This window comes from Gobius niger (assembly GCF_951799975.1).
Source record: "Gobius niger genome assembly, chromosome: 11".
Taxonomy (NCBI): Eukaryota; Metazoa; Chordata; class Actinopteri; order Gobiiformes; family Gobiidae; genus Gobius; species Gobius niger.
In genome coordinates this window covers 31255461-31832176 of record NC_136862.1, presented here as the reverse complement: position 1 = coordinate 31832176, position 576716 = coordinate 31255461, and the positions used below count along the sequence as shown (strand labels likewise).

At 42.7% G+C, this 576716-nt stretch overlaps 3 protein-coding genes and 2 long non-coding RNA genes across 6 annotated transcripts; 3 read left to right on the top strand and 2 right to left on the bottom strand.

Annotated features, from left to right (window-relative positions):
* Positions 1-28445: 28445 nt before the first annotated feature.
* LOC306970818 lies at positions 28446-29473 on the top strand. The gene is made up of 3 exons (XR_013793417.1): positions 28446-28515; positions 29292-29348; positions 29433-29473. It is a non-coding gene; the product is annotated as an uncharacterized lncRNA (long non-coding RNA).
* Positions 29474-110287: 80814 nt separating this feature from the next.
* Positions 110288-565305, bottom strand: fstl4 (follistatin-like 4; the record flags this gene model as incomplete). Its single annotated transcript, XM_079566729.1, has 16 exons — positions 110288-111224; positions 113173-113282; positions 135497-135604; positions 146632-146781; positions 154064-154182; positions 160857-160883; positions 163300-163434; positions 174389-174550; positions 178393-178513; positions 191633-191799; positions 248991-249111; positions 261588-261781; positions 393895-394140; positions 522176-522221; positions 544634-544778; positions 565283-565305. The coding sequence occupies 16 exons, from the start codon at positions 565303-565305 to the stop codon at positions 110513-110515; spliced, it is 2586 nt and encodes an 861-aa protein (XP_079422855.1). The 3' UTR covers positions 110288-110512.
* On the top strand, positions 369291-369572 carry LOC306970425 (histone H4-like; the record flags this gene model as incomplete). Its single annotated transcript, XM_079566404.1, is given in 3 exon segments — positions 369291-369413; positions 369416-369549; positions 369551-369572. Coding segments are annotated over 3 exon segments (279 nt in total).
* On the bottom strand, positions 494564-498496 carry LOC306970473. The gene is made up of 4 exons (XR_013793399.1): positions 497887-498496; positions 497002-497136; positions 496542-496604; positions 494564-496447 (listed from the first exon to the last, which is right to left on the bottom strand). It is a non-coding gene; the product is annotated as an uncharacterized lncRNA (long non-coding RNA).
* On the top strand, positions 497622-501213 carry LOC306970472 (uncharacterized protein). Of its 2 annotated transcripts, XM_079566453.1 has the most exons (9): positions 497622-497996; positions 498615-498686; positions 498967-499091; positions 499176-499622; positions 499707-499977; positions 500099-500304; positions 500395-500539; positions 500618-500727; positions 500870-501213. In XM_079566453.1, the coding sequence occupies exons 2-9, from the start codon at positions 498620-498622 to the stop codon at positions 501176-501178; spliced, it is 1680 nt and encodes a 559-aa protein (XP_079422579.1). In that variant the 5' UTR covers positions 497622-497996; positions 498615-498619; the 3' UTR covers positions 501179-501213. The 2 variants fall into 2 exon arrangements, with proteins under 2 accessions (XP_079422579.1, XP_079422578.1); XM_079566452.1 differs by having other exon boundaries at positions 498613-498686; positions 500618-501012.
* Positions 565306-576716: the final 11411 nt, after the last annotated feature.

Here is a 576716-nt window from a genome sequence, read left to right as displayed (position 1 = left end):
GTATACGGAACAATAAACCCTATTTAGGATTAGAATTGTCTATAGGTATCCGGTAAATGGTCAAGATGACTGATGTTGTTGGAGTTTATATTCCATTCATTTGGCAAACTCCAGTCGAAACAGTGCTGCAAATGACTATACGAGGAAGAGGAGAATGAGAAATGTGTGCCAGAGACCTGGGGAGACTTCCTGTGCAGCCCGAGCGTCTTCAGGGCGCCATAGAGGACCTCTTCAAATTGTATAGCAGTGCACGTACATATGATGCAAAAATCAGCATTGCAATTGTGCAGAGCCCATAAAAGTCTTTGGACGACTGAGCCCTAGGTCAGTGGCCTACCATGAGGTAAGAATGCACAAGCACTTTCTGAAAGTTCTGCAAAAACAGAACATTGTTTTCGTAAAGGTATATTATTCTGTCTTCTGTCGGACTTTTCATCCAGTGAACATTGATGAAAACTCACAGACTATGGCTCAAAATTTAAAACCAATCTAACACAACATTCGGCCAGTTCAGAATTTTCCATCCATCCATTTTCTTCCACTTGTCTGTTGCCGGGTCGTGGGGGCAGCTGTTGGAGATGCACAAATGACATTGCACTTTATGGCTCCTCCTGCAGGTTGTGGGTCAGCAGGAGGACGGCCTCATGATTAACCGGGCCTGTCGGTCTCTCATAAGGGGCTTCTGAACCTGGGAGACCCTACCAGGGGCACGAAGCCCCCGACAACAGAGCTCCCGGATCATTGGGGCGCTCAAACCCTTCCACCACGTTACGGTTGCGGTTCCAGGAGGGGCAGTTCAGAATTTTGAATTTCCAAATATCACCTCAATTATTCTTTAACATTGCGAGATAGGACCCAGCCAAAAATTAAGTTTGTCGTAGAATCAAAAAAATGGAGCAAAGTTGAGCAACAAATCACGGCAACGCTGTCGGCCATTTTGTATTAAAGAAATCTGACAATTTCTTAATGGCCTTCTTGTCTTTCACAGATGCTTTTACCTTAGGAACCTTCGTGGACCCTACACCCCTCTGGTAGGGGTCTCGGAGTCATTCCCAAAGTCAGTACGCACAGTACTCACAGAGAGGCATATTTCCAGTACTACTCCTAATAATACTACCTCTAGAACACCAAACATGTTTAGCTTTTGGGCATCAAAATGACGGGCAGCAGCCCTGCTAATGACTTTGATTCGTGTCTAACCCTCCATTTACATCCGTGTTTAAGCTGTAATACATTGCTGTCACACATCCATGTAGAGAAAGAGAATGACACACGTGACCCAGAAGTACAACCTTGTTCTACCAACACATGTGAAGTCGCTTCCTGCAAAGGTTAGAGCCCGAGAAGGCTGCATCAGAGCCAATGGATTAAAAGAAAAAGAAGAAAAAAAAAACAATGTATTTATTTGAAGAGCAAAATCCCAGATGCTTTTTGCAGATTCCATTCTTTGTAAGACACGGTAAGAAAAGGCTTTTGTCACTGCTGTAAAACACACACAAACAAACAGACTTAAAACCCCCAAATTACTGACATTATCATTTCAGTTTTACCCACAACACATTTCTAATCCCGGTCTCTCCAAAGAGACGGGGCGTTTTGTTTCTTTACCAATGATCGTTTCAGTCCAGCTGTGCCCAAAGAACAGCAGCTAAATGTCACGAGTAAACATATCCTCGCGCTGTAAACAAGCGCGTCGGTTCATATTTCTCATGACACGTTAATCTGACGAGACGCCTCGACGCGGGCCCAGGCCAATTCCGTTGTCTCTTTCTCACAGCTTTTTATTGATCGCAAAATATATAAATAAGCAAACCTGTAATCTCCTCAATCCTCGTGAGAATCCCTCAACCTGAGATGGAAAAAGTACCTTCAGCGAATCGATACGTGCGTTATGAAATCTTTATCCCTCCTTCTCTCTCTCTCTCTCTCTCTCTCTCTTTGGACAGACCAGAGAGAGCTGGGATTTTTTCTTTTCTTTATATCTTACAAGAAACAAAAAATAAAACGCTTGATCTCGATTTGGCCCCCAAAAACCCCAGACATATGTTTTCTTGCTTTGACCGTGTTTGTTGAAAGTCCAGCGAAAGAAGGAGTCTCGAGGTTTTTGGAGTGAGATGTGAGGCGCTCCAACCACAAAAACAAATTCCAGATGAGTCACTGAAGCCAAAGAAACTCCAGGCAGTTTTCTCTCGCATGAATAAAGTTTTAGAAGAAAAGGCTTCTGTAGAAAGTTTGAAGTTTGCATCACTGTCCTGTCCGCCCAGAACACACATTCCTATTCTTTACAAAGACCTGTGTCTGGGATCAGGGGGGACTTCTTTGAATTCCCGATGGGCGTGACTGACAAGAGTACTAACCAATCAGAGAGAAGTCGGTCGTGACCTAAATGGCACACGGCCTATTTTGTAAACAAGGAAGTTAGTGGAGAAGAAGAGCGGAGACAAATGTGACCCATCACGAGAAAGGGGGACACAAGTCGGCAGGCCAAGTTTTTTGAAAATGGGTGATTATGAAGCCTAGGCGTTAATTCAACCTGGGAGACTAATTTCAGCATCACATACCTCCAGCCATCGATCGCTTCCGAGAGGGCCACACCTCCACCTCAGCCATCAGCGTAAGAGTCGCACCTCCGTAGCAGCCAATCATCGCCCTCGGTCCCGCTTTTAAGCCCCAGCAATCATGGTTCGTTCGCTTCCCAGTTGTGCGGTGACCCACCTCCACCCCGTCTCCGCCTCTTCCATCCACTGCTTCTCCCTGCTGCATCTTCACGGGTCTTCCATACCACCACCAGTGTCCAGGCTCCGGGGGAAGACATCCCTACTACAAGCTGTTCATCCATACTGACTTTCATACATCGATGTTACCGCCGGGGTCTGATCACCAAAACGAATATACATGTCAATAAATCTTCCTAATCGCTGCTTTTGTCTGTTTGAGTCTATCCAGGTTGAATTCGCTTTTTTGCAGAATCGTTCAGTTGAAGCCATGAAGAAGCCTCTCCATGTTTAAACTGCAGTATTGGTATATTTAATTGTGTAAACTTTTAGGTTCAAACCGGCTTGTTTAGGGAGATTTGGGAGCGTGCAGTCGTGTCTTTGTCTGTGTGTATTTACATCCTGGGTAAACACCGGGTTGTGTTGGATGGACAAAGATTGAATCAGACGAGCTGAACCGTGGACGTTACAACCAACATGTTTGGAAGTGGATTTATTAATCACGGATTATATGGCGCCGCTTCCTCATGAAGAGCCTCGATAGCAAAGCAGCCACAGCGGGACAGAGACGCTGCTTTGCTCCCCAGACAGGACCACACTTTGTTCATGCAGCTTTAGTGTTTAAAAAAGCTTTGTATCTTTTTACTCCGGTGGATTTTGCGTTTGAGTTGATCTCTGATGTCTCACTCTGTTTCCACGTTAGAATACTGTTTCCTTTTGTTGTTTGAGGAGGAGGCACCGATGCTTTGGTTTGCGTTGTTGACACATCCTTTAGTGAACAAATGCCACGCAAAAAAGTCAGTTTTACACATACGCCTGTTGTCCATCAGTTTCTGTGCCTTTGAGTGAGTGACTCTGAAACCCCACACACATGACACCACAGGGGGAGCTTTACAGCGGGATGGCTTTTCTAAATGAGATGTAACTGAGCCCTATTGTCACTCCCAGAGAGGTGAGAACAGCCCAAAAGTTTAGAGGCCGATTCCTCTCTTTGACATATTTCCAGTTCCTAAATTCAACTTGCCACATCTTCTCCAAATATGATCAGATTTCCATGTGTTACACAAACTTTGGAGACGACACTTTCACAAGCTCTGTCCCGCTCAAAAAGCTCCAAAACCGAGTTGTGTCGCCCGTTCTCCTGATGCGTCACAAATGAGAACCATGAGTTTTTTTTCCACACAAACATAAGGATACAATGTGCAATGGCTGTTTCAATCAATGTACGTTTGGAACAGGGAAAAAATACTGTCGACAGACGACAACAAGAAAATCGTCTTAAAGATGAATCACCAACATCTACACAGGTCCATTAAAGGAAGCATTTTCTGGTGGTGAATTCGATGGTCAACGAGTGAAGAGATTTCAAATGTATTTTTAAATTAAAGACAGTTTAATTCCAGTCATGAGAACATGCGCTGTGACTGGATCGATCTTAAACCTTTCCAGATTTGATTGGCTGCAAAGTTCCAGACGGTCCTGCTTTTGAACAGAAACACAAAAAGCAGGCGTGGACGGATAACCAGTATTCGAATCCGCGGAAGTTGCTTTGCGTTCTCTGATTGAAAAGTTCAGGCGAGGCATGTTTATCTGTGGAGCTCAATTCATTATTCACAGTGCTTTACAGAACAAAAAAGTATTAAAAAAAATTACATTTAAAAGGCAAATACACTGCTTGCCACAAAAAAGGTCTAATATAGAAACAATACAAATCCAAGCTTCAAGCAGTTCAATTCTTCTGCAATGTCAAAATCCAGTGTTCTGTTCATTTCTCACCCAGATCTGGTACTGATGATGGGAGAGTGCGACCAGTATGTAAAGCCTTCTCCAGCACATCCCAAAGGTTCTCTCTGGGCTTAAGATCTGGACTTTCTAGTGGCCAATCCATCTCATGCTCCCTGATCTCCTCTTTCACAACATGAGCCCCATGAATCTTTGGATTGTCATCTTGAAATATGCCCGTGCCATCAGGGAAGAGAAATCCGTCGATGGAATAATCTTGTCATTCAGGATGTTCAGGTCGATCTCATTGAATGATCTTATTCTTTGGGGGCATAGTGTTGCTGAACCTCGACCTGATCAACTGCAGCAGCCCCAGGTCAGAACAGTTAGTTACATCCAGGTAGAGGACACTATTTTTTGGGGCGTTGTATAAGAAGAGTGCAGATAAATTACTGTCATTAATAATTACAACTTTTTCAGCCTGGATTTGAACATTATCAGAGTTGAGGCCGGTCTCACATCTTGAGAACTGTTCCAGATTTCAGCTGCATAGAATTGATCAGGAAAACTCCCCCGCACACTGACAAAACTTGCAAAAGTATATGTTATTCTATAAGGAACGTTTCAGCTTTGCAGTCACGAAGGCCGTTGTATCAATGTGCAATGTTACTCCCTCGTCTCCTACGCACCTGCCCTAAATATTTGATGTGCAAAGTCCTTTTTTCAGCCACATTAAATTGAAATGCGACCTCACCGTGTTTAGTCCGGACTCCTGCAACCAGTAGGAGACCACTCACTGAGGTTCTCAGAGCCCGGGATGGTTCATTTGGTTCCAACATGTCAGAGATGTTACTTGGGGCATGGAGGAACTTTCTCTGAACATTCCCGCCATGTTCAGACGCCGGACTGTTGTGTGCGCTCGAATCATTTCGAACTGCACAGTAGTCTGGGGACCATGGGCGAAATCTTCGCATGGACTTCGGACCAATCACATAATGAGGAGGGACAGCAAGACGATGATACAGTATTTATTGTTCACCTCAACAATAACCTGGACTGGTCCCACAACACCAACAGCCTGTACAAGAAGGGCCAAAGTCGCCTCCACCTTCTGAGGAGACTGAGGGCCTTCGGCGTGAGCGCAGAGCGGAACAAGAACAGACTGAACAAGCTGGTCAGGAGGGCCAGCTCCGTCCTGGGCTGCCCCCTGGACTCTGTGGAGGAGGTGAGGGACAGGAGGGTGTTAGCCAAGCTCACCTCCATCATGGACAACACCTCCCACCCACTGCACGGGACTGTAGAGGAGCTGAGCAGCTCTCTCAGTGGCAGACTGAGGCACCCTCAGTGCAAGAAGGAGCAGGTCCTTCATCCCCACTGCTGTCAGACTGAACAACAAGACTGTAAAGTAACATGTGCAATAACCCCTTTGCAGAAATACATGCAATAATCCCTGCACCACTTGCACTATCATGTAAACCTGCACTGCTTTGTTATGATCTGTTTACTTTATTATGTTGTCCCCACAAAGTCATTGGTAGTCATTGTATATAATATACCACTCTTTACTATTTAATTGTTTCTTTTTTCACATTGAGCTGACTGTCCATCCATCCATTTTCTTCCGCTTTATCCGGAGCCAGCTGGAGGAGGTGTGTGTGGATCGGGAAGTCTGGGCAGTCTCAGCAGAGATGCCCAGACTTCCCGATCCACACACACCTCCTCCAGCTGTTCTGGGGGGACCCCGAGGCGACACCAGGCCAGCTCGGAGACATAGTCCCACCAGCGTGTCCTGGCCTTCCACGAGGCCTTGTCCCACTAGGACATGCCTGGAATTCCACGGGAGGCGACAAGGAGGCATCCGGAACAGATGGTCGAGCCACCTCAGCTGCTCCTTTTGACGTGAAGGAGCAGCGACTCTACTCCGAGCTCCTCCCGGGTAACTGAGCTCCTCACCCGATCTCGAAGGGTGCGCCCAGCCACCCTGCGAAGGAAACTTTTTTTGGCCGCTTGTATTCGTGATTTTGAGAGCTGAGTGTAAGAAGTACATTTCTCCATTGTGAGATCAATAAAGGCTATATTGACATAAGGAAGCTTGTATGTTTAGGGATAGTAAAAAAAAAAGTTTATTTATGGATCCCACATGACAGCAGCAGATGCGAAGCCATATTTCATTCAAGCTTTAGACCTTGTTCAAGTTTCGCTCAAAGGTTTACAGCGGGTACGACATACGTCATCTGACACGATGGAACGAAAGTTAAGACTACGAATTTTCTCTCAGCAATTCCCAATTGTTGGGGCTTCATTTAAAACCTCCAACAGTCGATCCATCCCCGAGCTGCTCCTCCTCCAGAGTTTAAATAAAAGAACATATAACAAAAAGCAGGATTAATAATGATAAAATAGTTGTAGGGTTTTAAAAAGTTCTTGCCTCTGAACTTTTCTTCGGAGCCTCATAAACCCTCCCTCGCTTGAAAAAGAATGTGTAAACTTCGCCCGGCTTTGTTTCCACGCACAAAATCCCCCTTTTGTTTTCGGCGCCCCCGCCACAATAAAAGCCCCAAAACATAATTCATCAGGCATTTATGAATCCAACATGACCTTTTCGAAAGCGCAGGATTTTACAAGCGCTGGATTATTTTCTCTTTTTCCTTCAGACGACTTGCGGTTCTTTTTGCTTTATTTCTCTACACCCCCCCCCCGGCCCACTCCCCACTCCCCCCCCCCCTTTTCCTTTTTGTCGCTCGCATTTGCAACAATCCCCTCTGGGCTATTGTGAACAGGCCACGGGGGGAGAACGCATTAACATTTATATGGAAACATGAAGCTCGTTTTTGACACGCGATAAATGGGGCGTTTTGTGATCCAACAATGGGGACAGGCACTTGGCGAAAGGCCGTCCGCTGGTGCCCGCGAACCGCGCCCGGCCAGGAGAATACATCAACTCCATTCCCGCTAGCAGTCTATTGTGGGGAGTTGCGCCGACCTCTAGGGGGCGCGGGGGAATGAAGACGGGGAGGGGGCAAGAGCGCGCGTCAAGCTTCTCTTTTTTAACCGCTCAAAGTCAAAGCGGGAGGCGGCGTCGCTTTTGTTTGCGATAAATAGAAAATGGGAAGCGACGAAACAAGGGAGTCCCCGAGCGGCCGACAGCGCAATAAATCTTGCGAGGATGAATCCGGCGCGGAATCAGGAGGGAGCGCTAATAATACGAGGCTGACGCGTCCTCCGCTCACCCGGCCGCTCGCTGCGTGTTTAGGAACAGATAGCAGGAAGTCGGCGGCACGCTGGGGCCGTCATTCAGCGCTTTTTCTGACAATAGAGTGGGCACACACGCACGTTCAAAAGATCTAAAAACTAAACAAATGTCATGTTTTTGCTCCAAAAGAGTTTCAGGCGTCAGATTAGCCCTTTATCAGACAAACTACTGGCACAGTGGCTCGATCTTTGTAACAATGGACGACTGAAATTGCTTTAAAGGAACAGGCCCCCGTTCTTCCTTACTGAGATATGTTCTTACCTGAGCTTAGACGAGTTGATACCTACCTGTCTGGTCTTTGTGTGTGCCCATGGAAGAAGGTGGTCGCTTCCAACTTCACCTCCCGTTTGGAGCTGTAAGAATATGCTGGTATAGGCCAAATGCTAACAACATCTTTGGTCGTTTTGCGTGACTGAGGGCAACTCGTCTAAGTCTAGACAAGAACATAATCTCAGTATGTAATAACGGTGGCCTGTTCCTTTAATAAAAACATGATTTCTGTCCTTGGCCCTAATCTTAACATACTTTCATTTCTATTGCCTAATTTTGAGGATCATGGTTTCCAGCTTCATTGTTTGAGGGGCATTTTGAGCATAAAGCTCGAGCGGTTATGTCGTGGAGCCTGCATGGCTTTGTGGTGTCGGGTTACGTGATGTCACTTCACAACACGCCTACTACTTCACAACACACCTACTACTTCATGACACGCCTACTACTTCACAACACGCCTACTACTTCATGACACGCCTACTACTTCACAACACGCCTACTACTTCATGACACGCCTACTACTTCACAACACGCCTACTACTTCACAACACGCCTTCTACTTCACAACACGCCTACTACTTCACGACACGCCTACTACTTCACAACACGCCTACTACTTCATGACACGCCTACTACTTCATGACACGCCTACTACTTCATGACACGCCTACTACTTCACGACACGCCTACTACTTCATGACACGCCTACTACTTCATGACACGCCTACTACTTCATGACACGCCTACTACTTCATGACACTCCTACTACTTCATGATACGCCTACTACTTCATGACACGCCTACTACTTCATGACACGCCTACTACTTCATGACACGCCTACTACTTCATGACACTCCTACTACTTCATGACACTCCTACTACTTCATGACACGCCTACTACTTCATCACACGCCTACTACTTCATGACACGCCTACTACTTCATGACACGCCTACTACTTCACAACACACCTACTACTTCATGACACGCCTACTACTTCACAACACGCCTACTACTTCACGGCACGCCTACTACTTCATGACACGCCTACTACTTCACAACACGCCTACTACTTCACAACACACCTACTACTTCATGACACGCCTACTACTTCACAACACGCCTACTACTTCACAACACACCTACTACTTCATGACACGCCTACTACTTCACAACACGCCTACTACTTCACGGCACGCCTACTACTTCACGACACGCCTACTACTTCATGACACGCCTACTACTTCATGACACGCCTACTACTTCATGACACGCCTACTACTTCACAACACGCCTACTACTTCATGACACGCCTACTACTTCACAACACGCCTACTACTTCACAACACGCCTACTACTTCACGACACGCCTACTACTTCACGGCACGCCTACTACTTCACGACACGCCTACTACTTCACGACACGCCTACTACTTCACGACACGCCTACTACTTCATGACACGCCTACTACTTCACAACACGCCTACTACTTCATGACACGCCTACTACTTCACAACACGCCTACTACTTCATGACACGCCTACTACTTCATGACACGCCTACTACTTCATGACACGCCTACTACTTCATGACACGCCTACTACTTCACGTCACGCCTACTACTTCACAACACTCCTACTACTTCATGACACGCCTACTACTTCACAACACACCTACTACTTCATGACACGCCTACTACTTCACAACACGCCTACTACTTCACGGCACGCCTACTACTTCATGACACGCCTACTACTTCACAACACGCCTACTACTTCACAACACACCTACTACTTCATGACACGCCTACTACTTCACAACACGCCTACTACTTCACAACACACCTACTACTTCATGACACGCCTACTACTTCACAACACGCCTACTACTTCACGGCACGCCTACTACTTCACGACACGCCTACTACTTCATGACACGCCTACTACTTCATGACACGCCTACTACTTCATGACACGCCTACTACTTCACAACACGCCTACTACTTCATGACACGCCTACTACTTCACAACACGCCTACTACTTCACAACACGCCTACTACTTCACGACACGCCTACTACTTCACGGCACGCCTACTACTTCACGACACGCCTACTACTTCACGACACGCCTACTACTTCACGACACGCCTACTACTTCATGACACGCCTACTACTTCACAACACGCCTACTACTTCATGACACGCCTACTACTTCACAACACACCTACTACTTCATGACACGCCTACTACTTCACAACACGCCTACTACTTCATGACACGCCTACTACTTCATGACACGCCTACTACTTCATGACACGCCTACTACTTCACGTCACGCCTACTACTTCACAACACGCCTACTACTTCACGACACGCCTCTGTCTCGCAGGCCGCAGACAGATACACTTGACTATTGGCCCTTTCCAGGGCGTGGCTTCCTCTTCGGGCAAAGGTTAGTTAGCTAATGCTAACTTGTTACAAAGGGAGAAATGAAGAAGCCAAAACAGTCCCTGTGAAGGAAACTGTCTTCTTCCTTTAGCTGCAGATAAAACTAGAGGTGACAGTTAGAACTAAGCTCACTTTGGTTTGTTCTTTTAGGTGGAAAAACCCGGCACCAGCACCAGCTCTGAACCAGCGCCTTGGTGAAGGTGGAATATGTAACGGCGATGTGCATAAGAGGTGTCTACATCATGCCATGAAGAAACAAGAGTTGATCCCACACAGTCGTGGGGTCATTAAATACACATCATTTCAAGGGCTTTTCCCCCATATCTAAAGTTATATAATGCATCTTAAGAAATGAAATATGCACATGATTTGTTTTAGCTTGTGGCATTTAAAATATAGTATTTAGGCATTAAATTTTGATGTGTTTCCATCCTATAATTTCTCTTCAGTTGCTTTGTCTTTGAACAAGAATCTGTGGGATCATATCTGCATAATGACTTTTAAGAATAACGTGGACATTATCTAACGTTTTCTCCTTTATTCAGACCAGTGTAACACTGCAAATGCACAAGCTCTTTCCGATTTCAACAACTCAGCCACCGTTTAATTGATCTACATAAAACATTTGTGTAACTTAATCACACAGGCCAGTAATAGCTCAACTGTGAGAGTCCGTAATAAATAAATCATCTTAGAATTTGATAAAGCCACATCTCATTATCCGTGATCCAATGAAATATTTAAAGGTCTTTCACAACACCATCGTGACTGAGATCCCTGCCTCTGGTAGATCACAGCAATGTCACCTTTATTCTGTCCCTTTTAGATTGTTATTTAACCTCTTAAACCCCACCTGAAACGAGCACATTTTCTCCAGTTTGGCATTACCCAAATCTAAAAGCTTCTTCCAAAAAGCGTTAAAATAGCGAAGAAAATAAACAGACGTAAACCAGGATGAAAACGCAACAAAAACCTCACAAAACGTAGCAGAAATTCCTGGTTCACTCAGCAATATTTTTTCCCCAGAACAAGAAAAGATCAGAGATTTCCTACCTGGTAAAATAAGAGAGCAAGTTTAAGATGTTTCTCTCTGTCATTGGTCATTATTAGCAGACAGCTCCACCTGGTGGCCATGTATCATGCCATTGGTGAAATAAATAAAGTAAAATTCTTATTAGTGTTAGGCCTATGAATGATTCTCTTCGCTCATTAGCGTTAGCAATAGCTCTCACTAACTACATCATTGGCTGCAGAGATTTCATCTCATAACAACATAAACAATAAACAGAGTAAAAACTGTTCATACAGTGGTCCCTCGCTATAACGTGGTTCACCTTTCATCACCTTAGCCTTGTTGTGTCGCGGATTATTTTGAGTACAATTTTGCATGCTTTTTTACAGTGTATGACATTGTGTTCTGCGTCCTGATTGGCTGGTGGTAGAGTGAGCCTCCTCTTGTTGCAGAGAGGATCTCTGTGGACCGTGAACACGTCAGCACACACACAGAGTCACAGCCACATTCCCTGCACTTTTCCGCGTAAATAAACACCGCTAGCATGTAGCGCTCTGCTCAGCTAAACACACAATAAAACTTTGGTCATAGCTACAATTGTCTATTAGTTTGAACAATCACACAGTGGAGACAAGAGCAGCTCACTGTTTAAATGTTTCCATCGTCTGTGATGTGACATGTAAAAAAAAAGGCTCAGTGTTCAGGCATGTAGAACCTGTGTCAACTAGTTAGAAAAGTGTATAAAGTGAGTGGTGAGGGGTTTTACTGCCTTAAAACATATATAATAATTGTAAAAAAATATTTTTCGCCTATTACACTGGAAAAAATGAAATCTTATCTGAGACAAAAATGACTTAAAAGTGCTTGAAATAAGACTTTTAATGCTGCTTTTGATACGGTTTTGACTCATCTTGAAACAAGATTGCCAATGGAACTAGACAGATTTTTCTTGTCTTTGACCATTTTGTCTCATTTCAGGTTTTTTTTTGTGCCTTATTTTAAGCGTTCAAGTTAATTTGTCTTATTTTGAGCAAATTAATGCTTGTTCCATTGGCAATCTTATTTCAAGACGAGTCTAAACCTAGTCAAAATCAGCATTAAAAGTCTTATTTCAAGTACAAATCAAGCTATTTTTCTCAGATAAGATGGCATTTTTTCCAGTGTATGGGTCATTTTTAGAACGTAACCATTTTAATTACATTATAAAACAAAAAGCGAAAAAGTTACTCAAGCAAATGTGAGCCGCGCTGCCACTGTGGGTCCACCTGACCCCATGACCTTAGAGGTCGGGGGAAACTGTAGCCCTTAGAAGAAACCTGGCTGCCCTCTGTCTCCTCTGAAACGGTGCAGTTTCAGAGCGTGGATTGCCAATGGAACAAGAATGATTATTCTAACCTTTCACATTTTTGTCTCATTTCAAGGGTTTTTGTCTTATTTTAAGTGCACAAGTACATTTCTCTTCTTTTAAGCACATTAATGCTTGTTCCATTGGCAATCTTATTTCAAAACTTTATTCAAGCACATTTCAGCCCATCCTTTCCCCCCCAGTGAACAAAATAAAGCCTTAGATTTAAGTACAGGCTCTTCCAGTAAATACAAAGTCTATCATCGTTTGCCATCGTGCTTGGAATCACAAAGTGCTTTTGTTACATTTTTGCTGCACAACACTAATGTGACAGTTAAAACACATGATCCCACACGCCGTACGACACAATGACTTTGACTCGCTCGCGTGATAAATCTAAAGCTCCAACAACAGCAGGTCCCGGAGCAGCGGACAGCGCCATAAATCACCCGCACAAATCCTGCCGCCGTCCACCAGGGAGCGCCGCTAATCCCGACCCCACGTGCCCCCTCTCCCCCGTCTCATTTCATCTTCTCTCCCGCTCTCATCTCTACATGACTTTCGATACATGTTTTTTTATCCATAGCTCGGCCTCCCTCCGAGCGGCCGTCTTGGTCCGGGCCCTCCCCCGCTGTCCGCCTCCTTGTTGTTCCCTGTGTGAGCGCGCTGGAATGAATTAATCAGGAACGCGGGCGGCAGAAAACTCCAAAAGTTTGCCTGTACTTTTGGGCGACGTGGTGACACGGAGAGAAAGGGGTCGAGAAAACGCAGGCCGTGCAAGTTCACTTTGAGTTAGTCCGTGACCGATGTCTGAAAAGGAGCCGGCGTTCTGCAGAAACGTGCACCCTGGTCCAGATGTGCATCGAGGGTCGCCAGCTTAAGGACAGGAAAATAAGGGAGACTCTTGGGGCAGACGGGGCGGGGGACGACCGTGACATCAACAACCTCTTAAAGCTGGGGTACCCGACTTTTTGTTGTTGTACGCAGCAAAAAACAGGTCTTGTGGCTTTGTCTTCACCAATTTTTTCATTCATTTGCTTTAACTATTCAAGTGAGCAGAAGGGATTGTGAGAGCTAGAAACGAGTTTGGGCCAAATTGAAAAATGTCACACTTCACTGCAAAAAGTGGATTCTAAGCAAGTAAGAAATGTCTTACTTTAAGAAACAAGTTCTTATTTTTTCCCTAAAAAGTAATAATGTTTTGCCGAGCAAAGTTTTCTTGAGAAAAAAATCTTGTTTTAGGAAATAAAATCTAGCCATTTCTTGTTCAGATATATTTGCTAAAAAAAACATGCTAATTTATCTTGTAACAACAAAGATTTTAAGAAAAAATAAGATCACAACAACTCTTAATTTAAGAACATTCCATTCTTTAAAGTGGGCGGCTCGGTGGCACAGCGGTTAGAGCCTCTGCTTCACAGCTCGAAGGTCCTGGGTTCGATTCCCACCAGGACGGGGCCTTTCTGTGTGGAGCATGTTCTCCCCGTGTCTGTGTACGTTTCCCCTACCACTAAAAACATGTACAATAGGTGAATCCTCCAGCCAGGTGATTCTGACTATCAACCTGGCTCCACATCATGGAGACAGGTCCCCGGGCGCAGGCAGTATTTTCCTTAAATATTTTATTTTTTAGTTTATTAAGAACATTTTGATGAAAAATGTGTGTAATTTAGAACATTTTGCTTAAATCAAGCAACATTTAAGTAAAATATCCCACAATTTTTCACTTAATAAGAATGTTTTCCTAAAATTATCCCATTTTCTGAGGATATTTTGCTTAATTCTAGCTATTTATTTGCTTAAATGTAGTGTTTCTTTCTTGTTTTATGATCAGAAAAATATTCCAGAAATAAGAATTCTCAGCAAGAAAAAAATGCTGAACCATTGGCAGAATTTTTTCCTTGTTTTTAGTTGGGTACTTTTTGCAGTGTTGGATCAAACAAATGAGGCGCCACAGGTTTAACTCCCCGCCCAAACCTAGCACATTTTCTCCATTTTGGCTTCACCCAAATCTAAAAGCTTCTTGGAAAAAAAAAAAGAAAAAAAAAAGTGACAAAAACCGAAATGAAAATGCAACAAAAATGTGACGAAAATTCGACAAAAAGTGACAAAAAAGCAACAAAACAAAAAAAAGTGATGAAAAAAGATAAAGAAAAATGTGACAAAAATGCGGCGACAATGTGACAAAAAAGTTCTGATCACTTTTATACTGTAGGTCGTAGCTTACAAATGAGGCGTTATACTGTTGCTCTCCAGGCAAGAAGCGTTTAGATTTGGGTAAAGCCGAATCGGAGACAATGCACTTGGTTTAGGAAGAGGGTGACAGACAACTTTAGAGCTTGTGATTTGTAATTACAGATTCTTTATAGTGTGCGGTTCATAACCTTTATGCATCTAAGCAATGCTGGATCTGTTTTCAAAAGTTTTGTTTAATTAGAAAAACTGGCGTATTATTTTACAGTGTTTTTAACCTCTTAACCCCCACATTTTCTCCAGTTTTTTTGGATTGATTGATTGTTTATTCCGAGTTCAATACATACACTGCAAAAAGTGTTTAACTAGATCAGTATAAACATCTTATTTTGAGCACAATAATCCAAATTTGAGTTTTTTTGAATGGTTAAGAAGTTCTTGGGCATTTGTCCTAGATTATTTCACTTGTTCTGAGATGTTTCTGACTCGTTTCGATACATTTCGTCCTTATTTCAGCTCATTTTCTTTGCCAATGGGGTAAGAAAATTGGTCTTATCTCATTGGCAATTTTACTTTCTCATTTCAAGCGAGATTTACCCTAGAACTGGTCTGAAATGTCCTCAAACAAGCAAAGCAAACTCGGTCCGATCAGGAAAAGTGTCTAAATGAGTGAAAACCGCTCAAAACAAGATACATTTCCTCAATTCAAGTCGTTTAAGCCAATGCTTGATATTCACTTTTTGTAGTGTAAGAACATATCTCAGTATGGAAAAGCTGTGGCCTGTTCCTTGAAGCACTTCCCTACATGGCGAAAAATCTCAACATCAACCACTGCGTGGGGAAAAAAACCTCGATGTTTTCCGCCCGCCGTGCCTCGCCTTGATGAAGTGCTTTGTAAAGCCAGGCCCACATTTGATTGAAAACGTTACTCAAGTCAGTGTTATCCGGCACCTCCCCGCCTCCGCCGGTGTGGAAAAGCCTCTCCTCGGGCGCTGCGCCGCCAGGAGCCGGGGGGGACAAATATACGGGCCGCTTTACTGCCCCGCGTTTCATTAAAGCGGGATTTTGTGATTTAGCCGTCTTCATTTTGCGGCACATTTTATAGAACTGTGAAACCCGCAGACTGTCCTCTTTTTACTGGCCTTATAAATGTTTCAGATGCAGCCGAAGCATCCGCAATGAAAGCTGTTCATCACCGACAGCAGCGGTGGCCGGGTGGACGTGTAAATATTGGGATGGGAAGTACGTCGGAGCGTGTCCTTTTGAAGGAGGTTTGTGCAGGAATAATATGAAGCGCATATTAAAAGTTGATGTAGCCTAATTAATGGTATTGCATTGGAAAACATGGATGCTGGACATGGGCAGGAACTGGAGCACGGCGATTCAGAGCAGCTCAAACATGCTCAACGGGTGACACGTCCGGTGAGTGTGGCTATGCAAGAGCTGGGATGTTTCCAGCTTCCAGGGATTGTGCACAGAACATGCGTTATCATCAACATGAGGTGGCGGTCCAGGACAAACGGCATAACAACGGGCCTCTCGTCACGGGATCAATGCATTCAAAACGCCATCAGTTACATTCTTTAAAACCTTCTCTGACAGACCAGCTGTACCGAGTAAACAAGAAAAATCACAGTTGGTTACTTCATATTCTTAAGGCGAGACACTGCAGGTGAATAGGGAAAAGAAACTTTTGCTGAACATCACAGATATAAATATGAGAAAAAAATGTATTGCATTTTTTCTGTCATTTTATGTTTTCACATAAAAATAAGGCATTTTTAGCATTAAAATGAATTGAGCCAGATTAAATGTTATGGTTTTATTTTATTGACATATTAGTAACTCAGATTTTTTCAGAGGGGATTTTGGATATTTTGTTTAGTTTTTCAATAAACTAATCATCAGTGAAAAAATCTGTAAAAACTCAAATTCCGCCTTTTTTTTTTGTTTCAAAGCTGAATAAATCAGGCTAGGAATTAGATGTTAAAAAATCCCTCTGAAAAAACCTTCAAAATATTGTTGTGTCTCAGACTGTAAAGTTTGGAGTCTGTGGGAGCTTCTATAAGGGCTCAGGCTCTGCCCGAGTGCGGCTTCTCTCATTCAGAGAAAACCAGCCCTGAAGTTTTGTAGCGAGTGCTCATGCTCGGCCCGTTCTTCCACTTTTCCGCACCAGCGTCTCGTAGGAGGAAAAATACCATATTTGGGTGAAAGCGTCATCACGGGGCCCCTTAGCAGGACACGTGGATGTAGGATCAATATTTATGAATGAAAACCCGCGGGAAAGACGGCGTTTCTACGCGGCGCAGCAGCTACTTCCAGGTTGCCCCCACCTCGCAGACAAAACATCATAAAATAAACATCATGCGGGTGAGTTTTGTCATTTTTATATCTGACATGAAAACTAAGATGTAAAGGGAGGAAAAAAGATAAAAATCTCCACTTCGACCACTGCGTGAAAAATCAATACTTTCACCTGCCGTGTCTCGCCTTAAATCATCTTTGTGTCCTGTTTAAAGACAGGGCGGGGCACCTGTACCTTCGACCTGAGAGAAGCAACTCAAACCGCTTCCGCTTTATCCGGGCCGGGTCGCGGGGGCAGCAGTCTCAGCAGAGATGCACAGACTTCCCGATCCACACACACCTCCTCCAGCTGTTCTGGGGGGACCCCGAGGCGACACCAGGCCAGCTCGGAGACATGGTCCCACCAGCGTGCCCTAGGCCTCCCACGAGGCCTCCTCCTACTGTTTTGAGTCCGATAATATTTTGTCTGCTTTATTTAGAGCTCGAGCAAAATAAATGTCCTGCAGACCCTTCATAGGAACTCCTAGGATTTTACTTGCGACTGTGCATATTTTCCTCAGTCATGGCCCTGTCCCAACAGATGATACAGAAAGTCAGAGCACTCTCCACAAAAGCACAGTAAAACATGTTTAACATGGTTTTATCCACCTGAAAAGACACCAGTTTCTCATCTAAGATCACACCCTGATACTTGTGCTCAGAAATGGAATCCGTGACTTCCCCTTTTACGATGGTTGTGCTGTGTGTGGACTCCCGCCTGAAGTCGATGGTCGATGTGTTCAATAGAAGATGGGAGTCGTCACACCAGGAGATGAACTCATTTAGGACAGGGCCGTGTTCAGTCTCAGGCTGATGAGGGCTGTATCATCAGAGAGCCTCACCAGGTGCCTGCCAGGGAGGGAGCTGGTGCAGCAGTTGGTATAAAGACTATAAAGCAATGGCGATAGTACGCACCCTTGAGGAGAGCCGATGTTAGTGACAGTCCTGTCTGAAAGCACAGACCCCATCATCACATCAACGACCTGATGTGGTGCAAATGGTGTCACTCCAGATACCGACTGGTTTTCTGACCCCTCCAGACTCCTCCAATGAAGCCACATGGTACAGTTCAGAGGGTCCTTTTATTGTAGACAGCCTAAGGCACCCATGCAATAGTCAGACACACACTACAAACCATACAAAACGTAACAAAACTTTCCTAAACCGTAGTTCTGCTCTTTCAGATGAGTGGTGGGACTAACTCAGACCCTGACAGACTCACTGACCAATAGGAGGAGTGGGCGGGGCCTGTGTCTGATACTGAGCTGTATTAAACAGAACAGACCTGAACTATAGAACAATCTCTACAAACACATTGGCACAGACTCTTAGAACAATATCATATTTCTAATACTGCTCACATAGCACATAGCAAGATGGACACAAACATGGAATGAGTTCCACTTCCAAGGCCTCGGCTCCGTCCGAAAGCGGTAAATTGGTAAAGAGCTCTTACGCCAAGCCGGATGTGCGTCAGCGTCCGCCATTATAAGTAGCGTCCGAATTGGTCTGTCAGTTAGAAAGGAGTTAGGAAAAGAAGGCTGCGTCTGAAACCATCAAATTGTAGCCTCTAAGCACTAACACTAGTAACTAACTCCTTAACCTTTCATGGAGTCGACTGTTAGATCTGTGCAGTTAGGGAACTAGAGCTTCAGCAGCATTTTGAACAATCCGTCCGTCCTTAAACAGGGGAAGGGGAAGTGACATCACCAACAGCTGTTTTTCTTCTTCTTTAAAGTTATTGGTGGAGTGAGGCCAAACAAAAGTGCATGTCGCCCCCTAGTGTCCAACAACAACATAGTGTCCAAACAAAGACATTTAAGGAGAAAAAAAAATCCAAATGAGCCATCACATTTCCTTTTAGTGTTATTTTATTTCAACAGCTGTTTCTTAAAGCTACATTATGCAAATGATCCATGTGGCTTAAGTTTCTACTAAATGAAAACAAAAGCATTTAATCCGTTTCCTGAGTTTCCTCTTTAACACTGACATGTGACTGAGCTCTTGGGACGACAACATGGATTTATCACTTTTATAAAGTTTGGCTTGTGCAGAATCTTACTTTTTAATTATTATTATTTTTATTATTAAATGTGCTCCTGTCAATCAACAGTGGTTGCGCATGAATCACTCCAGGGTGGGGGCGAGGGGGGTGGGGGGTTTGGCGCAGTGGCTTATGGGATGGCACATAGCTCTTAATCACCGGTTAGTTAGCATCAGAGGTCCCTATGCTAAAGTGGCTATGATAGTTAGCATCAAGGCTCCTTTTCCTAACTACTTCCTAACTGACTTACCAATTCGGAAGCAACTTGCCATGGCGGACGCTGACGCCCATCCGGTTTGGCGTAAGAGCTCTTAGCAATTTGATGGTTTCGGAAGGAGCCGAAGCCTCAATGCTAACTATCTTAGCCACTTTAGCATAGGGACCTCTGGTGGTCCCTGACCGGCGCTTAGGAGCTATGTGCCATCCCATAAACCACTGCGCCAATCCCCCCACCCCCTCAGCCCCACCCCCGAGTGATTCATGCGCAACCACTGTTTATTGACAGGTGCACATTTAGTAATAAAAATAATGGGAAAAAAAAAAAAAAAGATTCTGCCCAAACTTTATAAAAGAGACAAAATCCATGTTGTCGTCCCCACAGCTCAGTCACATGTCAGTGTTAAAGAGGAAACTCAGGAAACAGATTAAATAAAGGCTTTTTTTTTTTCATTTAGTAGAAACTTAAGCCACATGAATCATTTGCATAATGTAGCTTTATGAAACAGCTGTTGAGATAAAATAAGACTAAAGGGAAATGTGATGGCTCATTTTGATTTTTTTTCTCCTTAAATGTCATTGTTTGGACACTATGTTGTTGTTGTTGTTGTTGTTGTTGTTGTTGTTGTTGTTGTTGTTGGACACTGTACACTACGGGGCGACATGCACTTTTGTTTGGCCTGCACTGCACCAATAACTTAAAAAAAAAAAAAAAAATTGAAATAACTTTGAAATAACTTTCAAGCTTTGCATCATGTTATTATGTCACTCTCTCATTAAAAACATGCCTGAAGTGTTGCCTTGGCACATTCACGTATTTTTGAGTAATCTGTAGAAACTCTGATGGCGGCCATTTTAGGGATAGGTTTGCCTCCGAGCTTTCGTCACCAGCCGAGTAACCAACCACTGCTCCTCAGCAGAACCCCCTCCCCACTGATGCCACAGACAGCGTGTGGAGGGGGCGTGTCGGAAAGGGTCAGAGGTTCTTAAAGAGACAGACGCCTATTTCAAGACATTCATTACAGCCATTTTGAGAGAGACATTTTATACAAGGCAGTTATTCTAATTTACTGCATTTACAGACCAACAGAAGGTTTGGTCATCATTGTAGTGTGATATAGACTGGTGCTGTGTGACTGAAAAAAGCAGAACACCCCCTCTTTAAGGATTAGTTGCTAGTGTTAGTGCTTAGAGGCTATAATTTGATGGTTTCGGACGCAGCCCTCTTTGTATCGGCCACAACCTTCTCTTCAAATACTTGTGTCAGATGAGATGTTTATGTCTCCCCTGTGATAGATATTTCAGTGTATAACTATCAAATTAGATTGTTTACATCTGTCTGTAAAGAGGCAGCCTTCCGGTGCATTAATTCCCTTGTAATTCCCATTGATTCTTTCATTTTGCCACATTGTTGTGCCATAGCTGTGAGGGATGGATTCTCTTGACAAAGGAAAAGCTCTCACTAACTCAGGTTCAGTGTAGGAAGATGGAAAGATCTGGAAGTTCTTGTTCAGTCGTGGCACTGGCTGCTGTCCTCCGGCTGAAATGAATCCGCTCTCTCGATTGGGCGCAGATTGATTGCCGTCCGTGTGGCGTGAGCTTTAACAAATGAAACGCGCTGGTTCAGGAAATTGGATCTGGCTCATAGTTAGCCGCTGTTCCATCGCGTGGGGGTAATCCGACACATGACTGAGCCGTGGTCCACTGGGGGCCAACCTCGGGACTGAGGGGGGGCTGCTATTAACGCTCAGACACATCCCTGTCACTTTGGACGGGGAATTGAAATGGAAAAAATGACCCAGAAAACCTGACCAGCTCAAGCACAGGCCTGCACTGGGAGAAAGGGGGTTGCAGGGATTCATCCAAGTGTGGACTGTTTTACACCTCCTTACGCTGAATATGTATATTTTTTCAAGTGAAACGATAATAAACACATCACACGTGAACAAGCAGCAGCCGTCCTCTCTCTTGGCACAGCAGTGTTTGCAATTTCTATGTTGTTTTTCAAGGGATACTTTTGCACATCTTTGCCGTGTTTTTCTGAGGTTCAGCAGATTTTTTTTACTGTAAACTTAAACTGAAGACCTACAGATTTGCTCTTCTGAGACACTGAAGAGGCACCGAGAGCCCCCACAGCTGCAGCACAGTGGAGGCGTCACAAGAGGAGCTACAGGTCACAAAGAAGGGACAAGCAAGGAGGCATCCGGGCAAGACTCACAGCTAAGCCACACACATTTTTTATCCCTGCTAATGGTCAGGCTGATGTTCGTTCACTGGAGAATAAGATGGGTTATATTTGTCTCTTACAGAGGCTCATTCACAAATTCTCCAGATTTTAGACACTTTTTATTCGCCAATAATTGGGCTCATGTTTTCTGTTTTATGGTCAGATAGAATTACGCTGGGTTTGGGGGCACTGGGAAACACTAACACAGGAGTCCGACTAATACCAGTGTGTGTGTGTGTGTGTGTGTGTGTGTGTGTGTGTGTTCTCGTTTTTATATTCTAGTGGGGTCCGCAACCTGAGATTTGACTCACCTCATGGGGACCAGTTTTACCTTGTGGGGCCCGAACCCCGGACCCCACAAGTCCCACCATAGAAATCAATGGAAAATGCAATTCTAATGTTCCTGATGCCGTTTCTGTAAAAATCTGGAAAAGGCCCCTGGAGGTCAGTTTTCCTGACTAAATGTGTGTAAGTGTGTATACCCTGGTGGTCAACAGTGGGTACTGCAAGGACCCCACAAGGATCCTTGTGTGTGTAACTTAATGGCCAGTGGCGGGAAATGGACGGTCCCCATAAGGACATTTGTGATGTGTGTAACTTGGTGGCGGGAACTGGACGGTCCCCATAAGGACATGTGTGGTGTGTGTACCCATGTGATCAATATGAATATTGCAAGGTCCCCATAAGGATATTGTGTTTTGAATATATTGTGTTACATAAAAGTACTCGTACAAATCGTACAAAACAAGGAAATATTAGCTAGGACTGAGGTCAGTGTTTGCCAAAGCTTGAGCTGCTAATGGCATCTAATCATAAAAGAAAAATCATAGTAGCCACTTTAACAAAATAAACCTCAAATTGATGTAATGTACTTCACATGCATATGTAAATTGTTGGCGCAAAGCAAAATCTTTAGGCAGTATGTGTCCCATCGAGACATATAGCAGCGTTGGCATAGCTGCAGCTAACACCACCTAGCATTATGTTAGATTACCAATTCCTTTCATTCATAGCACATACAGTATCAGGTAAACACCGTGGCTCAGTGTTGGTTTTGTAGGAGCTGCTAGTTGAGGAGCACAATAATAATAATAATAATTTACACATGCACAAGAGGGCTATTTGTTATTTAGCATCCCACCTACCCACCGGTGCGCACCTTCTTGTTTAATTTCGTAACAGAGAACAAACTCTTGCATGGGTGATACAAGTATCGTTAGATTGCACATTACTAGGAAAACTGAATTTGCAAGTTGTTAAAGAGATGACTAAAGCTTATATCTAAGATGGGTTACAATATATGTTCTGGTTTGACAGCATTTCAATCAATTTAGTCCATGTTTGAGATCTATGCCGATATGAAAAAGGTGGTGTTTCAGAAACATAGGATGCCACATTGAATGAAATGAGGCTGTGCCTACAATAAAAGGCCACTCTGAAATGTATACATTTTGACAGAAAATTAGGAGCAAAGACAGAAGTGATGCATTACATTTTTTGTTGAGTTTTAGTTGTCTGCAAACCACCCCACGACACACTGATGGTCACACAGAACAACATTATCTCGGCTAAAGCAGAGATGAGATCCTGAGGTTCCCAAACCGCCTGGAAATTCTGTTCATAAAGGTAATGAACGGACAGCCCCTAGCCCCAGACACGGGGCACCCCCCCTCTTGTAGACCTGTTAATGGCAACAAAAATATGAAATAAAAATGAATAACAAAGGAAACACATTTCATGAGATTCCAAGTCCCCACACCGCATATGCACCCATCCCCCACTCCATGTGCTCACAGAGTGAAGACCACATAGTTGAAACAGTTCATGTAATGTTTTTTCTCCTTTGACATATTTTAAACATGTTACATTTCGCTGAAACGCGGAAACATCAAATAAAAATGCATAAATAAATCATTTTAAAAGGACACACATCAGAGTCCCCACAAGACCCACCTTGATGCCCTTCCCCCACTCCATCATGAGGGAAGGACAAGTGGGCGCGTTCAGTATGGCAGACAGCAAGAAGCACTGTTCCTGAGATTTGGAGGCCCCACACCGACCCCACCCATACACCCATCCCCCACTCCGTGTGCTTATAGAGTGCAGCTCGTGTAGACCTACTCGTGTTGTGTTTGTTTGTTTTTTGTTAATGTTTAATTAGTACTATTTTAAAAAAAAGTAATATTTATCTGCTAGTGGCAAAAAAATAAATCTGAAATAAAAACAAAATAAAAAAGGAAACACAGTTCCGGAGATTTGGAGGCCCCACACCGCATATGCGCCCATCTCCCACTCCGTGTGCTTATAGAGTGTAGCTTATGTAGACCTACTCGTTTTTTGTTTAATGTTTAATTATTACTATTTTAAGAAGTTATGTTTATCTGCTAATGGCAACAAAAAATCTGAAATAAAAAATAAATAAAAAAGGAAACACAGTTCCTGAGATTTGGAGTCCCCACACCGCATATGCGCCCATCCCCCACTCCATGTGCTTATAGAGTGAAGACCACACAGGTTAAAGATTTTGTTATATATTTTTTTTCATTTTAAACATTTCAAACATGTTACATTTGCCTGTAGCGAGAAAGCATCAAATACAAATGAATAAATAAATAATTTTAAAAGGACACACATCGCGGTCCCCACAAGGACCACCTCGGTTCCCCTCCCCCACTCCATGTGCTCGTTGAGGGGAGGACAGGTGTTTGCAATCAGTGTGGCCAGGCAGACTGCAGCACACGACGGACACAGAGATGAAAGGCAACAGAAATGAAACCAGGGTAAGTCAATCATAATGTTCCTGTTATATTTATTCAAATTAGCTATATTAGCTTATTTGAGTTTCGATTTCTGCAATTGCAAATTTTACACATTTTATGCGGTCCTTGTGTGCAGTACTGCTAGTTGGCTAGCTTAGCTTGTTGGTCTATTTTGAGTCAGCATTAACTGTATTTTTTTTTTTTACCTGTGTTGTCTCAGATTTCTCTCAGTCCTAAAGTATTTTGTTTAAGTGGAGCTCTAATGTATAGCTTGTAGCTCACCTCATGCCTGCATCATGTTAAGTTTAGTGCCCTCCTTCTGCATACGAGTGCAGCATTTCATTAATACTGTTTATTGTGACAATCAGCAGTTACAGCGACAAGCCATGTCATGTTTAGAAGTGGGCAGTAAAAACACTGGCTATTAATCAGGATTCTAGTGATAAGATCCAGAAATATATTTTATTTACAAGCAAGAAAAAAAAACTTGCCTCTCAAAATGCAAGACCTGATAGATTGGTTTCAGGAACATGCCTTTTCTGTGTTATGTACACAATTTTGGGACTTTTCACCATTCAACTTTGGAATATTTATTTAATATATTTAATTACTTTTAAAACAAAGTATGTCACAATGCAATGATGGACAACTAAAGAACTAGAAGCACAGTATAATGAAATGTTGTAAAAGTCTGTAACCTGGACTTTAGAATGAGCGATCACTATATAGTAAAGTGTTTTGTATTGCAAAGAGTTTACTTCAACCCTCAGGCTGAAGGCTCGTATTTTTTTGCTCAGTTTGTCCCATTATATGTTTCAGGTAAAGAAATTGAATAAAAAGGCGAAACCACGGAAAGCAGCAGCAAAGTCCAAAATGAAAGGGGTTAAACCAGCTCAGGAAACAACTGAGGTGCTAAAGGTAAAATAATAAACTGTTGCAATGCTTTTGACTTGTGTTAAATTGGGAAAGTCATCTACTGACAATACTGTTCTTCTTCCATAGAATTCACAAGATGCTCCTGGAAATCAAACCTGCATGGATGTTGACCACTCAGATATTCTACACTCCAATACAACCAACACTATTTCAGTAAGTTTACACAATAGAATTGAATGAACAAGCAGTTGTCTGATTTAAGTTCACAGATTCCTTTTTGTTTGTCTTTAATAAGAAACCACAAAACTTGGTGTAAACTTGAATCATTGCATTCTTCCATAGACTACACAACATGGTACAGAAAACCAACTCTCTATGCTTGCTGATGCTGCTGCAGATGCCCCACCCCTGAAGAGAACTGAAAGTGTATTTGTAAGTTCTCACAGCAACAACTTTACATTTTTATTTTCCTCTCACTTCTGACACCCACGTAGTCTCGGGTGAATGGACAACTTTATGATTGGCCCCAGTGCCATCACAAACACATTATAGCGACACCTATAGGGACACCTATAGGGACACCTATAACTACACCTATAGGGACATCTATAGGGACATCTACATCTATAGGGACATCTATAGGGACACCTATAACTACACCTATAGGGACATCTATAGGGACATCTACATCTATAGGGACATCTATAGCGACACCTATAACTACATCTATAGGGACATCTATAGGGACATCTACATCTATAGGGACATCTATAGCGACACCTATAACTACATCTATAGGGACATCTATAGGGACATCTACATCTATAGGGACATCTATAGCGACACCTATAACTACATCTATAGGGACATCTATAGGGACATCTACATCTATAGGGACATCTACATCTATAGGGACATCTATAGCGACACCTATAACTACATCTATAGGGACATCTATAGGGACATCTACACCTATAACTACATCTATAGGGACACCTATAACTACATCTATAGGGACATCTATAGGGACATCTATAGGGACACCTATAACTACATCTATAGGGACATCTATAGGGACATCTATAGGGACACCTATAACTACATCTATAGGGACACCTATAACTACATCTATAGGGACATCTATAGGGACATCTATAGGGACACCTATAGCGACACCTATAGGGACATCTATAGGGACACCTATAGGGACATCTATAGGGACATCTATAGGGACACCTATAGGGACATCTATAGGGACACCTATAGGGACACCTATAGGGACACCTATAGGGACATCTATAGGGACATCTATAGGGACACCTATAACTACATCTATAGGGACATCTATAGGGACATCTATAGGGACACCTATAACTACATCTATAGGGACACCTATAACTACATCTATAGGGACATCTATAGGGACATCTATAGGGACACCTATAGCGACACCTATAGGGACATCTATAGGGACACCTATAGGGACATCTATAGGGACATCTATAGGGACACCTATAGGGACATCTATAGGGACACCTATAGGGACACCTATAGGGACACCTATAGGGACATCTATAGGGACATCTATAGGGACACCTATAACTACATCTATAGGGACACCTATAGGGACACCTATAGGGACACCTATAGGGACACCTACACCTACAGGGACACCTATAGGGACACCTATAACTATAGGGACACCTATAGGGACATATATAGGGACACCTATAGGGACACCTACACCTATAGGGACACCTACACCTATAGGGACACCTATAGGGACACCTACACCTATAGGGACATCTATAGGGACACCTATAGCGACACCTATAGGGACACCTATAGGGACACCTACACCTATAGGGACATCTATAGGGACACCTATAGCGACACCTATAGGGACACCTATAGGGACACCTACACCTACAGGGACACCTATAGGGACACCTATAGGGACATATATAGGGACACCTATAGGGACACCTACACCTATAGGGACACCTATAACTATAGGGACACCTATAGGGACACCTATAACTACACCTATAGGGACACCTATAACTATAGGGACACCTATAACTATAGGGACACCTATAACTATAGGGACACCTATAACTATAGGGACACCTATAGGGACACCTATAACTATAGGGACACCTATAGGGACACCTATAACTATAGGGACACCTATAGGGACACCTATAACTACACCTATAGGGACACCTATAACTATAGGGACACCTATAGGGACACCTATAACTACACCTATAGGGACACCTATAACTATAGGGACACCTATAACTATAGGGACATCTATAGGGACACCTATAACTATAGGGACATCTATAGGGACATCTATAGGGACACCTACACCTATAGGGACACCTATAGGGACACCTATAACTACACCTATAGGGACACCTATAACTATAGGGACACCTATAGGGACACCTATAACTACACCTATAGGGACACCTATAGGGACACCTTTAGCGAAACCTATAACTACACCTATAGGGACACCAATATAGATATAGATATATCTTCAGATTTTTTTGTCCTTCTATGCAGCTTTCTCAAGAGTACCTGGATAAAGCGTTTCCTCATTCTGAAGATGTGGTTCCTGGCTCTGGTGACGACTCTCTCAGCCTAACTGTGAGCAGTGGCTCAAAGTACAGTCCGTCAAAACAGTCCACACGGGAAGAATCCACAGAAGAAGCAGGTCGAATGTCAGACGCCATTTTCAACAAAGCAGCAAAGGGAAAAAAAGTAAAAAAGTACAGAAAAAGAAAAGTTCCCAGTACTTCTAAAGACCCTGAGAGTGACGACTATGATGGCTCAAATGATGAACCAGTAAAGAAGATGAATGTGTCCACCATGAAGCTACGGAAAAAGAAAGATGGTGGACGAGTTTATAGAAACAAAATGTCCAGGCAATTGACACGTACACACGGTAATGAAAGAGACTTTCCCTCAAATCGAAAGAACGTAATAACAATTATAGTATTGTGTCTGTCCAGAGAAAGTGGTGGAGGCTGAAGATAGTGACTTGTCAGAAACAGAGAAAAGGCTGGAGACAACTTTGCAAGGTGAGCGTTTTAATGCTGTGAAACTTTACGGAAGTCACTGTAGGTTAGCAGAAAGTTGGAACATTGTTAGAATCTAGCTCATTGCATTTTGAATGTCTCACCTAGTGGTTTCACTAATAATTTCTGTCATTGTGACGAAGCCGGTCATGAGCCATTTTTTATCAAAGATTATAATGACATAATATTAGGGATGGGCACCGTTAAACGGTTCCTACTTGGAACCAACCGAAAAGCTTCGGTCGGAGGCGGTATCGAAAAACAAATCGGTGCCAACTTCCGGTTCTTTTTTTCTCCAAACATCAATATATGACCCTCAGCGAGTCTTAAAAAAGCAACATGAACGTGTGCAGGTACTGAGCGGCTTCAGCGCAAATGGAGCGAAGCAAAGATATATTTCATAGATGTAGCCTAACTTATAGCGAAGCAAAGCTATAACTTGCTAAACTTCTGTAATAGAGATGGCAGAGCCGCGTCTGCGTCAGGACTGACCAGGACTGAGCCAGGCTATTGGCTATTGCGCACAAAGCCCTCACTATTATGTTAATGTTTTGCAGTTATGAATATTCTCATACAGTCTACTGTATTTCTATTTGATTTAACATAATTTGAATGTCATGAAAAAGATTTTATTGTATTTTACATGCATTTAAATAATTATGAATAATATTTTATGATTACAACTTGAAATATGAAAAGTAAAATGGAAGACAGGAGACCTTGTATCAGGCACCAACACTTGGTTAGTGGTGTTATGTTTTAATGTTTCCTGTGTTCAGAATCAACCATTCAAGGAGAGCAGCGGAATGTGGGCCCTGAAGGTGGCCATCAAACAGGTACTTTTACATTTGCTGTCTAGTTTAGATTGGCCAGGCACTAGGGTTGAACAATTATTTGAATCTTGATAAATCCTTTTATAGGAATTCCAATGAATCATGAAGGACACGGCAACACAGCACTTAGATATTTCTGTTGACTAAATCAAAATGAAATCATCCAAACTTCCAATGACCTAATATCCATTTTACTTTACTGCCAAAGTCTGTGCTTTGTTCACGTGGAGAATAAACATGAAGATTGATTAAATATGATTATATTATTATAAATGCAAAGTTGACTAATGGTAAATGGTTTCAACCTATATAGCACTTTTCTACCTTCAAGACCCCCTTTTATCTAACTGGTGTCTGTGTGAAAACTGTCTCGCCCATTCTTTTTTGATTCTTTTTTTTTCTTTTCTAGAACCTGTGAGAAGGACCTGGTCAGCTGATGAAGTGCAAGCGGTGGAGAAGACCCTCATGTCATTCATACAGGCAGGAAAAGTTCCAGGGAAGTACGATTGCATGGCTTGCATTGAGGCCTCTCCAGAAGAACTTCAAAATCGAACCTGGTCAGGCATTAAGTTCTACATTAATAATCGAATCCATGCAGGTAATAAAAAAAGCGCAAAAAGAGCTCGATAAAGAGTTCGGTGCATCATTCAATCGATTTTTCTTTTAATGAAACAAAATCAATCTTAAATGGCTTATTTTCAAATAATTAATCTGACGGTTAAAAAGAACTGCACATTTTGAAAGCACAGGCTCAGGACGTGATTCAGGACTCAGGACGCCACCCGCCCACTACTGCTTTTTGTTTCTGTTCAAAAGACCATCTGAGATTTGATTGGCTCTTAGCAAAGTTCCAAAGTTTTGTATCAGTCCAATCGCAGAGCATGTTTTCACGCTCTCCCAATCCCAATACGAACAAAGCCCAACCAAAGACATGTCTAAGATAAAATGCTAAATAGTTATAGCACAAATTCACATACTTGACTGAGTGTCATCATTAGGTTTAGTCTTTATGAAGGTTCTTGAGTCATCTTCTGTACTCTGTAGTTGAAATCTCGAACGTTTCGCCTCTTATCCAAAAGGCTTTGTCAGCAAACTAAGGTTCAGCTCAGCGCAGTCCAGCCCAAGCTCAACCCCTCCTTGGGGTCTTTATCTAGACTGCGGGATGAGCTGAACCTTAGTTCGCTGACGAAGCCTTTTGGATGAGAGGCGAAACGTTCGAGACTTCAACTACAGAGTACAGAAGATGACTCAAGAACCTTCATTGAAAATTGATAACTCCTGTATGACTGAGAGTCAAGTTTTTTTTCGTTCCAAACGTACATTGATTGACACAGTTACGCATTTGTGTTGAATTCTGAACAGTGTCTAATTACGTTTTTGTGGCACACGACATGGGTCATTCAAATTTGTTTCCACTCTTCTGGCCAATGGCATTAACTTGTTTACGCTTTTGTCATATCAGGCCTTTGTGATTGTCTATAGTTATTTGTGTATACAAAATAAAATGTTTCATAAAATTCAGTTTTATTTTTATAATAGTAGACAAAGAGTAATCAAAAGGATTACTTGATGTTGTTGCACTGATGGTATGGCCTGTCAAGCTCATTTTCTTCATATTAAAGCAAAGAACCAGTCATGACTATAAAAATACTGTAACACAGATATAAAGTAACATAATGGGGACCGGAGTGGGGGGTGGGATGGGGGGTGAGTGGGTCCCACAAGACTGTGTCATGTTAGGGTGACCCTACTGACTAGAAAACACGAGTGTGTTGTAGGTTTCAGGTGACTACTTTGTTAAATAAAAATTATCATGATTTTAGGAGTTAAAACCGTGTCTGTAGCTCATTCAGAAAGGGCGGACCCGCGAAGCACCCAGTAAACCGGTGTGTATCTGAAGTTCAGAGTGACCCCTGTGTTAGCAAAAAAATATCATGATTTTAGGAGTTGAAATGACGTCTCTAGCTCATTCAGAAAGGGTGGATCCCACAAGGCTGTGTCTTGACATGGGACCCCACTAGGTAGTATAAACGGGTATGTGTGTGTGTGTGTGTGTGTGTGCATGTGTGTGTGTGTGTGTTTCCACCACCTCCTGAAACTAGCTTTAACGCTTGAACAACAAACAACACAAAGTTATGGCAATGAAAAAAAGAAAAGCTTCGGTTCTTTTTCGTTTCTGAGCTTAATTATAGTTGTTTTGTGCAGCGAGCAGCAGAATGGTTCATTCAGTGGACCATGAAAACAAAAAATCTCTGCAAAAACTGCGAAATGCTGCATGTGAATAAGAAAAAATAAAATCAAATTTGAGATATCAACTTGAAACTTTCCTACGTCATTTAGTACATACTTTCCTATGTCCACGCTCTCAGATGTGGAGTTTTCTATGAAGCAACAACGATGTCAACAAAAGGCTCTAAACAGCAGCATGTTCACCCAGACAAAGGGGGAAAAGGCTTGTAAAGGGGGGGTATTATGCAAAATCCACTTTTTCAAGCTTTCCATCATGTTATTATGTCATTCCCTCATTAAAAACATGCCTGAAGTGTTGCCTTGGCACATTCACGTATTTTTGAGTAATCTGTAAAAACTCTGATGGCGGCCATTTTAGGGATAGGTTTGCCTGAGTCCTCCTAGGAACGCCCCCACCTCCTGGAGACGCCTCCGAGCTTTCGTCACCAGCCGAGTAACCAACCACTGCTCCTCAGCAGAACCCCCTCCCCACTGATGCCACAGACAGCGTGTGGAGGGGGCGTGTCGGAAAGGCTCAGAGGTTCTTAAAGAGACAGAGGCCTATTTCAAGACATTCACTACAGCCATTTTGAGAGAGACATTTTATACAAGGCAGTGATTGGTTTTCATGTTCTTTATTATTATTCCTCTTCCATCTTTTTCCCGATTTTCTAGAGCTTTCAGCACCTTCATGCTTTGTGCAATTTATGCAAGTTATGCATCAAAATGTTCCGCATGTTGAGGAGAAGGGTGCTATTACTTTTGGGACATCTGTAATTTACGTTTTTTTCCGCAATCGGCCAAAATGTCGGAGATTTTTCCCATTGACTTATAATGGCGCTGCCGCAAATCCAAGCTTTTCTGCACTTTTTTCTGCATTTTATGCAATTTCTGCACTTTGTGCATGTTCAGCTTCTGCAACTTGTGGGTTTTGAGAAAAAATTGTCCTTCTGCAGTTTTCCAGTTTTTTTATACGAGAGTTTGAAATTTTTGCATTGGTGTGTATGGGGGAATCCAGCCAATGGGGAGACTCCAGGCCTTTCAGCCATTTGTGCAGCTTCTGCCAATCAAGCACTGAGGTCATTTCAACAGTTTGACCAGTTTATGGAATATAAAAAGTTTATGCAATATTAACAATTTATGCAAATGAACCACTTTATGCATTTTAACCCGTTTATGCAACTTAAGAGTTTATGCCATTTAGGATTTATGAATTTTAAAGAGTTTATGCAATTTACATAATTTATGCAAATTGACCCATTCATGCATTTTACCACTTTATGCAGTTTATACAGTTTATGCAACATGACATTTTATGCATTTTATGCAAATTAGATTATGCAAATTAAGCAATTTCTGCAATTTGAACAGTTTATGCAATTTCTGCATTCGCTTCCCGCAATTCCGCAGTCAATCGCAATGGAGCAAAAAATTGACAAAAAAAGGACAAAAAAATTTACGTGAGGAAAAAGATCCATTTAGATGAGTTTTGGAGATCTTAGCTTTCAAATGAGACGTTACACTGGCCTACAGGATTTGGGTAAAGCTGAACTGGAGAAAATGTGCTCGGTTCAGGCGGGAGTTAAGAGGTTAAGGGAGAAAAGTAGCAAAACAATCTCACCTAAATGGATAAAAAGAGATATTTGGGAGCCAAAGGAGTCGATCCAAATGACCCAAAATAAAAAGAGCTGAAAATCACATCCCATCGACTTTGCCGCCACATCTGAAAGCCCTATCCACCATTATGTGTTTTATCTGAGAAACATGTCATCTGTAAAAATGTCACTGGCAATTTGACCGACGGTTACGGTGCCGCTCCCTGAACGTTGTGCTTAGAAACTGTGATGCTACAAATGTGTAAATACAAACATAAACCAAAAACTGCGCGTAGTGTTGTGTGTGTTTACATCAGTTAGCCCACCTCTCACTGTCCCGCTCTGACCCTGTATCGTGGATCTGCTCTCTCGGCCGGCGGGGGGGGGGTCCTGGTTGTTGGCTGCTGGTATCGAGCTGAATCACAGGCGTGCGGTGTGGGATTTTAGAGATAAGCTATCAGACCTCGGCGTCACACAGAGGAGACAACAAACCATGAAACACGCCGGCCCGACAGAGCGTGTGCAGAGGCGGCCACAGTGTGCTACCACAATGGCTGCCGATTTAACAGCCCGTGCTTTGGGGTGACTTGTGTCAGGTGAAAAGCTCTAAACACATAAGCTTCCATTCCAGTGTCCTGCCAGCCCAACTCCAGCAGATCGTTTTGGTGTGACACAAGGCTGTGTGCTTCTATGCAGTACTTTTACAGCGTCTTTTACTGTAGCTGAAAATAGATTGTGATGTAACGCCGCAAAGCATCATGGGATGTAGAGCGAGCCACACAAGCGCTCGTTTAGCATGGGCGTCTATGACCTGAGTCGCTTCACTAGTCAGTCTGTGAAGGTTTTCTGAGACAACATGTTCAAACGCCAAGGAACTAAGCAGAAACATCCTGAGGCGGCACCAGCCTTAGTTTGGATCACAGTCCGCCATTACGCTGAAAGAAGAAGAAGGAACTAAGCACTGCTGTTGGGGCTTGTGTAAACCGGACTCTCGATATCCAGACCGGTCGCCGGAGGGAACATTGTTTATCCCATTTCCAAAGCCCCCAGTAAGATCCGCAACAACATGACACAATAGCGTCTTACACAGAAGCTGAAAATAGAGCATCAAAGCATCAAGGGGTGTAAAGCCATGGGTGTCTACGGAGTCGCTACAGTAGTCAGTCTTTGAAAGTTTTCTGCAACAAAACATGTTCTAATGCCAAGGAACTAAGCTCCATATATCGGCCCATTAGTCCGACGTCTCGTTATTCCGACGTTCTCATTAGTCAGAAAAAAGGGACCCATTGGTTCGAAGTCCCATTAGTCCGAAGTCCCGTTGGTCCAACAGTGGCGATGTGCATGGAATTTAACCCTACAGCATTAATTAAATGTTTAAATGCATTAATAATGATCATTTAGGGACAAACCGCCTTTGCTCTGCCTGATCCCGTCAGACCTTGGAAGCTAAGCAGGAAGCACCTGGCAGGACTTGGATGGGAGACCGTTTGGAAACACCAGGAAGCCTGGGAATGGAGTGAGTGGTTGGTGGTGGTCGGAGGGGCCGATGGCACAGACTGCATGAATAATGCAATGTAAAGCGTAAGTTAAATAAGTTCATATTATTTATTTCTAAACTTTGACATTTTATTAAATGTCATGGGACATTGCTGTTCTCTTCAGCGGACTTGGAATTTGTGCGTGGTAAACTCTAAATATTCAGGACAAGAGACATGGGACTAATGGGTTGTCCGTTGGTGGCGGAATCAGCCTTAGTTTGGCAGCAGTCGAAAGAGGAGGGAACTAAGCACTGCTGTTGGGGCTTGAGATATCCAGACCGGTTGCCGGGGGTAACAGCCCGGTAAGATCTGCAACAACACGACACCACTGGAAAGAGAATGGAGCCAAACAAAAACTGCCAGTGGACAAAGTGGAGACAATGTTTATGTGGACGAGCGACTTTCAACGTGTCGCTCGTTGAAAGTCGCTCGTCTGTTTAACCCTTTAACAGATAAAGGGTTGAAGGTACATTTGTTCTCTGCGTTTTGTCGGTGGGAGAGGTCCTACGTCCAAGAATGAGGAGCCGATACTGGCATTAAAATATGAACTAACGCTTGGGATTATGTAGGAAACAAAACAGGGTGAAATAACTGAAAATATGTTTTATATTTTAAATTCCTCGCTCTTTCTTCTTGGCCTTTTCTCCATGAGCTTCATGAGGTCGTCAAACTGTGAAGTCAGAACCATTTCTGGGGATTACATTGTGACGCCCACTGAGAACATGTCAGAAGTGTGAAAAGCAGTAATCAAAGCAAAAGGCTGCTATTTGGAAGAATCTATTCCACATGTGTTTTCACTGAGAATCTACAATGTAAATAGAAGAAGAAAAACTAGTAAATCAAAGCGTTTCCAAACATTTGACCAGTTCTGGGTCCATAAGCCATCGCTGTAAAGTCTCACATATTGGCTGGGAAACCTTTGTATTTTATCCCTCTTTCCTGCCTCCCTTATAACACCATAAATCTCCTGTATTATAACAAGAAAAATAACAACCCCAAAACATTGCCCTGTCACCGACCTCATGCAGGCGGCTGGTGCCGTGTTGCCGCTGTTGGAGCTCGGTCGGGGTGGTGGTGCAGCTCGCAGCAGGCTATGGAAAAAATCCCTTATTTTCAAATCCAAAAGGCTGGCACTCTCTCTGCTGCATAAAATAACTCACATCAAAAACATCAATATACTGTAAGGATCAAACAATGTTCCATACAAATGGAAGCCACCGCAGTCTATTCATGAGCCTCACCGCCGGAGGACGGAGAAACGAGAGGTCTGCGCTTTGAGGCTGTGAAGACGTCTGAGGGAGGAAAGAGAAGAGGAACACGGAGCGGTTTGGATCAGTTTGATCTAATTCTACCTAACAAGGCGTCGTCTCATCCACTGTATGTTTGCTTTTTATATAGACTTCATGGTTAAGGCGAGACACTGCAGGAGAAGAGGGAAAAAATAAATACATTTAGAGCAGTGTTTTTCAACCTTTGTTGAGCCAAGGCACATTTTTTTCATTGAAATAATCACGAGACACACCACCAGCAGAAAATGTTCTCATCAAAGTGTCTTGACTAGGAACACTGTGTAGTCTCACTCGCCACAATGCCTCAACACATCACTAACTCTCTTGTCTCAAAGAAATTAACTACCTGATATGGAAGAGTATAATATGGTTACTCTGCCGAACACTACACAGCACAGACACTCGAAAACGGTACATTATTTGTGGATAATAATGCATTTGTTTAAAAAAATAAAAAACTAGGTGAGATTGGATAATTTCCCAAGGCACACCAGACAATATCTCACGGCACAGTTGTTGAAAAACACTGATTTAGAGATATCAATTTGAAACTTTTGCTGAACATTACTGACACAAACATGAGTCATTTTATGTTTACGTATGAAAATGAGGCATTTTGAGCATATAAATGGCACAAATTGGACCAAATAATGGATAGACACAGGTTTAAATGTATGGTTTTATTTTACATATTAGTAACAGAGATGTTTTCAGAGGGGATTTTGGATCTTGTTTAGTTTTTGAGCTAATCATGAGTGAAAAATTCTGTTAAAAACTCATTTTGCCTTTTTTTTGTGGGTTCGAAGCTGAATAAATCAGGATGCCCTCTTCCACGGGCACGCACAAAGACCAGACAGGTACGCATCAACTCGTCTAAGCTCAGGTAAGAACATATCTCGGTATGGAAAAACGGTGGCCTGTTCCTTTAAAGCCACACTGCGTACCCAATTTTACCCAATTAATGCATTGAAATACAAGCATTTATTTTATGACAGATATTTTCATCATTGAAAAATAAGATATGACTGTAAACTTAACCAGGAGTGGGCACGTCTCCAGCACGTTTCCATGGAGATGTGACGAAAGACAGTTGAATTTGAGATTTAAACAGGTTAGTTTCTCATCCAAATCCACTCTTTTATTACACATTGCAGAAATAGCATTTTCTGTGTTGAGGTGGACATTAGGAGCATGTTTTGTTTTGCCGGCAACAGTATAGTTCAAAATGTACCTTTAAGTATTTGCATTTTTTTCCCCTGCAGCAAACTGGCTATTGTTTCGGATCGCACTCTGCTTGAAAAGCTGGCTACAGAAAGGACTTTGGACCAAGGGTGAATTCATTTGTATTTGGGACACCGGCCCAACAAACGACCCGCTCAGACGTGCGCCCCGCGGCCTCGGTCTGGGCCACTCCGGGGACTGATCATTGTAAACATGTAAAGTGCCGCCGTGTTGATTTCTCTAATGCCGGCCATTTTTCACGCCGACGAATGAGCCGTAATGACCGGGCTAACGACCCGCCGCGCGCTCCGGTCCAGCTCCCCGGTTCGGTGGCGGCAGATGGGACCGGGGCCTGCACATATGCAGCGCGGCCCGGGACGGTAAACGGGGAGGGACCATTAGGCATGTGTCACTAACCGAAAGGTGTCTGTGACGAAGCGGTGAAACAATTACCGGGGGCGGGGTGATCGCTCATTACACACTGGCCCCAATTCATGAAATGAGTTTATGATGCAGAGCTGACTTTCTATCAGGTGATGATGTTTTCTTACTCTGTGAAATAAAGACCGGAGAGTTAAATCTTGCCCTCTTTAACCAGAAAGCCCTTCGTAGTTTGAGGAGGAGAGCAGGAACAGAATTGTCAAAAGGAAATGATCAAGCCCCTCCCCTGCCTCCTGATTGGACCTGACGGGCTGGAAAAGCTTGTCTCTTTGGTCAATGCTCAACTTCAGCTTTTTTCTTTATCAACTATAAAGAAAAAATGGTATCAATTTGTATCACTGTACATCTGCAAACTAAAGCATATTTCAGTTTATTGAAATATATATATATATACATTTTAACTTAAAGAGGGGGTATTCTGCTTTTTTCAATCACATAGCTCCAGTCTATATCACACTACAATGATGACCAAACCTTCTGTTGGTCTGTAAATGCAGTAAATTAGAATAACTGCCTTGTATAAAATGTCTCTCTCAAAATGGCTGTAGTGAATGTCTTGAAATAGGCCTCTGTCTCTTTAAGAACCTCTGAGCCTTTCAGACACGCCCCCTCCACACGCTGTCTGTGGCATCAGTGGGGAGGGGGTTCTGCTGAGGAGCAGTGGTTGGTTACTCGGCTGGTGACCAAAGCTCGGAGGCGTCTCCAGGAGGTGGGGGCGTTCCTAGGAGGACTCAGGCAAACCTATCCCTAAAATGGCCGCCATCAGAGTTTTTACAGATTACTCAGAAATACGTGAATGTGCCAAGGCAACACTTCAGGCATGTTTTTAATGAGGGAGTGACATAATAACATGATGTAAAGCTTGAAAAAGTTGATTTTGCATAATACCACCCCTTTAAATCTTGCCCTCTTTAACCAGAAAGCCCTTCTTAGTTTGCAAAATGAGGAAAGCAGGAACAGAATTGTCAAAAGGAAATGATCAAGCCCCTCCCCTTCCTCCTGATTGGACCTGACAGGCTGGAAAAGCTTGTCTCTTTGGTCAATGCTCAGTTTCAGTTGATAAAGAAAAAATGGTATCAATTTGTATCACTGTACATCTGCAAACTGAGGCATATTTCAGTTTATTGAAATATATCCATCCATCCATCCATCCATCCATCCATCCATCCATCTTCTTCCACTTGTCCGTTGCCGGGTCGTGGGGGCAGCTGCTGGAGCTGCCCAAATCACATTGCACCAGCCCCTTATGGCTCCTCCTGCAGGTGGTGGGTCCCCTGTTTGTCTGACCCGTCACCTAGGACCTGTTTGCCCTGGGAGACCCTACCAGGGGCACGAAGCCCCCAACAACAGAGCTCCCAGGATCATTCGGGTGCTCAAACCCCTCCACCACGTTAAGGTGGCGGTTCCAGGAGGGGGAATATATACATTTTAACTTAAAGATTCCCTACAGCTGAGCGAGCTCAAAGCTGCACATGAACACAAGCACCAGTTATCAGCAGACAGTCAAAACATTAGACAAAAAGAACAATTCATATCAGTACTGTGAAGTCATAGCCTGGCCTCATCCATCCGTAAACTCCGGTCAATGATCATTTCCCTGCATGTACGTCTGGGCTTGATCTCAGTGGCTTGAATTTCCGCCTACCATTCAGCGAGCGGGGGAGGCGGGGCTTGCAGGTGACGTCAAGCATTTTGCTGGTTGTAGTTTGGCATTGGCGGATACGAAAGAAATGGAAGCTCTTCAATCCGTCCCGGCTCGGCTCCCAAATATCCAGAAATTGAAATTGAAGCCTTGGAATGTGCAAGGAACGCTAGCGGAAATCAGATCCAATGGTTTCAAAGGAGTTCACCCCTCCCACCTGAACCACTTCATTGGGACAATCTGCTTTCTCATATGCGCAGCACACTCCTGGAACTTACAACAGAACTGAGAACACAACAGCTGCGCCATTGCGATTGACTGCGGAAATGCGGGAAGCGAATGCAGAAATTGCATAAACTCTTCAAATTGCATAATCAAATTTGCATAAACTGGTAAAATGCATAACATGTCATGTTGCATAAACTGTATAAACTGCATAAAGTGGTAAAATGCATGAATGGGTTAATTTGCATAAATTATGTAAATTGCATAAGCTCTTTAAAATTCATAAATCCTAAATGGCATAAACTCTTAAGTTGCATAAACAGTTTAAAATGCATAAAGTGGTTAAATCCCATAAAGTGGTTAATTTGCATAAATTATTAATCTTGCATAAACTTTTATATTCCATAAACTGGTCAAACTGTTGAAATGGCCTCAGTGCTTGATTGGCAGAAGCTGCACAAATGGCTGAAAGTCCTGGAGTCTCCCCATTGGCTGGATTCCCCCATACACACCAATGCAAAAATGTCAAACTCTCGTATAAAAAAACTGGAAAACTGCAGAAGGCCAATTTTTTCTCAAAACCCACAAGTTGCAGAAGCTGAACATGCCCAAAGTGCAGAAATTGCATAAAATGCAGAAAAAAGTGCAGAAAAGCATGGATTTGCAGCAGCCCCATTATAAGTCAATGGGAAAAATCTCCAACATTTCGGCCAATTGCGGAAAAACCGTAAGTTGCAGAAGTCCCAAAAGTAATAGCACCCTTCTCCTCAACATGCGGAACATTTTGATGCATAACTTGCATAAATTGCACAAAGCATGAAGGTGCTGAAAGCTCTAGAAAATCGGGGAAAAGATGGAAGAGGAATAATAATATTCCGCAGGAAGAATTCCGCAGTCAATCAATCAATAAAAACATCAACATAAACTTAATCAATTACAGTAACAGGCAAGAGTGTAGATAAAATACTTTTAGTTATATGCATTTTTAAGTCTTGTTTTGACTCACTCTGTCTTGAGCACTATTTCACTCTGTAATAGTATTAGTTCTAGCCGCCATTTTGAACACCGCTGGCTAATGCAACAGTGTATCTATCTGCGTCTTAACTAGTTGAATTCAAAATGCTACATAAAAAAATTGCACACTTGAGCAGATGAGCTGAACAGACACACAAAGATTGAAACCTTGGGATCAAGTGTCTGGAGATTTTCATCTAACGTTTGCGGACATCTATCTATATTTATGCGGTCCACGATCCCTCTCCATTCACCGGTGAAGCCTCAAGGTTTTCAAGAGCGCGGAGGCCGATCACTGCTGTATCTCAGGATGGGTTACAGACACATCAGGTGAAGAGGCGCAACATGTTCTTGGTCACAGGAAGGGGAAGTAATAAACAAACGTATCTGGTTGCCTTTTGCGAACGTTAGCGTGTGTCGGCACTCATCAATAAACAGTAAAGCTATGAGGGTTGTTATTTTGTTTTAGCCTATGAGTTGTATTATATCAATAGTTTATGGTTTTATCAGCTATGGATCGGATAACCCTAAAGGGGGGGTATTATGCAAAATCAACTTTTTCAAGCTTTCCATCATGTTATTATGTCATTCCCTCATTAAAAACATGCCTGAAGTGTTGCCTTGGCACATTCACGTATTTTTGAGTAATCTGTAAAAACTCTGATGGCGGCCATTTTAGGGATAGGTTTGCCTGAGTCCTCCTAGGAACGCCCCCACCTCCTGGAGACGCCTCCGAGCTTTCGTCACCAGCCGAGTAACCAACCACTGCCCCTCAGCAGAGCCCCCTCCCCACTGATGCCACAGACAGCGTGTGGAGGGGGCGTGTCTAAAGGGTCAGAGGTTCTTAAAGAGACAGAGGCATATTTCAAGACATTCACTACAGCCATTTTGAGAGAGACATTTTATACAAGGCAGTTATTCTAATTTACTGCATTTACAGACCAACAGAAGGTTTGTCATCATTGTAATAATAATAATAATAATGCATCGGTTTTATATAGCGCTTTTCTGGATACTCAAATACACTTTACATTGCACTATTCATTCACTCCATACTCGGTGGTGGTAAGCTACTATTGTAGCCACAGCGGCCCTGGGGTAGACTGACGGAAGCGAGGCAACCAGTCTGCGCCATCGGCCCCTCCGACCACCACCAACCACCCTCACGTATTACATTCGCTAGGCTTCCTGGTGTTCCCAAACGGTCTCCCATCCAAGTACCGACCAGGCCCTTCCCTGCTTAGCTTCCAAGGTCTGACGGGATTGGGCATCGCATAGGCGGTATGGCCACACACATTGTAGTGTGGTATACACTGGTGCTGTGTGATTGAACAAAGCATAATACCCGCTCTTTAATAAGAGAAGTGTGTTCATGTTGCTCTCCGACGGGCAGTTCACACGGGTCAGTCGGCTACATTTTAACCTCTTACCTTAACCGAGCACATTTCCTTCAGTTTGGCATTACCCAAAGCTTTTCGACTGCAGCTTACATCCTAGGCCAGAGTATAGTCATGTAGGTAAACGGATAGTTTGTAGCCTACACTGTAATAAATAATATAGCAGTTCAACTTAAAATTCTATGTTAACTTTCTGCCATAAAGATTTGAGCTCATTGAAGGTACCGATATTGTTTCAATCAAGTAAAACCAGTAAGTTATAAATGGTCCATAAAGCATTGCTATAAATTGTTTCAACTTAACAGTTTCAGTTTTAACAAACCAACATGTTTTGTTGTGCCAACCATAAACTTGTATTGCTTCTTCATATTAACGCAAGTGTGTGTGTTTTTTAAACTCACGAGGCTAAGTTAAAAACATCTTTGACTTATAATTGAATGTCAAAAGAAAACAATGTTTTTAGCTCTATGAACATATCAGGTTAAGTTATGAACAGATTTCAACTCATTCACTGCAGTTGAATGAAACCAAATATATTTGCTACTATAACACAAAATACTACGTTTTTAAACAATGGTACCACTTACAGTCTAATGTTAAAAGAACTCAAATGTTTATGGCAGAAACTTCACAAACACTAGTAAGTTAACAGAACATCTACTTGTAATTCCTGTTAACAGACAGATACAAGTGACAAGAGACAATTATAGTCAAGGCATTTTAATTTTCCAGTAAAAAAAAATATACAAGTGCTTATAAAGTTACAAATGTTAAAATCTGATGAAACTTACAAATTTTGTTCATACATTTAAGCAAATACATGTATATTTTTTGTATGCACTTGTGTAGGCCTGTCACAAAAGTTCATATATCTACTTCATATAAATCTAAAATAATTTAGCATTTTACCTAAGTAAATGTTAATTGCAACTCGTGTTGTTGAAGATCTCTTAACATCTGTTTTAGTGGTTATTGTGTGATTGTGACAGGCCTACACTTGTGTTGTAGACAAACTTGGAGGCATGGCAGTGCCTCTGATGCCGCTCTGACAAAAACTGTAATGTTGGTGGTAACAAAAATAACTCATTTTAAAATTACTTCTAAAAGTGGCCAATTAAACAGGCCTGTTACATATCAAAAATGGTTCATAAGAGTGACCGAGGATGAGAAAAAAAATACAACAGCATTTGCCCATGATAATGGTTTGTATCTTGTACCTGCACAGTCCATGTACTCCAGCGGAGCCTGTTCTAGTTTGATTTTCATGATGACCTTTAGCAGAAACGTGACGTTGATTTTCTCACGCTGAAGCACGAGGCTTTCTGTGACCACAAGTGCTACAAAGTCCTGATGTGCAACAGCATCCTGCTCCTCTTCATAGATATTAAGCAGTCCAAGTTCCATTCGCTTCATCCAGATGGTTTGAATGGTCCTTAAGAAAGAAAAGTCATACTATAAGTGTCAAAACATCAAAGCGTCTTTACCTTTCATGATGATGTGAATTATTTATGTCTGGGATTAATATAGTGTAATTTAAAGTGTTTGCCATTAACCTTTGCAATACATTGTTCTATATTACTTTTTACTTTTTTGTGATCATTCAACATCTTTCAGAGCTAGTACGGCTGATTTACTCAATATTTAAATAAGCTGCAAAATTAGAGGAAACACCCTGTAAGTCCTACCCATAGACAATAAATCAATAACCAGAAGGATACGTGTGAGAATAAAAATAGCGACTGGAAAAACAGGACGATATAGTGCGTGTTGGGACAAACGCATGGACACATGAATGACAGCACAACACTGTACGATACCATACATTTGATAACACCGCAGCAGAATGCAATTAGGGGGAAATGTGTCCATGAAATTGTTAGTGTGTACTTTTAACGAACATGTTTCACAATGAAAGCCAGGAACTAACAAATATGCATATTATTGTTGTTAATATTTTAATTTTAGATCAAATTTATTGTACTCACCGCACACATTCAAAAACACTGGATGGAGGCAGTGGTGATCCCACCACCAGAGCAGCAGTCCTGTTCCTCTTGTGTTCTGCAAAAAGTGACAAATGTTGTTTATGAGCACTAGACACTGAGGAATAAAATGGCATCTACTGCATTTAGAAGTTCCAGAGTTTTAAGGATTGAGATTACTCTACAGAGATTAATAAAGGATAACTTAATTTCCCACTATACTTACATTTTTTACATGACACAAGGAGAAACACCTTCCAGGAATTGCTAGAACATTATTGAAGCTCTAGCAGTCGGGGAAAAACTTCCTCAAGGCCGTCCAGAAATGAAGCCAGCAGTTCAGTTACAGCCACTCATTGAAATTCAGCTTTTATCTGAGAACAAAATACAAATAATGTGTATTAGCAAGCGCACAAAAAAAACAAAACAATAAACAGTAAACAGTTACACCACCTCATCACCGACAAGCTCTCTCTTCCACTGGGCCCAGCATTGGTTTTGTCATGAATGGAGCTGTTTTTACGAATTTCTCTCCATATTCTTCCAGTTTTCCTCCATTTCTTCTTCACAGTCACCTCCTTAAGGGTCCTTTTGAAATATGTTAAGATTAGACCTACTTAATCTCAAACATACTGCATAAATAAGCACACAATCGAAACACGTTTGCTACATATCCAGGTTGACCCAAGTTGTGGAATTTTATAATCCAAGTTTATATGCTAACACATTAAAGTAATTACTTTTTGTCATGTGCCAATAAATAAAACCATGGGTTACTCCCTCAATTTAATTCCCATACTTTATTAGGCATTTTGAAGCACACCAGAGGTATTTAAAAGCAGTAAGTATGTATACAATGTATTAGTATAAAAATACATATTAAAACACATTTCATCTTTCTGCCTTTGCTGCACTAGTGCCCCCTCTCTCATCCTCCCCTGACAATGCAAGTGAATGTGAATCTATAATTATTATAGTACTCCATTTCCAGACCTTCGTGAACGCGTGTTGTCTCCACGTCATGTTCACGGAGACACGCACGTGTCATACACCCACACCGAGCATTTACTCAGAATGACAACAGAATAATCATTTCATTTTAACAGTGACGCACAGACGTTTGACGAGCATTTAATGTAAAACTGGGCCAAAACGCAGACCATACTGACAGTGAAAGAATCACTTGGTCACGTTCAAACCTCCGTACGGGGCACGGGGCTTTACCAGCCCAGTGACCGAGACGGGTCTGCGGCCGGAGACACTTGCAGTGACCGCAGAGCGTGGCCTGTTCTTGGGCTTGAACTGCGCTAGCTTAGCTTAGCACCCCTGCTAGGTTAGCTTAGCACCGCCGCTCCACTAAGCAGAGAAAAGTGGCGCGCAGCGTTGTACAAAACAAATAATAACGTAATGCGGAAATTATCGGCAGCAAAGTCATTGCTTGAGCGGTTAAAGTACTTGCTAAACAGTAAAATTACAGCCTTAGTAGTTTACCTTTGCACAGACACGAACTCAGATGAAACCTGTGGCATGGCTAGCCCAGTAGCTCCCCTCTTCCTTGTCTCTCTCCTCGTCTCTCTCCTTTCTGGGAGACTGGCCTGGACTTCGCCTGCTGCCTGCTGGGCTACACGAGAAAATATGACCACGATGAAGCTTTTAGAGCAAATTAAAAACCCCACTCTAAGACAACTTTCTTCAAATAGCCCACCCCTTTTGAAGCTAGCTTTAGCACCGCATGGCTTACTTTACAAAAAAAAAAAAAAATCCATATATCCATATATGGGCAGGACATGGCTTAGGGTGATATTGAACATATATTATATTTGACTAAAACATAAGTGAAAGATTGTTTCCTTACTTTAGCGCGATCCTCAGCGAAGAAACGTTCACTCCATTTGAAAACAAAACTGTTGAAATGTACCGCAGGACGGACTGATGTGGATGTATTCTTCCGCCAGTTTTGTCCAGATTGATTTTTACCAACATTTCTTAAGCTGTTTCAGTAAGAGTTATTATTAAAAATAAGTATTCACTCTCAAAAAAGCTGAATATTATTTTATATTATTTTCTAGCACTATATGTGTGGCGCAGTAATATGGTTGTGGGGTTACAAGATCCGGTCTATTTCTAAAACTTACCAAACTAAGTCAAGTTCACATTTAAATGTTACCCCAACACACCTCAAAGAGTTATTCACCTTTGAACTTACTGACATAAGTTAAACATTTAAAACGATCATTGTCATGTGAAAACAAATTACACTCTTACGTTACAATAACAAAATGGGCATACGACTTTTAACAGTGTAGCCTCGTTTGGGTTACGGCCTAGCCGCGTTGCTTCACTTACCTGAAAAAAAGTGCTCACTGCACAGCTTGGAGTCGGCTGTCGGAGTCCAGTGGTCTCTTATCCATTTCTGTCCACGAACTGGGTCTTTAGGAAACTTGTAGAAAGCGAGTCCCTTTTTTGAGACGGAGTATTGTTAGTCTGGTTTTACCAGATCCTGGTACTTACTTCGTTTCGTATAAGGGTCTGGATCTTCTCAGTTGAGCTCCGTTATCAGGTGGGAGGGGTGAACTCCTTTGAAACCATTGGATCTGATTTTCGCTAGCGTTTGGTCGTGACGTATGTAATGCGCCCGAGTGAGTGAATCAGCTCTGTCATAACTCTATCAAAACTCTATCAAAACTCTATCATAACTCTATCATAACTCTATCATAACTCTATCATAACTCTATCAAAACTCTATCATGACTCTATCATAACTCTATCATAACTCTATCAAAACTCTATCAAAACTCTATCATGACTCTATCAAAACTCTATCAAAACTCTATCATAACTCTATCATAACTCTATCAAAACTCTATCAAAACTCTATCATGACTCTATCAAAACTCTATCAAAACTCTATCATAACTCTATCATAACTCTATCAAAACTCTATCATAACTCTATCATAACTCTATCATAACTCTATCATAACTCTATCAAAACTCTATCAAAACTCTATCATGACTCTATCAAAACTCTATCAAAACTCTATCAAAACTCTATCATAACTCTATCATAACTCTATCAAAACTCTATCATAACTCTATCATAACTCTATCATAACTCTATCAAAACTCTATCATGACTCTATCATAACTCTATCATAACTCTATCATAACTCTATCAAAACTCTATCATGACTCTATCATAACTCTATCATAACTCTATCATAACTCTATCAAAACTCTATCAAAACTCTATCATGACTCTATCAAAACTCTATCAAAACTCTATCATGACTCTATCATAACTCTATCAAAACTCTATCATAACTCTATCATAACTCTATCAAAACTCTATCATAACTCTATCATGACTCTATCATAACACTATCAAAACTCTATCATAACTCTATCATAACTCTATCAAAACTCTATCATAACTCTATCATGACTCTATCATAACTCCATCATTACTCTGTCAAAACTCTATCAAAACTCTATCATGACTCTATCAAAACTCTATCAAAACTCTATCAAAACTCTATCAAAACTCTATCATGACTCTATCATAACTCTATCAAAACTCTATCATAACTCTATCATGACTCTATCATAACTCTATCAAAACTCTATCATGACTCTATCATAACTCTATCATAACTCTATCATGACTCTATCATAACTCTATCAAAACTCTATCATGACTCTATCAAAACTCTATCATGACTCTATCATAACTCTATCATAACTCTATCAAAACTCTATCATGACTCTATCATAACTCTATCAAAACTCTATCATAACTCTATCATGACTCTATCATAACTCTATCAAAACTCTATCATGACTCTATCAAAACTCTATCAAAACTCTATCAAAACTCTATCATGACTCTATCATAACTCTATCATAACTCTATCAAAACTCTATCATGACTCTATCATAACTCTATCATAACTCTATCATAACTCTATCATGACTCTATCATGACTCTATCATAACTCTATCATAACTCTATCATAACTCTATCATAACTCTATCAAAACTCTATCATAACTCTATCATAACTCTATCAAAACTCTATCATGACTCTATCAAAACTCTATCAAAACTCTATCAAAACTCTATCATGACTCTATCATAACTCTATCATAACTCTATCAAAACTCTATCATGACTCTATCATAACTCTATCATAACTCTATCATGACTCTATCATGACTCTATCATAACTCTATCATAACTCTATCATAACTCTATCATAACTCTATCATGACTCTATCATGACTCTATCATAACTCTATCATAACTCTATCATGACTCTATCATGACTCTATCATAACTCTATCATAACTCTATCATAACACTATCATAACACTATCATAACTCTATCATAACTCTATCATAACTCTATCATAACTCTATCATAACTCTATCATGACTCTATCATAACTCTATCATAACACTATCATAACTCTATCATAACTCTATCATGACTCTATCATAACACTATCATAACTCTATCATAACTCTATCATAACTCTATCAAAACTCTATCATGACTCTATCATAACTCTATCATAACTCTATCAAAACTCTATCAAAACTCTATCATAACTATCATAACTCTATCAAAACTCTATCAAAACTCTATCATAACTATCATAACTCTATCATAACTCTATCAAAACTCTATCATAACTCTATCATGACTCTTGAGGACATTCCTTGCACATTCCAAGGCTTCAATTTTAATATCTAGATATTTGGGAGCCAGGACGGATTGAAGAGCTTCCATTTCCGCCGCCATTGCCAAACTACAACCCGCAAATCGGCGCCAATGCTTGACGTCACCTACAAGCCCCGCCTCCCCCGCTCACTGAATGGTAGGTTGAAATTTAACTGATGTAACTCAGCCACTGAGATCAAACCCAGACGTACCTGTAGAGAAATGATCATTGACCGGAGTTTACGGATGGCTAAGGCCAGGCTAGGGTATTGTACATCCCACGGCGCAACAGGCGGATGGCATGACGACCAACGTGGTTACCGTGAGAATGACGGGAACACAACAATGTCATCACATGGTTTAAAGCTGACAAAGGTCTATTTCCCATGATATGTCTCAATTGCTATCTTGTATTCTCATTCTTTCATTTGTCACACTGTAACGCTTGGTGGTAGGGCTTCAGTAATATTAAGATTCCTCCTCCCTGGTCACCCCCTCCTCCTCCTCCTCCTCCTCGTCCTTGCCCCCCAGCTCCTCCAGCGTCGCTCTCTTCTTTCCCAGGACACGCGTGGCATGTTGAAAGTGAGCCTGCGAGGCCTTTAGCGCGGAGCAAAACAAGGAGCATAATTCAGCAGCCGGCCCACACGACCACCCGCGTCGGACCCGCTTTCTCCACGCCGGTCTGCAGAGCTCCCACCAAGCACAAGAAGGGACAGAAAATACAAACATATATGGTTCAATTCAGCGGTGCCTCAACCTACAGCACTTTACATACGGTCTGTGATATTTTTCCCCTGCAAGCTTCTTTAAAGTGAAAAAGGTGGTTTCTTATAACATTCTTCTATCCCAAGGCGAGGAATATACATGTAGGTCAATTCAAAGAGAATGCAAAGTGAGAAGGACACAAAAGGATGTCTGTTAAAGCTGTATGTTTGGGTCAAATGCCCAAACTTTGAATATTTGATCAAACGTTCTGATTTGCCAAATTCTGATTGAAAGTAATGAGGGGAAAAAAGGGACAAGTTTCTGATTAAAAAAAGGAGTCACTGGTTAGAAGAGAGAACACACATATGGCTCCTTTTGGCTCCGGAGTCTAACACAGGACTTTTGGCTGTGAGCGCCAACCTCTGTGCCATTGTGCAGTTTACTTAGCCTGGCCAGCCAGACTACTGTCCTCAGTTTATTCTAAACGGGAGAGGAGTTTGGAAACAACTTTCTCCAACTAAACTCAGACAAAACTGAGATCATTGTGTTTGGCCCAAAGACAAAGTGTTATCAGTCACCTTGAGTCTCTCTTTTTGGTTTGAAATCTAGTAGTAATCATGGACTCAGACCTGAACTTAAACAGCCACATCAAAGCAAAAACATCAGCAGCTTTTTACCATCTGAAAAACATGGCCAAGAGGAATAGTGTCAAAACCAAACCATGCATTTGTCTCCAGCAGGTTAGACGACTGTAACGGCTGCAGTACATCCAGAACCAGGAAATACCACCATATTAGTCCAGTGCTCCGGTCTCTGCACTGGCTTCCTGTCACTCAGAGAATAGACTTTAAAACAGCTCTGCTCGTGTACAAGTCTTTTCATGGTTCAGCACCGAAGTCCATCTCTGACACGTTAGAGCCGCATGAACCATCTCGGGCCCTGAGAACCTCAGGGAGGGGTCTCCTGGTGGTACCCAGAGTCAGGACTAAACATGGGGAGGATAAAGTAATCTGGAACAGTCTTCATGAGGATGTGAGACAGGCCTCAACTGTTGAAAACTGTTCTTTTTACCCGTGCATATGACAAGTGAAAGTATTTTATCTGCACTCTTGACTTTAACTGTCATTAATTAATTCATGTGTTGATGTTTTATGGATTAATTTGATCTGTTTTCTTGTCATTTTATGCAACTGTAAAAAAAAAAAACGGTGCTTTATTTGTCATTGTACATCAACTGCACAACGAAATTTGTCCTCTGCATTTGACCCATCCCTCGACGTCACTGGACGATCTGCAGGGAGCAGAGGGCAGGTCTGCACCAGGGGATGCTTCAGATGTCTGCTGGTCAGAAACTCCTGGCTGGAGGGTTCACCTATCGCACACATATGTTTTTAGTGTTAGGGGAAACACAGACACGGGGGAGAACATGCAAACTCCACACAGAAAGGCCCTGTCCAGGTGGGAATCCAACCCGGGACCTTCGAGCTGTGTGAGCTTTTAACGTTTAACCTAATGGCTCTTTTGCCAGCGGGAGACGTGTGAAAAGCCTGTGCTAAATATGATGAACATAAAGTCAATCTTCAAGATGTTTGCAATGCTGTGATACATTTCAGAATAGTTTGAGCTCAAATGCAGTGTTCATTTTATTAACACTGCATTTGTAAATTAAAATATGTTAACATTTTAGTATTAACATATTTTAATTTAGTTTTAGTCTTAGTCTTTTGACAAAAATGTAATTCAATCTTAGTCTAGTTTTAGTCAAAAAAATATCTTCAATTTTAGTCTAGTTTTAGTCGACTGAAATTGCAAGTAAATTTAGTCGACTAAATTTAAGACGAATTTAGTCGACTTTCCATTGATAATATTGATTATAATCATATTTAATCTTGTATTTAATCTGCTCCACATGAACAAAGCTCAGAGCTGATCCTTTGGCAGAGAATTTACATGATCTGAGGCTCTTTCAGACGCTCAATAGAAGTTTGGATGATTTTAGTCTCTCCCTTTCATTTTTATTTAGTCTCATTTTAGTCGACTAAAATATCTGGACATTTTAGTCACAGTTTTAGTCTCATGAGAAACTTTTAATTCAGTTTTAGTCCAATTTTAGTCGTCAAAAATTACACTTCGACTAAAATTAAGACTAAATATTTTAGTCGACGAAATTAACGCTGCTCAAATGGCTGGTTTCCTTCCTGGGACAGGGGGCGTGGCAGTTCGTCTGCAACACGTCTTACGGAGGACGAAATGTCAGAGCCCAAACAAACTGTGTTCTTGTTCTTTTTGCCTCAAGAACAGCGCCTTGTGGAGCATGAATCGGCCTTAACCGTCCACATACGTTAGGACAAAACGCAGCGTCTCCATTTTATTTCTACGGCTAAGATCCCGCCCACCCGATCACTTCACTTGGGAGCTGCCGGATCAGAAATAAGAGTGTTGACCCGTCTTTCCAAACATCATTCAACACATAGACTTTCTCCCTGGTCACACGCACTGTTTCTTGCCCTTATTTGAGTCTCTGAAAGTAAAAATCGATGTGGGGTCTATGATGACGGACACTTCATTTCTGTGGAAGAGACAGAGGCTTTATAAGTTGCATTTCCTCAATCCCGTTTGTTGATGTGACATTTTCCCGCAAAAGGCCATAGAGAGAGATCATGTCGTTGTTTTTTTCTTTATTTCTTGAAGTGTGTCACAAAGATAAACGCTGCAGCCGGAGAGTGGGAGTGCAGCTCTCAACGTCGGCGTCGTTTTTTCTGCTCTGAAACTATCCGATGGCGTGCGGCGCTCTCTAAATTTACCGTGATGAATCGTTGTGAAAACCAAATGAACGCTGAGGGACTGTGAGAAAGTGGGTCTGACACGCCGAGGCTCGGAGCGATCAGATCAGAAATCCACAAAAAAAAAAAAAAAAAGCACCCGGAGACACCCGCGGATCTGCCAAGGCGATGACCCTGACTCGCAGAGACAACATGACCAGGGCCCAGATGTGCAATTAGACGGGGTTTCTTTGTCGCTGAGCATGCTGTACAGGAATAAATAAAGATGGTTTTCCAGGGACAATGCGTGGTAACGGACCAGAACCCTCCAGCTGAAGCATCCAAAGTGGTGGAAAGGAAGGTGGACACAAACGGAGACAAATGGACAGGTTGATGTTACAAAACTGCATATTTTCAATGGTTATTTTTACCTGACTTCATGGAAGGTTTTCTCAAATATAGGGCTCATGTTTCTAAACGCAGACTATAGCATAATGTTTTGCGTTTTTACATACTGAGATATGTTCTTACCTTAGCTTTGACGAGTTCTTCAGGACCTGTCTGATCTTCCCCCGTGCCTTCAGTCACGTAAACACAGCGCAGACGGCGTTAGCATTTAGCCTCTCCCTCTCTCCTCTATAGCTCCAAAACAGGTCAAGATAGAAGCTACCAAGCTCTTCCACGTTTTCCCTATTTAAATATGGTTACGTGAAGTGTTCCACTACAAAGTATAATTAGACTAAATTAAAGAATGTGGATTTTCTAAGCGGATAAAAGGGGGAACTATATTGTAAGGCGTAACGATACCAGGAGTAGTTCGAAATCCGCGCAGTAATCTTCCCTTTACTGCGCAGTAATCTTCACTTTACTCTCAGTATGTAAAAACGGTGGCCTATTCCTTTAAGAGCACAATTTCAGATCTTACCACTCCAGATTAGCGCTTTTAAGTGGGAAGCACGTGGGGTGGAGAAAGCATAGACCAGGGATAGGCAAGTTTGCTTGGTTGAGGGACGATTTTCTTTATTGTAAAAGGACCAGGGGCCAAAAGTAAAGCACCATTTTTTCTACAATTGCCAGTGCTGTGTATAATTTATGGCCCAATTTGGTGTTTCCTGTTTGGAAAGTTTGAAGTAATTGACAGAGTTTCTCACATTTTTACAGTACTTAACCCCCTGCCTTAACCAAATACATTTTCTCCAGTTTGACCTTACCCGAATCTAAATAGCCTCTTAAATAAAGCATCAAGAGGGACAAAAAGGCAAAAAAAGTTGACAAAAAAGTGGTGAAAAAGGTACAAAAAAGTGACAAAAACACAAGAAAAAACTGAATCAAAAATCGTAGATCAGTTTTTTCAGTTTAGCTTTTAAATGAGGCGTTACACCTATAGGCTGTAAGCTCCAGTTGAGAAGCTTTTAGATTTGGGTAAAGCTGAACTGGAGAAAATGTGCTTGGTTAAGATTAAACTCTAAAACGATTTAAGTGCTTCTGATTTGTATAATAATAATAATTCTCAAAATCATCTTGAGGGCCAAAGGTTCTATGCTGGAGGGCCGGATTTGACGACGAAGCATGTTCCTAAAAAGGGCATAAGGGCGGGATCTCCACTGTAGACTCGGCCCTTGCGTGACGTGTAGCTCGCGCTGCTCCAATGCTAACAGTCCGACCCTCATTAAAGGTACACTGCGTAACATTTTGGACAATACTGTTGCTGCAAAACAAAACATGCTTCTAATGACTCTAATAATGCTGTTGCTGCAGTGTGTGATAAAAGAATGGACTTGGATGAGAAACTAACCAGTTAAAATCTCAAATTCCGCTGCCTTTCGTCACATCTCCATGGAGACGAGCTGGAGACGTACCCACTCCCAGGGAAGTTTACAGTCATATCTTAGGAGGGGTGAGCCTCATAAATGTTTGTTTGTGCATTTATGAGGTATTTTTCAATGTTAAAAATATCTGTCATAAAATCAGTGCTTGTATTCAAATTTTATTTATTGGGTAAAATTCTACGCGGTGTGGCTTTAAGTGCGAGATTTCTTAAATTCTTCTTACGAAAACCAGCCTGGTTTCTTTAATTGTGACTACCCCAGCGTTATCTCAGGAGGAATATCTAGCCTAGTCTAGTGTTTAAAAAATAGAAACAAGGCATTAAAGTTGTTTTTAACGTGTCTAAAGTCCATCAATGATAAAGTTTTTAGTTTGACCTGTGAGAGCCTATAATGTTTAACCTCTTAACACCCGCCTAAACCGAATGCCTTCTGTCCTCTTTGGCTATAGGCCTGTGTAACACCTCATTTGAAAGCTAAGACCCACAAAACTGATCTTTTTCCTCGCGTTGTTGCTGTGTTGTGTCACCTTTTTTATGTTTTATTTTGTGTGTGTTTTTTTTGGGAGTTATTGTCATTTTATTGAGTTTTTGTCACTTTTTTTTTTTTTAAGTCAGTTGTTGGTTGACTTTTTTGACACATCTTTGTTGCATTTTTGTCACATTTTTGTTGAAATTTTGTCACTTTTTAGTTGAATTTTTGTCACTTTTTAGTTGAATTTTTGTCACTTTTTAGTTGAATTTTTGTCACTTTTTAGTTGAATTTTTGTCACTTTTTGGTTGAGTTTTTATCACATTTTTGTCACATTTTTGTTGCATTTTTGTCACTTTTTAGTTGAATTTTTGTCACTTTTTAGTTGAATTTTTGTCACTTTTTAGTTGAATTTTTGTCACTTTTTTGTTGAGTTTTTATCACATTTTTGTTGAAATTTTGTCACTTTTTTGTTGAACTTTTGTCACTTTTTGGTTGAGTTTTTATCACATTTTTGTCACATTTTTGTTGAAATTTTGTCACTTTTTAGTTTAATTTTTGTCACTTTTTTGTTGAGTTTTTATCACATTTTTGTTGCATTTTTGTCACTTTTTAGTTGAATTTTTGTCGAATTTTTGTCACTTTTTTGTTGAATTTTTATCACATTTTTGTCACATTTTTGTTGCATTTTTGTCACATTTTTGTTGAAATTTTGTCACTTTTTGGTTGAAATTTTGTCACTTTTTGGTTGAAATTTTGTCACATTTTTGTTGAATTTTTGTCACATTTTGTCACTTTCTTGTTGCGTTTACATCCTTCGTTTCTTCTAATTTTTTGTGGCTGTTTTGGTGCTTTTTTCCCCAAGAAGCTTTTTAATTAGGGTAAAGCCAAACTGGAGAAAATGGGATCCGTTCAGATGGGAGTTAAGAGGTTAATGAAGAACACAAAACAGCACCATGTAGACTCCATGTAAACGTGGACATGAATGTGAGGCCATCAGAGCACCGCTCCCATGCTGCCTGTGACGCCTCCGCCGACTTCTTCTCTTTCTCTTGCTTGTGGCGAAGGCGCACAGCTGCACTTGTGCCGTCGCTTGAAGCTTGTGCTGTCCTTGCATCAGGCACAAGATCTGGCCCTTAATATTTTCCTGTAAGATTAAAAATTACCTTCATTTTCTGTGACACGCTCTGAATAATGAAAAGAACCAGCCTTGAATTCAAAGGTTTACCTTGTTGACATATTATTTACAAAGGCTTTTCAGAGGACTTATCTGATATCTTAGTAAGGCGAGATGCTACGGGTGTGCAGGGAAAAAACATACACATTCACAGATATCCATTTGAAACTTTTGCTGTAAATATGTAGGTGATATGAATTTCAGAGAACAACTCATACAACATCACATTCAATAATAAATGTATGTATCATTCACACACATTATAAAAAAATACAGCAGTGGATATCATTAAGAATTGCTATATAAATAAAGATCTTCTTCCAGGGCATGAATAGGGTGGTAGGAATAAGGCTTTTTGTGTAAAAAAAAAAATGCCCAAAATTGACGATATACAGTAGGAGGAAAGAGTACACTGTGTGGAATTTCTCACATTTCTGCCTAAATTTGTCTTAAAATGTGGTCTGATCTTTATTAAAATCACAAGAATGATTAAACAGTGTCTGCTTAAACTAATCCCACCCAAACATTTACATTTGGTCATATTTTTATTTGCCATACCATGTAAACATTCACAGGACAGCGTGGTATAAGTAAGTACACCCCCTGAATCTCACTGAACTGCAGCAGTTTTGTAAAGAGGAATGATCCAAGATTCATCCTGATCGTTGTGAGCGTCTGATCTGCAACTACAGAAAAGCAGTTATTGCTACATAAGAAGGATCAGCAGATATTTAACACAGGGGTGCACTTACTTATTCCATGCATGTTGTGAATGTCTATGTAAATGTAAGTGTTTGGGTGGTGTTAGTTTAAGCAGACACTGTTTACTCATTCTTGTGATTTTAATAAAGATCAGAACACATTTTATGACCAATTTAGGTGAAATTCCAAACGGTGAACTCACTTTTTTCCCTCCACTGTATACACTGAGAAAAGTAAAACATTGGCTTAATCTGAAAAAATGTATAGAAATCATTTACATCTGCATTTTACTAGTTGTTCATAATGATATATATTCATTAGTCCAACTATAAATGTTTCGTCTGTAACTGTGAACATTTTAAATTGGTTCAACAAAAAAATGTTCCTGACTTGAATGTTCAAAGGTTCATTGAGTCAATTTAAAACTCTTCATTGAACCAATGGACTTTTAGAAGGACATTGGTTCAATCAAAATTTGTAAATTGGCTCATATCTGCTAATGAAGAGTTTTAAATTGACTCAATGAACCTTTGAACATTCAAGTCACGAACATTTTTTTGTTGAACCAATTTAAAATGTTCACAGTTACAGATGAAACATTTATAGTTGGACTAATGAATATATATCATTATGAACAACTAGTAAAATGCAGATGTAAATGATTTCTATACATTTTTCAGATTAAGCCAATGTTTTATTTTTCTCAGTGTACTCAGCAGAAAAATGTAAAGAATGGATAGAGCCTGGTTTAATTTTTTGTTTTTATTTTATTGACATTAGTTACTTCCTAAAAATCTCAACATTGACCTCTGTGTGAATAATCTGTTTTCACGTGCCATGTCTCTCCAGTTTTTTGAGTAAGCTACTAGTGACTACATTTTAAATATTTCATAACACTCTGAAGAAACCTTGAAAACATGGTTAAGCACATGTCCATTTGGTGTCTATAGGTGATATGGAAATGTTGTCTACACACTGTGGGAAAAATGTCTGTGGAGAGAGTTGCCCTTTCATGTACAGTGGGACCCCTCCTGGAGCCGCCACCTTAGTGTGGTGGAGGGGTTTGAGCACCCGAATGATCCTGGGGGCTCTGTTGTCGGGGGCTTCGTGCCCCTGGTAGGGTCTCCCAGGACAAACTGGTCCTAGGTGACGGGTCAGACAAATAGCGGTTCAGAAGCCCCTTATGAGAGACCAACAGGCCCGGTTAGAACCATGAGGCCGTCCTTCTGTGGACCCACCACCTGTAGCAGGAGCCATAGGGGCTGGTGCCATGTGATTTGGGCAACTCGATCAGTTGCCCCCATGATCCGGCAACGGAGAAGTGGAAGAAAATGGATGGATGGATGGATGGATGGATGGACAGTGGGAACCATTATGTTTACATACACTTGTTCTAATCTAGACACTAGACATTTTTTCTTACTGTCTGACATAAAACCAGAATAAACTTTTATTTTTTTAGGTCAATTACAATTTAAAATGCCAGAAGCATGAGAGATGGAATTTTCTTCACAATTTGTTATTATTTTTTACAAAACCAAAATTTTGCTTACGCACTAATAATTAGGGCTGGGTACCGTTAAATTTTGTTCGATACCGGTACTTTAACGATACTTGGTTTCCGGTACCGATACTTCATTCATTTTCATTTAGAACCATAAAACTGATGAATAATGTTAATTTATTATTTTCCTTCCATTTAATTTCTTTTACATTTGTATTAGTTGTTTGAGATCAAACTTCCTTTAACGACCATTTTTAACAATTTAAAAGAAAAATGTCCCCGTCTTCAATTTTTCTTCAAAATTTTCCCCAATTTTTTTGTGGGGTTTTTTATTGTCTCCCAATTTTCCCCTTTTTTCCCAGTTTTCCCCAAATTTACCCCGCCATTTTTTTTCTTCCATTTTTTTCCACGTTATTTCCCTTTTTGATATTTTTGATTCCGCAAATTTAACCCAAATTTAACCCAATTTTTCCCACTATATGCATTTTTTTTTTTTTTTTTACTAGTCTCTCACTTTTTTTTTCTTTTTACATTTGTATAACCAACAGCATAAAAACTTGAATATAAAGATTTTATATTTCGTTTCGGTACCTGCTTTCGATATTTTTATTTTTCCGATACCGGTAGTACCTAAATCTTCATTTTCGATACCGTACGGGTATCGTTTAACGGTAACCAGCCCTACTAATAATTAATATTTGGTAGCTTTGCCTTTAAACTGTATAATCGGGTCAAACGTTTTGAATATCAAACTTCTCACAATAGTTGGGAGGAAATCTGCTCCATTCCTCCAAACAGAACTGCTGTATCTGAGCCACATTTGGAGGCCACCTTGCGTGCCTATGCCTTTTCAGCTCTGCCCAAACCTTTTCAACTGGATTGAGATCAGGACTTTGTGACGACCACTTAAAAACATCCCCATTCACCTGTCATTCATTTGTTTCCCAGTCAAAGTTTATACTGTATCAAAAGAGCAAACTGACCCAAACCAAAAAGTTCAGATTTAAACAAACACCTAATGATCTAAAGTGAATATGAGCATTATCCCGTCTTTATTCCACAGACCAAATTACACATGAAGCGTGTATAATGTGCAGCTAATGGTCCGTGGAGGATTTAGATGGATATTGTATAGATTTAATGGACTGTGTCGAACCATTAAGCTCCACTCACCTTTTGTTCCTCCGAATGTCCAAGCACCATCGATTCGGCCACTGACACTCGGGGCCCAGATTCACCGTCCGCCGCCATTAAGGCAATGACCATAGATTTCAATTAACGCTCCCCCCATTAGGCCATCAGCCGACCTCTGACCGCGGCTGCTGAGCGGAGACGTTCAGATAGATTTGAAGGGGGAAAACGATAAGAGCGTTTTCATCATCTGAGCTGCAAGTGTGGATCATTTGAACGATATTTATGCTGCGATTTCCACAAAGACAATAAACAACAAGGGAAACAAACGCGGTGTAGAGTCAGAATGATGCTCCTGTGAGACAAAACACGATCCTAGAATCTGCTCGGTGGCAGCGCTATGTGCTCAAATAATGACATGTACGTCCTGAGTGACCAGGTAATTCTTCATGGCATGTTCCAAGATGACAACGCCAGGATTCATCAGGCTCACGTTGTGACATTCACATTCCCTCATCATCCAAACAAGATCTTTGTGAAAAATTAATGCCTGATGGAGCACGCTGGGGTCTGATGGAGGTGTGATGTTCCTCTTGGTGAAGCAGGAGGAGAATGGGAGAAACTTGAAGGGATATTTCAGGATTTTTGACACAGGGCCTCATTTCCTAGTTATCCAGAGTGTTGCTGGTACCTGGAGATATTTTTGTAATTCATGCAGTTTTTATGTTTGAAGAGTTTTGTGACGCTAGGCTAATGCAAGGCTAGCGCATTTCTACGATGTCAGCTAGCCTGCATTAAAAACAGTCTGACCCGCTCCACAGAGCACCTGAGACAAATCACTTATAACACCAGACCAACCATATAAATGTTTGCGTCGATATAATCATTTTAACCATTTTGCATTTAAAAGACCTTATATTTGAGCAGCATCAGCTTCGTGGTTGTATAAGCTACGCAGCGGCGGAGTGATCTGCTAGAAAATAGTCCCTCAAAATGCGGTAATTCATGTGATGCAAGGTCAGTTATATTCTAAAAAATATTATATATATCCATATATATATTAATATATATCGATAAATTTAAAAATAAATAAATAAATAAATAAATATATATATATATACATATACACTGCTCACAAAAACTTAGGGCACACTCAAGATGTCAATAGATGTCAATCAATTAGATTTTTCGGATGAAAATCTTTATTCATAGTGTAGGGCAATGTGTTGAGAACAAAATAACATAAGAATGATAAATGGAAATCAAATTCTCAGCCCCTGGAGGTCTGGATCCAAAATTATAGTCAAAATCAAAGTGACAAATCAGGTCACTGGTTGATCCAAATTCTGTAGAAATTCCTCCAAACGAGTCTGTATCATCCTCAGTCGTGTGTGTGGCCTCCACGTGCCTGAATGCACTCCCTACAACGCCTGGGCAGCTCCTGATGAGACCACGGATGTCCTCCTGAGGGATCTCCTCCCAGACCTGGATTAGAGCATCAGTCAGCTCCTGGACAGTCTGTGGTGCCACGTGGCGTTGATGGATGGACCGAGACATGATGTCCCAGATGTGCTCTATTGGATTTAAGTCTGGGGAACGGGCAGGCCAGTCCAGAACATCAATACCTTCATCATGCAGGACCTGCTGACACACTCTTGCCACATGTGGCCTGGCATTATCAGGCATCAGAAGGAACCCAGGGCCCACAGCACCAGCATATGGTCTTACAATAGGTCTGAGGATCTCATCCCGGTCCCCAATGCCAGTCAGGGAACCTCTGGCTCGCACATGGAGGGCTGTGCGGCCCTCCAATGAAATGCCTCCCCAGACCATCACTCACCCACCACCAAACCGGTCATGCTGGATGATGTTGCAGCAGCAGAACGTTCTCCAGGGCGTCTCCAGACTCTGTCACGTCTGTCACATGTGCTCAGGGTGAACCTGCTCTCATCCGTGAAGAGCACAGGGCCCCATTGACCAATCTGCCAATCGCTGTGTTCTCGGAAGGAAGCACCGGCCCAACGCCCTCATACCACCCTCATACCCCCCTCATACCACCCTCATACCCCCCTCATGGAGTCGGTTTCTGACCGTTTGACGACCAACATGCACATTTGTGGCCCTCTGGAGGTCATTTTGTAGGGCTCGGGCAGTGCTTCTCCTGTTTCTCCGTGCACAAATGAGCAGATAGCGGTCCTGCTGCTGGGTTGTTGACCTCGGTCGCCCCCCCCCAGGTCTCCTGGTGTACTGGCCTGTCTCCTGGTATCTCCTCCATGCTCTGGACACTGCGCTGGGAGACACAGCAAACCTTCTTGCCACAGCACGAATGGACGTGCCATTTTGGATGAGCATCACTCCCTGAGCAGCTTCTGTGGGTTGTAGATGCTCCTCATGATGCCTCTAGTGGTGAGAACACTGGACAAATGCAAAAGTGTTCCAAAAATACGGTACAAAGGATGAAGACAGGGAAATGGTCTGTGGTCACCACCTGCAAAACCATTCCTCTTTTGGAGTGATCTTGCTAATTGCCTCTCATTTCCACCTGTGTCTGTTTAATTTCCACAACACCAAGTGAAACTGATTCACAATAAGCGTGGCTTCCTAACTGGACAGTCTGATATCCCAGAAATTTGACTGACTTGGAGTTACATGGTGTTTTATGAGTGTGCCCTAAGTTTTTGTGAGCAGTGTACATTAAATCGACACAGCCATTTATATGGTTAGTCTGATGTTATAAGTGATTTGCCTCAGGTGCTCTGTGGAGCGGGTCGGACTGTTTTTAATGCAGGCTAGCTGATACCATAGAAATGTGATAGCCTTGCATTAGCCTAGCGCCACGAAATTCTGCAAACAGAAAAACTGCATGAATTACAAAAAAAATATCTCCAGGTACCAGCAACACTCTGGATAAGTAGGAAATGAGGCCCTATGTCAAAAATCCTGAAATATCCCTTTAAGGATTTGGTTGCCATGCTTTCCTCTTTCTTCTTCTCCAAGTCTCTTTCTGGAATCTTTCTGAACAGCCCAAACTGAGTGTCGTCCAGTCTTAATATTGGGGCTAGTCCGCAAGTTTGAACATGAAATGTAACGAGGAGATGGAGAGCGATAGTGGGAGGAGGAAGTCTCCAGCATTCGTGAGTCAAACGGCTAATACTAGAGTCTGATGAGATCTTCTCTGTTTATCCCCCACCTAAAGCGAGCATATTTTCTCCAGTTCGGCTTTACCCGACTCTAAAAGCTTCTCAACTGGTGACCCCAAACCTTTGAACGTTGCATTGTTTCCATACTTTTCGTCTAGGTTCCACCCAAACTTTCAGAGTAAAAATATCCCTGCAGAACTGCTCGTTTCCAGATGGAGGGAGCTGTTTACGCAGACAGATCAATTTGCCGCGACTCGGCGCTCTTTCTTTATTCATTCATTCTCTTGTGTTCTCCTCTTGACTCCACGGGGAACAATGTCGGGCCCTCTCACAGATGTGCAGCTCTGGAGAGATCTACACTAAGTCAGGAATCCACAAACTCAGGGATTTAGGGAGAGAAAACCAACACCAGCTACAGCCCCGTGTTTTCATCTGAGCCGCTCGTGTCTTCCATGGGCTTCCACGATGCTGTGCTTTCTCGGGATATGGTGAGTGTGCCTTTGTAAAAGAATAACATTTCGGCTGGGGGTATTGGTGGTCAAATGACATTTCATTTAGTTACTTAGATAGAGATAAAGTGCAGATGCGATTCAAATAAAGTATGTGCGCCTATCTGGTCATTAGAAGCATGTAATCCAAAAACATATCAGTGAGCCTTTCACTAAATATTTTATCCACCTCTGTCCATCTGACTTTTCCCGAAATGACTCACATTATTCTCTTGTCATGCCCATTAAAGAGAATTTCCATTGGCAATACGTTGTAAATGCCATAGTATTGACAAGAGTGTGTTCGTGAATTTGGGGCAAGAAAGTCTGACGCCGTCTTTGTCCTGATGCCGCTGATAGCTGTAAGCTCATTAAGCGATCCGAGAGGAGCGGCATGTCTGGGACCGCCCTCTTTGACACTGATTGGCTGAAGAACAGACGCTTAAACCAATCACATGATTAAGAAGGAGCTTCTCGACTGCAATTAGTGCAAACTCTGCAGCGAGATTTCCGACCCGTACAAATAGAAAGACTCACGTATCCCCCGTAATTCTGAAACAACTTCATTGGCTGCCAGTGTCCTGTAGGATCAAGTTTAAAGTTCTGGTTCTAGCTTTCAGAGCCGTGCATGGTCAGGCTCCTGATCCAGCCTTACACCCCTGTGCGGGCTCTGAGGTCTGTGGGTCAGACTGGTTTTCGGACCAGAGGTGACCGATCCTTCCAGGCTGTTGCTCACAGGCTTTGGAGCGATCTCTCGCCCTCTTTGCGCTCACTTCACTCTGTTGACGCCTTCAAAAGCAAACTTACGACTCATTTATTTGTTCGGGTGTAAAAATAGCTACTTTTGAGCTGCTGTGATTTTTGTGTCGTCTTTATATTGTGTGTAATTTCTGATTCTTGAACTGTGTTGTGAAGCACTTAATGGTTTTTTGTCTGTGAAAGGTGCTTTATAAATAAATGGTACTTACTTACTTACTTACTTACGAAGATGTGGAGTGACGGGGGAAAGAGGGAACTCGAAATATGGAACAAAAGCCGTCCCTTATTGATTCATTGAGCTATGTACTATCTACCGATGATTGCACCCAAGGGCGAAGGTTTGGTTTCAACATTGGTCAAAATCATAAGTCAATTTTCAACATTGTTGACACGTTTTGAAACGCCGCGTGTGCATTTAAACAGCCTGGTTCCCGGATTGAAGACTTTAACAGGATGTTTCTCAGCCGTCCTTGGACCGATTGTAGCGATTTTGTCAAACGCGCTCCAGGGAGCGAGAGAGAAGTGTCAGCTTTACAGCTGTTTGCTGCTCAACACCACGCCCCCTCAGGGTAAAAAGAAAAAGGGAATAATATCAATGACATTCCCAGATTGTTTTTGATGGTCATTTATTTCAGTTCTGTTCATCACAGAGCTATCAAAACTACACATAAGGTGTATTAGAGGGTCTAGTTTCGTAATAAAAAAAACATTTTTTACCTTTTTGGCACTCAATGTGTTAAAGCCCAGTTGATACTGAGGCACATTGGCTTGGCGGACTAAAAGCACATTTAACACAACCAAATAAAGTCAAGTTAAAATCTGGTCCAAGTAGCAGGAAGTTAACATTAGCATTATGGTAATATTACGGAAATAAAAAGGAGAAGCGGCATTCAATTCTAGCATATGCAGACCGTTGGCAAGCCGGCCAGTCTGAGAACATTTTCAGTGTTTGTTAGCCTGCTCAATGTATTTTTCCTTTAGCTGTTAGCATGTAGCCAGCAAACAGATTCTCAAAGATCCAGACATTTTCAGCTGCTGTTAACCCATCAACCACATTTAGCTGATGTCAAAGCCTAGTTAGAAACCATTCATGAATGTACAGACCTCTGGAGACTTACCTAAGATACAAATCAAAATCTGAACGTGGCCCCTGAGCTAAATGCTGAATTATAGTTTAAGTTCCTGCTTTTTTGGGAGTTGAAAACACATCCAGGGGCCACGAAACATCATCTTCTAACGAGCTAACGCTGGAGCAACCACAGAAATGAACAGACATGTCATCCCCCGTCATACTTCAACATAGGGACTGGCTTCTGGATAGATTCAGGCCGTTGAACAGCTTTGTCTTTCTCCAGGTCTCGATATCTTCATCTGGTAGAAAATGCATCCATGATTGAGCATTTGTGAAAGTAGCGAAGCCGTCTGTATCTATGGGTTATTCTCTTGTGTTATTAAAACGTCTCTGTGTTTTTCCTCGTATTGCTCCTCTAACCAGACTCCCCGTGTATTTTCAGGGCGGGCACTACTACCCCCCCCTGTTCCCCGTGGCGGCGGTGTGAGAGCGGAGGGGAAGGAAGTTTGCCGACACACATTTGGCGTTGTTTGGATTCGGGTTTTCTCATCTACCGCGTTCATGTGGCGGCTGATTGTTTTGGCTCCTCCGCTCCGAGCCGCAAACATTGACACAGGAATCCTCATCTCACTTTGGGCGCTATTTTCTGTTTCCCCCCGCGGTCGACTCTAATGGCGTTGTCGGAGCGCGCGGATATCGCAGGAAGTGCGGCGGCGTTCCTCATCGCGAGCGCTACCTGTCTGAGCTGATGGGATATTGATTGCTGTGTAAAAATGCATTGGAAAATCCGGGATCAAAAACAGTTGGTAATTACAAAGGGCTGTCGCAAATTGGAAGAAAGAAAGAAAACACACATTCGATTAGCAATGAAACTGTATCTCCTGTCAGGCCGTTTCCTGCTCTGCAAACGAGAACTCACTTTGTCCCGTGTTCAGCATGAAAACAATAGTTGCAAGTAGGGCATTAATGACTTTTTCCAGATCGCCTTGATGACAGCGGAGAGAAAACACAGACGCACGGCCGTTTGAAGATGAAAAACTTGTAATAAAGTTTGGCGAAACATTAATAATATACAGTAGAGTGCAGAAGAAACAACTCACAAGCCACAGGCATCAACACACAACTGCTTAGAGAGAGAGATGAACACAGGACTGGTCGACTCGTCTGAAGTGATGGTGACGACACAGACCATACTCTATCGGTCAGAGAATTGTGATGTTGCATTTGGCCCAGGAGTGCGCCATTGTGGAGGGTGAGTGACTATTTACTAAACACCTCCTTTACTAAGGCCCTGTCCATGCGAAGTCGAGCTGAGGACTAAACACAAAGATATTTCATCAGTCCAGTGTATCGTCCAGCGGCGTTTTGGGGGTCTGTAAACAAATATTTCCCAAACTAGCTCCCAGAGAGGAAAGATCTCAAAACGCCGTTTACGTGGTGCCATTGTTACGACGTCTCGCAACTTTTACTAAAATTATGACATCACAGCGCCAGAGTGGTGCTTGTTGTCCATAATCTACTGACAATAACATGACTTTTAAATGTTTCTAAAGCCAGATCGATGATCATTGGTTGTAAATCCTCAATTGAGGCTTACAAAAGAACTCCAATCTAGACCAAGTTACCCAAATGAAATTGCTCAGTTATAGTGGATTCACCATCACGGTCTCCCCATATATACTATATATGTAATTAGGAATATGGGTAGAGGCATAGGATTCGAAGGTGCTCCTCTTTTCTTACTCTTGCAGGAAAGAGGTGGTGTTATCTCACCAAGAACACTGCTCTATATTATTTGGTCTGCTACTGGTAAAACTGATTTCACTCGGCTTCAGGTAGTTCAAAATAAGGCTGCTCACCTCGCGCTGAGGTGTCCTTACTCCAGCAGGATAACTCTTATGCACCAAACCTTATGTTGGCCACTGCTTCAAAATAAATACAGTATAATTTGTTTTTAAAGAAAGTCATGATTACAGGCTAACCATTTTTTTCTGTCTTTGACAAGATGAAAAACACACATTCATATGGAACTCACCGTCCTTGCTCGCCCAAGGACTAATTTTATGATGAAGTCCTGTTTAGATTCGCCCTTTTGGAATGATCTACCTAAAGGATTTGTCCAGTTTGAATTCATTTAAGAAATCACTGAAATCATGGTAGTAGAGGTTGTGTTGTATTTATAAATGAACTGCTGCATAATTGTCTAATTTTAAGATGTATTGTAGTTTTTGTTTTGTTTTTTTTGCACTTCAGGAAGATTAGCGAACACAATGGTGGAAGCTAATGAGGTTTCTAATTAATAATAAACAAACAGACCTATTCCTTTTGACACCAGTAGGTGTCAGTAGCACATGTTGCCTATCATCTCTTCACCCTCCACCATGACTCTGAAAACAATGAGCACATGTCAATGCTTCAAATGAGCAAATCCTTGGTTAGATTTTTCCTCGGCCTGAGCAAACTATTTCTCGAGTGCAGTTTCACTAAGCACATTTAGGCTCTTCTGCAGACGCCAATGTCTCACTCTGACCAGTGGCATACGTCCTAGAGCCACATAAAGCAGTCAAATGAAAGATTTTACCACAGGTTAAGTCACTAATCCAATTAAAATACATGGACTCCTCGTTGTGCATTCGATTATGCAGGAGGAGAAGCAAACGCAGCGACATCCGAGCAGCTATAATTAAGCGTGTCGAGCCTAATACAGGCCTTGTAAACAGGAGGATACATCAGCACATGGTTATTGAACACTTCAAGAGATCTGTGAAATATTCATCATTATACAAAAGTAACTAGAAATCAACTCAACGTATGTTGACAAAACACAAGACAAAAGATGCACACCAAAAGCGCAGATATTTGTGAATATTCTTCAGCCACCCCTTTCTCTGAACCCAACGTTTGATGTGCTTTAGAGTCCCACTCAGTCCATGTCCTGATGCCACAAATGGACATTGCAAACACGGTGGACGACACTCATCCTGAGTGCCTAGAAATGACTGGACTCACTTCACTATGACGAACAATACACAATATTCTAAATAACAGAATGTTAACAAACTCATGTCATAATGGTCGACTCAGATAAAACCGCTCAAGAGCAGCCACCAGACATGGTTCATGATGTTCCTCATGCAGTAATATTGAAAGATCTTTATGTTTAGCGGCCCATAGAGTTTGGAAGAACATCTTTCGGACCAAAATGTCCTATCCACAATAATGCATACTTTCCAGGCTGTGATGAACACCAAGGTCTTTGTATTTACCCCGGTCTATATCTGAATATGTGTTAGTTTAAATTGTACCACACGGACACCAACACATTGTGTAGGTCTAACCCATCACTGCACAAATCTGAACATGTAAATCTGTGCAGATCTCAATGACATTTACTTCATCCAGGAGCTGAATAAATCATCCTTTCTCCATAGCAACTGCCTGCCTGTTTGCTTTTTGGCCACATTTTTATGTTGTATGTGGAATATTGTGCACTGTGGCTTGGCGAATCATTTCTACCATCATCTGTAAGAAGATTTTATGTTACACAAAGTGTAATTTAACATGGAGGACTAACCAAGTACAACTACCTCGTTTCCAATCTGGATATGATGGACACACAGCAGTGTCTTTGAATTCTGAAGAAGCCGGACGGGACAACCATTCCCATGTTCATGAAGTGCATTAAGAGTGCAATTTTATGACCGTTATTTACAGGTAGTAAAATGTTGGTGGGGAGAAAGAAGTTGCTGCCAGCATCCCGGATTTTAGCTGTGTCACCTCGGCTGTGGCCTTGCACGTACAAGAGAGAAAGAGATTTTTTCCTGGTTAAATAAAGGTTTGAATGAATGAATTTCAAAAAGGAGGAATTGACAATCTAACGACAGTTGTCTTCAGATTGTCAGTTGATCCGCTCTGTCAGTTGTCGGTGCCTTGTCAAGTTGCAGCTGTTGATTTGAAACAGCAGAATGTAAAAGAGGGGAAAGAGTTTTCATATGAAATGGTTTGAGTTTCTGAGAGGCAGGTTCCAGACAGTGGCAGAAGGTAGACAGAGGCGTCTAATGCTTCCACATCTTAAAAAGTATTTCTAATAATTCTAAACAAATCAAGTCCTAGTTTACTTGGACACATCCATCAAACACGCCTCCACTAATCCAATTAATTAGCGTCTTGAGCGGCTCTGGAGACTGCGACAGTTCTGTAATTTCACTCCGCTCACTCGTCCCGTCTCCTGTCAGCGCGCTGGACCTATCTTTCCCGTGTCGTATGTGGATACCGTTCTGTCAATATCAAAGTTGTCACTCTCAATTGGCTCCTTTCCCTGTTTATCGCTGAGCGTCAACTGTCAACAAGGTCCTTAGCGGCCTATTATTAGACTCGCTAATGCAACTGGCGCTAACGCAAACAAAGTGAAGCGAGTTGTTTTTGGTGTAGGCGGGAGAAGAGGGCTGGGGGGAAAAAAACTGTGGCGAATGTAATTAAAAAACCCGAACGAACTTAAATAGTTGATAAGTGGCAGAAGTCATTTGTCACGCCAGGGCATTGTGCAGTAATTATCCGTTGTGGGATGTCGTCTGGCGCCTCTGATAACCCTGGTGTTTTTAATAAAGGAGTCTCTTATGTTGGAAAAAAAAAAGGAGAAAAAAAGGTGGAAAGTGCAAAACAACCACATTTGCTTAAGTAAACATTAGTTTGCACATTGCCATTTTTGAGCTTTAATGGTATGGTATGTAAAGACTGTAAAGCAGCATCACGCAGCCGATAAATCCAGCTGAACCTTCTTCAGATCAGTTTTTTCTTTTCTCTTAGGCCCACTGGCCCAGCAATGTCCAAAGGGCTGTTGTCCAACAGCGAGTGAATGAGGAAGAGACGGAGTTGAGTGAGTGGATGGGTCGTGAACTCACAAGGAAGACAAACAAACAGAAAGAGGGGCGGCTGCATACCGGCCTGACCAACAGAGGAGGTTCTGACAAGGAGAAACTGCGGACAGTTAAGGCCAACCTGTCCTGCGGCATCAAAAAAGACCAGAAGCAGTACTCCAAAAAGATAACGGATCACTTCAGAGACAGCGGAAACTCGGAGTCTGTGGGAGGGAACAAAGACCATCACAGACTATAAACCTTCTCGACAAACCTGTAACAGTGACCTCTCCGCTGAACACTCTAAATTATTTTTTAGCTCTCTACGAGGTACTCAACAGAACCCAGGCACTAAAGTCAACACCCCCTCCAGAAGACCAGGTGCTCAATCTATCTCCAGAGAGTGTGAGAAGATCTCTGAGCAGGATCAACGTTCACAAAGCACCGGGTCCAGACAACATACCTGGTCGTGTGCTGAAAGGTTGTGCTGATGAATTCACTGAAGTCTTCACAGACATTTTTAACACATCTCTGCAGCAGGCTGTGGTCCCAACGTGCCTCAAAGCAACGACCATCATTCCGGTGCCAAAGAAGTCACCGCCCTAACCAACTCCAGGAGCACTCACTCCAATTCTTATGAAGTGCTTCGATCGGCTCGTCATGGACCACATCAAGTCTGTTCAATCTTCCACCCTGAACCATACCAGTTTGCTCAACTGAAGATGCCATCTCCACTGTGCTTCATACAGTCCTCACTCACCTTCAAACAAAGGACTCCTATGTTAGAATGAATAATCTCTCTCTAAATGTGGAGAAGACAAAAGAGATTGCTGTTGACTTTCGAAGAGCGCGGGTCCAGGATGCTCCTCTAACAATCAACGGTGCTGCAGTGGAGAGGGTGAGCAGCACTAAGTTCCTGGGTGTGCACATCACAGAGAAGCTCTCCTGGACCATGCACACTACATCACTGGTCAAGAAAAGTAATCAGCGTCTCCACTTTCTCCGCACGTTGAGAAGAGCCAGAGTCCCAGCCTCCGTTATGTCCAACTTCTACAGAGGGACTATAGAGAGCATCCTGACCAGCTCCATCACTGCGTGGTTCTTCTACAGAGGGACTATAGAGAGCATCCTGACCAGCCCCATCACTGTGTGGTTCTTCTACAGAGGGACTATAGAGGAGCATCCTGACCAACTCCATCACTGTGTGGTTCTTCTACAGAGGGACTAGAGAGAGCATCCTGACCAGCTCCATCACTGTGTGTTCTTCTACAGAGGGACTATAGAGAGCATCCTGACCAGCTCCATCACTGCGTGGTTCTTCTACAGAGGGACTATAGAGCGCATCCTGACCAGCTCCATCACTGCGTGGTTCTTCTACAGAGGGGCTATAGAGAGCATCCTGACCAGCTCCATCACTGTGTGGTTCTTCTACAGAGGGACTATAGAGAGCATCCTGACCAGCTCCATCACTGTGTGGTTCTTCTACAGAGGGACTATAGAGAGCATCCTGACCAGCTCCATCACTGTGTGGCTCTTCTACAGAGGGACTATAGAGAGCATCCTGACCAGCCTCATCACTGTGTGGTTCTTCTACAGAGGGACTATAGAGAGCATCCTGACCTGCTCCATCACTGTGTGGTTCTTCTACAGAGGGACTATAGAGAGCATCCTGACCAGCTCCATCACTGTGTGGTTCTTCTACAGAGGGACTATAGAGAGCGTCCTGACCAGCTCCATCACTGTGAGGTTCTTCTACAGAGGGACTATAGAGAGCATCCTGACCAGCTCCATCACTGTGTGGTTCTTCTACAGAGGGACTATAGAGAGCGTCCTGACCAGCTCCATCACTGTGAGGTTCTTCTACAGAGGGACTATAGAGAGCATCCTGACCAGCTCCATCACTGTGTGGTTCTTCTACAGAGGGACTATAGAGAGCATCCTGACCAGCTCCATCACTGTGTGGTTCTTCTACAGAGGGACTATAGAGAGCATCCTGACCAGCTCCATCACTGTGTGACACGGCGCCAGCACTGCCTCCTGCCGAAGGAGCCTCCAGCGCATCGTGAGAGCAGAGGAGAAGATCTTTGGAGCCCCTCTCCCCTCCATTAAGGACATGAGCTCCACCCGTCTCTCCCGCAAATCCGTCAGAATCACCAGGGACCCTACGCACCCATCACACAGTCTCTTCAAGGTTATGCCTTCAGGGAGGAGACCGCGGAATCTACGGGCCAGTTCCAGTCGACTGAAGAACAGTTTCATACACCAGACCATCAAGAAGCTGAACTCCCTCCCTTCCTGCGGCCCTCCCTGTGCTTCCACTCGTTACTCATCACGACAAGAAAACGGGCAGAAAAAACATGCTAGCCGTCCATATAAAAACCAATGGAACGGCTAGGCTAAGCCATTAGAATGAATGAATGAATGAATGAAAGCTACATGCTAGACCGCCTTTGCTCTGCCCAATCCCGTCAGACCTTGGAAGCTAAGCAGGGAAGGGCCTGGCAGGACTTGGATGGGAGACCGTTTGGGAAACACCAGGAAGGATAGGTCTAAACGGCCCCTATGATATCCATCCTATACCGCGATCCCACTGCTAACTGCTAACCACTAAATACTACACATTCCCTCTGCAATCTGCCTGTTCATTTGCCCCTTGTTATCGCCCCATACAGGTGTGACGTTGCCAATTTCCCCCCTGCTGCGGCGATCAAAGCGCACGTAATCTTGTGGGCTCGCGGACTTATGCGTGTCTAAAACTATTACCTCCACCGCGCAGATTCAGCGAGCTAATGCGACGTCCTCTTTGGTCAACTTCACGACCCTGCTCTCGAACCGATGAGACTGATAAGCTTTCAAACGAGAGCGAAAAAAACCTGCAAAAAAAACAAAACAGTCTAATTCCAAGCCATTCTTTTGAGTGGCAGTTTTCCTGGCACCGGCACACACACCCTACCGAGGGAAAGGTCCGCCAAGGCAACTTTTTTTTTTTTTGGCAGCCGCCTGAGCCGCCATTGCAAATCGTCTGACAAGTTCAAGGATACTTAACCACCACTTTACTTCTTAAACTTTTTCTTTTCTCTTTCAAGAAGCTGTTGCCAAAGTCGCCCCAAGAGCCAGACAAGCACAATTATCTCCAGGTTCTTCTTACGTGGACTCTCTCTCTCTCTCTCTCTCTCTCTCCGTCGAACTATTTGAAGATAAAAACGGCGCGTGGGAAATCGCTGAGGTGTTTGCCACTTCATTTTAAGAAGATGAGCGTCAACGAACGCTTTATCAGAAAAGATTAGCTCCTCACTCCCACTCACTAAACTGAACTCTGCCTAAGTGGGTTTTAATTTTTGATTTGGGTGTGTTGGTGCGCGGACGATTGGGAGCAGACTTACTCCCTGAGTGCAAACCCGCAGTCTAAATAGAATACGTTGGATCCACTTTAAGAGAAGGGTGTAAGATGCACAGGTTTAAAAATAAAACTACAAACAGCACTACTGCACTGAACCCACACTGCAAACCTCCCTTTCCCCCTGTCTGCCGGGATTTTGGCTCATTTTCAACAATCTTCCCCGTCCCACAGGCTGTGTGCTACTCTGATAACCACATGCTAAGCCCCAAAACAAAGATCTAAGTCTCTGCTTTAGTTAATCATAGGTTTTTTGGTTACTTTTTAATTGGCAAGTGAACAACGGTGCTTCAAAACGGTCCTTTTTAGTCACACTTTAGTGAAACAGTGCTTTATTAAGAAACATTTCATCAAGTATTTAAAGGGACAGGCCATCGTTTTTCCATACTGAGATATGTTCTTACCTGAGCTTAGACGAGTTGATACGTACCTGTCTGGTCCCGTTTGGAGCTATAGGAATATACTGGGAGAGGCCAAATGCTTACAACATCTTTGGTCTTTTTGCGTGACTGAGGGAACACAGTTCTTCCATACTGAGATATGTTCTGACCTGAGCTTAGACGAGTTAATGCGAACCTGTCTGGTCTTAGTGCCCATGGAAGAGCGTGGTCGCTTCCATCTTCACCCCCGTTTGGAGCTATAGGAATACATCGGGAGAGGACAAACGCTAACAACATCTTTGGTCATTTTGAGGGCACATACACAGACCAGACAGGTTTGTATCAACTCATCTAAGCACAGGTAAGAACATATTTTAGTATGTAAGAACGGTGGCCTGTTCCTTTAAAACAGCCCCAAAATGATCTGCGACTTTCCACTTCATAAATGTAACTGGAATACATTTACCAAATATCTCAGGCATCCATTTCTCATTTTGGTTTTTACTTTGCCCCTCCTGGAACCGCCACCTTAACGTGGTGGAGGGGTTTGAGCGCCCGACTGATCCTGGGAGCTCTGTTGTCGGGGGATTCGTGCCCCTGGTAGGGTCTCCCATGGCAAACAGGTCCTAGGTGACGGGTCAGACGAAAAGCGGTTCAGAAGCCCCTTATGAGAGACCAACAGGCCCGGTTAGAATCGTGAGGCCGTCCTTCAGCTCCAACAGCTGCCCCCACGACCCGGCAACGGACAAGTGGAAGAAAATGGATGGATGGATGAATGGATGGTTGTTACTTTGCATTTTGTTTTCAGGCATTTCTCCACTTTCGCAGAGTTTTCGTTGGTTCCATGTGTAATGGGACACACATCGCTGACGCTGGTAGTTCTTATCGCTCGTCTTTCTCACACTGACTCTGAGCCTGTCTCATTGAGTTTTCTCTGGGACTCGCCTGGTGTGTGTTTTGATGAGAGGAATTATTCCAGGATTTACTGCAGGAGAGAGTGAGGACATAGCGCGGGATCTCGCTAAAATGTGTTTTTTCTAAGCGACGCCTTCTGGCCATTGCCCACAGGTGTGTGCATGCAAGATGACAGTCTCGTCTGGACCGAGTAAGATCAAAGTTCCGTTCCTCTCACTCGAGCACATATTCTGGCTCCTCGACAAAACCTCATGCAAGTCTACCGGAGTGTTCCCCACATTAGCCATGCAACAGTTTGCGGTGGAGATTTCCATTTGGAGCGCTGAGCCCCTGTAAGCTCCTCTGCCCCTCAGCCCCTCTCAAAACTCCTCTGCGAGTGCAATTCTTCCAGCGGAATCCATTACGGCACACACACTTGGCCCGGCCGGCCTTCATTCCCGCCGCTGTCCGCTCCTTTGCCACGGCTCATTCTTCTGTCGGAGTGAGCACAAGTACCGTTTTTATTGAATCTCTCGCGGTTCAAAACGCGTGCGATCCAAGCCCCTCTCGATTCGACTGGAGAAGATGGTCCATATTCGGTGAGAAAGTCAAGAGGCTTGTTCATGATTACGATTACTGCTTCACGGGGCTTCACAAAGAGTTCAGGTTGGATCAAACAGAAGAAACAGTTTGAAGCAGACAGTGTGTAGTACATGCACCTCCTGCTTTGTATCCATATTCCGGTTATGGCAGTTTTGAGGATATGGTGTTTTTATGTAACTGAGAAATGGAGAAACTCAAATCCTCCGTTTACATGATGAATACCGTAAATGCTCTAATATAGGCCGGGGCCTTTATTTACTCAAGGACATCAGGACCAGGCCTTTATTGGAACCAGGCCACAATTAGAGACAGGCCTTTATTTCTATTTGAGCAAAACGGACGACCAGGAAAACAAATAAAAATGAGATTTGTGTCCATTTGCACCTAAAATATTAAATTTCAAACCATCTCCCAGCGGCTGGAACTTTGACGCCTTTTATTTTGTCGGGACAACAGGAAGTGTTTCGTTGCTGTTAGCGGAGCTTTGACATCAGTGTCACTGCAGGTTTCTGTTTCGTTTTTACCGTGGACCGGATTATTTGTTGTTATCTTGTGTAAAAGGCGAGTTTAGACGGAGCGCTTGTGTTTGTTATTTATGGTTTATTTTGGTAGGGACAGTGCAAGTTAATGAACAACCCACACCGGATTGTAGCCTTAGGCTAATTTTCATCCGTCGTCCCCCATGCGCACTCTCAAACACACTCTCATACATCCTGGCCTATTGTACATGTTTTTAGTGGTAGGGGAAACCGGAGTACCTGGAGGAAACCTACGCAGACACGGGGAGAACATGCAAACTCCACACAGAAAGGCCCCGTCCTTGGTGGGAATCAAACCCGGACCTTCTAGCTGTGAAGCACAAGCACTAACTGTTGTGCTACCGTTTGTGATCGATCATGAGACAAACCCGAGAGAAGACGAGACGCTGGCGCTGATGGGAGGAGTTATTTTGAGGCGTGGGACTGACCTGCACACGGAGCAGCTGGACGTGCTTTGAAGACGCGATGGAGACTTTATTAAAACCCTGGAGGGTCACACAACATTTGTTGCTTTCCCTGTTTCCACAAATAGTTACTGGAGGTTTGAAAAGTGGCTAAATCTGTGTCAAAGTTACGCTCGGATCAGCTCCTCCGCAGCGTCCCCCTCGGCCTGGGGTCCTGTTTGTTTACTTCCTGCACGTGAGTTTTCATTTACACCAGTATGAGACAAATGTCTAACATGGGGAATATTTCTACCGCTATAGTTTCTAATAAAAGCCCCGGCCTGTTTTAGAGACCGGCTTTAATTTGCCTCCGCCATCCACGAACCCGGCCACTGTTAGAGACCCGGCCACTAATGGAAAACAGGCCAGTATTTACGGTAATATTTGTGAGTACAAACGGTGAACATATGAAAAGCATCAGGTTTATTGCCCTTGGCTTCCCTTTGTCAGCGTAGTTATTCCCGGAGAATGTTCAGTACCTCATGTCCGTCATCCGCCGCATCACGCATTACCAAATGGCCTCAGCGTTTTTTCTCCTCATCATCCTCATTTACAGTAGCAGGTTCATACAAATTAGTGTCTGCGGACAGAGGTCGCTGAAAAAAAAACATCTCCCAGAGCTTGTAATTTTACTCCATCAAATCATCATGGTCTTAAATATACTTCATAAACGCAATTGAGTTTACAGCATCTGTGTGCAAGAACTAGACCCCTGTATAAACCCATTTTCAGCAATGTGTTCTAACGGTTGTCGTATACTTCAAGGGAACTGGATGGTTTCAGCAATTGTTCCGATCAGTTAATATGACCTGGACACATGGACCATTGAGTAACTGCAACTTTAACTTTTAAAACAATCAAAGTGTACAAGGTAAAGACAATAAACTCAGTAGACTTCCACCCTCCCACGATGATCGCTACGAACAAGGGTGATGTTCTCAGGATGGACTGGATCTCTCGTCAGCTGGGCACAGTCTTGTCAACCAACTATGCCTGACTCGTCTTGATGGATCAATCATTAGCTTGAATGGAAGATGCTTTCTGAGTGTCCCATTGTCAGTACCTGGGCCACGTCATGATCTGAGCCTATGGGGCCTCAAGGAATATCAGCAATGGGATCATGAAATTGCAAGTGCTGCTCTTTCAAGGATGGTATCTCTGTCCAGAGCTGGTGATCTTTAGCCTCTTTGGTGACTGTATTTCCCTTGAAGAACATTTGATGGATGAAAACATGAGAAAAACACGGACAGAAAAAACACAACAAAAAAATGATAATATAATGAAATATCTTTAAAAAATCAACAAAAAGTGACAAAAATTCAACAAAAATGTAACAAATTCAACAAAAATGTGACAAAAATTCCACAAAAATGTGACAAAAATTCCACAAAAATGTGACAAAAATCCACAAAAATGTGACAAAAATTTAACAAAAATGTGACAAAAATTCAACAAAAAAGTGACTAAAATTCAACAAAAAAGTGACAAAAATTCAACAAAAATGTGACAAAAATTCAACAAAAAAATTTAAAAAAATTCAACAAAAAGTGACAAAAAAGTGACAAAAATTAAACAAAAAAGTGACAAAAAGTCAACAAAAAAGTGACAAAAAGTCAACAAAAAAGTGACAAAAATTCAACAAAAAAGTGACAAAAATTCAACAAAAATGTCACAAAAATGAAAAAGAAAAAAAAAACATACTAAAGGTGACACAACACAGCAACAGCGCGAGGAAAAAGGTCAGTTTTGTGGGTCTTAGCTTTCAAATGAGGCGTTACACAGCCAAAAGAGGACAGAATGCATTTGGTTTAGGCGGGTGGTAAGAGGTTAAAATATGTATTTGTGGAAGTGCACAACTACGCTAGTTTGGGCCAGGCTGAGAGTCAGAGTCCAGGGCTGTTTTTCAGTCCCAGTCCACCCCTGTTCTCACGTGTATCGAGATTGTTCCTAAAAACAGGAAGAATCTGGTCTTAACCGTCTTCCCGAATCCTTTAGCCCGCGCTTTCATACATTATGTCTGTGCTCTGTTCACTTTGGATCTCTTTGTAAAATCCCACGTGAGATCGAGTCTTCGGGAGTCCTCCAGTGTGTCGCCGGCTTTGGGCGAACGTTTTTAATCCCAATCAATTGACGACACATCAGTCTAAATTTCCCCGCTGACTCGAGGAAGGAGGTAAGCTAAGGTCTCTGTCAGAATAATGCGTTACATCGCCTTATGTTCGACAGTGAATGTTGCATGTAGGAGGCCGTGTGGGCCGCAGTAATCAGACTTCACAGCGCTCAGAATAAGTCTGGCTGTGATGTTTCTGTGATGTGCAAATCCTTTACATGCGTTCAAACAAAGTTGGACGAGCAAACACCTACGCCAGGTTTTAGAGCATATTTATCAGGATGCAAAACATTGACATTTGAAGTAAAAAAGAGCATCTGGAATTTGTCAAAACCCGACTGAGTTGAAATATTCCAGCTTCTAATATTATGTTTAGCTTAATCCAATGGCCCCTCTCTGAGACATGCGGGACTGAAACTATTTTTATCATAGCACTTTGTTTGCTGCTCCTATACGGCTCCTGTTTTGTTATTTGAGTTATTTGTATTGGATTATTTGTGCCACCCTGCTGCCACAGAAGTCATCTAACGTAGGAATGTGAGTTACTTTATATGTTTTTGTTATTTGGAGACTATGGGAACACATTGCAACAAGAGAGCCACTGCAGGGGCACAAGAATAACATAAAATCTACAACAGGAAACGGTCTTGTAGCTCTACAGAACAACCACTACATGGACATCGCTGATAAAATAATACAATACACATGTGTTATTGAAGACATAGTCCGGTTCTCTATGTTTAGATTTCCACTGTTGTGGGATGTTCATGGAGAGTTGTTTTCACTTGCCCTTGTCCTTTGAGTAAATGGGGGTCATCGTTACGGTAACTCCATGAAACATATGACAAGTGTTTCAGTGACTTTTTTGATTGGAATGACCAAATGGAATTTTCTGCCAAATTTTGTAAATTTCCGCCAAACTACGTTTTTACTCTCCATATAAATGTTATTATCGCTATAATTGTACCTTTTTAATACATATCAGAGCAAATGGAAACAATGTGTTTCTGCTGTAGCCACTGCTTAGCTTTTAACTGACTAATCTATTTAATCCTAATATATAAAATATATATATGGGAGGTTGTCCATCCATCCATTTTCTTCCGCTTTATGGGTCGGGTCGCGGGGGCAGCAGTCTCAGCAGAGATGCCCAAACTTCCCGATCCACACACACCTCCTCCAGCTGTTCTGGGGGGACCCCGAGGCGACACCAGGCCAGCTCGGAGACATAGTCCCACCAGCGTGTCCTGGGCCTTCCACGAGGCCTTGGGAGGTTGTGCCAGGTGTATTGTTTTAAATGTTGTAATCTGTGAAGCACTTTGATGATGTGATACCTTTCAGTATGAAAAGCGCTTTATAAATAAAGTTTGATTGATTGATCGAACGGCTTTCCTCTGCTCTTTGTCCACCACCACAATGTCTGGTTGGTTCATTACCATTCTGTCCGTCTGTATCTGGAAGTCCCACAGGATCTTGGCTCTCTCATTCTCTCTCTCTCTCTCTCTCATATATACATACACATATATATATATATATATATATATATATATATATATATATATATATATATATATATATATATATATATATATGTGGTGGGCCGTTATCGGCGTTAACGTGCTGCGATTTTTTATGGTCAGCACACACTACACGACTTTTATGCCCAATTTCGGACACAGGAGAAACGTGAGTGAATACAGCGTCTCCAAAGCGACACACAGAAGCAACGCCTCCCTCTTTCAAAACGGCGACATAAACAACTCATTTCATGGCCACAGCCCCACACGAAACAGCCCCACACGAAACAGCCCCACACGAAACAGCGCAACTTTATCACCAAAAGTTCATGAGAGCCTTTTCCAGCTACATTTCAAGTTTCACCTTGAGTTTAACCGCAGCACGAGTTTGGAGACGAACTTTACAGCTACTTTTCCCCGCTCCCCGCTGTTTCCTCCGCCTCGGGGCTGAAGGCCGTTTCCTTTTCTTATCAAATCCAAAGAAATACATCCCGCATCTTCATGTATTTTCTGATCTGGTAAGATGGCCCACATTATACCATATACCATATACTTGGGGACTCCTGCCACAACTGTCCCATGCGAGAGACTTTTTTCTGTAGCAGGTCATAGTTGCAGAAGAGGAGATTTAGTTTGTCACCAGAAAATGGATTGACACAAAGCTACTGACTGTAAACAGTTCATCAGGACCTCTTACGTAGTCGGCCTACAGTTCAACATTAATTAAACTGAATAAACAGTTAGTAAACACAAGTGCATCTTCTTGAACATGAATTATTTTCATCACCAATTATCATAGTAGAAAGTTCTTAAGCAGTTTGTGATGCATTTTGGAAACAGGAGACGAGCCCCTGGTCTAACGCACCGCCTGACTTGAGAAACTCGTTCTCAAAGGCTTTGGCAGAATTCAAGCGAGCCATTTTAATCTAGATTTATTTCAAAATTAATCTAGATTAAATAATCGTGCAAATGCATAATTGAATAAAAAAAAGTGTAGAAACAATATAAAAAGTGCAGAAACGATCAGCTGTCCAAATATTTAATGTCCAACTCCTAATGTTTTAGTGTGAACTCCAGTACTTTACCTTTTAAAATCTCCATTAGTTTATGATGAAGAATATATTGTAAATCAAATAATGCGCCCGTCGTGGTTGCCATGGGACCCGTGTGTTAGCACTATATAAGGCTCACAGTTCCAAGGGTCAGTTCTCACTTCGACTGCTACTGCGACTGAACTGGTACGTATCATTTAGCATGTTCTGCTTTAAATAGTGTCTCCACATTCATCTGTCGGCAATTTAAAAGCACTTTAACAAACACATGTTTCATATTTTGCCAGGTTTGTGAAAACGTCTGGAAAACTTTGAAGATGCCTCCGTTGGACCTCCCTCCCGACCTCCAGGACCTGCAGGCTGGAGGTAAGTTTCCCTAAATCCTCACTTATTAGTATCTACTGTTGAATGACTAGTTTGTGAAAGACATTTGTGATTCAAAAGTCTGTTTTAGCGAGGCCGTTGCTAGGTGTGATACGTGCAAACTGACATTAACGCTAAGCTAACGTTAGCGTTTTCTTTGGACAATGAAACCAAAAACCTGCTGAAAACAAGTCAAATGTAGCAAATGATCAAATGATTTGCAAATGTAGTTATATTTCATAACTTGACAGAGAAAAACATGTTTTAAAAGGCAACTGTGGAGCTAACAAGCTAACGCTGCCTAGCTTGGTTAGCAGACAAAACGATAGCAGACAGTTCATTCGACGATTGCTTCAAAATGTCGCTATAAAACCTGGATAAAAGTTGAAAATCTGAAAGGAGAGGGCCCAAACTAACAAAGTAGAAAAGAAAATGTGGGAATTTGTTTGGATTTTGTGTGCTGGACGTTGTTGAATGTCACATGTTTAGTAGCGACATGTCTAAACAAAATGGCGCCGGATTTGGAATGTTTACTTTCAAATGCACAGTATAACATGTAGTTACTGCAGGACTTGTACAGACGTCAAATGATTTAGTATTTTGAAGCAGCAGTGTGTTTGGAGACTTTGACACAAGGAACAGGACTGTCCACTCACTGACAGTCCCTACAGTGTCCAGCTTAGGACAATTCTTAAACAAATAGATGAAAAGATGAGGAAAAATGTCTAAAGGTAAAAAAACAAACAAAAAAAACATGTACATAGAAACCTAATTGAAATACTTTTCTAAATAGTTGCAGTACTAAACCAGTTTAATGGGACTAAGTTTTTAAGTTGAAAAGTACAACTCTGACTCATGTTTTTCTGTGTTTAGGAGACGCCCCCTGGCTGCCGCCCGTGGACCCTCCTCCTCCTCCTGCGGTCCTCCCCATCGGCGCTGACCCTGGCCCCGCCCCCGGTCCGCCTCCGCCTTCTTCCCCTCCTTCTTCCCCTCCTTCTTCCCCTCCTTCGGCGGGTTTCTCTCTTTCGGAGAACTATTTCTCCCACGCTTTTGTCACCCCTTACTCTGCCTTGTCCTTAGTTCACGAGGACATCATCCCCTTTCCTCTTCCCACCTTTTCTGAGTCCTTCCCGGACCTCATCCTGTCTCCTCTTTCGCCCCTTCTCCCTGTCTCTCCTCCTGCCTCTCCTCTTGCTTCCCCTCCCTCTTCCTCCCTGGAGGAGCTTCCTGACCTTTACTTCTTCAACTACGGGGATCCCCTCGTTGTTGCTTTGCCTTTTGGCCCCTCTCCTCCTGCTGCCGTGCGCCCTATCCCTATCCTCCCTTCTCGGGTCTTTCCTCCAGGGGCCCTCGCTGCCCCCGCTGGCCCTTCTGTTCTGACCCGATCTGCTGGGTCTGCCTTTTTCCCCTTTTCCCCTCGCTCCCCCTCTCCTCCTTCTTCCCCTGTTTCCTCTTGTCTGTCCTCCCCCTCTCCCTCTCCCCCTTCTTCCCCCTTTCCCTCTTGTCCGTCCTCCCCATCTCCTTCTTTTTCCCCCTTTTCCTCTTGTCCGTCCTCCCCATCTCCCTCTCCCCCTTCCTCCCCCCTTCCCTCTTGTCCGTCCTCCCCATCTCCTTCTTTTTCCCCCTTTTCCTCTTGTCCGTCCTCCCCCTCCCCCCCTTCTTCCCCCCTTCCCTCTTGTCCGTCCTCCCCATCTCCCTCTCCCCCTTCCTCCCCCCTTCCCTCTTGTCCGTCCTCCCCATCTCCTTCTTTTTCCCCCTTTTCCTCTTGTCCGTCCTCCCCCTCTCCCTCCTCTTCCCCCTTTCCCTCTCGTCCGTCCTCCCCCTCTCCCTCCTCTTCCCCCTTTTCCTCTCGTCCGTCCTCCCCCTCTCCCTCCTCTTCCCCCTTTTCCTCTCGTCCGTCCTCCCCCTCTCCCTCCTCTTCCCCCTTTCCCTCTCGTCCGTCCTCCCCCTCTCCTCGCTCCTCTCGTAAGCGCTTTCGGGAGGACGAAGACGTCGAGCCTCAGGCTAAGAGGTCTCGACGTACTTTTTAGAAATATCTCCTTTCTCTACTGAGGACTTCTCCCAGTCGAGTGTATATATCTGTAAATAGTTTGTAAATAGTTGGTTTTGTTGTGCTGTGTTTTAGTAAGTAAGTAAGTTAGTAAGTTAGTTAGTAAGTGCTTTATTTGAAGTTATGTTATTCGTTCCTGTTGGGCGGCACGGTGGCGCAGCGGTTAGCGCTCGTGCTTCACAGCTAGAAGGTCCCGGGTTCGATTCCCACCTGCACGGGGGCCTTTCTGTGTGGAGTTTGCATGTTCTCCCCGTGTCTGCGTAGGTTTCCTCCGGGTACTCCGGTTTCCCCTACCACTAAAAACATGTACAATAGGTGACTCCTCCAGCCAGGTGTTTCTGACCACCAGCCTGGCTCCCATGATGTCGCCCCAGCGCCCCATGGAGGATTAATAAAGTATAAGTTCGTAAGTTAGTGCTTTATTTGAAGTCGTGTTGTTTGTTCGTCCTGAGCCGCTGTGAGCCAACCTGACCACAGCCAGTTTTTCCACATCAGGGAAACCGTAGCACCTGCGCCTCCGCGATCCTCTGAAACGGTGCACCGCCTCCTCCAGAGCGTGGTGTCCAGCACTGGTCAGCTCCACCTCCTCCTTCCTCTCTCTCCTCCGCAGCTCCCTCCGCTCCATAACAGTCGTTCACCATCTCTGGGAAGAGTTTAGCTGTAAATCCGTCTTATGCTCCTGAGAACATCCATTAGCCAGAACACTATAGAGGGCACGTGAGGCTTAGCTGTGAGTCTTGCCCGGATGCCTTCTCCTTTGTCCCTGCAGCGCCTCTTGTGACGCCTCCTTTGTGCTGCAGGTGTGGGGGGGCTCTTGGTGCCTCTTCAGTGTTTTAGAAGAACACATTTGTCGGTCTCTGTTTGTTTACTGTTTGTTTGTTTGCTGGTCAGTAATCGTGTTGTTGTTTACTTTCTTACAGGAAGCTGTTTGTCTCTCCCCTCCATCAGGACACACTCTGCTCTGCCCCGCCCTGGGTGATCCCACATCCATCAGAGGAGACGGCTCTTCCTCCCCCTGGCTGTTCTGAAGGTAGAGTCTCCTCCCCCCCTGCCCCCACCGCACCCCAAACCTGCCCCCCTTCTGACCTCCTTTGTCAAATAAATAAACTTTTTTACATTTGAACTTGTACCTTTTGTAGCTTGACTTTGTCGGGGGAACAGGTTTCTGAGGTTTTTCCATCAGTTAGTGAGTTTTTAGTTCAGTCTTTGAGACAACCAGGCTCCACATGAGACGAGGTGAAAACAGGAGAAGGTGCTTCGTCAGACGTTCAGACACACCCGGGACAGGTGACGGCGTCAGCTCACAGTCAGCGCACGTCCTCCATAGAGCATGTCTGACAGCGACGTCACAGGGACTTTACCTTTTCTCAGGACAGTTTTAAATACCATAGTGTATGAACACAGAAAGTACGTTGATGAACAAATGTGACCCGTCATGAGCACGAGGGACACAAGTCGGCAGCCCAAGTTTCGAGAAAAACTGGTGATTTCTGGTGATTATTTTGCAGAATGTTTCAGTTGAAGCCACGAAGAAGCCTCTCCATGTTTCAGCTGCAGTATTGGTATATTTAAAAGCATAAACTTTTAAGTTCAAACCGGCTTGTTTAGGGAGAAAGTTACTGAAGTACTGAATATTGAAATTAGAGGTTTTATGAACATTATGAAGAATGAAATATATCAAGTTTATTTAGACTATATCAGCACCATGGACAGAGGATGGCTTCTTCTTAGCCTGACCCGCCTGACTAATCTAATCTAATCTAATCTAATCTAATCTAATCTAATCTAATCTAATCTAATCTAATCTAATCTAATCTAATCTAATCTAATCTAAATCTATTCTAAACTGGAGATTATATATTTCAAATATAAAGAGAAAGAAGTGCATATGACTGGCCAGGATAAAAACGTCCAGTGTCATAGCATAATGCAAGTATGTACAGTCGCTTAATATATATACATATGTTATATAAAAGTTCAGTTATTCAAGAAATACAAAATGTCATGTGACCGTCGCTCATATGAGCTGAGAGAGAAGGCGTTGGACTTTGTGACGGGTTCTTATGGCAGATCTTAATGACGGCGTAACAAAGGTTTGAAGTAGTATATAATATTTATATACAATATAAACCTGTTGTTCACTTGTGAGAAAGTGTACCGTAACAAAACATAAAAGTAAATAATTATATCAATGTGCAATACTGCCAAACAACAACAATGCATGTAAGGCCCTCGTAGTTGTTTTTTGTTTGTATACTTTATTGTCCCTGTAGGGAAATTTGTCCTCTGCATTTAACCCATCCTTCACTGTGAGGAGACCAAGCTCAGACCGACTCCGGGGCAAAGGCTGGCCCTCCCCTGAGCCAATTCAAATATACATAATACATGCTCTCTGTATTAAAACATCATTTTTCATTTGCACAAAAAACACCATAATAGAGAGAAAAAATATTTGAACCAAACCAGCGTGTCCCTGCGCCTCGGAACGGCCCAAATGAAAAAAAAAGTTAATTTGAGTGAAAAACCAGAAGTAATGCCGGCGCTCGGTTGGACAGTGGGAGCCGTGGGGATGTGGACAGTCAATACTGGAGGAATGTTTGCTGGACAAAATGATTATGGAGGGAAACAGAACGCACAGACACAAATCTGCATTTTGACAATGGGATTCTTAGCTGCACCAACTCCATGTTCAAATACAGACTGTTTAGAATGTTGTGATGACATGTGAACGCCACTTAAGTTTCAGAGGGATATTTTTAGCCGGCTTTGAGAGATCATGAAGTGAAGAGCACTTGTCTCGTCTGGGTCTATAATTAGTCAATGTTTCAAGTAGTGCACTCCAAACTCGTGAGGACAGAGAGGGGGGTGATTTGTTTACAACTCGGCACAATCTTTTCTCCTCGTTTAATCATCTTGTCAAAGGAACTGACAGTTGTGCAGCGGGTTATGACAGACTTTGATCCATCCATCTCAGCAGTCCAAGCAACGGCTCCCAGACTGTCCTCACGAGCGCGAGCGTGGTCTTCGTCAGGGCACAATGGTGGTCTCAGTACTGACCCCTGTCTCTGAGTGTGGTCACATGGGCTTAAGTGACCACCCACACAAAACACAGACATTTACAGGCAGAAAGTGAATACAGTGCAAAATACACTAGAGGTGATAGAGAAGAACATACACATAACAACCACACGGCAACAGGACCCTGGCAGCAAAGTGGTTAGCACTCGTGCCTCACAGCTAGAGGGTCCCGGGTTCGAGTGCTTTTGCTTTTTCGAGTGCTTTGCTCAGAGAGAAGAAAGAAGTTGCCGGAGGCGTGGTGTCCTTCTACGAGCCCTTCACTCTCCTCTCACATCAACCATCACATGTTATGAAGCTTTTGCCGGGCAAACTGAACTACAGTCCCCATCAAAAGTTTAAGACCAGTGGAAAAATGGAAAAAAAATCACATTTTGCTTGGTTGGATCTCGACAAGGTTTCAAGTAGAACTTCAATATGCAACAAGAAGAAAAGGGAGTGAGAAAAAAACCTGAAATAATCAAATGGGGCTGGGCCTCGAGTTTTGATGCAATTTTAAAAAAAATCCCAGGGCACTTCAAAATGACTGCAGACGTCAGATATAATTGTCAAAAGTGCAACTTTATTGCTGTGATTGTGCTCATAGGTTAAAATGCATATAGCAATGCATATAAAACTCTCAAATCATGAACTTCACAGTAGCTTAAAGAAATCAGATAACTACATATTTTATAACATATGACACTACAATAAAAAAAGAAAAAAAAAACTCTTCTCTTAGCATCTCAACACAGCTTTTATCTTTAACAACAAAACGCGTTGTTAGATCTCTGAAACATTCTAAGTAGTTTTTGCAAGAAATATGACAGTACCTGTGGCTTGAGGCAGGCCTGGTTGCAGGTAAATATCCCCCCACCCACACTAAATACCCTCTCGGAGGGGGCACTTGTGGCTGGCATAGAAAGATATGTTTTAGCCAGTTTGGAAGGTTGGGCTGATGCAGCTTCCACCATTCAAGAGGATCTGTGTGTGGCTCTATGTCTGGATAAGTGAATACACTCACACTTTTTGTTTCTCTGGTTGTGGGTGTGGGGTGGATAGTGCACTGTTTTTGAAGAAGGCACCCAGAGTCATTTTCTCTTGTGGTGGGGTGTTCTCTTGAACATCAGAGGGAACAGCTTCCTCTGTGGTAGAGCTGCAGAGAGCAGAGTTCTCAGACACAGACAAACAACTTCCAATTTGCTTGCATCAATGTAGATTAAACGGAAAGTGTGGCCATGTCCTAAAGTTCCTCTTTCTCCAAATCATCCTACTTACGTTCAATGTAACGCATGATGTTGGCTTTGATTGCAAACATGCGGCAGGAGGAGACTGGTTTTAAATGCAGCACTGGTTTGATGCATGACACGCTGACATATGACTCCCCTGACAGTGATCAGGGAAGTCCTGGAGAAGTTTCACTGCTTTGTTGGTGGCTTCCAATACTTCCAAATCCTGCCACTTGGGAACAAGATTGGGAACACGAGCTATTGCCTTCTCTTGCTCAAGAAAACGCTCAATAATCTTTTTGACGAGACCTCCAACGAGTTGGATGGTGGGGAAGTCCAAGCTCAGCCTGCACCTGTGTCATGCCTCGCCTTTGTTTCCAGCTGTAAGAGAAGCTGATACAGTTTTATTGCAGACCCTGATGGCCCGATCAGTCCTTGGGTCCTTCACGTCCTTCTCTGTAGTAAATGTGAAACGATCTCTCTTAAACTGTAAGTAGTGTTTGAGGTGAGTTTTGACAAATTGTTCTGTACTTATATCACAGTTTGAAGAGCTGGGGCTCACAGTTTGACACATAATGTATGATTAATGCAACTTAAGGAGAAGGTTTATTCATTTATTATTTCATAAATGTATTTATTATTAAACAAGCCCCACTTGTATGTGTAAACCAGTTAAAATATACATCATGTTCTGGCTATTAAATGACTGAGCAAACGATACTTAATGTGTAAGGATGTGCACCTATTTATTCACCGCCTCTTACCTATAACATAGTGGAGTTTATGTCCAAAACACTGCAGGTTTGGCCAGTTGTCCTTAAGAGCCTTTATGATGTTGGTGCCACTGTCATGCAGACGAGTCGTTCCTCCGAAAGCCTCCAGGAGCTGAGAGCGTCTTTAAAGCCATGGGCATTATGTCACCAGTGTGGTCTTCAGGGAAATAAGCCGTCTGGAGGCAGATGCTGCGCAGAGTCCAGCTGGTGTTGATATACTGGACCGTCAGACTCATATGTGGCTGCATCGTCCGGCTGGACCACAGGCTCTGAGTAAAACGGCATCTCCTCCAACTCACCGCGGATCTTTTCCAGAGTTGTATTGCACAGGCGAGGCAGCGCTACATCGGCAAAATACTTGCGACTGGGGACATCGTACCTCGCATCTAATACTTTAAGCATGACATAACAGAATAATAACATAACAGAATAAATTGGCAGCATGTCTGTGCCAATATAAAACATGATCGCCTCTGTTATCGCTTTCCATTGCACTCCGTTCTTATCATAAGGCATTTATTACTATATTTATATATATATATATATATTTATATTTATTACACTATATTGTAAGACGTAATAATACCAGGAGTAGTTTGGCATCCGCACAGTAATCTTCACTTTACTGCGCAGTAATCTTCACTTTACTGCGCAGTAATCTTCACTTTACTGCGCAGTAATCTTCACTTTACTGTGCGGATGCCGAATTACTCCTGGTATTATTACGCCTTACAATATAGTTCCCCCTTTTATCCGCTTCGAAAATCCACATTGTTTAATTTTGTGTAATTATACTTCGTAGTGTAACACTTCACGTAACCATATTTAAATAGGGAAAACGTGGAAGAGCTTGGTAGCTTCTATATTGACCTGTTTTGGAGCTATAGAGGAGAGAGGGAGAGGCTAAATGCTAACGCCGTCTGCGCTGTGTTTACGTGACTGAAGGCACGGGGGAAGATCAGACAGGTCCTAAAGAACTCGTCAAAGCTAAGGTAAGAACATATCTCAGTATGTAAAAACGGTGGCCTATTCCTTTAAGAAGTGCAGTTTGCTTTTTAGCAGGTGTGCTAGAGCTGCCGTCGGTTGCACTATTGTTTATTTTTTGTAGCATGCGCTAACACTGTGCTAATTTAGCCTCTGACTTCCCGCTTCGCGCTGGAGGGAAATGTATCATTTACATATTTTCACACACAGCGCACAAGGTCTGTTCGTCTTTCACATATGGTGCAAGTTGATTCTACTGAAAGAAAATAATTTGATTAGCACAGCTTTAACACTCGCGACCCTCTCGACAGCAGCAACAATGACACCGAGGCATCTTTCCATGGCCCTGCGACTTGTTTACCGCTTATTCTATCTTTCGCTTCACTACGATCACAAAAGGCACTTGGACACAATGCACTAGTTCTTTCCGATTCACAAGTAGAAAGCGTGGTCTTCCAGTTGGTGACATAAATAATTATAAGTTGTAAAGTATCAGGTTTATAAGCCATAATTCTCAATATTCAAGCATGCCCACTTGTACGCTCTCTGTTCTGCATGTCTTCTGAACAAACCATAATAACACAAGGACCTTCGACAGCTGAGAAAAAAAAGTTGCTTCTTTTTGAAGGTTGGTTTTCTGTTTCCGACCCTCTTACGTAGGTATCATAGTAATTGTTTCTGGTCGATGTATTAGCCCCATTTCAGCTGATACGTTTTTGAAATGCAAAAACCGGTGCTCTTTGTATCACTGGTAGGATAATGACGGCAATTTATCTCGCAATTATCTCCAGTAGTTTTTCAACGGCGCATAATCCATGAGTCTGAAAAAATAAACAGGATTCTTCTCACATTATCAGCCTTTGCTACTATATGAGGTGCAGAGAATCTGTTTTCCAATGGTGAATTATTGTTTCTACAGAAGTCCGAGGTGTTCTGCACGGATCATGATTTCGAAACTCTGTTTTTTTATTTTTTGTACGAGTTGAGGTACTTTTACAGAACATATATGTATATTTCTGTATATATTTCCTTTTAGCGGTTTTCCATACAGCGTCCTACAAGGTTTTGGGCGACAGTACTTCACTCTGATAGAGGCCTACTCTTTTTTGTACTACTACTGTCTCCCTTATGACAAGCAGCACCCTGTGGTAGGGGGCGGTCCTATATTAAACTATCTAGTGAAGGGTGAAATACAACTATTAAGACTATATGAAACTATATGAAACCTCATGATCTCTTCCTTAAATGCAACCAGCACAGGTTTGTGGACCAGTCGTATTCTTGCACTGCCGGGTAAGCACTTGATGAGCATTGCTTCAGTTCGCTAAAGTTAACTAACGCTAGCTAAACCTACAGGTGCCCCAGTGATAATAAGCTGCAGCCAGATATTGTTAGAACAATGACCAAATGCTCAGTATTCCTATCATAAAAGTAGAAAGCTAAGCGTTTAAAAAAACAAAACACAAAAAACATTGCGGACTTTAGGACAGTTACGCAGCACCATTGTGAGACCTTACACTGAGGCTTGTAAAACCAGCGCAGTTTAAGTTATGTCAAACAGCTCCTGCCTGTGTAACGTTTTGTGAGTAGCTAGACGTTAGCTAGCTAAGGTGTTAGCCTAACCTTACCTTAGAGCAGACCAATGGGTGAGGAACGCGCTTCTCTATGGTCCTCATGGCGGGGAGCTGACATTGCTGTAATACCACCCCCTGGTGGCCAGGGGCGACTCCAAGAGTCACTTGGGAGCATTGATTCTAATGGGAATTCAAACGTCCCCAAGAACGGCCTAAAGCCTGGCTCCAAAGAGTTCTTTTTCTAGAAATCGCTGTGAGCCATGTGACCATGTTATCAGCCCTAAATTTGGAAGCATTTTCAGTACATTGACTCCAGAGCCTGTCAATCAAGCTCTGGAGCTCTGTGGAGGCTCCGCCCGCTCCTCAGGGCTTCCCGCCTTTTTGCCCTTTTAAGGAACAGGCTGCGTAGGAGGAGACAGAGCGGCCATTACATTTCACACAGGACTTGGGAACCTTTTTCAATGAATGGGGCTGAATGGGACCCGCTCATCTTTATTATACAGTATTATATCTATGGAGCAGACGTATTGTTGTTTATTTGTTTGCTTGTGGCCGTCCACATTGTTTGATCCATTTTAGGCAGCGCTCCAGTTGTGTTTTTGGCTTTTTGAAGGAAAATAACTCTTGTCCCCCAGACACACTCCTGTGGTACCCAGTGTCCGATATACACAGTCCATAGGCAGATCGCTTTACCATCTTGCTTCTTCTTTGTCTGGTAGGGTTTTTGGTAGTTAAAGGCAAAAAAAGTGCATCTGCTCAGTGCTGGTGTGTACCATTGTTTAGCAGCACAGGTCTGTAGCTTGACCTAGCTTCATAGTAATGATTGCTCTGATGTATGATCGGACAATTACAATTTTGGGGCACGGTTTTGTGAAAGGTCATTTCCTCACGTCCATAATGTGTGCTCGGTCAACGTTGAGCCGAGTTGCCCGTGCCTAAACAGGGGAGAAATACTGCAAGCTGGGATAAAAACATGAAGTATTTCTCTGCATTTGAAGCCACTTTAAACCAAACAGCAGCTGATGTCGTGTCATTAGTCTCACTGTGAGAGACTATTTTAGCCCAATTGGCATCTAAAGGCCTCCCCAGTTCAGTTGGTTTACTCTGAAGGGTTGAGTTGCCCAGAGCACATGGCTACTTGATATGCGTAAGCAAAAGGACATACTTTAGCTCCTGTTGACAAGTGTTGGGCTCAGAGTCTGACTCTACTCTAAAGGCGACATGGAAGTAGAGCAAAGGTAATTCTTTCCTTGCAATAAGGATGTTTCAGCAGGTGCAGATCCTCCTCAGTGTGAGTATTGTGTTTATAAGCTGCTGTGGACGGACAAGCCCGGTTAGAACCATGAGGCCGTCCGTCCATGGACCCACCACCTGCAGGAGCAGCCATAGGGGCTGGTGCAATGTGATTTGGGCAGCTTCAACGGCTGCCCCCACGACCCAGAAACGGAAAAGTGGAAGAAAATGGATGGATGGATTCCCCTGTCCTGCAAACCTTTATAGAGTTTGGGCTTATTGGCACGGATGTTGGACTGATGTTTGCCCAACCTCTGACTCTCTCCCATGTTTGTGCATGCAGTTAAACAGAATGCAATAAATCTAGGTGAACACTGTGGACAAACACTGCCGTTTGATGTTTAAAAAATCATTCAGAAGCGGCAATACAAAAACTAGGAACAATTTTGGACAATTCTTTCACATTTAACGAACATGTTGATTGTGTTTACACAGTGGCTTTTCCTGCTGCGTCGCTGAGAGGTTTTGAAGTTAGTGACCATATCTTATCAAGGGTTTATCAGTGTTTAATTGAGAGCGTGCTGATATTTGACATAGTCTCTTGGTTTGGTCATTTAACTGTCAAAAACAAAGCTAAAGTTGGCAGAGTTGTTAAACAGGGCAGTAAAAAAACAGGCCAAGAACAAACCAGTTTACCTCAGCATTACAGTAAAGCAGTGCGTCGTGTCTGTATTAAGATCACAGATGACGATAGCCACCCATTGTCCCATCACTTTGAGCTCCTTCCATCAGGGCAGAGACACAGACTTCCTTGTGCCAAGAAAAATGTGTACAGGAATTCTTTTGTTCCCTTTGCCATCAAGGAGCTGAATAAGTCGTAAGTATTAATGTCGTTCAGTCTGTCTGTTCCCTTTTCCCTTTCCTTTATAAAGTGTACCTGCTGCTGCTGTGTCTGCCTTGAACTGATTTTTATAATGAACTGATTTTATTATGTACATTGCTGGGCAAATGTATTAGAATGTATGAGCAAGCCAAAGGCAAATTTCTGCCATCATTGTGCATGGTAGACAATAAAGTTTTTTCTATTCTATTCTATTATATTCTCACAACTTGTTGGAATTCCCTCTGGAGCGTTCGTAGCCAGATGATATTCCAACACACTTAAATGCAATAACTTGAGGTGTCTCTTCTTATCTCGCCACATTTCCATTGCGGTTGTGCTCAACTTTTTCAGAACCAAAATGTGTTTATCAGGAATTGAAATGTGGAAAGTCTTTGTCGAGCTACGAGGAAAGGAGAGCTGCAGTTAGCGCCCAAGCTGTTTCAATTGCTCGCTCACACTGAGAGGATGGGTGGAGTGTCTTTCCCAGTGACACAACAGTAAAGTGTGTGTTTGTATTACCTTCTTATCCGATCTTCAGCCTGAGAAGTGTATTACGTTTGCATGTAGGCCGTCTGCCGTCGTCCACTCGGCGACTGCAGCCCCTTCTCGTCTCCCGCTGTCTGAATTATGCACGGATGTCTTCCACACCGCTGCTATTTGTCAGTACCTTCATCACCTCTAAGCGCCTCAGCTCTCCCTGACAACACCAGCCTCTCGCGAAACCCTCTCACCATCAAAAACACAACCGCAACTCGTACTTTAACACTTCGCCAGTAATGACTTGACAAAACAGTGGTGGTGGAATCGCTCTTTTGTCGGGGTTTCATTTCTTTGAGTTGTTGTGGCAGCAGCAGTGCCGGTTTGTGATAGAGGCATCAGCGCTAACGATGCCATGTGTCACGAGCCTGTCTGTCTTATCTCAGCGGGGTGAGGACTTGGTTTTTCACCTGCAAGATATACACAGCGCATTAGTGATAGCATTTTGATGTGCTTTTTAGATGCTTCGGATAGAGCAAGAAAAAAAAAACTATCTGTAAAGTGAAGTCAGAAGGGTGTCTCCAAGTTTAATTAACACCGGCACTGGTTGGGTCAATCTAAAGGGGCTCTCAAGTCAATGTGAATCCAACCAGTACTTTTGGCCGGATTAAACAGCCGATCAGAGACCTGCTGAAATAGGTCTTCTCTGATCATGTCCTCTCGCGCTCTGCTCTTCTTTTTGGAGAGAAGAAAGGACTTATTTTTGACAAATACACACTGCACAACAGGACGCTTGGATTATCATTGTCCATCCATCCATCAATTTTTTTCCGCTTTATCCGGGGCTGGGTCGCGGGGGCAGCAGTCTCAGCAGAGATGCCCAAACTTCCCGATACACACACACCTCCTCCAGCTGTTCTGGGGGGGCCCCGAGGCGACACCAGGCCAGCTCTGAGACATAGTCCCACCAGCGTGTCCTGGGTCTTCCACGAGGCGTCGTCCCAATAGGACATGCCTGGAACACCTCCCGCGGGAGGCGACCAGGAGGCATCCAGAACAGATGCCCGAGCCACCTCAGCTGCTCCTTTCAACGTAAAGGAGCAGTGACTCTACTCTGAGCTCCTCCCGGGTAACTGAGCTCCTCACCCGATCTCGAAGGGTGCGCCCAGCCACCCTGCGAAGGAAACTCATTTCGGCCGCTTGTATTCACGATCTTGTCCTTTCGGTCATTACCCAAATCTCATGACCATAGGTGAGGGTGGGAACGTAGATCGATCGGTAAATCGAGAGCTTTGCCCCGACTCAGCTCCCTCTTCACCACGACAGACCGATACAGCGACCACATCACTGCTGACGCCGCACCGATCCGTCTGTCGATCTCACGCTCCATCCGTCCTCCACTCATGAACAAGACCCCGAGATACTTGAACTCCTCCACTGGATTATTATTGTCACGAGGCAAAAGGCGGCACGGTAGCACAGCGGTTAGTGCTTGTGCTTCACAGCTAGAAGGTCCGGGTTCGATTCCCACCAAGGACGGGGCCTTTCTGTGTGGAGTTTGCATGTTCTCCCCGTGTCTGCGTAGGTTTCCTCCGGGTACTCCGGTTTCCCCTACCACTAAAAACATGTACAATAGGCCAGGATGTATGAGAGTGTGTTTGAGAGTGCGCATGGGGGACGACGGATGAAAATTAGCCTAAGGCTACAATCCGGTGTGGCTTGTTCATTAACTTGCACTGTCCCTACCAAATAAACCATAAATAAAATAAATGGATCAGCTTTAAGCCATTGCACAACATGGGTTGCCTCACAGGTCTGCACCAAACTGAAAAAACGGTGAAACAATAACCTGAGCCATACTGACCAAGGCAATGTACTGTCTAGACCAGGGGTGCCCAAACTTTTTGTCTCCGAGGGCCAAAATGAAATAGTGGCTCTGAGTCGCGGGCCAAACACGGCGATGTCAAGCACGAAAAACACACATAACTGCAAATTATAAAGTTACTTTATTTTATTTTTTCGATAGCCTACATTTGCATTTGTTTCTATCCATGTAAATAACATGCTATATTAAAACCAATGGTAACTATGGCAAAAGCCTAATTTTAGTAGAAAAAAAATCAACCATTGTAACAATTTAGTGCAAAAAACAACAACAACAAAACCTGTATCTACAGCACCTACAGTAACTTTACCTCATTTGTTAAGTGTACGTTCAGCATCAATTCTTTTATATGTCAGTTTTAACATATACTGTTGTTGACGTCAACAACCTTTGCAATAAAAAAATTGAAAAACTGTGAAAGTTGATGCTACAACGCTCTGTGATTGATAAACACCAAGACACCACAACAGTGTTTCCTTAACTTTGTGAAAGGAATGAAACAGCGCCCCCAATTTGACGCTGCTGGTCAAAAAGTGTACTGCATCCATATTTACCATTGAGAATGAATGGAAGAGAGTTAGTATTAACCACACGCAGCGCAAAAGTAGGTCACTCTCTGGTGGGCCAACAGAATTGTTTCGGCGGGCCAAATTTGGGGCACTTTGGGCACCCCTGGTCTAGACAAATATAATGTCCAAACATATCTGATGTCAAAATAAGTAGTCAGCAGCAGATGGAAACATGCCCGGGGTGTTCCGTGTCCTTAGACTTTACTATGCGAAGAAAAACTCATAAACCCGCAGGGAGAAAAGAGAAAACTCAGGGAGAACCACAGAAGGAGAGATCCACTCGCAGATATACCCAGGGCTGATGGGACTCCCTCTGCAGAAAGGGCCGAAGATCGTGGAAGTATGTCCAGTCCCTGATTGAAATGGTTCCTCTTGGATAAGGCTAAAGACTGGGATGCTAACGTCCGGTCAGTCAGTTACCACTGGGGCATCAAGCAGTCAGTGGCAAGGCGTAAAATTGCATTGTTTAATCCAGTTGTTCTCAACATTCGATCTATAACAAGCCGCTGCAAGCCAAATACAATATTCATTTAAACTTATAATAACAACACGATCTCGTTGTGTTTGGATTAAAGCAATACTGTATTTAAGTCCCACCGAAACCCTCCAGTACTGATCCCTCATATTGTGACTTGTTATCAGAGCAAAATGGTAAACGGGCATGGTGCTGCTGGATGAGGGATGGACGGCGGCTTCATCCGAACAGTGCTCTCAGTAATGTCCGTGGATTACAGGAGCAGAGCTGCCCGCGTAAAAGGCCATACATTACATTAAGTCACGGGGGAGTGAAGGCCGACGGGAGGCAGCTCATCACAGCAGACCCTCCGTGAATGACAAAGGCTATTTATCCCGCCGGACGGAGCGATCGATGCACGTCTTGAGATGGGAAGCTATCACTGTGTCCAACACCGTCACCAACGACACACCGAGGAGTGTTTTATTGACGCAGGTGGAAAAACCTCAAGACACAGAACAAAAGGCAGATAAATGATTGTTTCTGTACATGTGAACAAATCAAACTGCTTGCTTAAGTGTTTTTAGCAGAGCGAAAAGGGTTTTAAGTACAGTGCAAATTTTGAGCAATGTGACCCCTATTCACACGGGATTAGAATGACTTGGGGGCCTCAGGTTAGTCTGTCTTTTTTCATGTCGTGATCTTAAAATGCTCACCTGAGTAAATTCTAGAGCTGTGCACATCCTGATCAACGTTCACAGTGATGAGAGTTTGGAGCCCTGTTCAGTGTCATTATCTCTGTCATTGTAAAAATAAGTGAATGATTCACACACTGTTAATCCCGCGTGAATGCCCCAAATAATGACTTGACGTACTGGAGTAATTTCAGTTTGACCAACCTCCCCAGGTCATTCTAATCCTGTGTGAAAACAGCTCATGACATTTTCACGTAATATCCAGCTAGTATGAATTGGCAGCTTTAATATTTTGACCACAACTTATTCAGCTACAGACTTTTAGAATTGGTACAGCTTTACTTACATTTGAAAATAAGGCCTAGTCCACACGCAGGGAAATTATAAATCCGCCCTCCGCCTTGAAAAAATGACAAGACCACATAGGCCATACCTTGACAAACAAAACACATTTCTTCCGTCAGATCAGCAGTACAGCGTGCAAGCAACTTTCTTGACCGGACTGACCAGTGATGCATGACAGTAGACTGACCTGGCACGTAATGACTCCAACAACAGCAGCAGCGAGGACAGTAACATTCGTCTCACCGTTTCCTCCAGGAGGACGACTTCATCCTAAGGTTCTCCTGCAGAAGTTCATCAGAAACCCTCCATCTGGGCATGGTAAGAGGGGGTGCATGTCCCGCTGTTGCCGTCTTCGAGGAACATGTGGGATGTGGGACGGTTATATGAAGCCTAGGCATTAATTCAACCTGGGAGACTAATTTCAGCATCACATACCTCCAGTGATGATGAGCCGATGATCGCTTCCGAGAGGGCCACACCTCCACCTCAGCCCATCAGCGTAAGAGCCGCACCTCCGTAGCAGCCAATCATCGCCCTCGGTCCCGCTTTTAAGCCTCCAGCAATCTTGGATCATTCGCTTTCCAGCACGGCTTCTCCCTGCTGCATCTTCACAGGTCTCTATACCACCACCAGTGTCCAGGCCCCGGGGAAGACATCCCTAGCTCTAAGTGTTCGGACATTCGGACATAAATACATCGATGTCCACCACCGGGGTCTGATCGCCAAAACAAAATACATCACGTCAATAAATCTTCCTAATTGCTGCTTTTGTCTGTTTGAGTCTATCCAGGTTGAATTGCTGTAAAATAACTAACTGTAAAGTACCCCTGAAGTGAAGCGGTACTTGAGCTTTAGCAAAAAGCGCCTGAACAATTGTTAAAGCCAACACAGTTTTGAGGCGTCCATGCTGTTTCTGATGTTAACCCAGGTGGCGCGTGTGATGCCAGAGCAGCACGCTGGCAATGACGTACGGCCGAATACTCCGGTTATTTATGTCCACACTCAAACGCATCACCGGAGAAGCCCCACACCTTCACTTTGGCTGCAGTTTTTAGAAACCTTCACAGAAAACTCCGGTTTTGTGTAGATGATCGGCCAGATCGTAGGAAAATATCCTCGGTTTGTGAGACACCCTTCCACGTGTGGACCGGGCCTAAGTCTGACTCAAGTCTCCCACCTCTGATAAGTTTGCAGCTTCAAAATCACACAAATTGTGGCTAAAATTCAACGGGGACAAACTTTCTTCCTTGTTGTCAGTCGATGACATTTGACAGTATGTCTGGCACAGCGCCCCCTACTGTTCTGGAGTGTGTTAAATAAACCAAACACAAACGTTATTCTTTATGACATTATTAACGAAACTGGTGAAAGTAGATTGTACAGGAGAAAAAACGCCTTACACTAAGATGGATCCTTTCATCTGCCGTCTCTTTGTGAGCCGGTGTTGTTGAAAGCTTGGCGGTTCCTGTTTTGCAGCAGAAACAAGGTTGATGCAGATGTTTACATATTCCAACTTCAAGGACCATTATATGCCTAGTTTGGCATGTTATGTTCTCCGCAGCAGATTATAAAAGGCCACAGAATGAAAAAGTCCCATTCATCTCGTCACTAGTCTGTGACTCTCTGGGGGAAGAGGGTTCACGAGGCTTTCTGTGCAGATATTTGTTATTATAAGTTACTCCTCCCACTCAAAGAGACAAAAGCTGATCGAATTTCTTGGATTTACTTTTTATGGGGATTTTTGTTTTGTTTTGTTTAGTCTGTTGGACCATAATGCGTGTGGGAAGTAGTTCGAAAACTTAAATAATCCCACCATCTGCCTTCTCAACACAATGAATACAAAAATGTAGAAGATAGAACAAAACAATTTCAATTGCTTTCATTTCCTCATTATAAGTCTGTTTTACATTTATAGTCATCAAATGAAATGTATACAGCCGATGTTTTCTAAATTGTAAGGGTAAAATATCCACGGTTCCCCAAGCCGCTAATCTACTGCTGCTAATGCTAACGCTAACGTGCGTTTTAAGCCTGTGAATCTTTAAAGGTGCACTATGGAACCTTATGTGAAGAAAAAAAGTTGTATTGTGTGTATTTTATCTTTTAGTGACCCAGTGGCTGCATGGGTGGGTGGTCAGTTTTTTTTTTTTTTGGAGTTTCTGGTAGGTTTTCGTGTTGACAGAACCTCTCCATGGTTACACATGCACTCCAACCAGAAAACCTACAAAACGTTTGATCCAGGCGCGTTATTGAGGCCACTTATTTTAAAGTAAAGGCGCCATGCTGACCGCCCATGCAGACATCCTGTCACAAAAAGGTCAAATACGCACAAAAATTAAGTTCTTTTTATCCCCTGCATAAAATGTCCCATAATCCACCTTTAAATTTGGCCTAATGCTGAGGACACTAAACAAGTCTGAATATTTACAGATGAAAAAAGTCAAAAAGGGCTTGATACACGGCCACCAGGGGGAGCTGTTTCCCAATAATGAGCCTAACAGAAAGTAGTAGCCCATAAACTAACTCTTCATCAGCTGCAGGGCGATGTCCAGGGGCCAACTTTATGATTTTTTCTTATTTTCCTTGAGATACAGTCAGGTCTATAAACACTGGGACATCGACTCATCGACTTCTTATGTTTATGGCTCTATAAACCAGTACAACGGATTTGAAATGAAACAAACAAAGATGTACCTGAAGTGCAGACTTTTAGCTTTAATTTGAGACTCTTTACATCCAAATCGTATGAACGGTGTAGGAATTACAACCGTTTGCATGTGAGCCTCACACTTTTTAAGGAACCACAAGTAATGGGACAAAGCAACAATTATACATGTTTTATTTTTATTTTTAACATTTGGTTGCAAACAGGGGCGGACTGGGACTTAAAAACGGCCCTGGACTCTGACTAGTCTGGCCCAAATTAGCGTAAATGCACACAAAGCACAAATACATATTGACATTACCCAAATCTAAAAGCTCCTGTACTGGAAAGCAACAGTGAATCATTTGAAAGCTAAGACCTACAAGAGTGATTGCAACTTTTTGTCATGATTTTGTCGTTTTTTCATTACTTTTGTGGCTTCTGTGTTGCTTTATTGCTGTGTTTTTGTCTCTTTTTTGTTGTTGTTTTTTGTCATGTTTTTATTGGTTTCTATCATGTTTATGCCACGTTTATGTCACATTTTTGTTGTTTTTGCAGCACATTTTTGTCCTGTGTTTATCCTCGTTTTCGTCGCTATTTTGGCGCTTTTCTTTTGAGCTTTGAGATTTGGGCAAAGCTCGGTTAAGGCGTAAGATTGGAGGTTAACCAGTGGCCCTAGAGCCAGTGGCCCTTCTGTGCTCTCCCAGAATGGACATATGGCCAGTCCGCCCCTGGTTGCAAATCCTGTGCAGTCAATGACAGCCTGACCCTGACCCTGGGTTTCATCCTGGTGATGCTCTTCCAGGCCTCTACTGTAAATGTCTTCAGTTCCTGCTTGTTCTTGGGGCATTTTACCTTCAGTTTTCTTTTCAACAAGTGAAATGCTGCTCAATTGGATTTTCCGCCTGTATATAACCTTCAATATAAACTATTTACAGACTGAATATGGCCCAAGACCAGCATGTTAAACACAGGCTTTCACTGTAATTAATTAATCAATCAATCTTTATGTCGATGTTTTATTGATTTTATCTTCTTCTTGTAATTTTATGCAACTGTGAAGCACTTTGAATTGCCTTGTGTATGAATTTTGCTCTACAAATAAACTTGCCTTGCCACTGTCGGCCTCTGCCTTCGTGAACAGTAAACACTGAACACTAAACAGTCACGGCTGTCGCATTTATGCATAACAGTGCATTAATTCAAAGCACAGTGTGAAAACTAGTCTTTAAAATGCATCTTAATACGGTATATCCTTGAGTCAATATACTATATATGTATATATATATATATTTTTAGACTTTTTAGGAGAAAAAATGGCTTAAAGGAATAGACCACTGTTTTTACATACTGAGATATGTTCTTACCTGAGCTTAGACGAGTTCACTTGTACCTGTCTGGTCTTCACGCGTGCCCTCGATCATGTAAACACAGCACAGACGGTGTTAGCATTTTGCCTCTCCCCTCCTCTCCAGCTCCAAATGAGGTGAAGATAGAAGCTACCAAGCTCTTCCACGTTTTCCCTATTTAAATATGATTACATGTAGTGTTACACGGTAAAGTATAGTTACACAAAATTAAACAACGTGGATTTTCTAAGCGGATAAAAAGGGGAACTATATTGCAAGGGGTAATAATATCAGTAGTTCGACATCCGCGCAGTAATGTCTTCACTTTCCTGCGTGGAAGTTCAATTACTCCTGATAATATTACTATAATTACTATCTTCACCTCATTTGGAGCTATAGAGGAGAGGAGAGGCTAAATGCTAACACCGTCTGTGCTGTGTTTACATGACCGAGGGCACGCATGAAGACCAGACAGACACACATGAACTTGTCTAAGGCAAGAACAGATCTCAATATGTAAAAAAGGTGGCCTATTCCTTTAATAGCCAGAGCTAACTGATATATGTAAATAAATGGAGGCCGCTATGCTAAGCTAAGCTATAGAAATGAATGAGCCGCTAGGCTGACACGTTAAGTCTTTGAACTCTGGTTTAAGTTTTGGGCACAGCTGCTCTGGCAGCAGAGCAGGAGGAGGAAACCATAGGAAACACAAAAAGTACACCTGCAAATGAGTATCTAGCTTCGATACTACTTTAGTATTGATTTAGTATCGAGGAATCGATTTTTGGACAACCCTAAGCTATACCCCATTCTGCTCATCACCATCATCTCCAATAAAGTGAGACCGCTCAGTCAATCATAGTTTTTTCCCCCAAAACAACAAAACAGAAGGTGTCAACAAGGTTTTTTTTTTTACAAGTTGTTTTATTTGAATTTTCTTACAAAACAATTCCCCCATAAACCAGAACACACAAAATGCATAAAGAAAACTGTACAGTCAGATCAAACAATGATATCTACAACAGTGGTTTTCCTACTGACGTCTACCACACCAAAGCGCCGTCAGCCCTGCTGCCCGCTGACCCCGACCGGGAGGAGATAGCTGCGCGTGGAGGCCAGGCTCCAGCCGACGACCGGAGCCATAGCCAAGAAACGGTAGTAGCGATAGAGCAAGCTTTGCAAGTCCGTGTCGCTCGCTGTCCTTACTCGCTACAGCGGCAATGTCGTGAGCCGTGTCCCACCTCAGAAGACAGACAAGCGGACGTTTAGTGACGGAAATGTGACGACGACGACTGTGACATAGATAGTGAAGCAGGTTAAGCCCTTTTTTTTTTCTTCGTTTGCCCCTTAATCGGTCACTTTGGGATACAAGCGCCAAATGAAAAAATTCAAGATGCATGTTCTTTTCCAAGTGGGTTTATCTGTTGATCAAACGGTTTGGTCCCAGAAGCATTCAGTGTTCGCTAGCCTGCTCAACGTATTTTCCCTTTAGCATGTTTACAGCTTTTGTGAATCCATTGACTGCATTTGTGACATCAAAGCCTAGTTCACCATCTTTAATGAATGAAAGTACAGATCTGTTGAGATTTTACTTTAGAAATTTCCGTTTAAAAGTGTCCTCTGAGCTACATGCTAACTCATATTCAGTCAAGTTTCTGCTCATCTTATTACACTTTCCTGATAGAGAAACCACAGCTATGACCAAATTTTGTCAGAGCGAGTTCCAGGCTCCGTATGAAGTGCGTATATCTGAGGCTAGCTACATTTGCTAGCGGTGTGAAATTCCAAGAAGAAGAACGTGTATTCCTGGCACTGTTGCTTCGGACTCTGGCGGCGTGCTGGTGCGGCATTTTGTTGCTAACTCGCCTGGCAGAGTTAAGAGGACGGTTCTCTTCCAAAATATCTCATCTTTGGTCGCACAACGGTTCTGTTTTAAATCCCTATGTCTTTGAGACACCGGATGAGATTTTCCCGTTGACGAGTGATTTTTCCAAAAACGTGCAGGGTACACCCTCTGTTACTCGGTGACTTCTGACATGTGTACTCGGTGAATGTTGAGTCGAGTTGCAAACATGAGAGAGAGAGACCAGAAGTCGGGACGCAAACCTGAAGTATTTTCCTGCATTTTCCTCTCACTATTACTTTGAAGGCCTGACTCACACATGAAGGACATAGATACTTAATATGCGTAATATGTTGGTTCTGACTCTACTGCTCGACTGGCCCTCTGAACGGTTCAAACCAGATCTCAGTTGTGAAAAGAGACAGATCGTTTTTTCAGTCAATCAGAATCAATTGACTGACTTCTTTTTTTTTTTCAGTCAATTGATTCCTGTGTTACCCAGAACACAGGAACCAGGCCAACAACGGAGCAGGCCACACAAGTCAAAGCTTTTGCACGAAAGTCAAAGCTAAATGCACTAAAACTGATTCTGGCAGGCGTTATTGAAGTGTGATATTATAAAGAGCCAGTCTTTTGAACGGTTCACGGATTCCAAAGACTCCTAGTAAAGAGCCGTAAATCCCATCACTCTCTCTAAAGGCGACAGGGAAGTAGCCTGGTTTTACCACACCCTCGTACTCATTGCGTTTCGTACAAGAGTCTGGACCTTCTCAATTGAGCTCCGGAGGGGTGAACTCCTTTGAAACGATTGGGTCTGATTTTTGCTAGCGTTTGGTCGTGACGTCTACGTAATGCGGCCAAGTCAGTGAAGCAGCTATCATGACTCTATCATAACTCATGGGGTCATTCCTTGCGCATTCCAAGGCTTCAACTTCAATTTCTGGACATTTGGGAGCCGAGCCAGGACGGACTGAAGAGCTTCCTTTACTTTCGTCTCCGCCATGAGTGAGCAGTGAACCAACAAACAGACCTTAGCCTGAGCACAACATTTATCTTTTCCCGATTCCCCTGTCCCATGAACATCTCTACAGCTCTGGCACATTTAATCGGCGTTTGTCCCAGCTTCCGTCATCTGTCTCCCATGTTTGCCCATGCACAGCTCGCAACATTGACCGAGGACGCGTTCCAGAAGCGACGAATTGCAACATTTGATCCGGTGTTCTTTCCTTTCTTTGGTGGCTGACGGACTTCTGTAAGAGATAGAGATTGCATGTTTCGGCGCTTGTACCACACGGTGAGCGATTTCTCTTCGTTGCCTAACCTGCTCCGCTAAAAAGGGCTCTGAACGATAGTTAAGACCTATTTTCCTTACATGCATGTTTACGGTAGTTGGGATATTTTGCCTTGCTGTCGGTCGGGGAGTGACTTGAGGAAGCATTAGAGCCTTCAGCAATGTTCATATGAATACAGTGATAAAAAACAGGGCTACCAATCGGACAGCAACGTAAAGAACATCGTTATTTTTTTTTCTCTCCTCAGTGCAACAGTGGTCTAAGGAAATTCCACGGACATACTCTAAAACTTCGAAAAATAAGTCGCTCTCCGTGCCAAGCCGCGGCGGCACATTAGCAGCAAATACTTCATGACAATAATGACGATTCATATTCATCTTAAAATTTCATACATTTCTTGTCATTTTTCTTCTCACACAGTATGTTTTCTACCCTACACATTGCATTGCATTAGGGAGGTACAGGCACGACTACATATCAAGAGGTGAATGAATATTTAACAGGCTGGTGTGCGCGTGTGTGTCCTTGTTGTCGATGAAAGAGCGCGATCGACTGTGGCTGCGAGTTCCGTTGGAATGAAATGAGTTCAATTACTTAATTCGGGAAATAAAAGTAAACTACATCAATGGGAAAACGACGATGAAAACTAGAAATGCAGAGTAGCGTTAAGAGTCTGCGAATGTGTCGTCAAAAAAGCCAATGACTTTTTTTAAGCCTGGGAGTTTTATCATTCGAACCGTTAGCTCACCCAGATAGTTGTTTGACTTTGGACCAGACAACGTGGGATCCGCATGAAGACATTTTCTCTTTTCACTTGGAGAATCTGGGCCTGATACATTGCTGTGTCATACTTTCAGATCTGTAAGCTTGGTTGCATCAAAGGTTGTTTAGAATTGTCGTTTTGGTACAGCAGCAGCCTGTATTTTCTACTTCATCTTACTATAATGGCTCATAATCAAGTTTATGGAAGAATTTCAAGACATGGGAGGAACGGTGTCAGTTAGGGAGCCCAACAGCATCTGCAACTCCAGACCTGTTTGAGACGGAGAGTGAAGGCTCATCCATGCTCCCATTCTGTACGCAACGGATATTTTACGTTTCATAATTTGAAAATTTGTCTCTGTAAGAATGAAATATTAACAATGAAATGCAGGCTGTTGAAAATCTTGACTGGGGCTCCAACCGCTGGCAGCTTATAGGAATGATCTTAAAAAACAACTTCCAGGGTGGAGGAAAGTTTTTGGGTTTGCCCGATGGCGCGAGTGTAATCAGGAAGTACAGAATGAGGCGCTGACGCCGTAGCAAAAGAAACAGCTACATTTAAAGAAACAGGCCACCGTTTTTGAAATACTGAGATGTGTTCTTACCTTCGCTCAGACGGGCCTCTCCCAGCATAGGTATTGCTCCAAACTGCTACCAAGCTCTTGCACTAGTTAAATATGGTTACAAAGACCAGACAGCTGCATATCAACCCGTCTAAGCTAAGGTAAGAACATATCTCAGTATTTAAAAACGGTGGCGTATTCCCGTAACAGCTTTGTCCGAGGATTCACTCAAAACTGCGCGACTGTTGTGAAGTACTACTCCAGGTCTGTCTTTGACGAACGTTTAAACCTCAAGAAAGTCAATTTTGCATGATATGTCCACTTTAAAGTTTCTGTAGTATAGATATTTGTGCAACGGATTATGGGCAATTGGTCATCTAGTCAACAAAGCGTGTAAAAATGTCAAGAAGGGGTTTATATAAGGTTCTGAAATGTGGAAATCTGGGACTTGATATGGTCTACATTATGACTCTGACCATAAAGAGACTCTTGTATTGAATCTCGTCGAGCCCAGACCTTTTTGATTCTGTTGAGAATGCTGTCGGTATCTCCGCAGTCAGCAGACCGCGGTACTCAAATGAAATCTATCAGATATATCCACATTTTACGCATGGGTCGCTACTACCTTTCCTTTTCAGCCCCACCTGCCTTTGTCTGTCCAATCTACCGTTACCACTCGAGCAGGTACTCGTCTGTGATTGGACTCTACCGACTCGCGCCCTTGTTTCCTGGTCATTTGCAGTCTTCACAGAGGATGAGGGTAGTGATAAAGCATTTTAAAGTAGAACGACAGATGTGTCCTCTCTCAGTAATCACGCTTTAGGTTCATCTTGGTCGTTTTCGCCGTTGGGCCTGTATATCGCGACAAAAGCACCCTGAACAAACGACGAGTGGCCGCTTTAGAGAGAGCAATGATTTCGTCGTTGTGCGAAAGGCAATCAATTTGTTTATGTCCAGTTCAGTGCGGCTTTTTACGAAGCCGTTTACAAGTCGGCGCCGCAAATTACACCAGCGCAAATCCTATTTACCTCTATAAGACCTAACGGGGAAAGCATAATGTCTCTGGCAGATGGTCGCCGATGTTGAAGCAGGAAATTACAAGGCATTTGCTTTTAGTTATAGTTGCGCTCCATGGACGCGGAGTTGGGATGATGATTGGGAAAAGCTATTAGCCGGAGAGGCGCGTGCGTTACAACTCAACTTTGAAGAGCGAGCGAGTGCGTTGACCGAGCTTTGTGTCGGGACTGAGAGCTGCTCAGCGGGAACGGCGTAGACACTCCACGCGCGCCTCTCTCGGGCCGGTAATTCTTCTAACATTATGACATCTGCGGAAGAGGCAGCCGAGCCGTCTCCGCTAATGGATCATCATTACGGCGGTTAGCGCAAATGGCAAACATAAATTACAGGCTGGGATAGGAAGGACGGAGGACGTATGCGTCTGCTGAAGGATGGCTTTGCTGGTGCTTGAAAGTTAGCGGGAGGAGGCGCACGGCGTGGGTATAAACAAGGCGGTAGAATGGGGTTTGCAATGATTTTCTGGAAAAAGACTTTAGAATGAACGTGGTAAAAAGTGTTCCCACATAAATTATAAGTTCTAAGTTTATTGATGGAATGCCCTTTGAGATGTGCTATCTCGTTTTAGAGGGGGTCCATAAACACAAAACACAAATTACGACTTCTGTGCCTGCATCCAGTGTTGGCTTCATTTGAGTAAAAGGACAGATTTGGATAAAACTACGTACTGCTTGGTCAAATTTGTACCAAAGTGCAGTAGAAAATGCTTAAAGGGCCAAGAAAATGTATTGCAAGTTTTCAGTCGTTTTTTTCTTTTCATATACTGTAAACATAAGGTATTTTGTGCATAGAAATGGCCAAAATTGCACATATTTTCTGCGACAAAATCTAAATAATGGATAGACCCGGGTTTAAATATATGCTTTTATTTAATTGACATATTATATCTTTAGATGTTTACAGAGGGGATTTTGGATCTTGTCATAAGTGGAAAAAACCTTGTTTTTTCGTGTGTAATAAATCAGCATCCCTTAGCAGGACAAGTGGATGTAAAATCTCTCATTATTTGTGAATGAATTGAGCCCAGATTCACTACTCGTACGGGTAAACGACGGGGTCAAACCTTCTTCCTTGTTGTGAGTCAATGGCATTGACAGTTCATCTGCACAGCGCCCCCTATGGTTCTGGAGTGTGGATTTATCATGCTTTTAAAATGAAATAAATTCACCAAATTAACTTTTCCCTTGCACTTCAACATGTTGTCAAGTAGAAAGTATTATGTTTGTCTTTCAAATGTAGAAGAGTAATAAGTTATCATCACAAACACTACTCTACTAAAAGTGCAGTTTAAGTAAATTGACTGCTGCTGAGCATCTCTGCCTGCGTCACATGTTTTTCCAAACCTGGGTGACTTTGTGATGAATGGCCCGTCCCGAAATACACTTTAAAGGTCAGAATGATAAGCGCCTGTCGCGTTATTAATGAGACGATTAGCAGAATGTGCGTGCGATGCGGACAGATCCTGGACGTGCGCGGGACAAGCGCTCGCAGCCACAGTCAGGCGGCGGGCGCACGCGGGTCAAACGTACCGAGTCCTAACCCTGAGGGGAGCTGCTAAGTGCTGTGTTCAGGTGCTGAGAGCAGGGGGAGTTTAAAAGCTATGTCCATACTAATGCATCATACGTGTGAAAACCATTCAGTTGCCTGCAATATATACAAAAGAAAATGATGGAAAAAATGCTAGCTAGCTCATAGCAAAGTAAAGTTGTCAGTTGCATGACATCTTGGATTTGTTTCAAAATGGCCATGTTTAGTTATTTTACTAATTTTTCCAACCTATGAGACCTATTTCGTTTCCCGAAAAAAAGAGGTATCTATCAGTTGAGTAAAATGATCTTCTAAAGGGCAAACATGGCAGCACATTAGCGCTACGATGGAAGCTAATAAGCTAACTTAATACTGTAACACACAATCATAATTACCTGAAACTTCTTAAGTTGCAAAATGGAATATGGAATGGAAGTATTTGGTAATAAAAATAAAAATAAATCATGTGAGAAAATCTTTACCTGCCTCCTCAGGCTACTAACGCTGGTTGCTAATGTGTGGCTAACGTAAACAAACGTCAGTCTCCAAAGGAAAATAGCATCATCATCTGAAATTTGGTCACTTTTCTTTACTGTCGGCGGACGTTCAGTGACATGAAAATAGCCTTAGTAAGAAGCAAACTAAACAAATTAGCAGCCATGATTAGCTTACAAGTCTAGCATACTAGTCTTTCAGCAACTTCAAAACAGTGTGTTTGAAAAGTTTTAACACACACTACTGGTTATTAGTCCGCGTAAGGCTGTCAGCACAGTGTCAGTTTAACTCTGACCATAGATACAGCAATGCTAATGTTAGCTTCATGCTACAAGCTAACGGCTAGCTTCTAATGCCGTTTTCAAACTTCTATTGGACAATCTGCTCTGTAAAAACATTTATAATGACCCGATTGTGACGTGGTTTTATTTGTGTGTGCTAAATATACTGATAGTCCGCCAGAAAACGTGTAAAGAGTGAAAAAGATAGAATGATTTCCACGACAGATTTCCTTCTCCCGAGCTAGGCCTCCAAGTAAAACGCATTGCCGTCTGCATCTATGCCGACTTTTCTACGTCACCTTTGGGTTATGCCCAACCTTGAAACTCTCGATATTTAAAAATAATAATAATACAAAAATTAAAATGATTTTTTTTACTTCTGGGGCCAGAAAGGGTTTTGAGGTGGACTGGTGAGCTCTACTCTGATACTGAATATGACGTCCTTGGCTGTGACTGATCCATAGAATAAGGGCTGATCGGCCTATTTGTTGCATGAGAAAAACGACTACAACACAAAACAACTTACGTGAATGAAAACGCATTAATATGGACATATCAGAAACGGAGGAGTGAGAATTTGTTGCTTCACTGCTGAGAGCTGCTAACTGGAGCGTTGAGGCTCTTTGGGTAGACCACGTACAGATACATGTGCATAATAATAATAATAATAATACTCTGGACAACTTCTGCAGCGCGAGGAGACAACAGTACAAGACAAAGTTTAAAAAAATAACCCGAGAACGAAAACAAATGGGGGGAGGGGGGGGTTGGGGTTTGAAGCCGCTTCGAAAGGACCACGTTTACAGACAGACGGACGAGTTCGTGGTGACTAAATATGCAGCACGGGTGAGAACGACCAACATCGTGGAGATAAAATCAGAAAGCTTTTTTACTCTAAAAAAAGTGAACATTGTGCATAGTTCGTAGTTTGTTAATAAAACCTTTCATTCGGTACCTATTGGCTGTGATTACATGGAGGGAAGTGCAGCAATGTACAATTCTGTTTAAAGGAATAGGCCACCGTTTTTACATACTAAAATATGTTCTTACCTCACTTTAGACGTGTTAATATATCCCCGTCTGGTCTTTGTCCGTGCGCTCTGTCACGCAAACGGAGCACATACGCAGCCTCTCCCACATGTCACATAGCTCCGAAAAAGCTCACGATAGAAGCTACCAAGCTCTTCCACGTGTTCCCTATTTAAATAAAGTTACGTGAAGTGTTTTCATGCGAAGTATATTTACACAGAAATGTAACATGTCGATTTTATAAGCAAATAAAAAGGGGGACTATATTGTGAGGCGTAATGATACGAGGAGTAAAACGTCCGCGCAGTAACTCCTAAAGGTTATTGACGGAAGTGAGCGGGGGAAGTCTTTAGGAGTTACTGCGCGGACGTTTTACTCCTCGTATCATTACGCCTCACAATATAGTCCCCCTTTTTATTTGCTTATAAAATCGACATGTTACATTTCTGTGTAAATATACTTCGCATGAAAACACTTCACGTAACTTTATTTAAATAGGGAACACGTGGAAGAGCTTGGTAGCTTCTATCGTGAGCTTTTTTGGAGCTATGTGACATGTGGGAGAGGCTGCGTATGTGCTCCGTTTGCGTAACAGAGCGCACGGACAAAGACCAGACGGGGATATATTAACACGTCTAAAGTGAGGTAAGAACATATTTTAGTATGTAAAAACGGTGGCCTATTCCTTTAAGTGCACGTAGATCACTGTTGCACTGAACGGCATTGACACTTTCTCCCTATCGCAGAACTCGTGTTTTCTCGTATTTTTAGCGTTACTTTGTTACAATAAACCCAGTAAAATCATCTCCGCTCAGTCCTAGGGTTGAGTCCAGTTAAAATCTTAAGTTAGTGTGGCCCGTTCTTTCTTTCTTTCGCCTTTTTTTTCTCCTCAAACTTCAACCTGGTTTGCTTCTTACTCATACCTCGCCGACCCAAACGACTGTGTTACCTCTCTTAATGTCCGAAACTTCGCAGTGCGGCGTTCTTTGTTTGCCGTTGAGGACGAAAAGCGACTGGGACGAAGGCGTGACCAGGTATTGTCCGAATAATCCACTCGAAACGACCACTCGATTGGGCCCGCCCCACGGCCAGTCTTCTTCCAGAGTCAGCGGACTTTTTACGCTTTTCAGCACCTCGATCCGTCCCGATGAAAGATCCCCGAAAAGCAAATCCGTCCCCGTGCCGGACGTTGCGACGACTTGATGCTGGTTGGACTCCGTAAAGGAAGGCTGGAAAACTAAGTCGGACACAGCCAGTGGAGTGTCCAACTCGCGGGTGAGCTGCAGCTCCCCTTGGAAGGAAATGATCTGCACTTTCAGCTTTGAGCTCGGGGTTTCCGGCGTGACTATGAAGCGGCCGTCAGGAGACACGAAAGCTTGGCCGGAGATGTTCAAATTGGGGCCGACGACGGCGTCCGTGACGCTGTCGACGAGTAGCTGGGGAGGCGCGTTCGGGCGGGTCCTGTGCTTGTCCTGGCACTGGATGAAGTAGTAGCCGCTCAGGTGCGTGTAGGCCATGGTTTGGGGGAGGCAGCTGTAGTTCTTGAGGCTGATGGTCTTGACCCGGTGGAAAGTCTCCAGGTCGATCTTGTGCACGGCCGCTTCGTTTTTCAAGAACAAGAAGGCAAACCTGGAAAGATGAGAGACAAGTTCATGTTTTTTTGTGACGTTTTAGACAAAGATACAGTTGACAACATGGCGGAGATAAAGCGGCCAGTGTTGGTGTGAGTTTTTAAATGCTGTGGAAGTGACCGCTTCGTTCAAGCAGGAGCTGAGACTATTTGCTGTTTATCGTCAAACTAGATTCAGCTATCCTCCCCACTGAACTTCATTTTAAAAAGTCATCATGGAATGTAATAGATTTAACTAGTGTTAGTTGCTTTCCAATTGTGTACGCAACTGGAAACAGCTGTTAATAATAAGGGGGTTTATGCAAGCAGAATCAATACTATGTTTTAATGCCACAAACACATACAAAGAGTAAAAAATCCCTGCATATTTCATTTGTTTGCTTTGCAAATATTTCATCAAAAGAGGAAAGAGGATTGGACAAAATAAAAATGTGGTAGATTTCAGCCAAAGCTGCAGCTGCACGTGATTTAGACCATCATTTTTGTTTTTTCAATGAAGTTACACAGTAAAAACTGTACAGCAATGTCATCATTTTTCAATACATTTTGATTTAATGCTAGTTTGAATCCAATTTAGTGCTTTTTAATGACAATTAAGGCCACACTTCAATCAATGACTTTTAATGTTCCACGGAAAGCCTGACTTTTGTAAAAAGCTAAGAAATAACTGATCACAAAACCAGGCAAACGTTATTTATGACAAAGTTATGTTTGTTTCTTCTTTTAGGTTTGATGTATGCTTAAGTGTGCTTGTCCCCCATGATAAACAGTATAAATGGGTGTTTAATAGTATTGTGTATATGTCTCTGTCATTAATTTGACATTCAAGTGCATAATGCTTAAAATCTTAATTTTGAGCCTAAAACCGTCTGTGTGCAGCCCTCTTGTGGTTACATTTAAAAAAAAAAATTGAAATCAGTTGGCTCTGCTGAGGTAGTCAGCAGTGGTTGCCGACAAAGCCAGCCAGCCCCCGCATGTCCCCAGCTCCACCTCCTTAGATGCATTTTTCAAATATTGAATGTGGGTGGAGCAAAGCTCTAGTCCGGGGGTTAGCTGTTCTGGGGTTATGATTATGATCAGGGTTAGCAACGGCTAAAGTGATGTAACATGTGTTTCTCTCACACAGATCTTGAACATAGTTTCAGAAACTAGAAGGTCTTGGCTTTCAAATGAGGTCTCACATATAGGCTGTAAGCTCTCTTGTCAATATGCTTTGAAACTTGCATATGCATAATTGCTAACACTAACTCTAACTAACTAATAGGGCTCTCAATGAAATGAAATGAAACCCTAAACCTAACCCTGAGCTGGCAGATAACAGGATGAAATAATACATCAAATCTGCCAGGGGAAAATGAACTCAAATTTGAGCAATTGATTAGAATTATGTGTATGGTAAATGGTCTCTTCACTTATATAGCGCTTTTCCACCTACATTAGGCACTCAATGCACTTTACATCAAGGATCCACTCACCCATTCACTCTCTTTCATACACCAGTGTACGCACACACTGGAGGCATGGAGGGTGAAGTGTCTTGCCCAAGGACACAGTGTGCACTTTCAGGAGGCGGGATTCGAATCTTCCAATCATGAGACGACTTGCTCTACCATCTGCGCCACCGTCGCCCCATCACCATGTGTATATTTTTAACAGTGCAAGTGAATGAGCCACATGAATGTTAATGTACACATGGGCTGATCTCCATATGTCTCAGCACGATCTTCATTTATTACTCTCATGCTCTACAATCACACCATCAAACATCAGAGTTCACAGACACAGGCACTCTGGTCCAAGGACAGAACGACTGGTGCAGGGCTTGACCCGCCTACCGTTGGATTAGTGGGTGAACACACGGGCACTTGATCAATGACGATGAGATGATGTCCAGACAACAGCTTCAGGGTGTCTGTTCTAAGACCTGAAGGTGGCGCTGTGGCTTACCTGACGTGGGTGATAATGAGGTTCGTGGGAGGGATGAAGAAGTCGTTGACCCGTTGGAACGTGGTGCGGATGGCGTGATGGACCTCCCCCACACTGGCCTGAGGAATCACCTGCAAGAACAGAGCACACGCCCCACGCTTAGTCACAGTTTAGTGTGTTTCACCTTCAGCAGGGCCTTCAGAGGGACCTCCTTTGAAAGGCGGATTCCAAAACAACACGGTTACTGCTCTGCTCTGAACTCCTCTGGTCCTTGAGCCCACAGCCACGAGCAGAACCTGCGGGGCCTGCTGATGCAAAGATCCATACAGCTGACTGTCTGTGTCATGCATTTTTCATTCCCTGTCTACACTCCATGGCGGTAAGCCTCGTATGCAGACACCTGTAGGCGCCTGTGAGTCACGCCCGAGCAGATTACATGGTCTCGTATAGGATTGGGAAAGCGTAGACAGTGGGGTGCGAAATTTCAGGCGTGAGTTTGTCTTTTAGATTTGCAAAAAAAATACTATTAAAGTAAAAAAAAATGGCCACAGCAAAAGTTTGGGAACCTGCAGAATGAATGTCTCATCGCCACAGAATATGTATCACAGCTTTAAACATCTTTCTCAGCAGCCAAGAACATGAAGAACACGGTAAATCCTTCAGACTGCACCTCGTGAGGTCGTCCATGGTGGATTTTGAGCTGTGTTGACGATCATTACCCGTTTGTAGAAGCCAATTGCTTTGTAACTTCAGCTTTTTCACAGATAGTGTTACGTTTTCCTTCAGAATTAGTAGGGAAGCATTTTTTTTAAATTCAATCTGAAGCATTTGCCATGGCCGTCACAGTCTCCTGACCTGAACATCATTGAAGATCTGTGGATGGACTTGCAAAGAGCAGTTTTTGGACGATGTTTTGAATGACAGGAGAGGGCGTGGCTCGGTCAGCGCTGTGGGCGGGGCACATACACTTTTCAGTCTCTTATAACCTCTTAACCCCCACCTGAACCAAGCATATTTTCTCCAGTTTGGCTTTACCCAAATCTAAAAGCTTCTTGGAAAAAGCGTCAATATCATGACAAAAACCGGAAGGAAATGAGAATGAAAACGCAAAATAAAAAAGTGGCAAAAATTTGACAAAAAAGCCACAAAAACACATCAAAAAGGTGACAAAAAAATTATGAAAAAGTGGCAAAAATGCAATATAAATATTTCAAAAATATGACAAAAATGCAATAAAAAATGCAACAAAAACACACACAAAAAAAGTGACAAAGAACTATGAAACGTTAGGAAAAATGTGTTGAAAATGCAAATAAAAAGAGCCCCCAAAGAGTGACAAAAAAGCGATGAAAAAGTGGCAACAGTGCAAGGAAAAAGATCCATTTAAATCAGTTTTGTAGGTCTTAGCTTTCAAATGAGGTGCTAGATTTAGGTAAAAGTGAACTGGAGAAAATGCATTTGGTTAAGGCGGGGGGAAGAGTTAAGTGAGAGCCTTAGTGAGAGCTCCGGAGTCTGAGTGTATGCGGCGTCTTTCCCGTGGACTTCAGCACGTTGTAGTAAAATACAGAGTCCTACCAGCCCACACCTGTCACTGCCTTGGCTCAAAGCCGCTCTTTGGCCTCTTGCAGAGGGACGGAGATATGCGCATCAAGGGGCCGACATCGTGGACTCTCAGAGCGGGGGGAGAACAGGGAAAGTGGCGCTGACAGGGGAGACCCTGAGCTGACCATGAGAGAGACTGACAGAGAGGGTTGAAATGTCAGTCCCTTCTGTCGTTTTTAGGGGAGGAAAGAGCTACTTTGAGACTTCTGGAAAAAAGCAGTGAAAATAGCAACAAAACTGAGACAAAAACAATGATGGAAATGTGACAAAAAAGTGATGAAAAATGGATGAAAAAGTGGAAAAAATGTCAAAAAATGTCACAAGAAATTGACAAAAAATTGACGAAAAAATTTCAAAAATGTGACAAAAAAATGACAAAAATGTGACAAAAAATGACAAAAATGTGACAAAAATGTGATAACAATTTGACAAAAAAATGACAAAAATGTGACCAAAAAAATGACAAAAAATTGATTTAAAAAAAGACGAAAAAAATGACAAAAAAATGACAAAAAATGACAAAAAAATGACAAAAAAGTTACAAAAATGAGTTGAATACCCAACAAAAAAATGATGGAAAAAAATCTGATGATGTGAGGAAAAAGATCCTCTCGGTTCAGGCGCGAGTTAAGAGGTTAAGCATCTTCAGGGTTGGATCAATGGCCGTATTGTTTTATCAGCTGTTTCTGCCGTATTTCCGTGAATATTGCGGATTGTAAAAACGGACTGATGCGCGATGTGTAGAGTGTAGACATGATGCTGTGAACGATCAGGAGCAGATCACCTCTGCCTGTCCATTGGGATCTGTCACAATCAGCCCTCCTGACTTTTGCGGACTGCCAGGACTGATCATTACGTTAAACCAGGGAGGTCAAACTCGTGTTGGGTCGCGGGCCGAAATTCAGCTCATTTTTCCAATAAATGAATAATAATGAACTGTGATTTGGTCAAAGCCCCAACTTGACAGTAGCTTCATTAATAAGAGCGGCTTACACTTGTATTGCACTTTACAAGCCTGTGTCACAAGTTCCTCAAAGTACTACAGTAGTAATTATTCAATCACTCCATACTATGTAGTGGTAAACTGTCCACCCTGGGGCCAGACTGTCCATTTACCACGTGGCTATATAATGCGTTGTTCATATCCTGAGCTCTTATTATGTCAGTGCCCTCTGCTGGACACGTGTGGAACTCTTACTTTTAAAAAAATTTAATACCCCCTAGTGGCTCGAATGAGCATTCTGGGTATTCTTTAAAAAATCATAACTCCGCACAGGAATGGGCCCCTACATACTCTGGAATTTATGGTCTTCAGGGCAGGGGCCGGATTAAATAATCTCGCTGTATGTTTGACACCCCTGCGTTAAACCCTGCCAACCAGGGCCGGGCCAGGGGGGGCCACTGGGGGGGGGGGGGGGGGGGGCAGGCTCAATCTGGGGGTGGCCGTGTTCCCCCTGGCCCCCACGTAGCTACGCCACTGAGTGTGTGACAGAAAATCTCTCAGTTCAGGAAGATTTTTGTAAGGAAGAAAGGACTTAAATCCTTTCAACTAGAATTGAAGGACTCTCGGCAGCATATAAAAGCGTTCCAAGCTGTGATACGTGCCATATTTTGGGAGCTACGATTTATTTGACACTCCACCGGTCAACAGCAGCTGTGATTCGGGGCAGCGATCTAAAATTTAGCCATTTGCCACAACAATCCCCCTGTAACTGCGTACCTCTGACCCCGCGACAGCAGCGCGCTCGCCCTGACCTGCCTGGCCGGTCGCCTCCCTGACGGCCGGGGCTTGTCCAGTGACACGTCCATACATCCTGGAGCTGATAAACCTCTCCGTTTTATGACAGCGCGGGGGAAAAGCGTCTCCTCCGCTCCGCGCCTCTGATGGAATGTTTTGTTTTTGTGACGGCTGTCTGCTCTCACCCCATCGCTCACGTCGGAGCCGCCTCTGAATCAGCAGCTCGAGAGGCGCAGGGAGCGAAGCCGAGAGAGCTGTGATTGGAACGGAATGATCCATCAAGATCAAATCGAGGCGTGAAGGGTCGCAGTTAGTAAATCACAGGGCTGCAAATATTAAGGTAATATTCACTGCAGAGAACGGACGACTATATCCTCTGGGTCTTATGCTGGGGGGGGAGGAAGTCACGGAATGCAAGTCTCAAGTTATGTCCGAGGCGTGAAGTTCCAAGTCCCAAGTAAGTCCAAGTCAATTGGCCATGAGGTCAAGTCACCTCAAGTCACAATGAATCCGGCTCTTACCGCATCCATGTTGTACTTTTGCCTACGCGGGACAGCCCATCGTTTCAAACTTTGTCCTGTCCTTGATAAACTAAAAAGTCTATGAATCTTCACCTCTTCACTCACTGTTGAAATCGTTTGAATCCCAAGGCCGTGGGAACCCAGGGTGCTGAGGGCGCTGCAGCACCCCCTGGTGGATAGTTTGTGAACTGCAGGCAATATTAACCCCTTAACTCCCACCTGAACCGAGCACATTTTCTCCAGCTTTACCCCCAGTCCAAAAGCTTCTGGGAAAAAAGGTGTGAAAATAGCAACAAAACTGAGACGAAAACAAGGATGAAAATGTGAAAAAAGTGAGAAAACATTGACGAAAAAGTGACAAAAAATGTACAAAAAATGACAAAAATGGACGAAAATTTGACAAAAAAGTGAGAAAAATTTGACGGAAAATTGAGAAAAAATGGAGGAAAAAGTGATAAGAATTTGACAAAAAAATTTGAATAATTTGACGAAAAAGTGACAAAAATGGACAAAAATTTGACAAAAAAGTGAGAAAAATTTGACGAAAAATTGAGGGAAAAATTTTCAACAAAAAAATTTGAATAATTTGACGAAAAAGGGACAAAAAAGTCACGAAAATTTGACAAAAATGAGACGACTGCCCAACAAAAAAAGTGATGAAAAAAAATCTGATGTGAGGAAAAAGATCAATTTAGTTTTGTAGGTCTTTCAAATGAGGCGTTACACTGGCCTACAGGATTTGGGTAAAGCTGAACTGGAGGAAATGCTCTCGGTTCAGGCGGGAGTTAAGAGGTTAACAAATAGGATTTATGCACAGAAAAAGTATTTTGGGGGTAAATTTTGTCCTTCAGCGCCCCCTAACTAAAATATCTTCCCACGGCTCTGTTTGAATCCAAAGAAACGCAGATTTCCACATTTGATTGGAAGCGTTGTGTTGTGGGAAACTGCAAGTAAAGAGCATGCGGCCGATTACCATTATGTCAATGAGTCCTGTTGTCTTTCATCAATTAAACAATGATAAAAATTAATAAGCAATAATAAATATAATCATTGGCCTCAAGTGTCGAGTTAAGTCACAGAAGGAAAGTCTAAGTCAAATCAGGTCTTTCTGGAGCATTGGTCAAGCAGGTCTCAAGTCAAGTCCCAAAAATCACAATGTAAGTCTGACTCGAGTCTCCCACCTCTGGTCTTATGCATGAAACCCCCTCAGTTTGTCGTTTAAACTCTACAACTGACATTTTGTGGGTTTGAAAAGGCAAAATGTTGATCTAAAAACTCTATAAAGTCAATTTTTGCAAACACACAGACTTCAACGATGTGTCTACTGTGGCGTTCGTAGAGTTTTTGTCGACCTTTAGTTGCTTATTGTGGCATGTTCCCTAGTGTGGCTTTACCCAGTCAGTTATTGCCTAATTTCCAATTATCCACCCTCGACACGAGCAGAAACATCAGGAGCTTTTTCAGCACTACTCCCTCCAGTATATATCATTTAATCTGAGCACGTCGTCTTACATTATGTTTACTGTAGATTGAATGCTACAGTTCAGTCTCTGCTTCTGTTGGCTTATCTGTAGCGGAGGAATAAAACGGCCTCTGAAATCCTTCAAAGCTGCTGACTCCATGATGCTCAGGGGGGGTGGAGAGCACATCTCCAACCTTCACCTACGGAGCCTCAAAAGTTCTAGAGTGAGGAGTTTTAGTTAAAAAAGATAAGATAAACTTTATTGTCCCAGAGGGAATTTTGTCTTGGACTTGCCATGCTGTGGTTCACACAACAACAATAACAAAGCATTAAAATACATGCAGATTCAAATTCAAAAAGACAACAGTCAGCTCGTTATATAATATGTCTGTGCCATAACAGTCAGTCCAGCAGCGATACACATGAAGGCCACAATGTTGCCCAGTGTTACATCAGGCAATGAGAGAACGTAAAGACCAAAACAAAGTGCTATCTGAGGGGGTGTTATGCTTTTTTCACTCACATAGCACCAGTCTACATCACACTACAATGATGACCAAACCTTCTGTTGGTCTGTAAATGCAGTAAATTAGAATAACTGCCTTGTATAAAATTGCTCTCTCAAAATGGCTGTAGTGAATGTCTTGAAATAGGCCTCTGTCTCTTTAAGAACCTCTGAGCCTTTCCGACACGCCCCCCCCACACGCTGTCTGTGGCATCAGTGGGGAGGGGGTTCTGCTGAGGAGCAGTGGTTGGTTACTCGGCTGGTGACGAAAGCTCGGAGGCGTCTCCAGGAGGTGGGGGCGTTCCTAGGAGGACTCAGGCAAACCTATGCCTAAAATGGCCGCCATCAGAGTTTTTACAGATCACTCAAAAACACGTGAATGTGCCGAGGCAACACTTCAGGCATGTTTTTAATGAGGGAATGACATAATAACATGATGTAAAGCTTGAAAAAGTCAATTTTGCATAATACCCCCCCTTTAAGAAGAGCCACTGATACAGGAATGAAAGACTTTCTGTATCGGTTGTTTGAGGCGATCTTATCGATATCGCCTCCCCGATGGTGAAAGCTCATATTCATTAAAGAGCACATGAGAAGGTTCTTAGAGCCTTCTCATAAAGGGGATATCCTGTAAACCTTTAAGTAAGAACCACCTACAGCAGACATCTCAAACTCGTGGCCCGTGGGCCAAATGCGGCCCGCAAAGTGATCTCCGTTGGACCCTGAGATGATTTCTTAACCTCTTACCCCCCTGCTTAACAGAGCACATTGTCTCCAGGTCAGCGTTACCCAAATCTAGAAGCTTTGGGTGTCCATTTTCACAATGTAGCACTTGCTTGATGGGTTATGAATTTCCTGATTGCATGTGCGAAGTTGTGAAATAAACTAAACTAAACTAAGAATAAAAGTCTAAGATGAATCAACAATGCACACATGTGAATACATATTAGTATAATAACACATACTATTATATTATTTTCATTCTGGATCTACTTCTGTCTGTATTGGGTCTGCAACTGTACACATCCCGTATTTAAAGCAGTACTAAGTAACTCTTGCCCCTCGAGGCCATAAGTCGTCGGTGTCTTCGCAAGTTATGATTTTTTAACTTATTTATTGTCTTGGAGAGTAAATACTACCCTGACAGGAAAGGCGAAGGGAGAGAGGGATATTGTACATCCAATTATACAATGGAAATATTTTTTTTTTTAACTCAAACTTGGCTCTAAATACTGTTTAAAGTGACGTTAGCCCACAGTTAGCTTTGCCCGTCAGCATGTTAGCTTCTTCTTCGTGATTCCATTAGTGTGTATTGGGTGCTCCGGTCCGGTGGCAGTCAAGTTGCAAACATGGTTTTCTGTCCAGAGACACCAGGGGGAGATGAAAGACACCCAATCATCCCATAAACACTTGTATTACCCCCACAGGGACTACGGAAAGGATTTATTAAGGTAAACGCGTTACTTAGTACTGCTTTAAAATTCAAATTTTAGCTACATTAAATGAAATTTGAATTCAGACGTTTTACATCTCTCCCAGAGCGACCAAATCACAACAACGTTATGTTCAGAAAATACTGTTTGAATGCACTGTTGACTCCATTTATCAATGCCCTGATCCTATAAGAAGCCATAGAAAAACCTTCAATATAATATTTAGTCCAAGACTGTACAGTTTGGAGTCTGGAGAAGCAACTTCAAGGGGCTACATGCAAGTTTGCCATTTTTTACTTACTACTCCCACCTCAGGTCATACGTGTAACTGCACCTTCCATATCAAGGCGAGACACTGCAGGTGAATAGGGAAAAAATGTGTATTTACAGATATCAATTTGAAACGTTTGCTATAGATCACTGGCATAAATGTGAGGAAAAAATACATGGTAAGTTTTCTGTCATTTTATCTTTTCATATAAGAACAAGGTGTTTCATGCCTAAAAATGCCCCAAATTTCACATCTTTTTGGCGACGAAATCTGAATAATGGATAGAGCTACATTCAAATTTATTGTTTAATTTTGTTGATAAATGAGTTACCAAGACTTTTTCAGAGGGGATTTTGGATTTCTTGTTTAGTTTTAAAATAAGCTGTTTTTAGTGGAAAAACGTGTAAAATGTAATTTTCACCTTATTTTTTGACATTCAAAACTCAATAAATGGGGCTTAGGGATTAAATAATAAAAAATCCCTCTGAAAAAATCTTCCATATATTGTTCAGTCCAAGGCTGGAAAATTTGAAGTCTTTAGGTCCAACTGACGTGGACATAGTGTCGCCACAATGACAGAAAAATGTGTTTTGAGAAAAAGGCCCTTGAAATTGCTTTGTCCCATATAAGTCTATGGGGGAACATTGAATCAGCGCAATATTTAAACATGTTATTGTGAAGATTAGGCATATTTTCTGTTTCCGGGTGAAAGCTTGTATGTTCAGAGACCAATTTGGCCCAAAACCTGAAAACTGAAAAAAAAATAGTTTTGCCTGTAGTGTCTCTCATTCTACACATTAGGACATGGCTGGAACATGTAGGGGGAGGAAAATACTTTGACATTTTTAAACTCTGTATAGTCCCTTTAAGTGGAGATGTTAATGCTTGTATATATCTCTGCCCTTTTTTAGCCGCTGCTGTCTCCCAGAAAGGAAAGGACCATGTTTGCATTACAGTGTCCTCATCCCAGTCGGCTTTCGTGCTACACGTGGATACCAAACACGTCGGTATTTGTGAATGAATACGTGTAGGAAAAACGATGGTGTTGTAGCGTTTTCCTGGATTGCTCTGAAGTCATGCTCCAAACATTTGACTGTGATATTAAAACCAATGAACACTATGTCTGTCAGTGACACTATGAAGAGAATACTTGTTGGACACACTCGTCACATTTGCGGCGGGACACGAGGCAGGTTTTTAAATCGCCCCGTGGCTGTATCAGGGCATTATTTGGCTCAGGCGCTGGTCTCGGTGCGGCAGGTGCTCCTAATGCCGCTGGCTTTTTTTTTGCTTTTGACATGTCGCGCTCTGGTATCGGCAGAAAAAAGCAGCGCTCCGGGTCCAATCCAGTTCAGTCCAGGCCCGCCCTCCCTGCTCGGCTTTTCTCTGAAACCTGCCGGGATTAGCTCGGACCGATTAGCTTTTGGCTCTCCGCAAAAAAACACTCACTCCCCCCCCCCCCCCCCCCCCCCCCCCCCCCCCCCTCCGAAACCTGCAGTAGCTTCCTTATCTACCTTTTTAGCATTCAAAATAAAGCCGGCATTTGCTCAAAAACTCGAGTGACTCCTTTTCATTCCGGCAAATCCACTATTTACAAAGAAAGGAGGATGGGTAATGCATTTTAATATCCTTTCTAGTTGAGCAAAGGCCACATAGTGAAATATTGAAAGCCTGGAGCGAGAGCTCGGTGACAGTAACTCTGACGACTCTTTCTAGCTGCTGCTATCACTACAAAGAGTGAGGACACACTGATGATAATACACTTCTGACCAAAAGTTGCAGCAAGTGGAGTTGCAGGAAGGAAACTCTTCTTTTTGACCAGAAGATCTTCAAACAGTGCACACTACAGTAAGTCTACCCAAAGTTTGTAGATTACTTATCAAGAGTGAGGTTGAGCACTTTCGTGACTTTAAATTATAATATTGCGGCTGAAACTGCTGTTAAAGGAGCCATAGCCCGTGCTTTTGCCTCACAGCAAGAAGGTCATAGGTTCGATTCCTGGCTCTGGACCATTGTGTCCTCCTTGTGTCTGCCTAGGTTTCCTCCGGTGCAACGATTCCCCAACAATAAACAAATGATGTACGACCGGTTTATGAAAAGTGTTGCAGCTGATCTCCATGGTAACGCAGACAGTCAGCGCCATATTCACCTTATTCCGCCCCGCCCACTTTTGCCACTTTTTTGCGTTGTCTCGGCACCTCGTTTTCCAGACACTTCCGGTCGAGCGGGAAGCCCGTTCATTTTAACGGAGAACGAGGGAAAATATTCTCCACTCAAATCTTATGTTCAGTCGATCGATTTGTGTAAAATGATAGGAGACAGAATCTTCAAAATAATATGATTTCTGTGAAAATGTCAAATGGGCAAAGCAGTATTTGAAGAATCTATTTGACCTTTTTTTGGTTCAACCCTTTAATGTTGCCCCCCCAACGATTAAACTGGTCCAAATCCTGATCTAAATCAGTCTAAAACTGGTCTAACCCAGTATAAAAAACAGTCGTGAAACCAGTCTAAACTTGATCTAAACCGGTCCAAACCAGCATAAACCAGTCCAACCCTTATCTAAACTGGATATTTTGAGTATTACACACTTGGTAGATAGGCAGAAATAGAAACAACACATGATTCAATAAAGTGTGCTCTACCAAACGGCTGAGCAAACTATTAAAGGGTTAAAACTAGGGATGCATCGATACCACTTTTTCTAAAACCGATACGAGTACGAGTACTTGGATTTAAGTACTCGCCGATACTGAATACCGATACGAGTACAAGGCATTTTCTTCAACATTCTTACTTTTTTCACAGCAGATTGGTTTGTAAATAGTAAATTTACTCATTTACATTTCCTTAAGTAAAGTAGGCCACACATTTAAGAGCAGTTATATTAGAATTGTGCTGATGCCATTTATTTATTTATTTTTATTTTCATTCAATATAATTTTTAATTTTTATTGCACTGTCATCACAGACAGAAAAGCCCATGTCCAAAAGCTCCCAATGCCTGAGTTTTATTCATTTATGTATTTTTATTTAACAATAGTATTGAGATGTTTCTTAAATGGTCTCTTTTCGTCTTTAGTTCAGCTCCTGTAGATTTTCTCGTGTGTTTGTAGTAACTTAGCGAGTAGCTACAGTGTTTTCATTGTTCTGCTGCAGCTCATTTTCGCTCAACATAAACATGCTGTATGTCTTTAATTGGGATTTTCTGAGGACTTTTTAGTCGCTGGGTTAGTTTTTCAGATGAATAAACCCCTGGGCTTAAAACGGTGTCAGAATGACCAAAACTGTTAGCCGCGAGTTAGCAACGTTAGCCTGTATGTTGTAAACACTGCAGACGCTGCAGCACGAACAACATTTAGCTCTGGTTAAATCCAGCACAGACTCTGATTTAGAGAGCACAGTCTGTAATAAAGTCAGCTCTATGTGGATTATTGTATTTACACTAAAGAATTCTCCAGTTTGTTGCTTCTTCTCTCCTCAGCTGAGAGCTGCGCCTCGTAGGTGCGCTGGCTGCACGTCAAATGGTATCGGTTTCTGGTATCGGGACCTCATAAATTAGTACACGTATGAGTACAAGTATGTGGTATCGGTGCTCAAATCTGATGTTTAGTCGATTGATTTGTGTAAAATGTCCAATGTTCATTTGAACTAGTAATTTTGACTATTTCCCAGAGAATATCCATGATGACACAAAACATTTTTCACTCATCATGGTATGCTTTTAGAGCCTCGGTAGCTGTGCCTTGGTTGGTCCATACACAACAGTATTTGCATTTCGTTATCTCTCCCTTTTCGCTGTACATTTCTGTGCAGGTGAAAGATCGGAATCAGATTATATCTATATCCAATCAGGGATATATCGATGTAAGTGGCACTTCAGTGACCTCAGAGCTCCAGCAATCGCAGAAAGATCAGAGGCCCTGCCAACGATGAGGCTAAACATTCATGGATTTTCTCTTGTAAGATTTCATTCAAAACCAAGTACCCGGAGAGTTATCAAAGCTCTGGCCTCCATTTGACAATATGACCTCAATATCTATACAGTGAATGCTTTCTACAACCAATCTGACGTCTCTGTGGTGTTGGCAGTGTCGTATAGATTGTTATAAATGTTATAAATTGCACGTTACCAAAGAAATAAGCCGTGTTCTTTGTGTTTTTTTTGCTCCCGGGTACATGTTGCTAATGAAACCTCTCTGTCCGTGACTAGAGTTTGTTCCCCCCGCTGATCCTCCGACATCACAGGCCGGAGCTGTGTCTACATTTGTCTTCTGTAATGAACTAACGCTCTCTTTCCCCTCATGTTTACCCAGAGAAATCCAGCTGCCAAACCCCCTCCTCTCGCTGCCTGAAGAGGGCGCTGCCGCACTGAGTCCAGGCCACGAAGAAGACCACAGTCATACCAGCTCCTTGTAGGATGTACTTTATAGAAAAATAGATGTGTTTTTTGTAAAGCGGACATATTCTGGTGAGGAGTTTGCCTGGAGCTCCCCCTGGAGGCAGCAGTGGGAACAACTTAGCAGCTTCATGACGGCGTGTTGCCTGTCCAGCCGTCTGCTCCTGCTTTCTGTATCTGTTCTGTATCTGTTCAAAAACAGGACCGTGTTTTCTATCCACGGCTTGTACATGCAGAAGCAAGTCAAATGAATGCTTTTTAATGCACAAATAGTAGATTTCAATGCTACAAAGTGCATATTTCATCTTAAAGATTTGCAAACATTTCATCAATCAGAGGAAAGAGAATTGGACATAACAGGAACCTTTTGAGCAAAAAAACAGTTTTAGACCATGGCTCTAAACCAGGGGTGTCAAACATATGGCCCGCCGTATGTTTGACACCCCTGATTGATGATTTAATCCGGCCCCTGCCCTGTAGAGCATGAAATTCCAGAGTATGTAAAAAAAATAAGTCTAGCCCATTCCTGTGTGGAGTTATGGATTTTTAAAGAATAACCAGAATGCTCGTTCTAGCCACTAGGGGGCATTAAATTTTTAAAAAAAGTAAAGAGTTCCACACGTGTCCAGCAGAGGGCACTGACAATATAAGAGCTCAGGATATAAACAACACATTATAAAGCCATGTGGTAAATGGACAGTCTGCCCCAGGGCGGCTGTGGCTTCAATAACAGCTTGCCACCACCGAGTGTGGAGTGAATGAATAATGACTACTATAGTTTAGTTACTTCGAGGAGCTTGTGACACAGGCTTGTAAAGTGCAATACGAGTGTAAGCTGAGGTTTTTAATGAAGCTTCAGTCAAGTTGGGGCTTTGATCAAATCACAGCTTATCATTATTCATTTATTGGAAACATTTTCTCTGTTATATGAGGCCCAGGACCCGCCGTGAGAGCAGAATTTCAGCCCGCGACCCATAATGAGTATTTAAACTGTTGGGCCATTGCCAAACCCTGTTCTATTTTGACAGAAAGATTTACGATCAATGCCGAAATCGACTGAAATCTGAAAAAAATTGCATTTTGCAGTTAAATACAAACAAAAATGTCCTAACTGTAAAATATTTTAAGTCAAAGTCTAAATGAATATTGCTTTTTGGTCACGACTTGTCAAGGTTCGTTGAAGGTGTCTTCCGAAGCCACACCAGTTGAGAACCACAGTTTTAGAGGATCTTTTTGCTATTTTTGATGAACTTATACAGTAGAAATTATTGAACAATGTCATAATTGTCCAGTAACTTTAAATGTAATACTTTTTAATGTCACTTTTGCATTTAAAATACCTTATATTTGAGCATCCGCTTCGTGGTTGTATAAGCTACGCAGCGGCGGAGTGATCTGCTAGAAAATAGTCCCTCAAAATGCCATCATTCATGTGATGCAGGGTCAGTTATATTCCAACAATTATTCTATGGACACAGACATTTATATGGTTAGTCTGGTGTTGTAAGTGATTTGCCTCAGGAGCTCTGTGGAGCGGGTCACACTGTTTTTAATGCAGGCTAGCTGATACCATAGACATGCACTAGCCTTGCACTAGCCTAGCGCCACGAAACTCTTCAAATTTTAGAACTGCATGAATTACAACAAAAAAAAATCTCCAGAAATCAGCAACACTCTGGACTACTAGGAAATGAGGCCCTACGTCAAAAATCCTGAAATATCCCTTTAAGATTTGGGTAAAGCCGAACTGGAGAAGTGTGCTCGGTTCAGGCCAAGGTTAGGAGGTTTTAATACGCCCCTGATCCCAGGTGCACGTCTTTGTAAAGAAGAAGCTAGAAAAAATGTGGAAGACAATTTGTTTTTTTACCAATGCCAAGACCGAGGAAGTGCGGATCGGAGCGCTTCAGCAGCCGAAGAAGAAACGACCAGAGTGCAGGCGATTTCCCAGCACTACTTCAGGTATGTTTTGAAGCAGGGTTTTAAGGGGAGACACTACAGGCAAAACTCAATTTTTCCAGTTTTCAGGTTTTGGGCCACATTGGTCTCTGAACATACAAGCTTTCACCTGGAAACAGAAAATATGACTAATCTTCACAACAACATGTTTAAATATTGCGCTGATTCAATGTTCCCCCATAGACTTATATGGGAGAATGCAATTTCAAAGGCTTTTTTCTCAAAACACATTTTTCTGTCATTGTGACGACACTATGTCCACGTCAGTCGGACCTAAAGACTTCACATTTTCCAGCCTTGGACTGAACAATATATGGAAGATTTTTTCAGAAGGATTTTTTATTATCTAATCCCTAAAGCCCCATTTATTGAGTTTTGAATGTCAAAAAATAAGGTGAAAAATTACATTTTTACAAATTTTTCCACTAAAAAACAGCTTATTTTAAAGGGGGGGTATTATGCAAAATCGACTTTTTCAAGCTTTACATCATGTTATTAAGTCATTCCCTCATTAAAAACATGCCTGAAGTGTTGCCTTAGCACATTCACGTATTTTCGAGTAATCTGTAGAAACTCTGATGGCGGCCATTTTAGGGATAAAAAGCCTGATTCCTTCAGGAAACGCCCTCGACCTCCAGGATACGCCTCCGACCTTTCGTCACCAGCCGAGTAACCAACCCCTGCTCCTCAGCAGAACCCCCTCCCAGCAGTGTCTAGCCCTAAGACGTAAACAGAGTCATCATGGAGGATTAGCTTCATGTGTTGTGAACCGGAGCCACAGCAGACTTTTACAAAGACACACATCAGTGTTTCTGTTACCGAAACACCCAGGATTAAAACCGGTGACAAGAACACTTATTTCAGTGTCTGGTTCTGCGCTGGGCCTTGATGATGCACAGAGCCTCCGGAGAAAGCTAATGCTAAGCTAAACCTCGAGTCATCACGTGGAAACGAGAAATATGCACACATAAAGTCAATAAAACCACCACACACATGAAGAACCGTTTAACAATGATCACACACGGAGCCAGGCTTGTTGATTTGGAAGTTTATTGCTCACATTTCATCTACAATGGGTCATAGCCGAGTGTTTTTCTCCCGGAGCTAACAAGCTAGCCGCGACAAGCTAACGGGAAAATTCACTGAATACAAGCAGCATATTATGCATTGAAAACGTCACTAAAACAGGCAACTGCTTGAAGCAGCCTTTATGACGATCACACACGGAGCCTGGCTTGTTGATTTCGTAGTTTATTGCTCACATTTCATCTACAGTGAGTCGTAGCCGAGTGGTTTCTCCCGGAGCTAAGGCACTATTAGCCGCGACAAGCTAACAACCTTCACCTTCACAACATTCATTGAAAACAGGCAGCATATTATGCACAAATAACGTCAATAAAGCAGGCAACTACTCGAAGCAGCCTTTACGATGATCACACAATGAGCCTGGCTTTACACATTTGTGGTTTATTGCAGACTTTTCATCAACAATGAGCTGTAGTCGATTATAACAAGCTAACGGGGTAACCTCGAAAAACCATTGTCCACCTGCACAGATAATGTCCGTCTTTGAATCGTATGGGCTCCTGCAGATCCTGGTGTTGTCCATGGGGGTATAGTTAGAGATCCAGAGGGCATGGCAGATGCAAAGAGAGAGCCTCCAAACAGCAGTTATTTTTCAGGCAAGAGCCCCTTCCAAGCGTCCGGTGTGGAAGGTTCGTCTCCAAATAATATCCTGTGTGGCCATTGTTCACAAAGTGATAAACAGTAGCTCCTTTCCAACAATAAAAATTAAAATGCACCGATCGTAGTTTCAATACTGATGAGACAACGAGCGCAGTGTTATTGTGATGCCACAGACAGCGTGTGGAGGGGGCGTGTCGGAAAGGGTCAGAGGTTCTTAAAGAGACAGAGGCCTATTTCAAGTCATTTGCTACGCCATTTTGAAAGAGCAATTGTATACAAGGCAGTTATTCTAATTTACTGCATCGACAGACCAACAGAAGGTTTCGTCATCATTGTAGTGTGCTATAGACTGGTGCTATGTGGCTGAAAAAAGCATAATACCCCCTCTTTAAAACTAAACAAGAAATCCAAAATCCCCTCTGAAAACGTCTTGGTAACTCATTCATCAATAAAATTAAACCATAAATTTGAATGTAGCTCTATCCATTATTCAGATGGGAAATTTGGGGCATTTTTAGGCATAAAACACCTTGTTCTTATATGAAAAGATAAAATGACAGAATACTTGCAATGTATTTTTTTTCTCACATTTATGCCAGTGATCGACAGCAAATGTTTCAAATTGATATCTGCAAATTTAAATTGTTTCCCTATTCACCTGCAGCGTCTCGCCTTTATGATGTAAAGCTCAAAGCATGTAAAGACTCCAGGAACAAGTAATGTCTGGTTATTTTGCGTTTGCCGTCAGGGCTGAGGTGATGCATGAGGGCCGGGCGTGTGAGCGCGCCGTAAACACGGAGACAAATCCGCTGTCACGCCCACACGCAGCAGAGGCGCCGAATGCAGGGACATGCCTGAAGTGGACACAGATAAATGGATGAGTCACAGGCGAAGGCGCGACATTCGGCCCTGTTTTAAATGCCACAGTGAATTTAGAGGGCGCTTTTGTCGGCACGAAACGTAGTGAGGGATGCATCTGTGTTGGGAAAACAGTGCCTTTCCATCGGTTGCCATAGTAGCTGTCGTCAAATGGCCCGGCTAAACTCGCTGAACCCGTCATGGAGAACTTCAGTATGGGTTTGAGTCGCCTCCCTCTCCAGAACGTCTGAGTCACAGTATGTCTGTTTTGTTCTCACAAGATCATTCATGGAGAAAAGGCTTTTTCAAACTGAGCTGAACTGTTTCACTAGTTGCTTTGTAAAGTTATTACAGCTTCTGTTCTGTCCCTTTTATACTGTTATAAAGGCGAGACGCTGCCGGTGAATAGGGGGAAAAACATGATTTAGTGATATCAATTTGAAACTTTAGCTGATTACTGATATAATATTATTATTATTAGTATTAGTATATTATTAGTATTCCAGAATGTTTGAGTTTGTAAGTGAGACTGGGCCTTTTCCTTGTGGTTGTGACACTGGTTTGGAATATTTGATCCCCCGATGCAACATTTCCTATTTGCGGCCAAACAAATGTTCATTTTGTTTTCACAGGGCGGGGGGGGGTCATTGTTTCAAATGACTTCTGCAAAGTCAGAAGAACCAGTGTTGTATAGATATTTGGTATCAGAGCAAAAATGTATAGCAATAAACAGATTTTAAAGCAGTCCTAAGTAACTCGTGCCCCTCGAGGCCATAAGCCCAACTGCAGGTGTCGTAGCAAGTTGTGATTTTTTTAAGGTATTTATTATCCGTGAGAGTAAATACTACGCTCACAGAAAAGACAAAAGGACAGAGGGATATTGTACATCCAATTACACAATGGAGATCATTTCTTTTCACTAAAACGTGGCTGTAAATACTCTTTAAGTGGCGCAAGCTCACAGTTAGCTTTGCCCGTTAGCCTGCTAGCTTCTTCTTTGTGATTCCATTAGTGTGTATTGGTGACTCCGGTCCGGTGGCAGTCAAGGGCAATTGTGGTTTTCTGGCCAGAGACACCGGGGGGAGATGAAAGACCCTCCAATCATCCCATCAACACTTAGGTACTACTAAGGTAAACAAGTTACTTAGTACTGCTTTAATGCTGACAAACATGAGACATGTGACTGAAACCTTGTGCTCCCAACATCACCGATCAGTTATTTATATTAGACATCAGTTGCTAACTAGCCTAGCCTAAAAATCACAAGTCAATATTTAGTCTTGGGAACCACTAAGTCATTTTCTCGTGTGGAGAGGTGTGGTTTACGATTGTCCACAGTCGTTTATTGTGTACTACGAATATCTGTCATGTTGTCTGCACGTAGCCATAGCCAATCGTATCAATTGTACCCGATGACATATGTAAGCCAAACAATGTTCTTCTTTTAAAATACATTTACATTTTGCTAAACCATTTAACATGGTCTAAAGCTTGATTCAAAGATGGCTTCTCGTCTGCTGCTGTCATGAAGGATCCGTAAACAAACTACAAGCGTCCGTATGTCGAATAGCGCGTCATCGTCTTGCCGTCCCTCCCCTCTCTGTGATCCATGCGAGGATTTCGGCCGTGGTTTCCCCGCCGCGGAGCAGGTCGAAGTGGTTTGAGCGCACAAGCAGCATGGGTGTTCCCCGGCGAGTTATTTACACGGGTTATGCTCGAATAATGGAAATGAATGAATCGCTGTTAAGGCTCGAAAAGAGTTTGAAGTGCGTAAAAAGCTTGTCACCTGAGGACGCGGCGCTTTTTTAGGGAAGCTCACTTTAAATACAGGTGAACATTTAGGTCTACATATGCAGGCTAACGTTAGCTACGTAAATGTACTTCTTAAAGGGGGGTATTATGCAAAATGGACTTTTTCAAGCTTTACATCATGTTATTCTGTCATTCCCTCATTAAAAACATGCCTGAAGTGTTGCCTTGGCCCATTCACGTATTTCTGAGTAATCTGTAAAAACTCTGATGGCGGCCATTTTAGGGATAGGTTTGCCTGAGTCCTCCTAGGAACGCCCCCACCTCCTGGAGACGCCTCCGAGCTTTCGTCACCAGCCGAGTAACCAACCACTGCTCCTCAGCAGAACCCCCTCCCCACTGATGCCACAGACAGCGTGTGGAGGGGGCATGTCGGAAAGGGTCAGAGGTTCTTAAAGAGACAGAGGCCTATTTCAAGACATTCACTACAGCCATTTTGAGAGAGACATTTTATACAAGGTAGTTATTCTAATTTACTGCATTTACAGACCAACAGAAGGTTTGGTCATCATTGTAGTGTGATATAGACTGATGCTATGTGACTGAAAAAAGCATAATACCCCCTCTTTAAATACTGCAATTAAATTACTGCAAATTTCGTTTGCAGGTGCAGAGTCATGTAGGACCTGCACCACTAGTTACAAGACAAATGTAAAGGCCATCACGTCCATGTGCCATAACATACCGTGACGGCACTTCAAAGGCTTTACTCAAACCGCAACATAACATTAAACATGTGATATAATAAATAAAATAGGACATGTAGGTCATTGTTGCAGAGAGAGTGTGTTGGCGACAGAGTTTCCTGCTCAGACTGAATCAGGATCCTGACGACAGTTTTTCTTTATCAGCTGCTCCTCTCGTCCCTCCCAACAAAGTTTACCGCGGTGTCATTTTGTCTCAAATGTCGGAGACCCAACTGTGTCCAGAGGCGGCGCTTGCAATAAGGCACGGCAGGCAGCTGCCTGGGGCCCCAACAGGCAAGGGCCCCCATGAACCGACCTGTTATTCAGAAGCCTGCAGTAAACACTTGATATATAAGTCTTCCTAATGATTTTGGTGATGCAGTTACATCATCTCTCCACCACTGCTCCGTGGCGCTGTTTATCCCCATCCTATGGGAGTTGCCAGGTGATCCGCTCCTACCCAAATGACGTCCTCTCTCCCAGTGCGCAGTACACCGAGTGACCACCAGAGGGCCCCCTACCGACATTCTTGCTTGGGGCCCCTTGGTACCCTTACTACGCCACTGACTGTGTCACTGCAGAAGCGCCAAAACCATGTGGATTCAGCAAATCCAAATCATGACGCAGGGTCCATTCTTGATCTCAATTTCTGACGCAGGCAACCACAAGCCTCGTCTATTCTCCTGTGAAGGGTGCTCACCTGCCAGCATATGTTTTAATATTTAAGTCCTGGATTGTTGGTTCTTCCATTTGTGCAATCAACAACGCAACACGATGGAATTGTTGTTTCTATACGAAAAGGGCATCAATCGTGTGGCGGCGCGAGTACATTACAGTTTTACAATTGTTTTGCACTGAGCCTTCACGCACGAGCACCTCATTTAGTCTGCAGACATACTAGATTACATGGGTCCATACACTGCGCTCCATTGTCTCAGCCAAAGAACCAAGCACTACTAGTTTAGTTACATCTGCAGCACCAGTTCACCTGAAGAGTGAAAATGACTCTCAGAAATAGAAAGCGGCTCAGTCTCTCAGCTCAGAGCTAAACATAGCCCTGTCCCTGAACGCAGCGCCTCTCCTCCGACGGGACCGCCCCACAATAAACCACATAAACATGTTTGTAAGCCCGCAATACAGCCCTGGAGTGGCTCACGTCTCCACTGACTCCACACACGCACACACACACCAGCCTATAACCATCATCGGCCTCCCATGAGCCTCTGCTCCTCGCGGGGACACTAAACCCAACCCCGCACCTGCGATCAGGCTCGTCCTGTGGAGCCGCAAACGCCGAAGGGAGGGGGAGAGGGAAGCTCCGAGCGCCGTGGCTGCAGCTGCCGTCGCGGTTCACCTTTTATTCTTTCTTCTTCGGTTCGGTAAATGATCTGATGTTCGCGCGTGTTCACAAACACAATTAGCTCCGAGGTCGAGTGCCCGTGTGGGTCTGGATTAAAGGCGCACCGAGAGGCAGGGGAGCGGAGAAGCACGGGCAAACAGGGCAAAGTCTACACATGAACCAAGAGCAGAAAGTTTTATACTCGCTGTAAGGATATCATATCTTTAGTTTTTGAATAAGCTCTAGTGAAAACAATTTCTATTTATCCACCAGTGGCAGCTGGTCCATTATGGGCGGTGGGGCGCCGCCCCTCCTATCAATTTTGCAAATAAAATAAAATGTTTTAAGTTTAGCAAAATCATGCCTGTCTTCTGTACAGGTGTTTTTTACACTGAGGGAGGGGGAGCGGAGGTGAAGGAGGTGTCATTTTGTCTGCCTGGTTCATCATGTGCTGTAACCGCTGTCACAGCGTCATAAATGTGTAGTTTTGTGCTCGGGGCGGCGAGGAACAGCGCCCCAAACATCTAACCAATGGTTCTCTGCCATGGTATAAAAACGTCACTGTATATCATCAATTCAACCAATCAGAGACGCGCAATAATAAATCTTTAACAGGTGAAAGACGAGGAAGCGTCTCCTGTAATCAAACACGAGTAGCCCGTTGTGGGAGCAGCTCTGAGCTCACGGACGATCGGAGGAAAAACTTCTCATTTGAAAGACCGGAGGAGCTTTGTGTTGTTTCCTGAGAGGAGGTGAACGGATTTAGTCAAACTAATGGACTTGAGACAACTTTCTTCAGTCAGAAGTCACGTCTAAACGGACTTTCATGGAGATAGCATGACGATGCTAACTAGCTCGTCTGCTTTAGCTGCTGCTTGTTTATCTCACACTTTGGGACAACCCTCGCTGACTTGGACAGACAGTTCTGTCCCAGGACGTGGACATTTGATGGAGAGAAGATTCAGGACCGTGAGGAGGAGCTACGACAGGAGAGGGGAACGTCATTCATTCACTGAGGGAAACAGAGGAGGAGCTCCAGGTGAAACAGGAGGAGCTCCAGGTGCTACAGGAGGAGCTCCAGGTGCTACAGGAGGAGCTCCAGGTGCTACAGGAGGGGGAGGACTCTCTTCTAAACGTAAGCTGCACTTTTTTTCTGAGCGGATCATTTGTCTGACGGTTTATACGGGTTTAAACCTGTGGCTCTGACGCTCATAATGGAACCACAGCAGGTCTGGGACTAAAACTGTTCATGAAATCAAAGAGGAAACACCTCCTGCCTTTGTTCTGGTTCTGTTGGTGCAAAACACAAATCAGTGGTGCACAAAACAAATATGTATAGTGACATCGTTACACTTTAGTCAGAAATTATTTATTTTTTATTTGAATAGAACTAAACAATAAGTTTTGAATATATTCTACATAAAATAATAATATTAAATGCCCCAAAGATAACTTTTTTTTTTAAGTTAAAAACAATGTTTATAAGCATCTTCTAAAATATAATTGAAGGTAGGTAGAGGCAACAGCCCCCCCTGGTTTTCACATCACCAGACGCCACTGCTATCCGCCTATTCCATATTCACACATTTGCTTGTTTGAACTTGTTGAAGTGCTCCAGGAACGGATCCCATATCAAATAAAAATCGTCTACCTTCCCATTTAGTTCAAATTAGATTTTTTAAATTTTACTTTCATTTGAACCATTTTGCGTTTAAAAGACCTTATACTGTATTTGAGCAGCATCAGCTTCGTGGTTGTATAAGCTACGCAGCGGCAGCGTGATCTGCTAGAAAATAGTTCCTCAAAATGCCATCATTCATGTGATGCAAGGTCAGTTATATTCCAAACATTATTCTATGGACAGAGACATTTATATGGTTAGTCTGGTGTTATAAGTGATTTGCCTCTTCAAATATAAGAACTGCATGAATTACAAGAAAAATATCTCCAGAAATCAGCAACACTCTGAATAACTAGGAAATCAGGCCCTGTGTCAAAAATCCTGAAATATCCCTTTAATCACATTTTTTGAGCTTTACCCCTGAGTATGTGGTTTTAACTGATGTGTATTAGATCCTACCTGCAGCGTGGGGTGAGTCTTGTCCATGTTGCCCCAGGTCAGGACCCACACCTGGTCATGTGACTTGTCGTACTGCAGCTTGACGGGGAACGGGTCCGTGGCCACCACCTGCGCCGAGGGAAAGAGGAATGGTTTTGGATTAGCCAGGCTGGTTTCGATCGTAATGCGGATCTATGTAACACTGTCGCTGATCATTCGCGATGGAAAACCTTGAACAAAAACAAAACCAAGAGGCTCTCGGTGAACTCAAGAGGATATTCTTTCCGGGAGCTGTCGAAAACACACCTGTAGTCATGGTTTTGATGAGAGAACAACATTGTGAAATGGTAAAAAGCTCTAAAAAGTTGAAATCCACTCTGCGGGTGAAGCATCTCCTACACCAGGGGTCGGCAAGTTTGCTCGGTGGAGGGCCGGTTTTCTTCATCGTCAAAAGACCAAGGGCCGGACCCTCCAATATGCCAGTGTTGTACATCATATACACTGTAAAAATGTCCATCCAAATGACTTAAAATCGCTTGAATAAAGGTTTTTTTTATGTTAAATTTGAGTCGGTTTGAACTAATCTAACATCAGATACGCTAATGCCAATGGAACAAATAGAAATCCCACTGGAAATCAGGCAAATTCACTTTTACTGTAAAAATTTTTTTTATTATTCACTTGAAATTATACAAAATAATCTGAATTAAGAATAAAAAATTGCTTGTTCCATCGGCAAGAACAGGTTTTATCTGCTCTAAGGCCAGACCAAATCTACTCAAACTTTAGATTTAATCTCTGAATTCAAGTAGATTTAAGTCATTTCTACCTATTGATGAGTAATCTTTTAGTATTATGACCTAAAAGGGTGCTCTGCTAGGACATTTTAAGGAATTGACAGTATTTTTCACATTTCTAGAGCACTTTAACAGGCATTTGATCTCTGATTTGGGTCATAATATTTCTCAAAATCGTCTCGAGGGCCAGAGTTTGAGGATGGAGGGCCGGTTTTTGGCCCCCGGGCCTGACGTTGCCTACCCTTGTCCTACACCATGCGCAGATTGAACATAAAACTGGCCCATAATCCATCGCCGAATGCGCACTGATACAGATACAATTTAAAACTATAACAGTTAAGGGGAGACACTACAGGCAAAATGTACTAAAAAACCCTCAATTTTTTTCAGTTTTCAGGTTTTGGGACAAATTGGTCTCTGAACACACAAGCTTTCACCCGGAAACCAAAAACATGCCTAATCTTCACAATAACATGTTTAAATATTGCGCTGATTCAATGTTCCCCCATAGACTTATATGGGAGAACACAATTTCAAGGGCCTTTTTCTCAAAACACATTTTTCTGTCATTGCGGCGACACTATGTCCACGTCAGTCGGACCTAAAGACTTCACATTTTCCGGCAACAATATTTGGAAGATTTTTTCAGAGGGATTTTCTTAGTATCTAATGCCTAGCCTGATTTATTGAGTTTTGAATGTCAAAAAATAAGGCGAAAATACATTTTTTACAAATTTTTTCCACTAAAAAACAGCTTCTTTTAAAACTAAACAAGAAATCCTAAATCCCCTCTGAAAAAGTCTTGGCAGCTCATTCATCAATAAAATTAAACCATAAATTTGAATGTAGCTCTGTCCATTATTCAGATTTCGTCGCCGAAAAGATGGGAAATTTGGGGCATTTTTAGGCATAAAACACCTTGTTCTTATATGAAAAGATGAAATGACAGAAAACTTGCCATGTATTTTTTTCCTCACATTTACGCCAGTGATCTACAGCAAAAGCTTCAAATTGATATCAGTAAATTTAAATTTTTTCCCCTATTCACCTGCAGTGTCTCGCCTTAAAACATCAATGTTGACGTGCGAGAATATCCTTTAAAAGTCACAATAATGCAGGATGTGTCCAGTTTAAGACAGGCACTTCACTGAAACCCTAAACGCTGTGCGCCCTGTTTCGTTTTTACAGCGGCGAGTTGCTGAGGCGGCACTTGGCTCGGACCGTCCCGGGACCTGCGGTGCTGGACCTCCCATTACCGAACACAGCTCTCCGTCTCGCTCCGGCGAAGGTCCCCCTGGCCCCCCGGCCCCCCCCCGCGCCCCGTCACCGGCCGCAGTAATGGATTGTGTTATTCCTCACTGTCGACGTTGCGCCACCGTTGATCCGCGACACTACAGCTCTGTCCGCTCGGGCTGTCGGAGCCTTCGAGAGCTCAGTGTGATGTGATGCTGCCAGCCTTTGACTTCAGCACCACTCAATTTGTAAACTCACAGAGCGCTGGTTTAAAGCTGTAACCGCCCGAATCACACTCATCTATTCAAAACATTCCCATCGTAGGACTCCACTGTGTGCTTTTGTTCTCTTCTCAGCCTAGTGAAGGTTCATCCTGTCCCGCCCACCATGACCCCGCCGTCTGGGTGCACGGCAAAATTGTTCGAACTTCTGCTTTTCTCCTCTGCATTCACGTTATGATGGATTTTCTTTAACAGAACATAAAAGGTGAAAGGATAACCCACTTAAAGGGACTATAAGGAGTTTAAAAATGTTAAAATTAAGTATTTTCCTCCCCATACATGTTCCAGCCATGTCCTAATGTGTAGAAAGAGCCCAGACCTGTTCACCACAACTGCCTCTAAAAATATAGAAGGTGCAGTTACACATATGGCCTGAGGTGGCAGTAGTGAGTATAAAATGGCGAACTTGCTTCCAGCCCCTGTAAATAACGCATTGATCGAAAATAGCTTGAAAGAGTTTGTCACCAGTTTCCTCATGCTGCGTATGGATCAACCAATCACAGCCCTTCAAAAAATAGAGAAACCAAGAACTCAATAGCCACAATAGCGTCGGAGCTAGTCAAACCTCTCAGCTTTTGCCTAAACTCGTTCCTAGCTCATACGGACCAGCCCGCACATCCCCATTGCCCACTTGAGTTCATTAGAAGCTCGTCTCAGCCTGAGTTCATAGCGAGGCAGAGTTGAGACGTGGACAGGGCCGACCGCTAATGCTAACACTGCGCTAAATGAGCCTCTGACTTCCTGGTTCGGGCTGGGGGAAAATATTCTATGTTTTAAGATAAGATAAGATAAGATGATACTTTATTGATCTCACAGATGGAGAAATTGCATTCGATGAGAGAGCATCCGGCAGCAGCACCCATTCAGTGCGCACCACTCTTTTTTTTTTCTTTGGTGAAAGATCGTTGTGTCGCGGCCGCCATCTTCACTGTTTTGGTCACAGGAGGAGCACTGGCTGATGGGAAATCCGTAGACGATGACCACGGCGGTGGAGCTCTTGCGCTTGGCCACGATGTTCTTGGCCACACAGGTGTAGTTGGCCGTGTGGGACAGACGCGCCTGCTTGATGATCAGGTTGTGTCCACGGTGATGTAGAAGTTCCTGTCCTCGGCCGGGTCCATGATCTCTTGTCCTTCAGCCACTCCACCCGCATGACCTTGGAGGATGGAGAAACTGTAGCTGCCCTCTGTCTCCTCTGATCTGAAACGGTGCACCGCCTCCTGGGCTTGTCCCCGTCTCAGAGCGTGGTGTCCTGCACTGGTCAGCTCCACCTCGTCCTTCCTCTTCCTCCTGCACAGCTCCCTCCACAGTCTATCACCATCTCCTCGTCGGTCCCTTTTGTTGTTTCCTGTAGCTCCTCTTGTGACGCCTCCTCCGTGCTGCAGGTGTGGGGGCTCTTGGTGCCTCTTCACTGTTCAGTGTCTCAGAAGAAGATGTTTGTAGATCTCATTTGACTAGGGCATTGTCAGTACGCATGTGTGGTAATAATGTGGTAATGTTCCGGTCAAAGTTCACAACTACCCACGGTGTCAACAAAGCCCAGTAAAAGCAGATTATCATAGTAGAACAACCGGCTATTTAGTGACTATTACGTTGCTTAAAGGGGGGGTATTATGCAAAATGGACTTTTTCAAGCTTTACATCATGTTATTATGTCACTCCCTCATTAAAAACATGCCTGAAGTTCACGGATTTTTGAGTAATCTGTCAAAACTCTGATGGCGGCCATTTTATACAAGGCAGTTATTCTAATTTACTGCATTTACAGACCAACAGAAGGTTTGGTCATCATTGTAGTGTGATATAGACTGGTGCTATGTGATTGAAAAAAGCAGAATACCCCCTCTTTAAAGTTGTATTACGGCGATATGCCAGGTTCACATTCATTCTCCATTGCAGTGCGACTGTCCACGTGGGCTTAATCATCTGTGGAAGAGTTTTGCTGTGTTTACCAGTGCCATAAAGGAACCTCACAGTGTTGTATATGCCAGCTGTCATACGCACTCATCACATTTCCTCCTGTAAGAAAAGATCCAGAACGTTGTGACGAATGGATTAAACTAGTAAGTTTGCCATATAGCTGACTAGTTATGCTCTTTGTAGCCTATACGTCTATTTACTTAATACAACAACTGTTTTTTATTTATTTATTGGTTTAGCTTAAGGGCCACGAGTTCTTTTTCTCTTCCCAGTAACACTGTGTCACCGTTTCTTACAGAATTCTTTTAAAATGTCGATTTTCAATATATTCAATATGTGCGTCACACTCAGTCATGTTGACAGTTTGGGATGCGATCTGGGTGGTCCTGACCTTTAACCTGGACCAGCATGCTTTGCTCGGTGAGACGCCGAAGTCCGCTTATAAGAACTTCACGATATGTATCCCAATACAGAGTTCACGATGCGATACATATCGTGATTCAAGTGTAGCGCGGTAGAGTGTCTTTAATACTAGATATATTCTGAATTTTAAAGACATAGCACCAGTCTATATCACACTACAATGATGACCAAACCTTCTGTTGGTCTGTAAATGCAGTAAATTAGAATAACTGCCTTGTATAAAATGTCTCTCTCAAAATGGCTGTAGTGTCTTGAAATAGGCCTCTGTCTCTTTAAGAACCTCTGAGCCTTTCCGACACGCCCCCTCCACACGCTCTGTGGCATCAGTGGGGAGGGGGTTCTGCTGAGGAGCAGTGGTTGGTTACTCGGCTGGTGACGAAAGCTCGGAGGCGTCTCCAGGAGGTGGGGGCGTTCCTAGGAGGACTCAGGCAAAGCTATCCCTAAAATGGCCGCCATCAGAGTTTTTACAGATTACTCAAAAATACGTGAATGTGCCAAGGCAACACTTCAGGCATGTTTTTAATGAGGGAATGACATAATAACATGATGTAAAGCTTGAGAAAGTCAATTTTGCGTGAATGTGATTTTTTTTCTCTCCCTCTCAACAGAAAACTCTGCCTCAACAGAAAACCAACAGAACACTTAATCCAGGAGCATTGTAGAGGCCTCTGTAATGGAAAGTAAAGAGGCACCATGCTGACCACCGAGTCATTAAAAGGTTATGCAGTTATCCATTATGCAGAAATATCAAGTTTGTTTTTTGCATAAAAAGTTCCATCATGCATCCTTAAGAAAAAAAGGATCTTGTAGGTGCAGAAAATAGAGCTTTTTACTATGTTGAATATGCTCAGGGTGTAGGTGAAGTCTTTTATTGGTGTAGTTAGGGGATGTTGTGACTCGTTCTGAATAAATGCAAACATGTCAGAATCAGAAAACGTTATTATTTTGCAATATCCTGTGAATTGTGAAGAATTGCCCTTCATGGGATATTGTGTATTGTGTATCACGATACAGGCCCCTCGAAAAGACACACCTGTATCACGGACTCCGTAACGTTTTGCTGCCGATACGATATGTTGACCTCTAATTTTGACACACGACAGTATATATTTGTGACAATGTCCATGATCACGCAAGGATAGAGTCACTTTTGGCCCTTTTTCCTCATTGATATTTAACATCTGACTGAGAGATAGTAATCTGAAACCTAGAAATCGTGGTGCTTGTGTGAAGTGTAGAAATTGCTCCCCGGCTTTAGCTTCAGCCCCTCTCTTTCCTCCCTCCTCTTCTCCTCCACTCTTCATCTCAGTTCAGCCCGTCGCTCCGAAAATCCTCCACGACTCAGCGGGATTAGAAATGCTCACTTGCTCGACAATTTCGTTCTCTCCAAATTCGACATCATTGCTGGCATGCGTTTCCCTGCGATCATCCAATAAGTGACGTCTTGCTTGAATTCAGGGCTCAGCGGGAGGATTGGCACGCTGCTAATTGTCAGGAGCGGCTTTCTGGAAAAAAAAACAAAAAAAAAAAACGAAAATGTGCGGCCGCCGACGTCGTACATTACTCACTCGCGGATTCTCACTTTCAACTTCCACCGGATTTGCAGTTATAAGACCTGCTCGCATTTTAGATCCACAAGATAGGAGAGCGACAGGGTGGCTGTGAGGGCAGCATTAAAGGTGCGTCATGCAACATTTTATGGGAAAATAAAGTTGATATGAATGCGTATTTGACCTTTCAGTGACCCAGTGTCTGTGTGGGTGGTTAACAAGGCGCCCTTACTTTCCATCACGGTGGTCTCTAGCACATACTTGTCAACTCTCCCGATAATATTTTCTGATCCTATTTTGAAAAAGTATTTTAATTTGATCAAGGATTGTTTTAAATAGCGCCCATTTTCCATAGATTTTTTCACCCTTTGCGCTCAAGTTTCCGACTTTTCATTCTTATAGAACAGGGGTGGCCAACCCGCGGCTCTCGAGCCGCATGCGGCTCTTGGCCAATCAGAGTGCGGCTCTTTGCATGATTGGAGATGTTTAATACACTGCGGCTCTTTGCAAAATAATTGGTAAATATTTCCCATAAACTGTAACAGTCTTTGACCAAAAATCCAACCAACGTCCTACAGACCCTGTTTCCATCTCTACATGAATGAGAGTCTGTATCTCCCTCCTTTTCGAGGCAGCGTGTAAAAGGAGCCCGTGCAGCCTCACTCACAGCGGGATGTAGGTTAAACAACAGGCAGGCAGATCGTGGCACTAGGATTAGCTTCTGTGCCTTTCAGATTTCTGATCAGCTACTCTTTATTTGATGTAATTTGGCCACATATTCACAGAAAAAGATCAAAATTAGGAAATGGAAAAAAGCGGAGCTCTTATTAAGCGTATGATGCGAAGCGCGACATCGTAACGCGGAAATACGCAAAGTCATGACTTTTCTTTCACACGTGACAGAGACTGTAACAGATGCAACTTAAAACAGACTCTCAGATCCTCCACAGGCTCCTGGTTAAAGTTCATGAACTTTGTGCAGCCTAGAGTGCGTTCTCTGCACAGTCCAGTCAGGACGAAGCTGCAGGCACTGAGCGCTCAGGCCAGGGGCGAATCAGAGAAGGGGCTCAGTGGGCAGTGCCCCACATACAAACACACCCCAGCATTAAAAATAATAAAAATAATACTAATAATCTAATTCTGTCTCAGTCAGAACAGGAAACACAAAATGTCATTTAATATACATGTATTTCAATCTTGTTGAGGAGTAAAACCATTCAATCTAACACAATTATTTTAAAAAAAAGAAAAAGGCATAAAGTTATAGTTTATTGTGATTAAATAAAACGGTCACATTCTATTTAATCACAATAAAGTACCGCCCCGGGATCTCGCTAATGGTCGGTGCCTTTGTGGCTCTTCACAGGATCAAGATTGAAAATTTCGGCTCTTGGTCTCCGACTGGTTGGCCACCCCTGTTATAGAAGGTGTATAGGTCTCCCTAATTCTGGTACTCTTTTCAACAATTAAAACTGCTCATTATTTTCTTTGTCCTCAATGGTAAACAGAATATGTATATGTGGAATATATGTAAAAAACAATATTTCCAGCAGAAGTTTCCTTCATCGGGTATTTAAAAAGTAAAAAATGACAACAATAATACACACACCTGGCACGATACACCGATGAGAAAAAATCTCCCTATTATTTCTGGAGATATATATATATATTTGTTAAATTCATGCAGTTTTTGTATTTGAAGAGTTTAGTGGTGCTAGGCTAGTGCTAGGCTAGCGCATGTCTATGGTAACTAGTAGCCTGTATTAAAAACCTCTTCAAAATCATGTGGTCGTCCTCCAAACGTTGCCATATCTGATTTGTAGAAAGCTCCTTTCGAGAATTCCACGTGTAGTAATGTCGGCCGCAGGTAAACAAACTACTGTAGATCCGGTAACCGAGCAGATCACTCCGCCGCTGCGTAGCTACAACCAGGAAGCTGATGCTGCTCAAAAATAACTTATTTTAAATGCAAAATGGTTACACTTCAAACATTATTCAGTCAACACAGAAATGTATATGGTTAGTCTGATGTTGTAAGTGATTTGCCTCAGGTGCACTGTGCTCGGGTCAGACTGTTATTAATGTTGGCTACAAGTTACCATAGACATGCACTAGCCTAGCACCACTAAACTCCTCAAATATAAGGACTGCATGAATTAAAAAATATGTATATATATCTCCAGGAATCAACAACACTCTGGATAACAAGGAATTGAGGCCCTATGTCAAAAATCCTACAGTGTCACCACCTGTACAGTTACATCCTGCAAAAACAGATGAGATCTGCGTGGCTTGGTAAAGGTTTCTCCGAGTCCTGCTGATGACTAGGCTGAGGTAAATGATCGCTCCAGTGTATGATCCAATCTTGGTCATCGTCCACATTAAAAGCTTTGTTTCCAAAAAAGTCCAAGCGTAATGTTGTCCAGGAACAGCCCAAATACAAGTCTCAGATCCAATCCGTGAATTTTTCAGCCGCAGTGTGGAAAGCGAAACTGAAACTGACTTATCAAGCACATCGGAGACACTTTTTTCTTATTTACTGAAGAGCACGACAGTTTTGTTTTCCATTTTGTTGGGCACATTTAATTATAAAGCAGCTTTGAAAAATTAGAAAGCTTTGCCGAATTTACTCAGAGACTAAAAATGCTGCATAATGACAAAGATTTAGGTTTTTTTCCTCCTTTAAAAAATAACTTCATTCTTTATATTGTACTTGATGCACCAAACCGAACCGTGAGAGAGCTGAACCCCAAATGATAAGTAACATGTTTACCTTAAAGCAGTACTAAGCAACTCTTCCTCCTAGAGGCCATAAGCGCAACTGCAGGTGTCGTAGTAGCATGTTGCAATTCTTTTACTTATTAATTGTCCGAGAGAGTAAATCCTACGCTGACAGAAAAGACAAAGGGACAGAGGGATATTGTACATCCAATTACACAATGGAGATCATTTTTTTCACTCAAACTTGGCTGTAAATACTGTTCAAGTTGCGGTAGCCCGCAGCTAGCTTTGCCCGCTTCGTGAATCTATTAGTGCAGATTTGTGCCTCCAACCCGGTGGCAGTCAAGTTGCAATTGTGGTTTTCTGGCCAGAGACACCAGGGGGAGATGAAAGAACCCCCCATGTGTCCAGATTGAAGTGTTAAGATTGAAAAGTGCTTTAACACAAAATGTAACAAAGTGTGAATGTTACCAAAAAACAAAAGATAAATTGGATAAATTGACTCCAAACACAAGTATTGAAAGTATTGTGAAACTTGATGAAGTTTGCGGCAAAAAGGATCCAATGTTTTGGACCAGAAATCCTAAAAAACTTGAAATGAAAACAGTCCGGGAGAATCCCAGAGGCTTCCGTGATGGAAAGCAAAGGCGCTAACCACTCATACAGCCACATAAAAAGTTGCATATTGCACCTTTAATAATCGTTTTGTCTCAATTATGCTATTTTTGTAATTGTCTGGCGCAGTCATCAAAATTGTAATCGAATTTCGATTAATAGCACAGCCCTGTTTGTTGGTATTCAAATATGGTGTTCCTATTTGCCACTGATCAGTTCCTTTTCTACATTTGTCATAATCCAAACACATTGCTTCCTCTTCTCCTATTACTTACCCTTACCCCCCCCCCCCCCCTCTCTCCCCTTCAGATGGGCCTGTCCCGCCTCAGGATAAATGAAGCCGACCCCGGGACAGTCCCCCGAGGGAATGGCACTCTAAACAGGCGCTCCACATGAAGACGAATAGCGGCGGAGGCAGCACCCACCTGGGCACCATATTGTCGCGAGCGCTCGGGGTGCGTTTGATTTATGTCACCTTGCATGTGGTCCCCTTCGCATCTGTGGCTCCGCGGCTCCTGTGCCGAGGCGGATCAAGCGCCGCTCAGAATGTGGGGGGGGGAAGAGTCGGATGTCGAATGATACTTTTCAGTCAGCAGTCGGTACCACAGAGGCTCACATGTGAAGGAAGTCGAAGCCAGCGATCCCAAACATGCCCTTTATCATCAACTCCACACGGGTGAGGCTTTTGGGTAATGTGGCACCTAAATAAAACATTTGGCTACCTATTAGTCACGCCACGCAGCACTATCTCCATGAAGAAGAGTTGGCGAAGTCTAAGTGGGGATGCACACAGGAGGTAATAGTGATTTTGTTTTGTTTCTTTCAGTAATGGACCAACATTTGCTTCGCCCTCCTGTAGTACGGCGTAAACTCAGACATTCATGGGGAAAAACAACACTGTGCCTCTCATAATATATCCTTTGGAACAATCTCATGAGCCCTCTGGCTAGTTTTCTGGAATATCTGTGAAAATGACCCTGAAAAGTGACCCTGCGAGTTGTGAAATGTGCCCATAAACTTGTCCCTGTGAAGAATTGGGATGTTACAAATATGTTCGGAAAGTTAGGAAAGAGTTGGGACAAAACGGATATTTAAATTTTGTAGCTGCCTCTTTCATTGTTTGCACACAAAAAAAGATGTAGTTGGTGTCACCTAATATAATAAAAATAATGTATACATTGTGAAGCCCTATATGACTGCTAAGTGAGAGAGTAAGAGATATTTGTCCTCTGCATTTCACCGAATTTGACTCAATGCTGGTCAAGGGTAATGTTGGCTTCATACAGGTGAAAATACCAAAACACATCCACACATAAAGTTCCTGTTTGGGAATCAAACCTACAATCTTCTTACTGTGAAGTGGAGTACTGGTAAAATATACTGTACTTAATTGTCCTGGTAGATAATCTTATCCACTGCATTTGTCCATTCATCAATGCTACTGGGCTAAACTGTCAAGAAGAGTGGGGGACCAAAGAGCGGCCCCTGAGGACCGACCTCCGGGTGGCACCTTGAGGATGAGCCCTTTAAGCATCTATTTGATTGCGGGAGAAAATGCAAACTTCACAGTGAAAGGCTCCACATGGACTTGGAAGAACATGTGGAAAGCTACTGACCTGCACCACCTTCTGGGCCTGTAGGTCCACCAGGAGCAGGCGGCTGAGAGTGGGCTGGCTCACGTAGATGTACTTGTCCCGAACGTTCACTGCGGACGACCACACGCAGCGCTGCGGAGACGTGCCCTCAGCCTTCGGACACATCTCCTCCTGAGGAAACGATCGAGAAACAGAGAAGGGACGTGAGGGACACATTAGAGTGGCGTTGATGTGTTACAATGAAATTTACATAACCTCATACAAGTTGGTTTGTGTTCATCTGCTTTTTTTGTGGGAAAGTGGGCATTTTGACTCAATCTTCTTTTATCACTGATTAGCTAATCATTAAACTTTGATGGTAGCGTCTGGAAAGCTAAACATTGGTTTTGAAGAAAAGGATTAGCTGGAGGTGCTCACTGGATCTTACGTTTTTTGGTGCCAAGTGTGGTTTGTTGGTTTTATAAAGTATCACGCATATTTTCTTTCTGCTAGCAAAACTGTCAGGCATTTCTCTCAGATATTGTTTACGACGAGGACGACAGCTTACAGTAAAGACATGAAAGTAGCAGTGTTTAACTAAAAAGCTCACATTAAACAATAAATGGACAACTGATTTCTCCAGTTGTGCACAGGTCGGGAATCTTCTTTTATCCTGAGGACCACATGAACACGACATATGTCCTGCATTCCCCAGTAAAGATCGGGTTGCTTCCTCCCTTCCTTTGGGATGATCTGCCAAGCTTAGAAGTTTGCATCTGTGTGTCAACCGTCTAGCACAGGTGAGGCGGGATTTTCTGGCAAACAACAGCCTGCCATCACTACATGCTATACTAGAAGAGGTCTCTATGCAACTCTATGTGACAAGGGTAGAGATGGTAGATGGTAGAGCGTCCAATAACCCAGAGGTGGCTTATATACAGAATATAACGATGATCGTGTACTAAACTTGACACAGGCTTGTAAAGCACCAGTATAAGTGTAAGCCACTGTTATTATTATTATCACAAACTTCTCCACCGAAATTGCCAACTTTGTCTCAGACACAATTACCATGACCTGTGGAGTCCCCCAGGAGTCAATCTTGGGACCCCTCTTATTCAACTTGTACATGCTTCCTTTGGGGCAGCTGATAAACAACAATTATGTATCCTACCACTACTATACAGATGACACTCAAATCTATGTGTCACTGACGGCTGGTGAACATGGGCCTGTAGATACACTCTGTCACTGCATCCAACAGATCAGTTTGTGGATGCAAGACAACTTTGTCCAACTAAACTCAGACAAAACTGAGATCATTGTTTTTGGCCCACAGGCACAAAGACAAAGTGTCATCAGTCACCTTGAGTCTCTCTCTCTAAAACCAAAAAATCAGGTTGGAAATCTAGGAGCGATCATGGACTCAGACCATATCCATGCATTTGTCTCCAGCAGGTTAGACGACTGTAACGGCCTCCTCACTGTTAAAACAACTGTAGTACATCCAGAACCAGGAAAAAACACCATATTAGTCCAGTGCTCCGGTCTCTGTACTGGCTTCCTGTCACTCAGAGAATACAATTTTAAACAGCTCTGCTTTTGTAGAAGTCTTTGCATGGTTTCGTAGCAAAGTACATCTCTGACATGTTAGAGCCGTATGAACCATCTCGAGCCCTGAGAACTTCAGGGAGGGGTCTCCTGGTGTTTCCTAGAGTCAGGACTAAACATGGTGAGGCTGTGTTTCAGTTTCATGCAGCTAAAAATCTGGAACAGTCTTCATGAGGATGTGAGACAGGCCTCAACTCTGACAATGTTCAAATCCAGGCTCAAAAACAGTTCTTTTTACCCGTGCATATGACTGAATGTATTGTATCTACACTCTTGCCTTTTACTTGCCTGGCTAACACCAGACTGCTGTGTGCGCTCGAATCATTTGGAACCGCACAACAGCCTGGGGACCATAGCCGAAATTTTCGCATGGATTTGAGAACCAATCACAGAACGAGGAGGGACGGGAAGACGACGACGAGCTATTCGATATACGGAAGCTTGTAGTTATACGGTATTTACGGTAGTATTTACGGATAATTAAAAAAAAAGTTTATTTATGGATCCAACATGACAGCAGCACACGCAATGGTATTTTTCGATCAAGCTTTAGGCCGTGTTCTAAATAGTTTAGCTCAAACGTTTACAGCGGGTACGTCATACGTCATCTCATACGATGATATGATTGGCTGTGGCCTCGTGCAGACGCATGATAGACATTTGTAGCGTCCAATAAACGACTGTGGACGATCGTAAACCACACCTCTCCTACAAGAAAATGAATTGGTGGTCCCCAGACTAAATATCACTTGTGATTTTAGTCTGGTGTTAGCCAGGCTAGCCTTTTACTGTAATTAACAAATGTCTATGTTGATGTTTTATGGACTGATTTGATCTGCTTTCTTGTAATTTTATGCAACTGTGAAGCACTTTGAATTGCCTTGCCTTGCCTTACACTACACTAAACGTCCTGTTAAAGCCAATTTGCGGTTACCACAACAGTATGTGATGCCTCTGCAGCACTTCAATATTCTTTATGAAAATTGCACTGCTCCACAGAATACAAACCCCAGTCAATACGATGACTAATACATGACTCTGCCTTGAGCATGATGAATGGAGCGTCTTGACCCACAGTTCAATGAGCTTCATGTGAACCAGTAAGTCTGAGCCCTGTATGGACAGAATCCACATCGCCCATTACCAACACCCGCAGAGATGCATTCATTACACAATAGAGGCCTTTTAAAATACAAAACTTAAACAAAAAGAAGGGTCAAAAAAAGCCTTATGACATTAACCCCTTCCCACTGGTAAGGCATGAGTAGAAGGCGAGGCAGTTTGATCAATGAAACGGAGGATGACCGACTACCTACATCTCCATCTAATGAAGTAACACGATGGTGTGGTAAAGAGCTTGGACCGTCGGTTTCGCAGGGTGCGACCCTTTTAGAGTGCAGAAAATGCTGCGTGCTGCAGGAACAGTCCAACACACGCCTTACCGAGTTTGTATCGATCCCTAATACAATCACGGGATCCCGTAAGTCCCAAATCCCTCACAGGAACAAGCAACTTTTAGCATCTTAAGCCCATTTGTCCTGTACGGGGATGTCTCCGGAGAATTACGCAGCGTATATGGACTCCACGCCGTCTATCAGGGCCGGCTTAATCCTGTTATACTCAGGAAGGTGAGGACAACACCAGAGGAGCCGCCGGGATGACTTTGACTTTTATTAAGCCGCGAATCGATGGCAGGAGAAGAGGCCTGCAGGGACACGGCACTGCGCTTTGTAGTAACGATTCTAAAGAGGCATCTTAAGCATACAGCTTCCTTCAGGGTCATGCGTAGTTGTCGCGCAGGAACATGGGGAAAAACACCACCTGTTGAAAGAGTTTCAGAGTATTTGATTGGATTCATTGAGTCCATGACTCATTTAGGTCATCACAACCTGGGCTTACAAACAGAGCTAAACGCTTCCATTGTAGTATTGCTAAACCGTTGTCAACAAATTATCACAAACAACTAGCTATTTACTGAGTTAGGCCAGCAAATGGAGTCAGCTTTATCTGTAACGCTGCTGCAGATTCAAGACACAACACTATTATGTGACAGATGCCTACATTAATGTGGGCAAGTCATTTTTATTGGTGTCACTTGAGCCAAATGTTCTTAAAGGAGCAGGCCGCCGTTTTTCCATACTGAGATATTTGCGTGCGCTCAGTCACGCAGGACGACAAAAGATGTTGTTAGCATTTGGCCTCTCCTAGCATATGGCTCCAAACAGGGGGGGGGGAGTTGGAAGCTACCACGCTCTTCCACGGACACGGACAAAGACCAGACAGGTACGTATCAACTCGTCTAAGCTCAGGTAAGAACATATATCAGTATGGGAAAACGGTGGCCTGTTCCTTTAACCTGTTGCAACGTTGTCAAATTTATCTCATTTTAGATGTAGCAAATTTCTTTTCTTTTCGGGGAGAATAGTTAGTTTAATTTATTTGAGCAAGTTCCAAGTTGTTAGACAAAAAAGAAACACAATAATGTGGGCCGAAGCAAACAATGCTTATTTATGCCTACCCCAATAGTACTAGGTTATTGCTGTCGACCCCGCCCTCCCTCCCTTCATGTCTGTTCCATTTCAGCAATGATTCTCCTGCTTAGAAGGGGGGTCCCAAATAGCTGGGTTCATCGGAGACGGAGCCCCCACCCACAGTCTCGCCCAGTTTCACTCCACACTATAACCTTGTGAACAAAATCTTAATTGCATTTGTGTTGTGGCGTGGTCCTTGCTAGTGAAAAACATATAGTTTTCTTCTTGTGTGTCTTGTATGTTTTGCCATTTGTGAGCACATTTCAATGTGTCCTGATCTATGCATTAAAAGAAGCAAGGTTTGGAAAGCTGTCGCCAAAAGGGGGCGCCCTTCGAGCACCAGCCCACTTCCTGCTCAACCTATTCTTCATTGTCGGCGAGTGCCTTGGAGGAGTGCCTTTGGGTGTCCTGGTCTGTGCATTAAAAGAGCAAGATTTTTGGCGACCTGGTACCAGGGTGGTCCCACTCGAGCACCGGTTACCTCTTGCTTGCCCTAGTATTGTGTTGTATGTATTTAATATTATATTTATGTGAGTAGGAGTGTGGAAGGTAACAAGGAACACATGGAAAGGTGGACAAGAGGCGAGAACAACTGCAGCACTGACACTTTCAATTCTCATTGTATTCTTGAACAAGTAGTAGTGGATAATAAGCCATGTCATCTTCAGTCATCTTCATGTATGAGCTCATGTCACATGCTTCTCAGCTTTCAGCTGCAGGTCGAGTCAAGCAGATCTGATGACTATTACAGGATGCTATTTTAAAGTTTTAGCATTTTCTCCTGAAAGAAAATGCTATGGTTTTACTGTGTGGGTCAAAGGTTCATGTAGTGTCCATAACGGGAATATTTTTAAAATACCACTGGCATACGACACATACTGCATGTTGTGTTTTTTATGTCATTTAGCCAAAAAAATAAGGATTGTGTGGTGCATTATCAGAAACAGGCAAACCTTTGTCTTGTCTAGTGCCGTAACGCTCTATTCAGCACATAATGTGGACATCCTAAGTGTTGGTGTGAAAACTTCTTAATTGAACACAACACAAGCCAGAGTTATCGGCATGTCGGGGCCATAAACTGCCGATTGCTTCCCATCATTGTCCTGCATAAGCCACGTCTAATTGCAACAGCTTTATCACATTTTTGAGATAAATATGAGGACGATTTTCATAACACAAGCATTTTGCAGCTTATGATCCAGAGAACGCTTTTATGGGGCTCAATGTCTGCGATCTGTCTCTGAGCGAGTTCACGAGTTCACTGAATGCCGAACAGGTGAAATTTCCACAGCACCCTGGTTGGGAAACACTTGGATTGAGTATCCTGCCCTCAGCCTCCTTCTGCTTCCCTTCATCAGTCTCTCATAATTAATATCTTATCTAACAAATATCTTCTTCAGTTGTGGCAAGAGATGCACCAATCCGATGCCAATACTGGGGTTTGAGTATCTGCCAATATCCGATATTAACCAACACCAAGTGTCTTTCTTAAAAGTTGTTGCTGTGAGTAAAGTTGGTGATTTTTTTCTCCATTGAAAGATCAAAGTCTATTTTTTTTACAAAAACATTAAAAGGGAATAACTGGACTTCTCTACTCTAAATGTATGACTGGAAAAAAGTGGCTGGTGGCTCCGGACCATTTTCAGTGGGTCACAACGATAATTTGCCTTATCGATATCTATGTGTTGCCATATCGAAATGTGAATATATCATTATTTTGTTCTAGCATTATTAAAAGTCAAACTGTAAGGCCAAAAACTGCACAGTTGAATGGAGTTACCCATCGAAAACAAGGTACAAGGTGCATGCCGAATGGGTAGCATTTGTTTTGTTGCCCATATACTCTGTAGTATATGGCTTGCTTTATTTAATATTCCCCTAGAACTTGCTTTTACATAAATGTGATGTCAACCAACCGTATTCGGCAACACTTTATAATAACTACACATTATTTAGCCTTTATAAATGATGAGTTAACAGTTAATTAATCATGAACAAGTGTGACTAACACTTAACAACTGCCTAACAAAGGAATAAGTCAAGTTTTAAAAACTAATTATTATGAGTTATTCATTAAATGTAGTAGTTAAAGGCACACTGCGTAACATTTTGGACTATGTTGTACCATCAACACAAAACATGCTCTCAATGACCAGCTCGACACAGAACATGCTCTTTTTGCAGTGGATAATGAAAGAATGGATCTGGATGAGAAGCTGTTTAACTCTCAATTCTCTTACATCTCCATGGAAACGAGCTGGAGACGCACCCACTCCCGGTAAAGTTATAGTCATGTTTTAGCAGAGGTGAGCCGCTCAGACCAAAAGCACATGTTTGTATGAGGTATTTTTAAATAGTGAAAATATCTATCATAAAAAAAAAAAAAAGTTTATTGGGTGAAATCTTACACGGTGTGGCTTTAAAGCAGTACTAAGTAACTCTTCCCCCTAGAGGCCATAAGTGCAACTGCAGGTGTAGTAGCAAGTTACGATTTTTTAAGTTGTTGTCTTGGAGAGTAAATACTACGCTGACAGGAAAGGCGAAGGGAGAGAGGGTTACTGTGCATCCAATTATACAATGGAAATAATTTTTTTCACTCAAACCTGTCTGTAAATACTGTTTAAAGTGACGCTTGCCCGCAGTTAGCTTTGCCCGTTAGCATGTTAGCTTCTTCTTCGTGATTCCATTAGTGTGTATTGCTTTCTCCGGACCGGTGGCAGTCAAGTTGCAAACATGGTTTTCTGGTCAGAGACACCAGGGGGAGATGAAAGACCCTCCAATCATCCCATAAACACTTGTATTACCCCCACAGGGACTACGGAGAGGATTTATTAAGGTAAACACGTTACTTAGTACTGCTTTAAGTAGTTATTAAGTGTTGTTGTAGTAGTAGTAGTGGTGTTAACTAATGAATTGTTCATGATGAATTAAGTGTTAACTCATTATTTATTAAGGTAAATAAGGTGTAGTTATTATAAAGTGTACCCAGTGTTCAAGCAGCCACCTGTACTCTTTGTCAGACTCCTGAATGACGATGCTATAATCACTGTAAGTCTAAGTCTCAAGTCTCTTTCTCTACAAGAGCCATAAAGTTCAGGATCATGAAGTCATATCGCTAAGCATCATGGGATTTGCAGCAATAACAAACTAAGGGACATTTTAAAAGGTAAAATACTAGAGTTGTTATTCACATGAAAACATTTTGACGTGACAGTGAGTGCCATGTTACCAGTAGTGACCCAGCAGCTTCATATTGTTTTTATCTCATGTTAGTCTGTGGAAAACGTTTGCTACACGCACAAACACCAAAGGCAGTGCCGCACTTCTCTTACATAAGTGGCCACGATCCTGTCGGTCCTCTTCAGCTGCCGCCTGATCTCGCACTCGCTCGGCTGCAGCACGGTGATGCCCTCGTCGGAGAACACGTAGAACATGTTCCCCACGCTCAAACCTGGAAAGACAAAAACAAACACGGATCTGAAACGATCTCCAAAGACATGAGCGTCGCGAGGTGACAGACGAGGACCTCCCGACGGCGTCTTCAGAGCGGACTCGTCGACGCCTCTCTCCGCAGACATGTTGCACGTGTCAAAGAAAAGCGTCTGACAGGATTTGCATGACTACGCGAGCTCCCGCCGCAGAGAGAGGAGCAGTCGCTGATAACGGGCATGTTTACAGCGGCGATGCGCTGCGTCGGAAAAGACAATAGTGACAGATCTGACAGCTTGTTAGAGAGCGGAGTTGACAATAGCAAACATAGGATACCGAATGTAAACAGTAATTATGTCAGCGCGGCGGTATGTCTCGCTTTAAGCAGCCCCGCGTCAAACGAAAAGAGAGGCTTTCACTTTAAAGACATTCGTTTTTTGTTCTCTTGTTCTCCTTCTCGTTTCTTCTTCTACAGTGCTCGAAGTGCTCTGATCTGTTGTGCTTGAATTTCATTGCGTCACACACCAAAACTGTCCGCCACATTTGTAGAGCCCAAAATCCGTCGCCGGACCCATTCTGAGATGTCCTGTGTTCCTCAAGGTGCTTTTGATTTGCTAGCATTGTGTTGTTGGCTGAAAGTGAAAGTTTGTTTTCTTTTATTTACAACCTGTCATTCCCACTGACACTCAAAAGTCCAGTCCAAAGGTCTCGATCGAACGTGACGCTCGTTGCCGTGGCAAACGTGGCGGCCATCTTGTGATTGGCCGGTGAGGCTAATGCTAATAGCAAGTCATGTATATTTGGGAACACGCTTTTCATTAATTAAAGGTCAGAATTTGAGATCCAGTCATTGTTTTTGATTGCTTGTATTTTTTGCATTATCAAGTTGGTATTGAGTGGGGGTGTGATATCATGTCGCGCGATTCTTGTGTTGATCCAAAAAGCGCCGTATCGATATCTAAACATCTTTTATTGGGGGAATATTCATTGCTTGATCTCGCTTTGGTCCTGCACTTTTACTTCCGCCCGCTAGATGGCAGCGCACCACGCGTCCCGCTTGAGTAACACTAGAATCTAGTGAGAGCTAGAGAAACTCAGGAAGAGTTCTGCCATGGAAAAGAAAGAGCAATGAGACGCTCCGGACTCTTTTAAAACTTTACATTTGGCCTCATTTGGGCTTTTACAGCAAAGACAGAGACCTGGATTATTACGAGAGGCTCCAGCTTTGTGCAGATGTTGCGGAGTTTGTCACCACTGCGTTCGGAGAGGATTTAGCTTCGTAGCATGGATTTAGCTTCGTAGCATTTTATTACGGAATTAAACGAAGTCGAGGGAAAACTTAATACAGCAGCTCATGTTAAACTTGTCTCACCACTGCACTACTGCGACACAAGTTTAAAGCAGTACTAAGTAACTCTTCCCCCTAGAGGCCATAAGCACAACTGCAGGTGTAGTAGCAAGTTACAATTTTTTAACTTATTAATTGTCTTGGAGAGTAAATACTACGCTGACAGGAAAGGCGAAGGGAGAGAGGGTTACTGTGCATCCAATTATACAATGGAAATATTTTTTTTCACTCAAACGTGGCTGTATATACTGTTTAAAGTGACGTTAGATCACTGTTAGCTTTGCCTGTTAGCATGTTAGCTTCTTCTTCGTGATTCCATTAGTGTGTATTGCTTTCTCCGGACCGGTGGCAGTCAAGTTGCAAACATGGTTTTCTGTCCAGAGACACCAGGGGGAGATGAAAGACCCTCCAATCATCCCATAAACACTTGTATTACCCCCAGAGGGACTACGGGAAGGATTTATTAAGGTAAACACGTTACTTTGTACTGCTTTAACATGAGCTGCTGTATTTACTTTCCCCTCTGCTTCGTTTGTGTAGCACTGCTAACACTAAAAGATTTCGAAGAGATGAGGCTATAGTCACGGTGATGCCCGTGTCGTCATTGTCCCTGATCTACAAGTGACACCTGTTATGGAGTAGATGAGGTTTTAAATACCCTGTCTGGTTTCATCCAAAACTTATTACTGATCACTAAGGGCTAACAACTATAGAAATACTAGAAAACCTGCATCCCCAGTTCAGTTGGTTTCATTACTAGGTTAATATCGGGATATATAGTATCGTATCGTTTACCTGTGTATCGGGATACGCATCGTATCACCTGAGACAAGGCGATACACACCCCTAGTATTTAGGCATTAAAATGGCATTAAATTTGACTTGCTGCCTCCTGTAGAAACCCTGCACCCATTTTTCCGATCTTGTATAGATACAGACGGCATCTCTGGAATCGCCCATATATGGTCATTTTTAAAGACAGTTAAGGGGGAAAACAATTTTGAAAAAATGTATATTTTCTCTAGTTATTCAAAAACTACTGTAACAAATGCTGAAATATGAACATAGTTTCTACTAAATAATGATACAAAGACATGGAGAGGAGCAAAGTGGTTCAACAGCCCATAAATACATGAATAACGGAGAATGCTAACTTGATGCTACATGTTAGCATCGGGCTAATGCTAACGGTTAGCTCGCGCTAGCTGCAACTGCCGTTTTTTCACTTCTACTGAACAATCTGCTGTGAGAAAATATCCATATGGGCCCGATTTACACTTGACTTTATTTGTATCTATTATAGAAAACGCTATCTCAATGGCCGCCGGCTGGGCGCCGCCATGTTTATTTCCCATACCGACTTTGAAGCTAAGCAGGGACGGGCCTGGTTAGAACTGGGATGGGAGACCGTTTGGGAACCTGGCGACAGGAGTGAGTGTGTGCGTGGTTGGTGGTGGGGGCTGATGTGCGCAGTGGACTGAATGAATACTGCAACAAATTGTACACCGACGAGCGTCTGGAAAAGCGCTATATAAGACTTGCCATGTTCATTTCCCAACAATCCGCGGGCGGCCCCACGTCACCGTCCCACCGGCCGCGGGCATTGGTCACGGGTCCATATGGACCGCGGTGCTGCTGTCCGAGGACAACCCGCCGTCACAACAACGCAAGTGCACGAGATCTGACTGCCGTGCGTGTGTGTGTGTGTGTATGTGTGCGTGCGCGCATCCTAACAGGGCGATGTGTGTCATCGTCACTCACCCTAAACTGCAGCTGCAGACGCTCCGCTGGTACAGGTACATCCTCCAAAACACATCTACGCGTCTTTGTTTAAGTCTCTCCTGCAGTGACCGAGGCTGTGGTTCATTACAGATCCAGTGCTGTCATGTCAGAAGCTCAGACACATGCGTAAGACCCAATCCTGGTCATATTCCGTCTCCAAAGTTTTGTCTCCGAAAAAAAGTACGCGCAGAAACACGAGCTTCAAATGAAACGCGCTGCTCCGAGAGCTTCAGCCTCCGTGTGCGGAAAGCGAAAGTGAAACCACTTAACGAGCGCATGGCCTGCACTGTTGCTTTTTTTTTTAATTTATGTTTTTTTTTTACTTTGCTGCTGTACCATTTCTTCTCTATTTCTTCTTTACATTCTATAAATCGGCTTTGAAAGCATTGCCAATTGTATTATAAGGATATAAATACTGTCTAATAACAAACAACTTCTTCTTTTTTAGATTGCTCCAAACCACGGGTCCTGCACCGTGAACCGAACCGTTAGAGCTGAACCGCTAATATTTCTCCATAAATATTCCACTGTTTCTTGATTTCTATTCCCTGAGTTTTGCAACATATTGTCGATGTAGTTTATAAGAAAGGAGTACGGGTGCAAACACTCCAATTGCAGTTTGTTTGACATTATTTTTAGCATTCATTATTTTCAACATTTGGAGTGGCCATAGTTTTAGGAATGGGTTGAGAACCACTGGTCTACTTACTGCGGGTCTACAGCTGTACTGAGTGACGGGTTATAGGGACTATACTGGACATTTCTTTGTAATAACTCATAATCTCTCAATATCAAATGTGGAGACTAGCGAGGCCCGGCCAAAGGCCGGGTCTCAGCTAGTGATAAATAAGTTGATATTCCACCAGGAAATGGCAAAAAAGAGTAGAAAATTGTGTTTCTCTAAAGATTCTATTTCCCCCCTTGGTGAAGCCACGCCCACTTCTATGACGAGATGCTGTCTGTATCTATTGATGATGGGAGAGTGTGACCTCTGCGCAAAAAAGCCTTCTCCAGCACACCCCAAAGATTCTCAACGTGACTAAGAGCCAAATCAACCCTGGCACTGTCATCTTGAAAGACCAAATCCATCGGTGGAATAAACCTGGTCATTCAGGGTGGTCAGGTCATCGGCTGATCTCACTCTTTAGGTGCACAGTGTCGCTGAACCTCGACCTGACCAACTGCAGCAGCCGCAGTCAGAACAGAAGTTGGATCCAGGCAAAGGACACTTTTTTGGGGTCAAAATCCTGGCGTGAATAGTCATGAGAGATTTAAATAAGCCATTCTTGGGTTATTGGGCAAATGCATCACCCGACGCGCCAACGGAGGAGATGGATGGGCTGAGGGAGCCTGTGGTTCCGCTGTCCAGCAACGACAATAACCCAATGCCACCAAAACGTGTGACTTTAAACTTTGAACATTTTCTTCAGGGGGTTTTATCGAAGCGCTCGGCAAGTACCTTTAATGGCCAATTGTTCAAAGCGAGCACAAACTTTTACAACTTTTTTTTTTATGAAGTCCCCATCTACGCACAACACTTGACGCTAACTTCTTTTGTTTGCTGCGGTTTGAGAATTGTATTTAAAAAAAAAAAAATTCGGGAGCCAAGCACGTATATAGCCTAATAAAACATGTTGATTCTGCTGCACTCATATTTATTTTCTAATATCACACGTAGAGTGGAGGCAGCGGGAATTAATTGCGATGTTTCCAAAGCACAAAGTAGTTCTTCATTCGGCCTCCGCTGAGCAACGCTGATTTTTACAGAGGAGCGCTTTTCGGCTCTGAGGGCAAGCTAAAAGACAGATTACCGCCGATGCCGCCAGTGGGGAAAAAAAAAAACCTTAAGTCTGCAAAAAGGGGGTGGGGGGGATAAGTTTAGGGTTTGAAACTATGATTAACTTTTCCTCTTTGTTCCACAGTGGCTGGTCCGGAGTCCCGCCTTCATCCCGAGAGTTTCATTGCACAGAACATTGACAGATTTGAAGAAGGAACTGTTAAACCGAAAGGGTGGATCCATCATCCTTTGGGGTGGTATTTGCAGCCAGTGGCACAGGGAATAGCTGTTTGGTAGAGTTATAATTACCGTAATGGTGGAATTAAACCTGATTGTGTTCTTGGAAAGTCTCATCTGTAACTTCACATCGTTTTTAGAGATCATTTCATCTTCTATACCGCGTTCCAATGTATTATGCAAATGACATTTTTCTTTGATTTTCTAAACTGTCAACTCAAATGACAGTCAGTGTCATTTTAAAGTCTTTAACTGGTAGAGGATCATTTAAATGTGGTTGAAAAAAATCTCCCAGCGATAACAGTATTTTTTTTCAAAAATAAATATAGTAAAAAAACTCAAAACCTACTGTTCCAAATTATTTCTTTGCAGGATGTCAGAATAGCCTCCCAGAGCTGCTGTTTGGATGAAAAATGCCTCCCACCAACATAGATGTTTTTTCTTGCTGAGGCTCCAAAGGTTCTCAATAGGGTTGAGGTCAGGGGAGGAGGGGGTCCACATCATGAGTTTCTCTCCTTTTATGCCCATAGCAGCCAGTGATGCAGAGGTTTTCTTTACAGCAGGACATGGTGCGTTCTCATGATGAAGATTGTTTTGTTAGGGAAAGCTCGGCCCTTCTTTTTGTATCATGGACGAAAGTGGTCAGTCAGAAACTCCACATATTTTTCAGAGGTCATTAGGGATCCTAAAGGGGCCGACCAGCTCTCTCTCCATGATTGTGGCCCAAAACATGACTCCGCCCCCTCCTTGACGTCACAGCCTTGTTCACCAGCCATCCACTTCTCCATCCATCGGACCATCCAGGGTTACACAGCACTCATCAGCGAACAAGACTGTTAGAAAATGAGTCCTCATGTATGAGCTTCAATTAACCGTTTAGGGGAGGCCGGATAGAAGGTTTATTCACAACTGCAGCCTCTGGAGGGTCCTACACCTTCATGTTTGGGAGACTCCAGAGGCACCAGCAGCTTCAAATACCTGTCTGCTGCTTTGTAGCATCTGTTCTATTCATCTGATGTGTTTGGCAGAAACCGTCCTTATTGTGCCTTTATCTGCACAAACGAGTGTGTCTGAATCATCCACAAATCTCTGAACAGTATGATGATTATGCTTAATCTTTCATGAAATATTGAAGGTTTTCACACCTAGACCAAGGCATTCAACTATTTCACGCTTTTCATCAGCAGAGAGATCCTTTTTCTTTCCCATATTGCTTGAAAATGATGATCTGCATAATATTGTGGAACCTTTTTCAGTAGTTTTTCCCTTAACTGGGCTTAACCTGACAACTAATCATCCCAGGTCTCTGAGATTAATGTCAGTGATTCATAGAGCCCCAAGACATGATACCATCCACGAGTTTCATTGACTAACAGTTTTGTTTTTTACCTTTTTGACACTGAAGTACAATTTGCATAATAATTTGGAACGCAGTGTTTTCACATGGACAGAAATGTTGGCCCGGGGCGCCTGAACTTTCATACCCGACTGCTAAGTCTCCTTCAGTCCACTTTGTATGTCAACACTTCAAAAGGAAAAAGTTTAAAATTACCTTCTTCTCTCCATAAGATGTTGGCCACTGCAGCACGGTCCACACCGGGAGCGAGGAACGAGAAAGAGAGAGAAACGTCATTAGCACGGCATCGTTTGCACAATATTCAGAAGCAGATCCCAGACCTCCAAAGTATGCGGTGGTTTCTTGGTATTTCACCGCGCCGCGTTCGCTTTTTAATTAGAAAATTAGCAGTTCGGCGATGGCTCTGATTAGCTTTTATAACTCAGCGAATGATGTAACAGGATGAAGTGTCTATCGCTCTTCACTGAACCAGTCGTGTCTGGATTTAAAAAAAGCCCTTACATGAAAGTATTAAGTACACTCAACATAATCACGGTGGAAATTGAATAAAACGTGAAGAGGTGCTCGAAATGAGACCTATAAGGGCTACCTGGAAACTTTGATGTTGTCGTGCGGCATCCAGAGAGATTTGAAACTTCATGTTTCAGCCATGAGGCAAATATTATTCAAATATAACAATGCATTATTATCAATAAGCACTTTTACAGGGAGTTTTGTTTTGTGATTTTGTTCACCGTGCGCCACAATTGAAATAAGTATTTGTGTAAATGTGTGTCTTTTTACGTTTTTACGTCTAAACCAGACTAAAGGACCATAATCCAGTCTAAAGGAGTCTGAAGGTTTAAACAAGTCTAAAGGAGTCTAAAGGGCTCCAAACCAGTCTAAAGGAGTCTCTGGGCCAGATCTGTGACTGGCGCAGTCCGTGCGTAGCTCTAAACGTAACGTGGTTCACGGGCGAGCTTGCATGTGGCGCAGGTTTTACACTCAAGGCTGCGGCACGAGCGAGAGGACATTATTTAAGAAAAAGAGGCAACTGAGGCTGGTTCATTACAAGCAGCACTTGGAGCCGCTCTTCTGTGGCAACCTTCACATTATGTTCCTCTTTACATCGCGCCGCCTCGTCTTCTTCCTTAGAATCGACGTCAAATTGAAAATAAAAGCGAAATTGCCTTGAAAAGTCTGTTTGAGCGTAGGTTTCGCACGGGTTTACTTTGATGCAGTAGATCAACACACACACCCCTAACACCAAAACAACAACAGTTTTACATAAATAAACCACTCCTGCCTCAAGTGCCACAACACCAGGTCTGATCTGAGTTTAAGGAGACATTTCCATCGTGTGTCAGTCTTTACCTCCTGATGATGCTCCTTGTGTAGCCACAGCTCAGTCCAAAAGAAAGAAGCGTATTTTACAGGGCGCATAGCATTTTTATTTTATTTTTTTTCCAATTCAGCCGCTCGAAGAATCCTGCAGCTGTAGCACAAATGTTCCAATACGCTACAGTTTTCTTGCAACTGCTGCATAACTCTGCAACTCTTACGCAGCCGATATGACAGCTTCTGATCAATTAAATCCTGTACATTTGGTAACTTTGCGCATTCGAACGGTGTCCAGTGCGAGGCCTCTCTGTCCGCCGGCTCATCTTGGATCTGCAGAGTGGCTGCAGCAGCACGTTGCATCAAGGCATCAGCATGTTACGCGTTTACAGGAGAACCCCCCCTCGCAACCCACCGCCTCCCGCAGGTCTGGGGAAAGCATGGGGAGGGGGCGGAACCACAGCATCGCAATGTGAGTCTGTCCCCCCCTCCTGTCCTGCTCACTTTGTGCGCCAGGTATGACACTGAAGATTGCAAGGAGCGCCCCCCGTCTGCGCAGTCGTCTGCTCTACAGCCTGCGCTATGAACCACAAGATCTGGCCCTAAAGGTCTAAACCAGTCTAAAGGACCCATCAACCAGTCTAACCCAGTCTAAAGGAGTCTACGGACTCTAAAGCAGACTAAACCAACCTTAAGGTGCCTAAAAGAGTCTAAACCAGTCTAAAGGAGCCAAAACTAGTCTAAACAAATCTAGAGGAGTCTAAACCAGTCTGCATTGGCTTTGGAGTTTCCAACCTTTGTCTCATGGAGTTACATGTGACATTTCCGTGTTGCATTTTACTTCCACACATTTCAACATTTCGACGGTCCTCAGATCAGGGCATCAGTCTGTTGTAAGTTACTGATGAATTGGTTCAGTAGAGACATGCTGTAGAGTGGAGTAACGGCTTTATACATTTTATTTCATTCATGTGTTCAAACAGTTTGTGGAACCTGAGCTGCAGATGGTGCTTTCTCAGAAATGCAAAAAAGATCAATATGCCATCAAGCTATATGCAGGCACTTCTTAGAACTGCCATAAATATGACAGAAACATGTTGTGTAAAGCGGCCCCTTGGCTGGGCTGGCGGAAACATCCTTAAGCTTAGTTTTAATTTAACAGAACGACAGAAAGTGGAAAATCCATAAAAACCTCTACTTGACACTGAATAATGGAGGTCATGTTCTTTTCTTTAAAATATTTCCAAGTATCAACCCACTAAGTCCTTAAGAACCATTCAATATGATATGATGGTGTATAGTTCGGAAACGCCGCACTCACGTGTCTTTTTGGCCGAGTCCTCCACGAACAGCGAGGAGATGTCTTCGTCCACGCCCACCTCGTTCTTGGCGATGCAGGTGTAGGCGCCGGTGTCCTCGTAACGCACGCTCCCGATCAGCAGCTCGCTCCCGTTGGCTTCAGCGTGAAAACACAAGAGGGAGGACGGGTTATTTATGTTCTCACAGACCCCAGAGGACCCGGGACTGGGACTGATGTGTTAGAGCAGAGCAGGGAATGGCTTTGTGACACATTGTAATAGCTACACATACAGCTCTGCATTTTCAGTTTCTCACATGCTTTATTTTTGTTTTGTTGCTCATAAAACATCACCTTATAGTGCAACGTCAAGTGCTAGATACAGCTTTGGTTTGTGGACAGTTCATATTTTCATCACAGAACTGCACTAAACATGACAGAACCAGGAAAATGAAGAAGAAAATGGAGGAAAGAAGGTTTCAGACATTATAAAAAGTGAAACTTTAGCTGCATTTCACATGGATTTGTAGGACTTTTTTCAATTTGTTGTTGCATTGGTCGAGAAACATCAGGTTATTTTTGAGCTTTGAATGTGTTGATTCCAAAACCATTAAACCGGCCCCTAAACTTTGGAACAGCCTCCTCTACATGTGCGCTCGGCTCAGTCTGTAGAGGAGTTTAAAACCAAATTAAAAACTCATCTTTTTGCTTTGGCCTTCGGTTCCATGTAGACCAGACACAGTTTGTGCCTTTATATATTACCTGTGTTTAAGTTTTATTGTGTTTATTGTACATATTGTTACTGTTCTTGTACAGCACTTTGGTCGACTATGGTTGTTTTTAAATGCACTTTATAAATAAAATTGACATTGACATTGACATTAAACTGTAAGTCCAGTGCTTTATTTGTAAATTTGTAGTTTCAGGAACACTTTTGGTCTGATCCCCAAACGGGATCAAATGAACACATTGAGTGCCAAAACAGAAAAACTCGTTTTCACAGGGGGTTTTAAATTGTGAAACTAGACACTCTAATGCACCTTATGTGTGATTTTGGTAGCTCTGTGATGAACAGAAGTGAAATAAATGACCATCAAAAACTTGTGAAAAGTCACATCTGTCACATATGTATTTTTGCGTTTCTTTTCTTTTCTTTTTTTAGTCCGAGGCGGCGTGGTGTCGAACATCTGAAAAGCCGACACTTCTCTCTCGATCTCTGGAGCAGGTTTGACAAAGCAGAGCGGCTTCCCATCAAAGAAACAGTTTAGTTTTAACGTTTCTTTGAGTTTTTAAATGGGCGAAATCGGTCCAAGGACGACTGAGAAACATCCTGTTAAAGTCTTCAATCTGAGAACCAGGCTGTTTAAATATCGCACTCGATACAAAACAATCGATCTGCGGCAACACAGGGAGTTTCAAAATGTGTCAACAATGTTGTCCTTGAAAATTGACTTGAAATGAAAATATTTCGGCATTTGCCTCTTCACATAATGTTAGTGCCAGAGGAGAGAGTTGGACAGAGGAGTTAATCAGAAAAGAGAGTGTTTGATAAAACACTGGCTGCGTCTGAAACCGTCAAATTACAGCCTCTAAGCACAAACACTAACAACTGACCCTTAACCGGCGCAGTGGCTTATGGGATGGCACATATCTCCCAATCACCGGTTAGTTAGCACCAGAGGTCCCTATGCTAAAGTGGCCATGATTGTAAACTGACAGACCAATTCGGACGCTTCTTATCACGGCAGACGCTGACGCACATCCGGTTTGGCGTAAGAGCTCTTACCAATCTGCTCGTTTCGGACGGGGCCACTAATTTTCTCAGGATCTAGAAGAAAAATTGTGATTTTGATCAAAACTAGCCTCTGTTTAGCTAAGATTTATCAGAAACCGAGGCACATAGAATTAAACTGCTTTCACCTACAGAGAGTTTAGAGGCTCACCTTTCAAACGCACCATAGCATGTGTCCATAGCTAAAACATAGAATACGCTGTGGTGCTACAAAAAAAAATGAAAAATGGTCTGGATTGTTGGCACTCTACAGCTAAACCCCAAAATAGTGTCAATGTGTGAAGCACTGTGTCTCTATCTCTTAGTCAGAACAAAGATTATTATTGCCCCCCGGAGGCCTAAGCAGATTCCGAAACTAAAAACGGTAAGTCTCTATCTCTTACGGTTCTGAATGAGCAAGCTGAAGTCTGCAGCATGAAGTATGACTTTGTGAACGCACTGGTGAGCAAATTTCAGCTCGATTAAAATTTGGACTAAAACTAAATGAAACGTTTTTTTTTTTCAGTGGTGAGCATTGATTAATTTTTTTAATCTCGATTAATCTCACTGTAATCTTGGAATGAATCTAGATTAAACTAGATCAAAATGGCTCATCTGAATTCTGTCGAAGGCATGCAGAATACGTGTGCCAAAAAACGACTCAAGTCAGCCTTTGAAAACAGGTTTCTCAGCAGGCGGCGCATTATCTCCCGTTTTCAAAATGCATCACAAATTGCACGAGAGAGCTGCTCTGCTCTGATAATCGGTGATGGAAATAATTCATGTTCAATAAGAGGCACTTGTGTTAACTGTTTATTCAGCTACACATGGATGTTGAGCTGTGGGCCGACATAAGAGGTGGTGATGAAGTGTTTGCAGTCGGTAGCTTTGTGTCAGTCAGTCCAAGCTCTATTTCTCCTTCTTCCACCGGTCACTCAGGCTGACCGGCTTGTTCACATCTCCTCTTCTGCACAATATACAAGAGGAGACAACATCAGCACCAGTGATCACCGGGATGATGCAGACTCCATCCCCACGCCGCTGCACCTTTAGCCCCGCACTGACCGACCGGACTGACAGCTGAACTGCGCTCAAAACCCACTGTTACCTCCCGCGCTGGTCCGTTCAATACTTGTCAAAACATCCCTCAGTTCATGCACTGCACTCTGGATAAACCCATTAAAGCCAACGCACCGAGACGCTTTGAAACAGCTTCATCACGTTTCTATGATGAGGTGATGCGGCGCAGAGGAAAGCACCGGCGCTTTACACTTCTGCAGGGACACAGACCGCTCTATGGCCACTCCCTGCTCTAAATGTTGTTGGGAAAGAGCGGAAAAAGAGTAACGCTGTCCTTCGCCAACAAACAATAAATGGGTAAATCGTGTGTTTAACGTAGGCTGCGTTCTGGCGCACGCTCGGCACCGGCCTTTATAAACCTCGCGACTTGACGGGACCCGTGAGACTCCCACTTCGTGCCTCTGGTAGGGTCTCCCAGGGCAAACAGGTCCTAGGTGACGGGTCAGACAACGAGCGGATCAGAAGCCCCTTATGAGAGACCAACAGGCCCGTTTAATCGTGAGGTCGTCCTTCTGTGGACCCACCACCTGCAGGAGGAGCCATAGGGGCTGGTGCAATGTGATCACGACCCGGCAACGGACAAGTGGCAGAAAACCGATGAATGGATGGATGAATCATACATATATCTTATATCTGGACTAAAATGTCCTTGTGTTGTTGACAAAAAAATGACAAAAAAAATGACAAAAAACATACAAAAAACGTACAAAAATGAGTTGAATACCCAAAAAAAAAAATGATGGAAAAAAAAAATCTGATAGCGTGAGGAAAAAGATCCTCAAGGTTCAGGCGGGAGTGCACTTTTCGGACAGGTTTTTTTTTCATTGCTTTTTTGTCCGTTTTTTTTTTTTAATGCATTTTCATTTTACATTTTTGTGACAAAAAATTGACAAAAAATGACAAAAGTGACAAAAAAAATGAACAAAATGTGACAAAAAATTGACAAAAAAATGACAAAAATGTGTTAAAATGTGACAAAAAAATGACAAAAATAATGACAAAAATAATGACAAAAAAATGGCAAAAAAACAACAAAAAAGTGACAAAAGTGACAAAAAAATGAACGAAATGTGACAAAAATTTGACAAAAAAATGACAGAAATGTGTTAAAATGTGACAAAAAAATGACAAAAATAATGACAAAAAAATGGCAAAAAAAAAAAAAAAAACGTACAAAAATGAGTTGAATACCCAACTAAAAAAATTATGGGTTCAGGCGGGAGTGCACTTTTCGGACAGGTTTTTTTTTTCATTGCTTTTTTGTCCGTTTTTTTTTTTGATGCATTTTCATTTGACATTTTTCTCACAACAGATTCATTTTAGAAGCTCCAACAAACTTTCCAGTCTTATTTTTTTTCTTCACAGATTTTTTTTTAAATAAATATAAATCTACCTCCCAGCCTGATTTATTGAGCTTTGAACAGCAAAGAACAAGGAGAAATTTGAATTTTAACCGATTTTATTCGCTCGCAAATATCGAGTTCAAAAACTAAACGAGATCCAAAATCCTCTCTGGAAAAAAAAAAAAAGGTCTGTCATTAATATAAAACAAAGCCGTGTCTTTGGATTTCGTCTGCTAGTAAATGTCAAATTAATATCTCATTCATTTCTTTTTTTCCCCCTTGGAGTAATTTTTCTTGCCTTTAAAAGTTTGCTTTGAGCAGTAGTATCTGTACCTGTAGTATACACAGTGATAAACCCCAGTATTGTGAGCTTGCTGTTCCTGTATGCAGTCCACCCGTTGTGCTCTGATCGCGATGTTGTCCAGATGAAATGACAGGCCTCTTCAAAGCCTCTGATCTCCGACATGCGTCACCACAAAACACAATATACATGGACAGCTCTCATGTGAAGAGTGGGCTCATGGCAGGAGCGAGAGCACGTCAACAACAACAAAGGAGCCCTACACATGTGCCCCTATACAAGGCTTTCATCATTAGGACAATATCATGTGGGACTGGCAGAGGGGATTTTAGACCCGTACATTCTTTATTGGACTGTGAACAGTACACAACACTCATAGAATGTCATATACAGACGGTCACGTGTCACATGAAGAAGGGGAAGGAAGTACGTCTGGGGAATAAATATGTCAACCCCTTAACTCCCACCGAGCACATTTTCTCCAGTTTGGCTTTACCCCGGTCCAAAAGCTCATGGAAAAAAGCTGTGAAAATAGCAACAAAACTGAGACGAAAACAATGATGGAAATGTGACAAAAAAGTGACAAAAAATTGATGAAAAAATGACAAAAATGTGACAAGAAAATGACAAAAATTTGACAAAAAATTGACAAAATTTGACAAAAAAATGACAAAAAATTGACAAATAATTGACAAAATATGACAAAAAAATGACAAAAAATTACCAAAAATTGACAAAAAAATGACAAAAAAATGACAAAAAATGACAAAAAATTGACAAAAAAATGACAAAAAATTGACAAAAAAATGACAAAAATGTATTAAAATGTGACAAAAAAATGACAAAAAAAAAATCTGATGGCGTGAGGAAAAAGATCCGGGAGTTAGGAGGTTAAATATGTAACATAATGTTCACTTATACGTGCAATAAAACCACATTCTGTAACGACGTGCCACATTATGCAATCATTTGAAATTTTTACTTGAACTTGTTATATTATGCAATCAAATGTGACTGTGCACTATTAAAGTGATAGTCTGTAAGTTTGCAAGGTGAGGAAAGATAGTAAACAATCCAATTTCTCCCCTCTTTAACCATAAATCCCGTACTACTTACTCCCTTGCTAGCAGACCGGCAAATGTGCGTGAAAAATAACATTAAAACTCTTATAAACAACCATCAAATTTCTGAAACTCAACGGAGAGTTACTGAACCTACTTATTTCTCAGACTCATTGGCCAAAAATGCAGCACAAACCACTAAAAAACGATTATTTACTAAAGTCGCTACTTCCGGGATTAGCGTAACTGCTGCGCCGACGTTAGCATTTTTCTCCGCTAAACCTGGATGTACTGATTTTGGTAAACATTACTTTTATAGCAGTAGGTGCAGCATTTTTGGCTAATGGGCCTGATATTTAAGTATGTTCAGTAACTCTCTGTTGAGTTTCAGAAACATTGATTGTGGTATTAAAGACCTTTTGTTGTTTCTCGCACATCTGTGAACCCGGAAGTAGAGCTGTGACGTCACCACTTAAAGGAATATTTCAGGATTTTTGACATAGATACAGACGGCATCTCATCATAGAAGGGGGCGTGGCCTCGCCAAGGGGGAAACTAGAATGTTTTGGGAACACAATTTTTCACTCTTTTTTAGCCATTTTCTGGTGGAATATGAACTTATTTATCACACATAAGTAAAGTCAGGTGTAAATCGGTTCCATATGGATATTTTCTTACAGCAGATTGTTCTGTAGAAGTGAAAAAGCGGCAGTTGTAGCTAGCGCTAGCTATCGTTAGCATTAGCCCGAAGCTAAAATGTAGCATCATGTTAGCAATCTCCGTTTTGTTATGTATTTATGGGCTTTTGTACCACTTTGCTCCTCTCCGTGTCTTTGTATCTTTATTTAGCAGAAAATTATATTCATAATTCTGCATTTGTTAAAGTAGTTTTTGAATAATTAGAGAAAGTTTAGATTTTTTCAGAATTGTTTTCCCCCTTAACTGTTTTCAAACATTACCATATATGGGCAATTCCAGAGATGTCGTCTGTATCTATAGGGCCTCATAGTCATCCATAGTGTTGTTGATTTCTGGAGATTTTTTTTTTTTGTAATTCATGCAGTTCTTATAATTGAAGAGTTACTCGGCGCTAGGCTAGTGCAAGGCTAGCGCATTTCTACGGTATCAGCTAGCCTGCATTAAAAACAGTCTTACGCACAGACGTTTCTATGGTTAGTCTGGTGTTATAAGTGATTTGCCTCAGGTGCACTGTGGAGCGGGTCAGACTGTGCTTAATGCAGGCTAGCTGATACCATAGAAAGCCTTGCACTAGCCTAGCGCTGAGAAACTCTTCAAATATAAGAACTGCATGAATGACAAAAAAAATATCTCCAGAAATCGACAACACTGTATAACTAGGAAATGAGGTCAAAAATCCTGAAATATCCCTTTAACAAACATTTTGGACCTGACAGGCTGGTTCACAGGAAACACTCGTCTCATTGGTCAACGCGGGAGGATACTAGACCCCCATTAGTTGCTGAGATCTGGGAAGGAGGGACTTTACAAAAAATAACATGTATGTATTATGACTTACTTTACATCCAAATGCAAGACCAGGTGGTCAATTTAGCACATTCTATAAAATCTGTCAAACATTTAACTTACAGACTGTCACTTTAAAGCATTTGTAAATACTTACTTGATCATTCCTAAAACATTTACTTTACTCATCATTAGTTACTCATTCATAAACAGCTAAACAGTGATTAGCTTCATTGTCCCTGACCTTAAAGGGACTCGCGGATGATGCACATTTTCACTGTACTAAGTAGTATTCAAGTAGTATTCAAGTATTCAACAACGCGTTACTACCTGCTTGATCGTGTCCAGTGATCCATTTTATTACAAAACGAGTTCACAGAGTTTATTAAACAAAATGAATTTAAAATGTACATAATGCGGCTTAACCTCTCTACCCGCACAGGAACCGAGCACATTTTCTCCAGTTTGGCTTTACCCAAATCTAAAAGCTGCAAAAAATAAAATAGCAACAAAAACAAGGATGAAAATGTGAAAACAAAAATGTGACAAAAAGCAATAGAAAAGCAACGATGAAGCAAAAAGGTGGCGACCACGTGACAAAAAAGTTACTTTAATAGGTCTTAGCTTTCAAATGCAGCTGTTAACTATTTTCAAGTTGTTTTAGGTCCATATTGCAGATGATGTATGGATGTATGTGTGGAATAGATGATCCCTGAATGCCATCTCCTTTAACGAAACGTAACAAGTCATTCAATCTACAAGAGACAATTTAATTTGCAAAATAACAGTGCCATTGAAAAACATGACTTTATCTCTTCTTGTTAAAATCCACTTGAGGTTTTCTTATTACCTTATTACACGAGGGGAGGATTTTTTTTTAACAGCGTGAACCGTTTTTACAAATGATAATTGTATTTTGAAAGCTTTTTATTCTTGCCGCTAATTCATCCTAAAACATTAATGAGATATGTCCCGTAGACAGAGGCGAGTCAGTAAATAACACAAAACGCCGCCAACGTGGAAACAATCCCCAATGTGCTTCCTGTTTGCGTCCTCCTAGGCAATTCACATCCCAGCATGCACCTGTGTCTCTAATTCCGCTGAGGTACCATGTGTCTGTCTTTTTAAATAGCTCCTTCAGCCTCTCGGTCCTGCAGGGCTCTCTCCATTTCATTAACGCCACACATACGTGCACACTGGCCCGGCTCAGGCCCTCCTGCGCAGCTGCAGCCGAGCGCGCAGCCGGCCTGCGCAGATGAGGTTCAACCAGACACAACCGCCACACAGACATTTCATCTGCGGTTTAAGCCAGACAACATGGAAACAACATATTTATCACACAGTCTAAATCAGACCCGCATGTTTTTCACTGCAAATTGAATCGTCAGTAGAAAAATGTCTGTCTGATCATAGGCTTTATTCAGAACGTATCACAACATGTACACTATCTACTGCAATAAAAGCCTTCAACTGCACACTGAGCTTATTCACCGCAATACAACCACACTTTTAATTGTAGGGTACACACACACAGGGCCCGTCAAAAGTTTAAGACCATGGGGGACGATGGATGGAAGCCCAACACAATCCAGTGTGGCTTGTTCACATGCATGTGTCCATGTATGTTCATTAACTGGCACTGTTCCAACCAAATAAACCAATAAAATTAAATTAAATGAATAAAACCGGCCTACAGTCGCGTTCCCCCAACTTTGAGTTTTTCAGGGTAAAGGATCCGGGAAATATTTAGGAGGAGCCGACAAATATGTGCTCTGATATAATGGGGTTTAATGAGAGTGTTCCGGCAACTGTTTTGACCTGTTCCACCCGTCTTATCCGTCTCCCAGAAAGGAAATGACCATATTTGGATTACAGCGTCATTTCGGTCACAGCCTTTCATGCTTCACATGGATACAGAATATTGTGAATGAATTAACGTGGGAAACCAGCTCGCTAACGAACAAAATGTCATAAATTATGCAGTGCAAAGTTTTGTCTTTCTTAAAGCAGAACTCATGCCCCTAGAGGCTATACGCGCAACTGCAGGTGTCATAGCATGTTGTGTATTTTGACTCATTTATTGCCTGTGAGAGTAAATACTTCTCTGACAGAAAAGACAAAGGGACAGAGGGATATTGTACATCCAATTACACAATGGAGATCATTTTTTTCACTCAAACTTTAAGTAGCGCTAGCCCACAGTTAGCTTTGCACGTTAGCCTGTTAGCTTCTTCTTCGTGATTCCATTAGTGTGTATTGGTGGCTCCGACCCGGTGGCAGTCAAGTTGCAATTGTGGTTTTCTGGCCAGAGACACCAGGGGGAGATGAAAGACCCTCCAATAATCCCATTAACACTTGTATTACCCCCAGGGGGACTACGGGAAGGATTTATAAAGGTAAACAAGTTACTAAGTACTGCTTTAACTCTGGCATTAAAGCTATGCACCGATCTGATACTGGTATTGGGTCTCGTAGCCGATACTGAAACAAATCTGATATCGAGTATCTACAAATATCCAATACCGATACCAGTTTTGGCTCTCAGCGCCAAAACTGTGGCGCTGAGAGCCACAGATGAAACCATGTGGTCATCTGACCACACGGTTTCATCTGTCATGTGGTCAGATGAAACCAAAGTACATTCACTACGCAAATGTATTTTGGATCGTCAAGTAAAATGCCGCAGCTAGCAACAGTATGCTAAAGCTAGCAGAAGCATGCTAGTGTTGACGTTAACTAATCATGGCCGGGAGAGAAACTATGATACAAATACCTTAAATAGCCTAATAACATAAAATAACCACTGCTGTAGTGGCCAGGTGTATTTTAATTTAAGAAATAAGTGATCTAACATATTTGTGATGATCAGATCACTTTCTGTGAGCTTTTTTATATTAATGACAACCAGGACAATAACATATGACTTTAATGATCTTAAAATAGAAAAAAGGACTCAATTAAAATTTTCCCTCAGAGAAAGACACTTTTTACCGATACTCTTGGTATCGGTAAATATCGGAAACCCCAGCATCGGTATCGGAAGCAAAAAGCTGGATCGGTGCATCTCTAATTAAAACAAAGCTGTTGAGGTAGAAAACGAGCTAAATTCATCCTGAAGTAACAAGTACCACCGCTGGATCAGAGAAGCCTTGGAGATCAGGAAACATGCATCAACATCTATGAACCGGGACGAGGGAGCGTACACCTTATCCCACACCTGGGATGCCGTCCTGGAGAAGGCGCCAGTCAGTAGGGGGCGTAAGCTCTCCCTACTGACTGGAAAATCCATGTAAGCTGCCTACGACACGTCACCTCGCTTCTGAGGAAGATCACAGGAGGTGATCGAAACTAGTCAAGCAGGTAAACTAAACCTTCTGTCTTACTAAAAGAAACAAAACTGTAATAGAGCTAAATTGATCTGCCATGTCTCGCCTTAAAGGGACTATACGGAGTTTAAAAATGTTAAATGTTAAAATTATGTATTTTCCTCCCCCTACATGTTCCAGGCATGTCCTAATGTGTAGAATCAGCCTAGACCTGTTCACCACAACTGCCTCTAAAATCCTGCACTGTCACTCAGAAAGGTGTTACTTCGGGTCTGCAGTGCCGTCATGCACGAGCTTAATATAGAAGGTGCAGTTACACATGTGACCTGAGGTGGCAGTAGTGAGTATAAAATGGCCAACTTGCATCTAGCCCCTTTACCTTCCACAAAACCAAAAAACAAAGGTGCCGCCATAAAATCTGCCTACAGCGGGTCACTCAAACCAGAGCATTAACCACTGACCAACAGGTTCACAACAGATGACCTCGTCTGCGATGGGGAAGCTCCTGCACGACTGAGAGCTTGCACATAAACCAGCCTGTTTCTGTGTCTTCCATTCCAGCGAGGAGGAGCCACCTTTCTTCCCCTTTCCTCTGAAATAGTCTCGGGGCGGCTCCTGCGTTTATTAACTTCACACACACACACACACACACACACACACACACACACACACACACACACCCTCCTCGCGTATCTCTCCCGCACCACGCTTTGGCGCCCGGGCGAATTGGCGAGGGCCGGACTCACCGATCAGGGACAGCTGCTTGGCCGAGCGCGGCTGCAGGTCCACGCCGTTCTTCAGCCACGTGAGCTTGGGGTCCGGGATGCCCTCGGCGTGGCAGTGCAGGCTGGCCGAGACGCCGGGCTCCTGCGCCTGGGTCTCCGGATACACCAGGATCACCGGGGGGACTGCGGGGGGAAAACACAAACACACACACACACCGAGAGGAGGATATTATAATTACTTTTGGTTCCATGGGAGAGCGTGCAGGATCCCGCGGGGGGAGTGGAGGGGGGGGGGGGGGACAGTAACAGCCGCGGTCGGGCGAGGGGGGAATTTGTATCGCCCGGCGGGACGCGCTCGCATAACAAGTCTCCAACCGCTCCGGAGGATGTTTGGCTAGAGCGGCGTTCAAAAGCAGGAAAACAGGGAGGACTTTTTTTAAAGTACAGCACTTTTTCTTTTTTTTTCTTTCTTTTTTTTTACACAGCAGTGTGGTACAAAACAATGCGACGCAAAAACGCAGTCGACACAAGCTCTGCACACGCGGGATTAGAATCACCGAGGGGCGTCGGTGAAACTGAAATCACCCGTTAGTCATGTTTATGGGCGTTCGCGCAGTAAGTCCGGCGGTAATTCACTCATCTTCACAGAAACGTCACAGAGATAATAATCCTAACCCTTTTGTTTGGTTGTGTTGCTTCTATTTCAGGCTGGGCTTGTTTGCAGCGGCGACAGATGCGGTTTCTTACTGTACATGGCTACGACAAATGACAAATAACAAATGTTAAATTACCCGACACAATCTGAAATCATGTTTATCAAACTCTCTCGATGTTTATTTAAGTTTTCTTCTGTCTTTTAAAATCTAATCACTTTTTGTTGACGTTTAAAATGTGGACAGGAAGTAGTTTTTGCCCTACATTGGCTAACAGGAAGTTAGCCTAAAACCTATAATCATAATACTCAAAGCCACGTGTATCATTTCCCCCAATGTGACAAAATAAAAAAAAACAAGGGACAATTTATTTGATGTGAAAATAAAACAACCCACATGTAGAATTCACATGTTCCATATATACTGCAGCCCAATCTTTGAATCTTTAACCTCTTAACTCCCACCTGAACGGATCCCATTTTCTCCAGTTTGGCTTTACCCTAATCAAAAAGCTTCTTGGGAAAGAAAGCACCAAAACAGCCACAAAAAATGAGAAGAAAACAAGGATGTAAACGCAACAAAAAAGTGACACAAACTCAACAAAAAAAAGTGACACAAATTCAACAAAAATGTGACAAAAATTCAACAAAAATGTGACAAAAATTCAACAAAAATGTGAGAAAAAATCAACAATTTTTGAGTGACAAAAACTTAACAAAAAAGTGACAAAAAGGTGACAAAAACTCAACAAAAATTCAACAAAAATGTGACAAAAATTCCACAACAATGTGACAAAAATTCAACAAAAATGTGACAAAAATTTTACAAAAAAATGACAAAAACTCAAAAATGTGACAAAAACTTAAGAAAAAAGTGACAAAAAATTTACAAAAAAATGACAAAAACTCAAAAATGTGACAAAAACTCAACAAAAATGTGACAAAAATTCAACAAAAATGTGACAAAAACTCAACAATTTTTGAGTGACAAAAACTTAACAAAAAAGTTACAAAAATTCAACAAAAAAGTGACAAAAACTCAACAATTTTTGAGTGACAAAAACTTAACAAAAAAGTGACAAAAATTCAACAAAAAAGTGACAAAAACTCAACAATTTTTGAGTGACAAAAACTTAACAAAAAAGTGACAAAAATTCAACAAAAATGTGACTAAAAAAACATAAAAAAGGTGACACAACACAGCAACAACGCGAGGAAACAGATCAGTTTTGTGGGTCTTAACTTTCAAATGGGGTGTTACACAGACCTATATAATGGCCAAAGAGGACAGAATGCATTTGGTTCAGGCGGGTGGTAAGAGGTTAAAAAAAAAAAGCTAAACATTGAACGTCAGTGCTAAAGCTAATGCTAAACACCCACTTGTTTTAATTCCACTTTAGGCGTTTTGCTTGATCTCACCTGAAAAACAACAGAGCCCGGCCACGCAGCTCCGAGGGACTCACCAGAACAAAGCATAAATAATCACACCCATTGTTCCTGCTAATTGAAAGAGACTAATTGGAGTTTTTTTTTTACTCTTCGCTTCCAGCCTGCAGACGAAGTGTTCACAATAGGGCATGTGTCTTTGAGCAATGATTCTACACGTGGGAGGTCGGGCTGCAGTGTTTGTATTTGCACGTCCAGGGTTTTGTTCCTCTTGGTGATGGAAACAACATTGCATCAGAAATACAATAAAAGCCCAAACCTCAATGAAGTGCAAATCCTAGTTTCACATGTTTTTTTCCCCTAATCATTTTGGGGGTGGGGAGTCCTTGCCTTAAGTATCTCGGGGTTCGTGAGTGAGGGACGGATGGAGTGTGAGATCGACAGTGATGCGGTCAATGTATCGGTCTGTCGTGGTGAAGAGGGAGCTGAGTCGGGGGTAAAGTTCTCGATTTACCGATCGATCTACGTTCCCACCCTCACCTATGATCATGAGATTTGGGTAATGACGAAAAGGACAAGATCGCGAATACAAGCGTCCGAAATGAGTTTCCTTCGCAGGGTGGCTGGGCGCACCCTTCGAGATCGGGTGAGGAGCTCAGTTACCCAGGAGGAGCTCGGAGTAGAGTCGCTGCTCCTTCACGTCAAAAGGAGTCAGCTGAGGTGGCTCGGGCATCTGTCCCGGATGCCTCCTGGTCGCCTCCCTCGGGACGTGTTCCAGGCATGTCCTATTGGGACAAGACCTCGTGGAAGACCCAGGGCACACTGGTGGGACCATGTCTCCGAGCTGGCCTGGTGTGGCTTCGGCCCCCCCCCAGAACAGCTGGAGGAGGTGTGCATGGATCGGAAAGTCTGGGCATCTCTGCTGAGACTGCTGCCCCCGCGACCCGGCCCCGGATAAAGCGGGAGAAAATAGAAGGATGGATTTCATACTTTGATGCCAGTGGTTAGTAGGTTGTTTCTGGCAGCCCTCTTAGTTTTACTCTTAGTCACATTTTAGTCATTTCTAAATGTGATTTATTTTAGTTTTGGTCAAGCAAAATTCTAAAAATGTCAAGTTTTAGTCCATTTCTTTAAAAAAAAGTAATTATCATTAATACAATTTCAACAAATGAATTTAATGAATAAATGAATAAGTATTGAAAATAAGTATTGGCAATTGTGATGAAGGTTGACGGACAGATTCCACCACCATAGGCAGAAGTATCATTGCTTTTCCCTATTTCAATAAGCCACTGTAAAGATCCAGTGTCTCACCAAGATCTTGCATTGATGATTGGAGAGTGTGACTACCGTGCAAAGCCTTCTCCAGCACATCATTGGGGTCAAGACGGTGATTTTTGTTTTCAATATTTGAATAAACGCACACAGCCGGACTGAACGTTTGGAATGTGCGTCCAAACAGGTCAATTGGATCAATTGTGTATCAGCTGTTGTTTTTCCTCTCTCTGCCACATCGGGAAACATGCAGGAGCAGGAGGTTTAATCCATTACTATCAAATGCCTTGCAGTCTGCTTTACATGTACGGCCCACTTCAATTGCTGAACCTCCCAGACAAAAATCGCTTTGATGGGACTGCTTGACAGTTTTGATCCTAAGAGGCTGAATCCTGAATCCATTTTGACGAGTAAACACCTCTCAAGGATAAACAGCAAAAGTCACTCATAATCCTGCAGAATGACGCAGAGAACGCTCGCTGCCTGTTACATGGAAAGACATTCACAGTGGTTGTTATCCACTAGGGATACGCACAGTCTGCTAAAAAAGACCCATGTAAGATTGTTTCGCCAACGGGACACTTTTGGATGTTATCCCAAAAAACAATAATACTGCATTAGTTTTAAATAGCGCTTTTCTGGACACTAGAAGACACTTTACATTGCATTATTCATTGTCCTGTAGTGTTGGTCGGAGGTGTGCAGTACTGACCGTTGACCTGCAGGACGTGCGTCTGCTGCAGCTGCTCGTAGCCGTAGGCGTGGCAGCTGTAGTTGCCCATGTGGATGGTGGTGACTTTGGTGATGTACAGGGAGCCGTCATCTCCAAAGTCCTGAAACACAGTCGAGGAGAAACGGTCAATCAACAACCACCCAAGCAAAGCATCACAATCAGAAACTTCACCGCCAGCCAGGCAACCACTGGCTACATTCTTGATGTTTTGTTCAACAGGGATGATTAAGAAAGGATATTGGTGTTACGCTACAGCTGAAATGCTCATTTAAGGATCTTCCTGAGGGTGGTCGGTCGATTACAACAACAGGTCCTTCAGATTGACCTCCCTGGGCACGCAAGAGCTGATTCACCACTACTACTTCAACAGAAGGCAAGGCAAGTTTATTTAGAGCATAATTCATACACAAGACAATTCAAAGTGCTTCACAGTTGCATAAAATTACAAGAAACAGATCAAATCAATAAAAACATCAACATAAAATTCATCAGTTACAGTAAAAGGCAAGAGTGCAGATAAAATACTTTCAGTCATATGCACGGGTAAAAAGAACTGTTTTCAGCCTGGATTTGAACATTGTCGGTGTTGAGGCCGGTCTCACATCCTCGTGAAGACTGTTCCAGATTTTAGCTGCATGAAAGTGAAACGCAGCCTCACCGTGTTTAGTCCTGACTCTGGGAACCACCAGGAGGCCCCTCCCTGAAGTTCTCAGGGCCCGAGATGGTTCATACGGCTCTAACATGTCAGAGATGTACTTTGGAGCTAAACCATGAAAAGACTTGTAGACAAGCAGAGCTGATTTAAAGTCTATTCCCTGAGTGACAGGAAGCCAGTGCAGAGACCGGAGCACTGGACTAATATGGTCGTATTTCCTGGTTCTGGATGTACTGCAGCTGTTTAAAAGTGAGCCGCTGTTACAGTCGTCTAACCTGCTGGAGACAAATGCATGGATAAGTCTCTCTAAGTCTAGTTTTGACACTATTCCTCTGATCTTAGCCATGTTTTTCAGATGGTAAAAAGCTGCTGATGTTATTGCTTTGATGTGGCTGTTTAACTTAATCATCATAGTAATAGCCAACTTTCATAATAACCTAATCAACTAGCCTAATGGTTCACCAGTAACCAGTACAGCATAAGGAAATACTCCATGTCACGAATCACCACACAGATACTCGCATCACATTGATACACACTGCGTTCATGTATGTAATATACAATGTCCTGGAAAATGTCAATGATGTCAGTCAATATGATGTTGGAAGAAGGCTTGAATCTGTGCATAACTTCAAATCATAACAATGCCGCCCAAGAAATTACTTCCTGTTTCGATCCAGCACGCCAAAATAAAAGCACACAGCTCGTCTCGTTGATTAGTTCAGCAGGTACTTGTGACATTACAAGAATGCAATTAAATACACACATTTAAGTAGTTTGTATGTTAATAGTTAGGTAGAAAGAAAGTTGAACTAGTGAACTGCTGAACTAATGATGGTGCTTTTATTTTGGCGTGCTGGATCGAAACAGGAAGTCACTTCTTGGGCGGCGTTGTGATGATTTGAAGTCATGCACAGAGTCGATTCATAGGCAAGTGCTTGCATGTTGCTGTGTGTATACTTGCGCATGGAAACAAAAATGTCTTGCTGTTGAAAAAAATAAATAGCTAATAGCTACTGATGAATTATGTGTAGTACGGAGGTGATTGATAGTGATTAATGAGGGGTGGGCACATAAGTGTGGCTTCAACCTAGTCCTTTTGAGCCTTATTGTGATGAAATGTTTAAAGTTTTTTGTTTTTCACTCACATAGCACCAGTCTATATCACACTACAATGATGACGAAACCCTCTGTTGGTCTGTAAATGCAGTAAATTAGAATAACTGCCTTGTATAAAATGTCTCTCTCAAAATGGCTGTAGTGAATGTCTTGAAATAGGCCTCTGTCTCTTTAAGAACCTCTGAGCCTTTCCGACACGCCCCCTCCACACGCTGTCTGTGGCATCAGTGGGGAGGGGGTTCTGCTGAGGAGCAGTGGTTGGTTACTCGGCTGGTGACGAAAGCTCGGAGGCGTCTCCAGGAGGTGGGGGCGTTCCTAGGAGGACTCAGGCAAACCTATCCCTACAATGGCCGCCATCAGAGTTTTTACAGATTACTCAAAAATATGTGAATGTGCCAAGGCAACACTTCAGGCATGTTTTTAATGAGGGAATGGCATAATAACATGATGTAAAGCTTGAAAAAGTCCATTTTGCATAATACCCCCACTCTAACTACTGTAAGAAACTGCTCAAATAAACAGCTCAATCAATCAATCAATCAATCAATCAATAAAACCCACTTTTTAAATGTCTTATACTATATTTCGTATTTCGTTAAGCCATAACATTTAACATTTCTCGTGCATTTTGGAGACAAAATACAGGTTCAGATAGAAGTTAGAAGGTCTGTTTGGAGAACAAAGTTCCCATAATTTCATGAAAAGAACATCTGTCTAACTGTTGAAAATGGAGGTGGATCTACATCATCTTTTGGATTTGTATTGCAGTTAGTGACACACGGAAAATTCCTTCGGTAGAACAAAGAATGGATACAACTATTTTCCAACAAATTCTGGAGGCAAACGTAGCACCATGTGTGAAAAAGCTGACGGCTTCAACAAATGGGTAATGATCGTCAACGCGCCACAAAAATCCACCATGAGCTGGGGTCTGAAGGTTTTGTCGTGGCCGTGTCGTCACCGTCTCCTGACCAAGACATCATTGAAGACCTTTGGATGGACCTCACAAGAGCAGCTCTTGCTTGACAAGCCCAGACATTTCTCAGCTCTGGACGACTTTTGTAGGGATGAAAATACACTCGAACTGAAGACTCTTGGCTGCCTCGAAAAGTGTTTCAAGCTGTGATATTTACCGCACAAGTATTAACTCTGCAGGTTCCCAAAAGGCAGGCATCCAAACGTGGGGTTACTAAAGTTTCACACCCCACAGTATGTAGCTAAAGTTACCAAATCACTGAAGCCAGCAGACCAACCAATATAAACACAAGGAGCCCTAAATCCTCTCCCTCACCATGTGTTATGAGAATGAGTGACTCGTGGCAGTCGGACAGCCGCACCTTGTGTATCACTGAATGTGGGAGGTAAATGAACAAGTCGATGGGAAACAACTTGATCCATCCCAAAAAAAAACAAAAAAACACGACAGGTGACAGGAGCGAGAGGCAGTTGGCGGGGCAGGAAAGCGCAGACGGGGTAGAGGAAAAGAGCGATGCCCCGACACCGACGCCCATGAATCAAGGCTCTCCCGGAGCGCGTGTGGGAATCTGACGCTGCCTCGGCTGACAAATGGCAAGGGTTAAAAATATCACGGCCATTAGCTTGATAAATGTGGACTGGTGTTGCCGCAGCGGCGTACAGTGGCCACCAGGGGGTTGCAGCAGCAGCTTAGGAAGGATTACGGATGTTAAATAGTGCTCCTGTCACAAGTCGCCGGGCGGTTCAGGCTGCTTTACAGACTGGGAAGAGCTTCAGGAGTCACTGCCTATCAGCTCAGCTATCTATTTACCTGAAAGGTGCGATTCCAAAGGCAAAGGGGCGCTGTGGCCTCGACAGATGCCACTCACGCAGCGCTGCCCTGGAGGAGATATTTCAGGCGGCCACTGGGGTCTCTTCTGCACAAGTGAACGTAATGTGTTCGGACAGTGAATGTGAGGCAGCGGTAGGTAACAAAACAACACAGTGTTACCACCTCTTCTAAAACCAATGAGTATGAGTGCATCTTTATTCAATATACGTTTGGATTTGATTGATTTTCATTATCATTGTTTGACAAGGCTTAATGTTGATGAGTTGTTTCATGTGTCTGACTTTGGTCATTTCTAAATGATAGGAGATGGTTAAGTCCGCACTGCACTATGTCCAAAAGTTACTCAATGCCTGTGTTTGTATTTATTTATTCATTTTTTTAATACTATTATTTACATAGTTACTTATTACTACTGCCACTAGATCGCACTCTTTTGTCATTAGCTTCACTACAACATTTTGGTTATTTTTGCTCTTGAATGTTGCTCGATATGGACGTGCTTTACAAAGCAGTTTGGGGGTATTTTTTTTATTGCTGGACTTGTTTTAGAGATGCATAAAGTAGCTAAGGAATCGCCAGAGCCATTCGCTGCTAGTTAGCCACATTAGCCTTTTCCTCTTGTAAACACTGCAGACCCAGAGCTAGCTTGGATTATTTCCACTTTTAAGATTCTCCAGCTTGTTGTTCCGCACGTTAAGTGGTATTGGTTTCTGGTATCGGCACCACATTAAGGAGTATGAGTATGAGTACAAGCATGTGGTAACGGGCCGATACTGTTATTGGTATCGGTGCATCCCTACAGTACGGAGTGAATGAGTACTGCAATGTTAAGTGTCTTTGAGAAAAGCTCCTCAAACTGATGCATTATTCATAATATTATTTTTAGTGTGTCTGCAGTGATATCAAACACCTGTAAGCTAAACAGCCCAACTGTGAGCTTCTATTATTGATTTTCAGGCGGCCCATTGGGAAACATCCCACGTCGCCAGCATGCCTCTGGTGTGTGGTTGTCCTAGCTAGGGCTCCGTGTAGATACGGGGCCTTTCTGTGTGGAGTTCACAAGTTCTCCCCGTGTCTGTGAAGGTTTCCTCCGGGTACTCCAGTTTCCCATACCACTAAAAACATATACAATAGACCAGAATGAATGCAGTGTGTGAGTGAGTGGTTGGTTGGTGTTGATCGGAGGAGCCGATGGCACAGACCGGTTGCTTCACTTCCATCAGTCTACTTGAGTAGGGGATAGCTGCAGAACCGGAGCCGAGACAGAAATACCGTGAAGCAAATCCACTGTGAGAGTGCGCCCTCTCCTGGTAAAGACGGATATACGACGCTATTAGGTCTTGGGAAGATGGATTTGATCAACTCAACGAACGTGAGACTTTAACCGAGTTATTTCATTTTTTTGATTTCTTATGAACCAATTTTGAAATCGTCGATGCTTCTGTTTTTTGATAAAGCTAACATGACATATTAATGTTGTGTGATAAAGATAAGATGACACATTAATTTTCTGCTTAAGATAGCGTTTATGCTAGTTGTAAATGAGTAAAAACAGTAAATAATCCCAATTACATGCTACCCAAAAAATGCAATTGCAGGCTGTAAAGTAAATATATAATTTATTGCCACTTTCTGTGGCAAATTATTGCATATTTTAATTGGAAAGAATCTTGGCCTGGACACTCTTGAGATTTTTAATCTCAACGAGTTTTATCCTGGATAAATAAAGGACAAATAATTAAATTAAATAAAAGTTATGGAACCATTATTAATGGCACATTGTTGCATGTATATGTCATTCCAGAATAGTTTTGACCGTATTATGATTATGATTATGATTATTATTATTATTATTAGCCCAGAATTACAACATTAGATTTTTACACATTATTGACATCAGTGTTGATCTTTTGTTTTAGTGAAGTTGACAGAAAGATGCTGCTGAATTTAGGAAACTGGGAAGACCCTGACGGTATGTTGTTTTTTACTTTGTTTTTGCATCTGCAAGCTAACATTATTAAACGCTATGATTTCTCTCCTTTCTTTACTGATTACAGCAATGGCCTGTAACCACAATAAAAATGTGATTTTGTTCCAAAATATTGTCTCTGTCCCTTGTTGAACAAGGCTCTGTCCTACAAAATACAATGAAACATACAGTTTTAATTTAATAAAATAACCCAAATAATAGTGCATGTCGCCTAAACTAAGTTACATGTCAACACATTCTAAATTACACAAAATAATCCCAATGATACAACTGTAAAACATGAGCAAAATACCGTCGTGTATCTGTCCTTGCCAGCAGAGGGCGCACTATCACGGTGGATTCGCTTTTCACGGTAGGTTTGTCTCGGCTCCGGGTCTGCAGCTTTCCATTATTGGTCTACTCCAGGGCAGGGTAAGTTTTGTCATTTCCACACTCTGACATGAAATCTAAGATGTTGATGGAGGAAACGAGCTAAAAACTCCACTTCGAGCACTGCGTGAAAAATCAATACTTTCACCTTTCGCCGTGACTCGCCTTAAATGAGCCTTCAGTGTTTTGGGACTTGTTTCAAATGTCCACAGTGAACTGAATCTTGATTTTAAAACGATAAGATTTAAAAAAAGCTTCTTGCCTGAACACATATCACAAATCTGACTCAAAACATGTGAAACAATACATTACATTTCCCTCATGGTATAACATTAAAATCAACAGTAGAAATGTTCTCATCGTCAGAAACATACACACACTCTTAACTCCGCGGACCAGAAAGCAGGGCAGCAGGACCCAGAGACAGCCAGAGAAAACAAGGATCTCTCTGGCATCTCCACGGGCCCCGAGTGCAGGTGCGAAACTATGGCCGGCTCCGTTTTCTAATGTGGGGCTGCATGTTCTGACTCCTGCGCCTCATTTTGGTGTTGTTCCTTTTGATCAGTGCTTCCATAATGGGCCCATCATTTCAGGCTTTTTTTTTTATCAACAGCGGGCGTAAACCTCTGGGTCGGTAAGTGTTCAGAACAGAAAATGTGCTTTTGTGAGGGGAAAGAGAGAGGGGAGTTACTGGAAAAAGAAGGTGTTGCATGTAATGTTGGATTTAGATTGTGGCTATCAGCGTCTCAGAGGAAAATGCCGGCAAAGTGTCTGGTAGATGTACAGTACGTATACTCTTGGAGGTGCTTAAAATGTAGAAATGGGTCCTTGAGTGCTGTACTTAAATGCACCTGCTTCTCATCGTGGCACTGAAGGATTGGTCAAATGCTTGGGCTGTAACTAAATGTTAGTTTAAAGGGGAAGTCTCCTGAATATGGGGCTTAAACTAGACTCAAACACATTCATTTGCCGCCTCAGTGTTTGCATTCTATGTTCTATCATTTGAAATGATGTCTCTGTAAGGATGAAATGGTAAAAGTGAAATAAAGACGCTCGAGCTGGTGAAGACTTTGAGTGGGGCTCCTCCTGCTGGCAGCTGTGGGGAAAACGTTCAGTTTTCGATTTACTGCGTGGTTTACTGCCTCAGCTCGGCCTGATCAAGACTTTGAGCACAGCGGCTCAGAACCCATATAATGTTGGATTATGGGCTTTAAAAAAGTGGTGGACAGTTTTGTGTTTTGACAATGACGCAATTGTATTTAGGAAGTACAGAAGGAAGCGCTGACACTGTAGAAGAAGAAACAGTTCAGGATTATTCAAAACCGCGAGAATGAATTGAAATACGGCTCCAGGTCTGGCTCAAGCAAGTCATTTTTTGAGATATGCTAGCTTTAAAAACTTTTTTTTATGTCGACTAATCAAAGGGCTTTTTTTTTGTTTGTTTAGTTTTTTTTGCAACTTTTGGAATTGACTGTAAAATATTCCGCCATAAGAAAATATTGAGTGTTTGTGTGAAGTTATTATAATGTAATCGTAGCTACATCTTACCAACATACAAAAAATAAGACATTTTTGATGATGAAAATGGCCCAAATTTTGCATATCGCAGATATTTTCAGCGACAAAATCTAAATCTGGATAGACCCAGGTTTAAATGCATGGTTTTATTTTATTGATTTATTACTATTTTAGATATGTTGTTTGGTTTTTGAATAAGTTAAACGAAAAACTCAAACACAAATTTGCATTGTTTTTTGGGTTCAAAGCTGAATAAATCAGGCTGGGAAATAGATATTATGTTATAGCGTCATGTCAGACGCCCTTCAGGACACGTGGATGTAAATCTGTCAACATCTGTGAATGAATACCCGAGGGAAAGACGGCTTTGTGAAGTGACGTAGCAGCTACTTCAGGGTCATCTCCGCCTCGCTCGTGACAAAACATATAAACTAAGCATCGTACGAGGAAAGTTTGGTCATTTTTATACTGACACGAAAACTAAGATGTTAAAAATCTCCACTTCAGCCACTGTTTGAAAAGTCAACACTTTGATCTGCCTGTCTCCAAACATTCCACTTCCTTGATCGTTAACATTGGCAGTAAACACACTGCCCTCTTCTGGCTAGTGCTGTTACTGCTCTTCTAAACACACAGCTTCAGATGCACCTGAACACATCATCAGTGATGTAACCTGGGGTCATTGGGTGTTTCGGGTCTTTCAACATCAGACACCCTCGCCCAGGCGACCCAGCCACGGCTGATCAGACCGCGACTCGTGTTCAGGTAGCACTCGCTTGCCCCCATGGTTCTCCTCTTTGGATCCAGACCCATCTCGAGGCTTTCTCGGCTGCATCGGTGGTGTTCTTGATGGCTCTGCTCCTTGCTCCTGAAATGCCCAGCGCAGTAAAGGAGGGAGCGCCCCACAAATCCTCTGCAACCAACCTCAACAGGCATGCATCTCGCCTTCCAGCCCTGTGCTCGGCAGCCTGTGACCAGATGTTCATACTTTGTCATTTTTCTTTCATGAGCTTCTCCCAAGCGGTCCTCCCATGGCACGGTCAGCTCCATAATGATGATGGTCTCGGTGCTCTCTGAGACTAGGAGGACATCTGGCCTCAGAGATGTGCTGACGATGTGCTGGGGGAAACTCAGCTGCTTCTCCAAATCCACTGAGAGTTTCCAGTCCTTGGCTGATGCCAGGATCCCTGCTGGTGCCTTCCTCCCTTCTTGTGGCTGTTCTCCTGCCCTAACAAATGCAATTGAGCGAGTGGTGTTGTTCCCTCGGCCCCCTTTGCTGATCTCTTTGCTGATGGTGTCTGCAATAGATTTCAGCACCTGGTTGTGTATATTTTAGAACAGTCAATAGAAAAAATAAATAGAAAATGTATCTTCTGAAACGGTTACGAACTGGGCGGGACTGATGAGCTTAATAGTCAAACATTTAAGGACAAACCAGACTCACAGATACCTTTCTAATGATGTGGCCTGTTTTGTGATGGTACTCTCTTTGTCATTTCCCGTCCGCTGCCCCCCCCCCCCGGGAGTCTCCTGTGTTTACTGCATATATGTCTGACAGAATGTTTAACAGTACACGTGGAACAGCGCGACATGACGCTGGATTTGGCACCACCAGGATTTGGCACCACTCCAGATCTGCCCCGCTGAGACGGGTTTGGACGGAAACCAAGTCCCAGTCAGTCCCAACCCACAGTGCTTCCTCTGCGCCTGCATGAGATAACACTTGAATGCGGCGGCTTTGGCCTGAAATACTCGTGTCGTCGGCAGCTCCAGTGAAGCACCTTGGGAACCTCCAGGTCTTGAGCAAGGTCTTCGTCAGGAGTTGGAGGATTTGTAGTGAAGCTTCTGAAGTGGATTCACACCAACCAAACAGCTTGTCGTGTCTGGGGGCTGGACGATGGTCTGTCTCTGGGACACTTAACAAATCCAATTGCAGAAAGAGAAAGAGGAAAGATACAGTGGGGTGTGAAAGTTCCATGGATCAAAGGTTCTACTAATGTGCACAATAAAGCACAGGGAAGATGAAATGCTCTTCAAAAGTCAAGGCTTAACAGTTGAGCAGATGTTCTTTTCATGAAATTCTCTTGTACCTTCTTTTCCAAACAGACCTTTGCCAGAAGGTTTTTACTCGGCTTGTCTATGAATGCAGCTGGATCGATCATCCTTTGGGGTTGTATGTAGGTACAGGCCACCATTTTAACATACTGAGATATGTTTTTGCCTGAGCTTGGACGAGTTGATGCACACCTGTCTGGTCTTTGTGCGAGCGCTCAGTCACGAAAAACGACATTTGGCCTCTCCCAATGTATTCCTATGGCTCCAAACGGGGGTGATGTTAGAAGCTACCAAGCTCTTCTACGGGCACAAAGACCAGACAGGTACGTGTCAACTCATCTAAGCTCAGGTAAGAACATATCACAGTATGGAAAAACGGGGGCCTGTTCCTTTAAGAAGAATGGATTTAGTTAAGGGGAGCCGGAAACAGAAAACATGCCTAATCTTCACAATAACATGTTTAAATATTGCGCTGATTCAATGTTCCCCCATAGACTTAAATGGGACACTGCAATTTCAAGGGCCTTTTTCTCAAAACACATTTTTCTGTCATTGTGGCGACACTATGTCCACGTCAGTCGGACCTAAAGACTTCACATTTTCCAGCCTTGGACTGAACAATATTTGGAAGATTTTTTCAGAGGGATTTTTTATTATTTAATCCCTAAGCCCCATTTATTGAGTTTTGAATGTCAAAAAATAAGGCAAAATTAAATTTTTACATATTTTTCCACTACAAAACAGCTTATTTTAAAACTAAACAAGAAATCCAAAATCCCCTCTGAAAACGTCTTGATAACTCATTTATCAATAAAATGAAAGCATAAATTTGAATGTAGCTCTATCCATTATTCAGATTTCATCGCCGAAAAGATGGGAAATTTGGGGGAATGTTTATGCCAGTGATCTACAGCAAACGTTTCAAATTGATATCTGTAAATTTTATGTAATGTAATTTTATTTAATGTTTTGAGGTTTTCACTGCTGACGGAGCCTCTCACCAGAAAACCCACTAAACACACTAACCACGCATACAGCTGCTGGGTCAGTACAAGCTCAAATACGCACAAATATCAACTTTTTTTTGTAGCATAATGCACCTTTAACTTTGGACATAAATATACTGATAAAACACGTTTTAAATCGATGTTGCCCTTGTGCATACTTTATTACACAAGTCAAAATCCAAAACCCCGACAAGTGGATTCGCACTGGACTAGAATGACCTGAGGACCTCGGAGTTTGCAGAATTACCAGATCACTGCCATGTCAGTCATTTGGAAGGAAGAAATTCCTCCGAGGACTTTTTACCTGAGGTCCCGAGATAATTGTCATCCCGTGCCAATAGGGTTCATGACTTTGGCGAACAGTGGGTGTTTAACTGGGAGGGGCCTTACAAATGGGGCAACGTCAGTCCTCGACCACAAGCTAAGCAACTCACAATGCTGGCCAAAAATGTGGATAATTTGGCGTTTTAGAAGAAAATCGGCACAGACGATTCCAAAAATAATGTTCCTGTGCCCTTCACATAACGAACAAACCAACAGTAAACAGGCTCGAGCCACCATTTGAACACAAACCAAACCACAATTAGAATCCTCACCTCTCTGGGCTCATTTAAGCATGAAAATTCCATGACGGCAACAATGTGTCTGCGTCTCGTGATTAAAGCGCCTCACTCCCTCAGGCTCTCAACATGGCAGCCTCCGGGTTTTTCTCAAAAAGGTGCTAATTGACTGTTTGTTTTCAATCGGAGCCAGCAGCTATCCAACCGGGAGCTTTTGATACAGTGGAATCAAGTATTCATCACAAGTAATTATTTCAGGAATCCATTTTTTTTTAACTAATTCAACAACAACAAACAACCGTGTGTGTGAGCAGTCTGCTTATCCCTCTTCTGTGGAGGCATAGACTTAGACTTAAAAAGTAGGACTAGCCAATGTCTCGAGTTCATGACTTTGGGTCCCGTACCGATGGTAAATAAACTTCTCCTGCATAAGACATCCAGACTGTGGCCTATCCTTTTATTTATCCTCTCCAACACCATTGTTATTCCTCTAACAGCCGTAACAAAAGAGAGCCGGTCACCTGATCTCAAGAAGCCGTTATAGCAGGGGCAGGGCCGATTTTCTTCATTGTAAAAAGACCAAGGGCCGAACTTGACAATTTTAGCCAAAACTAAAGCTAAAGCTTGCAAATGCCAGTGCTGTGCATAATATATGACCTAGTTTGGTGTTCTGTTTGGAAATGTTTAGGTAATTGACAGTATTTCTCACATGTTTACAGAACTTAACCCTTTAAAGGAACACGTTTTCTCCTGTTCGACCTTTCCCAAATCTAAAAAGCTTCTAGTAGCGACAAAAAAATGATGAAAAAGCATTAAAAAAAAGTGACAAACATAACAAAAAAGTGAAGGCAACGTGAGGAAAAATCATAGATCAGTTTAGATGATCTTAGCTTTCAAATGAGGCGTTACTCCTATAGGCTGTAAGCCCCAGTCGAGAGGCTTTGTAGATTTGGGTAAAGCCAAACTGGAGAAAATGTGCTCGGTTAAGGCAGGGGTTAAGAGGTTAAAGTACGCCTGATTTGTGTAGTTATTTCTCAAAATCATCTTGAGGGCCAATGGTTCTATGCTGGAGGGCCAGATTTGACCCGCGGGCCGGACGTTGCCTACCCCTGCGTTATAGGGTGGAGACAGGGTGTGCCTCAGTCCCCCCCACGTCCCATCTACTGAGACTGGATTTCTGTTGTTTCTCAAGTTTGGATAAAAGTGTCTTTTTATGACCAAAAGAGCCAAGAAGAAGCTTCTGTGACTAGAAGTGAAACATCCTCAACATGACCAAAAACCCAGTCAATGATTTAGCTTCTTCTTCTTCTAGCTACGATGGATACTCCCTGGACGAATGAGAGCCATCACAAACATTCAGAGTCTGTGAGCCTAATTTATTTTTCCTATTGCCGTTAGCATTGGCCATCAAACATCGCACATTATGAGCGATCCAGATGTTTTCAGCTGTTGTCTGTAATCTGGGTGCTTCTTAAAGGGGGTTCTCCCACTGTGTCAGTGAAGTGTGTTATTTAGTATTTTACTTTGTCAGTGCGGCGTGTTTAAGTTTGTGCTCCATACCACTTATCTGGTGAAGAGCAAAATAATACATGAAATGTAACCATTGACCACATTTAGGTGAGGTCAAGGCTAGTTAGAAATCATATACGGACCTTTTGAGATTTGACTTTAGACACAAACTGGCATATAAAAATGTCCTCTGAGCTAAATGCTAAATCATAATGAGTAAAGTTTCTGCTTTTTGTGGGGTTGGACACACATCCAGTGGCTACTAAACATCATCACGTAAGAAAACACACACGTCACGTGAACGCGACATATCTCAGGGCTGCTTTACCTACATTTGAAGACTTTGCGATTGATATGATGAATCAGATGTGACCATACAAGTCTTCCATTTTTTGGGGAATTAGAAAAATAGCCATTCAGTAATTCTGTGAGCAGCTGAATTGCAACAAAAATGGGATAAAACAAAACAAAAAAGCAGCTTGTTGCGTAGATTAAGCAAGAGGGAAACTAGCACAAACCTCACTGGCTCTTAGCTCTGGCACAAACCTCTTGTTTGCCTGAAAAGTCTCCCCTCAGGCGTAATGGACTTTACTCCTCCCTGTCCTAAATGAACTTTGGCACGGCACTCACGTTGATGTCCTCCAGGTCGAGGAAGTTGAGCACGATGCCGTTCCTCCTCCAGATGATAGGGGGCCTCAGCGTGCCCTGGATGGCACAGGTCAGCACTGCACTCAGCCCCACCGTTACCGTGGAGACGCTGACCCGCTGCTCCTCCGGCAACGTCAGCTGGACCACCTCTGCAAGGACAAACAGAAGAGGACGTCAGGTAATCATTCTCAGAAGTAGATGTTGACAAAACCTGATTAATATGAAAACGAGACTGGAAGGTTTGGAGACTGCAGGCGCTCCTGAGGTGGAGATGTTGTAAAGCATAAGAAGAAAGAAACTCTGGTGTCTCCACATAAGAAATGACAATATTATGATTATATAGTGCTGGGAAAGGTCGATTGGTGAGAGCTTTAACGACAACCAAATATGTCATGTTTGATACTTCAAGTGCTGACTGGTTTTAATGCTTTGAAAATATTACTTATTTAGACGGATAAACGAACACATTTTTATAGAGGTAAAGTTCCAGAGCAGTTTGACTCATTTCCCATTGACATAAATACAGACGGCATCGCGTCATAGAAGGGGGCGTGGCCTCACACTTTTATGTTTATTCACAGCAGATTGTTCAGCAGAACAATGCTAACGCAGGAAGCATCATGTTAGCATTCTCCGTTATTTTTTTATCATTCAACTTTGTTGAATTTGTTAAAGTAGTTTTTGAACGAAACGTTTATTATTGTGGACTGAGCCGGGTTTAAATGTATGGTTTTATTCATATTCTTCATGGTTTTTAGTTGACACATTCGTTGCAAAGAAGAGCGGATTTTGGATCTGTTTTGTTTTTAGAGTAAGCTGCATATAATTGGAAAAAAATCTGTAAAAAACACAAATTTCACCTTTAGAAGGAACTAGACGGACTTTAAAAATGTTGTGTGTATTTTCCTCCCCCTACATGTTCCAGCCATGTCCTGAAGTGTAGAATGAGCTCAGACCTGTTCACCACAACTGCCTCTAAAATCCTGCACTGTCACTCAGAAAGTTGTTACTTCGGGTCTGAAGTGCCGTCATGCACGAGCTTAATAAAGAAGGTGCAGTTACACGTATGACCTGAGGTGGCAGTAGTGAGTATAAAAATTTGACAATTTGCATCTAGTTCCATCCATCCATTTTCTTCCGCTTTTTTCAGGTCGCGGGGCAGCAGTCTCAGGCAGAGATGCCCAAACTCGCACACCTCCTCCAGCTGTTCTGGGGGGGCCCCGAGGCGACACCGGGCCAGCTCGGAGACATAGTCCCACCAGCGTGTCCTGGGCCTTCCACGAGGCCTCAATAGCACATGCCTGGAACACCTCCCACGGGAGGCGACCAGGAGGCATCCGGAACAGATGCCCGAGCCACCTCAGCTGGCTCCTTTCGTCGTGAAGGAGCAGCGACTCTACTCCGAGCTCCTCCCGGGTAACTGAGCTCCTCACCCGATCTCGAAGGGTGCGCCCAGCCACCCTGCGAAGGCAATTTTCGGCCGCTTGTTTCCGTGATCTTGTCCTTTCGGTCATTACCCAAATCTCATGACCATATGTGACGGTGGGAACGTAGATCGATCGGTAAATCGAGAGCTTTGCCCAGACTCAGCTCCCTCTTCACCACGACAGACCGATACAGCGACCGCGTCTAGTCCCTTTAAAGCAAAATAAAACAGGCTGGGAACTAGATATTTGAAAATCCTTCTGAAAAATCCTCAGAATATTGTTCAGTTTGGACGCTGTAAAGTGATCATGTACACGATGCCAAAATGACTTCGAGCTCTTGACATTCACGAGGCGTTGTTTGAAAACGGAGGAGAAGCCGAACACAGACGGAGCCGGTATTAGGGAGCGTCATCGCAAAAGGCAGATTAGGAGGAATAAAGCCAAAGAACGGTGCAAAATGTCACAAAGGAACTGCAAAGGATAAAAGAGAAAGAAAAAAAAAGGAACCTTAAAGTGAAGGGAACAATCCGTTGGGGGGGGGAGGGTTACTGAATGCAGCACACGTCGGGTGTCGCTCTGGGACTCTTAAGACACCGGCGAATGAGACGTCAGCGCAGGAGCGAGGGAATGGAGCGGAGGGAGAGGGTAAAAGGCCAGGGAGCAGGTGAAAGAAAGAATTATTTCAGAGCAGATGCCCTTCCTGAGGCAAACTTTAAGCCATCTTATTCCCATCGTGGCTCAAGGGAGGGCACAGTTTCCCAGAGATTTTGTAAGTCTCACATTGAGGTTTATTTCAACATTTCAAGATGATTTTCCAAACGATCGGCCTTTGGAAAAAACTGCAGACATGGCGTGTTTCTACGTAAACGCGGCGCATGTTTTGAGGCGTCATAAATAGACTGGATCTCAGTTTAATACGAAAAATGTGAAGATCTCCACGGATATGTGACCAATCGAGACAGCGCGCTCTCTAAGCCTGAAGTACCACATCTGAGTCAAGTCTTTGTGAAAGATCGCAGGGTTAGAAGATGCAGGATCCACAGAGGCTCAGTGGAGACGACTTGACCAACCTGACCACGTCGTAAGTTTATTGTGAGCAGCTAATCTGTGACAGCTCGTGTTCTCACATAGTCTCTAAAACTCAGAAAGAGTGCGTCCGAGCAAACGATCTCCATGCAAACAGACAGCGGTCCCGGTCACATCGAAAATCCCTCCCGTACGTCACACAAAGGCTCATGCACTGCAAAAAGTGCCCGCCTAAAAACAAGGGAAAAAAATCTTAAAATAAGACATTTTGTCTTGTTTTAAGGAAAAAATCTGCCAATGGGGTCAACATTTTTTTCTTGCTAAGAATTCTTATTTCTAGAATATTTTTCTCATCATAAAACAAGAAAGAAACACTAAATTTAAGCAAATAAATAGCTAGAATTAAGCAAAATGTCCTCAAAAATGGAATAATTTAAGGAAAACATTCTTATTTAGTGAAAAATGTGGGGGTATTTTACTTAAATGTTGCTTGATTTAAGCAAAATGTTCTAAATGACACACATTTTTGAGCAAAATGTTCCTACATCAAGAGTTGTTGTGTTCTTATTTTTTCTTAAAATAAGAACAAATATTCTTTGTCTAAAACTGAAGAAGATTCAAAAAGTTTTTCTTTCTTGTTACAGAAAAAATAGCATGTTTTTTAGCAAATATATCTGAACAAGAAATGGCTAGATTTTATTTCCTAAAATAAGATTTTTTTTTCTCAAGAAAACTTTGCTCGGCAAGACATTATTACTTTTTAGGGAAAAAATAAGAACTTATTTCTTAAAGTAAGACATTTTTTACTTGCTTAGAATCCACTTTTTGCAGTGTGGGGCGCTACGTTGATGATACGGTTTAGATACATCATGTCTGGTAATAATGGTAATAATGGTGATAATGTTTTGCCGAGCAAAGTTTTCTTGAGAAAAAAATTCTTATTTTAGGAAATAAAATCTAGCCATTTCTTGTTCAGATATATTTGCTAAAAACATGCTAATTTTTTTTTGGTTAGAGCCTCAGCTTCACAGCTCAAAGGTCCTGGGTTCGATTCCCACCAGGACGGGGCCTTTCTGTGTGGAGCATGTTCTCCCCGTGTCTGCGTATGTTTCCCCTACCACTAAAAACATGTACAATAGGTGAATCCTCCAGCCAGGTGATTCTGACCATCAGCCTGGCTCCACATCATGGAGACGGGTCTCCGGGCAATATTTTCCTTAAATATTAGTATTTATTAAGAACATTTTGCTCAAAAATGTGTGTAATTTAGAACATTTTACTTCAATCAAGCAACATTTAAGTAAAATACCCACAATTTTTCACTTAATAACAATGTTTTCCTTAAATGATTCCATTTTCTGAGGACATTTGCTTAATTCCAGCTATTTATTTGCCTAAATTTAGTGTTTCTTTCTTGCTTTATGATGAGAAAAATATTCTAGAAATAAAAAAAATGCAAACTGTCTTATTTTAAGATGTTTTTCCTTGTTTTTAGTAGGGCACTTTTTGCAGTGTATTTGCTTTGGTCTGTCTTCAAAGGAAAATACAAGCCACCATTGCAAGCCGACGGCGCGCTGGCAAATCAACGGCACCGCGATAAACACTTTCTCAGCGCCGAGCTGCTCAGAACTGACCCACTCATTGCATTTCATACAAGGGTCGAACTCCTTTTGAACTCCTTTGAAACGATTGGATCCAGGGGCGGACTGGGACAGAAAAACAGCCCTGGACTCTGACCAGCCTGGCCCAAATTAGCGTAAATGTGACACTTACCCCCCCCGCCTTAACGGAGCGAATTTTCTCCAGTTTGGCCTTACCCAAATCTAAAAGCTTCTCGACTGGACACCTCATTTGAAAGCTGAGACCTGAAAGCTGAGACCTACAAAAGTGATTGTAACTTCTTGTCAAGTGGCCGCATTATTGGTCATCATTTTGTTGTTTTTTCATTACTTTTTTTGTTGCTTTGTTGTCGTGTTTTTGTTGACTTTTCACCCATCCTCTTTTTCTCGCTATTTTGATGCTTTTCTTTTTAGCTTTTAGATTTGGGTAAAGCTCGGTTAAGGCGGGACCGGTGGCCCCAGAGCCGGTGGCCATTCTGTGCTCTTCCAGAATGGACATATGGCCAGTCCGCCCCTGAAAAGCACTGGATAAAGTCGAGAACATTGGACCAAAGTTGAAACAAGCGGGATAACTTTCAAATGATATTGCAGGTCTTTGAAATGGTTTGACTTTTGAAGGGTGAACAAGGAGCTGCGTAAACAATGACCGGTGAGTTGAATTTTTGATTTTACTTTTAAATCAATACCAGAGCAAAATATCTCGCCGTCTCCTCACTCCCCGATCTAAAACTCACACCTCTGATTTCCCAAAAGGTGTTACTGACGTTCTTTGGAAATAATTGGAATTTTTCTGCTCTGTCTCTCTCTAAATAATTCAGGCACAGGAAAATGAAAGCAGAGTCTATATTTTTCTTTGTGCCACTCTTCTCTCGATAGAATGTGAATAAGTTCTGTGTGGGTGTTGCTCTCATTCGTAAAGCACATTCGGACAGTTGCCGCTCCCGGGGCAGCAGCGCGGCCAACTTTGGGGGCCAAGGCTGAAATGGTTTGGTGGTGCCACAGGTGTTGGATGTTTCCGGACCCAGCATGTGAAGAAGCTGCGTGTTTTGGGAGCTGGCAACTGTGTCTCAGAAAAAAAAAAAGTGGAGTCCCCCAGGGGTCAATCTTGGGACCCCTCTTATTCAACTTGTACATGCTTCCGTTGGGTCAGCTAATAAACAGCAATGTGTCTTACCACAACTACGCGGATGACACAACTTTCTCCAACTAAATTCAAACAAAACTGAGATCATTGCCTTTGGCCCACAGACACAAAGACAAAGAGAGAGACCATGGGCCCGATCTTGTGTCTCAAAACGCAGATGATAGCGTTCACGCCAATCGAGGGCCGATCCACGCCACAGCAGACGATGTAGCTCTTTTTCTCTCGAGACATGAACATTGTTTGCCCCATTGTTTCACGAAGGGTGTAGTGTGGTGGGCGTGTCGGAAAGGGTCAGAGGTTCTTAAGAGACAGAGGCCTATTTCAAGACATTCACCACAGCCATTTTGAGAGAGACATTTTATACAAGGCAGTTATTCTAATCTACTGCATTTACAAACCAACAGAAGGCTTGGTCATCATTGTAGTGTGATATAGACTGGTGCTATGTGGTTGAAAAAAGCAGAATACCCCCTCTTTAAGGAAGAACACAGCGCAATGTAAACGAGGAAATGAATGTCAGCCGTGTCCCCATTGGTGCAGTCACCTCCTCGTGTGACGCCCCCTCACAGGAGGTGAATAGTACATAGCTCCACGAGACCACGAGATCTGGCCCATTGAGTCTCTCTCTCTAAAACCAAAAAATCAGGTTAGAAATCTGAATCTGAAAAAGGAATAGTGTGAAAGCCAGACTTAGAGAGACGTATCCATGCATTTGTGTCCAGCAGGTTGGACTACTGTAACAGCCTGCTCACTGAACAGCTGCAGTATATCCAGAACCAGGAAATACCACCATATTAGTCCAGTGCTCCGGTCTCTCAGTCCTTAGAAACACTAAGGATTGTGACTGTAGATAAAAGAGCACATACATGAAACTACCGTAAATGCTCTAATATAGGCCGGGGCCTTTATTTTACTCAAGGGCATCTAGGACCAGGCCTTTATTGGAACCAGGCCACTATGAGAGACAGGCCTTTATTTCTATTTGAGCAAAACGGACAAACAGGAAAATGAAGAAAAACGAGATTTGTGTCCATTTGCACCTAAAATATTAGGTTCATTTATTAAGTAACATTTCAAACCATCTCCCAGCGGCTGGAACATTGACGCCTTTTATTTTGTCGGGACAACAGGAAGTGTTTCGTTGCTGTTAGCGGAGCTTTGACATCAATGTCACTGCAGGTTTCTGTTTCGTTTTTACCGTGGACCGGATTATTTGTTGTTATCTTCTGTAAAAGGCGAGTTCAGACGGAGCGTTTGTGTTTGTGATCGATCATGAGACTGACCCGAGAGAAGACGAGACGCTCGCGCTGATGGGAGGAGTTATTTTGAGGCGTGGGACTGACCTGCACACGGAGCAGCTGGACGTGCTTTGAAGACGCAATGGTGACATTATTAAAACCCTGGAGGGTCACACAACATTTGTTGCTTTCCCTGTTTCTACAAATAGTCACAGGAGGTTTGAAAAGTGGCTAAATCTGTGTCAAAGTTACGCTCGGATCAGCTCCTCCGCAGCATTTCCCATCGGCCCGGGTTCCCGTTTGTTTACTTCCTGCACGTGAGTTTTCATTTACACGAGTATGAGACAAATTCCTAACATTTTCTACCGCTATAGTTTCTAATAAAAGCCCTGGCCTGTTTTAGAGACCGGCTTTAATTTGCCTCCGCCAGCCGCGAACCCGGCCACTGTTAGAGACCCGGCCGCTAATGGAATACAGGCCAGTATTAGAAAATTTACGGTAATACCAGCTTTAAAAGTGTGGCTATAATAAACAAAAGATAATCTTCTGTTCCTTTTCAGTTCTTTCTGGATTATAGTTGTTGTTTTGTGGAAAAAAAAGAGCCATTTGGGAGCCAAAAGAGCCGTCTCGTTTTGGTGAGCCAATCCACATGATCCGGTTTGCCAAAAAGAGCTGAAAATCCCATCACTACCTTCCACTCACTCACAGAGTTAATGAACTCCACAAAGAGACAAATAACACTCAAAGCATCTTACAATGGCCCAATGTGTTCCCACAATCTTTGCTGCATCTACATCCTTTTGCAAATGTTCACATTGATCAAGTCCCCGACATGAATAGCCTCCCGCTCGTACAGTGGCCAGATACAGCGGTGATAAAGGCAGAAAAATGAAGGAACACTATCTGCTTCCAGAACCGCGATCGAAGGGAACGCCGGCAACAGGGAAGAGGCAGAATCTGAATTGATCTGATTCGCTGTGAAACAAAAAGGTTTCCGAGCACGGAGCGCTGCCAAGACCATTATCTGTATCCTCCCCCCATGTTCGCCTGCCCACGAGCAAACCACAAATTATGACCCAGGACAGCTTCCATTTGTATAAACAATCTGTCAGATCTTCTACCAGAGAGAGAGAGAGAGAGAGTCAACTACAGCAAATGTGTTTATTCTTCTTTCAAAGTAATCAGGGGGATTTAAAGACTGCAGGTCTCCATGCTCAGTTCTGGCTTTGTAAGGTTGTTCATATTAAAAGACGGACTGCTGCTTGAGGGAGTGAGCGTGATACAACGCCGCGGATCTGGCAACGTTAAAGGAATAGGCCACCGGTTTACATACTGAGATATGTTCTTACCTTAGCTTTGACGAGTTCTTTAGGACCTGTCTGGTCTTCACCCGTGCCTTCAGTCACGTAAACACAGCGCAGACGGCGTTAGCATTTAGCCTCTCCCTCTCTCCTCTATAGCTCCAAAACAGGTCAAGATAGAAGCTACCAAGCTCTTCCACGTTTTCCCTATTTAAATATGGTTACGTGAAGTGTTACACTACAAAGTATAATACACAAAATTAAACAATGTGGATTTTCTAAGTGGATAAAAGGGGGAACTATATTGTAAGGCGTAATAATACCAGGAGTAGTTTGAAATCCACGCAGTAATCTTTACTTTACTGCGCAGTAATCTTCATTTTACTGTGCGGATGCCAAATTATAATAATTATGCTTTGTAGTGTAACACTTCACGTAACCATATTTAAATAGGGAAAACGTGGAAGAGCTTGGTAGCTTCTATCTTGACCTGGTTTGGAGCTATAGAGGAGAGAGGGAGAGGCTAAATGCTAACGCCGTCTGTGCTGTGTTTACGTGACTGAAGGCACGGGGGAAGACCAGACAGGTCCTAAAGAACTCGTCAAAGCTAAGGTAAGAACATATCTCAGTATGGAAAAACGGTGGCCTATTCCTTTAAAGTTGTGGGAAGCTAACGGAGACGATACATCAAGGACCTAACCATTTTAAGAAGGAAGAGAGAGAGACTTGGAGAGGGAGGTTCACTCATCGCCAGATTCCACATTCTCCGTGTTCGTCCCGCTCCACTCTGCCCCGACCTCCAGAGCAAAAAAAAAAATTGCTATTTTAATTGTTGAGAAACATTCCATCATCCTCCGATCTCCGCTGCGAGGGGCCTCCGTTGCCGGCTCCGTTCCTGCCCGACAAAATTACGGATCAACTATATATCAACTATCAAACTATATTTTCAGCTCCGTCTGAGTCTGGCCGGATCAAGCTCCACAGTTCAGATCGCACCAGATGGGAAAGACAAAGGCAACAACACCCGGGGTTCCTCCGCACGGACTTTATTTGAACCATCACTATTTTACACAATATAACCTCGATATTTCACAAACACAATCGCACGATCCGATTAACCTTGACAAATGCATTTTCTCCAGTTCAGCTTTACCCAAATCTAAAGGTTCGCAGCCGCTAGGTCAGACTAATGCCTCATTTGAAAGCTAAGACCTTCAAAACTGAACAAATATTTTGTTGTCACTTTTTGGAGATTTTGTTTTATTTTTCTTGGCTTTTCTGTTGTGTTTTTGTCACTCATTTTGTCAATTTCTCGTCACATTTTTGTCACTTTTCAACAATTTTTGTCTCCCATTTCTGTCGCTCTTTTGTTGCATTTTAACACATAGAGGCCGCTCTGTTTTGGGGATTTAGCTGTCGAGTGCCAACTATCCAGACCATTTTTCATGATATATGTACCACCACAGCGTATTCTATGTTATAGCTATGGGCACATGCTATGGCTCGTTTGAAAGACGAGAATCTAAGCTCTCCGTAGGTGAAAACAGTTTTATTCTACGTGCCTCGGTTCCTAAGAAATCTAAGCTAGTTTTGATCAAAATCACTTTTTTTTCTAGACTCAGAGATAATGAACGTTTTATGCAACACTCTCCTTTCTGATTAACTCCTCTCTCCTCTCTGGACAGACACTAACGTTATGTGAAGAGGCAAATGCCTAAATATCTTCGTTTCAAGTCAATTTTCAAGGACAACATTGTTGACACATTTTGAAACTCCGTGTGTTATCGATTGTTTTTTATGGCGTGTGCATTTAAACAGCCTGGTTCTGGATTGAAGACTTTAACAGGATGTTTCTCAGCCGTTCTTGGACTGATTGTAACCGTTTAAAAACTCATTGATTAAAATCTCAACTGTTTTGATCTTTCCACGGGAAGCCGCTCTGCCTTGTCAAACGCACTCCAGAGAGCGAGAGAGAAGGGCTTTACAGCTGAAGAAAGAAAAGAAACGCAATAATATATATCAAATGTCCAGATTGTGACTTTTCACAAGTTTTTGATCCTTTGTTTCACTTCTGTTCATCACAGAGCTGGTGTCTAGTTTCGCAATAAAAAAAAACAGAAAAAAAACACATTTTTTTCACTCAATGTGTTAACAACACTTTTTGTCTCATTTTTGTCTTCATTTAAACACTTCTTTCGAGAAGCTTTTATATTTAGGTAAAGCTCGGTTCAGGCGGGACTTAAGAGGTTAAGCTTCCATTGCTCTCATTCATGTAACTTTTCTCACCTTCGTGCAGGAGAGGGAAAACACTTGTGATCGTGAAAGAGAAGTGTCTAGCTTCCAAGTGATCTTCTCTGTGACTGGAGTTTGCCCCTAAATAGTTGATTATTATTTCACTAGATGTTTTTTTATTAGAAGTGTGGTGTTGACGTTGCTGGCATTCGGAGGCATCTGGAGCTGAGCGAACAGGCCCACAATGTGTGGACCTCACTCCAGTCATAACAAGTGCATGTGTTGTTTTCCTAAGCTGCCGTAGAAGGACTGGCGTTACAGAGCATCAGTGACGTGTGTCGGATAAATGCCACCTGCCCGTTCAGATAAATCAGATTTTGGACGTATCCAAGTGGCCTGGGTCGCATTCGAAAACATCTGCGTCGTTCAGGATGCCATGAAAAGATCAGATGCAGGTCACATGGGGAGGAATAAACAATGGGGATTGGGGTCACTTCAACCCACAGTCTGAATGTAGCCGAGAACCTGCCGAGCTTATGTTCTGGCCTCACTGCGAACAGGCCCCAGGTTCCATTCCAAAGCCCAGTTCTCTGTGTTAAGGCGATACAACGCAGGTGAATAGGGAACATTTTCAAATTTATAGATATCAATTTGAATCTTTTGCTGTAGATTACTGACATGAATATGAGAAAAAATGTATTGCAAGTGTTTCCGTCATTTTATGTTGGCGACGAAATCTGAAAATCTGAATAATGGATCGAGCCAGGTTTGAATTTATGGTCTTATTTCGTCGACATATTCAATCAATCAATCAATAAAACTTTATTTGTTTAGCGCCCAACAACAACCAGAAGGTGCCCAGAGCGCTTTCCAGGATAAAAACAAGAATCACAGTAGACAACAATAAATAGAAAAACACATAAAAACAGCAGTCGAGTCGGTGGCTCTGTATCGAAAGCTTTTCTGAAAAGATGTGTCTTCAAATGTGATTTGTGAAAAACACTCAGCTCTGTGATGTTTCAAAGCTGTACCGGAAGTGCGTTCCACAGCTTTGGGCCTTGCACGGCAAAAATGACCGGCCTCCAAACTTTTTGTATTTGAACTTGGGAGTGACGAGGGAGGTGTGTTCAGAGGAGCGCAGAGTTCTGGCTGGTTCGTAGACCGTAACTTATCCGGCGAGGTCGGCCGGGGCCAGACCATTGATGGCCTTGAACACAAACATCAGGACCTTAAAGTCCACCCTAAACGCCACCGGGAGCCAGTGGAGAGAGTGGAGGACTGGGCTGATGTGTGAGCATCTGGAGGTGTTGGAGAGGAGACGAGCTGCTGCGTTTTGTACCAGTTGAAGTCGATTGAGGAGTGATTGGTTCAGTCCAGTGTAGAGGGCGTTATAGTAGTCTATCCTTGAGCTGATGAAGGCATGGATGGCCTTTTCAAGGTCAGTTCGGGACAAGAAAGACTTGATCTTACTGAGGAGCCTTAGCTGGTAAAAGCTCGCTTTCACAACTGCACCTATCTGCTTGTCAAAGATCATACCGCTGTCAAAAATAACACCCAGGTTGCGGATGGCGGGAGCAAACTGAGGTGTAGGAGGACCAAAACTGGGGGAACTGTGAGGTGAGTCCGGGGTGAACAGGATGTACTCAGTCTTTCCTTCATTCAGGTGAAGGAAAATTATATTATAGTATTTTAGTGACAAAGGCTTTTTTGGAGGGGATCTTGGATACGTGGAGACCTTCAGTGTCTCCCCTTAACTTTGAATGTCCTCTGCCCACTTCTGGTCATGTGATGGGAGCCGGAAGTTAAAAAAAACATCCAAGACATTTTTTCCCCTCATATTTATAACGTACAGCAATTGATACAGTATCTCTTAAATACATTTTTCCCTTATTCACTTGCAGTGTCTCGCTTTCACTCACACTTCCTTAATCCTCGCCCCCTTCAAAGGCGACATAATGTTAGTGTTTCATCCCATTCCTGGCTCATCTCAGGCGTATCTGACGAACATGCAGTGTGGCAGCGAGTCGGCGGCTCGCGGAGAGACGCCCGCTGAGCGACCAGTGTCTGTTAATGACCCAGTGCATCTCGCTCGTCTCCGCAGGTGGCGCCGCTCTGTGCAAATATATAATTCATAGCTCAACATGCTGACACGCTGAATTTATGTTACGCACGGATCCCGATCCATATGGCTGAACATATGCAAACACATTCTCCCAAGTCAATCAATCTCTGCGGCGGTAAAACGAAACTGCTCTCTGAAGACTGATTATCCGCCGAAGGAAGATAAAGCATGTAACACAGGAGAGCGGAGGAGGGTGGGTCAAATGCAGAGGAATCACCGCCGTCACTGCCTTGGATTGTTTCTGATGGATGTGAGACTCTATGTGATGCTTTTGGAATGCATTACAGTTAGGTTTGGTCTAGATTACGCCGGTGTTTTCATCAGTGATGACGATGATGGCGTAACGGTGACGAGCTAATAATGGCTCTGTGGTAAAATGTGACGGGAAGGTTAGCAAGTGTCTGTCAGGCGTCCACAATCAGGGCTTGAGTGAGGAACAGCAGAACTGAAATGAACTGCTAGACAGAGCCACTACCTCCTCCCGCGTTCCAGTCCGAGCGATGGACGAATGTGCAGACGTTGCGGAGAAAGGAGACTGAAGGGAAGAGCCCTGTTCACAATGAGGCCATGGACCTTCCATAATTTGCTGAAATACCTAAAACAACAGTGGTGGGCTTCACTAGCAACAGAGACGAGTCAAACTGCAGGAGTGAGGTGAGCAGTCTGGCCATGTGGTGCACACAGAACAATCTCTCTCTAAATGTGGAAAAGACAAAAGAGATTGTTGTGGACTTTGGAAGAGCGCGGGTCCAGCATGTTCCTCTAACCATCAATGGTGCTGCAGTGGAGAGGGTGACCAGCACTAAGGTCCTGGGTGTGCACATCACAGATGTAGTCCACCCGTCTCACCCGCAAAGCCGTCAGAATCACCACAGACCCCTCGCACCCATCACACAGTCTCTTCAAGGTAATGCCTTCAGGGAGGAGACTGCGGAATCCACGGGTCAGTTCCAGTCGACTGAAGAACAGTTTCATACACAAGGCCATCGGGAAGCTGAACTCCCTGTCCTCCCTACCACCCCTCTCTACTCAGCCCCCCTCCACAATCAAGGATGAGAGAAAGATCATTTCAAACCATTCAAATGGTTTGACAAATAAAAAATCTTGAATCTAGAACTTTAGTTTTTTGTAACTAAAAGTAGATATTGTTGACTAAAGCTGGCCTAAAGCTAAAGCCATTTTTAGACCTACAAATTTCTTCTTCTGAAATACTGAAGGGGCACCATGAGCCCCCCACACCTGCAGCACAGTGGAGACGTCACAGGAGGAGCTACAGGAAACTAGAAAGGGACAAAAAAAGGAGGTATCCGGGCAAGACTCACATGCCTTCTATCCCTGTTGTTCTGGCTAATGGATGTTCACTGGAGAATGAAACAGATGAACTGCTACGCTCTTCCCAGAAGACGGTGAAAGATTGTAGGGAGGAGGAGGAGCTGACCAGTGCAGGACACCACGCTCTGAAACAGGAACCAACCCAGGAGGCGCTGCACCGTTTCAGAGGATCAGAGGCGACAGGTTTCCTCAGGGTGCTACGGTTTCCTCTTCCTCCAAAAACATGCGGGGCAGGTTGGCCCACAGTGGAGGCTCAGTCGCAGCGGCTCAGGACTAACACCTGAACACTATTTTGTTTGGTTGTACGATGACAAATAAAACACTTACTTACCAAGACTTTTTCACAGGGGATTTTGGATTGGTTTTAAAATAAGCTGTTTTTAGTGGAAAAATATGTAAAAATTAAATTCTCGCCTTATTTTTTGACATTCAAAACTCAATAAATGGGGCTTAGGGATTAAATAATAAAAAATCCCTCTAAAAAAATCTTCCAAATATTGTTCAGTCCAAGGCTGGAAAATGTGAAGTCTTTAGGTCCGACTGACGTGGACATAGTGTCGCCACAATGACAGAAAAATGTGTTTTGAGGAAAAAGGCCCTTGAAATTGTTTTCTCCCATATAAGTCTATGGGGGAACATTGAATCAGCGCAATATTTAAACATGTTATTGTGAAGATTAGGCATATTTTCTGGGTGAAAGCTTGTATGTTCAGAGACCAATTTGGCCCAAAACCTGAAAACTGAAAAAATTGAGTTTTGCCTGTAGTGTCTCCCCATAAAACTATCACATATAGAAATGACTAAAATGTGACGAAGACTTAAAGGCATTTTCATCCAAAAGACTAAAACTAAGAGGGTTTACAATTTAAATTATTTTTCAGTTTAGTCCTGATTTGATCTAAGCCTGGTGGGACTTGGAAGGTTGGTTGAAATATTTTATGGGGTGGTGCTTTCTGAGAGAAGTTTAAGAACCACAGATATATGGGATGGCGTCAGGACCCGGCATCAACTATGGATATAAAATGTTGAAATTTCATATAAATTATTGAATGAACCTAAAAAAGCCTGTAAAGCTGAGAGAAAAACACTCACTTTGACAGACACAGAGTTTTAAAAGTTTGAAAAGGAGTTGAAGCCTAATAAACCTTTGATGCAAATTAGCTTTACTCATATTTGTATTACTCTTTCTCCTGATTAAAAACATCAGCTTTGACGGCACACTGTTCAGGCTTGTAATGGGAGTGCCAGGAGAAAGAGCAGTGTGGGATAATTATGCTAAAGTATTGATCTGGTGACTCCCGAGATGAATGTGCCTTAATAAGTCCAATCGATAAGTGCGATATGAGACGGGTGGCAGCAGGGAGCCGTTTGAAACAGGGTTTTTGTGAAATGGAAATTATGACTATGTTGGAGGTACTTTAACCCCTTAACTCCCACCTGAACCGAGCACATTTTCTCCAGTTTGGCTTTACCCCAGTCCAAAAGCTTCTGGGAAAAAAAGCTGTGAAAATAGCAACAAAACTGAGACGAAAACAATGATGGAAATGTGACAAAGAAGTGAGAAAACATTGACAAAAAAATGATGAAAAAGTGGCAAAAATGTGACAATTTTTTTTTTACAAAAATGTGACAAAAAATGGACGAAAAAATGACAATAAATAACAAAAATGTGACAAAAAAACTAAACAAAAATGTGACAAAATAAATGACAAAAATGTGACAAAATGTGACAAAAAATAACAAAAATGTGACAAAATGTGACACAAAATGACAAAAAAAATGACTAAAAATAACAAAAATGGGACAAAATGGGACAAAAAATGAAAAAAATGACAAAAAATGAGAAAAATGTGACAAAAAATGAAAAAAAAAATGTGACAAAAATGTGACAAAAAAGTGAGAAAACGTTGACAAAAAATTTATGAAAAAGTGACAAAAATATGACAAAAAAGTGTGACAAAATGTGACAAAAAATGACCAAAAAATTGACAAAGAATGACAAAAATGTGACAAAAATGGACGAAAAAATGACAATAAATAACAAAAATGTGACAAAAAACAAAACAAAAATGTGACAAAATGTGACAAAAAATGAAAAAAAAAGACAAAAAATTAGAAAAATGTGACAAAAAATGAAAAAAAAAATGTGACAAAAATGTGACAAAAAAATGACAAAATGTGACTAAAAATGTCAAAAAATGACCAAAAAAAATCAAAAATGTGAAAAAAATGGATGAAAAAATGACAAAAGATGACAAAAGTGTGACAAAAAAGTTACAAAAATGAGTTGAATACTCAACAAAAAAATGATGGAAAAAAAAAATCTGATGACGTGAGGAAAAAGATCCTCTCGGTTCAGGTGGGAGTTAAGAGGTTAATGTGATGGGGTGGTTAGCCTTTCTGTGAGGAATCTGTGTGGACTGCCCCCCTAACCCATCAACCTGAAACATGTACAATAGGCTAATCACTCATGTGGCCTGCAAAGTGAACAACAAGGTGCAATTACCTCTTACTCATCAACAAAACTGCAATTGGAATAAAGCTGTTTTTTAACTGCTCAGTTTTACATCTTGGAACTTCAAACCTTTGTCCCGATGGAGCAAGTTGAAAGTGCTGAAGTTGAACGTTGGAAGCGCTGCCTCGGGTAAAGGGATTCCGGATGCAGCTGTGTATGTCCGTCTTCCAATGTCAGAAAGCGAGTTCTTGTTTTGAAGAAGAAAAACGATTGTACCATGAGGCTCAAGCAAAAGACAAAACTGATTCATCGAAAGCTCTGCAGAACGAGGTCATTGTGGGACAGTCAACATGAAAAAAAAAACAGGACAGCTTTTGGAAACAGTGCAAACGCTGGTGGCCCCTTGTTCACCAGCCCAGAACAGTTGTCTTTGAAATTCAGTTTCCAGTTAATGATTGTCCCATGGTATTTACATGACTCTATTGGACTATTCACCTTCAGTTTTAGTGACCTCAGGAATATGAGGTTTCCTTCTGGGATTGATTCATATGTCCTTTAAGGGTGGTATGATACAATATGCAAAATGACCCCGTGTCTGAAAGGACGTTCAAACATAATAGGGTTTGTGAATCCGATCACTGTCATCATTCTATTGGGAGATTTCTCATAAAAACTGCAGTTCTCTCATAGTTGTATTGGCCCCTGCCCTCTGACTGACATCATCACATTGTAGAACGTAGCTTACCACCACTGAGCATGGCATGAATGAATAACGCCTACAGTGTGGTGCTTTGAGAAACTTGGTAGCACAAGCTTGTAAAGCGCAATACAAGTGTAAGCCATTATTGTTATTATTATATGTGTGACAGTGTTGCTTAAAGGAATAGGCCACCGTTTTTACATACTGAGATATGTTCTTACCTTAGCTTTGACGAGTTCTTTAGGACCTGTCTGATCTTCACCCGTGCCTTCAGTCACGTAAACACAGCGCAGACGGCGTTAGCATTTAGCCTCTCCCTCTCTCCTCTATAGCTCCAAAACAGGTCAAGATAGAAGCTACCGAGCTCTTCCACGTTTTCCCTATTTAAACATGGTTACGTGAAGTGTTCCACTACAAAGTATAATTACACAAAATTAAACAATGTGGATTTTCTAAGCGGATAAAAGGGGGGACTATATTGTAAGGCGTAATAATACCAGGAGTAGTTCGAAATCCGCGCAGTAAAGTGAAGATTACTGCGCGGATTTCGAAGTGTCTAAGGTAAGAACATATCTCAGTATGTAAAAAACGGTGGCCTATTCCTTTAACATTGTAGGTCTCCCCTCTACTGTCCTGTCTTATTTGTTGACCACTATTGGCCTCTAGAGTGGCATTGTTCTTTACTATACATGACGTCATCTGAAGCAGGGGGGTCGAAGTCGTTTGTTTGTAAAGGACTGTGGCCTCATAAATAACGGCTTACACTTACTGTGCTTCATCAGCCTGTGTCACATGTTTGTGCTACATCAAGTCATTATTCACCATTTACCACATGGCTATAATATGCTGTTTATATCCTGATCTCTTTTTATGTCAGTGCCCCCTGCTGGACACGTGTTAAGTTGCCCCCTAGTGGCTGGTGTGAGCAAACTGGTTGTTTCTTTAAACATCCATAATTCTGCACCGGAATGGGATAGACTTATTTTTTTTATTTTTTTTAAATGCTCAGGAATTCATGCTCCTCCACATTAAATCATCTTTTAAATCACCGCATGCGGCTCGACCTTGACACGTGTGATCTAAAGTATCGGAATCAGAATAAAAAGTATTGGTTTTGTATCGTGCCGCAAAATATCGATATATTGTCACACTCCTAATGTCCTTTGTCGTGCAAACATTCAAATAAAGTAATTAACCTCTTAACTCCCGTCTGAACTGAGAGCATTTTCTCCAGTTCAGCTTTACCCAAATCCTGTAGGCCAGTGTAACGCCTCATTTGAAAGCTAAGATCTACAAAACCAAAGATCTTTTTCCTCACATTTTTTTACCATCTTTTTTTGGGGGGGGGGTATTCAAGTCATTTTTGTCACATTTTTGTCATTTTTTTGTCATTTTTTTGTCATTTTTTTGGCCTTATTTTTTAAATTTCTGTCAAATTTTTTCTTGGTATTTTGTCATTTTTTGTCAAATTTGTATACATTTTTCGTCATTTTTTCATCTTTTTTGTCATTTTTTCGTCCATTTTTTGTCATTTTTATCATTTTTTGTCAAAATTTTTAACACATTTTTTTCAGCTTTTTTGGCAAAGTTTGGCCTTTTTTTTTATTTCTGTCAAAATTTTTCTTGTTTTTTTGTCATTTTTTGTCAAATTTTTATACATTTTTCGTCATTTTTTCATCTTTTTTTGTCCTTTTTTCATACATTTTTTGTCATTTTCATCTTTTTTTGTCATTTTTTCGTCAATTTTTCATCACTTTTTGTCAAAGTTTTCTCACTTTTTTGTCACATTTCCATCATTGTTTTCGTCTCAGTTTTGTTGATATTTTCACACCTGTTTTCCCAGAAGCTTTTGGATTGGGGTAAAGCCAAACTGGAGAAAACGTGCTCGGTTCAGGTGGGAGTTAAGGGGTTAAGAGTCCATGGCCAATGTCATAGTCGTTTGCCCTGGACCAATGTTAGGGTGTAACATTGGTCCTGGGCAAACAGCTTTACTTTGGCCCTGGACTCTTCATTACTTGGTGATGTCAGATCCACCGATAAGACTCCTCGCACTGATTCACAAAGTCATTAATAACAGGGCCATGTTCATTCCCATCATCAGCAGCTTGGCATATCCAAACTTCACAAAGAAATCTTGAATCTGAGACCTTCCTGTTGTGAGGCAAGAGCACCAACGCCACTCAAATTCAACACAAAATCACTTCAGCGCTGTCCGAATGTGTTCAGAAAGTGTCTGTAAAATCCTTTGTGTCACGGACTCCGAGAAACAAAAAGATAATCCCGTTTAATAACGCGGCGCTCCAAGACCTAATTGATTTCATTTGAAAAACGGCCGCTCTTCCATCGTAGCCACGGTGAGGAATCCTAATTTCTTATTTTCTTTAATGACCAACAGATCTGCCGTGTGCCACTTCATGTTGATGCATTAACGCAACACATTAGCTAAGCGTCTGATTGGATTGATCTATTTCCCTGGTGCCGTGGTACCACTTAGCGTTCCAAACGCCGCGGTATCCCTCCGCGGCGGACTCCGGTTTTGATGGCCTTAATGAGAAGCGGAGAATGTGACATATTTTCTTTTTCCAATTAAAATAAATGTTCTTTTACATCAACAAACTTCATGTCCTCTTTCAGCAAATCCATGAATCTGCAAAAAGACTTAAAGGGAAAACTTTGGCAGAAAAGTTGATAAGGAAAAAGATATTTCAGCAGAGTACGTCTTTAGTTTAGTTGTTCTCAAGCTGGAACTAGGACACTCGCTCCCAAAAGTGAAAGCACGGGAGGGGGTCCGGAAGTTGGGCGTAAATGTGCCGGACCTGAAGAAATATTTGCGGGACGGTGTGATCGAAATTGAAGAACCTAGTCCAAGAAGCAGCGGAAAAGAGAAATGTTTTTAAATTGTATTTATTTATTTGATAGGGACAATGCATATTGATGAACAGTTGCACATGAGCACTGTAAATATGCCAGATTATAGCGGGGATGCTAGTTTTCATCTGTAGTCCCGAGGCAGGCAGCACATACACAACTTACAATTAACATAATGTGACAACAATAAATGCAGTAACAATTAAAAGTGTTCACAGGCCTGGTTTTCCTTTAGCCACAGTTTAAAATGTGCTTTGAAAGTGGCCAGAGTTGGAGTCTCTCTGACTGATAAAGGGAGACTATTCCAGTACCTGGTGCCTTTTACAGAGAGCACAGTTGAGCCTGAGCCTGAGGAACTCTTCCACAAAGCGGAGAGGAAACTGTGTGTTGGTGAGCAGGTAAGTCACTGATTAAATCGCTGGTTAACATATTGGTCGTGCTGTAGTGCCATATACCATCTCTGTACTACAGCCATGAATGTGGTTCCTTAATAAATAAATAAATAGGCTAATCGCAATGCACTTGCTAATGCTAACGCGGATAGTGCTAGCATCCACAGCAGCTTATGAACACTCTCACAGAGGAGTTCTGCGGCGCTAAAAACATCATTATTGTAAGGAAATAATTAGTCTTTAGTTATTAGTCGTTTAGCCTCTAGAGCCAGAACGCCTGTAGAATCATACAAACAGCTGTGAGCTGTGTCCGTTTGTTTGCACGTATTTAGTAGCCATGTGCTCTGGGCGCTAAGTAATTCTACAGAAATGGGAAGGCCTTTAGATGCCAATAGGACTGAAATGTGTCTGTCACAGTGAGGGTTATAACAATCCCTATTATATATAAAATATAATGATAATCTGTGTGTGAAGGGGCTTAACACTTTAAGTGCCAAAAACGAAAAACTCGTTTTTGCGATGTTGGTTTTTTAGATTACAAAACTAGACACTCTAATACACCTTATGTGTGGTTTTGGTAGCTCTGTGATGAACAAGAGTGAAATAAATGACCATCAAAAACTTGTGGAAAGTCACATCTGGATATTTCATATATATTATTGCGTTTCTTTTCGGCGGAGAGACATCCTGTTAAAGTCTTCAATCCGAGAACCAGCACACGTGATAAAAAGTGATCAATCTGCGGCAACACGCTGTGTTTCAAAACGTGTCAACAAGGTTGTCGTTGAAAATTGACTTGAAACTGAGATATTTACGGAATTTGCCTCTTCCCATAACGTTGTTGTCCGTCTAGAGCAGAAAGAGTAGGAGAGAGGAGTTATTCAGAAACTAGTGTTGCATAAAACCCCGTTATCTGCGTTTCTGTGATATGATCAAAACTAGCCTCTGTTTAGCTTAGATTTCTCAGGAACCGCACTCTACAGCTAAATCCCCAAAACAGCGTGTAAAAAGGCTGGGATATATTTCATTTATTTGTCCCATCTTCTGCTCTTTTTCCTGTGTTTGCACATGTAGAACTCCACTCAACACTGACCTAGTACTTGTTTCAGAAGTGAGGGAATAATGCACACCTGCACATAGCCCTTCATTTAGCATTTGGACTCACCCTATGAGTGCGAAACAGTTCATCTTAAGCCATAGATGTAGACTCAATGGACAAAGGAAGGCAGGGGCTTCTCCAATAGCCTTCAAGCCTGTAGCGTGTGGAGGTAAGAGTGACAAACCTGTGTCTAACAATGGCTTTAATGGAATAGGCCACCGTTTACCTTAGCTTTGACGAGTTCTTTAGGACCTGTCTGATCTTCCCCCGTGCCTTCAATCACGTAAACACAGCGCAGACGGCGTTAGCATTTAGCCTCTCCCTCTCTCCTCTATAGCTCCAAAACAGGTCAAGATAGAAGCTACCAAGCTCTTCCACGTTTTCCCTATTTAAATATGGTTACGTGAAGTGTTCCACTACAAAGTATAATTACACAAAATTAAACAATGTGGATTTTCTAAGCGGATAAAAGGGGGAACTATATTGTAAGGCGTAATGATACCAGGAGTAGTTTGGCATCCGCACAGTAAAGTGAAGATTACAGCGCGGATTTCGAACTACTCCTTGGAGCTATAGAGGAGAGCAGGAGAGGCTAAATGCTAACGCCGTCTGCGCTGTGTTTACGTGACTGAAGGCACGGGTGAAGATCAGACAGGTCCTAAAGAACTCGTCAAAGCTAAGGTAAGAACATATGTCAGTATGTAAAAACGGTGGCCTGTTCCTTTAATGGGGTAGAAAAGTTTCAATGCAAAGTCCATTGGAGCGAGAAACCTTCGGAGCCAACCCTACTTCCTATAGGCTTCCCGCAGCTAAAAGCTAAACGCTATGTCCATCAGATCGACAGTCTATGGTGGAAACACCCCCAAACCCCATGCCGCTAATGAGGAAAAAGAATTCTGTCCAATTTAGGTCTGTTTTAGACTCTTTTTCCGACTTGATTGCAGGCTTGGTTGATATTACTTGGAACGTCAACCATTCTTAAGAGGTGGTGTGACACATTTGAGAACCTGATTTAGTCTGAGTACTTAAGTCCTTAATTGCAAAAAGTAATCCATGCAAATCTATCAGGCAGCCACCCTGTAAGTAAACACTCCTCGGCCTAAAGCTGGAGAACAAACAGCAATAAAACCACAATAACAGCAGAGTGGGCCTCGGCGGAGCTCACGGCGGCTAAAAATAACCGGCCGTTGTCGAGTTTATATATTACCGGGGATAGCGACGCGGTCCTTTAGGAACTGGCCATTTGAAGGAACAATGGCTCGCCCACTGTTTTAAATGAGCACTTGCAGCAGAAACGGCTCGCGGAGCGGGCCCCTCCGAGCGCCGCGGCACACGGTGAATTTGCACAAAAGTCCGAGTGATGAAGAGGCAGCTTTTTTAACAAGTCTGTGCCCTGAAAGAGAGAGAGGAGGAGACAGGCGGGATCGTCTGGGCCTTTTCGTAGGTTTACCCACGGACTTTAAGAAACGCTTAATGCTGACAACGCTCCTGCAACTGCGACAACTACTACTACTACAAACAGAAGTAGTACCACAGCTCCTACAATATGCGTTATTCCGGCTTTTGCAACTACGTCAGACGCCTTGACTTTGGGATTTCTGTAACTTATGGGTCTGGAACAGTAGAACTAGCAGAACATGTTCTTGTGGCGCTTAGGGTCGTCTGCCAATTTCAGACTTTATTCAGTTTGATGAGACAATATGTAATTCATGCTTTGGAAACGGAGTCAAGTCAAGCGTACCTGTCTGGTCTTTGTGTGTGCCCTCAGTCACGCACAACGACCAAAGATGTTGTTAGCATGTGGCCTCTCCGAGTATATTCCTATAGCTCCAAACGGGGGTGAAGTTGGAAGCGACCAAGATCTTTCACAGGCACAAAGACAGGTGCGTATCAACTCGTCTAAGCTCAGGGAAGAACATATCCCAGTATGGAAAAACGGTGGAATGTTCCTTTAAAGGGAGAGGTCTCTCGGTGTAAATGTAACGGGTGAGGATTTTAGCTGGTTGCGAGTGGAGTGGACTGTGCATATAAAGATATGGACAGTAAGCAAGTCTGTTACCTTGATGAATGTGTTATTCTGATAGCCGCTAGCCTGTAGCCATCATGAAAGATCCAGATGTTTTCAGCTGTTGTCAACCCATCAGCCACATTTAGAAATCATTCATGAATGCACAGACCTTTGGAGAATTCGCTTTTGATACGAATGAGCATACAAAACGGGCCTCTGAGCTAAATGCTAAATCATATTTCGTTAAGTTTCTGCTTTTTGTGGGATTGGGTACCAGTGTTGGGGAGAATACTTTGAAATTGAATTTACTCATTGAATACTGAATACTTCCCTTAACCTCTTAACTCCCGCCTGAACCGAGAGGATCTTTTTTCCATCATCTTTTTGTTGGGTATTCAACTCATTTTTGTAACTTTTTTGTCATTTTTTGTCAATTTTTTGTCATTTTTTCGTAATTTTTTTAATCATTTTTTGTCACATCTTTGTCATTTTTTTGTCAATTTTTTGTTATTTTTTTGTCAAATTTTTATCCCATTTATATCATTTTTTTGTAGCATTTTGTCACATTTTTGTCATTTTTTTTTGTCATTTTTTGTCACATTTTTTCGTCATTTTTTTTAATCAATTTTTGTCATTTTTTGTCAATTTCTTGTGACATTTTTGCCAGTTTTTCATCAATTTTTAGTCACTTTTTTTGTCACATTTCCATCATTGTTTTCGTCTCAGTTTTGTTGCTATTTTCACAGCTTGTTTCCAGAAGCTTTTGGACTGGGGTAAAGCCAAACTGGAGAAAAATGTGCTCGGTTCAGGTGGGAGTTAAGGGGTTAAAATGTATTTTGTCACGTATTCTTCAAGTTGGCTAAAAGAACATGGGCATTTGTAAGAACAGGCTCAGGCTTCGTGAGAAGGGAGGCACATCTGGCTCAGTGTCTGGCTAAGGCAATATTAACACAAAGACAAAACAGGTAAAGTTTCCAAAAGGTTCTCTAGAAACATGAAGCCAGCTCAGTAAAAATGTGGGTCCTCACGAAGCCCACACACTCATGTGTAAAAGCGATTCATCCACCAGGCCTGTGTGTGGCGCTGTGACGCTACCACAGATAATAAGACTGTAGATGAAGCTTGCACAGTTAACTTTTGTAGATTGTAAACAATAGCACGCGGTGAGGATGGAGCTGCTCCATGGATTTATGATCTGCAGAAGAGACGAGGAGGTGCATTTATGCTTCACTGTCAGCGACCGGACTTTAACTGTCCAAACACACAGCAGTGTTTTTCTCTGTGTCCCCTGTGTAGAGCAGAGGAGCAAAGGAAAACTTCAAATAATACTCATAATAATGCCTTACACTTGCAATGCACTTTACAAACCTGTATCACCAAGTTTCTCAAAGCGCTACAGTGTCGCCATTATTCATTCACTCCATATTCAGTGGTGGCAAGCTGCTGTTGTCGCCACAGCTGCCCTGGGGTAGACTGACGGAAGCGAGGCAACCAGTCTGTACCATCGGCCCCTCCGACCACCACCAACCACTCACTCGCTCACCACATTCACCCCAGGGTCTCCCATCCAAGCACTGACCAGGCCCTTCCCTGCTTAGCTTCAGAGATCTGACAGGATGAGGAATAGCAAAGGCAGTATGTCCCTATTATATTTGTTATAAAACCAGTAGATTATGGATTACATGTACAACGCTGGAGCTGGGATGTCATAGTTTAGTAAAAGTTGCGGAGGCGCGTAAACGGGGTGTTGAGATCTTTCCACGCTGGGACCTTGTTTGGAAAATGTTCATTTACAGACCCCTAAAGATGCTGATGGTGGGTCAGGACTTGTTTTCTAGTTGCTTTTAGAAAACCAATTTGAGAAAAACACAGTCATATACATTATATATCACACATGTAGGTCTTATTTGGGTCGCTGTTTGTCGTTCTTCGGAGATGATGGGCCCCAATGCCCTACTGGTTGAGAATCACTGCTATAGTGTGTCACATTTTTCTCATGTAATCCATTATTTTCCCCCCAAGTATGTTATGTTTCATTGTTATTTATGTCTTAGTGGGATATTTCAAGATTATGTACTTTTTGAACAAAGTTTTGCTGTCATTTTTAAGCTTTAGAGTTCATTTCTGTGGCACAATATGGCAATACATCCGTGAGCATAAACCGACTGAACCTCCAAAGAGTCATCAGAAAAACAAGAAACCCTGGAATGGTGAGGTGTTATCCGCTGGTCCCGTCCTTGTCTTGACCGCGGCGCCGTTAGCTTCAGGCTTCTCGCGGCGGCCGTCTTTGTTCTGCGGCCAAAGGTCACGGAGCCGCTGGAGTTATCAAGCTCTGACTGAGATGAAAGCAGCGCCCTGGCCTCGTGTCGGCTGCGACGCCGCCACTAACAAGAGCCGCTCCTGATGCCGCTGTACCTCCAGGTTTCAGACACATCATCATCTAAGGGAGACTGGTGAAAAGAGGGACGGCCATGACCCAGGCACACACTGCGGCCGCTGGTATTTTCACGCCGTATGCTTTCAAAACACCAAAGCCATTTCAAGTGGGGGGAAGTTTGAACAAGTTGAAGTGGCTGTTGTGAGAGGCTGGATGGGGATAAGCTGACAGTGTGAGGCTAATCTCCCATTCGTCATTTGGCCCGATAATGTACACTTCATTACGGTCTCCTGTGATGGCACCACAGGGTCCGAAACTGGACAGGTTGTGGATCATCTAACAACTTAATGGCGGGTCAGCGAGCAGGCGAATTTGCATTAGGATAGAACTTTAATGCTGTGTGTGTTTTGTACTGAATGAGTTTTCATGAGCCGTGTTGAAAGACACATTTCTGCTCTTCTGAACAGACATTATAGAGTCTTCGCTGTTGTCCAGACTCATTCGTAGCTTTCTCACTGCATTTCAATCATGGTCACAATGACGTAAACAACAGCCAGCTGCTATAGTTCATCATCTATCAGAAATGAATCCTTGCATCAAATACAATTCCTTGTTTGCAAACCCTTTCTGACTGACAATGGCAATCAATGCTTCAGTTTTCCTTAATGTATGAATACAAGTTATACGGATAGGACTACTTGAACCAACAAAATAAAAAACAAAGATTTTCAAGGAGGACTTGTTTGAATCTACTAGTGATCACAGATTTGTGTCCCCCTGGATGTAAGTACAGGGCCAATCGCAGGAGTTGTGGAGACGTTGCGGGGGTAACACTTTATAATAATGGTACATGAGGTCATGCATGATTTTCATGAACTTATGTATGAATGAATGCATGATTTCATGATTCATTCATGCTTTACTAAATCATGACTTCTCAGGAACAAACATAATCACATGTTGGTTCATGGATGACTTCATCCCTGAATTAAACGTCGAACTACAGCAATGAATGTGCATGAAAATCATCAGGATCATCAACATCACATAAGAATATCATGAATTCACAAAAACCGCAATGAAATGACAATAAAATGATCAACCAATCCTGATCATGAGGATCATGGATGAGCATCATCATTCAGATGGTGGAAATCTACTGAAAATTATGGGCAAAAACACAAAGTATAACTTTATAGCATACAACTTATGGCAATCATGAACTTATCATTTGCTAATCCTTAATACAACATGATTCAAAGGCAGGACTTTGTAAAGAGTAAGAAAATATACAACATATAAAATGTATTCTTCACTTTCTCCACATGAAAGCGTTTAAATGGGAAATGGGTGAAATACAGCACATTTCTTTATCTCTGACTAATGATTGACATCACTATATGGACGAGGAAGCCTCCGTGGTTTAGGCCTCGCCGCTAAAGGCAGCTCAGTGAGACGCTCTGAACCGATGACCTGCTTTGAGACACGATACGCAGCTCACAGAATGAAGCCGTTTTCGAGACACTCACGTGACCAGGTGTTACTGAAAGAGGCTCCAACGCAGAGTTTAGAAGCATCTGCTTCAGGAGGAGCGATACAAGTGTTTTGGCCATCACTAACAGTTACTTTCCAAAAAACAAAGTACTACATCACAGTACCCAATCAGTATATTTCAGCTTCATAATCATGACATGAATAAGAAAGAAAAGAGCTGGGGAAAAGTCTGGCTCTGAACTTCTGGGCTGTGCTTTTGTTAAATTCCAAATCAGCAGTAAATAAGTGGATAGCAGACATTAGAATAATAAGAGTGTAGCATCTTAATAATAGGTCGCTTTTATGGATCAATATTATTCAAATCAATGTGAAAGTATTCTTTAGTATTCCGAATACAGGAAACAGGTAACAGAATATGTTCCTAAATACTTAAGTATTAAGTATTCTGTGACTAAATACAATTTCAAAGTATCTTCCCAAACACTGGTTATTGAAACAAAACCACAGCAAATGTACTGGGATCCAAGCTGAAGGCGCGAAAACTAAACACTGAGTGCCAACTTTTTTGTTTAAACACATATATTGCTCGAGTTATGCGTATTGAAAAAAATGACTCCTCTGAAGTTGCAGAAAAGTCTAGAGAAGTACTGAGTCTGCAATAGAGAACAAACTCCATCAACAAAAGCATTCACTCTGTCCGTCCAGAGGCTGTTTGGGCAACAATGTTCTGTTAAATAACTTGTGTTTCCAAAAGCCCGGCCATGTTTTTGAACGAAAACTTCAGAGTTAAATACAAAACCTCACGAAGCTTCAGTCCCCCAATTGGTTTGTGGGGCTCGCGTGCGGTGTTCACTTTCCAGCGCAGCTCCCTTTTGTAAATTGGCCGTGTGTTTTCTGACAGAGCGGGCTAAGTGCTCGGTTGTGATTTGAGAGTGTTTTTGGCCCGAGGAGCAGGAGCAGGGGCAGGGTGAGGGATGGAGAGGCCAGCAGCACTGCTCAGCTCAGGAGGAGTCCAAGCCCGGCCCGACCCCAGGACCTCCATCCAGAATGAGCAATGAGGCTGAATGTGGTTCACGGCGAGAGGGCCCCCGAGGCTCCATCCCCCCCGGGTGAGAGGGGTTTCTCTGTGGGGGGGATGGCAAGTTCTCCGTCTCCGATACGTCAGCCTGGGTTTGTTTCGATGAAAAGAGCCGGATCTTTTGGCTCACAAATGGCTCTTCGTTTTTTAACCCACACAGTTTAAACTCTCAATCTCAAAAGTAGGCTCTAAATGGAGTACAAAAATAGTCCAAACGAAAAACAAACAGATACAACGAATTCACCGATCGAGTGTCTCACGATATTACAATCTTTGGTTTCACACACGAGAGACACAACCAAGTCTAAGGCGAGCTGCACTGCTGAGTCCCAGCCGCCCTGAACCACAGATGAGCGGCACTTTTATTGGTCCTCCGTGTTGATAGGTGGAGACAGGTGATTGGAGAGGCGTGGAGGCGCTGTACCAATCAGAGATCCGGAGAGGATGAACGAACCACCCACCAGGGAAGAAAACCGATCCACCAATCCGAGACGAGGACTCCAACAGCAGCATCGTCAGAGTAAATAAGGGACAACAAGATCAGAACATATGGGGCGGAGAGAAGGCGTGAGCGGGCCCTCGCCAAACGCCGTAACAAAAACCTACTGAGAGCACACGCAACCCGTCAATAAAATGCAGAAAAAACAACACAGCAAGTGGCTTTTTGTCGAAGCCCTCGCCTGGGGACAGTAACCTGCACGCGGCTGAGCTCGTAGCTGCCCTGCCCTGATAGCGCTGGACCTTTTCCCGAGAAGACACCCTGATCATTCCACGGGGCAAAATAAAAAATACATGTGTCTGTTTTCTTCATCCATGTGTTTCCTATTTGTAGTGAGCGTGATATGGCAAACGATAGCAAATTATATAACCTTAAAACCAATGGTGTAATTGATTATAGGCTAAACAAGACAGCAAAGAAATTAAATAACTGAGGAACACCAACAATAAATCAAACACCAATGTTTATTTACAGATGCAGCAGCCTATTTGATCGGAGAGTAGCCAAACACGTTTTATAATATTAAAATAAGCATAATCCACTCTTAACTTAATGAGTAACCATCACAAAAAGACATATTAGCGTAATTTATAACACAGAGGTTAGACTGTAGGCTATAGGCCTAACAAGTAAACTAGAAAATAACATTAAGCCTAAACGAGAGCTAGGCCTATAACTTATCTCAAAAGAAAAAAAACTGGCCTATGAATTTCGGTTATCAATAAGATGTGCTTCATGTCCTCCCACTTTGACACACAGGCTAAAGCCTACGCCACACTATTTGCGGCGCACTTTTATAGCATTAAAATGTTTAGCTGCTTCTTTAAAGTCAAATGTATCCAGCCCCTTGCCACAGCTGGCAATCCGCATGATCCTAGTAACTTTTTCCTCTGACAGGCGATTTCTCAGAGACGTTTTGATTCGGTTTTGGAGTGAAAACCCCCATTCTGCTGGTACACTGGACACGGGTATGGTCAGGGCTATTTGTCCAAGTTTTGCCCAGTCGGGAAACATTTCTTTTAATTCATGAATGACTACTTTGCATGCGGTATGAAATGACAACGCCCCATATCCGCGTAATGCCATCATTTCTGCATCTTGGGCACATATGAGTGTTGCACCCGCCCAGCAGCAGTCATTTTGGAGCGCCATAGTGCTTTGTTAGTGGCATGACAGCCCTCTCAGCGTACTGCTGAAGATCAGATGCAAAAACAAAACAAAAATAAAACGTTAGGTTTAAAGATGGTGCCAGCCTATTTTAAATTATGATCGCCTAGTTTTACCATCTTTGTCTGGATATCTGCTTGGATTGAAGACCATGTCGAAGCAGGTCAGGAGGCTTATATCATCAGTCGGGAAACGCCTTTTCAGCGACTCAATGAGGTGTTCGATGTATTGCTGTTTGGAGCTGTCAAAAGCCCGCACATTTTTCTCAGAAGCTTGTGTAATTTTATTTTTGTTGTGACATCAAAGTCTCTTTTTAATTTGCGTTCTTCTGGGCCTGGATTGTCTTTGAGCTGATCCAACGCGGACATGGAGGCCTTTACCTTAGGAGCGATGCTTGACAAGTTTACATCTTCCTTTTGGAAACACAGATTTGATTTGTTCATCACCGGGAGGCTGTCTGAAAGGGCATATGTAAGTGCAATAAATCCATATGTCTGTATTTGATTGAGAATGCCACGGGCTTGAGGGTTGCCATTTGCAGCCCCTTCCTGTAGCTCCATCACGAGCGCTGGCCAGTGGTGTCTGACGGCCTCAACCGCCTTCCCCAGTGATAGCCACCTCGCTGCGCACTGCTGTTTCAGGCTGGTCATGTCTCCTTCATCGAGAGTGGCAGAGAGTTGTCGTAAACGATTTGTTCTGGTTGCAGAGCGTTTGCAAAAGGTATACACGCTGTTGATGGTCAAAAGAGCCCCGACTCCAGAGTGCGTTCCCATCATTACGCTGGCTCCATCCGACCCCAGGCTCATAACTATGCCTCTCTCTTTTAGGGCAGCCGTCACTTGATCAAAAACACACTGAGCTGTTCCTGAATGGACATCGTAATTCCCTAGGAAGCACGTTTCCACTTTTATATACACTATGAGTTTTTTATTGACTGTGATGTTCACCGTTTCATCTATTATCAAGCCAACAAAGTCACTTTTCTTTATTTTTCCGTTTACTTCGTTAATTATAGTTTTTTCTAGACCCCTTTCCATGTCATTTACGGACTCGTCGTGTTTGTATAAAATGTTGCTTTTAAAGTCAGGATCATCAACACTCTGCATCAATTCCAACAGTCCACAAAACCGATGAGATGGTATATCAATTTTGGCCATATAAAAAACAACTTTCAGCTGTGAAGTCAAGGTGTTTCTGTTTGATTGGAGCGCTGTATCACAATGCTGCTTCATAGCGCTTTGTTGTTGCGATAAATGCATAGCGGACAGGTGATCTGAGCTTTGGCTGTGGTGCTCTAACGGTGTAGAGGCTTTATAGTTAATTGATCCTTTGGTGAAACCGTTATTTTTACCTGTCTTCTCACAAATGGTGCAAAACATTTTTGTCAGTCTCATCCATTAGTTCTCGCCTTAACCATTTGAACCGATCCTGCCACTCGGGCTTGTAGCATCTTCGAGCTTTTTTTCGCTCCGACATCGCCTTCATTTGCACCGGATGAATGGCGCTCGTCTGGAGGTTTTCTTGAAGAAATGAGAGAGGCTTTCACCAGCTTTTAAACCGCAAGCCTTTAAAACGAACACATTTATTGATTTGTCTGATTTGAGTGATTTTTTTTTCCTTTTTTCCATCAGCCAATGTGGCCGACGGCACTTTTATTTGTCGGCCAAATACATATTTTATCGGAAACCCTGAGTGGCCTGTGTTGTTGGTTGTCTTCAGGTGTTAAAGCTGGTTTTGGGAGGTTCCAGGAGTTTTCCATTGTCCATCCATCCATCCATCCATCCATTGTTTCTTGTCTTCAGGTGTTAAAGCTGGTTTTGGGAGGTGGTCCATCCATCCATCCATCCATCCATCCATCCATCCATCCATCCATCCATCCATCCATCCATGTGTTGTTTGTTGTCTTCAGGTGTTAAAGCTGGTTTTGGGAGGTGGTGGAACCAGTTGCATCTGGGATCAGGGGTGAAAGCTTCGAATTCCCGCTGTGGGAAATGACGCTATCTGTGAATGATCTGAGAAAATTCTATTTCATCATGTTTTTTGAGGTTTAAAGCTCAATAAATCTAGCTGGGACTTAGATATGAACAAAATATTAAGTCTAAGAGTCCAAGAGTCTGTAGGACCGACTAAACTGGAGATGTCATTTAGAGAAAAGGGCCCCTAAATTTTGCACCTGTGCGCGCCATTGTGTATATGGATAAGCGTGGGAAAGACAGGAGCACTGCGATGCTGAAGTACAAGTCAACTATTTTTTCCCTGCCATGTTTCGCCTTAAGTATTGACTGAAATTGAACACCTTGAGCGGGGCTGACCTCAGACGATGAGTGTCATATACAGTAGATAAGGCTCAGCCGAAAAGCGATAGAAACCAACTCAACTCCAGCTCCAAGAGCAGCTCAGTGAAAGCACTGCGAAGGGTCAGACGTCAATTGACTGGAGTTCAAGTGGAAATGGAGCTCATTCCCAGCCCGTTCCAACGTGAAGGCAACACTCACGCACAGATCGATATTTAACAGGTGGAACCTTTGTACATGTTACAGGTTTTGTGCTTATGTAGTTTTAGTTTACCATTTGTTGGGAAACCTGTGAATCCATTCATTTTGCTGGACCTCGCAGCTGTTTGGCGCCAAGAGAGAAAAGTGTGGAGACTCGAATTATTTAGAGCTGCTGACGACTGGAGATTTGGATAAAGACGGCACGTACACAGCCTGCCTCTGGCACAGACTCACACACATCTATACACCACAGACTAAAGTGGACTTGAGTGAAACAAGAACAATGAAAGGAGATTGGTCGGGTTGGAAAGATCGTCGAGTGTCTTTCCCATGAAGATTCCATTTGTGTCAGTTTGGCATCAGTTCTCAGTCATCCAGGAGTTTTCCATTGTCCATCCATCCATCCATCCATCCATCCATCCATCGTCTTCCGCTTTAGCCCAGACTTCCCGATCCACGCACATCTCTTCCAGCTGTCCTGGGGGGACCCCGAGGCGACACCAGGCCACCTCGGAGACATAGTCCCACCAGCGTGTCCTGGGTCTTCCACGAGGCCTCGTCCCAATAGGACATGCCTGGAACACCTCCCGAGGGGGGCGGCCAAGAGGCATCCGGAATAGATCCCCTAGCCACCTCAGCTGGCTCTGTTCAACTTGAGCTGAGCTCCTCACCCGATCTCAAAGGGTGTGAAGGAAGCTCATTTCGGCCGCTTGTATCTGCAATCTCGTCCTTTCGGTCATTACCCAAATCTCATGACCATAGGTGAGGGTGGGAACATCGATCAATCGGTAAATCGAGAGCTTTGCCCCCTGACTCAGCCCCATTGTGGCCAAAAACAATTTATGGAGGTAGAGTCAACAATATTACTTGACTCTATTCAAAGGAATTTGTTGAGCAAAGATAAAAGACCAACTTCTCCCCCAAATTGCTCACAAATCTGTCTAAATCGGTGTGAGGGCAGCACATCTCCGTCTTGGAGTTGATCAGGTTGTTGGTTGTGGCCTGGGAAATGCTGTTTGCTCCTTCAACGGCTGCACCAAGCTGCTGGATATGGGCAGGAACTGAAACACGATTTTGTATGCTCCGATCCAGAGCACCCCAAACATGCTCAATGGGTGACATGTGCGGCGAGTATGCTGGCCGTGCAAGATGACTGAGATGAACTGAGATGTTTTCAGGCTCTAGGAATTGTGCACAGATCCTTGCATCATGGGGCCGCGCCTCATCATGCTGCAACATGAGGTGATGGTGGTGGATGAATGGCACAACAATGCGCCTCAGGATCTCATCACGGCATCTCATCCAATAGACCCACGGCCGCCATAGGCCACTCGATGAAGTCAGCAAAACGCTCAACCACAAAACGCCACACAGGCTTTCTGCCTAGTGCACACCGGGATTCCTCTGAGAGCATCTGTCCACCTAAGTCTGTTACTGAGCTGCAATCAGGCGGAGACCTCGATGAGGACAAGCTACAGATGAGCTTCCCTGAGACTTGGCTGGTCAGCTGGTCTCGGAGAATCTTGAAGATCTGCGGTTGTGAGGCCGGTTGGATGTACTGGTAAATCCTCTGAAACGGCTTTGGAGACGGTTTATGGAAGTGAGATGAACAACCAATGCACAGCTCTGGTGGACACTCCTGCAGTCAGCATGCCAACTGCACGGCATCTGTGGCCTTGTGCTGTGTGTAAACCTGAACATTTCAGAGTGTCCTTTTATTGCAGACAGCCTAAGACACACCCGTGCAATAGTCATTCGGCACTTCGATCTTGACAAGAGGAGAAGTGCTCTCTAACACAGTTTTTGGCAGATTTGTGAACAATATTCGAGAGAAATTGGTCTGTTGTGTCTGAGTCCAGTTCATTAAAAATGGGAGCAAAAAACAAAAGAGTTGGTTTATATTTTTGTTCAGTGAACTTGAACATTCAGACTCTTTCCCGGAGTTTCTCTCTTGCTAACTTTTCTTTCTTTGGCTGCAACTTCACCAGACTAACTTAACAACAACTTCTTGGCCAAGCTGAGAACCCGTCCAAAAGCTGCTCAGAGCTTTCGGTAAATCTAGTTTTTAAACTTTTTTGAACTAGTCTCACAGAACAGTCACGGCGCCCTGACTTAACAGTACTTAGCTTTTTATTCGCTGATTCACATTCATAAAAGCAGAGCCCCCATCCCTGATTGTGACCACTGCATATTCATCGCAAACTGTCCACACGCCGCACGAATCCGAATGAGAGGGAAGAGATCGAAAAACACATTTGAGCCTGGCAAAATCTGAAAGGAAAATTGGTGGAGAAGTAAATGGTCGACCGGAACATACCAAACTGACAGTTTTACACCTGAACGCGCCTCGATTTTTTTTTTTAGCCCCAGCCCGCCCCTTTTGGCAACTCTTTTTGTTATAACCAGTCTGACATGGCTTGTTCCCACGCATAGGTTACGGATCATGAATAATGTCCGTTATCTCTTCCCTGTTTATGGCTCTTCACCGTGAGCCGAAAGTTGGGGATCCATTTCGTGTTGGCTCAGCGTAAACACGATCATGAACGTCACATCACCGCCTGTTTGAAAACGTCGGTCCGTTCGTCGCCTTGTTGAGCTGTCACTGCTGCGCTTTGAAGGTCCGCTAAACAAGAGGCACATTTGAATGTTTTCGCTTTTTTTTGCGTCTGTGTGAGTGAATGCCTCGACGCCTCGACGTGGAGCTTTGTGAAAGGCAAACCAAAATGCCCCCGGCGCATTTTGACAATCGTATTTACCGAACAGCTGTCACCGGGAAGAAAGAGAGTGGAGCGGTTTGATGCGCGGCTGACGGATGGGCCCCGGCGGTTACAACGCAATGCTGCGATCGCTCCATCCATTCTGGAGGATTTCTGCGGAAACTAAACGCGAGGAGTTCATTATGTCGTTGTTAATTCACTTAAGCATGAATGGAATTATTATTAAGACGCGCAACATGAAAGACTGAGAATGGAGAGGGACATGTACAGCGCTCATGCTTAGGGCGAGACGTTGTAATATATTTATGGATGTCTATTTTAAACTTTTTGATAGAGATTAATGATAAAGGAAACACATCAATTGCAAGTTTTCTCTCATGTCTATGCTAGTATTTAAAAACAAGGCATTTTGTCCATAAAAATTTAGAACAAAGTGTTCAATGTTTGTTTGCCTGCTCAAAGTATAGCCGTTAGCATTAGCCATCAGCAATCCAGATGTTTTCAGCTGTTTTCAACCCATCGACCACATTGAGGTCGGGCCAAAGCCGGGTTAGAAATCATTCATGAGTGTACAGACCTTTGGAGAGTACACTTAGTGAGTAAAAGTGTCCTCTGAGCTAAATGCTAACTCATATTCAGTTAAAGTTCTGCTTTTTGTCGGGTCGGTTACAAGCCCAATGCCCATAAACTTCATCTTATAATTGGTTAATGATTGAGGAACCACAGACATGATGTAAAACACACGTTGCCATACTTTAATAAAGGAACCGGCTTTATCATTCACTTGTATTTTGCCATGTTTGCATTTGTATAAACAGGCTTCTATATGTCGGGATTAGATAGTGAAAATTGTTTTTGAAAAAACTGGATAATTTAGTAAGGATTAAATTAAGAATGAAATAGTAACAATGAAATAAAGGCGCTGAAACTGATGAAGACTTTGACTGGGGCTCCTCCTGTTGGCAGCTGTGGCAATAACTTATTTTAAAACAACATGGTAAAGAAGCTATATGTCCAAGCTATGCGTATATTCCTATATGCACCACAGTCACATTGCCCCACATGTTACTAGTCAAAATGATAGATTTGGGTGAGACAAAGGTTTTTACATGGACATATCCGTGTTAAAATTGATTTACAATGTTAATTTGTACAGATATGGTTGACCTGTTTGAAATATACGCCCAAGTGGTAGTATTTTTATAGGCTCAGAGTGTGTTTTGGTTCCACCTATCTATTGCAGCTGTGGACCTTCATTTTCATCAAAAAATGTTGGCGAGAATAAAGACAATTATTCTTTTATTCAGTGCTGTAGTTGATAACTTGCCAATAGTGGATCTGATCGTCATACTGATTATTGTGGCTACAACTAGAGACTCACATGCAAGAGTATTATGTCAATTCCATTCCAGGGACATTAACAGCAATGATTTTAATCGGAGGCGTCATTTTACAGGCGAGTGAATCAAAATGACCTGCTTCAGCAAAGGGTCAAAGTCAATTTTGCATAATATGTTTAAGTACGTACACATACAGTATTATCGCCACAATGTGAGAAAGACACAGGGTTACAATTTCTCGTAAATCTATGGAGAAATTATTTTTTTATGGCTCTCACTCACCCAGGAAGAATTCATCGTAGTCACTACGTTGGAGAAACTTGACTTAATGAAACTGACCCAAAAACAGACAATTGAAAAACTGCCTGCAGAGGTAATTACGCACAGACCACTTTAAAGAATATTCTATGGAGCTATTATTGTCACAAAAAAGAGGTCTTACTGTGGCCATAAAACCAATACAACAAAAAACTAATTTGATCTGTGACACAGATTTGGTCAGGGGCGATGAAATAAAAGGCCTGCTGCACAGCGACGTCCACACCACACCATTTCTGATGATTGGCTTCTTTCAAGGACCCTTATCCTGTCTGTTGTTTACATCTGCGAGCCTCCTCTCACTTCCCCTTAGATCTCATCCAAACACTCCACTTCAAACCCTTGTTTACATTTCCCGAGTCCCAAGTCCTCGGAGCCTCTCTTCTCCTCGCATCCCTCTTCGCAAACACCCTTTTGACATCTCGAGCCAAAATAACAAAAACAACCAAAAGAAAAAAAACGCTTAATATGACAAGAAATCAGATAGTTCACAGTGGTTCTAAATGTGTTGATCCATTTCCAACCCATCCATCCATCCATCCATCCATCCATCCATCCACCCACCCACCCACCCACCCATCCATCCATCCATCCATCCATCCATCCATCCATCCATCCACCCATCCATCCATCTTCTTCCACTTTTCCGTTTCCGGGTCGTGGGGGCAGCTGTTGGAGCCCAAATCACATTGCACCAGCCCTCAATGGCTCCTCCTGCAGGTGGTGGGTCCACAGAAGGACGGCCTCACGATTAACCGGGCCTGTTGGTCTTTCATAAGGGGCTTCTGAACCGCTGAACCGTCACCTAGGACCTGTTTGCCCTGGGAGACCCTACCAGGGGCACGAAGCCCCCGACAACAGAGCTCCCAGGATCATTCGGGTGCTCAAACCCCTCCACCACGTTAAGGTGGCGGCTCCAGGAGGGGTCCAACCTATCCCTTATCCCTTATCCCGTTCGCCTCTCCCAGGACAGAGACAGCTGTGTGGCCTGCACCTTTGTCTGCAGGACCTATCGCACACATCTGTCTGTCTGTGCAGAGTTTTGTGTCTCTGCTCCAAGAATGTCCTTTCCTCCTGAGTCCCCGACCCGCGGCTTGTCATCCCCGCAGAGCTGCTTCATTAATCAATAGTGTTGGAAACATATTATTTTTAACCCAAAGACGCAGATGGAAGTATCAGCAGAAACGTGTCTTCCTCCCTCTTCTCTCTCTCTGCGCCTTCCTTCTCTTCATTCTCTCTCCACTGTCACCGGCTCCGGAGAACACCACAGGCTGCCAGCTTTCTGTCGGGGCGTCTGAACTTACATTTGCTACACTTATTTTACGTTTTGCCCGATAAATGAACAGAGACTTCATGCACGATGCCTGGTCGTTGGCCGCCGGATCGTTTCTTTTCCTCCTTTTCCTCCTCGTTCGAGTATTTTTTTTATCAACTGCATTAATAAAACAGCGGCGCGAATACTGTTCAATGCCATTCAGTCACAGTAGCCTTAGCTGGAGCGCTTAATGGCCCGAAGCACTCGCGTAATGAGCGTAAAGCAGGCCGAGGCACTGGTGGAGGAGTGCAAACTTTTTACCGACCTTCCAGCTTTTCTCTCGCTGCCCACCCACAAATTAGATCCTGGCACCGCGACTGGCACAAAGAGCTTCGTGGACAGGGGTTTCATGGCTGAGAAGCTGCAGTAACATCATCAAGTGCAACGTCGTTGAATGCAGCGGAGCAAACCACAACGCCCCTGGACCCGAGAGCAGTGGAAATATGTTTGGAGTGGCCTATGGTGCTTCTCCACCAGAAGAACGAGACTAGTCTGACTGCATTACGCCACGTGTAAGGTTTGGTGGAGGGACTATGGTATGGAGTTGTATTCCTACATTGTGCTATAAATGTCTATCAAACACATTATTAAACATTTTGATCATTGCAAGAGGCAGTATTGACCAAAAACTTTAAAAAAGCAAACAAGCTATTTATTTCCAGTCCAAAGTCCGTGGAACGGTTGAGCAAACGTTACTATAATTGTCACCAAGACACGGTGTCAAGGCGAAAATGTCTCTACCAAACCAACGAAAAACTAAAGCACAACTAATGGGAGACAGATGTGCACTATAACACCGTTAACACGTTTAAAGAAAATCTGAGAGCAGGTCTTTGCTCTTCCTGGGTACGCAGGGCGGGGACGTTAGAAAGGTGCAAACAATTTCCGTTAGCACCCCAACCCCAGCCTAACTACAAAGGTAATCCACCATAACCAGCTCAAAAGCTCACAAAAGTCCATTTGGCTAAATTTGTCACCTTGAAACCTTTTACGGAACACAGGATGCTTCAGCCCCATGAGATTTAGGTCAAATGTCTGGACCAGTGACAAAGCCAGGTCCATGAGACAGATATGGATGAGAGAGTTTGGTCTACGAAGACTCCTGACCTGAACCCCATTGAACAGCTTTGGGATGAATTGAGAATGAGACTGATGTCCGGTTCTTCTGTCCAAACATCAGTGTGTGACCTCTCAAATGTGCCTCTGGAAGAATGGTGAAAACCCACGTAAACACACTGCTAAACCTTGTGGACAGCCTTAACAGAAGAGCGTGGCCAAAGCTCATATGTGAGTCAGGTGTTCGAAAACGTTTGGCAATGCCGTTTCCCTCCTCCAGAGCTGGGGTTCCCAACGTGGGGAACTGAGATATGGGGTCGTGAGATTGTTGCATGTGCTGAGCCCATGATCCTGTGGAGGATCTCGGCTCTAAGCCAGGGGTGTCAAACTCATTTGGGGTCGTGGGCCGAATATAATAGAGAAAATGTTTTCAATAAATGAATAATAATGAGCTGTGATTTGGTCAAAGCCCCAACTTGACTGAAGCTTCATTAACAACAACGGTTTACACTTGTTTTCCACTTTACAAGCCTGTGTCACAAGTTCCTCAAAGTACTACATAGTCATTATTCATTCACTCCACACTCGGTGTTGAGAAGCTGTTATTGAAGCCACAGCCGCCCTGGGGCCAGACTGTCCATTTACCACTTGGCTATATAATGAGTTGTTCATATCCTGAGCCCTCTGCTGGACATGTGTGGAACTCTTACTTTTTTTTTTTATGTAATGCCCCCTAGTGGCTAGAATGAGCACTCTGGTTATTCTTTAAAAAAATCATAACTCTGCACAGGAATGGGCTAGAGACTTACTTTTTCTTTTACATACTCTGGAATTCTCTACAGAGCATTAAATCATCTCATGGGCCGGATCGGGCCCCGGACCATATGTTTGACACCCCTGGAATGGGCTAGAGACTTACTTTTTTCCCTACATACTCTGGAATTTCTGCTCTACGGGGCAGGGGCCGGATTAAATCATCTGTCGGGCCGGATCAGGCCCGCGGGACGTATGTTTGACACCCCTGCTCTAAACACTTCCCCTTCCTCTGCCCTTCCAGTGTTTGCCCTTTTGTCCCATTGTTCGATCGCTGCCTTTGGACACTGCAGGGGAGCCAAGCATCGCATCTGTGCTGGATATTTCAAACGGAGATGTAGCGTATCGTGTAAAATATTAAAAGAGGGCGATCCTCGCGCTGGCGGAGGCGCGCGAACAAACGTTTTCCTCCACAGAAGCAGATAAAAGCAGACCACATGCCGCGCCGCTCACCGCCCCGAGGCTACGGCGGAGGGAACCTACATCCACCGCACCTTCAAGCTTCAAAAAGGAGGCGGGGGCAAAGGGAAGGCCTCGCAAGTCCCAGAAGCGTGGATTTACACGGCTAAGGACAATTAGGAAGGTAAAAGGGCTTCGGCAAGCGTCATTAGCAGAGATATTAAACTTGGATTTAACGAAGCTTGTGTCCGCGTAGCATGAAATTATGTGTCCGCTTTTCCTCGAACAACGGCTCCACTTCTGTACATTGTTCATGGAAAAGGGAAATGAATGGGTTCTTACAAACACCACAGCTTTATACTTTCGCAGATATCCAGCTGAGACTTTGAGAGACAAGACTGGGAAACAAATGCTGTCGCGGAATTCAGCAAGGTATATACACTACAAAAAGTAAATATCAAGCATTGGCTAAAATGACTTGAATTGAGGAAATATATCTTGTTTTGAGCGGTTTTCACTCATTAAGACACTTTTCCTGATCGGACCAAGTTTACTTTGCTTGTTTGAGGACATTTCAGACCAGTTCTAAGGTAAATCTCGCTTGAAATGAGAAAGTAAAATTGCCAATGAGATAAGACCAATTTTCTTTCCCCATTGGCAAAGAAAATGACCTGAAATAAGGACGAAATGTATCAAAACGAGTCAGAAACATCTCAGAACAAGTGAAATAATCCAGGACAAACGCCCAAGAACTTCTCAACTAGTCAAAACAACAAAAATTTGGATTATTGTGCTCAAATTGAGATGTTTATACTAATCTAGTTAATTACTTTTTGCAGTGTCGGGCTTGCTAGTGTATGTACTTTAACATAAACCATCAACTTCCCTCCCCCTCCCCTCCTGATTGGACCCGAAAGCCACACCTAGTTCGCTGAATGACGAGAGAAAGACCTGACAGGCCGGTTCAGAGGACAGCTCGTCTCATTGATCAAAGTTATGGCACAGCATATTCTGATTAATCACTCAAAAACTTTGCTTGCTTTTGAAGCCTTACGAGATGGTAAAGCTAAGCAGCAACGGTAGCTAATGTCCACAAGTGTTCTCCAGGGCAGGCTATGCTGCTTTCAAGTGGTGTCAGTAAATAAGCAGTTTATGAGGATCGAAGCCTGAGTTTTCAGCTTCAGCTCGGCTCATCTGCATGAACTGCACTGCTTTTGAATGTAGTATCGTGACTTCAGTGACATGTTCTAGCCAGAGGACTCCAAGATGGCGGCCATAACAAAAGGTCACGTGACTGGAAGGTTGTACACATGCCTTTCAGTCATGTGACTTTTGTTGTTTTGGCAGCCATTTTGAATGCCTAAGTAGAATTATACAGTACTACAACTGATCGACAGTGGCATTTTTATGTAATCGTGATCATTGCTCAAGAAGATACGAGTAAAAACACGGCCCCAGAGACGCACGTTTATGTGAAGAAACCAGTGAGTCAGTGTTTAAGATGTTAGCATGCTACCGGTTAGCATTTAGCATGAACAGCTCAGCTCTGACCTCTCCGAGAGAAAGCCCTGAACCACACTTCAAACAGCTAGCCTTGGATACAACATGTGACAGAGGTCAGAGGTCAGAGCTGAGCTGTTACTGTAGTTTTCCCTCAGTGTTCATAGATTGAAGCCATTGGTTGACAGTTGCTAACCGGTAGCATGCCTGACTCAGACTGAGACTCTGTTGTCATTAAAAAAACTGTAAAAAATCACAGAGAAAGGTTTTCAGTTTCCTCTTTGATGTGTTTGTTTAGTCTTCAGAGTGAAGCAGATCTTTGGTAAATCCTGCTGTAGCTCGACAGACAGAGCTGCTACGTCTGTGCCACACTTGCTGGTTTTATCACATAAACATGTTTTTACTGTTATCTTCTTGAGCAATGATTACGAGTCCATACAAACGCCACTATCAGTCAGTTGTCTTTCATTTTCATCCTGAGTAGAGATGTTTTTACATGTTGTAGTACTGCATAATGCTACTTCGGTATTCAAAATTGCTGCGGGAACAATGCGTGATGTCATTGGCAGGCTAATCTTTCTCCTCAAAGAGGAAACAGAAAACCTTTCTCTGTGATTTTCACAGTTTGTCATGTCAACATCAGTCTCAGTCAGTGTTTAAGATGCTCAAGACGCTAGCATTCTACCGGTTAGCAACTGTCTACCATTGGCAACACAATAAACACATGTGTGGCTCACATCTATGAACACTGAGGAAACACTACAGTAAAAGCTCAGCTCTGACCCTGTCACTTGTTGTAGGCAAGGTGTGGAGTGTGGTTCAAGTCAGAAGTGAGCTGTTGAAGCTAAATGCTAACCGGTAGCATGCTAACATCTTAAACACTGACTTACTGCTTTCTTCACATAAAAGTGCTTCTCTGGGGCCGAGTTTTTACTGTTATCTTCTTGATTACGAGTACATAAAAATGCCACTGTCAATCAGTTGTTGGACTACATAATGCTACTTCTACTTCTACTAAGGTCACATGACTGAAAGGCATGTATAGGCGGCAAAAAATGAGCATGAAACTTAGATTAGGCTGTAGATTCCAGTTATAAATATAAGGGGAAAATGTTTTGTAATTCAAATGTATCCTTTTCTGTCATTTTATGTTAGATGTAAAGATATATTTTTTAAAAATCCCATAAAAATGTGCAAAAACAAAACAAAAAAAAACTTGAAAACTTTGAAAACTGCCCCAAGGTTTTGTAAAGCCTGTCCAGACTTCATGCTTTTCCTATTCTTTACAAAGAACTATCTGAGATCAGGGGTGATTTCTTTGAATTCCCGATGGGCGACCAATAGGCCAATAGGAGAAAACAGGGACATGCACAGGTAGAGCCCAGGTGGTGCTCAAGCACCTGCCCCTTTGCCCTGTGCCCTTTAAGTGCCCTTCTCAAGACCTGTTTTTTCTCCCCAATATTAAGTATTGTTTCTTTTATCGTTCTTAGATATTTGCCCTACTGAGCCAACATGTGCTGAAAATACAGTTTTAATGTTCAGCAACATCAAATCGCGCTTCATTCCTCCTCTGCCTCTCGAGCCACGGCAGCGCTGACGCTCCTGATCCCAGAAGAGCAGCTGTGCTGTCCCCGAGTTTCCCCTGTTTGAGAAGATGGTTCAGCCCAGCTCTGTGAGACGCGGGAGTAAAGTAAACTGAGTAAATTCGATAACTTTATGAACGAGGCAGCGCGACATGACTGGATTATTAAGGGGAAAGGAAACGAGAGGGCCGTCGGGGCGAGGTCGTCAGCGCCGCGGCGCGCGTCGAGACCGGATAAAGTCAGCGGTAACAAGTCACTCACTTTAGCTGTTCTGTTTGTCGCGCTATAAAATGTTCTGAAAATGAGCTGTAGACCAGGGCCAGAGCAGAGTGAGCTAAGCTGAGGAGACAGAGGGGTGAGGAGCAGGGCCGTAGCCAGGATTTAAAAAACAGTGAGGTCCGGATAATTCTTTAAACCGGGGGGTCTGGGGGTCCTCCCCCAGGAATTTTTTAAAGATTCAGATGTAATTTCCTGTATTTTAAGTGATCAAAAACACTTTTGTCTCATCCTTGAGCCATTTTCAAAAATTGCTTTTTGTTGCACCGTTTGGGACCAGGAGCCTGAGTGAATGTGTGAGTGAGTGGATGGTGGTCGGACATGCATCTATTTAATATCTATTTCATCCATTATTACTGTGAAGCAGGTTTTCCAAACAGTTTTACTCGCCTGAGTGAGAGGCAATAAGAAGGTCTTGTCCTAAATAAATACTGAAATATTAAATTAAAATTGTTTTGAAAACGAGGCTGTGGGTGTGAATGGGTAAAGCTGAGGGTTTTGCTTTGGCTCATTCTGAACATCAGACTCTGGTTTGGACTCAATGCGCTCTGGCCCCGCCCCCTCTGCGTCGCCCTCACTGTCAAACCACTGGAGCTACAAAGGTGAATGTGCTGGTTTAAGCTCTCATTAAAGAGAAGATCATTTACACGCAGGACATTCTTTGCATGAGACAGAAACAAAGTGAGTATCAGAGGAGGAGAGCGATGATGAGGCACAGACGCTTCTCCTCTCGCTCCTCAGATCAGAATGAGGAAAACTCCTGTTGTAAATCGAGGTCACCGTGACGGTGCGCGCACTGGCTCCTCTCTCTTTATGACAGAGAGCATAGAAATTGCATCTCAATCAAACTTTGGCGCGGTTCATGCGCTGCTGTTGTAGTGAGGTTGACGCACAGCCGCGCCCCCGCCTCCGCCGAGTTTTACGCACTCGGGTCCAAAGCGGCTCATGAGGTCCGGTTTCAGAGTGGACACGTTTAGGTTCAGAACAAGCTCATCCACGTCTGAACTAGAGGCTCTTCCGCCTGTAGAAGCGCATGTTTACAACATTCATTTGCGCAGGATTCAATGTGTAAAAAAAAAAAAAAAAAAAAAAAGGTAAAATTTTACCGAGGTCCGGACCTCGGTGACCTCAATGGTAGATACGGCCATGGTGAGGAGGTGCCTGGGTTCTGGACACTGTGCCTCTGTGGGAGGAGCACAGGAACACGAACACCCCAGGATTATTGTTATTTAAGATATTTTTGGAGGGTGGGGGGTTTTGCCCTTTTGTCTTGGTTGAGCACCTGCCCCTCAACATGTCTGTGCACGCCACCGGGAAAAAGGTGGATCTGACGCATGGGCGAAATGCTGCGTATTTTGTAAAGAAGAAAGCCAGAGGAGTGGAGACTAATCTGAACCATCTGTGTCCTTTTTGCCACACAAACTGAAGGATCCAGGAGTCATCAGTAACTCGGCGCTTTCAGCAGACGGCGACGAGGAGACAAATCTCATCACTGACCACTGCGTGAAAGACCAACGTCTCGCCTTCAAGACCAGGATCACTCGTCGGCTTCTAAAAGGTGGGGCGGTGACGTAAGCGGGACAGAGGCATCTCCAGCGTTCTCCTCTCTGAAAAGTCATCTCTGTGAAGTGCGGTGAAGGAGCGCGGTTCAAAGCGACTCCCGCTCTCTCGCCCTCTCGTCGGCGGGAGGAGAAGCGAAGCGCGAGAGGCCTGTATCTGATGGAGGGCAGATGAGGGGAGCAGATTAAAGCCGCCGCCGACATCGGGTTCACGCGGAGCAGCTGCAGAGACAACAACACGGCCGTGACGAACAGGGGGGGGGGTATTTGCTCGAGAGCTCAGGCGCCAAACAACATCAAAGGTGTACGCGCGTATTTGCAAACGGATATAACCGAGACTTTTGTGGGAGTGATTGTAGATTCATAAGCTGTGTTTCAGATACTTTTGAAAAACATCGAGTAAGGCACAGCAAACACAGATGAAGATGAAGAAATAACAGTTCTAAAGATAAAAAAGAAAGAATCCGGTGACTAAACATTATGCTACGATTAATGACAAGAGTCTGACAGGTTGTTTTTAGAGCGAAACATTTGACTTGTGCCTGTTCTGTTGTTGGGCTGACTCTTTGGTTTTTTTCAGGGGAGTTTTGGGTAAAAGTGTCCCTGGCTTAGGCCTTTACACAACTCACAATAGTAAAATACATACTTTTCGTTCTCACAGACTCAGTGGTATTTACAAATGGGTACAGCTTTGGTTTGTTTTCAGCCAAGACTTAAAGGGATGTTTCAGGATTTTTGACATAGGGCCTCATTTCATAGTTATCCAGAGTGTTGTTGATTTCTGGAGATATTGTTATTCTTAAATTCAGGCTGTTCTTATATTTGCAGAGCTTAGTGGCGCTAGGCTAGTGCACTTCTATGGTATCAGCTAGCCTGCATTAAAAACAGTGTGACCCGCTCCACAGAGCACCTGAGGCAAATCACTTATAACATCAGACTAACCATATAAATGGCTGTGTTAATAGAATCATTATAACTATTTTGCATTTAAAATAACTTATATTTGAGCATCAGCTTCGTGGTTGTATAAGCTACTCAGTGGCGGAGTGATCTGCGAGAAAAGAGTCCCTCAAAATGCGATCATTCATGTGATGTAAGGTCAGTTTTTTTTTTCAAACATGATTCTATGGACACAGACATTTCTATGCTTAGTCTGGTGTTATAAGTGATTTGCCTCAGGTGCTCTGTGGAGCGGGTCACACTGTTTTTAATGCAGGCTAGCTGACACCATAGAAATGCACTAGTCTTGCACTGGCCTAGCACCACTAAGCTCTTCCAATATAAGAACTGCATGAATTTAAGAAAAAAAAAATCTCCAGAAATCAACAACACTCTGGATAACTAGGAAATGAGGCCCTATGTCAAAACTTCTGAAATATCCCTTTAGCCCTAGAAGTGAACATTTGAAACTCAGGTAAGGTTTTAAGTTCTGTGGGTGAATATTTCCACAGCCCTGGACCTGTGCGCGTAATGACTGACCAAATGAAGTCTTGCGGGGAGGAACTGTACAGTTGTGACTGATGGAGCCTCTGGTGACTCATTTGAAAGTTAGTTTGAGAAGGTTTGCCAAAGTTTTCAAAGCTAAGCAGTTTATTCATCTCAAGAACATTGCAGCGATGGTGTGGATTGGCTTTTTGTCTATGATCTTTAGTGCTTGATTGTATAATGATTGAATACATTTAGTGGCTGAGGGAGCTGCCTGGGCCCATGCTGTCCTACAGCAGGATATATTTGAGAATATCATACAGGAGGGCGGCCTGGTTTGGAATAAAATGTCTAATTAACTTTAAACTATTTACATTTCTTTGTAATGTGTGTGAAATGTTCTTATGTTTATCAAACTTCAGTTGTGGGTCAAGGACCAAGGTATTTATATCAAGGTATTTAAATTCTGATTGTATTTTTTTATTTTGCAAATGTATTTTTAAACTTTTGTTTTCTAATAAAGAAGCACATGCAAACTGTTTTTGTAAGCCACTGACTCACCTCAGTCATACGGTCCATGAGGACAGAACCTCTGCTGAAAAAAACTGGTTCATCTAAAACTTGCACAGGAGGAGAGCCTGAACCCACGACTGAGGTAGCCTGGACAGTCATACTGTCCTCTGTTTATTCTAAACTGAGTTTATTCTAAACTGGACATTACTTTCCTTTGACTATATTTCAAATGTAAAAGAAAGAAGTGACTGGCCAGGCTACGAATGAGTGACATGACCCGGCGGCGTGAGACGTTGCTATGGATACCAGTTAAGTCCGTCCTATCACCCTGTCACACAGCGTCTACACACCCAAATGTTCCCAAAAACTTTGGCGAGGTTAACTTCAGCAACAAATGACAAGTGGCCTGCTTAAATTGCACCAGGAGCCACTGGCCCTCGCTCACCTCTCTCCGCTATCCAACAACAAACATCAAACATGTCAGAGCACCCGCCATCGAGCTGTTTCAGTGGCACGTTTGTGGTGAGCCCCCTGCACACTGAGCATGACCGAGAGAGGCACGGGGAGGCTGCAAGATCACAACAATTCAACTTTGTTTGAGCAAATGTGGATTTTCGCCACATGTGCCAGTGTGTGACGTTTCACATATGTAAAATGTTTCCAAAGGATACATTCTACTACAATAGTAGCTTACCACCACCAAGTAGGGAGTGAATGAATAATGTAATGTAAAAGCGCCTTTCAGTGTCCATATAAGTATTTCAGTGTCTATATAAAAGTATTATTATTAAAATATAAACGGTATTTTCTCCACAAATTAATGTTGAATAAACGTGACATAAACCTATAAACCTGAAATTATACCAATACAACTGTCCTTTTCTATAGATGTTTATAGATGTCCCCTCCTGGAACCGCCACCTTAACGTGGTGGAGGGGTTTGAGCTCGGATGATCCTGGGAGCTCTGTTGTCGGGGGCTTCGTGCCCCTGGTAGGGTCTCCCAGGGCAAACAGGTCCGAGGTGACGGGTCAGACAAAGAGCGGTTCAGAAGCCCCTTATGAGAGACCAACAGGCCCGGTTTGAATCGTGAGTTCGTCCTCCCGTGGACCCATCATCTGCAGAAGGAGCCATAAGGGTGATTTCCACGACCCGGCAACGGACAAGTGGAAGAAAATGGATGGGTGGATGGTTTATAGATGTTTCCACGCTTTTATAGAAGATAAATGAAGCAGTGAAGCCCCACTGAAAAAGCAGTGTTCCAGTTCTGCCTTTGATCATGTGTGAAAAGTGTTTTGACATGAGCAAAACTATGACTTTTGAGAGCATGTGGGAGTCCTGTTTCGGGTAAATGGATGTGATCAGTATATAAGAGCTACTCCAATTGAACAAATCAAAGTCCACAAAAGCTGGGCGGGGTTTTCAACATGTTACTTGGAAAGCAGTCTGAACACAGTGAAATCCAGAGCAGACACAGAGTCAAGAGGTTAGGTGAACAGATCACTGCGGACATGAAGGTCTGTGCTGCAAAGGTTTAGCAGCTATCGGCTAATTTAAGCTAGGCTACTTGTCATGTGTTGCTAGAGTTAGCATTGTCAAAGGTGTTTAATTGATGTAAACACGTTGGTATCCATGGCAACACGTACACTTCTCGATTCCGACGCACAGTGTGAGAGGATGATAAATTCAGCTCGTTCTAAATCGTGTCTCAAATCGCACAGTGTCTGCCCAGCTTAAGTCTTTCATCATTTCAAAGTCCAGCCCTTTTTATATAAATATATTTTTAAAGCTGTACCCCCCCCCCCGTCCTCTACCTGCTCCGTGATCCGAGAAGGTAAAGTCTAAAAATCCACCGCTCTGAACTTGACTTGTGGATATTTCTGTATTCATTTCCACAAGGGTCCCCAACCTCCCCGCGAACGACCGGGGGCTTCACGCTCCGCGAAAGGAAGTCAAACGTCAAATGGACCACACTTTTTTTTCCCAGTTTTTTTTTCTTTTTACAGAATCTGAACTGACTGGGAAATGCAAACCGCCTCCTGTGCGTCCTAAAGAGGCGCGGAGGAAGGAACAATTTGGAACGAGTGGGTTTCGGCAAGAAAAATCAATTATGTAATTCTCTGAGCGTTTGTTGTTGTAGGAAGTGGTGAACGGCTTTCCGGTGTTTTAGTGGGAGTGCGGTGGATGGAAGCAACAACAAAAAAACACACAAAAAAACAATGGTGGGAAGAAGAGAAGCGAGGCCTTTCACTGAAAATGCCAAAGGGGTCGAGACTTAGAAGGAAAAAGACGCAGAGACAATGAACTTTTGTAACGTTATGGTCCACAAACCGGAAAATCAGACTCTACCCGATTGTAGGGAGCACACACACTTCACGTATGAGTTGTGGTCCAAACTCGTTCCTTGCTTTCCTGGGCACCTTGATGTAATGTAATGTAAGTCACGATTCAACTTCTCATTCATGGAATTTCCACGTGTTCCCATCAGAGAGCGGATGATCGGCGGCGGTACGTCTCGATGCCGCAGTTGCGTTTTTCACTCACTTGAGGTGCAAGTTTTTGCTGTTCGCGTTTTGTTTTGCTGTATCCACACAAAGGATATTTTGTGAGCCTGAAGCCAGCTCAGTAAACGTGTGCGTCCACATGGGTCGACTCAGGTCTGTGAAAACGGAGCGATTCATCCTCCAGGCCTGTGTGAGGCGCTGTGACGCTAACACGGATAATAGAACAAGATGTGGAGGGCGCATGAGCGGTAAACGTTTGTGGAAGGTAAATAATGAAAATGAAACTGATTCAAGGATTTAGGATCTGCAGAAGAGACGAGGAGGAGAGTTTATTCTTCAGACGTAGCGGGACTAAAGCAGAAAAACCTGTCAGTGACTTTTACTGTTAGTCCAGAAACACAGACTGACTCGTGTTTTTCTACTTGTCACCTGTGGCTTGTGGACGGCAGTGGAGCAAAGAGGAGCGGAGTCAAACCATCATAGATCCATGAGGAAAACTCATTATAAGGTCAGTAGATTATGGATAACAAACACCACTCTGGTGCTTTTATTTTTTAAAATTTTATTTCAATGAAGCAGTAAATGTTGGGCAGAAATGTTTTTTTTTATTGATTTTTTAAGCTGCAGACCGGGGCCCTCTGGTGGCCCCTCGGTGTACTGCACACTGGGCGAGAGCACATCATTTGGGCAGGAGCGGGTCACCTGACAACTCCCATAATGCAGTTCTCTGCATAAGCTATCCTCAAAACAGGTTCTTTAGGTCATGGAGGCTCACAATAAACTGGTTTCACTATTAGAAACATAATCTGGTGGAGCCGTGAGAAAAAAAGTCTGTCCACTGTTCAGTCTAAGTTAACATTAGAGAACCATGACTCACTAACAGCAGCAGCAGGATGGGGATAAACAGCGCCACGGAGCAGTGGTGGAGAGATGATGTAACTGCATCACCAAAGTCATTAGGAAGACTGTGTATATCAAGTGTTTACTGCAGGCTTCTGAATAGCGGTTTGGTTCATGGGGGCCCTTGACTGTTGGGGGCCCGAGGCAGCTGCCTGCTTTGCCTTATGGCAAGGTGCGCCTCTGATGGAGACGAAACTTGTTTGACTGGTTCTATAATTAAAGCGGATCAGGGTCAAATCTTCAGCCTCGCCAAAGTGAACTTTAGGGGCAGTGACTCGTGACCTCAAGTCGCGTCACAAGTCACTTCCCTCAGAAACCCACAAGTCCGAGTCGCATGTTGAGTACTCCACTCGACAGTCGAGTCAAGTCCCAGACAGGACTTGTAAAGCGAGTTACAAGCCGGAGTCCAGGACCTGAGCACTACATCTCCATTTCTAGCTCCCCAGTTCTTCACGGAGATGAATTTACAAGCACATTTCACGTTTTCCAGGGAGCAATGCTGTCACGGTAATGACTGTAATCAAGTCTCCACACAAAACACGACCTGCACTGCTTCTGTCATCTCGTCCAAAGTGGATGTTTTTGCAAGTTTCAATTCCCGGCGTAAACATAGGGAAAAACTGGATAGTGAGACAGTGATGCCCTTGATATTCACAGAATGTCGATCGAGCTTTTGCCCCGTTTTCGCATCACCTTCCTCCCCTCAAACCATCAAATTATAAATTTCCACATGGACGCACACACCTGTGCTTTCTGGCACCCAGTCCGCCATTACAGGCACCATTAAGAACGCCACTCAAAACCACCTGCCCAGCGCTCAGCGGCTACAAAATACCAACCGGCAGAAACGGACACAGAGACAAACGAGTGGGATGATGAGTTATCATTAGACTGAGCAAAAGGAATTAAAAACGCCGTCAACACTGAAACAGCCAGTGCAGATGACAGCTTAAGCACTTCCTTTTGTATACACAGAATCATTTTAAACTTTTATAGACACCTCACTGCAACCTTTTGCAACCAAATAGAAGGATAAGTACTTTGAGTTTGGATTGAAAAGCCTCTATGTTTGGCCGAGCTTTCATCATAGATCTGCTGCAGGTCAATCTAGACACTTCAAGTAGTTTTGTTCAAAAAACGTAAAATAATCTCTGACCTATCAACAGATGAAGTCTCTTGTTTGGCGTCGGCACAATTCTGCATCAAGAGAACCTCCAATGAACGTTTTAGTTCGTTGTTCAAATTTGTGCGGAGTGCTTTACCTGTAAGTACATTTGAATGTAAGTATTAGTAAGTGAAGTGTTTCCTCATGATCTGTGCTGTGATAAGATAGAGACTGAGTACTTGAGTACCACTGACTAATGCACCAACACATCAGTCAGCAGCGGTGGTGGTCAGTAACAAAGTACTTTACTTGAGTTGACTACTCTTAGATAGATATGAAGATAAATTGAACACTTTATATTCCACTACTTGTCTACAGAGGCTTCAAAGTGAAGAGTATAAATTGTCAATATATAATGGTCTCATTTAAAAACCTTAATTCCAGACCAGTAGCTGACGCTCTGTACAGTGCCTACCTTCCAAATTGACATAGTTAAAGGTAAAAGGTTTGTCATCATTGTGAGCCGTACTGGTGATGTTTTTGAAGCTGTTGTTATTATTCATTCAATTATTATTCACAAAACACACATCTAAATAGACTTCCATTATTGTAGACTCAGTGAGGAGAATGTTTTTGGCTTCCTGTTGACTAGCGTATGGCAACAACTACTTTCTGTCCACATTTTAACATAACTTGGAAAAATGTAAAGAGAGAAAACTAAATAAATGTCAAGCCAAGTGTGTTTACACTTTTCCACATAAATGTGTTGATATGTTTAGATTGTGGTGCTATTTTAACATTTGTTAGCATCAAATTAACGTTAGCCAGTAGCTTCAAGGATGAAACAGCTGCAGTTGTAAACACAGAAGCCTCATCCGGTGTTTACATACTTTTTTTCATAGTTTGGCTGGATGTGCGACTATTACATACATACGGTCTAGGCTTGTGTACCAGTATCTGCTACTCCCGTACCACTGAAAATGTGAAAAACGGAAAAGTTTGGGGTGAGTGAGAAACTTGTGAGGGACGGAAGATACTCTTGCTGCAGTGAAGAAAACAAAAAAAGCTAATCACGGGCTAAAACCTAGAAGGCCACAGCTAGAGGAACGAGTTTGCAAGTGGGTGCTTGAACAACGCGCTGCCGGGAGAGGCTTGTCAACAGTGCAGTTACGCCTCATGTCCAGGTAGTTTCCGAGACTGATTCGACTCATATATGTTGTTTTCTTTCTGGCTTGTGCGACCTATACTCCGGAGCGACATATAGTCCAGAAAAGACGGCACTGCTTAAATATTTGTTATATTTGATCAAAAAGACACGGATACCGCTCCATAGCAATAAAACTAGAGCAGGAAACAGTAAGTTATGCTGCATTCCAGACAACCGGTAACTGGGATTTTCCCCTTACAATTATGACTTACTACATTGTCCTCAAACAAAACGGCGAGTAAGATGCTAAGATTTTACAAACGCTTCTTCACAACGGAGATCATTCAATCATTTCCAGCTCCAGATGTGGCACTGAAAAAAATAACAGCTCCCCCTGGTGTCAGCACGGACACACTCAACCTTCAGCTTTACGGATTCCTATTGCTGGTTTAATTATTCCCTTTTCAGCGTCTCATGCAATGTGTGTCGGACGTAGAATCGATTGTAATGCAAAGACCCCCAGTAGATAGAGCATCGTGTCCATCTGCTTATGTGAACTGAATGATAGTGTTTGTACTAAAAACAGTGATTATGGGTTGGATTGAGGGAGCAGTTACGGGGGCCGAGAGAGTGCGAGAGAGAGTGTGAGGGGAATGGACACCTGCCACACACAAACATCAGCTTCATTAACTCCACAATAATTGATCGACCATTCAGAGACGTGGAGCAGACCTGAAATACGGCGTTTTCATCTGTTTTCATCGGATTTGGATTACGGCCTCGGCGCTGGCGGCTGGAGCTGATCTAACGAAGGCGAGCCGGTCGAAAGCGGCGCCATTTTGTACAATCAAGATAACGATCTGGATTTGGATGACGCTTTACGAGCTTGACAAGCCTCTCGACGGGCGACGGGCGGCCATTACCGATTCACTCTCCAGCTGCCATGGGGAAGACCGATGGAAGTACGGCTGCCATTCACATGCCAATACATGTACAGCCGTTAAAGTGGACATATCTGAGGCTTTAGCACCTCAGGAGTGATCATTTACATTGAAAAAAATATAGAATTATGTCTATGCAAAGGGGAAGACAGTCCGGCGTGTGAGACTGGGCTGGTCAGGATTATGAAAAGGCCTGGAGCGCCCTCTTCAGGCATAGGGGGAAAGGCGTATTGGAAAAAAGCAATGCTAACCAATCACTGGCGCCGTGAGGAACGCTTTCGAAGGATTATGGACGTGTAACCTCTGACCCCCCAAATCTAAAAGCTTCTCAACCATTTTTCCCACGTTGTCACTGCGTTTCTGTCACATTTTTTAAGCGTTTTTGTCTTTTTTATGTCATGTTTTTGACGTTTTGTTGTTTTTTATTGCTTTTTTCATTGCTTTTTTGTCGGGTTTTCACCTCGTTTTCATCACTTTTTTGTCAAGGGTTCGTCAAGTTTTTGTTGCATTTTTGCTGCTTTTGCCTGCACGTTTTTTGTCACTTTTTCATTACTGTTTTGTTTCATTGTTATTTTGACACTTTTTTTCAAGAAGCTTTTAGATTTGGGTAAAGCCAAACTGAAGAAAATGTGCTTGGTTCAGAGGTTAATGTTCCCTCTATGACAGTGGTGTCCAAAGTGTTGCCCAGGAGCCAAATGTGGGCTCTTAGACCAATTTTTGGAGGCCTTCAAGCTTTTGGTTCAGTTGGTACCAACTTTGGTACTTTGTGATGACGCCATTGCTCCGCCATTGCTGTAGTACCTCCATATAGCCACTAGTCTCCCATTGGAAAGCATTGCACTTTAGACATGCTAAAAACCACTTTAGAGCCTGGTGCCTAATTTAAAGGGACCAGGCTGGTTTGCGCAACCATTTTTTTCCAAAATCTCGTACTCATGAGGGTGAAGATCCCGCCCCTATGCCCTTTTTATGAACATGCTTTATCAGAGCTGGGGAGGGGCCGCCATGATTTCCCCCTTGAACGTAGTTATTTTGTGTGCGTAATGACGGTCTATTAATAATATGTCTATGGTTGGCACACAGATGGTATTTTTCTCTGCAAATGTAATAATTTCACACAATTATAGTCTCAAAAAGCCTCCATTTTTCTTTGAGTCTGCAATGCATTAATCTTCCAAGTCTAAATGAAGATGCGGAACACAGTTAGAACCTCTCTTAAATGCACCCGGTTGAAGGTTTCTTTGCATTGACCACCCATTTGTGTCCCTTAACGCTGTAGAAACTTCAATATGTGGTCCTTGATAAAAAAAAAAGGTTTGGACAGCCCTGCTCTATGATGAACCAAAATCCAGGGAATACACATGCAAAGACACACGCAAGCTAAAAAGTGAAAAGGGTGACTTCAAAACACAACTCTGGGTCCAACCACCATCTTGGTTGTCATGGTTCTGAAGTGACACTTTACTCCAGGAGTCCCCCAAACTTTTCACCAAACTGTTATCTAAACCACCTTAGGTTACTGTGATGCCTGATGGAAATGAGAATTACTGCCATGACTCTTTACAACCGGGGCAACCGTTTTAAAGGCACAGAATGAAAACAACAATGAGCATACTGTATATTCATAATTAGACAGAAATGCCATCGACCCAGCTTATTGCTAATCAAGCGGAAGCATCAGCAGAAAGCATTCATTAAGACACATGTCCCTGAGCGTTGCTGCGTTGGCCCTTCCAGCTGAGGTCTGACGCTCCTGTTACATTATCCACATTAACTTCCATTGCATACATCAATAAATCTGTGTACTCCAATGGTACTTTATATCACTGCGTTTATGCTTTCACACGTTTCAACCTGTCGAGCTGTGTGCAGGAGTGTCCCCAGTGGTTAGCTCACATACGGCTTTGTTGCTATGAATGACGGAGTGCACGGACACGCAGGAAACGGACAGAAAACTCCATTCGTCACGTTAGCTATATTAGACACATTACCAACTTTTAAAGGATCTGTATCCTGCTATTTTAGCCTTTCCAAAGTAAAGTATAGGCATTTATATGATATATTGCACCTCGACCACTATGGAGTACTATATTTTTTGATAAATATAAAGTATTTTCTGGAGGTATTTTTCAAACCCGGAAGACAAAACACTTGGATTCAGTTAACTCAGCCCCCTCTCTCCGCTCAGGCAACTTTAGCAATAGAAGAAATATAAATACCATAGCAAAAAGTGAAGTTAATTCATGATGCAGTTATAAGGAGTTGACATCTGCAACACAGCCTCATAAATGGCTAGCACACAAGCTAACACGCCAACACACACGCCAACACACACGCTAACACGTGTTTGGATTGACTCACTGCTCTGTCCTGGCCGGTCCATCGGGTGTTTACATTATGGGACTTGCATTGGTTATAAAAGTGAATCCACTTTGATTCAGGCGAAGGTTCACCAAACACCCATCAGAGACAGTCACAGAAAAACACTATTTTGGTGATAGTTGCTGAACCCTGGAGAGAAATTCCAACTCTCCAGGATTTGGAGAGTTGGAAGTTCTCTCCGAATACCGGAGAGGGATGGCCTCCTCTTTGGGAAGGTTGAATAAAGTCTGACCTCTTGTTGCCAAATGCGCTTTTCTCTGACATTATCGTTAGGTGAGAAAGAAGAACAGGCGTGTCCAGAGTAGGTTCGAAAGAGCTCCTTCTTCACAGCTTTCAGTGCAAACACGACATTTGTCCAGACACTCAGGGATGTGTTTGTTTCCCCTGTTTTCTTTCTTATGACAGAAATAATGAAAAAGCTGTTTTACAAATAAAATCAGGCTGTAAGATATTACATTACAGACGTCGAGCACTTCCGTTAGTTTCTGACGACACAACAGAACAAGTCAGTCGTTCACCAGCAGAGAGCAGAGCAGCTGCTCAGAGAGCAGGATTCAGCAGGATTACTGAGAACCGTGTGAATGAAGCCAAAACCACTCTGGGGGTGTTTGTGATAAGGAATTAGGATTACAACATGGTTAAAAGCTCCAAAAAGTTGATTTTGCATGATATAGGACCTTTAACGTCTCTCTTGCGATTATTGGCCCTTGTGAGATTATGCAGTAACACGACTGGGTGCAAACAATGGGCAAAACCAGGGCTCAAAGAAAAGAGACTAAAACTTAGACTATCATTCCATGCCAAGTCAAAATGGGTTTTTCATACAAGCCTTTACTGTGATTCCCATTGAAGCTGGACACAAAGTGTATTCTTACACCGTGGCGTTAACATTTCCACATTGCAGCACCTACAAACACCTTATTCTTCAGCCTTGTAGAAGGATTTCTCAGAAGGATTTTTTCAATATCTCATTCCTTGCCTGATCTAATGAGATCTGAACCTCAAAAAACAAAGCAGATTTACAATACTTTTCCCCACAAAAACTGAACATATTTAAAATCCCGTCTGAAAAGATCTTTTGTAAGTAAAAAACTAACAAAACCCATAAATGTAATCCGGAGTCTATCCATTATTCAGATTTCGTTGCAAACAAAGGTCATTATTGTCACTGGCGAAGCATCTTTGACGAGAGGCGAAACGTCCGCCACGCCCAAAGTACAGACGATTGCCTTTGTCTATGACGACATGCTTTCTTTAACTGACAGTCTGTACTCTTTCTTCAAGATCAGCACTACAAATGCATTCCCCAATGTACCAGCCGTAATTTTCCAAATGATGATGTCTTTCCACCAAACGCACGCTCTCAGACGCACTCAGAGCTTTGCGAATTGCGCGGAAAAGAACAACGTGGATATATTTTCTTTTCTCTTGAGAATGCGACAGTAATGGGTGAAAATGGGCCCCGGGGCGACTCACGGAAAGCAGTGTAGAACTCGTGGAGACTCAGGTGGCCGTCGTTGTTGTAGTCGTCGTACCGGAGAAGGTCCTGCATGGTGCATTCCATCAGGCTCTCGTCCAAATGCTCCTTGGTGGAGATCTGTAGAGGACAGGAGAAGACAAGATGACAAAAGGCTGAATTTACTTATTGGATTATTGTTAACATTTCTCTGCCATGGCTGAACCTGACACCATTAAACAAAAACGGTCATAAAGTTTAACTCTTCGCTCTCTCTGCACATATGAACTAAGGTCAAGCTCTTGTATCATAAAGGTGTCCAAAAGTGGAGACACTTTTCAAAATGCTGTACTTGATGTTGGTCAGATGAAAGGACTTGTGAAAGGTTTGTGAATCCGATCACTTTCTAATAATGAACAAGAGGGCAAGTGAGCGCTGCTGTGGTTTGTAAATGTCACAGAGTCAGGTGCTCTATCAAGGATCCATGAACGGACACGTCGCTTACTTTGAGGAAGAGAGAGGAGATCCGAGACACAACTGGCTTATAAAAGTCCTTTATTCTTTTCGGGACACCAACACGTTTCGACCACTTGGATCTTCATCAGAGCAGACAGAGTAAGAGTAAGAGTAAGGGTTCTTTTAAAACCTGTTGTTCCCAAAAGTTGTTATAATGTTGCAATTCTCCACTTATTCAGGTCACATTCACACCAGTGTTTTTGCAAATGAACCAACCACGTGTGTTTGGCTGACGTAGGTGAAAGCTGATTGGTGCAGCATGTGACGAAGGGAATATCCCAGAAGAAAACATCAGGCTGACGATGAGGCTTTTATTCCTAAACCATGAAATGATTTTTGTAGCAATATAATAATATCATTGCTTTGTGTAGCAAAAATACTACTGTACAGCATGAAACTCACGAGAACACTCTGCCGTTATTTTTGGCGCAGAGAAAATGTGCAAGACACTATTGCAGAAAACCGGTGAGCTTCTGTTTCTCTCATTAAGGAAACTGTTGTTTGCCATTTACAAAGGCAGTTGAGCATCATCTGCCCATAGTTCTATGAGGCACTGCACCTCCTCTTTCGACCACGTTTTTCCTTGGTTAATCTCTAGCGTTGGCTCCAAAACAAACAATTGCGGAGAAATGAAGTTTTCGCCTAAATGCGCCGCGCGTGTGGTAATGGAAGCTTCCGTAGACCAAAAAGTCTGCAACATAAGAGAGCAGGGCTGAATCGAGGCCGGTCAGCGTTCTCACCATCAGCAAACCGCACTGGAGTCCACATGGAACTGCACCGAGACCAAGTTAAACTGATCCGCTTTCACACGAGCCAAAACGAAGCGTACTTACAAGTGTTCCAGACTCCAGTCCGCTTAAACGAACCAAATGGTGTCGGTGTGAAAGGACCCTAGCGGAAGTAAAAGTAAGAGAACTCGGTCTGCCCTAATGAAGACCTCAGTGGTCGAAACACCTTGGTGTCCCAAAAAGAATAAAGGACTTTATTCAGTCAGTTGTGCCTCAGATCTCCCTTCTCTACAGCCAAATAATAATCAGGACTTGTTCTGTTAAGACATTCCTTTTCAAAACTCTCTCATTGAGTTGTATGGGACATTCTGGAACAGTGGTCCCCAACCTTTATTGTAACTTGTGTACCCCTTGGGCCTTTCAATGGTCGTCCGTGTACCCCCTACCTCAGGGGTGTTGCAGTTTATTTAGAAAGTAATTACTTAAAAATAGTATTTGGAAGAAAAAGTCAAATATACCTAAAATTCTCCCATGGCAACACATTTTAGTGAAAAATCTAGCTTTTCCTTTAAAAATTATGTTCAATTTCCCCCTTTTTTCAATCTGAAATCATTTCAAGTACCCCCTGCTAGGTGCTCGAGTACCCCCATGGGGTCCCCATACCCCTGGTTGGGAAACACTGTTCTAGAATGTTGCGAAGGTGTGCAGGTAATAATCTCAAACACATCCCTATCTTGCTATTTGTTGGTTAGAAAATATATTATTGATCTAAAACAACTTCCTGATTGTCCATTTAAGCTCCCCATAAGCTCCTCCCCAGATAGCAAAATTGGTATGGCCCAGATGTGGCCCACATCAGACACGTTGATTTGGCCCACATACCGCGTGGATTATCGGCCATAACGTAGTTCATATCCGGTTACCACATCTGGCCCACAATAAACCCAGAACAGGCCCAACTCTTAGCCAGTAGTAAACCAGATTATTCATAGGTGGTCCAGACATGGCCCACTGATGGTACATGTTTGCCACCATAGGCCCACAGATGATTTGCCATTTTTGGGGCATTTTTGATATTTTGTATATGGGCCATATTTGGTTTGCCTCTGGTTATTCCGGTTTAAACTATCCTGGAACTGCCATGTCTTTGCCATAAGTGGCCCATATATGTGTTTTCATTAATGGGCCATAGTTGGTCATTTGCATGTGGGCCACATTTGGTTAACTGCTGGTTTATCTGGAGATATTGAGGCCACACGTGCCATGTCTTTGCCATAAGTGGCCCATAAACGTTATTCCATTAATGGGCCATGTGTTGTTATGTTTTACATGGCCCACTTCTGGTTTACATCTGTTTCCCGCGGGCCACACCAATGCCACAAGTGCCACATCTTTGCCTGATGTGGGCCACATCGGCTTGCTATCTGGGTCCCACCCCACTCCTCTTGCTCCTTTTCCAATACAGACAATGAAAAGGGAAAAAAGAAATAGACCGGCGGCCTTGTGTGGCTGTGGTGAAGCTCTGGCGAGTCATTTCACTCTGCAATGAAAGCATGAACAACCCCGCCCTTTGAAGCTACAGGTTCCCATATAATTCTATGGGGGTAAAGGCTGCAAGCTATTATAGCACACGCCCAGACTTGACTTGGAGTAAGTTGGCTAATTATTTGCGTATAAACCAGTCAACAACCAGGCCCAGTTGTGTTTTGCTCCATCACTGCCTTTCTTTTGTCGTTTTCCTGCTGCTCCCGGTGCACTAAAGAAAAAACACAGGTTGACGGGCCTCGTGTAAAAATGTAAATCTGACATTTTGAATTCGCACAGAAACAGTTTAGCATTTCTGCCTGACTCTAATGGGGAATAAGGGCAGTGTTTATGGAAATGAGGAGCTGTCAATGTGTGCAGGAGCGTTACGTTGAGGCCATCAAAGCACAAATCCCGCTAAATCCGGCCTTAAACCACAACTAATCCACGGTATGTCACACACAAAAAAACAAGTTCAGTGTTGACCCCCCCCCCGAGGCTGAACATAGGGTCAGATTCAGTCATTCTAAATTGATTTAAGTACAGTTAACATTGCACAGTGGCGATAATGCTTCAACTCTCGAAGGTTATGTCACTTTTTGGGGCCAGTTTTGCTACAATAATAATAATGGCCTGAGTTTAAATGGTGATATCGGATTTAGGATTGATTGTTATGAATGATAATTACCGTAAATTCTCTAATACTGGCCTGTATTCCATTAGCGGCCGGGTCTCTAACAGAGGCCGGGTTCGCGGCTGGCGGAGGCAAATTAAAGCCGGTCTCTAAAACAGGCCGGGGCTTTTATTAGAAACTATAGCGGTAGAAATATTCCCCATGTTAGGAATTTGTCTCATACTCGTGTAAATGAAAACTCACGTGCAGGAAGTAAACAAACGGGAACCCGGGCCGATGGGGAGGCTGCGGAGGAGCTGATCCAAGCGTAACTTTGACACAGATTTAGCCACTTTTCAAACCTCCTGTGACCATATTTGGAAACAGGGCAACAAATGTTGTGTGACCCTCCAGGGTTTTAATAAAGTCTCCATCGAGTCTTCAAAACCCGTCAAGCTGCTCCGTGTGCAGGTCAGTCCCACGCCTCAAAATAACTCCTCCCATCAGCGCGAGCGTCTCGTCTTCTCTCGGGTCAGTCTCATGATCGATCACAAACACAAACGCTCCGTCTAAACTCGCCTTTTACACAAACAAATAATCCGGTCCGCGGTAAAAACGAAACAGAACCTGCAGTGACATTGATGTCAAAGCTCCGCTAACAGCAACGAAACACTTCCTGTTGTCCCGACAAAATAAAAGGCGTCAATGTTCCAGCCGCTGGGAGAGGGTTTGAAATGTTAATTAATAAATGAACCTAATATTTTAGGTGCAAATGGACACAAATGTCGTTTTTCTTCATTTTCCTGGTCGTCCGTTTTGCTCAAATAGAATTAAAGGCCTGTCTCTAATTGTGGCCTGGTTCCAATAAAGGTCTGGTCCTAGATGTGCTTGAGTAAAAAAAGGCCCCGGCCTCTATTAGAGCATTTACGGTATGATGAAATAAATCATTTTCTTAGGTAAAGGAATAGTTCACCGTGTTTCCATACTGAGATTCTTGCCTGAGCCTAGACGAGTTGATGCGTACCTGTCTGGTGTTTGTCCGTGCCCTCAGTCACACAAAAAGACCAAAGATGTTGTTAGCATTTGGCCTCTCCCAGTATATTCCTATAGCTCCAAAAGGGGTGATGTTAGATGCGACAATGCTCTTCCACGGGCACAAAGACCAGACAGGTACGCATGAACTCGTCTAAACCCAGGTGAGAACATATCTCAGTGTGGAAGAATGGCTCTATTTCTGACTTTTTTCTTCTTGTGGGATAACATTGTAAAAGTAGTAATGCGTGAAGTTTGCGTTGAATCATAATAATAATAATAAAAAACACAAAAAGATAAAAACAACAATGCATGATACACATTAGCCTCTTCACTCCCGCCTGAACCGAGAGGATCTTTTTCCTCACGTCATCAGATTTTTTTTCTATCATTTTTTTGTTGGGTATTCAACTCATTTTTGTAACTTTTTAGTAATTTTTTAGTAATTTTTTAGTATTTTTTTTAGTAATTTTTTCATACATTTTTTATCACATTTTTGTCACATTTTTGTCACATTTTTGTTATTTTTTCGTCAATTTTTTATCAATTTTTTGTCATTTTGATCACATTTTTGTCACATTTTTGTCATTTTTTTGTCACATTTTTGTCATTTTTTGGTCACATTTTTGTAATTTTTTGTCACATTTTTTCATACATTTTTTATCACATTTTTGTCATTTTTTCATACATTTTTTGTCAATTTCTTGTGACATTTTTGTGACATTTTTGCCACTTTTTCATACATTTTTCGTCACTTTTTTTGTCACATTTCCATCATTGTTTTCATCTCAGTTTTGTTGCTATTTTCACAGCTTTTTTCCAGAAGCTTTTGGACTGGGGTAAAGCCAAACTGGAGAAAATGTGCTCGGTTCCGGTGGGAGTTAAGGGGTTAAGAGTAAAACAATTTAGATTATGAAAGTTCGTCTACGCTGAGATTTGAAAGCAGACACTGAAAGGGCCTGCCTCACCTCATCAGGTAAGGAGTTCCACAAATGGGGAGCTCTTACTGCAAAGGAGACGAGGTTTATGATATGTTGAACTTGAAATTTTGACTAAAAAGGTATTTTGACAAAAAGACCTTTTTAGTGAAAATCTAGCCTGGCCTTAGCCACCCGGAAACTCCCGTCAATTTTAATTTCCCTACATTTCCCACGACTGGGTCTGATCTCAGTGGCCGCGTTACATCGGTTGAATTTCAACCCACCATTCAGTGAAAATCAGATCCAATCGTTTCAAAGGAGTTGATCACGGAGCTCGGAGAAACCAGGCTAGTGAAAATGGGACAAAATGGGAGTAGGGTTGTGCAATTAATCTAAATTTGATCGAAATCGCAAAATCTACTTTTGTCAGTCTCAATAAGGTCAGGTTGACAGACATTTATTTAGCAGAAAAAGATTCTAGTTTTGGATTTTGGACGAGACAATTTGTGCATTAAATGAAACTGGAGGAAAGCATTTGTTTTAGATGCTTGATTAAAATGTCTTAATTGAGTTAATTAGTTTCAAACTAAACTGAGTCCCCGACGGGAGTGAAGCGTCTCCGTCCATTGCTCAGATTGGTCAGATATACGGGGCGTACCAGAAACAACACAAATAGAAAGGTTCCGGCTCCGGAGTTCCGGTTTGGTGGGAAATACGATTAATTGCGTTAAAAACATCTATGCGTTAAAATCTTTGTAATGAATTAATCGAAATTAACAAGTCCCACCCCTATTTATTACACAATTCAGAGCTAAAATACCTGGTAATGTGCTCAAAAAACGTGTAAAATACTGGTGAATCCTTAATAATGTCCTCCATTTGTGGACAGTGGTGCTTTACTGTGGGTTACAGGTCGGCCTTTGGTAAAAGACAAGGCAACTTTATTTATACCACGCATTTCGTACACAAGGCAACTCAATGCGCCTGAAACTTGCCTACCTCTGCTGCATGGACTGAACGACGGGGCAGATCAGGACATCGATTCAGCGAGTGCCCTCTGGAGGCAGCAGTGGAAACTACACGCTACATTTTCTGCTAACGACATGCTAACACGTCAATGACACCAAGCACATGCAAAAGTGGAGAAAAGCAGCAGAATCATTTATGCTTTTTTTTTTTTCTCTCGCAGCATTCTCTCATTTCCATATCCAATTTGGGGCCCTAATCCTGTAATTCTGGCAATTTCAAATGTTAAATCAGGTGCAACATGCCCACAATCAAGCCTATTTTTGAGCACATCTGTGAACGGGTTTGGTGATGGATTATGGGCTTTAGAAGAGGACAGTTTCGCTGTCCTGGGCAAGACAGAGCTGTGGTTTCTGCAGTAGACCCTGTCACGGCAACAAAAACTACAGTTCCATATATCGAGGCGGGGAAATATTGCTAAAACAAACTGTATTAGTGAAGACCTTTTTATGCCTCGGAAACTAACTCCATAGAGCAGGGGCGTCAAACTCATTTTGGGTCGCGGGCCATATAAGAACAAAAATATTTCCAATAAATTAATAATAAGCTGTGATCTGGTCAAAGCCCCAACTTGACTGTAGCTTCATTAATAACAAAGCCTTACGTTTTTTATTGCACTTTACAAGCCTGTGTCACAAGTTCCTCAAAGTACTACATAGAAGTCACAGCCGCCATGGGGCAGACTGTCCATTCACCTCGTGGCTATATAATGTGTTGTTCAAATCCTGAGCTCTTATTATGTCAGTGCCCTCTGCTGGACACGTGTGGAACTCTTCCTTTTTTTAAAAATGTAATGCCCCCTAGTGGCTAGAATGAGCATTCTGGTTATTCGTTAAAAATTCATAGCTCCGCACAGGAATGGGCTAGAGACTTACTTTTTTCCCCCCTACATACTCTGGAATTTATGCTCTACATGGCAGGGGCCGGATTAAATCATCTCTGGCTGTATGTTTGACACCCCTGCTATAGAGCTTCAAAATGACAGTTTGAAAAGTACTTCTTTCCAGTTAAAGGTACACTGCGTATTTTGGACTATACTGTTGCCGGCAAAACAAAACATGCTCCTAATGACCAGCTCAACACAGACAATGCTATTACTGCACTGTGTAATAAAAGAATGGATTTGGATGGGAAACTAATCTGTTTGAATCTCAAATTCGACTGTCTTTTGCCTCATCTCCATGGAGACGAGCTGGAGACGTACCCACTCCCGGTAAAGTTCACAGTCATATCTTGGGAGAGGTGAGCCTCACGAATATTTGTTTGTACATTTATGAGGTATTTTTCAATGATGAAAATATCTGTCATGAAATAAATGCTCGTATTTGAATTTGATTTTTTCTGTAAATTTCTACGCGGTGTGGCTTTAAAGATAGTAAAACATCAAATAAAAAAATCTAAACTCCACCAGCCCCACTCTAGGTATCAACGGTTGGCGTTTCAAACAGGTCGCGAACCACAAGACCTAAGAAGAAGCTTCTGCGAATAGAAGCGAAACGTCCTCAACTCAACCAAAGCAAGTTGAGGATTTAAGCTCCCCTACCAACCATCTGGACACATTTTGAAGATGGAAAAGTCAAGTTTTATCAAAGCGTTTCTCCATCTAGTATCGTCTGGAGGCAGTTTCAGAAATGCTAAGCCTCTGTCACTTTCCGAAGATATTTGCAAAATAACTCTACAGTTTGGCTGGCCTGGTTCGCCTATGCCTTTCACCATTCTGCAGGGTGGGGTTTCCCTTGCTTCTCGCGTCGCTGTTTTGGAGGTCACAGTCTGAAAAGTTTTAAACAGATGAGATGACAGAAGACAAAGTACCTCGCATTAAGCGTTGTCATAAACGCGACTAAGCCCCACTTTGGATTCTTCATTATCGGCTCCTTTGTTTACTCTCCGTAGTTTTTCATTTCCTGAGAAAGCGAAAAGAGGCCGCGGCGCCCAGAGTTTGGGCGCACATTAAAAGCCCATCATGCCGCTGTGGATGTGTCGGTCTGGGGGCTGGAGATCACAGCGCTCGGGGGTTTGGGGGTCTCATCAAGGGGTCATTTCGGAGAAGCCATTTTCAGACACGCCAGATGAGGCCCCCCGCGCGAGCCAACACCGCCGCGCTGCCGTCCACCGGGCTTTCGCAGACACAATACAGCCACTTCCACTGGCTAACTGAGTGACCACACTGAGGGGGGGTCGTCGCTGTAGCAGGAAAAGCCGTAACAAACAAAAAAACACTCAGTCTCTGATGTTTGACCTGATTTAACAACAGCACAGTCCGTTTATCTCTTTCAATTGTTTTAAAGTCTGTGAGAAATACTCTTAGCTTAAGTAGACTGCTTATCTGATACTTCATTTGCAGCTTTTATACGGTACATGTACTTTTATTGAAATTAATTGAGAGCACTTCTCCTGCAAAGTCAGTTCTCTGGATGGACGCCTTACACCTACCCTTACCCTATAGGTACACCAACCCTGTAGGTACACCTACCCTATAGGTACCCCTACCCTATAGGTACACCTACCCTATAGGTACACCTACCATATAGATACACCAACTCTATAGGTACACCAACCCTATAGGTACACCTACCCCTATCCTATAGGTACACCAACCCTATAGGTACACCTACCCTATAGGTACACCTACCATATAGATACACCAACCCTATAGGTACACCTACCCTATAGGTACACCTACCATATAGATACACCAACCCTATAGATACACCAACCCTATAGGTACACCTACCATATAGGTACACCTACCATATAGATACACCAACTCTATAGGTACACCAACCCTATAGGTACACCTACCCCTATCCTATAGGTACACCAACCCTATAGGTACACCTACCCTATAGGTACACCTACCATATAGATACACCAACCCTATAGGTACACCTACCCTATAGGTACACCTACCATATAGATACACCAACCCTATAGGTACACCTACCCTATAGGTACACCTACCATATAGATACACCAACTCTATAGGTACACCAACCCTATAGGTACACCTACCCCTATCCTATAGGTACACCAACCCTATAGGTACACCTACCCTATAGGTACACCTACCATATAGATACACCAACTCTATAGGTACACCAACCCTATAGGTACACCTACCCCTATCCTATAGGTACACCAACCCTATAGGTACACCTACCCTATAGGTACACCTACCATATAGATACACCAACCCTATAGGTACACCTACCCTATAGGTACACCTACCATATAGATACACCAACCCTATAGATACACCAACCCTATAGGTACACCAACCCTATAGGTACACCTACCCTATAGATACACCTACCCCATAAGTACCCCTACCCTATAGGTACACCTACCCTATAGGTACACCAACCCTATAGGTACACCAACCCTATAGGTACACCTACCCTATAGGTACACCAACCCTATAGGTACACCAACCCTATAGGTACACCAACCCTATAGGTACACCTACCCTATAGCTACACCAACCCTATAGGTACACCTACCCTATAGGTACCCCTACCCTATAGGTACACCAACCCTATAGGTACCCCTACCCTATAGGTACACCAACCCTATAGGTACACATACCCTTTAGATACACCAACCCTATAGGTACACCTACCCTATAGATACACCAACCCTATAGGTACACCTACCCTATAGATACACCTACCATATAGGTACACCAACCCTATAGGTACACCAACCCTATAGGTACACCAACCCTATAGGTACACCTACCCGATAGGTACACCAACCCTATAGGTACACCAACCCTATAGATACACCTACCATATAGATACACCAACCCTATAGGTACACCTACCCCTATCCTATAGGTACACCTACCCTGTAGGTACACCTACCATATAGATACACCAACTCTATAGGTACACCAACCCTATAGGTACACCTACCCCTATCCTATAGGTACACCTACCCTATAGGTACACCAACCCTATAGGTACACCAACCCTATAGGTACACCTACCCTTTAGATACACCTACCCTATAGGTACACCTACCCTATAGATACACCAACCCTATAGGTACACCAACCCTATAGATACACCAACCCTATAGGTACCCCTACCCTATAGGTACACCTACCCCTACCCTATAGGTACACCTACACCTACCCTATAGGTACACCAACCCTATAGGTACCCCTACCCTATAGGTACACCTACCCTATAGGTACACCAACCCTATAGATACACCAACCCTATAGGGTTGCCACTTTGAGCACAAGAAAATAAGGGACACGTTCAGTAATACCACACACTTGGCCACGGTGACTGTCAACCAATAGAAATATCCCAATGATGTCATCGATTAACACATACTGTAAGCTTTAAAACATGAATAGTAATTGTACTTCTACGTTAAAGAAGTCCAGGGGTCCTCCACCAGAGACATTTTTTAGGTCTTGTTTCTTCTGTTTTGGTGGGTTTCATATGTGTCTTAAAACACATTCTGATCTCTTATGTCAGTGCCCTCTGCTGGACACATGTGGAATTCTTTTCTTTCTTTCTTTAAGCTGCCCCCTAGAGGCTGAAGTGAGCACTCTGGCTATTTCTTTAAACATTCATAACTCTGCACAGGTATGGGCTAGAGACGTACTCTTTTTTTTGGACATACTCAGGAACTTGTGTTCTACAAGTCAGGGGCCGGATTTGGCCTGTTGGAGACCCCTGTTCTCAGCTGCATGATATAGAGGTAAGTTTAATGGGCAATAATGTCAATCGAAAATGTGAATGTAACATACATAGCTGTTCCATTAACTCCATTGTTTAGAATGATCTGGTTAATATGATGTGGTCAGACAAATTATTTAGTCACTGTTGTATTTGTAAGATCAGCATTTTCTCAAACAATGTCTGCCATTCTTTTCCACGGTCGAAGATCTTGAAGAATACAGTTGTTATTTACGAATCTCAAATTATTTGAGATTAAAAAAATAATAGTGGGTTGCATAAGTATGGGCCCCCCTTTAAGTTTTTGACATTTTGCCACACTATGGACCACAAACATAAATATGCTGAATAATTTAAATTTTATGTGAAATACACACACTAAGTGACACACAGTCGTGAAGTGAAATGAAATCTATACTTTTTTTTTTTATAAATAAAAACTCAAAAGTGGGGTTTGCAAAAGTGTCTATACCCCCTGAGTTAATACTTTGTGGAACAGCCTTTTGCTGCAGTTACAGCCACACACTTCACTTAAAATTTCAATTAACTACATTAATGTAAGTTAAAAGGGGGTGGGCATTTGTGCAACCTACTGTTGATAGTAGATAATACTGAGATTCTGTGTCAAGTGGCCAATCTTGTGGAAAAAAGAAAGAAAAAAAGATCAGCTATAGTTATGTACTGTAGGCTATGTAGTGGTTATGTACTGTAGGCTATGTAGTGGTTATGTACTGTAGGCTATGTAGTGGTTATGTACTGTAGGTTATGTAGTGGTTATGTACTGTAGGTTATGTAGTGGTTATGTACTGTAGGTTATGTAGTGGTTATGTACTGTAGGTTATGTAGTGGTTATGTACTGTAGGTTATGTAGTGGTTATGTACTGTAGGTTATGTAGTGGTTATGTACTGTAGGCTATGTAGTGGTTATGTACTGTAGGTTATGTAGTGGTTATGTACTGTAGGTTATGTAGTGGTTATGTACTGTAGGCTATGTAGTGGTTATGTACTGTAGGCTATGTAGTGGTTATGTACTGTAGGTTATGTAGTGGTTATGTACTGTAGGTTATGTACTGTAGGTTATGTAGTGGTTATGTACTGTAGGTTATGTAGTGGTTATGTACTGTAGGTTATGTACTGTAGGTTATGTAGTGGTTATGTACTGTAGGTTATGTAGTGGTTATGTACTGTAGGTTATGTACTGTAGGTTATGTAGTGGTTATGTACTGTAGGTTATGTAGTGGTTATGTACTGTAGGTTATGTAGTGGTTATGTACTGTAGGTTATGTAGTGGTTATGTACTGTAGGTTATGTAGTGGTTATGTACTGTAGGTTATGTAGTGGTTATGTACTGTAGGTTATGTAGTGGTTTTGTACGCGAGCTGCCTTCAGAGAGAAGATCACAGACTCTACAGGCTAGATCCAGGCATATAATGAACTAACCGCTTCAACCACCCGTATGTCAGAAGGCTGAACTCTCTCCCCTCCCTAAGAGAAGCACTCTCAATTCTGACCTTGAAAACATGATCTTGCTCTGCCAAAAAAAGGCGCAGATGCTTGCACTCACCTTCTCCAGCTCGTCGCTCACCAAACGGCCGTCCTGGTTGGCGTCCAGGTATTTGAACATGGCGTCCACCAGCGCCCTCTTCTGGTCCATGTCCCTCTGCTGCTGGCTCTGCTGCTCGGACCCCTGCGCTCTGGGCTGCAGGTCCAGGAGCATGTTCTTCAGCCGGTTGTAGTCCGACATGGTGCAGGCGTTTCCTACGACGCAAAGGGGGAGAGCAACGGGTGAGTTTTTTAGTCGCCATGTCTATTTCGGTGGTTTTCCAATTATCTATAATCATAACAAAAAACAAAACAAAAAATATCCCAACACAGCAGGTCCCGGATCTGTTTTTTCCATCCACGAGTGTCAGCGTCGGGTTAGGAAATTTGCTACGGCCACATCGACTCAAAATGTGTAAGCATGAAAAGCTTACAGGGATTTACTTCAATGCATTTCAGAATAATGTAAATGAGGACCAATACAAAGCATATTAGTCTGTCCTTTCAACAGGAAAGAGTCATTAAAAGACAACGGAAATGTACATGACTCAGACATATGTGAACAGCTGCAGGCACTTCCCAAATGGGAGTAATAATAATGGTAATTGCAGCATCTCGTGTTCATACAGTTTGACATTACATTATGAATTCCTGAGTTAGTCATATACAAATCAATGTTCAGTGCTCTGTATTATAAAAGTATTGTCATACACAGGCACATGCACAGCCCGACTGTGCATGTGCCTGTGTATGTGTGCAGGCAATAAGAGACTAAGAAGGTCACATGATCCTTTGTCCATACCCAGGCACACACACAGCCCTGGGGTTTTCCCATTAATGAATAACAATTATGTCCTATCGCTCTCATCAACAATACCATTTTCAGGATTTATCTTACAATTAGCACAACTGACGATGACAAAGCGGAATCAACTTCTTATTCCACAGGATAAGGTCAATCTGAGTGAAACAAAATATATTATTTTTGGAAATAGACAAAACCATTGCTGTAACTGGCAAACTGAAAACTGTACTCAATTAAAAAAAAGATCTCTTCTATTACTGTATAATTCTCTCATACTTCTTTACCTAAATTATGGCTTGAAAATATGGGTAAACAGTTACAAATCTGATGCTCATTCTGTTTTCCTGCTCCAAAAAAGACAATAAGAATCATCACTAAAGCAGATTTCTATGCACCAACAAACCCTATTTTTGTGGAGCTAAATCTATTGAAAATCCATGCTCTTGTTGATCTAAATACATTAGTAATAGTGCACAAACCACACAATAATCTTCTCCCTCCTCAGTATAACATCAGTATAAAGTCAGTCTAACCTCCGAGGAACTGGCATTTTCAAAAAAGCAAAAGCTAGAAAGAATAAAAAAAGTCGATGTATTTCTGGAGGAGGTGTTAATCTGTCTTTTTAAAGGAATGAAATGACCGAATAAACTACTACTACTACTACTACTAAAAAAAAAATATATATATATATATATATATATATATATATATATATATATATATATATTATATGTTATATATATATATATATATATATATATATATATATATATATATATATATATATATTATATAATATACATATATATATGTTATATATATATATATATATATATATATATATATAACATGCCATACTGGAACACATCTTCACTGTAAAACACAAGTCAGAGCGTTATATGTTGCTCGTCCATACCCATGTTCATGCACATGTGTTGAAGTTCAGGTAAGTATTCAGAACAGATACTAGAAACAAGCATATCAAAGAAATACAACGAAAATAGAACTCAAAACTGCAGTCTAACACAGTGGTTCCCAAAGTGGGGGTCGGGACCCCTCAGGGGGTCGCAAGGCTTTGGGTGGGGGTCCCCAGATGATTTCAGGATGAAATAAAAAGAAAAATGCAATTGTATTTATTTTTTTTATTTTGAATGTAAACAGTAATTCGTGATATCTGTTCAAATATTTAAAATATAACTGATTAAATACACATTAACTTATTTTTTTATTTTTCAAATGTTTTTCTTCCCTAAAGTAGCATAAGAAGCAATAGCTTTATAAAATGGCGGTCGCGAGCTGTTTACGTGTCAATTTTTGGGGTCCCAGCCAAAAAAGTTTGGGAACCCTATTGGTAAAAAAAAAAAGCGATTGAAGATTCTGTGGCTCCGAACCAATATTTTTAACACTTCAGCAACGCTTTAGCATACTGTGGGTTTCAGGTGTAAGTACGGGTAACAAGAAAGTAATTACACATGTAAGTACAGGTAATCTTACAACATGTAACAAGGGGAACAATGTGTAACAAGGAAGTACAACATGTTACAAGGGGGAACAATGTGTAACAAGGAAGTACAACGTGTAACAAGGGGGAACAATGTGTAACAAGGCAGTACAACGTGTTACAAGGGGGAACAATGTGTAACAAGGAAGTACAACGTGTAACAAGGGGGAACAATGTGTAGCAAGGCAGTACAACGTGTTACAAGGGGGAACAATGTGTAACAAGGAAGTACAACGTGTAACAAGGGGGAACAATGTGTAACAAGGAAGTACAACGTGTTACAAGGGGGAACAATGTGTAACAAGGAAGTACAACGTGTAACAAGGGGGAACAATGTGTAACAAGGCAGTACAAAGTGTAACAAGGGGAACAATGTGTAACAAGGAAGTACAACGTGTAACAAGGGGAACAATGTGTAACAAGGAAGTACAACGTGTTACAAGGGAGAACAATGTGTAACAAGGAAGTACAACGTGCAACAAGGGGAACAATGTGCAACAAGGAAGTACAACGTGTAACAAGGGGAACAATGTGTAACAAGGAAGTACAATGTGTAACAAGGAAGTACAACATGTAACAAGGGGAACAATGTGTAACAAGGAAGTACAACGTGTAACAAGGGGAACAACGTGTAACAAGGAAGTACAACGTGTCCCTGATAAACTTCCAGAAGTTTTTGCTGCTTCGATTCCTTTTCCTTCCCATTTTGTGTGAGAGCATTATGCAGTTTCTGCATAATAGTAACTCTGCACACCTGCCTCAGAGAGTGGACCTGCTTGGGCCACACTTCACCTGGGACACTTCGATCCAACAGCCTTCCAGAGCGACACAGTTAAAGATCGATACACAGCTGCAGCTCCATGGCGCCTTTGCCTTTACAGCCGCTCCTAATTTGAAGACGTGTTTTAATTACGTTCCGCTGCCAGGGAACACAAACAAAGCAGTAATTTATGACATTAATTTGGTTTGTCATTTTAAAAGGGCTCTGGATCCGCGTTCAAACGGATAAAGAACGGTAATACACGTATCGCAGGGTTTGCTTTTCCTCACGTCTGGCAGCTTCTTCTAAACAGCTCTAATTAATAACACATAATCCCCCAATCCACATGAAAACAAAGGTAAACATTTTATTTATAGCCCTCCTGCTGTGGGATTAGCATTCACGGATCCGAGCAGCGCTACATGGAAAGGATTTCTATGCAAACCACGGCTCATTTGTTCCCATAGGTTTGATTAATGTTATGAATGTGTGTTCATGGATACGATCTGAGAAGTGGTTGTTTAGTTACCGGAAAAAGGACACTCGAGTTTGTGCAAACCTTCGTGACGCAGCTGAGAACCATAATAACGCAGCACAATCAGCTAAATTCTCCTGTAGACTTTTGGTATTGGATTGTGTTCGTCACATTGGTTAGTCATTTGATTGCATTTTAGGCATAAAAATGGCCAAAATTGCCGAAATGTTCAGTGGTGAAATCTAAATAGTGGATTGACCCTGATATAAATGCATGCTTTTATTTTATTGACACAACTAGTTCAACACATTTTTCAAGTGAAAAAAATCAGTAAAAAGCCAAATTTCGCCTTTTTTTTGGACACGTGGGTGTAAAATCTGTCAATGTTTGTGACTGAATACTGGACAAAACGCTTAAGAGACTAGATTAGGGCTGAACGATATGGACAACATTTCATATCTCGATATTCATTCCAGACATCTCGATACGATGTGATATAACTATGGGCTAGGTGAAAACCAAGCAACAGAGTGCAGCTTCATTGATACAAATCTATATTGTTTATACATTGCTTTTTCGATTTTTATGTTTTTAATGTTCATATCTCGATTTCGATAAGATAACGATATATCTTTCAGCCCTAGACTATGATGCAAGTTGGTCAAATTTTATACTCACTACTGCCACCTCAGGTCTTACGTGTAACTGCAGCTTCTATATTAAGCTCGTGCATGACGGCACTTCAGACCCGAAGTAACAACTTTCTGAGTGACAGTGCAGGATTTTAGAGGCAGTTGTGGTGAACAGGTCTGAGCTCATTCTACACATTAGGACATGGCTGGAACATGTAGGGGGAGGAAAATACTTCATTTTAACATTTTTAAAGTGTATAGTCCCTTTAAGCATTGTACAGGGTAAGTTTTGTCACATTTGTACTCTGACATGAAAACTAAGATGTTAAGGGAGGAAACTAGGTAAAAATCTCCTTCGACCAGTGTGTGACAAATGTTGGTTTGACTGTGTACTTTATTGTCCCCGTAGGGAAATTTGTCCTCTGCATTTAACCCTCGTGTCGCCTTCGCGGGTCTTTTTGACCCACTGGCATGTTCCGGGCATTTGGATGCAAGGTGACACAAGGGGGCGCCCTTCCAACCTTTTCAGTGTAAATGTGAGTTGACTTTCTTCAGAGTTAGACTTTAGGTCAGACACCATGAGTGACAGTAACATGAGGCTAAATACAGTGAGCTCTTTGTTTCCAGTAAAACAGCTGAGGCCTCATTGCTCTTCAGTCACAGACTGAGAAGTGAAGAAGGAAGTCATGGAGCTTCTGCTTTAGACAGAACTTCAGACTTCTGCTGCATTTAAGAGTCATATTATATCACATCAAATGTTGTCATCTGTAAGCACTTTGTGATATCTTTTGGTATGAAAAGTGCTTTATATTGATTGATTGATTGATTGATTGATCATATTCTGAAACTCAAATCTGTAGTAGAAACATAATATATGGAAAATTATTATTACAATTACAAAAAGAAAAATATTTGAAAATCATGTATCTAGTAAAAAAAAAAAAAATTGTATTTACCCTCATTCTAAAAAAAAAACAAAAAAGCAAACCCAGGTCATTCGTATCTGCTGTAAAGTCATGTTTGTCCCAGTTCCTCTGAGTCGTGGTGCAGCAGGACTGATGTGGACAGATGTTACAGAAGAAGCTCATGAGGTTCATTTCTTCAACAGTTACTATAGTAACTATTTTCTCCAAATTTGAAGTAGATCTACTACAGTCCTGTCCACATCTGTCATGGTCCACCATGACCCACCACGACTCAGAGGAACTGGGACAAACATGACTTTACAGCAGATACAAATGGTGAGGATTTGTTTGGGTTTTCTTTTTTAGAATGAGAGTAAATAAATAAATGAAAACTTTGATTAGATGCAGGATTTTCAAATATTCTTCTTTTTATATTAAGGAGCAGTGGTCGACGGCAGTGCCGCGCCCGGGGACCCATCTCCATGATGTGGAGCCAGGCTGATGATCACAAACACCTGGTTGGAGGATTCACCTATTGCACATGTTTTTAGTGGTAGGGGAAACCGGAGTACCCGGGGGAAACCTATGCAGACACGGGGAGAACACGCAAACTCCACACAGAAAGGCCCCGTCCTGGTGGGAATCGAACCCGGGACCTTCTAGCTGTGAATTGAAGGCATGGCATTTATATAAAGTCATTTCTGTGCTTTCTTTATCATCAACATCTTACAAGATGATGTTTAGTGGCCACTGGATGTGTATCTAACCCCCAAAAAAAGCTTGGGGGACACTTCTACGCTAGTTTGTATCAAAAGTGAAATCTTAAAAGGTCTGCACATTCATTACTGATCTCTAACTCGACCTTATCATGTGGTCGGTGTTTGACAACAGCTGAAAACATCTGGATCTTTCAGAATGTGTGATGTTTGATAGCTAGATGCTAATGGCTAGAGGAAAAATACATTGAGCAGGCTAACGGACCAGCCGACTTGCTAACTGTCTGCGTTAGAATCGAAAGCCCCTAAAAGAGTAAAAAAGAGTAAATAAATAAGTAATAAGAGTGGAAAGTTTGGAGTCTGTTGGAGCGACTAAAGTGGATATATTGTTGAGAGAAAAGCAGTTAGTAAAGTCTGCGGGAGTATATTTCTCCTGTCGTTAGCCGAGGGAACACGGTGCTGTTGTAGTTATTTCCTGAATATAGTATCAGTACACACTTCAACGCTCGACGCCAAACTCAAATCAAATGTTCTTCAAACGCTATCTCACTCCTGCACGTTGGACGCCCCTCCAGGTTTGCGGGGAAATGAACCGTCGGCAGCGCTGGCTCTTGACGCTGAAGTGAACATTAACATGCATGAGCACCATTTCCATAATTACACACACATGTACGCGGCAGGCAATAACTCCGGGAGTGAAAGACTCGTGTGGCACCTTCTCCCGGCGAAGACCATCTCGAGAGGCTGGGATCATGTTCTCCAAATGGAGTCAAACGCACTTGACAAACGATCAAATATGAGCTGTAAGACTATATGTGCACGGCCAGTAATGTCATCCACTGAGGTTTTAGATCCTATTCTTAATAGGTTTTAAGGCTTTTTTCCTTTTAATTGGGCTTTAGTAAGGCAACTAATTTAGCTTTGGTGTTTTTTTGTAGTACAACTTACCAGAGATGAGATCGAGTCACCCTTATGTCAATTTAATATGTGTGTTATGCCAATTAAGTTACTTTAAAAATAGTTTTCTCATTTTTATCCAAGCCATGTCCACTCACCTTCAACTGAACTTCCAGTCCAGAAAATACATCAAACTACAGCCAACAAGAAAAGACAAAGACAACTCTAGTAACGCAGACAACAACTGTAAGAAAAGTGAAAAGAAAACTGAAGCACATCTCACTCTGTGATCTAAAGTCTGCGAGAAAAGCTGCCTTTTTCAAGAGGGATTTAAACACATGCTTTCTGCACTCAAACCGCCTCTGTGTTTATCTGGGAAAAACACTGTCCTGAGGAAAGTGTCTGCCAGACTGTCAAGCCCTGATTGTAAACGCCTGACGGAGACTTTCCAACATTTTCGTCCCGTCTCATCTACGGAACACTCTCAAACGTTTGAAGCTTAACAAAGATACGTTATCGTCGTGGAAAAAGGGCCGTCAACAAAACGATTTCATCACTGCTGACGAAAACACCACTGTCATTAACTACTTTTAACCTCTCCGGCTGGGTCTCATGTGGAACCTTTATGGTCCAGTCATTTGTACACGAAGGGTAAATGTGAATTAACTTTCTTCAGAGTTAGACTTTTGGTCAGACACCATGAGTGACAGTAACATGATGCTAATTTGCTAAATACAGTGTTCTCTTTGTTTTCAGTAAAAAGGCTGAGGCCTCTCTGTTCTTCTGTCTGTTACAGGCCGACGGGTGAAGAAGGAAGTCATGGAGATTCTGCTTTAGCCAGAACTTTATGCATGTGCTGTAAGCGCTACATTCTGAAACTAAAGTATGTCATAAATACATAAAAAATCTAGCAGAAATAATAATTAAAGAATCACATGGTTGATGCAAATTAATGTTGAAAAAATGACGTATATATTTTCATGGTTGTGGTGGAGTGAAGAAAATAAAACCCAAAATGCAGGACTGCAAGAAAACTGGTGATGTTTAATGAACGACGAAAACCAAAATAACCAAATCCAGAGAAAACCAAAAACTGGGGCTGACGAAGACGATGACGCGACAAAGGACAAGGGAAACACAGGGGTATAAATACAAGAGGAAACGGGGCACAGGTTAAACACATCAGGGCGGAGGGTGGGGCAGGCAGGTAACGAGGGAAGTGAAGCAAAATCACAAGGACAGAACACATGTCAAAATAAAACACAGGACTAGACCAAAGACAAAACATACAAAAACAGGGGAACAAAGACAAATCATAACAATATATTATCTGATCATGTGTCAGGTCATGTGTGTCCCAGTTCCTCTGAGTCGTGGTGAGTCATGGTGGACCATGACAGATGTGGACAGGACTGTGGTAGATGTACATTTACTTTGGAGAAAATAGTTACTATAGTAACTGGTGAAGAAATGAACCTCATGAGCTTCTGCTGCAACATGAGACAAATACGACTTTACAGTAGATACAATTGACTTTTTTTTTTCTTCATTTATATTAAAGATAATGGATTTTCACACTTGCATTTGTTACTAACTATACTTGAATTTTCAATCTTTTATTCTTACATCCAGTAGAAGTATGAATGATCTGTCTAATGCAGATTCTCCCCACTTCCTTCTTCACCTGTCGGTCTGTGACTGAGACTTTTTGTTCCAAATAAAGATCACACTTGTAGCGTCATGTTGCTGTCACTCACGGTGTCTGACCTACAGTGTAACTCTGAAGCCAATCAAATCACAGTGACTCAGAGTGGGTTGGGCTCAAATGTGACCAAATGCTAAGAAGGTCAACTAAGATTTAGCCTAACTTCAATCTGCAAAAATATGATCCCAATTTAGTCGAGGAAACAAACACCTCCAAAGGAAACAAACACTTCCAAACACCAGCAAAAAGCACAACGCTCCTCTTTGGTTTACTGTCTTTACAACCTTCTCCGTCCTCCCTCTCCTCTCTTTGTGCTGAGCCAGGCGCCACAGCCCTGACAGGGCAGTATCCCCGCGCTTTACCGGGCATCCATCCTCCACCACGGGATAACACCGAGCCTTTATTGTTCCGGAGGGACCTGTCACGCTTTTATCGTCCGTTTGAAATGTTGGCTGCGTAAGTGAGTGATCCGAAGCTTAAGGGTCTCGTGGATGCCCGGCCTGTCCCGGAGAGGAGACCGGGTCCTCTCTCGCCGCGTGCTTCGAGGAGGAGATGCACTTTGTAAATGTCAGAAAGAGGAAATAAACAGGAAAGAGACAGAGAGGCAGAGGCGGCAGAGGACGAGGAGCTTTATGGGGTCAATGTGCTCGAGGTTTTTATGGTGAAAGTTGCAATGGAAGTCGGACAATACTGGCATTCTGGCCTCAGAGCAAATATTTCGGTTCTTTCTGCTAAAACAGGAACTAGAATCTTAATCTTTGACTTTTAATCCTGGCCAATCAGCTACTCATACTTTCTGTTCAAAAGGAGAAGCATCTGGGACTTGTAAGACTCAACCAACTTTACAACTTCAATGACCTGTGAGTAAAAGAGTTTAGTTGTTCATCTGTTGATTTGGGAAAAGTGTGAGTTCTTTCTCATGTCTTGGTACTCGGGCAAGCTGCCATATTGAATGTGCTGGTCAGGGCCGTTCAGCATCAAGGGGAAAGAACTCACAACTCACAACTTCACAACCGTCCAAATGTCAAATGGACAGTAAAGAGCACCTTAACCCTCGTGTCGCCTTCGCGGGTCTTTTTGACCCGCTGTCATGTTCCGGGCACTTGGATGCAAGGTGACACAAGGGGGCGCCCTTCCAACCTTCTCAGTGGAAATGTGAGTTGACTTTCTTCAGAGTGAGACTTTAGGTCAGACACCATGAGTGACAGTAACATGACGCTAAACACAGTGAGCTCTTTGTTTGCAGTAAAAAGTCAGAGGCCTCATTGCTCTTCAGTCACAGACTGAGAAGTGAAGAAGGAAGTCATGGAGCTTCTGCTTTAGACAGAACTTCAGACTTCTGCTGCATATTGGGGTCGTATTGTTGCAATCTGTAAAGCACTTTGTGATATCTTTCCACATGAAAACTGCTTTATAAATAAAGTTTGATTGATTGATCATATTCTGAAACTCAAATCTGTAGTAAAAACATTATATATGGAAAATAACTACAATTACAAAAATGCTGTATCTAATCAAAAAAAGTTTTTTTTTTAAATTTACTCTCATTCTAAAAAAGAAAACCCAAACAAACCCTAACCATGTGTATCTGCTGTAAAGTCATGTTTGTCCCAGTTCCTCTGAGTCGTGGTGCAGCAGGACTGATGTGGACACATGTTACAGAATGAGGTTCATTTCTTCAACAGTTACTATAGTAACTATTTTCTCCAAAGTAAAAGTAGATCTACCACAGTCCTGTCCACATCTGTCATGGTCCACCATGACCCACCACGACTCAGAGGAACTGGGACAAACATGACTTTACAGCAGATACAAATGGTTAGTTTTTTTTTTTTTTTTAGAATGAGACTAAACAAAACTATTTTTTTGATTAGATACATGATTTTCAAATATTTTTCTTTTTGTAATTGTAATAATTATTTCCATATATTATGTTTTTACTACAGATTTGAGTTTCAGATTATGATCAATCAAACTTTATTTATAAAACACTTTGCATACCAAAAGGTATCACAAAGTGCTTTACAGATTACAACATTTGATATGATATAATATGACCCCTGCATGCAGCAGAAGTCTGAAGTTGTGTCTAAAGCATAAGCTCCATGACTTCCTTCTTCACTTCTCAGTCTGTGACTCAAGCCTTTTTCCTGCAAACAAAGAGCTCACTGTATTTAGCGTCATGTTACTGTCACTCATGGTGTCTGACCTAAAGTCTAACTCTGTAGAAAGTCAACTCACATTTCCACTGAGAAGGTTGGAAGGGCGCCCCCTTGTGTCACCTTGCATCCAAATGCCCGGAACATGACAGCGGGTCAAAAAGACCCGTGAAGGCGACACGAGGGTTAAGCTAGTTTTGACTTTTTGAAATTTGAACTCTCAAATGACGATCCTGGATGAAGTTTTGTTTGCCAAGTTTTTCCAGGAAATCAGTACAACATGACGGTGCTCCTTCGTCCATCCCACGGCCTAACCATACACAAATATTGACATGTTTGGCATCCACGTGTTGAAGGAAAGGCAATCTAGATGACGCTGTGATCCAAATGTGGTCAATTCTTTTGTGAGAGCCAGCTACTCCAAACCTTCCAGTCTTGTAAATCCCCTCTGAAAACAATATTTGTAACTCATATATCAACAAAATAAAACCATACATGAAATCAATTTACTGCATCTCTACGATAGCCTGATCATCCATTCCCTCCGACTTTCTATTCCAAAGCAAGGAGGGCCGTCTGGTACGCCTCAGGTAAGCCTCCACGTTGGACCGGCCATGCGTTTCTCCCGATTTGTCCGGCTGTCCCGCCCGAATTTGCGGAGGAAGCGCCAGATCTCATGACTACGCATCTCATAGGGAATCACAGGGACATTTTCTCGCTCCCCGTGGCCCTGTTTACCAATCCGTCGTCTAATTTGTCTCCATAAATCCACAGCCTGTACTTTTATTGCAGTAGTCGTAGTTTGTCATAAAGGAAGAAGGAAAAAAATAAATAAAACAACGTTACGCTCGGTCCCCTGTGGAGAGCGAGCAGCTTGCGGTGGACTCCCCACGGTACCCCTTCGACTATATTGGATCTTTACATTTCATCAATACTAAGCCCATCCATTATGAGAAAAGAGCTTAGGCAGCATCCGCGAGCAAACAGCAGGAGGAGCGAGCTGTCACTTACACGGACCCCCTCGTGATGTTTGGAAAAAAACAGCTCTGCTTCGCCGTGAAATATAGTACGGGCGGCGATCAACGGAGAAAAGGCATCGACAAAAGGTCCAGGAGTGAAATACGGCTCGGCCACTCGGTATTGTTACATTTAAGTTTAACATGCAGCTTCTTTCGGCTGTAAATCTGCTTTCATTTACTCACAAAACATCAAAATAAGATAGCATGTCTTTTTTCCCCAAGTGTCTGACGAATTGTTTGATGGTGTTCAATCTTATTTCAGGTTTTTTTTAGGGTTCCTAGTAGGTTTGTTCTGGATGGAATGTGTGCGTAATCATGGAGATGGTTCCGTCAGCAGTGAAAACCTACTAGAAACGTAGCCGGTCCCAGCCTGGGAATACCAACGCTACTGTGTGCGCTCAAATCATTTCGAACTTCACAGCAGTCTGGGAACCATGGCCGAAATCTTCACATGGATTTGGGAACCAATCACAGAACAACAACATTCGACATACGGAAGCTTGTCGTTTGTTTGTGTATAAATCAAGCCTCAGACCGTGTTCGAAATAGTTTAGCTCGAAAGTTTACAGCAGGTACGTCATATGTCATCGGATATAATTGATATGATTGGCTATGGCTACGTGCAGACATTCGTAGTGTCCACTGAACGGCTATGGACGATCGTAAACCACACCTCTCCTGCTTGGTGGTCCCCAGACTAAGCCTGTCCAGCAAGAACACACACACTTTTCCAATTCTTTACAAAGACATGTGTCTGGGATCAGGGGTGATTTGTTCGAACTCCCAATGGGCGTGATTGACAAGCGTATTACCAATCAGAGAACAGACGGATATGAGGCAAGTGGCATATTTTGTATTCAAGGAAGTTAATGGTTTTGAGAAGCACTGACCAATAAAGCCAATTTATTAAGTTCAAATAAGTGAAGTACTCAACAACTTTTGAGGAGAATGTTTCACCAGGAGACGGAAATGTTTCTAAATGCAGGTTAATTCATTTGCTGTCAAAAATGACCGGCCAAAGTGGGCAACACGTGGAGGGCTTTGGTGGGCAAGAGTGTCCATCTGGATTTAGGTTGGTCAGGTCAAGGTTCAGTTGCACACTTTAGGCCTGATTTACTGAGCCTTGTGCTAAACTAAAATTGCCCATTGCTGTTTTATGGGCGGTTTGAGAAAAGAGCCACGTATAAAAGTAATGATGGCTAAAGGACAAATGGCCATTGATAATAATAAACGCTTAGTAAATCAGGCCCTAAGTGCACAAATAATGAATGACCAGGTTATTCCATCAATTGATTTGTTCTATCCTGATAGCATGGACATATTTCAAGATGACAATGCCAGGATTCACCAGGCTCACATTGTGAAGCCTGAGATGGATCGGCCACCACAGAGTCCAGATCTTAACCCCCATTGAGAATCTTTGGGATGTGCTGGAGAAGGCTTTGCGCAGTGGTCACATTCTACCGTCATCAATACAAGATCTTGGTCAATCAAAGCTAAAGGCGCTACAACCAAAACATTTTTCTTCTTGCGGCAACTTCTCTTTGCTCTGGCAGTGTACAGATTTATCAAATCCACATGAATATTCCGTCATCCAGCTCCTGTTATTATCAGCATGAAAAAATAATCCCAGTTTTAAAGCGGGAGAAAGTGATGATTCACAGTTTGGAGCTAATACATGCAGAGGATGACGCTGCAGCTCTCTGCTTTAGCTGGATTAGCGGCCTTCATGCATTCACTGAGCCTAACCGGAACGTGCATGTTCAAACCGGAAATTGGATGGGAGCCCGATATAGTTCAGTTTTAGCCCATGTTCTCCCCAGAAATAAACAAATTCACTCGAAGACGAAGTACAAATTTGGCACCTATTACGTCAACGGAATGAATCGTCGTAAAAGTCCTGGATCTCGGTTTTACGCGCGGCTCGGCTCTGACGGTGCATTTCCCTGAATGAGGCTGCTGTCCGCCGGCCTCCCTCCCCATTCATCCTCACCTCCAGCGGATCGCAGCCTTATCGCTCTGTGCAGCGCGGCTCGGGCGAAATGAGAAGCCACCGCTACACCCGCGTTATTGGCAGCGCTCTGAAGGAGAAATACAGCCCCCATCTCTCTCCGGACTATCAGAGAGACGGTCCTGTATCTTCGCCCTACACTCTCGCCGTGCTCACACCAAAAAGTGTCGCGGCTCCACTCCAGTACAATGGTTGTGCTTTTTTCCCCTCTTCTTGCAGACCGAAGGAAATGCTGATCTGAGCCAACGGCCTCACTCCGATCATGTTGTACATTCACGAGATGATGCGTCTCGACCAAGGACACGGTAACGCTGCAGCTAGATTGCGCAACAAGCTCTTTTTGGCTGAAATCCAGTTGCTTTTCCGTTACACACACAAAAAGGTGGTGGAGTGCGAGTCATCGGGGGTCCTTTTGCTCGACGCTACAACCACAACAACAGTGGAGGTATTGCATTTGAATATAAAACCAGGGAGGTCTGCAGGTTTCGAGGTGAACAAATTGATTAACCATGTTAACGCGGGACGATTGGCGACATGCTGGCATATAACAAGCAGGTTTTTATTAACTTACAGTGGGCACACACTATATTTTGCTCCAATCGTTCAAAATGCCATGGTCAGCACAACTTCCACACACCGGGAAAGTTTAAAGCATTTAGGCACATCTTCCAGCTGCTAGAACACTTTATTCTGCATGCTTGTTGTACCTGTAAGCTAATCACAGTCGCTAATCACCATTGTCAGCATTTTAGGCAAAACACTTTTACATTAGTGATGACGCCCAACATGGTGGCAGGCGGCGTTTCGGTTATGTGATAAAAAAAAAAAAAACGTTACATAGTTCTTGACTCACCACTGTTTGTTTGACTCTAAAGTGAGTTGGGTTGGACTCCAGGCTCGTCGACTCGCTCATTGCTTCTTCTTTATCTTGTCTTTTAAAAGTGAAGCGGAGTCAGCGTAGTCTTCATTCTCATGACACCTTGCAGTGTGTTGTGCCTCAAGTGTGGACTGACTTGGGAAAGACTGATTTCAGTTATTCTGCTCCGTTTACATGGAAGTTACTGCAGAAGGACTTATGAATCAAGGACCTTGTTTCTTTGAATAGTTTCAGGTCTCTTGTGATGTCAATCCAGTCCAGAGCTTTTTCAAGCTTTACATCGTGTTTTTATGTCATTCCCTCATTAAAAACATGCCTGAAGTGTTGCCTTGGCACATTCACGTATGTGAAGTGTTGTAGTGTGCTATAGACTGGTGCTATGTGATTGAAAAAAGCATAATACCCCCTCTTTAACTAATGTTGTGTATGTTTTTAATGTTCTGAAAACGTTGTGTTGCTGCCCATATCTCAATGAGACTAACCTATTTATACACAGGGTAAATAAAATAAAAATACAATTCTGAAGATATTACTGTGTGGACGTTTAAGTGCTCCTAAGGTGTTTTTTCACCTTACAATATAGTTCCCCTTCTTTATCCAATAGACAATACGTTTGTTAAGTGTGATGTCACGACTTCTGCTTCCAGGTCCTAGCAACCCAAGAAAAAAAAACATTTAAAAACTCTTAAAAACAACCATCAATATTTCTGAAACGCAACGGAGAGTTACTGAATCTACTTAGCTACTTAGACTCATTTGCCAAATATGCCACAACTACTGCTAAACAAGTAATATTTACTAAAGTCGGTACTTCCAGGGTTAGCGTAGCTGCTGCGTCGTTAGCATTTTTCTCCAATAACCCGGAAGTACAGATTTTGGTGAACATTACTTTTATAGCAGTAGGTGCATTTGCATTTCTGGCTAATGGGCCTGATAAATAAGTATGTTCAGAAACTCTCTGCTGAGTTTCAGAAATATTGATTTTGGGATTGAAGACTTTTTTGTAGTTTCTCGCACATCTCAGGACCCGGAAGTGGAGCTGTGACGTCACCACTTAACAAACGTATACTTGGATTGTGTAACCGTATCAGGTAACCGTATTTAAATAGGGGAAATATGGAAGAGCTTTGTCCCGTCTACCTTCAACCCTGTTTGGGTCCATAGGAATGACTGAGCGCACACACAAACACCAGACAGGTACGCATCAACTCGTCTAAGCTCAGGGAAGATCATATCTCAGTATGTAAAAACGATGGCCTGCTCCTTTAAGCCTGTTTGTTTTGTACCCTTACCAACTAATGTCATTTAAATAATTATTCAACCAGACAGACATTTCCAAACGAACTCAAATCCTAACTCATTTTATGCGATTATGTGGACACCCATAGCGACCGGCCTGGCCCTGATCGGGAAATACTCGCAGCGGCAGAAACTGTCGACCCAGCGGAATTGGAGCAAGCCCGGATTGACAGTGGCCATTGTCGATTACTCCGCCGAAACCGTGACTCGGAGGAGCGGGGGGCGGGGGAGGGGGGGGGCACTTCACAGTTCAAACATGGACCAAGCCAGAACTAATCTCCGGAATGACATGCACGCGCGAGGCTGCAGGTACCGTCGGATGAGAATGTCAAACTTTACTGTACTACTTCCTACTTCTGCTACGACTGCTACTACCGGTACTTTTGGTCTTAAACATCGACAGGCTAAATAGGGGAGCTGCGATTGCGGCGGAGCAAGTTTATAGTTACTTTTGTCGAACTGCTTTCTCAGCCATTCTCCACGTCCGCCTTTACTATATTCAGGATTTCAGCAAACATGCTCTGCAGCGTGATCCAATACGAGTCCTTATAATGAAGCTGTCTGCGCCTCAGCCAACAAGCACCCGCTATTTTCCAGTCGACTCTACTGCTGAAAGTCTACAGCAAACACATGTATACTGTCGGCGCATACAAAGTGAAGCGCTTGTGTACTCGGGGTTCAAGAGTTTACGGCGACGACAGAACGCCAGAATCAAGTGCAGGATTTGTGTCTTTGTGCTTGATGCAAGTGAGCTGCATAGGGCGTGAGGAGGAGAGTGTCATGTTGAATACATTAGGTGCAGTCGTTTTGACAAATTTCAGTTAGATTTGCAAAGAATATAAACATGTACATTTAGGGCTGCTCGATTATTGATTAACGATTATTTGTTGCCTTTAAACCCCTTAACTCCCACCTGAACCGAACACATTTTCTCCAGTTTGGCTTTACCCCCAGTCCAAAAGCTTCTGGGAAAAAAGCTGTGAAAATAGCAACACAACTGGGACGAAAACAAGGATGGAAGTGTGACAAAAAAAATGAGAAAACATTGAGAAAAAAGTGATGAAAAATTGATGAAAAAGTGGCAAAAATGTCACAAAAATGTCACAAGAAATTGACCGAAAATGGAAGAAAAAAATGACAAAAATGTGACCAAAAAATGACAAAAATGTGACAAAAATATGATACAAATTTGACAAAAACATTACAAAAACGTGACAAAAAAATGACAAAAATGTGACAAAAAATGACAAAAATGTGACAAAAAAATGACAAAAATGTGACAAAAATTTGACAAGAACATTACAAAAATGTGACAAAAAAAATACTAAAATGTGACAAAAATATGATAAAAATTTGACAAAAACATTACAAAAACGTGTGGAAAAAAAATACTAAAACGTGACAAAAAATGACAAAAATGTGACAAAAAAATGACAAAAATGTGACAAAAAATGACAAAAAAGTTACAAAAATGAGTTGAACACCCAACAAAGAAATGATGGAAAAAAAATCTGATGACGTGAGGAAAAAGATCCTCTCGGTTCAGGCGGGAGTTAAGAGGTTAAAAAAAAGCCATTATTTTATTTATATATGTATTAGTTAAAAAAAAAAAACATGCTGAATATTTTCTGTTTTCTGAGCAGTCATTAAAGTACAAATGATTTCAAGTTTGCCTCGATTAAGGAGAGGCCTCTGTTTCACACCTGCCCCCTGCTGGCCAACCCTCACACCTGCGCAAGTAAACTGAGCAGCGCGGCCTCATTACATCATCACACAGCGCTGTTTGTTTTTATGTCAGGCAAAAGCATGAGCCATGGCACATGAAAAGTGAAGGGAAAATAAGCCCAGCGCTGACTAAAATATGAACTGCTAAAGTAACACAGGAAACACATTTTAGAATAGAGCCGTTTTGGTAGAGTTAACCGGGTAATCACCTCCCTCTTTTACACTTTTCTGTCGTTTTGGCACATTTTTCAAAACTTAATGTTCAAGGTGAAAATAACTGCAAATCTGTGCGGAGCGAAAGTGCTCGGTGTCTGTGATGTAATGTCTTATGGCCTGATTTTAATTTGTAAAAAGCTTTTTTCATTATTTCTGTCGTTTGACATTATTCATCATTCACTCAGCACTTGGTGGTGGTAAGCTTCTATTGTAGTCACAGCCGCCCTGGGGCAGACTGAACATTCACCACGTGGCTATAATTTGTTCTTTTTATCCTGTTCTTTTTTTCATGTCAGTGCCCTCTGCTGGACACGTGTGGAATTCTTTCCTTTTTTATTTTAAGATGCCCCCTAGTGGCTGGAATGAGCACACTGATTATTCCCTTAACCTCTTACCACCCGCCAAAACCAAATACATTCCCTCCTCTTTGCCATTGTCGTCACTTTTTATTTCCCTTATGTGTTTTTGTCACTTTTTTATGGCACTTTTGTTACTTTTTTTGCATTTTTGTCACATTTTTTCCTGGATTTTGGTCACTTTTTTTGCTGGATTTTTGTCACTTTTTTGCTGGATTTTTGTCACTTTTTTTGCTGGATTTTTGTCACTTTTTTGCTGGATTTTTGTCACTTTTTTGCTGGATTTTTGTCACTTTTTTGCAAGATTTCTGTCTTTTTTTGCTGGATTTTTATCATTTTTTTGCTGGATTTTTGTCTTTTTTTGCTGGATTTTTGTCTTTTTTTGCTGGATTTTTGTCATTTTTTTGCAAGATTTCTGTCTTTTTTGCTGGATTTTTGTCACTTTTTTGCTGGATTTTTGTCACTTTTTTGCAAGATTTCTGTCTTTTTTTTGCTGGATTTTTATCATTTTTTTGCTGGATTTTTGTCATTTTTTGCTGGATTTTTGTCACTTTTTTGTTTTTGCTGGATTTTTGCCAATCTACATCCTCATTTTTGGTAAGCTTTTAGATCTGGAGAAATTGGAGAACAGGAGAAAACATGTTCAGGTGGGAGTTAAGATGTTAAACATGCATAACTCCGCACAGAAATGGGCCAGAGACTTCCTTTTTTTTTTCCCTACATGCTCAGGAATTTGTGCTCTTCAAGTCAGGGGCCGGATGTGGCCCGCAGGCCGCCTGTTGGAGACCCCTGCCCTACACCGTGCGTAAAGAGCTTTGGGTGACTTGTGCCGTGTGAAACGTGCTATACAAACAAGCTTCAGTTCTTTTATACTGTATGTGTTAACCTTGGCTGCAGGCTGAATTCTTGCGAAATCACACACACACTCACAAGAATCCATCTTGTGCTGCTCCTGCCGAGTCTGAACTAAAAGTGGCTTTGACTAATTGGATACTAATTAACAACGCGGCGACGACAGTAAAGCTCAAGGTGTTGCTAAATACAACACAAACACACAGAACATTTTTAATTTGCGTTTGATCCAATCAGCAGATCCTACTGTAGATGTCAGTGCTAATGTTGTTGCCACTGGAATATCAATATGAATAAAGGGAACATATGAAAGTGTACGTATTCTGTGCATATGGAACGAGAGTCAAGTATAAACTAGAGGTGCCTTCGTGTCATCAGGAGAATAAATATTTGGGAGTCACATTAGATCCCATGCTCTCTTTCAAAAAAACATGTCAAACTGATGTGTCAGAGCTTGACATTTAACATAGCAACTTTTAGATGCATCAGGAATTCTTTGACCTTGGAGGCAGCAAAAACACATTTTTAATGCAATGATTCTTGTCCCGATTTTATTATTGCACAACTTGCTGGTCCCAGGCCAATAAAACCGCATTGAGGCCATTGGAATCCATCCACAAACAAGCTTTCAAATTCTTTCAAAGGCAGGAGAACAAGGCAGCATCACCACTGTCATGTGCTGGAAATACACAATCTGTTAAATTTGGAAAATATACCAAAGCTGGTTAGTCTCAGATTGGTGCACAGAATCACACGTACAACTCTGCACCTGCTCCTCTTCAGGAATGTGTACAATTAACATCTCAACTGATAAACAGAGCTACACGCTAAACACATGCTACACCTAATTTGTACAGCTTTTTCATTTAAAGCAATCAAAGAATGGAATAATCTCCCAAATGAATTGAAAGAATCAAACAAGTTATAGTATTTTTGCCGGGGAATTGAAAGAGTGGCTGCTGAGAGGCCTGACCTGCAGCAGCGACAGGGGCTGGTTTTAGGTCCTTCATTATTCTATGACAAAATGTTGCTTTTGCTTGTTCATTGTGAACCACAGGGGGCAGCACTGAATTATTTTAATGTATTTTATTATGTCTGTAAATAGGAATGGCGATTGGACTGATGCAGAACGAAATGTAGTGTGTTTGGTAAAGGGGGCTACGGATGGAAACAATGGACAATCTGGTGCAGCACGTCTCTGTCTCTTTGAGCTTAAAGGGATATTTCAGAATTCATTTCCCAGTTATCCAGAGTGTTGCTGATTTCTGGAGATATTTTTTATGTAATTTATGCAGTTCTCATTTTTACGTGACGCTAGGCTTGTGCTAGGCTAGCGCATTTCTACGATGTCAGCTAGCCTGCATGAAAAACAGCATGACCCGCTCCACAGAGCACCTGAGGCAAATCACTTATAACACCAAACTATCCATATAAACGTCTGTGTCCATAGAATAATTTTTGGAATATAACTGACCTTACATCACATGAATGATCGCATTTTGAGGGACTATTTTCTAGCAGATCACTCCGCCGCTGTGTAGCTTATACCAGTGGTTCTCAACCTGGGGGTCGCGAGACAAATTTGGGGGGTCGCCAGATCATTTAGATAAAATAGCCATATTTTCATTAGCATATAATCTAATATTTTATAGTAGCATTTGTTTGCTCTTTTACCAGAGTGCCATTATTTGTTCGGAGTTTGATGACTTTCAATTTAGCCATTTGTATTTTTTCTTTATTTTTTAAGAATTATGTAGGCTAATGTTTCTATTTCTCACGGCGTGACCCGAGCGGGGGTCACGAACCCCTTTACCTGTTATAATGGGGGTCGCGGCTCCAAAAGATTGAGAAGCACTGGCTTATACAACCACGAAGCTGATGCTGCTCAAATATAAGGTATTTTAAATGCAAAACGGTTAAAATTATTCTATCGACACAGACATTTATATGGTTAGTCTGGCGTTATAAGTGATTTGCAAAATATTTGAAATTTGAAAAATATCTCTATCTCTTCCTACAAGGAAATGGGGCACTATGTCAAAAATCCTTAAATACCCCTTTAATGTGAATATACATTGTCCCTTCAATAAAGATGAAAGTGAAGTACAGTCTGTGGGTATCTTACAGAGATACATCTTCACAGAGCGGCGCTTTGGATTGAAAATAGCACACGGTAGAGCGATGTCAGTAAACGAACAGGAGCATAAGCCGAGAGCAGGGAGAAGTATTTTGACGGTAATGTAAAAGTAAACGCAGTACAAAGCTCCCTGCGTTGTTTGCTCTCACATAATTCTATAACGCTGCAGCATAACCTCACTACTACCAGCCGCCTCCTACCTGTGCCCAGGCAGATTATCAAGCGCTCTCAGCCCACACTCAGTCAATTACCACTTCCATTTGACCCGCCACGCTACAAAAGAACAACACACACACTGTTTGTTTAGCATTAGGTCACCGCTACACAGTATAAATACAGTTGCGTGCGCGGCCTTGCCCCCCCCCCCCCCCCGGATTTGCACAAAGAAAATAAGCACTAAGCCCCGGCTAAAGCTAATATGTCGGGAAGCGCGGTGTTGATTACATTTATCCGCTGGTGCCCGGCCTCCCCCGCGCCGCCGCCGCTGCACCTGCCGGAGAGGGTACAGTGCATACGCGGTGGTTCCAGGGGCGTTGGGGAAGGCATTGCTGAGGCTGGCACGCCGCTCCTCCCTGGGGTAACGGGGGGTTTAAATTGCCTATGTGTGAGGGGGGGGGGGAGGAGATGCTGGCTGCTGGCTGTAAGTGGCCCTCGTGAACCCTTTGGACAAACAGAAATGTGTTAGCTTTGCACAAATACGCCTGCGACCTTGCGCGGGAAATGGCGCGTGAATGGGAATCAGGGCGGCGCAGATACGATGCAGGGGGGGGGGGGGGGGGGGGGGGGGGGGGGGGGGCAACGGAAACGTGACACCGGTAATAGATCTTTTTACAGTCGCTGGGAAGAGAAGTATGTCGCTAGCATGGAGGCGCGGAGACTATTTTTAACATATTTGTGTCTACTTTCAAAGGAAACAAGCAATGTGTCGACCTAGCTGAGGGGGGGTGAGGCTTGCTTTAGGAATCACAATGGTTCCCTCTTTTTCTGACGGACTAAAGGACTACTTAGCGCACACAAATAAAGTCGAGGTCCACGTGAATGTTGTTTCTCTTTCTCGCATTAGAAAATTAACATATTGTCCGGTGGAAGTGAAAAAAATGGCACCCGAATCTAGCCGGTTAGCATGATGTAGCATCAAGCTTACGTTAGAATTACGGTTAGCATTCACCATTATTCATGTACAGCTCGTTGAGGCCCTTTGCTCCTTGCCCTGTCTCTGTATCTTTGGTAGAAAATACAACTATAATTCAGCATTTGTTGAAGTCGTGGTAAAAGAGTTGTTCTAAGTCATTGGCTCGTCGCACAATGTGGCTACGCTACTTCCGCTAACCGAAGGGTGTGAGCGTCAGTGCTACACGCCCTGTTCATTTCTTATGGACATTAGCTTTGACTTGAATATTATGTGATGGACAGTTGGTTCCAGATGCAAATGGTTCAGCTGAAGGGACGTCTGCGTTAGGTAAGGTCGGCTAAGGCTAACATGCAATAGATAATTCAATACAAACATCAATAACTCAACATTGGCGGTTGTTCTTTATGTTTTTAATCAACTACTTTATGTTTTGGTCTACTATTTTAAATTTTGCCATTCGTCAAATTGGCGTGAATCTTTGGCTTCAAACTTGCCGACCTTTACACTGCATTCCAAATAATTATGCAAATTGTATTTCAGAGTCACAGAAAAAAAAATATTTTTCAATGAAACTCATGGATGGTATCGTGTCTTGGGGCTCTCTGAATCACTGACATGAATCTCAGACGCCTGGGATGATTAGTTTTCAGGTTAAGTCCAGTTAAGGGAAAATCGACTGAAAAAGGACATTCCACATTATTAAGCAGATCATCATTTTCAAGCAATACGGGAAAGAAAAAGGATCTCTCTGCTGATGAAAAGCGTCAAATAGTTGAATGCCTTGGTCAAGGTATGAAAACCTTCGATATTTCATGAAAGATTAAGCGGAATCATCATACTGATAAGAGATTTGTTGAGGTTTGTGCAGATAAAGGCACAATGAGGACAGTTTCTGCCAGACAAATACATCAGATTAAGAGAGCAGCTGCTACAAAGCAGCAAACAGGTATTTGAAGCTGCTGGTGTTTTACAGGAAAAAATGTAAGCAAAAAAGATCAATACTGACTTCAAATGCATTCCTAACATCCCAGTAGGTAGCGTTCACGTGACATCACAACATTCTTAAGAGCATATAGTTTAACATTGAGGTGGAGGTCAACTGACGGTAACTATGGTAACGGTGGTAACTGACAAAATGCATATTTTTATGTCTTTGTTTTTTTGGCTCATATCTGAGTCATTACTGGATGTCCAATTATTATCTCTAAAAAATGGCAAAAAGTGGTGACAATATGCGAAAACATGACCATGATGTTGTCCAATAGAAAGGACTTTCAGACAAAAAAATAATATCACAGGTTTGTGAATCCAATCACGATCAAATACTGAAGAGGAAAAACATTTGTCAATTTTCGTTTTGGAGATTTCATTGGCCCTGCCCTCCATCTGACATTATGACATCATCACATTCTAAATCGTGAACGCCACCTATTGACTCTGTGCATTAAGCTAACGGTAACCTCGCCGCCCAAAAAACAACATCCGGTTTTGCTAGCACGGCAAAATAAAAGCACCGCCTCATTCATTAGTTCATTCAGCAGTTCGTTAGTTCAACTTTTTTTTTTATGTCTGACTGTTAACAGACAAAACACAATCAATATCTCAACTGTAAGAAAGTTATTTTTGGCTGATTTGGCTCGTCCTCGCTCTGCAGCCTGCACTCTCTCTCCCCTCACTCTTCTCCCCTCGCTCTGGTCTCAGCTCGGCCCTGGAGAAGTAATTGTGAAGTTGCTACAATGATAAAAGCCTTGGGATGTTTTTGCCCCTTTGCCCCATGGATCAGTGAGAGCAGGGAACTTTTCTAAAGTATGTTGCTGTTTTTGTACAACAGGTCAAATGCTAACATTAGCTCTGCTGCTATGTCTAAACTTGAAGCTGTTGCTGCGAGTTATCCTTTAAAATCCACTGTTTATCTGCTCACGCTGCAACAAGTGCAAACCTGGCTCTGAAAAGACTGGTCCTCATCGTAAACCTGCTGCTGAGCTTCACCTCTTTTTTATTATTGTCACTGGATAAAGTCAGGGCGGACATGTGCGTTACAGTGGCACTTACAATGTGTGTATTAAATTATATTCTTATGTGGCAAGTACCTGCTGACCTAATGAATGAGACGGTGCTTTTATTTTGAAGCCGGAAGTCGTTTTTTGGGCGGCGAGTTAACCGTTAGCTTAATGCACAGAGTCAGTTCTTCACAGGTGAGGCTTTAAAAGTACATTTCATAACTTTGAGGGAGCAACGCAGACAGCAACGACTAGTCTGCTAGATCGGGGTCGGCCCATTAGTCTGACGCGCCATTAGTCCGAAAATGTCCCATTGAGTAGGGGTTGAAAAAGGAAATTTGGTTCAGGCAAGACCCAGATAGCAAGCCGATGTGGCCCACATCAGGCAAAGATGTGGCACTTGTGGCATTGGTGTGGCCCGCGGGAAACAGATGTAAACCAGAAGTGGGCCATGTAAAACATAACAACACATGGCCCATTAATGGAATAACGTTTATGGGCCACTTATGGCAAAGACATGGCACGTGTGGCCTCAATATCTCCAGATAAACCAGTAGTTAACCAAATGTGGCCCACATGCACATGACCAACTATGGCCCATTAATGAAAACACATATATGGGCCACTTATGGCAAAGACATGGCAGTTCCAGGATAGTTTAAACCGGAATAACCAGAGGCAAACCAAATATGGCCCATATACAAAATACCAAAAGTGGCCCAAAAATGGCAAAAAATCTGTGGGCCAATGGTGGCAAACATATAGTACCATCAGTGGGCCATGTCTGGACCACCTTTGAATAATCTGGTTTACTACTGGCTAAGAGTTGGCCCTGTTCTGGGTTTATTGTGGGCCAGATGTGGTAACCGGATATGGACCACGTTATGGCCGATAATCCACGCGGTATGTGAGCCAAACGTGAGCCAGAAGTAAGATATGTAGGCCAGACGTGGGCCAAAAAATGTGTCCACGTGTGGTACTCCACTGGGCCAAATGACGACCACATGTGTACCATCAGTGGGCCATGTCTGGACCACCTTTGAATAATCTGGTTTACTACTGGCTAAGAGTTGGACCTGTTCTGGGTTTATTGTGGGCCAGATGTGGTAACCGGATGTGGACCGCGTTATGGCCGATAATCCACGCGGTATGTGGGCCAAATCAACGTGTCTGATGTGGGCCACATCTGGGCCATACCAATTTTGCTATCTGGGGAGTCCACTGACCTTAATGCTAGAGTGAATGGTTGGATATGGCTCTCCACAACACAACTGGGTTAGAGATATCGGACTAATGGGGTGTCGGACCAATGGCGTGGCACAGCTAGGTCACCATCCCTAAACTGCTTTTGCAACAAACAGAACAAACTAATTTAACCCTACAAAAAAGGCTTTTCCACCAAGGTGTTGGTTCGGAGCTGGTTCTGGTGCCGGGTTGGTTTCCATACTGACTTGGTTTCCCACCAAAATGAGAGCTGGGCCTATTGTCATAGCAACGCTTTGGGAAGTCAACATAAAACATGGATAGCAACATCTCACTACAACCACTTCTGGTTATAAAATACAGAAAAATAAGTTTATGTTTCAGTCACAGCAGCCGTTAACATTTTGATTTCTTCTTTCTAGCTCTTGTTTTAGCTGAAGAGCATAAAGCAAAACAACAGTTTCCTCCACAGAGACTGTTTTGGCTTCTCCAGGAAGTTCTAAGCACAAACTAACTAATATTGATTGTTTGTTGGAGGAGAGAGCCACGCCCCCAGCCGCTGACATCACTGGTGCTCGTTTCTTGGTCCAGCTTTTAATTGGTTCCCAACCGGCACCAGATTTTGGAACCAAGAGCGAGCGTTTTTTTCAGTGGAAAACGAAAGAACCGGTTCTGAAACTGGAACTGACCCGGAACCAGGACCAGGACCAGCACCGGCTTGGTGGAAAAGGGCTGAAAGAGAACATTGGTGTAGGGTTGTTGGACGTACTCAGTGGTAAATTTGATCCAAACAACATATCATGGACAAAAACACAAAACATGGTGCCATTTCTCAAAAAAAGTCACTCAAGTAGGCCACGGTTTTATTCAGCGGTTCAGCGAGCATCTTTTTTTTCTTTTTTTTTTTTGAAACCTTCCTGGAGGACACATTACAGGGAAACGGAAAGCTCCTTAGAAGTGTGTCTTTAAAAGAGAATATCCGATGCTACTGTAAAGCGTTAAGCCAACTTTTCCTCCCCCTCAGTCGCATTGTTTGCCCTAAATGCACAGCGTGAGTGTCACTGAAATAATGAGACGGGATGGAGCGCCGGTCTTCCTGACGAACTTTGATGAGGGCTCCCGTTCTCCCCTATACGTGACTTCAAACGCGCCGAGAACAGGTTAAGACGAGGCTCAGACGCCAGCGCTCTAATGCGGGAGTTTAGCTTTTATCTAAACTTTTTACCTGTAATGCTCCATCTTTTGGCTTCATCTTTCATCTCCGGGAAAGCTTTACTTCTTCCCTTTTTTTTTACTTTTATAGGTCGTGACTTTGAGGCAGTGCTTGGTTTTGCCGCGAGTTCTCAAGTGAAGTGCAAATGCAGGGAAACGTTTGGAAATGAGGCATACGTCAAACATTTACAAACTCAAGTTCAGAACGAATTAATTATATATAAGGAGCGTACTAATTCAGATTAAATGTTAGTTTCCTATATGAATCCATTGTTAGTTTGTGATGAAGCCTGGGGAAGCAACAAGTGATGAGGAAATGTGGTCCCAAAGTACATTTCTAAAACATATAACACAGAATTTAGATAAAAATAAGCTATACAACTTTAAACTATAAGGCTTTTGCTAAATTGCTCTATTGTTCTAAAACATCTTACTGTCTAGTGATGGGATTTTCGGCCCTTTTTGGTGAACCAAATTATTTGGATGGGCTCCCAAGTGGCTCTTAGTTTGTTCATGACTCATCAAAAGAGCCGTTCTACTGCTCCCTGGTTTAGTCATGGTTTAGTCATGGTTTATTCCTCCTTTAGTCCTTCTTTAGTCCTGCTTTAGTCCTTCTTTAGTCCTTCTTTAGTCCTCCTTTAGTCCTTCTTTAGTCCTGCTTTAGTCCTTCTTTAGTCCTCCTTTAGTCCTCCTTTAGTCCTTCTTTAGTCCTGCTTTAGTCCTGCTTTAGTCCGGCTTTAGTCCTTCTTTAGTCCTGCTTTAGTCCTTCTTTAGTCCTCCTTTAGTCCTGCTTTAGTCCTTCTTTAGTCCTTCTTTAGTCCTGCTTTAGTCCTTCTTTAGTCCTTCTTTAGTCCTTCTTTAGTCCTTCTTTAGTCCTTCTTTAGTCCTTCTTTAGTCCTGCTTTAGTCCTTCTTTAGTCCTGCTTTAGTCCTTCTTTAGTCCTTCTTTAGTCCTTCTTTAGTCCTTCTTTAGTCCTGCTTTAGTCCTCCTTTAGTCCTGCTTTAGTCCTTCTTTAGTCCTTCTTTAGTCCTTCTTTAGTCCTGCTTTAGTCCTTCTTTAGTCCTTCTTTAGTCCTTCTTTAGTCCTTCTTTAGTCCTTCTTTAGTCCTGCTTTAGTCCTGCTTTAGTCCTGCTTTAGTCCTGCTTAGTCCTTCTTTAGTCCTTCTTTAGTCCTTCTTTAGTCCTTCTTTAGTCCTTCTTTAGTCCTTCTTTAGTCCTTCTTTAGTCCTAGTTCTGCCTCATCTACTGCTCATGAAGAGCCATTGCTGCATTGTGTATACATGCATTTCCAAATACATCAAACATAGTTCTGGCGGCCATTTTGAACACTAAAGTAGCATTATGCAGTACTACAACATGCAACAATATCTTTACTCAAGACACTAGCATGCTACCGGTTAGCAACTGTAAACCATTGACAGTTGATTCAATTAAATGTGTGGCTCACATCTATGAACACTGAGGAAATAGAGTAACAGCTCAGCTCTGACCTCTGACCTCTGTCACATGTTGTATCCAAGGCTAGATGTTTGGAGTGTGGTTCAGGGTTTCCTCTTGGAAAGGTCAGAGCTGAGCTGTTAATGCTAAATGCTAGCCGTTAGCATGCTAGCATCTTAAACACTGACTCACTGGTGTCTTCACATAAACGTGTGTCTCTGGGGCCATGCTTTTACTGTTATCTTCTTGAGCAATGATTACGAGTACAAAAAAATGTCACTGTCAATAATTTGTTTTTCCTTTATATCATGAGTAGAGATATTGTTACATGTTGTAGTACTGCATAATACTTCGGTATTCAAAATGGCCGCCAAAACAACAAAAGTCACATGACTGAAAGGCATGTATTGGCTCAGTTTTGCTCCCATTTTGTATATAAAACATCCATGTGTTCCGAACATTGTTACTGTCCCTGCCGTATTCGCGGTTAAGATCTAACACCACTCCATTTTGTGAACAAGAGATGGAAAAGGAAGTGGAGTTTAATCGACCAATCAGACAAGTGTGTTTCTTGTTCACTGTTTTTCCTGTAGAAGGTTTTGATGCAGCGCCCCCACAGGTGTACAGAGGATTTCTGCATTTAAAATGATGGTTCGATAGGAAAAAAAAAAGGTGTGAACGCGAACTGTGCCAGTTGGAGCTGAAGCTGAAACAATGTTGCAATTTTTGTCCCCAATGGAGCCAAGACTCAGGCGTGAATGAATAATGCATCGGTTTTATATAGCACCTTTCTGGACACTCAAAGACGCTTTACATTGCATTATTCATTCACGCCATACATGGCGGTGGTAAGCTACTATTGTAGCCACAACTGCCCCGGGGTAGACTGCCGGAAGCGAGGCAACCAGTCTGCGCCATCACCAACCACCACCAACCACTCACTCACACACTACATTCACCAGGCTTCCTGGTGTTCCCAAACGGTCTCACATCCAAGTACTGACCAGGCCCTTCCCTGCTGAGCTGAGGTGTGACGGGATCGGGCAGAGCAGAGGCGGTTTGGCCAATGTGACCTTAGCCTTTCCCTTTCTGTCTTTTTCTCTCTGCGGCGAGTGGAACAGTGCATGTGGAGCTTAGTACACAAGCAACCTGGGTGAGACTCGACTCTCATTGTTTATTTAAAGCAGGGGTGTCAAACACACGACCCGAGATGATTTATTCCGGCCCTTGCCCTGTAGAGCATAAATTCCAGAGTATGTAAAAAAATGTAAGTCTCTAGCCCATTCCTGTGCGGAGTTATGAATTTTTAAAGAATAGCCAGAATGCTCATTCTAGCCACTAGGGGGCGTTACATTTTTAAAAAGGAAAGCGTTCCACACGTGTCCAGCAGAGGGCACTGACATAATAAGAGCCTAAGATATGAACAACACATTATATAGCCACGTGGTAAATGGACAGTCTGCCCCAGGGCAGCTGTGGCTTCAATAACAACTTGTGCCACGGGCTTGTAAAGTGCAAAACAAGTGTATGCCGTTGTTATTAATGAAGCTACAGTCAAGTTGGGGCTTTGACCAAATCACAGCTTATTATTGTTCATTAATTGGAAAAATGTTCTGTATTATATGTGGCCCGCGACCCGCCATGGGAGCTGAATTTCGGCCCTCGACCCAACATGAGTTTGACGCCCCTGATTTAAAGCGTTGTACCGTCACTATTCCTCGCCCCCCTTCACAGCAAACCTCCCTCTGTAGCGCACAGAGAGACTTGCCTGGACGACATTGTAACGTGCTGAAAAGCTCTGCAAAGTCAATTCCGCTTATCATAGCCTCCTTCTCCGCATTACAGAGGATTGAATTTAGCCGGAGATGGTGTCCCGATGCGGCGTGATGAATTGGTTTCGCCACGTTCCAGAGGGCGCCTTGTTGGAACAGCACTGTGTTATTTTACAGGGCGCTAACGTAGCATGCTAATTCCAGCCCTGCATTTCTAATGAGAGCGTTTCCTCCCGGGCTAATAACAGACAATGCAGCTGCACGATAATTCGGCCATTATTCCCCCTGGTAATTGAACTGGCAGAGTGTGGGAGAAACAGCACATTTAGGTGTGTGACTGTGTCCACGGAGGATTTGGTGTGTTGAGTGTGCTGTTCAGGAGTGTCAGCGTTTGAGAAATACAGGTGTAAGATAGCCCTAAAGCAAGGCAAACAGGATGTAAATAGTTTCAAGGGTTGGTAATGGAGAAAGGACACTGCAGAGAAGAGACGCACCGATCCAGCTTGTTTGCTTCTGACACCGATACTGGAGGTTTGAGTATCTGAAATTGGGGAATGTTTGGTTGCGAGCAGAGTTTTCCAGACAGTTCTTCTCTTGAACAGAAAGGAGGAGCGTCTGGCTGGCCGGGCAACGTAATCTTTTTCTATAACAGCATTTTACAAACCAAAGTATTGGCCACTCTAGCCGTGGCCGATTTTATTTTATTAGTTTACTTTAGGTAATTCCCAGCCTTGATTAGTTAGCGTTAGCGTTAGCATGCTACTGCTAGATCAAAAGACTGATTGTATTCTCCAGATTCTGAGCTTCAAAATAACACAGCATTACACATATTCACTCGCATTTAGTTGATAAAGGTTGTGTATTTATAAAGTGAGAGCCAAAGCAGATATCGGTTCAGTATCTGATATTTGGAATCGATGCCAGATAATGTGTTTTTTTCCCGACATCTGATGCCAGTATCGGATCAGTGCGTCCCCTCTCCAGAGGAGTAATAAAGTGAACCATGGTGATTACTTCTATAATCAAATTCTCTGACGATAGCTACCACGTTACTACTGCAGCTGCTGTCGCCTGTTCCATATCATTATTCAGGAATCTGTAACGAAGTCCCCAAATGCTTTCTACATGTCTATACAGTCAGGGCCATGAATAATGGGACAGGGACTGAGATTTGGTTCTTTCATCTGTTCAGCAAAGCTTCTCCAAGCTACAGTTGAATAATGGAGATGGTTTAAAGTGCAGACTTTCTGCTTTCATGTGAGGATATTCACACTTAGGGCTGCTGTTACATTTGTTTCGATACCGGTACTTTAAAGGAATAGGCCACCGTTTTTACATACTGAGATATGTTAATAATACATTTTATTTGTATAGCGCTTTTCAAGACACTCAAAGACGCTTTACAGAAAACAAGAATAAAATCACACATAAAATTAGCACATTAAAATAGAGGGCAGTTACTCGATATTAAAAGCCTTTTTAAAGAGGTGGGTTTTGAGTTCTCTCTTGAAGGTGGAAGGTCAGAACAGGCACGGAGTGGTTGGGGCAGTGAGTTCCAGAGTGTGAGGGCGGCGATGGAGAAGGCTCTGTCTCCCCAGGTTGTTGTTACCTTAACTTAGACGAGTTCATTTGTACCAGTCTGGTCTTCACACAGACGGCGTTAGCATTTAGTCTCTATAGCTCCAAACCAGGTGGAGATAGAAGCTCCCAAGCTCTTCCACGTTTTCCCTATTTAAATATGGCTATGTGAAGTAAGTAAGTAAGTATAATTACACAAAATTAAACAATGTGGATTTTCTAAGCAGATAAGACGTAATAATACCAGGAGTAGTTCGACATCCGCACAGTAATATCTTCACTTTACTTTGAGGATGTCGAACTATATACAGTGTAACACTTCACGTAATCATATTTAAACAAGGAAAACGTGGAAGAGCTTGGTAGCTTCTATCTTCACCTCGTTTGGAGCTATAGAGGAGAGGAGGAGGAGAGGCTAAATGCTAACGCCGTCCGTGCTGTGTTTACGTGACTGAGGGTACGCCTGAAGACCAGACGGGTACACATGAACTCGTCTAAGCTCAGGTAAGAACAGATCTCAGTGTGGAAAAACAGCGGCCTGTCCCTTTACAATACTTGGTTTTACGATACTCAAACTATTTCCTTTTTAAATGTCTATAATTTATCTGAGGTGAAACAACCAAGTCACTTCCTTTAATGCTGTCCAGCCCTACTCCAATCTAAATCACAGGAAGAGTTGAGGAATTACAGCTCCGCAAAATCAATCTGTCTCTTTTTCAGGGGCTCAAAGTAATGGGACTGAAACATCCTCATGAACCACCACTGATCTTTTATCTTGTTCTAATCTGTGCCTCGCCTGTTAGTCCAGCACCGCCACTGAACACTGTCAAATTAAAGCTGCGAGTCTGCACTGTGAGCCTGTACCCATTATGTAACTGTATCTCCGAAAACCTTTGATGAGCAAATGAAAGCACTAAACTCTCGTCTCCGCTCCATCATCTATGGCAGGGGTTCTCAACCTGGGGGTCGGGACCCACTAGGGGGTCACCAGAGCACATAGATAAAATATATATTTTAGTATTATCGTTATGGTGTCGTAGCATACATGCTATTTTACCAGGGTGCCATTATTTGTTCTAAATTTAATTCATTTTTGTTTTAGCCATTGTTTTTTCTTTGTTTTTTAAGAGTTATATAGGTTAACCTCTTAACTCCCGCCTGAACCGAGAGGATCTTTTTCCTCACGTCGTCAGATTTTTTCCCCATCATTTTTCTGTTGGGTATTCAACTCATTTTTGTAGCTTTTTCATGATTTTTTTGGTCATTTTTTGTCAAATTTTTATCACATTTTTGTAATTTTTGTGTCACATTTTGGTCATTTTTTGGTCATTTTTTGGTCACATTTTTTTCATTTTTTCGTCAATTTTTATCAAATTTTTGTAATTTTTGTGTCACATTTTGTCACATTTTTGTCATTTTTTTGTCACATTTTGTCATTTTTTGTCACATTTTTTTTCATTTTTTCGTCAATTTTAATCAATTTTTTGTCATTTTTTTTGTTACATTTTTGTCATTTTTTTGTCAATTTTTTATCACATTTTTGTAATTTTTGTGTCACATTTTGTCACATTTTTGTCATTTTTTTGTCACATTTTGTCATTTTTTAATCAAATTTTTGTCATTTTTTTGTTACATTTTTGTCATTTTTTGGTCAAATTTTTATCACATTTTTTGGTCAATTTCTTATCACATTTTTGCCACTTTTTCATAAATTTTTCGTCACTTTTTTGTCAATGTTTTCTCACTTTTTTGTCACATTTCCATCATTGTTTTCGTCTCAGTTTTGTCGCTATTTTCACAGCTTTCTTCCAGACGCTTTTGGATTGGGGTAAAGCCAAACTGGAGAAAATGTGCTCGGTTCAGGTGGGAGTAAGGGGGGTTAATGTCCCTGTTTTTCCCATGGTCTGACCCGGGTGGGGGTCACGATCCTAATTAACTGTGACAATGGGGGTCGCGGCTCTAAAAGGTTGAGAACCACTGATCTATGGGACGAGATGGCCTTTCTTTAGCTGAGCACGTTCAGAACGTTCATGCAAAAACAGTCGAGTGGAAAGACGATCACGCTCTTCTTTCGACTCGCACTTGGTAAGTATTTTGTTAAATCATAGCCCCCCCCCCTTTGGCAGCAGCTCGTCCGGCGGAGCGACGCCTCATTTATAAACCCGTCGGCTCCGGGGGCCCTCTGTTCTGCAGGGCCGGGCCTCTGTAATGTCCCATAATGCATCACTCTGTCAGTCAAGGGGAGACGCTCCTGTTTTCTAAAGTCACACACATCCACTTCCAAATATCAGTGAATGTTACACGTGGATATTTTTGCTTTCAGTCTGACGCAGAGGGAAGGTTTGAACGACGGGATTGTGCTCGTCATGTCGGGATCACTTGGACCAAACTGAAGGTGAACAGGGAAAAGAATAAAGATTAGAGATATCAATTTGAAACTTTTGCTGAACATGACTGATATAAAAATGAGGGGGGGAAATTATAGCAAGTTTTCTGTCATTTCATGTTTTCATATAAAAATAAAGCACTTTATGCATGAACAGGGTTTATACAGGAAGTTAAATGTAATGCCCAAATACTATCTTTTAATGCCACAAACAACAAATGTTACATTTTTAACTTTGTATTTCTGAAGAAATTCTTAGGATTTGGATATAGATATAGAACCTGCAGTTACGCGTAAGACCTGAGGTGGCAGTACACAGGTGGCTTACACAGTAAAAAATGTTGAGCAACGTCATCATTTTCCAATAAATTTAGATTTAATAACAGTCTATAATAATAATACTAATACATTTTATTTGTATAGCGCTTTTCAAGACACTCAAAGACGCTTTACAGAAAACAAGAATAAAATCAGACATTAAATTAGCACATTAAAATCTGACAGTCTGACAGAATCAGAATGAGAAAAGTGTATTAATCCCGTTAAGGGCAAGTAAAAACGTCGACCTGAGGCATTGATCTAACACATGACGATAGGACGTGTCTTGAAGTCTATGATCTGACCAGTCTTTCGCAGTGACCCGGACTCTCGCAGAGCGAGCTCAGAGCTCTCTGTCGGACACCGCTGATTATGAAACACACATTAACCATTCTGCTCAAGGTGTTTTTGTCTCTCACAGACAGACAACTGAACCGACAGATGAAAGAAAAGCTGAGCAGACTGAGAATCCTCTCACTGACGCCAAAGGAGTGAAGTTTGAGCGGGAATTAAAACGATGAAATTGGCAAAAATTGCCAATATTTTCAGCATCAAAATCTAAATAATGGATAGAACCGGGCTTTCATTGATGAGTTTATTTTGTTCATATAGTAGTAAGACATCTTTTTGTATTCAGAGGGAATTTTTATAACTGAAAACATTGCTGAAATCTAAAAAAAAAGCATTACAGAAAATGACAAAAAAGCAACAAAAAAAGCATAACAAAAAAGTGCCCAAAAGGAACAAAAACGGAAGAAAAAAATGACAAAAAAGTGACAACAAAGCAATAAGAAAACAATATAAATGTAACAAAAAAGGGGGGGAAAAGTATTAAAAAAAAGAAGCAAATGAATAAAGATTATTCATTTTCAATTATTCAATTATCAATTATTCAATTATTAATTCAATAATTGAAAATGTATACTTGGATTGAAAATGCATACGTGGCTCATTTTATGTACTATGTATAAATGTAACTATATTGTGTTTTATAAAATGCTGTGTGATTTTAATTCTGTCTTTCTTAGGCTGGCTTTGACATTAAAAATGAGCTTTCTCTGCTCTTCTCTGTTGATTAATGTGCACTGTCCCTTTTCAAATAAATTAATAATAAAAATTTGACGAAAAAGCTTCAAAAATATGAAGAAAAAGTGACGATAAGATGACAAATTTGGGTAAAGCCAAACTGGAAAAAATACGCTCGGTTAAGGTGGGGGTTGAGAGGTTAAGTGGAAAAACATTGAACCACTGCAGGAACAATCGATGTTTTTCACATTACAAAGGTATGACCTCATCAACTAATAACAGAGACTTATAAAACCAACGATTTGAAAGGAAAGATAAATCTCACACATGGAAGGTCAGGCCCCAGTTACGATAAGCTATGGGTCATAATACCAGAGCAACCTTGCACTTTTCATCCACAGCCGCTCTGTATAGAAATCATGCTTGTAATGCACGTGAAAAACTAGGCCAAGCGCTCGCAACCCTGCGCAATTAATCCACAACTTAACCACAATGGTGTTTTATAATCGCACAATTTCTGCCCGTACAGAAATAGACACCCGTGTACTTGACCCGTCGCCTTCATTTCCAACAAAGCCCATTATTCACCTGGACATTAATGAGTTGCGAGGAGCGCTCATCACGGTAATAATTCTCGTATGCAAATGTCCCCGGTCCCCCGTTAGCTCGCCCACACCTCACCTTTCACTGCGGTTTTTTAATCATCGTAACCGAGCTATAGATACAGGCGGCCTCTCTGGAATCGCCCATATTTGGTCATTTTGAAAAAACATTTAAGGGGGGGAAACAATTTGGACAACAATCTAAACTTTCTCCAATTATTCAAAAACTACTGTAACAAATGCTGAATTATGAATATATTTTTCTACTAAATAAAGATACAAAGACATGGAGAGGGGAAACATTGTTCAATAATTAAACCTTTAGAATCTCTTTATAAACAAAGGATTCTAGATAGGAAATCACGACAGTATCATCACTGTCAAATATTGACCAAATATAAAATGCTCCATTTTGAATATATAGTTAAATCAGCCAATCTAAAGTTACTATTCAGGATTGTTAATAATGTGGCCCCTCCACCACTAAAAAAGTTTGTCCAATTAACATCTGATCAGAACAACAAGGTCAACAGTCAATGAACATTTTCTGGGAAATCAAACATGTCAGCATTGCCACTGCTGAGTGGCCCCTCCCAACGGGCTCATGAACCTCGTCTTTTAATGCACCTCACAGTAAAGGAACATCTTCTTAAAAAAAAACAAAAAAAAAAACAGATGTTCGGGCAGCTGGGTGGGGGTTTGTTGATGGGGAGCTAACGCCCTCTTCAACTAGCCCGCTCGACACCCTGGCTTTTTAACGCACTACACTATGCAGGGCTTAAATACTTACTACATATTACATAATTCATTGGTATTGATTGATGACATTGATAACCATTCGACTGACAATCGTTCGCCGTTTGTAACTTGCTTTGTACCAAACATTGTATATGTAACGAGACTGTTGTTGTAGTTGTGCTGCGCTTCTCTTCTGCTAAATTCTGTTAAATACATGAACATTCCCTTTGTGCTTTATAAGTGTGGTCCACTTTGAAATGTAACAGGTTCCTTGCTAAGGAGGCAAATCCAATTATGATGTTGCTCAATGTATCATTGTATTATAATGTGTTAAATCACAGACGGGTACGTTGTGTTCACGTGTGCGCATGTTGTGTTCCAAGGCTGTAGTACTTTGTAATGATTTCTGGGTGGGCGTCTATAAGCTTTTGCTTCGGCCCACTCCTTTTGAGCAGAATTTTAACTGCTCAAATGAACAAATAAACTAAATAAACTAAACTAAGCATTAAAGAAGAGGAACAAGTTTTCCCTTTAATAAAATGTACTTTTTTTTTAAATTGTATATAAAATGTAAATACTGTAAATATTATGAACAGTCTTGTTTTATGCTTTTTGTAGTGTTTTGTAATGGTCTGTCTCGGGGACTGCAGATGGAGCTAAAGTCTGGTACAAAGCATCTTTTCATCTGCTGATTAATGCTCCTGTACATGTCCCTGTCAAATAAATAAAATAAGCTAAACTAAACTAAACATAAATAATGGAGAATGCTAACATGGTGCTTCATATTAGCGTCATGCTAATGCCAACGCTAGCTAGAGCTAGCTACGACTGCCCTTTTTTCGCTTCTACTGAACAATCTGCTGTGAATAAACGTCCATATGGATGTTTATGATTTAGACTTGACTTTATTTGTATGTGACAGATGTTTATATTTCGTCACAAAATGGTTAAGGCGAGACACTGCAGGTGAATAGGGGAAAACAAATAAATGTAGAGATGTCAATTTGAAACTTTGGCTGAACATCACAGATATAAATATGAGGAAAAAATGTATTGCACTTTTACTGTCATTTTATGTTTTCACATAAAAATAAGGCATTTTGAGCATTAAAATGGCCAAAATTGCCTATATTTTGGGCAACGAAATCAAAATAATGAATTGAGCCAGATTAAATGTTATGGTTTTATTTTATTGACATATTAGTGACAAAGATTTTTTCAGAGGGGATTTTGAATATTTTGTTTAGTTTTTCAATAAACTAATCATCAGTGAAAAAATCTGTAAAAACTCAAATTCCGCCTGTTTTTTTGGTTTCAAAGCTGAATAAATCAGGCTAGGAATTAGATATTAAAAAATCCCTCTCAAAAAAACTTCAAAATATTGTTATGTCTCAGACTGTAAAGTTTGGAGTCTGTGGGAGCTTCTATAAGGGCTCAGGCTCTGCCCGAGTGCGGCTTCTCTCATTCAGAGAAAACCAGCCCTGAAGTTTTGTAGCGAGTGCGCATGCTCGGCCCGTTCTCCCACTTTTCCGCTCCAGCGTCTCATAGGAGGAAAAACACCATATTTGGGTGAAAGCGTCATCACGGGGCCCCTTAGCAGGACACGTGGATGTCAAATCTGTCAATATTTATGAATGAAAACCCGCGGGAAAGACGGCCTTTCTACTTCCGGGTCGCCCCCACCTCGCAGACAAAACATCATAAAATAAACATCATCATTTTTTATACTGACATGAAAACTAAGATGTAAAGGGAGGAAAATAGATACAAATCTCCACTTCGACCACTGCGTGAAAAATCAATACTTTCACCTCGCCTTTAAAAGAGTGAAAAATTGTGTTTCCCAAAAGATTCTGTTTCCCAAAAGATTCTGTTTTCCCCTTCGACAAAGCCACGCCCCTTTCTATGACGAGATGCCGTCTATAACTGTGTTTGTTAAGTGTGACGCTTGTGTCCGCTTCCAGGTCCTGGCAGAGCGGCAAATATGCAAGAAAAAAAGCATAATACCCCCTCTTTAAATCCAGAGTGTTGTTGATTTGTGAGGATCAGCACTAGCCTAGCACCACGAAACTCTTCAAAGATATGGACTGCATGAATTAAAACAAACACACAAACATCTCCAGAAATCAGCAACACTCTGGGTAACTATAAGACCCTATGTCAAAAATCCTGAAATATGCAACAAAAGGAAACATGTATCTTAATGACATATCGGCACAAACAGAGTGAACAGAAAATGCTCCTTATTTTCGACATTTGCCTTTACACCACCGCCCCACTACAGTTCATTTTCAAATAAGTCACACCCCATGTTTTCCACAAACAGAAGAGCCTCTCCTCCTTCATGTCAGGGCACCCGCCGCAGGCTCCCTCACTCTGCACAATGGTTGCATCATTGTTAAAAGTAGCACCGGCGAATGTGGAAAAGAAGAGTTTGTGCTTCAAAAATGCTCCATTTCACCACAAAACTTCTCCCCCCCCTGAGCCGCCGCCATTCAGATCACGGGACGCCAATGTATATTTAGTGACCTGGAAGGTGGAAATGTTGCTTCTATGGCAAAAGAAAAGACAGTAAGGAGTGAATGGTAGCACATGTCTAATTTATAAGTATTAGTATTATGAGAATGTGAGAATGTTTGAATAATGGACAGACCGAGATTTAAATGTATGCTTTTATTTTGTTGATAAATTAGCGACAAATGCTATCAGACGGGATTTTGGATTGTGTTTAGTTTATGAATAATTAAAGTATAAGTGAAAAAAATCACTATTTTGCCTTGTCTTTGGGTTCAGAGCTCCATATATCAGGCAGGAATTCAATATTTAAAACAAGTCCCTTCAAACCTGCAGCACAGAGGAGGCGTCACAAGAGGAGCTACAGGAAACAAGGAAGGGACAAAAGAGGAGATGGTGAAAGACTGTTGTGGAGCGGAGGGAGCTGTGCAGGAAGAAGGAGGAGGTGGAGGAGCTGACCAGTGCAGGACACCACGCTCTGAAACAGGGAAAAACCCAGGAGGTGATGCAGCGTTTCAGAGGATCAGAGGAGACTGAAGGCAGCCAGCCAGGTCTCCTCCGACTTTCAAAAACATGCTGGTCAAGTTGGCCCACAGTAGCAGCGCGGCTCAGTGGCAGCGGCTCAGGACTAACACCTGAACACTATTCTGTTGTACTCTTGTACAATGACATATAAAGCACTTACTTACTTACCTACTGACTTACTTATACAGATGCTGGGTCACTAAAAGCTCAAATATGGACTAATATACCTAAGACTAATATACCTAATATACCTTTTTAAGAAAAAAACATAAAAAGTTCCATAATGCACCTCTAAAACTAAGATGTTAAGGCAGAAAACTAGCTGAAAAATCGCCAAATTGATCACTGTCTGAAAAAGTTTTCACCTGCTGTGTCTAACCTTATGTAAAAATAAGTAAAGAACAACAGCCTGCAAGTCTAAATGTGATTCAACCAGGATAGATTTATTGACACATATTTTGGCGATCAGACCCCGGCAGTAGAAATACATCAATATATGAATTATATTTAGTTAGTATGGATGGGTAGGTGAGAGTCAGGGATACTTTCCCTGGACACTGGTGGTGGTATGGGAGACCGGTGGAAGATGTAGCCGTGTGAAGCCATGGACAGAAGCGGTGGGGAAGGGGTGGAGGTGGGTCACAGCACAGCTGGGAAGCGGACGAGCCATGAACGCTGGAGCTTAAATGCAGGACCGCGGGCGACGATTGGTGTGGCTCTGCCCTGAGAGGCTGAGCTGGAGGTGTGACCCTCACAGACGCGATCTGTTGGTGACGCTGAAAGGAGTCCTCCTGGCTGAATTTACCTCTATGATTCAATACAAATGATATACAATTCATATGATTGACCTTCTGCATTTTGATGGGAAGGAAGTAACATAAAAAAAATCATTTTTTTTTTAAAAGTTCCTCATTTTGCCGAACTCGGAGTCTTGCAGTATTAACCGTGGACCAATGAGATACGCGTTCTTATGCACAGGCACTGAGGAGGAGCTTTCAGGTTGGAGAAAACGGCAGAATGAAGCTTTTTAATTGTCTGAGAGATTAAGATTTGTTGACAGTGATGAGAAGCTGGAACAGGCATGTTATGGAGGCTCCATTTACATATAAAAACATAACCCTCTCTCTGGAGATTTTTGATTTGAAATAATTAACCCACAGGGAGCAATTAATGAATGATGAAGGAGGAGGAAACCCAAAGCGTTTACAATCCCAAACAGAAGATTAACTGGCTCTGGGGAAACCCGCGCACGCTCATTTAGCTTTGGACAGGATTTACTTCGGATTATAGAAGGTTGGGAATCCAGCCCGTGAGGCAGACTGACGGAGAGCTGGCTGCCAGTGTGCGCCAATGGACTTCGAAAACCGCCTTGTAGTGCATGTGAATCAGGGGGTTCAACAAGGTCTAAAATGGTACCCCAAAACCCCAAAGAAGACAAATAAAACATGAATACATTTTTCCTTAAATGCAGTGATCAGTTTTTCTTCCTGCTTGGCATCCGCGTGATGCAGCTCCGACAGACTCCAAACTTTCCAGTCTTGTAAGTTTCTTTCAGAGGGATTTTTCAATATCTTATTCCTAGCCGGCCGACTTTTCATCAGTTCAAGAAAAGATACAGACTGTAACGCCCTTTATTTTCAGTCAGCACATCTCCTTTTTCCTTTGCAATGGCTCCCACTGTCTTTTAGAGCCCTCAAAATCAATCCTAAAGACTGAAATACTCCGGGATAAGCTAACCCTAACAGGGTATTATGTCACACTGGCATTCAGGCTGTAAGATCACCAGTCGGTACGCTTTGAGATTTGGATATGATTATTACATAATTGTGCTTTGAACTCCAGGAAACAAGGCAAAATCACCCTTTGATCAGCAAAACAATACATTTAAACCTGGCTCTATCTATTATAGGGATGTCACGGTTACCGGTGTAGCGGTAAACCCCGGCAAAAATGTTGACAATAATAATTACCGTCTTGTTTATTAAAAAATATTTTACCGCGGTGGATTACCGCGCCCGCGGTTTAGGCAAAATGAGCCTTATGAGCCGCCGTCTTATCTGCTGAAGCTGCCGCAGGCGCCTCTGTAGCTACAACCAAAACTAAACTTTCTCAAAGCTGGAATCATGTCCGAGACGACAGCGCTCAGGATCTATCAGCCTCAGAGACCGAGTCTGAAGTCTGGACATGTTTTGGGTATTTTAAGAAAGCTGAAGGACAGTTGATAGAGACAGTTTTACTGTTTGCGGAACGTTCAGGTAAAAGTGTCTCTAAAGGCATGGATCTGTTAGGCTAAAGGCAGCAATACTTCAAACCTCTGACTCTCCTGCGTGACCATCACAGCTCTATAGCAGTAAGCTAACGTTAGCGTTTTAGCTGAAATGCTGATGTGGGACTTTGGGTTGAGGGAGAATGTAACGAGTCGCCCCATAGTGCGGCTGCAGCGCCACCGCCAGCACAAGCCGTGTCTGATATAGACGGTTTATCTTGTTCAAAAATATTCTTCTTCATTTCTGGCGCTATAAATAGTACATGTAAAACCCTCGAAACATCAACAACACATCGTTATACTTCCTTTACTTTGATGTGAAAAGTTGCACTTTTGATAAGGCTTTGTCTGTATTTTTTTTTAAAATGTAATAAACACTGTTAAACCTTTTTGAAACGATTTCAGTTTGTGTAGGACTATCAATGCTTTCTGAACATATTAACACACATTAAATAAAATACCGCGGTAATAACGAAAACCCTTGATAATTTTGGTCACAATAACCATGAGGTAAAATTTTCATACCGTGACAGCCCTAATCTATTAGTATTATCTAGCCATGTAAAACACACATGAAAGGCTTTAATTTTATATGAAAACATACAGTACAATGACATCAAACATGCAATACATTTCCCCCTCATATTTCTGTCAGTAATCTACTACAACAGATTCAAATTGATATCTATAAAGGTGATTATTCTTCCTATTCACCGGCAGTGTCTCGCCTTTAAAAAGGAGCGTTTCTGCTGTGATTTTGTCGGTCCTGCCGTCCCCAGAGAGCTTTACAACGACACTTTCCTTAAATCCTCTCCAGCTAAACTGCAGCGCCGCGTCTTGCTGAATCCCTCTCTAATTAAGCGCACACAAACTTAAGGCCGTGATCGGCTAAATTTAAAACCACAGCCCCCGCACGCCGTACATTTCTATATGTTTCCCCCTCACCACTCACAGACTTCCATTCTTGGCAGTTCCGAGACCGTCGACAAATTCGTTTCTTCATTTGGAAAGAGCACAGTCACGGGAGCCAAATGAGCCTCGCCGTGTCCCAGCGTCGCCCCGCGCAGTCCCTGGCAGTTTTCAAACCTCACGATTACGAAGTTTGTGCGTCTTTGTGGCGAATGAACATGGTTGATTAGGCTTCTCGTAACCTTCGGGAAATGGCGGTTGTTCACGGGGATGAGCTCGTATTCGCATTTCGTCCCGTCCAGAGGGCAAAATGGGGCACGATAGTAGATAGATAAGCGTCAACTGAACTTGGATTGTCGAGTCGCTGACAAGACTTCTACTTCTGCTGAAGAGGCGAACCGTCCTCAACTCAAACCACCCAGCCAAAATTCCTACTACAGACCATGGTAATGCTAACAACAACTAGCCTGCAGTTGTTTTTTAGCTTCACCGGTGCTCCCGGGTTTATGATGGCTAAAATCATCCAGGTATTATCCACTAGACTAGGCAACGTCAGGCCCCAAATCCGGCCCTCCAGCACAGAACCTCTGTCCCCCAATATGATTTTGAGAAATATTATTATGCCACTAAGGGATCAAATACCTGTTGAAGTGGCTGGTTTTAGACATACTCCTCAAGCAGCGGTACAGGAGAGTCATGATGCCCAGTCCAGGACATCATGACTCTCCTGTCTCCATCATGAATCTCCAGTGTTTATGAAAACGCTGGTACTGCTCCAGTAATCAGACCCTACACTTCCACAATGGATGCATTTAGTTTTAGAATTGTAATTCAGGGTTTAAGCGAATACTTTTAGCTGTAGTTTGTTTCCTTCCCAGCTGCCTCTGGGAGGAGCAGGAGGAGACAAAAAGTATCAACAAAAATTTAGCCTCAAGACCACTTTTAGTATCGATTTGGTATCAACAAACCTACCCTAGTATGAGATTGACTATTGTTTTGGATTGACCAGGACCACTGTTCACAAACAAAAGACCATTGGCGGCAGTCTAGAGCCCTGACAGGCCTAACAATGTGAGAAATAGTGTCTTTTTATAGTGTATTTTTTAAATGTCCTTGCAGAACAGCCCACTTGGCCATATATAATGTAAAACAGTGATTCTCAACTGGTCGGTCCGGACTCAAAAGTGGGTCATGGGCCTACAGGGAACTTTTTTTTTCAATACTTTCCATCTGAAACTACACGGAAACACATTGGAATCTGTTAAAATTAATATTATTGGGTTGTTTTTTTTTAATCATAATTTCAGTCTTAAAGCAAATTTACGGCTTGTTCAGTAAAAACATTTGTGGTAAATACAATATTTTATACAATGTATGACAAACTATGGTTTTATTTGGGTCGCAGCTTGCCATTAAGGTAATGGTGGGTCTCGGAGCCGGACCACTTTAGAACCACTGATGTGAAACATTGGCATTTGTAGAAAATGGTTCTTAACTTTAGGCTACAATGTTGAGGTTCGTCCCTCGGTGCTTTGGCAATGATGAAAATCGGCCCTCCGTGACACAAACTTGCCCACCCCTGCACTAGATAATATCCTAGTGGGTTGATTGACTTGAGGACATTTTGCTTCTACCTTCAGATGCTTCCTCCTGCTCTTGTCTTCTGGAGTAAAACAAATCTAAAGGTCTATTAAAGCTCTGGCTCTTTCTCGTGGAGGGACCTGGGCTGTCACGACTCACCAACTTCATGTTTACACAAAACAGTTTTACGAATCGGTAAAAAAAAAAAAAAGCCGCCGCTCTGGATCTGGACCTATCGTGTGCATTGATAGGCTAAGATCGGCGTCGTGACTAGCATCCGCAATGGTGACTTACAGTAATCACAAGGTTTCATTTGACTGATATAAATAGCCATTGTTTTGAGAATGAAATTGCTAGTAATAATTGTAAGGGCATCCGTTTTAAATATATACCTTGGGAGGAAAAAGTGAGTGCGCCGTTTGGAATTTCTCATATTTCTGCCTAAATTGGTCAAAAAGTGTAGTCTGACCTTTATTAAAGTCACAAGAATGAGTAAACAGTGTGTGCTTGAACTAAAATGTCACATTTGTATTGGTTATAACATGTAAACATTCACAGGAGAGCGTGGAATAAGTAAGTGAACCCAGGAATCTCTCTGAGCTGCAGCAGTTTCATAAAGAGGAATGGTCCAAGACTCATCCTTGTGCACGTCTAATCTGCAACTACGGACGCTTCCTGTCGTTGCAAAGGTTATTGCTGCCAAAAAACAGCTATTTAAAGGGGCTAGATGCAAGTTAGCCATTTTATACTCACTACTGCCACCTCAGGTCACATGTGTAACTGCACCTTCTATATTAAGCTCGTGCATGACGGCAATTCGGACCCGAGGTAAAACTTTTTGAGTGACAGTGCAGGATTTTAGAGGCAGTTGTGGTGAACAGGTCTGAGCTCATTCTACACATTGGGACATGGCTGGAACATGTAGGGGGAGGAAAATACTTAATTTTAACATTTTTAAACTCTGTATAGTCCCTTTAATACAAGGGTTCACTTACTTATTCCATGCATGTTGTGAATGTCTCAGGTCTTTCTGCAAAATATCTTAATATACTTAATTTTTCCATTGATGATATCAGGTTGTCCAGGCCCTGAGGCATCAAAACAGCCCCACACCAAGATTCCACTTCTCCAGACTTCAGAGTGAACATAGAGTTTTGATCGTAGAGTCCTCCACACATGACGTTGTGTGTTCCTCCCAAACTATTCAACTTTGCAAAAGAGCGCCTGGATGCTCCACACCACTACTGGCCAAATATTCTATGGACTGATGAACCCAAAGTTTAGAATGGAAAGCAAAGTGACAAAAATGCAACGAAACGACTAAAACTTGACAACAAAAAACAAGGAAGAAGTTTAAATGACTTTTGTAGGCCTTGGCTTTCAAATGTGGTGTTACACCGGCCTACAGGCTGTTGGCGCTCCAGTCAAGAAGCTTTACGGGTTAGTCACACTTAACTAATGAATTGTTCATGTTTGATTAAGTGATAACTCATCATTTATTAAGGCTAAATAAGGTGTAGTTATTAAAAAGTGTTACCGTTTGCTTGGACCACATTCACTGATGTAATGCAATGACTTTTGAGATACAGACAAAGCAATACTCTTACATCTTTCATTAAAAAAGGAATGAAAACACCCCGTTCACTATTGTTGCAGCGAAGTTAATATTGTAAAACGCCAACGCAGACTCATATTTTCATGAAGCTCAGAAAGTGTAGAAAAGTAGTTAAGTTCAACAAAGTGAGAAATTCCATTAGCTCTTGGATCACGCGGATCTGCTGAGGCTGGTTGTGCGGCTAATTGGCAGGAGTTCGGCAGATTTTTTTTTTTTTTTTTTTTCCATCAGTCAGAGACGAGTCAAAAGTGTAATTTAGTCGCACATCAATACGGGCCTCGCTGTGAAGAATCTCTGCTTTTAAATTTTCAGCTCGAAAAAAGAAAGATGTTTCCATGCGGTGCGGGTTCATGGAGGTGTGTGACGAAGAATGTGAGGACAAAAGTCATGTGAAATGAAACAGGTCAATGATTTTTTTTGGGGAGGGCAATTTGTCCATTTAAAATCATTACAATTATATATGCACACAACTGTTTTCAAGCCCATGCAGTACAAGAGCTCTAGTATCACTTTTTTGGTTCGTTTTGTCAGACACTGAGGTTAGAGATGTTAAAGATCTTTTACCTTTACATGTTTCAGCGCCCTCTGCAGGCCGTCATCAGAAGTATCACCGGCGTGCGGTGACATGTCACTTATCAGCTGTTCTTACTTCTGAGGCGTGACCAGTCTGACGGTCCCAACAGGTCCAACAGACTGGTCACGCCCCCTGCCGCCCGGTGGATTCAGGGCGACAGGGGGCGTAATCATTGGAGGAGGGTGTCCCAGGTGTGGGACAGGAGAAACGCTCCTTCGTCACGGTTGATGGTGTCGGTGCTCCGTTTCCTGATTTCTATGGCTTCTTTTATCCAGCGTTTGAATTTATTGGTTTCCGATCCAATGACCCGAGCCTCGTCCCAGTCCATGATGTGGTTGTTTCTTTTACAGTGGTCCGAAATAGCATGTAAAGGTAAAAGATCTTTAACATCTCTAACCTCAGTGTCTGACAAAACGAACCAAAAAAGTGATACTAGAACACAAGTAGACACAATGAACGTTACGAAGTTTAGTACAAGAGCTCGCCTGGATAATCGCCCACCTCCAAAACAGGAAAATAATCATGTTAGGACGGGACAGGCAGGTGAAAACAGACATTTTCCAACGTGCTGGAGTGTTTAGATACATCACTACAACACTCCCTGGTCTTCCCCACGCTTATCCATTCAGAAATATTGACATGTTTGGTATCCACTGAGATGACTCTGAAATCCAAATATTGCATTCTCCTTTCTGATTGACCGCAGCGGCAAAAAAAAAGAGTAAATTATAATAATAAGAAATTACCTTGTTTTTTGGGTTCAAAGCTCAAAACATCAGGCTGAGAAGTAGATTTGAACAAAAAAAACCTCAGAATTTTTGAGAAAACCGGCCCAAATGTTTTATAACGTGTGCGCAAGTGTTTCTTTGGTCTGTATGTCTGCGTGATAAATCGATGTTTTCGCCTGCCCTGTCTCGCCTTAACCAAAGGAAACCAACTTTAGGGGAGACACTACAGGCAAAACTCAATTTTTTCAGTTTTCAGGTTTTGGGCCAAATTGGTCTCTGAACATATAAGCTTTCACCTGGAAACAGAAAACATGCCTAATCTTCACAATAACATGTTTAAATATTGCGCTGATTCAATGTTCCCCCATAGACTTATATGGGACAATGCAATTTCAAGGGCCTTTTTCTCAAAACACATTTTTCTGTCATTGTGGCGACACTATGTCCATGTCAGTCGGACCTAAAGACTTCATGTTTTCCAGCATTGGACTGAACAATGTTTGGAAGATTTTTTCAGAGGGATTTTTTATTATTTAATCCCTAAGCCCCATTTATTGAGTTTTGAATGTCAAAAAATAAGGCGAAAATTAAATTTTTGCAAATTTTTCCACTAAAAAACAGCTTATTTTAAAACTAAACAAGAAATCCAAAATCCCCTCTGAAAACGTCTTGGCAACTCATTCATCAATAAAATGAAACCATAAATTTGAATGTAGCTCTATCCATTATTCAGATTTCGTCGCCAAAAAGATGGGAAATTTGGGGCATTTTTAGGCATAAAACACCTTGTTCTTATATGAAAAGATAAAATGACAGAAAACTTGCAATGTATTTTTTCCTCACATTTATGCCAGTGATCGACAGCAACAGTTTCAAATTGATATCTGTAAATATACATTGTTTCCCTATTCACCTGCAGTGTCTCGCCTTAAGATGAGAATCTTTCTTTGCCTGCCGCTGTGTTTCTGTATCTGTAACTTGGGAGTGCCCATGACAAATTTCCCTGAAAGGTGACCAACAGGGAGCTAAGAGATATTTTTGCCAATCGGTTGTCAAACTAGACCATTTGGAAGAGAATGTAACCTATGGCTTGGCTCCCTGTCGTCCAAGCAAAGCCATAATGTTATGCAGGATGACATTTAAGTTCGTTATCGAAATGAAAAGTCTCTAATAGATACCTTTAAATTTGAAAAATGTCCTTTAAACCTGCAGTGTCTGGCCTTAAAACACTTTTGTCTCGCCGTTCCCAAAAGCAAAGAAAGCCCCATATTGACTTCAGAAAGTTCTTTAGTAGATTTATTGCCAGGGAAACACTCAGCCCTGGCGCTATTACCGTAAGTGTTGAAACTATCAGTGCCGATCATTGCCGTTCTTTGTCTTCCTAATGGCACATATGTACTTGGAACGTCGTGCTACTCCATCACAGCAGTCATCCGTCAAAGAGGCAGTGCCGATCCCGCACTTTTATTTAAAACAGAGGTTTCTAGAGACGACAGGGGAAGACTGGCATCACAGCAGAGGGGGACAGCTTCAGGTTTGAAATGACTGTATTGCTTGAAATTATGGTATTGCCTTTACCTGAGGAAATGTAGGCCACGCAAGCAATGCCATTTTAGACCTTGCTCCCTGCATATTGATAAGTAAAACAGTTCAAAACTAGGATAAAAACAACTGCAGTCTAAACTAAACAACAGTCTGGACCAACCCAACACCAGTCTGGACCAACCCAACACCAGTCTGAACCAACCCATCACCAGTCTGAACTACCCCAACACCAGTGTGAACTAACCCATCACCAGTCTGAACCAACCCATCACCAGTCTGGACCAACCCAACACCAGTCTGAACCAACCCATCACCAGTCTGGACCAACCCAACACCAGTCTGAACCAACCCATCACCAGTCTGAACTAAACCAACACCAGTGTGAACCAACACAAACCTGTCTGAGCCAACTCAACACCAGTGTAGACTATTCAAAAACAATTCTGAACAACTTCACACCAGCCTGGGCCAGTCTAGGCCAGTCCAAAACCAGTCAGAAGCAGTTCACACAAAGTCTGAACCAGTCAAGGTCAATTCAAGACCAGCTTGAAAAAGTCCAAAACCAGCTTGAACCAACCCAACAGTCAAAACCAGAACCAAAACTATGTAGGAGACACTTTATTTCAAAAGATGGTCGCTATCAAAGTAAATTTACTGCAGCACTGATTAGTAAATTAGTAGTTTTTTAGGCTCTTTGCTTTAGCAGCATCTTTTATTGAAAACATTACTTTTACTCCACTCAAATTATCTTTCAAATGATACAGTAGTATTTTCTTCTCCATAAAGGAAGGGGGCTTAATTAGCAGCATAATATTACAAGGCCTGCACGCTTCAGAACAATGTGTCAATTTAACTTTTTTCACAACAAGCAGAGTTCTGGCTAGGATTGTTTCACAGCGTAGGGGCAGCGCTCACCGTGCGGCCACGAGCGCTCCCATAAACAATACACAACGTCCTGCATACGCTTAATTGTGCTGGCGAGAACACTGACAAGGAAGGTATGTCCCGTCATGTTTCCACACAGGTGGTGTAATTAAAATGGTATGTTTTTTGAGGAAATTAAAATATAGCACAGTTAAAAATGTTTTGTGCATATGACAGTTTTCTTATAATGATTTACTTCAGTTGGAATTTACACAATTTTATGAAAGTGCCAATTATGTTGCAAGTTGCATGTTCAAAATCACTGGTGAGTTTTTTCTTCATGGATAGTTGTGAGTCGCACAACTATCCTTGAAGAAAAAACTGCTCATAGTCCATAATGGTTCCAGGGTTATGGAATGTTTGTGTTGCCTGTTCTGGTGAAAAATGAGTCAAGCCTCTCGTATGCACTTTAAAAGGTTAGCGAGGCATAATATACAATAGAGCCCTTAAACCTAATTGTGGACACTGAGTAATGCTACGCTAGTCCTGTCAGTGCGTCCTTGTTAGATCATGAGCCCAGAGGGAGGACGCATGATAAATACAGGATACAACTCAAGCGCTCTCTGAAGGTCGTCAGCATTAAGGAGGCACTCACTCGTACTGTCGCTGAATTCTGCTAAAGCACAAAGACGACACACATACAGTGGAGAAAGGGAAAGAATTTATACCAGGATGGCTATACGTACTTTTATATTGGCTTGGATTTTAGAGTTCTTCCGGATTTTCTGGAAAGGGAAGCGCTAATAAATGTAACAATTCAATATTTTCTCAGTCGGACTGACTTTTCACAAAATACAGGACTGGCACAATTATTTCATTCAGACGGCCTCGATCCACCGAACCTTTTCAAAACAAGTCTGGGTCTGTCCAAACCAGTCAAACCGATCCAATCCATATGAACTTATCCCAAAACAAAAAAAGTATTGATCGGTTCAGATTCAACCACCCAACACCAGTCCGAACCAATCCAACACCAGCGTGAGCCAATTTATTTGTTTATTTGGACGGGACAGTGCATGATAATGAACATACACGGATACATGCATGTAAACACGCCACGCCGGATTGTAGCCTTGGACTCATTTCCATCCGTTGTCCCCCATTCGTGCTCTCAAACACAATCTGAGTCATTCTGGTCTTTTGTACATGTTTTTAGTGGTAGGGGAAGCGAGTATATTGGATAGTTGGTAGATGAATTTCTAGGCGCAGCCATGGGCCGGAGGGTGTCCGGTTTGGGAGCCTCAGGATCTCATCTCTGCTGTTTGCGGATGATGTTGGACCTTCAGCACGCCCTGGGGCGGTTTGCAGCCGAGTGTGTAGCGGCCGTAATGGGAATCAGCACCTCCAAATCTGAGGCCATGGTTCTCCACCGGAAAAAGGTGGTTTCCCCTCTACAGGTCGGTGGGGATTCCTTACCTCAAGTGGAGGAGTTCAAGTATCTCGGGGTCTTGTTCACGAGTGAGGGACGGATGGAGCGTGAGATGGACAGACGGATCGGTGCGGCGTCAGCAGTGATGCGGTCGCTGTATCGGTCTGTCGTGGTGAAGAGGGAGCTGAGTCGGGGCAAAGCTCTCGATTTACCGATCGATCTACGTTCCCACCCTCACCTATGGTCATGAGATTTGGGTAAAGACCGAAAGGACAAGATCACGAATACAAGCGGCCGAAATGAGTTTCCTTCGCAGGGGGGCTGGGCGCACCCTCCGAGATCGGGTGAGGAGCTCAGTTACCCGAGAGGAGCTCGGAGTAGAGTTGCTGCTCCTTCACGTCGAAAGGAGCCAGCTGAGGTGGCTCGGGCATCTGTTTCGGATGCCTCCTGGTCGCCTCCCACGGGAGGTGTTCCAGGCATGTCCTTGTGGGACAAAGCCTCGTGGAAGACCCAGGACATGGTGGTGGGACTATGTCTCCGAGCTGGCCTGGTGTCGCCTCGGTGTCCCCCCAGAACAGCTGGAGGAGGTGTGTGTGGATCGGGAAGTTTGGGCATCTCTGCTGAGACTGCTGCCCCCGCGACCCGGCCCCGGATAAAGCGGAAGAAAATGGATGGATGGATGGATGGTAGATCAACCAGTCACAAGTCATGAGAGTGAAACGTCATATTTACATCAACCAATCAGCTTAACCCTGACCCTGCCCTAGCCACTAACCTTAAGGATAGTGGGCGGGTGCCTAAGCTTAAGTTAGTCTCTGATTGGATCATGAATGTCCACCGTTTACCAACCATCCTCGGGAAAATATTTTTGCGTAGGGGAAACCTGCGCCGACAGGGAGAAGATGCAAGCTCCTCACAGAGAGGCCCCCTCCCTGGTGGGAATCGAACCCAGGACTCTCTAGCTGTGAGGCACGAGCGCTCACCAATGCACCACTCTGAACCAATGCAACATCCATCGGAACCATCCCGAACCAGTGTAAACCGGTCAAAACCTGAAGACGGTGCGTTTCAGACACACACTCCAAAAGATGGTCGCTGTCGAAGTCCTGTTGAGTAGAGTTTTTCACTTCAGCAATGTCTTCGTTGTGAACAATTTTACTCGAGTGCATTTGAAAGATTTGATCAATATGGTACTTTCTACTCCATTCCATTTCAAAAAAAGAAGCGTAGTTTAAAAAGGTGCTACGTTGGCAGCATAGCATTACAAGGCAAACCCACTCCAGAACAACAGGCGGCGCTGAACTCTCCACTATTTCCGCACACACGTGATTTGAATTCTACTTCTCTCGAGTCTGTCTTGCTTCTTGGAAAGGAAACGCTTCAGAAAAGTTGTGTTACAAGCAACTGGGTCACTGAAATTATGCTGTTAAGTGAAAATTGCCCAAATTAGGTGCGGCTAGTTTTCCAAGATAACAAAATTGGACAGTAATTTCTGCTCACATGGCTTTTCCCTGAAATTGGTTATTAAATATTCAATTTTCCCCACATTCGAAATCTTTTGTTCAAAAAAGGCAGAGGGAGCAGTCATGCTTATTCTCACACTGAGTTACAGAAAGGCTTTGACCAATAATAGTGTTAAATAAAGAAGTTCATACATTCTAGGCACCACACGCAGTAATGGATAGTGAAGTGGGACCGTATGGGACTGTAGTCTGATCGGTGTTATTTTTCTTTCTTTACAAATGAAGACGACATTCTTAAATATGGGAGAACACTGCTTTTATGGATTTTTTTTTTACAAAACTTAATTTTTTTCTGAACCAATTTCAGAGAATAGCCATGCAAGAATTACTTTCCACCATTTTCTCGTCTCGGAAAACTATCCACACCTCTCTAATTGGTGGTTTTCTCTCGTCAACATAATTTCTGAAACCCAATTACACTGTATGTAACAGAACAAGCTCTTTTAACAATACGCAGATTCAAACCTCCGCACTTGGGCTATTTCTCAAATCAGAACCGGCATTTTCATAACTAACAAATCATCCTGCAAATAATTGAGTTGCCTTTGCAAATCATTATTTTCCTCTTGTATTATAAATTAAACAAATGCTTAGGTGCACCATTTCAGATGACTTTTCTGCTGCTTTCATTTCAGTCAAATAGTCAAAATAACAAAGCTATAGCCAAATGTTTGAGACACTGCCACCAAAAATGGTAAATAAACCAATTGTGTTAAGCCTGTTTTATTTCCACTCTTGTCATAAGAGTTTTACACACTCTGTTTCACTAACTGCTCTGACCTGGGGCTGCTGCAGTCGGTCAGGTCTAGGATCAGCAACACTTTGTGCCCAAAGAATGGGATCAGCTGACGACCTCAACAATCAGAATGACCAGGTTGTTCCATCAGTGGATTTCTTCTTCAAAGAACAGAGTCCAGGGTGCCATGCCATTGGTCCGACAACCCATTAGTCCGACGTCTCGTTATCCCGAAATCGTCCCATTGAGCAGAGGTGCCATTAGTCCGACATCTCTAACCCAGTTGTGTTGTGGAGTAGAGAGTCAGATACAACCACTGGCCCTCACCTTCAGGTCGGTGGACTCTTGCCTGAACCTAATTGTGTTTTGCAACCCCTCTTCAATGGGACATTTTCGGAATAATGAGATGTCGGACTAATGGGCCGACCCCAGAGTCCAGATCTTAACCCCGATGTTGCTCTCTCCCGGCATCGACACAAAGTCTTGATGAAAAATGATGAACGCAACACTGGATCTTTTGACATGGCAAGGCAAGGGCAAGGCAAGTTTATTTGTAGAGCACAATTCATACACAAGGCAATTCAAAGTGCTTCACAGTTGCATAAATATAAGAAAACAAATACAATCAATAAAAACATCAACATAGAATTAATCAATTACAGTAAGAGGCAAGAGTGCAGATAGGATTCTTTCAGTTATATGCATTTTTAAGTCTTGTTTAGATTCGCTCTGTCTTGAGAACTATTTTTAAGTCTTGTTTGGACTCGCTCTGTCTTGAGCACTATTTTTAAGTCTTGTTTGGACTCGCTCTGTCTTGAGCACTATTTCGCTCTGTCTTGAGCACTATTTTTTAAGTCTTGTTTTGTCTCGCTCTGTCTTGAGCACTATTTCGCTCTGTCTTGAGCCCTATTTTTCTTGCTTGTTCACACAAAGTTACCTAACCTCTGTTTTGTCGCTCCTTCTCCTCTGGACATCAACATAAAATTAATCAATTACAGTAAAAGGCGAGAGTGTAGATAAAATACATTCAGTCATATGCTCGGGCAAACAGAACTGTTTTCAGCCTGGATTTGAACATTGTCAGAGTTGAGGCCTTTCTCACATCCTCATGAAGACTGTTCCAGATTTTAGCTGCATGAAACTGAAACGCAGCCTCACCGTGTTTATTATTGACTCTGGGAACCACCAGGAGGCCCCTCCCTGAAGTTCTCAGGGCCCGAGATGGTTCATACGGCTGTAACATGTCAGAGATGTACTTTGGTGCTAAACATGGCAGAAGCTTCTCGAAACAACGACATTGGCGATTAAACCTGAAGGTGCAACACCCAAACATTAGAGCGTGTGACCTCTGTAGTGAGGACATTTTGGTCAGGCAGCGTAGGTTAGAAAGACAATGACTTTACAAGGGCCTGAAATGAGTGCAGCAATGTAAACCTCGAATCGCTCCCGTTTACAAGATTCAAGAAGAGGACGAACTTTTAGCAGAGCATTTGCTGCTGATTGGATCATGAAAACAACAAACTCCCACATTGGCAAATCCATAAAAATGTGAAGTTCTTCCAATACCATGCTTGTTGTTGTTCAACCAAAAGCAAAAACCCGACTTAAGGCCAGATCCTTAACCGCTGTTCCGCCCCAAAAACCTACAATGCGGTCTTTTCCTTTGATTTCTGCTTTCTTCGCCGACAGATTTGGCTGAGGACAAAGCGAGACTTTTAATAAACGCTATCTGAACCGAAATCTACAAAAAGTGTTCGCTACCGTTTCATATTTTTTCATTTCTGAAGCGCCGCGTTGGAAATGAGATCCAGAGTGAATCAGCTTGTGTTTGTTTGTCCGTGATGGAGTGCCACTTTAGCAGATGAGAGATGGAGATGCGGAAAATCAATGGAACCTATTCCCACAGAGCAGCTCGAATTTATCTGCTTTTGGCGTCACAGGCGTTAAGGTTATATATTTGCTGCGGCTTTTGTGGTGTCTTTAGCTTAAAGGTACGCTTGGGTAACGTTTTGGGTTATGCTGTTGCCGGCATTACTAACATGCTCCGAATGAGTATCCAGACACAGAAGAGTTGTGGTTAACAGGTCTGGGCTCATGCTACACATTATGACATTGTTGGAACATGTAGGGGGAGGAAAATACAGAATTTTGACATTTTTAAACTCCGTAGTCCCTTTAAATGAGATAAATGACTTCAAATTGCTTGAATAAAGGTTCTTTATGTTGAATTTGAGTCTGTTTGGACTAATCTAGGATAAAGATACAAATGCTGATGCCAATGGAACAAGCATAAAACTCACCTTGAAATGAGACAAAGGAACTTTTACTTTTAAAAAGATTTGTTTTTCACTTGAAATTATATAATATAATCTGTTCAGAGAATAATGACTTGTTCCAGTGGTGATAAGATGTTTTATTTTATTTTTATTCCAGTGCACTTTATACAAATGCCAGAGTTGTTCATGATATGACCGAATTGGGTGTATTGACAGTATTTCTCCCATTTAGCCTTGAAAATGTTGAAGTACTTTCTGATTTGTGTCATAATGTTTCTCAAAATCACCTTGAGGGCCAAAGGTTCTGTGCTGGAGGGCCGGATTTGGCCCCCGGGCCTGACGTTGCCTACCCCTGTCCTAAGGTGCTATTACACCTTACAATATAGTTCCCATTTTTATCCGCTATGTTTAGTTTTGTGTAACTATACTTCATGTAGACGCTCATGTAACCGTATTTAAATAGGGAAAACGTGGAAGAGCTTGGTCGCTTCTGACTTCACCTCTGTTTGGGTCTAGCCTGGCTAACGCCAGACTCAAATCGCAAATGATATTTAGTCTGGGGACACCAATTCATTTTCTCGTAGGAGACGTGTGGCTTACGATCGTCCATACTCGTTTATTGGGCGATACAAAAGTCTATCATGCGTCTGTACGAGGCCACAGCCAATCGTATCATCATATCTGATGACGTATGACGTACCCGCTGTAAACTTTTGAGATAAATTATTTAGAACACGGTCTAAAGCTTGATCGAAAAATACCATCGTGTCTGCTGCTGTCATGTTTGATCCGTAAATAAACGTTTTTTTGTTTTTTTTTGTAAATAAACTACAAGCTTCCGTATATCAAATAGCGCGTCGCCGTCTTCCTGTCCCTCCTCGTTCTGTGATTGGTTCCCAAATCCATGCGAAAATTTCGGCCATGGTCCCCAGGCTGCTGTGCAGTTCCAAATGATTCGAGCGCACACAGCAGCACGGCGTTAGCCAGGTTAGTTTGGGTCCACAAGGAGAGGCTAAATGCTAACAACATGTTTTTGACTGGAAAGGACAAGATTGCGATACAAGCGACCAAAATTTGTTTCCTGGGCGCACCCTTCAGATCGGGTGAGGAGCTCAGTTACCCAGGAGGAGCTCGGAGTAGTGTCGCTGCTCCTTCAGGTCAAAAGGAACCAGCTGAGGTGGCTAGGGCATCTGTTTCCGATGCCTCCTGGTCCCCTGTTCTGGGCATGTCCTATTGAGACAAGGCCTCATGGAAGACCCAGGACACGCTGTTGGGACTATGTCTCTGAGCTGGCCTGGTGTGGCCTCGGGGTCCCCCCAAGAACAGCTGGAGGAGGTGTGTGTGGATCGGGAAGTTTGGGCATCTTTGCTGAGACTGCTGACCCCGCGACCCGGCCCCGGATAAAGCGGAAGAAAATGGATGGATGGATATTGGATCTTTGTTTATTTTTTGAATAAGCTATTTATCTGTGGAAAAAAAAATCAAATTTTTCCTTGTTTGTTTTGTGGGTTCAAACCTCAATAAATCAGGCAGGTATAGCTATGTAAAAAAAAAAGGAAAAAAAATCCCACTGAAAACACAAACTTAGAAATATTGTTAAGTCTAAGAACGGAGAGTTTGGAGTCTGGAGAAGCTCCTAAAGTAGAGATGTTTCTGCGAGAGTGGTATGAAAACACAATTATGAGAAAACGGACCAAATGTTTTGGAACGTCTGCTCATGCACAAGCAATTTCTCCAGTCTTTCTCGCAGAAAGGAAATGATCATATTCGGATTACAGAGTCACCTCGGTCCGGCTTCTTCCTGGATACCTCCGACTCGCCGGCAACAAAACGTCATAATATAAACCTCATAAAGGGTGAGTCTTTTTTTATACTAAAAATAAGAGAAAAACGATAGCTAAAAATCTCCACATTGACCACTGTGTGAAAAATCTATGTGATCTATGTTTCACATTTGGGTGCCTTTTAGTCAACATCTCCATGGAGACAAGCTGGAGACATCCCAGCGCCTGGCAAAGTAGGCTGTAGGAGGAGTGAGATGTTTGTTTTCAATACATTTCAACTATGAATGCTTGTATTTTGTTCAATTTATTGATTTTCTTAGCATGCTGCTAGCAAAAAATTGTGGCTTTTCCATTGTCTTCAACATGTAATTCCCTCTGCTGTCAGCGGAAGGGCACTTTTCTCCTCAGTCATTGGGTATATTTTCCGAGCACACGCATCAATTCCACTTCTAAAACAGGGGAATACGAACACCGATGTTTACGAGCCACAATTACACGTATGTCCACTTCTCACATGCGTGGTATCGATATTTACATGCGTCTGATCAGGAATAGGAAAACCCGCTTCTCGCAGGCTTCGCTGTGTGCTGCCCGGGTGTTGAAATTAGCTCCGGCGAAAGACTGTGTACAAAGCTGTGTTTACTCGGAGCTTGTATTATTTACACCAGTGAGACTGCCAAGCGTTTGCGTCCTCCAGCCCACAGATACAGGCACACATTCACCGAGGAGAGAGAGTGCAGCGGGAGGACCAGGAACACCACTTTACTTTCTTCCCGAGAGTCAAAGCCGGGTTATGATTTCATATTCCCTTGGCTCGATAGAAATCTCAGGCAAAATCTACTTTCTCGATTGTTCAGTGTTGTTATCCATTAAAGGGCCTACATCATGTCATCATCTTTTGCTTTTTGGAGCTTTTAGCCACGTTGTTATGCTATTTCCTTATCAAAAACACCCCCAGAGTGGTGTGTGGCTTCATGCATGCAGTTCTCAGAGTTGTGACACTCAGGAAGAGCACAACTTCTGTAATGTAATGCCTTACGGCCTGATTTTAACTTATAAAACAGCTTTTTTAATTTTTTAAAAGGAAGCGCTTCCAGGTCAGGGCTGAAAACAAACACAAAACAAACGCACCCCTGAGCGTCTGAACAGATGTCATGTTTGCACTGAAGGATGTGAAGATGGAGCTCTTTCTAAACTATTCTGGACACGCCTGTTCTTTATTCTTACCTAACGATAATGTCGCGGAGAAAAGTGTGTTTGGCTACGAGAGGTGCAGGACTTTTTTCAACCTTCCAAAAGAAGAGGCCAGTCATCAGAAGTCGGAATTTCTTTCCAGGATTCAGCGACTATCTTCTCAAAGTGGATTAACGCCAAAAACCAACGCCCCAATGTGATGGAGAGGCCAGGCAGCGGTGGTGAGTCAAAATGCGTGTTAGCTTGTGTGTTAGCTTGCGTGTGTTAGCTTGTATGTTAGTGTGTGTGTTAGCCTTTGTGTTAGCTTGTGTGTTAGCCATTCATGAAGCTGTATTGCAGATGTCAACTCCTTATAACTGCATCGTAAAGTAACTTCACTTATTGCTGTGATATTTATATTTACTTTACTGCTAATAATGCAGGGGCAGATCCGCTCGGAGAGAGGGGGCGGAGTTAACTGAATCGAAGCGTCTTGTCTTCCGGGTTTGCAAAACACCCCCAGAAAATACTTATATTTCTCACAAAAAATAGTACTCCATAGTGGTAGAGGTACAATATATCATTTAAATGCCTATACTTTACTTTGGGATGGCTATAATAGCAGATACAGATCCTTCAATCCTTGATTCACGTATTCTTTTGGTGGTTTCTTCTTCTCGTGCTGAATCGCGGAACTGATAAAGGTGAATCTGGTGCAGGTGTCTGACACTGTCTTGGTCAGTACGGATTAAGAAGTTTGTCAAGAAGATGTTCATGAATGAGGCCCATTATCAATATTTGCCCAATATTTGCCAGCCAAGACTACGAGACTTTTGATATCAATTACAATGTCGCTTAGACCTGTGACTCATCTCAGAACTCCCACATCCTCTCCATGAACGCAGAGTGAATGTCTTAACTCGGCCAAGTGCGTTTGGTCCCATCGCTCTTTCCCTCCACCGAAGCATCAACATTTCAAACCTGCCGTTGTGATGGATGAGGCGCGTTCATGAAAGCCTTTCGTGTGGCCTGATTTATGCAGATTGATGTGTCCGTGCGCCCGAAACATTAATACTGAGCGTCTTCAAGATGGCGTTCTCCGCCCATTCCCCATCGCGCCACCCGACCCGAGTCCGGATTGTCAGCTGTTGGAAAAGAGGGAGCAACCTTCGGGACACGGGAACGTGAAAGAGACAGGGGTGGTAATGGCTTAGTGCCTTATTTAAAAAAACAACAACAAACGCTTGTCTTTGACAGGCCTGCGGTTCAACGAAACGCACGGCTCTCGAAGACATCTCAGCAAGAACCATGAATAGATTTTCCAGCACTTCACAAATCAACATGGGCATTTTTTAGAAACAACAATAATGACTGATTGTCTCGGTGTCCCAATGTATTAAAGGATCTGTATCCTGCTATTTTAGCCATCCCAAAGTAAAGTATAGGCATTTATATGATATATTGTACCTCTACCACTATGGAGTACTCGTTTATGTGAGAAATATAAGTATTTTCTGGGGGTATTTTGCAAACCCGGAAGACACGACGCTTCGATTCAGTTAACTCCGCCCCCTCTCTCCGAGCTAATCTGCCCATGCAAAATTAGCATTAAAAGAAATATAAATATCAGTTACTTCACAATGCAGTTACAAGGAGTTGACATCTGCAACACAGCGTCGTAAATGGCTAACACACACGCTAACACACACACACACACACACGCTAACACACACGCTAGCACCCGTTTTGACTCCCCGCTCTGTCCTGGCCGCTCCATCAGGTGTTTACGTTATGGGACTCGCGTTGTTGATAAAAGTGAATCCACTTTGATTCTGGCGAAGGTTCACCAAACATCCATCAAGAGACAGCCAAAATAGTGTTTTTCTGTGACTGATAGTCACAGAATCCCGGAAAGAAATTCCAACTTCTGACGAGTGGCCTCTACTTTAGGAAGGTTGAACAAAGTCCTGTCCTCTCGTAGCCAAACGGAACAAAAAAGAACAGGCGTGTCCAGAGTAGGTAAGAAAGCGCTCCTTCAAAACTTTCAGTGCAAGGGGTGTTTGTTTTCCCTGCAGGGGCAGCATGGACGCCTTAAAGGGGCTAAGTTAGCATTTTATACTCACTACTGACACCTCAGGTCATACGTGTAACTGCACCTTCTATATTAAGCTCGTGCATAACGGCAATTTGGACCCAGAGTAACACCGTTTTTAGTGACAGTGCAGGATTTTAGAGGCGGTTGTGGGGAACAGGTCTGGGCTCATTCTACACATTATGACATGGCTGGAACATTTAGGGGGAGGAAAATACTTCATTTTAACATTTTTAAACTCCGTATAGTCCCTTTAAGGCATTAAATTACTGACATCGGGCTCTTCCTGTTTGACACTATGATGTAAAAAACGTCAGAGTGTCACAAGTCAGAGAGCAGGATTCAGGAGGATTGCTGAGAACTGCAGGAATGAAGCTACAAACCACCACCAACAACATGGCTAAAAGCTCCAAAACCTTTCAAAGTTAGTGTAGATGCTCTTGGGAAAGGCATCCAACTTGCAACAAAACAGCAAACCCAGGCACTCCAAACAAAAATGCACAGAGCGAGGAAGTACTAAAAGGCCTTTAATTACTTCGATGGCCAAGTCAACATGTTTCAACCACCAGGTCTTCATCAGGGCTTAATATGGACATTTTTTGTTGAGGATAACCAATGTATTTACATGCACTTGGATATTATCAGGATTTTTTAATTTTCCGGTTTTATCTTTGATCATATAAACAGTTTCCTGAAACCCGGATATTGCGGTTTCTTGGTAATGAGAAACCTGGATCCTCTGGTAATTCTCCAATAGTAACCGGGATATGACGGCATGTATACGCCTCTGCCCGGTCATACGCAACTTCCCATTTCTTGCACATTATTAGTAAAGTTGTATGTTTTAACAATAAAATAATGAAAATTTGTGAATATTTTAGGTGGAAAGAAGCATCGCAGTGCGGATTTGTGTCAAAGTGTCGCCGATCGTTTAAGGCGAGACACTGCAGGTGAATAGGGAAAAAATTTAAAAATGTATATTTACAGATATCGATTTGAAACTTTTGCTGTAGATCACTGGCATAAATGTGAGAAGAAAATACATTGCAAGTTTTCTGTCATATTATCTTTTCATATAAGAACAAGGTGTTTTATGCCTAAAAAATGCCCCAAATTTCACATCTTTTTGGAGACGAAATCTGAATAATGGATAGAGCTACATTCAAATTTATTGTTTCATTTTATTGATATATGAGTTACCAAGATTTTCTCAGAGGGGATTTTGGATTTCTTGTTTAGTTTTAAAATAAGCTGTTTTTTAGTGGAAAAAATTGTAAACATGTAATTTTCGCCTCATTTTTTGACATTCAAATCTCAATAAATGGGGCTTAGGGATTAAATAATAAAAAATCCCTCTGAAAAAATCTTCCAAATATTGTTCAGTCCAAGGCTGGAAAATGTGAAGTCTTTAGGTCCGACTGACGTGGACATAGTGTCGCCACAATGTCAGAAAAATGTGTTTTGAGAAAAAGGCCCTTGAAATTGCATTGTCCCATATAAGTCTATGGGCAACCATTGAATCAGCGCAATATTTAAACATGTTATTGTGAAGATTAGGCATATTTTCTGTTTCCGGGTGAAAGCTTGTATGTTCAGAGACCAATTTGGCCCAAAACCTGAAAACTGAAAAAATTGAGTGTTGCCTGCAGTGTCTCCCCTTAAAGGCGGTTGGTTTTCTCCCACACTGTCCAACAGGTGCATCCGTGATGGAAACTCCATCAGCTGCACTCTCTCCCTCCAGTCCCGACTCTCACCTTCCCCCAGTGCTCCCCGGTCCAAGCCGATGGTTAAGACAGACCCAGGACGAGTAAAGAAAACATCGGTTGCGTTCACGGTTCATGATTTGACAGTTTTTGCTTCTATTCTTGAATATTGTCTCCACTTTTAGACGCCTTGCAAAGACCTTGGTTTCTGACAGAGAAGACAATGAACTTTGAGACGGTTTTATGTAGATCCTCCCAATAATGACAAGTGATATTTGCCAAGACAAAAACATTTGCAGTTCAACAGTTCCCATAGGAATTTTCAGTTGCCCTCTGCCTCCATTTTAAACTATGCTCTAAACTAACCTTTCCATTTCCTCTTGACTTGCTCAGAAGCTTCTTACCCTCCGCTATGATTATATTTCTCCAAATCCCCTCATTTCAGTCTAAATTTCAGCGCTGAGGAGACTAAATTGGCACCTGGGTTTTACTTTTCTTTATCTAAAATACCCACCTATCACATAATGACCACTGCAGGTGAAGTACAGACGCTCTCTCCATCTTGGCACCTGTTAGTGGGTGGAATACATTAGGAGCAAGTGCACATTTAGTCCTCAAGAGTTCCAATGTGGAAAGCGGGAGTAATGTGATTGTGAAAATGATGATCGCGAGCTTTCAAAATGTGCGGTTTGTGAGCGGCGTCCCCCGGCCCGCGACGTCAGCCAGGGGCACTTTAGTCCTGGGTCAGTCTTGGTTCAGTCAGGCTTTTTTGCATTTTTCAACAATTATTCCACCAGCGTTACACACATAACTCAGGCAGGCAGTTGTCGCCGCTTTACATTAAAGTTACAGGTGTTACGCAAGATGGACTTTGTAGAACTTTTTACGATGTTACAAATGTAGTTCTCTCATCAAGAACAACAGTGGCACTTTAGAGTCCCAAGTGTTGGTACATTGAACAAGAAAGTAATGACATATGTAAGTACTGGTAATTATACATTAAAGGGATATTTCAGGATTTTTGACATGGGGCCTCATTTCCAAGTTATCCAGAGTGTCGCTGATTTCTGGAGATTTTTTTTTTAATAATTCATGCAGTTTCTATATTTGAAGAGTTTCGTGGCGCTAGGCTTGTGCTAGGCTAGCACATTTCTATGGTATCAGCTAGCCTGCATTAGAAACAGTCTGACCCGCTCCACAGAGCACCTGAGGCAAATCACTTATAACACCAGACTAACCATATATATGTCTGTGTCGAAAGAATATTTTTTGGAATATAACTGACTTTGCATCACATGAATGATCGCATTTTGAGGGACTATTTCCTAGCAGATCACTCCGCCGCTGCGTAGCTTATACAACCACGAAGCTGATGCTGCTCAAATAAAAGTTATTTTAAATGCAAAATGCTTAAAATTACTCTATCGACAGACATTTATATGGTTAGTCTGGCGTTATAAGTGATTTGCCTCAGGTGCTCTGTGGAGCGGGTCACACTGTTTTTAATGCAGGCTAGCTGATACCATAGAAATGCGCTAGCCTTGCATTAGCCTAGCGCCACGAAACTCTTCAAACATAAGAACTGCATGAATTACAAAAAAAATATCTCCAGAAATCAGCAACACTCTGGATAACTGGGAAATGAGGCCCTATGTCAAAAATCCTGAAATATCCCTTTAATGTGCAAGGTGTACAAAGTATAATTGCAGGTGTGTCAGCTTCATAAAGGGAATACGACTTTAATTAATTGTGTATCAACAGTGATATCGCATTTGACGTGCAAATCAAAACAGTTGAAATCGATCAAGAATTCAATCACATTTACTCAATTACAGGAGGGATCACGGCACGGCGGCGCAGCAGTTAGCACTCGTGCCTCACAGTTCGAAGGGTCTCAGGTTCGATTCCCACCCGGATGGGGCCTCTCTGTGTGGAGTTTGCATGTTCTTCCCGTGCCTGTGTCGGTTAGTGGTAAAAACATGTGCAATAGGTTGATCCTCCAGCCAGGTGTTTCTGACCACCAGCCTGGCTCCACATCATGGAGATGGGTCCCCGAGTGTCAGCCCATGTCAGCCCCCCCCAGCGACATTGAGACAACTCATTTCTCTGCAGAGATTTCTACACTGCGTTCCAAATTATTATGCAAATGACATTTTTCTAAGACTTTCTAAATTGTCAACTCAAATGAGAGTCAGCATCATTTTCAAGTCTTTAACTGGTAGAGGATCATTTAAATGTGGTGGAAAAAATTTCCTAGTGATAACAGTATTTTTTTCAAAAATAAATATAGTAAAAACCTCAAAATCCACTGTTCCAAATTATTATGCAACTCATCGTTTCAATACATTTTAAAGCTTGTAATTAACTGAAAATGGTCATTTGTTGTATTTTTAGCATTAGGAGGTCATATTTACTGAAATCAAAAGCTATTTCAATCAAAAAAATATTAACGGGTCAAGTTATATTTTACCAAAGGAGCCCTTCTGTGATAGCAGCTTCAAAATTCTTAAATCCATTAAACTTGTGAGTTTTTGGACAGTTTCTGCTTGGATTTCTTTGCAGGATGTTAGAATAACCTCCCAGAGCTGCTGTTTGGATGAAAACTGCCTCCCACCCTCATAGAAGTTTTTTTTGTTGAGGCTCCAAAGGTTCTCAATAGGGTTGAAGTCAGGGGAGGAGGGGGTCCACATCATGAGTTTCTCTCCTTTTATGCCCATAGCAGCCAGTGATGCAGAGGTTTTCTTTACAGCAGGACATGGTGCGTTGTGATGCATGAAGAGGATTTTGTTCGGGAAAGCACGGCTCTTCTTTTTGTAGCATAGAAGACAGTTGTCAGTCAGAAACTCCACATATTTTTCAAAGGTCATTTTCACACCTTCAGGGAGCCTAAAAGGGCCTAAAGGGACCGACCAGCTCTCTCACCATGATTTTGGTCCAAAACATGACTCCGCCCCCTCCTTACTGACGTCACAGCCTTGTTGGGACATTGTGGCCATTCACCAACTATCCACTACTCCATTGAGTTAACCATCCAGGGCTACACGGCGCTCATCAGTGAACAAGACTGTTTGAAAATGAGTCCTCATGTATTTCTGAGCCACTGCAGCCGTTTCTGTTCATGAACATTCAATTAACAGTTTAGGGGAGGCCGGATAGAAGGTTTATGCACAACTGCAGCCTCTGGAGGGTCCTACACCTTGATGTTTGGGAGACTCCAGAGGCACCAGCAGCTTCAAATACCTGTATGCTGCTTTGTAGCATCTGTTCTCTTAATCTGATGTGTTTGTCTGACAGAAACCGTCCATATTGTGCCATTATCTGCACAAACCGGAGTGTGCTCTGAATCATCCACAAATCTCTTATCAGTAGGATGATTATGCTTAATCTTTCATGAAATATCGAAGGTTTTCATACCTAGACCAAGGCATTCAACTATTTCACGCTTTTCATCAGCAGAAAGACCCTTTTTCTTTCCCATTTTGCTTGAAAATGATGATCTGCATAATAAAGTGGAACACCCTTTTTCAGTAGTTTTTCCCTTAACTGGGCTTAACCTGAAAACTAATCATCCCAGGTCTCTGAGATTAATGTCAGTGATTCATAGAGCCCCAAGACACGATACCATGCATGAGTTTCATTGTTATTATTATTTTTTTAACCTTTTTGACACAAAAATCCAATTTGCATAATAATTTGGAACGCAGTGTAGAATGATCCAAGGAGCTCTGTTGTCGGGGGCTTCGTGCCCCTGGTAGGGTCTCCCATGGTAAACTGGTCCTAGGTGACGGGTCAGACAAAGAGCGGTTCAGAAGCCCCTTATGAGAGACCAACAGGCCCGGTTTGAATCGTGAGGTCGTCCTTCTGTGGACCCACCACCTGCAGGAGGAGCCATGAGGTGCAATGTGACGCTCGGACGACTGCCCCCGACGACCCGGCAATGGACGAGTGGAAGAAAATGGATGGATGAATGGAGATTCCTCTACATTGATTAATAAAGTATAACTTAACTTATACTGGAAATAAAAGGGTCACAAAAACACAATACATTATACTGCACACTTAAAATATTTAAAGAGCAACTAAAGACCAAACCGTCTTGTTTCTGCTGATAAACTGTATATCTGATGATTTTAGAGTATTATCTGCTATTCCTACTTACTATTTCAGGGAAAGCGAGTATATTTTTCACTCATATAGACTAAAACTGACCGCGTTACTAATATGGAACTACACGTGAGCGCAGGCTGTAATGTAAAGTCAGGCGTGGCGTGTAAGTACAAGAAATAAGCAGTAACGGAAAAGAATAAACAGTAACAAGGTGGAGCACTTTGTACACCTGTGTTAAAGATGGCACTTTAATGTGTAATTACCTGTACTTACATGTGTACTTGCTTTATTTTTACCTGTAACTACACATTGAAGTCACGGGCTGTAACCTAAAGTGTAAGATAGTGAAAGAGACGTGTTAGAGATTATTACCAAATACCTCCAAAAAGCACAATACTCCTTACTTACTTACATGACACGGATTTGAAAGGGTTAAATGAATCCTAAGTGGGAGCACCTCGAGTCTCGAAGCTTATGCTAATTGTTTTGCTGTCCGGGTTGACAGAAAAACAAACCCGTGGAAATGAGAGACATAGTGCTGGCTATCTGAGCCCGAACCCATTATTTGCATAATTGAACATTGCATTTGTTCTCTCTCTCCCCTTACAAATAAAAGGTGAAACCGCTATCTGACTTCGCCAAAGCAGAAAACGTAACCACAAGGCTTCAGCGTTTAGCTCAGTGGCCAGTTCTCATCTGAAGCAAAATCTCAAAGGGTCCGCACACTCAGTAGAACGTTTTGAAATCACTAAAATGGTGGCGGATGGATTGAAAACATCTGGATCGTTGGTCATTTGTGATGATTGATGGCTATTGCTATTAGTTGGACTCTTTTCATGCCTAACTATGAACAGACAGAACACATATTTAAGCTCGCAATACAGGTGACTTGGCTCTGCAGCCTGAGCGTCCTCTTGTCCCGAGCACCTTTTCAGAATAGGCTTTCAGAATCAGAAGAAGTTTTGTTGCCATTTTGCGCCTCATCTCAAAAGCAGAGCCCGGGGTGGAGCCTCCGCAAACATAACTGTCTTGGGAGGTTTAGGATAGGGTGACCAGATGTCCCAGTTTTGAGTCCGTTGTCCCATGTACCAACAGACTTCTCCAAAACCATTGATTTGTCCCAGTTTTACTCAGTCTCTGTCTCACGGGTCCCAGTTATTGACCAAAAAAAAACAAACTTTATTTACTTACTTTGCTTGATGTTTCAGCCCATGTGAGTATAAACCTATTCAAAATCAAAATTCTAGCACCTCCTCAATGCGGCTCGGTGCGTGTCCTGAGACATGAACAGTTTCACATCGTGAAAAAAGACAGGAAACATTCTGACCCCTGGATCGTGTCCCAGTTTTTAAATTGGAAAATCTGGTCACCCTCGTTAAAGGGGCTGGATACAAGTTGGCCATTTTATACTAACTACTGCCACCTCAGGTCATACATGCAACTGCACCTTCCATATTAAGCTCGTGCATGACGGCTACTACTCATTATGGCATGACTGGAACATGTTGGGGGAGGAAAATACATAAATTTAACATTTTTATACTCCATATACTCCTTTGTCTCATGGATCAATGATTAATGTATTAGCCTACTACTTTATTCTGTCATCTCTCCAGTTATTAAAGTGCTTATCGGCATTTTATTCTTCAAATTCCAGAAATAACAAGTGCTTCTGGTTCTGAATGGACTTGCCCTTGTTGTGTTTGACTTTTTCCCTCTTTTTTATTGTTGTCACTGAAGAGAGGTGGAGGATTAGCATTACAATGACACGTAACATTTGTGTGTTTAATGATATTCTTTATGCTGATTAACATTTACTGTCAATACAAGCACCGGAAGTCACTTCTTGGGCTGTGGAGCTACCGTTGGCTTGATTCTGATGAGTGTCCCGCAGTGTAGCCAGCTGGCTGAAAATTAGATCAAATGATTTCTATGAACAAACTTTCACACACATTTTCAAAAATCTCTCATCATTCAAACATCCCGACTCTGGACTCAAGCAGATGTTTATTTTGGTGATGCTGCACATTCTGGACACCCGTACACCAGGTTCATATGGACGTTCACATTCAGTAGGATGTTATAGTGAACCTTGATTACTGTTGGCTGCCATTTCGCCACACTGCACTGCATATCAGTCAACGGCTACGCCATAACAACAGAGTGGACATCAAAGCGGCATCAGGCTGTTTTCATCACATCAGCTCTGCTCCTTGTTCAGAAACAGACTCCAAACAGCGCTGGGTAATAAGGCCACGGCAGTGAGAGGCAGCGGCTTCAGGGGGAGCGGGGAGGAGTGTTTGATGTAATCCCAGCCCCGGCTTTGGACAATTCCAGCGTCTGTACTTGTTCTTATTATACCAGCGATGGGGAGAACTTGACATTTTCATTCACACAGGTTTGAGCAATCCACTGATTTGCTAGCATGCTGTTAGCTAAAAATGCATGACCACAGCACATTCCAACAGCTGCCTGCAGAGGGCACTCCAGGCCAAACCAACGCCCTGACCCTCAAGTCTGAACAGGGTCTCAAAAGAGTCAACATAGATCTAAATGGTCTTTTTGATATAGGTGTGAACCAGCTCAGGAAAACACCGCACTTAAGGCTGGGGTGATATTATATATCAAAAGTATTATGATATAACTGAAATATTTCAAACTGAATTCATTGAATAAGAAAGTACAGGTTCCAAAAGATTCAACATAAATCAGTTCTGCCAAGTAAAACTGGATACATGATTCCTGATACTTAAAGAAAAAAAGAGCTGTCTTATTTAGGATAAAAATCTAACTGCACATGGAAAATCCTATTTTTTCTTGACTTTTTGGAGCTTTTAGCCATATTGTTTTGCTATTCCCTTAACAAAAACACCCCCAGTGTTTTTTGACATCATTCACGCAGTTCTCAGCAATCCTCCTGAATCCTGCTCTCTGAGCAGCTGCTCTGCCCTCTCCTGGCAAACCACTGAGTTGTGACACTGTTTTTTACGTCATAGTGTCAAACAGGAAGAGCACGACGTCTGTAATGTAATGCCTTATGGCCTGATTTTAATTTATAAAACAGCTTTTTTCATTGTGTTATGTTTGCACTGACAGGAGCTCTTTCTAACCTACTCTGGACACGCCTGGTCTTTTTTCTTACCTAACGATGATGTCATGGAGAAAAGCACGTTTGGCTACGAGAGGACAGACGTTATTCAACCTTCCTAAAGAAGAGGCCACTCGCCAGAAGTTGGAATGTGTTGTTGTTTGCGTGTGTGTTAGCCTGTGTGTTAGCCTGTGTGTTAGCTTGTGTGTTAGCGTGTGTGTTAGCCATTTATGAAGCTGTGTTGCAGATGCCGACTCCTTATAACTGCATCGTGAAGTAACTTCACTTATGGCTGTGATATTTATAATTTTCATACTGCTAAGTTTGCATGGGCGGATTAGCTCGGAGAGAGGGGGCGGAGTTAACTGAATCGAAGTGTCGTGTCTTTCGGGTTTGCAAAATACCTCCAGAAAATACTTATATTTCGCGCAAAAATAGCACTAGAGGTACAATATATCATATAAATGCCTAGTTTGGGATGGCTTAAATAGCATGATACAGATCCTTTAAAGAGACTAGATGCAAGTTGGTCATTTTATACTCACTACTGCCACCTCAGGTCTTACGTGTAACTGTAGGTTCTATATTAAGCTCATGCATGACGGCACTTCGGACCCGGAGTAACAACTTTTTGAGTGACAGTGCAGGATTTTAGAGGCAGTTGTGGTGAACAGGTCTGAGCTCATTCTACACATTAGAACATGGCTGAAAAATGTAGGGGGAGGAAAATACTTTGTTTTAACATTTTTAAACTCCATATAGTCCTTTTAAGCAAAAATAGTGCTAGTTCCATTGACAGTCTTATTTCATGACCAAAATTGCTCCAAATCAGCATAAACATCAGAGACATTTATCTAAGAAAAGGTGGTATTTCTCCAGCGTAACTAAAGCAATTGAAATGTAAAAAGTCTGAAATTGCGGATGAAGTGGATGTACCACCGGTGGTAGCCTACACATCCCATCCTGTTTCAGTATCAGTACTACATGCATAAATGAATGATACAGCCAAATATGCAAATATATAGTATGACTTCATTAAAGCTAACGTGTGTTTAATCATCTTGTAAATGCGTGTCCCTTCTTGGCACGAAAGCGCACATTACCCGGCACGTCTCAATGAGCCTTGGCCCGCCGCGAGCATGTTATCTCACGCCGGCGCAAACACCAGGCCCTCCTCCGCGAATGCACAAACACACAAAAAAAAGAGAAAAGAAATGACGATCCGGCATATCGCTTTCCAAATATTGTCCCCGCGCTCTATCAGGCTGCCAGCGGGAGCACCGTGAAGAATGCTGTTTGGACAGGAGTGGCTTATCATGCGCTACCCGGGGAAAGGAGGGGGGGACGGGAGGGGGGACGGGACAGCTCAGTCCACGGGGCCCCCTGCACCTGCTTTCGCGAGCAGGAACATCCTCAGGCCATCCTCCAGAACCGTCCATGAGGAAATCCATTTATCAGCCGCGGTAATGGGGCGATAGTGTGCCCGGGGACATGAACTCACACCCAGTGACTTCCAGAGGTGGAGTTCCTCGCCGAAAAAAGGGAACTCAACTTTCGGCTGTTACGTAAAAACGACATAACTAAAAACGAAGTAAATATTAGACGCTTCAAGGAGACATAGTGTGTTTTCTTTCCTGACATTTTGGGATCGTCTATTGATTGATTCAGACCTGCCCTTAAGGAAAGGTCACGTATAGACGACACCAAAACACTGCGTCAAGGAGGAAATGTCTCTCCCAAACCAAACATGTAACAATAGCGTCACAGTCAGGCTTAGCATATTTATTACAGACAAAAGCAGCAACTAGGAAGATTTCTTAACAGAATATTGTTTTTTGGCGATCAGACCCCGGCGGTAGACACTGATCAGTCAGTATGGTTGGACAGGTTGGAGTTGGGCATGCCTTCCCCTGGAGCCTGGACACTGGTGGTGGTATGAAAGACCTGTGAAGATGCAGCAGGGAGAAGCCTTGGATGGAGGGGTGGAGGTGGGTCGCAGCACAGTTGGGAAGCGAACAAACTATGATTGCTAGAGGCTTAGAAGCAGGACCGAGGTAGATGACTGGCTGCTACGGAGGTGCGGCTCTTACGCTGATGGCTGAGGTGGAGGTGTGGCCCTCAGGGAAGCGATCATTGGCTGGAGGCAGGTGATGCTGAAATTGGTCTCCCAGGTTGAATTAACGCCGAGGCTTCATATTATCAGAGGCTCTTACCGAAGCTTCTAGCCTCTCAATGCACATTACATTACCCAAATGGAACTGTTCTGGTGTATAATTTTACTTACTCTTGGGACTGGATTCCTCAGACCTGAATCGTGAATCACTCATAAAACCACTTTAATTCCTAACTATACAGGAAAAACAGTTTTAAAGCTCACACAAGTCCATTTTGCATAATCTCTCCATTTTAGTAAAGTACTCAACCTGTCACTGTCGCCTTCAAAACTGGAAAAGATAATAGTCTTAGAGAATGACATAAATTGCTTGAATTTCCTAGCCATTGACTTTTTTGTTGTCTCATTTTAAGTGCATGTTTTTTTCTTGAGTGCTGAAATTGATTTCTCTTATTTCAAGCAAAAAATAATGCTTGTTTGTGTTGTGATCAGTGTTTACCACCAGGCGTCACTGTTCCATATAATGCTCTCGGTAGGATGAGAACGCCCGTTTAATGTTGACACTGACTGCGTACGGCTGTACAATAAATGCTCATCTTGTGCAACTGCAAGCCTCCTCCATCCACACAAGCACGGACACAACATGGTACCAGGAGTAAACTGAGTAAGTTGAGCGACTGCCAGAGAAGCCGACATGGATTTGAAGCCGCCAGAAAGCCTGAAATGGTCGGGCAACGTCGATGAAAATTGGCGTGCGTTCAAGTTGTACGTCACGGCCATGGGACTGGAAACAAAGCCGGACACGAGAAAGGTAGCGCTCTTGCTAGCCTTAGCCGGGCCACAGTATACAATACTTTCGTGTTTGACGCGGCTGACGACAAAGATAAGATGGACGCTGTGCTTGCTAAGTTTGACGCTCACTGCACTCCGAAGAAGAACGAGACGTATGAACGATACATGTTTAGATCTCGGTTGCAGCTTCCAAATGAGCCGTTTGACAGTTTTTTGACCGCTCTGCGTCTGAAAGCGCAGTCCTGCAATTTTGGGACATTAAAGGACTCAATGGTCAGAGACTGTTATGGGAAATATTGAGACCATATTAAATAAAAACCGGAGAGAAGTTGTCATGAATCAAGCGTGCAGGTTTTTTTAACATATGCATATGGAGACACACCAAGTACCTGGATACAAGATGCTCTGAAGCACAGTTCACAGCTCACAGTATTTATACACAAAGACAGCACAATGATCACACGATTATGGAATGCCCCAATGGTGTAATGGGTCAGATTGACCTAAGACATTCAGAGACCCTGACGACATGTATAAGACAAACGTCGCCACAGCAAGGACACAAACACCCTGTCTCCAATTCTAGATAAGATGTCCTGACCCCGGCCAAGCAGGTGTCCGAGCAGGTGTCCTTTAGCTGTAAACAGGTTACAATGCATACTTGTCAGTCGCCCATAAAACATAAGTAATGTGATTACAATAAACATATAATAATATACAGTTGGATTTCCATAACAAGACCAAATTGTTTTTGGCGTTGAAGACAAAAGGTTAAGGGAGAGACTTCTTCGCGAGTTCAATTTGTCACTAGAGTCGGCTGTGAAAATATGCCAGGCTAGTGAATTGTCTCAGAAGCATCTGAAAACCTTCAGCGAGGGGACGAGTGCTACAACACACAGGAGCGAAAGAGCAGCGATCAGCGCAGTGTCGTTTATTATTACGCCGCTTATTGTTACAGTTTTTGGGATGTAGCTGTAGAGTGCCAACACAACAATCCAGACCATTTTTCATGATATTTGTATTCTATGTTTTAGCTATGGACACATGCTATGGCTCGTTTGAAAGGTGAGAATCTAAGCTCTCCGTAGGTGAAAACAGCTTAATTCTACATGCCTCGGTTCCTGAGGCTAGCTTTGATCAAAATCACAGATTTTTTTCTAGAAGCTGATAATGTGTCTCCTTTCTGATCAACTCCTCTCTCCAACTCTCCTCCGCCGTCCTCTACAGGCACTAACGTTATGGGAAGAGGCAAATGCCTAAATATCTCAGTTTCAACGACAACATTGTTGACACGTTTTGAAACACCGCGTGTTATCGATCGATTTTTATCGCGTGTGCATTTAAAAAGCCTGGTTCTTGGATTGAAGACTTTAACAGGATGTTTCTCAGCCGTCCTTGGACCGATTTTAACCATTTTAAAAAATCAGAGAAACATTAAAATCTCAACTGTTCCGACTTTTCCATGGGAAGCCGCTCTGCTATGTCAAACGCGCTCCAGATACGCAACACCACGCCCCCTCGGACTAAAAAAAGAAATGCAATAATACATATGAAATATCCAGATGTTTTTGATCGTCATCTATTTCAGTTCTGTTCATCACAGAGCTACCAAAATCACACGTAAGGTGTATTAGAGTGTCAAGTTGTGTAATAAAAACAAACCAACTCAAAATCACTATAAATGTTCTTATTAAGCACTTCTTAAGCCTGTTATAGGATCTAAGTCTATAATTTCTTTCCAGTATAGGTGTGGGAAAGTAAGTACACCCGCACATCCTGGTTCATAGTCTGGACAATCTCTGTGGATCTTGGTGAGATAATTTGCTTGGTGTGTTTTCTGGCTTAGACATGGTTTACACCCAATTTAGACAATTAGGCAATGCAGTAATGACTCGGTGTGAAACGTTTGAGAGCCACAAAATACTGTAGGTCACAATGTCTGAAAAACCTATGGTGTAGTGTAGCGATTTCGAGGAGAAGGCGCCTCAATGCTACTTCACTTCACTGAAAATGGCGATGGATTGACGATGCTGTGGTTCGGCCGTGTATAAAAAGGGGTGGGAAGGATGCCATTGGATCCATAACCGTGGAGAGGTAGCCGGTAATCGACGCCCCTGGCCTGAACCACAACAACATATTGGCTGTGAGTAATTATTTTCACGCTCGACGGTTTGTGATTACATTTTCATGAGGAATGACAGTGCGTTGCCGCGAACAGGAGTCCGGAGAAGCGCTATTAAAATCCCAGCAGGTTCTCTCTTCGCCGCAAACTGGTCAAGCCGTGCCTTCGCAAACAGCTTATTTTTCTACCGCGGATTAGGCCTGTCACACCATTTACTGTGATGAACTACATTGCTGAATTTATTCCATTTGTATTTGTTGAGATTATTGTGCATTTATTGTTGACGTTGACGTATGAGATGGACCATATTGTCCCGCATGAAATCATTGTTTTCTAGAAAGATGCAATCTTGTGCCTGAGGAGTGTCTTCGAAAAACCTGGCAGTAGGTTGGAGAGCTGACGTTGAGTCCATGTTCAACTTGAAACATCAGACTCGTCTTTATCGATACTAGCCTGCACCGGTAAACCCGCCTCCACTTTGCTGGAGTTTGAGTTTGCTGGAGTTTTACTATGCACAATGGAGGGGTTAACCATGTATCGCAGGAATCAATAAAGAGCACTGAACCCATCCATCCATCCATCCATTTTCTTCCACTTGTCCGTTGCCGGGTTATGGGGGCAGCCGGTGAAGCTGCCCAAATCACATTGCACCAGCCCCTTATGGCTCCTCCTGCAGGTGGTGGGTCCGCAGAAGGGGCACTGAACCCTTTGTACAAAAGGTCTTCACTCATCTGCCGTGGCTTTGTTTCTATAAGCTTCTGCAGTGTCCCAAGTGCCTTTTGACTTTGTATAGATGAAATTAGGGCAAAGGCCTCTCCAGCACATCCCACAGATTCTACAATTGAATCCTGGCATTGTCATCTTGGAATATGCTCGTGCCAATCGGTATATAAGAAGAAAATCCACTGATAGAATAACCTGGTCATTCAGGATGTTCAGGTGGTCAGTTGATCTCATTCTTTGGGAACAAAGTGTTTCTGGACCTAGACCTGACCCGACTACACCAGCTCCAGATGAGAACAGTTAGTTCAATCCAGATGGAGATTTTATATTTTGGTCAGGTCGATCTCTTAGCTGACTAAAAGAAGCTACGTATTACTTTTGCACATCTAATATAGACTATATTGGAAAGATATAAGACAAAAAGGCAGGAAACTCTACCCCTGTGAGGCAGCCGGAGCAGCAACAAGCTTCCACAGTGCTCTGGGGCCTGTCAATCAAAGCCCAAAGCTAAAACTTTAAAACTAAATGTTACATAAAACCAGTGTGGTTAAAAATACTATGCTCTTCTCCGCATTGTCACGGGAATAAACTGTATAGAAAGGCTTTGGAGCCAGGCTTTTAAATAGTTTTCGACACGTGTAAAGTCATCATTGGTTTCCATCATAGACTTTTTATTTATTTTATTTGGTCGGGACAGCGCATGTTAACGAACATACATGGATACATGCATGTAAACACACCACATCGGATTGTATTTTCATCCGTTGAACCACACTCATACTTTCAAACACACTCTCATTCATCCTGGCCTATAGTACATGTTTTTAGTGGTAGGGGAAACTGGAGAACCCGGAGGAAATAAACGCAGACACGGGGAGAACATGCAAACTCCACACAGAAAAGGCCCCGCCAGGTGGGAATCAAACCTGGGACCTTCTAGCTGTGAGGCTCAAGCGCTGCACCACCGTGCTGGCCCTTATATATTGATGGATGTCTTGTGCTCACTTTTCCCCATTTATATGAATTACTCCATTCGAGAGAGAAACCATGATCGCTGTTCAGTGTCCTCCTACAGAGCAGGCTCCAAAACAAGGACAACAAGGTGAGAAAAGGCGGAGCAGCTTCCATGCTTAAACTCTTTTAATTCTACAGAACAAAAACCTGCGCGGTTAAAAATAAAATACTTTGCCCAGCGATGTCACATGTGTCATAGCATTTTTTTTGGGGGAAAAAAAAAAACTCTTTGGAGCCAGGCTTTTAAGCAGTGCTTGGAGATGTAAAGACTCCATTAGAATCCATCTGAAAGAGTGTCTTTTGGAGTCAGGGGGTGGTATTACAGGAATGCTAGCCTCACCTGTTGCCACATGCTTCATCCCAACAGCTTTTCAAACAATATGGTCACAAAAAGTCACTTGCCAAACAATTCTGCAGGCGGTGTACATGTCAGGTTGAAGGGGTAGAATATTACAGGCATACTCTTTTCTGCACTTCAATAATTTCCTATTTCAAGCCCAAAATCTACAGTCTGGTGCAATCTCCTTTGAAAGTCAGTTGTTCTAAAGCCTCCCTCGAGCTCACAGATATGCACCACAGATATGCACCACAGATAAGCGCTTCCCTTACACGAAGTGACCTAATTTAAGCCCCATTACACCCCAACGTTAACTCTTCCTGACACGCGCAAGCGGAGCTAAACTGATCAATTCTTGATTCCTCTCGCCCACCAGTCATCCTCTTTTTTTTTCTATTCTATTTTTAATTTACCCGACCCGTGGAAATCCCTTACGCGGCAGAGCTTGTAAATGAAATCTGCTTGATGTGTTTTCGGCGGAAACGGGGCTAGACCTCCGTGGTACGCCTTAAACGCTGGGCATGCTCCTCTCCCGCGCTCTGCCATGTTCGCCCCACGTCCCCCCGGCCCCAATAAATCAGCATTTTAAATCCAATGTTTCATCCGATAATTTGCCATTTCAGAGGGGAAATTAACATTCCTTACATAATGACAAGCTTGGCCTTTCGCAGTAATTGAGGCTTTGGGGAGGGAACAGACGAAGCAGGAAACACGATGGGCTCCCTGAAGGCCGCCGAACATTTAGAGCGGGCGCAAATTGAAAAAACGGTTCGAGAAGGGGGCCGATGTGCACTGATAAGCAAGTATTTGAAGACGTACACTGGAAGACATGGCCTGGTTACTTTGAATTTCATCTCCTGAGGTGGCAGAATGGACAAGGATCTCTGGTATTTGGTAATGATCTCAAACACATCATTATCACTATCTCACACTTTGCTGGTTAGAAATGCAATCCATCCATCCATCCATCCATCCATCCATCCATCCATCTGTTTTCTTCCGCTTTATCCGGGGCCGGGTCGGGGGGGCAGCAGTCTCAGCAGTCTCAGCAGAGATGTCCAGACTTCCCGAACCACACACACCTCCTCCAGCTGTTCTGGGGGGACCCCGAGGCAACACCAGGCCAGCTCGGAGACATAGTCCCACCAGTGTGTCCTGGGTCTTCCACGAGGCCTTGTCCCAATAGGACATGCCCGGAACACCTCCCGAGGGAGGCAAACAGGAGGCATCCGGAACAGATGCCTTTGGCCACCTCAGCTGGCTCCTTTTAATGTGAAGGAGCAGCAACTCTACTCCGAGCTCCTCCCGGGTAACTGAGCTCCTCACCCGATCTCGAAGGGTGCGCCCAGCCACCCTGCGAAGGAAACTCATTTCGGCCGCTTGTATTCGCGATCTTGTCCTTTCTGTCATGACCCAAATCTCATGACCATAGGTGAGGATCACATGACCATAGGTGAGGGTGGGAACGTAGATCGATCGGTAAATCGAGAGCTTTGCCCCGACTCAGCTCCCTCTTCACCACGACAGACCGATACAGCGACCGCATCACTGCCGACGCCGCACCGATCCTGTCGATCTCATGCTCCATCCGTCCCTCACCCGTGAACGCGACCCCGAGATACTTGAACTCCTCCACTTGAGGCAAGGACTCCCCATCTGAAGAGGGGAAGCCACCTTTTTTTCCAGTGAAGAACCATGGCCTCAGATTTGGAGGTGCTGATCCTCATCTGGGCTGCAAACCGCCCCAGAGCAGCTGAAGGTCTTGATGTGATGACGCCAACAGAACAACATCGTCCGCAAACAGCAGAGATGAGATCCCGAGGCTCCCAAACCGAACACCCTCCGGCCCCCGGCTGCGCCGAGAAATTCTGTCCATAAAGGTAATGAACAGAACCGATGACAAAGGGCAGCCCTGGCGGAGACCAACACGCGCCGGGAACAGGTCGTGTTGCAATATTGAACTGAAACAAAATCTCCAGTAGTTTCACTTCCTAATTGTCCAAGGTGGTCATCATAAACTCCTCCCACCATGCTCCTCTTGCTCCCCTTTGCGGTGCAGCTGTTTCAACAATAAAAAAAAGCTCTAAAAAGTTGATTTTACATGTTGTTAAGAGTCTACAAACACTGGCTCAGGACTTGGTTGAACACAGTCACACAAATACAATATTTCTGAAGTACTTCTCTGCCATTTTTGTTACATACAAGTATCTGGGCAGGTAAAAAGAGAGATGCGTCACACTCTTCGTGCTTTGCGGTGTCATTAGTTGGAAAAGCCCCGTGCAACACTCTGCGCAGACCCTATTAAAACTTGTTTGGAGGCTTCCTGGGGTTTTCTGTTGGGAAGACTCTGGGTAGAAAAAAAATCGAATCCCGCTGACACCAAGACGACACGCCACAGAAATGATGTGAGGGATGTAAAAAAAAAAAAAATCCCGAAAATGTCAGGGCCTTCTCCTCGGGCTCGTCCAAACCCATGCGCTCTGACCTCCCCACAGGCCCACGCTGATTTCCATTTGATCCGGACCGAGCGGGGGCGGTGGGGGGTTCTTGGCGGGACGTCCGGCAGAGCAGCGGTTCACACCAGCAGGGGGCAGCGGCGCTCACATCTGGGCGTCTCTGATCAAAGAGCGGGGGCGCTGGACTGGAGCGCAGCGGGGGAAACCCCACGGGCCCGCGGGACTTCGGAGGATCTCACAGCGCGGCCTTTTCAACTCTCTACATCTCTGAAATATGTGCTACGCCTCTTGGTAGTTTGGAATGGAAGGTCTGCTTGAATATTTGATGTATTCTCCTATATCTGTATCATATCTGATTTTGCAGACGACGGGTGTTTTTAAAGAGCCTCGATTTGAATGTGATATGAATTAACGATAGATCAGAATTAGAGTTGGTTGTGTTGCCATTGTCAGTGAGCAGGTTCACGAACTGGGAAGTCAATATGAAACGTAAAACAAAACTTGGTAGATAAATGGTAAACTATGACTAATTTAAAACTATAAAACTATGAGGGCATGCGTGATAGATCAAGATTTAAGTATATAAAATATCCCTTTAACACAGAACAACAGCAGATAGGAGTGTGGACATGGACGTCATAGTGCAATAGGACAATGCAAATGGCTGGAACAGGTTACAACCATAGACTGTAGAAAAAATGGACGTCTTCTGCTCACTCCTCCCCGTTTACCAGAATGACCACGGTCGTGGGGAAATTCATGGTGGATTTACAGACTCCCCCTCCCCAGCTTTGACGAAGCATGTTCCTAAAAAGGACATAAGGGCGGGATTTTCACCGTAGACTCGGCCCTTGCGTGACGTGTAGCTCGCGCTGCTCCAATGCTAACCGCCCTCATTAAGTACGAGATTTCAAAAATTCATATTACGAAAACCAGCCTGGTTTCATATATTGTTATTAACCCAGCGTTATCTCAGGAGGAATATCTAACCTAGTCTAATGTTGAAACAATTGAAACCAGGCTTTAAAGTAGTTTTTAACGTGTCTAAACTCCAATGCTTTTCAATGGGGGCCTAGCGGCGATATGGAGGTACTGCAGCAACGGCGGAGCAATGGCGGCCCCCATGTTTGTGGTCAAAAAGCAGGGCAGCCAGCGGCCATTGGTTACAACGTGATGAATGAATGAAATGAATCGGATATAGAATGCCCCTCCTGGAACCTCCACTTTAACGTGGTGGAGATCCTAGGAGCTCTGTTGTCGGGGGCTTCGTGCCCCTGGTAGGGTCTCCCATGGCAACCAGGTCCTAGGTGACGGGTCAGACAAAGAGCAGTTAAGAAGCCCCTTATGAGAGACCTACAGGCCCGGTTAACCATGAGGCCGTCCTTCTGTGGACCCACCACCTGCAGGAGGAACCATAAGGGGCTGGTGCAATGGGATTTGGGCAACTCCAATATCTGCCCCCACAACCCGGAAAAGTACAAGTGGAAGAAAAAGGATGGATGGATGGATGGATGGATGGATGGATGGATGGATGGATGGATGGATGGGTGGATGGATATAGAATGATTGGGTGATGAGAACAGATGAGAAATTATAAGATTTTATTGATAACAATGCCATCAATAATTTTACCTATCAATTTGATTCTTTATCGATTCTCTTATTGATGCCTGACTTGTCCGTTGTTGGGGAAAAGCGAGCTGTGGCTCCTGCTGGCACTCAGCCTGCCTGGCATCCTCTGAAATATAATGGTAACATTTGTAGCCTACAAACTTTTCAGCAAGTGTCGGAAATAACCCTGTTGAGCGGAGCTTACGGTGCTGCTGCTGTAGCTGCATGGCCTCAGAAGATTCAGACGGACATCTTGTTCGTAGCCGATCGAAAGCATGGCCAGTTCATCAGTAACTTGTAACAGACTGATGCTGTTTTGTAGCACCTAAACAACAGGGCTCGGCCTCAGCCCAAACCTTGCAGATTTTCATCTATTTCTGCTTCATCCGGCGCTACATTCTCTTTCCCCCGTCCGTGTGTTGCTGCCTCTGTTGCAGCCCGTGAGCCAGGGCAGTGAGATCAGCCGATCCGCTCATATAGTGCACTCATAGCGGGACATGGCAGAGGTAGACCCGCTCACAGTGCGCTCAGGGCCTGGGCGGAGGTGCACTCAGACCCGAGCTCATAGCACAGCGGCACGGCGAGACAAACGTAGCGTCAGCAGCAGAAAAGAGAAAACGTAGAATTGTCACGTTTATTGGACTGTTTTGGGACACCCCTTCGTCTCTCGTGAACGCGCAAAATGGAGGGGAAGGGCTTAGCGGAGGGCTAAGGGGTAGAATTGAGATTTGGCTGATGCTTCCCTGCTTACTCCAAAAGCAGCATCCGCGGCGCACTATGGTGTCCGAAAAGGAGAAAAAGAGTGTTTTCAGAGTGGGAGCATCGATAAGAGGGATCGATAATGAAGTAGACGTACGGTTCCGATGCTTTGCTCAAACAGAACCGGGTCAACTTGTAGAACCGTTTCTCGCTTCCCATCCCTAGTGATGAGTCTGACGACGGAGTCCATGTCCAGAGTGAGAAGGGTCAGCTGTGATCCGACCCACACGCCTCCGGGTCCTGGAGGTGAGCCAATCACCTTCTCAGCAGGAAGAAGATCCTCTGCTGGACCTTCTTGATGAGGGAGCTGATGGTTGGCTCCCATTTGAGGTCCTGGGTGATGGTGGTGCCCAGAAAACGAAAGAAGTCCATGATGGAGATGGGGGCGGGAGAGTCTGTCAGGACGAGGGGGACGGTGGGGCTGTGACTTCCCTCAAGTCCACGATCATCTCCACTGTCTTCACTGTCCACTGTCATATACTGTCTGTATATACTTCTATCTTGTACAAATTGAGGGATTCCTCCTTTTTATATAAATACATTATCTGCCAAACATTCTTGAGGTGTTATAGCGCTAGAGTGCAGAGATTTCACCCACAAGTGGCTCGTACAGGTGGTGGTGTGTGTGTGTTATTTTTCTCTCACGTAATTGGTTTGCAAAATAAGTTTGTCCACAACTCAGGTTTAATTGGAGCTAAATAAAAATATATGGAGCGGCGGTGCACTCCCACTGCTTGATTAACGCAGGCAATAAATGTGGGCAGTGGTAATCGTCTTGGAAAAATGTGTCTTTTAAAAAGCGGTGGGACATTAAATAGATAGAACATAGACATTTACAAAGGAACGGGTTGGAAACGGGACCCAAGGACCTTGACAAGTGCCAGAAGATACTGTATGTCACACACCTACCGGGCAGTCACTTCCTGTTTCCTGTTTCCATCAGAATAATCTCCAAAAGTGGTCTAAAAGTTTGACCACTTTTAGAAGTGGTCAAACCTTAAACATGAATATCTTAGAACTAAGCAGATAGAACCTTATGATTCTAATGGATGAACTGTAATAACCGGCAACACGGGATTTGCTTCGTAGCCGACTGCGGGCGATTTAGTGGAAGTCGCAGAAGACTGATTTTCATGTCGGCGTTCGCTCACAAATCTCGCGACCAGGCGTTCCATTAGGCGTTCCCCCTAATGCAAGCCTGAGCGCACCATTTCCGGCCGCTCCAAACCTCCGCCGGTCAGCGCTAACGTGCAATCAGCCCTTCCATATACGACGCGGTCCCCTTGCTTTAGTTCGTTAGCATCCTTCATCACGGCTTATCTTGTCCTATTAGCTCCACTCTCAGGAGAACCCTTGGATATATTGCCCGCTAATGTGTTTTGAATCCCGCATATTTTACAAAAGGGAGTTGAGTGAGAAGCTAAGGGAGGGGGGGGAACGTGTCGCAAATGAATCACGCCAGATGCTGTTTTTTTTATTGACCTCGCAGCGAAGGCCTAATTAATGCGGCGGAATCTCGCGTGGCGCGGGGCTAAATCGAATGCGCGCCGATCTGAAGGATGTTATTGATAACGGGCCCGGGTTAACGGCGAGCTCTCCGCGGTGCGCACCTGTTGGAGTAATTAAGAGCCTTGTAGATCAGCCCATCCCCGGTGGAAACAGAAGAGAGGAGAGAGAGCGAGAGAGCGAGCGCCGAGGAGCTACTCGAGCGGCTAACGCTAAACACGCAGCCTCTTTGGTCCTAGGGCTGTTTGAAGGAATATTAAGAACACCGCGCGTCCAGGGAGCAGCTACAAATAGGATATTGCTGTCAAAGGGCCTTGTTAGATGGATGAACTGCCTTTTCAAAACACTACTCCCATCGTGTTCATTATTGCTTCATTTTATAAGCTTGGAAGATGCACACATTACAAGGGTCGCTGATCATCAATACAACACAGGCAACTCTTTACTGCCACTCTCTTCAAAGTTTACAGCGATCCTTCCAGGATTTTGCGATATTGTGATTGCAACTATTAAAGAGGGGGTATTCTGCTTTTTTCAGTCACATAGCACCAGTCTATATCACACTACAATGATGACCAAACCTCCTGTTGGTCTGTAAATGCAGTAAATTAGAATAACTGCCTTGTATAAAATGTCTCTCTCAAAATGGCTGTAGTGAATGTCTTGAAATAGGCCTCTGTCTCTTTAAGAACCTCTGACCCTTTCAGACACGCCCCCTCCACACGCTGTCTGTGGCATCAGTGGGGAGGGGGTTCTGCTGAGGAGCAGTGGTTGGTTACTCGGCTGGTGACGAAAGCTCGGAGGCGTCTCCAGGAGGTGGGGCGTTCCTAGGAGGACTCAGGCAAACCTATCCCTAAAATGGCCGCCATCAGAGTTTTGACAGATTACTCAAAAATACGTGAATGTGCCAAGGCAACACTTCAGACATGTTTTTAATGAGGGAATGACATAATAACATGATGGAAAGCTTGAAAAAGTCGATTTTGCATAATACCCCCCCTTTAAAGGAACAGGCCACCGTTCTTACATACTGAGATAAGGTCTTTCCTGAGCTTAGACGAGTTGATGCGTACCTGTCTGGTCTTTTTGCGTGCCCTCAGTCACGCAAAAAGACCAAAGATGTTGTTAGCATTTCGTTAGCCACATAGCATAATTGCCTAACTCATTTTTGTTTTGATTTTGGAAAACATGTAAAAAGACGATTTATAGGAAAGACATTGTTTTTCTTTTATTGCCATTTTAACAATACAAAATGACTTAGGCAGTTATGCTATGTCCAGCATATTCCTATAGCTCCATATGGGGGTGAAGTTGGAAGCTACCACCTTCTTCCACGGGTACGCACAAAGACCAGACAGGTACGGATCAACTCGTCTAAGCTCAGGTAAGAACATATCTCAGTACGGAAAAACGGTGGCCTGTTCCTTTAACGCCCTCTGTCCGAATTTCCTTTCTCCGCTCCTGGATTTTTACAGGAACTTTTTCAGATGATACAACAATCTAAAATGACATCTATTTTAAGTTGTTTCTTTTTCTCCAGAGTGTCTTTGGTTGAAACTGATATAAAATGCAATGAGAAGTTTGATTTTTATGCAGAGAATGTTCATGTTTTTAAGAGCAGGCTCAAGACCCACCTTTTTAGCTTGTCTTTTAACTGACATCTACTTATTTAATCCTAATATATAAAATATATGTGTGAAAGTTGTGCCTTTATAAATAAAGTTTGATTGATTGATTGTATAGAAATATAATCTTTTTGCATATTAAAGCCATATAAAATGCTCGGAGGCGTTGTCTAATTGAACTTTGTCTTATGATTTCTGCTTTGTCACGGTTTTGTAGCTCTCATATAAATATCCTACTTACTTGTTTTTGAGCCAAAGTCGAATGAAACCTACTTGTTGGAAGTGACACGTATTAGTCTAATCGAAGTCCAAGTGTCATGTCTAAAATAGAGGCAAAGCTAATGGTATAAAAGCACCAGGTTCGAAACACATATCAGACTTCTAGAATGTAACTTCCAGAATTGACGTCTTCTAAAAAGACTTCTAATAAACAGAGCTGTTGTTGTGTACCTGTATCGATTGCTACAAAATTGAATAAAAGACGCTCCGAACGCAACTACCATTTTCCAGGTTTTTCTTTCACCTCGGACAAAGCGCGAAGACTTGACAATTGATATTGTTTTAAGCAGAAAGAAGCACAGCAAAATATGCCCGCGAAACCCTGTGGGGACTGAGTGATCCCTCCGTCAGTCCCAGTCCCAGGCCGAACTGGTTTATAGTGAAAGTTATAATGCATTAGTCTTATATAGCACCAGCATGTGCATTATTCATTCCATACTCGGTGGCGGTGGTATATTACGTCAGTGGCCACAGCTGCCCAGAGCTAGACGCTAGATTCCATCAGACTGAAAAAAAACATATTCATCTTTCTTTTGCAGTAACTTTAATGACTAAGAACGTCTTATGAGAAGGATTTTGAACTCATAAAAAGTATGAAACTAAGAAATATGGCAACTGAAGAGGCACTTTTGTTGCTTACTTAGAAATATCACCAGAGTTGAGGTACTTACGGTATTACGCAAACCATCTTTTGACTCGCGGATAAATTGGCCCACAGTCTATGGCTGTATCCGAATGTCCACACTATTCCCTATATAGTGACTATATAGTGGTCACGCCATGTTGTAGGGGTGTCCGAATGTCCAGAGAGAAAAAAGTAGTGCACTCGAAATTTCCCACAATGCATCTCGAAAAGTAGTGAGCATCGATGGTCACTAAACGGGTCAATATAGACCAAAATGCATTGCGAGAGTCGGAGAAGAGCCTGACAGAGACAGGTCTGTGAACTAAACAACATGACTGAAGTAAATCAGCTGTTTCAGTCGTGTGCTGCGTATTTGTCATGAATAAACAACCTAAATATAAACGGTTACGGGGAAAAGATGCTAACGATAGCTTCTTCTCGAATAAGCCAAGCCATTTACGTAAAATCCATGTGAAATAAAGCGTATCTGACTCGTATTAATCCATAAATATTCCACTGTCTCATGAGTTTGGTTGGTCTTTATCGCAGAAATACTTTATTCCCGGAGTTTCGCAACCTTTTAGCAGATGTAGTCGCTCAATCTACTGGTGTTCGGACACCTGCCTGTGACCTACTTTCGGCACGGCTTTTGAGCTAACGCTGGGGTGACTTTTTTTTTTTCCCTTTTTTTTGTGATGATAGTAACGCCTGTAAAAGTGCCAAAACAGCCATTCTGTTTCATAAAATAAACGTTTGACGTCACGTAGCGCGGAGAAAGTAGTGGGCTTGTGCCCGAATCGCCAACAGAATCAGTGACTATATAGTCGACTATATAGTGCGGGCCTATGTAGTGGATGAGGGGTTAGGGACTAGTGTGGACATTCGGATACAGCCTATGACTAAAACCAGTAACGGATCACGAAAAGAGACCCTCCAGGGCCTCATAACTCAGTGACTGTCTCCTGTTGCTCAGCTCTCAAATGAGGAATGGCATGTTCACAAATGGGGAAACTAATGCTTGTGTTCTCATCGGCAAGCCCAACTATAGCGGTGCCTTTTTGAACAACCAATAGCACATCCTACAAGCAGTACCATCAAGTTCATAGCGGTGTCCTTGTCAACAAATTGGTCCAATTATATATAGTAATTGTGTTCTTCCTGGTACTGCGAGAAATGCGGAAATTATGATTCTGAAAACCTGAACAAACAACCTGCTATCCCATGTATATCCCATACAAAAGTTATCTCTCCTCCAGATTTCGAGGCTTGTCCCATTCACTCACTACTTAAGAGAGTCCGATAATGGAGGTTAATGTCAGTGTAGCGTTCCTCTCTGCCTGAGTGGATCTGGGACGGAAAGGCAGTGGCCTGGATCGTCTCTCCTGCGCTTCAGAGACACGGAGGACTTCCCAGAGAGTGAGATGCACCCACTGCTGGAGGTCTGTTAGAGGACGAAGAGGGACACAGCTCCTGGACAGGGCAAAGGAGAGCGAGGGAGGGCTTCATACAAGGCCTGGACATGCCTTCGGGACGGGACCGCCAAGAAAAGGCCCTTGGACTAGAACAAACATATGGTCACATCAAACTTTCTGACGGATGCTTCAGTGTGAGTAATCCTCGGTTCATCCAGTTCAAGTTCACGGTCTTCTTCTTTTGCGGTGTCAGTGCTTTGTTCTGTTCTTCCTGGATGCAAGTGCGTCATTGTTGAAAGCCAAAACTGTCCTGCAGGGGGAGCCCCGGGCAAACTCTTCCCCAGCTCTGACACCCGTACTTCTACATCCACTTTGATACTTCTAAAGATTTGCAAGATTGAAACAGTTCATATGGTGATATTTCAACTGATATTTCATGCACAGAATAAGTTGCCAAATGGATTTTTTTCTTCCTTCGGCTCCATCAGTGCACAGTCTGTCAAATCTTTAGTAAAGCTAAAATGAATGAATATTACTAAAGCTCTGGTTAAAGCTCTAAAACTAAATGCACCTACTGTCAAATATGTGGGAGACATTTACTGCTGCCGGACCGTGTTGAAAGGATCAGGCGTTTGGATTAAAACTGTAGAATTGGTGAGTGTGGCTAACGTTAGCTTAGCTTTCTTTATTTTTTATTTGACCTTTATTTAACCAGGAAAGTCCCACTGAGATTAAGAATCTTTAGAATATTTAGAATTAAGATTTTTTAGTGGTGGGGAAACATTCATTCCTATGTATAGTTTTAGCCTAGCCACTTTCATTCGTTTTAAAGAGGGGGTATTATGCTTTTTTCAGTCACATAGCACCAGTCTATATCACACTACAATGATGAGCAAACCTTCTGTTGGTCTGTAAATGCAGTAAATTAGAATATCTGCCTTGTATAAAATGTCTCTCTCAAAATGTCTGTAGTGAATGTCTTGAAATAGACCTCTGTCTCTTTAAGAACCTCTGACCCTTTCCGACACGCCCCCTCCACACACTGTCTGTGGCATCAGTGGGGAGGGGGTTCTGCTGAGGAGCAGTGGTTGGTTACTCGGCTGGTGACGAAAGCTCGGAGGCGTCTCCAGGAGGTGGGGGCGTTCCTAGGAGGACTCAGGCAAACCTATCCCTAAAATGGCCGCCATCCGAGTTTTTACAGATGACTCAAAAATACATGAATGTGCCAAGGCAACACTTCAGGCATGTTTTTAATGAGGGAATGACATAATAACATGATGGAAAGCTTGAAAAAGTCGATTTTGCATAATACCCCCCCTTCAAAATTCTCAACAAAATGAAATTATATCGATGCCAATTGTATAGTTTATTTATTTATTTGTATTTATTATTACAGGACATTAACCAACAGTGCAACTGTGTAATATGCCAGAATTAGCCAGAAGGCTGGTTTTCATCTGCAGTCCTTAGTCAGATATACAGAGGGAAACCTATAAAAAAGTACAGGGTCAAAAACACAGCATTATATTAGCTACATGTTTACTATTTGTAGGCGACTTGACTCATGAATATATGTGCCAAAAGCCAATTTTTAACATCTGTGCTTTGAAATAATGCCCTTTTATGCATCTATGTGTGACAGCAGTGTCTGTTCACTGTTCATGAAGGCAACACAGACTGTTTTAACATGATGGTCACGAGCCAAATCCAGTCAAGAGTTTATACTGTACGTTAGAGCCGGTAAACATTTAATGGAGAGAACAAATTATACCTTTTATTACAGTGAAAAACATGGTCAAACCAAACTAATATTGTGTTAATGTTCAGGAATTTAGATAATATACTGTATATAACTTTTATTTATTAACTTGTGTATTTTTTGCTGTGGTATCGAAATCGGTATGGAGGTTGTTGTTTTTTTCAGTATCAAAATAAGAGTTTGAAATTTTAGAATCGTGAAGACACTTATCTAGACTACAAGGAACGCACAAAGACATCAACAATCGAACCAGCAGCCTTCTTTCCGTGAGGTGAGAGCGTCAAATGCTCCTCACATTCACCAGATCTCAAGTTGTGTGCGAATTTCAATTAAAGTTCCTCCCTCTCTTTGGGCGCGCTCCCCTCCATCTCGGCGCAGACAATGGGCCGTTCCTGCAGTGTCTGCTCCTGATAAGGCGCCCACTGCCGCTCGCAGAGACACAATAGAAACGATACAGTCACCGTGGAGATAGGAGGGGCTATTGTCCAAACTTCAGACGCCACTTCACTTTTTTTTATGACGGAAGAGAAAATAAAATGATATATGCTTCTCTTGGATGATAAAAACGTGTCGAGCTTTGTGAACGTGAGCTTTTGGTTTGAAGCGCTTACTGCAGTACAGTGGAAGTAAGCAACCTTCATTTATTTTAACAGATAGAATTATACTGCAGATGAAAGTCATGCTGAGTGCTTTACAAATCGAATACTATGGAGTACACAGCAGTTCTATTTTTGAGTGCACTTTGTTTATGCTGCGTAATATACCAGAAACAGGGGGAAAAAAACACGAGACAATGGTCCAGTTTTCACTAAACTGTCCAGACGGAACCCCTTTTCAGTGTTTCGGTCAGATAACACCAGTCCCAACACTGGACAAAACCTCAAACTTCAAGGGTTTTGCCTGTGCCTCTTCTGGACACGTTCAGTCGAAATGAGCAAACTAAAGCCGAGACCGTCTCCACTGTCACTGCCTGACCAGCCAGAACACACACTTTAGCTATTCTTTACACACGTGTGTCTGGGATCAGGCATGATTTCTCCAAATTCCCGATGGGCGTGACAGAAAGGCGTATAAAAGGAACAGGCCACTTTTTTTCCATACTGACATCTGCCCGTTTCATCAAATAGGAGTGACGCTGTCAAATGTCTCATGCAGAGCCGGTTTTTCCTATAGGCAAACTATGCAAATAGTGTAGGGCCCCCGCAGCCGCAAGGGCCCCACATCTCAGTCAAACTAGTGTGTTGTTTCACTGATTAATCAACATGTTGTTGGGCGACTCACAGGCTAATTATCAGTGGTCAGACAGAAATAACCGTCAGCTGCAGGTTTCAGTTAGTTTTAAATCAGCGATTCCCAAACTGTGGGTCAGGGACCAGAGGTGACAGAATGTGACCATTTACCATTTACCAAAGTGGGGGAAATAGATTGCAGTAGTCCTAAATCCCAGTCTCACGGTGGCTTAGTGGTTAGTGGTTCTCACACAGTGGGGCAGGGCCTGAAATTAGGTCATTATGTTTCCCTTCTGCCCTGCACTACTTCACAGTGGAACCGTTTTTGACCGTAAACGGGTTTGCTCTTTGTCGAATAATCATGAGATGCGAACTGTAGGGCCCCCATGTGGATTTTTGCTTAGGGCCCCAGAAGGGCCTGCGCCGGCTCTGGTCTCATGGACTGCATATCTGACATAAAACTGTGGCTACACCAGAATTTCCTCCATTTAAACGAGGATAAAACAGATTTCATTTTGTTTGGTGACTTGAATTTTTCAGACTTTGATTTGCTGTCTTCTTATTTTAAACCAATGGTCAGAAACCAGTTTTTATCAGCTGCATGTTTTAACTAAAGTAAAGCCTTTTTTAAACCGCTCAGCTTCTGCTAGAAGTGCCCAGGACCAAGTCCAAGCACTGGGGTGATCGGTCCTTTTCAGTCGCTGGACCCAGACTCTGGAATAAGCCGTCCCCTGATATGCACCATCACTGATTTTGGCCTTTTTAAATCCAGGCTCAAGACGCATTAATTCAGACTGGCTTTTAACACTAAGTAGCACGGCGACACTTTAGTACATTTGATCTGTTTTATTGTTTGGTTGTATGAATGTTTTTAATGGATTTTATGTGGTTTTATTGTAAAGCACTTTGGTCGCCTTGAGTGTTGTACAGGGCTCTATATATAAAAATTGATTGATTGATTGATATGTTCTTATCTGAGCTCAGACGAGTTGATGTGTACCTGTCTGGTCCAAACATGTTGCTAGCATTTAGCCTCTCCCAGCATATTCCTATGGCTCCAAGCTGGATTGAAGTTAGAAGCTAGCACGCTCTTCCACGTTTTCCTTATCTATTAACATGTCGATTATTTAGGCGGTGCTCTATTGTAAGGCATAATAATAATACCATAGGAGCACTTTGAAGTCCGCGTCGTAAAGTCTTAGTGCTCCTAAAGTATTATTAGTGGACGGCTGCCCTGGCAACACTGTCAGCAGCTTCAGCACAAATGCAGAAGCGAAACAAAGCTGTAACTAACACTTCAGTCATTATCAGAGATGGCAGAGCCGCGGTCTGAGCCAGGAGTAAACCGGGACTAAACCAGGACTTACAGTAAACTGGTTAAAAACCAGGACTAAACCAGGACTGAATAAGAAACTAGACTCTTAGACAAAGAGAAAAGCAGTGATAACACGGCAGTGACAACAAGAAACTCTTCGGCTTTAGCTTTAGCCCCGCAGAATCTGAAGTTACTGCTGTTGTTTAAACTCCAGCTGCACCGGAGCATTTGGGATCAAAGATTGTTTCTGGAAAAGGTGAGCGCTCACTCTGCATTAGCCATGTTTGGAACAGTTATGGTGCATTGTCAGTGACAGAGTGAGCGCTCGCACTATGTAACAGATCTTTGACGTGTGAGGAGCTTTCACTGTCGAACAGCGCAATATGTTTAGAAAAGTTTAGCTGAAAGAAAACGGTCCTGATGTGGATCTGGTCTGTTCCTGCAGCTCAGAAGGTAATAATGTCCTTTCTCTCTTTTTATCACGGCTTTAGTGGGAATTCAGCTCAAAAAATGAAGTTCCAGGTGACGCTGCTGCTCCTGTTTTCTGCTGTGCCGTGTTTGTGCCGCTGCTGTTTGTTCTCCTGAACGACACTTTTTATAAACATTATTTTAACTCAGTTAAAATAACATAGGTATCGAAAAAGGACCGTTAAGGCACCGGTACCGAGAAGCTGGTATCGTTAAAGTAGTGGTATCAAAAGAATATGAACGGTACCCAGCCCTAAACAGGAGACATGATTCAGAAGTCTTCTTAAAGGAATAGGCCACCGTTTTTACATACCAAGATATGTTCTTACCTAGCCTTAGCCGAGTTAATATATCCCCGTCTGGTCTTTGTCCGTGCGCTCTGTCACGCAAACGGAGCACATACGCAGCCTCTCCCACATGTCATATAGCTCCAAAAAAGCTCACGATAGAAGCTACCAAGCTCTGCCACGTGTTCCCTATTTAAATAAAGTTACGTGAAGTGTTTTCATGCGAAGTATATTTACACAGAAATGTAACATGTCGATTTCATAAGCAAATAAAAAGGGGCACTATATTGTTAGGCATAATGATACAGGAGCACATCGTCCGCGCAGTAACTCTTAAAGACTTCCCCGCTCACTTCCGTCAATAGAAGCTGCGTGACTTGTAGAGAGCTGCAGAGAACAGTTGAAGAAGCGTGGATAACTTGTGAACAATGCCTTTTACGTGCCGGGCTGTGATAACAAGCAGAAAGTATATAGTGTAGTAATGTTTCACAGATTTCCAACTCACCCCGGACGACGACACATGACTGAGGACCTCTACCATGAGGTAGGAACTTTCCGAAAATACATTTTCTGCTTGTTGTAAAAGGCTGTACAAGTCACGCAGCTTCTATTGACGGAAGTGAGCGGGCGAAGTCTTTAGGAGTTACTGCGCGGACGTTGTGCTCCTCGTATCATTACGCCTAACAATATAGTCCCCCTTTTTATCTGCTTATAAAATCAACATGTTACATTTCTGTGTAAATATACTTCGCTTGAAAACACTTCACGTAACTTTATTTAAATAGGGAACACGTGGAAGAGCTTGGTAGCTTCTATCGTGAGCTTTTTTGGAGCTATATGACATGTGGGAGAGGCTGCGTATGTGCTCCGTGTGCGTGACAGAGCGCACGGACAAAGACCAGACGGGGATATATTAACTCGGCTAAAGTGAGGTAAGAGCATATCTTGGTATGTAAAAACGGTAGCCTATTCCTTTAAATATACTAGATTGTTATTACTAATACCACTGTTGGCCTTTCCCATCAACTCAACAAACCAAGGTTGTTTTGTACCTTGGCCATGATTTCTACTTAATCCATTCCACGAGCCGACGGTCTCCATAGCAACCTCCATTGTACCCTGTTATTATGTTGTGCAAATTGAATATTAGCATTTCAGTTCAAAGCGGGCAAAATGACATGTTTCCTCCACATTACGGACACGTCAGAAACCTCAGCTCCACCTCCCCCGTTAGGACGCTGCTAATTGTTTGGCGGCGAAAGAACAAAACAACGCAGCATTCGGCCTGTCCCTGAACATCGCGGGCATTCTCCATCATATCCGCCGCGACACGGCCGCGTCGCATTAGCACATATGCGCGCAAAAAGTCGTTAGCAAATGAAGCTAATTAGTAGCGCGGCCGGCTAATTAATAACACTAAGGGGAGAAAGTGTCAGGCATTTTGTTTCACCTGTTAGCTCCAAAACCAAGTGTGCCGGGGCGGTGCGTTGTGCGCGGGGTGCCTCGGCGCTTCGGCAATTAGAGAGTCGTTTGTCAGTATCGGGGTCACTCGCTCGGTCCACTTCGGGAGACAGATGCCGCATTAAGTGGCTGAGAGCGTCTAATCACTTTTCCCCGCTGCAGAAGAGGACGCTGATGGGGAAGAGGGGAAGGCGGGACGGCGAAAAGTGTCGGGGTCTTGAGAAGTAAGTGCGGCGACCAGCTGGATGTAATGGAGTCTCTAAGCGCCGAGCCATTTGGGGCGAATTGGTGTCCCTCGGTGGAAAGTCTCACGATGTGCCGACCGTTGGGATGAAACCGCAAGAGCCACGCAGTCCTCGCGGTCCAGGAAAGCTTCGCAGACTGGACATGTCCCAGTTAAATAAGTTTCATACCCTTTTTCAGAGGTCTGGGTCGATATTTTTTCGGTACAAAAAACAAACAAAAAACAACATTAAAAATGAACTTGAAAAATGTCATTATTTACAGACATACAGAGACCCATTTAGATCTCTCACCATTTTGATTACATTTCTGTAGATTTGTCTGTGCTTTATTGTTTCTTCAATCAACTTCTATATCTTTCAAACTTTATAAATAAAAAGTATCAAGTACAAACCGTATATCATACTTTGGATAGTAGGGTTGGGACGATACACCTTTGTCACGATACGTATCACAATACTTAGAGGCCGATCCGATACGTATCACAATACTCAGAGGCCAATCCGATACATATCACAATACTTCGAGGCCAATCCGATACATATCACAATACTTAGAGGCCAATCCGATACGTATCACAATACTCACAGGCCAATCCGATACGTATCACAATACTTAGAGGCCAATCCGATACGTATCACAATACTCACAGGCCAATCCGATACGTATCACAATACTCAGAGGCCAATCCGATACATATAACAATACTTAGAGGCCAATCCGATACGTATAACAATACTCAGGGGCCAATCCGATGTGTATCACAATATTTAGAGGCCAATCCGATACGTATCACAATACTCGGAGGCCAATCCGATACGTATCACAATACTCAGGGGTCAATCCAATACGTATCACAATACTCAGAGGCCAATCCGATACATATCACAATACTCGGGGGCCAATCCGATACATATCACAATACTCGGGGGCCAATCCGATACATATCACAATACTCGGGGGCCAATCCGATACATATCACAATACTCGGGGGCCAATCCGATACGTATCACAATACTCGGGGGCCAATCCGATACATATCACAATACTCAGGGGTCAATCTGATACATATCACAATACTCAGGGGTCAATCTGATACGTATCACAACACTCAGGGGTCAATCTGATACGTATCACAATACTCAGGGGCCAATCCAATACGTATCACAATACTCAGAGGCCAATCTGATACGTATCACAATACTTAGAGGCCAATCCGATACATATCACAATACTCAGAGGCCAATCCGATACATATCACAATACTTAGAGGCCAATCCGATACGTATCACAATACTCAGGGGCCAATCCGATACGTATCACAATACTCAGGGGCCAATCTAATACATATCACAATACTCAGAGGCCAATCCGATACGTATCACAATACTCAGAGGCCAATCCGATACGTATCACAATACTCAGAGGCCAATCCGATACGTATCACAATACTTAGAAGCCAATCTGATACGTATCACAATACTCAGGGGCCAATCTAATACGTATCACAATACTCAGAGGCCAATCCGATACGTATCACAATACTCAGAGGCCAATCCGATACGTATCACAATACTTGGGGGTCAATCCGATACGTATCACAATACTCAGGGGTCAATCTGATACGTATCACAATACTCAGGGGCCAATCCGATACGTATCACAATACTCAGAGGCCAATCCAATACGTATTACAATAATCAGGGGTCAATCTGATACGTATCACAATACTCAGAGGCCAATCCGATACGTATCACAAATACTCAGGGGCCAATCCGATACGCATCACAACACTGCGGGTTGGTGAACTTGTGCCGCAGTGAAGTGATTGACAGAAAATTGGTGGTAGAATAACTTAAAACTATTCTGACTTCTGATAGGCTCTCTTGACACGCCCACAGCTGCACTGATACGCACCCATGGGTTGGTTAACGCACGCCGCAAATGTAAAGTGACTGACAGAAAAATCATTCTGATGGGCCCTTGACTACGTTCGGCCCCCTGTCCACGTGACACAATCGACCCCCAAACAGACTGTAATCCAACTTTGGCCTGTCGTCTTAAAATGAGGTTTTCAGTACACTCTTGCAACCCGATCCTCACGCCTTTGTGCGAGTGACACAAGTCGACAGCAACAATGCACTGCTCCATTTTCCGCTTTGATGGTTGGATGAAGCAGAATCTGTATTACACATCTTTTTTTTCCATTTAGTTTGAATTATAAATTGTCTGTGTGATTTGTCATTTGCTTTGAGACCTTAAAGCAGAAGTAAAGCTTGTGCTACGTGGCCTTGGAGCTTTCTCGCACTGTCTAAAACATTAAAAAGGTCTCGGTTCATTTCGGAGGCTCGTACAGTATTCATTGTCTTCATTTCGGGAAAAAAGCAAATCAAAGTGTTGAACAATTGATGTAACAGGGAACAAGTCTAGGCCATCTCTTTGGAGACATCAATATTTGAAACTTTGAACACACATTTTCACCCATTTCTCAAACAGGAGAAAACCCTACACGGCTTGGAACACAGTACGCGGCTTCACTCTGCTCTACACTGTTAGAGCTTTCTTTACAGGCAGGACCCTGTGGCAGTGGGTGGTTCTACGGGGGAACGACAATTCACACGGTACTGGAATACGCACAACAATGAAGGCAGCTAAAAATAAAGCCAGGAAAGTGAAGTGAACAATGTGGACAAATTAATCAAATGTACCTGTTTACCGGCTAACCTGCCAAAAAGCAGCTGCTAACAGACAAAGCTAACGTGGCTATTGTTATGCTAACAGCCGATCAATGCTATTGATCGATAATATCATCTCTTATAATTGCAGCATTGTCTCAGAGGGCTGTCTCCTTCCTTAGAAGCTAGTAGTCATGTTAGCAAACCTGTTCTGGATTTGATGTGGGCCAATTAAGGTAACCGAATGTGGACTGCCTTGGTGCCGATCATCCACGCGGTATGTCAGCCAGATGAGCTAAAAGTAAGTCATGAAGGCCAGATATGTGCAAATATATTGTGTCCTCACACAGCACTGCAATGAGCCAAATCTGGGCCACATTTTGGCCATGAGAGGACCAGATCTGGACCACCTTTGAGTAGTGTGGTGTACTTCCGGCTAAAAGTTGTCCCTGTTCTGGATTTGATATGGGCCAAATAAAGTAACCGAATGTGGACCACCTTTGTGCTGATCATCCACGCGGTATGTGGGCCAAATGATTGTGTCTAATGTGGGCCACAACTGGCCCATACCAATTTTGCTATCTGGGAAAGCACTGGTCACTTTGACTTAGCCTTGGCCAAAATAATAGCGACAAACGATATTATCACAATGAATATTCTTCTAGCACTGGAGAAAGGACCGGAAGTGGGTGCAGCTGTAGAGCTCTAAAAGCTACGGTTTCACTGTCAAAATGGCTAGTTTTGGACAATATGCTGACAGAGGTAAATAGCTAAGATACAAGTTCAAGTGTTTAAAAAAAAAGAAAAAAAGACCCAAGGTGAGCTGCAGCTGTGTGGAAGCTAAATACTTAGCATTTAGCACTGTAGCAACTACAAGCTACTGCTAACAACATGAGCTGCTAAAACCCTGACTGAAGGTTCTGTAGGCAATACAAACTCTAATAATCACAGAGAAAGTATCTGTACTACCTCACGGAAGCCATCATGAATTTTTTAGAAAGGAACCGGAACTGTCCCAGCTGGACATGGCCATGTGCTCTGCAGCTGTGTCATTTTGCCAATTATTTTCAAAAGTGATGATCCCGATAATGACAAAATGATCAAGTTATTTGCCATCTTTTCGTGGCAAATAACAATAATACTGTATGTCATGTATATCGTCACGCCCCTAACTTTGACCCAGGGCCGAAAGACGGTTCCAAAATGAGCGCTGATCGGTCCTGCTCTGGCACGCTAGCACCAAGAGCATGGACGATGGAAAAGGCTAAAAAGCACTGTACTTCATGGGGTGATCACTTTACATTTATGACTAAAAACAACACAAGACTTGTCACTTGCATTTTTGTGCTTATATAAGACATGATTACAGTGCACTATTCTATCAGCGTATGGGCTAAACCTGCTTACCTTGGTCAGTCCCTTGACCATGTGCACTGAGGCCCTGTTCATTTGTTTCCCTGATCTGCTGACTCCAACACGGCGCATAATACCAGCTCATAGCATGTATTTTCATATAACGAGGCCTGTCAGATCGCACTGAACACTCTCTCTTTTTTTTCTAGTTAATTTCCAGCGTCGACTGTGCGCTTCCATACGTCTGATATGCTGAACCGCTGTTTGCCCTTGGCACTCATTATCAGCGAGCGCCGCGTCTCTGCGGCGCAGCTCTGTTTGCATCATCGACGGAGTGTTTTAACCCAAGTGCTCGGCTGTGAAAGGCACTATAAATCGACACTTGCGCTCCGCAACGCAACACAGAAGAGGAAGGTAAGGGTAAAATGATTCAGGAGCGATTTACCTTTCAACAGTTGTACTCGATCCGTGGGCTGGGATCAAGAATGTGGGACGCAGGAGTTTGAAGGGGTTCTGCAATTAATTCTTTCATAGGGATGTTCTGTCTTACGATCAGTGGCCAAGACTAATTACATTTAGAAGAAGAATACATTGGTTTAAGAGCTAGATAGTTGCTTCGTTCATTCGCTGAAAAGTTGATTGTGGCAAGATACAATTGCCAGAGCCACCCTGCGGTAGACCAATGGGAGGGGGGGGGGGGGGGGGGGGGTTATTTACTTATTCCTTATATGGTGCATTATGAAACTTTGTGTGCAAAAGAAAAAAAAAATATTAGTGCGTATTTTACCTTGTGTGGTTAGCATGCCGGCTTTGCTTTCCAACACAGCGACCATTATGACACTCCTAGATCCATTGTTTTTGGTTGGATAGACGGAACCTATGGAACCAGTGTAACCTCCTGATCCTCCAAGAGAGCTACCACAAGCCCCTCCCACCCTCTCTCCTCATGCCCCCCGATTTCACGGCAGTTTCAATAAAGTGAAAACAAGACGAAACAAGCATTGATGAGGTGTCTGCGCCGAGCAATCACTCGTCGTGGGGGAAATCTGGACAAGCTACGACCGACATCAGGCAGAGTCTGATATTTTGGAACACTTGTTGCAGAGTGAGCAATCCTCTCGCTGCAGCGATGATCTCTGTCAAGCAACTCGTCAACGCCGCACCGCCGCCATGGCAACAGAGGCATGACTTATTTTACAGGAGTTTCCCCTTCACGGAAAATTAAGGCCCTATCCATACGAAGTCAATCTGAGGACCAAACGCAAAGATATTTTATCAGTCCAGTGTATCGTAAACAAACATTTCCCAAACTAGGTCCCAGAGTGGAAAGATCTCAAAACGCCGTTTACGTGGCGCCGTTGTTACGTCGTCTGCGCAACTTTTACTAAAACGATGACATCACAGCCCCAGAGTGGTGTTTGTTATCCATAATCTACTGACCTTATAATGAGTTTTCCTCATGGATCTATGATGGTTTGACTCCGCTCCTCTTTGCTCCACTGCCGTCCACAAGCCACAGGTGACAAGTAGAAAAACACGAGTCAGTCTGTGTTTTTCTGCTTTAGTCCCGTTACGTCTGAAGAATAAACTCTCCTCCTCGTCTCTTCTGTAGATCCTAAATCCTTGAATCAGTTTCATTGTCACCGTTTACATTCCACAAAAGTTTACTGCTCATGCGCCTTCTACATCTTGTTCTATCATCTGTGTTACCGTCACAGCGCCTCACACAGGCCTGGAAGATGAATTGCGCCGTTTTCACAGACCTGAGTCGACCCATGTGGACGAACACATTTACTGAGCTGGCTTCGTGCTTACAAAGAAAGTTTCTGAAAACAGAAGCGTTTTGTCTTCATGTGGATATAGCCTAAACCCCGCTAGCACCTGCCTCAGCGAAACACACGCCATCTAATGCCTGAAACTGCTACGACAAAACTTTGGTCTACGATTGTCTCTTTGAACCGTCACACAGTGGAGACGAGTACAGCTCACAATTTAACAATCCACACATCGTGCAAAGTGCAATCTAAAAATCTTCTAAGACAAAAATATAATATTTGCACTGTGTTTACCAGGCATTAGCAAATGGAGAGGTGAGGAACGCATTTCCAAGATATGTAGGTGGAGCTTTTTGGGAGCTGGGAAAGGTTCAAAGATGCGACAAAAACACTGCTCCAGGTCTGTTTTCGATGAAAGAATAACACGTGACGTGGTAAGAAAGCTCTTCAACTCTCTTAGACCTAAATAGAACCAAGTAAAAGAGTCATTTTGGACATTATGAGAACACTCAAAGGAAAGTGGACACGACTGCTCTTTCATGATAGTATGATTATTCACAGCCTTGACCCTAACCCAGAACAAAAAAACGATTTTCTTTTTCTGATTTGGAAACAGGCGTGCAACATTACTCTTCATTATTCCCAGGTCCAATGCTATTTCAGTTCTACACCATGTAATCATTGCGCATGACTTTAAAAGCTTCAATTTCTTTTTGTCGTGTGAAATCGAATTGTTTGAAGTGCACCCAATCATCCCGGAATAAGTCATATGTTTATCTTGTCAGGAGAAGTAGCAGCTTCGCTCACCCTCCATCCCACCCAAAAAGAAAAAACTCTCAAACTGTCACATAAATTCCAAACCCCTCGGACTGCAAGTTTATTTCTCGGGCACCATACGTCCACAACGCAATCCTAAAAGGGCTTTACAGAACAAGGAGAATGTACAACTGCAGAAATGTCTTTGCCCCATTTCCTCAGAGACCCCGGCTTTCGTAAACGCTGAGCCCGTATGTTTGGGCTTGAGCTACAGGTGTCATTGCGAGGGATGCGCTTCGGGGGAGGGAGTCTCCGGAGTCTGAAGTCCAGCTGGTCCCGTTCCCGGCTCTGGCCTGGGTCCTGCTGGCATCGTTCCGCTGTGTGCGCAATTAAGATCTTTGCCTCAGCTACAAGTGCTGCTTTCTGCATACCAGCACTGGCGGTTATTTTGTGCGCCGCATAAACTCATTAAGTCGTGTTTTTCGCCGCGCTGAGGTCACCGCGCCCCGGAGTGGAGTGGCTTCTCTCCAGGCAGTGACTTTGACGACTTAAAGCTCGCAGCCAATTTAGCACGGAGCACGGAGCGGCGAGATTCCCCTCAAATCCTGTCTACGGCGTGTGACGGGTGACGGGGGGGGATGGCGGGGGTGACACAAAAATGAGTGGTCTGGAGTGGGGAGAGGCAGACGGAGAGGGAGCTGCCTTTTCTGATAAGTCAAGTTCCAATACGTTTGACCTACTAATCCACATTCGAGATCAGAGGCGGAACTTCGGAATTCTGCCGTTCCGAGGGTGAAATCTTCAAATGGTTGTCACGACATTTTGAATATTGCATTATTGAACCAGAATACTAGAGTCAAAAATGGGACACTCCGAGAAAAGGCGAGCTTCGATCCATCAATGCCACTTTAAAAGCCCTATGGCGCACCGATCCAGTTTTACCTTAACTTTCGATTCCAACAACTGGGGGTTTGAGAATCTGGTGAAGCCCTGGACCAACCGAAACCAGGAAACGTCCTTTCAAAAGAGGAGCTTGTAGATTATTTTCTGTCTGTAAGAACTGGTTAGCAGTGAGTGAAAAAGGTCAGCGATCCCCCTTTGCAAAACGAGATGTTACAAGTTGAGAAAAGGGATTCAACAAAAATGACTGGACTTTCCTATAATAATAACCTTGACTACCTGGTATAGGCCAGTGGTTCTTAACCTATTGGAGCCGCGACCCCCCATTATAACAGGTAAAGAGGGTCGTGACCCCCCGCCCGGGTCACACCGTGAGAAATGGGAGCATTAGTCTTCACACTTCTTAAAAAACAAAGAAAAAAAAATGGCTGAAATACAGTTCATCAAACTACAAACAAGTAATGGCACTCTGGTAAAATAGCAACAAAACAATCCAATAATATTCATTTGAACAGACTCTGGTGTGTTTCCATGCAGTTTCAGATGGAAAATATGGAAGTAAAAAAAAAAAAGGTTCCCATGACCCACTGAAAATGGTTCCGCGACCCACTTTTGGGTCACTGTTTTACGTGACATACTGTATGTCCAAATGGGATGTTCTGCCAGGACATTTTAAAAAACACTGCATTTTTAGAGTACTGCATCATGTATTTGATCTCTCATTTGCATAGTAATATTTCTCAAAATCATCTTAGGGGCCAGAGGTTCTGTCCTGGAGGGCCGGATTCCGCCCCCGGACCTGACGTTGCCTACCCCTGAAGTACAATATCAAAACTTTGACACGTCCCTCTCTGCTTCCACCTTCAACTCCGCATCACTGAAAACCGATGCCGATTTTGCGCGGGACGAATGGCGCCTCGTGATCCCGCGAATATCCAGGAGCAGTTTCCCCAGCGCTAAAGCGGCTAATGTATTTAACATTATTCTTGAATCATGAAGCTGCAGCAAAGTTAATTACGGTAATAAATCGGCGTGATGTTTCTCCTGCACTGGGCAAAAGAGGAACTATTAATACCTCTTATGCACCGGCGCCGAGCAAGTGTGCGGGTTCAATTCCCCCAGCTCACAGCTCGCGTTGGGTTCGGCCATTTTTAAAACCAAAGCGTGTCCTCATATCCCGGCAGTCCTGTACCTGCCTGCCGTCCATCTGACATTGTGACATCGCATTAAAGATGGTGAACTCAAGGGATTGGTCAAAATACAGAGGAAACATTTCTATCTTCCGGCCCTCTGTTTACCTGGGACATCCTTATCTGGGACAGGGGCGTCCGCTTCACAGCGCAAAAACACCCAGCAGCCCAACAGTAATGAATCTAGCGGGACAAGAAATCAGCCTAATGAGCAGGCAACCCACGTGACGGGAACAGGAGAAGGGAAGGAAAGGGGGAGGTCGTTAATAAACCCGTTATGACGAGTGCGGGGCAGCCCGGAGAGGGAGGGGAGGGGGACTGAGAGAGAACAAAACAGCTGGATTCATGTTTACTCCCCATCATGGCTCAGGTCACAGAGGACTGTTGACCTGCAGGGTGGCAAAGGGGTGGAACGTTCTCGATAGATTTCCTGAAACTTTCAATGACACCGTCCAGTATGTTTTAGTTTATTTGGTGTTGTTGAATAAACTGTTTGTGAACTATTTGCCCATTGAGTATGTTTTTGAGCAATGTCGCACCCCCGACCCTTACAAGAAGTGTGACGACCATAGATACAGACGGCATCTCTGGAAACACCCATATATGGGAAAATGAGCAGCGAAGTGAAAGAGGTGGAGACTGTCAAAGGGCGAGGTGAAGAAACGTTCTTTGTTCCGCTCATCCTGCTCCGGAAAAGCACGTGTCTCTGCAAAGCGAACATCACGTGATCGGCGTGTAAAAGCGTCACGCCACAGCCGTGAAGGGAGGACTTGTGGACCGTGGCCTTTTCTCTCCCTCAAACGCTCACAAGATGGAGCACACAGCGTCATTATGCGGGGCTGATTTGAAACCCAGTCATGTCCAGGTCACTGTGTCATTAATTGGTACTTCTTTAATTAAATATGAGCTGACGTGAGATTTATTACAGAAGCACTAATTGTGTGTCTGAGTTTGTAGCTTGTGAGCGGCGATTCTTTTGATTCAGGAGCACAACAAACACGCAGCCTGATTAAACCTCTGGAAGCTGGAAAAGATAAAGAGTTATAGCTTTCCATAGCAAGTAATACAACGTAGTTCAATTATGATTTACTCTATGTAAAAGGCTTAGTCTGGTTATATTTGAGAAGCGTTTAATTGTTGTTGATACTAATACTGGTCATTTCATATGGGTGAATGCATTTCAGTCATTATACATGTATCTAAATATTACTATTCTACTTTTACTTTTTTTTTTACTTTCTGGGGCCTCTTGAATCATTATATGAATCTGCACTCAGGATCCATGATAAGAAACCCAGGCGTCATCACCATTGTCAAATACTAAATAAGTATGGGATTCTGAATTGTGCAAACCTAATATTCTACTCTAATGTTTGCGTGCTTTTTAAAATGATCCATGGAGTCACTGCACCCCCTCTGAGAAAATACTCTATGTACTGATAAAACGACTCGAGCTACTCGATCCACTTCTAGAGGAGAATGCAGCGTCCGAAATGAACTGCCTTTGCTAAATCTGCTTCTCTGTGATCGGGTCAGTGGAACAAACTGCCAACAGAGATTATTGCAAGTACGACATTCAAAAGTTTTGCGCATTTGACTAAAAAATGGCTTCTAGAAAAACAAACTTGCTCATGACCTGTAACGAAGCCATGAAGGAGCGACCGTTCACCCAGGAAAAGGACCGGTAGAAAATGTTCTAACGTTACAATCTTGTTCAAATTAAATGTGTGTTTTTAATGATGTCAAAATGTATAAATCCATGGTCAAGTATTCATCTACATTTAAAAGCGTTTTTTGTACTGCAACATCAACCTGCCCAGGGACGACAGGTGGAAATTAGCATCTTTGCTTTAACCTGGCACAATGCATCTTTCCTTTTGGTCAATGTTCAATTGTGCACTGTCCCTGTCTAGATAAAAATCATACCATACCATACCATGCTTATTTTGTTATTTAAAATTCTCAACATAAAGAAAATCACACACACACACAAAAGGTGAACAATACAATTTAAAGGGACTACACAGAGTTTAAAAATGTTAAAATTCTGTATTTTCCTCCCCCTACATGTTCCAACAATGTCCTAATGTGCAGAATGAGCTCAGACCTGTTCACCACAACTGCCTCTAAAATCCTGCACTGTCACTCAGAAAGGTGTTAATCCGGGTCCGAAGTGCCGTCATGCACGAGCTTAATATAGAAGCTGCAGTTACACGTATGACCTGAGGTGGCAGTAGTGAGTATAAAATGGCTAACTTGCATCTAGCTCCTTTAAATCCATTTAAAATACTATTTTCAATTGAAGACAAGTTGTCCATAAATAATATTTTTTTCCTTTTGCAGCCTTTTGTGCTATTTGCTCCACATGATACACTTATTTCACTTTATTGGACCTTATACATTTCTATTATTAATTCATGAATTAAAATGACGTTACTTTAACTGGTTATTTCAACAGTGTCAACGTGAAACTAAATACATAAACAAAGTATAAAATTAATACTTTAACCTGTTAAAGCGCTGAAATATTATTTTTGGACTCTTAAATCTTGGCGTTTGGTCACATTTGAGAACAACCCACTGTGAGTCTCTGTGATCTGATTGGCTTCAGAGCTACACTGTAGGTCAGACACCGTGAGTCACAATAACATGACACTAAATAGTGAGCTCTTTATTTTCTGCAAAAAAAAATTCACTGCATTCTTTAGTTTTACAGTTCTCAGCAGAAGTCTGAAGTTCTGTCTAAAGCAGAAGCTCCATGACTTCCTTCTTCACTTCTCAAGAGCAAAGAGGCCTCAGCTTTATTACAGAAAACAAAGAGCTCACTGTATTTAGTGTCATGTTACTGTGACTCATGGTGTCTGACCTAAAGTCTAACTCTGAAGAAAGTCAACTCACATTCACACTGAGAAGGTTGGAAGGGCGCCCCCTTGTGTCACCTTGCATCCAAATGCCCGGAACATAACAGCGGGTCCTATTCAGGATCAGGTATTTTAAGGGGTTAACCTCTTACCCCCCCGCTGTACCCGAGTGTATTTTCTGCAGTTCGTCTTTACTCGAATCTAAAAGCTTCTCGCCTGAAGAGCAATTTGCTATGACTAAGCTATGACTTACAAAAGTGACCGCAACTTTTTTTGGCAAGTTTTCGCCACGTTTTCCCCGCTCTTTTGTTTTCACCCTAGTTTTTTTGTTGTAGAAGCTTTTAGATTTGGGTCAAGCCAAACAGGAGAAAATGTGTGTGGGGGGGTTAAAGATAAACAGAACCTAAACTTGGATGATATGGAACGGGTCAGTCCACAATTCTCTGCTGATGTGCAGCGTTCCGATCTGCCCATCCTTAAAGTACAATAACAAAGATGAGCTTGAGAACCCTGCTATGATGTAGAATATTACAATTTCACATTTCTGATCTTCCCTCTAACATCATACGGGGAAGAAAGACTCCTTTTCATCAACTACCTTTCATCTTCAGCCTCCATCTTGCCGTAATTACGCCTAATTCTGTTTCCCCGTGTTTTTGCCCGTCTCGGTCATGAACAGAAAGACTGGACCTGGACCTGGACTGCAAAATAATGAAAAAAAAATAAACTCTACAACCAAGAGCCCACAGGAGCGTTTCACCTGAGCTCCGCGTGTGTCAGAACTACCGGGAAAAGCGTGACGGAAAGTGTTCTCGACTCCCACTCCCCCCTGATATATTTGTCACCGTCTGGAGGAGCTTTTCCCTGCGTTTGACCCACTTCAGCCTCTGTAAACACGGGGCTGGCGCTGCGGGCTCGACTTGATCCTCCTTACGAGGCGCGTCATGCCGAATGTTTTGAGGGGGCGAACGACGTGGAATTTGAGCGGCGGGACGAGGCGAGAGGGGTGTGACACGCCCAAGGCTACGGGGAGGGGTGGGGGGGGGGGGGACTGTGGCTTTTGAAGGATGGGGGCAACAAGTACTTCTGCAGTAGGTTTGGGAAGTTGGCAAAAAAAAAAAACAAGACTTATACAATTATTTGCGGCAACATTAAAGCAGTACTAAGTAACTCTTGCCCCTAGAGGCCATAAGCGCAACTGCAGGTGTCGTAGCATGTTGCGATTTTTTAACTCATTAATTGTCTTGGAGAGTAAATACTACACTGACAGAAAAGGCTAAGGGGGAGAGGGATATTGCACATCCAATTATTAAATGGAAATCATTTTTTTCACTCCAACTTGGCTGTAAATACTGTTTAAAGTGACGTTAGCCCGCAGTTAGCTTTGCCCGTTAGCATGTTAGCTTCTTCTTTGTGATTCCATTAGTGTGTATTGGGTGCTCCGGTCCGGTGGCAGTCAAGTTGCAAACATGGTTTTAACCTCTTAACTCCCGCTTGAACCGAGAGGATCTTTTTCCTCACGTCGTTAGATTTTTTTGTTGGGTATTCAACTCATTTTTGTAACTTTTTTGTCTTTTTTTTTTGTCATTTTTTGTCACATTTTTTGTCATTTTTTCGTCAATTATTTTATCACGTTTGTGTCATTTTTTAGTAATTTTTTTGGTCATTTTTGTAATTTTTTTGTCAAATTTTTAACACATTTTTGTCATTTTTTTTTTACATTTTGTCACATTTTTGTCATTTTTTTGGGGTCATTTTTTGTCACATTTTTTCATTTTTTCGTCACTTTTTCATCAATTTTTTTTTCATTTTGTTTGTGACATTTTTGCCACTTTTTCATCAATTTTTCGTCACTTTTTTGTCAATGTTTTCTCACTTTTTTGTCACATTTCCATCATTGTTTTCGTCTCAGTTTTGTCGCTATTTTCACAACTTTTTCCCAGAAGCTTTTGGACTGGGGGTAAAGCCAAACTGGAGAAAATGTGCTCGGTTCAGGTGGGAGTTAAGGGGTTAATGGGAATAGATTTTACCGTGTCAAAGACGAAACACAAAACTGTCCTCCACATTTTGATGAAAAGTGTGTCAATCGCGGTGCCATCGATTTGTTGAAAGTGAGAGCTTGTTTTTGACCGTTCAGCGGCGGCAGGAGGAAAAAAACAAAGTTGTAGCAAATGCTGCCGAGTGGAGCCGGTCCGACTTTCCCCTTTTTGTTTGGATTTGGCCACTTTTCAAACCTGCTGTGTCGGTATTTAAAAGCACGGCGAGCAACTTAACAGCAAGTACTTACTTAGCCTCTTAACCCCCGCCTGAACCGAGCCCTTTTTCTGCAGTCTGGCTTTCCCTGAATCTAAAAGCTTCTGGAGCAAAGCGTCAAAACAGTTGTTAAAAAGGGACAAAAAGGGACGAAACAACGACAAAAAAGTGGCGAAAATGAAAATGATGTGTCAAAGAGTGACTACAATGCGGCATCAACGCAAGGAAAGAGCTCAGTTTAAATGAGTTTTGTAGGTCTGAGGCTCTACAGGCTGTGACCTTTTGGATTGCACAAAATCACGGTGCAGAGGCTTGACCCTCATCTTGATCACTGACCAGTCATAATGAGCGAAAGAGGAAAACGCGGGAAAGGACTCGGAAATGGAGGTGCCAGGCGTCATCGCAGAGTCCTCCGTGAAAACATCCAGGGCATCGCGAAGCCCGCTGTCCGCCGTCTGGCCCTGATCCGATCTACGAGGAGACCCGCGGAGTGCTCAAGGTGTTCCTGGAGAGCGTGATCCGTGGCGCCGTCGCCTACGCCGAGCACGCCGAGAGGAAGACCGTGACCGCCATGGACGTGGTGTACGCCCTGAAGAGACAGCGCCCTGTACGGATTCAGAGGATAAATCTGAAATCTGCAACTGAAACACAGCAGCCACCCACTAAGCGTAAAGATGCGCTTCTAAGGATGGTTTTCATACTCAAGAAGATTTATTCATTTATCACAGGATGTGTAGTTTTTTGTGATTTTCTTTTCTTTTCTATATATATATCATTTGGATTTTCTTCCCATGAGTTCATTTTGTGTAGAATACAGTTCTACGCTAGAACACCTCAGTGCTAACCTAGCTTCTTGCTCAAAATCTGGAGACGTTTCCCCAGGAGCGCGATGGATCTGCTCCTGAAAGGTTCCTCTGAAGTTTGAAGGATGAGGCAAATGCAGACGGTAAATTTCCCTTTTGGGACAAGCAAGTCTTAAATGCCACGACACATACATTAAATGCTGAACTGGACTCGGCTGTCTCTTTCCTTTCTATTTTTAATTCAGCATGACCAAAACCTTTAAAGGAACAGGCCACCGTTTTAACATACTGAGATATGTTCTTACCTTAGCTTTGACGAGTTCTTTAGGACCTGTCTGGTCTTCACCCGTGCCTTCAGTCACGTAAACACAGCGCAGACGGCGTTAGCATTTAGCCTCTCCCTCTCTCCTCTATAGCTCCAAAACAGGTCAAGATAGAAGCTACCAAGCTCTTCCACGTTTTCCCTATTTAAATATGGTTACGTGAAGTGTTCCACTACAAAGTATAATCACACAAAATTAAACAATGTGGATTTTCTAAGCGGATAAAAGGGGGAACTATATTGTAAGGCGTAATAATACCAGGAGTAGTTCGAAATCCACGCAGTAATCTTCACTTTACTGTGCGGATGCCAAACTACTCCTGGTATTATTACTAGAGAGGGAGAGGCTAAATGCTAACGCCGTCTGCGCTGTGTTTACGTGACTGAAGGCGCGGGTGAAGATCAGACAGGTCCTAAAGAACTCGTCAAAGCTAAGGTAAGAACATATCTCAGTATGTAAAAACGGTGGCCTCTTCATTTAAAGAGAGTATAAGTTATGTCAGTAATGATTATACTGTTTTTTCTTTTTGTTAGGCAATACATTGAGAAGTGGTTGTAGCGGCCACTGCACCATATAGTACCACCATTACCATATTTATATTTGCATATACACGGATATGAAAAGGTGCCGAAAATGTGGTAACAACGCAAGGAAAAAGATCAGTTTAAATGAGTTCTGTAGGTCTTAGCTTGTAGACGAGGCTGTGACCTTTTGGATTTGGGTAAAGCCGAACTGAAGAAGGCTCAGGGGTTAATAAAGTCACCATCGTGCCCTGGAAGTTCTCCCAAAAGCACATTTGACCCAAAAGAACTCATTGTGGTAATAGCTTAAGCCCAAACCACCCGATGTTCATTCCCACCACTGTCCACAATGGCCACTAAAGTCCATTGTTTAAGTTTGAAAATGTACAAAATGATGATGTGTCCACTTTTATTGTCCCTGAGCTTGACATGTTGAGCTTTATCCAGCCGTGCTCGCCCAAACCCATCCAGTGAGCAGATATCTGACATTGTAATTGTCTGTGCGAGGCAAAGGGCCCGTGACCCTCTCTCTGCTGATTACTGACCCTCACTCCTAATGCCATCGGAAAAGCACTAATGCGGCTGATTAATGGCTTTCATCTTGTTGATTAGCAGCGAGGCCGTGTGCGTCGGACGGGCTGACACTCTCCGCCGGGGACAGGGGAGTCTGTGTCAGGCTGTAGGCGGCAAAACCACTGATAAGTGAGTGGGTGATTGAGTCGGACTCCTCGGTGCTCAGGTGAGGACTGGGAAAGCAAGGTCAATAAGCGGTGCAAAGACCCGTCAGAAATAAAGGCATTAAGCGCTTGAACAAAACGACCCCGCTGGTATTACAGCGCAGAGGACACAGAAGCACAGAAGACTCAATCCAGAAAGGCTCCAGTTCAAATACAATGTTCTGATGATCGATACAGACGGCAACGCTAAGTCTGTTATGGAAATGATTATTTTTATTTATTTCATTTAGCCAAGGCAAACTATAAACACATTTCGCATCCACAAATAATGCCAAGTCAAAATTGGGTCCATATGGATGTTTTCACGTAGCAAATTGTCCGGTAGATGTGAAAAAAGGCAGCACTGGAAGTTAGCATTAGCATGCAGCATCAAGCTAACATTAGCATTCCCTGTTGTATTTTGTCTCTGTGTCTTTCTTTGGTAGAGAATGTTTCTGTATCTGTTGGATCATCTTGTTTTAGCCAATCACAGCCAACTCTCAAAACACAGCTATTAACACAGTAAGTGCCGCATTGTTTTGGGGATTTAGCTGTAAAGTTCAAATATCATTTTTCATGATATTTGAAGCACCACAGCGTGTTCTATAGCTATGGACACATGCTATGGTTTGAAAGACGATGTGCCTCGGTTTCTGAGAAATCTAAGCTAAACAGAGGCTAGTGGAGATAATTAGTGTTTTATGAAACACTCGGCTTTCTGATTAACTCCTCTCTGCTCCTCTCTCCTCCTCTCTCCTCCTCTTTCCTCCTCTCTCCTCCTCTCTCCTCTTCTCTCCTCCTCTCTCCTCCTCTCTCCTCCTCTCTCCTCCTCTTTCCTCCTCTCTCCTCCTCTCTCCTCCTCTTTCCTCCTCTCTCCTCCTCTCTCCTCCCCTCTCCTCCTCTCTCCTCCCCTCTCCTCCCCTCTCCTCCTCTCTCCTCCCCTCTCCTCCTCTCTCCTCCTCTTTCCTCCTCTTTCCTCCTCTCTCCTCCTCTCTCCTCCTCTCTTCTCCTCTTTCCTCCTCTCTCCTCCTCTTTCCTCCTCTCTCCTCCTCTTTCCTCCTCTCTCCTCCTCTCTCCTCCTCTCTCCTCCTCTTTCCTCCTCTCTCCTCCTCTCTCCTCCTCTCTGCTCCTCTCTCCTCCCCTCTCCTCCTCTCTCCTCCCCTCTCCTCCTCTCTCCTCCTCTCTCCTCCTCTCTCCTCCTCTCTCCTCCCCTCTCCTCCCCTCTCCTCCTCTCTCCTCCTCTCTCCTCCTCTTTCCTCCTCTCTCCTCCTCTCTCCTCCTCTCTGCTCCTCTCTCCTCCTCTTTCCTCCTCTCTCCTCCTCTCTCCTCCTCTCTCCTCCTCTCTCCTCCTCTTTCCTCCTCTCTCCTCCTCTCTCCTCCTCTCTGCTCCTCTCTCCTCCTCTTTCCTCCTCTCTCCTCCTCTTTCCTCCTCTCTCCTCCTCTTTCCTCCTCTCTCCTCCTCTCTCCTCCTCTCTCCTCCTCTCTCCTCCTCTCTCCTCCTCTCTCCTCCCCTCTCCTCCCCTCTCCTCCTCTCTCCTCCTCTCTCCTCCTCTTTCCTCCTCTCTCCTCCTCTCTCCTCCTCTCTGCTCCTCTCTCCTCCTCTTTCCTCCTCTCTCCTCCTCTCTCCTCCTCTCTCCTCCTCTCTCCTCCTCTTTCCTCCTCTCTCCTCCTCTCTCCTCCTCTCTGCTCCTCTCTCCTCCTCTTTCCTCCTCTCTCCTCCTCTCTCCTCCTCTTTCCTCCTCTCTCCTCCTCTTTCCTCCTCTTTCCTCCTCTCTCCTCCTCTTTCCTCCTCTCTCCTCCTCTCTCCTCCTCTCTCCTCCTCTTTCCTCCTCTCTCCTCCTCTCTCCTCCTCTCTGCTCCTCTCTCCTCCCCTCTCCTCCTCTCTCCTCCCCTCTCCTCCTCTCTCCTCCTCTCTCCTCCTCTCTCCTCCTCTCTCCTCCCCTCTCCTCCCCTCTCCTCCTCTCTCCTCCTCTCTCCTCCTCTTTCCTCCTCTCTCCTCCTCTCTCCTCCTCTCTGCTCCTCTCTCCTCCTCTTTCCTCCTCTCTCCTCCTCTCTCCTCCTCTCTCCTCCTCTCTCCTCCTCTTTCCTCCTCTCTCCTCCTCTCTCCTCCTCTCTGCTCCTCTCTCCTCCTCTTTCCTCCTCTCTCCTCCTCTCTCCTCCTCTTTCCTCCTCTCTCCTCCTCTTTCCTCCTCTCTCCTCCTCTCTCCTCCTCTTTCCTCCTCTCTCCTCCTCTTTCCTCCTCTTTCCTCCTCTCTCCTCCTCTCCTCTCCTCCTCTGGACAGACACAAACGTTATGGGAAGAAGTCAATTTTCAACAACAACATTGTTGACACGTTTGAAACTCTGCGTGTTATCGATCACTTTTTCGCATGTGCTTTTTAACAGCCTGGTTCTCGGATTGAAGACTTTAACAGGATGTTTCTCAGACGTCCTTGGACCGATTTTAACCATTGAAAAACTCAGAGAAATTTTACAATCTCAACTGTTTCGATCCTTCCATGCTTTGTCAAACACGCTCCAGAGAGCGAGAGAGAAGTGTCGGGTTTACAGCTGTTCGCTGCGCAACACCATGGCCCCTCGGACTAAAAAAAAAGAAAAGAAACACAATAATATATATAAAATGTCCAGATCGTGAGTTTTCACAAGTTTTTAATTGTCAATTATTTCACTTCTGTTCATCACAGAGCTACCAAAATCACACATAAGGTCTATTAGAGTGTCGCAAAATTCGTTTTTCTGTTTTTGGCACTCAACGCATGGAAGCAAAAAACGTGTTTTTGGCACTCAATGTGTTAAACAACAAAGCACCAGAACAATTTAATGTTTAGTTATTCGTGTTTGTAAGCCTGTTTTTCCGCGGCCCCCGCATGTTGTTGTCAGCTAAGCCTGCCCACTTATGTCAAACGCAAACGCATCGATGGATTCTAGATGGATGTTTGTGAAACTTAAGATTCAGATCTCGAGATCTCGACTAAGATATTTCAAAAAGGTGTTAAGGTTAGAAAACCACAACACGGCTACTTTTCTCCCTTATCCTGTTACCTGCCACCTTTACCCTGAGGTGGCAGGTAACAGGTTAACATCTTAGTCACTGTTTACGATGCTTATTTAATGACGTTTTGTCGATAGTGAGCAGTCACTTTTTCAGAAAATTTGTGCAGACTGTCTATCTGAATGTTTGGTTCATGTTTGTGTTTTCCTCCCAAGGACTGTCCTCTCCTAAACTGACAGTGTGTCGTCTTTCTTGGTGCTGGACTTTGAGATTTTTGTACATACAATGCCTCATTTTTAAATGAAATCATCAAATGACAGAAAACTTGCAATACATTTTTGTCTCATATTCCAGCCAGTAATCTACAGCGAAAGTTTCAAATTGATTTCTCTAAACTCTTTTTTTCCCCCCATTCACCTGCAGCGTTTCGCCGTAATGACTTTCCCCGCTCTCTCGTGAAAGCGGCTTGAGAGTCAAACCAGGTCAGAATTTGTACTTTTTGAGATTCATCAAAGAGAATATTTGTTCACTCCCAATAAACAGCTCCTTTCTGCTGGATGGAAGGAGCTCCGGTTCGGGGCCGCGCTGAACTGCCAGAAGTGATTGCAAATTTCAAAGAAAGAACATTTCAAAGTGAAAAATTGGCCGTAGCAATGGCTGAAAATCTAACAGCGGAATTGGCCCCTTAAAAACCCTGCTTGATCAATGTGAAATTTGCAGATGAAATAGATAAAATACATTGTGTAGTCATTTTTACAGGTGCCAGTAAGGATTGTACATTTCTCTTTTTATATATATATATATATATGTGTGTATCTGACTTCAAGGCGTACACCGAATTAGAATAATCCAGATAGCACGCTTTAGCTGGTGACAGATTTGCTGCTGCCTAGAGCTGGAGAAAATTGGCTTTCACGGCAGAGCGGAATTTGAAAAGTAAGAAAAAAAAGAAAAAAAATCCTTGAAAAACAGCAGACAATTTTGACATTTTTGCTGTGATGCATTCAGGGGCTGCAAGGGAACTAGGATACTTTCTTTGTGAGAGAGAGAGAGAGAGAAAGTTGTGTTTTAAGGCTCATGGCGCTTTGGAGTTCTCTGTATATCTGGAAATAGATAGAAGATGCCTCTACTGTACTATGTGATCCGTTAGCATGGTGTTAGCTTACAATGGAAGCTTGTATAACATTTGAAGAGTATTTAATCCCCCGTGCTGTCAGTGGAAAAAGCTCCTCGCAGACTCAGGGTTAGGGTATGGGTCCGTCCGTGGGTAACTTGAGAGTGGTTCAAATTGTCGAGTGCGGCTACGATCAAGCTAGCTGAGTGAAGCTACTTCCTGTTTATCTCCGACAACACCTCATGCGATGTAATGTATTAGAACTGTGCTAGATCTTACTTACAGCTTTCCAATCAAGAAATACATTGTTATTACGCTATTGCTAATAAGCTTGCTTTGTTTGCTAACTATTTTAGCCACACATTCTCACAGAACACGACCACAAAATAGGTAAGCGTTTGCTGATGCTGTGTGTTGGAGGCCATCTTGAAACTTGGAGTGTACCAAGTCACAATGAACTGAGGGGGGACACTAATTGTTACAACTTCATTCTGTTATCCTTTTTTTGTTGAACCTACTTCATATGCACTGATCATGGTGAGCTAAGTTGGAGTTATGTTTGCTTTGCTTGGTTGTTATGATAATTTTGCTAAGTTTAGTATTTTGTGTTCCCTCTTATGATGACATGGTTCGCTCCATTTAAGCAGCCGTGTTTCTTTGTTGCAGGTCAGTTTGTTTTGAGTTTAAGTTGGGCCCAGATTTTTGTCAGTTATAGTTTGACTTATTTTTGTAAGCCTTTGTCAATGCATTTTTTGAGTACATTAAAATACGTAATTTTTCTATTTTTAACACCTTTGTCCCTCCCTGCCTTTTAATTGGTCCATTACAGAGATCCTTTCGTGATGAGTAGTAAATTCAGCAGGATAGCATTCGTACAGCATTCGTACAGCCTTCGTACAGCATTTGTACAGCATTCGTACAGCCTTCATACAGCATTCGTACAGCATTCGTACAGCATTCGTACAGCATTCGTACAGCATTCGTACAGCATTCGTACAGCATTCGTACAGCATTTGTTCAGTATTCGTACAGCATTCGTACAGCATTCGTTCAGCATTCGTACAGCATTCGTACAGCCTTCATACAGCATTCGTTCAGCATTTGTACAGCATTCGTACAGCCTTCATACAGCATTCGTACAGCATTCGTACAGCATTCGTACAGCATTCGTACAGCATTCGTACAGCATTCGTACAGCATTCGTACAGCATTTGTTCAGTATTCGTACAGCCTTCGTACAGCATTCGTTCAGCATTCGTACAGCATTCGTACAGCATTCGTACAGCCTTCGTACAGCCTTCGTACAGCATTCGTACAGCATTCGTACAGCATTCGTACAGCATTCTTACAGCATTCATTGAAACACGTAGAGCCGGAAAGTTAATTTTCGTACGTGTAAAAGCTAGCGATGCCAAAGAAAAGTCGCACAAACTCAGCCAATCCACGCTCCAGACCTGGGACAGCACCTGCCGCTCCTCAGGTGCTGATGTTGTTCTTCCTCCTGCAGTCGTTCCTCTTGATGTTCGGGAGTCGAAGCCAGAAGAGCCGATGAGTCGGGGGAGAGCACGGTGGAGCACGACGTCTATGCGTGTTGCTTATGCAATTGTTTTAATGTTTTGACAATTTCTCAGAGTTGCAAGACGAATTTACCCACGGGTATAAATAAAGTAACCTAACCTAACCTATGCTCCGCCTCCAACCCTGTGCGTGCGGCAGTCGGTCTTGTCCACATTCGCCCATTTCTTGACAGATTTCTGACAGAAAACTGATTCACAATGACCCACAACAGCCCAAGAAGCAGTGAGGGACACACATTCGTGACCGTGCATGATAATTTGTAACATAATCGCAGCAGTTTTGATTCTATTAGCTTACTTGTATTGATGCAACTGTGAAGCACTTTGAAGTGCCTTGTGTATGAATTGTGCTCTACAAATACACTTGCCTTGCCTTGCGGTGCGTGAACCCCTTTACCGTGAATCATCAAATTTCACTCACATTCTTGATCCTCGGCCACAAATGTGGATTCGTGGCATTCGTGACTTGTCGTCATTATGTGTAAACCCAGCATGAAATATGACAAATGTGTGTGTTCTTCTGCTTTGCTCGAGTGGGGCTTCTTCTTAAACCAATCAATGTGTGTCCGCAACCAAGGGTGACCAGGTCTGTGATAGGGATGCACCGATACCACTTTTTCTAAAACCGATACGAGTACGAGTACTTGGATTTAAGTACTCGCCGATACCGAATACCGATACGAGTACAAGGCATTTTCTTCAACATTCTTAATTTTTCCACAGCAGATTGGTTTGTAATTAGTTAATTTACTCATGTACATTTCCTTAAGTGAAGTAGGCGACACATTTAAGAGCAGTTATATTAGAATTGTGCTGATGCCATTTATTTATTTTTTTATTTTCATTCAATACAATTTTTAATTTGTATTGCACTGTCCATCATAGACAGAAAAGCCCATGCCTGTGCTTTACTCATTTATGTATTTTTATTTAACAATAGTATTGAGATGTTGCTTAAATTGTCTCTTTTCGTCTTTACTTCAGCTCCGTGTGGATTTTCTCGTGTGTTTTGTAGTAACTTAGCGAGTAGCTACAGCGTTTTTATTGTTCTGCTGCAGCTCATTTTCGCTCAATATAAACATGCTGTATGTCTTTCTTTTGGATTTTCTGAGGACTTTTTAGTCGCTGGGTTAGTTTTTCAGATGAATAAACTCTTGGGCTTAAAACGGCGTCAGAATGGCCAAAACTGCGCTAGCCGCGAGTTAGCAACGTTAGCCTGCATCTTGTAAACACTGCAGACGCTGCAGCTCTAACGACATTTAGCTCTGGTTAAATCCAGCACAGACTCTGATTTAGAGAGCGCAGTCTGTAATAAAGTCAGCTCTATGTGGAATATTGTATTTCCACTAAAGAATTCTCCAGTTTGTTGCTTCTTCTCTCCTCAGCTGAGAGGTGCGCCTCGTAGGTGCGCTGGACGCACGTTAAATGGTATCGGTTCCTGGTATCGGGACCTCATGAATGAGTACAAGTACGAGTACAAGCATGTGGTATCGGCCCGATACCCGATACTGGTATCGGTATCGGTGCATCCCTAGTCTGTGAAACTGAAAAGTAGGACAATTGAGCTCAAAGGTGGGACATCATTGAAACCTATGGAAAATAGGCTATTTAAAAACAATGTTACATTAAATCAAAAGTGTACAGAGCCGTAGAGGTGTGGGTGTTATACAATATTGGCTATCAACCAATATAATGCAGATACAAGGCTGACATCTCTGGAACCGAAAGTGAGAGAGACTTTTCTGCATTGGAAAGAGCTCAGTCAGAGCCTTAAAATGAGCCCACAGCTCCCTAGGCCTCAGGGCTGAGGAATATCGCAGTGAAAATCAGTCACAAGTGTGTAAACCTCGGAGGCATGGATTGTAATTTCATGTTTTATGTTCCAGACTTTTTGCGTATAACTTTGTAATCCTAAGAGATAGAGACTTCTCTGCTGATTTTTGCCTCTCAAACGAGCTCCCTCTGAAGCACCGCTAAACATGAATGTCCTGAATAAATCAGCCCTATGCCCCTGCTGTCACACTTCAACACAGGATTCTGCATGAGTGGGCGGCCAATCAAAATCCAACAAATCAGCCATAGAAAAATCCATATCGGTCGCTTCATCATCATCATCATTCGTTCTTCATCCAGACACAAGGTATAAAAACGGGACTGCCCAGATGAGTCCAACAGCAGAGGCGGGTTCTGGCTCAGTTCAGCTTCACCAAACACCAAAACTGACCATTTTCGTGCATAAATTCTTTGAAGACATAGATCTATTCGCCACAGCTATACTTGATACGCCCGGTTTCAGGTTCAGGAGTGATTCGTGGTGATAAAAGAATGCAGTTGTTACATTTTTGTCAACAGCCGCCACAGATCCGGAGGCAAACTTCCCCGTCCATTGGGCGATGACGAGTGAAACACAGTCATCCCGAACCATTACCGTTCATGGAGTCAAAGGGAAAAAGATGAAAAAGAAACAACAGCTTTTTTTGTGAACTAGACTTCTCTGAATAAAATGACACAATAATCAGACCTATTTTTCTTGTCCGTGAAGGGAAATTACGAGGCTAAGTGCAGAGCCGTGTTGTTTTGCCGCTCGGTTCGCTCAAAAACACATTGGCAGATTTCCCCATTTCTCACAGATTTCATGCCAAAAGTAGATTGCTTATAATCACGGCTCGGCTTGTGAGTGGAAGAATATCTACATGAACTGGTGCAGCTTTGGCACAGGGTTTGACCAGAGCGCGCCGATTGACCAAGTTTACATTGTTTTGTCCTTTGCTGTATATTAAAAGAGGACATTTATGTAAAAAGACTATCTGCACCACTTTTAAAGTCTTTTTATCGATCGTGAACTACCAGCGTCACAAGCGGCGCTCTCAAACATAATGTGAAACGCTGAAGAGTTTTTAGGCACGATCATTTGTGTTCATCTGAGGGAATCGGTTTATTTATTTACTTTAAGGAGACAGAGGATCATCTTCAGAAGTCTGGGCAGCAGCAGTATGACAATCACGTATCTACAAGAGCCTCCACATCCAGGGAAGGCAGTGGTGGGGCAAACGAGTTGGTGTGTCACTTTTATTTCAAAGAACTCTCCAAAATCAGCTCATGATCAAAACACAGAGGAGGAAAACCCACAGTTTATCATGACCTGGTCTGTCTGCATTAACACATTGAGTGACAAACACGGAAAAAAAAAAAAAAAAAAATACTAAACTAGACACTCTAATACACCTTATGTGTGACTTTGGTAGCTGATGAACAGAAGTGAAATGAATTACAATCAAAAAGTTGTGAAAAGTCATGATCTGGACATTTCATGTATTGTTGTGTTTCTTTTCTTTCTTTTTGTCCAAGGGGGCGTGGTGTTGCAAACCCAACATTTCTCTCGACAACAACAACATTTCTTTGAGAAAGCAGAGCGTCTGCCCATGGACAGATCCAAACAATTGAGATTTTAACGTTTCTCTGAGTTTTTGAATAGTTAAAATCGGTCCAAGGACGACTGAGAAACATCCTGTTAAAGTCTTCAATCCGAGAACCAGGCTGTTTAAAGGCACACACCATACAGTGTTAATTTTGACAACATATTTTATTTTAGTTTGAGTCTTAGTCTTTTGACTAAAATGTAATTTAATTTTAGTCAAGATTTAGTCAAAAAAAACTTTTCAATTTTAGTCTAGTTTTAGTCGACTAAAATTGCATGTCAATTTAGTCGACTAAAATTAAGACTAATTTAGTCGACTTTGCATTGATAATATTGATTATAATCATATTTAATCTTGTTCCTCTGCTTCATGGAGCTGCTCCACATGAACAAAGCTCAGAGCTGATCCTTTGGCAGAGAATTTACATGATCTGAGGCTCTTTCAGACGCTCAATACAAGTTTGGATGATTTTAGTCTCTCCCTTTCATTTTTATTAAGTCTTATTTTAGTCGACTAAAATATCTGGACATTTTAGTCATAGTTTTAGTCTCATGAGAAACTTTTAATTTAGTTTTAGTCCAATTTTAGTCGTCAAAAATAAACACTGATGCCATAAAAAGTGATCGATCTGCAGCAACAAAAAGTGTCAACAATGTCGTCGTTAAAAATTGACTTGAAACAGAGATATTTAGGCCTTTGCCTCTTCCCATAACGTTAGTGTCTGTCAAGAGAGGAGGAGGGAGGAGTTAATCAGAAAGGAGAGTGTTTCATAAAACCACTGTTATAACACAGAATATGCTGTATATAAATCATATAAAACAAAGGCCAGAAAAATTGAAAGTTAAAGTATTGGAAAATCATTTAGAAATCTACTGTATCGATGTCGCTCCCACTAAAAGATTTTGCATCTAATTGTTTGGCCTTATTTTTTTATTGTATGTATCGGTCAAAAAACGTATGGTTATGTCCCTGATACACACCCCATCATTCATTGTCAGTAAACAATGTAAAACCTCAGGTACAGGGCTTTTAACTCCTACATTACTGGCATCAGTGCAAAAAAAATAAAAAAAGTAACTTCATAGCACTCTCCGGATCACCGTGGGAAAGTACCCAGCAATTTCATCACTTTCACCTACAGGAATATCATATTTTAGTGCAAATCAGCAAAAGCAGAAACGCTTTGCCCCACTGACCTAAATACTAAATAAAAAAAAATAAAAAATTCCTCCATGACCGTAATACCGCTCAAATAAACCCGATATTGCTTCTAAGCTTATTTGGTGTAAATACAGTAATCAGGCTTAGAAATAATTTGGCTGCCCTTGCCGTCGGAAACAGGGATTATCTCAAAGCACGGCCAGACAAATAAGCCGGTATTCAAAACGAACAGCGGAACTTCAAAACTACAGTAGACGCCCGGACAATGAGAGCAAACATAGGGGGCAGATGATAAACTCCCATGACCCCGCTCTGCAGCCGGGACACTGGACCCGAACAACACACACATCTCTGAAAGTGCAGAACGTACTAGACAAACACAGTTAACACAATTATATTCAAGATTTTGCTAAACAATTTCCCCAGATTTCTTTAGTTTGAACATTTTGTGATGTTTATAGTTTCACTTTCTGGAAACTGACAGGAAGTGACATAGATAGAGGCGAACAATTTGGAAACGAGTGAGTCAAACTGCTCTGGAGCTTTACCTCTGTCTACAGTGGGTTGCATAAGTATGGGCCTCTCTTCAACTTTTCGACATTTTGCCACGCTATGGACCAATAAACATAAATATATTTCATTGAAATTTGATGTGAAAGACACACACTAAGTGACACACAATCCTCAAGTGAAATGAAAATTATACATGATTTAGATTTAGTTTTATAAATAAAAAACTGAAAAGTGGGATGTGCTCACTTTCCTTTTAGTGAAGAAGGTTTCCTGATCAGAAGTTTCCTGATGATTTCTGAATGATCACATGTTGATCCAATGACTAAACAGAGTCTACCTGTGTGTAAATCTAATGTCAGTTCAAATACAGCTGCTCTGTGATGGTCTCAGAGGTCTGTTAAGAGACTATTGTGGAGCAGAAGCATCATGAAGTCCAAGAACACACCAGGGATAAAGTTATTGAAGAAGAAGATCTTTATTTATATAGCGCCTTTCACAGACATGGTCACAAAGCGCTTTACATGAGACTATTGTACATTCACTCCATACTCGGTGGTGGAAAACTACGTTTGTAGCTTCAGTTTCCCCTGGGGGAGACTGTCAGAGGCGCTTTCGAGACTACACACGTCTGCGCCAACGGACCCTCTGACACCACCACACATTCACTCACACACATCATTCATCCTGGCCTATTGTGCATGTTTTTAGTGGTAGGGGAAACCGGAGTACCAGACACAGGGAGAACATGCAAACTCCACACAGAAAGGCCCCGTGCAGGTGGGAATCGAACCCGGACATTCTAGCTGTGAAGCGAGAGCACTAACCGCTGCGCTACCGTGAAGTATAAAGCTGGGTTAGGTTATAAAAAGATTTCCAAAGCTTTGATCATCTCTCAAAGTACAGTTAAATAAACCATCCAGGAATGGAAAGAGTCTGGCGTCACTGCAAACCTACCAAGACCCGGCCGTCCTCCTAAACTTACTGACCGAACAAGGACAGCACTGACCACAGCTGTTACCAAGAAGCCTGTGATGACCCTGGATGAACTGCAGAGAGACACAGCTCAGGTGGGGGAAACTGTCCACAGAACAACTATTAGTCGTACACAGCACAGATCTGGCCTGTGATCAATCAGAAATCATCAGGCGTCTTCTGAAGGCAAATGTTTCACTAAAAGTTTAAGGGGGGGGGGGGGGCAATACTTATCACTGTATGTCGCTCCCTGTCCGTGGTTTAACAGTTGAAATATTTCTTCTTTAAACCTGCTGCTCTGACTTACAACTGATGTTATCCGTCTACATAAGTCATATTCTCAAAAACATTCAAACCTGTCGTCTGCACTTTCAGGCAAGACTCTGCAGTTGACAACTTTTTTTCATATAAAACACAGACCAAACTTGCGCGTATTTGCAGAGATGAAATTTAAATCATGGATACAGCCAGGTTTAAACTGATGCTTTTATACTGGTGAAATATTAATTTCACATATTTTCTCTGGAAGATTTGGGATCTTGTTTAGTTTCTGAATAAGCTAGTAAAATAAAAATAAAACTTTTTTTGTGGTTCAAAGCTCAAGGCTAGAAAAAGTCCCTCTGAAAAAACCTTCAAAAGTGTTGTTAAGTCCAAGATTGGAAAGTGTGGAGTCTGTATGAACTTCTAAAGTAAAGAAAACCCTATTTTGAGAAAACTGGTCCTATAGTTTTACATTGTCGGCTCGCTAGCGGACAAAACGTGATCAAATGAGCAACATTACATTAAAATAAAGAGGTTAAGGGAGAAAAGCACCTGCAATGTCTCGCATTAAAGTTAACTTGAGAGAAACAGGCCTAAGTCTAACAAGCTAGAAAACACAGTTTGCATGACATTATTAAAGCTTTGGCTCGGCTGTGAAAAGTGTTTTGTGCGCCTTGACTCTGAGGAGTGAACGTGACCTATCATTACCTCCACGACTGCAGCCTTTGTGACTTTCTCCTCGCGTCAGTTCCATTCGCTCTCCCGCTGGTTTGCCTCCCCGAGTGTTGGAGGCCAGTGCAGCGGCTAAAGTCCCTGATGTAGCTTAGCGATGCATGCTGCTGCAGGATCCATAGCTCCAGCCAAGTGTGACAGTCTGTTAGAGCGCTCGGAGTGTGTGTGCGTGTGTGTGTGTGTGTGTGTGTGTGTGTGTGTGTGTGTGTGTGTGTGTGTGTGTGTGTGTGTGTGTGTGTGTGTGTGTGTGTGTGTGTCAAACAGGCTTTCCTCCCCGCTCCGAGACGACTCTGACCTGAATCGGAGCGTTAAATGTATAGAAATAGAGGAACTGTAAAAGTCTTCAATATAACACTACAGCCGTGGTGTCGCCTGTAAATATTTATGCACCTCATTTATTTACAAGTTTCATTTATCTTCTCCTCCTCCTTTACGACTGTGAGTTTAAAAAAACATAGTAAAGCTTCGCAAAATTTGTCGTCAGATCGTCCCAGTCCCGGTCTAACCCTTTTTCATACTAACTATGACTCTGTACATTGTAGTACATTGTACTTCTGGACACTTTGGTCAGTTAGTGATGGATTCCTGGTGGTTTCTCTTCAGTTTTTAATTTTTTTTTCCCGGTCACTTTGCTTCTCGTGAGCCTGTTGTCTGTTGTTAAAATGTTTGATGCTTCTATGGCCGCATCTGAAGCAGGAGCAAAACAATTTGATTTTATTTGTATTTTATTTGACCTTTATTTAACCAGGAAAGCCCTACTGAGATTAAGAATCTTTTTTTCAGGGGAGTCCTGGCCCCAGAGGAGAACCTATTGTACATGTTTTGGTGGTAGGGGAAACCGGAGTACCCGGAGGAAACCTACGCAGACACGGGGAGAACATGCAAACTCCACGCAGAAAGGCCCCGTCCTGGTTGGAATTGACCCCGGGACCTTCTTGTTGTTAGGCACGAGCACTAACCGCTATGCCATCGTGCTGCCATGGTAGTTATACACTGAAATATCACAGAGGACTTTTTAAAGTTTCACAGAAACATCTTGAACGTGTCTGACACTACAGTGTTTTAGGTTGTGGCCGACACAAAGAAGGCTTTTGGAAATGGAACAGACTCATTCTCTGTTTGTTTCCATCTTACATACAGTAAAGTCATCTTTGTAATCCAGATGTGCTGTGTTACAATATTATATTTGTTTTATTATAAGTCTATAATTTAAGTCTGTTCTGATTAAGGTAGCTCTGTGTCAGACACAGGCCCCGCCCACTCCTCACACAGTATTGGTCAGTGTAAATTGTCATAATCTGAGTTAGGGACAGGTGAGTTTTTGTAAAATTCCCCAAATTTTCGACCTAAAGTTCCAGAAATGTAACAAGTCCCAATATTTTTCTACATTTCAAGCTGACCACCTATGAACAATGTGTGAATCCTGCACATGATTCAGAGTGTGGACCTGCTTTAACCGCACCTCCTCTCTTTACAAACACCGCCGTCATCTGGGACACTTCAGTCCAACAGCTTTTCAGTTTTGGAGTTTGAAAATGTGAATTAACAATCAGAGTGGCCTATTGGCTCTTTAGACAAGGCAAATTTATTCATACTGCACATTTCATGCACATGGCAACTCAATGTGCCTCACAGCAACACATGAAACACAAACATAATAAAAAACACAATAAGACAAGATACAGCTCTTAACAATATGTAAAAATACAAGTATGTATATATTAAAACTATTAAAAGTAGCTACAATCAATTGCCATAAGCAACAGTAAACAAGCATGTTTTCATCCTGGACTTAAACACAGTCATGCCTGAGGCCTGTTTCACATCCTCACTGAGACTGTTCCAGACTTTTGCTGCGTGAAACTGAAATGCAGCCTCACCGTATTTAGCCGTGTCTCTGGGAACCACCAGGAGCCCCCTCCCTGAGGATCTCAAGCACCGAAATGGTTCACACGGCTCTAACATGTCAGCTATATACTTTGCTGCCCGACCATGAAGAGCTATTTTAAAATCTATTCTCTGAGCAACAGGAAGCCAGTGCAGAGACCGGAGCACTGGACTAATGTGGTGGTATTTCCTGGTTCTGGTCAGGACTCGAGCCGCAGCATTTTGAATTGAATACTTCAATTGTCTAACAGCTCATTTAGAAAGTTCAGAATGTTGTGATGTCACGTGAACGCCACATATTTATCACACTGCTTGTAGTTAATGGCATATTGGGAATATACTTAACTCGCTGAACTACAATGGAAAATTTTATAAAAGTTCCAAATAACTGACCCAACGATCTCAAGGACCTACAGTATAAAATGATGCTAAATTGACTTTTCTCTGCGGTCCGAGCGCCCTCTGCTGGAAAGCGAGGCTCTTGTGGGCGTAGCAATTAACTCTGCAAAAAGCAAAGTCCCAGCTCGCAGCGTCGGGTCAGCACTTGTTTTCCATTAACAAGCCCTCACGCCACAGCTATAGCGGCGCACTATCTGCCCGCCGCAGCGGTGTGGAGCCCATATTTCTGTGTGTGATTTGAACGCTTTTAACGAGGCCGGGCATCGCCTCCTCCACGCGTTTCCTTTAAATTACCTTCATAACGAACGGCCGCCATGTTTTGTGCCCCTGATGGGCTCCAGCGCCGGTGCTGAGGGGGCAGGATTTCAGTTGAGAGATAGCCCGGGACCCACTGAATTAGCCACAAATGATCGGCCAGTGTGGGGGAACTCCGTCAACAACGCCCAAAGATTTAAAACATGAGAAGAAGTAAGGAGGAGGTTCTATTCGAGTTCCGAAGGGTGGATTAATAGATGCATCGATTTGCCAATGTATGAATGGCCAAGGCGTGAGAGGGCCCGGACATCGAAGAGACTATAACTTATTGAGATCGAGACGGAAAACACTCTCAAAACGGCAAAGGGACAGAGACGAAACGTAGAGCCCTGAGCGTAATTTGGCTTGGGGTCTGGCTATAAGAATAAAAGTAGCACGAGATTAAATGATGCTGGGCATGTGGAGTGAAGAATAGACAATGTGACCACACGCGTGATATACGTCACAATGTCGGCCTTTTCCACACATGTGCACGAGCTCATTACAAAGTTAAAGTTTTGCCTTTAACCCTTAACTCCCACCTGAACCGATCACATTTTCTCCAGTTTGGCATTACCCAAATCTAAAAGCTTATTGGGGAAAAAAAGCGTCAAAATGCAGCAAAAAAGTCCCAAAAAGTGACAAAAATAGCGACAAAAAAACAACCGAAAAGCAACAAAAATGAGACAAAAATGTGACAATAATGCAACATAAAAAGGTGACAAAAAGTCAACAAAAATTGGACAAAATGTGACAAAAAAGTGACAAAAGAGCAGCAACAAAGTGACAAAAATTGATGAAAGTGCAGCAAAAAAGAGACAAAAATGTGACAATAAATTGAAACAAAAAAGCGATAAAAAGTGACAGAAAAACCCAACAAAAAAGTGTCAAAAGAGCGGCAAGAAATGAAGAGAAGTGCAACAAAAAAGTAGCAAAAAAGTGACAAAAAGTAACAAAAAAAGTTGGGAAAAATGAGAGGAAAAAAACATAAGCATATTGACAACAACGTGGCAACAGCGCGAGGAAAAACATCAGTTTTGTGGGTCTTAGCTTTCAAATGAGGCGTTCCTCTGGCCTTTAGGCAAAGAGGAGAGAATGCATTCGGTTTAGGCGGGTGGTAAGAGGTTAGTGACGTCTGGGGTCCGAGTCCATCCCTCTCTCAGCGCCAGTGATAATTTCGTCGACTAAAATATTTAGTCTTAATTTTAGTCAAAGTGTTATTTTTGACGACTAAAATTGGACTAAAACTAAATTAAAAGTTGTTCATGAGACTAAAACTATGACTAAAATGTCCAGATATTTTAGTCGACTAAAATAAGACTAAATAAAAATGACTGAGTGAGACTAAAATCATCCAAACTTCTATTGAGCGTCTGAAAGAGCCTCAGATCATGTAAATTCTCTGCCAAAGGATCAGCTCTGAGCTTTGTTCATGTGGAGCAGCTCCATGAAGCAGAGGAACAAGATTAAATATGATTATAATGAATATTATCAATGCAAAGTCGACAAAATTCGTCTTAAATTTAGTCGGCTAAATTTACTTGCAATTTTAGTCGACTAAAACTAGACTAAAATTGAAAAAACAACAACAAATTGACTAAATCTCGACTAAAATTAAATTACATGCTGCAGCTCACAGACAGGACAGGAGCAGGAACAGGAGCGGAGCTAGCACAGGCAGCAGAGGGACCGGGGCCCCACTGGGAAACACTAACACCTGGCTGTAAATAAAAAAGTCCATACATGATGCCAGCTCTAAATGTGTGGGCTATAATAAACAACGGTCCCACCACGTCCCCAAAATCACTATCTGGCCACAAAAAGGTCACGCGCTCTGTGATGATGCATGGGTTTGAACTTCACTGAAAACACAATAATCACGAGAAGCTGCCGCGCTCCGTAATGCAGCTCAATGGGGGACGGCTAACGGCTAACTTACAAAACACAGTCATGGAAATGTGCTTGAAACTCTCACCACGTACTGAAGTTTGACCTTAAATAAGTCGAAATTTCAGGGATGTTGTGTCCCAAAGTGCTAGATGGAAAATCCTAAAAAAAAAAAAGCCAAACGCAGAATGAGTTTTAATTGAACCCCTGCCATGGCCCTAATTGGTTATGCGGCACTTTGCTGAGTTGGCGGTTTTGTAAATGAGAGATAGCCCTGGACGGAGGACTCCACATTATCCACAGACGGAGCGTTGTTGGTGATAGAGGCTCTCTCTGGAAAGGCGGCGGCGCCCGTGTGCAGGCAGGTTTTAATTAATGAGCTGACAGCGTGCCACGAGCCTGACGCGGCACAAACCAAGTTCAAAGGAAATATAGCTTTATGCGCCGAATGCTAATTGTCGTCTAAACAGTCGGGGAAAAACAGATTTGAGAGGAGGGCTGCGCCGAAAAAACTGTCGCAGTGAAACCATGCTGTGTGCAAGGGGCCGTCCATCCTCAGCATTGTTTTATTGGTCGTTGTTAGCGAACAGGTTCACACCAGGGGCGGACTGGCCATGTGTCCATCCTGGAAGAGCACGGAAAGGGCCACTGGCTCTGGGGCCACCGGTCCCGCCTCAACCGAGCTTTACCCAAATCTAAACGCTTAAAAAGAAAAGCAGCAAAATAGCGAGAAAAAAGAGGATGAAAAGTTAAAAAAAAAAAACATGAGAAAAACACGGACACAAAAAAAACTACAAAAATGTGAGAAAAAATGATTAAAAAAACAATAAAAATATGACAAAAATGTGGAGAAAAAGAGGATGAAAAGTTAAAAAAAAAAACATGAGAGAAACACGGACAAAAAGAAAACTACAAAAACGTGAGGAAAAACACGACAAAAAATGATGAAAAAAATAATTTAAAAAACAACAAAAATATGAGAAAAATGTGGCGACGTGACGAAAAGTTTCCGTCGCTTTTGTAGGTCTTAGCTTTCAAATGAGGCGTTACATTGTTGCTCTCCAGTCGAGAAGCTTTTAGATTTGGGGAAAAGCCCAGTTTAAAAAAAAAACATGAATCTAAAAGGAATTCCGTGGAGTATGGCGTGCCACAAGGTTCAATTTTGGGACCATTATTATTTATTATTTATATTAATGATTTTGCTTCTGTTTCTACGACCACCTTTCCCGTTCTTTTTGCTGATGAGTCCAATAAAAAAAATAATAATAAAAAGCCGAACTGGGGAAAATGCACTCGTTAATGTTGAGGCGGGGGGTAAAAGCTTAAAATATGTATTTGTGGAAGTGTCACAATTACGCTAATTTGGGCCAGGCTGGCCAGAGTCCAGGGCTGTTTTTCAGTCCCAATCCGCCCCTGGGTTCACCACTAGGAATCCTGTTTCTGGCCTTGGGATGTAATGTGTAATAAAACCGCATTCTGTTCAAATGTTTTTGTAATAAAAATGGATCACTGAACACAATCAAGCAGGTCGCAATACGTTGTTGAATACTTCGCTCATCCTTTATATGACATTCACACAGTTTACTAACCATTGTTAACATGTATGAGCAGGTTAAAGGAACAGGCCACCGTTTTTACATTCCGAGATATGTCCTTACCTGAGCTTAGACGAGTTGATACGTACCTGTCTAGTCTTTGTGCCTGTGGAAGAGCTTGGTAACTTCCAATTTCACCCCGTTTGGAGCTATAGGAATATAATGGGAGAGGTCAAATGCAAACAACATTTTGGGTCGTATTGCGTGACTGAGGGCACGCACAAAGACCTGGCAGGTACGCATCAACTCGTCTAAGCTCAGGTAAGGACATATCTCGGAATGTAAAAACGGTGGCCTGTTCCTTTAAGGTCAGAAAGGGCTCAGTTTAGGAAAACTGTTTGGGCGTGTTGAATAATTGAGTCTAAACTTGTTCATTGACCGAACAATAAAGCTAATCATCAATAATAGGCCACCGTTTTTCCATACTGAGATATGTTCTTACCTGGGCTTAGACGAGTTGATGCGTACCTGTCTGGTCTTTGTGTGCACGCTCAGTCATGCAAACGTTGTTAGCATTTAGCCTCTCCCAGCAAAGGTATAGCTCCAAACTGGGGTGAAGTTAGAAGCTACCAAGCTGTTCCAGGTTTTTCCTATTTAAACACAGTTACGTGAAACATTACACGATCCAAGGCGAGTTCCACAAAATGAAACATGGTGATTTTCTAAGCGGATAAAAAGGGGTGCTATATTGTAAGGTGTAATAACCATAGAAATAAAAAGAATAAGCGTCATTCGATCCTCACGAATGCGGACAGCTAGCAAAGAAGCTACTCCGGTATTCTTTTCAGAGGCCATTAGCCTGCTCAATGTATATTCCCTATAGCCGTTAGCATTAGCCACCAAACATCTCGAATTATGAACGATTCTGTTTGTGTCCTGAAAATCAAAATTTGCCCATTATGAAATAGGAATAATTATTAACTTAAAACATTGGTTAACTTACATTATAATACGATCCATTGTTTGAACAAACTTAACAAAAGTCGTGTTGATGTGAAGGCTGCCATCTTCTGTTGGTATAGATCAATTTCAGGTCTATTACGGCCTGTTAGATAAAAACTTCACAAAATATGTATGTATTTTTTAAATGTGGCAAGAATGTTGCAAAAATATCACACTGTGATTAGCAGCAATCTTTAGTCCTTATGATCATACTTGTATTTGTTGTTATGATGGGTTTTATCAGAAAAATGCCCTCAGTCATTATGCCAGTTCCATTACATTACATTGGCTGGCATTAAAAATATGCCGGAAACAAGATGGCGGTGTGCCGTCCGTATTTCGACAATGGAACGAAGCCACGAAGGACATTTCTCCTTTTTATTTCTATGGTAATAACACCTTAGGAGCACGTCAACCTTACTGTGTGGACGTCGAAGCATCAGCTCGTCTAAGCTGAGGTCTCCGTATGTAAAAACGATGGCCTGTTCCTTTAATAGTGTGCAGTCATGCAGCATTATAGAATTGGTTCTTACAAAATGAGAAAATAAACACAAAATGTTATATTGTACAAAGAAGTGAGCACAGTGCGTGGTTGTTCCAAAATGCGGATCTACAAAACAACAAACTCTAACAAGTCATTTACTCGAACAGTATTGCTTGGAAAATCTGGAAATGTAAAATGGTCTTTCTAATAGGAAAACATTAAACACAATTTTGTAGGTAAATCATTTTTGCTCCAGTTCAAAGACAAAGCTGTAAGATGGATGCCTGTGACTGCGACAGTGAAAATGTTCCTGCAACAAACAACATTTAGTCCCAAAGCCGATTCGTCACAACAGATTAAATTAAAATCACGCCAAATAACATTGATGACGTCGTAAGTCCCGAGACTTTTCCAAGGTAGGAGGTCTGTAATATCACCAGCTCACTGGAACGCAGCATCAGTCTTCACAACAGAGTCACAATCAGCAACAAACGATAATAATATTCCAGCAGAGATTAAACACCTATCAGGCATTACCAAAAAAAAAATGATTCCACAACATTTTTTCTTCAAAACAGATCAATTCAAAGACAAATCACAGCAATTCCGAGCAGGCTACTATTTCATTACTATATAACATCTTAGACTCCAATGCTACGAACATAAATTAAACACTGCAGCAACAACCACAAAAACAAGAACAGTTTCCAAGTCTCTTAATCGCCCACAACATTGCTTTTCCACCAAATCGATCATGCTCAAATCCAATTCATCACCAGTTCACGAAAACGTGGATGTGGCCGATGTTGCTCATTTGTTGGTGAGAAAGTCCACAAAGCCTTGGATCACAAACCTCAAAACTCCTCAAAGTGTCAACTCTTCAATTCCCCTGCTTTTAGATCGTGATCAGCGAAGTGCAGAGCTGGCGATAGGCACTGTACCTGATTTGTTCCTTTTACCGTAATAGTAGCTAAAGCTAAACAGCTAAAGCTAAACCGCTAAAGATTTTTCAAAACCAAAATATGAGAAACATGGAGATTGATGACTGCTTTGAATGTTAGGACAATATCACTACTTTCCTGTTTTTTTCTCCGGCAAATCATGTCAAAATAGACTAAACTACTAAACCCGAATTCCATTTCCAGGCTAAAGTGGAACTAAATCAGGAAACTAAGGACTAAAACCAAGGCCGTGGGAACCCAAGGTGCTGAGGTTGCTGCATCACCTCCTGGTGGATGGTTTTCACATTGCAGGGAATATTGATAAATGTGCCTGGTCACTAGAACGAGGGACACAAGTCGGCAGCCCAAGTTTTTTTTTCAGAATCGTTCATTTGAAGCCATGAAGAAGCCTCTCCATATTTAAGCTGCAGTATTGGTATATTAAAAATCGTACATTTTTAGGTTCAAACCGGCTTGTTTAGGGAGATTTGGGAGTGTGCAGTCGGGGCGTGTCTTTGTCTGTACATACTGGGTAAACACCGGGTCGTGTTGGAGACGCCGCAGAGATTGTATCAGACGAGCTGAACCGCGGACGTGACAACCAACATGTTTGGAAGTGGATTTATTAATCACGGTTTATGTGGCGCCGCTTCCTCATGAAGAGCCTCGATTGCAAAGCAGCGACAGCGGGACAGAGGGAACAAATGTCATGCAAAAAAGTTTTATACATACGCCTATTGTGGATCAGTTTCTGTGCCTTTGAGTGAGTGAACTCTGAAACCCCACACACATGACACGACGGGGGAGCTTTACAGCGGGATGGCTTTTCTAAATGAGCTGTAAATGAGCCCTATTGTCACTCCCAGAGAGGTGAGAACAGCCCAAAAGTTTAGAGGCCGATTCCTCTCTTTGACATATTTCCAGTTCCTAAATTCGACTTGCCACATCTTCCCCAAATTTGATAAGATTTCCATGTGCTACAGAAACTTTGGAGACGACACTTTCATAAGCTATGTCCTGCTCAAAATGCCCCAAAACCGAGTTGTGTCCCCCGTTCTCATGATGGGTCACAAGTATAAGCAATGGAAAAAAAAAATTTGGGGGGAGCAATCTTGTCCCTCAGCACCATTTAACCACAATATGTTCCCACGGCCCTGACTAAAACTGTACTTTTGCACAATATTTTGTTGTATGTGTTTTTCTTTTTGCCCTAGCCACTCAAGTGCTCCTTGGAGGTGTAGGAGGACCTTGTTTGAAAGTTTGAACCTTGACCTTAACTGGCGATATGTTGTGCAGCCCTGAAATGCAAAAGGGGACGACTAAAAAAGCAGAGGAATCAAGAGGTGGCGAGTTTTGAGTCAAGACCCACGTCCCAAACCAGCAGCCGTACACACTCGTAAAGTCGAGCGCCTTACCTTTGAAGAAGCAGTCTTTGGTGTGCACCACGTAGATGCGCCTCTTCTCCAGGCAGGCCGTCCTGTAGACCTCGCAGTGGTTCTCGTAGAAGCTGCCGTCGGAGCCGCACACCGGGACGAAGGAGGGCCGGCAGCGCTCCTGGCACACGCACTCGCCGCGGCCCGTCTCCGGCAGCACCACGCACTGCCGGCCTCGGCCACAGGAGGTCCGCCGGCACGGGTCCTCCTCCGCGGCGGCGGACTGGGCTGAGGAGAGAAGGGGAGATCACAGAAGACGTTTAGGATGGAGAAAGTAATAAGACTGATTGAAAAGGTATCACAGCTTGACTTGCCATTGCAGAGTGTTGTGTTGAGAATGATAACTACCGTAAATTCTCTAATACTGGCCTGTATTCCATTAGCGCCCGGGTCTCTAACAGAGGCCGGGTTCGCGGCTGGCGGAGGCAAATTAAAGCCGGTCCCTTAAACAGGCCGGAGCTTTTATTAGAAACTATAGCGGTAGAAATATTCCTCATGTTTGGAATTTGTCTCATACTCGTATAAATGAAAACTCACGTGCAGGAAGTAACAAACGGGACCCCAGGCTGAGGGACGCTGCGGAGGAGCTGATCCGAGCGTAACTTTGACACAAATTTAGCCACTTTTCAAATCTCCTGTGACTATTTGTAGAAACAGGGAAAGCAACAAATGTGTGACCCTCCGGGGTTTTAATAAAGTCACCATCGCGTCTTCAACGCATGTCCAGCTGCTCCGTGTGCAGGTCAGTCCCACGCCTCAAAACAACTCCTCCCATCAACGCGAGCGTCTCGTCTTCTCTCGGGTCTTTTATGATCGATCACAAACACAAACGCTCCGTCTAAACTCGCCTTTTACACAAGATAACAACAAATAATCCGGTCCGCGGTAAAAACGAAACAGAAACCTGCAGTGACACTGATGTCAAAGCTCCGCTAACAGCAACGAAACACTTCCTGTTGTCCCGACAAAATAAAAGGCGTCAATGTTCCAGCCGCTGGGAGATGGTTCGAAATGTTGAACCTAATATTTTAGGTGCAAATGGACACAAATGTCGTTTTTCTTCGTTTTCCTGGTCGTCCGTTTTGCTCAAATAGAAATAAAGGCCTGTCTCTAATTGTGGCCTGGTTCCAATAAAGGCCTGGTCCTAGATGCCCTCGAGTAAATAAAGGCCCCGGCCGATATTAGAGCATTTACGGTATGTCTGAGCGCAAGAGAGTGTAAGAAGTCGAGTGAGTTGTGTTTAAGGTGTTTGAGAAAGTAGTGGTTTGGTGTAGTCAGTGGCATTTAGCGTCTTATCAATCGACAAAGTGTCTTAAGTCGTTGTCAGTCCGCTGCTACCGAAAGAGCAACTTGACACTTCTACATTGACACCTCCGACAACCAGAGACAATCTAATCAAACGGTAGGCGCGATCGAAAGTGGAAGAGGCAGTGACACCAGGATCCGTGTTTCTCGCACGCAACCGGCAATAAAGATCCCCGCTGTAAAAACACAGTAAGCGTCACCTCGCCTCCCGTCTCCCCGTGGCACTGATTTGATCTGTTTGCTCTAAATTCAGTCAGAAAGATGCCGACGCTGCACCCGGCTTCACCTTGGATTGCCACGACCAGAAGGACCTTTTCTGTCAGCGTTTTGAATCATTTTACAGCTGCAGCCTCGGGGGTCAAATGTTGGGGAACGACATGTGCGAGACAAAGCAAGTGCATATCCGAAAACGCGATAGCGATTTGTATCAATGACCTCATTAAGTACATTCGTAAATCTCCTTCCATCCATGTGTTTCTCCTCTGTGCACAATTTGTCCCCCTGTCCCACTCTCCTGCATGGAGCCTCTTATGTCAGATGCCCTGCCGCTGGCTGCTCGATGCTGCAGAGATAGCTGACTAACTGTTGACTCCAAAGTCTTCAGGTCTATCTGCAGAGAGACTCTCATCCAACAGGGACTGGACGACAAGAACTGAAGAGCCGACACTTTGGCCGACTGGGTCACAACATTTCAGCCATTAACAATAAAGCTCTAATATGAGTGAGAGGGCCCCAAAACACTTAGTTGTTTATTTCTAATGAAAGAACTCGGACATGAGAAACAGCTGCAGGTGTCAAACGGTTCCTTTTGGACAGGTGGTAAACCTTATCGCCACCTTTGTCCAGCTCTGTCCACGGTGTCAGCTGCACGACACGGGTTGGGCTATAGGATGCTCTTTTGCACCTGTAGCATCAGGTGTGGAATAAATGTGATTATTTCTCTCACCACTGAAGGAGGGACAAAGCGAAGTAGATTCAGGCTTGAGGGATTGACCATGGACCCAGTGCTGCCACATTCAGAGCGGCCGAGGAGGGCAGCTCTAAACACGGCCACGCTCCCAGGAGGAGCCGCTGGGCAGGCAGCGCTGGAAAAACACACTTTTGTTAAAGTACATGTTCCTGTCGTCCGCCATTGCCTTGGACACACGAAGAGAGAAAAGTCCTTTGCAGTGCAATGATGGCACGTTCAACTGTGCTTTGTCAAAGAGCCTCAACTTTTTTTGGAAAGAAATATCTGTATTTGTGTTATGGTTAGGCCAGCCACCTGCCTCAAAACCACTTTGACTTTTTTTCCCCTCCAAAGTCGGTGACCCGTCATTTGCTTTTCGAACTGGCCAAAATACGGCTACAGCCGGCTAACGGAAACCCTGGACTGGATGTTGGTTCCACTTCAGCCCTGTCTGCAGAGGGACTCGACAGCAAGAACCGAAGCTCCAACAAGGACTGGATGTTGGTTCCACTGTCTGCGGAGAGACTCCCATCAGACCTGGGTCTATCCATGCCATGGATGGACCCAGGTCTAACGGGAGTCTATAGATTGTCCATGGGAGTGGATCTCTCCCGCTTGTGGTTGTCTGCTGCTGACTGTTTGCTGACTTTGGACAATCAGTTTTGTTTAATCAGACTTTATAATTGCATCCAAAAGTACTTTCAAATCCTGAATCATTTCTTTTTACTTTGTTTAGTCCGGCATGAGGAGAGTTCTGTTTTGATTAAAAAAGCATGTGTAAGTGCACACGCTCAGCGAGGCAAATCAGTGAGGCACTTGACGTATAATTAATTATTGTTCACCATACAAGAAAATAAAAAAATATTAATAAGTGTTTGACCATGGGGAGACTGTAATTAATGAACAAACAAACTATATAATGAGTTTGCAACACATGATTATGAGTCATAACAGTGCTGAGATGAAGTCAAGTTGAATTGAACACACCAATTAAAGTACCACATTTGGCTGCATCGTTTAATTAGTTCTTCCAACATGGCCGCTCAAGTTTGCACTTTGAATCGTGTACTTTGTTGTTTCATTGCTTCACAGTAATTGAGGTCATTTAATTTAAGCTTCATGTGGTAAAATGTTTGAAAAGATCCACCATAAAAATAACCTGCAGATGAGTCGATGACCACCCCACAGCCCTACGACAAAGACAGCCCTGTTCACGACACGTCATCTCAACATGAGTCAGACTGTGACATCAGCCAAACGTCTTTCTCTCGGTTCCACTGCGCCGCTCACCTCCAGGCCAGTTCATTACGCCCTGATTAAGAGCCAGCTCCAGACTGAACTCAAGCACAAAGTGATCGATAACCGAAATCTCGGAGGCCGACTCTCCCGATAGTGTCCAAAGTTGGTCCTTGCCAATCCTAGTACTATACATCTGAACCTACAATGCAAATGGATTCAATGTTTTTGTTTTCCTCATCGATCTACACACAATACCCCATAATGACAAAGTGAAAAAAGATTTGTTGAGTGTTTTGCAAATGTATGAAAAATATTACTGAAATATTGCGTGTACTATTGACATCGTTTACTGAAAACTGAGCTCAAGCACATCCTGTTTCTACTGATCGTCCTTGAGATGCTTCTACAAACGGGCCAGAGTCCACCCATGCTAAACTGAACGGATTGGACTTTGTTTTTGAAGTCCTGAAGTCAAAGGAACTGTCTGTAGACTCAGGGACAGGTTTGTATCGAGGCTCAGATCCGGGGAAGGTCCTGAAGAGCACAGGGGCCTCCATCAGAAGCACTAGGACTCTTCCTAGAGCATGGCCCGTCCAAAGTGAGCGATCAGGGGAGAAGGGCCTCGGTCAGGGAGGAGACCAAGAACCTGACGGTCACTCTGACAGAGCTCTAGATCTCAACATCGCCAAATCACGGTCTATAAAGTCTGATTTGATTGAAATCTGCACTTTTATTTTGTTGCCAAGAAGACGTGAAAGGTGAGCTTAACTTAATATTTATTTTAGTCTTAATTTGACCCTCGTCTTGGTTCTGACCATAAAAAGTGTCCTTTACCTGGATGTAGCTGTTGGTCAGGTCGAGGTTCAGCAATATGGGCCCAAAGACTGAGATCAGGGACGACCTGAACATCCTGAATGATCAGGTTATTGCATCAATGGATTTGGTCTTGTTTGATGACATGGGCATAAACAATGGAAGTGAAGTTAAGAAGGAAAGGTTGCTCCAGTCGAAAGCAGCCCCAACACAAAATGCATTAATTCCTTTTTTTCCTTTTTAACTCTTCATGGGTTAGCACAAAATCACTGAAGTTTGCAGTTGGACAGATGTTTACACTTGATTTATACCTATTTTATGTCCATTTGAGCCTTGCTTTCATTATCATTTACATTTTTCAAGTCTTGCTTTGACCCATTTTGCACGATCTCACAATTTTTGATCAAATTGAATGGGATTCATGGTGTCAAACTGATTTAAGTAAACAGAGTGATCAAACACTTGTTTCTGATACAGTCCTTTATCTTCTTTCAGTTTGTTCATCAGTCAACAAAGAAATATCTAGAGATTCATTTTAGTCCTTATTATTCGGATTCGATCTTCCTTTCGCTGAAACATATCACTAATACTCTGACTAAGTACATTACTCGACAAAACTCCCACAGTCTATTCCCCCCCTTCCACAGGGACCCACATCCCCCAGAGCGAGGCAGACACATTTGATCCGGTCTCTGCCCCCAGCCTGACTTCTGAGAGCTGGATCTGGCAAACCCACCCACCACTCCACACACGAGGGGGCACACGGGGTTTCTGCGAGTGCAACGGAGAGGCCGGCTGGAGCCGAGGAGGGCAAGACCGTCAGCCAAACGGCAGTGTGCGCGGAGAAGGAAAAGAGACTCTGAAAGCAAGTTGTTCAAAGCAAATCCAAAAGGAGAACGGCTGAACTGTGCCACAAACGTTCTGCAAGAAGAATCAGTGAACCATATCACAAAAATGAGCTTTAGTGAAGGATTACATTGAACAGATGACAAAGTATATTACTTGCTTTCAAGCAGTAGCTCCCAAAGTGGGGTCCAGGGCCCCCTAGGGAGCCTCGGAGGCACTGCGGTGCCCCAAAGATTGTCTTCAAACATATATACTGATATCAGCTAAGATATTAACATCATTTAAGTTGCAGTGTATACCTTTTATTTAAAGCAGCAATTCCCAAAGTCCAGAACATCGGGGGCCCCTTATCAATCTAAAATTCTCTAAGGCCCCCCAAAATAATAATATATATATATTTTATATTTTTACATGTTTTTAAATGTAATATTAGCAGTAAAAGTCCTAAAAAATTCTTTTGAACAAACAAAATATATGATTATTTTGGAGGGCCCTGAGAGAATTTTAGATCGATAAGTGGGCCTCAATGTTCTGGACTTTGGAAATGGTTGGTTAAACTAGTTTAAAGTAGTTTTGAAAGTTCTTTGTTTTCCCCCTGTGGCTGCTTCCAACATGACTATATATGGGCGATACCAAATGAAAAGAAAAACTAAATGAAAGTGTAACGCAGGTCATGCCAGCTGTCCGTGGCTGAACTAAAAGACAGTATTTGGGGTAATATTCGACCAGAGAATTTGATTTCTGTGACAGATCTGTGTATGAAACAGTTTGTTCTTCATATGTTTGAAACGTTCCGAGTCAATGATAATTGAACAGTGCTGTATATAAAGAGTTGTTTATTAAACACATCATTTTGACAGGAGGACTTGGAGCGTATATTGTATAGTCAATGGTGTAGGTGTTGTAGTGTTTATGAATCAACAGGACGTCACTTCCTGGTTGTTCCTCCGCTGGGTTTGGAAGGTTCAGATTGTCCTGACGCAGAAGGAGCAGCTGAAGCTCCTGCTCCTCTAACTGCAAAAGGTTCCTCAAGGTCGACCGCATGACGTGGGCCTCAAAGGTGAAGGAGCAGGTGGGAGGAGGAAGGAGCTATTTTGCAACTTTGCCACGCAGCCTCTGTCTCCTCTGTCAATGCTAGATGCTCTTGTTCTAGGTTTGTAGGTTCTGTATGTTCCCTGTACTTCTGTTATTTGTGTTCGTTTAAACCCCATACGTTTGGCTTTCTGAGATTGGTTTGTTTGTGTGCTGAGCTTTCATTCTCGATTTTCTTTTGTTCTTTTGGCACAACTCCGAGTCAGGTGAAGGACACACACAGGAGGAGGACAGATAAGAGGGACACAGCCGTCCTCAGAGGATCGCGATTTCCTCTCTGCGTCCAGAGGAATGTGGGATTCTTTGTAGTAACTGTCCCTGAATACACTCATCAGAGAGTGTGTGTGGACTGAACCGGCAGCCCTCCGGTTGATGGGCATAATAGACGTGAATCACATCGCACTGGAGCTACCAAACACAGAAGAAGAAGAAGAAAAAAAACGGATTTCACGAAGCGTTTAAGGCCTGTGTATGAATCATTTATGAGTCTCGCCTTAAACTAATCCTTATTGTCTGCGGCAGATAAGCGGCGAGCCTCGGCTCCGGCGCTGTAGGTCGGAGCCGGGAGGATTGTCTTTTCTTCGGCGTAATTAAATGTTGGCGATCGGCGGCTCTGGGACGTTCGTAGACACCCGTCCCCGCGGCGTACAATCTGTTTGACTAATTGTTCCCCGTGTTTACGCACGTAGGCAAAGCGGGGGCCGCTCCTGTGTGACCTTCCCGCCGGAGTCAAGGTCGTGGGCGATTACAAGATGAGTTTGTATCCTCCGAGCGCCAGAGATTAAACGCTTAGCAGGAAATTACAGGCGAGTGCCGATATCCCCCGACAGACATTTGTGCCATGTTCTTCTCTCTCCAGTTACGTTAAACACAAAAAAGATAACCCCCCCCCCAAAAAAAAAAAAAAAAACTGCATAAATTGTAGGTTTTTGACAACATAGAAAAGTTAAAATAGACATAGCAACAAAATAAATCAAAATACAATCTACACATGAAATGAAACCAGGCAAAGTGTCCGAGTGCATTAATGTCCTCTGTAGTGGACATTGGTCTTGAGTCTGTAGACTTTTTACAAACAGTCTATCTGAATCCTACTGTCCAGCACAGAGGACGTCCAGAGCTTTCGATCAGTAGATCAATCTTATTCAGTCTTGTAGAGAAGGGTATTTTTTACTCTTGTAAATAAAATGTTAACCAATATTTTTTACATTTCAGCCCTTTTGAAAACCATTTCCTTCCATGTCCTTTGTAATGGACGCCAGGACTAAACGAGTCTCAATTGAAATCTAAATTAGGGATGGGCGATACCACATTTTTTGGAATCGATACGATGCCGATACTTTTGGGGTATTTTTTCTCGATACCAATACCGATACCGATACTGGTCATTTTTATATGGGTGAATGTATTTCAATCAATATACATTTCTACAACTGGTTATTTTATATAATTAATAGGTGCATTAAAATGATATTACTTTAAGTGGTTAATTATACAATGTTAATGTGAAATTAAATACATAAACAAAGTTTAAAACTAATACTTTAGTGACAAACAGAATCTAAACCAGAATGATATGGCTGGCTCAGTTCAATCCCCTGCTGCTGTGGACTGTTTTGGCTCAGAACAAAGATGTAAATTGTCCGTTTATGTTTAAAATTGCTGCCACGCCTACTTTTTGCATATGCAAATTAGTATCAATCCTTTTTGCCCAATATCGATACTCAAAAAGGAATCTAAATCTCTATGTAAACTTACGGTTAAAGGGACTATACAGAGTTTTAAAATATGTTTCATCCCCCTACATGTTCCAGCCATGTCCTAATGTGTAGAAAGAGCTCAGACCTGTTCACCACAACTGCCTCTAAAATCCTGCACTTACAAAGGTGTTCATTCGGGTCCGAAGTGCCGTCATGCACGGGCTTAATATAGAAGCTGCAGTTACGCATGAGACCTGAGGTGGCAGTAGTGAGCATAAAATGAGTAACTTGCATCTAGCCCGTTTAAAGGAACAGGCCACTGTTTTTACATACTGAAAAATGTTTTTACCTGAGCTTAGACGAGTTGATCCGTACCTGTTTGGTTGTTGTGTGTGCACTCAGTCATGCAAAACGACCAAAGATGTTGTTAGCACATGGCCTCTCCCAATGTATTCCTATAGCTCCAAACCGGGGTGAAGTTGGAAGCGACCACGCTCTTCCACAGACATGCACAAAGACCAGACAGGTTCGCATCAACTCGTCTCAGCTCAGGTAAGAACATATCTCTGTATGGAAAAACGGTGGCCTGTTCCTTTAAATGAAAATGAGAACATTTTGAATGAATTAGTGACAGTAGAGTCAGACTTGGAGCTGTGAGAAGATGAGCTGAAGGGTCAGTGTTTGAACAGAACAGTGGAGGTTCACAGGAGGAAGCATCAGCTGAGGACATCAGGTCTGGGGCTGTGCTGTAGCATTAGCAGGGGCGGACTGGCCATGTGTCCGTTCTGGAAGAGCACAGAAGGGCCACTGGCTCTAGGGCCACCAGTCCCGCCTCAACCGAGCTTAACCCAAATCTAAAAGCTAGAAAAAGCGAGAAAAAGCGGATGAAAAGTCAACAAAAACATGAGAAAAACACAACAAAAATGATAGAAAAAATTATTAAAAAAGCAACAAAAATATGACAAAAATGTGGCGATGTGACGAAAAGTTTCCATCATCACTTTTGTAGGTCTTAGCTTTCAAATGAGGCATTACATTGTTGATCTCCAGTCAAGAAGCTTTTAGATTTGGGTTAAGCCCAGTATAAAACAACATGAATCTAAAAGGAATTCTGTGGAGTATGGTGTACCACAAGGTTCAATTTTGGGACCATTATTATTTATTATTTATATTAATGATTTTGCTTCTGTTTCTACGACCACCTCGTTCTTTTTACTGATGATACCAATTATGTATTTGTGGAAGTGCACAATTACCCTAATTTGGGCCTAGCCTGTAGTCAGAGTCCAGGGCTGTTTTTCAGTCCCAGTCCGCCCCTGAGCACTAGTGTCCATATTATCGGGGAAGAACTCAGCAGTCAGTTGGTCATGGGGTCGAATGAAGTTGAGTCATAGCCTTTGTCAAGTCAAGTCAAGTCTTGCTTTAGCAGCAAGTCACAAACATCAGCCTAATCTTCACTGTTGGACTATTAATTCTTCGTTTCAAAATTGATCTAATGGATTTCGATTTAGAGTCTAATTAATATTCAATCGCCACAAAATAAAAAAATATATGTATGCTTTGAATGCTTCAGTCTGTGTACAAAATGACTGGGACAGCATTTTAACCTCTTAACTCCCGCCTGAACCGAGAGCATTTTCTCCAGTTCAGCTTTACCCAAATCCTGTAGGCCAGTGTAACGCCTCATTTCAAAGACCTACAAAACTAAATTGATCTCTTTCCTCACATCATCCCATTTTTTTTCAGCACTTTTTTTGTTGTTGTCATCTCATTTTTGTCAAATTTTCGTGACGTTTTTGTCCCTTTTTCGTCAAATTTTTCGAATCTTTTTTGTCAATTTTTTCTCCATTTTTCGTCAAATTTTCTCTTTTTTTTGTTAATTTTTTGTCCATTTTTTGTCACTTTTTTGTCACTTTTTTGTCACTTTTTTGTCACTTTTTTGTCACTTTTTTCCTCACTTTTTTCACATTTTCATCCTTGTTTTCGTCTCAGTTTTGTTGCTATTTTCACACCTTTTTTCCAGAAGCTTTTGGATTGAAACATAATCTTTTAAAAGTGAGTTGCTTTTCCCTGCAGTCTGAAAGCCTTAAAACACCAAACCACCTTCAAGATCTGTGTCAATTAGTCCAGCTCTTAGGGAGACCGCCTGTCTGCGCCGTAGCTACAGTTCATTCTTTTGAACGCTTTCCTGTCCTTAATAAACGTCTATGAATCTTCACCTCTTCACTCACTGTAGAAAACTTTTAATGCATCACAGAGAAACACACATTTCCTCCTGTCTCTTCCCGCTGTATTGATTAGACACGCTGTGTCGGGAAACAGAAAAAGCATGTTGCTAATTACCAGATGTAATAGATGCGCTGGATTTATGCAATGAATCCTGTTCTTTCATCAGCTTCACTCAATAACATCAATAATAAATATAAAGTCACAGCAAGTCATTGAGTCACTGGTCTCAAGTCCATGGTACGTCTTAAGTCACAAACAGCAAGTCCTTAGTCAAGTTAAGTCTTTTTGGAGCTTTGGTCAAGTCTCAAGTCCGGAAAACTGCGACATCACTAACCCTTAATGAGAAAACAGCAAGAGAGGCGGCATAGGAGAGTCCAGAGATGGATATATTCATGATACAGAAGTTGCTTCTAAGCAACTGCGACCTTAACATGGTGGAGGGGTTTGAGCGCCGAAAATGATCCTGAAGCTCTGTTGTCGGGGGCTTCGTGCCCCTGGTAGGGTCTCCCATGGCAAACAGGTCCAAGGTGACGGGTCAGACAAAGAGCGGTTCAGAAGCCCCTTATGAGAGACCTACAGGCCCGGTTAATCGTGAGATCGTCCTCCCGTGGACTCACCACCTGCAGGAGGAGCCGTAAGGGGCTGGTGAAATGTGATTTGGGCAGGTCCAACGACTGCCCCCACGACCCGGCAACGGACAAGTGGAAGAAAATGGATGGATGGATGGATGGATGGATGGATGGATGGATGGATGGATGGAAGTTGCTTGTAAGATTTGCTCCAAAAAAAAGCCAACAACCTTTGGAGGAGAAGCAAGGCCCTAAACCTTGCTTCTCTTGCTGTGTCCACAGTCCATCTTCTTTCCACCACTTTCCAAAACACCACAAAAGTCTCCAAACAACCCAAAAAAACAAAGCTTTAAAGCTGAAATCCGCAGCACTGAAGTCGTCTGACATTTAGCTAAATCTCCCTTTTGTCCGTGGAATTATTTATTTGTTTCCGAAGCGCGCTGCCCACTGCTTAAGAAGTCTTGTAATCCTTGGCCTAAGCTCCCAATGTAGCTCTTCCTAAAGCGGCTCTACAAGGCCTGGCCATCCATCCGTCCCAAAAAAACCCGGGTGCGTCCAGTGACTTCTTATTCTCCGCCGCATTGTGTTGGCTCTGGGACGAAGAGACCCGCCATTGTCCGGTTCATAATTAACGACGTTCGGTGCCACGTTTTCTTTGCCGCGCTGATAACCGCGCTTTAGGGATGTGCCTTTTTCTTTTTGCCTCGTCGTTTTGACAATTTCAGACAATGGTGAGCCTCCCCCTTTAGGGCTTGTAAGCTCCGCACAATCTCCTTGTACTTTCTCAACAGCTACAAAGTCTTACAGAGTCCCGGGACGCTCCAGTAATGCCTCGATGAAGCTTGTTGTTTCGATAGAACACGTACGGGCGCTCTGAAATTGTAATCAATCATCGGCAAGCGTCGAGTCGAGATGATAAAATATGTATAGAGACTGACTTTTATGATATTGATGCAGCCAGACAAATTGCAAACAATGGAGGCCCGTTTACTTTCAACTGCTGTATCAATAATGCATTACAGTGTTTTATTTAACACTGTTCGGGCCAATTTGATGCAGAACAAACACAGAATCCTCAACTTTTCTGATGATCATTGTGTAAGTCTGTTACTGGTGACTGTCCCTCCATTTATCATGGGGAAGTCGAGTCGTTTAATTAATCATAAGAGATACTGAATCTAGAAAGGAACAAGGAAATGATCATCAACGCCAACATGGTAAAAGCTAATGACTTGGTTGAAATTGATGGAAGGCAAATAGAACAGGTGAATTCTTTTAAGTATCTTGGCTTGGTCCTCAACAGCTTCAGAAGCCCCTTATGAGAGACCAACAGGCCCGGTTAAAACCATGAGGCCGTCCTTCTGTGGGCCCACCACCTGCAGGGGGAGCCACGAGGGGCTGGTGCAATGTGATTCCCACGACCCGGCAACGGAAAAGTGGAAGAAAATGGATGGATGGATGGATGGTTGGATGGATGGATGGGTGGGCTTGGTCTTCGACAGTAACTTCAAGAGGAGTGACCACAAGGACTTTTTGTGCTGGAAACTAGCTCCAAGGCTACATTTTTGAGAGGCCTGTGGTTGTGTTTGGAGTCAGTGCTAGGATCAGGACGATGTGCAGTCTAAGATATGGCATCGCTGTCTGGTTCGGAGCGCTCTCTGTAAAAGTCAACAATAGAGACACTTGAGAAGGTAGCAATTAAAGTGGTTGGAATTGCAGGGACGCCGTCACCACAAGTGATATATGAGAAGGCAGTTCTGTGACTAGGGTTGCGAAGGGGCGGAACATTCCTGACACATCTTCCAATGGGAACTTTAGCTCGGAAAATGTGTGAATTAAAGAAAAAAAATGGTGTTGAATAAACAATTAGTGAACTATCAGTCACCCATGAATTATGTTTGAAGCATAAAACATGCATTTGACTAATGTTACACGCTGCACCCATACAAGAAGTCTGAGAACCCAACTCAACCTGGATAGATTTAAACAGCAGCGGTTAGGATTTATGTACATGAGTTTTGGCGATCAGACCCCAACGGTAACATCGATGTATGAAAGTCAGTATGGATGAACAGCTTGGAGTTAGGAATGTCTTCCCCCGGAGCCTGGACACTGGTGGTGGTATAGGAGACCCGTGAAGCTGCAGCAGAGAGAAGCCGTGGATGGAAGAGGTGGAGATGGGGCGGAGGTGGGTCACAGCGCAGCTGGGAAGTGAACAAACCATGATTGCTGGGGCTTAAAAGCGGGACTGAGGGCGATGATTGGCTGCTGTGGAGGTGTATTCTCGCCAACCAGACTCCGCTTCTTTACAGAAGAGGGTCTGGCAACACTCCATTGCGCGCTTTCAAAGGAAGTGACGCAGCGATATGGAGCCTACCGACCAATCAGAGCAGCTCCCTGAACGGGCGTCACGTTGTTGCGCCTTTGTTTTGTAGTTTTTCAACACAAGCAACCACTTCACGTAATGCTCCGGTTTGCTTGTGTTCTTAAGTTTTTCTGACATAAACGACAGAAGTCATTTACTGAACTCCGTGTGGCAGGAGCGCCATTGTTAATGTCTGAATGACGACAACTCACATCTGCTATGTTCTCATTGGCTGCTCTGCGCTTCGGTTGTCCCACATTAGTCCCGCCTCAAGCAGTAGCTTTTCTACGACAGGGTCGCCAGACTAGTCTCCTGTTTATTAATTAATAAACATCGGCGATTAGTCTGGATGCCAGGCTAGTGGAGGTGTGGCTCTTACGCTGATGGCTGAGGTGGAGGTGTGGCCCTCTCGGAAGCGATCATTGGCTGGAGGTATGTGATGCTGAAATTAGTCTACCAGGTTGAATTAACACATTGGCTTCATTAGTCATGTCAACTTCCCAGCTAATAAAACTTTTGTTTACACAAGTTTTTGATTAAGAAATCATTACAACATAAAAAAACAACTTGACCTCTTCATCTCCAACATGTCTCCAAGTAGTGGAATAAAGAATGGTTTCCCCCCCCCAAAAAACCAAACAGCAAATATATGAAGAGTCAAAATGACCAAAGCTCTAGGAACAAAGTATCAGAACACCATTTGGGGCAGGACAGGTAGAAAAGATACTTCATATCGCGGCGAAATGTGAAGCAGTGCCTGTGTCTCTGTAGCCTTACTGGGTAAAATAAACATTTATAATTCAGCACGTGTCAAAGAGTCAAAAATAGTTGAGGAGCAGTCTGTGAAAAGAGCAACTCTCCTCCATCAAAACTCTGGTGTTTGTTTTCCGCGACACCTGGAGCGTGACCGCTTGTGGCGTCCCCGAAGAAGCCGCCTGCGTCCATCCATCAAAGTCATGTAATTGCAAAGACAGTTAAGAGAAATCACCCTGTCAATATGTGTATATCTATCGTGAAACCTTCTTCCCTTCCTGGCAGACTCTGTCCTGCATCCTCCGCCCCGGCCTCAGCTCCGTCCCGTCAGCGGAGGAGCGCTTTATTGTTTTTGCGCCGAGGCAGATGCAGATAATTACATCCAGAGACACACGTCGGGATGTGCCCCCTGGAGGACGGAGACGGGACAAACTGCTCCTGACAGCTCTCAAATCAAGAATATCAATGGACACAACAGCAGAGGCAACAGACAGCGGAGGTGTGAGCGGCCATATTAACTACCGGCAATTCAATGTGTTGTGAACGACAGGGATTTAGGGTTTTCGGGTTTACTTTATCTATTGTTTGTGGTGTCATATATATGTGACAATGGTAACATCACACAGAACTGAGAATTCCCCTACAGTATATCCATCCGCTAGCAGAGAATGAACTAAGTGAATCTCCAACCATGACATGGGCAGGGGCTGGACTGGGACTGAAGAACAGCCCTGGACTCTGGTCAGCCTGGCCCAAATTAGCGTAAATGTGACACTTCCACAAATACATATGTTAACCTCTTACCCCCCGCCTTAACTGAGAGCATTTTCTCCAGTTTGGCTTTGCCCAAATCTAAAAGCTTCTTGACTGGAGAGCGACACTAGTGTAACGCCTCATTTGAAAGCTCAAATCTAGAAAAGTGATGGTAACTTTTTGTCACGTTGTCGCTGCATTTTTGCCGTGTTTTCGTCACTTTTTCGTCACTTTTTCGCTGTGTTTTCGTCTCTTGTTTTTCGGGGTATTTTTCACGTTATTGTTGTTTTTTCATCGCTTTTTTCATTGCTTTTGTCGTCACGTTTTCGTCACATTTTGTTGTTTTTTTGGGTCACTTTTTTGTTGCTTATCCGGCACATTTGTGTTTTTTGGATGCTTTTCTTTTAACCTCTTCACTCCCACCTGAGCCAATCACATTTTCCCCCAGTTTGGCTTTAACCCAAATCTAGAACCTTCTTGGGGAAAAAAAGACTGAAATGTTTTAAAAAGTGACAAAAATAGTGACAAAAAAGCAACCAAAGAGCAACAAAAAAAAGAGACAAAAAAGAGACAAAAATGTGACCAAAAAAGTGACAAAAGAGGAGCAAGAAAGTGACAAAAAAAGAGACAAAAATGTGGCAAAAAAAGTGACAAAAGAGGAGCAAGAAAGTGACAAAAAAGAGACAAAAATGTGACAAAAAAGTGACAAAAGAGGAGCAAGAAAGTGACAAAAAAGAGACAAAAATGTGACAAAAAAAGGTGACAAAAGAGGAGCAAGAAAGTGACAAAAAAGAGACAAAAATGTGACAAAAAAAGTGACAAAAGAGGAGCAAGAAAGTGACAAGAAAGAGACAAAAATGTGACAAAAAAAGTGACAATAGAGGAGCAAGAAAGTGACAAGAAAGAGACAAAAATGTGACAAAAAAAGTGACAAAAGAGGAGCAAGAAAGTGACAAAAAAGAGACAAAAATGTGACCAAAAAAAGTGACAAAAGAGGAGCAAGAAAGTGACAAAAAAAGTGATGAAAGTGCTGCAAAAAAGTGACAAATACCCAACAAAAAAGGGACAAAAGTGCAACATAACAGTAGCAAAATAGTGACAAATAAGAGACAAAAATGTGGCAATAATGTGATAAATAGAGAAACAGTGATAACGAGAGAAAAACTCAACAAAAAAGTGACAACAACGTGAGGAAAAAGATCAGTTTTGTGGGTGTTAGCTTTCAAATGAGGCGTTACTCAGGCCGAGAGGCAGAGAGGAGAGAATGCATTCGGTTTAGGCGGGTGGTAAGAGGTTAAACCGGAGAGGCCAGACCGGAGGCCCTAGAGCCAGTGGCCCTTCCAGTCCATGGACATGGGTGAATGTACGTGAGTGTAAGAGACAGACTCGCTCCTCTCTTTTGTTCTAATGGACTTAAACGGCGTCCCAGGCTCCGCTCCAAAGCTCCGCCAGTGTGTTTGCGAGAATACAGCTGCGCCGCGGCACTACCCCTCAGCCAAAGTGAATTATTTATTTAGCACTCTCGCTGAAGATGTTTATTCGTGCTACGGCGCGGTGCGAGCACTTCTACCGGCGGCGCGCCCGAATCAGGCTAATTTGCGTCGCCACTTCAGTCTCAGCCAATAACACTCTGCCAGAAACAGCCTCCCAACAACACCATTCATTATGTGTCATTAAGCATTAGCATCTAAATCAAAGCCAAACATTACCGATCCAGGGCCGCGCTGGGGCTTAAGCGGGTCTAAAGCGGGGCCGGGGGAACATGGAGAAATGAATTCCCTTCGGGTGAGGACCAGAACAGGTCTAAACTGAGAGGGAAGCAGTTCACAATCAGGAAAAGGTATAACTAGATGGAATCAAGGCATGGAATTATCACGACAATATTATGCAACAGGTAAGGCTGAATCCAATTACAGTTTTTCTCCATTGGTTTGGCTCATTTCTTGCGACAGAAATGACATTCTCAAAGCAACGTGGACAAATCTCCAAACCACTTGGCAAATGTTCACAACAGAATTGAATTTCTCATTAGTTTCATCGAATTGCAAAATGTGTAAGTCCATGTCTCAATGTCTCAGTACATGTTTGTGGAAATATGTGACTTCTTGTTTGCAGTTTTCCCAAATATAATATGTTCTTAGCTTAAAGTGAAATAACAGTTGTTTCTTTGCTGTCTCCTTTGACCTCCTGCTGACCTGAGTGACCATGAAGTAAAGTTAGATTACAGTTGTCCACTTGTTGTTACAGTTGTATTTACGACATCTGTTTAAAGACATCTATTTTAGTGTCCACTCTCTGTGGTATAAAAGCTAGCTGCTTTGTTAAACCGGCAGACTCTCCTGCGACTGTCTTCACGCTGTCATCTTGTGTTACAAAAGGCTCTAAGAACTGCTTTGCCTTTAGCATTTTTCTTAGCATTTTTGTTAGCCACAACATCCACATGTTTGCAAATGATTAAGCACATGTCGCCGACAATTAGCACAATCTCCAAATGAATAGATCCTGTTGATCTAAATTGATTGTTGATTCTCAGTCTAATGGCTGTTCGCTCCAAAACCTGTTAGCGTCATTTCATTGTAAAAATCGTCACATGCGCAATAGTCAGTTCAATTGTCAAAATGAGTCAAGGACACAATACCATGAACAGTGATGTACCTGAATGCGTTCATTGAACAAAAGTTCATGAACGCGTTCATATTTTGGCCGAACGTGAACTGAACGCACAGTGTTACTGCCTGATGAACGAAACCATGAACACGTTCAATCTGGTGTCTGTGAACGGCATTTCCCGTACTTTTTACGTTCGTTCAATATGGTGCCAGATTTCTTATACCCCACGCCAACGGCCTGACTGTGTCCAGTTCTGTGGCGGTGAACTCTGCTGTTTATGGTTCTGGCACAGGCCCTAGCACACCGGTAACCTGCGGGTCCACACGGTGCCCGTGAGCAGCCACAGAGTGAGGCTACGAAGCGAGTTTCCCTTGTGTCTGTCGCTCCAAACTCCTCTGCTCCGCGGTGCCACTCATTTGCATAAAGCCACAATGTGGAGTTTTTTAACTACAAATTAGCTCCTAAAACAATCTTATTCACATGATTAATTTACCAAATTAACACAAATGCAATTGAATATTTGTAGCTTCATTTTCCACTAAGTGACAGGCTGACATGAAAGAGCTTTAACACTAAGTGAGGAGGCCATAATATTTTTGACTCGTGGCTGAAGTCAACTTTCTCCAGCTCTCCCAAGGTTGGCAACAATGCATCTCAAAATACTTAAGATTTGCTTTAAAATATGGAATATAATAATATTTCCCTGAGAGGGGAAATATACTTTTCACCTTTTTCACCCCTGACCCTTTTCATGCCTGAATAACAGCTCGCAGCAAAGAAAAAAAAAAGAACTATGAACTAGTTCATTTTTGGAACTATGAACAAACTATTTACTATAAACAATTATGAACTATGAACGAACTAGTTCATTTTGAAATGTGTGAACTGAACTTCGAACTAATTCATGTAGAAAATGAACTTTCCCAACACTGACCATGAATACCATATATGAATTTGATTTGAAACATTTGACACATTTATTAAAGCAATTACTGTAACAGTCAGGGGAAACTAGAACTTGACTAATGAAGGAGGAGAGTCATCTACGCTGTGATGTGGACGAGAATCTTTGGCCGGACAGACAGCAGCGTGTGGATGGCCTGGAGGGTGAGGACGTTGGCCTGGACAGGGAGGACAGCGACCAGTGAAGAATGTTGTGAAACTCCAGCTTTATTTACAGCACTGTAGGCTGCACATCATTTTCATTGATTTGTGTTTGTGTGTTATGTTACAGTATGTTATGCTGAATACATTTTCTTTTTACTCTGATGCATGGAAGTTACTTTATTTGTGTGAATGATAATGGTTACAATTTCCTTGGCAGTGTGAGTGCAATGTGTGAGGTCAAACCTTGGAAGCTACTCTTACCCTCAAAGCCTTTGTCTTTGTTGTTGTTTTTTTTCTTTTTTTCAGTTTTATATAAAATTTTATTCCGTTAGCTAGACAACAAAGCATTATATCTGTTTCAAGAAATGAGCCAAACCAATGGAGAAACACTTCAATACATATTAGCAGGTAGAGAAAAAAGTATTTTACTTGTACACAGTATTAAAAAAGCTTGGACTTTTTGTTTGTTTGTTTCTGACTGCAGCTACTGTTGGTAATGAAGGTTGAATAGCGGCAACATGTACTGACAATAAACTTACAGGGAAGCGAGGCTACGCTACTTTGTGAAGCTAGCAAAAATGAGAGCTTAGCCAAACTAAATGGGAGCATCACAAGACAGTAGTCGCAACAGTCATACTTTTAACGCAGGTCATCATAAAACATCATGTATAACCACGACAAGTTAGCTTAACATTGTCACAGTGACGAGGCTCCAGGCAACTCATGAAGACGCTAGCGCAGCACAGTTTGTCTTGAAGCTAAAAGCTAACATGCATTAAAATAATACATAAAAACAAGTGACAGATGAATAACATTACTGTAGACGATTGTTTTAACACATTCGTTGATTAGTTGGCACTATTTGTAAATGAATAATGCATCTAATTAATGTTAGCCTTTAGCTTCAAGACAAACTTGCTAACCTTTCGAAACACAGACATCTCCTCCGCTAATGTTGTATTTACATACAACATCAAGCTCTGTCCATCACGGAATCTTTACAAGGTATTTATTGGTCAAACAAGTCTAAGCTAATCTTAATAGGCAATAAATTAGAACAGGAAGTACTGGCGCGTGACATTTCTGGGTTAGCACAATTAGCTTAGCCACAAAAGAAGGGTCTGGCACAAGTGAAACATGGGCTTAACCAGTTCTGAATATTGGCCAACACAGGTATAAATGAATGACTGAAACATGACTAAAGAATGTCCAAATGAGGACTGTTCCAGCGCATCCACATGAAGCTAATCGCGTCGTCACTTCAGTCGATCCTTGGCTCAACAAGCTTCCAGAAACAGCCTCCCACAATGCTAGAATATGTGACATTAAGCATTAGCTTATAGAAAATAAACACTACCTGGATGACTAAGAATTTGCATTGTTATCCTCGCGGTCAGGAATCCGGGAATTTAGAGCTCAAGCGACCATTGCACCCATTCATCTTTTATTTTTGGTCTTTATATTAAAAAAAACTGCACAGCAAAGCAAGAGGATGGGGCTAGCGTGGTTAGCGGTTCTATTCTCTATCATTTTCCAACCAACAAAGTGTAAGATGACAAATATGTTCTTACCTGATTACTAAATAGCTCTTATGAAATCATTTATTCTGCACTTTATCCACTCGTTTTAGGCTGATCTTCACTAACACGCTCCTTAGATGAGCTACAAGTCAATTAGTCTAAACCCGCACTTAAAAAGGTCGTAACTGGTACTTTTTGAAGGCTAAACCAGTTCTGAGCTCATCTCCCCTTTAAAAAAAGACTCCAGTCACTCCAGTACATTAACTATAATTACGACGAATATCAACACGCCAACCGAGGCCATTTTTCTTCATTAGCCGCCGCAGATTGCCTCTTGCTCGGCCGACCTCTGTTGTAAGGGCAGCGCGGCAGTTGGTCACGTGTGATTGAAGGGGAGACGACGGGGCTCGTGTCGAGTCAAAGAAGAGACGCAGCCGGTGTGGGCGTAATTACTGTGAGCGAGGCAAGTGCGGCGACTGAGATACTTTTAATAGATGGAGAAATGGGATCAAGGGATGTTTGTTGTGGTTGTTAGATTTCCTAGGAGGACACTGAAGTATAACTGATGATCGTGATTATCAGGGATTATTTTTCCAGCTGCGTCTATCGTGAGCATGTCATGTTTTTACTTTCTTAATGAGTGTCTTTAGGATGTTTGTTGCATTTAAGCCTGTCTCTGTGAAGCCTTATCTTGTTAAAAACATGCTAAACGTGTAATGTAGACCGATGATGAACTATGACAGAAAGATTTTCTGCGCTGTATATATAGTACCCTAATAGCACTTTGGCCCTCTGCCCATTTCCCTAAAGTCTGCACATTTAAATTAGCTTGAAAAAGCTAACGTCTGCTTCAATCATCCTTGCTCCAGAGCTTAAAGGAATAGGCCACCGTTTTTACATACTGAGATATGTTCTTACCTTAGCTTTGACGAGTTCTTTAGGACCTGTCTGATCTTCCCCCGTGCCTTCAGTCACGTAAACACAGCGCAGACGGCGTTAGCATTTAGCCTCTCCCTCTCTCCACTATTGCTCCAAAACAGGTCAAGATAGAAGCTACCAAGCTCTTCCACGTTTTCCCTATTTAAATATGGTTACGTGAAGTGTTCCACTACAAAGTATGATTACACAAAATTTAACAATGTGGATTTTCTAAGCGGATAAAAGGGGGAACTATATTGTAAGGCGTAATAATACCAGGAGTAGTTCGAAATCCGCACAGTAATCTTCACTTTACTGCGCAGTAATCTTCACTTTACTGTGCGAATGCCAAACTACTCCTGGTATTACTACGCCTTACATTATAGTTCCCCCTTTTATCCGCTTAGAAAATCCACATTGTTTAATTTTGTGTAATTATACTTTGTAGTGGAACACTTCACGTAACCATATTTAAATAGGGAAAACGTGGAAGAGCTCGGTAGCTTCTATCTTGGCCTGTTTTGGAGCTATAGAGGAGAGAGGGAGAGGCTAAATGCTAACGCCGTCTGCGCTGTGTTTACGTGACTGAAGGCACGGGGGAAGATCAGACAGGTCCTAAAGAACTCGTCAAAGCTAAGGTAAGAACATATCTCAGTATGTAAAAACGGTGGCCTATTCCTTTAAAGGGACTATACAGAGTTTAAAAATGTAAAAGTTAAGTATTTTCTTCCCCCTTCATGTTCCAGCCATGTCCTAATGTGTAGAATGAGCCCCGACCTGTTCACCACAACTGCTTCTAAAACTCTGCACTGTCACTCAGAAAGGTCTTCAGGTCCAAAGTGCCGTCATGCACGAGGTTAATGTAGACCCAGCAGTTACGCGTAAGGCCTGAGGTGGCAGTAGTGAGTATAAAAATGACTAAATTGTATCTAGTCCCTTAATTACATTGTCCAGTGTAAATGTAAGTGAAATAAATAAAAGTGAAAAGATTAAATGAAAAGCATGTGTTTATTTTAGTTCATTATTCACTTTCAACACGTTTGTTAAGTGTGACGTCATGATTTCTGCTTCCGGATACTAGCAGACGGGCAAAACATGCGAGAAAAAAACAACTCTTAAAAACAAGCATCAATATTTCTGAAACTCAACAGAGAGTTACTGAACCTACTTTTTTCTCAGACTCATTTGCCAAAAATGCCGCACCTACTGCTAAAAAAGTAATATTTACTAAAGTCGCTACTTCTGGAGTTAGCGTAGCTGCTGCGCCGTTTATCTCCGCTAACCGGGAAGTACCGATTTTGGTAAATATTACTTTTATAGCAGTAGGTGCAGCATTTTGGCTCATGGTTCTGATAAATAAGTTTGCTCAGTAACTCTCTGTTGAGTTTCAGAAACATTGAGTGTGTTGTTAAAGAGTTATTTGCAGTTTCTCACACATCTGCGGACCCGGAAGTAGAGCTGTGACATCACCACTGAACAAAAGCTCTACGGATGTTTTTTGGCTAACTTCCTGTTAGCCAGTGGACATCCTGGTAACATAAATAAAAGTTCAAATAAGAAACCAACTATAATAAATGTGAAGTCCAGCATGTTCCATAATAATTTGCTTATACTGTGGTGCCATTTTACCTTCATTCATGCGCCAAATTAATGTTAGCCTTTAGCTTTAAGGGAAAAAGGACTTGCAGTTCTATACACAGAAATCTCCTCTGAAGTATTTACATCTTGATTACATTTTGTTTGTGTGTGTTGTAAGTTCAACAGCTGCTTGTTTTTAGCCAAGAACTGTTCAAACATTCATTCATTTCAGCAAGACACTGCCAACTGTCAATGAGAATAAAACACAGACAGGAAAACACTCGTTACCCTTGGAGGTTAGCATCAAAGTAATGCTGCGTTCCAACTGGTAACTGGTACATTTCCAGCCTCCGGCTTCCACACATGCCGCTCAAAGTGGTAATTACAACATGTAAACTCTGAAATGATCAGAGTGCTTCGAGGTCAGATACTAGATGAATATAGCAACTGCGCCCCCTAGTGGAGAAGTAAAGCTAATGATAAAACAGTAAAGTGAACATTACTTCTGGTTCCAGCCTTCAATACAGTGTAGTAACATATTTAGCCTGTTTCAAATTATATCTGCTGAAGAAACAACCATATAACTTTAGCGTCTTAGCTAACCGTGGTAGCCATGCCTCCTTGTGAATGCCTGATCTCTCGGTTTAATTCTAACGCTAGGAGGACATAAGTTGTAACCCATGCACAAAACCGACTAAAAATAATAATAATGTAGCTCAGCGTACTTTTTCAAACACAAATCTCACATTGCTATTTTAGTGTGTAAAATAGCAATGTGAGATTTGTGTTTGAATTGAGATTTGTGAGTGTTTGGTAATGCTTGGAGCCAGGCTATAGCATGGGCTAATTTACACCAAACTGACATTGAGCCAAAATATAAAAACAAATCTTTTTCTTTTTCAGTACCTTATCGTGCATCCCTGGTCTTAAGTGCAGAAATGTCATAGTCTACATTGCCTGGGCTTAAGTGAAAGTCTTAGCTGATTAGTCCTTAATCCTTTAGTTTGGTCTGTGGCGCTCAGCTCCCAGAGGCTCATTGATTTAAACAGGCACAAACGAGAAGCCGATCAGGAGGTGTGCCCTGTTAGTCAGTGCTCACACTCCCTTCATCTGCACCCCCCCACTTAGTCCGGACTGCACTTCCACGATAAGATGAATTAGGAACACGGCTTAGGAACAAGTGTCAAAGGTAAAATGAAGGTTTGTCACAGCCTTTTCGACATTTTGGCACGAGTGGACTAGGCCACAGATTGATACAGCGTTCTTCGACTTGGTAAGTAGACTCTAAACACTGGACAATAACAGGTTCTTGGGGCCAGAAATCAATGTAGTGGCTTTAAGTCTTTTCAACGGACAACAATCACACTTGACTTAATGATTCTGCCACTTTTTAATCGTTAAAACAGTCTTTCACGTTATGCACAGTGTTTTGCGAGCAGAGAAGTGGAAGAGAATGGTACCTCTATAGTGCTTTTCACATGGTCGCCCTCAAGTCCCCCAAAGCCGCTCACGATGGGCAATTTTTCACTCCCCCCATGGTATGAAGACTTTATTGGGAAGAAAATGTCTTAATGGCACTACAGCTCTGGTCATTAAAGACATTTCAGCACAAAGAGGAAGCTACAACCGTACCTTGATTTTTACTTTTTCAAAGGGATAATTCTCTGGCCTAACGCACTCAAGCACCGAAGCATTTCCAGCGACATAAATCCAGAGTAAGAGCTGCCTTTATCCAGAGACAATGGCCATTGGTCGGACCACACACGGCGAGAGTCCCGATGATAACCGCTAAAGACCCCGTCAGCGGAAGCATCTGACAGACGGTAATGACCGAAACAGGCTCCGTTTCCGACATGTTGGAATGGCGCAGAACGCTAATGGAAAAGGGGAGCAAATCCAGCTGTCTTTGTTCCAACCACGGCCGAGTGAAAAAGCAGCAGATAATTGGTCGCAATCGATGCGGCAATCCCAGCCCCGCGCAGGACAAGCCCAGCTGCAAACAAGAGCTAATCTCACAGCGCACGGTGCAGCGGCGAGGAAACCGCACGGCTACGGACGTGATCAATTGGGCTAATAAACACATTTACATTTGTTCAGTGCAGGGCTGCATAACACATGCATAACATAACAAGCAATATGGGACAGCCTGAAATAGTTCAATACCTTGGACTAGTATGAAAACCTTCGATATTTCACAAAAGATAAAGGCACAATGAAGACGGTTTCTGCCAGACAAACACATCAGATTAAGAGAACAGCTGCTACAAAGCATCAAACAGGCATTTGAAGCTTCTGGTGCCTCTGGGGTCTCCCGAACATCAAGGTGTAGGACCCTCCAGAGGCTGCAGTCGTGCATAAACCGTCTGTCCAGCCTCCCCTAAACTGTTCATGGGCTGCTATTCGTCGGTAAAATGACATGCACAAATTTGAGCATTTTCAGTCTCCTGGACATCCAAAGAAACATTTCCCTCATGGAGACATTCTAATGATCCGGAAATGAAAAAGAGCTTGTAAATGTTTGCAAACCTGAATCTGAATCTGTATTCCAAACATGCAACATGATTTTTCTATCGCTATGACGTTGTCCTTGTTGTTGTTACATTTGTTCACTGCAGGGCTGCATGACATTCAATAAGTCTTTGAAATATAATGGATTATTATTATTTTTGTTTTAGTAAAGCGCTCTTTGAATCACTGATATCAATCTCAGATGCCTGTGATGATGAGTTGTCAGGTAAGCCCAGCTAAGGGAAGAAGGACGCTCACCATTATAAAGCGGATCACAATTTTCAAGCAATATGGGACAGCTTGAAACAGTTGAATGCCTTGGACTAGTATGAAAACCTTCGATAGATAAAGGCACAATGAGGATGGTTTCTGCCAGACAAATACATCAGATTAAGAGAACAGCTGCTACAAAGCATCAAACAGGCATTTGAAGCTGCTGGTGCCTCTGGGGTCTCCCGAACATCAAGGTGTAGGACCCTCCAGAGGCTTGCAGGTCTGTCCAGCCTCACCTAAACTGTTCATTGGCTGCTATTCGTCGGTAAAATGACAATGCACAAATTTGAGCATTTTTGGTACAAAGGACGGTCACCACAGACACACTTGGCTAGTGCCGTGGCTTCTCCTGGACATCCAAAGAAACATTTCCCTCATGGAGACATTCTAATGATCCGGAAATGAAAATGAGCTTGTAAATGTTTGCAAACCTGAATCTGAATCTGTATTCCAAACATGCAACATGATTTTTCTATCGATATCACGTTGTCCAGGTCCAGAGGCAACAAAACAGCCCCACACCATGATTCTTCTGCTCCAGACTTCACAGTGAGGAGAGGGTTTTGATGTTGCTGTGCTGTTATTACTCTTTCTTCTCACTGTTGTACAAAGACCGCAACATACTTATAAAATAATAAACCAAAGGAAACAAAAAAGCTATGGATGCAACAACTCTTGCACCTATTGGTCTCGCGTTGTTCCCTCATCAAAAACATACCTGGAGAAGTACTCAGCTTGTTAACGTGCGTTTGATTAATGTTGTTTAATTTGGTTGTTTCTTCTTCTACTGCTGAAGCGCTTTCATACGTGCTTCCTGAATTTCCTGTAAGGATGGGATACTAGGCCTGGCATCCAGACTAATCTCCGATGTTTATTAATTAATAAACAGGAGACTAGTCTGGCGACCCTGTCGTAGAAAAGCTACTGCTGGAGGCGGGACTAATGTGGGACAACCGAAGCGCAGAGCAGCCAATGAGAACATAGCGGATGTGACGACAGAAACAGCGACAAGAAAGTTGTCGTCATTGGGACATTAACAATGGCGCTCCTGCCACACGGAGTTCAGTAAATGACTTCTGTCGTTTTGTCAGAAAAACTTAAGAACACAAGCAAACCGGAGCATTACGTGAAGTGGTCGCTTGTGTTGAAAAACTACAAAACAAAGGCGCAACAACGTGACGCCCGTTCAGGGAGCTGCTCTGATTGGTCGGTAGGCTCCATATCACTGCGTCACTTCCTTTGAAAGCGCACAATGGAGTGTTGCCAGACCCTCTTCTGTAAAGAAGAGTCTGGTTGGCGAGACTAGGGCAATACCACATTTTTGGAATCGATACGATATCGATACTTTTGGGGTCATTTTTCTCGATACCGATACTGTTCATTTCATATGGGTGAATGTATTTCAATCAATATACATTTCTAAAACTGGTTATTTCATATAATTAATAGGTAGATTAAAATTATATTATTTTATCTGGTTAATTAAATAATGTTAATGTGAAATTAAATACATAAACAAAGTTTAAAACAGAATCTAAACCAGAATGATATGGCTGGCTCAGTCCAATCCCCTGCTGCTGTGGACTGTTTTGGCTCAGAACAAACACGTAAATCGTCCTTTTATGTTTAAAATAGCTGCCACGCCTTCTTTTTTACATATGGAAATTAGTATAGATACTTTTAGCTCAATATGATCCATCTCGGACACTTTTGAAGGCTTGTGTCCACTGCTTTATAACCTGTCATTGCCACCACTGCCTGCAGAGGTCGCTCAAGGCCAATTCCAAATCCTGACCAGCCCCGTCTTCTCACTCCTTACACATTTCTCCTTGAATAGGACATTATTTCATATCATAATAATGCAAAATACCAACATTGGTGTACTCGATGTACCTGATACGTCCACTTTACCCACACTCATCACTGAATTGGCATAAATTTACCTAAATGTCGACACTTTTCTGTCCGACCCCGAGCTTCCACTGTTCGACATCGCCAACAAGAGTGACACTAATGATAAAAACCAACACAAGTTTACCTGTCACAGCGTCCCCACAAAGGAATCGCACCGCCGTTTGTTTGATTTCTTTTTTTTTTTTTTCCTTCCCCACTCGGGCTCGTGGGATTTGGAAGACAAAATAAAACGCTAAAATGCGCTGAGACGAGTGAATAATCCGGCTTGATCACAGCTGCTCGAACCTGTCAGGTAATGAAATAATGGAATCTTCTGCTGCAGCGCTGCGGGATGATGGTGGTGGTGGGGACTGTGGTGGCGGCTGGCCTCCCCGGGGGACCACACATCATCCGCCGGGTGGCACATCATCACGGCGCCGACCGAAAGTGATGAATTTTTCAAAGCAACTTCTGGGCTTTTTTTTCTTTCTTTTTTATATAATAAGCAGGTGAAAAAGGGAAGAAGGCAGAAAATAGTGAGACTTGGGCGAAGTCACTGGAGTCTGTGTGTTTTATGTTTGCGGAACATTCCAGGTTATATGTTGTCGACTCACAATTTAAACAGTGTTAATGTTGACAACATATTTTCATCGAGTTTTAGTCTTTTGACAAAAATGTCTTTAATTTTTAGTCAAAGAGTTCTCTTCAGTTTTAATTTAGAGACACTCGACTAAAACTAAATCCAATATTAATTTAGTCAAATTGGCATTCATAATATTTATTAATATCATATTTGCTCAAGGTCCCCTGCTGCATGTCCAAATGAGCGAAGCACAGAGCTGCTCCTTTGGCAGTGAATTGAGTTAATACGAGGCTCTTTCAAACTGTCACCGGGAGTTTGGAGGATTCATTAGTCATAATTTTAGTCTCATAAACAACTTTGAATGTATAGTTTGTTTGACGAAATGAACTCTGCAGACTCCGATTAGGTGAGTTATGAAAACAAAGAGAACCTCCAACATCTCCATGGCAACCAGCCATAATAATATAATAATATGACAGATTAGACTACCCATTTCACAAAAACGTAGTTAACACAACGACATTCAAGATTCATTTAAAAAACAGAAGAAATGATTTCCACATTGGCCATAGAGCACTGGGAGTGATACATACTAGCAGTGTCCATGGTTAAATAATTAACCGCTAAAAATTGTGTAACCGACTAAAAGCATTTTGCTCAGTTAACTGCCGTCTATTATTTGCCGTAGCATTAAAAATACTTGTAATACATTTTTGCACCACCAGTGACCGCCAGAGCGCTCCCAGACATTTGCCCAAGAGAAGTAGAGAAGAAGAAGAAGTAGTTTTCAACAAACAGCGGGTCAAAAACAGCACAGCGTGGGGATCAAAATGCAAGTATTGCATTGCAGTGCTTAGATATACTTCAAATACAATTTCATTGTTGTACCATCTCAATAGCCGACACCCGGGCGTCACTTAAGGAGCTAGGTAAGTTAAAGGGACTATAAGGAGTTTAAAAATGTTAAAATTAAGTATTTTCCTCCCCTACATGTTCCAGCCATGTCCTAATGTGTAGAATGAGCTCAGACCTGTTCACCACAACTGCCTCTAAAATCCTGCACTGTCACTCAAAAATGTGTCACTTCGGCCCGAATTGCCGTCATGCACGAGCTTAATATAGAAGGTGCAGTTACACATATGGCCTGAGGTGGCAGTAGTGAGTATAAAATGGCGAACTTGCTTCCAGCCCCTTTAAAGGCACAAAACTCAAACGTGAGGAGATAGATGTTGTTGTTGTACGCATGAGTGACTGTTTCTGTGCACAATGTTCCAAGAAAGTGGGCTAAATGACTGCAAGTGAAATAAATTCAAATATTCTCGGGAAGATGTGTCAAGGTCAAGGCCCGTGAGCCACATGTGGCCCGCAAGATGATTTCATGTGGCCCTTTGAGGAGCATGAATTCCTGAGCATGAAAAAAAAGTAAGTCTGTAGCCCATTCCTGTGCAGAGTTTTGGATTGGACCAGAAGGCTCACTCCAGCCACTAGGGGGCAGCTTAAATATAAAAAAAGGGAAAGAATTCCACACGTGTCCAGCAGAGGGCATTATAGCCATGTGGTAAATGGTCAGTCTGCCCCAGGGCGGCTGGGGCTGCAATAGTAACTTACTGTCATCGAGTGTGGAGTGAATGAATAATGACTTGATGTAGCACAAACATGTGACACAGGCTGATGAAGCACAATAAGTGTAAGCCGTTACTTATGGGGCCACAGTCCTTTACAACATACCCGCTGTGGGGGCTGAGTTTTGGCCCTTGACCCAAACGAGTTCGACCCCCCTGCTCTAGGGCCTTGTGAACGTAAAAGTCAGTGACCTACTCTTACTGCTCTGTCATTACCACTGGAGTACCTCCGGTACCTCCGGTACTCCAGTGGAAACCGGTACTCTGGTACCGGTACTCCGGTACTCCAGTTTCCTCTACCACTAAAAACATGTGCAATAGGTGAATCCTCCAGCCAGGGGATTCTGACCATCAGCCTGGCCCCACATCATGGAGATGGGTCCCCGGGCGCGGCACTGCCGTCGACCACTGTTCCTTACAGGTGGCCCCAGCGGCATCGAAGGATGGGTTTAATGCAGAGGACAAATTTCCCTACGGGGACAATAAAGTAAACAAACAAACAAACAAACAAACAAACAAACTGCAACTTATTAACTTATTAACAGAATATAATTGATAAACACTGGTAAATGGGCGACTTGCTTTTTGTGGAACCCAATTAAGGCAAACCTTGTGAATAGAGGATGATGTAGGTGTGATTTGTTGCTGTATAATACAGCTGCAATATGCTCTACTGTATGAGAAGTAGGACATATTATTTATTATTTTATCAAGATGAACAGTGATGCCCTTCAGACTTGCAGATGTAGGCCAGGACTATATTAGGTTTTATAGAGCTGTGCTTCCCAAACAGTGGACCAAGCCCAAAACATGTCGCTGGCAGTTCTTTTAAAATGTGGTTTGGCTTTTTAAAGACCTGCTGGTTGCATGGTTGCAAATAGACAACAGCAACGCGTGAGCAGAGGTTTATAAAAGTGATCAAGAACAATGTTTCCTAGCAACAGATTTTTTTTCACTTCACTATTTCATAAACTGAATAAAATCTTTGTTACTAATATATATATCAACAAAATTAACAAGCTCTATCCATTATGTAGATTCAGACAGAAAACTTGCAATACATTTTTTCTCATACTCATGTCAGTAAAAGTTTCAAATTGAGACCTCTAACTATGTTTTCCCCCATTCGCTCGCAGAGTCCCGCCTTGAAACATATCGCACGACTTCGCAAAGCCAATGAACCTGCTCTCCCGAGACCGTATCCACAACCGCAAGTCAAAGTTTGACAAAATGTTGGGGCCCACTGATGCACGTAGAAGCCAGATCTGTATTATTTATTTCCCAGCCTTTCCAACAGAACAGCTCCGGTAATATCAGACGGCCGAATCCTTGGCGGGCGCCACACGTTCATATTTCCACATTAATGCTAGCACGGCAGAGGATGAAATAAGCTCTCAATTCTCCTTTTCCTGCTCTTTCGATTTGTGTGTGCGCTAAACCTCTGTGGGAGCAAAAAAAAAACAACAACCTTTACATCTCCACAGCGTGTTCGCCACAAATAGAAAATGTTGCTATACGTGCCTCATCGGTGCCGTTCCGAAAAAAAGTCGTGCGATCTCAATCTCTCCGGGCGTAAATGGCATTTTTATCTTGCGCTGCTGCACAAATACATGGCTGTCCCTTTTCTTTTCAAACTATGCTCCCAGTTCAGCCCATGTCAGCGAGAGGCGAGCTGATCCGTCCATCTGTCCCAGAAACCGGCTCACAGCTTTGGAACCCCTACTGTTACTGATGGAAACGTTCTCAGCCTTTACTGTCCAGGGCGCTAAAGTGTGGAACTCCTTGGGCCTGATCCTGTGTTCCTAAACTAGGGCTGCAACTAGCGATTATTTTGGTAATCGATTACTCTACCAATTATTTATACGATTAATCGATTAATCGCCTGGCTGTGAATGGTGTATGAAAATTGTATTTTTGCATTTTTTTCAATCACATAAAGCTAAAGTGGCATCATTTGAGGACGTGTTGATGGAGTAAACTTACAGTGAGTGTTTTTGGAGGCTCTTTCGGCTGATTCTGCTTTATGATTGGATGAGAAACAGACAGACATTTATGAAATTTTCAATGTACAAAACACTAAAGAGCCTAACTTGGAAAAAACAAAGTAGGTTTCCGTCAAAAATAAAAAAAAATGTTCATGTAATTTTTGCTCTTTAAAGCAGTACTAAATAACTCTTCCCCCTAGAGGCCATAAGCGCGACTGCAGGTGTCGTAGCAAGTTACGATTTTTTAACTTATTAATTGTCTTGGAGAGTAAATACTGCGCTGACAGAAAAGGCGAAGGGAGAGAGGGTTGCTGTTCATCCAATTATACAATGGAAATATTTTTTTTCACCCAAACTTGGCTGTAAATACCGTTTAAAGTGACGTTAGCCCGCAGTTAGCTTTGCCCGTTAGCATGTTAGCTTCTTCTTCGTGATTCCATTAGTGTGTATTGGTGGCTCCGGTCCGGTGGCAGTCAAGTTGCAAAAATGTTTTTCAGTCCAGAGACACCAGGGGGAGATGAAAGACCCTCCAATCATCCCATAAACACTTGTATTACCCCCACAGGGACTACGTGGAGGATTTAATAAGGTAAACACGTTACTTAGTACTGCTTTAAGTCTGTGTTTGCAAGAAAATGATTAATCGATTAGTAAAATAGTTGACAACTATTTCAATCGATTAGTTGTTTCAGCCCTATCCTAAGCGCCGACTGTAGACTGCAAACCCTCTCCGAGCTTTTTCTTCTGACAAACCCATGCGGTGCATTCTCTTTCTCTCGGGACACGGCCAGTGTTTAACCCACAGTGGCGTCAACTTTGTCCTTTGTCAGCTTGAAAATGACGTTGCCTAAATGGTGAAGGATGTAGCTAGAGAACACGAGGCCGGCAGCGATGTTAAAGGGATATTTCAGGATTTTTTGACATAGGGCCTCATTTCCCAGTTATCCAGAGTGTTGCTGATTTGTGAAGCCTTTTTTTTGGAATTCATGCAGTTCTTATATTTGAAGAGTTTTGTGGTGCTGCAATCGTGGCCCGTCTGCTGAGGGATCCTTCGGCCCTGGGTCTCTACAGCCTGTCCGTCCATGGGAGTGGATCTCTCTTTCTGTGGTTCTCCCCAAGGTTTCTCTTTTCTCCTGCCGGGTTTTTCAGTTTTTCCTTGCCGTGCTGGAGAGTCTAAGGACGGGGGACGCCCACGCCGCTCATCGCTACCTCCTATTGGACATTATATTTGCCTGGACTCACCTGAACTTTTAATTGACATATTTATTGCTCTGTTTTATTGCCTTGATGTTTGGTGCAGCTGTGAGGCGATTTCTGCTGTGATATTGGGCTATACAAAACAATTAAACTCGAAACTTGAAACTTGAGAGTGACAGTGTGGGACGACAAATGCAAATTAGCCCAAGGCCACAATCCGGCGTGATGTGTTTCCATGCATGAGTCCCGTGTATGTTCATTAACCTCTTAACCACCTCCTGAACCAGGGACATTTCCTTCAGTTTGGCATTACGCAAATCGAAAAGCGTCAACATAGTGACGAAAAGGAGACGCCAATGGGGATGAAAATGCAACATAAATAAGCATCAAAAGTGCCGCGACAATGCAGCGAATCAGGCGACAAGAAGTGATGAAAAAGCAACATAAAAATATGATATCTGGCATTTCCGAACAAAATCCAACATTAATGCTGCTGCAGTTTCCTTTTCCTCGTGCGTGGACTAAAACTAGCATCACAGTTGCAGATCTCGGAGGGAAAAAGCTCTCCCCTGACCCCGCGGACCTCACGTCCACCCGTCACATGACTAATGGCCTCCACACGCGATCGCGCCTCACGAAGGTCCCGCAGAGGTCACCGGAACAACATGAAGAGTCTAGTGCAAAGCTTTTATGTTTGCACGGGGCCCAGTGTCCACTCAGGTGTGGCTGGAAAAGAAGTGCCCTTTTGACCCATAGAAATATTTCAGCTCCGACTCCACCGGGAAGGCTGTGCCATCGTTGATCTGTGGACTATTCATGACGGTCAGTGACTACATTGAGAGCTAAACTTTGGTCTTTTATTCCAAAAATGACAGTTTCTCGTAGCGACTTTCAGGCTCCAGAGTGTGTTTAGCTGAGGTAAGTGCCGATGTACTGATGTTGTATTTTGTTGATGAGACACTTGACAACATAGGGCTGTGTATTGCCAACAAATTCATCAATCATTCAATCAATCAAAGACTGACATATACTGCTCTTTACAACAACACCAGGAAGACCAAAGTGCTGATAACACCATTTAAAAACACAAAACCGTTCCATCCAAGACATAATTTGGTGCGTTCTTGGTGTTAAAAGCCAGTTTGAAAAGATGAGTTGTTAATCTGGATTTAAAAAGGGGACAAATCTGTGAGAACACGTCGGCTAAGTGGCAGAATAAATATAAATGGAGCGAGACCACGAAGAGCTTTCATGAAACTATACATATCGTGATTCAAGTGTATTGCAATAGTGTCCATAATACAACATATCCAGAATATGGAGAAAAAAAGGATCTTTCATTGGAGTAGTGCATGTTGTGATACGTTGTGAATCAAGACTATGGATAGACAAACATACAGGTGCCTCGACACCATAGTTTCACAAACTGTTACGATTATAGATCTAAATAATAGAGGTGGGTGAGTCCCATTCAGCCCCGTTCATAGTAATGTGAAATCGACATGACTGCTCAATCTCCTCCTATGAAGCCTTTTCCTCAAAAGGGCAAGAAGGTGGGAAGCCCCGCCCCATGACCGACCAGGGAGGTGTAAAGTCTTCATTGGAATCCTGTTGTTTCCATAGAGTCCTTTGGAGTCGCCTCTGGCCACCAGGGCGTGGTTTTACAGCAATGTCAGCTCCTCGCCATGAGGACCAAAGAGAAAGGCTTTCCTCGGTATATTGCCGGTATGATATATTGAACCAATGATGACTGCTCTGCTTTATCAGCGCGACACTAGAGGCCGCCATTGGTCCACCATTGTTGTAGTCCCTCCATATAGCCGCTATTTCCCCATTGGAATACATTTCGTTAGTTACAATAAAAGGCACCAGGATGGTTTTCGTAAGAAACATTTTTCGAAATCTCGTACTAATGCGGGTCAGACGAGTCTACAGTGAAGATCCCGCCCTTTTTAGGAACATGCTTCGGCAGAGCTGGGGAGGGGGAGTCTGTAAATCTGCCATGATTTCCCCCTCGAGCGTGGTCATTAGTGAGGAGTCGTCGTCGTCGTCTATTTTAACAGTCTATGTATTGAACACAGCTCTATTTGACAGAGATCCCAGTTGCAGCGAGACGACAACTCCCTCCGAGACGAGCGTTCTTAAATATCAAACACTGCCTGATGTCTCGTCTTTGGTCCTACGGCTGTTCTGATTAAAATCGTTGACCTACGACCTGCGATTTTCAGCTTCGACCGAAGATTTTCATCACGATGCATTTGGTGCAAAGTCCTGAGGCTGCTGAGGCACATGCTGGGTACGTTATAAAATAAAGTCAACAAAACTGCAGGAAGACGCGACTTACAGGAGCTGAGGGAATGTTCCTTGCATTGAAATAACAACAGCATTTCCCATTACAAAAGCTCATTTTCAATTTAAACTGTATTCTCTCGATATCACAAAAAAAAAAAACATTCAAAGACACAACACAATGCGGACCCCGCCCGCCCGCGTGATGAGTCGCCGAAACCCTGATCGCCTTTTTTGCATTCCATCCACAAAAAGGCCCGGTCGAGTCAAAAGCTTTTCACCTCGAGTCGTCCCTTTGTGTTTAAATCGTCCCCCCTAAACCGTGCGGGGAAATCAAACCGCCCGGCCGTCGCATTTACATGGATCAAAATGCACGCTCCGAGTCGACATCTTTGTTAAGCGGATCGGCGCATCTCTAATGAAAAACAAAACCGCGTTGACTCGGACAAAAGCCGGCGTCTCTTTCATCACGGCGGCGATGGCGGCAGTGACCAATTTCAAACCGGGCCTTTGTGGCTTTAATCAAACCAACGGGCTCCTGGACAGGGGGGGAAACCAGCCGGTGGCACCAAAAACGGGCTTCGGAAAATATTGCAATTTAGTTCAATTCCGCGCTCGATTCTTCACACAATAACATCTAATAAGCTCTCTGTGCGCGGCGGCGACAAAAGACAAGCTGTCGCCGCTTCCCCATAAAAACAAAACAAAAAAACTAAATAAAACGGGCGCCGGCTTGTTTATAATCACGACAAATTCTGGTACAGAAACACACAAAACTGATGCCTTTGTTTAAAACTATGGCCAAATGTGGATTCTTTTTTTTTTTTTTTTCCACGAGCTGGCTTCACGCTAAAAAATTAATCAAAATGAAACACAAACGCGTCATGTTTTTTGAGAATTGAATAAATTCTCTAAATTTGGGAACTTTGGCGATTGGCGTTTTTAATTAAAAATCCTCTCCGCGACCAGTTTGTTCATCAACAAAACCCAAATAGAAACAAGTATTTGCCGCTTCTGTCAAAATAGTTTGTGTCAAAGTTTTCGCGTTAAAATGTGTGGTTGTAAAAGTTCATCACTGAAATGATTGATTTTTGTGAGCTCACCTTATACAGCAGGGTTTAACACTCTTTAATGCCTGAATACTATACTGTTATGCCACAATCAAAATATCAGTGCTTATTTTCTGTGAAGGACCTATGTCATGCAAAATGTACTTTTTGGAGCTTTTAGCCATGTTGTTGTGTTATTTCCCCTCCAGAGAGGTTTTGGCTTCATTCACGCAGTTCTCAGTAATCCTCCTGAATCGTGCTTTCTGAGCAGCTGCTCCGCCCTCTCCTGGAAAACCACTGACTTGTGACTAAGTAAATAAATTAAAAAGGAAGTTCCCGACTGCCCCTTGCAGGGAAAACAAACGCACCCCCTGAGCGTCTGAACAAACGTCATGTTTGCACTGAAGGATGTGAAGATGGAGCTCTTTCTAACCTACTCTGGACACCTGTTCTTTTTTCTAACCTAACGAAAATGTCACGGAGAAAAGCATGTTTGGCTGCGAGAGGTGCAGGACTTCCTAAAGAAGAGGCCACTCGCCAGAAGTTGGAATTTATTTCAGGGATTCAACGACTATCAGCCAAAATATTGTTTTTCTGTGACTGTCACTGATGGACGTTTGATGAACCTTCACCAGAATCAAAGTGGATTCACTTTTATAACCAACACGAGTCCCATAAAGTAAACACCCGATGGACCGGCCAGGACCGAGCGGTGAGTTTATCAAAACGCATGTGTGTGTGTGTTAGCCATTTATGAAGCTGTGTTGCACATGTCAACTCCTTATAACACCATTGTGAAATAACTTCACTTTTTGCTGTGTATTTATATTTCTACTACAGTAAAGTTGTATGAGCGGAGAGAGGGGGCGGAGTTAACTGAATCCAAGCGTCATGTCTTCCGCGTTTGAAAAATACCTCCAGAAAACACTTATATTTATCACAAAAATTAGTACTTTATAGTGATAGAGGTACAATATATCATATAAATGCTTATACTTTACTTTGGGATGGCTATAATAGCAGGATACAGATCCTTTATGGCAAGACACTGCAGGTGAATAGGGAAAATAACAAAATTTAGATATATCAATTTGAAACTTTTGCTTAACATTACCGATATAAACATGAGGAAAAAATGTATTGCAAGTTTTCTGGCATTTTATGTTTTCATATAAAAATAAGGCATTTTGTGCATTAAAATGGCCAAAATTGCCTATATTTAATGTTTTGTTACGAGTGTGGGACACATTTCTTCTAAATACCATATCTGGGTTACAGCGTCATCACGGACACCCTTCAGGACAAGTGGAGGTCAAATCTGTCAATATTTGTCCATGAATACTTGAGGGAAAGACGGCTTTGCGAAGCGACTTTCTGGATATCATCTCCTCCTTGTGACAAAATGATATAAAGTAAAAAAAAAATCGAGGTAACTTTTTCATTTCTATACTCTGACATGAAAACTAAGATGTTGTGGAAGGAAACTCGCTAAAAGACTCCACTTTGACCACAGCGTGAAAAATCAATGCTTTCACCTGCCGTGTCTCGCCTTTAGTGTTAATTGCGCTTACACAACGACAATCTGTCAATGCGGCACAGTGTAAAAAAAATGCGGTCTCTTCCCATTTATTACTTTTTGAACTGATAAAAATCAGTTCAAGAACAACATATCGGCCGCCTTTTGAGAGACAGACGCCGAGTGGAGGCGTCTCTCCAAACAGAAGCGTGATTTGCATACGAGTCGCCGATCTCTGATGACATGTTGTAGTTCAAGATAACAAAGCGTTCCAACAAACAAGCGTCACTGTGCTCAACTCCGCGGTCAGACGCCAGGTACCACGCGAAATCCAGCCAGTGTCAGTGGTCTGTTCCTCAACAGTGCGCAGCCGTTGGTTGTTTTTAAAGAGTTTGTAATCTCAAACACATCTTGATCACTTACACTTTTTTGGTTAGAAAATGCTCAACTGATCAAAACGTCGTATTGACAATTTCCCTCGTCCTTTCTTCCCCGTTCAACAATCACTCTGTTCCCAATTTCCATCCATCCATCCATCCATCCATCCATCCATCCATCCATCCATCCATCCATCCATCCATCTTCTTCTGCCTTATCCGGGGCCAGGTCGTGGGGTCAGCAGTCTCAGCAGAGATGCCCAGACTTCACGATCCGCGCACACCTCCTCCAGCTGTTCTGGGGGGACCCCGAGGCGACACCAGGCCAGCTCGGAGACATAGTCCCACCAGCGTGTCCTGGGTCTTCCACGAGGCCTTGTCTCAATAGGACATGCCTGGAACACCTCACGAGGGAAGCGACCAGAAGGCTTTCGAAACAGATGCCCGAGCCACCTCAGCTGGCTCCTTTCAACGTGAAGGAGCAGCGACTCTACTCCGAGTTCCTCCCGGGTAACTGAGCTCCTCACCCGATCTCGAAGGGGGCGCCCAGCCACCCTGCGAAGGAATCATTTCGGCCGCTTGTATTCGTGATCTTGTCTTTTCGGTCATGACCCAAATCTCTTGACCATAGGTGAGGGTGGGAACGTAGATCGAGATAAAGAAATATATTGAGAAATATATTGTCTGACATTTATTGAAGGATAAATTGAAAATAAAAAAAAGTGCTTTATGGAAAAGGTTTGATTAGCTTGGATTTGAAAAGCCTTAGATCGCATTCACACCTGGGACTCGGTTGGATTGGGGACCGAAGTTTCAGCTCAAACTGGTGCTGGTTGCGTTCACAACTCTTTTTTTGTCAATCGAACCAACATTCTAAATGCAAAGCTCCTGCGCAGCCTGTGGGGGCGCTGTAGCAAAACCTTCCACAGGAAAAACAGTGAACAAGAAACACGCTTCTCTGATTGGTCGATTAAACTCCACTTCCTGTTCCGTCTTTTTTCCTTACAAAATGGAGCGGCATCAGACTGTGACTGTGTTGGTTTTTCTTTTCCCACTTTTTAATATGACAGTGACTCTCACTACGCTCAGAACACACGGATCACTTTACGGACGAAAAGGGAGATAAATGAGCACAATGAGATGATGCCAGATGAGGCAAAACCGGGACTAAAGCAGGACTGGCGCACCCTGGAGATATTTTTTCTTCACATGATAACTGCGAAGGTTCCGAGCAGAGACATGGAAAACTTATGACGACTGTCCGAGGGAAAGGTAATAAACATGATCTGATCAGGGCTTTGTTCTCCGGCCTCTGGCGCTGCGTAGGTCAATGTTTCTGCCTCATATTTACGAGTCATGGCGTTCGGTGTAAACGTATTAACTGTTAGCTCTAAAGTGTCTGCACATGCGTTTTCATTAACATTCCATAATGAATGTGGTGATTGTCTCTGCACTGTTCTCACTGCAAAAAGTATTTAACTAGATCAGTATAAACATCTCAATTTGAGCATAATAATCCAAATTTGAGTTGTTTTGACTAGTTAAGAAGTTCTTGGGCATTTGTCCTAGATTATTTCACTTGTTCTGAGATGTTTCTGACTCGTTTCGATACATTTCGTCCTTGTTTCAGGTCATTTTCTTTGCCAATGGGGTAAGAAAATTGGTCTTATCTCATTGGCAATTTTACTTTCTCATTTCAAGTGAGATTTACCCTAGAACTGGTCTGAAATGTCCTCAAACAAGCAAAGTAAACTTGGTCCGATCAGGAAAAGTGTCTAAATGAGTGAAAACCGCTCAAAACAAGACACATTTCCTCAATTCAAGTCATTTAAGCCAATGCTTGATATTTTTTGTAGTGCTGTCTTTGCGTTACTCGTTTGTTTTGGTTGTAACAGACACACAACGTCCTGCATCTTTCTCTTCCTGGTTTTGCTCCGCTCTCTCTTCAGAGTTCGTTTGAACCGGACTGAGACCCGCGTTTTCAGCCGGACCAGGGTTCGCTTCTTTGGTCCGGATCAGAGTCCGCTTGCGCGTTCACAACACCTCAAACGAACCGGACTATCCGAGCAAACGGGCCCGGACTCGGATCAAGAGGGGGCCGTGAATGCGACCTTAGTGACCCCACACCCTGTTGCAAACTCACTTTGTCCGTTCTCCAGATGAGCTAAACCACAGACAGACCTGTGGCGCTGAACGTTGGTCGGTCCAGAAACAGAAACGTCCCGAGCTGAAAGGTTACTTGGTTGCAGAATTCTTCCATGGGATATAACAGGAACTAATGAGAATTAAAGAGAATATATGGGAATGAATGGGAATAAGCAGGGCGACTGACGGTTGTTTCTTCACAGACAGATATAAACTGAAGCATAAGAGTCGATGGGAAGAGTGTCTTAGAAAATCACCTTCACCAATGTCTGACACCAGTGATTGAAGAGGACAGAGTTTTAGTAGAGGATCATGTTTTGTGTTTGTTTCGACACAACGATATAGAGCCTTGTGCGGGTCGGGGTGTGACATTACTCAAAAGGCATGTTTTATGGTTCAAAAGCATAAGCGTTTTGAGGTTTTGATTTTTCCTAATGTTATTGTGAATTTTCCTCCTCCTTTTCTAACCCTGATCCCCCTGCAGTAATGACCTCACAATGAACGTATACTTTACAGTCTATTTACATCGGTGCCGCTGCCTTTGACACAGAGGGCGCATTTATTAGCCGAGCTGTATGGAGCCATGTCATTTTCTGCTGAATACATTGCGACAGGCGTGACATTAAGTCTATTTAGCCATTGCCACGAACCATGAATCACCGCAGCTACTTATCCAATTAATATGGATTAGCTCTCACGGCGGAGCGGCCACGTGGCTCATAATGAAGGTAAAGACTATAGAGGGGGCTTAGGTGGATTAAAATGGTGTATTTACTGCCAAGGCTAAAGCATCGCAATGTTATGAATTAAGGTATTCTTCAAATGGTGCTCAGGAATCAATGCAATTTAATGCGATCCGTTACGGATTTGGTCAGAAAAACAATGCAGAAGATGAATAATGTGCAGGTTTGGCCCTTTGACCTTTGGAGCGCCCCCGGCCAAGCATCATTCAAGCTAGAATGAAAGCACTCGTTTTGTTGAAGTTCATATTCACGGACCGCGGACACATTTTGACGACCAACCGCATCAAAACTTGGATGTAAAGATTTTTTTTTGGTACCTACTTTCGATGCTTAAAGCAGTACTAAGTAACTCTTGCCCCTAGAGGCCATAAGCGCAACTGCAGGTGTCGTAGCAAGTTACAATTTTTTAACTTAATTGTCTTGGAGAGTAAATACTACTACTACAGGAAAGGCGAAGGGAGAGAGGGTTACTGTGCATCCAATTATACAATGGAAATATTTTTTTCACTCAAACTTGGCTGTAAATACTGTTTAAAGCAGTGGTTCTCAACCTGGGGTTTGGGACCCCTAAGGGGGTCGCGAGACAAATTTGGGGGGTTGCCAGACCATTTAGATAAAATATACATATTTTCAGTAGCAAATAATCTAATGTTTTATTGTAGCATGTGTTTGCTATTGTACCATATGCCATTATTTGTTTGTAGTTTCATGAATTTTATTTCAGCTATTTGTTTTTTTTTCTTTGTTTTTTAAGAATTATGTAGGCTAATGTTCCTATTTCTCATGGTGTGACCTGGGTGGGGGTCACGAACCCCTTTACCTGTTATAATGGGGGTCGCGGCTCCAAAAGGTTGAGAACCACTGGTTTAAAGTGACGTTAGCCCGCAGTTAGCTTTGCCCGTTAGCATGTTAGCTTCTTCTTCGTGATTCCATTAGTGTGTATTGGTGGCTCCGGTCCGGTGGCAGTCAAGTTGCAAACATGGTTTTCTGTCCAGAGACACCAGGGGGAGATGAAAGACCCGCCGATCATCCCATAAACACTTGTATTACCCCCACAGAAAAGGATTTATTAAGGTAAACACGTTACTTAGTACTGCTTTAAGTTTTTTCGATGCCAGACAGGTGTCGTTTGACGGTGCCCGGCCCTAAATGTAACTAGTGTTGTTCAGAGCGACTGAAAAATATGTTTAAAAAAAAAAAAAAGGAGACAAGCAAGCTACTCCGGGAAACTTTTCAGCGTTCGTTAGCCTGTTCAATGTATTTTCCTATAGCCGTTAGCATTTAGCTATCAAACATCGCACGTTCTGAAAGATCCAGATGTTTTCAGCTGTTGTCAACCCATCGACCACATTTAGGTGAGGTCAAAGCCTTGTCAGAAACATAGACTGTATATATAAATGGACAGCTTCTGCTCACTCCTCCCCGTTTACCATAATGACCACGCTCGTGGGGGAATTCATGGTGGATTTACAGACTCCCCCTCCCCAGCTCTGACGAAGCATGTTCCTAAAAAGGGCATAAGGGCGGGATTTTCACTGCAGACTCGGCCCTGGCGTGACGTGTAGCTCGCGCTGCTCCAATGCTTACAATCCGACCCTCATTAAGTACGAGATTTCAAAAATTCTTCTTCTTCGAAAAACAGCCTGGTCTCTTTAACTGTAACTGACCCAGCGTTATCACAGAAGGAATACCTTGCTCTAGATTGTTCCAGATAGTTTAAAGTTGTTTTTAACGTGTCTAAAGTCCAATGGGGGACCAGCGGCGATATGGCGGTACTCATGCAATGGCGGCTTCTAGTGTTGTGGGCATCAAGCAGAGCAGCCAGCGGCCATTGGTCAGAAATCATGAATGAGTGCGCAGACTTTTAGAGATCTGAGTTCAGACACGACTTAGCATTTAGCTCAGAGGCCACTTCTACACGCTAAGTCATGTTCCGTTAAGTTTTAGCTTTTTGCGTTATCGGAAACTCATCCAATGACCACTAGACATCAACTTTTAATGTGATAATGATGAAGAAGCCCCAGAAATGATATAAATGTCATGAAACAGACATGAACCACCAACGCTTGGCTTAGTCAGTGAACGTCTCGAAGAAGTGGGCTGCTGAAAATGGCTATTGCATGCTTGCTGTAAGAAACCAGACATCTATCAGGCTGAGGACACTTGGCACTGTGGAAGATCTGTGGAATATCTGTGGAATATCTGTGGAATATCTGTGGAAGATCTGTGGAATATCTGTGGAATATCTGTGGAAGATCTGTGGAATATCTGTGGAATATCTGTGGAAGATCTGTGGAATATCTGTGGAATATCTGTGGAAGATCTGTGGAAGATCTGTGGAATATCTGTGGAATATCTGTGGAATATCTGTGGAATGTCTGTGGAACGTCTGTGGAACGTCTGTGGAACGTCTGTGGAACGTCTGTGGAACGTCTGTGGAACGTCTGTGGAACATCTGTGGAAGATCTGTGGAATATCTGTGGAATATCTGTGGAATATCTGTGGAAGATCTGTGGAAGATCTGTGGAAGATCTGTGGAATATCTGTGGAATATCTGTGGAATGTCTGTGGAACGTCTGTGGAACGTCTGTGGAACGTCTGTGGAACGTCTGTGGAATATATGTGGAACATCTGTGGAACATCTGTGGAATATCTGTGGAATATCTGTGGAATATCTGTGGAATGTCTGTGGAATATCTGTGGAGGATCTGTGGAATATCTGTGGAACAGCGGTTAGTCCGAACACATACGCGCGCACAGAAGATAATGGAAGCGCTGTCGATGGTGGGAGGAAGCGCTGATAGCCGGTGGGCGATGAAGGCTCTGTAGGAGGTGAGAGATTTGATATTACAGACCTCTGACAGGTGTGGACGGCTGCAATAACAACCCAAGAAATAAAGGCCAAGACAACAGTGCATTGTACAGAGGAGGAAATATGTGTTTGGGTCATAGAGCTCGATCTGATGTGAAGATGCGGCACTGAAGCTCACTGAGCAGCACCGCTTTGTCTCTGAACAAGTGCGGAGTAGATTTGGAACAAAGAAGAGTGGTAGCAGTGCAAGTTCAACCTCTCCCACTGGAGGTTTTTGGCATGCCTGCTGCCAAGAGCAAGGTCATTAGTCTTACTGACGAAGCTTCTTGGATAAGAGGTGATGAACACATGGACACACTGGTCAATGGAGATTTTTTGCTAGTTTTCTCGCTTAACCTTTTCACCCCTGCCTTAACCAAGCATGTTTTCTCCACTATCAGCTTTCCCCAAATCTAAAGCTTCTTGACTGGAGAGTTCACAGCCTATAGGCCTGTACGTGTCATCTGAAAGCTAAGACTGCGTTGTTACTGTGTTGTCCCTTTTTTGCTGTGTTTTTGTCCCCTTTTTTGTAGCATTTTTCAGTTTTATTGTTACTTTTTTTGTCACCATGTTTTTGTTACTTTTTTCTATTGCGTTTTTGAAACTTATTTTTCCTGTTTTTCTCGCTTTGTTTGTTCCACGTTTGTCACTTTTTTGTTGCCATGTTTTAGCCATGTTTTCATTTCATTTGCTTGTAACTGCACTATTGCGTTTTTGTTACTTTTTTGTTGCCATTTCATCCTCATTTACGTCTCATTTTCATTGCTTATTTTCTAGAATAGGTGGGTGTTAAGAGGTTAGGTTTGAATTTCTGAATGTGAATACACCAAACTCTCACTTTACGATCTTATTTTATTTAGTTTTTCCGACTCGCACGCTGAAGAATTTTTGGAAATCAGTGCAGCATCGCACGGGAACCTCGACACCTCACAAGCGTACTATTTTTTTTATTGAATGGTACAGTGCATGTTGATTGCACTGTACCATTCGCAACTACTGACATGTTTGGTATCCATGAAAGGCGGCCGGGATGACGCTGTAATACAAATAGGATTTGAGATTAGATTTACCGTTACAAAACTTTAGGAACAGTTTTCTCAATATTAGGTTTTGCAAAATAGACTCCAAACCTTCCAGTCTTGAACCACAAAGAACAAGGCAAAAAAATATTTTACATTCATTTTTTTTACTAATATTTATGTCTATAGCTAGAGTTTCCGTACACTTTATAATGACTACACTGTCAATTCATCATGAACAATTCAATATTAAGTGTGATGGTAACACTTTATTTTACACTATCCCTGATACATTGTACCTTACAACATTTAGTACAACGTAATTCGCTCTGTAAATGTGTGTCATAAGTTGTACCTATGGGTTAGATGCACAATGGAATAATATGTAATTGTAGTTTGTAGGTACATAATGTAATAAGACACAATTCTAACTCTAACCTTAAGCCCAAACCCTAAGGGTCTTGTGTCCTATTACATTTTGTACCTATAAAGTACTAATACAAGTCAATCCATTGTGTACGTACCACATAGGTACAAGTTATTACACACTATTACAGAGCACATTACATTGTACTAAATTTAGCTAGGTACAATGTATCAAGGCAGTGTAAAATAAAGTGATACCTGTGTGACTATTACTTAATAACTACTTGATGAATAAGTGAAGTATTATGAGTTAGGCATTAACTGTAGTAGTACTAATGAAGTGTTCGCGATGAATTAAGTGTTAACTCATTATTTATTAAAGGTACTATACAGCGTTTAAAAATGTTAAAACTATGTATTTTCCTCCCCCTACATGTTCCAGCCATGTCCTAATGTGTAGAATGAGTCCAGACCTGTTCACCACAACTGCCTCTAAAATCCTGCACTGTCAATCAGAAAGGTGTTCATTCGGGCCGAAGTGCCGTCATGCACGAGCTTGATATAGAGACTGCAGTTACGCGTAAGACCTGAGGTGGCAGTAGTGAGTATCAAATGACCAACTTGCATCTAGTCCCTTTAAGGCTAAATAAGGTGTAGTTATTGAAATCTTATATTTGATTGTCCCTGTTCACCTGCACTGCCTCACCTTAAAAGCACAGGAAAGTCCATGTTGCGCATCTCCCATAAGTCAAACATGAAAAGCCGCTGTGAAGTGTCCAAATAGATTTACCGGGGACAAAAATGGACGCCATTCACTCGATGTTCTTTGGAATGTAAGAAGGACATCCGATGGCAGATGGATTTACTGTGTAGCAAACCCCAATGGGGACAGCGCGGCGCAGAGGAGCGGGGGGACCAGAGGCCGAGCTGCCGGGAGAGTAGCACTGGGCGGTCACTGTGTGTGCGTCGTCGGGCCGGATGGCGGATGGTGGGCATATGTAGCTCTGCACAAAGATGGGGAAAAACAACAAAAAAGGAGAGCCGGCGTGGAGAGTGAGGAGGCAGAATGCAGCTTTGTTGATTAGGGATTTGGTGAACTACAGTATGCGTTGCCATATGCTTCTTCCTCCGCCTTGGAGTGATTTGAATTTAGACACTGCAGTACGGTAGCTTTTACGCATACATATTCATCCAGTTTCTTGTTTTTTAGTCTTCGCCGGTGAATGTCATCTGCCTCCAACTTACGGCATTTCAGATCTTCGACAATGCCAGGTGCACTTCCTCAGACAACACATTTACCTGGGCTCCTGGTGTAAAATTGTTTTCTTAAAGCGAGACACTGCACATGAATAGGGGGGAAAAAACGCAATTAATCTTATTTCCCTCGATAACCCCCCCCCCAAAACCGGAACCTTTCTATTTGCGTTGTTTCTGGTAAGCCCGTATATTTGACGCACATCCACCCACAACAGTTACTCAAGTCTAAAATACCATCTCAATGTAAAACATGTTGGACAAACACAGAGACGTCCTCGATGCTGATGTTAGCGTTAGCCTCAAACACAGAGAAGTCCTCGATGCTGATGTTAGCGTTAGCCTCAAACACAGAGAAGTCCTCGATGCTGATGTTAGCGTTAGCCTCAAACACAGAGACGTCCTCGATGCTAATGTTTGCGTTAGCCTCAAACACAGAGAAGTCCTCGATGCTAATGTTAGCGTTAGCCTCAAACACAGAGAAGTCCTCGATGCTAATGTTAGCGTTAGCCTCAAACACAGAGAAGTCCTCGATGCTAATGTTTGCGTTAGCCTCAAACACAGAGAAGTCCTCGATGCTAATGTTAGCGTTAGCCTCAAACACAGAGAAGTCCTCGATGCTAATGTTAGCGTTAGCCTCAAACACAGAGAAGTCCTCGATGCTAATGTTAGCGTTAGCCTCAAACACAGAGAAGTCCTCGATGCTAATGTTAGCGTTAGCCTCAAACACAGAAGTCATCGATGCTAATGTTAGCGTTCAGCCTCAAACACAGAGACGTCCTCGATGCTAATGTTAGCGTTAGCCTCAAACACAGAGACGTCCTCGATGCTAATGTTTGCGTTAGCCTCAAACACAGAGACGTCCTCGATGCTGATGTTAGCGTTAGCCTCAAACACAGAGAAGTCCTCGATGCTAATGTTAGCGTTAGCCTCAAACACAGAGACGTCCTCGATGCTGATGTTAGCGTTAGCCTCAAACACAGAAGTCATCGATGCTAATGTTAGCGTTCAGCCTCAAACACAGAGACGTCCTCGATGCTGATGTTAGCGTTAGCCTCAAACACAGAGACGTCCTCGATGCTAATGTTTGCGTTAGCCTCAAACACAGAGACGTCCTCGATGCTGATGTTAGCGTTAGCCTCAAACACAGAGACGTCCTCGATGCTAATGTTAGCGTTCAGCCTCAAACACAGAGACGTCCTTGATGCTGATGTTAGCGTTCAGCCTCCAACACAGAGACGTCCTTGATGCTGATGTTAGCGTTCAGCCTCCAACACAGAGACGTCCTCGATGCTGATGTTAGCGTTAGCCTCAAACACAGAGACGTCCTCGATGCTACTGTTCGCGTTCAGCCTCAAACACAGAGACGTCCTTGATGCTGATGTTAGCGTTCAGCCTCAAACACAGAGACGTCCTCGATGCTGATGTTAGCGTTAGCCTCAAACACAGAGACGTCCTCGATGCTAATGTTTGCGTTAGCCTCAAACACAGAGACGTCCTCGATGCTGATGTTAGCGTTAGCCTCAAACACAGAGACGTCCTCGATGCTGATGTTAGCGTTAGCCTCAAACACAGAGACGTCCTCGATGCTAATGTTAGCGTTCAGCCTCAAACACAGAGACGTCCTCGATGCTAATGTTAGCGTTAGCCTCAAACACAGAGACGTCCTCGATGCTAATGTTTGCGTTAGCCTCAAACACAGAGACGTCCTCGATGCTGATGTTAGCGTTAGCCTCAAACACAGAGAAGTCCTCGATGCTAATGTTAGCGTTAGCCTCAAACACAGAGACGTCCTCGATGCTGATGTTAGCGTTAGCCTCAAACACAGAAGTCATCGATGCTAATGTTAGCGTTCAGCCTCAAACACAGAGACGTCCTCGATGCTGATGTTAGCGTTAGCCTCAAACACAGAGACGTCCTCGATGCTAATGTTTGCGTTAGCCTCAAACACAGAGACGTCCTCGATGCTGATGTTAGCGTTAGCCTCAAACACAGAGACGTCCTCGATGCTAATGTTAGCGTTCAGCCTCAAACACAGAGACGTCCTTGATGCTGATGTTAGCGTTCAGCCTCCAACACAGAGACGTCCTTGATGCTGATGTTAGCGTTCAGCCTCCAACACAGAGACGTCCTCGATGCTGATGTTAGCGTTAGCCTCAAACACAGAGACGTCCTCGATGCTACTGTTCGCGTTCAGCCTCAAACACAGAGACGTCCTTGATGCTGATGTTAGCGTTCAGCCTCAAACACAGAGACGTCCTCGATGCTGATGTTAGCGTTAGCCTCAAACACAGAGACGTCCTCGATGCTAATGTTTGCGTTAGCCTCAAACACAGAGACGTCCTCGATGCTGATGTTAGCGTTAGCCTCAAACACAGAGACGTCCTCGATGCTAATGTTAGCGTTCAGCCTCAAACACAGAGACGTCCTTGATGCTGATGTTAGCGTTCAGCCTCAAACACAGAGACGTCCTCGATGCTGATGTTAGCGTTAGCCTCAAACACAGAGACGTCCTCGATGCTACTGTTCGCGTTCAGCCTCAAACACAGAGACGTCCTCGATGCTAATGTTAGCGTTAAGCCTCAAACACAGAGACGTCCTTGATGCTAAGTTAGCGTTCAGCCTCCAACACAGAGACGTCCTCGATGCTAATGTTAGCGTTCAGCCTCAAACAAACGCTCCAGCCACGCCCACTCTGAGCCACAATAACCCTAACCCTTGTCAGTGTAAGAAATGACACTTTGATTTCTGTTTACAGCAATTGTTAAACACTTAAAGGCGTTGTTCATAGCTTTAGCTTATAAATGTGTCATTATTATTACTGTTTAATGAACTCTACAAGTTCCATGAGTGACCAGAGTTCCTACAACACAAACACAAAGCTACATAGCTATAAATGCACTTTGCCTCTGTTACTTGAATAACTCTACAGATTAACAATAATAAACACATTTGTTGTTGAACTCATGTTTCTTTCTAATTATTGAATAATTTAGGTGCAAACAAATTTTGTTTTTGGTTTTCGATTAACATTAGATTAATTGTGATTAATTAATTACAGACCTGTAATTAACTCAATTAATTACTAATAAAAAAAAAGACATTTTATGCCTAAAAATTGACAAGATTGCTTATATTTTCAGCGACGAACCCTAAATAATAGAGCCAGGTTTTTTCCCGCTTCACCTGCAGTGTCTCAATAAACACACATGGGACTCGCAGGTAAACAGGCCTCACCAGATTGTAGCCATGGGCTCATTTCCATCCGTTGTCCCACACTCGGTCTCTCTAAAAAAAATCTCACTCAACCTGACCTATTGTACATGTTTTAAGTGGTAGGGTAAACCGATGGGAATGGAACTTGGGACCTTCTCGCTGTGAAGCACGAGCACATCGACACAGGCCTCGTGCATTTCGGAGACAATAAGCACAGGTTAAAAAATGACTATGAATGTCTGAAATATGTCGACACAGAGGGAAAGAGATGTCTCAATGCGAATTTGCATCTGCTCTACAGCTACTGTTATTTATACAGTATTTCCCCACATAACCCTTCCCTTCCTGCCTGGAGTTTTGGTTTATTTTTGAAACTCGGATTCACTATTCTCAGTCAGATCTGGAGCCGAGGAGCCACTCACGTTTACACTCATGTGTAAACTCTGGATGACTTGTTGTTTTTTTCTTGAGGGGGGAGGAAGCTTCGGGCTGAGTTTGTTCTGACACAGTAGTGCGCTCCTCGTTCTATTCAAATACCGCAGAAACACGTGAAAAAATAGATTTGTTTCATTTGATCATTCATTCAAGAGGAGCCCCAGTGGTGGCAAGACTTGCAATGTGAAAATAGAAACAACCCTGGCATAACTGGATTTCATAATGTACAGGCCTACCTATTTTTTTTTTTTAAAAAGAGCAAATGAGAGCAAAAAGGGAAGTTAATTAAGACCATCATGGCAAATACACTTTATCGTTCGCCAGTGGAAATCAGTCCTTTACCCTTGACCCACATTGTCAGGAGCAGTGGGCGACCGCAAGGAAGTGCAAAGATTTAAGGGAAACCAGAGTACTAAGAGGAAACACAGAACCCCCAGATAGAAGAGATAATTGTTTTATAGTGAAGAGTTTAGACACAGACACTTATGAAAGGAAAGAAAAAAAAACAAGATCCTGCCAACAACGCCAAGATGTTGCAGCCCAGGCAATAGTTAGCCCACATTGTAACTATCAAATTACAACGCCACTGTGGATCACAATTCTCAGGAGTTACATTTACATTACATCTTCCCGCAAAGCCTTCATTTGAAGAGGCTCGGATCATTATTATTAAGCCGTTAAAAACATTGTGTGGGTGCCAATGGACGGATTTCAATGCTGACAAACATGAGACACGTGACTGATGTGCGTGCACATACTCCACCAGGTGTATCAGTGTTTTACATGGGTTACCCTTAAATAATGGCAATGAATGCAAGGCTCCAAAATAGTTCAAAACTGAAGTATGTGACGCTTATTTAAGGACACTCACTGCTAACGGCCAATGCTAGCTATGTAGATATACTTCTTAAATCATAGACTGTATACATAAATAAACAGCTCCTCATCACTCCTCCCCGTTTACCACAACGACCACGTTCGTGGGGGAAATCATGGCTGATTTACAGACTCCCCCTCCCAGCTCTGACGAAGCAAGTTCCTAAAAAGGGCATAAAGGCGGGATCTTCATTGTAGACTCCGCCCTTGTGTGGCGTGTAGTTCGCGCAGCTCCAATGCTAACTGTCCGGCCCTCATTAGTGCAAGATTTCTAAAATGTTTCTTATGAAAACCAGTAATAATACCAGGAGTAGTTCGAAATCCGCGCAGTAATCTTCACTTTACTGTGCGGATGCCAAACTACTCCTGGTATTACTACGCCTTACATTATAGTTCCCCCTTTTATCCGCTTAGAAAATCCACATTGTTTAATTTTGTGTAATAATACTTTGTAGTGTAACACTTCACGTAACCATATTTAAATAGGGAAAACGTGGAAGAGCTTGGTAGCTTCTATCTGGACCTGTTTTGGAGCTATAGAGGAGAGAGGGAGAGGCTAAATGCTAACGCCGTCTGCGCTGTGTTTACGTGATTGAAGGCACGGGTGAAGACCAGACAGGTCCTAAAGAACTCGTCAAAGCTAAGGTAAGAACATATCTCAGTATGTAAAAACGGTTGCCAATTCCTATAACGTGTCAAAAGTTCAATGCATTCCAATGGGGGACTAGCGGCTATATGTAGGGACTACAGCAATAGCGGACCAATGGCGGCCTCTAGTGTAGAGTCATGTAGGACGTGCACCAAACCGCGCGGCGCTTTAAACATGTGATTTATCCATTTATCATAAATAAAACAAGATCTGTATGTCATTGTTGCAGACAGAGTGTTGGCAACAGACAGAGTTTCCCTGCTCAGACTGAAGCAGGGTCCTGACGATAGTTTCTCTTTATCAGCTGCTGCTCTCGTCCCTCCCAACAAAGTTTACCGCGTCCTCTTTGAGATTCCGTGTCACCGCAGAATCGGCAAAACTATGCGTTTTCCTCGCGGCGTCTGGACTCAGCAGATCCCAATCATGGCGTGGGGTCCGTTCTTGATCTTAAATTTGTCTCTGGTCTGACTCAAGCAACCATAAGTCTATTCTCCTGTAAGTCTATTCTCCTGCCTGGATGTTATAATATTCGAGTCCTGGATTGTTGGTTCTTCTATTTGTGCAATCAACAACGCAACACGATGGAACTGTGTTTTTTCACTACCAAAACAAAAGCCAATCAATCGCGTGGCGGTGCGAGTACAATACAGTTTTCCAATTGTTTTGAGTCTTATTTATTTCATTTAGTCTGCGGACGTCACATGAATTGGTTCTATATGTCCCAGGAGTAGCAGCCAACAATAAAAGCCTTCTTTGGGGAGACTCCGGAAAGAATAGACACTGTTTCTGAAGACTTCAACTCAACTAGCCTCTATAAAGAAAGGAATTTTGATGCAAGAAGAGCACCTTGGGTTGTCCTTGCATTAAATGCCTTTTAAAAAAGTTAACTCCCAGTGTTTTCTCAAGCCAAAAGGAGAAAAATCAATTTCCACGCCCATTTCCAAGTTCACTTAAGTCTTCCGTCTTGTCGTGATTCCCGGACCCTTGGACGCCCTGCCCTCAACCTCGGACACTCTTCCTGAACCGCCGCGAGTCGCCCAACCCCATGTTCATTTATTTATTTCATTTTCCACCTCCAAAAATTTGCTTCTGGGTTCACCGCGGGGCCGAGTCGGGAACACTCAGCTCCTATCAGATCACCCATCCATTATAGATGTCGGCGTAAATATGTTATGAGGCAAAGCAATGGAGAAAATGACTGTGTAACCGGAAAAAGGCCCCACAACAGCATGCCACGCCGGCCAAAACGTCTAATAGAGTGTTTCCATCAATTATTGACGCGGCCTCTTAATGGATCTTTGGTGTGAATTTGCTTTTTCGGCCGTCGTGTGCGGTGTACAAATAGACTTTACTGGAAAAGTATCGGCGCCGAAGTGGGTTTTATGGCGGCGTATGGATAAAAGATGCATTAAACAAAAAAGAAACGCTCCTCGGTTCTCGGTATTGGAGTGTAAGTGTAAAGCGATGGCGAAGTTGGCGCTTTGTAGCGGAACAGCGGTCGGCTTGTCATGCAAACGCTTTCGAGACGTCGGAGGCCGGTGACTGTATGTAATAGATGGTTTATTCAAAACGCGAGATGGCAGAGAGGTTAAACGTGGCCGACTCGGGCGGGAGAGCAGACTTCAGCCGAGGAGGTTTGCTACAGCTAGTTCCCACCAGGGCGTACGGACTTTACCTTTCACAGTCTGCCACAGCCGCACAGGCAGAACGGTCACGCTTCGTAAAGAGGTTGTATGGCAGGGGTAGGCAACGTCAGGCCCGGGGGCCAGATCCGGCCCTCCAGCACAGAACCTCTGGCCCTCATGATGATTTTGAGAAACATTATGACACATATCAGGAAGTACTTTAACATTTTTAGGGTTAAGTTGAGACACTACAGGCAAAACTAAATTTTTTTCAGTTTTCAGGTTTTGGGCCAAATTGGTCTCTGAACATATAAGCTTTCACCCGGAAACAGAAAATATGCCTAATCTTCACAATAACATGTTTAAATATTGCACTGATTCAATGTTCCCCCATAGACTTATATGGGACAATGCAATTTCAAGGGCCTTTTTCTCAAAACACATTTTTCTGTCATTGTGGCGACACTATGTCCACGTCAGTAGGACCTAAAGACTTCAAATTTTCCAGCCTTGGACTGAACGATAATTGGAAGATTTTTTCAGAGGGATTTTTTATTATTTAATCCCTAAAGCCCCATTTATTGAGTTTTGAATGTCAAGAAATAAGGCGAAAATTACATTTTTACAATTTTTTCCACTAAAAAACAGCTTATTTTAAAACTAAACAAGAAATCCAAAATCCCCTCTGAAAAAGTCTTGGAAACTCATTCATCAATAAAATGAAACCATAAATTTGAATGTAGCTCTATCCATTATTCAGATTTCGTCGCCGAAAAGATGGGAAATTTGGGGCATTTTTAGGCATGAAACACCTTGTTCTTATATGAAAAGATAAAATGACAGAAAACTTGCAATGTATTTTTTTTTCTCACATTTATGCCAGTGATCGACAGCAACAGTTTCAAATTGATATCTGTAAATATACATTTTTTCCCCTATTCACCTGCAGTGTCTTGCCTTAAATGGGAGAAATACTGTTAATACACCCAATTAGGTCATATTATGTACAACTCTTTAAGGAAGAAATGACAGAAACCTACTTGAATTAAGAGATTCGATCTAAAGTATGAGTTGATTTGGTCTGGTCTTAGATCAGATAAAACATCCCATCACCAATGGAACAAGTCATTATTCTCTTAACTCAGATTATATTGTATAATTTCAAGTGAAAAACAAATCTTTTTAAAAGTAAAAGTTCATTTGTCTGATTTCAAAGTGGGTTTTTATGCTTGTTCCGTTGGCATTAGCATTTGTATCTTTATCTTAGATTAATCCAAACAGACTCAAATTCAACATAAAGAACCTTTATTCAAGCAATTTTAAGTCATTCATCTCATTTAAGATGGTCATTTTTCCAGTGTAGTGCTTTACTTTGGCGTAAAACTGGCGGCTTCGGCCCTCCGTCTTTTTACAATGAAAAAAATTGGCCCTCCGTTAAGAAAACTTGCCTACCCCTGTTGTATGGTATACTTTATTGTCTTGGAACATTGGGACTGCTTCAGATACAGTACCGGTCAAACATCTGGAAACACTTAATAAATCCTTTCTGTAGTACAAGTGTCACAAGTATTAATGGGATGATTGGGGGGGTCTTTCATCTCCCCCTGGTGTCTCTGGCCAGAAAACCACAATTGCAACTTCTCTGCCTACGGGTCGGAGTCACCAATACACACTAATAGAATCACAAAGAAGAAGCTAACAGGGTAACGGGCAAAGCTTACTGCGGGCTAGCACCACTCAAACAGTATTTACAGCCAAGTTTGAGTGAAACAAATGATATCCATTGTGTAATTGGATGCACAATATCCCTCTCTCACTGTCAGCGTAGTATTTACTCTTACGAACAATTAATGAGTAAAAAAAACATAACTTGCTACAACACCTGCAGTGGCGCTTTGGCCTCTAGGGGCAAGAGTTACTTAATACCGCTTTAAGACTATTTACATTGCAGATTGTCACTGCTTAGCACACTTTTGACATTTTCTCAGTGTGCTTCACGATGTAGAGAATAAAGTGTTTGAGGAATTTAAAATATAGAACATATTTTGAGTTATTTCACCCTTTATTGTTTCCTACATAATTCCATGTGTAAAAAGCCGATACTTAAAAAGGTATTTCCAAACTTTTGACCGGTACAAAACATATTCGTAAGAACAAAGACAAGATAATAATGAGAAAACACAGTTCTAATGAAATCGTGAAATGCTCCATTCTTATTCTTATTCAAGAACTGTATAGAGGAGGGAACATGTGACCTTTTCAATCTGTTGCATTTGCACTTTGACAACCTGAATCTACGTCCAGACGGAAGCATCTCACTCTGCGTTTAGCGCATGGGTCGGATCATTTACAATTTTCTGAGCATCTCTTCTCATAGGGGGGAAGGCGGGAGCATAGACCTGATGGTTTTCTTTGGTCTTTCGCGCAGTATAAATAAATAAAGTATGGTTTTAGACTGCACACACAGATTTCCAAACCAAACCCGAAGGCTGCAACGTGCCACGCTCGTCTTAAGAAATGCGTGTGCTGCTGTATCCGCGAGCACAAACTGTCCATATGGACCTGCCACGAGAGGCAGCTGTCAAAATAAAAACTCCAGTATTTATACTGCATGATGCTGCCCGCTTGATGAAAGCCTTGTCAATAGAAAACAGGACTGTGGTCACTACTTGTTTTGGGTCGAATATGATCTCCCTCTGTCGTCTTTGTGTTGACGACAGGGTGATGGGCCCTATGCCAGGTCATGAACATGTCCATCTCATGAAAAATGCCCTGAATATCCAGATTCTATTACAACAGACCTATTATGGTGGCATTGTAGGTTGGACCTACCTCTTACAGTACAGCCGGGTGTATACGGTACGATTGTTTTGGGGATTTCAGGCTGTGGTGTGTGGGGTGAGTGGTTGCTGATGGTTCGGTGGGGCCAATAGCTAAGTAACACCAACGTTTTAGAGAATGGAAAATAAGCATTACTTTTGAAGTGCCATCATCATAATGACAGAGATCATATCTACAGCGAAACAATGGCTCACTCTGCAAACAGTACTACAAAATACACTGCCTGACCCCCCCAAAAAGTGTCCTTTACCTGGATGTAACTAACTGTTCTGATCTTGGGCTGTCTTAGGTGTAGGTTCAGAAACACTATGGGCCCAAAGAGTGAGATCACCTGATCGACCTTAACATCCTGAATGACCTTTGTTCAGGGGGCATATTCGCAGGATGACAATGCCAGGATCCATGGGCTCATGACCACGAAATGGATCGGCCGCCACAGAGTCCAGATCTTAACCCCTTTGAGAATCTTTGGGATGTGCCGGAGAAGACTTTGCGCTGCGCTTACACTCTCCCATCATCAATACAAGATCCTGGTGGAAAATGAATGAAACACTGGATCTGTGATGAAGCTTATAGAAACGACGCCACAGCGGAATGGCGCTGTAATCAAAGCTAAAGGCGGAACAGCCAAATATAAGTGACCTTTGTTTTGGTGAGGCAGTGAATCAGACCCAGCCTGGATGTGTCTACCTTCAATCTTTGTCCCAGTGTTACCGCACGACCAACGACCAAAGTGTTTCTGACCTACACGATCGAAGAATTCCAACAAGACCGTCTAAAATTGCGCAGTGAGATCAAAGGTTTGAGCTCAACCACCTCTTAACCGTCGCAGAAACGAAGGCAGGACATGAACCCCCCCCCCCACTCCGAGAGATCAGGAGTCCAACCAATTTTAGCAGCTGTAAAAATAAACAGGAGTGCAATGCCACGCTCCTGAATGTCTCCGAGCGCATTTAAACTCCACTCAAACTGGCTCTCTCCGTGGGCGAGCGGCGGACCTGCTGCTGCCCGTCTGAGTGCGGCGGACCCTGTAACGCAGTAATGATATTATGAGTGCGAGCGTCGCGTCGGGCCCCTCCGCGCGGCACCCGGGGAGCGCTAAAAGCACCCTTCCCACTGACCCCCGCGATCATCCATTATTCAGGCAGGCGCGGGGTGAGACGGAGTGCACAGCCGAAGCGCTCGCACTTTCCCCAGTCTGCGCCGTCATGAAGTTTGCATAAGGGCCCGCGGGCGCCGGGGGGGTCCTGTCCGCGCCGCCCGCCATCATCTCCATTACAGCGGAAGTAAGCGGCGCTGAAAGGACCGCGCGCAATCTGTGCACGGGGGCGCGCCGGAGAGGAGCGGGACGAGCGCGAGCGTCCAGGCAAGAGTTTAGGGGTAAATGCGTACGGGTGTTTCCAGCAGAAGCAGAGGGAGGGGTCGCCGGTTTGACGAGGGCTTCAAATCTGATGTGAAAACATGGGCAAGAGACGGCTGCTTATTCACCTCTCACAACAAGAAGGCTCCAGATGTGAGTCCCCGACCAGGCGGGGAGGAGTTTGCATTATAGATAGGGAAATGTTTTTTATAATGTGTTGGAAATAGTGTAAATACTATTTGGACTTGGTCTTAAATGTACGAGGACGACGGATGGAAAGTAGCCCATGGCTAAATCTGGCACATTTACACAAAGTAACTGTACTGAGTGTTCACTAAAGGGATATTTCAGGATATTTGACATAGGGCCTTATTTCCTAGTATTTGAAGAGTTTCGTGGCGCTAGGCTAGTGCAAGGCTAGCGCATTTCTATGGTATCAGCTAGCCTGCATTAAAAACAGTGTGACCCGCTCCACAGAGCACCTGAGGCAAATCACTTATAACGCCAGACTAACCTGGCCTATAACCTTATATTTGAGCATCCACGTCGTGGCTGTTAGGGATGGGCGATACTTTTGGTGTCATTTTTGTCGATACCGACATCGATACCGATACTGGTCATTTCATTTGGGTGAATGTATTTCAGTCAATATACATTTCTAAAACTGGTTATTTTTTATAATTAACTGGTCAATTAAAATTATATTACTTTAACTGGTTAATTAAACAATACTAATGTGAAATTAAATACATAAACAAAATTTTAAATTAATACTTAAATGACAAACAGAACCTAAACCAGAATGATATGCCTAGCTCAGTTCAATCCTTTGCTGTTGTGACTGTTCTGGCTCAGAACAAAGAAACAAATCATCCTTGTGTGTTGATAATTGCTGCCCCGCCTTCTTTTTACATATGCAAATGAGTATAGATACTTTTTCCCCATTATTGATACGTAAAAAGTAGCCATTTGGCATCGATACTTTGGTATCAATTCGTCCATCCCTAGTGGTTGTATAAGCTATGCAGCGGCGGAGTGATCTGCTAGAAAATAGTCCCTCAAAATGCGATCATTCATGTGATGTAAGGTCAGTTATATTCCAAATTATTCTATCGACACAAACATTTATATGGTTAGTCTGGTGTTATAAGTGATTTGCCTCAGGTGCTCTGTGGAGCGGGTCACACTGTTTTTAATGCAGGCTAGCTGATACCATAGAAATGTGCTAGCCTAGCACCACAAAACTCTTCAAATATAAGAACTGCATGAATTACAAAAAAAAATCTCTCCAGAAATCAGCAACACTCTGGACAACTAGTAAATGAGGCCCTATGTCAAAAATCCTGAAATGTCCCTTTAAAGGAGCTATACCTGATTCTACTGCACAGACGGTGTTAGCATTTAGCCTCTCCTCCTCTCCTCTACAGCTCCAAACGAGGTGAAGATAGAAGCTACCAAGCTCTTCCAGGCAAAGGATTTGCAACCAAACATGTCCCATTTGTCCCTTTGTTACTTTTGGTCCCCTATAAAGTGGGCGGCTCACATAAAAACGGTTGTAATTCCTACACCGTTCATCTGATTTGGATGTAAATAGCCTCAAATTAAAGCTGAAAGTCTGCAGTTTAAGCACATCATTGTTGTTTCATTTCAAATCTGTTGTGGTGCAATGATAGACATGATAACAAATGCCAAACCAACAAAAACTGGATACATCTGTCAGAAAAATGCCCTGAACTGGAATACTGGATTATAAAAAAGTCTATCTGTTAATGGATCGGTCAAATGCAGAGAAAAGAGAAAGACTCAATATACAATGCAAGAAAAACACTGGCTCTGAAGTAAACTGAGAAAGAAAACTGCATGTAAAATGAAGGAAAAGCAAAGTTTTTGGGGGATTTTTTAACAAACTGTTCCTTTCCACTGTTGTTCCAGCGTTCGCCCTGCCTGGCCCACCCACCCGGCCTGCTCCATACGGATTTGGACGCTAACTTCATAACAAGCGGCCGTCGGAGCCAGAGTCCAGTTGGCAGTGAGTGGTGAAAACCTCTGGGACGGCGGCGGCGGCGGCGGCGGTGGGCCGTGCCAGCGCTGGAGAGAGCCGTGCAGGGAGCGGGCATCGAGATCAGGAGCAAGATGAGAGGGGAAGATCGGGGGCGACTTCATCAAATGTGCCATTGGTGCAAAGAAAAAAAAAAAGAAAAAAAGAATACAGCCGCAATGGGGAAAGAAATAATGATGTTGTGGGAAACTGCAGCCAGGCTTTGCCGCGGTGTCCAGCCGAAGCGGAACATGCCAGGTTTGTTGGGCAGGGATTTGTGAGAGCTGTAATCACGCAGGTTTTGATTAATCCAATGAGTGTCCCCGGCGCACCGTGATTCATCAAACACACTGAACGTGAAAGAACACAGAGGAGGACATGCCTGGAGCGCTATAGAAGCAGCAGCAAGAGAGAGAGAGAGAGAGAGAGAGGGTTTCATTCTCAAATTGCCCACTGTGACCAGGTTTTTCTTTGTGACGAGCAATTGGGGAATTATTGAAAAAAATATTGAAGGCGAGACACTGCCGGTGAATAGGGAAAAAAGTTAATTTACAGATACCAATTTGAAACTTTTCCTGAACATTATGGATACAAATATGAGAAAAAAAAGTATTTTCACCAAAGAAATTTAAGTAATGGATAGACCCAGATTTAAGTTTATGATTTCATTTTATTTACATATTAGTAACAAAGATTTTATTTCAAAGGGAGTGTTTGAATACGCTAGTACTAAGTGAAGAAATCTGCAACAACACAAATTTTGCCTTGTTTTTTTGTGTTCAAAGTTGAATAAATCAGGCTGGGAATAAGATATTTGCAAAATCCCTCTGAAAAAGTCTTAAGAATCTTGTTAGACTGGACAGTTTTTAGTCTGTAGGAAAAGCTAAAGTGAATATATTGCTTTTCTCTGGTCTTTCGTACCGAGTGTCTTGCAAAAGGGAAATTACCATATTTGTGTTATAGTGTCAGCTCCCCCTTCAGGACACGCGGATGTAAAATCTGTCAATATTTGTGAATGAATACCCGAGGGAAAGATTATTAACCCTCGTGTCGCCTTCGCGGGTCTTTTTGACCCGCTGGTATGCTCCTGGCATTTGGTTGCAAGGTGACACAAGGGGGCGCCCTTCCAACCTTCTCAGTGTAAATGTGAGTTGACTTTCTTCAGAGTTAGACTGTCGGTCAGACACCATGAGTGACAGAAACATGACGCTAAATACAGAGAGCTCTTTGTTTCCAGTAAAAAGGCTGAGGCCTCATTGCTCTTCAGTCACAGACTGAGAAGTGAAGAAGGAAGTCATGGAGCTTCTGCTTTAGACAGAACTTCAGACTTCTGCTGCATGTAATAGTCATAATATATCATATCAAATGTTGTAATCTGTAAAGCACTTCGTGATACCTTTTGGTATGGAAAGCGCTTTATAAAGTTTGATTGATTGATTGATCATATTCTGAAACTAAAATCTGTAGTAGAAACATAATATATGGAAAAGTATTATTACAAATACAAAAATTACAAAATAAAAATATTTGAAAATCGTGTATCTAATCAAAAAATTAGTTTTTTTAAATTTACCCTCATTCTAAAAACAAAAACAAAAAAACAAATCCAGGTCATGTGTATCTGCTGTAGAGTCATGTTTGTCCCAGTTCCTCTGAGTCGTGGTGCAGCAGGACTGATGTGGACAGATGTTACAGAAGAAGCTCATGAGGTTCATTTCTTCAACAGTTACTATAGTAACTATTTTCTCCAAAGTAAAAGTAGATCTACCACAGTCCTGTCCACATCTGTCATGGTCCACCATGACCCACCACGACTCAGAGGAACTGGGACAAACATGACTTTACAGCAGATACTAATGGTTAGGGTTTGTTTGGGTTTTCTTTTTTAGAATGAGAGCAAATAAAATAAAAAAAAACTTGATTTGATACAGGATTTTCAAATATTCTTTTTGTAATTGTAATAATCATTTTCCTTTTATATTTTTACTACAGATTTGAGTTTCAGAATATGATATGACTCTTACATGCAGCAGAACTCTGAAGTTCTGTCTAAAGCAGCAGCTCCATGACTTCCTTCTTCACTTCTCAGTCTGTGACTGAAGAGCAATGAGGCCTCAGCCTTTTTACTGCAAACAAAGAGCTCACTGTATTTAGCGTCATGTTACTGTCACTCATGGTGTCTGACCTAAAGTCTCACTCTGAAGAAAGTCAACTCACGTTTACACTGAGAAGGTTGGAAGAGCGCCCCCTTGTGTCACCTTGCATCCAAATGCCAGGAACATACCAGCGGGTCTAAAAGACCCGCGAAGGCGACACGAGGGTTAAGTATCTCCACTTCACTCGTGACAAAGCGTCGTAAAATAAGCTTAGTACGGGGAAAGTTTTGTCATTTTTGTACATGAAAACTCTCCACTTCAACCACTGCGTAAAAAAATCAATACTTTCACCTGCAGTGTCTCGCATTAAAGGTCCTATATCATGCAAAATCAACGTTTGGCCATGTTGTTATGCTATTTCACCCCCCGAGTGTCTGAACAGATGTCAAGTTCGCACCAAAACTTGTGAAGAAGGAGCTCTTTCTAACCTACTCTGGGCACCTATTCCTTTTTCTTACGAAACGATAATGTCACGGAGAAAAGCGCGTTTGAGAGCTACAGAACTTTATTCAACCTTCCTAAAGAGGAATCCACTCGCCAGAAGTTGGAATTTCTTTCCGGGATTCGGCGAATCAGCCAAAATATTGTTTTTCTGTGACTGTCCCTGATGGATGTTTGGTGAATCTTCGCCAGAATCAAAGTGGATTCACTTTTATAACCAACGCGAGTCCCACAAACGCACGATGGAGCGGCCAGAGCGATTAGCCATTGTGTTGCAGATGTCAACTCCTTTTGCTGTGTATTTATATTTCTACTACTGCTAAAGTTGCATGAGTGGAGAGAGGGGGCGGAGTGAACTGAATCCAAGCTTCTTGTCTTCCAGGTTTGAAAAACACCTCCAGAAAACACATATATTTATCACACAAATGAGTACTCCATAGTGGTAGAGGTACAATATATCATATACATGCCTATACTTTACTTCGGGATGGCTAAAATAGCAGGATACAGATCCTTTAACTGATAATATAAGCCTGGTGTCCTTTTCACGGCATTTGTGTACTCTCTGTATCATTAACATATTATAAGATGATGTTTAGTGGATGTGTATCTGACCCACAAAAAGCAGAAACTTCACTGAATGTGAGTTAGCATTGAGCTCAGATAACACTTTTAAATGGTAATTCATATCTTAAGTCAAATCCCCAAAGGTCTGGATTGTTGATAATTTGCAATAGTTGGTGGCTAAGGCTAACGGCTATAGGGGAAATACACTGAGCAAGGCTAACTACCTCTGAGTCTCCCGGACTAGCCTACTACCCTAAACTGTCTGCGTTAGAATGGAAAGCCGCTTCTCCTTTCTGTTTTCGTGCACAAAACTGTCACCGTGGTTGTGCGACAGTTGCAGAGCTTGCACGACTGCACGTTAACAGCTGCGGTCACAACATCGCAAAATTCTGGAAGGACCGATTGTGACAGTTTGTCGGACTCGACGCCAGCGGTTAGGTGTTAAAAAAAAAAAAAAAAAAAGGAAAAAAAATCATCCCAAATCGGCAATTTCATTAAAGCGTCAGTGTCCGATTTCCCCATTTCTCTAAAACTACAAAAGACATCTGAAGCAACGGCTCTAACTTTGAAAACATTCTGCCCATATTCAGCGTTTTTCTCTCACACCGCTCACCTGAAGATGTCCATAATTCAATTAACGTCTGTCTGAAGCAACACGGTGGAGCCATTGAGATCGCTCCATTGTGGCTCATAATTAACATGCCTATCTCCCACGCTGCAGTTCAGAGCGCGGAGAGGGCGCCGGGGCCACCACAACTCCATAAAAATGCTAATCTGCCGCACTGCCGTAATGCAAATCTCCATAAAGGTGCACTAAATCCACTCCGGTTTAAGGCTCTCTTTAGGAAATGTGCATAAACAAATGGCATTTAGTCGGCTGGATAAGTGCTTTATGTGGAAGGCTTCGCAGGCAATAATGCGACGGGAGGAAGAGGAGCAAAACAGCCCAGGTTTTAAACGGCACGGAAACACCCAGCGAGTTTTATTCTCCATCTATATGATAAGTCCTTTTGTCGTTGCCTGCTTCCTTCTCTGTAATGTTATATTTTAGGGAACGTTTATTTGTTAGACAGAAATGGGGCAAGACTCAAGACTGCAATTTGAGATTAAGATGTTTTGGTAACCTGTGCCTTCAGATATTGTCCTAAAATAAATGACGCAAAAAGCTTAGGAGGCACCGTTGGGAAGCTCTGTACCTCCTTCGTGACCAGGGCTGGCCTGGCCATCGGGGGCCACATCGGTTCCCGATAGGAACTTCAAATTCTATGGACGTTGAGGTTGTTATATGGATACAATTACAACTCAACTTAACTCATCCACTGGAGGTAATTGTGACCTTTAAAACCTCTCTGTTGGCACTTGAGTTATGGTTCCCAGATAATCTCGTACATACTGTAATGAGCAATGGCCCTCTCCGATATATACAGTGGTATGCATAGGTTTTAACTTTTCGACATTTTGACAAGCTGCCTGATGATTTCTGAATGATCACATGTTGACCTAATGACTAAACAGAGTCTACCTGTGTGTGATCTAATGTCAGTTCAAATACAGCTGCTCTGTGATGGTCTCAGAGGTCTGTGAAGAGACTATTGGGGAGCAGAAGCATCATGAAGTCCAAGAACACACCTGACAGGTTATTGAGGAAGTATAAAGCTGGGTTTGGTTATAAAAAGATTTCCAAAGCTTTGAAAGTCTCTCAAAGTACAGTTAAATACAGCATCCAGGAATGGAAAGAGTCTGGCATCACTGCAAACCTACCAAGACCCGGCCGTCCTCAAAAACTTACTGACCGAACAAGGACAGCACTGACCACAGCTGTTACCAAGAAGTCAGAGAGACACAGCTCAGGTGGGGGAAACTGTCCACAGAACAACTATTCATCGTACACTGCACAAATCTGGCTTTTACGGAAGAGTGGCTAGGACAAGACATTTTTGAAAGAGAATCATAAGAAGTCCCGTTTGCCAGAAGCCACATGGAGGTCACATGGTGGCTTCTGGCAAACAGCAAATGGGATATCTTATGATTTTCTTTTTAAAATGCCACTCTGTCAGATTTGTGCAGTGTACGACTCTTTTTCTGGGGTTGGGTACAGCTGGTAAATGGTCAATGGACTCAACTTACATAGCGCTTTTCTACCTTTATCAGGCCCAAAGTGCTCTACAGTAAGGAACCAGTCACCCATTCACATTCTCATCCATACACCAATGGCACTGGAGGCAAGGAGGGTGAGGTGTCTTGCCCAAGGACACAACAACAGTGTGCATCTCGAACCCACAACAATCACGAGGCGACCGTCTCTACCAAACGGCGCCACCGTCGCCCAGTGGCCAATTTAAAGAAACCACAGAAATGATATAAATGCCACACCTCGTCATACTTTAGCATTGCGCCCGGCTACACCGTTCATTTGTACGTGATAGAACGTTCAAATTGAGCGGGTCCGGGATTCGAACAGCTACCATTTGTGCATTTGCAGGAACAGGCTCAGATAGCTTGAAGGGGGGAGGGGGGTATTATGCAAAATCGACTTTTTCAAGCTTTACATCGTGTTATTATGTCATTCCCTCATTAAAAACATGCCTGAAGTGTTGCCTTGGCACATTCGCGTATTTTTGAGTAATCTGTAAAAACTCTGATGGCGGCCATTTTAGGAATGGGTTTGCCTGAGTCCTCCTAGGAACGCCCCCACCTCCTGGAGACGCCTCCGAGCTTTCGTCACCAGCCGAGTAACCAACCACTGCTCCTCAGCAGAACCCCCTCCCCACTGATGCCACAGACAGCGTGTGGAGGGGGCGTGTCGGAAAGGCTCAGAGGTTCTTAAAGAGACAGAGGCCTATTTCAAGACATTCACTACAGCCATTTTGAGAGAGACATTTTATACAAGGCAGTTATTCTAATCCCCTCCTGGAACCATCACCTTAACGTGGTGGAGGGGTTTGAGCACCCTAATGATCCTAGGAGCTCTGTTGTCGGGGGCTTGGTGCCCCTGGTAGGGTCTCCCATGGCAAACTGGTCCTAGGTGACGGGTCAGACAAAGAGTGATTTAGAAGCCCCTTATGAGAGACCAACAGGCCCGGTTAAAATCGTGAGGCCGTCCTTCCGTGGACCCACCACCTGCAGGAGGAGCTATAAGGGGCAGGTACAATGTGATCTGGGCAGCTCCAACAGCTGCCCCCACGATCCGGCAACGGACAAGTGGAAGAAAATGGATGGATGGATGGATGGAGTTATTCTAATTTACTGCATTTACAGACCAACAGGAGCTTTGGTCATCATTGTAGTGTGATATAGACTGGTGCTATGTGACTGAAAAAAGCATAATACCCCCTCTTTAAGTATTTTCCTCCCCCTACATGTTCCAGCCATGTCCTAATGTGTAGAATGAGCCCAGACAAGTTCACCATCAGTCACTTAAAAAGGTGTTAATTCGGGTCCAAAGTGCCGTCATGCACGAGCTTAATATAGAAGCCTCAGTTACGCATTAGACCTGAGGTGGCAGTAGTGAGTATAAAATGGCTAACTTGCATTTTATAGTTATTTTAATTTACTGCATTTACAGACCAACAGAAGGTTTGCGTCATCATTGTAGTGTGACATAGACTGGTGCTGTGTAATTGAAAAAAGCGGAGACTACAACCTCTTTAAGGAGATATAGGGGGTACTTTGAAAACCAAGAAAAGTGTCAAGTTGCAACAAAACACATGTCACAAATGCTTTTTTTTAATAGCTTCTTTTCAAAGACATAACAAAAAGTAAGTAAGTAATCTTTATTTATATAGCGCTTTTCACAGGCAGAGGTCACAAAGTGCTTTACAGTGGACAGCAACTAAAACAAAAAATATGCATTCAAAGAGGCAGCTCTATTTGCTCTCGAAAGCCTTTTTCAACAGATGAGTCTTGAGTTGCTTTTTAAAAGTCTCCACAGAATCGAGGGAACGCAATGACGGAGGAAGTTCATTCCAGAGACGGGGCGCAACGGCTTTGAAGGACCTGAGCTTTAAAGCTTTAAGAGGAGACACTACAGGCAAAACTCAATTTTTTTCAGTTTTCAGGTTTTGGGCCAAATTGGTCTCTGAACATATAAGCTTTTACCCGGAAACAAAAAAACATGCCTAATCTTCACAAAAACATGTTTAAATATTGCGCTGATTCAATGTTCCCCCATAGACTTATATGGGAGAACACAATTTCAAGGCCCTTTTTCTCAAAACACATTTTTCTGTCATTGTGGCGACACTATGTCCACGTCAGTCGGACCTGAAGACTTCACATTTTCCAGCCTTGGACTGAACAATATTTGGAAGGTTTTTTCAAAGGGATTTTTTATTATTTAATCCCTAAGCCCCATTTATTGAGTTTGGAATGTCAAAAAATAAGGCAAAAAATAATTTTTTACACATTTTTGCACTAAAAAAACAGCTTATTTTAAAACTAAACAAGAAATCCAAAATCCCCTCTGAGAAAGCCTTGGCAACTCATTTATCAATAAAATGAAACCATAAATTTGAATGTAGCTCTATCCATTATTCAGATTTCGTCGTCGAAAAGATGGGACATTTGGGGCATTTTTAGGCATAAAACACCTTGGGCTTATATGAAAAGATAAAATGACAGAAAACTTGCAATATATTTTTTATCTCACATTTATGCCAGTGATCGACAGCAAAGGTTTCAAATTGATATCAGTAAATATACATTTTTTCCCTATTCACCTGCAGTGTCTCGCCTTAAATTCATTTGTCCCATATACAGTCCCGTGTCAATTACATCACCAAATATGTCGTATGAAATCTTAGGCCATACATTTAAGCCTGACTCTGTCCATTATTCAAATTTTGACATTTTTATACATAATTCTACATTTAAACATAAACTACACGGGTTTGTCTCGCCGTAAGAGTTCGTGTGGAGTTCAGGACTACTCTGCGATGGATCAACAAAAGACACTTCTTTACATGGCTCATTTCCACAACCATCTCTCTCTTCATAATCCTCTCCTCTTTCCCTCTCCCTCTACTTTCGCCTCATAACTTCCCATTAACTAATTGCGGCGTCACCCGCTCATAAATCTCCACGCGGCTTTTTATTACAACCTGCAAAATGATGCGACGATGAGTTGGAGGCAGTCTCTTCTTCTTCTTTTTTTTCTTTCCTCGATTGTTGGGAGTTCTCTGATACAAGGCGTCTGCACGTCAGCACAAAGTAATTAAGGGACTGTTACACTCCACTGTGCTCGTAATGGCTCATCTGAACATCATTATTAACACGGTGCGCCCGGCTCCGCGGGTTTATTACGCAGTCGCTTCTTATTAACAAAAAAAAACACACAGTACATGTGGCTTACGCGATCTGTGTCTCTGATTAACAATGGTAAGAGTTGGGGTTATTAGGGCGGTGTCCGAGTGTACGCCCTGTGGCCCCTAACTCCTCATTTACTATATAGTGTCGCACCATACAGTAGATAGAAGTAGATGTAATAGCTGAATAGATTGTCTTTTAGTTGCTCTTTCCTCCCGTTACTGGTTTGTCACTGTTGCTGCGTGATCTGCCCGGAAGTTCCATATATGGGCATCCCATGGACGTCTGTAAACACCAAACCTGTTGATTTATGTTTATTGTAATTGCGAGTTATTGCGCTTAAGGGGAGACACTACAGGCAAAACTCATTTTTTTCAGTTTTCAGGTTTTGGGCAAAATTAGTCTCTGAACATATAAGCTTTCACCCGGAAACAGAAAATATGCCTAATCTTCACAACAACATGTTTAAATATTGGGATGATTCAATGTTCCCCCATAGACTTAAATGGGAGAATGCAATTTCAGGGGCCTTTTTCTCAAAACACATTTTTCTGTCATTGTGGCGAGACTATGTCCACGTCAGTCGGACCTAAAGACTTCAAATTTTCCAGCCTTGGACTGAACAATATTTGGAAGGTTTTTTCAGAGGGATTTTTTATTATCTAATCCCTAAGCCCCATTTATTGAGTTTTGAATGTCAAAAAATAAGGCGAAAATTTAATTTTTACAAATTTTTCCACTAAAAACAGCTTATTTTAAAACTAAACAAGATATCCTAAATTCCCTCTGAAAAAGTCTTGGCAGCTCATTCATCAATAAAATGAAACCATAAATTTGAATGTAGCTCTATCCATTATTCAGATTTCGTCGCCGAAAAGATGGGAAATTTGGGGCATTTTTAGGCATAAAACACCTCATTCTTGCAATGTATTTTTTTCTCACATTTATGCCAGTGATCTACAGCAAAAGTTTCAAATTAATATCTGTAAATTTAAATGTTTTCCCTATTCGCCTGCAGTGTCTCGCCTTAAGTGAAAAACAAAAGTTTGGAGTCTGTAAGAGCTACTAGAGTGGGGCAAAAACCTAATTTAGAGAAAACCAGCCCTAAAGTTTGGTCACGAGTGTGCGGCGCTTTTCTCTGCTCTTCTGTACCAGGCATCTTGCAGAAGGAAAAATATATGTATAGATGTTGTTCTGTTGGCTTCATCAAACCAGGACCTTCAGCACGCTCTGAGGCGGTTTACAGCTGAGTGTGAAGCGGCCGGGATGAGGATCAGCACCTCCAAATCCGAGGCCATGGTTCTCCACCGGAAAAAGGTGGCTTCCCCTCTTCAGGTCGGTGGGGAGTCCTTGCCTCAAGTGGAGGAGTTCAAGTATCTCGGGGGATCGACAGACGGATCGGTGCGGCGTCAGCAGTGTCGCTGTATCGGTCTGTCGTGGTGAAGAGGGAGCTGAGTCTGGGCAAAGCTCTTGATTTACCGATCGATCTACGTTCCCACCCTCACCTATGGTCATGAGATTTGGGTAATGACCGAAAGGACGAGATCGCGAATACAAGCGGCCGAAATTAGCTTCCTTCGCAGGGTGGCTGGGCGCACCTTTCGAGATCGGGTGAGGAGCTCAGTTACCCGGGAGGAGCTCGGAGTAGAGTCGCATTTCCTTAAGGAGCCAGCTGAGGTGGCTCGGGCATCTGTTCCGGATGCCTCCTGGTCGCCTCCCTTGGGAGGTGTTCCAGGCATGTCCTATTAGGAGGAGGCCCAAACCCAGGACACGCTGGTTGGACTACTGTCTCCGAGCTGGCCTGGTGTCGCCTCGGGGTCCCCCCAGAACAGCTGGAGGAGGTGTGTGTGGATCGGGAAGTTTGGGCATCTCTGCTGAGACTGCTGCCCCCGCGACCCGGCCCGGATAAAGCGGAAGAAAATGAATGGATGGATGGATGGATGGATGGATGGATGGATGGATGGATGGATGGATGCATGGATGGATGGATGGATGGATGGATGAATGGATGGATGGATGGATGGATGGATGGATGCATGGATGGATGGATGGATGGATGGATGGATGGATGGATGGATGAATGGATGGATGGATGGATGGATGGATGGATGGATGCATGGATGGATGGATGGATGGATGGATGGATGGATGGATGGATGGATGGATGCGTCATCACGGACATAATCATTCAATATTTGTGAATGAATACCAGAGGGAAAGACGTAGCTGCTACTTCCAGGTTGTCTCCGCCTCGCTCATGACAAAGCATCATAAAATAAGCATCATACGGGGTAAGTTTTGACATTTTCATACTCTGACATGAAAACTAAGATGTTAAGGGATGTTAAGCGGAAATTCTATACTTTAACCACTGCGTGAAAAATCAATACTTTCAACGGCTAGCATCGCAGCCGCACATGATGAAGATGCAAGTTATTATGTGAAATCAGATCACATGAGATTGCCGGGAGTCCATGATTAATACGTTGATATATCTTTTTTCCTTGCCTTTCTCTAAGTGCTTCATGAGTTACAGATTATTCTCATGCGTAGCCTCTTCATTTGATAGCATTTACTTAGTTAGCACAACACACATGCTGTAGCGCTGTTTGTCCCAACCCAGATTCATGTCAACAGTGAAAGACAGAGATGATATTAAGACACAATTCAATTCAACATGCTAAACAGGGTTGTAAAGTTGATTTTTGCCACATCACACATTTACAAGCATCAGCTCTTCGTTATGTAATGTCTGACTTGCAGATTCTCACTGTGTCACCAGAGTGCTTCAGGAACATCGAGGGCCACAGGGACATCAGAACAGTCCTAAACTTCATCAAACGTGTCCCGCTCACAATCCTTGGCTTTAGTTCAATTGTGTTCATTGTGTGTAATAAGTGCACATACATTTTGCATTGTTTTGTTAAAAGAAAAAGAATAAGCCAACAATTACTTCAAACAATATTCCTGATTTAGATATTTGGCCAATGTTCAGTCTTGAGCACTTTGTATGAATGTATAGTACGTACGTAAGCTGCCACCACCACTACCTTCATCATCATCATCTCTGGCATGTTTTGAAGCTCAAGGTTCATTTGAGAGGGAACAGCTTTCCCGCGGCCTCCGGACATTTTTTCCCTTAGCGGGATAAATCGACTTTTGTTTGTGTTGCTGTATTTATGTGAAATCAATAGATAGGTCCCTGTTTGGCTCTTTGCGCGGCATTCCATTTATTTCTTTTATTTTTTTCGCGGTCCCGGACCAGCGGAAAACGATTGCGCCGGAGCCACGTGTCAGAGCGGCGGAGACAAATGAACGGCGAGCGCGGCTGTGGGCGTGCAGCTGCTCACGCCGGACAGGCCTCCGCACATGAGGCCGACCGCTATGATGAATAAAACATCCGTCTAATGGCATTTTTATCGAACTCTACCTAAGTTTACAATTTGAGGAATCATTTATTCTCCTCCGCTGTTTCTGTGATTTTAAAATAGCAATCACTAACCATTTTACCACTCCAGGAAGCACTCTCCGGTCAATCTACTCTTGATTATTTAGCAAAAGTCACATTGTGCAGGGATATTAAGGCAGGGCTCTTCTTGGTAATTTTGATATTTAGTACTGGGTGGTTCAAGTCCTGCCTTGAGGACTTGACGTTTGTTGAAATTGGGAATTGTGTCTTATACAAAACTGCCATGACATGTGGTGTTCCCCAGGGGTCAATCATGGGACCCCTCTTATTCATTCTATACGCGCTTCCATTGGGCCTGTGTAGATACACTCTGTCACAGATTGTGGATGCAACTATCTAGAGCGAAACTGAAGTGTTTTTTGTCACCTCTAGTCTCTCTAAAACCTAGAAATCTAGGAGTAAGCATGGACTCAGACCTGAACTTATCCGCTTAACCAACAACATTTTCTTGAAAAAAGATTGACAAAATGATAAAAGCGCTAATAAAACCGTGACAAAAACCTGACAAACACACAGCAAAACCGGCGACGAAAAAGCGTCAAAAAAGCGTGACAAAAAAGCACAAAAAAGTGGCGTCAATGCAAGAAAACAAAAAAAATCTAAAAGCTTGCACCGTAATGTCTCATTTGAAAGCTAAGACCTAGAAAAGTGATCATGACTGACTTTTTGTAACATTGTCGCCGCAATTTTGTCACATTTTTGAAACGTTTTTGTCGTTTTTTGTTGTGTTTTCGTCCTCGTTTTCGCCACAGTTTTGACACTTTCTATTTATAAAGGAACAGGCCACCGTTTTTCCATACTGAGACATGTTCTTATCTGAGCTTAGACGAGTTGATGCGTACCTGTCTGGTCTTTGTGTGGACCCTCAGTCACGCAAAACGACCAAAGATGTTGTTAGCATTTGGCTTCTCCCAAGGTATTCCTATAGCTCCAAACGAGGGTGTAGTTGGAAGCGACCACGCTCATCCAGGGGCACAAAGACCAGACAGGTATATACCGTAAATGCTCTAATATAGGCCGGGGCCTTTATTCACTCGAGGGCATCTAGGACCAGGCCTTTATTGGAACCAGGCCACAATTAGAGACAGGCCTTTATTTCTATTTGAGCAAAACGGACGACCAGGAAAACGAACAAAAACGACATTTGTGTCCATTTGCACCTAAAATATTAGGTTCATTTATTAATTAACATTTCAAACCCTCTCCCAGCGGCTGGAACATTGATGCATTTTATTTTGTCGGGACAACAGGAAGTGTTTCGTTGCTGTTAGCGGAGCTTTGACATCAATGTCACTGCAGGTTTCTGTTTCGTTTTTACCGCGGACCGGATTATTTGTTGTTATCTTGTGTAAAAGGCGAGTTTAGACGGAGCGTTTGTGTTTGTGATCGATCATGAGACTGACCCGAGAGAAGACGAGACACTCGCGCCGATCGGAGTTATTTTGAGGCGTGGGACTGACCTGCACACGGAGCAGCTGGACGTGCTTTGAAGACGTGATGGTGACTTTATAAAAACCCTGGAGGGTCACACAACATTTGTTGCTTTCCCTGTTTCCACAAATAGTCACTGGAGGTTTGAAAAGTGGCTAAATCTGTGTCAAAGTTACGCTCGGATCAGCTCCTCCGCAGCGTCCCCATCGGCCCTGGTTCCCGTTTGTTTACTTCCTGCACGTGCGTTTTCATTTACACGAGTATGAGACAAATTCCTAACATGGAGAATATTTCTACTGCTATAGTTTCTAATAAAAGCCCCGGCCTGTTTTAGAGACCGGCTTTAATTTACCTCCGCCATCCACGAACCCGGCCACTGTTAGAGACCCGGCCGCTAATGGAATACAGGCCAGTATTCGAGAATGTACGGTATATGTGGCCTATTCCTTTAAGCTTTCTATTCTTAATGAGTTAGATTTGGGTAAAGCCAAACTGGAGAAAAGGTGCTTGGTCCAGGTGGTGGTTAAGAGGTCCAGAGGTTCATCCCTAAATCGATTCTTTCCCCCCCCCATTCGCCTGCAGAGTCTCGCTTTAAAAAGGCATTGAAAAGACACACTTCCCCTGTATAGATCCGTGTGATATTTCCCTGACAGCCGGCTCACTCAGCCACACATGACCCATCTCCTCAGCCTTCTCTTCACACTAGAGGACGCACTCGAGCGTGCCCTCACCACCCACCCCCCCCCTCCCCCAGCGGCACCCGATAAGAGCCGCGTTATCGCCCGGAGGAGTCCCGCGGGTGCTGCTGTCCGTGCCTGACGTCTTCTTCAAGGCTTTCCTCACACAGGCCTCAAAGTAAGGGAAGGCTAGCAGAGCAGTCTCCTGGCCAATGGGACGCCGATGTGCGGTCGACTAAATGGATGTGGCATGGCGGCTGCAGCGGTTTGCAACGTAGAATTAATTACCAAATGCGCTGGAGATGTAAGTGATGTCAAACGCTCTGACTCTCTTCACACACAAACGAAGGGTCTTTATAAATGTACGGCATGTCGATTTCTAGGACATTTCTATCATTTATGTGGATTTCTCCATTCATTTAAGGCAAGACACTACATGTGAATAAGGAAAAATAACAAAAACATATAGAGATGTTAATCTGAACTGTTGCTGTAGATTTCTGACAACAATATGAGAAAAAATGTGAAGCAGAACTAAGTAAGTAACTTGTTTACCTTAAAGTGGGGGTATTATGCAAACTCGACTTTTTCAAGCTTTACATCATGTTATTATCTCATTCCCTCATTAAAAACATGCCTGAAGTGTTGCCTTGGCACATTCACGTATTTTTGAGTAATCTGTAAAAACTCTGATGGCGGCCAGTTGAAAAAATTGGGAGAATGGAGTGCTACTCGGATGTAAAAAGTTGTATAGGTTTAGTCTTTTGGGTGCTCTTCAGTGCAGGGATCAGTTTCAGCTAAAAATCAAACAAACTGAGGCACTCCGAAGGTAGAAATATTAAAAAGCCTTTATTTAAACATGGCTAGATAAGGTAAAATTGCCAACGCGTTTCGGCTCTACGCCTTGCTCTGATGGCGGCCATTTTAGGGATAGCTTTGCCTGAGTCCTCCAAGGAACGCCCCCACCTCCTGGAGACGCCTCCGAGCCTTTGTCACCAGCCGAGTAACCAACCACTGCTCCTCAGCAGAACCCCCTCCCCACTGATGCCACAGACAGCGTGTGGAGGGGGCGTGTCGGAAAGGGTCAGAGGTTCTTAAAGAGACAGAGGCCTATTTCAAGACATTCACTACAGCCATTTTGAGAGAGACATTTTATACAAGGCAGTTATTCTAATTTACTGCATTTACAGACCAACAGAAGGTTTGGTCATCATTGTAGTGTGATATAGACTGGTGCACCCTCTGGGGTAATACAAGTGTTAATGAGATGATTGGGGGGTCTTTCACCTCCCCCTGGTGTCTCAAGCCAGGAAGCCATAATTGCAACTTTCCTGCCTCCAGGTCGGAGCCACCAACACACACTAGTAGTATCACGAAGAAGAAGCTAACAGGCTAACGGGCAAAGCTAACTTTGGGCTAGCACCACTTAAACAGTATATACAGCCAAGTTTGAGTGAAAAAAATGATCTCCATTGTGTAATTGGTACTACGACACCTGCAGTGGCACTTATGGCCTCTGGGGCATGAGTTACTTAGTACTGCTTTAAGTTTTCTGTCATTTTCTGTTTTCAAATAAAAGTGAGGCACTTTTTGCACAAAAAAGTCCGAAATTGTTGCCATTTTGAGTGACAACATTTCAATTGAATAATGAGTTGAACCAGGTACAAATTTGTATTCGCTAAAAATATGTTTTCAGAGCGGAACGTGACAAAAAAGTGACAATAACACAAGGAAAAATCTTAGATGAGTTTTGTAGGTCTTAGCTTTCTAATTAGGCACCACACTGGCCTATAGGCTGTAAGCTCCAGTCGAGAAGCTTTTAGATTTGGGTAAAGCTGAACTGGAGAAAATGTCCTCACCTAAAGTGGGGGTTAAGCTATTTTAGTGTAAATCTTGTTTTTGCGGTTCAAAGCTCAGTAAAAAAAAAAGAAATTCCTCTGCAGAGATGTTGTTGCTGCTCCCACAGAGGAAATGACCATATTTGGATTACAGCGTCATAGATACAGACGGCATCTCGTCATAGAAGGGGGCGTGGCCTCGCCGAGGGGGAAAATAGAATCAATCAATTTTCCCTCTTTTTAGCCATTTTCTGGTGGATATGAACTTATTCATCACATACAAATACAGTCCATTGTAAATCGGGCCCATTTGGATATTTTCTCACAGCAGATTGTTCTGTAGAAGTGACAAAACGGCAGCTTTAGCTAGCGCTAGCTAACCGTTAGCATTAGAAAACGTAAAGCATTACATAGAAAACGGAGAATGCTAACATAATGCTACATGTTAGCATCGGTAACATGTAGCATCATGTTAGCATTCTCCGTTTTCTATGTATTTATGGGCAGTTGAACCACTTTGCTCCTCTCCATGTCTTTGTATCTTTATTTAGTAGAAAACTATATTCATAATTCTGCATTGGTTAAAGTAGTTTTTGAATAATTAGAGGAAGTTTAGATTTTTTCTAAATTGTTTTCCCCCTTAACTGTTTTCAAACATGACCATATATGGGCGATTCCAGAGATGCCGTCTGTATCTATCTCGGTCAATATTACTGAATGAATAAGCGTGGGAAAGACGCGTCATAGTAACTTTCTGGAGAAAAAAAAAAACACACACGATGGGAGAAAAGGGAGAACTTGAACTTTGGGTCTGCTTTGGTCGAGATTTTCGGAAAGTTTACCCAAATTGTCTCCATCTGGTTGTTCCCGAGCGCCAGGCTGCACCAGAGTTTTTTTGTTGTTTTTGTTTGCGAGCTCAAAGGAGTCGGGATACTTTGTTTCCTCACACAAGCTGTTGCTGAAGCGGCACCGATGGCGCACGCTTTAGTTTTTCGACGCCTCGCGAATTTCAATTGTAGCGTTTGCTAATGGGGCCGGCGTGCTCCCGAGTACAGGGTCATCCGCAGGTCAGGGGCGGGACTCTAGTTTTACTTTTCCTCGATGGGTCAGCGGCTGGAGAAAATGGTAAGGACTTGAAGATGACTACGTATACTGTACACGCTCTTGTGGGCTGTTCCTCCTGGTCGCCACTACAGGGCTGGGTACCGTTACTTTTGTTTTCGATACCGGTGCTTTAACGATATTGGTTTTCGATTCCGATACCTGAACGACACCTGTACTAAAATATTTGTTGTTGAGAACCCAGAAAACTGAAAAACAATGTGTGGAAGATCTGCACATTTACAATAATGGGTTTATCTCCAATGTCAACATTTTTATTATTTTTTGTAAATGGGGGAAATTTGAGGGGAAAATTGGAAGAAATTGTGTAAAATTAGGGAAAGATAGTGTAAAAAAATTGGGAAAATGGGGGGATAGGGAAAATATTAGAAATACAAAATGAGCAACAATGAGGGAACATTTTTGGAAAACAAGAAAAAATAGGGTCCATAATAAGAAAAAGATTTGGGGGAAAAATGGGGCACACATTGGGCAAAAACAATTTATTTGAGCTGAACCAGTGGCTCTTGTTTCCCTCCCATAAAACCAATGCATACAATAGACTTAAAGGAATAGTTCACCAGTTTTCCATACTGAGATATGTTCTTACCTGAGCTTAGACGAGTTGATGCGTACCTGTCTGGTCTTTGTGCGTGCCCTCAGTTGCACAAAACGACGCAAGATGTTGTTAGCATTTGGCCTCTCCCAATGTATTCCTATAGCTCCAAACGGGGTGAAGTTGGAAGCGACCACGCTCTCCCATGGGCACAGACAAAGACCAGACAGGTACATATCAACTCGTCTCACCTTAGGTAAGAACATATCTCGGTATGGAAGAACTGTGTGCCGTCAGTCATGCAAAAAGACCAAAGAAGTTTTTAGCATCGGCCTATCCTAGTATATTCCTATAGCTCCAAATGGGGTGAAGTTAGAAGCGACCACGCTCTTCCAGGGGCACAGACAAAGACCAGACAGGTACGGATCAACTCGTCTAAGCTCAGGTAAGAACATATCTCAGCATGGAAAAACGGTGAACTATTCCTTTAAAGGACGACAGTAGAAATGTCATTTAACCAATCGGAGAATAAAACAGATTAACCGCTAAGCACTTCCCAGAAGATGGTCAAAGACTGCTGTGGAGCGGAGGGAGCTGCGCAGGAGGAAGTGGTCTTTCACCTCCAAAACCTCCATAAACATGCTAAGTAAGTGCGTAAGTACGTAAGTAAGTAAGTAAAATGTATTTATGTAGCACCTTTCACAGACCAGGGTCACAAAGCGCTTCCCATAAAACATACAGTAAATACAATACACATACAAGTCACATTATGTCAGGGATGTGCACAATAGAAAAAGGCACAACACACTTAGGCCTAAGTATGGTTGTGAGACAGGGCCAGCTGATTCCAAAGGCAAGGAGCCACAGCCTTGAATGATCTGTCTCCACCGCTCAGGTCGGCCCACAGCGGCTCAGGACAATGAAAAATGAAGCACGCACTTACAGCACTTACTTTAAAGGGACTATACGGAGTTTAAAAATGTTAAAACTAAGTATGTTCCTCCCCCTACATGTTCCAGCCATGTCCTAATGTGTAGAATGACCTGCCTCTAAAATCCTGCACTGTCACCCAAAAAGTTGCCGTCATGCACGAGCTTAATATAGAAGGTGCAGTTACACGTATGACCTGAGGTGGCAGTAGTGAGCATAAAATGACCAACTCGCATTAGTCTCTTTCAATAAAAAGTAGATTCAAGTAATATTCAGTCCAAGCGCCTCAGAGGGTTTATGTCATTCAGACTAAAGCGGGACTAGTTTTTGAATAATCTCATCATAAGTGAAAAAAATCTATAAAAACCTGTCTCGCTCGCAACAAAACGTCATAAAATAAGCATTGTGCGGGGTAAGTTTTGTCATTGTCCTACTCTGACATGAAAACTAAGATGTCAAGGGAGGAAACGAGCTGAAAATCTCCACCGCGTGAAAAAGTCAATTTAATTAATTTGAACTTTCATTCGGATTTCCCTAAAATGCTACAAAGGCAGTAACAATTATCCTGATCCCGGCAAAGTAAAATGATGTTCATTAAAGGCTACGGAGTTCAAACAGGATGGAATGATTCCGCGTGTCAGTCTGAGGCTCTGTAAAAAGCCGTTCTTTCGAGTTTAAAAATATGCTCGCGAATAAATGACAGCCTTCGATTTAGCTGGAAATGATGGGTTCGGGGATTGGCTTTGAGCCGCCACACCGCTGATTATATTTGCATTCGCACTTCCTCGGTGTTTGCTAACGGAGCGTCTCTTATTACTGGCTTTCATTACAGGTGTGCAGCTAGCCATGACAGGGAATAAAGACGGGCTATTATCTCCGCCGGGCGCCCAAATTCTCATTCTCTTTCCCCGCCGTATCTGAACTCAAGCCGAATATTGAATAAAATGAGCCTTCTAATGAAAACAATACCCACGGATCAAACGGGGTGAGGCGACTTCGGAGGAAAGTTGGGCACAAAGATACCCTCGAGTCGTGAGCCACGGGACTCCAGCGATCGCAGAGACGCTGTTAAGGAGAGACGTCGTTCACACCGGGGTCAATGTGGCTGAACATCATGGGTCGAATTCAGGGGCCAAAGTGCAAGAACAAGCGCTGTTTTGTGGGCGTGTTGCACCTGATTTACTATTAGAAACTGTGCGTATAATTAGTGCTGCAAATGAGTTTACTGCACGAGCACAATCCATTTAAAACTGCTCTTGTTCCTGACTGACCTGACCTTTGAGGGAAACATTTACAAAGATGGATAAATGACAGATGTCCACAATCAATAATGGTTAAGAAATAGGCTGTACTGCCTGTGATAAAGTTCGAGGAGCCCATGTCAGCTGCACGGGCCATGGCCATATCTAGGATGGAAACTATAGATACAGACGGCAGTGCATCAATAGAAAGGGGCGTGGCCTTGCAGAGGGGGAAAACGGATTTTTTTGGGAAACATAATTTTCCACTCTTTTTAGACATTTTCTGGTGAAATATAAAGTTATTTATCGCATACAAATAAAGTCAAGTCTAAATCAGGTCCATATGGATGTTTATTCACAGCAAATTGTAGAAGTGCCAGTTAGCACTAGCATTAGCACGCTGCTAACATGAAGCATCATGCTAGCATTCTCTGTGTTTTATGTATTTATGGGCTGTTTAAGGCGAGACACTGCAGGTGAATAGGGAAAAAATGTATATTTACAGATATCAATTTGAAACTGTTGCTGTCGATCACTGGCATAAATGTGAGGAAAAAATACATTGCAGGTTTTCTGTCATTTTATCTTTTCATATAAGAACAAGGTGTTTAATGCCTGAAAATGCCCCAAATTTCCCATCTTTTCGGCGACGAAATCTGAATAATGGATAGAGCTACATTCAAATTTATGGTTTTATTTTATTGATGAATGAGTTACCAAGACTTTTTCAGAGCGGATTTTGGATTTCTTGTTTAGTTTTAAAATAAGCAGTTTTTTAGTGGAAAAATGTGTAAAAATGTAATTTTTGCCTTATTTTTTGACATTCAAAACTCAATAAATGGGGCTTAAGGGATTAGATAATAAAAAATCCCTCCGAAAAAAATATTCCAAATATTGTTCAGTCCAAGGCTGGAAAATGTGAAGTCTTTAGGTCCGACTGACGGGAACAGTGGTGTCGCCACAATGACAGAAAAATGTGTTTTGAGAAAAAGGCCCTTGAAATTGCATTCTCCCATATAAGTCTATGGGGGAACATTGAATCAGTGCAATATTTAAACATGTTATTGTGAAGATTAGGCATATTTTCTGTTTCCGGGTGAAAGCTTATATGTTCAGAGACCAATTTGGCCCAAAACCTGAAAACTGAAAAAATTTAGTTTTGCCTGTAGTGTCTCCCCTTAACCACTTTGCTCCTCTCCATCTATCCCAAAAGGATTGGGATAGAAGAACACAGATTTGTGCATGTGCGCTAGAGAAACACACCAAAATATAAATACCATTTAGGGGGCACAAAAGTTCAATCTTGCCTCGGAGCCAAATTGGTTGGGCCCTGGCTGTAGTGCACAGATTAAGAACAAAGGACGTGGGACAGACTTGTGGAGCCTTTTTAATGAACTGCAGTTCAGGTCTTTATAACCCCGCACACCATCAAAACAACCGGGTTACTCTTTTTTTATTGTTCACTTTGTAAATGAGCCAGATACAAACATTTGAAAACTTTTAGAACACCACATTGGTGCACAAACTAGATCATATTGTTCTGCACAACACCTGCGTCTCCAATGTACTCAAGTTTTACGTAGCTTAGTCAAGATAAATTGCCTTGGTTTGCATATTGACCAGGACCCATGCACTAAGTTAGCGCTGCAGCCTTTTCCGTTTTTTAGTTTACAATGCTTCTAATGAGACATTTGTTGCCGTGGTGTTTCAGGAAATCACTCCAACATGGCGGCGCTCCCTCGCCTTTCCCGTCACAAATATTGACACGTTTGGTATCCACGTGTAGCAGGTTGAGAGCAGCCACAGCTTTGCACAATCTCAGCTCACGCATTTCCATATCGGGTTTGCAGCGCTAATAACACGCACAGTTTCTCATGGTGAATCAGGCGCAACACGGCCACAAAAATAGCACTTTCTCATTTAGATCAGTAAATGACCCTCTTACTGTGTCAATATGTCGCAGAACGAGTAAAGTTATATTTTTGTTGGCAGACGGAAAAGGAAATTGCCTTTGCTTGGCCCAAAAGCATCTGTGAAGAAAACACATTAAACGCTGGGCAATTACTCAAATCCATTTGCATGTTGACGCCTGTTAACCTTTCCATAGGAGCCGGTCTTCACCGCACTTACAGAGATGAGGTGAGGTTTATGGCCATATGTGAGACTTTAGTCGTGAGTTTAGTTTATATTTGTGCTTCAGCTTGTTTGTTTCACATTGAATTTGAATGATATGGAGGTCTTTTGTCTCTTCCATTCATTTTGATTTACCTTGCACTAGTCAGAGGCAGTTTTAGTTCCCTTTAAAGCAGGGGTGCCCAAACTTTTTGTCTCTGAGGGTCAAAATGAAAAAGTTCCTGTGGGTCACGGGCCAAACACGGCGATGTCAAGCGTGAAACACATATAACTGCAAATAATAATATTATTATAATATTATTTCACTTTCGGTTTACATGTGCATTTGATTCTATCTACGCAAATAACATGTTACATTAATACAAATGTTAACTATGGCAAAAGCCTAGTTTTAGTTTGAACAAAAACAACACCTGTAGAAATATAGTACAAAATGTCAACAACTTTGACTCATTCATTTAGTAACTCAAAGAAAATGCCCTATTAGATCATTTTGAGAGTGTCAGTTCAGCATATATTATTTTATAAGTCAATTTTTAACACCCACCTTTGTTGATGTCAACAACCTTTGAAATAAAAGTTGGAAAACTGGGAAAGTTGATGGTACAACGCCCTGATAAAAATCTAGACATCACAACAGTGTTTTCGAAAGGAGTGAAACAGCGCCCCCAATTTGACGCTAGTGGTCAAAAAGTGTACTGCATCCATATTTACCACTGACAATGAATGGGAAGAGAGTTAGTGTTAACCACATTATGTGGTGCAAAGGAGGTCACTCTCTGGCGGGCCAAATTTGGGCACCCCTGCTTTAAAGTGAGACACCCGAGGTTACCCTAGTTTGACTCTCTGGTCAAGAAGCCTCTAAATTTGGGCAATGCTGAACCGGAGAAAATGCGCTCGGTTCCGATTGGGGTTAAGAAGAAGTGAAACTGGTGAATAATGGAATATTTTAGTCTTGCTGTGAGTTCAGTCAACACCGTTCACATAAACTCCTTTGGTGCCATCGTCCCGCCACCTCGCTCTGTTTCCGACGCTTCTTCAGCTTGAAGACAACCTTGCGTCTCCTCGCGCCTCTGGGCTTGCGTCGTCCCGCGTTATATAATCCCCAGCCCCTCTGTCCTGTCCTCAGATAAGGCCCCGTTCACAAAGCGCGCTCAAACTTTTGTCCTTCAGGAGCTGGTTGATGTGATAACCAGCCCCGCGGCGCTCCGGCCCCGCCGCCCTCGCCTCCCTCTCATCTCCACGAACAAAAAAAAAACATATGTGCCGCGCTGTTCCTGCACCCAGCCCCTCACTGGCTGTTTTTTCTGCACGGAAATATATACACATCAGCGGGATGGAGAGGAACGAGACCGGATAACCTTTCCCCAACCGCGGGAGTCAATTAAAAAGTTCCCATGTTTTAAATGATGGAACTTTTTCACGATGCCGTCCATTTGACCGCTTCCCTTTCCGCTGTAGTAGGAGAAGGTTGTAGCATTTTAACCATGATAGAAGTATTTTCTTGACACATAATGCATATCTGGAGAGCTCTAGCCCAGTGTAGCGTCTCATTTGAAAGCTGAGACCATTGGCCTCTGGTTGCTCTGCTTTGTGAGCGCGACGCGCCTCATTTCGATTTCCAACCGAGTTAAGCCATAAGACACGCCTCCGGGAATTCTCATTGGATGTCATTCCAAATGCAGCTTTTTCATTTGGCTTTATTAAGTTAATAATGTCGTTTTACAAATGCTTAAGGTTAGGAATTAAGGTTAAGGTTAAGGTTTGGGTTAGGAAGAAGGATTTGGTTAGAGTTAGAACAATGTGGGGGGCGGGATCATAACTGGGTTGGAAAGCGGGAAGACGCCCACGACGCTAGGGGCCACCATTGTCCACCATTGCTGTAGTACAGGGGTAGGCAAGTTTGCGTTGTGGAGGGCCGATTTTCATCATTGCCAAAACACCAATGGCCGAGCATCACCATAGTAGCCTAAAGTTAATAACTTTTTTTCTGCAAATGCCAATGTTTTACATCAGTGGTTCTCAAGTGGTATGGCTTCGGGACCCACCGTTTCCTTAGGATGACAAGCCACGACCCAAATAAAACTGTAATTTGCCATATATCTAATGAAATATTGTGTTTTCCTCACAAGTTTTTATTGAACAAGCAGCAGATATGCTTTAAAGAGATCAAAACAGTGCAGTTTCAGATGGAAAATATTGAAAAAAAGTTCAATATCAGGATTGCGACCTACTGAAAATGGCTCTGCAATCCACTTTTGGGTCCCGACCCACCATGCAGTTGAGAATCACTGTTTTACATTATGTATAACCAAGTGGTTTGTACTGCCAGGAAACCTTTTAAATACTGAAACTGGTTCTCACATTTTTAGAGTACTTTAACAGGTATTTGATCTCTTAACATAACAATATTTCTCAAAATCATCTTGAGGGCCAGAGGTTCTGTGCTTGTGGGCCGGATTTGGCCCCCAGGCCTGACGTTGCCTACCCCTGCTGTAGTACCTCCATATAAGCGGCAAAACAAGCTAGTTTTCCATTAGAAAGCATTGCACTTTACACACATTTTAAACAGCTGTAAAGCCTGGTTTCTAATGTTTTAAAACTTTCTAAAGCCAGATATTGCTCCTGTGATAACGCTGGGTTAGCTACAATTAAAGAAACCAGGCTGGTTTTCGTCAGAACATTTTTTTTAGAAATCTCGTACTAATGAGGGCCTGACTTTGATTGACTGGTCGTTAGCATGAGAGCTAACAGCGCCGGGCGTGGCTACCACCGAACTGCATGTCACGCGAGGACCGAGTCTATGTTTAGGAACATGCTCGGACGGAGCAGGGTAGGAGGAGTCTGTAAATTCGACATGATTTCCTTTCGAACTTGGTCATTATGGTAAACGGGGAGGAGTGAGGAGACAATGTCTATTATTTTGTACAGTCTTTGGCTAAGACCAATAAAACTGATCTAAACTGATCTTTTCCTTGTGTTTTGCCGCACTGTAGTCACCTCGTTTAATTGACTTTTTGTCACTTTTTGGTCACTCTTTTGCGGCTCTTTTGTCATTCAATCGATCAGTTTATTTATATAGCACCTAACAACAACACAAGGAAGACCAACATGTTTCACTTAAAGCACTTTGTGACTTTTTTGCTTCTCTTTTCTGGCTTTTTTTTTTATCTTGTCATTTTCATGTGCTCAGTTCAGGTGGGGGTTAAAGGGACAGGCCACCGCTTTTACATATTGAGATATGTTCTTACCTGAGCTTAGACGAGTTGATGTGTACCTGTCTGGTCTTTGTGCGTGCCCTCAGTCACGCAAAACACCCAAAGATGTTGTTAGCATTTGGCCTCTCCCAATGTATTCCTATAGCTCCAAACGGGGGTGAAGTTGGAAGCGACCACACTCTTCCACGGGCACAAAGACCAAATTGTAAAAGCTCAGGTAAGGACATATCACAGTATGGAAGAACTGTGTTCCCTTAGCCATGCAAAACGACCAAAGATGTTCTAAGCATTTGGCCTCTCCCAATGTATTCCTATAGCTCCAAACTGGGGTGAAGTTAGAAGCGACCAAGCTCTTCCACGGGCACACACAGAGACCAGACAGGTACGTATTAACTTGTCTAAGCTCAGGTAAGAACATATCTCAGTATGGAAAAACAATGGCCTGTCCCTTTAAGAGGATAAAGTGGCCATATCATTAGAGTTGAGGCATGAATGCGACTGCAATACGGCTTCTCTGCCTCGCTCGCCACAAATCGTCATAAAATAAGCATCGTACTTGGTAAGTTTTGTTATTTTTATAAAACGAAGGTGTTAAAGGAATAGGCCACCGTTTTTACATACTGAGATATGTTCTTACCTTAGCTTTGACGAGTTCTTTAGGACCTGTCTGATCTTCACCCGTGCCTTCAATCACGTAAACACAGCGCAGACGGCGTTAGCATTTCGAAATCCGCGCAGTAATCTTCACTTTACTGTGCGGATGCCGAAACTACTCCTGGTATTATTACGCTTTACAATATAGTCCCCCCTTTTATCCGCTTAGAAAATCCACATTGTTTAATTTTGTGTAATTATACTTTGTAGTGCAACACTTCACGTAACCATATTTAAATAGGGAAAACGTGGAAGAGCTTGGTAGCTTCTATCTTGACCTGTTTTGGAGCTATAGAGGAGAGAGGGAGAGGCTAAATGCTAACGCCGTCTGCGCTGTGTTTACGTGACTGAAGGCACGGGGGAAGATCAGACAGGTCCTAAAGAACTCGTCAAAGCTAAGGTAAGAACATATCTCAGTGTGTAAAAACGGTGGCCTGTTCCTTTAAGGTTGGAAACTCTCTAAAAATCTCCACTTCGACCACCGCGTGAAAAAATCCATCCTTTCTCCTGCCGTGTCCCGCCTTAAATCGTCGTTGTTTTCCTTCGGTAACGGTCCTCATTTCACATCTCTTTGAAACCCGTCCATAGTCCCGTCTCGCTGCTCGCCCTTCAAGTCACTTCTGCCAACACTTTGCCCCCCCCCCCCCCCCCCCCCCAGACGACAGACATGAGACGGAGCGGGGAGAGTGTCTCGAACGCAAAACTCAATTAAACCGAAACAACGTCGCCCCCCCCCCCAACCAAACACGATCCTAAATGTGTTTACCATGCCGTCCACGCTCTCCCCCACCACCGGGGCTATAAATAACACTTATCACGCGAACTGACTGTGTGAGAGAGGGACGAGGGGGGGGGTTGCAGGTACGGTGTATGATTGCTTGCTGAGACAAATGGCATCCATCAACTTTGGCTGTGTTCATCTGGGTTTGGAGGGGCGGCCATGCGAGCACACACACACACATGCACATGCACACACACACACGCACACACACACACACACACACACACACACACGCACACACACGTAAACACTCGTGCACGCAGACACGGAGGCGGTGATCGGAGAGCGGGTTATGCGACTTGTGGGGGGGAAAGGCGGAGGGGGTGGGGGGTAAACACTACATTATCAGGCCACAAATGCATCATCCGCCGAAGCTGCCAGTCTGAAAGGCGTCGGGGGGGGAGGGGGGGGTTTGAAAGAGTGAGGAATGATCGACACGAAGCGCCGGCTTTGCACTGAAACGCGACGGTGAGAAAACGCAGCTTCCCGGTGACTGACGAGTCCATTTGTCAAAGGGTTGTTTTAGTCAGATCTACAGATTTGTTTGGAACGCTTTGTACAGGAGGGGGTCTGACGCCATCTCCATCTGTATCACTGGGCAGTCAAAATGCGACACTGATCTGAAACTGCTGAAGCAAAATATCCCCCCCTCCTCTTGCTCCCCTTTGCTGCGCTGCTGTTTCAAGAACGAAAATGTGGTGTTGTAAAGTTGTGGCGAGGGATTTACGTACCTTTCACGCTGCTCGAAATAGTCACTGAGGGAGATCCACAGATTACTCCAAGATGCGCGAGCGGCTTGAAACACGACATTGCAACGTGGTAAAAACCTCCATAAAGTAATGAACACGTCCACATGGTCGCAGTGTTAGCTGTGTTTTATCCACCAATACAATTATGGATTTGTCTATTGAAAGTGTCTTGCCAATTATTATACTCTAACTCTTTAACTTTAACTCCCACCTGAACTGAGCACATTTTCTCCAGCTTTACCCCAATCCAAAAGCTTCTGGAAAAAAAGGTGTGAAAATAGCAACAAAACTGAGAGGAAAACAATGATGGAAATGTGAAAAAAATGAGAAAAAATGGATGAAAAAGTGACAAAAAATGTACAAAAAATGTACAAAAAATGACAAAATTTGACAAAGAAGTGAGAAAAAATGGACCAAAAAGTGACAAAAAATGGACCAAAAAGTGATAAGAATTTGACAAAAAAATGCGAAGAATTTGACGAAAAAGTGACAAAAAGTGACAAAAAAGTGACCAAAAAAAAATCGAAAAATTTGACAAAAAAGTGACAAAAAAGTGACAAAAAATGTACAAAAAATGTACAAAAAAATGACAAAATTTGACAAAAAAGTGAGGGAAAAATGGACGAAAAAGTGAATTTGACAAAAAAATGCGAATAATTTGACGAAAAAGTGACAAAAAATCCACAAAAAATGGACAAACAAAATCGAAACATTTGACGAAAAAGTGACAAAAAAGTCACGAACATTTGACAAAAATGAGATGACTGCCCAACAAAAAAAGTGATGATAAAAAATCTGATGATGTGAGGAAAAAGATCAATTTAGTTTTGTAGGTCTTAGCTTTCAAATGAGGTGCTACACTGGCCTACAGGATTTGGGCAAAGCTGAACTGGAGAAAATGCTCTCGGTTCAGGCGGGAGTTAAGAGGTTAACCCTATATAGGGCAAGTGACTATTTTTGGGCAGTGGGATCTCTATGGCATTTGACCGAACAGCATGACTTCATATTTATTATATTTTTCATCTAGTTGCCGTGATGTGTCGAATGGATCGTCCTTCCCTTTTAGCTTTTAGCCAACAAGCCAGCTCTTCAAAATGTCAGGTTGAGGACCAAAGAAGGAACAATTTTGCGTGAAAAAGCAGAAATTGAAAGAACACCAGGCAACAACACACGGTAATCGACATGGCTTTAATTACAATAAATCCACCCTGAAAAAACAGGAAGCCCATATCAAGGGCTCGTCTGTTTTGTTTTGACACTGGTGTGAATCAAAATGACACACGTGCATAGACAGACGGCATCTCTGGATTCGCCCATATATGGTCATGTTTGAAAACAGTTAATATGCAAACAGGAAGTAGCATTTTGTCTACACACTGGCAAACAGGAAGTTAGGAAAGGAAAGGAAGATCATCCACCTTGTGTAAAACCAAAGTTGAACCTCCAGAGTTCTGATGGATTCTGGAGTTACGGTGGAGTCCTTGGAGCCTGTCCGGTGAACTTTGGCCCCCGTGGCCCGCTGACGGATGAGTATTCTGATGCACAGTGGCAGGCAGTGGATTTTTAGTCCCTGGGAGTTGGATTAACATTGATGAAAGCGCAGAGCAGTGGGCTTCTGATCAATGGCGGTGCCGCGAGACCCAATGGTGAGGCTTCGCTGCTGCGTCCGCGGTCCACAAATCCCGCCAAGGCCTTCAATACAGTGTTCATTTAGTACCATTCAGTCACACTTACTCAAGGAGTATTTTTCAGGTAACTGTCACCAGCGGTATACTCTTACCTGAGTAAAACATTGGGTTATTCTTTCTAGTGTGAGTAACTAAACGTTGACGCTGAAGTTTAACCTCTTAACTCACACCTGAACGGATCACATTTACTCCAGTTTGGCTTTACTCTAATCAAAAAGCTGCTTGGGAAAAAAGCACCACAACAGCCACAAAAAATGAGAAGAAAACAAGGATGTAAACGCAACAAAAATTCAACAAAAATTCAACAAAAACGTGACAAAAATTCAACAAAAACGTGACAAAAATTCAACAAAAACGTGACAAAAATTCAACAAAAATGTGACAAAAATTCAACAAAAAGTGACAAAAATTCACCAAAAAGTGACAAAAAACTCACCCGAAAAATTCAACAAAAATTCAACAAAAAATGACAAAAAAATCATCAAAAACGTGACAAAAATTCAACAAAAATGTGACAAAAATTCACCAAAACGTGACAAAAATTCAGCAAAAAGTGACAAAAAACTCACCCGAAAATTCAACAAAAATTCAACAAAAAATGACAAAAAAATAATCAAAAATTCAACAAAAATTCAACAAAAAAATGACAAAAATTCATCAAAAACTTGACAAAAATTCAACAAAAAAATGACTAAAATTCATCAAAAACTTGACAAAAATTCAACAAAAACGTGACAAAAATTCATCAAAAACGTGACAAAAATTCAACAAAAAAATGACAAAAATTCATCAAAAACGTGACAAAAAATTCAGCAAAAATGTGAAAAAGATTCAACAAAAACGTGACAAAAAATTCAGCAAAAATGTGACAAAAATTCAACAAAAAGTGACCAAAAACTCAACCAAAAAACTCAACCAAAAATTCAACAAAAATTCAACAAAAACATAAAAAAGGAGACACAACACAGCAACAACGCAAGGAAAAAGATCTGTTTTGTGGGTCTTAGCTTTCAAATGAGGTGTTACACAGGCCTATATAACAGCCAAAGAGGACAGAATGCACTTGGTTTAGGCGGGTGGTAAGAGGTTAATTAATTTGATGTTCATTTATCTTGAAAAAAATCATCTGTGGTTCCGTGGTTTATTTTTAGAAAGTAGAAGACATTTCACATTATTATTCCTAAAAGTATTTGCTCTCCCGCCCTGACTTATACTCTACTTCTTTTTGGATTTTTAACCAGCAATGTTTCCTCCTCACGCCTCACACCTACTGCCAATGATAAATGCAAAGCTGAGATAGAGCTCAAATAGCTGTATATTCAGAGCATTTCCACATCAGGCCTCAGACCCATGACTATACATAATCCCCGATAAGAATAGAATAAAATGGGGCTTTCACTTTCCTAAAAGCAAATAAAAGAATGTGACAAATGCGGTTCCATTATCTTGCCAGGCTTAGCTCTCCCCTATCTGCTCCCCTAGGCTAATACTCTATTTAAAAGAAACTATAACTTCATTGAAAGACTGTGCGAGGCAGTAACAGTGCGAGCGTTCATCCGGGAACGGCAAGACGCCAGTCCCCCGTGGTCTGGGCTGGGTCCAAACGCCGACGCTGCGGGTCTGATCTCCTGCCCGGCGCAACAACAGCATTGCTCAAGACAGAGTTGGCATCTTGCGTACAAACAATGGTGCGTCAGTCCTTTCGCCAGTCGCCTGAGAAAAAAAGGTGCACTGACTTCCTCTTTGCTCTCTTCTGATGGAGCATAGGGACCACGGCTGTGCATGACATCGCCATGGGAGTCTGTCCAGCCCACATACTGCGCCATGTATGATTGCATTCTAGTCTGATTTTAGAAACGTAAAATCGAGGCCTATATCTTATAGTTAACTGCAGAGCGGTGACTCCATTTACTGTCTTGTAATGGCGTCCGAATTACCAGAGAGTGGAAAGTAATGATCTGGAAATGTCCCACAATGGCCCCTGAATGAGCATAGACAGTCTCTAGACAGGCCAGTACAGACCACGACTGCGCCAGACAGATCTTTAAACTGCACTGTAAATTATGATTACGGTCATAACATGACACTAAGTGTTATAATTACTAGGAGACCTTAAATCTTCTGCAGTTACCCTCAGCTCCATGTAAGAAGTACATTTTCAAGAGAAAATTGTGAACAATTGCTCAGTTCCAGAAACATTATTAACCAACTTAACATGATGCCAGTAAGGAATGTTTGTGGTCCTGTTATGCTCATGCTCATTCTAAAGTATTATGATAAGATTCTGCCCCATTTACTAGGATTTGCCAGTTTTGAATAATAAAGACTCAACATTGGCTTTACTTGCTTGCTTTTAGTAACTCTCACTAACCTCCCCAGTGTCCTCTACTGCCTCCCTGTAACAGAAGCCTGACTGTCTAGTAACCGTAACTGACAAAACTAAGCTTTAACTCATGTTACCCAGGATTGGTTTAGGTCATATGTCACATGTGCAGAATGAGCCAATCAGATTGCTCTGAACAGTTTTGATTTCAAAAGAGAAGTGCTCATCAGCCCTCAGTGTGCCATCGAGCAGAAACAGCAGAAAACCAGGACCTTTCCTGTTTTATTTCTCATTAGTCCACATAAGGCGAGTGTCTTTGGATATATTTGTGATTGCTTGAAGACTTTGATGTATTGTGACATTTTTCAATCTTTTAAATATTTCAAAAGTACAACAACGCTCTTGCTCTGCCTTATAAGACATTTCTTTTTTCCTTCAAATCTGTTTTAGATCGTCACTGGACATCCTTTAGTCCCTTTTAGGTCTATTTCAGACCCTTTTTAGATCCAGTTTAGTCCCAATTTAGTCTCGATCTAGGCTGAAAGGTCAAATATTTGATGTGAAAAGAGTGTCCTATCAGAGTGAGTCTATGTATAATCTCTTATAACCCAGAGGTACGTGATGTGATATGACAGGATTGCTGTAGCGACCCCTTGTGGTGGGAGGACCAGAACTTGGGCCCAAACCAATTTATGCTCGTCCTTTGCGTTTGACCCATAATTATGTGCCACTGGAGCAATTCTCACCCTATTCTCTATTGGACCCTATTCTCAGTCTTAGTGCTAGGCATCCATTCCACGTATCATTTTCGGTACTGGCCTTCCACTGTATGTCTTTACAAACCCCTCTGCCCTGCAGCCCACACCAATGTCCTTAACCCAATGACGGCTCACTCCATCCGCCTATTTCCCATTTGCCCGGGGTTCCCCTCAGACACATCAGGGCCGTGAAGAAGAGCTACTCCTTTCAGTCGCTCACCTGGGAGTCTATGGGCCCAATATTACGCATGCCATTTGCACAAATTGCTCCACTGAATATAAAAAAAAAAGCATTTCCACACTCTGGGCTGTGGAGCGGCGGGTACGCAGCCTCGTGAGATTGCGGTGGAAGACACGGGGAGAGCGAGATTGCCTCTCGGTTACCGCCTTTGTCATCAGCCGGCGGATGGGAGCGCTTTAATGGAGGGGACTTGTGCAGGAGACACAAATTGCGTCGCTGATGTGCCATTGTAGCGGTAAGAGAGAATTCCTCTGAGGCTAAAAGACGCGCGGGAATAATCCGCCGGTGCACCGAGCAGTTAAGGTCTAAGGCACTTTAAATATGTGAATGCACAGTGAGACGCTTTATCAAATAGTGTTGTGGCTTGGCAGTTGGAATATTTAGTAAAATGTTTAGAACCAAATGAGCCATATACTACGACGGAATTTACAGTTTGTGGCTGGAATAAAACTGACGATTAATGAGCAGGCCTATGGTGATGTACGTAGTAACTGTGCCACATACAATGAGCAAAAAACAATACTGGCACATGAGTTCTTCCTGGTTTCCTGAAGTTTTTTCCTCAAGACGGGATGATTCTTTTTTTGTGCAGGCTCGTTCTAATGTTTTGTGTCTGTTAGCCATCAGTTTCAAGACAAACAAACTTGCCGTTATGAACAGGGACATTTCATCCAGTGGTTCAATCCAACATAGTGTTTGTAGCGTTTCTTCATTTGTGTAAAAACCTGTTCATCCCTCATAGGAGAAGAAGGCCAGCGTTGACCATAGAGGCCATTCGGACGTCACCCATATGGGGATAAAAAATAGTTGAATAGTTAGGAATAGTCATCCTTTGCTGGACAGTAGGACTTCAACTAACGATAAATAATATTAAATACAAGAAAATTGGCAATACAATTAATCTGCAGATTTATTGTATTGTATTTTTTCAAACTTTTTCCCTTGTAAAGCTAAAGTGGTGCCGCTTGAGGACGTGTCGATGGAGTAAACATAAAGTGGATGTTTGTAGGCTCTTAGTGCTGATTCTGCTTTGGATGAGAAACAAACAGATATTTATGAAATTGACCATGTACAAAACACTGCATGCCCAGACTTTAAAAACAGAGTAGTTTCTCATCAAAAATACAAAATGTTCATGTCATGTCTGCCCTATTTAAGTCTGTGTTCACCAGAAAACGATTAATCGATGACTAATATAGTAGCGAGGGCCGGGTCTACAGTGAAGATGCCCTTATTAGGAACACGCTCCGTCACAGCAGAGTAGGAAGAGTCTGTAAAGCCGCCATGATTTCCCCCTCGAACGTGGTCATTATGGTAAATGGGGAGGAGTGAGGAGATGGAGTCTATTAATTATTATGTCTATGGTTGGGCACTAAGTCCAGTCCAGCTGTAAAAATCTGAAGTTCCATCCATCCATCCATCCATCCATCCATTTTCTTCCGCTTTATCCGGGGCCAGGTCACGGAGGCAGCACTCTCAGCAGAGATGCCCAGACTTCCCGATCCACACACACCTCCTCCAGCTGTTCTTGGGGGAACCCGGAGTCAACACCCAGCCAGCTCGGAGACATAGTCCCACAAGCGTGCCCTGGGTCTTCCACGAGGTCTCCTCCCAATAGGACATGCCTGGAACACCTCCCGCGGGAGGCGACCAGGAGGCATCCGAAACAGATGCCCTAGCCACCTCAGCTGACTCCTTACGACGTGAAGGAGCAGCGACTCTACTCCGAGCTCCTCCCGGGTAACTGAGCTCCTCACCCGATCTCGAAGGGTGCGCCCAGCCACCCTGCAAAGGAAGCTCATTTCGGCCCTTTCAGCATTCCCCAAATCTCATGACCATAGGTGAGGGTGGGAACGTAGATCGATCGGTAAATCGAGAGCTTTGCCCCGACTCAGCTCCCTCTTCACCACGACAGACCGATACAGCGACCGCATCACTGCTGACGCCGCACCGATCCGTCTGTCCATCTCACGCTCCATCCGTCCCTCACTCGTGAACAAGACCCCGAGATAGTTCCACAAAGATAAACCACAAAAAACTGGAAAGTCTCAAACTTGGGGCAAGAAGGAGGCCCGACAAGGAGTTTCTGGGACGGACTACGCTCTGAAAAGAGTTCAAATGCAAAGGAAGAGACAGATCTGACTCTACAAGACACTTCACCATAGTAAGAAGTCGGTGTTCATTTACCACAGTGAAGAGACAGTGGTTTTTGTCCTTTTCGTTGACGCCACTGAATAAACTAATCACAGCTGCCACAATTGAAATGAAAGGATCTGACTGGATGACAGCAGGTGACAAATATTTCTTTAAATATCGGGAAAAAGTGACACATTAAAAGCCCCGAATTCCCTGGGGGAGTGAGGACAGCGCGTCACGGCCGTGTGCCAGCGGCGCGTCGTTCCCGCACAAATCAAACGTCCATCCAAAACAGTTTAGAGGCGGCTTTAATGCGCCGTTTGTGCTCGCGACATCATTTCACTAAATATGACAAGCCATTACCATTGTGTTGTTTTTTTGGCAGCCCGCGCGCCTCGCTCTGCCAGGACCCCGCGCTTTTCAATATGCAATTCCTCCCGATACTTTGCCCACAATCGGGTCTCTTCAGCCGCTGACAGGCAAAGACACAAAGGCAACGTGGCAGCAAAGTAATGCAATATGCTCCGGAAACCGTCGTCGGCGCATTCCCGCTGAGAGAACGCAGCGCGAAGGGCTTCGGCGTGAAAACAAATGTGTGTGCGGGGGCCTCAGGACGCCAGCCCACACTCCGGTAAACGCCACACGCAGGAATGCGGCTTCCAAATCGATGTCTCCCTTTAAAGAGGGGGTATTATGCTTTTTTCAATCACATAGCACGAGTCTACAGCACGCTACAAAAGGGGTGTCCAAAGTGCGGCCCGGGGGCCAAATGCGGCCCTCAGACCAATTTATGGTGGCCCTGGGCCTCTTGCTGTATCGGTACACATCACCAGAGATGGATCTTTTTTAAGGCTGTCAATAGATTAATCGCACTTGTGAAATGCGATTAATCGTGACTAATCGCAGTTAATTTTTTTCTAATAATTACATTCATTTTTTATGTTTTTATGTTTTATCCAACATAAAACACTTACATTTAAAGCATGTGATTACTGATTGCACACTTCATTGACCAAATCCACAGTTTCATATTTATGTGAGAAGCCCAACAGCTGAGAACCAGGATCTTCAGCCATTTCTGAAGATCCCGGGATTGATAACTCACTTTTTAGAGACATTTTCTTTTGTGCTGAACCTTTAGGACAGAAACTGCAAATTTGAGGTTCATGAAATAGAATATAAGGACAAAATATATATATTTTTTTGTTGAAATAGGATGATTAAATTAATCGTGATTAATTTAATTAATCGCAATTAATTATTTTTGCGATTAATTTGATTAATCGCGATTAATGTTGACAGCCCTAATCTTTTTATTTGAAATGTAATAATTCTATGCAATTCTAACCGAACCACTAACATTATATTGTGAGTCAGAGCTGGCATGAAGGTTTTAAGCTTAAATAGAGGTATGGGGCACAATTTAAACCTCTGCTAGTCGAAGCTTTTGCGGCACTAACTACTGATCTACGGCCCTTCACCCCGTGTACGCTTCAATATGCGGCCCCCCATGAAAAACGTTTGGACACCCCTGCACTACAATGATGACCAAACCTTCTGTTGGTCTGTAAATGCAGTAAATTAAAATAACTGCCTTGTATAAAATGTCTCTCTCAAAATGGCTGTAGTGAATGTCTTGAAATAGGCCTCTGTCTCTTTAAGAACCTCTGAGCCTTTCCGACATGCCCCCTCCACACGCTGTCTGTGGCATCAGTGGGGAGGGGGTTCTGCTGAGGAGCAGTGGTTGGTTACTCGGCTGGTGACGAAAGCTGGGGGGCGTCTCCAGGAGGTGGGGGCGTTCCTAGGAGGACTCAGGCAAACCTATCCCTAAAATGGCCGCCATCAGAGTTTTAACAGATTACTCAAAAATATGTGAATGTGCCAAGGCAACACTTCAGGCATGTTTTTAATGAGGGAATGACATAATAACATGATGTAAAGCTTGAAAAAGTCCATTTTGCATAATACCCCCCCTTTAAATTCTGGAGGTGTTTCTTCGACGCGTACGTTATTCTTCGTTATGCTGCAAAAACACCAAGGATGAGGTGTCCCAAATTAGTTTTACAAGGGTGAATACAGCACCCAATCGAGCCTCTAAAATAACTTTACTACAATGGTGTGATCGTTGTATGCATGGCGACGTGCAGCGGCGTAAACAGACACATGGGCTGTGTGTACACGCATCTATTTTTAAAGCGCGCTATGAACCCCGCAGCCCTTTGAAGATTAATGCACAATCCAATTGTGGATGTAATTTCAAAACAAGTCAGTCAGGCAGCGCACTCGCGGCGGTGCAGGTGGGTTGTTGTATGAAATATTTCTTTTGGAATTAAATCACTGAATTATTTATTATTCGACAAATTTAAATGCACAACAACCCGGGCAGAGAGTCGCACGGAGAGGAGGAGGGAGCGCGGGATGGAGTGGTGCAGAGTGTACGGTGGGGGGATTAATGGCATTCAAAACGCAAGTGTAATAGTCGTAATTAGAAACTCTCAAAGGCTGAGATGATATCTGTGAAGGGTCTTCAGACTATATGTCATCAAAAAGTAATACAATTTGATTCCAGCGGGTATTAAACCTCTCAGTACCTTAAGAGGTTTAATAAATGTGCTCGATTCAGGTGGTCGTTAGGAGGTTCATTCAAACATTTCTGCCCAGTTACGAGAAACATCACAGCTTCTTTGTCACCCAGTGGTCAATGTTGACATTTATGGGCAGTTTTCTCCCTTAACGTCTAACTATTAATGTCAGAGTAAAACAAACCAGACCAAACTCACCCTTTGCAGCGCTTATTTTATGACGTTTTATCCACTAGTGAGACGAAAGTGTTCGGGGAAAGTGCGGCGCTCCCCTGTCTTTCCCTCACGTATTCATTCACAAATATGGACATGTTTGGTATCCACGTGTAGCACGGAAGGTGACCGAGACGATGCAGTAATCCAAATATGGTCATTTGTAGACATTGCAGCGGCTAAAGACAGGAGAGACATACAGGCACATGCGCAGACGTTACAAATGGTTTTAAGCCGGTTTTCTCAAAATGAGGTTTTAATTCCACTCTTCCACAACAACTTCTCCACTTTAGTCGCACCCACAGACTCCAAACTTTCCAGTCTTGGACTCAACAATACTTTGAACAATTCCTAGCCTGATTTTCTGAGCTTTGAACCTCAAAAACTAAACAAGGTATCCAAAAATCCTCTTTATTTAGGCTCGGAACCAATAATGCCAGCTCTGTCTTCCAAGAAATGTTGCTTTTCGAGGTTTTTACTGTGCACAATTACTAAGATTGTAATAACAAGTACCATCTCTGGTGATGTGTGCCAATAAAACAAGAAGCCTGAGGGCCACAAAAATTGGTCTGACATCTGCTTTTTGGACTTTGGACATACCTGCTTTAATCCGTCCAGCTGAGCAGTTCAAAGTGTGTTCTTCGCACTGCCTTCAATTTACAAGCACGCCGTTAGCCTAAAGTGAAAGCTTATTTTCACCGTTTTATCACGCGCCTCTCCCACTGAGGCCTGCAGAGGGCACTCCAGGCCAATTGGAAATCCTGACCCGTCCTAAAACATGAATACTGAGGCGCCCAAAAGAATGTTTCTGGCGAGTAATGCAGCAGTGATACGACCCAGAGCGAGATCTTTCCCTCCCTGTACGCTGCGGTTAGCGACGGGGTTGAAAGGCGACGGGGCGATTTGCGTGAGATGCTGTTGGGTGAAAACGAAACTAGACAGAGGTGAAAGGTCATTTGCGCCGGGTTTGTAAATCTTTCGATGTTAATCCCGGTCATCGTTGGAGGTGACGAGGTTTCCTTGGACGTGACCTGTTTGGGCGAGTTCATGTGCGTCATAACTGTTGATCGTACGGAGGAGCGCGATCACGGGCACGTTCAGCCGGGGGGGGGCGTCACTCCACCACATGACCTCGTGTGTTTTCCTCATGTACGGTGAGGCGCAGAGATGTACTAGAATAGCACGCACAAATGAGCATCACAGACGAGGCGCGAGGTTTCACGGCGGACATGTGACGCTCATGACCACATCAGAGTTCTGCCTCTTTCGTTTGTGTACACGAAGTATTTAGTTCTTATTAGAAAACTTGATAAACAAAGCAACTTCAGAAACAGCTGTTGTGGACAAGGGTTTTGCATTTCTAAGACATGGATGAACAGGGCAATTGTTAACGCATTCCACAATTCCTCTCATACGGACTACATGCCTGGTCGATGTGGAGTCGAGTGGTGCAGGCGCAAACACGGGGGAGCGACTGCAAGCAGGAACATGAACATGTCCCAGCATTTGAAGTCTCTTTAAACACCACAGCAGGATCAGCAGATGCAGTTATAACCCTCACAGACACATGCGACTAAAGCCCTATTGGCGACAATAGAAACAATAGAACCTTCTTAGTTCTATTGTTTTACTTTGAAGGCTTGACTCGCACCCGGAGCACATGTCTACTTAATATGCGTAAACAAAAGGATGTACTTCAGCTCCGATTATAACTGCTGGGCTGACTCTACTCTACAGGAGACATGGAAGCCCTGTAAAGGTAATTCTTTTCTTGCAACAATAATGCTTTTATATTTTATTTTGGAACCAAGCTTAGGGTTGTACTCAATGGGCGAGGAACATGCTTCTGTATGGTCCTCATGGCGGGGAGCTGACATTGCTGTAATACCACCCCCTTGTGACCTGGGGCAACTCCAAGAGACACTTCTATTGGGACTTCAAACGTCCCAAAAACGGCTTAAAAGCCTGGCTCCAAAAAGTTTTTCCTTTTTCCTTTTTTTGTTTGAAATTTGGAAGCATTTTCCGTACATTGACTGGCTCCAGAGCCTGTCAATCAAGCTCTGGAGCTCTGTGGAGGCTCCGCCCACCCTTTGAGTGCAGGACTTCCCGCCTTTTTGCCCTTTTAATGAACAGAGGAGGAGACAGGGCGGCCATTAACGTTCACACAGGACTCGGGAACCTTTTTCAATGAATGGGGCTGAATGAGACCCACTCATCTTCATTATATTATATCTATGTCTGTACTACAGACATGGTATGGCCGTACAGCATGACCTAAAGTGATAAATAGTGATGTAAATGAGTGAGCATGTGACTGAGTGACACTGACACAGTAACTTATCACTAACCAACAAAGGCCTGAGCTTCCTCTTTGTGGAAGTGTTCCTAAGGCTCCAGCTCAACAGTTCTCTTCTCCGCTGCTTCGATTACGTTTTTCAGTTCTCCTTTACGATGCTTCACGATTGTGATCCCACTGCCCCGTAAATACTTCTACAGTTCTGGCTCATTTACACTGATGTTAGTCCCCTGCCTGCCGAGACCAAAACGATGCCCCACTGTATTCTTTCACACAGAGGGGTATCAGTCTGGGCAGGGCGCCCTCGTTTTCCGCTGCTGCCAAACTCAAATGGATCCATGCAATCAATTTGTTTATTTGTTCGCGAAAGCCCCTTCAGTAACAATCCACAGTGACAAAGGAGAGCCGGTAAATGACCAAAAACACACGGACAGTCGGTGAGTTTCGTGATTCATAATTCTGTCTGAATAGTCCCTAATAACACCGCATCAACGGCAGACGTTTGTCCTTCGCTGATTGGTTAGTTACTTCCCTAAGTTCTTCTCACCGGACTCAATCGCCAGTGCAGCAGTGAGTCCGGTTTCCAGGCAAGTTAGTCCCAACTTCCGCACCCTCTCTAGTGTTTGTGCATAAGAGACCCAGCCCGACTTTCCGAGAAGGAATTCCATGTCGGAAGGTTGTTCCATATGAAATGTACAGGTCGGACCTCGGAAAATCCAACCTCCGAAGACAACAACTGTGCAGCCTCAAGGTCAGCTCACACTACACGACTTTTACGCATGATTTTGCTCTAATTCAAACAGCTCGATTTTCTTGGACGCATGGGAGAAACGCGGGAAAGCGGCGACCAATGACAGAGTGAAATAAAGAGAAAAACACCGCCGCGCCTCCCTTCTCATCTCTGTCAAAACAGCGGCACAAGCAACTCGATTCACGGCCAAGGCCCCGCATGAAACAGCACAACTTTGTCACCAAAAGTTCACGAGAACCACCTTTTCAAGCTAATTTCAACCGCGAACAGAGTTGAGCGGCGTTTACTGAGTTTGGAGACGAACTGCTCAGCTTCACCTCGCCTTTCTCCGCTTTCTCTGCTGTCTCCTCCATCTCTGGTCTGAGGCCCGTCTCCTTTTCTTATTAAATCCACCGAAATACGTCCCGCTTCTTCGCGTCGCCGACTTTTATCTCCATTTGACAGAACTATAGCCAAGTTGAAGGCTTCGTATTAGCAGTAGCCTAGCGCTGCGGTGTTGTTGACACCGTTGACCAATCGGGACACGCACATGTTTTCCCACACTCAAACACAAACATCTTTGCGGATTTGAGTTTTTGAAGCCAGAGGTGAAATGAAGCAGTACACTGGAAAAAGTGAAATCTAGGCAAGATATAATTTCTTAATTTAAGGCAAAAAAGTCTTGTTTTTTGCTGAGAAGTTATTTTTGCTCAAAATGAAATTGTCAGGCAAGATAATTTTGCTAGTTTTAAGACAATTATTACTTAATTATCTTATGAGGTGAAATAGTCTTGTTGTTGAGTATTAAAAGCTAGTAATAAGTACATTTAGGCTTAAATCAAGTATTTTACACATTTTAAGATGTTTGACCAATAATCAAAGGACCACACCTGGAGTTTCATAAGTAAAATGTTCTTATTTTAAGATTTTGCATAATCTAGTAATAAGACAAATTGAAAAATATGAGTATCAAAACAGAAGACAAAACTGTATTCTCTCCAAGCAATTTATTTAGTCCACATAGCATACAATCAAAGCTGCTCTTACATTACATCATTATCACCAGCTGGGCATGTTCATACATCATTAATAATATTACAGCCAGCCACATTTATATGGAAAGAAACCATTCAGTTGCAGTGCAGTTCCATAACATCTGTCAGATAGTATTTGATTAGTACATAAGTTTGATTTCCATTGTTTAAGATGTAATAAGGCATGTAATCCACCAACTTCTCCACGTCCACCACCTCAGTGTCCTGATCCTTATGTGGCACTTCAACCTTATAACACATGTGCTGTCTGTCAAAGCACACAGTCCGACATAGCTGATACTCAAAACAAACACATAAACTATTGACAACAAATATGTTTTTGATCTGTCCAAACTGTGGGATAGTGCGGTTATGTACTTTAGCTAAGACCAAAGACTTTTGTTTTATGTATTTGTTACTGTTAATGACAATCCATTTCACTGACACCGCGTGCTGTACATCACTGAGACCCAAGGATACTCTCAACTTTTCGGTGAGACTTTGCATATTGCCAACCTCCGAAACAGGTCCCAACTCACGGTCATTTGAGAAAACAGGGTGCACTGAAGGATCAACATTTTGACAGCTTTCATATATTTGGTTTTGATTGATCAAAGACTTGCAGATGTTTTTAAAGTTTTGTTTTGTAGCCTTTTGCTTGAAGAAGACATGCTTTGACTCAAAACGCATGCACATGTGTCTAACCATTGGACCAAGTGATCGTATCTGAGATGGTAAATGAATCATGTAATGTTGCTTAGGTGTTACATTGCGGTCAGGAAAGAGCTCTTTCCAACGTTTCAAATGATTTTCAATCAGTACTTTTAACTTTGAGATGGTCGCAATTGAAAGAAGTGGAGCAAATGCAATCTGTACAATGTCTATCAGCTCCAGTATCAGTTGACCCTCTTCAGTTACATCCAAGCTTGGCAAAATAAATGGCAGAATCCGTAACATCACAAGCATTTGACCGGATGACTGTTTCAGCTTGTTGTCATTGGACATTAATGTGTTAACAGATATTGGTGTGGGTCGATCTCTAACGTCTAGAGGGGAGTAGGGAAAACCAAGTATACCGGAATTCACAGAGTCCAGATCCACCTGTCCTGATTGAATGAGATTATTCAAAACACATTTTACTTCAAGTGGGGCGATGCCCTCCAGGATCACATGCATAATGTCCTGTGGTGTTTGTTGGATGATATCAAAATAGGGAAATTCCACAAGCTTACTCCTTCTGTTAATTCCATACGTTGTTTTTAGACTGTTGCGAAGCAGGTCTGTTTGTGCCTTTTCAATCTCATCACATTGTCTCACATGCCTCTCCAAAGATCTTTTAGTAAATGCATCCTCACAGAATTGGGATTGCATGTCCTGAAAGGAACACTCACAGTGTCTGCACTTACTGAAGGCAAAGCCGACCCCCTCTTTAAAACCTGCCATTTCATGCTGTGCAAGTGTATCTCCACAGAGTGAGACCATCGCACCATATACTGTTTTTTTTCCATTAGCTGTGTGAATTTCAACACCATTGTGCAACTTGTCCAAGTCCTTCTTAATTCTGTTCAATATGGGGTCCACCCCAGGCTGTCGAAGATCTGCAGATTTTGCCATGGCAAGTAGCCTAATGGCAGCCAGTTTTGATCTGTATTTTGGGTTTATATTTCCTAATGTGTAGTACACCATTAGTAGTTTGTTTTTTGAAGCACAGGACCCGAGTGGATTGCAAATCTCTATTTCATCAGTGTACAGAATGATCTGTAGTGCATCTGGTTTGGTAGAAAATACAGGGTGTGACTTCAACAGCTCACCATCAATAATGTCATAAACAAGTCCTTCATTGCACTTTTTAGGGCCCACCTCAACAATTGACCAAATCCGGGGATGTGAAAGAAACTGCTCCAGACTTTCAACTAACGGCACATAGTAAAACACTTTGCTCTTGATAGCGTAGCCTGCACCTTTTTTTTTCAGGATTTGACCAACAGGAATTTCCTCTGCTTCCAAAGAATCAAATTGTTTCTTCATGATACTGTCCTGTCGAAAGGTTGTTGCCACCTCAGCAAATGGATCAACAAACCGGTCAAATACATCCAGGGCATCCTTTTCCAGTTGACTTGAGGAGGCATTTCCAGAATGTTTCTTTAGCACATCCTCCATCTGCTTCTTGAGGTGGTCCATTAGAGAAGACTGGTACTGCTGTACTCCAGCAACAATGGTGTTCACAGATTTCTGAAACATGAATAATGATAAAATATATATTTGTTATCAGGTTGTGCTATGTTAAAAAATATAAGTGCAACAGAATGCAATTGACAGCAGTTACCTGTGATATGTTAGACTTGGCCCTGGTATTGATGACAAACAGTGTGGCATGTCTTCTGAGATTCTTGGGGGGAAAAAAAGTCTAATTAGGTACATGCAGACAAAGAACTATATAAAGTTGGTACATTAGGCAGAATAATATGTATTAAAGTAAAAGCAAAGTTCACTGAAAATTACACACAAAATGTGAAAATGTAGAAATATTTCAAATGAAAGTGCGGAAATGGTCCAATAACCTATGTCAAAATAAACATTGTTTCACTTGATTAATACTTTTACTCAATGTCAGAAGAGTAACCAATTATTGTACTCAACTGATATTTCAAAAAAATAATAAAAGTAGAAGGAATATGATAGAACTACACTTAAAAGTATTGCATCAAGTAGATTTATGATTTTAGAACATGACTTATGTTTCTAGAGATATACATTTTTCCATCATCTATGATGCAAGGACATACTTCTGCAGTAGGAATAGTTCCATCTTGTTCTGTGTCCGGCTCCTCTTCATTTGAGTCAGGCGTCTGAAATGGTTGATCCATATTATCTTGCTCTGCTGGAGGTGAGACAGGCTGTACAAAGTCCTCTGTAGTGGTCTGAAAAACATAAAAACACTAGTAAATAAAATTGCAGTAGTTTACAGCATCAAATAAAATATTCTTAATTAAGTCAGTGATATATTTTTTTAAAGAGTAAAATGGGAGATATGGCATTTCTAAAAGTATAATATTTTCTTTTTACACTAAAAGAAGGGGTGTGATGCATGTAAAAACAAAACAAAAAACTTTAATTGGAACAGTGTTTTTGGATTTTGAGAACACCCCACCTAAACCCAGTGCATTTTCTCCAGTTCGACTTTACCCAAGTCTTAAAGCTTCTCAACTGGTGCTTACAGACTATTAGGTCAAGTAAAGCCTCATTTGAAAGCAAAGACAGAACTGATCACAACAGATCTTTTTTCATCACTTTTTTGTCATATTTTTGGTTGAGCTTTTGTTGATTCTATTGTGGTTTATCTATTGTGTTTTTGTTGTTGCAACTTTTCTTGTTTTTTGGGGGCTTTTTCATTGCGTTTTTTTGTTGTTATTTTTTTTTTAACACTTTCTTCAAGAAGTATATAGATTTGTGGTAAGCCAAACTGGAAATGATGTGCTCTGTTCAGGTGGGGGTTAAGAGGTTAAGTCGGATTATGGACAGACCACAAATAAGGAAGAGGAATGAAGAAAAAAGGTGTCAAAGACAACACAGCGACAGCAAAATCACATTCGTACACAAACTGTGCATCGCGCCCCTTTTCATTACCACAACAAAACAAGCTAACGCTAGCTTTCAAAGAAACAACTTACTTGCAGCAGCGGCAAACTGGAGCTGTTCTCCCCCGATGTTTGTGCACCTGCGTCTCGCCCCTCCGCCGTTTGACCTCCCGTTCCTTCATCAGTTGGCTGGATACCATCACGTAAGTACTGCGGGTGTCTTCTTTTAATGTGATGGTAGTATGAATTGTAAACCCTGTAATCCTCCGTGCACCCGTCGATACCGCATAGCAGCCAAAAGTCCGGACTGCGGCTATGCTGTCTGTTGATGTGGCTCAATAAGAGCTTCAATGAAAAAGTGGTAAAAACTGCACAAATGGAGCAGCGCCAGACCATTGTTTTCTTGAGCTCAATGTCAATAAGTTCCAAACGAACGCGCATTTCCCAAAGCTAGTTAAGTACATTCTTAGCTTAGGGAGGGGTTCGTAAAATATTGACATACACGTTTGACGCATGATAGACTGGTAATGCGAGTGTCAGTCACATATTATTATCCAAACATACTTTATGTAAAGAAAAAAGTGTTCTTGGCCAAAATTAACATCGTATTAGCGATTAAATGGCGACATAACATTGACTTTACGCTCCCCCCTCTCAGCGAATTGGTATCTTCCGATAGATGCGTCAACATTGGCGGCAAACTACGTAGCGCTGCGCCCTTCTTTCGGCGGTGAAACAGAAGCAGCGGTTAATTTTCAAAAAGAAAAATCGTTTTTATCTTTCCACTTTTTAGTTTGGTGTTTGCTGGATATCTTAAAGAGCCAACATGGATGAAGATGGGGCGAGCGAAACATATCCAGAGATTGACAGTGTAACAGCCTCAGTATTAAAAGGTAAAATGTGTGTACCGTATTATCTTTTAGCAACATGCTAAATGCTAACTAGCTTAGCGTGTGTTAACAGACTACTTCAACTTCTAATTTGCGTTTAACCTTGACATTTGTCACCTGGTTTTGTCATTAATGTGAATTATTTCATGTCAGTGTGCTACAAGTATACAGATTTTTTTTCTTTTCCAATCAAAAGAGTTATTGCACACTTATACGACTGGTTGGACTATTTAGTTTAAACTGTAATAACTGCCATATTTATGAAAATATCTGTTTTTATTAGCTGCTGGTGTGAAGATGACCATGTTGCCCAGCCTCACTAAGGAGGATTTGCGAGACCTGTTTCCTGGACCAGAAAACTTTTTACGAAGAAGACACATTTGGCAACTTGTTCATGGCGATATGGAGGTGAGCTGTATTTATTGTTTGTAGAAATGTTTTGCCCCAAACTATGAGAACTGAGGCCAAATGTCTGTTGTGTTTATGTTGCAGAGTCAGAAATCAGATTGCCCAGTCCTTGACACTTCTGGTATTGACAGCCCATCTACACCTTTGCTTTCTTCCTCCTCTGACAGCAACATCTGCTCTCCAACACCCTTCAATTCTCCAAAACCTAAACATAAAGATTGTTCTGGCGCCACTAAAAAGGTGCGGCTCATTAGTCCAGAGTATGTCATATACACTGACACAGAACTAGAACTAGCAAGAAGTGCTTACTTCGAAAAGCAGCGTGCTGGACAAGACAATGACTACACCATGTCAAAAGACTTGCGCTGTAGACTTATTAGGAATACAGTTACAAGCATGATTGCTATCAAAAGAGCGTCCGAGGATGATTTTAAGTACCCAGGCCCCCGTGAACTGACTGCCATGGCTAAACGTCTAGTCGAATACTACCCAATGCTTCGAGACAAGTCTACGCCCAGTACACCCGAATGGGTAAGTCTCTCATTTTGTTAAGGAATGATTTTCTCATCTGTTACCAATGGTAATGGTTTTGTTTTTATTATTTTGTTTTTTAAGGAAATGGTGAAGAAGCAGTTGTTGAAAAGGGTTCAGAATGTGACAACTCCAAAAAAGAAGCAAGGAGCAACCCCATCAAGAAAAAGATGTCGAAGCCTAAAATTCCAGAGCAGCCAGGAGATATGCACCGAAGAGAGTGATGAACCTTTCTCCTCCCCTACTTCAGTCTCTTCACCTGCCTCATCAGTCGCCTCGTCCTCTTCCTCAACTGTGATCCTAGAGAAGTCAACTCCATCTGCAAATACTTCCCAAGAGGTGGATCTCTTGAGTGGTAGGTTAGAATTTACTTTACTTTTACATTTACTAAATGCTTATTGGAAAATATTTTAATTTTTATATCATGTTGTATTGTTTTACTTTTTGTATAATTTTGGTTTGTTATCTATTCCCAGAGAGCCCACAGAGCCAAGCAAGACACTATAAAACGCTACAGGACATGTACAAAACTAAGAACAAACCAAACAAGGAAGATGTATCTCAGCTGTTGGAACTGGAGTTCCAATCTAGACGGGCTTTCATTGACTCTGATGTGATGAAGGAACAGGACAGGCCTACGAAGATACTGCAGGCTTATCCATGTTTTAAAGAACTTGGCCATGTAAGTATTTTTTTCTCACTTAACTTGTATATTTCACTAGAGCAAAGGCCTCTTAATTTATTTGTATTATTTTAAATCTCTCACTGTTAGATCATCGATGAACTTCACCGAATCCTTGATAAAGGAAACCCCTTCTTCACAATGGAGCTGAAGAAACGTTGGCTGAGATTTTTTAACCAGGCGCAGTTTTATGGGGTGTTCAAAAAATTCATAGGGCCACCATTGCAGGACCAAGGTAAGGATGATTTATCTGCTGTTGCCCACATACACAAAGGCCTAAAATGATTATGATGTATTCTTATTGTTTAAACAGTAAAGAATGCACTTGCTGTCCTGAAAGTACTGCCTCAGATGTTCCCTTCGCATGTAGCTCTGCCGAAGAGGTTGGGACACCCAAGTGATGCTTTGTTTCACATTTTGACGGTAAGAATATTTTTAATTTTTTTTTGTTATGTTTACGTTCTGTCTTTGTGTTTGTCCCAGTTGTTAAGGAGTGTTTCAGTTATCATGTACTTTGTTCAAACTTATGTATTTGGGTGAAGATTTAATTACTTGTTTGTTTTAGTCAGCAGAGGACCCCAACACTTACCTTCAATCAAGACCCTTGGGCAGCCCTGTGGTGATTGTCTGTGAGACAAACTGCATCCTGGCCATTGGAACGGTTCCTCTGCTTACTTTCCCCAAAGAAGACCTCAGTGAAAGTGTGATGTATCTCCTTGGCTGTTATTACACCTTTCACTTCACATACCCCAAGTGCATTGGTACCCTCCTGTCTGTGCTACAGACGGAGGTTTTGTTAGATGCCATCCATGAGAAGGACATGACTACTTCCTACAAAAAAGCTATGGCTGAATGGAGAAAGTTTCATGAATAAGACCATTGAAACATCAGTTTTAGTTTAAGTAGTTCAGCAGCAGTAAGTCCCTCCTAAAATGTGGCTCCTGTTCAATTAGGGCTGGTTGATTTAGGAAAAAAAGTAATCATTATTATTTTCCCCATATTGATCAATCTCAATTTTTGTTTCGGTTTTGTTTTTTCATGATAAATTTAATAAATCTTGCTGTTTCCTAAAATTAGATACGTCTTCATCAAGTCTCCTTTTACGCACAAAAGTCTTCCGTTGTATTGTCCAAACTCCCAAACTAGGTACTGTTTGTACCAAAGAAATGGCTTTAAACCTGTCTGTTACAAAGTCCCATGCGATTATTGAGGTTGACCAAAGTAGAGATTGAAACTTTCGAAACTTTCGATTAATTGCCCAGCCTTATGTTCAATGATGTTAATAGAGTCATGTGTGAGAGATTGGCTATTGCTTCTTGCTGTGGTCTTGAAACTGATTTTGCACAATAAAAGAGTTGAAAGATATATCTCAAATGTTCTTTGTTTTATTATATAACTCTTGTTTTAAGGTTTTTAGTCTTAAAATAAATTCTGATTTTAAGCATATTTTTCTTGTAAAAAATTACATTTGAGTGAAATGTGCCTGTTTTTAGAATAGCTGTGCCTATTTCAAGTTCTATTTAGTAAGCTAATTTTTCTTATTTATAGTAATCAAATCTAAAAAGGCCAAAAATAAGTGAATATTTCTGATATTAAGAAAATTGTTCTAAACATTATAGCTTGAAAAAAGACAATATTGCTTATTTTGGGTCTAAATATACTCATTTCAAGATCGCTGTGGGTCATACAGGGCTAGTATTATTTTCTTATTTTTGATAATCTTACCAAGTAAAATTTTCTTGTTCTGTTGGCAGATAATTTTGCTTATTTTAAGTGTTACTTTTCTTATTTTAGCATATTTTTTTCTTATTTTTTTAAGTGGACTTTTTGCAGTGTAGAGAGGACAGACGCGCCGTGTTATAAAACATCGGGGAGGCATGGTAGCGCCTCCGCTTCACAGCTAGAAGGTCCCGGGTTCAATTCCCACCTGAATTCCCACGCCTTTCTGTGTGGAGTTTGCATGTTCTCCCTGTGTCTGTGTAGGTTTGCTCCGGGTACTCCGGTTTCCCCTACCACTAAAACATGTACAAGCCAGGTGATTCTGACCATCAGCCTGGCTCCACATCATGGAAATGGGTCCCCGGGCGCGGCACTGCCGTCGACCACTGCTCCTCACGGGTGGCCCCAGCGGCATCAAAGGATGGGTTAAATGCAGAGGACAAATTTCCCTATGGGGACAATAAAGTATAAACAAACAAAACAAACAAACAAAACAAAGAAACATGAGCTGTTTGTCAGAATCGTGTAGTGTGTTCGCTCTTACGATTCTCAGCCATTAAGTGTGAACCCCCAGACGTTCTATAATCACACTGAATCCAGTCGTGTAGTGTGGACCCCTCATTCTATATGTTTACGACTAGAAAAGTCGTGTAGTGTGTGATGACCTTCCCATCCCACAAACGTTCACAGTTTCATCAATCAACACATTTCAAAGAGTAAAATCCAGTTCCTCCTGAAGTTTGGGAGATATTAATCATAATTTGTACCTTTAGTTCATGCAATGTGATCAGTCTGGAATCTCGACCAAAAACATAAAAAACGTGCCAAACTTTTAAACTTCTCTTAGAAATGAACAAATCCCAAAGACTCGCATGACGAAGCCACAAATCCCCCAAAACCAATACACCTTGGATTGGTTTTGCCGATTGGAAACAGCTCAAAGTTCCCAAAGTTACTCTTTGGATCGAAACATCCCCACACGTACATACGCTCGACGCTGACTTCTTAACATCGTTACCATCCGCCGCACGTTTCGCTTCCAAAAATCAATTTCCCATCGCTTTCCTTCCGACAGCGCCGCACTTAGCCGTTTTGTTATTTACAAAATGTGTCGTCTATAATCAAATCTCGGGACATTATTTTTCTTTGGGATATCGAGCCGCCCGCTTCAAAACAACTTTTACGAAATGTGTAAATTGCTTCGCGGGGGGGGAAGAAAAATGGGTGCGGGTTTCTTTCGCCGCTTTATTAAAAGGTGCGTTTAAGTGTGAAGCGGATTGTTACCTCGAGTCGGTGAAACAGGAGCTGACAGGAGATTATTAATATTTTCTCTCCCCGGGAGGTCTATGCAAATCGGATTTGTCCTTTTTTGCAAAGCGCTGCCGGAGAGAGCCGAGGTAACTTATCTCACGACTCAAGGATCGGGCGGCAAAGAACGACGACGGGGATTTAGTTATTGTGTATGATCGGCAACATCTGATGACCATTTTTGTTTTTACGTTTACAGCTGTCCAATGAAAGCATCGACCACGGCGGAAACAGCGGATCGGCTACAGAGACGCCGCGGACTCCACAGGACGACGGAAAGAAAAGGCAGAGAGTGTTTAAATCTCCTCAAACATCTCACCGTGTTCAGGCCTCAAATCATTAGGGGAGTAAAGTTCAGACCCGACTTGTTTTACTGCAGCCCCGTCGGAGCAGCTCTGTCAGAGAGAGACAGTAGGAATGCTAACCGCTGAACCCCGGGAATGAATGGAGAAAACAATGGAAGCGCGGCTAAGACAACACGACCCATCATGACTGAAATACCTCGACTTAGACGTAATACGAGCGATCGCAAACTATGAGTGCGTGTCACATTCTGCCGTTGGATCGACGAGATGGCCGCCATGTTTGCCACGAGCGTCATGTCCGATCTAGAGTTTTATTAACATCTAAACCCCCCACCTGAACTGAGCACGTTTTCTACCCAAATCTAAAAGCTTCTGTCATGATAAAAATGTGAAAATCAAATATGCTGACGATTCGACCATCATTGGGCTGATCAGTTCAAATGATGAATGTCATGATCGTGAGGAGGTGGAGAATGTTGTTCAGTGGAGCAGAGAAAACAACCTGCTTTTGAACGCTTCAAAAACATGTGAACTTGTTATTGATTTTTGTCACAATACGAATCAGTTGCCTGTTACTATCCAAGATTCTGACGTGCAGATTGTTGAGAAATGTAAATTCTTGGGTGCGACTCTTTCTCGTGACTTGAATTGGAGCTCTCATACGATGAACTCTGCTAAGAAAGCGAGACAGCGCCTCTTCTTTTTACGCAGGCTTCGAGAGTTTACCCAAAATACTAGGATTCTTTTGAGCTTTTATTATGGTGTAATTGAGAGTGTCCTGACCAGTTGTATCACAGTGTGGTTTGGTCTCACTCTGAAAGAGAAGAAGGTTCTGAACAAAGTGGTTCGCTCAGCCAGCAGGACCACTGGCTGCACTTTGCTCGACTACTGAATCGAGCTTTACAATTTGCAAATGACGCCTCAGGCCGCCCGGCTAAGGCCTTTTTTGAGATGCTTCCTTCAGGGAGAAAGTATCGCACCATCATATGTTCTACTGATCGACATATGAACAGTTTCTTTCCTCAAGCTGTGATCACTTTAAACAAGGCACTTTAAACAAAGGCACTTCTATTTATTTATCTGTGTGGACTTTTATTGTACAATATTTAGCCCTTAGGCTTTTAATGTGACATTGTTTGTTTGTTCTGTTTTTTATATTGTGTCTTTTTACGTGTTTTACATATCGCACTTTGAGCTCTTTGCACATTTTTTTCCAATGTGGTTTTTCAAACTGCAAATGGCCAACAAATGAATCTGAATGAATCTGAATCTGAAAATAGCAATGAAAACAAGGACGAAAACGTGACTCATGAAAAAGCCACAGAAGAGCAACAAAAACATGGCAAGAAGTGGCGGAACCGAGACAAAAAAAGGAATGGAAAAGTCAACAAACACATGACCCACAATCACTTCAGAAATGTGACAAAAACGCGGAGACAACACGACAAAAATCACTTTTGTAGGTCTTAGCTTTCAAATGAGGCGTTGCACTGTTGCTCTCCAGTTGAGAAGCTTTAAAGGAACAGGCCACAATTTTCCCACACTGAGATATGTTCTTGCCTGAGCTTAGACAACTTGATGTCTGGTCTCTGTGCGTGCCCTCAGTCACGCAAAACGACCAAAGATGTTGCTAGCATTTGGCCTCTCCTAATGTATTCCTATAGCTCCAAGCGGGGGTGAAGTTGGAAGCGACCACGCTCTTCCACGGGCACAAAGACCGGTGCAAGGACAGGTACATATCAACTCGTCTAAGCTCAGGTAAGAACACATCTCAGTATGGAGAAACGATGGCCTGTTCCTTTAAGATTTGGGTAAAGTTGAACTGGAGAAAATGTGCTCGGTTAGGGTGGGGGCTAAGAGGTTAAATAGCCTTTAAACCTGATATACAACCTACCAAAATAGAGGAAGCAAGACCTGATTTCTACATAAAAGCTAATGTTATATTATTGTAAAGCAAAGGTAAGCAACGTCAGGCCCACGGGCCAAATCCGGCCCTCCAGCACAGAACCTCTGGCCCTCAAGATGGTTTTGAGAAACATTATTATGCAAATAAGAGATCAAATTCCTTTTACAGTACTCTAAACATGCAAGAAATAGTGTCAGTATTTTAAAAACGCCCTGACAGGTGATATCCCACCTCCTACAGTATGTAATGTAAAACAGTGATTCTCAACTAGTGGGTCGGGAGCCAAAAGTGGGTCGCGGAACCGTTTTCAGTGGGTCGCGAGTCTATGGGGAACTTTTTTTTCAATATTTTCCACGTGAAACTGCCTGGAATTTCAGTTTTAAAGGCATTTCTACGGCGAGTTCAACAAAAACCTGTGTGGGAAAACGCTACATGACAAATAAAGGTTTTATTTGGGTTATTTGGGCCTGTCATCCGAGGGTAACGTTGGGTCTCGACTGGGGAACGACTGATGCAAAACTTTGGCGTTTGCAGAAAAAAGTTCTTCACTTTAGGCGACAGTGTTGAGTTCGGGCCCTCGGTGTTTTGGCGATGATGAAAATCGTCCCGCCTCAAACGCAAACTCACCGACCCCTGTTGTGAAGCTCAGGCGTTAATAGTTGATGGCGGTTGACAATTCCCATGGCCGTTAGTGTCGTACCGCGGAAAGGAACTGTTTCCATCAAAGAGAACGGGCATCTTTCTAATACAACAAAAGAAAATGTACCTGCGTTTCCGTCAAAGAGATGATGATGGCCGTTGGTTACCTTGGTTACGACAGGCGCTGAATGCTTTGTAAATCTATGTATGTTGCGTTTATATCGTTGGCATGTTTGTCTCCCAGAAAGCACATGACCATACAGTATTTGGATCTCATCTGGGTCGATCTTGTGAATGAATAGGCGTTGAATGAAAGGCTAAATAGAAGTGATTTCCTAGAAAACTTGGAAGCGACGCTCAACAAAAAGTCGAAAAAGCATCGTAAAGGGTTACTCTGACATTAAAACATTAAAACAGTAATGCTCTCAACAAGATGTTTTTGGCCGCACTTCAAGGGCCTGTGCCTGATTTTGTCTGTTTGTTTTTTTTGTACAAACTTTCACAAATGTTCCGATGTCACGTGCAACGCGACTTGTCAAGTTCGGATGTTCATTTTCTCGCAGCGCACCACATACAAACGGAGCGGCCATATATCAAAGCGGCGCTGGAGCCATGGTCTGTTTGCTGGCGGCGGGGAGACAGGAAGGAGAGGCGCAGAGGAGCATATAATCTGAATTCGAAAGCAATCATTTTTGTTCTCAGCTCATAAAGCCGTCCGCGATGATGGCTAAGGCAGTAAAAACCGGTGGGATGAGGGCGCCGAGCGGAGCAGGGATGACGCCTAAGCCGCCGCAGTAGCCTGGATGGGACCTCTGCAAACGGGGGGGGGGGGAGGGGAGTTAGAGAGAGAGTTGGGACAGTGGAGCGGAGAGGGTAGGCTAAGGGCATTCCAGGTCGGGACAGCAGCACTAATTAATGAAGTAGTTATAGATCTGCAGTTGGAACGGGGCCCGGAGAAGTTCAGCGAGAGGCCTGCTTTGCCCAACGGGACAGTCCGTCCAGAAGTGCGCCCAAAGGAGGAAGTGTTCTGTTGTGTGGGACTAAGCGTTACAACGGGTGGCAAAGGGGCGGAAAATTCCCGATAAATTTAAAGAAACTTTCAATGGGAACTTTAGAGAAAACGCTTTCCTAAACCAACAATCTGCAGAATACTCTTTCAAATAAATTTTATATCATGATTTTGTTCTATCACCAGTGATAACGAGTTACTCTAATATGACTACTTTTTTCAGTAACGTGTAATTTAACGCATGACTTTTTCCAGACCAGTTATCAGATTAAAGTTACTTTTCAAGTCTCTGTGAGTTACTATTCTGTCATTCTCCTGTAGGGAAAAATATATTGTCTCGCTTCTCGTGAAGTGAGGTAACGTATGCGACACATTTTCAGCATGAAGACGACTCCCGACATAAACGTGCTAACGTATTTATCTGCCTGTACGATGTAACATTTTAAGTATGTCTACAATAATATCATCACTAGTATTAATAGGATTTTTATTTATTCTGTCTTTTTGAAGTTTCATTCTTTTTTCTCCCTTTTCTCTCCTTTCTTTTTTGTATACAGATTACTTTAAGATCCTCTTTCGCCTCGCAATACAAACACAACATCTACACGCACACTAATGCTGAACAATATGGACAAAATTTCATATCTCGATATTCATGCCACATATCTCAATATTGATAACTATGAGTTAGGGGAAAACTAAGCATTTTTCAGAAAAATAAAATCATAATACAAAAGAGCGCAGTTTTGTTGATGAGAATCTATATCGTTCATATCTTGCCTTTTCGGTTTTAATATTTTGAATGTTCATATCTCGATATAAATACGATAAAGGTGTATTTTTCTTTTGCGATATTAATATCTTGAATGTTCATATCTCGATATCGATGCGATATGTCTTTCAGCCATAACGCACACCTGCACCCGGGACAAATATCTTCACCATGTTGAAGTTGCTTGCCCTGTGTTTTACTGTAATTCTGTTTTATTCATTTTTCACTGTACTTCCAACACGCGTGTTTGCAAAATCAGTTGCCATTTGCATTTTGAGGCGGGGGAGATGATTGTGAGATGATGGTTGTTGATTAATGCAACTAAAAAGTAACTTGTAATCGAATTTAGTTACTTTTAAATTTTCTACTGTTTATCACACTATGGTTGCTTAAAGGGACCAGATGCAAGTTGGCCATTTTGTGCTCACTACTGCCACCTCAGGTCATACGTGTAACTGCAGCTTCTATATTAAGCTCGTGCATGACGGCACTTCGGACCCGAAAGAACAACTCTTTGAGTGACAGTGCAGGATTTTAGAGGCAGTTGTGGTGAACAGGTCTGAGCTCATTCTACACATTAGGACATGGCTGGAACATGTAGGGGAAGGAAAATGCATCATTTTAACATTTTTAAACTAACTCAGATTATGACCTTGACCAATACTGCACCAGGAGAGGGCGGGGCCTGTGTCTGACACAGAGCTGCATTAAATAGAACAAACCTAAATTATAGGACACATAGGGCCTTAAAACAACTTAATACTGCAATACTGCTTACAATTGGTGAATATAAGATGAATACCACAACCTCAAACACTGTCCTCTTCAAACCCTGGTGCTCTGACATGTCGATGATGATTTCTCTGAGACAGAAAGAGCGAAACACCCAAACAATCCTCCATCTAGATAGAGCAGAGGTTTTACTCTTCACTGATGTACTAAACACCCAAATGCACTTACTAGTAGAGGGTAGGTGAAGTTTAAGGTGTCACTTAAAGACATTTTGGAAAGTGGATATTCTGGTGAAGACAGCTCCGAGACGCCCAAACCCCCGCCTACACGCTCACATTTAGAAGAGTGAACTGGACAAAACAGAATTGATCAGTGTTACTCGAGGCGCACAGCCAAAAGGCTATGCTAATTTAAAAAACACACACACACACCAAAAAACAGAGAAATAAAAATAAGAAGCGGAGTTCATTACTAATGTATACGGACAGTTAGCAAGCCAGCTGCTCCAGGAAACTTTACTTTACTACTTTTCCGATTGTCATTAACATTTAGTCATCAAACATCACAAATTATGAAGGATCCAGATGTTTTGTCAACCTATTGGCCAGAGTTGGGTGACATCAAAGCCTAGTTTATCATTAATAAATATACAGACCTTTTGAGATTTCACTTTAGATTCCAATGGCCACTAAACACAAACTTATAATATGTTAATGAGAACATCGGCTTGTACTAATAAATGTATGTGCAAAAATACTGTCAAATCAAACACGTTTCACCACATACACTTGCATTTTGTTTCCAAACACCCCCTCCTGGACCGTTTATGCATTGCAGGCTATATGGACAAACATAAAATACATGAACAAAGCTAAAATACATTCCCACTTGTCTATACCCAAATGTGATTAGCTGAGTGCTACGTGCAAACCATCAACACGGTGATTTTGATTGTAGTGGATTTGCTTGAGCAGTCCAACCCTCTGATTGCCCTATCCACCGAGCCCCCGTGGCCCCAATCCTCGCGTCCCGAACCACGGCAGCAGCCTAATAAAGAAAAGGGCAGATTGCATATCATCTGACTTTGTCCCGCTTTGACCCGGGGTAACGGCAGCGGCGCGTGTGGCATTTTGATTGTAATGGCTCTAAACAGCGGTCTCCGGCGGCCGCTGCGATTGCGTCTCCGTTCTGTACTATATGAAAACCAGGCGGCTCTAATAAACCGATATGTCAGCGTGCCCTTTAGCTTACAGTTAATCGTAGCTTGTTAGCACCATTCACTGTCCCGGTCAATAGCCACCGTGCCGGCAGGGAACAATAGTGTCTATGGGGGGGAAAAAATCAATGCAGTTTCTATAGTTGCTACTGTGACGTTTTACTGTCAGCAGTCAAGCACAGCGATGAAAAATGATTTCTTAAAGACACTGCCATGCACAAAATGATAATGCGTTTTACAGTGTTATAATAATCCACTTCCGGTGTACGATCAACACCTACGTATAATGCCGCAACAAAAGTCCTTTTTCCAAAACACATTGATATGCCTTTTTGATATGCCTTGATATGCCTTTGATATGCCTTTTTCCAAAACACACACATTTGCAGCCACTAGCTAACAATCAATTAATGGCTGGCTAACAGTTTGTGTCGATCCTTAACATAGCTGTTCTGGTGTTCCGTTTTGGCCAGGAGACTACCGCATGTTGCCCCACTTTACCGTATTAGTATTACCCTTTAAATCACCCGTATTATATTTTAAAAAAACAACTAAAAACAACTTCATTGACCTCTCTGAACTGATCACCAGCCTCGCTAGAACTGCCCTCTGTGGTAGCCTGGGTGGCAGTGGTCGCGAGGTTAGCATAGCATAGGTAGGCTATGTTCTGCCACTGTGTACATTTCTCATCCCATCAGAGACTGGATTAGGCACCTGCCCACTATCCTTAAGGTTTGTGGCTAGGGCAGGGTCAGGGTGAAGCTGGTTGGTTGACATATGTAAGACCTTTCACATTCATGGCTTGTGATTAGTTGCTGGCAGAACATACCAATGAAAAATATATTCGCAGACTGGGTGGCAGGTGTCGCAAGGTTAGCATAGCTGTTCCAAGTCTCCCGTTTTGGCCGGGAAACTGCTGTATCTGACCCCGCCATGGGGCTAGGTTGTTGCGGTGGGACGTCTTTTTCAAATCCAAATCTTAACAGTTCTGATCATTAACTCACATGTTTGATGTCGAAAGGACGAGGACTTGTCAGTGCCTGATCTAAGAATGTATTGCTCAGTGGATGTCATTTCGGGTTGTTACTGTTGGTGCTACAAACAAGCGAGGTCACTAAAAAACATCAATAACGGCTTCATAGCAGTTCAGAGTTTTCACACCAAGGCACCAGGAGTTGTACTGACCTTTCTACTTTCATTTGGTGCGCCTACCTCGACAGAATAGTGCCTTTAAGAGTTTTATCCGGACTCATATTTGTGATTCTGTATTGTAAGACATAAAAGTACTAATGATCGGGAAGGGCTCGGGACGAAATGGCTAGACTGATGTTTTCTCTGATCATCGATCGATCGCGATTCATAAAGATAGACATTTTAGATGAACCTCAGCCAAGAAAAAAAGAGCGATGGGTTGACAATATAGTTGAGATTGAGAGTTTCCCAGACCAGGTTTAGGAACAAATCAAAAGAAAGTATGAGCAAATCTGTCTAATAAACCTAATGATTCCGTGAAGACCCCTGGGTGCACCTTTAGACGATCCAGTTTCTCGCCCCGTCGAGATGAACTGCCTTTTGCGCTTTTTTCACCAACAATACATGTCCAACACAGCCCTTTCCATGTCTTTCATAGAAACAATACAAAAGAGTCATCCTCTGCACACACTTAATCCCCTTGCTCTAATTTGACTTCATGACAGCGCACGAGGACGGAGCGATTTACAACTGGAAAGGTAACTTTTTCTTCCGGATACTTTAATTTGTTTCCCGCGTCCATAAAGGTGGGACGGATTTTGGCAATGCACGGTTTGTTTTAACTAGATTCTGATTAAGTTCTCAATGACTCAGTGAACTTTTCGCTGCTGATCTTTATGGCTTAATGAAACTGCATTTGCCCAGATTTATCACCTGACACGGATGGTGACTTACAGCTTTAGGCCAGATGAATTTCTCTCCCTCTCTGTCTCTTATTATGCTGCAGGACTCTGTCATTTACATCGAGCAGGGGGGAAGCGAGGAAAGTAGATGCAGGGACTTTTAGGACTCGGGCGAAATGTGCACCAATAATGGGAACTTTTCTCTCAGCTCATATGACTGTCTCACAAGGGTGTCCAAGAGTGGAGACAATATTCAGAATGATGCGCTTGATGTTGGTCAGATGAAAGGTCTTTGAGCCAGAAGATGAATGTGGCAGGTGCATGAATCAAATCACTTACAAAAAAAAAAATGATCAAGGAAAACAGCCAGACATTTTCTGTCGGACATTTCTTTCCAAAACGGCGTTGAGTTATATCAGAGCCTGCTCCAAAGCAAATTCTGACATGACATTCTAGGATGTTAGTCCAATTAGGTTCATTAGGTCTTCTTAGAATTACGCTATGTTTTGTTCTTATAGCCAGACCTTAGTGTTGGTTTTTGTATCTGACGGTTTCGGCTACAACTGTGGCCTTCCTCAGAGGTTGGGGGACGTACCAAAGTTGGTATGCTCCCCAACCTCTGAGGAAGGCCACAGTAGTAGCCGAAACCGTCAGTCACGAAAACCAACATTAAGGTCTGGCTATAAAAAATAGACCTTTAGCCTTAAATAGACCTTTTCCACCAAGCTGGTGCCGGTGCTGGCTCCGGGCCGGTTCCAGTTTCAGAACTGGTTCTTTTGTTTTCCACTGAAAAAACACTGGCTCTTGGTTCCAAAAACTGGTGCTGGTTGGGAACCAGTTAAAAGCTGGACCAAGAAATGAGCACCAGTGATGTCAGCGGCTGGGGGTGTGGCTTTCTCTTCCGACAAACAACCAATATTAGTTAGTTAGTGCTTATAACTTCCTGGAGAAGCCAAAACAGTCTCTGTGGACGAAACTGTTGTTTTGCTTTATGCTTTATGTTAAGGACCACAAAGTTATTTTTGTGTAGGCTATTTTATAAGTAGAAATGTCTGTAGCAAGATGTTACTAATCATGTTTTATGTGACAGTTGACTTCCCAAAGCGTTGCTATGGCAATAGGAACAATGCCAGCTCTCATTTTGGTGGAAAACCAAGTCAGTACGGAACCAACCCGGCACCAGCTCTGAGCCGGCCCAGAACCAGCCCAGAACCAGCACCTTGGTGGAAAACCAAGTACAGAGACCACAAGCGAAATAGGATGAGTAACTAACTTTCACAACATACGCATGTTCACCGAGAACTCCGATGCTGTGAGGCACAAAAAGTGTAAAGACGGAGAGAGGAGAAGACCCAAATTAAGCCAAAACTGCTCGGGATGTGTTTAAAATGATTTCAAAACCAAGATCTGTGAATCTAATCTCATTTGCAGAACAACAGTATTTTGATTTTTTTCTCAACAGTTTGCAGTCAGTGGTATCTTCTTCATATTCTCAATCATCAACAAGAGGGAAGCTAATGAGCCCAAACTGTTGGCCATGAACCCGACTTGCTTCGAGCTCCCACAAAAACCCTTCTGAGCATCCCAAATCTTCATGTTCCCAAATGCATAAATGCAGAGCTTGAACCTAGAGCGTACTCTTGTTCTTCCCTCGGGCGAGACGCTTGTCTGAGTGTCAGTGTGTTACCCCCAGATTCCACAATCTTCCGCCTGTTCGCTCGGCTCCGCTCGGCTCCAGACCGACGCGCACTACCTCCACTTGAGGCCACCTCGGACCTCTCGAGTGCAGGCAAACCCTAGATCAGATCGTGACATTTCCGTTCAAATAAAGTCCGTGTAGAGGGTTCTTTTGAAAGTCCAGATGTCGTTGGCGTCGTCTTTTCTGTGCGGTGTGATCTAAACTGTGGAGCTCGATCCGGCCGGACTCAGACAGAGCAGAAAATACAGTTGATCCATATTTTGTCGGGGCAGAACGGAGAGGAGGGCTGGCAACGGAGGCCCGCGGAGCGGAGAGAGAGGACGTGGAACCTTTCTCAACAATCAACGTATTTACCACGAAGAACAAGAATGTGGAATCAAGCCATTAGTGTGATCGCATTATTGGCATTCATCGGCACCTATGGCAAAGGCTAGAAGGAAGCAAACATAAGCCTTGATAGTAAAACAGTTTCGGGTGAGTTGTGACCCTGCAAACCATCCCGAAAGTGCGCGGTGAAGTGCGAAACTGCGGATTGGTCTTAATATGCAATGTTTGTGCGAGAGCAACCGTGAGCATCTGCATTTCAGCGGCAAAACTGGGCCAATTTGATTAATGTCATCGGCTTAACATGCGCGGGGCTGCCACAGAAACAGATATGCAAACCGAAGAGGGAAGAGCAGACCGAAAAAACAGAGCGAGGGAGCAGCTCAGAGGGCGAAACCTCGACCAAAAAAACGGCAACACGAGGCTGTGGAGAAAGGTCATCGGAAACGACAACGACATGAGCTATTACTGTCGTCTCCAAACAGTTACAAATCGTGACTTAATGTTTCAATGGCTTGAATAGCCTTTTGAAGACCGGAAACAGCCTTGGTCGTAGAGAGAGAAACGTATCTTAAGAACTTAACCATCCTTGAGCTTCGCGAACATACAGCGGGGCATAATTAATCTCCAGAGGAAATCTAAGCAGCGCATCACCCACTGATCAAGACATTTACCGCGCTTTCAACATCGTCGAAAGACACTTCCCGAACTCAGTCATCATCAATTAATGACCGCTCCGTCGGCTTACATCATTTCGCCGATCGGAAAAGGCAAACGGCATATTTGAAAGATCTCCTCGAGTCCTGTCGGAGTGTGCATCTGGCGAAAGAGCCCGGGGTGAGCTGCAATCGGCGCGGCGAAAGCTTTCCGTTCGCTTACGAGGGGGCTTCAAAGAGCATCGCGTGAAGAAAACATGAAGCGGAGGAGAAAGGAGCTCGTTCCTTCCAACCTCATTTGACTTGCAATGTCATGGTTAAAACATGTCAGGTTTGATAGTCGGAGAGTGGCGTCTTCAGCGCAGGTTTGTTGGCGGGGTTTTGGCTCGTTTTTGAGACGCCGCTCTTGGTTGTGGAGAGATTCATGGCAGGGAAATAGCAGGCACTGGATTTTGAACTTGATAATGAAGCCAGTTGGTATCATACATAACTTGGATAGATGTGTAATGAGTCGTAGGTATAGTTCATTGGCAGATCTAAAGGTTAATAATCGGTATTGTCTAATACAGGGGTTTTCTAGTGGTATGGGACCTTCAGTTACCTTAGGATGACTCGCCGCGACCCACTAAAAATGTAATTTGTTTTTTCTTCATTGAATAAGTTTAATGACAGGTTTTAATGCTTTGGAAAATTTGACTTATTTAGATGGATGACATGTGTTGGTAAATAATAATCATTTTATTTCAGTGAAGCAGCAATTTCCACTTTTAATTTCACTCATTTCATAACCTGGTTTAAAATCCTTGTCCTTCTTGTCACTTCCCTGTCAGTGTCCAATAAGGAAGTGAAACCATAAACATCACACAAAATGGCCAAACTAACTGGGTCAAATGATTTGCCAAATCTTCAATATAATTGTGTTAACAAAGTTTTAGCAAAGTGTCTAATATGTCACATACACTTTAGAGAACTTTTCTGCCCAAGATTGCTGAATTGATTACTTTTTTTCCCCACGCTTTAACCCTGCGGCCAATATGACGGTGTGGTGAACACAAGCAGTGAACACAAAAGTGAGACGGGCTTGGCGAAAGATTATGGCTGAACTTCTAATCAACGCTGCTCTTGGCTGAGGAACAGTAGATGAGCAACTTTTAAAATGATGAAGGCTCACTTTAGCCTAAATGTGGAAGGGAGACGGGTTCCACATCACATCCCTACACTTCCACACTGAGGTAGGCCACACTGGCCATTTCTGTGTGCCTTTTTTACGCGCTGATCACTGTTTAGCACCTCCCTCTGACTGCAACTGCACCTTTCTCCGGGATGAGGTGTCTCTTCCCCCTCATCCGCACCATGGGGATGCACGGCACTATGAAAACCAGCTGCCTCTATGTGAACAAGGCGGCAAATGTAGCTGGCGCGGCTTATAGTAAGGTGCGCTAAATTGGCTGAAATTTACGGTAATTAGAACAGATGTTATCCATCTACATAAGTCACATTTTCAAAAGCATTATAACCTGTCATATGCACTTTAAAGGCCCTATACGGAGTTTAAAAATGTTAAAATTAAGTATTTTCCTCCCCCTACATGTTCCAGCCATGTCCTAATGTGTAGAATGAGCCCAGACCTGTTCACCATCAGTCACTTAAAAAGGTGTTAATTCGGGTCCAAAGTGCCGTCATGCATGAGCTTAATATAGACGCCTCAGTTACGCATTAGACCTGAGGTGGCAGTAGTGAGTATAAAATGGCTAGCTTGCATTTCATACTATATAAATCGGGCCAAATAATGAAAGAGGAGGCCACCAAATGAAAATGTTAGTTGTGTCCAAACTCATTCGTAATTTTCCTAATATATTTGTAGCATCCAAATACTTAAAGAGGGGGTATTGTGCTTTTTTCAGCCACATAGCACCAGTCTATAGCACACTACAATGATGACGAAACCTTCTGTTGGTCTGTCAATGCAGTAAATTAGAATAACTGCCTTGTATAAAATTGCTCTTTCAAAATGGCGGTAGCAAATGACTTGAAATAGGCCCCTGTCTCTTTAAGAACCTCTGACCCTTTCCAACACGCCCCCTCCACACGCCGTCTGTGGCATCACAACAACACTCCGCTCGTCGTCTCAACAGTATTGAAACTACGATCGGTGCATTTTAATTTTTATTGTTGGAAAGGAGCTACTGTTTATCACTTTGTGAACAATGGCCACACAGGATATTATTTGGAGACGAACCTTCCACACCGGACGCTTGGAAGAGGCTCTTGCCTGAAAAATAACTGCGGTTTGGAGGCTATCTCTTTGTATCTGCCATGCCCTATGGATCTCTAACTATACCCCCATGGACGACACCAGGATCTGCAGGAGCCCATACAATTCAAAAGACGGACATTATCTGTGCAGGTGGACAATGGTTTTTCGAGGTTACCCGTTAGCTTGTTATAATCGACTACAGCTCATTGTTGATGAAAAGTCTCTAATAAACCACAAATGTGTAAAGCCAGGCTCATTGTGTGATCATCGTAAAGGCTGCTTCGAGTAGTTGCCTGCTTTATTGACGTTATTTGTGCATAATATGCTGCCTGTTTTCAATGAATGTTGTGAAGGTGAAGGTTGTTAGCTTGTCGCGGCTAATGGTGCCTTAGCTCCGGGAGAAAACCACTCGGCTACGACTCACTGTAGATGAAATGTGAGCAATAAACTACACAATCAACAAGCCAGGCTCCGTGTATGATCATCATAAAGGCTGCTTCAAGCAGTTGCCTGTTTTAGTGACGTTTTCAATGCATAATATGCTGCTTGTATTCAGTGAATTTTCCCGTTAGCTTATCGCGGCTAGCTTGTTAGCTCCGGGAGAAAACCACTCGGCTACGACTCACTGTAGATGAAATGTGAGCAATAAACTACGAAATCAACAAGCCCGGCTCCGTGTGTGATCATCATAAAGGCTGCTTCAAGCAGTTGCCTGTTTTAGTGACGTTTTCAATGCATAATATGCTGCTTGTATTCAGTGAATTTTCCCGTTAGCTTGTCGCGGCTAGCTTGTTAGCTCCGGGAGAAAGCCACTCGGCTATGACCCATTGTAGATGAAATGTGAGCAATAAACTTCCAAATCAACAAGCCAGGCTCCGTGTGTGATCATTGTTAAACGGTTCTTTATGTGTGTGGTGGTTTTATTGACTTTATTTGTGCATATTTCTCGTTTTCACGTGATGACTCGAGGTTTAGCTTAGCATTAGCTTTCTCCGGAGGCTCTGTGCATCATCAAGGCCCAGCGCAGAACCAGACACTGAAATAAGTGTTCTTGTCACCGGTTTGAATCCTGGGTGTTTAGGTAACAGAAACACTGATGTGTGTCTTTGTAAAAGTCTGCTGTGGCTCCGGTTCACAACACATGAAGCTCCATGATGACTCTGTTTACATCTTAGGGCTGGACACTGCGGGGAGGGGGTTCTGCTGAGGGGCAGTGGTTGGTTACTCGGCTGGTGACGAAAGGTCGGAGGCGTATCCTGGAGGTCGAGGGCGTTTCCTGAAGGAATCAGGCGTTTTATCCCTAAAATGGCCGCCATCAGAGTTTCTACAGATTACTCGAAAATATGTGAATGTGCTAAGGCAACACTTCAGGCATGGTTTTAATGAGGGAATGACTTATTAACATGATGTAAAGCTTGAAAAAGTCGATTTTGCATAATACCCCCCCTTTAACAGACAAGTTTACTAGGCACATTTAACAACTTTCAGGGTCACTTTCCAGGGTCACTGTAGCACAAATGTTAAATTATAGTATCCAAGGAGGGAAGTTGCGCGTCTTCAAATATTCCGAGTGCTAAAGCCCAAAAAATAAGGCTTATGCCAAAACGCGTTAGCGTTTACTCTATGTTGTAACCAAATAAAGAAATATGTGAGTACTTCTGTCTGGATATACGAATTATTGATGTGCTACCCTTTACATTTTTTTCTAAAATGTTAAATTATAATTTGATGCACAGTGTTTTCCACACAAATAGCTGAGTTTAAAGGAGGACAAAGTACATTTCATTCAGTTTCTAGAAGTAAAATCAGGTATAGCTCCTTTAAGCTCACCGAGTATCAGAAGCATCAGCACTTGTGAGTTTGATGAGAGTCTCAGAACGCTCCAGTGTATTCTTGTTCTGAGAAATGAAAAGACTATTCCATACGAGATTTCGTGGAAAACATAAACTTGTCTGGATGAGCCATTAGGCGGCTGCATATATGAAAAAAAAACATCTAACCCCAAAAAAATTGCTACAAAAGGTTTTTCAATGATTTTCTGTAGTATCATGTGTGCTTATTAACACACTAAAAGTCTACCAAAATCTGACCACTGGAAAGCGAGATCCTTAAAATGCCCATTACTCCTTTATTATTCATCCTAGACAAGTCATGTTGGTGTCTAACCCCATGTTTTGGGTGTCTAGGGATCCAATGGGCTTGTTCAAATTGTAGTCACATGATCACATAATTATGATATAGAAATTGTGGACAAAGACTCTATAGATCAACATTAGCGAGTTTGTCGCGGCAACGGCACACATTTTCAACGCAACCTTTCATTGCTTCCCATAGGCTTAGAGGGGCATGGATGGATACACACTCACATCCGCAGTTAGAAATTAAACACAGAGTCAAAAAGATTGGATTTGCCATTGTGACCATGCAAATCCATCGTGCGGCCCGCGGTACAAAGGTCTCTCCGCGCCCACAGCACGAGGAAAACCTTCCCGTCCCGAGAGTTTCTTATTAGGCTGAGCGACAGCGAGCGCCTCCCACTACATTCTCCCTCAGTCACTCAGACACATGTAAAGCCATCGCATTAGAGTCGGGCGAACGCTGCCAAGAGCTAAAGAGCAGAGCGGCGCATAAAAGCTACATCGCGCCGATATTCCGGGTCAGCAAAACTCTGGCGTTACTGCTTATGGAGCGGCCGCGTTTGTTGCGATGGACTATTCTCGATAATGGACTTACCGGAGCCACAGCATCGGCCCAAATGAGCCGGGGGAGAAGATATGCGTCCAGTGCTTCGTTTATGGCCAATAAAAAGGCGGCGTAGGCGATGTACAGTGTGCGGAGTTTGCCACTAAAGAAGATTCAAGTTGGAATAAAGCAAAAGTTGGATGAGCGGGTAAAAGTTGCTTAAAAGTATTGGATCCCTTAAAAAAGCGGTGGGGAAAATGTACGGTGTTAGAAAAGCTTCAAGTCAATCCTGGACTGATAACGGACTGACAGATAAATGTTTGTACAGAGATGTTCAAGGGGTGCCCTACACCAGACTAGGAAGAAGAGGACAGGGAAGAAAAAGAAGAGGACAGGGAAGAAAAAGGAGAGGACAAAGAAGAAAAAGGAGAGGACAAGGAAGAAAAAGGAGAGGACAAAAGAGAAAAAGGAGAGGACAAGGGAGAAAAAGGAGAGGACAAAGAAGAAAAAGGAGAGAACAAGGGAGAAAAAGAAGAAGAGGACAAGGAAGAAAAAGAAGAGGACAAGGGAGAAAAAGGAGAGGACAAGGAAGAAAAGGGAGAGGATAAGGAAGAAAAAGGAGAGGACAAGAGAGAAAAAGGAGAGGACAAAGAAGAAAAAGAAGAGGACAAAGAAGAAAAAGGAGAGGACAAAGAAGAAAAAAAGAGGAAAAAGAAGAAAAAGGAGAGGACGGGGAAGAAAAAGAAGAGGACAAGGAAGAAAAATGAGAGGACAAGGAAGAAAAAGAAGAGGACAAAGAAGAAAAAAAGAGGAAAAAGAAGAAAAAGGAGAGGACGGGGAAGAAAAAAGAGAGGACAAAGAAGAAAAAGGAGAGGACGGGGAAGAAAAAGAAGAGGACAAGGAAGAAAAATGAGAGAACAAGGAAGAAAAAGAAGAGGACAAAGAAGAAAAAAAGAGGAAAAAGAAGAAAAAAGAGAGGACGGGGAAGAAAAAGAAGAGGACGGGGAAGAAAAAGAAGAGGACAAGGAAGAAAAAGGAGAGGACAAAGAAGAAAAAGGAGAGGACAAGGAAGAAAAAGGAGAGGATAAGGAAGAAAAAGGAGAGGACAAAGAAGAAAAAAAGAGGAAAAAGAAGAAAAAAGAGAGGACGGGGAAGAAAAAGAAGAGGACAAGGAAGAAAAAGGAGAGGACAAGGAAGAAAAAAAGAGGAAAAAGAAGAAAAAGGAGAGGACGGGGAAGAAAAAGAGGACAAGGAAGAAAAATGAGAGGACAAGGAAGAAAAAGAAGAGGACAAAGAAGAAAAAAAGAGGAAAAAGAAGAAAAAGGAGAGGACAAAGAAGAAAAAGGAGAGGACAAGGAAGAAAAAGGAGGAGAGGACAAAGAAGAAAAAGGAGAGGACAAGGAAGAAAAAGGAGAGGACAAGGAAGAAAAAGGAGGAGAGGACAAAGAAGAAAAAGGAGAGGACAGGGAAGAAAAAGGAGAGGAAGAAAAAGGAGGAGAGGACAAGGAAGAAAAAGGAGAGGACAAGAGAGAAAAAGGAGAGGACACGGAAGAAAAAGGAGAGGAAGAAAAAGAAGGAGAGGACAAGGAAGATAAAGGAGACGACATGAGAGAAAAAGAAGGAGAGGATAAGGAAGAAAAAATAGAGGACAAAGAAGAAAAACGAAAGAAAGGACCAGGGAGAAAAAGGAGAGGAAGAAAAGGGAGGAGGACAAGGAAGATAAAGGAGATGACAGGAGAGAAAAAGAAGGAGAGGATTAGGAAGAAAAAATAGAGGACAAAGAAGAAAAAGAAGGACAGGGAAGAAAAAGAAGAGGACAAGAGAGAAAAAGAAGAGGACAAGGAAGAAAAAGGAGGAGAGGATGAGGAAGAAAAATGAAAGAAAGGACCAGGGAGAAAAAGGAGAGCAAAAGAAGGAGAGGACAAGGAAGAAAAAGGATAGGACAAGGATGGAAAAAGAAGAGGACAAGGATGAAAAAGGAGAGGAGGAAAAAGAAGGTGGGTAGGAAAAGGAAGAAAAATTAGAGGACAAGGAAGGGAAAGAAGGAGAGGAAAAAAAAGAAGGAAGGGAGGACAAGAAGAAGAACAAGGAGGAAAACGCAACAGTAGAAGAAGAAAAAGAAGCAGAGGACTTGTCCATGTCCGTTCATGCCCGTGCAAATTACTCAACATGGCGACCACGGTGGATCCACACACTTTTGTGGCTGCCCAGAGTGGAGGCGGAGCAAAATACCACTACTTCCTCCTCCCACCTGCTCCTATAAACAATATATAGTGTAATAAAGGTCGGACATAGGTATACGGCAACAATTTCACCAGTGTTGAATCCATGTTTATAAATGATATAAAGTTAAAATGTTATAAAGCACTATTAAAAAAACAAAGTACACATGAATCAACATCGTCATCTCAATACTGATTCACCACAAACCCCCTAACCCAATCAAAAAAATATCTAAAAACACTATATTGACAATACTATAGCACTAAAAAGTTGCTACATTTTCGACACTGATGATGCTCCATACGTTTGCCCAGCCGGTGAACAGCCAGGCCCTATTGGCTGAAAAAAACACACACACATTTTTCCTCATAAATTCCACGGTTCTGCCATTATTCATCATCAGCCGTGTCGTCCCGTCTTTACTCGGGCCGGATTGGGAACACACATCAAGCCACAGCCACAACACAACAAGTCGGCAGCCGAACGGCGGAGGCACGGGGCGGGTTGTGAAAAACGCCGTTTGGTTTGGACCCGGTGTAAGTGTACTCACGCTGATGGATGTCGCCGTCTGTTTTCGCCTGGGCTTCACTCCGCTCCTGTGGACACAAACAGAGAAACACGGACCATGATTACAAGCTCACAACAACGGAGGGGGGGGGGGGGGTTTCCCACAGTTTTCAGGGAGGCTGTTTGTTACGCCGGCTTTACACGGCACAGAGTTCCCATCCAGGGTTTAGACTTAGCAATAGGGACTTTTTAATATCTAAATCCAAGCCTGATTCATTGAGCTTTGAACCCAAATAAACACGAAAAGCGAAATTATTATTTGTATCATTTTTTTTTTACTGTTTTTTTGTTTTATTAGCTCATTCAAAAACTAAACAAGATCCAAAATTCCCTCTGAAAAAATTCTAGTAACTCATATGCAAACAAATAACACGATACATTTAAATCTGAGTCTATCCATCATTTAGATTTCATCGCTGAAAATATCGGCAATTTTGACCTAAATGTCTTATTTTTATATGAAAACATAAAATCACAGAAAGCATGTTCCTCATATTTATGTCAGTATGTCAGTCATATTTATGTCAGTAAGTTACAGCAGAAGTTACTCGCCTTAAAAGCGTCACAACTCTGTGCGCACATTGTTAGGAACAGGACACTTCTGTACCATTTATTTGGTTGATATATTAGTAGTAACAATTTTTCATTTTTGCACAGAGGATTTTGGATCTTGCTTAATATCTACAAAAATTCTAATTTTGCCAACCATATGACCATAGATACAGCCGGCATCGCGTCATAGAAGGGGGCGTGGCGTTGCAGAGGGGAAAGGAAGTATCTTTAGAGCAGTGTTTTTCAACCTTTTTTGAGCCAAGGCACATATTTTTCATTGAAACAATCACGAGGCACAGCACCAGCAGAAAATGTAAAAAAATGTAACTCTGTAGCCTATATTCAGTCGTTCTCATCAAAGTGCCTTGAATAGGAACACGGTATAGTCTCACCACAATGCCATTGATCATCACAAATGAGCTACCTGCGGCCACTTACTGATATGGAAGAGTATTACAACTGTACATTATTTGCGGATAATTTATTTTAAAAAAAGACAACTAGGTGAAATTGCATAATTTCCCAAGGCACACCAGACAATATCTCACGGCACACTAGTGTGCCACGGCACAGTGGTTGAAAAACACTGCTTTAGAGAAACACAATTTTGCCCTTTTTTTTGGCTGTTTTCTGGCGGAATATAAACGTACTTATCACACATAAACAAAGGCGGCATGCAGAGGTGAGCGCTCGTACTTCACACCTTTCAGTTTGCATGCTCTACCCGTGTCCGTGTAGGTTTCCTCCGGGGTACTCTGGTTTTCCCTACCACTAAAAACATGTACAATAGGCCCGAATGAATGAGAATGTGTTCGAGAGTGCGCACGGGTGGACGGCGAATGGAAATTAGCCCGGCGTGGCGTGTTTACATGCATGAGACCCATGTATGTTCATTAACATGCACTGTCCCGACCAAATAAACCAATAAATAAATGAATAAAGCCAAGTCTAAATCGGGTCCATATGGATGTTTTTTCACAGCAGATTGTTCAGTATAAGCGAAAAAACGGCAGTCATAGCTAGCGTTACCATGTAGCACAATGCTAACATGAAGCATCATGTTTACATTCTCTAGCCCTTTAAAGCTCTTTAAAGGGGCTAGATGCAAGTTTGCCATTTTATACTCACTACTGCCACCTCAGGTCATACGTGTAACTGCAGCTTCTATATTACGCTCATGCGTGACGGCAATAGGCGGCGTTCACGATTAAGAATGTGATGATGTCATAATGTCAGATGGAGGGCAGGGCCAATACAACTCTATGGGAGAAATGCAGTTTTTGAAAGAAATCTCCAAAACGAAAATTGACAAATGTTTTTCCTCAACAGTATTTGATCGTGATTGGATTCACAAACCTATTGGACAACATCACGGTCATGTTTTCCCATATTGTCACCACTTTTTGATGTTTTTCTGAGAAAATAATTGGACATTAGTTCATATGTGCTGACAGAGGAGATAATGAACTTTGTTTTTTGCCTCATATCTCAGTCATTACAGGAGATATCCACATGAAACAAAAATTGTCACAAAGACATAAAAATATGCATTTTGTCAGTTACCACAGTTACCATAGTTACCGTCAGTTGCCCTCCACCTCAATTTTAAACCATAGGCTCTTTAGAATGTTGTGATGTCACGTGAATGCCACCTATTCGGACCCGAATTAACACCTTTCTGAGTGACAGTGCAGGATTTTAGAGGCAGTTGTGATGAACAGGTCTGAGCTCATTCTACACATTAGGACATGGCTGAAACATGTAGGGGGAGGAAAATACACAATTTTGACATTTTTAAACTCCGTATAGTCCCTTTAATCAAGAAAACCAGCTAAATCACATCATTTACAAGCACCTAGATGGTGATGGCCTGAACCGCTCAGACCATCAATATGTTTTCTACAAAAAATGACCATGACTCCAAAAATGGAGGCAAGGGCAGTGAAGAAAAAGTCAAGCGAGCTCGACTTCAAGAAGACATCACTTGGTGCTTCCGGAGACGCGGGAAGATTGCGCGTTTCGTCCGATCAAGCGCGCGGCGTTTCTGTTGATGACTTTCCCTTGTTACAGAAGCGCGACGTCGCTCGGAATTAATGCAACTCAGCGGCGCCGCAGTCTCCACAATGGGCCAAACAGAGAGAGGAAAGAGGAGGGGGGGGGAGCGTTTTTAAAAATAGCAGACAGTAGATCTTCACCAGCGTCAGCCGGCGAGTGTTGTGACATTTCGGTTCGCCGGCGCGTCGTCAGTAATGAGGCGCGCTGATAAAACACGTGTCGGGGCTCGGGGAAAAAACTCATCACAAAAAAACACACGCCGCTTTTGAAAAAGTCTCCCGCACTTACATTCAGGTCACCTGCTCCGCCGCCGCAGTCTTTCGGAGGATCATGTCTGTCGGCACGCCTGGCGAGTGTGAGTGAAAAAAAAAGGGGGCGCGCAAATCAATCAGCGGAGATAACACAGCGGAGGTTGACTCTCTCGGCTCCCTCGGTTCACTGTGCAGACGTCTCCGCCGTGAACCCGGGTGAAGCTCAGCAACAGCGAATGTGGCGAGCGAGAGCAATTACGAGAATTTCACCCGGCGGGATCTCACCATCGGCCCCCTCGTTGACCGCAGGGGAAGCTTCCTCCAAAATGTAATGACAAGAAAATGGCCAGATAGAATACTTTTTATTTTGCTAATGTAGGTATTAAATGGTGAATGGTCTCAACTTATAAAGCGCTTTTCCACCAGCCCACATTGGCACTCAAAGCGCTTTACATCAAGGATCTAGGGCAGGGGTGGCCAACCCGCGGCTCTCGAGCCGCATGCGGCTCTTGGCCAATCAGAGTGCGGCTCTTTGCATGATTGGATATGTTTCATACAATGCAGCTCTTTGCAAAATAATTGGTAAATATTTCCCATAAACTGTAACAGTCTTTGACCAAAAATCCAACCATCGTCCTACAGACCCTGTTTCCATCTCTACACACATGAATGAGAGTCTGTATCTCCCTCCTTTTAGAGGCGGTGTGTAAAAGGAGCCCGTGCAGCAGCTTCACTCAAAGCAGGATGTAGGTTAAACAACAGGCAGGCAGATCGTGGCACTAGGATCAGCTTCTGCTTTTCAGATTTCTGATCAGCCTACTCTTTATTTGATGACATTTGGCCTCATATTCACAGAAAAAGATCAAAATTAGGAAATGGAAAAAAGCGGAGCTCTTTTAAAGCGTATGATGTGAAGCGCGACATCGCAACGCGGAAATACGCAAAGTCATGACTTTTCTTTCACATGTGACAGTTACTGTAACAGATGCAACATAAAACAGAACCTCAGACGTCCAGAGGCTCCTGGTTAAAGTTCATAAACTTTGTGCAGCCCAGAGTGCGTTCTCTGCACAGTCCAGTCAGGACCGAGCTGCAGGCACAGAGCGCACAGGCCAGGGGCGAATCAGAGAAGGGGGCTCAGTGGGCAGGGCCCCAACAGCACAACATTTCAGTTAATATACATGTATTTCAATCTTGGTGAGGAGTAAAACCATTAAATCTAACACAATTATTGAACAAAAAAAAGCAAAAGGCCAGGCATAAAGTTATAGTTTACTGTGATTAAATAAAACGGTCACATTCTATTTAATCACAATAAACTACCGCCCCGGGATCTCGCTAATGGTCGGTGCCTTTGTGGCTCTTCACAGGATCAAGGTTGAAAATTTCGGCTCTTGGTCTCTGACTGGTTGGCCACCCCTGATCTAGGGCATTAACGACTCCTGGTTTTTAAAGAGGGGGTACTATGCTTTTTTCAATCACATGGCACCAATGATGATGAAACCTTCTGTTGGTCTGTAAATGCAGTAAATTAGAATAACTGCCTAGTATAAAGTTGCTCTCTCAAAATGGCTGTAGTGAATGTCTTGAAATAGGCAACAACAGTGTGTACCTGCAAGAAACGGGATTCGAACCCGGACCTTCCGACCCAGGACGATCCGCTCCACCAACTGTGCCTCTGTCACTGGTTTTGAAAGATTGTTTGCTCTCCAGCCCTACACTACAGTGTAATGAGTCAGGGTGTAATGGTTCACGCAACCCCCCACATAAAAAAAACTATGAAATAATTTAAAGAGGCCCATTTATGTCTTTATAAACAATGAAATGATTATTTATGCCCAGGGAGCCATCCAGTACTCAACAGCGTCTTTGTGAAACAAGCAAGAAACATTGGTTCCATTGCTCATTGTTACGGCCCGAGGCCTCCAGCTCCTCCATTTTGGCCATATCCCTTTTGTGGCGTCGTCTTGTGTGCTGAACCCTTTGCTTGTATTTAAATGTGACCGTGGAAGTCCTCGACAGCCATTGGTGGATTGTCTCTGAGCCTGGTTCCTGACTGGATAATGGTCCTACTGCTTCCCTGGCCTGTGATCGGTGCGCCGCCCCAGAGTCGGGCCAACCCTGGGCTCCCACCTGAACGGCCACACCCTTAAGGCGAGACACTGCAGGCAAATAGGGAAAACATGTATATTTGCAGATATCAATTTGAAACGTTTGCTGTAGATCACTGGCATAAATGTGAGAAAAAAATACATCGCAAGTTTTCTGTCATTTTATCTTTTCATATAAGAACAAGGTGTTTTATGCCTAAAAATGCCCCAAATTTCCCATCTTTTCGGCAACGAAATCTGAATATTGGATAGAGCTACATTCAAATGTATGGTTTCATTTCATTGATAAATGAGTTACCAAGACGTTTTCAGAGAGGATTTAGGATTTCTTGTTTAGTTTTAAAATAAGCTGTTTTTTAGTGGAAAATTTTGTAAAAATGTAATTTTCGCCTTATTTTTTGACATTCAAAACCCAATAAATGGGGTTTAGGGATTAGATAATAAAAAATCCCTCTGAAAAAATCTTCCAAATATTGTTCAGTCCAAGGCTAGAAAATGTGAAGTCTTCAAGTCCGACTGACGTGGACATAGTGTCGCCACAATGACAGAAAAATGTGTTTTGAGAAAAAGGGCCTTGAAATTGTGTTCTCCCATATAAGTCTATGGGGGAACATTGAATCTGCACAATATTTAAACATGTTCTTGTGAACATTAGGCATATTTTTGGTTTCCAGGTGAAAGCTTATATGTTCAGAGACCAATTTGGCCCAAAACCTGAAAACTGAAAAAAATTGAGTTTTGCCTGTAGTGTCTCCCCTTAAAGGACCTGCCAACATGCCATTCGGGGCTGCTGGGATTTGATGTGAACAGCAGCCACTTTGCTCTGTGTTTTTGAATGTGTTGTAAAGACACTCGTCGTCTAGTCCTTAAGACTTAGTTAGACTGGTTTTGTTTTTTGTACTTTGTTTGTTTATTAGTTTGAACTTTGTCTTGGAACCCTTTTTGAAACCTTTGTTCAATTTACCTTTGCATTCCTTTTTAAATGAATTATAACTTTAGTTTTACCATTTCGCATCTTAGTTTTGTTACTTCCCCTTCCCCTTAGCTGAGCTGGGTCGTAACACTCATGGAGACTAAATAAATGGACCACAATTGCACCGAAAAGATTCATGAGTGACCGAACCGAACGTGCTTAAATGAAACGCTTCAATACTTTACGTGTGAGTCTCTATTATTGGCTCGAAAAGGCCGTTTGAACAGAATACAGTGGCATGAGATGCTCCACAGCCGAGGGAGAAGGTATCTGTAAACGCTCGTTGGACTTTACTACCGTGTTTATTTTGCCGAGTCTGTCAGCCGCACAGCTTGAGCGCGGAGAGAGCTGCATCATCTCGGGCACTATTTACCGCCCACACAGCCCAGTCACAGTGCAGCCACGGAGGAGGACATTCAGTCAGCGCAGCGTTAAGAACAAATACGCACAAACGGGAGCCTCTCTTCAGACAATAGCCTCTTTCTTCTGCATCGCTTCATTTTGGAGTTTTTACAGATTGTCTCACTAGAAGCTGGATAATTAAATCCCCTCAACAAAAACAAAATAAAATACTACATTTAAGGCTGTTTAGAATTCATTAAAGCCTTATTTTGATTTGGTGTCAGTTGTTATGTATTAAATGAAAAAGTACTGCTAGACCCCCAAAAAAGTTGCCAAAAAAATAAAAAGGTCACATGCTCATTGGACGACCTCAATTACAGTACATTGCTTCAATAAGCTTCTGCAATGTCAAAAGATCATTTGTTTTTCACCAAGATTGCATTGACGATGGGAAAGTGTGTGACCCAATGGGCGAGGATCGCGCTTCTCAACCAAAAGACACTTGGTGCAGGATTCTAATGGGACTTCAGACCTCCCAAGAACAGCTAAAAAACCTGGCTCCAAAGAGTTTTGTGTTTTATATATGTCGCTATGACCCATGTGACCCACGCTGTTTTTTGTTTATCAGCCCAAAATAGTACAAGCATTTTCAGTGCATCGACTGGCTCCAGAAACTGTCAATCAAGCTCTGGAGCTCTGGAGGCTCCGCCTTTATGCTCTTTTAAGGAACAGGCTGCCATGTACGTTTCACTGAGGATTCAGGGCCATTACCGTGAATGGGGCTGAACGGGACCCACTCATCTGTATTAGATTATATCTATGGTGTGACCACTGCGAAAAGCTTTCTCTATTGCCCAAACTTTTTGTCTCGAAGGACCAAAATGAAAAGGTGCTTGTGGGTCGTGGGCCAAACACAGCAATGTCAAGCGTGAAACACATAACTGCAAATAAAATATAGCTATTCTATTTTTTGGTATAAATTTGCATTTGATTCTGTCTGTGCAAATAACATGCTACAATAAATGTTGGCAAAAGCCTAGTTTTAGTTGAACAAAATCAACTATTGTAGCAAAATAGTACCTACAGTGACTTTACCTCAATCATTTGTTAACTCAAACAAAATGCCACATTAGATAATTTTGAAAGTGTACATTCTTTCATCAGTCAATTTCTAACACGTGCCTTTGTTGATGTCAACAACCATTGCAAAAGTTGGACAAATTGGAAAGTTGATGCTACAGCGCTCTGTGATTGTTAAACACCAAGACACTTCAAGTGTTTCCTTAACTTTCGAAAGGAGTGAAACAGCGCCCCCAGTTTCACGCTGGTGGCCAAAAAGTGCACTGCACCCACATTTACCTTTGAGAGTGAATGGGAGAGCATTAGTATTAACCACACACAACACAACAGTAGGTCACTCTCTGGCGGGCCAATGTAATTGTTCTGGCGGGGCAAATTTGGGCACGGGTGCTCTAGCACATCCCAAAGATTCTCAATGGAGTTAAGGGGGGTTCAAGAGTCAATCCCTTTTGAGGGTTCTAGAGGTCCTCCCCAGGAACATTTTAACCAAATGTCTCCAATTTTACACCTATAACCTGACCAACTGCTGCAGATCCAGATCAGAACAGTTGGTTACATCCAGGTGGCATCTTTTTGCAATACTCCCCTCATATTTATGTCATTACAGCAAAAGTGTCAAATTCATATCCCTTACCTAACCTTTTTGTTCCTATAACCTGCAGCGTGTCGCCTTAAAAAAAGGTACGGCATCACAATCCCATACAGACGAGCCACGCAACACTTTGTCCGGGAACATACTGTACGCGGCAGCTATTCTTTGCCATTACGTCATGACGGACTTTGACATAAAAAAACATGAATTTTTAATAGACGCGCTCCAGCCCGGGGGCGAGACAAGCATGGGGTCGCCGTGCCCTTGACTTGTGGACTGCGCACAACAACTGCCCCGCGTGCATGTGAATATATTTCTGCCAATTTAACGGAGGTCCCCCGAGGCATCGCTGGGAAATAGGCTGGCCACATCGCAACCTGGGAAAGTCGGTGCGTTGGACGACTCTTTTCAAGTCAGGTCCTTTCCTTTAATTGTGCTCAAAAGATCACCTTGGATTCTGACGCTCAACATAAAACGATTTTAGAAAAAAGAACTGTATGTATAAATTTTTGAGTTGATTCACCTCTTTCAGCATTTTAAATTCTGAGGTTCCACAGTTGAGGCGAAGAGTTCAACCCAACGAAACACCCTTAATGGCAGACAAACTCAACTCAAGAGATTCAAATTGTGTTCCTTTGTTAAATGAAGGGATGCATTGTAGCTTTCTTCACGGTAATGAATGATGCACTAACACACTTAGTATTTTTATGAGACAATGTTTAGGAACTGCTGCCATGTCTTGTCCCTGCCATAAATAATCCATCTATGAACTTCCCTTTCTGCTTTTCTCTGCAATACAGGCTCCTACATGTCACTCCGACATCGTTTTTTAGAGTATTCTGTTTGGATTCGTCGACTTGCCTCTCTGTGGAAGCGTTGTTTTTTTTAGCAAAGGCGCAGGTGTTCAAAGATCCTCTTCTGTGCCAAAGGTAAACATGGCGGCTCATTCAGGGAAGATAAAGCGGCGACAAGAAATGGTGCAGCATTTTCATATATTTACATCCATCCATCCATTTTCCTCCACTGTCCGTTGCTGGGTCGTGGGAACCAGTCCCCTATGGCAGGTGGTGGGTCCACAGAAGGACGGCCTCACGATTCTAACCGGGCCTGTTGGTCTCTCATGAGGGGCTTCTGGACCGCTCTTTGTCTGACCCGTCACCTATAGGACCTGTTTGACATGGGAGACCCTACCAGGGGCACGAAGCTCCCGACAACAGAGCTCCAGGATCACTCGGGTGCTCAAACCCCTCCACCACGTTAAGGTGGAGGGGTTATATATATATATTAAAATATATATTGACAGGAGATATTGACCCATCAGCATAACTTTAAATCATAACAACGCCGCCCAACAAGTGACTTCCTGTTTCGATCCAGCACACCAAAATAAAAGCACCATCTTGTTCATCAGTTCAGCAGTTCATTAGTTTCTTTCTGCCTAACTATTAACAGACAAAACACTTAATATGTGTGTATTTAATTATATTCCTGTAATGTCGCAAGCACCTGCTGAACTAATCAATGAGACGAGCTCCGTGCTTTTATTTTGCCGGAAACAGGAAGTCACTTTTTGAGCGGCGTTGTTGTAATTTGAAGTTATGCACTGAGTCAGTTATAATAGGGAAGTCCAGATCTGATATTCAGTGTCAGTATCGGTCGCCGAGCCAGGCATTTTGAAAGTATCGGATCGGATTAGTCGCTGCCCGATCCACTAAAAGCGGGTTGTGGATCTGCAGGTTTACCGAAGCGCTGCTAATGCTATCGCTAAGCTGCTGCTACCGCTAATGGCAGCGTCTTGAACACTCACATAATAGCAGCAGAGAAAAGCTCCTTGTCACCTTTGAAGTGCTGTCATTTAGGTTTTACAGAGGAGCCAGAATTGAATCCAAGAGCGGAGATGAGAGCGTTCTCTCAGGTCTGTGTGTATGTTTATCCACAATAACTAGCCATATGCTGCAAATATTTATTATTTATTTTTTACTGAAATGCCTAATTTAGCCTTGAAATAACCAACATTACCCTCTAATTCAAAACTTACTTGGATGTTTGATAATGAGAAGGATAGGCCTGTAGTAGACTGCAGTTGGTCTACAACTTACAAAGATAGTATAACATATTAGTTTATAGAGCTGGGACGATACACATTACGATACTTCAGGGCTGATCTGATAGGTATCGCGATACAGTAGCTAAGTAATGGTGATAAGTAATATGTTTACCTTAAAATGTGTAAAAAGGAAACAGTCATGTGACTAAAAGTTAGGGACCAAACGACATTTGTTGAAGTGTTACAAGTTTTAGTCTATAAGGCCTTGCTTTATAAGCTCCGTGGCGTGTCATCGCTCAGCAACAGCAGTTCAAAAAAGAAGATCAGGAGCTTCCCTAAATAGCCAACTTAACACATTGAGTGCCAAAAACGGAAAAACTAGTTTTTTGCATTTTTCTTTTTTTTTAATTGCGAAACTCTACAGTAATGTGTGATTTTGGTCCCTCTGTGATGAACACAAGTGAAATAAATGACGAATACAAACTTGTGAAAAGTCACGAACTGGACATTTCATTTATATTATTGCGTTTCTTTTCTTTTTTTTTTAGTCCGAGGGGGCGTGGTGTTGCGTAGAGAACAGCTGTGAAGCCGACACTTCTCTCTCGCTCTCTCTCGCGTTTGACAAAGCAGAGCAGCTTCCCATGGACCCATGGAAAGAGTGAAGCAGTTGAGATTTTAGCATTTCTCTGAGTTTTTAAATGTTTAAAATCGGTCAAAGGACGGCTGAGAAACATCCTGTTAAAGTCTTCAATCCGAGAACCAGGCTGTTTAAATGCACACACGATAATGAGGGATATCGATCGATAACACGCGGTGTTTCAAAATGTGTCAACAACGTTGTCCTTGAAAATTGCCTCTATATAATCGCCTTCTATATTAAGCTTGTGCATGACGGCACTTCGGACCCGAATTAGCACCTTTTTGAGTGACAGTGCAGGATTTTAGAGGCAGTTGTGGTGAACAGGTCTGAGCTCATTCTACACATTAGGACAGGGCTTATGTAGGGGGAGGAAAATACTTAATTAGAACATTTAAACTCTGTATTGTCTCTTTAAGCATTTGCCTCTTCCCATAACGTTTGTGTCCATCCAGAGGAGGAGGAGGAGAGAGGAGTTAGCCTAATCAGAAAGGACAGTGTTTGATAGAACACTAATTATCTCCGAATCGAAAAAAAAAGTTATCAATGATTATGATCAAAACTAGCCTCTGTTTAGCTTAGATTTCTCAGGAACCGAGGCACAGAGAATATTCACCTACAGAGGAGAGCTTAGCGTCCCGTCTTTCAAACGAGCCATTGCATGTGATCATAGCTATAACATAGAATATGCTGAGGTGCTACAAATATCCTGAAAAATGGTCTGGTCAGCTAAATCTCCAAAACAGCGCTGCACTCTATCTGTTTACAGTTGACATCACAAAGCTAGACAAACAAACTTCATACGTGTACGACACGTGCTGACTTACATTCAGGTGGCGTGTCTCGTATCATACATGATTTCATTGTCACTTAGCGGAGCCTCAGGATGTTGTAATGATGATCCGTCTCCAGGGTCTAGATCTGTTAGTCTTTTTAGCCCTAGTCTGGGTGAACATGCTGCTGTTTGGGGCCTTTTGTGAGAGCGTTGCCAGTATCGGCTCCTCATTCTCAGACGTAGGACCTCTCCCACCGACAAAATGCAGAGAACAAATGTACCAGCTCCCCTTTATCTGCTCAACACGTCCACATAAACATTGCCGCCGCTTTGCCCTGTCAGTTTTTGTTTGGCTCCATTCTCTTTCCAATTGTGTCGCAGATCTTACCAGGCTTTGGAAATGGGATAAAAAATGTTCCCTCTGGCCACCGGTCTGGATATCTAGAGCCCCATTTACTCAAGCCCCAACAGCAGTGCTTAGCTCCTTCTTCTTCTCTCAACTTAACGACGCACCGCTCCCTAATGCGTGGTGCTTCGTTCCTTTTGAAAGTGTTTTGTAGCAGAAATCTTTCAAAGTCCCCTCCTGGAACCGCCACCTTAACGTGGTGGAGGGGTTTGAGCACCCGAATGATCCTGGGAGCTCGGTTTTCGGGGGCTTCGTGCCCAAAGCAGGTCCTAGGTGACGGGTCAGACAAAGAGCGGTTCAGAAGCCCCTTATGGGAGACCAACAGGCCCGGTTAGAACCAGTGTTAATTTTGACAACACATTTTAATTTAGTTTTAATCTTAGTCTTTTGACGAAAATGTAATTCGATTTTAGTCTAGTTTTAGTCAAAAAAATATCTTCAATTTTAGTCTGGTTATAGTCGACTAAAATTGCAAATAAATTTAGTCGACTAAATTTTAGACTAATTTAGTGGACTTTGCATTGATAATATTCATTATAATCATATTTAATCTTGTTCCTCTGCTTCATGGAGCTGCTCCACATGAACAAAGCTCAGAGCTGAGAATTTACATGATCTGAGGCTCTTTCAGACGCTCAATAGAAGTTTGGATGATTTTAGTCTCTCCTTTTCATTTGTATTTAGTCTTATTTTAGTCGATGAAAATATCTGGACATTTTAGTCAGAGTTTTAGTCTCACGAAAAACTTTTAATTTAGTTTTAGTCCAATTTTAGTCGTCAAAAATATCACTTTGACTAAAATTAAGACTAAATATTTTAGCCGACGGAATTAACACTGGTTAGAACCATGAGGTCGTCCTTCTGTGGACCCACCACCTGCAGGAGGAACCATAGGGGCTGGTGCAATGTGATATGGGCAGCTCCAACAGCTGCCCCCACGACCTGGCAACGGACAAGTGGAAGAAGATGGATGGATGGATGGATTGATGGATAAATGGATGGATGGATGGATGGAAGGATGGAAGGATGGATGGATGGAGTTTCAAGTTTCAAGTTTAATGGTTTTGTATAGCCCAATATCACAACAGAAGTCGCCTCAAAGGGCTGCAACAAACATCAAGGCAATAAAACAGAGCAATAAATATGACAATTAAAAGTTCAGGTGAATCCAGGCAAATATAATGTCCAAAGGTAGCGATGAGCGGCGTGGGTGTCCCCCGTCCTTAGACTCTCCAGTACGGCAAGGAAAAACTCAAAAACCCGGCAGGAGAAAAGAGAAACCTTGGGGAGAACCACAGAAGGAGAGATCCACTCCCATGGACGGACAGGCTATAGAGACCCAGGGCCGAAGGATCCCTCAGCACACGGGCCACGATTGCAGACTGTCCAGTCCTCAGATTCCAGAATGCCAGTTCCTCCGTTCACCCAGGTTCCTCCATTCGATCATGGATGGATGGATAAATGGATGGATGGATGGATGGATGGAAGGATGGATGGATGGATGGATGGATGGATGGATGGATGGATGGATGGATGGATGGATGGATGGATGGATGGATGGATGGATGGATGGATGGATAAATGGATGGATGGATACATGGATGGATGGATACATGGATGGATGGATGGAAGGATGGATGGATGGAAGGATGGATAAATGGATGGATGGATGGATGGATGGATGGATAAATGGATGGATGGATGGATGGATGGAAGGATGGATGGAAGGATGGATGGAAGGATGGATGGATGGAAGGATGGATGGATGGATAAATGGATGGATGGATGGATGGATGGAAGGAAGGATGGATGGATGGATGGATGGAAGGATGGATGGATGGATGGAAGGATGGATGGATGGATGGATGGATGGATGGATGGATGGAAGGATGGATGGATGGATGGATGGATGGATGGATGGATGGATGGAAGGATGGATGGATGGATGGATGGATGGATGGAAGGATGGATGGAAGGATGGATGGATGGAAGGATCTTTCAAAGACTGACCCTCGAAACGACTCAGGCCACATAGACACCCGTGCAAAACGAGCGCCTGCGCGACTTGCTTTACCTCCCATGATGCTTTGCGATCTATTTTTAGCTGCTGTGAAAGTCGCTGTTGTGTTTAGCGATCACACCTCAGTATAATCATTGGCCCTGAAAACAACCAAACAAAACTCTCTCCAAAAACGCCCACCCCTCCGCGAGCAACTGCGCCGAGTTCTTCCACGACATGGAGCTCTGTAAATCTGGCGTCCCGCTCTGGAACGCCGTTTGGCCCCGGCACACGCGTGTACCCCTAAAAAGCCCCAGATAAATAAAAAAAAAAAAGCTGCCGTGTTGTCGTGTTTTCTGGCGCCGCGGTTCAAAGCGCACCTGCGGGTGAATCGGATCAGATCTGGGGAAAAACGTGTGCGGAGAGAGCCGCGAGGGAGCGCGCGGGGGCTGCCGGAACAACAAAGCATGTAAACACGGGAACAATGGGGGGGCGCGCGGAGGGTACGGCGGCGGCGGCGGCGGCGGGGAAAGGCCTTTGAGATATTTAAAAAAACAGAGAGAGGACACGGCGACGAGGCTTTGACTTTGAGTGGCTGTCTCAGCGCCAAGAGCCGAGTCTGGGATGCAGCTCTAAATTTACACCGAACTGGCTTTGGTTTATTAATAAAGTCGGTGAAAATGAGGAGAAGTAAAAGAGGAAGATGAAGGTAAGGGTATTGCAAGTTTTCTGTCATTTATCATTGTCATATGGAGGACACATATTTCAGGAAAAAGCAGACATTTTACACACAGACTTGTTTTCAAAGGGAATATTGGATTTCTTGTTTTGTCTTGTATTTACCGGGAGAAAGATCTATATAAAGTCAAATTTTGCCTTATGAAAAGCTTAATAAATCAGGCTGGAGGCTGTCGATAAACTCTTCAGGGGGGAAAATTGCGCTTGATATAAATTCCATGTCTGTATGTGCTTTTTTTTTCGGTGGATATGTTTGTAGAATGTGAGGGAAAAGCTCCTTGAGGGAACGGCCTTTGAAGTTCAGTGAAGTAATAAAAGCAAGAATATATTGACCAATGGTTCCTGAACTTTTCACACCAAGTACAAAGCAAAGGGTGTAAATTGGACTAAATTACAGCACAGACCATGTCCGAACCAGAAGAAACGCCCGACCTAAATGCATCACTAAACATGGGTAAAATTAACTCTACTTAAATATATATATACTCCTTAATTTTTGATTGTCAGTAGTGAAACCTTCTCCCTGTAGATCTTGGATTATTAAACAAACAACATGGACATTTCCTGAGGATTTCAGCTTCATCAGAGACGGTCACTCGGATCGGTCAGTTCATGTAAACTTCCCACCTCCATCATGGAAAACACCTCCCACCCGCTGCACGGTACTGTAGAGGAGCTGAGCAGCTCTTTCAGTGGAAGACTGAGACACCCTCTGTGCAAGAAGGAGCAGGTCCTTCATCCCCACTGCTGTCAGACTGAACAAGACTGTAAAGTAACATGTGCAATAACCCCTTTGCAGAAGTATGTGCAATAATCTCTGTATCAGCTGCACTTTATTCCCTGTACCAGCGTCACTTATTGACAACCTGCACTAGGACTGTAACTTTACACCTCGATATTCTACTTTATGTAATCTGTTATCATTTTTGTCCTATTTTAATGTATTATTTCCTTTTTGTTGTAATTCCGCCCCCTAAGATTTTTGCTCTACTTATTGTACATAAGATACCTTGTTTTTCTGCTATTTAACCTCTTAACTCCCGCCTGAACCGAGAGGATCTTTTTCCTCAAGTCATCAGATTTTTTTTCCATCAGTTTTTTGTTGGGTATTCAACTCATTTTTGTAACTTTTTCATCATTTTTTGGTCATTTTTGTCACATTTTTGCAATTTTTTCGTCAATTTTTAATCACATTTTTGTCATTTTTTGGTCACATTTTGTCACTTTTTTTTTTCTTTTTTTTTCTCACATTTTTGTCATTTTTTCGTCATTTTTTTGTGAATTTCTTGTGACATTTTTGCCACTTTTTCATCAATTTTTCATCACTTTTTTGTCAATGTTTTTTCACTTTTTTGTCACATTTCCATCATTGTTTTTGTCAATGTTTTGTCGCTATTTTCACAGTTTTTTTCCCAGAAGCTTTTGGACTGGGGTAAAGCCAAACTGGAGAAAATGTGCTCGGTTCAGGTGGGAGTTAAGGGGTTAACTGTTTGCACATTTCAGTGTTTGTGTTTACAGGGTGCAGGGGCAGGGCAAGGCAAGGCAAGGCAAGGCAAGGCAAGGCAAGGCAAGGTAAGGTAAGGTATGGTAAGGTATGGTATGGTATAATTTATTGTCCCAGTAGGGAAATTTGTCCTCTGCATTTGACCCATCCTTCGATGCCGCTGGGGCGTCCTGTAAACTCAGGGACCCATCTCCAGATGTCAGAATCATCTGCCTGGAGGATTCACCTGTTATACATATTTTTAGTGGTGGGGAAACCGGAGGAAACCTACGCAGACACGGGGAGAACATGCAAACTCCACACAGAAAGGCTCCATCCAGGCGGGATTCGACCCGTGCCGCCCATGAGGGTGAGGGTCGTGTTGTGTGTTAGGTGTGGCAATGTGGGAGTGCAATCATTCCGGAATGGAAAATGCCTATATTTGAGAAGACAAAATCTGAACAATGACTGGAGCCAGGTTTACATTTATGGCTGTATTTTTGTTGACATACTAGACACAAAGGTTTTTTTTTTTAAGTAAGCACCATTTATTTATATAGCACCTTCCAGAGACAAAAAGCCTCTACTGTAAGTGCTTTGTAATCAGAAATTACACACACTATGAAGACGACACAAAAATCCCAGCGGCTCAAAAGTAGCTGATTAAAAGGCTGAACTAATAAATGAGTCGTAAGTTTGCTTTTGAAGGCGTCAACAGAGTCAAGTGAGCGCAAAGAGGGCGGGAGATCGTTCCAAAGCCTGGGAGCAACAGCCTGGAAGGATCGGTCACCTCTAGTCCGAAAACCAGTGAGTCCGACCCACAGACCTCAGAGCCCGCACAGGGGTGTAAGGCTGGACCAGGAGCCTGACCATGCAAGACTCTGAAAGCTAGAACCAGAACTTAAGACTTGATCCTACAGGACACTTCTTCAGTTATTGAATAAACATAAACTACCTATCTACGGTATAGATAGTTATTGTGAAAACTAGGCAATGAATTCGTTTTGAAAGAAAATGTGTGCCACTGTTTGATTCAGTAACCTCGGCTTGTGTAATTTGCCGGGCGATCTTTATGCATTTTGTAAAGTTTTTAAATTAGTGTTACAAAGTAGACTCACCACACACTGACTTCCCTGACTTCTCTTTCCAAAAGAAGCCACTGAATAATTTCTTTTTCAAATCTATTTTTCTTAGATACCTGCTATTCACGGCGCTTGGTATTCCGAACGCTCCATTCCGCCGAGTTGCCGTGGAGATGTATTTTGTAAAGTGCCGATAAGTTTGGCCTTGGCATATTAGATTTTAGCGAGAGGGTTTTGAAAAATAAATGAAGGCGCTGAGGGAAGAGGAGGTTTCAATAAATGATTCATTGGAAGTTTATCAGTAAAGTTGGACAACACAATTATGCAGCTCTGCGTCTGGAACTCGCCGTGAATTTGAACGAGGCTAATGGCTAAAAACAACACGCAGAGAGACAAAACGCCGCTTTGAACTGACTTTTGACTGAGGTCAGGCTTTTAAATGATACCCATTCATTCTGAGCGCTGCAATGCGTTGAACACATGCTGTTTGTCAGTAAAAGGTTTGACTTTGAGAGTGTTTTGGCCTCATTTTTGAACTGAATAATCTTCCTTCAGTTGGTCACTTTGTAATAATAATGGTCAGATCCTCGAGGTATTGGGGTACTCGGAGTATAAATGAATGACTCAAGGAGTACCTGAGACAAAAAAGGTCGGGAACCACTGTGCTACAGAACGACAGAGCTGAACGATATGGACAAAATTTCATATCTCGATATCAATGCCAGATATCCCGATATCGATACGATATAACTATGGGTTAGGTGAAAACTAAGCATTTTTCAGAAAAATAAAATCATAATGCAAAAGAGTGCAGTTTTACTGAAGATAATCCTTCTTGTTTATATTGTTAAATACGCAAACGATATATTTTTCTTTTGCGATGTTGATCTCTTGAATGTTCATATCTCGATATCAATACGTTAACGATATATCTTTCAGCCCTATCAGAGACCAAGAGCCAAACTTTTCAACCTTGATCCTGTGAAGAGCCACAATGGCACTCACCATTCACGAGTTCGGGGGGCGGTAGTTTAAATATAATGTGACGTTATATTTAATCACAATTTTTCTTTACTTTTCTTTTCAATAATTGTATTAGATTCAATGCTTTTACTCCTCACCAAGATTTAAAGAAACGTATATTAAATAAACTGACATTTTGGGCTGTTCTGCTCTGACTGGGACAGAATTATTATTTTTTTTATTTTAAATGCTGGAGTGTGTTTGTGTGTGGGGCCCCACCCACTGAGCGCCCTTCTCTGATTGGCCCCTGGCCTGTGCGCTCCTGCAGCTCGGTCCTGACTGGACTGTGCAGAGAACTCACTCTGGGCTGCACAAAGTTCATAAACTTTGACCAGGAGCCTCTGCAGGACGTCTGAGATTCTGTTTTATGTTGCATTTGTTACAGTCACATGTGAATTCTGCGTTACGAAGTCGCGCTGCGCATCAGATGCTTCATTAGAGCTCGACTTTTTTTCTGTTTCCTAATTTTGATCCTGTTCTCTGAATATGAGGCCAACTTTCATCAAATAAAGAGTAGCTGATCAGAAACCTGAAAAGCACAGCAGCTGATCCCAGAGCCATGATCTGCCAGACTGTTGTTTAACCTACATCCCGCTGCACGGGCACCTTTTACACGCCGCCTCGAGAAGGAGAGAGATACAGACTCTCATTCATGCGTGTAGAGATGGAGGACTGTAAGACTATGGTTGGATTCTTGGTCAAGATTCTTAAAGACTGTTACAGCTTGTAGGTAAGATGTACCAATTCTTCTGCAAAGAGCCGCATTTTATTAAACAGAGCTGCACTCTGATTGGCCGAGAGCCGCATGCTTTCTTAAAAAAACATTATCGTGACAGGCCTAGTGCCAACTTTCCTCCGAAAGCCAAACATTCCACAGTAATTTCTGGACAATTGAGCGCTCGTGAATATAAGCTACAGCAACATAATTTATATAAAAGTGCACATATAAAAGTGTACATATAAAAGTGTACATATAAAAGTGCACATATAAAAGTGCACATATAAAAGTGTACATATAAAAGTATACATATAAAAGTGCACATATAAAAGTGCACATATAAAAGTGCACATATAAAAGTGTACATATAAAAGTATACATATAAAAGTGCACATATAAAAGTGCACATATAAAAGTGCACATATAAAAGTGCACATATAAAAGTGCACATATAAAAGTATACATATAAAAGTATACATATAAAAGTGCACATATAAAAGTGCACATATAAAAGTGCACATATAAAAGTGCACATATAAAAGTGTACATATAAAAGTGCACATATAAAAGTGCACATATAAAAGTGTACATATAAAAGTATACATATAAAAGTGTACATATAAAAGTGCACATATAAAAGTGCACATATAAAAGTATACATATAAAAGTGCACATATAAAAGTATACATATAAAAGTGCACATATAAAAGTGCACATATAAAAGTGTACATATAAAAGTGCACATATAAAAGTGCACATATAAAAGTGTACATATAAAAGTGCACATATAAAAGTGTACATATAAAAGTGCACATATAAAAGTGTACATATAAAAGTGTAAATATAAAAGTGCACATATAAAAGTATACATATAAAAGTGCACATATAAAAGTGCACATATAAAAGTGCACATATAAAAGTGTACATATAAAAGTGTAAATATAAAAGTGCACATATAAAAGTATACATATAAAAGTGCACATATAAAAGTGCACATATAAAAGTGTACATATAAAAGTGCACATATAAAAGTGTACATATAAAAGTATACATATAAAAGTGCACATATAAAAGTGCACATATAAAAGTGTACATATAAAAGTGTAAATATAAAAGTGCACATATAAAAGTATACATATAAAAGTGCACATATAAAAGTGCACATATAAAAGTGTACATATAAAAGTGCACATATAAAAGTGTACATATAAAAGTATACATATAAAAGTGCACATATAAAAGTGTACATATAAAAGTGTACATATAAAAGTGTAAATATAAAAGTGTACATATAAAAGTATACATATAAAAGTGCACATATAAAAGTGTACATATAAAAGTGCACATATAAAAGTGTACATATAAAAGTGTAAATATAAAAGTGTACATATAAAAGTGCACATATAAAAGTGTACATATAAAAGTGTACATATAAAAGTGCACATATAAAAGTATACATATAAAAGTGTACATATAAAAGTGTACATATAAAAGTGTACATATATGGGCCACACTGGTCTGTGAGCCGTGGCTGTCCACACTGTCCATCAGCACACTGGAAATACTGGACTTTTCTCTTTGTACGCGGTCAAATATACAGTCTATGAGTCAAATATTTCAAGAGAACAGCAGCTTATAGGTTCATTTACTTTTATGGACGTGTGGTAAGAACTTAAAAGTTTATAAATTCAATTATATTATTCTTTAAACCTGGGTGTTTATGTGACGCCTATATGTGGTCACAGTTTTATTTTACACATAGCTCTGGCTGTATTGTTCATTAGTCGATGCGAGACTGGTATTTCTGTAAAATATTTATTAGCTTTGATGTGCTAACAGTGATGCGCTAGCCATTATGTACCTTAGTCACTCTGCATTCTTCCTCAGCGTTTGCTAAATGTTTTAAAGTGGAAATATATTGGAAAAGGAAAGTGAAGTCTCAGCTCCGGCAATGTCAAGTTGACCTGTGTGTGTGATGGCAAAAATCTAATATTGAGGAATAACTATTGAACTGGATTTATGTACCATATTGTCAGACTGCTGTCAGATTACTGGAGTGAATATTTTGTATTGTTTGTGTAAGAACACAGGTAAAAACAGCAGAAAGCCAATAAGCAACACTAACTACTGTCCCCGTCTCACTTTTTGTTAATTTCAGACTGTTAGTGGTGGTTGTACCGGCCCGATACCTCCTACATTCAGTCAAACTGAAACACTGCCCGCACAGCAACTCTTCCTGGGAGAGTGGTCGTGTTTAGAGCAGCCCTCCTCCGAGGGGTAAACAAAGAGTTGAAAAAAACATTCTCCCATTATTCCAAAACTGCTTCAACAAATGTTAAATAATGGATGCATTTTTTCACTCACACATTCCCCACGGTTCTTTTGACGGTTCTTTTTGCTTCCTTTCCAGTTCGATCAGTTTCCTTGCACATTCCGTCTGTCAGTGATGACCGTCTTCAACCATCTTCCCTCCATAATCATTTTGTCCAGTAAACATTAATCCAGTCTTCACTCTCCATGTCCCGCCTCCCACTGACAAACCGAGGGCTCGTGGGTATAAAAGAGATTCGGTCTGAGCTGGGTCTGCTCACAGTGAAGGTAACTACGAGGGCCTTGCTTATTATATACACATAATTGTTTGCCAATATTGTGCATGGATATAATTATTTCCATTTATGTTTCGTTATTGTACACTTTGTTGCATTTTGTAAAAGAAATAAAAAGAACATTATAGACCACGTGAAGCCTTTGTTACGCAGTCATTACGAACTTCCATAAGAACCCTGTCACAGCTAACAATGATGCTACCGTTAGCTTCATGCTACATATTCTAATGTTAGCTTCATGCTACATATGCTAACGTTATATTTATGCTACATATGCTAACGTTATATTTATGCTACACATTCTAACATTAGTTTCATGCTACATATGCTATCGTTAGCTTCATGCTACATATTCTAATGTTAGCTTCATGCTAGATTTTTTAATGTTAACTTCATGCTACATGTTCTAATGCTAGCTTCATGCTACATAAGCTAACATTAGATTCATGCTACATATGCTAACGCTCCCTCCCGCGGGAGGTGTTCCAGGCATGTCCTAGTGGGACAAGGCCTCGTGGAAGACCCAGGACACGCTGGTGGGACTATGTCTCCGAGCTGGCCTGGTGTCGCCTCGGGGTCCCCCCAGAACAGCTGGAGGAGGTGTGTGTGGATCGGGAAGTTTGGGCATCCCTGCTGAGACTGCTGCCCCCGCGACCCGGCCCCGGATAAAGCAGAAGAAAATGGATGGATGGATGGATGGATATGCTAACGCTAGCTTAAGTGCCCGTTTTCCGCTTCTACTGGACAATCTGCTGTGGCAAAACATCCAAATGGACCCAATTTTGACTTTACTTGACTTTGTTGGTGATAAAGTTTATCATCCGCCAGAAAACAGCTATAAAAATGTGATTCCTCTCGCACACGTCCTTCCCCCTCAGCTTGGCCAAGTCCACTGTATACATACAATATATATGTATATATGTATATATGTATATAAGTTGCTCAAATGACCAAACATCCCAGTGACTCACCATTGCATTGTCCTGTGAGGAAGAGGAGGGTGCTTCCCCAGCAACCCGCCTGTTGCCCCGGTGACCGTAAGTCGCCCCGGGGCAGGAAGTGAGCAGAGCGGCCGCAGCCACCGCCCACAGAGCCAGCCTTCCCATGAGCGCCCACCTGAGGAGCACAAGAGAACTGCAGGTTAGTGGCATGAACACATCACAGTGGTGGGAACTGGCACGGTGGAAGTGGTGTCACAAAGACATGGCTCCAGCAAGAACCCACAACCTCCAACACAATCACTTTTACGATCGCTTAGATGAGTTTAAAGTTTATTGTTCCTTGTCTCGGGCTGATTTAATCCAGCAGTTCTCAACTGGTGGGTCGGGGGCCAGGGCTGGGTGCCGTTACATTTCTTTAAACCAAGGTCTGGGTGAATACTCGATTCTGATTGGCTGGTGGGTGCTAACAAGCGTGCATTATTTTCGTAAAACCGCACACATAGTCCAGGAGTTAAATCACTGGGATTTCGCTCCGCTGTAGGAATCGCCATAGCAACGCATTAACACAGCTGAATCATAATCTTACTCATAATGATGCTAGGTTTACAACATCGATGCCTGAACAATCCTTTTTTTGATACCTATACTAAAATACCAGGAAACAGAATAATGTTCATTTACTCCATAAGATTTAGATCTGTATTATTTATTTGAGCTGAAACAACCAAGTCCCTGAACCAACAGGCATCAAACTGTAAATGTATTAAACATAATACAAGCTTTAAATACTGCAAGAGTAAATCTGAAAATCTTTTACTCAAGTAGAAGCAAAAATTAGTGGCCCAATTCACACTCGTAAAAGTAAAAAGTACTAAAGGAGTATTGTGAGCATTGAGTAACTGTTTGAGTGTAGCATTCAGATTTATGTTTGAGTAAAGACATAAACTATAATAAACAAATCTTGTAATAATGTGAAAATCCTAATATTTCCAAATAAAATACTGTGAAAATGTATTAAAAATATATATTCCTGAAGAAAATGGGGCGCGGAAACACAAACTACATTTATTTAAGTCCAACGTGAAACTTTTGTTACTTTAAAATGTACAGTGGCACAAGCAACTTTATTTACACAAGAAAGAGTAAAGATACTTCACTACAATAATACTCAAGTAGAAGTAAAAGGTACTGAATAATGCAACTACTCGTTTCTGTAACTTTTTCAGTGATTTTCTGTTACTATTCTGCCGCTCTTTTGTGGTATTTTTGTTACTTTTTTGTGACACATTTTTGTATCTTTATTGTTTTTCTTTGATTGTTTTTTGTCACATTTTTTGTCACTATGTTGATGCTTTTTCTGAAGAAGCTTTTAGATTTGGGTAAATCTGAATTGTGGGGAGGATAAATTAGTATATCAGTGAAGTGACAAAGATCAATTTACTTTAAAGGGACTGTACGGAGTTTAAAAATGTTTAATTTATGTATTTCTGGAGATATATTCTTTTAAATTCATACAGTTCTTTATATTTGAAGAGTTTAGTGGCGCTAGGCTAGTGCATGTCTATGGTAACTAGTAGCCTGCATTAAAAACAGTCTGACCCAAGCACAGAGCACCTGAGGCAAATCACTTATAACACCAGGTACCCATATAAATGTCTGTGTTGACTGAATAATGTTTGAAGTGTAACCATTTTGCATTTAAAGAACTCATATTTGAGCAGCATTAGCATCCTGGTTGTATAAGCTACGCAGCGGCGGAGTGATCTGCTCGGTTACCGGATCTACAGTAGTTTGTTTACCTGCGGCCGACATTACTACACGTGGAATTTGCAAAGGAGCTTTGCACAAATCAGATATGGCAACGTTTGGAGGACGACCTGATAACTGTGAAGAGGTTTTTAATGCTGGCTACTAGTTACCATAGAAATGCACTAGCACTAGCTTAGCACCACTAAACTCTTCAAATATAAAGGACGTATGAATTTAAAAACAATTTATATCCAGAAATACATCATTTTAACATTTTCAAAGTCGGTATAGTCCCTTTAAAATAAACTGATATTTGTCACCTATTGATATACCTAATTTAACCCCTAACTCCCCGCCTTAACTGAGCGCAATTTCAACAATTCAGCTTTACCCAAATCTTGCTTGAATGCATGAATCAAAAAATAAAAAATCTCCAGAAATCAACAACACTCTGGATAACTATGAAATGACGCCCTATGTCCAAAAAATCCTGACATAGACGGCATCTCTGGAATCGTCCATATATGGTCATTTTTGAAAACAGTTAAGGGGGAAAACAATTTTGAAAAAATCTAAACTTTCTCTAATTATTCAAAAACTACTTTAACAAATGCTGAATTATGAATATAGTTTCTACTAAATAAAGATACAAAGACATGGGGAGGAGCAAAGTGGTTCAACAGCCCATAAATACATAAAAAAACGGAGAATGCTAACATAATGCTACATGTTAGCATCGGGCAAATGCTAACGGTTAGCTAGCGCTAGCTACAACTGCCGTTTTTTCACTTCTACAGAACAATCTGCTGTGAGAAATTATCCATATGGGCCCGATTTTCAATGGACCGTATTTGTATGTGATAAATAAGTTCATATTCCACCAGAAAATGGCTAAAAAGAGTGGAAAATTGAGTTTCCCTAAAGATTCTATTTTCCCCCTCGGCGAGGCCACGCCCCCTTCTATGACGAGATGCCGTCTGTATCTATGCGTAAGACCTAAGGTGGCAGTAGCGAGTATAAAAATGACCAACTTGCATCTAGTCTCTTTAAAGATGTTTTTTTTTCTCATTTATTTCCATTCCACTGTCTGATTATCAATAAGACTGGATAAAGTAAAGGTTTATTTGGGCCTTGAGACGTTTCCTGGCTCTCCATCAGAGAGAGGTCACGAACAAACACAGACTTACGGAGAGCGCCAACCCTCAAGCGCTCGATCGTCGGGGTGATTTTCAAAGCAAAACGCCGCTCGTGATCACATCGAGCTGCGGGAAACGGAGATATCTTTTCTCCGCAAGTGTCACTTTGTGTCAGCGCTGTGATAAAAGCAACAAAGACGCTCCAAATACAGTCACCGTGAAAGACTATTACTGCAAAAAAAAAACACAAAAAAAAAAAACACGTCGATCCTTCCCCCAGCACCTGTCGAGATAAAAGCGCGTCTCTGTTACAAGAGTCTATAGACAAGTCGAAATATGGCGTTTGTTAAAGTTCATATCTCCCCCCCCTCCTTTGTATATACTTTTATACCAAATCAAAAGCATCATGGGAGATAATACGGCGTCAGAGGCGTCAAAGCCGGCGCTGATGCGGGTAATTACCACTATTATGAAAGACACAGTTTCTTTGATGTCAACAAAGACACGAGCTGCAGAGGTGGCGAACGAGCGGGGCTAAAAACACACACACACACACACGAGGTATTATTATATTATAGTCACGCAGCGCCGCGATGTACAAAAGGCACCTGAACACAACGCGGTGGGACTCACTTCGTTTAGCAGCCATTGTCACGGCGCCGATTCAAATTCAAATTAAGGAGCGCCGCGGTTTTAATGGGCTGACAAAAGTGGAACACGGAGGAGCGGCGTGCGCGCTCGGAGAGAGGCGGCGGCGGCGGTGGGAAGCGGCGGATGTTTAGGACACAGAGGTGCGGTTTGGGGGGGGGGCGGGTGGGACCGGTGATGACGGGGCTTCAGCAGCGGCGTCGGAGTCAGGGTGTATGAGCCACATGTGCCGTTAAGGCGAGACGCTGCAGGTACATTTAGAGATGTCCATTTGCTGAACATTACTGATATAAATATGAGGGGAAAAATATAAAAATAAGTCAATTTGTGCAGAAAAATTGCCAAAATTGCTGATATTTTCAGGGACGAAATCTAAATAACGGATAGACTAGGGCTGGGCGATATGGCCTAAAAAATAAAATCTCCATTTTTTTTCCTCAGGTTGGACGGTTACCATTTTAATTGATTTTATTTGAAATAAACTTTAAAAGGTTTCTTTTGAGAAAACTGCTCAGAGTCTGTTTGTTTTGTCAGACACTAAGGTTAGAGATGTTAAAGATCTTTTACCTTTACATGTTTCAGCCGCCATCCATCTGCTCAGAGTCCTGCTCACAAATATTTCATAATGTAGCTACAATTAGGGCCTTTAAAGGGATATTTCAGGACTTTTGACATAGGGCCTCATTTCCTAGTTATCCAGAGTGTTGCTGATTTCTGGAGACATTTTTTTTGTAATTCATGCAGTTCTTATATTTGAAGAGTTTCGTGGCGCTAGGCTAATGCAAGGCTAGCGCATTTCTATGGTATCAGCTAGCCTGCATTAAAAACAGTGTGACCCGCTCCACAGAGCACCTGAGGCAAATCACTTATAACACCAGACTAACCATATAAATGTCTGTGTCGATTTTTTTAACCATTTTGCATTTAAAAGACCTTATTATATTTGAGCAGCATCAACTTTGTGGTTGTATAAGCTACGTGCAGTGATCAGCTAGAAAATAGTCCCTCAAAATGCGATCATTCATGTGATGCAGGTCAGTTATATTCCAAACATTATCCTATGGACACAGACATTTATATGGTTAGTCTGGTGTTATAAGTGATTTGCCTCAGGTGCTCTGTGGAGCGGGTCACACTGTTTTTAATGCAGGCTAGCTGATACCATAGAAATGTGCTAGCCTAGCACTAGCCTATCGCCTATAGCCTATAGCCTCTTCAAATATAAGAACTGCATGAATTGCAAAAAAAATATCTCCAGAAATCAGCAACACTCTAGATAACTAGGAAATGAGGCCCTATGTCAAAAGTCCTGAAATATCCCCAGTACCCTTTATTTAAATACTGTTATTTTTGTTTTAAATATTCCTTGTCTGCTCTCAAAAGTAAAACTTCTTAATAAGCCATGGAGTTTTCAAAAGTGTTTTAGCTTCATTGTCTTCATGCCTCTGCTGTGATTGACAACCGTCTCCATGGAGACTCAAGGGAAAGGGGCGGAGTTAAAGAGATGGCTTGTTTGAAAGGTGAGACTCTAATGGTGCGTTCCACTTGATCTCGGAAATCGGAATTTCCGAGCTCCGACTTGGAAATTTCAACTGGAACGCACTACAACTCCGTAATTCTGACTCGGAAACTCGGGACAGAATCAGCTCACCCGAGAAGGAGCACCTGCCCCCTACCCCGACATGACATGTAATGCATGTAAAGCTTCAATAAACCGTGTTACTTGGTAGATGTTTCACAAATAAACTTGTTAGATGTCAATGCGAAATGGATAAGCTTTACTGCTCTGTTGCTAGCGTCATCTTATTAACGGTAAAAACAACATAAAAATAACTACTAGTGCTAAATTATCACTATATTTACAACAATTATAAAAATACTACAGCAAAGTTTCTCTGTAAACTGAATATGATGCTCGAATATGAGCAACAAAGTTGTAACTTTTACCTCCGATGTTTCCGACCTGGACAACTGGAACGCTACAACTCGGAGATAACGTTTTATCCTGGCCGGATTTTCCAACTTCCGACATAAGTGGAACGCACCATAAATCTAAGCTAAACAGAGGCTAGTTTTGATCAAAATATATGAAATGTACAGATGTGTCTTTTCACAAGTTTTTCATGGTCATTTATTTCAGTTCTGTTCATCACAGAGCTTCCAAAATCACACATTAGAGTGTCTAGTTTCATAATTAAGGGAATCTTAAAGGAATAGGCCACCGTTTTTACATACCGAGATATGTTCTTACCTCACTTCAGCCGAGTTAATATATCCCCGTCTGGTCTTTGTCCGTGCGCTCTGTCACACAAACGGAGCACATATGCAGCCTCTCCCAAGACTTCCCCCCGCTCACTTCCGTCAATAACCTTTAGGAGTTACTGCGCGGACGTTGTGCTCCTCGTATCATTACACCTCACAATATAGTCCCCCTTTTTATTTGCTTATAAAATCGACATGCTACATTTCTGTGTAAATATACTTCGCATGAAAACACTTCACGTAACTTTATTTAAATAGGGAACACGTGGAAGAGCTTGGTAGCTTCTATCGTGAGCTTTTTTGGAGCTATATGACATGTGGGAGAGGCTGCGTATGTGCTCCGTTTGTGTGACAGAGCGCACGGACAAAGACCAGACGGGGATATATTAACTCGGCTAAAGTGAGGTAAGAGCATATCTCAGTATGTAAAAACGGTGGCCTATTCCTTTAACAATCAACAAGTCGCGCGAAAGACAAACTGGACGATCGTGTCTTGTTCAGAGGAGGTAGACGGATTTCATCGAGGTCGTTCTCCAGCACGCGGTGTTCACCTCTGAACATCTGTGTTCGTCCAGCGTCTCAGCAAAGGCGCCGGAGCAGCTGACGTCCTCGCTCTGGGCACCGCCTGCTGCAGGTGTGGCTAAATGTTCCCACACTGAGCCCACTGTGACTGGAAAGGCCTTGGACCAAGGGCGTAGGTTTGGTGTCAGTATTGGTTAGAACACTTCACTTACTCAAAAATATCATATACATATATACTTGTCTAGTATAAGTCACAGTGAGAGAAAAGTTTAAAAAAAAGACGCATCTTCTCACACTCTCTTCCTTTTGCAGAATAATTCACTTCTAACATTATTGTTGTAAAGAGCCCTAATCCAATGTGCCTAAGGCTGGAGCGCAGCCATCAGAGGAAAAAACAACAACAAACTCTTTGCCGAGAGTTGGCAACAAGCGGCTCTGAGCCGAGGTCACTTCCTCTCTTCACGTTGTCGCAGATATTTCGTTTGGAATATAAAACAATTGGAGCCAACACAAACTTGTTGAGATTTTAAAATAGGAAACGGAATAACCAAATGATCTAAGGGTGAGATTGTATTTGGACTGGTTCATCCTTTTAACTTCATAAATTCCATAAAAGAATTGAAAGTATTGATCGAGTATCGATACCTCGCCCTAAAAGATAAGAAATGCCTTACGTGACCCAACCCACCCCGCTCTCCTCCACACTCAGAACACATGATCTGTTTACATTCCAAGCTGGACCATAAATGAGCCTTTAGCCGCTTTTTTTCTCCACAATAGAATTGAACCGTTAATATCCGTTAATCCGACTTGTAAAAGCCTTCGTCGCCGCCGCCGCCGCCGCCGCCTGTGGCTCCAGAACGCGCCCTGACCCGACCTCACCTGCCTGCACCTCCACAGTTAGTGCGACGCTTATGATGCCACTTCATTGTATGTTTTAGTGCAGGATTCCAGTGAAAACACATTTCTTCCCTGCGGGGCTCATAAAGCGTGGGCGTGAATGGAAACAAGGCTCCGGCTCGCCCCTCGCATCTCAATCAGCCGCTCCAGCGAGCGCTGCCGTCTGCCGGAGTCGGCCTGCGGAATATTGAGTTCCACGCCAACACATGCGCTGACCTTTTTACGCCGTGAGACTCGACAACGGAAATGTTGAGTCAGGCATTAAATGTTTTATCGATCACGCTCTTTTAAGTTTATTCATTTGTGTTCTTTTACGAGTGGAATCTATAGGCTGTTATTACAGTCAATCACAGCCGCATTGCTTTGGCTTCTTAGTCCATCACCCCCACAATGTTCTACCTCCACTTCTCCTCTTAGGCATGTTCATCTGTTCACAAATACTTTAGGCCTAGTACCTGTATCTACTTAGCCCAGACTTAACTAAGAACTTAGAAACATGGTCCAAATTAAGGCTCAGGCAGGACTTAATCTTCCCAAACTAATGGCCTCTCTCCTCTGGCAGCTGAATCTAACAGCAAAGGCAATCACACTAACCTGCTGTTTAGCAGCTTATTATTTTACACCACTGTTTACACGTCGTTTTTACAGGCCTCATTCATCCACCTAAGCTTGATATATATTATATATATATTGGGCGGCACGGTAGTACAGCGGTTAGCACTCATGCTTCACAGCTTGAAGGTCCGGGTTTGATTCCCACCTGGACGGGGCCTTTCTGTGTGGAGTTTGCATGTTCTCCCCGTGTCTGCGTAGGTTTCCTCCAGTTCCTCCGGTTTCCCCAACCACTAAAAACATGTACAATAGGCCAGTGTGTTTGAGAGTGCGCATGGGGGACGAAGGATGGAAATTAGCCCAAGGCTACAATCCGGTGTGGCTTGTTCATTAACTTGCACTGTCCCGACCAAATAAACCAATGAATAAATATTTATCGTAGCGTAATAAATAGTTTAATGTAAAAAAAAAAAAATTGCTGTGTTATTTTACACTACCTTGATACATTGTACCGAACTAAATTAAGCACAATGTAATGTGCTCTGTGATAATCTGCAATAACTTGTACCTATGTACGCACACAATGGAATAACTTGTATTAGTACTTTGTAAGTACATAATGTAATAGGACACGAGACCCTTAGGGTTAGGACTTAAGTTTAGAGTTAGAATTATGTCTTATTACATTATGTCCCCCCTCCTGGAGCCGCCACCTTAATGTGGTGGAGGGGTTTGAGTGCCCACATGATCCTGGAGCTCTGTTGTCGGGGGCTTCGTGGGAGACAGCAGCGGCTAAAGACAGGAGAAATATATATGCACAGGCACAGACCTTACCAAACGTTAAGGTCCGTTTGAACCAAATGAGGTTTTGATTTGCAACAACATCTCCACTTTAATGGCTCCTAAACTTTCCGGTCTTTGACAAAACTATATATTTTTAAAATTTCTGGCCCGATATATTGAGCTTTGAACGGCAAAAAAAAATAAAAAATTGTGAAAATGTGTTTTTTTCCCCCCCACCTATTGATCAATCTCGATTTTCGAAGTAAAACAAATACATGTAGCTGATTTATGAACTTACTCATAACTTTTACACAGAGCAAAGTTCAGACACAAACCAATGCTTTCCTCCAGCATCACTGAACCCCAAAGATCTCCTGAACTACAGTAGGTGCCGTTTCTGCCAACGAATTGTCTGTAAACCCGCCGAATGGCCCCATGGTTAGGAATCCCTGATGTCAGCAACGCTACAAGGAAGCCCCCTCCGTCCGAAGAGGCCCAGAACAATTGACGGACACCGTTTGCCAAGAGTGAATTAAAACAACAACACAGTTTACTATGGAGAAACAAGATGAGATCTGCCACTCTTCGTCTTAATACCCACGGTGGCGCGGGCGTGGAAAAAGAACAGTGCGGCTTCTGAAACTCGCCACAGAGGCCACGTCGGCGCACAGGCCAATATCGGAGCGGCGTATTAAAAGGGCTCGCGGAGAGAGAAGTGGCTACAGCGCCTTGGCAGCGCTCGGACTAAACTCACTCAGGGACAGACATGAATTACAAACAGGCTCCGGCGAAAGTCGCTGCTGAAAGGTAAACTGAGAGCTGACGCGACAAAAAAGGAAAAAAAAAGAAAAAGGAAAGAAGCCTCCTCCGGCTCCAAGGGAATGGGGGGGGACGGTTGTAAAGTCCTCGAGAATGAAATTTGCTTTGGCTTTCAGGATTTTGCAAAAGCAGACATTTGTGGTGTGGGAAGCATAACTCTGTGTACTGTGCAGCTAATTATAAGGCATTTTTATGGACAGACGAGCCGTTGTTTGTATCACTGTAACAGTATTGTTCCTTTAACCCCTTAACTCCCGCCTGAACCGAGCACATTTTCTCCAGTTTGGCTTTACCCCAGTCCAAAAGCTTCTGGAAAAAAGCTGTGAAAATAGCCACAAAACTGATGATGACAAACAAATGAAACAATGATGGAAATGTGACAAAAAAGTGATGAAAAATGTATGAAAAAGTGAAAAAAATGTCACAAGAAATTGACAAGAAATTTACAAAAAAAATGACGAAAAAATAACAAAAAAATGACAAAAAATTGATAAAAAAAATTGACCAAAAAAATGACTAAAATGTGACAAAAAAGTTACAAAAATGAGTTGAATACCCAACAAAAAAATGATGGAAAAAAATCTGATGACTAGAGGAAAAAGATCCTCTCGGTTCAGGCGGAAGTTAAGAGGTTAAAGATGCATTATGCAAGTATATATGTGGAAAATAAAGTTGACATTTGTGCGTATTTGACCTTGTAGTGACCCACTGTACGAGTGGTCAGCATGGCGTCTTTACTTTCCATCACAGTGGTCTCTATGACGCTCCAGGATCAACTGTTTGGAAGGTTTTCACTTCTGATGGAGCCTCTCACCAGAAAACCAACAAAGTTCAGACCACCGTGATCAACAGTAAAGGCACCATGCTGACCACTTACACAGCCGCTGGGTCACCACGAGATCAAACACGCACAAATATCTTAATTTATTGTTTTTATTTGCATAAAAAGCTGCATAACAGACCTTTAAAGTGATAGTCTGTACGTTTGCAAAGTTAGGAGAGATAGAGTGGAGTTTGAAGGTAAACCATCAAATTTCTCCTCTCTTTAAGCAGAAAAGAAAAAAAAAACGATCACGCTCCTGCCCCTCGTCTCATTGGTCAACGCGGGAGGGTACTAGACTCTGATTAGTTGCTGAGATCCGGGAGGGAAGGACTTTATAAAAAATAATAATTACATATTATTACTTACTTTACCTCAAAATGCGAGGCCAGGTGGTCGATTTTGCACATTTTGTCAAATTTGTAAAACATTTAGACTTCCAGACTAGACTGTAGCTTTAAAGGAACAGGCCATCGTTTTTCCATAACTGAGATATGTTCTTACCTAAGGCCTCTCCCAGCATATTCCTATGGCTCCAAACGGGGGTGAAGTTGGAAGCTACCACGCTCTTCAACAGGCACAAAGACCAGACAGGTACGCATCAACTCGTCTAAGCTCAGGTAAGAACATATCTCAGTATGGGAAAAACGGTGAACTATTCCTTTAAAATTGCTATTAGAAAGTTAGGAATGGAAAAATAGCAAGTACAAGCAGACAACAACAAAAAATCCCGTCCCCGTGGGGATATGAACCCTCACTTAGCTCAGAATTCTGTACGGAGGAATTGGTGTAAAAGTGGCTCTGACGTCTTCTCTGAAATGATAAAGCTCCCGGACGTGTTTAAAAATAACAACAAACCCGCAAATCGTAAATTGCAAACCTAATCACAATCACAACACTGACAGCACAGATCTTTGCAGCATGGGGGGGGGGCGGGGGTGGATGGGTGGCACAACAATGGGCCTCAGGATCTCAACACGGCGTCTTTGCACATTCAACGTTCCGTCAATAAAACGCACCACATCAACAACCTGAGCAACTGTATGAAGGCGTGAGGCAAACGGTGCCCCCTCCCCCTCCAGACTCCTCCTCCAGTGGAGCAATATCGGAACATTTCAGAGCGTCCTTTTATTGTAGACAGCCTAAGAAACACCAGCGCAATATTCCTGCGGTCTCATCAGCGTCTTGAAATATGTCACGCCTGTGAGGTCGGCGGATTTACAGACTCACTGTAGACTCCGCCCTTGTGTGACGCGTAGCTCGCGCTGCTCCAATGCTAACAGTCGGACCCTCATTAGTACGAGATTTTTTTTAAAAGGAAAACCAGCCTGGTTTCTTTACCAGCGTTATCACAGGAGGAATATGTAGCTATAGAAAGTTTAGGAAAGTTAGAAATCAGGCTTGAAAGTGTTTTTTTAACGTGTCTAAAGCGCAATGCATTCCAATGGGAGACTAGCGGCTAAATGGAGGTACTACAGCAATGGCGGACCCTAGTGAGTGCAGGAAAACAAAAGCGTTGCGTTTATATTTTTTTTTTAGCCCAAATCAGGCAAGTGCTTGGTTCAACACAACACATTTATGTTTAGGGCTGGGTACCATTCCTTCCTTCCTTTCTCTGATACTTTAAAGGAACAGTTCACCGTTTTGACATGTTGAGATTTGTTCTTACCTGAGCTTAGACTAGGGATGGGCGATACCACATTTTTTGGAATCGATACGATACCGATACTTTTGGGGTCATTTTTGTCGATACCAATACTGGTCATTTCATATGGGTGAATGTATTTCAGTCAATATACATTTCTAAAACTGGTTATTTTATATAATTAACTGGTCAATTACAAATGTATTACTTTAACTGGTTAATTAAACAATACTATTCTGAAATTAAATACACAAGCAACATTTTAAATGAATACTTAAATGACAAACAGAACCTAAACCAGAATGATATGCCCGGCTCAGTTCAATCCTTTGCTGTTGTGACTGTTTTGGCTCAGAACAAAGAAATAAATCATCCTTTTGTGTTGATAATTGCTGCCCCGCCTTCTTTTTACATATGCAAATTAGTATCGACACTTTTTGCCCAACATCGATACTTAAAAAGTAGCCGTTTGGTATCGATATATTGACACTTTGGTATCAATCCGCCCAACCCTAGCTTAGACGAGTTGATGCGTACCTGTCTGGTCTTTTTTTTTTTCGTGCCCTCAGTCACGCAAAAAGATGTTGTTAGCATTTGGCCTCTCCCAGTATATTCCCATAGCTCCAAACGGGGGTGAAGTGGGAAGCGACCAAGCTCTTCCACGGGCACAAAGACCAGACAGGTACGCATCAACTCGTCTAAGCTCAGGTAAGAACATATCTCAGTATGGAAAAATGGTGAACTATTCCCTTAACTTAATACTTGGTTTCCGATACCAATACCTGAATGATTTCTTTTTCCATACCTATACTAAAATATGTGTCGTCTAGAACCAGAAAACTGCAACTGTTCATTTAATCAATCAAATACTATTTCTTTTAAATTTGTATCATTTATTCGAGCCTTTAATGCTGTCCCTGGGCCCAAAAGGGATGAAAATGTGGTCCCTTGGCCTCGTCAGATTGGAAGTCCCGGGACCCCTTTGGGCTGAATGTTTCAGTTCAGTCTGTGGAAACACCCCGACACTGCTTTGTACCACTCAATGGTAAGACAACTGTACTCCGTCGGGCAGATAGGAATAACAGCGACGAAACTGATAATTAATTCAAGAATAACTTAAAGCCGATTGTGTGGCAAATGTGCCAACCTGCTACTGCACTGCCATTCACGCATTTATCATTGTTAAGTTGAGAGACATTGTTTATCCTCCATTATGATCCTCCAAAAAGTGTTTTGTTTTCTAAAGTAATTCATGAATACGAGAATATTCTTTTGTGCAATCTCACATTGTTTGCTAAGGGGGCCAAACAACAATCTGCTACAGACAATGATTCAAAAGCAAAATCTATTCCAAACTTTCCAAACAAAAGCCTGTTTAGCTAACTAACTCATCTCTTTAAAAAAAAAAAAAAGAAAAGAAAAAAAAACGGCGCTTGCTTGTAGCTTGTGCTGCGAGAGATTGCTTTGAAAATAAAAGCATATTGCCTCCAATCAGCCCCCCATTTTATTCTCCGAGCGGTAATACAAATGGAGATAGATGGAAAGAGGTACAAAACGCGAGCTTCTGGGCACCATTTGCTGGCACCGCATGCGAGATGAACGGTTTTATAAGTCGCACAGACTGTAGCGGCGGCTGGCACAGGCACTAAAGACAATCTGATACTCTGGCATCTTTGAGATCACTGTTTAACTCAAATAAATGAGAGGGAAAAAAAACTCCCTTAAAGCAATGTATTTCAAGCAAACCTAATAAACAACATGAAGCGATTTAAAAGCTAAAAAAGCACATTTTTATTGATCGCTTGCATCAGAGAGTCTATTGCATTGACAGTCCACACTTCGCTGTCTCACAAAGCTGCACCGTACATAAATATAGTACACAGAAATGAGTTGGGGAACAGCTCACAGTTTATACTTCACACTTTCCCGGTTTTATTGTATTAAGTCAATAAACGTAATGTAGCAAGACACCAAAGTGGGCAATTAAAGGTGACAAGACAAGTTTATCCAATTTCCCCTTATTTGTTTTTTGTTGCTGATGAAGAATATAAGAGGCTTCTTGTTGTATTGCTTTGACAATTTTGACACAATTTTGGCACAAGCCCTTGAGTTCAGGACGGATTTAATCAATGAAATGTTGCCATAAAAATCTGCCACATTAGGGGGAACTAGCAAACATTGTTCACAGATTTGACATTAGCAAAAAACTATTTAACAAAGTACATAAGGGTCGATACCAGTAAATACTTCTAACACACTACCAAGTCCAAATACTTCTATTTGATGAAAAACTATACTGTAGTACACATGTGTTAAGGTCAAGGCCCGCGGGCCACATACAGCCCGCAAGATGATTCAGTGTGGTCCTTTGAGAAGCATGAATTCCCGAGCATGTAAAAAGTAAAGTAAAGTAAGTCTGTAGCCCATTCCTGTGCAAAGTTATGTAAGGATTAATCCGCTTATACCAGGGTCCCACAAACGTAACATTTATAATAAATGTTTTTTTCATTGACTAAACTCACTAAATATGCCAGACTACGGGACTATTTTGTGTGGGTTATTAGCCGGTCACTGAAGGCTCGTCTCAGAGCGAGTCATTCTCCGCAGCTATTACGAGGATCTCAGTCAGGCTCAACGACACAACGAAACAACATAAGCACAGAATCACAACACAACAGGACTAACCCGGAAACACTTTTCCGTGGAAGTAAACACCGATATGCGGCACTCGTGGGCAGGAGTTATTTCACTTTTAACAAAATAACCAGTTTGCTCACTCCAGCCACTAGGGGGCAGCTTAAATAAAAAAAAATAAAAAAAGGAAAGAATTCCACACATGTCCAGCAGAGGGCAGTGAGATAACAAGAGATTAGGATAAAAACAGCATATTAAAGCCAAATGGTAAATGGTCAGTCTGCCCCAGGGCTGCTGTGGCTACAATAGTAACTTACTGCCATTGAATATTGACTAATATATGAGGCCACCTTTACCATGTGGCCTGTGCCCCGCAACCCAAACGACTTCGACCCCCCTGCTGTAGTACATTACATTTTAAACTCCATTATACCCTCTTCCCAACAGACTTTGCAGTTATTGCTACTGCTACTGCGTAAGCTCTTAGTCGTTCAGGAGTTTCCCTCTTGTCAAATAGTAGTCATTTTTGAAAATGTTTGGCTCAGATCTTGTTGCCTACTGTTGTTTTACAGAGCGTTGGAACTGCACGTGGGATGGACATTTTGGAACAAGCGACAACTGTTTTCTAGGCCAAGCTGACATCATTTTTTTTTCTCCCAAAGTTGTTTAATATTGCATGGATGCAAAGCTGACTCAATAAATGCCATCATAGACACATGCGCAAGTAGGACAGACCGAACCAACAGTTAACACAAGGCTTTATTAAAAGATTCTGCTGTGAGTGACAAAGTGAATGGTCCTCTTTGCAAGCGAGATGGCACATGTTGTAGGATAATGTTATCAAGTGTGTTATACAGTATTCATTATTAACAGCATGTCCTGAACTGAATTAAACACACTGAGACATTCATCGGTGGCCATTATGAGCTTATTACTTTAGGTGTGATCCAGTCTTAGTTTCTATCCCAGCCTTGATTAGTTGTCATTAGCACCGGCATGCTGCTGCCCTGCAGGCTCAGAGCTTTAAATGAGACGCAGTACGTCCATATTCACGAAGATTTAGTTGGTGAAAGCAGTGTTTTTAAAGGGATGAGAGCCAAAACAGGCATCAATTCAGTAACGGATATTTGGAATCGATTCTCAATCCCCGTAGTTTTTGCGAGATCGGCTTCGATATCCAACACCTGTAGCAGTATCCTGAATGATGACGTCGCAGCACTAACAATGGTTGGGCCACACGATTTTGACAAACCTAATTAACCTAATCAAAGTGGAATGATTGGGGGGTCTTTCATCTCCCCCTGGTGTCTCTGGCCAGAAAACCACAATTGCATCTTCGCTGCCTCCGGGTCAGAGGTGCAATATTCACTAATGGAATCACGAAGAAGACGGGCAAAGCTAACTGTCTAGCGCCACTTACACAGTATTTACAGCCAAGTTTGAGTGAAAAAAATGATCTCCATTGTGTAACTGGATGTGCAACATCCCTCTGTCCCTTTGTCTTTTCTGTCAGCGTAGTATTAACACTCACGGACAATTTATGAGTAAAAAAACGCAACTGCTGTTAAACATCATGGTACTTATTTCTTTTATTTCAGCTTCATGTGGCTGAAATAAAATTATTCATGTAGCATATCTGCAAAAGGGCATTTTAAGGAGTTGCCAGACTAAACATCCTTAGTTTTAATCATTCTTAAATAACTCCTTCTCCATCCCTATTAAGCTGCTTAAAAGCACTGTCTGAATGTCAAGCTGCAAAACTCCGCTTGTTTTATGAAATGCCTCATATCAAGATCAGAAACCTGCTGAAGAGACGTCAGAATTAGACGTGGCTTAATGCAATGGAAGGCGGGTATGTGGCGGAGGGGGCACCGTCACAACCCGCTGCTCGCTGAATGATTATTCCATGACCCAAACCGAGTCAAACGTTTGTTTATAGCAAATGCATAGAAACGAGATCCTCGATGCAAATCAACGGGGCATACCAGCAACAAGCACTGAGCACATGCACTTTTTTTTTTTACTGCCAACCACCAAAAACCGACCAGACAAGGAAGAAGATGCAAAATGGTGAAGCATCTGCCTGTGGAGGATGTAAATCAGACACTAGGTACCACTAGAGTGTGTCTGGGGGAGTGGAGTTATTTTCCTTCCCAAAGCCAAAAACCTGAACACTGCCTACAATGGATCAAACAATGTCGACGGCCTACGCCCAGCTAAATGTCTCCAAAATAAACAAGCATACGTCTGCTCTGAGGTAAGACTAGGGCCTCGCCGCTAGGCTAACTTAGCATGCTAACATCTAGCTACTGACAGTCACATAACGTTACACAAACTGGCACTGGAGCTGTAACTTTAACTGCGGCGGTGAACTGTTACCCTTTATAGGCGGCTGCATATATGAAAAAAAATTGCTACAAAAGTTTTTTCAATGGTTTTCTGTAGTATCAGGTGTGCTTATTAACATACTAAAAGTCTACCAAAATCTGACCACTGGAAAGGTCTAATTTTCAAGATGGCGTCCAAGAGGGTGGCTAGATCCTTAAAATGCCCATTACTCCTTTATTATTCATCATAGACAAGTCATTTTGGTGTCTAACCCCATGTTTTGGGTGTCTAGGAATCCAATGGGCTTGTCCAAATTGTAGTCACATTTTAAGACCCTCTTGGACGCCATCTTGAAAATTAGACCTTTCCAGTGGTCAGATTTTGGTAGACTTTTAGTACGTTAATAAGCACACCTGATGCTACAGAAAACCATTGAAAAACCTTTTGTAGCAATTTTTTTGGGGTCAAACCATATTTTCAGCCGGCTATTATGCTAAAAGTACTGTGTATTTTGTCTCTTTCCTGATAACCGGCTGCAGCCGATTGTCATTGTGGCACCTGTAGGTTTAGCTAGCGTTAGCTAACTTTAGCGCACCGGAGAAATGTTCCTATTTTTAGACATACTGAACGAGTCAGAGTGCTTTCCGGGCACGACTGGTCCACAAGGCGGTGCTGTTGCAGAGATCATAAGGTTTCTTTGATTTTGCTGGAGACCTGTCTGGTTGCTGTAGTGTCAATATGGTAAATGGTAAATGGAATCTCAACTTATACAGTGCTTTTCCACCTACATTAGGCACTCAAAGCACTTTAAAGCAAGGATCCACTCACCCATTCATACTCTCATTCATACACCAATGCACGCAGACACTTGGGGCAATGTGGGTGAAGGGCCTTTCAGGAGGTGGGATAGTCCAACAGTCCTTTATCCTTCGCGGGATAGTTCAATATCTTGAATATATCCCTCTGCTGCAGACTGTTATGATATCGCGCATTTATTGCTTCAATTAGAGTCACTAGCACGAGTCACTTTAGCAGCTACGTCAGAAAGTTTGACGGACGTAGCAACAGTAACTAAGTGGGCGGGGCTTTTGCGAAAGGTCAATTCTGATTGACGAAAATGTCAATCACTCAAAAGGCGGAGGCGCAAGGCACGAAAACAAGAAAAGAATACCTGTGCCCCTCGCAGTTAGGACACAACAGCAGCTCAGACCTCCATGCCATTACGAAGAAGATGAATCACGCATCCCTAAAGAAAAGGTTCAAAACACAATTCCTAAAAGGTCATGGGAAACTTTGAGTCAAATCAATACAGCATTCTTTAACCAACAAAGTGCGAGATGGTGATCAAAACATGTTTGCAGGTACTACCAAATACCTGTGAACAGCAAAAATACCACCGCTTTAAAAACCATGTCGACCTTAATCTATTTTACTAAATGGTTTTACTCCTGCCTCGCAGCGAGAGGGTCAGGAGATCAAACCTCTGCAGCTTTGCACGTCGCGGACTTCTATTCACTGCCAAATTCTTGCAAAATGAGGTGAATGAATGGCTCTGAATTCCCACGGATATTGTTAACATGAATGGTGGTCTGTCTGAACATGCCTCGCCCCGGCTAGTGACTGGGGCGCCGTCCAAAAATTAAAAGAAAAAGAAAAAATGTGGGAGAGGATCCAGCTTGGAAGAAGAATAATACCCTCACCATCTCTCAGTTTTTAAGTAAGGGATTCGGGAGCCATTCTTGGAGGATTCTTGGAGGAAGATTAGAGATTTCATAATAGTGTTTAATGGGAACTCCTTTCCCAGTTGGCCCCCATTTTCCCTTTTCCCAACGACTGCTACTAGTACAACAACTACTACAGATTGTGCTGCTGCGATGTGCTCTCTGTAAAGTCTGGTGTTTTAATCTCGGGAGACGACAAAGCTGAAGTGGGGCTTTGGGCATCGCTCTACTCGCCGGTATGTCCCAAGTCCCACTGAGAGTCAGCTCTTGAGGACACCTACAGGAGACGCTGGAGAGACTTTTGAATCAGCCGGTGGAAATACTAAAAGGAGGTGTCTGGGAACACGATCGATGTCGTAGAAAAACGGGGAAGACCCTTTCTCGACAGATAGAACTCAAGGAAGATAGAAGAATGAGAGGATAAAGGGAAGTCTGGAAGAGAAATCAACTCTCAACAGACGTGTTCTAGATGTCTCCAGGGCTAAACAAGGTCTAAACTAGGACTACATCCAAGAGTAAACTCAACCTGGGTCCTGAACTATGAGCGGGTTGAGTTCGGTTTAGCGGAACTACAGAGTTGGATCACTTTTTTAATGCAGTCCATCTCTCTATTGTAGCATATTGTAACAGCAGGAACAGGAGAAAGATGGAAGCTGCGTTAGTGTGGCTGCTCAAGAATTCATAGATATCATTTTCATCAATGCCGCCCCGATTGGTGCAACCTTTTGCGCACATGTAGGTTCTAGATGCCTACGCAAAGTACACTATTATATTTGGTTGGACTGTCTTTAGTTGGATCAAAGCACATTCGCTGTGGTGTTGTTTCAATAAGCTTCTGCAAACATCCAAAGATCCAGTGTTGCGTTCAATTTTCACCAAGATCTTGTATTGAGGATGGGAGAGTGTTAGCACAGCGCAAAGCCTTCTCCAGCACATCCCGAAGATTCTCAGTGGAGTTAAGACTGGGACTGTGACGGCCGATCCATCTCCTGCTTCATGAACCGCCTTTCACTACGAGAGCCCAATTTTCATATTGGAATATGTCCGTGCTATAAGGGAAGAAGAAATACATAGATGGAATAACGTGGTCATTCAGGATGTTCAGGTTGTCAGCTGATCTCATTAGTCAAGTTCATACCGAATCTGTTGCGTCCCTGGTCACGATTGGCCGCTTAGCACCGACTCTATCTGCTCCATTTGAACGTGCTCACAGCTCCACAGACTAAAATGGTAAAAGGTCTGAACTTTACATCAAGGAACCACTCACCCAGTCACACTCTCATTCATTCACCAGACACTGAGCCTGATAAACCACACCCACTTCTTTTCTGCGCGAAAGAAGGTGGGTCTGGCCACGCATGGTAAACAAGTTGCTGATTGGTTTATTTCACTGACAATATGTGCGCGTTAGGCCCGCCCTTTCAAACTAGCCTGGGATCCAGACTAATCTCCGATGTTTATTAATTAATAAACAGGAGACTAGTCTGACGACCCTGTCGTAGAAAAGCTACTGCTTGAGGCGGGACTAATGTGGGACAACCGAAGCACATAGCCAATGAGAACATAGCGGATGTGACGACAGAAACAGCGATAAGAAAGTTGTATCATTCGGACATTAACAATGGCGCTCCTGCCACACGGAGTTCAGTAAATGACTTCTGTCGTTTATGTCAGAAAAACTTAAGAACACAAGCATTACCTGAAGTGGTTGCTTGTGTTGAAAAACTACAAAACAAAGGCGCAACAACGTGACGCCCGTTCAGGGAGCTGCTCTGATTGGTCGGTAGGCTCCATATCGCTGCGTCACTTCCTTTGAAAGCGCAATGGAGTGTTGCCAGACCCTCTTCTGTAAAGAAGCGGAGTCTGGTTGGCGAGACTACTTTCAAACTGGTCCAATTGCTCCGTGACCAGACCAATAGCCAGGCAACCAGACACTGGAGGCAAGGTGGGTGAGGTGTCTTGCCCAAGGACAATGATGACTTACGACCTCAGTTACGACCTCAGAGCGTCAAGCTGAATAAAGTCGCATGTAAACAAAACGGCTAATGCTACAACAGCTAGCTAATACGATGCTAACGTTATATGGAAAGTTTCTCCACATTAGATATAATTCAACACATGCTTCATGATCTTATACTGGTTTTGTAACAGTTTTCTCACCCTTCTCCACTGGGTGGCGCCATTACTGCCTTCATCTCGTACCTGAACTCGAACCACTCTGATCATCTCTGAGTTACCAGTTTGAGCGGCGTTCCGAGGCAAATTTACCAGTTACCATCCGTAGAAGAGCTTAAGGCGAGACACTGCAGGTGAATAGGGAAAAAAAATATATTTACAGATATCAATTTGAAACTTTTGCTGTCGATCACTGGCATAAATGTAAGAAAAAATACATTGCAAGTTTTCTGTCATTTTATCTTTTCATATAAGAACAAGGTGGTTTATGCATAAAAATGCCCCAATTTTCCCATCTTTTCGGCAACGAAATCTGAATAACGGATAGAGCTACATTCAAATGTATTGTTTCATTTTATTGATAAATGAGTTGCCAAGACTTTTGCAGAGGGGATTTTGGATTTCTTGTTTACTTTTTTAGTGGAAAAAATTTTAAAAATTTAATTTTCGCCTTATTTTTTGACATTCAAAACTCAATAAATGGGGCTTAGGGATTAAAAAATAAAAAATCCCTCTGAAAAAATCTTCCAAATATTGTTCAGTCCAAGGCTGGAAAATGTGAAGTCTTTAGGTCCGACTGACGTGGACATAGTGTCGCCACAATGACAGAAAAATGTGTTTTGAGAAAAAGGCCCTTGAAATTGCATTCTCCCATATAAGTCTATGGGGGAACATTGAATCAGCGCAATATTTAAACATGTTATTGTGACGATTAGGTATATTTTCTGTTTCTGGGTGAAAGCTTGTATGTTCAGAGACCAATTTGGCCCAAAACTTGAAAACTGAAAAAATGGAGTTTTGCCTGTAGTGTCTCCCCTTAATAATCTAACATATTTTTCATCTACCAAAAGTTTGAGAGCAATTCGATTTCATTTTCTCCATGATCTGACAAACTATTTTTATCTTGAACTGTCTCGATGCACTAAAAGTCGATAATGTTTCACAATGACCTTTTTAAACTTTTAGCACTTAAACAAATGTAAGGCGAACTGTTCACGCAGGCTGGCAGAGAGCGGCTGGGAGATTGTGAGTCTGTCGCCTGCCCCCGTGTTGCTTTTGTTGCTGAAGAGGGTATGCGAGAGCGGTGCATACATTACCGTGCGTATGAATCGTGTTTGTGGTATAAATAAACAGCGTCCTGAGCCGGCGCTGACATGGGCATAAATATATGTTGCAGTGATACATACCACTGAGACTATGGGGCGCACTATGGTTCCATATAGCGACCGTCAGAAATAGAAAAGAGTCTTCTGCGGGACAAATATTACAGCAGGGTTAGCCGTGCTATTAGCCTTATTATCATTTGCTGCAATCAAGATTCACCTTCTTTGAAATCTACTGACCGACACGCCCATGTTTTTGAACACTGTCTCCACTTTTGGAGACCTTTAGGAGAAAATAATGTGACCAGTTATTGTTTCCTGTGAATAGGCCAAAGTGATTAACCACAAACAGAGTCGAATCATCAGCGCATTGACGGTCACAATAGTTGATCGGATGTGACGCAACCAGCGGTGGCAAGTAAGTAAATATAAGTACTGTACTTACACTTAAAGACTCACTCTGTAACATTACAACACATGCTCCTCATGTTGAGCTCAACACAGAAAATGCTGATTTTGCAGTAATCAAAGAATGGATTTGGATGGGACCGAAGGTGAGATGCAGGTGAAAAGGGAAACAAATTAAATTTAGAGATATAAATTTAAAACTTGCAGTAGATTACTGAAATATGTCATTGAATGTAATTAGGGCTGGGAATTTTTTTTATTTGATTTAAAAATTGAGTTGGTAGGTCAAATCGATTAATATAAATGCCCAGAAGAACAGAGCCCACCTACGGATTTGTTGTTGTTTTATTTGCTCAATCCAAATACAGTATAAATAATTTGGACAATCTTTGTTGCACAGTGACTTTTCAGTTAGAGAAAGGGTTTGCCTTTGCAATTTTGTTTATGTTGATGCACTTTAAAAATGAAATAGAGCAAATATATATATTAAACTTATGCATATATATATTTACAGTTCGCAGGTATTTTGTTTTAAATGGGGGGGAAAAAATCAAATCGTAAATCGAGTTTTTATTTTTTTTTAAAGTTGCATATTTAATAAAAAGGTATTTTCATGCATAAAAATTGCCAAAATTGCTGATATTTTCAACAACGAAATGTAAATCATGTACAGAGCCAGGTAAAAATGTTGTCGAACATTTTACTATTTTATTGATGTTTTCGTTTCAATGTTTTTTTAAGAGGGATTTTGGAATTAATATTGTAAAATCCCTCCAAAAAAAAGTACAAGTCTGAAAAGTTTAGTGTCTGTAGGAGCTGCTAAAATGGAAATGTAAGGGAATGTTGTAGCAAGAGTGGATTGAAAACCTCATTTTGAGAAAATGGGACCAAAGGTTTATCGCTGCCCTTATTGCTGCAGCTGTCTCCCAGACAGGAAATGACCATATTTGGAATACAGCGTGATCTCTGTCGCCTTTCGCAGCACACCTGAATATATAAAATATGTCAATGCTGCTGGATGATTAAACACAGTTAAATGTTCCGCCCAGGAAATGTATTTGATGCCACGGTTACCAGACTCAATGGCTGGTACAGCGGTGAGCCTTGTTTCTAAGCAAGAATATTTACATGGGCTGTATCCGAATGTCCACACTATTCCCTATATAGTGACTATATAGTGGTCACGCCATTTTGTAGGGGTGTCCGAATGTCAAGAGAGAAAAAAGTAGTGCACTCGAAATTTCCCACAATGCATCTCGAAAAGTAGTGAGCATCGATGGTCACTAAACGGGTCAATATAGACCACAATGCATTGCGAAAGTCGAAGAAGAGCCTGACAGAGACAGGTCTTTGAACTAAACAACACGACTGAAGTAAATCAGCTGTTTCAGTCGTGTGCTGCGTATTTGTCATGAATAAACGACCAAAATTTAACCGGTTACGGTGAAAAGATGCTAACGTTAGCTGCTAACCTTTAGCTTGAGCTGTTAAATGACCGACAGCTTCTTCTCGAATAATCCAAGCCATTCACGTAAAATCCATGTGAAATAAAGCGTATCTGACTCGTATTTATCCATAAATATTCCACTGTCTCTGAGTTTGGTCGTTATCACAGAAATACTTTATTCCCGGAGTTTAGCGAACTTTTAGCAGATGTAGTCACTCAATCTGCTTTCTTTTTTGTGATGATAGTTTTAATTTGAATTTAAATGACAAATAAAACGCCTGTAAAAGTGCCAAAACAGTCGTTCTGTTTAATAAAATAAACGTTTGTAACAATAAATAACGCGCCGCAGCGCGCGTGACGTCACGCAGCGCGGAGAGAGTAGTGGCTTCTGTCCGAATCGCCAACAGAATCAGTGACTATATAGTGCGGGCCTATGTAGTGAATGAGGGGTTAGGGAATAGTGTGGACATTCGGATACAGCCATGGTGTTTAAATACATTTTTCAAGGATCCGTTTGATTTAATATAAGAGTAGTGCTTTGAAGATCAGTGTTAATTTCTTTGAATAAATTATAAAACATAATACTGGATTTTCTGTGACTTGATTTTGACTAAATGAAATGTAGTTCGCAAACACCAAATCCATGACATAAGCTCCCAATAAAAAAAAAAAAACAGTGTAAAGTTGTCGACTATGTTGGTGCGACATTTTCATCAGCTAAAACTAGACTAAACATAAAAAGAACCAAGTGACACAATCTTGTCTGAAATGAAGTGCCATTCCCATTGAAAGACTAATCCAAAATTATACATAGTTCCAAAAATGTGAACGACTTTACAAAAAAGAAAAAGAAAAAAAAAGATCCCGCCTGAGCATGGCGCTCGACTGTGTGAACGCCGGCTAAGTGTTCCCAAAGTGGAGCGTGGCCCACTTAAGACCAATCGTTCCTGTCTCTCTCGCTGAAGACCTCACTCCTCCTCCTCTTCACTAACACGATCACACACTCCCGGCCCGTGTGCACACCTGAGCAGCTCTCCTTGTGTTTGCGGAGCGTGAAATAGCGCCGCAGAAAGAGGGGAAAATGGCTCTCCGGGTTTGACGACGCGACAAGTGAAGCTCGTCCGGGTGGCTCAAATTGCCGTGTGATGGCAACTGCCCGGTATCGGAAATAGTGGTGATTGTGATCCGCAAAAACAGGGATAATAACCGTTACTTTGGCTTCTGCTTCCCACAAGGGCAAAGCATCAGTCACCATTTCCACATGTTTTAGCCGTGTTCTGGCGGATTTTAAACATAGTCATCACACAGAGAGAAAGTCAAGGCTAAATCGTTTCCTCGTTTCAGCAAATTGCCCAGCAAAAGTGACACTTGAAGCTAGCGTTAGCATGTAGCATGAAGCTAGCGTTAGAATTCTCTGCACTTTATATATTCATAGGCTGTTGAACCACTTCGCTCCTCTTCATGTGTCTTTGTGTATCTTTGTTTTGTAGAAAATGTATTTCATTATTTGTTAAGATAGTTTTGGAGTAATGTGTGAAAGAGTAGTTCTTTCTTCCCCTCTGGCAGCTTTGAATATGACCATTTATGTGCGATTTCAGAGCCGGCATGTCTGTATCTATCATTCATCATCATCAGGGCTTTAATACGGTAATACTGGCTATTTCAAATCGTAAATTAGGTCCTGCATGCCCACAAAATAGCATTTTAGAGATTAACTGGTTTTACGTCACCATCTATTATAAAAGGACATGGTAAGTTTCTGATTTTAGGAGCTCCCACTGAAATCTCCCATGCGAGGTACAAGCAGAATGTAAACTCACCGGTAACAGAGCAAGATAGACGGAGACGGACGCTCAAACAATTTCAGACTGCAGTGTGGGCACACTTTGAATGTGTAAAAGATGACCAAGTTGTTGTTGTCGCTGATGGACTTCCAACACGCACAGAGGCACACCTTGCCATAAGGCAAAGCAGGCAGCTGCCTGGGGCCCCCAACAGTCAAGGGCCCCCATGTCCCAACCCGTTATTCAGAAGCCTGCAGTAAACACTTGATATTCACAGTCTTCCTAATGTCTCTTCTCTCCACCACTGCTCTGTGGCGCTGTTTATCCCCATCCTGCTTCATGCTTTAGTGAGTCATGGTTCACTAATAAGCGGTGGACAGACTTTTTTACTCATGGCTCCACCAGATTATATTTCTAAAAGTGAAACCAGTTTATTGTAACACTCGACCTTCTGCTCTGAGGAAAACTCATGCAGAGAACTGCATTATGGGAGTCATCAGGTGACCCACTTCTGTCCAAATGACGTCCTCTCTCCCAGTGCGCAGTACACAGAGCGGCCACCAGAGGGCCCCCTACAGCAGGGGTAGGCAAGTTTGTGTCATGGAGGGCCGATTTTCTTCATTTCCAAAACGCCAAGGGCCGAAACTCACAATTGTAGCCCAAAGTAAAGCACCTTTTTTTCTACAAGTTTTGCACATAATATATGACCTAATGCAGTGTTTTGCTCGGAAATGTTCACATTTTAGAGTCCTTTTCAAGTATTTGGTCTCTGATTCATGAATAAATGTTTCTTCAAAATTCTCTTGGGGCCAAAGGTTTTATGCTGGAGGGCCGAATTTGGCCCCCTGGCCTGACATTGCCTACCCCTGCCCTACAGACACTCTTGCTTGGGCCCCTTGGTTCCCTTACTACACCACTGAACATGCAAAGTCTTGTCATCGATAAGTTGCAGCAAAAGGCGCCAATACGTCGAGATAATCCTTCGCATATATGTCCAAGTCAATGTGATAATTGGTAGGCAGCTTACATTGTTGGTAAAGCGGACACTCTGGGTTATTTGTCACAAAGACTGAGGGGTTATTTGTCATATGGGGTATATGGGGTGGGACAGTTTATTCTTTTGTGTCTAAGACATTTTTCTGATCACTTTATTTTACTCAATTACAGTAAGAGGCAAGAGTGTAGATAAAATACTTTCAGTTATTTGCATTTTTAAGTCTTGCTTAGATTCGCTCTTTTTTGAGCACTATTTCCCTCTGTCTTGAGCACTACTTATCTAGTCAAGCTTTCCTCATCATTTATAAGCAGCTATACAGTGATCACCATTGTTCAGTCAATGAATAAGTTCTGACTTAATTATAAATCCTCTCTGACTTGTCCCTGACCTTAACCAGACTCACGGATGGCGCACATTGTCACTGATCTGTCTATTTAAAGACTTATTCATATTTGCAAACTGTGGAACTTTCTTCTAAATGACGATGGATGTATCTAAGCATTACTGACAGCTTGATAGTGTGTGGTGGGCGATTCGATCACAAAATGCCTTGAGAGAGTTTATTACGAAATGTGTTTTTATGACACAATGAAGCGAACAAAGGAGCTCTGTAATGTTAAATGTTTTGCACTGTAGCGTAATCATTAGCATTCGAAGCTGCAGCACATCTTCTGCGGGCACCGCTCCGTCTCGTCGGAGTTTTAAACCACCGCAGGATTTTCAGATTTATCTGGACGACGTGACGGTGATGAATGCGCTGACGCGGCGGTGGGCGGGCGCCGTTTGCCGTCCGGCTGGAGGAGACCGGGGGGGGGGGCCGGCGGGGAGCGCGAGGTTGCGACGGCGGCGTCACTCACACAGACACGAGGCGCTCTGAGCTGTGGCCCTTTGAAGAGACAGGAGCCCGGCAGCTGACAGGTTTATCAGTCCCATCCGCCCCCGTCGCCGAGCCCAGCGCAGGAGGAGAAGGATCGTAAGCATCGTTCTGACATTTATGGAGTGGCAACGCCGTAACGCCGCACCTCCTTTGACCACGAGAAAACGCTCGTTCGCCTGTGCTTTGAGGTGGAAATTTATGAAGTCATGCTTGTTCTTTCATTTGTCCATCTGATAAAACATTCAAAACGTTCTGTCTGGTTAGAGTAGGCGTGGGTGTGGGGCTGCATGGGTCACGGCTTCTACAGGCGGCAACTCGTTAAATTAAAGGGATATTTCAGGATTTTTGACAAAGGGCCTCATTTCCTAGTTATCCAGAGTGTTGCTGATTTCTGGAGATTTTTTTTTTGTAATTCATGCAGTTCTTATATTTGAATAAATGTTCTTATATTTGAGTTTCGTGGCGCTAGGCTAGTGCAAGGCTAGCGCATTGTGAATCAGTTTTAATGCTTTTTAATGACTTTTAACAGCCTACAAAAAAGAAGCTAAATAAGAAAAGTAACATCACCAATAAGTGCACATGAACAAATGTGCATGCCTGGATCAATCAGGTCCTAAATTTCGGCTACCAAAGTAACCACGCTGCCATCGAAATGTGTGAGCGAGTTCAGGTGGTGGACCGTGAACACTGATGTATATTGAGCCATAACCGTGACCGTAAGGATTACAGGCTTTGGTTTAAGGACTTTGGACTTTTCTAAACGCAGGCTATAGTGAAACATTTTGCGCTTAGTTGCATCGCACTTTCAGATCTTGCCGCTCCAGACTAAGTGCATTTAAATGGAAAGTATGTGGGCTAGAGAAACACCCATGACCAACGGAGATGTTGTACAACAGCCTTTTTCCTCCAACCAGACTCTGCGGCCGGGAAGGGGGGAGGGAGATTCCTTCCGTAACATTTTACTTTTAATGCAACCAAATAATAAGATGTCTTTTCTTTGGAATTGTTCCCACTTGAACCTTTGGATTTGTCTTGAAAACACTGAGGGTTTGCTTAAAACGAGTAGCACGTGCAAAAGTGGAGCAGCAGAGTCATTTGTCATTTTTCAAAGTCTAATAAACGGTCTTATTTATTGAGTTTTGAACCTCAACATTAAATTTTGTACAGATTTTTTCACTATTAGCTAACTTAGTGAAAACCCCAATATAGAAAATTCAAACCTTTGTAACAAAAGGTAACAGAAACATACATGTAAAGCCCAATCCATTATTCCGATTTGATCACTGATGAATTGCCTTAGTCCACAGCACATATAACAGACACATACGGCTGCAGCGATGTATTCGGCTGAAGCTATAAACGGCAGCACGTGGCTTTTCCAGATAAAATTCCCCGACATAAACAGTGGACCGGGAGGACGGGCAGGTTGCAGACTGCACATTTTCTTATCAGCGCGGCCTCTTCAGCATTAGCCTGGAATAATTATCCTTCTGGCAGCAGAGACGGGGCCAGGGCGACGTGGGCGCGCAGCAAGACGCAACTAAACACTATTGTATATCCAAAGCTTTGTTCAAAAATGATTGCCTTTTTTTTACCAGTCACAGAGAGGACTTAACCAGATGTTTGTCGGGTTGTAGCTAGGGCTGCAACTCATGATTGTTTTTGGTAATCGATAAATCTGCAGATTTTTTTTACAGGAAATATCGCACTGAAAATGTCTCATCAACAGGTGAACACCTAAATGATTTTAAATGCAAATGTGCAGCTGTGCTTTTCGCAATACAACCAGTGTTGGTTTTGGGATTGGCCGCGGGAAAACCACCAGACTTGTCTCCTTTTGGACAGAAAGGCGAGGCTAGCCAGGCTATAGATACACTGCACACAAAGACTTTTTTTCACAAATGGATTATGAAGCTTTATACCATGGTCTGGGTGAATACTAGATTCTGATTGGCTGGTGCATTATTTTGGTATAACCGCACACGTAGTCCGGTAGTTAAATCACTGGGATATCACTGTGGGCATCGCCATAGCAACGCATGACACAGCTGAATCAGATAAAGGCGTAATTAGTGACTGACAGGAACGTATTTTGTGTTAATTTCAATGTTTTTGGCCAAAACAAAACGTTTGATAAATGGGAAGTAGAGGAGAGTGAGCAGCTAGGTTAGCTACTGTTAATAAAATATGAGCTTTACATTTCTATTGAAAACGGTTAAGGCTATTCATCATTTTCAGGCGTACATAAAATGATATTGCACTTGAGCATATTTGTCTGGATTAGTAAAGTCAAACATAAAAGTTTCAGTTGGGGGGGCCCAGGTGTGAGCGACTCCACCGCAGCTGTTTCCATAAACAGTTGAGCTGGTTGAGCTAGCTAGCTAGCTTCAGGTTAAACAGCGTAAAAGTGAAATAACTCCTGCCCACGAGTGCCGCATATCGGTGTTTACTTCCAGGGAAAAGTGTTTCCGGGTTAGTCCTGTTGTGTTGTGATTCTGTGCTGATGTTGTGTCGTTGAGCCTGACTGAGATCCTCGTAATAGCTGCGGAGAATGACTCGCTCTGAGACCAGCCTTCAGTGACCGGCTAATAACCCACACAAAATAGTCCCGTAGTCTGGCATATTTAGTGAGTTTAGTAAATGAAAAAAACATTTATTATAAATGTTACGTTTGTGGGACCCTGGTATAAGCGGATTAAACAACTCGGAGCCGCATTAGACGTTATAATGCAGGAGTAACACCGCTGCGCGTCGTGGTGTTCTTGACTCTGCGTCGTGCATTATAACCGTCTAATGCACGGCTCCTCGTTGTTTAATCCTTACATACTTTGCAGCACCTCATTGATATTTGATGTATTATAACTTACAAATATCATTAGTATGTAGCGGACCCTTTATTGGCGTTGGTTGTGTAGTTTGTGTTGGAGAGCAGGTGGAATTAAACATGCTCAGAAAAATATGGAGACTTTGTTTTTTTTTACCCAATGGCAATAAACAAATCAATAGTGTTATGATGAATGCAGTTCAAGCACAGAACAAATCCATGGTTTGATGGTGGAATATTTATGGGTTTTGAAAATGTGGAGGACACGTCTGGATTTTATCTATTTGTAAGTCTTTGGTAATAACGTTTAACACATAAAGAGAAAGAAAAATCTTTTAAAATAGATCCGTGTGGCTGTAGCGAACAGACGCAGAGGTGAGGAAAGTAATGGCCACGATGCTAAGGATAGCCAATGGGGAATATCCAAAGATTACTCAAGTCCCGCCCCCTCCCCACCTGATTGGACCTGACAAGCCGATTCACAGGAAAGCTCGTCTCATTGGTCAAAATTATAGCCCAGGGATTCTGATTAGTTGCTGAAACCAGACTTTAGAGAAACTGTTAAGATTTGTTATATTTATATCAAATTTCAGACCCAGGCGCTCAGTTACATGCAATCTTTTACATTTGTAAAACATTTTAAATGACGGAATATAACCTTAATTCCTGGCAGAAAAAATCGGCCTGGGACATTTAGGTCAAGACTGGCCCTTTATAAAATCAGTCATACCATAGAAGCTGATTGATGTTCTTCCCAGTGGGCAGGGGTCAGGATCGATCTCACAAACTCGTGGATATGAGTCCGGTGCTCTACCTATGGAGCTAAACAAGTGGAGCATTAGACTGCCGCACATGTACATGAACTGCCCTGTGCTTGCGTTTCGGCAGAAAACGGAGAATGGGTTTTATTGGTTAGGCTATAGCTACTCAATTTTGGAATTCGGGCAAATTTGCCTCGGTGCCCAAAGATTTGAGTGGGTGCTGACTAAGGTACTCCAGCCCCGCAGCACCCACGGGATCTGCACCAGAGTCACACAGTATTCAACGCAATTGTCGAGGCCATTAGCAATACAATAAGCCCTTGAACTAAACCAGTATAAGCTACAAAACCGAGGACAATAGCTGCATGTTGTTTCTGCTGAACACCTCAGGGCACTCACAAACAACAATTTAATCGTGTTGTTTACAACTTGCTGCAAAAAAATAATATTAAGGCAAGACACTGCAGGTGAATAGGATTTTTTTTTTTACAGATATCAATTTGAAACTTTTGCTATAGATCACTGGCATAAATGTGAGAAAAAAATACATGCAAATTTTCTGTCATTTTATCTTTTTATACAAGAACAAGGTGTTTTATGCCTAAAAATGCCCCAAATTTCCCATCTTTTCGGCGACGAAATCTGAATAATGGATAGAGCTACATTCAAATTTATGGTTTCATTTTATTGATGAATGAGTTGCCAAGACTTTCTCAGAGGGGATTTTGGATATTTTTTTTAGTTTTAAAATAAGCTGTTTTTTTGTGGAAAAAAATGTAAAAATTTAATTCTCGCCTCATTTTTTGACATTCAAAACTCTATAAATGGGGCTACGGATTAAATAATAAAAAATCCCTCTGAAAAAATCTTCCAAATATTGTTCAGTCCAAGGCTGGAAAATTTGAAGTCTTTAGGTCTGACTGACGTGGACATAGTGTCGCTACAATGTCAGAAAAATGTTTTTTGAGAAAAAGACCCCTGAAATTGCATTGTCCCATATAAGTCTATGGGGGAACATTGAATCAGCGCAATATTTAAACATGTTATTGTGAAGATTAGGTATATTTTTGGTTTCCGGGTGAAAGCTTGTATGTTCAGAGACCAATTTGGCCCAAAACCTGAAAACTGAAAAAAAATTGTTTTGCCTGTAGTGTCTCCCCTTAAAATGCGTGTTCCATTAAGGAGGTTCCTCTCGCGACTTAACTTTACAAGACCAAC

Excerpts from the sequence above, each read along its gene's own strand:
- LOC306970472 (XM_079566452.1), top strand. The coding sequence starts at position 497,758 with ATGAAGAAAAAAGGTGTCAAAGACAACACAGCGACAGCAAAATCACAT. Across the intron at positions 499,092-499,175 it reads TTGTTCATGGCGATATGGAG|AGTCAGAAATCAGATTGCCC; the intron begins GTGAGCTGTATT and ends TTTATGTTGCAG. Across the intron at positions 499,978-500,098 it reads AGAGGTGGATCTCTTGAGTG|AGAGCCCACAGAGCCAAGCA; the intron begins GTAGGTTAGAAT and ends ATCTATTCCCAG.